The sequence below is a fragment of the Hemicordylus capensis genome, chromosome 4 (genome assembly GCF_027244095.1).
Source record: "Hemicordylus capensis ecotype Gifberg chromosome 4, rHemCap1.1.pri, whole genome shotgun sequence".
Classification (NCBI taxonomy): domain Eukaryota; kingdom Metazoa; phylum Chordata; class Lepidosauria; order Squamata; family Cordylidae; genus Hemicordylus; species Hemicordylus capensis.
The window spans coordinates 244,394,935-244,831,660 of NC_069660.1; the positions used below are offsets into that span (position 1 = coordinate 244,394,935).

Below are 436,726 nucleotides of genomic sequence, written 5' to 3' on the forward strand. Positions count from 1 at the left end.
TGAAATCTCCTTCATAGGAAATATGTTTCATATGCTAGCCTGGTTTCTTCTTCTTCTTCTTCTTCTTCTTCTTCTTCTTCTTCCAGAAACAACAGAAAGGATGAACATATCTAAGTTTGGCTTATATCATAGAATGTCATCCTTGATACTGAGCTAAGTGTCCTGAAAGAATGATACTTAACAACCAGTTACTAAGATGGAATACATGGAATACATATTTTAAATTTTTACTTTGTATCATTGCAGTTTTTGATGCTTTGAGTTGCTGTGATAGCATTAACCTGATACACTGGTTGTAAACTTAACAAAACTAATTAGAACTTTCGTCCTCCATGTTTCTGAATAGTCAGCATCTTACTATGCAATAAGCCTGCCCCTGCCGCCCTAGCCTTCTAGCACATAAGGGCACATAAGTAGCCTTTGAGTCCTGAATGGAGTTAGGGGTTAGACAGAGGCTTACAAAGTCCATTCCAACTCTAAATTCTATGCGGCTTTAAATATGTCCAGTTTCTTCCAGTTTCTGCAATTTAACGCTAATTTCATGTTCTTTATTATCTGTGTGACTCTTTGAATCTACTTTGAATTCAGAAATCTGCCTTATTTTTATTTTTGAGTTGTTGAGGAATGTGCCACGATACTCTTATTTCTCTTCTTATTTCTAGTATTTATAAGAATAATTCCAAGATTCACAATTGAGAAAACCAGAGTAGTTTAATGTATGGATTATTTATGAGTTTAAAAAAATCAGTGTATTTTTAGATATCCTCGGGTCAAAATAACAATTATTTTAGCCCAAAACAATATAAAATAGAAAGGATAAGGATTTTTTGCAGCCATAATCCTTGGTTTTTTTCTGTCTTCTGTGTGTGTTTGAATTCTTTGCAATGGGCAAAGAAGTTTTTTTGCTCTGTTACAAGCTACAGCTTGGCACTAAAGAGAAACTAGATAGTTCATCATGTGATTGCCAAAACAGACATTTGGTAGATATAATCCCCATGTCCTTCTGCTAGCACATTATAGTTTCAGATCTTAACTGAAAATATTTTGCCAGTGTATGCTTTAGGAAACTGAGATGCAACTGATAATTTCTAGAACCTATATCTAAAAGCGGGGGGAGCTCAAGAGGGGCACCTTAAGACCATGGACCACCAAAATATTCTATATGGTTGCAAGTCTCATGTGCAGTCACATTGAAGCAGCTCATCATCTGGATTCACATGCGTCCTCTCCCCCCACCTCTCCTGTTCAGGCATTATAGAAAGAGGGGATGCTGGACTCATGTACAGAATACCCAAGTACACACTCTGAATCTCTCCACCCTCATACTGACATGCTCAAAAGCCCTGCTTTGTCCACAGTTACAGCATTTGTCTGCAGATACAAATGTTGTACTCGTGGACAGATTATTTCTGTGACCGGAATGCCGGCATTCCACTGTAACCGTGGCAGCAGGGGCAGAGCTTCTGAACATGTTGCCGTGGGGGTGGAGCTTCAGAGTGTGCTCTCGGGGATGCTGTATGTGAGTACAGCATCGTCACTTTTTATGTCTGAAGAGAGCTTTTGTGCTGGTGCACGCCTAAAAATAATTTGTGGGGTTTGGTTAAAACAGGCAGCTCTAAGTGGTGAGATGATGCATACACAAAAGCCTCTTCCATGGGACAGTCTCCATGCAGTTGCTTCTTTGCATTAACTTGAGCCAGGAATTCTAAAGATTACATGCTATTTGGCAAATTGGCACTTCCTGTGCCTGTTTGGTCGTGACCAGTATGAAAACAGCCTGTTGTGAAAGAGTTCTCTCTCCCTGCCCCTCAAATAACTGATACTTTCTGGCACAACAACACAAACATTTCTTTGCTCTTTCATAATAGACTATGGTTAATATTCCAGTATTTTCTGAGTTTCTCTATTCATTCTAAAGTTACCATGAATTGACTTTTAAAAAACAAAACACACAAAAACCTACCATGGATGAATACAGCTGACCAGCTTACCATATGGAGAAAATTTACCAGTTGGTAAAGATCCCAGCCTTTACTACACATGGGAATGCAATTCAGAAAAAAAATTGCTCTGATTGCATTAATATTTATGATTAATTAATATACCTCTTTTTAATTAAAAGGCTCTCACAGTGGTTGATGCAGATGACCAGCTTATCACATGGCAGGGGTGTGGTAAGCTGGTCATCTATATTGGCTCAATAAGCCCGTTCAAACAATACTGGCCCAATACACATGAAGAGGGGCTGCCCAAGAGCAAGTTAAAGATACTTGTTTACGTATTTGTAGCACATGTTTAGGGGCAATTTAGATGAATGCCTCCCCCCAATGCACTCAAGATACAAGCCAGGAGGGTGCCAGGACCTTCATGAGGATGTTCTGATGGGGGTGCTCTCACTATAGCCCCTCTTTATTTATGTGTGCTGGGCTGGTATCATTTGAACCCACCTAATGTTCTATAACAATGTGAAAGTGTGGACACATTTACCTCAGAAGCTGGTTGTGTTCAAATGTTAATTTACTATAATCAAATCCTTCACTTCTCTTTCATTAAAACCAAGGGATGAGTTGGACCACAGATGGGTTAGATGAACAGAAATTATTAAATGAAATGCTATTCCCACAGGGCAGAGCTATAGATGAAAGCAAAAGAAGAAGAAAAGCAATAAAGACAGCAAAAAGAATGCCTTTCATGTACTCATGCGCATAAAGGCCAAACAACATTTTACAATGAGCACATGACTGGAGCTAGAAATGTTGTGGTAACATGGCCTAAGGGGGTGATGAATCACTGCAGAACAGCTAGTGCCTAATATGTTTAGAGTTATTTAATTGTACTACTTAGTGAGCAATGGGGTAGACTACTTCTGCATGCTGTTGCTTTTATCTCTACAACTAAATAAGCCAGAGAGTTTTTTTGTTTGTTTTTAAATGCAAGCCCTCCTTTGTCCATGTATGCAAGTTTAATCCGATATCAGTCTTTTCCTTAAACTCCTCCAAATGAAGCATTTGCTCTCCCCCCCACCCCCAAGCATTCTCTTTTTAGCCTTCCTAGTTGTGAGAATTATGTGGGAATAAAGAAAGCAAAAAAAAAAAAAAAGTCTCATGTCTACTCATACATGAAGGCCAAACCACATGTTATGTTGATCATGTGACCGGAGCCATGTTTGTTTTTAATCACTTAAATGGCAGGTGTGGTGGGGAGGGCTGATCAGGGACAGGAGACTATAGCATGGAAGGAACTGACTTTAACCGTTTCTCTCTCTCATGGGCCTGGTTCAGACTAGCTCCTCTGCCATCTCTAGCCACTTTTTGCCCCAGCAGGAGGGAAGCTCCTATTCACAAGCAGCCCAACTCTTGAAGTATTTTCATTGTAGCCCTCAGGACTGAGCAGAGTGCACTTTTCTCTGGAATAGAACCTCAACAAGTAAAAACATTGTGATGTGACTTCTTTAAATCACGAACCACTTTCTCAGAAAGGCAGGAATTATTTTTGGATAAACCTTTCTTTCTTCATATCCATTTCCCGCCTACACAAATTTGGCAATAACTGATTGCTCATGTTGCAGCTGGATGAAACATTCAATAAACTTTGAAATTAAAGTTTACGTTAAAAATAGGCTGTAGTCTTACATAAATGAACAGCCATGGCTTTCCAGTTTGTAGCTATGTATAGTGAAATGGACATGCATGCATTCTGCACACATGATAGTGTGTGTGCACACTGTGCATTTTTCCTATGTCACTTCCTCTAGATCAGGGTTACCAACCTGGGGTCTTCCAGACGTTGCTGAACTACAACTCCCATCATCCCCAGCCACAATAAATTGTGGCTGGGGGTGATGGGAAATGTAGTTCAGCAGGCTCTGGAGGACCTCAGGTTGGGAACTCCTGCCCAGAGAGCTAGTATATTTATCTGTGACCTGATTAAACAGTAATATATTAAAGATGACTTTTATTGTTAATTGGTTAGTTAGAGTTGCATGTAATAAACAAACATCCTACAGAAAAATATATATTTAGTTTAGATGATGCACACATGTATTGCAGTCGGCATAATCTCAGAAGAAGTATTCCCATTCACCATCTTAAAAGTATTCCCATTCCCATTCCCATGGGCATAATCTTAGAAGAGGTATTGCCCCTTCTTACTCAGGAAGGAATACCTCCTTTAAGATGGCATTTGCCATCCAAAATTTGTCTAAGCAACTTGCATTAAAACTAATCTAAAAATATGATCCCATATTAACTGAGGGTATCTTTTTAGTCCCTCTACAATTATTTTAATAACTTTGTCTAACCAGTTAGTAGGCCAAATGTTGCAGCATATTGCAGTATGTCCTGTGTTTAAAAAAATGTCACAGGCTGTTATTGGAAATTGTTTGTGATCTCACTAGATACAGGTGCCACAACTCCTCCAACTATTTTCATGCCATTTTGCAATCCTTAAAAATAATTGCTTTTTAACTATTTGAAAGCTGTATGTTCCCTTTCAGCAAGCTCTGGTGCAAGGAGCTCATCTGACCCATTCTTTTGAAGTGATGAACAGTAGCAAGTGTGCAGTGCCTCACTGAAGCTGCGAGCCTTGTCTAAGCTAGGGTGTAGTGTTTAAGAAAGTAGGATTTGAAGAACATTTCATTAATGCTTAATCAATTTCACGGTCATATCATGTCATGTCATGTCATTCATTCAATTTCTATACCACCCTTCCAAAAATGGCTCAGGGCGGTTTACACACAGATATAACAAATAAGATGGAACCCTGTCCCCGAAGAGCTCACAATCTAAAAAGAAACATAAGATAGACACCAGCAACAGACACTGGAGGTACTGTGCTGGGGGTGGATAGGGCCAGTTACTCTCCCCCTGCTAAATAAAGAGAATCACCACGTTAAAAGGTGCCTCTTTGCCAAGTTAGCAGGGGTAACCCCCTGCCGGCCCTGCCTTCCCTCTGGCGGTCCCCTACTGAAAAAGTGAACTTGACTAAGGATTCACAAAAAACTACTTTTTTTGTAGACAACGGGGCTATTCCACGATCAGGCAAAATTGGGCTAGGGGAGTTAACCCGCCTAAGTACCCCTCCCCTAAAACCGGTGCTCTGCAAACCCAGTTTTCAAGATTGTGAGTAGCTGTGGTGCAGCTCCACACCATGGCTACTCATGAGTAGACCCCCAGAGGGGAGGCGAAAAGCCACCTCCCAGCTCCAGGAGTCTCCCCAGTATGCCCTGCATGCTCACGCAGGGTATACTGGAGCTTCCGGGGGCCGCATGGCCCCCGCTCCCCCCGGCCCCCGCCGGCTCCATCACGGAGCCGGCAATTGTGTGGGCAGCCAATCCGGCCGCCCAGGGCTCCCGCTTGCTCGTGTGCAGGGAGAGTGGGCTTAGCTCGCTCTCCATGCTCTGCTGCACAAACCGAATCTCACTGATCGTGAGACCGGGCTCAACCTTTTCCTGCTGAACCATGTTTCTAATTAAATATCCGCTTCTGAAGCTAACAATGGCAATGTGTCTAACACAAATAGCAGTTTAAGGGCCAATGTTTGTCAGGACCACAACATGATTGGAAAGGCTTAAAAAAGTGGCCCCTCCTGATCAGTCTCAGTCCTGTCTGGGTCCGCCATTGTGGATGTTTACACAATATCATATCTAATTGGTCCCAAAGATATGGAGCTATGAAGTCAAGGCTGGGATATCATATGACTAAAATGTGGTTAGCACACACATCATGGACTGGTTATGTGAAAAGACCTTATGTGAGTAGAATTCCTTTGCTCTCCATAGATCAGACTGGTATAAACTCCCATCTTGATGGGGAAAGGAAACTGCTGCAGCTTACGTTCATTTACATTATTGAGTCTGGCTCCAGCTATGACTTTTAGATCAGGAATAGACTTGTGAGCCCACTTTCCCACCCTGGCCACACGAATCTTATGAGACCCATGTCTCCATCCAAATCCCATGCTTGTGAGGCTGGGGTGGTGGTAATATAAGGAATCCCTGGCCAATCAGTTATGACAGCCAGTTCTTCAAGGAAGACCTTCCTCATGCTGGCCCTGCCCTGCCTCCAGTGGTCCCCCAGGCTATGGGAATATTGCATTCTCACCAAACCCCTCTGTGGGGAGAGAAGCCAATGCTTGAGAATGAGCCCCTGGTGGCGCCAGTGGTAAATGAGCCAATGCTTGAGAATGAGCCCCTGGTGGCGCAGTGGTAAAACTGCCGCCCTGTAACCAGAAGGTTGCAAGTTCAATCCTGACCAGGGGCTCAAGGTTGACTCAGCCTTCCATCCTTCCGAGGTCGGTAAAATGAGTACCCAGAATGTTGGGGGCAATATGCTAAAATCATTGTAAACCGCTTAGAGAGCTCCGGCTATAGAGCGGTATATAAATGTAAGTGCTATTGCTATTGAGAAGTGCACGGGCAGGTGGGCAGGCGGCATGGGGAGAGAGAGGCCAGCACTTGAGGAGAGGGCAGGCTGTTGACCAGCAAATAGTGGCGATGATCAGCAATCGGCCCTCCAGCAACCCCCACTCTACAGGGGATGTTGTGTTTGCACGCCCTTGCAGGAAGAAAGGTCAGCACTGAAGAGAAACCCCCAACTGTAGGGAGAGAAACCAGTGCTGAATGTTGCATTCGCATATGGAAAATGCCAGCGCTCCTTTTCTTCTTTCTCTCCACCACCAAAAACCACAAATAGTCAAACCCCTTACCTAGCCTCATCCTCTATTTTTAAACTGTGGATATGCAGAACAACGAGTAATGGGACTGCGGATTAGGAGGTTCACCTGTACCAGAATTTTAGTACATCCCATTAGTTCAAATGCAGCTAGAGCTGATAGATGCTGACAAACAGTGATTGGTGCTGTCACTATTCACATGACTAGCTGAGTGGACATCATGACTGGAAGTCAGCATGGATTGAATGAAAAGATGTGATGCCACGTTCTGAAAAGATCATATGGACTAAATGCAATTTAGTCCACTTTGGAACATAATTTCAAAGTGCATTCATAGATTTCAGGGTCCCACTTTCAGGCAGACCTGTAACCCAGAGTAAAGGTAAAGTAAAGTGTAAAGTTCCATTGAGTCGATTTTGACTCCTGGCACCCACAGAACCCTGTGGGGTTTTTTGGTAGAATACAGGGTGGGGGTTACCATTGCCTCCTCCCACGGAGTATGAGATGATGCCTTTCAGTATTTTCCTATATCACTGCTGCCCGATACAGGTACATAGGAACATAGGAAACTGCCATATATTGAGTCAGACCATTGGTCTATCTAGCTCATTATTGTCTTCACAGACTGGCAGAGGCTTCTCCAAGGTTACAGGCAGGAATCTCTCTCAGCCCTATCTTGGAGAAACCAGGGAGGGAACTTGAAACCTTCTGTTCTTCCCAGAGCGGCTTCATCCCCCGAGGGGAAGATCTTGCAGTGCTCACACATCAAGTCTCCCATTCATATGCAACCAGGGCAGACTCTGCTTAGCTATGGGGAAAAGTCATGCTTGCTACCACAAGACCAGCTCTCATACCAGCAGGGATTCAAACCCACAATCTTCTGCTTCTTAGTCAAGTATTTCCCTGCTGCGCCACTTAAGGTGGCCGTAACCCAGAGTAAGCGACTTCAATTTTTTCTCTGCCCTCCCAATTTCTTTCAAACAAATACTTTTTAAATAACTGAATGTTGCTTGCACTTAGGACTGATGGGGGCCATATAAGCTGTCCCCCACTTTCCTTGTCCACCCCATAAACATTTAGGCTGGCTATGGATCTGCTTTCAGGCACACATCAGCTCAATTTTCAGCAAGATGCAGCATCACTGCACCTTAATATCTATACTATCATCTTTTATATCACTGCAAGTAGATATTGAGGCGAGTCTCAAGATCAGTGAGACTCGCTGTAAGGGGGTTTGTGGGGAGAGTGGGCTTAGCCCACCCTCCCCACAGATGATCACTACTGCAGCCCTGGGCGGCCATATTGGCCATCCACACAACTGCTGTCACAGAGCCAGCAGGGGCTGCGGAGATCCAGAGCCAGCAGGGCGCGAATGCTCAAGGCATGCTGGAGAGACCCCCGAACCCGGGAGTCTCCTCATGTATTGCCGTGGCAATACACGATCAGAAAAACGGGGTTAGTGGAGCGCTTGCTCCACTAACCCCATTTAAGGGGAGGGGTATTTCAGCAGGTTACCCGTTTTGGGGAAACCGGGCTCGTCTGCAAGCCTGGAGGTTCCCACAATTCTTGGAAAGCAGACTAAGCTCCCTTAGCCCGCTTTCCACTGATCATGAGAAAACCCTCAATAAAGCCTCTGTGTGTGTGTTGAAACTACTGAAACATTTTCAGGTACTGATTACACCAGAATCCCTTGCCTTGATTAAAACTGAGTAAGATATTCATAAATTATCTTAAGAAAACAAGCTTATGCTTCCCCTGGCTCCTGAATTGCTACAGATGTCTCCTGGTTACCCCGATACACTTAGCTCGGATCCTCTGTTTATGTGGCCTGCTTGTGTTTCACTGACTAAATGAACCTTTACACAACATTGCAAAATGCGGATGATTCCATTGAAGTAAGCTAATCAAAAATGGTCAAAGCTGTTGTGCAAGCAAAATAAATGCTTATCTTCTTTGAGGAGTCAAAGTTATGCAATCAGCCTAAAAAACAGTGAAACCCAATGAACTACAGCAATTCCTTAGTCAAGTTACTGAAAGCTGTTTGGGTTTGTTTGTGTAGTGATTGGAATGCAGTATTAACAAGGGCAAGACTACCTTATGCTAAAAAATGTGGTGGGGGCAGTTTCTCCTACATGGCAAAAAATAGGTTACTTAAAGAACTATGAAATCTGTTCATAATTTCACAATTTATTTGGCATAGCAAATTAGTACAGCAAAGAACGAAGACAGAAGGCACTTTAGAACATAATTCCTTCATGTGCCAAAATCTTCCATTTGTGTAATTATTGTGTAAACTACAACTTGCTAGTTAGCCAAGGACTATTTAACACAGATGTGTATTCTACAGCCAGTTACTGCCACATCTCCAAACTTCCTGCTATGGAGGAGTTTCCCAACAGTTTCTGACATACCTACACTCCCAGCCACTACTCATCTGGTTTTTGACCTGGGTATGGCATTTAGACAGTACACGCGACCATGGTCAATTATTTCCACTTAGAGATGGATAGGAGCAACTGAACCCCACTGACCCTGCTAGATGTTTTTGCAGCCTTTGATATTATTTACCATAACACATTAGTTGTAGAATTGTAGTACCTGGATGAAGTTCACAGGACCATTTTTGTTGGCTGCTTATTGTTGGCTGAAAGCTGTTAGATGGCAACTGCTCAGTTCTTAGGTGGACATAACAGCCCTGCTGGAACAGCCCCAAGGGCCATCTAGTCCAGTATCATGTTTCCCACACTGGCCCACCAGATGTCTCTGGGAAGCCCACAGGCAAGAGATGAAGGCATGCTTTCTCTCCCCTGCAACTAGTATATAGAGGCATCTTGCCTGTGAGGCTGGAGGTGGCCTATAGCCATCAGACTAGTAGCAATAGCAATAGCAATAGCACTTACATTTATATACCGCTCTATAGCTGGAAGCTCTCTAAGCGGTTTACAATGATTTAGCATATTGCCCCCAACATTTCTGGGTACTCATTTTACCGACCTCGGAAGGATGGAAGGCTGAGTCAACCTTGAGCCCCTTGGTCAGGATCGATCTTGCAACCTTCTGGTTACAGAGCAGCAGTTTTACCACTGCGCCACCAGGGGCTCTTAGTAGTCATTGATAAGAACATAGGGGACAAGCAGCTGCTGCTTATTCTTCGTGGCCTCTCCTGTGGTGCCTTGCAGGAAAACATGTTTCTGTCATACATCATTGGAAGATGTTGCCTTTGGTGCTATCCATATGCTGACAATTCTGAGCTACATCTCTCTGTTCCCTGACCCAGATTCTGCAGTGTTGGTCCTTATCCAGTATCTGGCCATGGTGAGAGATTGTATGCAAAAAAGGCAATTGAATCAATAATAGTCAGCAGACCACATGACCAGAGGGAAGATTAGATACTCTGATGGAGTTCACCTTCTTAACTCTCTGTACACAAGTTTGTAACCTTGGGATGCTTCTAGAACTAGAAGACCTTCCAGCAGTTCCACCCACTGAGAACTACTACAAATGTCTACTATGAATATTTATATACTGCTTGTCAACATACGTTCTCTGACAGCTTTTACACACATGGCTGTTAGTTTGAATCTCCTCCAGATTGGAGGGTGCCGGTCAACTTCAAACATCATTAATTTTTACTGAATAATTACCACATATGGTAAATTTGAATCACAGTAAATTTGAATCTGAGAAATAGCTTCTTCTCTTGAACTTGATGTTGTTTTTGACTTAATGATCTGATTATTGTGTATTCAAAATCTGTTGGGGGCAATAGTTAAAATGTCATGATTATATTCAGAATTTCTTTTTTTTAAAAAAAATACTAAAATATATATTTAACATTTCCCTAGCCTATTCTGGTGTTTAAAAAAGGCCCATTCAGCTAATTTAAGTGGCAGGATTGTTCATGTATTATTTGGTATCTGTAGGTAACCAGGAAGTACAATAGTCAGAATTTCTTCTAAAAAATACCAAAAAAATAAATAAATCACCAAGCATAGTAAAGCATAGTACATTCAGCTAATGTCAGTGGCAGGATTATGTATGCAAAAATTAGTATCTGTAGGTCATCAGGAAGTATGACTTTTATTTCACACAAATCAACCAACCAACCAGCCAATCAAACAACTAACAATTCTTCAAAATATATAATAGATATGTCCACTAAAGGCTGCCACACTTTCTGTTAGCTGAGATCTGGCAATTGTAATTCTTGCCATGATTACCTCAAGACTAGCTACTTCAATGTACTCTGAGTACATAAGGATAATCACCCCTGAAAAGCATGTTAGATGTCATTAGAGCATCAACAATAGTTAGCCTCTGACCAAAGAGTAGCAATGTATCTGTTCTTTTAATGCACCTCTTCCTCACTATTTTCTATTTGAGTTCTGCTGTTCATGGAGCCAGAGGTGCACCTAGGTAATTTTGGAGCCTGGTCCTAAAGGCCTTTGGAGGCCCTCCGCTGCAAGTTAAGATTCATATTTTAACATGTAAGTTCTTGAGGGCACAAACCACATCACTCAGGACAGACTAAAGAGGATTTGGGGGCGGGGGCCAGGCAGTGTGGAGGCCCTGGATTTTGGCCCCAAAGTCCAGGGGTAAGAGCACCTCTGCATGGATCAGGAAATTATAGCTCAGTTTTATTTTCCTTCAACAGGCATCTTGTATGTGTGTGCGCATGTGCATGCCCATTATATTCTGACATTCCCAGAATATAAAAAACAATGACTCACTGGCCAAGTTAGACTTACAAATCTCACTTGTGATGAGCTCCATGAGGCCTAAATGACATCAGCACATTATCAATTCAATCACTATAGTAGAAGTGAATAGGGGTGTACACAAGACCAGCTGGCCTGGTTCGGTTCGAGTCCTAACTGGACCTGAACTGGAGCAGGCCAGTTCGGTCCGGCACCCCTCAACCCACCCCCCATTCAGGGAGTTTGTGAATGATCTTTTAAAAATTATATATATATTTAGTACTTACCCCCTCCAGGGGGCTTCTCCAAGGCCACAGGGGCGGGGTCTGCAGAGGTCCCCCCGCCAGCTTCCAGTATGCTGCAAATCGCCCCATTCGCCATTGCCTTCTTGATGACCTAGCCACACAGAGGCCCATTGGGCATGTGTGGCAGCCTCCAAAATGGCCACCGTGATGGGGGTGAGGCCTGGAATGGGCTGAAGACCACCTGAATGGGGTTATTTGCAGCATAACGGAGGCCAGAGGGGGGAGGGGGGACCTCCATGGACTCCCCCCTGTGGCTTTGGAGAAGCCCCCCAGAGGGGGTAAATTCTATTTTTTAAAAAATCATCCATGAACCTCTTAAATGGCTGTGGGCGAGGTTCAGTCTGGTGCTGAACAGAACCAGGAGATGTTTGGTTTGAGACCAGCCCATCCAACCAAATTGAACCAAATTGAACCTGTTTGCACACCCCTAGAAGTAAAGAAAGAAACAGTGTGAGTAATTTACACTTCCCTCCCTGCATCTCATAAATGTTGGAGGTTTTCCAAAACACACATGCATCTTAGCATTCACAGGACAAATTCATCACAGTTCTTCGGTGATTAATGTGACACACCACAGTTCCTCCGAAGCCAACTTAAGGTTATTTTACCAGATATACATGGAAAACCAATTTGTGTGGCATAACCCTAAGACAAGCAGATGTACCCACATGCAGGTGGGTGATAAATGTGTGCCTTACATAGTGAGAAGGGAAACAGCTGTGGAAGAGCAGCAGACAAGGAAGCTATTCACACACGCAGGCAAAACCGGGCTAAGGGAGCCCAGCCCAGTTTTGCCTGTGCATGTGTACCACCCAGATCGGGCCTAATAGTACAGCACCTCAGCGGCAAATTCGCCTCCGTAGCCACCCTCTAAAATGGGGTTAGGAGAGCAAGCACTCTCCTAACCCCGTTTTTGTGATTGTCTGCCAGCCGTGACTGCTTGCAGCCAGGGTTGGAATACTGCGGGGCTTCTGGCCAACTTCAGGGAGGGGAGGGGGGATCCTTATAATCCACCATGCAATGCATTATGGAAGCTCCAGGGTGGGGGGCGATGCAGGGTGACACATCCCAGCACCCCGACTCTCCAAGCTACCAGCAGAAGCCGGTAATCATTTGGGTGGGCGATCTGCCATCTGTGAGGAGGTAAGCTTTTTAAGGCTTCCTCTAACTAACCCTCTTTCACTGCTCATGAGAAAGGACTCAAGATCTTGCTCAGCTGCTAACCTCATTGCCTTCTTGATTGCCCCATACCTCAGCCAACTGCTTCTGGGTTAAGAGCAGAATTAAGGTGAGTGAAGAAGTGAAAAGTGCTTCTATCTAGTCTGCTTCTAGCCTCTTTAAGGAGAAGGTTCCCAGAATAAGTTCAGCCGATTCCTTTTCTTCCTCATAGAAATTGTATTTTACATTAAATGTATTCTGTGGTAACTCTTGGTTTTCACTGTCATAACTCCCATTTGTGTCTCCCAGGGTTCCAAAGCAGACAGGAAGGCCCACTTTGGCATCTGGGAAATATGATGGTTTGGTGGTAAGTGGAAATAGGTTCCCAGCAACCCTACATAAAGCCCACCCCCCTCGCCCCCATACAAGGCTTGGGGAGGTTGGGCAACTGCCAGTGCATTATGGGATGGCTTGTCAGGATCACCTCAGTTTGGGGGGCCTATGAGCTACAAGATTAGCCCACTTTAAACAATCATGAGCCATTCCTTCCTGCCAGGATTAACCAGCAGTTGGGCTAAACAGTTCCTCCTTTCAGCAGCAGGGCTGTCAACAAGTTCTGCTTTGTCCCTGTACTTTTAACATCAAATTCCAAAACTCTTAATGCAATAAAGTTGTGGCCTATTTACATTCCATGTCTGTGTCTAGATTTTCCATTCTTCTCTATTGCTTTTCTGCCAGTTCCAAGCAGCAAGTCTCAACATGCATTTTTGGTTCCTTGCATTTTCACGTTACATCTTGCCATGATTCCGATTCCAGTGACAAAGCTACGGATCCACCAGTGAAGTGGATCTTTGTATTTGCATCCCCTCTCATTTCAATAGAGATGTAACAATGTTAGAGACAATGCTTCTCCTCTTCTGCTCCTCACTTATTTTAGCTTTGGGGAAAGTCTTGAACTTTACTCCCATTTTTAGTCCAACCCTATTGGTAATACCTGCATATGAGTAGTTCTCAAGACTCTACTCATAGGTTTACTGCTGAAGTCAAGGCCAGAGCATAATGTGACATTTAAATGGGCCCTGATGTTTAGGCAAAATTGGGTCTAAAATCTTTTGCATGTGTGCCTGAGCAAGAAACTGAGTGAAATAAATATGTGCTCCATTATAAGCAAGTTGATTTGATCCTTAAATATCTCTCTGATTTTAATTTGTTTGCTTCCAGTGATAATATTGAACAGCAAACTCTTCCCTTTCCATTTCTGTTAAAACTATTCAGCCCCATAGGTCAGGGTAATCTTCCCAGATTTATTTGCTGCCACCCTCTCCCAGTCTTTGCTTCTTCCCTTTCTCCAACCTTTGTTGGTGTGTCTTCTCCAACAAACCTGGTTCTAGGTTTTGGAGAGCTCTGGACAAGAGACCTGCAACTGGCCACCCTCTTCCACCTGGTGGGTCCTCATTTTTCCTCATACCTAGGTCTCAGGCTTCCTCTTCTTGACTCTCTGGTGACAGTGTCTCTCAATTCAGAACTGGACTGGAGACAGTACCACTGCTGCTCCCAACACCTAAAGTGTTGGCTGGGTGCAGCCAGCTGACGGTTGTGGAGAAAATTCTCCCTGTGCCAGGGAACTTTTTCGCTTCCACCACTCGGATTGATCTGAGATCAATATTTCTGTAGTAATGTAGTAGAATGTTTTCCTTTCAAACAACATGGAGGAGGAATTATCAACAGCTCTTGGTGAAATTAAAGAAAAAGATTATTATTTCTTTTATCACAGTACTTCAAGCTTGTTGGTTACACTTACAAGTGTTCTAATCCTGGTTACACAGACATTAGTAGAAATGGTTCTTTTCTATCTTCTCGTGGGAATGGTGTCTGGCTTGCTCTTAAATCCCCGCCCCACATTTGCCTCTGCTCATTCCTTCAGAGCTCTCCTTGACCAAAGATCCAATATGCTTTAGAGGGTGGTGCAGACCACCTGCCACTGTTTGCTACTTCTTCTCAGTACCAGAGAAGTCCCATCAGTTCAAGATATAAGGTCCAGAACCATGAATGAAACTGGGGGGCAGCCAGGGCATGTGCCTAGGTGCCACTGGGGGGTGTGTGCCAGTGCCATGCTGCCCCCACCCCCTCCCCAATTCGTGGTTTTTTAAAAATTTAAATTTGTACCTGTAGCCCCTTCGGGGGGCTTCCTAAGGGCTGCAGTGAGGGGGGGTCTACAAGGTTCCCCCTCCCCCTGCCAGCCTCTTAGATCACTGCTGCAGCCTGCTGCAGCCTAATTTTCAGGCCTGTTTAGGCCTACAAAGATCAGTGTGGTGGCCATTTTGGAGGTTGCCGCACATGCTCAAAAGGCCTCTGCGAGCCCTGGCAAGGCATAGGGCCTCGCAGGGACCATTTGAGAATGTGTGGTGGCCGTTTTTTTCTAAATTTAAAAAAAGGCTGCTGAAAACAAGAATGGCCACCACACATGCTCAAATGTCCTCTGCAAGACCCAAATCTAGATTTTTCCCTGATCTAGGGAGTCAGAAGAATGTAACATTGTTGGCAAGGGACCCGAGCATTTAAAAAACAGATATAAATGGCACAAAAGTAAGTGGACAAAACATCCCTTTAAAAGACAATGTTGGTTTAATACCTAATAAGCTGGAAAAACTGAAGGGGGGGGGGGAGAGGCAAGGAATGAAATAGAAATATTCACTCGCATGCTGCTTAATCCTCTATACAGAGCTCTACCTTTATCTGAATATTTGTCAAGAAATCTGATTATAAGGTTTGTGGGATTTCAGTCTTGGAAAGTGCCTGCCTTTAACTTGTGTGGTGCTTTAAAAAAACACAACACTGAATATCACACTGTTTTGCTGTTCTGTGGCTAGTTGCAACTTCCACCTTCTTCCTGATCAGGCTGCTGGATCCAAGTCTATTGTAAGCTGCTGGATAATTTCAGATTGTTTGGAGCCCCTAGGATTTCCCATTGCAGCCATCTCCCTTTAAGGCAAAAGCTTAAAAAAAGCAAAAGGGCAGGGGGGGAAAACCATCCCTGAATTTCTTGGAGGCAGCAGCCTGTAGTGAGGTGTGCTAAGGTGGCAGAGCATTTGCTAAAGAGAGCTTTCACTGCTTAGCTCTATGGAGGCATGCCCAGCACATGGATAGGATGTGCTGTGTTTCCTTGGGAAGGCGACTGGCACATATGTGCCACATGTGTGGTTGTATGTGTGTGTGTATGCATGTGTGTGTGTTGCTTACAACCTGTTTCTCCTGAAAGTGTCTGAACTTGTATTTTTGAGCTGATATTATGGTCAAGTTATCTGAAAGATGGGTGTCAGATGTTTGGACAGGGGCGCAATTTCAGTGCTTGCCCTAGGCGCTATTTTCCCTAGATATGCCTCTGTCCAGAACAAGCTTTCAACTCTGTATTCCCTTTCTCAACCTCTCTTCTCCTTCTCCAACCGCCAACTGGCCTCAAGGGTCCCTCTCCTCACTGTCATCTGCCGTCCCCCAGCATTCTAAGTGAGATTTCCCTTTTCCACCAGCAGGGGGTCTGTCCACTGCAGCTGCTGATCAAACACAGTTTACATTATAAAATAACTGCCAGACTTCTATACAATTAACTCACTTTGCCACTATTATACAAAAGCCATATAATCTATTACATAACCATCACAACGGTCCATTCACAAGGTCAGGAAGAGGTATCCTATGCAGACATCCTGGCTCACCACCTGAGAGCTCCCAGCTGACACAAAATTAGTGCCCAAGAAGCTATTTATGAAGAGTCGGATCAAGCTTTTTAAAATTAGTATTGTTTAGGAGGACAAAGCTTTATGATATTTTCTGCAACTGTGGAGTGTGAAGGAGCATCCTGTCCTGCTCTTCCCATTAAAGCATTTAAGGAAGGCAGATGCCCCAAAAAGGCCACTGAACAGCATAACCACATGGTGGAAGAAGACCTGAGAAAGATATACAATACAGGTGGTGATTGCTCACCAGCTCCAGGGAGACAAGAACCCTCAAGGGATGCAGAAGCTGAACACAGGAGACACTGAGGTTGTTCTCACAACCAGTCCTACCCAGGTAGGGCAGCACTAGGCCAGGTAGGGCTGGTTGTGAGAACTGCCAGGATCGGGACCGATCCCAGCACTCCTGGGTTTTGTACCCGGTCTAAAAGTGAGGTAGGAGGGCAGGCACGTGCCCTTCTACCCCACCACCTGGTTGTGTGGGTGCACAGGCTGCTGGCATCTCCATTCAGGCTGCTGGCAGTCATTACTATCATAGAGGCCATGAAAAAGAGTGACCTGGCCTCAGGAATTTCAACAATGCACTGTGCTGCTCACATGGTGCATTGTAGGATTCCTGGTGACCAGGCTTCGCTACCCCGGCTTCTGGAGTGCCACACCACTTGCCGCAGCATGGATCGTGTGGGTGTGCAAGCCGAGTGGCTTACCAGGAATGGGTAAGTGTGGGGTAAGGTAGATATGATCCGCCTCTCTTCTCACCCTCCCCAGCCCAATCCAAAGTGATTGTGTGAACAACCCTATTCTCTGTGAAAAGCAACAGGAACAACTGAACAAAAGAAGAGCTGTGAAGGAACATAGGGACAGAGGGAGCTGCCTTATACTGAGTCAGACCTTTGGTCTATCTAGCTCAGTATAGTCTTCACTGATTGTCAGTGGCTCTTCAGGGTTGCAGGCAGGATTTCCCAGTCCTACCTGGGGATACCAGAAAGTGAACCTGGGACCTTCTGCATGCAAGCATGCAGATGCTCTTCCATGAGCTATGGCCCTGTCCCCTAAGGAGAAAATCATACAGCTCTCACATGTGGTCTCTCATCCAAATGCAAACCAAGGGAGACCCAGTTTTGCAAAGGGGGAAATGGATGCTCACAACTACAAGACAGCTTTCCTCCCCAAGGAGCTACCAAAAGGAAAAAAGGGAGTCCATTGCTGTGAAATGGACTGAAGAACCAATAGATAGTGAGGCGAAGAGAACCAGCACTTACAGTAAAGTCAATAAAGGTGTTGTTGAAGTTATTGAAGTCTGCTATCTCCTCTGTTGTCTCATGCTACCAGCCATTTCTCTGAATCCCTTTGCTGTTGAATGGATCCTGTGGGTGGGCTGCCTAGGCTGCCTGCTATACTGAAAAGGGCTGCCATCTTCATGCCACAGCTTGCTCTCTGCTTTGCCTTAGGCAGGAAGCTCCTGTAGCCTTGAGGACACACATGGCCAATCGTGTACACAGGCTTAGCAAAGATGCCAGCACTTGGAAATCTACTGGCTGTAGGCCCTGGCACTAGCATTCCCAACAGTCCTGTATTATACGGGAAGTCCTGTAACTGAGCCAAAAATCTCTGTCCCAAACAGGATGCTTTTCCCCCCATGTTATTGGCAGAGCCTGGGGCTCTCCCTCATCCCTCCATGCATTTCCATTGAGCCCTTTGAAGCCTGGGTGAAGTCCAAATTATAATGTAAAGGAAACAACAAAGTTCACAAAAGAAGCCCCAGTTGCTCTGCAAACTTGCAGGAACAACTGACTGGTTTTATTTACATCTTGCAGGTTGCTAATTGTTTACTGATCAAATGTAAATAGACCTACAAACTCCTAACCGACCCACCACTTATGGCAGATAAAAAAGCCTTTCAGTGAGGCTTTCAGTGGAGAAGGTGCAGGGATGTAGTGTGTGTGGAAACCTGGGGGATTCTCTTAATTTTTCACCTGACATTTGCTCTATGTCTACGTGGGATGGCCTGTGTGAACAAGAAGCTTTGTGAAATCATGGGGCTTGTTTTCTTGTTGTTTCTACAAATTCATTGCTACTCAGGCTTCTAGGATGACCCCACCCACAGATGACCCTGCCCCCAAGACACCCCCCCACATTGTGTCCTGTATACAGGCAATGGTATGTTGGCAAACCTACCAGACACCTGCCTGGCGATGCCAGCTGCTGACAATGGGCCTGCTTCACCAACTGGCCACCTGCTTATGACATTTGAGTTTAGCTCCTCACTCATAAGCAATGCCAAGCTATACGTGGGCAGCATGCTTTCTTCAAAATGAATGTGAAGGGAGCCAGGCTGCTGGGGCTGGCTCACTTCCCTGAGGGAAGAGGGAGCCAAACTGGGTTTGGCTGTGGTGATCAGAGATTTTTTTCAAGCTGTCCAAGAGTCTCCCAGACCTTATGTTGGATTGTTCTTTTGCCCCTGCCTACAATAAGAATCATTAATGGAGTGGCGGCTGGTTGACAGGCTCTTCCCAAACAATAAGTGACTAATATCCCTTTTATTGAATCCACATATGCCAGGAATTTGTTTATTGAAAACTAGCCAAAGCAACATTCTTTTGTGGATGAAGAAACCCAAAGCCCCGATAGCTGCATTTATCAACGGCACAGGCTCTAATCACCACGCATGCACATCTGGTTTTTTCAAGCTCTTGTTTTTTCGTAAGAAAGTTATTGGCTGTCATAAACAAAAGATTTCTAACTACAGTTAGCTTGACAGCAAAATGAAAGGTTGCCTCAATATGCATTATCCATCACCACCTAAAGACATAGGTTTGGGGCAGTATATTTATTTATTTATTTAATTTATTGTTACATTTATATACCGCTTTTCATTAAAACTATCCCAAGGTGGTTTACAGCAAAATTTAAAAATGAGATTGTAAAAAAGACACTATTAAAATATTATGCTAAAAAATATAAGACAAATCTGATTACAAATTTAAAACAAAAGCATAAAAACAATACAGAGTACAAAGTGCAGCAGCAGAGACAATCAAATAAAAGCCTGGGTAAAAAGCCAAGATTTTACACTCTTTCTAAAAGCTGTGATGGAGACTGAGGAGCGAATAGCCACCGGGAGAGCATTCCAGAGTCTGGGGGCAGCAACAGAGAAGGCCCTGTCCTGCGTGCACGACAGCTGATCCTCCCTCATGGTCGGCACCCGGAGCAGAGCCCCCTCAGATGACCTCGTCAAGCAGGCAGCAAGCCTTGGGAGCAGGCAGTCCCTCAGGTATCCCAGGCCCAAACCGTTAAGGGCTTTAAAGGTCAAAACCAATAAATAAATATGTTAAATAAAAATAAAATAAAATACATTATCCCCCCCTTATTGTTACAAGGCTTATGAACTGAATTGCCAAAAGAAAGACCACTCTGTACTTAATAATGTGCTAAGAGCAAATGAAATTAACCCTCTAAGTTATGTAGCTGAGCAATGATTACGCCTTTGCCCTTTTCATGGGACTTGCATGGCCAAGTCCTCTTGCCAGAGCTACTGAGCCATATGCGAGCAGGATTCATTTACAAAAAAATAGTCTGGGCTGGAGAGAATATATCCAAATTCCATTCTTTCCTTCTGCCTTTTTCCTTTCTTTTTAATTAATATTTTTCAGACAGAATGAACAATTTTAACAGACAGACATTAAGACAAAGAAACAAATATTGGGGTGGGAATCATCTTTCAGTATAAGAAAACATTTCCCTCTCTCATCTATATCTATATCTCTATCTGTAAAGCTGCTTGGGCCTCACTCACTCACTGGCATGAAACTTCCAGATCTAAGATAGAAACATGCTGTTTTCACAGGTAGATTCCAGACCTCACCCAGAGTACAAAAAAAAAATTGAAAATCCCAGAAAAATTTCTTAATTTCCTGGAAAATGCAGAACAACTTTCCCATATGAAACATATGGGGAATACCTTCTGACAAACTTTGGCAGTTTTCTTGTGTACTTTTAGAGACAAAGTCTGGACTTACACAGAATTACTAAGAAACAAACAAGCTATGTTTTTTTCAGTTCTCTGCATTTCAATCTATCAGATTTCCATAAAAATTGTGCTTAAGAAATTTTTTAAAAAATGAAATATATTGCAACGTTATTACATCTGCAAAACAAAGCACATCAACTAGTAATGAGTGAAGAGAGAGTACATAGTCATTTTGTGGAACAGGAAGCATGCTTACATGATGTAAGCCCTTTTACTAGTATAGAATATAAATAATAATCATTGACCATATTAAGCTGTCTGTCTAAATACCGATCACATTCCTCAAAAGCCTCCCCCTTTAAATTAACATAAAACAAAACAAAACAAAAAGAATAACAAGCAAGCAAAAAAGACTCAAGTCACAGATTCAGGCCGCATTTGCACATAATGCAAAACCAAAAGTGGCAGAGGTTGAAATTTGTGAATGTCTGAATGTGTGCAACTGCGGTTTTGCAGCAAAAGCGACCTGTGGTTTCCATCACCAAACTCCAGTATGAATCTTTGGTTTGTAATGAGTTTTGTCGCCCCAATCTGAGGCTTTGCAGTGGCAGCATTATGTCTGAACATGGACGCTGCAATAACTGTGGTTTTGTGCAGTTGTTGGAACTGTAATCATAGAGAGAGTGGCCCAGACATTCCCCTCACTCCATGCTTGTGGTGCTTCTTGCTGGCTGCTTCTCCTAGTACTTGCCCACCCATCACTGAGCTAATAAAGCAGTTGCCTGGCAACAGGGATGCTGCCACATCCCATTCCAAGCTTCTAAATCTGTCAAATGGGAAAGTCACACAAGGGCATGCCCTCTTCTCACTCTGTCCCTTGTTCCCCCCTCCTGGCAGTCAGGAGAGAAAGGGGATGGGATGGCAAGATGGACACTATGTGCTTCTCTCTGAAAACAAAGCGATTAAGATGTATGTTCATAAACACTAGGCTTGTGCATTTCGATTCGGCAACAAAATGTTTTGTGTCTTAAAATGGCATTTTTTGACATTTTGTATACAAATCAAAATGAAAAAAATTAAAAACATTTTTTTAAAAATACAAATTGAAATGAGCCCGTTCCGGAGACAAAGCTTTGTTCTTCGGAGAAAATTTTTTGACCTTTGGTCTCCTGACTGCAGCAACAAGCAAGGCAGTGAGTGTCTGTCAAGAAGAGATTATCAGAAGATAAGATATGCAAAAAGTAGCCACAGCATCTCTGAAGAAGCTCATTTCCTTGGAATATGTTCTATTGTGATGCAATTATGTGCTAAGAAATTCTGATTAACTATTGCCAGTTCTAACAAACTGTTTCCACTCTGTCTGGGCTGATTTCTTGGGGGGGGGGAAGCGGAGTTTGTTTCAATTCATTAACAAGTTACTCGCTTGCTTCTGCTTTTCTGGCTGCCTCATTCGAGAGAGAGGGAAAGAACTAATTTTGCATTGCATGTCTAAACTCAAGTTTCCATGATGCCATGCCTGCCCAACATACTCAGGGAGACCCGAGTTCAAATCCTCATTCAGCCATGATACATGCTGGGTGACTCTGGGCCAGTCACTTCTCTCTCAGCCTAACCTACTTCACAGGGTTGTTGTGAGGAGAAACTTAAGTATGTAGTACTTAGTTAATAATGTAGTACTCTGGGCTCCTTGGAGGAAGAGCGGAATATAAATGTAAATAATAATAATAATGAGTAAGAAGAGAAAGAGTAGGAAGAGTAAGAAGAGAAAGAGTAGGAAGAGTAAGAAGAGAAAGAGTAGGAAGAGAAAGAAGAGAAAGAGTAGGAAGAGAAAGAAGAGAGAGAGTAGAAAGAGTAAGAAGAGAAAGAGTAAGAAGAGAAAAAGTAAGAAGAGAAAAAGTAAGAAGAGAAAGAAAAGTAAAAATTGGACTGCACCAGGCGATGATGAACTGCATGGCTTTTGGCTTAAACACCTAACAAGCCTTCATAAACAACTATCAAAACAGTTCAATCACATTTTGCAAGGAGGTGATATTGAACAATGACTAACAACTGGGAAAACTCATCTCATAATGAAAGACCCAGCAAAAGGTGCAGTTCCAAGTAATTATAGACCGATCACCTGCCTGCCAACCATGGTCAAATTATTAACTGGAATAATAGCAGATGAAGTGATGCAACACTTATTAACTAACGAACAGCTTCCAGTTGAACAGAAAAGAAATTGCCCGAACACCAGAGGCACAGAAGACCAGCTGCTGATTGACAAAATGATTTTAGAAAATTGCAAGAGAAGAAAAACAAATCGAAGTGTTGCATGGATTGACTACAAGAAAGCCTTCGACTCATTGCCTCACACATGGATACTAAAATGTTTAGAAACAACTGATGTCAGCAAAAACATTCAGATATTTGTTTTAAAAAAGCAATGAGCATGTGGAATACACAGTTAACAATAAATAGTGAGACACTTGGACAGGTTAGCATTAGAAGAGGCATTTCCCAAGGGGACTCACTATCCCCTCTGTTGTTTGTAATCGCCATGACTCCACTTTCACAAATACTAAACAAAACAGGCCTCGGATACCAAACATCCAAAACATCAAGTAAAATAAACCATCTGCTGTACATGGATCTGAAGTTGTATGGAAAGTTCCAGTCAGAAATCGAATCACTGCTAAACACTGTCCATATATTCAGTAGTGATATAAAAATGGAGTTTGGACTAGACAAGTGTGCTGCATTAATAATGAACAGAGGGAAAATAACAAAAACAGAAGGGATAGAACTGCCCAATGGAAGCAACATCAAGAACCTGGAAGATAACATTACAAATACTTGGGCATTCTCCAGGCTGATAACATTGCACACACTGAAGTTAAAAGAAAAATTGGAAGTGAATACACCAGGAGAGTTCGAAAAATCCTCAAGTCCAAACTCAATGGTGAGAACACCATACAAGCCATAAACACCTGGGCTATACCTATATCAGATACACTGCAGGGATAATAGACTGGACCCAGGCAGAGCTAGAGATGCTGGATTGTAAGACCAGGAATATCATGACCATCAATCATGCTCTCCACCCCCACAGTGATGTGGATAGGCTATACCTCCCTCACAGCTCAGGTGGAAGAAGAATGCTGCAAGTCCATCAAACAGTAGAGGAGGAGAAAAGAGGCCTTGAAGAATATATAAGGGACAGTGAAGAAGATGCACTTCTAATGGTCAATAACGAGAAACTATTCAACACCAATGAAACAAAGCAGGCCTACAAGAAAGAACAAGTCAAGAACCGAGCAGAAAAATGGAAAAATAAGCCACTGCATGGTCAATATTTGCACAATATAAGTGGAAAATCAGACATCACCAAGACCTGGCAATGGCTTACGAATGGCAACTTGAAGAAAGAAACAGAGGGTTTAATACTGGCTGCACAAGAACAGGCACTAAGAACAAATGCAATAAGAGCAAAAGTTGAAAAGTCAACAACAAACAGCAAGTGCCACCTTTGTAAAGAAGCAGATGAAACAGTGGACCACCTAATCAGCTGTTGTAAAATGATCGCATGGACTGACTACAAACAAAGGCATGACAAGGTAGCAGGGATGATACACTGGAACATCTGTAAAAAATACAAGCTACCTGTAGCCAAAAATTGGTGGGATCATAAAATTGAAAAAGTGGTAGAAAATGAAGATGCAAAAATATTATGGGACTTCCGACTACAAACAGACAAACATCTGCCACACAATACACCAGATATAACTGTAATCGAGAAGAAAGAAAAACAAGTTAAAATAATCAACATAGCAATACCAGGTGATAGCAGAATAGAATAAATAGAAATTTAAAAAAATCACAAAATAGAAAGATCTACAAATTGAAACTGAAAGGCTGTGGCAGAAGAAGACCAAAATAATCCCAGTGGTAATTGGCACCCTAGGTGCAATTCCAAAATACCTTGAAGAGCACCTCAACACCATAGGGGCCACAGAAATCACCATCAGCCAATTACAAAAAGCAACTTTACTGGGAACAGCCTATATTCTGCGATGATATCTATAATAATAATAACAGCAACAACATTGATAATAAAATTCAGCCATCCCAGGTCCTTGGGAAGGACTCGATGTCTGGATAAAACAAACCAGTCAATAACACCTGTCTGATTGTGCAAATTATTAATAATAAAATAAATTATTCAAATGACTGCCTGCCTGCCTAGGATAGTTTGTTGTCTTCTGCTGCATTTGTGTGAACTTGCTTTGGAACAGATTTTCATTGTACAGCTCTGCTATTGTTGTTGATTTGTTGAAAAAAATGTCTGTGGATAATAACTGCTTGCATGGAGGAGGGAGAGTAAGGCACACTTGGTGCTGCTGTTAGCCGTAGTTTGCTGCAGCAGTGGAGCGTGGGGTCTGGGGTTGCCGCAGTGGAGCGTGGGCTTCGGGGAGTGAGGGGCTGTTGAAGTTTGTGTGTCTTTGTGGCAATTTGGGGGCAGAAAGGAGGGCAGAACAGTGGGTTGGGCATTAGCACCCCAAAGGGTGCCTGCCCACCACCCATATTGCAAAGGAGTTAGCTAAAGGCCTGATTTTAAATTGATTTCTGAAGTTTATGCATCTTTAAAGTTTCATCCCATAGGGAACAATGGAGGTTTCAGCAGCCTCATAACTGCACTTGGGGTGGGGGGGGGGGTGCTGGGGTGGCCCAGAGTGAGTGGTGGTGTATTGTACAGAGGGTACCAACCACCCCCATGGGTTGCTAACCCATGGGGTACTGGGTTTTGTTGTTTCTGAGGTGTTCTGAGTGTAGTTTCTCTTGTAGCATATGAGATTTTCAATGACAAACCACGAATCCTCTCTCATATGCTACCAGAGACTCTACATACAGAACACCTCAGAAACAACCAAACCCTGAACTCCACAGGCTTGTGGGTATTGGGGTGGTTGGCACCCTATGTGCACTACACCACCACTCGCTCGGGTCCACCCCAGTGCCCCCCAGCTGGAGTTATGGGGCTACTGAAACCTCCATCATTCCCTATAGGGAAAAACCTTAAAGATGTGTGAACTTCAAAAAACCACCAAAAATCAGCTCTTTGCCCAATTCCTTTGAAAAAAATTGTGGTAGCTTCCTTGCCCCCACTGAGCACTACCACCCACCCTACTCTGCTCTGGGCCACCCCTTCCGCCCCCCCCCCCGGATGTGAAGTTATACTTTTGCTGAAACCTCCATTATTCTCTAAGGGGAAAATCTTAAACTTCAAAAAATCACCAAAAATCAGCCCTTTGCCCAATTCCTCTGAAGTTTGGCTGGTAGCTTCCATCCATTGGGAACTACCACCCCCACCCACTAGTTTTGCCCCAGGGCTATTTTTTAAAATACAAAACATTTTGGATTCGGATTTTGCAATTTCGAACAAAGAACAAAATTGGGGTGTTTCGGATTGGTTGATTTCAAACAAAGAACAAAATGGGGGTGTTTTGGATTCAGGCCAAAACAAAACAGAAAAACAAAACAAAACGTACAACCCTAATAAACACATGTAGTCATGGTGGCAACATAAACAGAGCAACTCCATTTGATCATTGGGACTGTAACACATGGCAGGACAGTGATACTTGGGGTCAGATTTAAAAGGCAGCCCCACTTGGGAATTTGTGAATGGCTAAGACCTATGTCTTGCACAATGATGTTGGGAAAGGAGGGGCCCATCCCCTTCCCCTTGGGTGAACATGTGCTATCCCTAAGCTTGCTCATGAGAAGGTCTGGGCAGCAGGATCAGCATTGCCTCCAGTGACAGGGGAGAACCCTCCTATGTGGTGGTGGTGATGATGATGATGATGATGATGATGGATGCTGTTCCCAGAGGACCACTGTCTCAAGACAGTGGAAGGCCATGGGGATACCCCTTCACAACTCATGAGAAGAACCATTTGTGGGGACAGGGGTGCTGGGCAATAACATCCCTTTTCCCACGGTTTGCTCTCTCATGAGAGTGTTTTGAATTAGAGTTTAGATATGACCCCAGTCCGAGTGTTTCCCCAGTCTGCTCACCTGGCTACACATGGATACCTGGATACATCATCTCCTTTGGTGCGTCAAAAGCTTCCCTGGACAGGAGGGGGTCACTATCTAAAAGATCTATCATTAGCCAGAGACAACAGGGCCCCACACAAGCAGGGAGTGTTATGGGCACCACAACATATCAGAACCAGAGGTACCAACTCAGAAGTATGTGAAATATAGGCCTGTGTCTGATTTCATTTTATATTAAGAAATGAAATAATACCTGAACTCGAGGTAAACTGGCATACTAGATCTCAAACTGCTCTGTGAAGCAGGAGACAATCCAGCATTGTATTGTAAAACGACTGCTCAAAGGAATACAAAAGCGAGGCCTGAATGCTGAATTCTATATCCAAATGCTAAAATGTAACTCATAATGTCTGTGGAGAGGCCAGAGGCTGCTCAATCCTGTTGCAAGAAATCCATGCTAATTCTTGCCAAAGATTAACTCAATCACTCTCTATAGAGATTCAACATAGGTAGATGCATACAGAGATCTGCCTGTAGACTTTAATTCTTACCTCACTGATGCTTCTGCCCTAGCCATGTTACTTTAAATATTCTCTTGTTATAATTACACACTAGACAGAGGTACACACGAAATAATGTAATTGCTGTCTCACACAAATAGAACTAATTCGCTCACTAACTCCTGACTTTTAACACCTTTTGGGGTCAAACTGGCAATTGGAGGAAGATGCAATTTGTTGCTCTGAGATGCAGATTTGCTTTGGGCAATGTTCCCCCCTTCCTTCCTAAGCGCACAGTTTACAGAAGATGAGATTGAGATCTCTCTGGACTGGCCAATATCCTGAATAATTAAAAGGACATTGTGCAGAAGGTAGCAGCAAGTTGTCACCTTTTTGAGGACCCAGGAAAAGATGAGATTTGAATAGACTCTATGAGAGAAAGAGATCAAAGAAAAATTACAGTTTAAAGAAGCAGGCTACTGGACAGAGAGTTTAGCAGTCTTGTGCCTACGGGCAATCTTTTGCCTAGAGCTGCTCAACAAGGATCCCAGAGTTTGCTGCTAAGCCGCGGGGCAAAGCAGGAACTCTGTCCATGGACAGGAGCTGTCTGTTACTTCTACTGCACAGTGAGAAGTCAAGACGTCCCCAGCCATGGTGCTCTGACTCTCAGCCGTGATCTGAGCAACTGCAACAACTCCTGTCTCCAGCCAGAGGCCACGCTCCTTCAGCTGAAAAGATCTCCGCTCTCAAGTCTCTGATCCTGGTAATATGCTGCTCCATTACAAGCCTTGGGGGGGGGGAATCCTTTCCCCTCCTTATCCTGCTCCCTTCCCCTCTCCCCCTACTAATTCCTGATCTCCCCCAAACCATGCCAGCCCTCAGCCTTCCTCCCCCCCCCTTTTTCCATCTGTATCTGAATTGTATTAGGCTCTAGGAAGATTTAATGCACACACATATGGTAGTTAGGAACACTGGTTGTGGCAAGGATGTTCTGTTTAAAATACTGTTAGTAATATTGATAGAGTATTCTGCTTTCTGCTAGATTATGTTGTTACTCTTTTATACTCAATAAAGCCCATTGAATCTTTGAGGATTGGTTTGATCTTCTTTCTTCCATGCGCCCAGATCCTACATGGTCACCATATAAAAGAACTTGGTCACTTGGTGACACTATGAGCCAGACCTAATTTTGTATACTAGCTAATGAGCATATTTAGTATATAAATCAGGCCTGGACGGTAACAGGAGCCCTTTTTTGATAGTTCAATTCATGAGCATGCAGTCCTATGGAAGACCAAAGGTTGGTGAGCCTAAGGATCGACCCAGTAGACTGGCCCTCTCATGAGAGTGCTAATCCCCTGACAGCAAGCTACCATGGGGGCAGGAGTGTGGTTTGGTCTTCATGGACTGCTTTGTCTGGGTGAGCCATAGCAACAGCATCCTTGGTCATAGCAGACTAGACCCCAGGATCCTTTGCCCTCCCTCACAGACATATCCCCTCTTAGGAAGTCATCATGTTCCGTTCCCTTTCCTGAGTAACAGAAAAATAGTGCCCCTCAGCAACACCCCCCATCAGAAATTGTACTTGTGTGAGACTGTTTTGTTGTGGGTCTCTTATGAGGCCATTGGTGCAATCACTGTCAGCTGAAGGGCTTGCATGGCATTTAAAGGGATTTAAATGTCCTTTCCCTGCCAAGGATAGGCAAACCATTCTGAAAGGCACAATCACATTTGGCATGCCCCCTTTAAGATTATGGCAATTAAAGTCACCCTGAAGATGTTCCGACACCTTGCAGACAATTTGGAAACCATCATTGGAGTTGTATGCATAGTAAAATATATTTTTTGTAGAAAAAGTGGTCAGAGTGAGCACTATGGAGCTTGCTGGGATACAGCCTTGGTAGATCAGGAAGAGGAAGGGGCTCCCTTGCTCTGAAAATGGAGGTTGCCAGGCTGTAGTTGGACGAATGCCTGCGAAGCAATTCACAATTAGAAAAATTAACTGGGAGTTTGGCAACCTCTAGTTACACATTATGTGCGAATGCGGCCATGCGCAAATGTGGCCACACTCTGACCACATTTTCTACAAAAATATGTTTTACTACGTATACAACTCCAATAATGGTTTCTAAATTGTCTGCAACTTGTCATGAGCTTCTCTATTAAAATAAGTGTTTTTTTCCACAAGCTTCCCAAAGCAATAAATCAGAAATCTACTGTTCTGCCCTCCCCCGCTTTTTCATTCTTCATATATTATTTTATTTGAAATGTATAAAAGGTTAATATTTAAATAACAAGTAGATAACATTTAGACATATTTATCTCTTTGTGGTTGTAATCCACAGACTGCTTAAAATCACAAGAGCCCTGCCGGATTAAATGGATCTACACTAGCCAACCAGAAGCCTTCAAGAAACCACAAGCAAGTCTGGAAGGCAATAATCCTATGTTATTCCCCAATTGGTATCCAGTGCCATATTGCCTCTAAACATAGGACTCCACCCAGAGGACACAGTGATCTATGTCCCAGAGGATATAGAAACTAGTAAAGTTAAAGGTAGTCTTGTGCCGTCGAGTCAGTGTTGACTCCTGGCAACCACAAAGCCATGTGGTTTTCTTTGGTAAAGTACAGGAGGGGTTTACCATTGCCATCTCCTGTGCAGTATGAGATGATGCCTTTCAGCATCTTCCTATATCGCTGCTGCCTGATATAGGTGTTTCCCATAGTCTGGGAAACATACCAGTGGGGATTCAAACCAGCAACCTCTTGCTCCCTAAGCAAGTAACTTCCCCACTCCACCATTAGGTGGCTTGTAGCTATTGATAAATCTGCCCTCATGATTTTGTCTAATCCCCTTTTAAAGCGATCTAATCTAGTCACTATTACCACATCTTGTGAATTAATTGTGTGCTGTGAAAAGAAGTACTCTCTTTTGTCTGTCCTCATCACTTCTGAAGCACTTCAACACATTTTAAAGGAACTTTCTGTTGTAGAGAGATTTTGATTTATAAGGAATCACACAAGAGGCTTAAGTTTAATTGCAGAAATACTGTAACATCTTAATTATGTATTATTTCTTAATACTAGCTAACAAGTTGTCACTTCTGTAAGAGGTAGAGAGCAAAAACAACTGAACTGACAAACCAGTCAACAGAACTGAAGCCTGACTCCACCCCAAGGACCCAACATAGACACATACAGAGGTAAGTATGCCTTAGGCAAGAAGAGAGACACTGAAGCATTCCTCACAGTCGTGTGAAGAGGCTACCCCCTTCTGCGGGGAGGAAGCCCGAAAGTGCTTACCTCCCCCTCAGATGATCGCAGCCAGGGCTCTGGGAGGGGAGAGTGGTGGCACAGAGTGGCGGCTCTCCTGCCGTCCGCCCGTGCCTCACTAGCCAGCTTTGGGGGTTGGGTGAAAGGAAGCACTGCTGTGCAACACCCCACCCCTGAGCCTCAGTAATGCACCGCATAAGTGTGTGGTGCCTTTCTGGGAGCCCCCGAGTTGGCTGGGCTGCAAGCAGCTGTGGCAGATGCACAATCTGATCGCCCAGTTTTGGGGCACACTTGGGCCCAAAACCCAGGTTAAGAGGTGAGCTCCATAAGCGGGCATGCCGCCGGGCTGTCACCACTGGGAGCCGCGTGAGTGCTGGTGATTCTCACAACCAGCAGGAACCGGACTGGGCCACCCCCCCACCCCCCGGTTCCTGCTGTTCCAACACTTCCTTCAAAACATTTTGGCTTAAGCAATGGTCATAAGAAATGGCCTTATTCTGTTAATGGCTTATCTAGCCTACTACTATCTATTCTGACTGGCAGCATTTTCCAAGGAATCTATATATATAATTCTCCTGGGTGAGCCCAGGAGAAATGCGTCCCGGCAGCCCAGCTGATTGGCTGGGCTGCAGGGGGCGCCTGATTGGCTGGCAGCACACCCAGGAGAATTCGCTTGCTGGGCGGCTGCGGAGGCAAGGCGGCGGGCCCAGGGCCGCCGCGGCGGAGCCCAGCGAGGCGGTGGGCCCAGCAAGGTGGCGGCGGCCCCGGCCGTGAGGCGGGGCGAGGCAGCGGGACCTGAGCGATGACGGCGGGCCAGGCCGTGGTGGCGGGGCCCAGCGAGCGGCGGGCCCAGCGAGGCGGGGCAAGGCGGCGGGGCCCAGCGAGGCGGCGGGGCCGGGCCCAGCCGCGGAGTGGAGGCGGCGGGACTGGCCGGGCTGGGCCCGGCCGCAGAGGCAAGGCAGCGGGCCTGATGGCGGCACTCTGGGGCCGGCCGCGGCATCGGCGGCGGCACTCTGGGGCCGGCCAGGCCCGCTGGCGGCGGCGGCCGCACTCTGCCCCGCCGGAGACGGGGGGCGGGAGGAGAGAGAGAGGTAGCCTGGCCTGGCTGGCCCGGCCGCGGAAGCGAGGCGGCGGGACTGGCCGGGCCCAGCCGCGGAGGCGAGGCGGCAGCGGCCGCACGGGTCAGCTAGTTAGATGATATATTTGCCAACCCTGTTTCTTGAGATCTTTTTAAATGGGCACATTTGGGGCTAAACCTGGAGCTTTTGCATGCAAAGTAGCAGGTGTTTTGCTACTGAGCTATGGCGTCTACCCAGTGTGAGGCTTGTTTCAGTGCCAGATTATAAAACAAAGAGGTCTTTCTAAGAGAGACAATGATCATGGTGGTGGTGTTTTGATCCTTATTGGTCAATGATTATTGAAATGTTGCAATGATCATTATCATTATGGTCTGATCATTGTTTCATGTGTGCAAATCCTAGTGCTTTTTGAAAAGGTTTTCTTCTGATGGTCTTCCTCGAGAAAATGAAGTTATATCAGTCCAGAAACTCCAATCAATTCTTTATGCATCTCACCATTTCTGGAATAATTGGATCACTGCTTAAAAGCCTCTAGTGTAGACAATGTTTTGACAAAAGGTGTTGGTTTTCAGTTCATCAGCAATATCTCATGCTTCCTGGAAGATGATGGAATTTTTTTTAGACAGTCAGCTCCTTTAGTTATTGTTTATCTTTCCAATTTGTTTGAACTTCCGTTTCACAAGAGCATTCGCTTGTCTGTTCTACCAAGATCCAATTTGTTTCAATAATTTTAGGCTGTAGGTCATGTTGTCTCTATGACAGAAAAAATAAGAAATTATAATTGAACATCCTTTGATTGTGACCAGCTTCTTCTGACCTACAAGAACATAAAAGAAATGTATAGTCTGAGTTTCACGGAATTTATATTTCAGAGAGACAGTCGAGTTCAAATAGCCCATGCTACAAAAAGTCCACTATCAAAGCAATAGCAATGCCCTTTTTCTTTTTTTAAACTGGAAAAGCTGATTATTGGAAGACTTTGCAAGAGCTCTGTATTTATGTCAGCAGTTTAGCACACCAAGGGAGAAAGATGAAAGTATAAGCAACAGCCCAAAAGCACACACACACACAAAATGTCAGAAAATACACACGGGAAGACGCCAGAAACAGTCTTTAACCAAGCGGAAAGTGAGAAAAGCAAAACCAGAATGTATAGATACTTTACACTTTCTCCAGTTTGTTTGCAGGCTTATTGACAGAGTAATTGCATAGACTCAACTGACACTGAGACTAGACATTACAGAGACATGGGGCTGTCACCAAAAACTGCACCTCTTTTCCTATCTCGAGTGTTGAAATGGGCTGAACTGATTCAGAACCAATTTGGCAGTTTGAGGGGGCATGCCCGTAAAGGGAAATCTGGTGAAGATTCTCCTTTATAAGTAAGGCGGGGAAACCCTGCCTACTTTTAAAAAAAATCCTAATGGGGCAGGTGAGAGGGCACCTGTAGTCTGAGGGTGTGGTGGTGGTGTGGCTCCTCCTCTCCATACTGGGACTGGCGCCCCAGTATGGCCCAGTTCCACCCTCTGTGCACATACGGAGGCTGGAACCGAGCCGTGTTGGAGCTCTGGGCCTGTTCCGGCAAGGAGGAGCCACGCCATTACCGCACCCTCAGTCTACAGGTGCCATCTCACCCGCCCCAAAGAACAGGTCCTATTCATTACATACATATACCAGCTTTACATTCATAACAAGTTTTTATTTCGTTTTATCTTGAGTTTACTTTTCCTCATAACGATATTGCCTACATTGTGACCCTCACTGCCTAAATGAACTCACAGGGCACTCTCTAGAAATCAGGTCTCTAAAATGTAGCTTGATTTTTCAAGGTTTCTAATTGTCTTTAAAGATAAAGGGCTTCAATTTATACTAGTCTCTCATGACCACTTTGGAAATACTGAGTAAGCTGCTTAAACTAAGCTAATCAGATGATCTCTTATGTGCAAGCCAAAGCAGAATGAGGTAGCAGAACTGTGTGTGTCTAAAAAGAGAGATGACTGAATTCAATCCTATAAGTATGCTAGGCCTTTTCCAAGAGGAAGAGAGGTGGAAAATGAGAAGGGTTCTTACACTGGAAGCACTGTGAAGTGCTAGAGAAATTACAGTAATCTCTGTACAGCAGAGCTAGCTCGATAAAAGAGAGTTCAAGCAAAACTGAATTCAGCATTTGTCTAGAAAGAAGATTTTCATCTAACAGATGAAAAGCTTCCCATTCTATGGATGAGGTCCATATGAATTCCTCTTTCAAGCTGTGATATGCCTGACTTAAGGATTCTGTGCTATAACAGGGAGGGGGAGAAAACAGGAAGGCAGGCAGACAGCTTGGAAGGAAGGAAGGAAGGGAAGGAAGTAAAAGATTTGCCTACTTGGAGCTTGAGTAGATGAAGCTAGAATAAAGCAATTCTTATACGAGCATGACTGGGCATTGTGGTTTACTAAGCTACTTGGACAGTCATTGCACAAAATAACTTGGTGATTTGGCCAAATATGGGACCCTAGTGGGCCACCATACATGGCTAGTGGGCTGTGCTGGCCATTTTGGATATAGGCCTACAGTAGTCAGCCCTCAAAGTTACAAAGAGATGCAGAGGTTCTCTTACCCCTGGACTTTGGGGCCAAAGTCCAGGGCCCCCACACACCGTACCCCCACCCCAATCCACATTAATTTGTCCTGGGTGGTGTGGTTGCCACTGACCCACACTGTGCCAGGCGGCCAAGTGTGATTATGACCTGTGCCAGGTGCTGTAGAGACAGAAGGCGGAGGGGGGGAAGAAATATGTGGGGTGGGAATATGTTAAGTTGCATGTTGAAATGTTTCTGCAATGCATATTTGCATAAATATACCTGTTTTATATTCTTACATTCTTGTGAGTTCAGCTGCTGTTTGTACCCTCAAGAATCCCAGTGTGAAAAATACTATGTGTGTCATGGTGTGTGTCTAGGGGATGATGCTTAACTCGTGTGGTGGTGGGCCTCCAGAGGCCTTTAGTTCCAGGCTTCAAAATTACCTAGGTACACCTCTAAAGAGACGTGTAGATTTTTCTTTTCCAGGGAAGAATGCAGTTGGCAGATTCAATATAACTAATAGAAAGCACTCTTGTCAGATCCTATTAAAGTCTCAAGCCCTTTTCACATTGCCTTTTATATAATTATTGTGTTTGCTTCAATACCATACCTGCCAACATGGCCTTACTTTCCCATTCAGTGAATGGGGAAATAGGGACAAATTGGCAGATATGCAATATTCAGTGAAGAAGGAACTGAAAATAAAAAAGGAACTATTTTGCAATATCTTTTGCACATTTCTTGGAAAGAGGAAATCTATAGGTTTCCTATAATAAACACTTATTTGCTGGCACTGCTGCTCTATCTGCTTTTAGTCAAACAAAACTTGAGACAGTTTAAATAAATACATAACCCTCTCTTCAGTAACTTTTGTAACTTGTGATCTGTGACTAATGTATTGTAAGAAAGTTCCCTGTGGTTTTTTTTAAAAATTGTTTTACATTTACAAGTTTAAAGTTAAGCACATTCTGTAGTAGTGTCTTATTTAAAACACACTTTGCAATCCAAGGAACATTATTTCCTGTTTATCATTCATAAGGTGGGTGGAGCGAAGCAGGAAATGAATCATGAAACAAACCGAGTGGAAAGACTAGCTTACATTAATTGAATTGAAGCCTTGCTTCATCAGAACAGTAAACATGCCTTAATTTGTCAAACTGGAATAAGAACAGTAGCCATCAACCACACTGTGATACCTGGCGGGGTGTGCGTGTGTGTGTGTGTGTGTGTGTGAGAGAGAGAGAGAGAGAGAGAGAGAGAGAGAGAGAGCAAACATCTTTTCAACTGAGTTTGCAGATGACCTTCCCTAAGATACAGAGAACAACTTCAAAATATTATTATTAAGCCATACACAGCTCACAATATTCCTGTATTTTCCTAAATTATTGACACAAACTGGTTGTGCTGTGATATATTCTGTGACTTTTGCCAACATGTCAGTCTAGTTTGGATAACTGATGTAGTCAAAAGCCAAATGGCCTCAAGTTTCCAACACACCCTGGAAGCTGTTTCAAGCTCAGATGTAAGCTAGAAAACTTAAAGCAGATACTACATGCTTCTATTCTATGTCTGCTCTGACACCTACTGGTATAATAGCCTGCTGCAGCCACTAGAAATACTAGTACTAGAAATAAGTACATGTAACCTATATGTTCTTGTGCCAGAAAGTAGAAAGATAAATAAAATAGAAAAATCTTTGATGTAGATTTGGAGTACTCTACTCCACATGGGAGGGAGTACTCAAAGAAAAGTGACACTGGATGACCACAGAAGATGGTGATGTCACTAGATTCATAGTCACTAAACTGCTAGCTGCTACAGACTCTCTTTGATACCCTGGATGCAATGGTACCTTGGATGCAAAAGCAACAATAGCCCTTGGGAAGACTCGAGATCCCACTGCAAGGCAGTGCATCCAAGTTATAACAACCAGTGGAGGAGGAAAAAAGGCTTCTGGGCAGTGTTCCCTGTAACAGGGATTCTCAGATGTTCTTGACTACAACCCCCATCATCCCCAGCTGCAGTGACCTTTGGTTGAGGGATTAAAGGAGTTGTAGTCAACAGTGTTGGGAATTCTCTCTGGTAAGAGATACCCTTCTATTACAGCAGAGTGCACAGAGGCAAACACAGCAGAGTCTGCCTAGGCATGCGTGTATGCTGAGAGTAAAAGAAACTTTGAGCCAGTTCATAGTTTCAAATCAATATAAGTAGTCTTTATTGGTGAACTCCATTCTAGATAGTAAAGTGGAGAGATAGGATCTCTAATCTAGCTAGCTAGCTGGATGCAGAGGGATGGTTTCTGCATCTTTGCACACATGGTGCAGGGAGAGAGGAGTGTGTGTGTGTGTTGCAAGGGAGAAGAAAGGGAAGAAGAAAGAGGAAGTAGCAAGGCAGGAAGGAAGGTAGTCCTTGAGAGTAGCAATCTACATATCAAAGGGATAGTGTCAGAGCAGTAGAGAGAAAGGATGACCAATGTCTTGACCCCTCTAGCCCTCTGACTCACTTATCTGTCCCCCTCTGTCATTGAGACATGAGACAGCGCAGAGTCCTTCACTTCCAACAAACAGCATATGAGAACCCCTGTTATAGGGAACACAGCTTCTGGGTCCCATGAGGCAGAACTGCTGCTTTTGAGGGGGTGCAAGCAGGGGTGCACCAAGGTAATTTTTGAGCCCAGGCCTGAAGTTTCGGAGGCTCCCCTCCCCGACTTGAGGGGTCATGGGCAAATTAAATCTTTTTTTCAAACTTTTTTTTCCAGTTGCCACCACGCAGCAGGAATGGTAGCAGAGATGGGGGCGGCTGGCAGGCACTGGAGGGGAGACCCAAGGCGGGGAAGTGGAGGCAGCAGCAAGAGCTCCTTCCCTGAGCCTGCCTGCCACCCAAGTGCCAGGTCAGGCTGTTTTCACCCCATTTGGGGGTTCTCTGTGCAAACGCTTGAAAAAATATTTAAATTGTGCAGTGGGGCAGCTGGTGTGGGGCTGCAGTGGGGCCCTGGGGAGACCCATCCCCAGAACATTTGGAGACCTCCCTGGAAACAGGAAGCCACAGACCAGATCCCCAAGATCCATGGCAAAGTGCGCTTCTGGGTACAGGGGGAAGCCACCTACCTTCATGGTCCCATTACTGTTTCTCCAGCCACTGAGACTGATAACTTAGGGTGGGGGTGGGGCTGACAAGCTGGCAGGGAGGGATTGGACAACTTCTCTGAGCCCTTCAGATTGGCTTGGAAAATGGTCTGAGTTCTGGGGGTTTTTTGGGGGGGTAGACATAATTTCCCCCCATGCTCATCCAAGGTGAGCTGCGAAGAGTTTGCCCATTTCTAAGTGACACCCTTCCTTCTGAGGAGAGGGTGCAGAAAGGCAACAGAAAAAGCAGCTAGCAATTTGAAACAGCCAGAGACAGACTGACAATCAGAGAAGGAGCTGAGCTTTTCTAGCTAGAATTAGCTGAAGCTCGAAGTGGAGTCTTGAGAGGACTGTGGAAGTTGCTATCTGGGAATTCAGTACGGGCTCTGCAGTCTGGTTATAGGAGTGCATTTGCCTTCACTGTGCATTGGCTGGTATCCTAATTATTGAAATGAGAACGCAGCCTCCTGGAGGTTGGAGCTGGAAGTTGCCCTGCTATAACGTGTATGGGGAAAGATTACTTTATCTGATCATCTCTGCCTCTGGAGTGCTCTGTGCCCTCCAAAAATAAATCCCTGAGGGTTTTGCAGCCCTCAGGGATATCTTTTCGGGAGGTACAGTGGCCTTCAGAGGGAAGAGGAGATTGAGCCCTCAGGGACATCTTTTTGGGAGGTACAGTGACCTTCAGAGGGAAGAGGAGATTAGCAAAAATCTCCCCTCTCCACTCAGGTAACGGTGGAGCATTACTCTGGATGTTAGCAGTGTTGCATCAGTGCAGTTCCAGTCTGCATATCAGCCATTATGTTAATCTTTGGGTGGATTCTTTTGTGCCTCTTGTGGTGTTCTTGTTCCATCCTATTATCCCTTCTCCCAGAGGCGTATCTAGGGAAAATAGCGCCTAGGGCAAGCCCAGAAATTGCGCCCCCTGTCCAAACATCCGACACCCATCTTTCAGATAACTTTACCATAATATCAGTTCAAAAATACAAGTCAAGCTCATTAATCTTTTAATATTTCAAAAACTATTTAGCAGCAGACGTAGCCAGACCAAAAAATTCTGGAAAACTACAAATTTCAGTATGCTGGGGCTCATGAAACACCCAAATACTATGTGGAGGTGTACTTGGAAAACTAAACAGAAGTGCCTGTCTAATTCTCTACTGTGCATTGTAGCATCACTATTACATACGTTTTAAAAATAAATGGAGAATTTGGCTTTTCCCAGATACTCTGAAAATAATTAAAGGATATGCAGAGTAAACTGTGTCACTGCTTGGAATATATTCTAGTATTTCAGAAAGACAATTAAAATGAGAGAAAGAGAGCAAGAAACTCCCAGTGGTCTTAATACTAAGGATTTCAAACTGATTCAAAGACAAACTCACCATTAATAGCCACATTATTAAGACATCACATTTAACTCACTTATCACAAGAAGCAAACTAAGAGCAAATGAATACAATCCTAGCTCATAAGCTTCAGCTCAGTATTCACAAGCCCTGATTCTCTGTACATAGTGCCAAACGGAATATGTGTATAGTAACTTATATTAAATTAAATTTTTTTTAAAAAAAAATTTTTACCTGTAGCCCCTTCAGGGGCCTTCCTAACGGCTGTGGGGGGGGCAGTCTGTAAAGGTTTCCCCTCCCCCCGCTGGCCTCTTAATTCACTGCCGCAGCCTGTCCCAGGCTGATTTTCAGGCCTGTTTGGGCCTGCAGAGATTGGTGTGGTGGCCATTTTGGAGGCTGCCATGCATGCTCAAATGGCCTCTGCGAGGCCTGGCAAGGCCTAGGGCCTTGCAGGGACCATTTGAGCATGTGCGGTGGTCATTTTTTAAAATATTTTTTTAAATGGCTGCCAAAAACAAAATGGCCACCACACATGCTCAAATGGCCTCTGCGAGGCCTGGCATGGCCTAGGGCCTCACAGAGGCCATTTGTGTATGCATGGTGGCCATGTTGTTTTCAGTGGCCATTTAAAAAAAATTCATTTTAAAAAATGGTGCCCCCCGTTCAAGTGGCACCCGGGGCACATGCCCTGCCTGCCACACCCTAGATACGCCCCATGCCTTCTCCAGTTGTCTTCCATGTTGTGGAACTGAACACTTTGAAATGTTTAAGAACAGCCATGGTTGCATCTCTTTAGCAAGCAGAAATGGCCATTCGCAATTCAGACAAAAAGCAAGTTCTCATTTGTGTGGGTTTCCCCCGCTAGATCATGCCTGGTTAATATATTGCTACTCTGTCTTTACAGTGGTGAGGGATAAGGAAAAATAGGATTGCTATGAAACAGTGCCCTTTGCTATTGTCCATTCACCACTGAGGATAGGCAGTGTCAACAGAAATAAGAAACATTTCATTTAGAAAGAGGTTTTCTTCAGTCGACAGCTGTGTTTGCCATGTGATTTATTAAACAAAGACTGTAGAGTGGTCTTATCGAATTGTGTCTATAAGAGCCCCCAGATGCAGAATCCTGGTACTGGGCTGCAGGGAGCTCTTCTGAATGTTGACAATAAAACTGTGGGACCTGAGCACCAAGCGGGTGATCTGAATGTACCCTAGGCTCTTCTGTACTGACTTGAGACCTGATCAACAAATCATTCAGAAAAGGGTAAAGGTGAACCCCCTTGGTCCGTAAATGTGCCACGAGTGCCACCATGATCTTGGTCAACACTCGTGGTGCAGTCAACAGACCGAAAGGGAGCACCTGATATTGGTAATAGACATTGCAGCAGGAAAAGCGAAGAAACTGACAGTCCTGGGGATGGATCAGCACATGAAGGTAAGCCTCCTTGAGGTCCACTGATGCCAGGAAATCCCCCTCTTGAAGAGCCATCAGAATAGACTGGAGGGTCTCCGCCTGGAACCCTTTTTTTCCTCAGGAACTTGTTCACAAATTTGAGGTCCAGTATGGCCCTCCATTCCCCATTCTTCTTGGGAACTAGAAAAAGGATTGAGTAAACCTACCCGCCCCCCATTGGAACCGGTTCAATGACGTGTATCTGCAGCAAGTGGTGAATGGCACCCAGCATCAGGGAGTTTTTAACCTTCCTTTGAAACCTTAGAGAAGGGAGAAATCAGTCTAGAGATTGGGAGGCAAGTTCCAAGGAGTATCCCTGGGAGATGGTCTGGAAGACCCAGGCATCCTTGCATGTCAACCTCCAAATGTGTGCAGATGCCTGCAACCTGCCCCCCACCTGTGCCAGGTCCGGAGACCGGACCTGAGGTGAATAATTGAGTAACGTTTCACTTGAAGCCGGGCTTGCTAGATTGACCGGCCTGCTGGGGCTTGTGAGAGACATTGTTCCAAAAGGAAAACCTTTGCTTTGACCATGCAAACCTGTTCTGTCTACCTTGGCAGGACTGAAAGTTTTGAAAATTTTGCTTAAACCCCCTGGAATGCGAAGGCATGGACTGAAAGGACTTGTGTTTTTCCTTCTGGCCAGCAGAGGGCAGAGCCTTCTTCTTATCCTTTGTCTCTATTAATATGGGCTCTAATGCCTCACCAAATAATTTTCCACCCTTAAAAGTTGAATTTGCTAGATTACTCCTAGACTTCTGATGGACCTTCCAGTTCTTTAACCACAACATCCTACAAATGGTAACGTCCGAGGCTAGAGACTTAGCAGACAGCTGGGTGGCGTCCAGGAAAGAATCAGTCATAAAGGCTACTGCCTTTCCCAATTTATTTAACCCCTGGCATAATTTTGGTAGCTCAGGTGGAACGAGTGGCAACAATTCCCTCACCCACAAAACAGACGCACTTGCAAAAATGGAATTGGTCATGGAGGCTCTCATTGACAGGGCCTTAGCCTCATGTGACCTGTGAAGGGCTATGTCACATTTCTTATCCTCTTGATTTCTGAGGGCCTCATCCCCATCCTTAGGTAGCACGGCCTCCGTTACCAAGGCGGTCACCTCTCCATCTATGGGTGGCACCTTTAACTTCTCCATCATTGGTATGGCTGAAGAATAACATTGCCTAACCGTAGGGGGAGGCCCCTGACTTTCTGTGGGCCTGTCCCACCTGAATAATGCTTGAAAACAACTTTGGACAGGGAACAGACATTTCTGGTGCCTGTATAGAGGGCAGGATGTCAGGATCCCCTTCAGGCTGCTCAGGTGCTGACTGAATAGTCCCCTCTAAGCACAGACTCTTGTGAGACTTATGGAGAAGCACAGGAAAATCAGCTAAACAGCCAAAAAAGATGGAGATTGTGAGGGGGCTGCCTCATCCCCTGACAGTTCCCCCTCTTCCTTGTCCGAATCTGGCTCAGCCAAAGAGTCAGAGTCAGGCACAGCCAGCACTGGAGTCACTAGGGGCAATGCTGAGGCTGGGGATCTGTGTGCAGAAAGGATGGGTGGTTCCCGGTATTCTCTGCCTGAAGAGGTACTAGGCCTGTGCGGGACCAGAGCCCTGCTGCCAACCTTGCACCTCCTATCCTCATGGGCAGTCCCTGTACCAGAAGCAGGCACTACAGGAGAAATGGTGGGAATTGGAGAAAAGGCGGGAACCTGAGGCCAGGGCAGCTTACCAAGCTCCTCTGCCATGATCCGGCAGAGCAATGTGACAAACCTTGGGCGTATAGCATCATCCCCTCATTTCACCCTCTAGTATGGCCACCTCTGATGGACGCAAGCACTTGGCAGCTGGACCTGCACCTGAACACGCCTGGCTGGCTGCTGAGTGCAGTTGCTTGCAAGCCCTGCCCCCCAGCTACGGCTGAGGCGCCCACTCCCTTGTCTGCCGGTAAGGCTTCCCGGCCTGGGGTCTTTCTTTTATGGCTTGCCTTCTTCTTTGCAGCTTTCTTATGACTTTGTGGACTTCACAGCTTTCTTTTTACAAATGACAGTGGCGGGAGAGGTTGCCGCCACCTATTCGGCCCGACAAACAGCCTGCAATGTTGACTCCTCCGAAAGAGAGGGAGAAGCCTCTCTTTCGCTGCACGGGGCACTAGCAGCCATGTTAGTGGAGCCGTGAAGCGCCGCAGCAGAGGTTGTCGGGCACTCAGTCATGCGGTCATCTCCCCAGTTCCCCCTCACTCACACTAGCCAACACAGGGAGAGGCGCAGGGGAAGGAGACAAGAAATCCCAGTCTCCTCACACTAACAAAGAATTTCATGGAGCAAGGCTATTTTGTGACCTGTAGGAGAGAGAAAGGGCCAAAAACTGAGGCTGAGGGGATTGCTCCTCCCTCCCGGCTATGATGAAAGCTCTGTGATTGGCCTTGTCTGGAGCAGGAGGTTGAGATAACCCATCCTATTGGTGGAGACAACCCTCGTCTGAGGGAGAAGAGAGGGTTTAATTGGGATAGGATCGGTGGGTTTGCACACTGAACTACATTTTAATTCTATCCAAAGTGATTGTGGGCTGTATAAACACTCAAGCATCCTCCACCACAGCACACACACACCTTTTCTCTCCACCCACCGTGACTCTCAGCAACTGTGTTGCTGAGTCTACATGTCTATATAGACATATAAACAATTTATATATATATATAAACTGTCTATATGCGAGTGTGCGTGTGCATATGAGAGTGTGTGTGTGTGCATATGCTCATGTGCATGTGCATATGTGCCTGTATAGGTGTGAGTGTGCGTGTGCATATGCAAGTGTGCATATGCAAGTGTGCATGTACATATGTGCCTGTATAGCAGTGAGTGTGCGTGTGCATATGCGAGTGTGCATGTGCATATGCGAGTGTGCGTGTGCATATGCGAGTGTGCGTGTGCATATGCATGTGAATATGTGTGTGTGCATATGTGCATGTGCATATGTGCCTGTATAGGTATGAGTGTGCATGTGCATATGTGACTATGCGTGTGCATATGCGAGTGTGCGTGTGTATATGCGAGTGTGCGTGTGCATATGCGCATATTCATGTGCATATGTGCCTGTATAGGTGTGAGTGTGCGTGTGCATATGCAAGTGTGCGTGTGCATATGGGAGTGTGCGTATGCATATGCATGTGAATATGGGTGTGTGCATATGCATATGCATGTGAATACGGGTGTGTGCATATGCGCATGTGCATATGTGCCTGTATAGGTGTGTGTATGAGTGTGCATATGCGAGTGCGCGTGTGCATATGCGAGTGCGTGTGTGCATATGCGAGTGCGTGTGTGCATATGCGAGTGTGCATGTGCATATGCGAGTGTGCGTGTGCATATGCATGAATATGGGTGTGGGCATATGCACATGTGCATGTGCATATGCATATGTGCCTGTATAGGTGTGAGTGCGCGTGTGCATATGCGAGTGCACGTGTGCATATTCGAATGCGGGTGTGCATATGCGAATGCGCGTGTGCATATGCGAATGCGCGTGTGCATATACATGTGAATATGGGTGTGTGCATATGCGCATGTGCATGTGCATATGTGCCTGTATAGGTGTGAGTGTGCGTGTGCATATGCGAGTGTGCGTATGCATATGCGAGTGTGCGTGTGCATATGCATGTGAATATGGGTGTGTGCATATGCGCATGTGCATGTGCATATGTGACTGTATAGGTGTGGGTGTGAGTGTGAGTGTGCGTGTGCATATGCGAGTTTGCGTGTGCATATGCGAGTTTGCATGTGCATGTGCATATGTGCCTGTATAGGTGTGAGTGTGCGTGTGCATATGAGAGTTTGCGTGTGCATATGCGAATGTTTATGTGCATATGTGCCTGTATAGGTGTGAGTGTGCGTGTGACTATGCGAGTGTGTGTGTGCATATGCATGTGAATATGTGTGTGGGCATATGCGCATGTGCATGTGCATATGTGCCTGTATAGGTGTGAGTGTGCGTGTTCATATGCAAGTGCGTGTGTGCATATGCGAGTGTGCGTGTGCATATACGAGTGTGCGTGTGCATATGCATGTGAATATGGGTGTGTGCATATGCGCATTTGCATGTGCATATGTGTCTGTATAGGTGTGAGTGTGCATGTGCATATACGAGTGTGCGTGTGCATATGTGAATGCTCGTGTGCATATGCGAGTGTGCGTGTGCATGTGCACATGCGCATATGCACACACCCATATTCACATGCATATGCACACGCACACTCATATATGCACACGTGCACTCGCATATGCACACAGGCACTTGCACCTGCTGTATGCAGACGATATGATCCTTTTATCCCAGACGCCCATAGGACTACGTCGAGCACTAGCACAATTATGTTTGTTTTGTAACGGAGAGATGATAGAGGTAAACCACCAAAAGACAAAAGTTCTGGTGTTTGCCAAATGGCCAAAGAGATATACTTGGCACATGAATGGGAATACAATTGAACAAGTTCAATCTTATAAATACTTAGGTGTTGTATTTCACTCATCTGGTTCCCGTATTGCGCATCAAAAACATAGTATTCAGAGTGCCCAATTATCAATTAATCTAATCAAATCATTTTATTTCTCATGGGGAGCTTTGTACATCCCTGTTGCAATAAAATTACTATTGGCCAAAGTGTATCCTCAGATAATGTATGGTGCACAATTGGGCCCATTTAGTAATTTTGCTCCGTTAGAAACACTTCAAACTAAGTTCATAAGAACTATATTACAGCTGCCATGCTGTGTCCCAAATACTGTTATTAGAAGGGAGGTGGGTCTGGTAAGATTTGAATCATGCTATTGGAAATCTATCATACTTTACTGGTTAAAATTGGTTTTCATGAAAGTTGGCTTAGTACATTTAATTTTGGAAGACTCCTTTAAATCCAAATGGAAATTGGCAATTACAGAAAAACTACTATCATACGGATTCTCTCATGATGATTTTATCAGATTAGGTTTCGATCAGGCCAGAAGAGAAATTGTGCAACGTATCCATGACGTGGAGTTGCAAATAGAACATGCAAAGTTACCGAGTAGCATTTACATAGGTAGTCAGTGTACCGAGCTCAAGTCTGCTACATATTTAAGTAGCATCTTAATTCTAAAATTTAGACGAGCTCTAACACTTGCCCGTGTAAATGCTCTCCCAACAGCTGTGCTCCATGGGAGATTCCAGGGTATACCATACGCATCAAGATTATGCCCTTGTGGATCTGGTAATGTTGAAACAACTGCTCATGTTTTACTGCATTGTGAATATTACAGAGACATAAGACGCCAACAAATTGCCCCACTTTTGATTAATTTTCCGGGTCGTGGAGAGGATTTTTATTTAAACTATTTGCTCACTAATCCTAATCCGGATATTATTCATATCGTGGCCAAATATTGTTATATAATATGCCAAATGCGTATAAATGTAGTCTGATTTTATATTATCATCTTATTATTATTATTATCATCATTATTTTAATATTGTTGTATTGCTGGTCTACGACCAAAATAAAGTTTTACTCTACTCTTACTCTACACTTGCATATGCACACGCACACTCGCACACTTGCATATGCGAGTGCTCATGTGCATATGTGAGTGCACACGCACATATGCAAGTGTGCATGTTCATCTGCATATGCGCGTGTGCATATGCACATGTGTGTCTGCATATTCAAGTGCACGTGTGTGTCTGCATATGCACATGTGCGTGTTCGGGAGCAAATGTGTCCATGTGCGCATGTGAATTATTGCATATCCACTTGTTAGTGTTCATATGCATTTGTTCTTGTGCTTCTGTGTGTGTATGTTTGCATATGCACATGCCCATGTGCATATTCATGTGTGTGCATGTATATTCGCATGTGCGCATGTTCATATGTGCGCATGTGTGCATGTGCATATGCGAGTGTGCTAATGCGTGTGCATATGTATGTAGATGCGCATCTGTGTGTGCATATGTACGTGTGCGTATGCGCATATGTGTATGCGTGTGCGCGTGTGCATATGCCCGTGCGCATGTGTATATTCGTGTATGCATCTATGCATGTGTATGTTCGCATGTGTATGTTCGCATGTGCACATATGCATATTCATGTGTGTGTGCGCGCATGGGCATGTGTGAGTGGATGAGTGCACGTGTGCATATGCATGTGTATATGTGTGCGTATGTGTGTGCATATGCTCTTGTGCATCTGCATATTAGCATGCGTGTGTGCTTCTGCATATGCACATGTGAGTGTACGTTGATGCATATGCTGGTGTGTGCGCATCCATATGCGCATATTCATTATTGCATATCCTTTTGTAAGTGTGCAAATGTGCATGTTCCTGTGTTTGTGCATTTGCGCATGTGCATATGTATGTATGAATATGTGCATGTGCTTGAGCACATGTATGTGTGTGTGTGCCCGTGTCTGCATATGCGTGTGTGTGCGCTTATGTATGAGTGTGTGTATTTGCACATGCGTGTGTGAGCATGTGCATAAGCATGTGTGTGTGATCACATAAGTACTTGTGGGTGTGCGTACATGAGCAAGAGCATGCGCATATGCACACAAATACACACATACGCACAGGCGCACATGCACATGCAGTTATGCACAGGCATATGCACACCCACACAGCCATATGCACACCCACATAGGCATATGCACACAAACATGCATATGCACACCCACACACGCATATGCAAAAGCGCACATGCGCATATGCACACATGGACATGCACACCGACAAAAGCATATGCAATAACGCACACACGCATATGCACATGTGCACACGTGCACATGCAAAAATGAACACACATATGCACACATGCACATGTGCATATATACATGCGCGCACGCTCACGCATATGCACACTTACACTCGCATATGCACACACACACTGGCATATGCACACGCACATGCACATACACACACACACATACGCCACCGCACATGCCGATATCAGTAATTGAGAGTGTGCTGACCTCTCAGCTCCAGGCAGGAAACTGATTATCTAGACCCATTTCAAAATAGTTTGCACATGCGCATGCACACACATATGCATGCATATGTACATGCACACACATACACTCACACGTGCATATGCACACACGTTCATAGGCACATGCATAAGCACACACGCATATTGACACGCACACGGGCATATGCACACACACAGGCGAATATGGACACATTTACACACAAACATGCACTGTCACGTGCATGCACACATATATACACTGGGCAACACATTTATACACATGCACTGTCACGGTCTGGCCAAATGCCAGGGAAGTTCACGGCTTGGCTGAACGCTGTCGAGTGAATGACGTACATTGTTTTTCAGCAAGGAGTAGACGGCTGGTGACAGGATTTATAGTGGAAGCCAACAGCTCCCAGCTGGCAATAATTCACGGCTTATCAGCCTTCAGCAAGAGGCGTTTGCTCCTTCTAATAGATTCTAATTGCGTCCTACGTCTTGTGAGCCTGCGCTGTTGTGGAGTCATTGGTGTTTCATTGCAAAGCTCATCTCCGGATTGGTCCCTCACGCTTTCTGCTGACTCAAGTTGCCGTGCCTGCTCTAAATCATCAGTTGGATCTACCACAGCCATTTCATGAACGCTGACAGCCATGCTCCGCCCCTCAGACCCTCCTGAATCGGCTGGAAAGCTGACAGCTTCCCCTTCTTCCTCGCTGTCAGAGATCGAGGGCGTGACATGCACAAGTGCACACGCACGCAAATGCACACATTTACACACATACGTGTATGTGCATGCACACATTTATACAGATGCATGCGCACCCACACATTTATATACGCGCACGCACATGCACACATTTACATACAAACACGCACATGCACAAATGTTCATATGCACATGCATATGCACACACGCATATTCACATGCACACGGGAATATGCACATGCGAATATGGACACATTTACACACAAACACGCACGTGCACACATTTATACACACATGCACACGTGCATGCACAAATATATACACCAGGGAACACATTTATACACAGCACAAGTGCACACGCACGCACATACACACATTTACACACACACGCACACATGCACGTGCACGCACACATGTACACAGATGCACGCACATGCACACATTCATACACAGGCGCACACGCACATGCACGCACACATTTGTACCCAAGCACAAACACACGCATATGCACACCTTTATACACATACACACACAAATGCACATGCAGGCACACATTCATACACATGCACAAATGCATGCGCATGCACACATTAATACACATGCGCATGGGCAAGGATGCCAGTCCAGAATGCACTCCTGGGCTGGGACCCAGCAAATCCCACTACACACACACCCCCGTCAGATTGTGCCCCCCTCAGGCGGCCTTTTCTGATGGGTCCTCATCTCTGTTCCACAAGGCTGTGTGTTTTCCCTGTCCCTGTCAGATTGCACCAACCGGGCAGTCTTTTCTGATGGGTTCACATTTCTGATGCACTAGGCTGTCAGTTTCCCCTGTCCCTGTCAGATTGCACCAACCAGGCGGACTTTTCTGATGGGTCCACATCTCTGATGCACTAGGCTGTCAGTTTTCCCTGTCCCTCTCCGATTGCACTACCTCCAACATATTTCGTGGACACAGGTTCAGATATTAGAGGTGCAGTTACCGGACAGTGCAAACTCATGATTAGCATTGAGGGGGTGCAGTGCCTTAAAAATAAGATTTGCAGGAATGGTATCAGTATCTCTAAACTTTCTATGTGCAGAATCATCCTGAGGGCTGAGCAGATTGAAGAAATGGTAAGGTGGCAAACCAGTTATTTGAGTCACAGTGTTCAGAAGGATGATCACAACTGCGGTCCCCTGCTTCTAAAGGTAAACTAAACATGGGAGGATAAATAGTATCCAGAGGACCCATCGTGAGTGTACAAGATGCTAACTTTTTCTATGTCTGAAATATTTGCTTAGTTTGCAGAATCTTCCCTGCAGAGTGAGGAAATATCATTTGTGCAAACCGGTGTGGACAGCATGGTGCAGTTCAGGAAGGAAATAGCAATGAAGTTACTTCAAGAATCAGGTAAAAAGCATTTTTGAAGGAACATGCTATGGTGAACATGCTACAAAGTGAACTACTGTTTGCAACCTTGGAAGTATATCTGAGTAAAATTGTTCACTGCTCACTGCTCCTGTTAACACAACTACTACTTCAACACTTCTCTTCAACCTGAGATCTGAAAGCAGACTGCACAGAAAAACAAATTATACATGAATAATAGAACCCACTGTTGCCAAAGGTCTCACAAGGACTTCGCAAAAGTTTTTCCACTGAGCCATTGCAAAAAAACCCAAACCCTCATACATATCCCAAGGAGGTTGCACACACTGGAGAAAGTACTGTGGTAGAGTTGGGACAGTAAGGTGGTAGTATGAGGATGAGGAGAACAGCTCCAACACCGGAGCTGTACGCTTGCCCCGTAGGCAGCAATCTTGACCAGGCAGGTGTGGGCAGTGTCACAACTATCCAAGCACAGGGCAGATCTATGTGCACTGGACCATGTCATTGTTGTTAATGGGAGCAATAATTGCACCAGAATTCCATAGACCATTTTTTCATGCAGATGATATGAGGAAATACTGCGTCATGTGTGGCCACAAAAGCAATGAGGATGGCTCAAAGAAGAGAAGCACCTTGGTAAGACCAATGAACAGCAGTGTTATCAGAGCTCCTGAATGTAAATGCTGGTTGGCAGGGGTTGTGTTATTGTCCTTGAAAACACAGGATACCAGCATTAGATATATTAACTGACTTTCCTCCCCAAGGCAATACAATTTTTGCTAGCATTTAATAAAGGTCACTAGTGAATATAGGAATGGGCAGCAATACATCACGGCCTCCAATCATGGCCTCCTATGGACTTTCTATTAAGTGCATAGAAAGAAGGACTTCATAATCCATTTTAAGACATTCAGGAGTGCAGGTCTGGCATGGTTTGGGACGATTATCTTGTGCAGACAATGTAGACTGTCCCACTATGAAAAATTCCTCTCCAAGCTTGTCACATCCGGATGTGAAGTCACATCTCGGATGTGACTTCATGAGTCACATCCGAGGACTGTATCCTGGAGGACTTATGCTTGCATGAGTGCAACAGATTAGAAGTGCTTGTAATCCTGTCCCCTCGCCTTCACACCTTCTTTGCTCCAAGCTCCAGCAATAACACACTCTACACAGAAAATATGAAACATTGAAGCATAGGTGCAGATAATACATATGCTATATCTTCTGTTTTGTAGCTGGAATGTCCATCGTGCAACCGCTACACACACAGTGGATGTGTGCCTGCAGGAGTGGCAGTCAATTTGAAAGATAAGAAGGCTGAGTGTGGAACATGCAGGTGACCCAGGTAATCTGCAAGCAGCTTCTGCACCGCTGATGCCTTGTTTCTGTGCTCTCCCTACTTAGTGCAATAGTAATGACAATCAAGAATAAAGAACTATGTGATTATTAAAAAACGTGTGTGTGCATGTAACAAATATCACTTGATTGCGTAGGCTGTATAACGGAAGAGTGGGACACAGGTGTAATTGTCCCTATGTATAAGAATGGTCAGCACTCCAATAAATCAGATTATCACCCAACAAGATTGTTGAGCATAATTAGCAAAGTGTATGCTAGGGCAGAGGAAGATAACATCCTTCGAGACTAACATGCCGGCCTTCGTGACTCAGCCTTCGCAGAACACAAAGGTAAGGAGTTCAAAATGATTAATTGGCTGTGGTAGTGAAATCAGACACCACTGTCAGGGAAAACTGCAAGGCCTTGTGCATCAGAGATGAGGACCCATCAGAAAAGGTCACCTGGGTGCCACAATCTGACAGAAATGGGGGGGCGGGTTGTGGGATTTGCTGGGTCCCAGCCCAGGAGTGCAATCTGGACTGGCATCTAGGACTGAAACTCAGGACCTGTGCGTGCAAACAGCAGTGACTCTGCTGCAACAGCACACAACAATAGCTCCTCACCTGCTCAGAAGGGGACATGACAAATGCAGTTAGCAAAGCTGCACAGGTGATTAGGCTTGTGCATGTTCCCTCAGCATGAAAGATTTTTTGCCCCTGTCCAGGTTAATAAACACCTGTACTGTAACCACACCTCTAATATCTGAACCTGTGTCCATGAAGTATGTTGGGGGTAGTGCAATCTGACAGGGACAGGGAAAAGTGACAGCTTTGTGCATCAGAAATGTGGACCCCATTAAAATGCCCACTGGGCATGCCCACTGGTGGCACAATCTGACAGGGACAGGGGTAGTGGGTCCAGCAGTGGAAGCATCGTCCCTGGAAACTGATTGGAGCCCGGTGGAGGACTGGAACTCAGGACAGCTTAATGCATCAGAGATGCGGACCCATCAGAAGAGCCCACCTGGTTGGTGCAATCTGACAGGGACAGGGAAAACTGACAGCCTTGTGCATCAGAGATGCAGACCCATCAGAAAAGCCTTCCCAGTTGGTGCCACCTGACAGGGACAGGGAAAACTGACAGCCTTGTGCATCAGAGATGCAGACCCATCAGAAAAGCCTTCCCAGTTGGTGCCACCTGACAGGGACAGGGAAAACTGACAGCCTAGTGCATCAGAAATGTGAACCCATCAGAAAAGCCTGCCCAGTTGGTGCAATTTGACAGGGAAAGGGAAAACCAACAGCCTAGTGTATCAGAGATGCAAACATGTCAGAAAAAACGGCCGGGTTGGTGCAATCTGAAAGGGACAGGGAAAACTGACAGCCTAGTGTATCAGAGATGTAGACCCATCAGAAAAGCCTGCCCGGTTGGGGCAATCTGACAGGGACAGGGAAAACTGACAGCCTTGTGCATCAGAGATCTGATCCCCTTTAAAAAGCGCGCCTGGGCGGTACTATCTGACAGGGACAGGGGTAGTGGGATCTGCTGGGTCCCAGCCCAGGAGTAGAAACATGGTCCCCGGAAACTGATTGGTGCCTAGTGGAGAACTGGAACTCAGGACAGCCCTGTGCATCTGAGATGAGGACCCCTTTTAAAAGCCCACCCAGGTGGTACAGGGAGAAGGATAGTGGTATCTACTGGGTCCCAGCCCAGGAGTGGAAGCATGGTCCCTGGAAACTGACTTGATCCCAGTGGAGGAATGGAACTCAGGACAGCCTACTGCATCAGAGATGCAGACGCATCAGAAGAGCCCGCCTGGTTGGTGCAATCTGACAGGGACAGGGAAAACTGACAGCCTAGTGCATCAGAGATGCAGACCCATCAGAAAAGCCTGCCTGCTTGAAATGTGTGGGGTAGGTGGAGGCACACATCTAATAGCTAAGCCTGTGTCCAAAAAATCTGTTGGGGGTAGTGCAATCTGTTGCAATCTGTGGTGTTGGTGGAATATGAGAGCATGCTGGATACTGACAGTCCTTCAGAAAAGAACAACCATCGGAGATGTAAAGGGACGAGAGGAGTGCAATCTGAGAGGGACAACGAAAACGGACAGCCTAGTGCATCAGAAATGTGAACCCATCAGAAAAGCCCACCTGGTTGGTGCAATCTGACAGGGACAGGGAAAACTGACAGCCTAGTGCATCAGTGATGCAGACCCATCAAAAAAGCCTGCCTGCTTGAAATGTGTGGGGTAGGTGGAGCCACACATCTAATAGCTAAGCCTGCGTCCAAAAAAATCTGTTGGGGGCAGAGCAATCTGTTGCAATCTGTGGGGTTTGTGGAACACAGACAGTCCTCCAGAAAATAGCACCCACTTGAGATGTAAAGGGACGGGGAGTGGGATACGCTGGTCTCAGCCTAGGAGTGGAAGCATGATCCCTGGAAACTGACTGGGACATTAGCAAAGCTGCACAATTGATTAACTTTGCCCATGTTCCTGAAGCACGAAACGTTCTCAGATAATGTCCAGATTACTATATGTTACCAGTGTTAATAACAAAACCTCCAATAGCTGAAAATGTGTCCAATAAGTTCTGCTTGGGACAAGTCTATTTACTAATGCTGATGTTAACTAATTGCAAGACTGTGGAGCACACAAGTCTCTTTTCTAGTTCTGAAGTTCTGAACAAGGGTAAGAGCTTCTGACAGGTTTCAGAGAGAATGAGCATTCTTGCCAGCACTCAAGATGTAAGCGTTTCTGTTAGTTTGACCTTCAGGGTAAGGGCACTGGCTTCAACTGGGAGACTGAGCATGCTCTCTTCTTGCCAGTTCTCCAGGAATTTCACAGAAATTCACATCTGTCCTTTGGATGCACTATTGGAGTAATTCTTTTTTAATGTTTCAGAATAATTTATTACAAAATTACACATACAACAACATCTGATGTTTTCTGCAGAACCTGGGTTTCCTTTCTTTGATATTTTAAGCAGGACTGAAAATCTGAGAGGGGTTTTGGGCAGAAAGTAAAATGGAGCTTCGTTTGGCCGTACTGAGCATGCTCGCATGCTTAAGAGCATGCGCAGATGCACCGGGCAGGGCTCATTGAGGGGCAGGGGGAAATACTGCTACACCGGCGGGAGGAGGGACAAAGGAGAGCTCAAGAGACCCACCCCATCCCCGCGACCCCGAGAGCTGGAGGGGAGACGCAGAGATCAGTCACATGCTCTAGTCCGCCTAAGCACTGCCCCACCCAACGAGAAAGTTCCGCCTCTTTCCCCACCCTCTCTCCTTCCCTTACTCAAGGTCTGGGTGAGACGCTTCAGGTGACGTCCAAATCCCTCTGCGAGAAAGAGAGAGGCGGTGCTCGAGCTCGTGTTGGCATCCTCCGAATGTTGTGAGGGATGGCGTCATCAGTTCGCGCCGCTGGTCGCTGGACGGGTCTATCAGGAGGGACCATGTCGCCGCCGCTCTTCAGCTTGCCTGAGGCACGGCTCCGTTTCACGGTGAGCGGGCAAGTGGGACAGAGTTATCCAGCGGCCGCTGCTGAATCTCGGCCTGGGCCCCTTTCTCTCCTCAGCTCGTGCTTCCCGAATAATGCCGCCTTTCATAGTTCGAAGGGCAGGCGAGCGCCGGGCGGGGGTAGAGAAACACGGCGGTGGGGAGTGTTTCTATTGCTCGGGGGCAGGGAACCTGTTGCTCAAGTGGCGGGGGCATTTGAGGTGGGCTGGTGATCAGACGCGCCTAGCTGTGGAGTGGAGCTTACCCGTTAGATGAGCCTTAGGATCGCTGTCTTTTCAACCATCGGAGAACATCCAGGAGTAGCAATAGGGGAATACCTTTCTTAGACCAACTATAAGAAGCGAGAAGCCAGTTCTAATGAATGAATTATGTATGAAAAATTTTAGCCGGGCACATTTCCCTATCTCTGGATAGCTGCTTGAAGGCCTTTAGCAAGGGAGAGGCCACCAGCCCTGATAACTGGTCTTATTGTCAAACTGATTTTACTATTAAGTTTCTCCTAACGTCATCATCATCACCATCATCATCATCATCATTATTATTATTATTATTATTATGAACATTTATATCCCGCTCTTCCTCCAAGGAGCCCAGAGCGGTGTACTACATACTTAAGTTTCTCTTTCACAACAACCCTGTGAAGTAGGTTAGGCTGAGAGAGAAGTGACTGGCCCAGAGTCACCCAGCTAGTCTCATGGCTGAATGGGGGTTTGAACTCGAGTCTCCCCGGTCCTAGTCCAGCACTCTAACCACTATACCACACTGGCTCCTAACATTCAACTGCAATCTGTCCTCCTGTGATTTGAGTCCTTTGTAGTCTTGTCTTCTGGAACAGCCGAGGAGTCTGCTCTATACGGAAAGTGCTGGGGAAGTCTACACTTCTCCAGCACTCCAGGCACACCTTTTAAGATGGCGCTGAGTCTTGACAGGGCTCTGTTTCTCTTAGTAGTTTTCTCTTTCTGGTAGTGGGGAAAGTGTAGTGCTCTCAGAGGTCAGGATAATGGGAAGTGGCTCTCGCACTGAAATCTAATTTTTCCCAGCTTGAAAAATAATTAAGATCAATGATACAGGCCTGCCCCCGGTCTCGGTTGGTTGGTTTGTTTTTTTTAAAGCCTCCCCTGACAGGTAAGTTATTTTCACTGTGTTGTGTTTAATTGTCTAGGGATAATTATATTTTTAATGTCTCTTCAGAGTTCTACTCGAGATGCTCTCAACAATAAAACCATCAAGCCTTTATTGAGTGCCTTCAGCCAAATACCTGGAAGGTAACACATTTCAGTTTGTGTATTGTGCATAATGTGTATTGATGTGAAAGGCTTTGGCAAAATAGGCCCTAAATCTTTTTTTCTATTCATAGTGAAAATGAAAAAAAGTTTACCCTGGATCAAGCTTTCAGAGTTGTCCTAGAAGAAGAAATTGTGAGTACTGCTAGTGGAAGATACTATATGCAGAATTAGTTATTAATTTCATTCTGAGCAAAAAATTGATATTACTGCTGATATACCAGGAAGTAGAAGTTAGTAAGTTCAGTCATCAGTACTCAGTTAAGTATTTCATTCATCAGTATTCATAAGTAAAGGGTGTCCTTCCCCTCCTCCCACTAAATCTATAACTTTTATTTTTACTATAAGTTTTAAATCTGCTCTAGCCTTATGCTAAATCATTGTACCAGGTTTATATTATGTTTCATAGCAATATGCTGGTGTTGTGTTTTTTATATTCCAAACAAAATATGGTGAAGCGGGTCTTAGGATTAGATTGCTGGTTATGAAATGGTGCAGTAAAACATAATAAATTGTGTGACTACAGTAGGAATGTGCAGGAATGGAACAGCGGTGCTTGTCAGCTTCTCTGGCTGACAGGGTGGTGTGGTTATGTGGGCCGTCATGGAGAGTGCCTGCACTTCTGAATTTGCAACTTCACTGGTATGTTTAATTATTAATTGAAAATACAGATTATGACTTTAATGTTTCTCAAGTCTAGTATTTCTATGAAAGTAATTTGCATTTTTACTGATCTACAACAGTCTAATCAAAATAGTTAAATGTTTCAGCTGTATACAGTAAATAATCTACCTTGTATTACACTTGTTTAGATAAACACATCTTCCTGTGAAAATGTCCTGGCTATTATTTCTCTTGCTATTAATGGAGTTACAGAAGGTAAGTGCAGGGCAGATTGTATTACTTTAAATATAGTTCATGTTACTCCTTTAATGTGTTAATCTCTGCTAACATATTTTGTAAATTTCCTAACTTGTGTCCATCAGGGTCCTACCCTGATGCCCCTCTCAATTCCAGGGAGGTGATTTGTTTTTATTGTTCTATGGCAGTTTAGTCTCCAGATTCTAGGAATTCATTCAGCTTTTACTTTCCCTTGCTGCCACCATATAAATTCTTGTTACCCTGCTCTCGGTACTCAGCACCTTTGGCTGCGTAGCCTCATGAGCACAGGATAGGCGTATATGTTCAGGATATAAAATGAAACAAAACTTCAGGTATAAAATGAAAAACAAGAATAAGTTTATTATTTACAGATTAGCAAAGCAGGGCACAAAGCAGCTGGATAAAAACTAACATATAGGGTGGTGAGATAACTGGGACAGAGGTAATTAAACTTGGGTTTGTAAACTTAGTGAATTCCTCTAGATCTTCTTGTCTGTTACTAGGAGCTGCCCAGAACACTCCTGGTTCTCCAGCCTTCACACATTCACCCTTCAAGTTCCACACAACCCCCCTGAACAATCTCCTGTTCAGAATACACACCCCAAACTCTCAACTCCCAGCTCAAAACACCTCCTACTCCCACGCAACTAAATCCAACTCCCTCTCTCCCCTCTCTGTCTCCACTGCCTTTCTTAAATCCCTCCCCCTCTGAACCTTCTGCGCCTGGTTACTAGGGTAACCCACACACACTCACGCACTCACTCACTAGCTCCTATAAACGTCTCATCAGTATCATACCTTATATACATACATACATATTTATATCAGCATCATAGTGATTAAGTGAATATATCTTAAATATATATTTTCTGCTTGTCTTACTGGGGGGAAAAAGGTTGTATGGTTTACATTATGTTAAAATATAAGACAAGCTTGGAATGTTTCCTAAGGTTTAACTGAAACTTTTACATAGTTAAGCTATTTTAGCTTCTAGATGTGGATGTTGATTTTTGTCTAGGGATTGTGTGAATCAATACTTGGATTTTTGTTTGCTTGCTTGTATTGTTACTAAAAACACTTTGCTGAAAAGAGAATATCCACACACCCCACTTGTGGAAAATAAATATTATCATAGTGTGTCACTATCCTAGGCCATTTTATAGGCTTACATCATTGTGCATTCCACATACAAAGCTTTCCTAGCACAATTGCTGGTCAGGTATCCTGTATTTACAATAGTCCCATGTGCTAGGGATGTGCATGAATCTGTTCAGAGGCCCTTTTATGGGCCTCTGAACAGGTTCGGACACCCCCTGCCTTCAAACGGGGCCTGCCTAGTTCCATGCACATCCTTACCATGTGCCTCCACTGCAAGTATGTTCTAATCTAATATGGGGTATAAGTCTGCACATTTACTGTATTTCCAGAAAAGGCAGTGACATCATAAAACTGTGTGTGCGCGCGCGTATGTGCGTACACGTGCACATTCTTTGTGACACAGACGTGATTTCAGGGTCCTACTGCGAAGGGGCGCCTTCATTGATTGTGGGGCAGCTAGTCTGGTGGTGGTGGGGAATGGAAGAAGTAACGATGGCAGATCAAAAGGCCGTTCCAGGGGAAGGGAAGTAAGAAATTTAACAGCTATCTTCCTCTCCGGCTGTTCTGCCAGCTCTTTGACCTCTGGGAGCATTGCCAACAATCCACATAGCTTCGCTTTGCTCCTTTGTAATGCTAGGTCGGTCCAGAATAAACCCATGAACTGGGTTCATCCAAGAACTCATCCATGACATGATTGTGGATGAAGGGGCCAACATGGTGTGCATTACGGAGACTTGGTTGGGGGAGGCTGGTGGGCCAGTCTGGTCCCAGCTTCTCCCTCCAGGGTATTCGGTAAATGAGCAGGTGAGGGGACATAGGCGGGGAGGTGGAATGGCTGTGGTCTATAACATGCCCCTCACCAAAGTCCCGGTTGGGATATCAGATCATATTGAATGTGTGTACTTAAATTTGGGGACCAGGGATAGATTGGGTCTTCTGTTGGTATACCGATCGCCCCACTGCCCAACAGAATCCCTTATTGAGGTCACGGACTTGGTTGTGGAACTTGCAGCGGAGTCTCCCAGACTTTTGGTGCTGGAGGACTTCAATGTTCACATTGGGACCAACTTGTCTGGGGCAGCTCAGGAGTTCATAGCAGCCATGACAACTATGGGCCTGTCCCAAGTGATCTCTGGACTGACGCATGTTGCAAGTCACACCCTTGATTTGGTCTTTTACTCTGATCAGGGTGGTGTTCCATGGGTGGGGACTCTTATGATTTCCTCATTGTCATGGACGGACCACCATCTGGTTAAGTTTAGGCTTACAACTGCTTCCCACCTCTGCAGGAGTGATGGACTATTAGAATGGTCCGCCCGAAAAAGTTATTGGATCCAATAGGATTCCAAAAAGCCTTGGAGGGATTTAGTGTTGGCTCTGCCGGTGATCCTGTTGATGCCCTGGTGGAGAACTGGAACAACAAGCTCACCAGGGCAGTAGACACGATTGCTCCTAAGCGTCCCCTCTGACCCGCTTTGAAATTGGCCCCTTGGTATACTGAAGATCTACGGGGGCAGAAGCGGCAAGGTAGGCAACTGGAGCGCAAGTGGAGAAAGACTCTACTCTAATCCAACAGATTGCAACATAGAGCACATTTAAAGATCTATGCTCAGGCAATATGTTCGGCAAAGAAGTGGTTCTTTTCTGCCCTAATTGCGTCTGCAAGCTCATGTCCAGCGGAGTTGTTCAGGGTTGTGAGGGGCCTAGTACGTGCCTCCACTTCCTTGAATCAGAATTTGGAGCCGTAAGTTACCCACTGTAATTTTTTTAAATGAGTTCTTTGCAGACAGAATATCTCTTATTTGGGCCGATGTAGATGGAGCCTCCACAATTATTGTGGTGTCTGAATTGGAGGTGTTCAGCAACTCCTCTTATATGGTTCATCTGGATCGGTTTCAGTTTGTGACTCCTGAGGATGTGGACAAAGTGCTTGGAGTGATGAGGCCTACCACTTGTTCTCTTGACCCTTGTCCAACATGGCCTGTTCTATCTAGCATAGAGGTTGTTGTAGGAGGCCTGGTAGAAATCATAAATGCTTCTCTGAGAGAGGCAGGATGCCTCCTTGTCTTAAGGAGGCAATTATTAGACGACTTCTAAAGAAGCCTGCATTAGATTCCCTTAGAGTTGAACAACTATAGGCCTGTCTCCAATCTCCCATGGCTGGGCAAGGTGACTGAGAGGGTGGTGACCTCTCGGTTCCGTATGGTCTTGGAGGAAACTGATTATCTAGAACCATTTCAAACTGACTTTTGGGCAGGCTGTGGGGAGAAAACTGCCTTGGTCAGCCTGATGGATGATCTCCAATTGGGAATTGACAGAGGAAGTGTGACTCTGTTGGTCCTTTTGGATCTCTCGGCGGCTTTTGATACTATCGACCATAGTATCCTTCTCGAATGTCTGAGAGAGTTGGGGGTGGGAGGCACTGTCTTACAGTGGTTCTGCTCCTACTTCTCGGACAGATTCCAGATGGTGTCGATTGGAGACTGTTTTTCTTCGAAATCTGAGCTTATGTGTGCCGTCCCTCAGGGCTCCATACTATCTCCAATGCTCTTTAACATCTACATGAAACCGCGGGGAAAGATCATCAGGGGATTTGTTGCGGAATGTTATCAGTATGCTGATGACACCCAGATCTACTTCACCATGTCGTCATCATCAGGAGATGGCATAACCTCCCTAAATCCCCTGCTAATTTGGCAAAGGGGTACCTTTTTAACGTGGTGATTCTCTTTATTTAGCAAGGGGAGAGTAACTGGCCCTATCCACCCCTAGCACAGTACCTCCAGTGACTGTTGCTGCTGTCTATCTTGTGTTTCTTTTTAGATTGTGAGCCCTTTGGGGACAGGGATCCATCTTAACTTACCTTATTATCTATTATTTCTCTGTGTAAACCGTCCGGAGCCATTTTTGGAAGGGATAGAAATTGAATGAATGCCTGAATGCCTGGAAGCAGTAATGGGCTGAATGAGGGAGAATAAACTGAGACCGAATCCAGATAAGACGCATGTAGTTATTGTGCAGGGTCAGAACTCTAGAGGCGATTTTAATCTGCCTGTTCTAGATGGGGTCACACTTCCCCAAAAGGAACAAGTATGCAGTCTAGAAGTGCTTCTGGATCCACACCTCTCCCTGGTATCCCAGGTTGAGGCGGTGGCCAGAAGGGCTTTCTATCAGCTTCAGCTGATATGCCAGCTGCGTTCGTTTCTTGAGATGAACGGCCTTAAAACAGTGGTACATATGCTGGTAACCTCCAGACTTGACTTCTGCAATGTGCTCTATGTGGGGCTGCCTTTGTATGTATTCCGGAAACTCCAGTTGGTACAGAATGCAGCAGCCAGGTTGGTCTCTGGGTCATCTCAGAGAGACCATGTTACTCCTTTGTTGATAGAACTACACTGGCTGCCAATAGGTTTCTGGGCAAAATACAAAGTGCTGGTTATAACCTATAAAGCCCTAAATGGCCTAGGCCCTGGGTATTTAAGAGAATGTGTTCTTCATTATGAGCTCCACTACCCATTGAGGTCATCTGGAGAGGTCCGTCTCTAGTTGCCGCCAGCTCAGCTGGTGGCCACACAGGGACGGGCCTTCTCGGTTGCTGCCCCGAGACCGTGGAATGCACTCCCTAATGAAATATGATCCTCCCCATCTCTGACAATTTTTAAAAAGCACTTGAAAACCCACCTCTTCACCCAAGTTTTTCAGCTTTTCAAATTTTTAAGTTTTAATTTGTTTTTGATATTTAGATTGCTTAAATTGTTTTAAGATTTTTGTGTATGTTTTATGTTATAGTTAACCAACCAGAGACGAAAGTTTGGGGCGATGTACACATTTGACAAATAAATAGGCCATTTTGAGTGTTTGGAGATCAAAACAAAACACGCTTTAAACAAAGGGCCTGTTTCAGGCTTGGAACAAAATACTCCCATTTCGATTCGAAATGTTTTGACATTTTGAGCACCATCTTGCAGGCCTGTTTTCCCCTTGCTGATTGGTTTTCCGGCACTGGCTTCAGATTGGCTTGCAAACTACTTACTTGATGTTATCATACAAATCAAGTATTGTCATGGGCAACAGTGCCTGCAGTGGTTGGGTGATGGGGGAGGGAGGGAGGAGGGAACTTCAAAATGTATTCAAAGGTACTGGGAGGCAGAGAGAGCCCTTATAGTGTGCTTCTTTTGAAGAGGATACATCAGATGAGGAGGAAGGAAGGTTTTATTTTGTGGTTCTTGGCACCAAGGATAATATGCTGTGCTATTGCTGCTATAACTATCTGGTTTTGCTGGATGTCAGATTGATAAAGGCAGAACTTGGGTGCCTGTCTTCCTTGAGTTGTGGTTTGTTTTGTTTGTGAGATACTGTTGTGGTGAGAGATAGACAGTGACAGCTGTATGTATGTGTAATATTTCTTGGTGATTGCTGTGATGAGCTCCATGTCTGAACTTGAGACTAACATGCTGGTTATAACTTATAAAGCCCTAAACGGTTTAGGCCCTAAGTATTTAAGAGAACATCATCTTCATTATGAGCCCCACTGCCCATTGAGGTCATCTGGAGAGGTCTGACTCCAGTTGCCACCAGCTGCCATTTAGCTGGACTTTAGGCTCACTTCTTCTAAGTGTAGCAGCCTGAATTGTAATGAACACTTGCTTCCCTTTCAATACCATATCTTTGGTGAGCTCATAGTGGCTGTATCGGTGGTAATTTTAGCATGTCAGGAAATGAACTGCTGTAGTGGTAGAATACTTAAAATGGGACCTCTCTTCATAACATATAGAATGATAGAATACTTAAAATGGGACCTCTTTTCATAACATTTCAAAAATCTAAATTAAGGTGCAGTCCTAGGCACATTGCCAGTAGTTGTCTGTCGACTTGGCACACCCAGTAGTTTCAACAGTGAGTTGTGGCTTACCTGCAGGCACACTGAAAAACTAAACTAGATTAAAAATAAAAAAATGCTGTTCCTACTAGATGAATGGAAATATAATTCCTTTTATTGTTAACCTCTTGAGATTATCTGTCTATCTAATATTGCCTCCAATATAAAACGTTTTCTGTCTTATGAAGGTATCTGTACTGCATCAACCCCTTTTGTACTCCTGGGAGATGTTTTGGATTGCCTTCCTTTGGATCAGTGTGACAGAATTTTCACCTTTGTGGAAAAAAATGTTACCACGTGGAAATCGGTAAGTATTATTGTTTCAAGTGTTTAGTATGGTGGGAGATTTTTGGATATATAAACTGCTTAGTGAAGAAGAATCAATGCCTTTAAAGAAAATTTATGTGCTGTTACAAAATCATTTAACTAGCAGAAATTGGGCTGTTCTGGTAGGCAACATGTGCCATTCTACCTTCATTGTGTTTGCGTCTGGTGTTCAACCTTTGAGGTGCAATGGCATTTCGGTGCTGGTGAGCAACAGCTTTGGGTTATAATACTGTATCTTTTAAAGTGCTCTCTGTTGATACTTGTCCTGTCGAGATAATGTGAGGGAAACGGAATCAAATGTCATTAGGATACTTTTAAAAAAAGTCTTCCTTGTGCTGACTTAGTAAAATGGGCTTTTCATTGGACCTCTGATTGATCTAGATGAAAACTCTGGACCAGTGATGCAAACAGGTCTACAAAATTAAGTTGCTAGCTTAATTTTTAAAAATTCTACCTTGCCCCACAATGCATGCTTTATGTTAGCCATTTCTGGGATGGCATGTAAGACAAACAAGAAAAGCTCCAACTCTTCCATATGATAAAAACTCCAGCCTAATCACCTGGGTGAGTGGCTTTTTACAAGCCTGCTCTGAATATAAAGTCTCAGTTAACAGATAACAATTCACTTCATCAATGCTCTGATTTATTCTGGTATTAGCATAACTAGCAGAATTCTGAATGTTAACTGGTTATTCTCTTGTGAACAATATTTTATTTTTCAGAATACATTTTACTCGGCAGGTAAAAATTATTTGCTGAGAATGTGCAATGGTGAGTAACCTTTTGTTTTTCAAAGAGATTACCCAGTTCCCAGTGCTGTTCAAAACTTGACTTCACTAAAATGATATTTAAACAAGTTATCGTAATTTGATATAAATAAAGGTTATTTCATTTGAGCCTTGTGTGCCAGAATCTGATTCTGACACACAAATGTATCCCCTCTTGCTGGGTGCAACACGGAAGCAAGTGTGGCTCGTTCCACACAGTTCTTACCTTTTCTGGCACAGAGGGAGAGTTTTTTACTGGGACAGGAGGCCACAAGGATGCTGAGAAGATGTAAAGGGGACATCTGGGACATGCAGTTCCTCCCAGCACTTTCCCCTTGAGGAAAGCGCTGGGAGAAACGACACTTCCCCGATGTCCCTGTGTGCTTTGGTGTCCCCATTTGTCTCTAGTTCTATTGGAAAGCTCCCCTGACATTGGAAATGACAAGTATTGTGCAGAGCTGGCCACATCAGGAGTGTCTGCTGATGCCTGCATAACACTGAGGGGTAGTACTTTTTTAAAAATCTTCTTTCCAGTAGGCTTATGAGATCACGCAGCATTCTGTGTCCGTGTCCCCTCCATTGACTTCAGTTCAGGCAGTTCCTGAACCAATATGAACCAAATCGGGTACAGTTGTAGGGACACCTCAATGGTGTAGTTTGTGATGATGTCATCCACCCTAATTCAAGATGGTGTGGCCTAACTTGTGAACTGCCTAACTGATTTGAACCAAATTTGCTACAGCTGTAGGGGCACATGGGGAAACTAAAATGCCATCGTTTGTGATGATGTCATCTACCCCTATCCAAGATGGCAGACACATAAATGTTTGAGGCACAAGTGGACTAACTTATGGACTGTCTAATCGATTTGGGCCAAATTAGGTACAGTTGTAGTGAGTGACACGCAGAGACACTTCAGTGGTGTAGTTTGTAATAATGCAGTCCACCCTGATCCCACACAGTGGAAGCGTGAACACTTGAGGTGCAAGAGATCTAACTTGGGGACCTTGGTTTGAACCAAACTTATTCCAGTTATAGAGATAGTGAAAGGAAAGTAGGCAGATTAGTTGTTTTGATTGGAATCAGATTCCAATGCACAGCCCTAGTAATATGTAGCACTTGTAGCTAGACATGAGTTACAGTTTGATTTGAACAGAAATCTTGTGTATTATGTGTCTCTGGAGGGAATATATTTATGAATTATGTTTGAAGTTCATAGCATAAGGATATTTACTCAGAAATAAGTCCCTATAAGTTTAGTGGGGCTTATTCTCTGAGTTTGTTTGCAGCGCTAAGGTCAAAAAGTTGAACAGCAGTATGGGATTTGAAGGAGAAGTCAGTGTGTGTGGTGATAGAAACCTCTTTAAAAAAATTGTTAATACAATCTGTTCACAAGAAACTTTTAATAATGCTGGAATATGAGGTAATGTTTCCCTTTTATATCTGTTATTTAGACCTTTTAAGAAGATTATCCAAATCACAAAATACAGTATTCTGTGGAAGAATTCAGCTATTCCTGGCTAGATTATTCCCCCTTTCAGAAAAGTCAGGTGAGATTTGTTACATAATGGCATAAACAATGGACAAATTGAAGTAGTCTATCAAATATATGTTAAACACAGTTCTATTCAAGCTTTATACAACTTCAATAACTATTCTGGATTTGTCACTTGCCCTATCCAAGCAGCTTTATGCAGATATTAGACCAGGCCTGCACAACATAAGGCCTGGCGTGTGGAACTGGCCCGCTGGGACTTTTTTGTTGACCCACAGGAAGTAAACTGTGTTCTCTCTAATTTATTTCATCTGTGTGCAGAATGAGTTTTGTTCTGGGCTTCAAGGCAGTGTGTGTACATGTGCATGCATTCAGAGTTGGACCATCAGAACCTGAGTGGGATCTAAAATTAACTGGGCGGACATCAAAAAAACTTGTGAGCATGCACACACCTTAGAGGGAACACTGGAAGCAAAGTCCTGCAGCAACAGCAGGAGCCATGAAGAGCTCTTGGCCTGTCCAATGACAAGTAGCAGCAGCTCAATGCACTTGTCCACTTAAGACCAGATGTTCCTCACCTACCTGGCTAGTCCTGCCCTTGGGCCAGAGCCTACTAACACCATCTCTCTTTTCTCCCACCTTTCCCTGACTCGAACCATCTGCCTCCTCACTTCCATTATTTTTAAAAATAATTAATTTTTAGTGTAAAAATGTGCCGGAAAATGACCTCCACCCCTGCATGCCAAAGTCATGGTTGGTGCCAGCCCACAAGGACACTTGAGTTGTGCACTTCCGTATTAGATTGTTTGCTGTCTCATTTCATTGTAATTAAACTTCAGCGTAATTTTTTTCTAAATTGTTGTCGGCAGGAGAGTGGGGAATTGGCCATATATTAGTTGCAAATGTTGTCTTATGTTATACATGAAGTATTTCTTCTGATAAGTCCTTTGCATCTTTTTTTCTCTCCTTATAGGACTAAACTTGCAAAGTCAATTTAATCTGGAAAATATCACTGTGTTTAATACCAATGAGCAAGAAAGCACTCTAGGACAAAAGGTTATCTCCCTTTTACTCTTAATGTGTTTCTCTGTATATGAAATGTGGACAAACCTAGATCAATTTCTAGGCTTCCAGGCCTGGTTTTGGCATGGAATCTGTCTTGATTTGACCAGATTGATGATTGTGTTGGGAGAAAGATGGGGGAGCACTAATTCTTCTGGACCTCTCAGTGGCCTTCAATACCATTGACCGTGATATCTGGAAAGGCTGTCTGGGTTGAGGACTGAGAACAGTATGTTTCAGTGGTTCCTGTCTTAACCGGAGAGCTCATTTCACAAATTGGCCATGGGGGCTTACTGTTCAGGCCCATGGTATTTATGCTGTGGTGTCCTTGTTCTTTAACATCTACATGAAACTGCTGAGTTGAAGTCCTTTGAGGATCTAGAGTGAGGTATCATCAGTATACTCTATTTCTTATCTGATTCAAGTGAGGTGATAGAAGTGCTAATTTGGTATCTGGACTCAGTAATGGATTGGAGGAGGGCTAACAAACTGATGATCAATCCTGGCAAGGTAGAGATACTGTTGATGGGCAGTTCATCTGCTCTAGTATTCAACCTATTCTTGATGGTGGTGTGCTCCCTCACTATAATGGATTGAGGTGCTCACAGATCCAGTGCTATCACTGGAAGACCACATGGTATCCATGGTACCCAGCAGCTTTCACCACTTGAGGCTGTGTACCAGCTGTGGCCTCTTGGTACAGCCTGGCTATGGTTATTCATGCTCTGGTAACTTCAGATCAGACCAGGCCTGCTCAGCTTAGGCCCCTCAGCTGTTTTTGGACTACAGCTCTCATAATCCCCAGCCACAGTGGCCAATAGCCAGGGATTATGAGACTTGTAGGCCAACATTTACAGGAGGGCTGAAGTTGAGCAGCCCTGGATTAGATTGTTGTAATGCAGTGTACCAGGGACTTACCTTCTGAATAACAGCCTGTTGTCTTGCAGCCATATAACTCAAAGCTAGACTGTTTAGAAACTGCAGTTAATTCAAAACACAACTGCTAGGCCATTAACTGAGACTAGCCATTGAGAACATACCTTGCAGTAATGAAATGGTTGCACTGACTCTGTTTCCAAGCACAGCTTGAAGAGCTGGTGCTTTTAAAAGTCCTATATCCCCTTTTAAAAGGACCTTGGTACCTGAAGGAGGGTCTGCTCCTGCATCAGCCTCAGGTCTTTCAAGGCTCTCCCACCCTATGAGGTGAGCGAAGTGTGGTGTCTTGGGAAAGGACCTCTTCAACTTTGATTTTGGAATGCTCCAGTGCCTGGTGAAGACCCTTTTTGTTTTCCCAGGTGTTTTAAACCACAGATGAGTTTAAGTGCTGGAATTCTTCCCTGCTGTGTTCTTAATCTGTTTTTGTTGTATTGAGATGTTGTTTTTATTATGTTAATTGTGTTGGCTTCCCTGGAAACATTTATATTAAAGTATAGGATACAAATTAATGAAATAGAAATTGGGACACAAAAGCACACTGTCTCTCCCATGTAATGAATAAAGATGGCTGTAACATTCCCAAAAGTAGGAAAGGGGGAAAGCTATAGCTCTTGAACCGCTCTCTAAATTAGGGCTGCTCAGCTTTGGCCCTCCTACAGATGTTGGCCTACAACTTCCATAATCCCTGGCTTTTGGCCACTGTGGCTGGGGATTATGGGAGCTGCCATCCAAAAACAGCTGGGGGAGCCTAAGTTGAGCAGGCCTGCAATGAAACGCGTTTCACCTGTTTCAGTGCTGTCTTTAATGTTTTTCTAAACAGTGGCTATAAAGAGAGGAAAGATGCAAGTTAGAGGAAATTGACAACTTTTACTTGAGCTCTTTGTTTGCTTCACTGATTATTAAAGTATTTGTTACAATTGGAATTTTAAGTAATGTTAAATATATGCAATCTGTATCTTCTAGTCCTGTCACTGAAACAGCTTTGGGTGTTTTGTTTTGACTTCAATCCAGGACTGCTCAACTTCGGCCCTCCTGCAGATGTTGGCCTACGACTCCCATAATCCTGCCTATTGACCATTGTGACTGGGGATTATGGGAGCTGTAGTCCAAAAACTGCTGGAGGGCCAAAGTTGAACAACCCTGGTGTAGGCAGTTTCAAGTTCACGCACACGCATGCACATATTTTTCACTTGATAAATTGATATACATGAAATCTAAATCCACTCCTTTTACTTCAGCATGTAGAGGAGAGAGAAGAAGGGATGGAAGTAGAAGAAGGTGAAATGGGAGATGACGAGGCTCCTACCAGCTGGTAAATTTAGACAAATTTAAGTCTTCAGTTTGTTCTAACCGAAGCACTTGGAGGGAATACCATAGGATATAACATAGCCTTGTTGTCCCTCATCCCACCAGTATCCCAGTCCAGCCTTCCTCTTGCTACATCTACTGGCAGAGTGAAATAGAAGAAGGCTAGATGGAAGGTGTACACAGTCCATTTCCCCCCCGTAATAGTTTGGCACTGTTCCTGCACGTGTGTATGTGCAATGAGGGGAGGTGGGGAAGCTAGAACTGTTGTGCCCTAGCTGTGTCTATGTAGACTGCATTGAGCCCTATAATTATTGAGAGCCAGTATTGTATAACATTCTATAGGCTTGAACAGCTGACCCTGAGAAACAGAGATGTACAAGAATTGATTCAGCGCAGCCCACTGAATCATTTCGGCAGGTCCTTACCTGCTCCTCTGCAGGTGGCACTGCTCTACTCAGAAGTCTGTGCATGCAGCTGCAGGGCTTCACTTAGCAGCCTGCATGCATGTGTGGTGGCCATGTGCATCCTGCTGTCATGTGCAGGCTGCTGGGTGAAGTCCTGCGGCTGTGTGTGGACTTCTGAGCTGAGTGGCACCCCTCCTGGGAAAATGGTAGGGCAGCAGAGGAGCAGGCAAGGACCTGCTTTACTCAGGCATAAAGGTACTGTTGCCCACCCTTCTAAAACATTTGTGCACATCCCTACTGAGGAAACCTGGCTTTAGTGCCGCTCCCACCTCCCCTGGCTGTGACCTTTTGGCAATCTCTCTGAGTCAGCCTCTAACTCACAATATTGTTGTGAGGATAAAAGGAGAGGGGAATAACCATGGATACTTCTGAGTCCCTGGGAAGAAAGGCAGGAATAATGTAGTAAAATTATAACAGGCTTTCCTGCTGTTCTTGCATTGCTTTTATATCTCCCTTTAATCACATCATAATTGGTCATCTAGAACTGGTTGTGGAAAACAATTTCACAACTTGGAAATAGTTGCTGCAGGGGTTAAAATCTTTCTACGAAAGCAAAAATAAATGCTAAGAATAGAAGCCTTTGGTTGTCCTGAAAGTTGAGAATCATGGACTTCTAAAAAGTGATAATTACAATATTTTCACTCTAATTACTGTGTTCAAAAGTTCATCTTTGTTTCACCTAACTGCCAGAAATATTTTAAACTATTGTTTTCTCAGTTCCATTCCAATAGATTACAATCTGTACAGAAAATTTTGGTCACTTCAAGACTACTTTAGGAATCCTGTGCAGTGTTATGAAAAGGTCTCATGGAAAACATTCCTTAAGGTAATGCCTTGGGTGTGCTGTGTCACTTCTTCTCCTCTCTCTTTTTATTTATATCTAGGGAGATCAGTATTCTGTACCATTCTAGAACAATGCAGGTCTTTTATATTGGTCTCTGTACTATATACTATATGATATCTCTGCTCTTGCTGGTGTTTTAGGACATCATGTTGTCTCTAAGTAAGAATAGGGCTTCTTCCTAAGACTCCTGATTGCAAGAAGCCTTGTAGGGATGAGGAGGCTTTAACATCTGCTTCCCAGAGACAGTGGCTGCCCAGTGGTGAGAGCCTGTGTGGTTGCTGTCTGCTGTTGTCAGCTTGCCAGCCTGTGTCCCCGCTAGTGTGTGGGGCTGTGGCTGCCCTGCGGGTGAGTCTGTACGGGATCGGGGTCAGAGGGGGTGAGTCAGCAGTTCCTGAGGGTCAGCTGCTCAGATTAGCCATCTTTCTGGGCTTATAAAAGGACTGCTGTACTGTGGTGGCAGGCCTGCCACTGGCAGGGCGACACCAAAGTGGGTCGCCCCTTTGAGGGAGCCACTTCAGGGGGCAACGAGGGCGAGGGCCTGGTGATATTTTTTGGCTTCCGTTGTTTTCGGACCCTGGGTGTTCCAGATGTGTCTTGGTTTATCTGTGGATGGGGAGACAGGTGGTGTGTCCACTGACTGTGAGGTGGCTATTCCGGTGGTGGTGGGGAACAGAGGAAGTAAAGTTGGCAGGTCAGCACGTCATTACAAGGCAAGGGAAGTCAGAAATCTATTCGCTGTTTCCCCTTCCAGCTGCCCTGCCAGATCTTTGACCTTGGGGAGCAGTGCCAACCTCCCACAGACTCTCACCTTGCTCCGCTGTAATGTCAGGTCTGTCCAGAATAAGTTGGAAACCATCCATGATCTGATTCTTGATGAAGGGGCAGACCTGGTACGTATTACAGAGACTTGGTTGGGGGAGGCTGGTGGCCCAGTCTGGTCCCAGATTCTCCCTCCAGGGTACTCTGTTGAGGAGCAGGGAGGTGGAGTGGCTGTGGTCTACAAGAATAACCTCTCCCTGACCAGCATCCCTGTGGAAGTCTGACCATATTGAATGTGTGTACCTAAGTTTGGGGACCAGGGATAGACTGGGACTTCTCTTGGTGTACCTATCGCCCTGCTGTCCGATGGAGTCCCTAACTGAGCTGACGGACTTGGTCTCGAGTTTGGCATTGGAGTCTCCCAGGCTTGTGGTGCTGGGTGACTTCAATGTCCACTTTAGGACCGATTTGTCTGGGGCAGCTCAGGAGTTTATAGTGGCCATGACAACTATGGGCTTATCCCAGGTGGTCTCGGGACCGACGCACATTGCAGGTCACAAGCTTGATCTGGTCTTTCACTCTGATCAGGGTGGTGTTCCATGGGTGGGGACTCCTGTGACTTCCTCATTGTCACAGACGGACCACCATCTGGTTAAGGTTGGACTCAGTCACATCCCACCTTTGTAGGGGCGAGGGGCCCATTAGAATGGTCTGCCCAAGAAGGTTATTGGATCCAATAGGGTTCCAAGAAGCCTTGGAGGGATTTAGTGTTGGCTCTACCAGTGATCCTGTTGATGCCCTGGTGGAGAACTGGAACAGCAAGCTCACCAGGGCAGTAGACATTATTGCACCTAAGTGTCCTCTCCTACCCGCTTCAAAATTGGCCCCTTGGTATATGGAAGAACTAAGGGGACTGAAGCGGCGAGGTAGATGACTGGAGTGCAAGTGGAGGAAGACTCAACTCGAATCTGACAGATTATAACATAGAGCACATTTGAAGATCTATGCTCTGGCAATACTGGAGGCAAAGAAGCAGTTCTTTTTGGCCCGTATTGCGTCCACAAGTTCACTTGCGGCAGAGTTGTCCAGGGTTGTGAAAGGGCTAGTGAGTGCCCTTCCTCCCTTGAATCAGAATTTGGAACCATCTATTTACCTGCTGTGACATGTTTAATGATTTTTGTGTGGATAAAATCTCTCGTATTCTGGCCAGTGTGGATTTAGACCCCACAATTACTGCAGTGTCTGAATTGGAGGTGTCCAGCGACTCCTCTTATGTGTTTAGGCTGGATCCGTTTCAGTTTGTGACTTGTGAGGATGTGGACAAGTTGCTTGGAGCGATGCAGCCTACCACCTGTTCTCTTGATCCTTGCCCGACATGGCTAATACTATCTGGCAGTGAGGTTGTTGTGGAAGGCCTGGTAGAGATCATAAATGCTTCTCTGAGGGAGGGCAGGATGCCAGCTTGCCTTAAGGAGGCAATTATTAGACCACTTCTGAAGATGCCTGCCCTGGATTCCTCAGAGTTGAGGAACTATAGGCCTGTCTCCAACTTTCCGTGGCTGGGCAAGGTAATTGAGAGGATGGTGGCCTCTCAACTCCAGGCAGTCTTGGATGAAACTGATTATCTAGACTCGTTTCAGATTGGCTTTCAGGAGGGCTATGGGGTGGAGACTGCCTTGGTTGGCCTGATGGATGATCTCCAATTGGGAATTGACAGAGGAAGTGTGACTCTGTTGGTTCTTTTGGACCTCTCAGCAGTTTTCGATACTATTGACCATAGTATCCTTCTGGAGCGTCTGAGGGGGTTGGGGGTGGGAGGCACTGCTTTGCAGTGGTTCCACTCTTACCTCACAGGCAGATTCCAGATGGTATCTCTCAGGGACTGCAGTTCTTCAAAAACTGAACTTCAGTATGGTGTCCCTCAGGGCTCTGTATTGTCTCCGATGTTGTTTAACATCTACATGAAACTGCTGGGAGAGATCATCAGGAGATTTGGTGCAGGGTATTATCAGTATGTTGATGACACCCAAATCTATTTCTCCATGTCAACATCATCGAGGGAAGGCGTAACCTCCCTCAATGCCTGCCAGGAGGCAGTGATGGGCTGGATGAGAGGTAACAAACTGAGACTGAATCCAGATAAGACAGAGGTACTTGTGTGGGGTCAGGACTCAGGAGATGATTTTGATCTGCCTGGTCTAGATGGAGTCACACTTCCCCAGAAGGAACAGGTACACAGTCTGGGGGTGCTTATGCACACAAACCTCTCCCTGGTGTCCCAGGTTGAGGCAGTGGCCAGAGGTGCCTCTTATCAGCTTCGGCTGATATGCCAGCTGCGTCCATTTCTTGAGATAAATGACCTCAGAACAGTAGTACATCTGCTGGTCACCTCCAGACTTGACTACTGCAAATGCGGCAGCCAGGTTGGTCTCTGGGTCATCTCGGAGAGATCATATCACTCATATCTTAAAAGATCTACACTGGCTGCCATTAAGTTTCCAGGCAAAGTACAAGGTTTTGGTTATAACCTTTAAAGCCCTAAACAGCTTGGGCCCTGGGTAGTTAAGAGAGCTTCTTCTTTGCTATGAAGCACACCGCCCATTGAGTTCATCTGGAGAGGTCCGTCTGCAGTTGCCACTGGCTCGTCTGGTGGCTACTCAGGAACGGACATTCTCTGTTGCTGCCCCAAGGCTTTGGAACACACTTCCTGCTGAAACAAGAGCCTCCCCATCTCTTAAAACTTTTAAAAGGGCAGTCAAGATGCATTTGTTCACCCAGGCTTACAATTGGATATTGTTTTAATTGTGTTTTAATAGTTTTAACTTTTAAAATTTTAATAGTTGAAATGTGTCAATCTTTTTATTGGTTGCTTTTATTGTTTTGTAAACTGCCCAGAGAACCTGTGTTTTGGGCGGTATAAAAACATGTTAAACAAATAAATAGTCTGTAATCCATTGCCATGATTTTAGATTCATTTAGGATGTTTGATCTAGGACTGGAGACCACTCGTGAAATTTTCTTATACTCAGATTGCAGAAGATATGCTGGCATCACATTTAATTTATTTATTTCTCATTCAAGTTACTGAAAAAGTCTGTACCTGCTTAGTTTCTGTGAGATTGCAGAATCCAGACTATTAATTAGGGATGGGCCCGGACCAGTCTGGAGGCCATTCTAAAGGCCTCCAGACTGGTCTGGACCTGGCTGGTTCGGTTCAGAGGGGGGTTCCTTTAAGGGCGGGGGAGGGTTTACTTACCCCTCCTGCCGCTTTCCCCCCTCCAGCGCGTGTATTCTATGTAGTAATTGGGGCGGCAGGATACCTCCCTGCTGCCCCTTGCGTGTGCGCGACGTGCGCGTGCGCAAAAGGCTCCGTGCAGCCTTTTGCACTCAAGTGGGAGAAGGGGCGGCAGGGAGGTATCCTGCCGCCCCAATTACTACATAGAATACACGCGCTGGAGGGGGGAAAGCAGCGGGAGGGGTAAGTAAACCCTCCCCCGCCCTTAAAGGAACCCCCCACACAGTGCTGGACCACAGCTCTGCGGTTCCGTGCACACCCCTACTATTAATGTAGACCCCAGCATTAATTTTTAGGAATGAGAAAGGTGTGTCTTCTGAAGATCAAAAGACACTTTAATTTAAAAGTGATGATTTTTCATAATTCACAACTGACAATTTAATCTGCAGTGATTCTTGCATGTATTATATATTTAATTTCATTTTCCTAGTAACTTCTTGGTGGTTTTGTAGGTAGAATCTGCTCTAGGGTGGCCCTTCTAGCCAAAAAAAGGAATCCAAAAGAGCAGTAGATGAGTAGCATTTGTATAGCCACAATTTAGCTTTAGATTTTTAAACAAATATTGTCTCTTTATACATTTTTAAAAGTACTCTGAAGAAGTATTGGCTGTCTTCAAGAGCTACAAGCTGGATGACACTCAGGCTTCAAGGAAGAAATTAGAGGAGCTGAAAACAGGAGGAGAACACGTTTATTTTGCTAAATTTCTCACAAGTGAGAAGGTATTGTTCCTTTAATATCTTCTAATATGAACAAGAACAGCATTTTATGGGGAAATGATCTTATTAGGCAATAATGCATTTGGGGGTAGGGGGAGAAGTTAGCCTGCTCCACAAACCGGTTTTGCCAGAGTCCTGCTTCTAAGTTGCCTTAGCTTCTTGGAAGTCAGTGGGACAGAACTACCTTAGCTTGCAGTATTTTAAATCAGCTGGTTTCTAAATATGAGGCTGAGTAGTGTATCTCTCTCCACTTACCCACTGATTTGGCGTTTCTGTGTTATAAAAGCAACTTGAATTGCAGAAGACTATATTCAGTGCTTGCTTGTGTGTTTGTGTTTGTTTTTTTATAGTTAATGGATTTACAGCTGAGTGACAGCAACTTCCGCCGCCATATCCTCTTGCAATATTTAATATTATTTCAGTATCTAAAGGGACAGGTGAAATTTAAAAGGTAAGGCTGGGAATTACTGCCTTAATTGCAGAGGTCAGTTTATTTTAGGGAATGTTTTTTCTTTCCTCATCCTTTTAGCAAAACTTATAGCTATAATCAAATTCATTGCAGTGCTTGCTTTGCTCATTTGGATTTGTTCCTGACTGCAATCCATTGAAATGTCCTCCTGTGTGACCTAATAAAAAGGAGGGTAGGTAATGCAGAAGCTTACTTAGTTAATTAATTAATTTAGTGCATTTATTTCCCATCCCATACAAAAAGTCCCTGGGTGGTTCACAATATAAAAGGGCAGTTCACAATACTGAATTCAAAAGATTTGGAGAACCTGTGATCATAGGACTGCTTGTAGTACCCTCTAAAGGGAAAATGGCATGCAAGAGCATTCCTCCTAAAGCATATGCAAGTTCCCTTCCTGCAAACAAAAATGGGATGCCTGTATACTTATGGGTGAATATTCAAGTCATATGGGAAACAAACGGGTAAACAAAAGAGCATAGTAAAGGGAAGCCAGTGCTGCAACATCTCAGCCTATTTGCTTGTGTTCCATGTCTTTATAAAGGTTTGGTAATCTCTTAACTACTTTTAGTCATGAACATATTCATTTGGAAACACAACTCACTGATTTCATTGGAACATATGTTCCAATAAGCATCTATTCTGAATTGTGGTATTGAGGATTTTCTGTTCAGTGTTTCTTCAGTAAACAACTTGTTATGTTCTAGAATATAGGCCTAGCACAACAGGATATTATTATAATAAAGGTTATATTATTGTATTAGGCTTTGTAAGAAGTAGTAATATCATTGGCCATCATCCCTAACCATGTGCGCACAGAAAAAAGTTTTGTGTGTGCCAAAGGGGAGAGCTAACTTGTGCCAATCCTCTGTCTCTCTGCAGCCATCTATGTCTCCCAAAAATGTGTCCTTGAGGGTTGTAGGACTCCTAGACATATTTTGAGGGGCAGCAAAGGGAAGGGGGGCTCCGTGAAAATCACCCCTCCCCATTGCATGTGTGAAACTTACTTCTGTGCATGTCATAAGTATGGATGTTTACCACTTATAATAAGTAATACTACTTTTAATAATATTCACTTCTCTAATATAACTGTTTTTCATGTGAATCAAACTATTCTTTGAAAAATAAACACTTCAAGTGCAATGGATTTATGTTGAGAGGAAACTGTTCCTCCTTTACTAAAATATTCTCAATCTTACTATTTTAAAAATTAGTTCTTTCTTCATGGTGCCAAAGCATGTGTGTTAAATCTCTCATGTTTAAAATTAAAGTTCTTGACTTTGGCTGAAGAATGCCTGCTATTTGCTGTCTTTCAGATAACTGCTCTATAGGCTCAAAAAGCATCAGTATTCAAATACTTAGTTAAATATCCTGTATCTTGGTGTCTTTGGCTTTTAACTGCTGGCTTGCTTTCCAGTTCAAACTACGTTCTGACCGATGAGCAGTCCCTGTGGATTGAAGATACTACCAAGTTAGTTTACGAGGTCAGTGTTATAGGCTGTAAACAGTAGGTAGCATCCAGAAGTCTTGCCCTAGCACAGCATGCTACGATTGTTAGGCAGCCTCTTGTGCAAGCCCATATACAGTAGTTCCTCATCAACCGTGGGTTTCCCAATTGCGGATTTGAGTATCCACAACTGGGAAATGGTAGCAGGTCTCTCTAACTGCAAACTGAGTATCCATGGTTTGGTGAAATTTTTTTGGAAATTTGGGGGGGGATGTCGGGGTGGTTTGGGTGGTCAGGGGGCAGTTTTTCTATTTTAAACCTTTTCCTGGTCTCTTTGCGACTACAATTCCCCTGTTTGTCATTGATTTCGATGGCACTCCAATCATAGATTCGCCAACTGTGAGGTTTTTCAGTAACGGAACCTTCGCAGTGGGTGAGGGATGACTGTATTGGCCAATAGGGAACTCCTTGCACAGTGTGTAGTTGGGTGCTTTCTGTTCCACTAGCGGTAGCGTAACTTTGCAGCCACAACTAATTCTCTCATGAGCACCACTGTGGATAAGAACAGTCCTGCTGGATCAGACTCATGACCCATTTAGTCCAGCATCCTGTTGCACATAGTGGTCCACCAGATGCCACTGGGAGCCTACAGGCAGGAGTTAAGGGCATTCCCTCTCTTTCCTGCTGTTACTGTCCTGCAGCTGGTACTCAGAGGCATCTGGCCTCTGAGGCTGGAGGTGGCCTATAGCCCTCCAACTAGAAGCTGTTGATAGACCTCTCCTGCAATGCTACTCAGTATGTATGTTAGAAAAATACCTTTTAGAATGGCAATTTTTAGTGCATTTCTTTTTTTACTATATTCTGCTTTTGTGACTCTGAGCTTTTTTTTTAAAGAATCAAGTTAAGCCACGTCACCTCAGTTTGTAAAAGAAATCTGAGATAATTAGGTGCCAGAAGATACATTAATTTATATTGATTAAATTAGAACCTTAGTTTTGCTTTATAATTCTTTCAAATGTTCTGCTGCAGTTGTTACCATCTAATTATGTGGCTTCTTCCAATAACAGCTTCTTTCAGAAAATCCCCCAGATGGAGAGAGATTCTCAAAAATGGTAGAGGTGAGTGACCTCTTTACAAATAGATTTGGACTTTAGATGGGTCTCATCAACTTTAAATGTGGTTAGCTTTCAAACAGAGCAGCTTCAGGCGTTATGAATGATGCCTCCTAATCCTTTTACAGGAACCTTTTCCCTGTAACTACTTCTGCATTCCTTTGACTGTTGTTTGCTATATCCACATAAAAATCCTGAATTATTGGTGGTAAAACTTGAGATTATATTTCTCCTCTGACTTTTCTCTTTAACCCGATAGATCATAGCATGTTGAATCAAATAAAATCTGCACACTAATGTTAAAAGCGATAGTAACTTGCCTTGACAAGTTCTTGCATTTTTGCTGCTATAGCACATACTAAACACAGAAGAAAACTGGAATTCATGGAAAAATGAAGGCTGCCCAAGTTTTGTGAAGGAAAGGTAATACATTTTATTACTTCTTAAAATAGCTGTCCTTTTGAATTACCCACTCTGTAAAATGTTTATGAACCAATTACATAAGTCATGTCTTCATTTCTGTATTTTAATATATTTCTAACAAATTTTGCGGAGGGGCACTTTTACCCAATCTGGTTTACATAAAATACATAAGAGATCCAAATATAAGAAAACATAACCCATAAGGTAACAAAAACAGCAGGATAACAATATAAAAACCCGGAGGTGTTCTGCTGTGACGCTTTTAATGGGTTCTTTGCGGACAAAATCTCCTGTACTCAGACCGACTTGGACTCCACTATTTCTACAGGGTCTATGAAGGAGGTGTCCAGTGATTCCTCTTGCAGTGTTAGGTTGGATCAGTTTCCATCTGTGACTCCTGAGGATGTGGACAAGCTGCTTGGGGTGGTGTGGTCTACCACTTGTTCTCTGGATCCTTGCCTGAGTTGGCTGCTTCTATCTAGCAGGGAGACTGTTGGAGGTGGCCTAGTTAACATTAAGAGTGTGCATGGTTCGGTCCGGAGGCCATTGACAAGGCCTCCGGACTGGTCCGGATACCCCGCGGTTTGGTTCGGAAGGGAGTTTCTCTTTAAGGGGGGGTGGTAGTACTTTAACACACACACACCCGCCGCTGCTCTTCCCCCTCCGATGCTGGTGGTTTCCAAAACGTTCTTGGGGCGGCAGAGTTTCTCCCTGCCCCCGTCGTTGTCCTTGCTAGCGTAAAAGTAGACAGAGCTGGTGGCGCGCATGTGCCCTTTGCGGCGCGCGCGCTTGTGAAGATGAAGATGTAAAAATATTATGGGACTTCCGACTACAGACAGACAAACATCTGCCACACAATACACCAGATATAACTGTAGTCGAGAAGAAAGAAAAAGAAGTTAAAATAGTCGACATAGCAATACCAGGAGATAGCAGAATAGAAGAAAAAGAAATAGAAAAAAATAACAAAATACAAAGATCTACAAATCAAAATTGAAAAGCTGTGGCAGAAGAAGACCAAAATAATCCCAGTGGTAATTGGCGCCCTGGGTGCAGTTCCAAAAGACCTTGAAGAGCACCTCAACACCATAGGGGCCACAGAAATCACCATCAGCCAATTACAAAAAGCAGCTTTACTGGGAACAGCCTATATTCTGCGACGATATCTATAACAGCAGCAACAACATTGACAATAAAATTCCGGCATCCCAGGTCCTTGGGAAGGACTCGATGTCTGGATAAAACAAAGCAGTCAATAACACCTGTCTGACTGTGTAAATAAGATAATAATAATAATAATTAATACAAAGTGCTGGTTATTACCTTTAAAGCTCTGAATGGCTTAGTTCCAGGTTACCTTAGAGAGCGCTGCCTTCTGCATGACATGTTAAGCTCATCTGAGGAGGTCCGTCTCCAGTTACCCCCGGAATGTCTGGTGGCGACTCAGAGGCGGGGTCTTCTCTGTAGCCATTCCTGCCTGTGGAATGCATTCCTGGCAGAAATCCATAATTTTGAATTCTTTATTGGCTTTCCAGAGAGCCCTCAAAGCCTATCTTTTTGACTTGGCCGTCCACGGTTTTTAAATTGTTATAAACAATTTTAATGTAGTTACCTGGTTTTTCAGGGTTTTAAACTGTTTTGATTGTTTGTTTTATGGTATGTTATATCTGTTTTAACTGTTAATTGATTTTAATGGTTTTGTTTTAATTGTAAACCACCCTGAGCTATTTTGGAAGGGCAGTATAAAAAATTTGAATGAATAAATAATAATAAATAAAATCAGAACTAAAAGACTAATTAAAAGCCATCTGAAAAAATGAGCTTTAAGGACCCGTTAAATCAGTTTTGTATTTACCTGCATGTCCTAACGACTGCAAAGAATTGTTACTGTTTAACTTTAATATCGTTTTTTCGCTGTAGACCAAGTGATTCCAAGCCAATAAGGCCTTTTGTGAGAAAAAGACCAGCTCCTGAAGACTTTCTGGGGAAAGGACCTAATAAAAAAATTCTAATGGGGAAGTACGGCAAGCCTCTTATTTTTTCTTCCTCTTTGCATTTTTCGTATTATATAAATAACTTAGTGATTTATTTTTTTTAATGAGACTGGAAGAATTTCATTAACTTGTGAATCCTAAATTTCTCTATATGCTTGTGCATAATTGTTCGCCTTGTGTGTTTTCTCTCCTTTTCCTACTTTGCTTCTAGACTTTGATTGCCTGTGTCTTGCTCCATCTATCTTCTATACATTTAATTCTCTAAAGCTGGGCTAATTAGCTAAAGCTGGGCTAATTAGCTGTGGCTAATCCCATGCGTGGCAGCTTTCATGAGAGTTCACGAGCAGCTGCTCAGATTGCGACAGGCACAGGCGGGAAAGAAGAAAATGGCGGCGGCAGCCGGGCCAGCGGCAAGAAAAGGCAGCAGTGGGCGGGCAAAAAAGAAAACAGCGACCAGCCAGGTGGCTGGCGGGGAAGTGGCTGGCCAGCAGGGAAGCGGCGGCAACAAATGAGAGGCCCGCCTGCCGGCCCAAAGGAAACATGGCCCGTACTAGGGCCGAATGTGAAGGGCAGGTGTGTGGCGGAGAGGGTGGCACAGCCTCCCTCTCTGGCCCACCTGCCAGCCCAAAGGAAGGCACTGGGGCCAAAATGTGAAGCCTGGAGAGGGTGGCTATGCTGCCCTCTCTGGCACCAAGTCGGCTCGCACTGGAGAATGGCCGAGCAGGTGGCGGAGAGGGTGGCACAGCCTCCCTCTCCAGGCCCGCCTGCCAGCCAAATGGAAGGCCAGCGAGCGGGGGTGGGGGCAGGTGGGGAGCATGAGAACTAGAGGTACAGATGCTCTGCGCCCGGTTCAGTTAGTTTCTCTTATTTCAGAAGCATCCAAGTGCAGCTCCGGGGGTGGGCAGGGCTTGCCCTCCTCCACCGCCTCCATTTCTGTTTCAGAAACCTAATATAGGTCACAGCTCACCCACCCATAAATGCACTTTCTGTGCCCCCCTCTCAATTTTTTTTCTTTCTGGTGCTGCCAATGGAAGCATCAAAATAGTATAGACTAGAAAGCTTCCTCCCTAGGAATTTAGAAAAGAGACTATAAATTCTGGAAGGTGCTATTTGCTTCCATGGACTTACAGCAGCTTCAGGGAGGACTTCTGGTGGGACATTTTGAAGGTAACGGGTTAAGCCAGGGCTTGACAAATCACAGGTGCCAGGGAGACATGGCACCTAGAAGTTTAACCATGGCTCCTGAGCTAGGATATTCAGGAAAAAGTAAAGTTGTGCTGTTGAGTTGGTGTCGACAATTGGCAACCACAGAGCCCTGTGGTTGTCTTTGGTAGACTCCTGGAGGGGTTTGCCATTGCCAACTCCCGCACAGTATGAGATGATGCTTTTCAGCATCTTCCTATGTTGTGCTGCGCAATATAGGCGTCTCCCGTAGTCTGGGAAACATACCAGTGGGGATTTGAACTGGCAACCTCTAGCTTGCTAGTCAAGTCATTTCCCGCTGCGACATTAGGTGGCCAGGATATTTAGAGGAAGAGTTATTTAATATATTGTTTATTTGTCCCAGGCATCCTGTTTCTGTTCTAAGTATGTTACTTGTAAAGGGAATAAGGAGAACCCCATTTTACCCTGCCCTACTCCACAGTAATTTCGTCTTGAGTCCAGTAATTTTTTTAAGTGTTCATTGTCTGGTTCCTAAAACTGTCAAGGCCTGGGCTAAACATCTCCTTACCTCTGCTCTGTGGTCCCAATACAGATTGGGACCCCCATGTACCTCCTGTTTTAAAAGAGAAAGTGACCGCAGACTAGGCAATTATGCATTTAACTGTTTCATCGCTATATTTCACTTCAAGTAGGTTGGACATATTTGCAGTTGTACTTCATACAAGTCACCTGTTTTATATTTCTCCTTACAGTGAAGAATTGACTCGGCTCTGGAATTTATGCCCTGATAACATGGAAGCTTGTAAGTCTGAGAGCCGGTAAGTAGCTGAAAAAAGACCGAGGGTGGGGAAAGAGTTCTTTCCTATAAGTTATCCAGTGATGTATACTAAAATCATGTTACAGCAGTCCTAATGATGTTAAATTCTGTATATTGTGGGTTACTTCTTACTAATGTTGATTTTTAACGTACTGTGTTTAGTGTCATTGACTCATGGTTGCATAATTTCTTCTTGGGGAAAGCTACACAGGACTCATGAGGAAGAATCTGAATGCATGCATTAATATAGGAGAATGCTGAAAGTAGATAGTCAGTTGATTTCCAGTAGTTATGCTTCAGAATTTATTGCATTCTTAACTATTTCACTGAGAACATCTAGGAATTGTGATAATTTTCATTGTTATGATGTTAATGGCAAATACTGATTTAATCCACTTACTATTAGAATATCAAATATGATGTACTTAATCTGAAAAAAATATGGTCTGTATTGTTACATGGCTTATTACAGTAAAGAAACTCTTTTCACTTATGATGTTGCTCAATCAAGGTGGAATTCTGCACTGTGTAAGTGAAGTGATTCTTCTGCTGGCTGACATGATATGCAGCCTACTGGTCATGATATGACATGATATGCAGCATACCATAATGGTCTGCCCTGGGGCTGATACAGATGTCAAAGCAAGACCTGATGCTGTCAAGAAGCAGTGTTTTCTGAAGTGATTTCTTCAGGTTTCCCCATTCACAACAATGGGCAAGCCTGTGGAAACACTGCTTCTCAACAGCATCGGGGCTTGTTCTGAAGTATGCAGCAGACCCAGGAGGCTGTGCATCATGTCAGCCACTGTTTGCAATCAAGATTATTTTTCTCTGTTTCATGGATGGCCACTCTAATAGCAAAGATTTGCGGTTATGATTTAGAAGTATCACAAGGAAGATGGAGGTACCAACTAGAAAGTTAAGCACTTAACCTCTTTGATTTTTAGGGAATATATGCCAACGTTGGAAGAGTTCTTTGAAGAAGCTATTGAACAGGCGGATCCTGAAAACATGGTTGAAAATGAATATAAGTATGTATATATTCTGCCCCTATATTTGTGTGTGTCCTGTGTCACTGATAATGGGGCACATCTACTCCAAACTAATAATTTGGCTAGCACAGTACCGTTAGGAAAATGTCTGCCTTTTTGTCCTAGGTGCCATATGGCTTACTAATCCTCAAAACAGTGGTACATATGTTGATAACCTCCAGACTTGACTTCTGCAATGCGCTCTATGTGGGGCTGCCTTTGTATGTAGTCCAGAAACTCCAGTTGGTACAGAATGCAGCAGCCCGGTTGGTCTCTGGGTCATCTCGGAGAGACCATGTTACTCCTTGTTTGATAGAACTACACTGGCTGCCAATAGGTTTCTGGGCAAAAGACAAAGTGCTGGTTATAACCTATAAAGCCCTAAACGGCTTAGGCCCTGGGTACTGAAGAGAATGTGTTCTTCATTATGAGCACCACCGCCCATTGAGGTCATTTGGAGAGGTCCGTCTCCAGTTGCCACCAGCTCGGCTGGCAGCCACATGTGGATGGGTCTTCTTGGTTGCTGCTCCGAGATTGTGGAATGCACTCCCTTCTGAAATACGACCCTCCCCATCTCTGACCATTTTTAAAAAGCACTTGAAACCCCATCTTTTCAGCCAAGCTTTTTCAGCTTTTTAAGTTTTTAAGTTTTAACCTGTTTTTAATGTTTAGATTGCCTTAATTGTGTTAAGATTTTTGTGTATGTTATAACTTGTTTTATGTTGTTGTTAACCACCCAGAGACAAAGATTTGGGGTGGTGTACAAATCTGACAAATAAATAAATAAATAATCCCGACTTTATAATTTTAGGGCTGTGAATAACTCTAATTATGGCTGGAGAGCATTAAGGCTGTTGGCACGCAGAAGTCCTCACTTCTTTCAGCCAACCAATCAGCAATTTAAGAGCTTACCGGAATACCTTGAAAACATGGTTATCAAATTGGCTAAAGAGCTACCTGTAAGTAGAACGATCTGATATTTTCTTTCTCAAAGTGTTTCTCTCTTACACTAAGAAGGCAGGGCGAAATTTAGAAATATACTCAAACATACTTAAAACATAGCTAGCTAAAGCTGAAATATCAGTTATTGATTTAGTCACTTAAAGCCCATCTATTGTACTGCTTCTGGGAAAAGCCTCTGCAAATTAGACTTGGCAAACCTCCAATATAGTGGGGAGTGTTCAAGATCTGGGATTGCAAATGCCTCTTGAGTATCTCTGCTGTTCTTATTTCAGGTATGTAGGAAGCCTTGAGAAACTAGCCATAATTCAGACAATTTCTGTTTGGTTTTGCCTCTGAGTGAACCCCATATATCTATTTCATGAAGTATAAAATTCATTAGCAGAGCTATAATCATGAGTTTCATATCAGCCGTGATTTCACTGGGTGACCTTAGGTAACAGTAGCTTGCCTAGCCTGTTGAGAACCACTGTCTGGGATGACAAAACAGAATACTCAGTGTTGTCCTGTCTTCCTCCAAGGGACAGCATATATGATTTACTTCATTTTATCCTCACAACAACCCTTTGAGGTAAGTTAGGCTGAGTGGCCCCAAATCACCCTGTGAGCCTTATGACCAAGTAGAGATTTGAACCCCGCATTTCTCTGCTGCTGGATGGGGACATCTCACATGAGTTATCCTTCCCACGTGCTCCAGGAGGCAGGACTATGTAAATTATACAATGCATTATAAGCCTGGGAAGGAGAAACCCCAGGCATTTCTTCTAGTACTGCATCCTGCTCCAGAGACTGCCTTTTCTCCCTTAGCCAGGCCTTCTGTTGCTATGTATTCCATCATTTCCTCCTTCCTTAACCCCCACTCCCATTTCCCCCCCATTTCTCCTCTTTCTTGTCTTCTGCCTCTATGGACCAAAGGCCACACAGGATAAGGAATGTCCTGCCTCCTAAGGGAAATAAGGCGTTACTCTTTCCCCCGGCAGGGAGACCTCACCCCCAAGCAGTAACAACCTGCTGCACACATGCACACCAACAGCTATCGGATCCTCAATGGTGCTTCCTGATAGAGGAGGAGGGCCTGATCCTCCAGAAGCAAAACTGGCCCCATCTGACACTGGGACTCGGCCTTGCCACAACCACCACCAAACACCAGTAACAGGCTATCCCAGACCGGACCACACCTCTTGGTTGCTCCCCCACCTGTGCCCAGTGGTCTGGACACTCTGCATGGCCTCGTCCCTCCATCCACACAGCGTCCAAATGGCTGAGTTGTGAAGCCTCGTCTCCTCTGGCAGAGCCTTCTGGCCCTGCAGTGCTTCCTTTGGAGTCTCCACGGGAGGTTTCCAGCCCCTATGTCTGACCCATCAGGAGAGGCCCTCTGGCAGGAGCACTCCTTTTTAGACGATTTCGGTCCCAAGCAGCATGGCCCAAATACAGCCGAAAAAGCCTGCGGGTGATTTGATGATGGTGTGGGAGTGCCCTCTCAGCTGATCCAGCCTGCCTCCCCTCAGCGAGAGTCAGAAGATGAGGTGTCGATAACACCTGGGAGGCCTAAAGCACCAGAATCTGTGAGACCTGGACCTTCCTGCCCATCCTCCTGGACCAACCTGCCCTGCCTGCTCCTGTACCTGCTCTCTCCTCAGAGTTGCCATCCTCTCATTGCATGGCAAGCCTGGTTTCAGGGGATGCTGGATCAGTTGCTTCATCATGAGTGCTTCAAAGCCTCCAAAAAGCAGGTCAAGGACTCCTATTCCTCTTCACTCAGCTCCCCTAAAAAGGCAAAGAAAAAATCTACATATAGAAAGTCCCACTGGACCAAAAAGACAAAGCGACTAAACAGATGTAGACCTAGACTTTAGAGAAGAAGCGGAATGTTCCAGTGACCAAAACTCAGTGCTTCTCCAGATCTTTCAGGCTTTTTCTACCAGGTGATTTTATGCATTTATTTCATAAAGCCATCCATACCCTGGGGCTCCAACAAACGACTTCACAAGAACAACTTCCACCATCTAAGGAAACCCTAGTCTTCCCAATGCCCAAACCGCAAGACCTACTCTTTACCTTTCCCAATTATTTTGCTGATGTGGTTAAACAGGAATGGAAAGCAGCAGCAGCAAATAGAAAACTGACTCCCCTAGTTAACAAGTTTTATGGTCTTACTCAGGAAGCTTCAGACATGTTTCAGGTTGCTCCCATTGACATGCTAGTGACAGCCCTTTTCTCTGGCACAATTCTCCCTCTGGATGGGGACAGCCCCCTCAGGGACCCCAATGAAAAAAGGATGGAGTCAGCTCTAAAGGGACAAGAGGCAGCTTCCTTAATCATACGTGCCTCTACATCTGCCTCCATCATAGCAAGGGCATCTCTACTTTGGATGGATGAGCTGCTCCAGTCTCCTCTATCAGACAAAAACCACCAAAAGCAGACACTCCTAAAAATTCAAAAGGCACAAGCTTTTATAGCTGATGCTACCTTGTATTTGATTCACTTCCCATTCCTCAGCCTCTGTGGTACTTGCGAGGTAAAACCTACGGCTTAAGCACTGGCAAATAGTCTCAGCTTCATGCACAAACCAGACAATGGTACCATATACTTCATCAAAGCTTTTTGGTGATGAAGCACTTAAGGATGTGTTCATCGAGATTAATGCCGAAGAGAGCTGGTCTTGTGGTAGCAAGCATGACTTGTCCCCTTTGCTAAGCAGGGTCTACCCTGGTTACATTTGGATGGGAGACTACATGTGAGCACAGCAAGATGTTCCCCTCAGGGGATGGAGCTGCCTCTGGGAAGAGCAGAAGGTTCCAAGTTCCCCCTCTGGCTTCTCCAAGATGGGGCTGGGAGAGACTTCTGCCTGCAACCTTGGAGAAGCCACTGCCAGTCTGTGTAGACAATACTGAGCTAAATGGACCAGTATTCTGTCTGGGCATAAGGCAGCTTCCTGTGTTCCTACAAAAGGAAGGCTCTACCTTTAGTCCCTTGCAAGGATGATAAAGAACCAACATGGCAACCCTTCCAGCCTTTTCGTCCCTTTTGGCCGCTTTCAAACTCAGAGATAGAGACCCTAGAATGCAACATTCCTTCTAGAATAGAATAGACCACCTACCCAACAACGCTGGGCCTTTGCTCCTCAATCCTTAGGCAGCTATCCTGACTCACTGCCTCCTGGCATGGATGGTCACCTTTCAGAATTCTTTCACATCTGGGAAGCCAGCATATCCAACCAGTGGGTACTCAACACCATCTTGCAAGGTTACAAAGTAGTATTAACTTCCCTCCTTATGGACTGCTTCCTACCAATCCCCCAATCACACTTGCCTGTCAAGCACATGTCCTCTCCAAGCAATTCACCATATGGAATCCATCAAAGCCATAGAACAAGTTCCACTCCTACAAAGAGGCAAGGACATTTACTCTATTTTGTTCACCATGCCCAAAAAGGATGGCTCTCTCAGAGCAGTCCTAGACCTAAAGTTCTTAAACAAGTTTGTCAAATGCAAAAAGTTCAGATTGGAGACTCTTCAATCCATTGCAGAATCTCTCCACCACTTTCCTCCAGTATCGACCTTCAGCTGTCCACTTTGCAGAATTCATTTTCTCAAATCACAGGTGATCCTAGTGGCGCCACATTGGCCTTGGCGCCCGTGATTCCCAGAAATATTACATCTAGCTTTCGCATGTCTCTGGTTCATTCCTGAATCTCCAGATCTTCACTACCAGGGACCCATACTCCATTACAACCCTGCCTGGTTCAAGCTTGCCGCATGGTGACTGAGCAGAACATCATGGTTCTGGACGTTATTCTTGCATCCAGAACAGAATCTATGAACTATATACGAGTCCACATGGTGGGTATTCCTATGCTGGTGCCAATGTCATAAGCTCTCCAGAGAAGATTGCAGACTCCCTTAGCTGCTGGGTTTCTTACAGAATGGACTCAATAAAGGCCTCAGGGCCAACATGCTCAAACGTCAAGCGGCCTCCCTCGCAAGCCTTCTCTTCACATCTTCGACACAAGGCCTACACTCACCTTAAACACTTCCTCAGCGGCACCATTCTCACTTCACCTCCGACAATGCATCAGTCTCCCTCCTGGGATTTACATAAAGTTCTACATGTCCTGCTTATGATGCCTTTCGAGCCCATCCATTCTATACCACTTTGCTTCCTTTTCTTTAAAGTGGCCTTCCTTGTGGCCATCACATTGTCTAGATCCTCCCCCCCCCACCCTTTTTGTCTTAACGAATGTTTTACTTTGTTTTTATTCTATTGTAAACCGCCCAGAGACGCAAGTTTTGGGCGGTATAAAAATGTTTTAATAAATAAAAATAATAAATAGATGTCTCCGAATTCTGCACCCTGTCAGGGAGGAGAGCTGGTCTTGTGGTAGCAAGCATCAATTGCTAAGCAGGGTCCACCCTGGTTGCATTTGAATGGGAGACTACATTTGAGCACTGTAAGAAATTCCTCTTAGGGGATGGGGCCACTTTGGGAAGAGCACCTGCATGCTTGCATGCAGAAGGTTCCAAGTTCCCTCCCTGGCATCTCCAAGATAGGGCTGAGAGACTCCTGCCTGCAACCTTTTAGAAGCTGCTGCCAGTCTGTGTACACAGTACTGAGCTAGATGGACCAGTGGTTTGATTCGGTATATGGCAGCTGCCTATGTTCCTATGCTGACCCCAGCTTTTGCATTTTTTCACCTGACTCCGTCCATCTGATACCTGATTCTTCATTTCTGGTTCCTTCAGTTTTCCACCTCTCTCAATACATAGTCCTTCCATCCTATTGTCTCAAGCTAGTACACCTTGGAGAAAGCATGGCATAAGCTCAACGTGCGAAGCTGCCTTAAAGTATCTGTCATGCACAACTTCCTTTCATTCCACCGATACCTTGTTTGCTACCTTTCTGCCAGTATCTATGGGTCAGAAGGTTTCCACCACGACTATCACCAGGTGGATTAAGGCCCGTATTGCACTAGTCTACGAGGTGCAGAACCTACAACCGCTGGGATTTAAAGTTGCCCTTTCCTAACTCTAACATCGCAGTGCATTCTATGAGATCTGTGGCCATGTCAGCCGTGTTCCCCACGAAAGCACTGCTTTCTGAAAACTGCCGATTGGCCACCTAGGCATCTCCGGCCACCTTCGCACGACACTACAAGCTTGGATTACACTTTTTTTCACAAGCAGCCTTTGGCAGGCGTGTCCAAGTTATTCCACATCAGTAGATGCTGACATTACCACCCAAGTCTCTTAGCTGTGGCATGCTCGTCCTCATTCAGCAGTGGAGAAAAGAGCATTGGTTACTCACTGTGAAGGCTACTTCTTGCTTCTTGATATGAGGACATCTCGACCCACCCGTTGGGGCATCTGCGTCTGCTGGTGTACTCCTTTCTCACTTTTTCTCTCTATACCTTGGATTTGGCTCTCCGAACTGGGTGGGGTTTCTCCTTCCTAGGCTTATAAATACAATTTACATAGTCCTTCCTCCTGGAGCATGTGGGGAAAGAGAACCCTTGTGAGATGTCCTCAAATCCAGCAGCAAGAAGCAGCCTTCATGGTGAGTAACCAATGCTCCTATCCCCAATCCAGATCCAAAACTCTCTACCCACTACCTCACTGACTTGTATAACTGTTTGTAAGGGTTGTTGAGAAAATCTGACATCCCATATTGTATATCCCACTCTTCCTTCAAGGAGCCCAGAGCTGTGTGTACATTTTACCCTCACAACACCCCTGTGAGGTAGGTTAGGCTGGGAGATATGTGACTGGCTCAGTTACCCAGTGAGTATCATGGCTGAATGGGGATTTGAACTCAGGTCTTCCCAGTCCTAGTCCAACACTCTAACCACTACACCACACTGGCTATAACTGCTAACTCATTTATATTTCTTGGTAGTTAGAAGCCTATGAACTTTCAGTTATTTAGTAAGTATTCTAGGTGGGAAGATCTTCAACACATTCCTCTCCCATGCCCTCTCTCTTCCTCCTCCACCCCTCTCCCTCACATTACTTGTCCTATCCCAAAGGCAGATTTGACAGGGTTGTGCATTAGAAATGTATTGTTTTGCCCTCCTTCCCAGCACTTTTTTTGCACAACAGATATACTGTGGAAGTGAATGCTGGGAACGAACTATTATACATGGCTTACATACTGTGTAATAGTATGTTGGCTTAGTAATATGTTTGCATAAGTTGCACAAACTGTGTGAAACAAGAGTAAGCCCATTGGAATTGGGCTTACTCTTGTGTAACACAATTTGCACAAACTCAACATTACTAGGCTGGTGTATTATTGTATATATAGTATGTCAGCCCCAGTATTTCCCTTTTGCCTATTACACTTGTGAATTACTATTTGCATCTCTTATGAAAAGAGATCTCAGCAGAAGAGACACTCAGTTTGGATTTCAGTCGCGTGTGTATGGTTTTTTCCTAGTTACTTGCAGCCCTCTGTTTTGTCTACGTAAGTTTTCCTTCCGCCATTATCTATCTTGATTGAGATCTTAAAGAGTCCAGGCTCATAGACTGAGCATTCTCTTGGTCTTTACTATGCGGGGGCGGAGGGGACCAGAATAATTTTGTCATAACATTGCAGCTTTGGATTACTTCTGTGAAGTTATTTGTATTGCTGTTTTGTCCCGTCCCTCCTGAAAAGAAAAAAAAGACTAAATATAGCTTTCACTTCAATGAGATTTTATAATAATTTTCTTTCACCCTAGGAGTTTTGTGGGAAAGCTAATTCACAGTTATCTGAGCCTCAAAAATGCAACAGGACAATAGCTTTAAAATAAATCTTAATTTCTTCCCATTCAGTACTTTGTTTTTGTGTAATGTTGTTTTTAGAATAGGCCTCTAATGTAAAGAGTGGTACAAGATTTTTAAAATTTCCAAATGTCTTTCTTAAACCCTTTCTTCTACCATGCGTGCTTCAGAGACCATAGCAAAGCAATTCTTTTTGAGCACAAATCCACCCAGTGATAATTCAGTTCTCTCATTATAGCCTCCTTCTGAAGAAATTAAAACAGGCGAGGATGAAGATGAGGAAGATAATGATGCTTTATTAAAGGAAAACAACGAAAGTAAGACTCTGTTCTTGGGCTTCTTCCCATTTCCCTCTTGACACATGTTGTTGTAAAAGGAGTATATGATCTTCCTAAACTCATCCTACTTACCGCTTCTAAGCTGCAATAGTAGCTGGTGCTCAAGCTTGTTATTGAGAATGAAGAACTGCACTGTTTGATTCCTTGAAACCAAACAGCAGTACAGACCTGTAAAATCCTGCTGTGCTGAAAATTACGTTCCTTTGACTTCACTGGAATCTGACCATCTTGATTGTATTTCATCCAGCATTACTGTTGGATAGTCTGTGCTTGATACAGCAGTAGACCTTGAAAGTGTTGTACCATGGAGTGTCTTCTCTCAGTGCCTCTCGCCATAGCTCCTTTTGGCAAACTGTGTTCTAAGGTAGCATGCACACACACACCACCTTATAGAGAGTTACATTTTGTAGCTGAGAACTTGTGGTGTGTGTTTCCACCTTAAGCAATCAGTATGATAATTTTAGTTCTTGTCTAAAGCAAATGTTTTCACAAGACCTTTCACCCTCCCAGGTCCATCTCCTTCTCAATTTGTTAATCAGTGTCTGCCATAAGCTTGATCTTTCCTTTCCATACCCTCAGTCTGCTTATCCTTACAGCTGAAATCCATGTGTATGATCCCTCTTGTTCCCCAAGTCCCATGTGATCTCTTCATATCCATTTTGCTCTGAATACTCATGTAATTGCAAGTAGTCCTATTATGTTCTTTCATGAATGTGCCCATTTATGTCCTCCACTCACATCCAAGATAGCATTGAAGAGTTATCCTGGTTTTAGAGTTATCTTCAACATCATTCTGTCTTATGCTATTTATCTGCTACACTTTCTCAGTTGGTGCTTTTTTGCTCGTCTTTTAATTGGCTTACTACTAGTGTTGCCAGCCACCTCTCTTGACCTGAAGTCGGCCTTTTCGTTTTTTCTCTTCTACATCTAAGCCAAACATCTTTAAACAATCAGAATAGCTATAGCTTGATTATATGTTGTGAATGTACTGTATCTTATGCCATGTGCTTCACCCTTTCCCCTAATGCCTTAAAGCTCTTTCTAAATGTATTCAAAATGAATAAGCATTAGAGAAAGTTTAGAAACATTGGCTGACATGCCAGCTATCAAAATGTTTGCACTTCAAGGGACTGTGAGGGCATGGTGGGAGCCCTTGTGCGATTCTTACTCTTCTCCTGTCCGTGAAGTGTTTCAGAATGTGCAGAGCCTGCCCAGAGCACAGGGAGCACTCCAAACTTGAAGGGCTCTAGTGCAACAGTTGTGCACGAGACGGCGGGGAGAGAAGGGAAGTTGTGAGAGAACTCTTCTCATGCCCCTGTAGTCCCTTGAAGTGCTCACATTTTGTTAGTTGGGTTGCAGTCACTGGATTTACTGTAAGCAGTTTACTTTCTAAGCTTTTGGGTACTAGTGGTCTATGGTGCAAATTGTCCTTGATCTTGCAAAGGAATGGACTTTAGCTGCCTCATTTGACTAAACATTGTCAGTATGCCATATGAAGTCCATGATTAACATGGGCATAAGAACATATATGAAATTGGCCCACAGCAGCTCTTTGCTTTATCTTTCTTAATTTTAGTATGTGCTGTCTTGTGAGTGGTCATATTAGTCTTTTATTTTTAGCTGGTTTGAGTGCTCCTGGCAACATTTATATGGGAATTCACTTAATTTTACACCCCACTGTTCACATTTGTAGTAAGGGCTCTATTACCTGTAAACTGTTTGCAACTGGGATTACAGATGTGCATGAATCAAATCAACTCTGATTTGTTCTGTGTCCGAATCTCCCAATTCAATTTGGATTGGATTTGATTCAGATCAATTTGGACAACTTATAAAGGCCCTAGGGGCACCAGGTTTGTGTGGTGGGTAGGTCCATATGGGTGCCACCTTCCACCCAAATTTCAAGGCTGTGGGGCACTTGGTTGAGTTTTAATGATTATTTTTAGTTTTTACTGATTTTGTATATTTCTGCCATAGGAAATAATGGGGATTCGAAGTTGCCCTATCCTAACCCTAACACTGTTCCCCAGATTTAATTTTTTTTTTTTTAAGCTAAGCTCTAGCCCTTGTAGAAGTGGAGTTATGGAGCAAAATGTGTGGTCACTATTTTTCAAGTGTTTGGATTCTTTGGTGTATAATTTTTCCTCATAATAAATCCCTATGAGGATTCATTGCAGACCTTCATTTCTTCTTTTCATTTTGACTGTCATCGGACAGTGCAGCTGTCAACTGCCATGTGCCAACTACACACATACCCCACCTGCAAGACAGTGGGGTACTCAGTTTAGTTTTTTAGGAATATTGAAGTGTTTAGATTCTTTGGTGTCTAATAACTTTTCCTCATAATGAATCCCTATGAGGATTCATTATACACCTTTATTTCTTCTGTTCATTTTGACTGTTATTGAACAGTGCCAACTGTCAGCTGCCATGTGTCAATCACACACACTCAGGTTTTTTGTTTTAAAGGAATTTTTGAAGTGTTTAGATTCTTTAGAGTCTTGATTACACACCTTTTTTTTTCATTTTGACCCACACTGCTTTGCGGGTGGGGGTGAGGAATTAGTGGCATCTCATGTGCCAACTACCCCTTAACCTGCAAGCCATTGGGTACTCTGTTTATATTTTAGGAATTTTTGAGGTGTTTAGACTCTTTGGTATGTAATGAATCCCCATAGGAAAGGTAATTGGGTACCAAAGAGTCTAAACACTTGAAAAAAATTCCTAGAACATAAACAGAGTAGTACCCCACTGCCTTACAGAAGAAGGGGTATAGTTGGCACTATCCAAAGACAGTCAAAATGAATAGAAGAAATAAAGGTGTGTAATGAATCTTCACTGGGATTCATTGAGGAAAAGTTTACACACCAAAGAATACAAACACTTGAAAAATAGTGATTGCACATTTTGCTCCATAACTCCACTTCTACAAGGAATAGAGCTTAGCTTAAAAAAAAAAAAATGAAAGGTGGGAATCTGAATCTTGAATCAATTTGAATCTGGCGCGATTTGTTTTGGACCCAGATCTAGCCAATGGACCACATTGGTGATTTGTTCTGTCTCCAAATCACCCGAATCAGCTAGATTTGGGTACAAATAGATTTGTATCTGAATAGATTCACACATCCCTAATTGGGATGTTACTAGCTTATCTGTGCAGTATACTATACAGCAGGGTAATGCTGTGTGAAAACTCAAGATATTGTTAGATAATAGAGTATGTTCTGTCTTAAGTTAAATCCATCATTTGGAATTTCATGTTTAGTCAAGTAGAAACCATAGTGATAGACAACTTATTGATGATCTTGCAATTTCCAGTAAGAATGCTGGTGGTATATTGGATTGGAATAAGTGATGTAGCTGTCGCAGCTAATACATCTTCCATCTATTCTGTGGAGTCCAAGATAAGAGTAATTTAGAATGTAATACTGAGAGCTGGGTAATGCCAACAAAAAATGGTTTTTAGAAACCACTTTTGTTACTAAATCATTCTAAGATGCTGTCCCCTAATACATTTTTGCTTTGTTTTTAGGTCCCGATGTTCAACGGGACAAACTTGTAACAGGAGAACAAATAGAGTCATTTGCTAACAAGCTTGGGGGATACTGGAAAGTTCTGGCTCCATACTTGGAAATGAAAGACTCTGATATAAAGCAAATTGAATCAGATAGTGAAGATGTGAAGATGAGAGCTAAGCAGTTGCTTGTTGCTTGGCAAGATCAAGAGGGGATTCATGCTACACTGGAAAATCTGATTACTGCATTGAACAAAGCTGGATTAAATGACCTCGCTGAAAGCTTAAATGACAGTGAAAACAATAGCTAAATTAAGAGTTTCATTTAAAACAAGTGATTATTGTTGCTAGGTAACAGAACAATATTTGATATGGCAGCTTATATTTGGTAAACAAAATGTCTGGAAGTTTCAGAAAGAAAAATTAGTACTGATCAAAAATGGCCTCTTAGTCTTTTTTTTTAAAACCTTTCTACAATTTGAGATTGTGTAGTATACAGACCTTTACTACATAATGTGAGATAGTAAGAGCTTGAAATTTTTGAAGAATTGAGCAACAAACAACTTTAATCCTTCTAAGTGTAGGTATGAATGTTGAAAAGTACCCCTTTCTTAAAAATGATGCTGGGTCAAGTAAGGAAGCTTGGTGATAGTGGTGGAGTAGAGATGTTATTGCTTCTGATAGTGACAGGAACTGAATCGGAAGCTCTATTGCAGAAGGCATACATATTGCCCTTCTGCCACACTTCTGACATGACAATACAAGGGAGTCCTTGTTCCTTTCCTTGCTTGCTGTGATAGACCTAGGACTCACTGTTCCTAACTTACTGCCAAGTCATAGGGAGTTAGTGTAGTTGGTACAAGCTGTGAGACAAAAGACCATTGGTCTTAAGGTGATTCCTTTTGATAAAGGGGGCATCTAATGGGCACATGATTAACAGACACTTCAGACTTCCAAATGGGGGAGCTGCTGTCTTTTGGAACTACAACTGAGGATATATCCAAACTGAACATCAAGATGTGAATGAATTGTATGGAAAAGCTCCTAAGGTGCTAGTTAAGCAGAAACAAGTAGAATCTGAAGCAAGAGCAACCCCATCTAGGCTGGATTGCACTATCCCTCTAGCTGAGCAGAAATAACTTTAATCGCAAATGTCAGCAGGGTTCTCAAAAATAGCTCATTCTTGCACTTTGCTGCAAAAGCATGCAACACTGGTGTAGAGAGACATGCTTGAGTTAAAATCTCATAGTGGAACATCTTTTCCAGGCATTCAAAATTCTACACAGCAAGATCCATATACTGATTGGGAAAGTAGAGAGAGCAGGCCTACATCTGTGTAAGTTTTACATACAGAGCTCAACACAGATGTGAGTAGTAGCCCTGATAGTTTCCCCACAATGAGTCTACATATAATCTGAACAGTTCCTGCAGCTCAATATTGTATACCTTTATCAGCCTTCTACTTTGGTTTTTAACCCAATTAATGGCTATCCGAAGAAGCTTTGACAATCTATCGCAGCACCCAGTTTTGAGACTATTTGTTAAACAATCCTTAATACAAAGTTGCAATTGTACTATCTTTGTTTTAATGAAATGGTCACATTTAGTGATGAGTAAGAGGTTCAGTGTCAAATTGTCAGTCTACATCTAGAGTAAGTGAAATGAATAGAAGCCAGCTCTTGGTTTAAAGATAAAACCTACTTGTTGAAGTAGTACATCTGAAGAGTATTTAGAGCATTTTTAGCCATGGGCATAGCTAGAACTGAACATGAGGCAGGGGGAAGAGAATAATAGCCCAAGGTCCATGAAGGTGTACCTCAGATATCAAAAAGGCAGCCTCTGCCTTGTATCACTCAGTGCTATGTGTAATTAAAATAATTAACGTAATCAAAATAAGCAGCTAAAGGAGCGCAATTGGCAACTCCCTTCCCACCCTTACACACAGAAGAAAGGAAGGGAGAAACTGGCCTGAAGTAGTCAGAGAAAGTGAAAGATGAGTGACAGCTGTCTGGATACATATGATCGACCTGAATTTTGATTGGTCCTGTCTTGGAGCATGCAGAGCTTGATAACCCGTCACGTGAGGATGCCCTCCCCATACCAAGGAAAAAAAGAATGGAGTTGGTTCATATGCCCTGAAGTCCTCCACACTGGAGCCCACTCTAAGAAACCATGATCTAATTAACTGAATAGCTCACTTTTTCTCAAAACAAAGAGGTTTAGAATTCTTTGCCCAACTCTGTTCTTTAGTTCCATGTCCAGCCTAGGCAACTGTTAAAGCCAAAGATGGCAATTGTTTTCACACTGGACAACATTCAAGACACATTCTTGGTGGCATGAATAGTTTTGCAAACTGCACACACTACAGCTTCTAATTACTCCACTCAGTTAATATTTTTGGAATTATGTTAACATAGCCAGAAAACTAGCTATCCAGCTATCATGGGTATACTATTAAAGCTCTACACAGAAGACAAAAGCCAACTATATTTATGTAAGAAGCACCATCATTACTTCACAATTTATTTAAAGTCATGAAACGCCAGCAACAGAACAGACTGAGTTGGCAGGTCAGGCTGGACAAATACGTGATTGTAGCCATATCCATTGGCCATGGGCAGCAGCAGCACTGAGTTACATGTTGATGCAACAATTGATTTTTCATCTTTCTGACAAAGTTCTCAGACACAAGAGAAAGGATGAGAAGCTACTGAACCAGTAGAAACCATGCAAGAGTTAACAACAAATGATGCATTAATAGGTGTGCAATAAATATCTTGTCAATGATGTTAGAGATAAGTCCAGGAGGCTCACTTAATTTCACCAATAGTTAGTTTTGTTTTAAAAGTCTTTTTGCAACACAGCAACTAAAAATTAATTCCAAATATGTCAACTTGCAACCACTGTTGAGTGGCAGCATAGTCTAATAGTGGCTTTAGTGCACAGATCAGTTTCAAACAGGTGTTTTGCTTCCTTGCTGCTCCAAAATGACAGATTGTATGAACCAGTTTTACAGCCTCTGCGAAGCTCTGGAATTAAGAAATTTATTTCACACCTAGGCAGAAATTGGTAGAAATGAAGTCTATTGTTCAGCTTCATCTTCCATTACTTCAATTCTGCGTGGCCCATAAAGTAGAACGTAAGCTATATGCCAATCTCCGCCCCCAGATAGCCTCAAAATATCTTCAGGTGTAACAATGCTGACTTTGTCATCATCGAATTTTATCCATTCGTCTGTGAAGAAAAATACAGTGGTAAGTTACAAGTATATATAACATGGACAGTATAGAGCTAATTCTTGGGTTTTCCCATCTACAAGCTGACCAGGACTAAGAGAGCTACCCCTCTTATGTTGTTTTACAGCATCTCAAAGTGCTTCAGTACCTTGTTTTCTTTTAACCCAAGATACGTAATGTCCAGACGAACTAGATCTCCCCTGATGTGTTAGCACGGCCTGCAGGTCATAATAACCACAGTTATTGGAGCCAATATCTGAAGGAGGGGGGAAAAAGACATACACACACTACAGTAAACATTTTGTAGAGTTCACCCATATATTTCTTTAACTACCACACTAAACTTTAGAATAAAAACTGACATATGAAACAAAGCCATTTAACATATGTTTTTAAAAAAACAGATTCAGATGGAGTCAAGGAGTACATTTTAGTCACGTGTCCAGTCCACACATTATATCTGCCCATGTCAGTATGGCCCCAGGGAAGGCCTGGGCAGCTGATGTAGACAAGAACGGGAGAGAAGAGAGAAAAGTAGCGGCACATAGTCTGAAGATAAGCAAAGTCTCTAGGGTGAAAGAAACACATGCCCATGCAGGTGACCAAGACATGCTAAGAGGTTACCATTGCTGCTTGCATTATTTTGCCTAGATCTGCCACCTGCAGCAGACTACACTGGGCTTTTTTTTTTTTAACAAGCAGAGCATGCTTAGGAAAATCATGCATAAATATTTACAATCATGTAAATGTTAAAGTGTTTGATGTTTGAGAAATTTTTGTCAAAGTAGATTTTCATCTTTGAAAATATTTAAAGTGAAGTACAGTCAAATCAAACTATGAACATGTATATGAAAAGTCACAATTTAAATGGAGCAGCAGAAATACAATATAAGGTCTGAAAATTAATGCTGACCTAAATAGTAGGGATGTATATAAAGTGGATTTTGCATTATGTTTTGAGCTCAAAAAGAAACACTAATGGCCGAAACATTCTGTCAAAGCAACCGGTCCGACCAGTTTAGACAGAACAAAACCAGAAACATTTCAATTGTTTCGGCCACAGGAAACAATGGGGAAACTCAAAACACCCTATTGTTCTCCACGGATAGCTCCTAGGGCCAAAGTGAGTTTGGTGGCAGGGCATGATAGGTACTATCTACCACCAAACCCGCAAAAGGAAATGGGCAAGCAGGCAATTTTTAACAGAGATTTTTAACTTCCCCCAAATTCCCATAGGATCCTATTTGGGTTTGGGGAAAGGTTTTTATAAAAATCATTTTTTTTCTTTTGTGGGTTGGATGGTAGATAGCACCCATCATGCCCTACCACCGAACTCACTTTGGTGGCCCTAGGAGTGAACTACGGGGAGCAATGGGTATTTCAAGTTCCCCCATTGTTCCCTATGGCCAAACAAGCTGCACTCCATAGTGCACTGCACACAGGTTTTGCATTGCAATTTGCAATGCATTTTGCAACCTGTCTTGAAAAACACAGTAGAAGGGAATCTGCCCCTCCCATCACAGAACACATCTCAAACTCTGTCCAAAAATGGCCCAAAACACAAAACCACTGGCCCAGAATCCACTGCCAGCCACAGTGCCTGTGCTGCAATAACATGATTGGCACAAGTTGCTCTCTCACACATAACTGATTCCTTATGTTACTTCCTAACATTGCAACAGCTACCACAGCAGCACCCTTACTTAGCAGCAAGCATAGCCATAAGGTCAACTAGAGCACCTTCAGCCACATTTTGAATGAGTAAAACACCTTGCAATGCAGATTGCAGAGCAGTGAGTGAAGCACAAATTAGTCTCAAGGCCAGACAATACAGCAATCACCAAGAAATCTCTCTCTCTCTCTCATACACACACTCACACCCTCTGCCACTGTCCAATTCTCACCACAACACTATCTCACAAACAAAACAAACAAGGAAGTCAGGCACCCAAGTTCTGCCTTTGTCAATCTGAAATCAAGCAAAACCAGATAGTTGTAGCAGCAATAGCACAGCATATTATACTTAGTGCTGAGAAAACCACAAAATCAAACCTTCCTTCCTCCTCTCCAGAAGTACCCTCTTCAAGAGAGGTAAAGTATAAAGGTGTTCTCTTTCTCTGCCCCCCAGTCCCTTTAAATACATTTTGAAATCTCCTCCCCCTCCTCCCAGCCAATGGGGTACAGTTGCCTATAGCAACACTTGATTTGTATGATAAGCCAACCAATTAGCAAGGAGATTGCAAGCCAAATGGAAGCCAGTGTCAGAAAATCAATCAGCAAAGGAAAAACAGTCCTCCAAAATGGTGCTTCTACTTGGAGTTTGCAACGGCCCTTTTCAAGTTGAAATGTTTCACTGTCCAAATGTTCTGCACATCCCTACTAAATTGAAAGGTTTTAACTGCCCACCCAATTTCACCTGTGTTCCATTTCTGTACCACAGATATCAGCTGCAATTAAGTGCCACCAAGATGTGCGATTTATTAGATACTTGTTTTCTATAGGATATGTTTCATAGATTATGTTTGAACTGTGTTCAAACATATCCTCAGATATTCAGTCACTAATGGAAATTCTAAAAATTCTAAAAGATCGTTATGAGCCAGGACAACGATCTTTTCAACCCTAGTTATTTCAGATAGTTTCTGAATATAACCTGAAGATAATTTTGGCAAGGTGAACATCAGAACAGTTTTAATGCAAATATTAAAGCATTTTTCAAGATCCACTTACCATCAAGAAAAGAAAATGACTCATATTTAACTTCCTTCTGTGCACCATCACCTTTACTAGACTGAAAAATGAAAGAAGTTTTAAAGTTAAACACTAACATTATGTGGCCACTAAACCACAGACTGTGTGCTAGGAAGTTATCAGTGAGTTGTCCCTATGGCAATGAAAAACCAGTTCTAACAAAACAAGCTATATGATAATGGATAGTAGTAAACTTGCTTGTGTAAAGCCAGATCTGCCCCAAACCACATATAAAGCAGAGGACTGGGAAGGCAGCTTAAATCTTAAGTGCAAAAGGTAGCATCAGGTTGCTTACCTGTAACTGATTATCTGGTAGTGATCCACTGACAGTGACAAAAGTGGTTTCTGTGCCTGCACAGATCAACTTTGGGATAGATTCTTTAGCTCCTCAATGTGCCCCTCCCCCACCGTGCACGTGTGCCCTGTGCCCATTACATCCGGCAGTTGGGTGCCATTTCCCCCCGTTTCTGTAGGATGACAGTGCCATGCTATTAGTCTTTTAATTAGCGCAAGTGTACATTCATCCTGTCTTTGAGACTACTTCCCATTGCTTGCTTCTTGAAGTGGGGACAGATGGGCAGATTTTGAGGGAGAAGCAAGCTACTGAAGCACCCGCTTAAGCACTGCCCATCCAAAAGACGCTGCCACAGCTGTTTGCGGTTCCAGTGCATAGCATTTCACAAATGTTTGATCCAAGGCCCAAGTAGTAGCCATGCAAATGTCTCTAAAGCTTATGCCCAAGAGATGGGCCGCTGAAGTAGCATATGCCCTTGTAGAATGGGCTCTGATAGATGGGCTATCAGAATGGGCTCTGATAGAAGCCTTGTGTGGTAGAAAATGTTTTGACTCACAGAACCTTTTCCATTTTTCCAAATAGGAAAAAACAGTCCACCCAGTTTCATTCAACTTTCTGCAACTTATAGGCCAGAAAGATGACCTCGACCAGCCAGTAGGCTAGGTGTTGCCGCAAGGGTGGCAAACCGTTATTCTTGCCTTTGTAACACACAAAAAGCCTTTTTAGTCTTCCTGAGTACAGCTGTCCGTTCCAAGTGGAACAGCAGGGCATGTCTGACATCCATACTATGCATCGCTCATTCCAGAGATGTCAGTTTCCTGAAGAAAGTTGGGAGAACATAATCTTGATTCATGTGATAATCAAGATATTTTGGGTTGAAATTTCGGGTCAAAACGCATAACTACCTTGTCCTGGTAAAATTCTGTGTATGGCTCATCAATATGTAGTGCATTGAGTTCACTGACCCATTTTGCTGTAGTTATTGCTGTGAGGAAAACTGTCTTTAGAATCACCAGTTTCAATGTAGCCATAGCCAAGGGTTCAAACAGCTTCTTAGTCAAGGTAGAAAGGACCAATGATAGGCTCCATTTATCAACTGGCCAGGTGAGAGAAGACCATTTCCCCATCCCAACCAGGATGATGTGATATTGCAGCCAGGTGTACCTTAATTCGTTAGTACTGCTTGTTTCAAGCTAGTCAGATAAAGGAGCGGCTCATAAATAGAAGCCTTGTACAGTCGAAAATGTTTTGACTCAAAGGCACAGAACCTTTTCTATTTTTCCGAATAGGAAAAAATAGTCCACTCAGTTTCATTCAAGCAGTCAGATTCATATGAATTAGATGCAAAAATATACCTGTACTATAAACCAATCTCTCAAAGATGATGACAGGGTTCTCAGGCTCTTTGAGCTTCCCTTCTAGTAGATCTTTTGTTGTTGTTCAGGAGGATTTTGTTTAGTAACCTATCTTCCAAGCCATGAAGTTTAGTGCGTTTAAATTTGAGTGGAAAAGTTTGCCCTGCTCTTGACTGAGCAGATCAGGCTGCACTGGCAGGCACCTGTCTTTTGTCCAGTCTGAGTAGCCGCGGAAACCAAGGTTGTCTTGGCCACCACGGCATTATCATAATGCCTTCTGTCCTTTCCTGTACTGCAGTTTGCCCATTTGCCACTTGCCACTACCCTGTTGAACATTGGGTAAGGTGGGAATAAGTAAAAAAAAAAACACCTTTCCATCAATTGGTATTGGAAAGCATCACCCTTGTTGTGTTTTCTCACACCTACTCTTGAGCAATAACTTGCACACTTGTTTTCCTGTGTCATGAACAGGTCGACTACTGGAGTGCCCCATATTGCAAATATTGTGTCGAGATAGTGGAAGTTCAGCTCCCACTTGTGCTGTTGTAGCGGGATCTGTGATCTGCTCAGCACATCCGCCAGAGTGGTGTTCTTGCACTTGATATGTATTGCCACCATGTGGATCAATACACCAGTTCCATATCTGGTGGCACAGGGAACGGGACACTGTCCCACCCTGTTTGTTTATGTAAGCCATCACAGTTGTATTGTCCAATTGAATTTGAATCACTTTCTCGATCAACTGGTTCTGGAACGACTTTAGCACCAGGCAAACTGCAAACAGTTCTAGGAGATTTATGTGATGCCTCTGTTGTACAGACCATAGAACTTGCACCTTGAGGCCTAACATGTGCACACCCCATCCCTTTAGGGTGGTATCTGTAGTGACCGTCAGAGTAAGTGTAGGCACCTTGAATGGCATATCACTTGCAAGAGACGCTCTCTTTACATCCACCAAATTAAGGATTGGAGCACCACTTCTGGGACACTGAGGCATATATTTTGGCTGGACAGACACCACAGTTGCAATTTCCACATCCACAGCTTGGCATACTGTACTGTTGAAGTGCACGAAGCCAGAAGGCCCAAGAATACTTGAATGGTCCTTGCCAATTGAAATGGTCTTGCTTGGAATGTGTGCACCAGCTGAACCAGGCGTTCATAACGTTCCTCTAGCAGGAACACCCTTTCATGGTCCATATCTAGCACAGCTCCTATGTATTGTAGCTGTCTCGCCAGAGTTAAATGTGATTTCTTCCAACTGATTCAGATGCCCAACTCCTCCAGAAGATCTGTCACATAGTTGATCTGAGAAAGTAACTGCTCTTTTGTTTTTGCTGTCATCAGCCAGTCCTAGTATGGAAAAAGGGTTGGGCCTTGTGTCCGAACATACACGACCACCACCACACACTTTGTAAACATTCTCGGTGCTGTATTTAGTCCCAAAGGTAGAAACTTGTACTGATAAATCTTTTGTCCCACTGTGAATCGGAGGAATTTCCTGTGAGTTTCATCTATGCCAGTGTGGAAATAAGCATCCCTTAGGTCCAACGTCGCAATCTACTTCTCTCCATGTAGGAGGGGAAGGATCACTTGCAATGTTATCATTTGGAATTATTTCACAACATACAGGCTGAGCCACCATAGGCCCATTATGGATCGGATCCCCCCATTCTGCTTAGGAATTTAAAATTAACAGGAATAAAATCTCCCATGTCTGTACACCCACTGCACTGGAGATATCATGCCCTTCTCCACGAATGTGACAGTTTCCTCCATCAGAGTTACTAGTCAGCCCACAAGGTCCCTGCGCAGGCGCAGAACCCACTGCTTATTATTACAAAAGATCACGATCCAGATCCTGGTGTTATAAAGCACCATACTTAAGCATGACTTGCCAGTCTGATGGTGTTCTTGGCTCTGGCCAGGGAGATGGTGTTCTTGGCTCTGACAGATGGAGGTATCAGTAGAGAGGGTGATATAACTGATTGTGCAGTTGGGCTGACACACCATTCAAAAGTATTGCTTAGTTGATTGCACAGCCTTATTACGTACAGCTTGATTGCCTTTATTCTTGGTGTTGTAAGGCTTCTAGTTGTAGCACTGGAAGGACCAGCAATAGTCGTCCTGGTCTGATTGATGATAGTTGCCTTGGCGGCGGTTATAAGGATGGAACTTGATATCCTATATAATAAAAGGCTAAGTGAGTGGCCGTGGCCTTAGAACGTTGGGGATCTGCGTCCCTGCCTCCCTGGGCTGTTCTGGGCCTGCGCGAAGCGCAGGCCCAGAAGAGCCCAAGGGACACAGGACCTCAGACACCAGTGTCCCACAGCCACGGGCGGCCATTAGCCGGTGTGTGGCGGCGGGGGAAAGTGGCCGAGGCGGCGGCAGAGCCGCCGCCTCAGCCATGAGCTGCGACACGGCGAGAGGAGGCCGAGGCAACCAGAAGCGGCCGCCCTGAAAAAGGCGAGGGCAATGGCGGCGGGGGAAGACCGAGACGGGGGACAGGGAAGCTGGGCGAGGTGGCGGCGAAGCCGCCAACGAGGCCCCCGCCCGCTCACAGCCGTCGCCGCCACCTGCTCACCCGCCCTCCCAGCTGCCCAAAATCACCTTCCCCGCTCCCCCCCAAAAAAGATTAAGGGCCAAAATGGCCCATGAGAAGGTCGCCGCCCCCGCCTATCGCCCTCCCAGCTGTTGAAGACCACCTTACCCGCTCCAGCCCGAGGGAAAAGAGAGGAGCTCACAAGCAGAGCTCCTCTCTGTGCTAAGTCACTGCTCAAACTGCCGCTATGGACGCAAAGGACGCCTATTGCGTCCATTGCGACAGTATAGGCAGCAGCTTAACACAGAGAATAGCTCTGTTTCCGAGTTCCTCTCTTCTCCTTCGGGCTGGAGTGGGTAAGGTGGGCTCCGGCAGCTGGGTGCGCGGGAGGGCGATAGGCGGGGGCGGCCACCTTCTCATGGGCCATTTTGGCCGTTATTCATCCACACACCCCCCAAAAAAAGTAAAAGCAAAATAAGGAAGAACAAAAACAGAGAACAACAACAAAACAAAAAACAAAAAGAGAGAGGGGACAAGGGGGGGGGGGAAGAGACAGAAAGAGAGAGAGAGAGACAGAAAAGACGGGATAGAAAGCTAGCGCCCGTTATCATAACGGGCTTAAAAATACTAGTTGGACTATAAATGAGTCGTAGAAGTGATAGTCTTTAGTTGTATATTTAGATTTTTTCCACTTTTCCATTGTGGAGTCCATTTCATCACAGAACAGAACTCTTCCATCAAAAGGAAAAGCCTCCACCATGTCTCTCATATCCTGTTGGAGGCTGGTGGGGCATAACCAAGCATATTGGCATAACGCAACTGCAGATGTGAGCATGCAAGATCCCGATTCTGCCAGGTGCCTGACATTATTCAGCTGTTGTCTTGTTGCTATAGTAGTTTTTGCAAACGTTTCCTCAAATTTCACTTGGAACTCTTCTGAAGACAAATTTGCATGTTCCTCAAATAGATTGTCTCACAAAATGAGTGTATATTTGGATAAACAGGCCATATAATTTGCAATTTTTATCGACAGATACGCCATAGCAGAAGTTCAGCACACACCTAAACATCCAATTTGCTTCCTCTTTATCGGCCGGTGTAGTGTGCCACCTGTTGCCCTTGGAAGAACCGCAGTCAATGATATTGTTCTGTATCAGCTAATTCAATAGATATTCATTATCCTCCTCCTGCACCCTGTAGAGTGTTTCCAATCTTTTTGAGATGGGAAAAAGTGCGATGTCACTAACACCTCCCATGCTGACTTCGTTATTACTGGAAGCATGGGAAGATATACAGGTTGAGTCATCAAGGTTTCCTTAAAAAAATAATTATAAACCGGGTCATCCAAATCCATCATTCTCTGTTTTGGATCGAGACCTAGTACCAAAGCCATCTCTGCCACTTTCTGGTGGTAGGACCGCATCTCCTCATTTGGAGATATGGAAGGAGTGGTAGGTACATTCTGGTCTGGGTCAGAATTCTTACCGGTAGATTTGGACTCCAAAGAGACGGAATTGTAGTCATCATCAGAGGAGACAGGCTCTTCAGATCTCACCTGCGTAGAGCCGATCACCTTAGTAGGAGTGTGTGCTGTAACAGAAGAACTCGCTTTCACCAGCTGGTGTTATCTGTCTAAGTTTGCCGAAGAGCCGGGCGAAGTCCCAGACTTTAAGGATTACATAGCCTTGTCTGAGGTAAGTGAAGAACCAGTCTGAGTCGTATACAGGCTAGTATCATCTGAGTAGCCATAGATTTTGGTTGAACTATTGTCTGAGAATACATAGAGTGAACAGTCCAAACTGGAGCAGGGGTAGCAGCTTGAGTTTGAGTAGCACAGGTAACAGCCTTAGTAGCAGCTGAATTAGTAACAGGTGGAAGTAGGCAAGCCCTGCACAGCTGCATCCTAATGCACAAATTGCAGAACCGCACATTGAGGAGTCACAACTTGCTGTGCATATCTAGTGCACAGCCATATCTTGTATGACAACTAGAGGTGGGGAGACTTGCATAGCCATTTGCACCAACTGTGGAGCCTCCACCCACATCACTTCCCATGCTTTAAACACCTTATAGTCCTCCAGGGGAACATGTGAAGGATCCGTGGATGCAACATCGCATCCACGCACCAGCTGTAGACCTTGAACGGTTGTTGTAAAACCTGGCAGTGTTGGTGAAAAAGGTGTTTTGGGGACTGGATGGGTAACATCCACGACATCATCATCCTCCACATCCAGCCCATGACTAAGAAAGTCTTTAAAAGTGCCTGCAGACGGAGTGCTGTCACCAGACTCCAATGGGGCAAAATATGCTGTGTCGACTTCAAGTCCAAAGATACCTCAGCATCGAAGCCAACAATGAACACCAACGAGATGTTGTCTACTGGATCGATGCTGAAGACCTCGCCTCCGACAGTGGGCATTGAGGCATTGACAGTGACTGGAGAATTGTTGCTGGAGATAAGGTTACGGCTCTATGTCAAAGCCCTGACGCAACTGGAGAATGACGTGGTGTTTGATTCAGAGAAAGAAAGACTTAGCTCGATCCTGACACGATGAGGGCGGAGAGTAGCACTGCAGCCCCATAGGGGATGGAGTTGTCTCACCTGACTTTGAGTGGGGACGGGACAACTCACAGATTTGTCCTTGTACTTCTTTGGAGGTGGAGCATCCGAACTATTCCCCTCTGCTCTGCACTTTCCCTTTTCTCAACGAGAAATTTTATGCCACAACATCGACTCTGGCTTCTTAAAAACCAAGTTAAACGCAGAAGTCGGCCGGCTCAGCACCAGGGATTTAGGCTGCATAATGAGAGCAGTCTCTAGCTTCAACTTCAGCACCATGCCGAGCATTGAGGGAGATCTGAGAGACAACTTCCTCGGGGATAGTGCCTCCTCCAGAAGTACTACTTTCAAGCAAGCTGCCCGATTTTTCAATGACTGCTTGGAAAACAAAGAGCAGACTGAACAGCTTGACGCTGAGTACCCTCTCCCAAACAAAACAGTTTGTGGCCATCCATAGAAGACGGAAGTTTGCCCCTACAGTCAGCACACTTTTTAATGGTGGTTTTCCCCCGGGGAGAGGTCCTGCTCATGAGAAAGCAGCTCAAGTATGCCAATTAGGTCTGTAAATAAAAAATATCCAATAAACTTTCCGTAGTCTGTAACGAAATAATCCACCAACGCAAACAAAACCAATCCAAAACACTAAAGAGAAGTCATGTAACAGTTCTGAGTCAAAGAGTCCATAAAATCAAACCAAATACTTTACAATTAGAGGAAGAGTAGTCAAAGTCCAGTCCAAGATCAATCCAGCAAATGAGGGAACATGTAAATAAGCAAAATACAAACTTTCTGAGGAGCCGAAGACATTGAAGTAGTGATTGCTTTGGCAGCCAGAAAGCAACTGAGCGAAATGGTGCCCAACTGCTGAATGTAACAGGCACGGAGTATTTGCACATGGCAGGGGCACATTGAGGAGCTAAATAATCTATCCCAAAGTTGGTCTGCACAGGCATAGAACCCACTTTTGTGGCTGTCACTGGATCACTATTCAGATCCCAACTTGCTTAAACCTGTCAGGGATAAAAAGTGCCTGGCAGGAGGGGCTACCGAGTAGCCAATAGGAAGGTCCAGCTCCCATAATCTGCATGTTCTTTTGCAGATTCAGCTCCTGGTCTCCATACATGATTTGGGTAGCTCCAAGCTTAAGCAAACAGGTCCTCCACTGTCATATGTAGTATGAGTCCAACAGTACAATTCTTTGCATGTTTACCTAGAAGCAAGTCTTGCTGAGTTCAATGGGGCTTGCAAAGTGACTGACATCCTAATGAAGCACCAGCTACAGGGACACAGCAGGACTGCTCCCACTTTTCCATCTGCCTGTTACAGGCACGTTATTCTGCAACCGAGTCAGCAGGCACTTCTGCAAGAGCCCTCTTCTGTGCTTCCAAGTCCTCTGACACAGTGGAAGCATGTCGTTGACCATGCTGCCAGTCAATACGTCAGTCACTGTCCATAGGACTGCAGCCTTAAGCCCAACTGTCAGAAAACTATGGTTTAACTTCAATTTCTTATTAGCTAACCCTGTTCATTATATTTAAAGAACATGGTAGTATGCTTTATGTGCAACTGGAATGCCAATGGAGATTCAAAAGTCTGTTTGAAAGCTGAGGTTTTCAAATTAAAATGTGTATACCTGGCCTTTAAGAACACTGATAAAACTGAGGGATATTCTGTCAAAAACATGCAGCTTCCAGACCTCTAAGATGCTCAAACAATACTCTAGGCCAAAAGCTCAGCATGTAATACTGAGGACATTAACTCAGGACATGATCCACTGATCCCCCATCAATTCTAAAGTGCTATATCACAAATTACTTTTGATTTAAAGAAGTCAGAAGTGTCGTGCTGATGGCATCCTGCAATCATCAACCAGCAGGATTGTCCTTCACCTCAGCTGAGTTATTCTTACTAGTGGGGAAGCACAGGAGAAGTGCCCATGTGCACAAATCCAAACACTATACAGCTCCAAGGAAAACAATTATTCAAACCTATAAAATATCAGTCTAAAAACTGTATTAATAAAAAACAATAGAGCCTAAAATGAAATATTGGATAATCATAGTAATCTTGCATAATACTGGTTCTGATTTAAGACAAGCATATAAAGAAAAATTTGATTAAGTCAAACTTAACAGGTTACCTACATTCTTTGGCTGTTGATTTAATTTTTTATCATCTAGGTCCTTGAATTTTGACCGATATGCAACCATCTTTTCTTGAAGTTCTGGTGTACATAATTCATAGACATCCAACATAAGAGGAAATTTAACATCCTAGAAGCAAATAGAAAAGCAGATGCTTATGATGCTTTACCTAAAGGTAAAACTCACTAACCATCCATTGATGGTTTACCACAACTGTTTTAAATGCTTGAACAATCTTTGACAGACTCAGGATTTAATTACAAAAAAATCCCATTAATACCATAGGAAAAGCTGGACAACCTTATCTGTCCAGAACACCTGTGAAACATTTTGTGATATTATGCCTTCTTTCTGTTGTACAGCATTGACTTAGCACTGCAGTGACTTCTTTTGACCACCAGAGGCGTGAGGAGTTACATTAATAGGTCTCTAAAGGCAGTTAGAATTATTCAGTTGTTGAAGGCTAGTGCTTGTTTGGGTATGCTGTTCAATGGCTCTTTCAGTATGTGCTGTTTTAGTTTCTTAATGAATCTTTGCTTCTTGAACTCAACCTACTGTCTCCAGATAATCTCTTGGGCTAAACTTCACCACTAGAGCATACTCTGCTGTGTGAAGATTTTTTTAAAAAATCTGTAGCTTCCTTCTGGTTTCTCCACCCCATGCCTAAAGCCTTTACCACACTACTACATTTTTAATACAGCAGAAGTTGGAAGGCTATTTTCAGTAGGCTCAGCCATAGAAAGCCTAAAAGTCTACTCGGTGGCAGCTGTTAAACTTAAATGTCAAGGGGCTGGTTCAGACAGAGCTGTGACACATGGTGGCAGCATGGTGTGATCTGAGACATTTGTGCATACAGAGAAGAATTTAAGAGCTAGTTGTGCAAAATGTAATGCTGGAATTTGTATTAATTCAGGTGCAACCAGCAATTTGACTGAAGAAAAAGAAAGGTTTACTAAGTTGGACACAAATTAGTAGCTTCCCATTTTTCTAGTGGAAGGGAAGTAGATGTTTGTTGAAGGAAGAGGTTCTGCAAGGCTACACTGCAAATGGCAAAAAGGAGACACAATGAAATCAACTACTGAAGATGCATTGTTTGTACCCACACTTGTCTATTAGAACATCCCTGCTGGATCAGGCCCCTATCTAGTCCAGCATCCTGTTTCACACAGTGGCCCACCAGATGCCACAGGGAAGCCCACAGGCAAGGACTGAGGGCATGCCCTCTTTTCTGCTGTTGCTCCCCTGCAACTGGTATTTAGAGGGATCTTGCCTCTGAGGCTGGAGGTGGCCTATAGCCCTCAGACTAGTAGCCACTGATAGACTTGTCCTCAATTTATTTAAGCCCTTCTTAAAGCCACCCAGGTTGGTGGCTGTCATCATATATTGTGGCAGAGAATTCCATAGGTTAATTATGCACTTTGTACTTCACCCTTACATAATGAAGTACTTCATTTTGTTGTTCCTAAATTTCTTGGCAATCGGTTTCATGAGACTATCCCTGGTTCTAGTGTTATGTGAGAGGGAGAAAAATCTCTCTCTCTCTCCACATTATGCATAATTTTAAACCTCTCATGTCACCCTCAGTCTTTTTTCTAAACTAAAAAGCCCCAGGTGTTGGAACCTTACCTCATAAGGAAGGTGTTCTAAGCCCCTGATCATCTTGGTTGCCCTCTTCTGCACCTTCTCCAGTTTTATAATGTCCCTTGAGGTATAATGGCTTGCAAAGACTTGGCTTTTTACCCAGGCTTTTACATAATCGTTTTTACTGCTGCTTCTGGGTGTTTTTATTTCTTGTATTGTTTTATGCCTGTTTTTATATGTTTTTATACTCTTGCATGTTGTTTTTATTGTGTTTTTATTGTATGTTTTTAACTTTTGTAAACCGCCTTGGGGCTATATTTTAACGAAAGGCGGTATAAAAATGCAAAAATAAATAAATAAATAAAATAAATAAACTGTACACAATACTCCAAATGTGGCCACACCATAAATTTGTATAAAGGGCATTATGATATTAGCAGTTTTATTTTCAATCCCCTCCCTAATGACTCCAAGCATGGAACTGGTTCCTGTAATTTCCTGGATCCTCCCTGCCTTTTCTAAAAAATCAGCATTATATTGGGATCCAGGGGGGATCTGGGAAATTACAGGACAGTTAGCTTAATGTCTGTGCCGGGCAAATTGATGGAAAGCATTCTCAAAGATACAACTGTTAAGCATATAAAAGAAGTGGCCCTGCTGAAGGAAAACCAGTCCAGTCTGATGTCAGTTAAATGTGCTACAGAGAGAAGTCATGAGGTGAAATTCAAAGGAAAACACTGTTTTAGCACAAATGAAGGTGAGCTACTTATGAAAGGGACTTTGCAAGAGAGTGGCCTATTTGAAGCGGATTGTATAAATGAACAGACCAAAACTGCAAAGCAGTGTTGATATTTAAAATGTTTGAATTTATGGCATAGAAGAATGGGATGCAAAAATCCCAAAGCAATAGTTCAACTGGAGAAGAAGAATCTAGCCAGAGGCCAAAACATAAGTAACTGTAATGTAGAGTCAAAGTGTACATGTTGTATAAGGGTGAAAGGAACTAAACCCACCTTTCCTCAATGCAGAGAGAAAGAGACACCGAAACCTCTTGAGCCGATACAGTTAGAGTCTGAATTGTTTAGTTGTTGAAGGCTAGTGCTGTTTGGGTATGTTGTTCAATGGCTCTCTCAGTATGTGATATTTTAGTTTCTTAATAAATCCTTGTGTTTTTTTAACTCAACCTACCATTTTCAGATAGAAGGCTAAACTTCTTAACCACCAGAGCATACTCTGCTGTGTCAGGATTTTCTCCTAACACCCCCTCAACACATTCTAAGTGCTTGGTTCAATACACTTCTACTAGAGGAATCCTGCACCCAATCAGGCAGACTGCACAGTCTGCTTCCACTCTGAAGGCTGATGACCATTTTTAACACATTGTGTGTGTGTGTGTCACAGGAGTTAGAAAAAATGCTGAGAACACATGCCAAGTTCAAGAGCTGTCAAGGAAAGATACCTACCTTAAGAACTTTGGCATTCACAGATTCCTTCTCTTTGTAAAAGAAACGAACCATCTGAATAGTCAGGTAGGCAGGCAAGCGACTTATCTTGGACTAAAACAAAAAAAGCATTCCCTGAAATCACTAAAACATAAGCATTCACTTATTAAGGAGATAAAGTTATTCACATCTGCTAGCTGGTTTCTATGCACAGCTGCTGTTCTTTGGACCTTCGATGTGTCAGGCTGTAAACTTCTTTAGAATGAGTCTATGTAGTCACGAGCCACCACATCCCTCTTGTGCACAAAGATTGGCTAAGCAAAACATGGGAGCTGTTTATAATGTCAAACTTACATTTCAAGTTACAGAAAGGTTTAAATCAGAGATGCTATAATCTTTATTTACCCTTTTTTAAAATCTCCAGATGAGCAAGAACTGAAACTACTACCACCACCACCACCACCACCACTTCTATACCGCTTTTCGACAGAAGTTCCCAAAGCCGTTTACATAGAGAAATAAAAATAAATAAATAAAGATGGATCCCTGTCTCTAAAGAGCTCACAATCTAAAAAGAAACATAAAGATAGACACCAGCAACAGCCACTGGAGGAATGCTGTGTTGGGGTTGGATAGGGCCAGTTGCTCTCCCCTTGCTCAATAAAGAAAACACCACATTTAAAAGGTGCCTCTTTGCACAGTTAGCAAGGGAACAATTACTATATCTAATAGCTATGACACATATATTGTATACATTACAGCTGATGTACAAACAAACCTAATTATAGCTTTATGTTAAACTTTGTTCCACTCTTTCTTTATGGAAATTCTGATTAAATAATGTTTATCAAACACAGCAAGCCACATAATACAACACAATGCTAATATTGTTTTCATTTCATGGGGTAGTATACAGACCTTTGGCACAAAGGATCATTAGCATAAGCTCCTAATGCTGTGGAAGTGAAGTTGCGCTCCCAGAAGGGCTTTCTGTATGAGCAGAACTCTCTTCCTGTTCATGGGAAGAGTTTCAGCTGATGGCATACCACTGTGTCAAACACCTGGATGCCACCCATGGAATGCACTCTCTGCTTGTGGAATTCTACACCTCTAAATTTCAACAAAAGAGAGTTTTTTTGATGTGGTCTTATTGATTTATAAAAGTGTTACTCAAAGGCTACTCACAGATTTTAGATAAAGGGCATTTCTTTGCAACGTTGGAGAGAGCTTGGTAATTTCTTCTTGAAGACGCTGAAAGAGAAACAAAATGCTGCACTATATGCAAGATCACTGCCATATCATTGCTGTGGTTTATGTATTTATTCATTATCCTGGTTTAGTAGCAGTTTCTGTCACATAACTTGCAGCATAAACCAGTGGGTCTTAAAAAAGGGTCCTTGGTACATTCTCAGGTCTCCATCAAAACTGTAATCTTAAACTACAATTTTAAAAGAGGAATATGCAGAAGAGCTGGAAGTTTCTTTGAAATTTCCACCACCCACTGAAGAGGCAGTCCATTTCTCAGATGGAAAGCAGGCTCTCTCCATTTAAGATGTAATGGCACAGAATTCTCAATTATCCATAGTATTCTATACTACACAGCTCTATATTACTTGTTACTATTGTGCTGTAAAAAATACAAATCAGCAAGCTAATTATGCACAATCCAGAACTGTATCTTGAACATTGAAACAACTCTTTACTGGCAAAATTAAACCTTGCTTTATCACAATTCGATTTAAAAAATTGAACATGTTTACTGAAGCTGCTAACCTAACTCTCCCAGTCTTCTTTACAGTCCTCAAAATCACTGCAGCTTCTCTCTCACCGTTACTGTCACTTCATGCTTCTCTCTCTCTCTACACACACACACAAACACACACACAATGTAAAATGTATGTTCAGATTGAGACAATGGAATGGAAGTTGGTGCACGTCCAAGACACAGTTCTGAGAACCACCTGCATAGCTGTTTTCAAGATGGCCAGGAGTTAAGTGAGACCTCTCAAACACTGCTTTATAAGTAAAGAAGTAAATGCTACTAAGTCACAACAGTTGCTCACCAGTTTAAGACCTGTGAAAAGATATTTAACTTCTTGGTTGATAAAGCAACTAAGCTGGAGTTGATTCTCTCTTCCTTTTGTTACATCCTCCTCTTCTGTTTCTGTGCATTTCATGCTTAACACAATATTAAGGAAAGAAAAAAAGTGCCAGGAGTTGAGCCACTGCTCTATTTAAAAGCACAGTTGAGCTTAATGAAATATTAAAACAAAGGCAAGTCAATACTACTCTTCCTTTCAAACATTTAAATAGCTGTGAAACAACGATCTTTATATCACACAAGAGAGTTCTTCCTGGTCGCTGCATTTGCACCTATGCGTTCTGCACCTGCGCAGCAACTCGTTCAAAAACTTCTAGACTTCTGCCTCAGAGCATTTTGGCAGGGTCCCCACACCCCAATGACTATATGTATATACCACAGGATACCTCTGCTCATTGTTGACATGGGCTTCTGTTTTTACCAACATGGCTTTACTAGAAGAAGGAAGCTGCATTTTCTTCCAATTCAACAACAGTTGTTAGATTACATTCTCAGTAAGAGCCCTTGTTTTTACAGTGCTCATTGTACAATTTCCTAAACTTATATTTTCATTCCCCTTTTAGGGATATGCACGGAACCGGTTCCGTGCACTCCCAGGAGGGTGGGTTTACTTAAAGGGACAGGAAGGGTGCCTCTTACCTGTCCATCCCTGCCCTGCCGCTTTCCCCTCACCAGCACTCTCCCAAAAAGCATGGGTGCAGGGCTGCAGTGTGCCCTGTTCAGCACTGCCATGCAAATCGCACGTTGGCCATTTGCGTGGCGACGCTGAATGTGGTTGCAAGGAGGAACACTGCAGCCCAGTGCCCATGCTTTTTGGGGGAGCACTAGCGGGAGAATATCAGCGGGGCAGGGATGGGCAGGTAGGAGGCACCCTCCCTGTCCCTTAAAGTAAACCCCCCAAACCGGCTCAAACACTGGCATTTCAAACTGGTTCAGCACTCAAGAAATGAAGCGCCAAACTAGTTCCGTGCACATTCCTATTCTCTTTGTCCGCTCGCTGTTTACTTCTATAAGCAACCTCTTATTATACCTGGTTAATTTTTAATGACAAATTCTATTTGTGAAAGTAGAATTTACAAATCCCAACCCTATTTATGATCACATTATCACTATCACCATCCCTTACTTCTTGCCAGAAAGTGCTTAGGATACGTAGTTTCAAACTCAATATTAAAAAACTGGTCAATTAAGCTCTTCTTTTTAGGTGCTGCTGCTGCTGCTCCTGAAGCTCCAGAGTCAGTCTGTAAAAATAAGTTAAGCAAAATTTTATTATGCATTTCTGCAAGCCACAGAAATTCAGAATTGCCAACACTTACCTCAACAATAGCAAAAGTACTTTTGTCTGACCTTTGATATCATTGTGTTAAAAGCTTTGTCAGTTGACCAAATGTTTTACTAGTGAACTAGTCTGAATAAAAATTGGCAAGCCAAGGCTTTCCCCCATGTGAAATGGCAAGTACACTCCAAGACACTCTTGGAGAAAAGTGATTATCTAGAATCTAGCTCCATTTCAGTCAGGCTTCAGGCCTGGCTTTGGAACAGAAACTGCTTTGGTCACCCCTGTGGGATGACCTGTAGGGGCGGGGGGGGGGGGGAGGGGAGAGTGCAGCCCCGGTCAATACCATTGACCATGGTATCTTTTTTGATAAAGCAGCCGAGTTGGGTGTGGGAGGCACTGCGTAGAGGTGGTTCTGCTCCTACCTCAATGCCCATTTCCCAAAGATGGAGCTGGAGGGTTACTGCTCAACCCCTTGGTAGTTATGCTTTTGGGTTCTGCAGGGTTCCATTATTTCCCCTATGCTGTTTAACATCACATGAAACCACTGGGAAAGATCATCCAGAGATTTGGGCTGAGGTGTCATCAGTATGCAGGTAACACTCAGTTGTATCTTTTTCATCAATCGCAGTTGAAGTGGTGACTGTCCTGAATCAGAGCCCGGATGCACTAATGGACTGGATGAGGATGAACAAGTTGAGACTCAATCCAGACAAGGCAGAAGTACTGTTGGTCGGTGGTTCCTCTACCCAGGTGAATTACGTTCAGCCTGTTCTAGATGGGGTTGCACTCCCCCTGAAAGGCCAGGCTTGCAATCTAGGAATGTACATTGATCCACAACTGTAGCTAGAGGCTCAAGTGGCCTCTGTGGTTTGGAGTGCCTTTTATCAGGCTGATATGACAACTGTGACCATACCTGGATAGCTTGGCCACAGTTACTCATGCTCTGGTAACCTCTTGCTTAGATAACAACAATGCATTGTATGTGGGGCTGCCTTTGAAAACAGTCCGGAAACTGCAGCTGGTACAAAATAGGGCTACAGGATTAACAACTGGAACTGGATGTTCTGAGCATATTACGCCAGTGCTTCATCAGCTGCACTGGCTGCCAGTCCATTCCCAGCCCCAATACAAAGTGTTGGTTTTAACCTTTAAAGCCCTAAATAGCCTGGGACCAGGTTACCTGAGAGTGTGCCTTGCCCCATATGTCCCAACTCGGACTTTAAGATCTTCTTCAGAGGCCCTGCTCCGAGTGACCCTGCCAAACAAGGTGAAGTGGGTGGCTACCAGGGAAAGGGCCTTTTCGGTGGTTGCATGGAACACCCTTACCAGTGAGGTTTGCCTGGCTTCATCAGTTTGTGATTTTAGATGCCAGGTAGACCTTTTTGTTCACCTAGGCTTTTTAAATTTTGATTTTTAAAACTGACTTTAAATTAAGGTTAATGACATCAATCTGTGTTCTGGCACTCATCAAGGTTGCCCCATTATCAGCCCTGCTGTTCCTAATAGGAATAGAACCACTTGCCAAAGCAATAAGGCAAGATAAAGAAATAAAAGGTATTAAAGTGCAAGGGCAAGAGTTTAAAGTCTCTGTTTGCAGATGATATTATGTTACCTCTTACAAATACTGAGGTTACCTTACCAAAAGTACTAAAACACACAAAATTGGGGGGAAAGATTATTTTCATTATCTCTCTATCTCTCTCTCTCTCACACACACACACACACGCACACACGCATGGGGCTAAGGATGTACATGGCAAGCCCCGCCCACACAGTGCTTTACCAATAGGAGGTAGAAGAGCAGAAGCACCGTGGTGATTGGGCAGTGGAGGTTCCATATGCAGATAGAGAAGAGATAGGGAGCAGGCAAGTGGCGGGGAGGGGGTGAGCGAGTGGGCAGGCAGCAAGTGAAAAGTGGTGAGGTGGCAGCTGACACAGCAATAAAGCAGGGACTGTGATGACGGAGCAAGGAGAGCAACAAAGTCCTAGCGCACAGATGCTCTGTGCGTGTTCAGCTACTTGTTGTTATTATTATGAATTACCAAGTACATGGGAGGAAGCACACAAGCAAGGCCACACCTCTGGTTCTAGACAAGAGGCTCTAGATAGGACTGTGTGGGCATCCACAATGGCACCCCACAGCTTGGGAGCCACTACTTGTCAGTTCCTAGCACAGGCAATTAGTCCAATCTTTGTAAGCAAATGAGTTATGGTGCATGCTGAGAGCTCCCCCATTCACTGCAACGGGCAACTCCACTGAGCAGAGCTGCTCCGAACACCGCAGAAGTGAGGGTGCTTGTTCCCACTGGGAATGTCCCAAGCACACTGCCTCAAGAAGATGAGCAATCTATCATTGGATCAACTTTTATTTCTGCAAGTATATCCAAATACTCAAGTTTCACATCCCTGTAGTAGCTATCTGCATGCCCCAATATATATTTTACAATTTTAAGTGACAGGGATGTGAACCAATTTATCATATCTTGAAAGAATCTACCTGGCAGCACTCTAGAGATGAAACTCTACAGGGCATATTTAGGCTATTGAGAAAATAAGGTAATGCACACGCTCCTTCAAGAATGCCCAACAGCCTGCAGATAACGGACACATACCTTTTTCTTTGATCAGTAGTTGCTATTAATTGGGGGGAGGTGTCAAAAACCTGGCTGAGCACACAGAATTTAGAAATAGTGTCATCTGGTCATATGGCTAAGAGGACTTACTTCCATAAGTGTGTCACCCTCTATCCCTTCTAGCTTCTGCTGTAGTACTCTCATCATCTGTACCCAGCATTCATTGGCATCCTGTAAAGGAAGAAGACAAAAAACTAAATGTTTGATTCACTAACAAAAATACTGCAAATATATGCATTAGGATGGGGGGTTCTCAAACTGTGGGCCTAAAACAGTTCAAAGAGGGGACAGGACTCAGGAGGGAGCTGTTGGCGGCAGTGTCCTAATTGGATGTCTCTAAGGTGTGGGAACAGTCAAGGGTGATGGCTGGTAAATCGGCAAAGAGCTCATCTGATTTTCTGTTCATGCACACAACTTTGGTGACATTTGCCAAAGGCATGCACAGCAGTCTTGCTTCTTTGGCCAATAGGCCAAAAGAGATTTCCCTCTTGGGGAAATTTTCAATTTTGGGGGGAATCTTGGGAAATCTCTTCCAGCCTGTAAACCAGGGGTGGAGAACCTTGGCCCTCCAGCTGTTTTTGAACTACAACTCCCACCATCCCCAGCCACAATAATTGTGGCTGGGGATGATGGGAGTTGTAGTTCAAAAACAGCTGGAGAGCCAAGCTTCCCCACCCCTGCTGTAAGCCAAGGAAGTGCCACTGCTGTGCCTGGCCTCGGCAACTGTTTCCAAAGTTATGTGCATGAACAGTATAAAACTGTTTCAGGAAAACAGTGACTACTCTTCTTTTTTTTAAACTCTCCTCAAACCTGCTACAATGCCCTTCATATCTAATCCTCTGAAATATGTTGCAAAAACTGCCAGTGGAAAGATTAATTATTAAATTGGCAGTTTCAAATATAAAGCCCAGGTTTGAAAATCCAATCAGGAACGAGCAAACTCATTTTTCTCATTGAAAAGATGAATTATCTTCTACCTACTCTTAATGAAATCAGTAGCTTTAATCAGGGCGGGGGGTAGAATGTCACCTAACTTTATATGTTATTTTAAGGGTCACAGTGTCAAAAAGTTTGAGAACTCCTGTATGACAAGTTAGCTACAAGCATTTTGAATTGAACCTAAACTAGTAATCTTATTTCAAGCCCATTTTCCTTCATTGAGTTGAACCAGAAGTATGGATGAGGAATCATACAAGAACAGCTACAATTTAATTTTGCATTACACAAACATGCTGCATGTAATCTTGCATCGAATTATTGCCTCATATGTAAGACACTGAAAAAAAATATTTTTGTCAGGAACTTATTACCTGAAAAATAAAAGTAAAGAGAAGCATTTACCTGTTGAAGATACTGGCCTTGATCCCCTTTCTCCGCAAACTGGGGAAAGGCCATATGTAAAAACTGGAGGAGAATGATGGGAGGGATACTAGAGGAAGTTTTATCCATGGAATCAAACAAATCTCTAAGAGCTTAAAAATAAAAAAGAATTAAAAAAATGAAACACACTGATAAGTATATTCCCTAAAAATCCATCCCTTTTAAATGTATGCCATAATAAACTAACTGCAGATTTTTGAAATTTTATATATGGAGGGCCAGTTCGGAGGACACTTTGCCTGGCCCACCACATGAGAGAAGGACATGCTCATGCCGTGAATGTGTATGCCCTTCCCCCCCCTCCCAGGGTGCAGGGATGTATCTAACGGTTTGTTCAAACAGTTCATCCAAACCACCATTCTACATGTGCTAGGAATACTAGTTTAAACTAGTATTGTAACGTGTAGAGCAGCTGTTTTGATGAACATGCCCCCACCCCATGGTTAGGGACAGGCCCTCCAGTACACTGGGCCAGGCAGGTGAAGAACGACTCCGACAGCCAATCTATCCGCAAAAGAGGTTTAACCCAGAGCTACAAGTGAAATCATTACATACAGAAATTTAGTATGTGGTGACACTGCCTGGGTTCAAGAACACAGTAGCTACTGAGCATTTTTATCAGAAGCTATTCAGAAAATGGTTCTGGCTCATCCTTACACTTTTTAAAACATGACCATAACTTCTCACTTTAGAAACATAGGCAGCTGCCATATAGCAAGTCAGACCATCGGTCCAGCTTGCTCAGCATTGTCTACACAGACTGTCAGTGGCTACTTCAAAGTTGCAGGCAGGAATCTCTCTCAGCCCTATCTTGTAGATGCCAGGGAGGCAACTTGGAACTTTCTGCTTTTCCCAGAATGGCCCCATCCCCTAAGGGGAATATCTTACAGTGCTCCCAGACATTCAAATGCAAACAGGGCGGACCTTGCTTAGCAAAGGGAATAATGCATGCTTACTACCACAAGACTAGCTCTCCTCTTGAAAGCATTGTATACATTCATCATTTCCCTTGAGAGCTGACAAATATCGACTATTGATAAAAACAACACACAATGAGACTATTCTCACGATGGGGGAAAACCAGGCAAAGGAAGCCCAGCCATCGTGAGAACCAGCGGACAAACCCAGTGGTTCTCTGGTGGCTAGCCCACCAAAGTAGCCCACTCCTTAGCCCAGGTTAGCGGAGCAAGTGCTCCGCTAACCCGGATTTCCTGATCATGTACCGCCATAGCACAGCTCCGTGCCATGGCGACACATGAGTAGACCCCCTGACCGGGCTAAGATGCCCCGCGCACTTGCAGAGGGCATCCTGGAACTTCTGGGGGCTGCGCGGCCCCCAATCCCCACAGCCCCCACCGGCTCTGTGATGGAGCCAGTAGTTGTTATGGGTGGCCAATCCGGCCACCCAGGGCTGTCTTCTGATCATCTGCGGAGAGAGTGGGCTAAGCCCGCTCTCCCCACAGACCCGGAAGAAGCTCTTCTCACCAATCATGAGAAGAGCTTCAATATGTTCTAAAGATGCACTAGCGGCTGACATGCACAAGAAAACATGTCGTGCAATCTCCTAGTCATGCAAGCCATCTAAAACTGGAACCACAAAACTCAAATCACTGCAACTTCTCTTCTGCGAGAAGCATCATTGTGTTCTATAAAATTTATTCAGTGTAAGGCTTCAAATGCTTTACAAATGAAGCATGGTATATAAAGACATATATATAAGAAGCAATATGCCTGAAATATTGATCAGGTGATAGACATGATTCATATACAGCTCAGGATGTTTTCTAGAGCCAGGAATCACCACTCATCTGACACTTCTGTGTTACCCAATATTCAGGCTTTGTGAGCGAATTCTGCAGTATGTCTCAAAGAAAATAGATTAGTAAGAGAAATGTGTATATTTACACATCCTAAACCAGTGCCACCTTCAGCACAAGAAGCTTCTGTGCATGCAACTGTTTCTCCATTCATTTAAAATTAAGGTTGTAGCTGTTCACAGGAATGAATGGGGAAGTTCTATGCATGTTGGACTTCACCTGAACACAGAGCGTGACTTGGTACTGTTGATTAGTATCTGCTACACAGCATGTTTTTGTTCATCTTAGAGTTAATCTTAGACTTCAGAAAAGGGATTAACATAATGCAAGTGAATCAAATACACTGCAGGAGATCCTGTCAAGCACCAAAAACCAAGAAGAAAGTGTATTGTGTATCCAAAGAGTTGAATAAAGTGGTAACTTGAACATTAATTACCAGGCTCCATAATTCAGAAAGGGGAGGGGCACAGTTACTGAGCAGCCAATGAACATGCCACCCCTCAAAACAACCATACCCCAAACTGGGCTTTTTCTTCTTTATTTTGTTCTTTTTAAAAAATTAAATAAGAGTGGCAGAAATCATACCGTCCTGGCCCAGCATCTTAGAGGGGCAATAAAATGGAGTAAAAAAAGGAAAACAGAGTAGGCAAGCAGTACTCTTCTTCCAGAGTGCACTGTCTAGACTACAGTATTGTTGGGCTTCTTCACATTTGAAAAGGGCAACAGCACAGTGCTGCAGCAATGGACCACATTGTTATAATTAAGTATACTTTGAAAGGTACAGAAAGATGCACCTTTCAGCATGCAGCAGTTTAGGGTTTAAAAGGGCACTAGATGGTAATATCTCAAGTAGTGCTGGAAAGCTAGAAATGCAAGTACTACAAAGAAAAAACATTAGTGTCTTGTGAACAGAGTACCGGATGCTGTGTTACCAAGTCACAAAAAATGGCAGAAGCCTCTGTACTGCTGTTCAAATACAAACCTGCAGTAATATACTGAGCAGAGGCCATTTCCCCTGAAGCTCTTAAGGCACCAGCATACCTAAACAATGTTTAAAACATGACATTTAGTCTGGAACGACAATAAATGGAACACTACACACAAAAATCACACTAAGGTGGCTTTATCAGGAATGTGCAGCTTCCATGCATTTGGGACACAACTATTCAATGAAAAGTTTGAAATCTTGAGAACCTTAGAATTATTTCTGGATAGGAACTATCATGACAGAATGGATTGCCACACAGAGCCCCTAAGATAACACGTGTATATATGGCATGCCTCTCAGTGGAGATGGACACAATAAGAAGTCCATGCATCTTCAGGTCTACTTCTCTCGTTAGGTATCTTCTTCCCTGAAGAGTTCTAACCCCAATGAGACTAGAAGAGGGTTAAGCTTGTACGCACACTCTCCCATCTCTTTCACTGCGTGCAAAGCGAACATCTGAACTTGGGAGATCCTGCATTTATTTAAATACAGGATCTGCCAAACTCTGCAAGAGAAAGTCAGTTCTCACTCTTTCAGTGTAATGGAGATCCTGCATTCAAATAAATGTACAATCTTCTCAATTAAGCCTATCATTTCTATACACAGAAATGGAAATGGGGATGGAGTACATGAGCCCAAATTATGCTCCCAATCTCACAAAGCCCATGGAAAAGCCCTTCATGCCTCTACTGACTACTTTCCACCACTCTACGCCACTAACTCTTCCACCTCTGCCAGCCAAAATTTTACCAAAAAATCCAAATTATGCAGAACTCTAAATCATGCTAGCAGTTGTGTAAATTTAGTTTGTTTAATAATATGAGTAGTTCTGATTCTTGGGTGCAAAGTACATATAGTCATCATGGCACACCCAGCAGCTTCCATCAACTACTCAGGAGGATTTTCAAAGTATACTCAAAAGAAAGGTACTATTAAAAGCTAAGAACTTTACGGAAAATGAGTCCACAGAAGGATCCTTAGCAAAACACTTCAGGCATTTTGAATACTTTAAAGTGTTAGGATTCTATAAATCTCCTCTTTATATACAAATGGATTACACAAGGCATTCATTAGAGACCTACGTCTGAAAGGTGCTAGCAAGACTAACCTTTGCCTATTCTGCTTCTTGATGAATTCACAAAGAGCAGGAGCAAAGTAGCAGTAAAGAACATACAGAAGTAACATTAAGCATGAACATGCTATTTTTAAAAGGCATGGCAAAATCATTTTTGCACCATCCACTAATATCAAAGCATTCACACCACAATCTCATTCACAGTCCAAGTCATAGTATATTAGAATTTGGGAATATGAGAAATATACTTAAACACTAATATACAAGGTATCATACTGAGTGCAATGCATTCTGAAAAACTGGTCTAGAATCAGAATATAAAAGGTTATTGAATAAACTCTACAGAACACAAAAATGCAGAATTCCAAAATACGTATGCAAGTTCCTTTGCATAAGAGGAAAAAATCACACTCTGGATCTGAATTATCAGATTCCTACTAATAAAATATATCTAATGACATACTTGAGTTCTTATGAATAGGGTTAAAATTCCTATATTTATTTGTTTATCAATCGATTGACCACCTGACATCCAAAGCTCTAGGTGGTCTTTATTAATAATCAGGAACAAAGGTATAAACTGTTACTTGCACTTTTCCTCCCAAATGTACTAGCCACAAAATCTACTGTTGTTATTTTGAGCACAATGTTGACTAAAAAAGCAAACAATATTTCATTTTAATTATACTTATGAAGCCTACCTCTTAAGGGCTTCTTTCAGTTCTGGCACAGAGCGAATACACTGAACTGTAGCATTCATGTAACAGGTATTCCCTAGATTTGTTAAACCACATGGTAATTCCATCTGCCAAAAAAGTGTAAATGTATTTGACATTTTCAGAAAAAGTTGTGTGAAGTATTTTGAGCAACACCCTCTCTTAACATAGCACTATAGTTTGATAAATTCCTACACCAAGCAAGAGTTGGCCTACAAGCCATCCAAGGTCCCTTCCAATTCTATGATTAATACTTAGAAAAATGGGCTGTAAACACTGGAAATATGTTTCTTTTTACAGAATACCAGCATTTAACATTTATTTTACTTTTAAAAACAAAGAGCACATCATTAAATATGATCAGAAGATACAGATTTTTTTCAAATGGAAAGAGGACTGTTCTCTGAAGTCACTCATTTAAAAGATCTTTCAATATATCAATAAAATACAACTCATACTAAGGCTGAAAAAGAAAGCCATATTACTGCAGATACAAAAGTGGATGACTCCTTATACAAATGGAAATTCAAAATAGTAACAAGCAAATTTTTACAGTTGTTGTGTTATTTACTTATTGGGAGTGGTTTTTAAGACCTGTGTGTATTTGTCAAAAAGAGGGTAACTTTTGCACCATTCAAGGCACTGATAAGCATCCAAAGAGTAGACTTGAGCCTACTCAAGGCCACCAGGACCGGTTCGGCTTTCGAAGAGGGCGGGGGAGAGTGCACTTACGTCTCTCGCCGCATTTCCCCCGCCGCCACTCCGTTGGATCAAAGCCCCTCAGGGGGCAGCGTACCTCCCTGCCGTCCCATTGCCCTCATTGGCCGGAAGTACTGGGAGCGCGGGCGTCTATACCATGCACAAGCTCATCTACCGTGCACATGCATGCCTGATACTTCCGGCCAATGAGGGCAACAGGACGGCACGCTGCCGCCTCAAGGGGCTTTGATACAAGGGAGTGTCAGTGGGGGGAATATGGCGGATGGGGTAAGTGCACTCTCCCCTGCCTTTAAGGGAACACCCCCGCCGCCTCCGGAACGGTTCCAGGCACATCCCTACCAAAGAGCTATTCAGCTCACAAAAGGGCCTGCATTAACCTAGCATACATTTTTCTCCCCTTTGAAAAGCTAACTGCTACCCATACCATTTCACAAACGGCTTTAAAATTTGCCTCAGCTTCAGAAGTTTGTATGAGGAAATAATGTGGAGCTGATAGTTCTTCAGATTCTATTTACTGTTTGAAAAACCAAGTACGTAAAACATAGCATTTTATTCTTAAGATTGTGGTGATGCAAGGCACTACATTCAAATTTTTGGAAAGTGTTAAAAAGCAGCTTACAGCTGAGGCTAACTGTTCTTCGGTCATATCTTCCACAAAGACGGGTCGGGCTACTGGTTCTTCAGGCAATGCATCAGCAGAACCCATCATTAATAAAGTCATCCCCTGCTCAAAAAAGGTTAGACAGTTTAAAAAGGTGGGGGGAGGGACAGAAGTAGAGTAGATTTCAAATAATAATCTGGAAAGACAATTTCAAATATAACAAAATAACCACAGCACAGAACACAATGGCCTAACAACCTTGATAATTTCTAGTTACTTAAGCATATTATGGAATCTCTTCTGTTACTATGGAAAACATTCAGAGTATGATAAATGCTTACCACACTAATTTAACTGAAAGTTTTCCAGTAGTACTTTGTTTACTCAAAATCAGAAAGAAGTCACCACAGTAACTAGATAATGGCATCAACAATTAAACTTAACTTCTCATTGCTACTTTTATGTTGACTTCAGAAAGTTATAAAGCAGTCCTATTCATGTACCATGAGAGAACAGTAACAATACTATTGGCATAAAAAACAAACTTCTGACCAATGTAACAATCCAAACATTGTCATTCATCAATACGTACATTTTTTATTTTGATATTGCCCCAGTCATCATCCTATTTGAACAAAAGAAAATAAATGTGACTGTTTTGTAATACATGAAGACAGTTCAGCAGATCAAATTACTACTAATCCACAGAAAGACACTTAAATCCTACTTATTCCAAAATCCAGGCATAAATAATATGATTTCGGTTGTACTAATAAGAAGGTTCAGACAAGAGCAACAAAAACAGCTAGGGGTCTGGAAAATCAAGCCCTATGAGGAAAGGCTGAAGGAACTAGATATGTTGAATGGAGAAATGAGAAGACATGATAATACTCCAAAGAGCAGTAAAATCTATACTATTGCAATGGCCATACCACAGAAGAGGGCAAAGACTTGTTCTCTGCTGTTCCGGAGAGAGGAACCAGATCTAATGGGCCTAAGTTACAGGGGTAAAGGTTTTGGCTGAACAATATAAGAAACTCTTTATAAGAGCAGTTCAGCAATGCAATCAGTTACCTGGAGGAGCCCATTTTCTTTGCTGGAGATCTTGAAGCAGAGGCTGGACAGCTATCTCTAGGGGGTGCTCTACATCTGGATTTCCTGCATCAGGCAGGTGTTTGGACTAGATGCTACAAAGACCCTCTCCAATTCTTTGCTTAGCCATTAAAGATCAAAATATGTGTAGCCAATTTTAAAAAATGCACTGCTATGACACAGCAGATCCCTGGCTGCTTTACATTTTCTCTTCATAAGCAAAATTTCTTCACTTTAGCTTAGAAGGAAGTCTGCACCAACTGCTACTACTTAGTGGTGGAAAAATTACAAAAAATGCTGACAAATGAGATATGCATGTTTGTGCTGCTTTCTCCTTAGTTATGTTGAGTTTTCCTGCAGCAGCTCCCAACTATCAAAAACTATTTCTTTGATGTTGGTTTTCTACCTATATGTAATGAGCCACACTAGTATGTTCTAGGGATGCGCACTCTGCCCTTAAAGAGTCAACCCCCATGGCCTTCAAACTTTGAACTGGTCCTGTATTTGAACCTGTTTGGAGGCCTTTAAAAGGGCCGCCGAACAGGTTCATGCACATCCCTAGTATGTTCACAACTGTTCAGAACTGTACCAATGCCTTAACATGAAACATACAATAGCAATAAGATTATTATTGTACGCTACCTTTAAAGTTCCACCTTTCACCATCACTTTCTGTCTGTCTGGCTGAACTCCAGTCAAAGCAAAAAGTTGAGCTTTGAATACCATTGGAGGTTCATCTGTATTCAGTTCAACGCCATCAAATTTTTCTTTGCCCCATTTTACATTAACTAGGGAGAGGGGGGAAAGGATCATTCTTATACAATTATTTTAACAGATAACCAGTTTTAATTCACTCTAACATACGCAAGTCTAGGATTCCAAAATGTATAAAGATTTCAAACACAATGCCATATTTAGCCATTATCAGCTGGTATTTTATGCAAGTACCAATAATGCTGAAAACCCATTAATTACTGTGTTAACATCCATCTTATTTACTTATTTCTCTATGTAAACCACTTTGGAAATTTTTGTTGAAAAGCAGTATATAAATATTTTTTGTTGTGTTCAATTTTTAGAAAATCCCCTCAGCGCAAGATCTATGTTGATCTTAGTCACAACTAATTTTTCTCATTGAGTTCAATGTGCCTAGTCGTGACTAATCTTATTTCGATATAACCCAAAGATTGGGTGAACCTTTCTATTAACTAAGCATTTTAGGCTGTGAGGAACTATGGGACAGCGGACCATTTTCTTTTTTCCATTTATCTGCTATGTAAACCACTTTTTGTTGAAAAGATATATATACATATTATAAATAAGTAAGTACACTTAAAGTATGGATGTTCGGTATTGCATTTTAGAATAAACCTGACAAAAATTCAGCTAAACAATACAAGGTAAAAGCTGTTGTAAACTAGGTCAATAATATTATAAACTTCTGAGCTTTAGAAAAACAAGGCTTGAATTCTGCCACAAGTGTCATTGATGTCTAGCAATGATCAAATATGCATTTCCCCCCTAAATAATTCCAAAGTTATCAATGCAGATGATGCAACATCACAATTCAAACAACTACATACCACACCCTGCAACAGCAAATATAGGATCCATTTATTACATCATATCCACAGGTATTAAATAGGCTTTGAATTTCAAGAGATCCAGGTAGAAACCACCAAGTCATTTTAAGCTAGTATTGCTAGCTCCATGACTGCTTTATGTAAAGGGGAGGAACTGAATCTAGATGTTTGGAGAGTGCTTATGTAGTATACTTCCCCTATTAGTAAAGTTGATAGCTAGTAGGCAAAACTGGCACAGGAAGAGGGCAAGTCCTCTATCTATGAGAGCTGGGGGCGGGGGGTGTTGAGGTTGGAGGAAGAAGATAGAGGGTCACTTGCCAAGTCCAAGACTATCCTAAACATCTTGAGTGCTGCCCCTGCCCACAAGATGAGCCCTTGCAGGCAAGTGCAATACTCAAGCTATTCAGGATAATCTTGGATTTAGTAGTGAACCTTCTGCCTCCCTCCAAACCAAAACCTCTCACGGGCAGAGGACTTACCTTCCTCCAGTGTCAATTTTTCACACCCAGTGCATACTCACGCTAGCTATCAACTTTACTAATAGGGAAAATGTGCTACATATGCATTCAAAAACTCTCCCCAAATAGCTAGATTCATTGCCCACTGTATACAGCAGTCACGGAGCTTACAATACTAGCCCAGAAGCTGCACAGTATAACACAAGCGGTGCCAATCTGCCTGCACTGCTGCAGACTCCTAACAAAGTGCCAGCATTCTTGTGCTTTTGTGCAAGAGTGCAAATACTCAAAGCAGCACATCTGCACTACAGAAGTGCAACTTAGATCAGAAATACATTGCTGACAATCACAAAAGTGCACTACTGCTGGCACTTTGTTAAGAGCCTGCAGCACATACAGATTGGTACCACCTGCACTGAGATGCACAACATGTGGGCCACTCTTTCCTAAATCACTAGATAGTGGAGTCTACTTTTGAGATACGAAATACACGCAGATGCTAGATAACACCCCCCAATCCGGCTTTGCCTTTTTTCTCTTCTCCCCGATCTCTGTCTTGGAAGGAATGGTGCTGGAGACCCAGATTGTATGTGTGTTTATATTTTTTGCTTCCTTTATTCAAGCAGTCCTTTGTGTGTATGTATTGAAACCACCTCACACCTTTCAGAGATTGATCCAAGTCTGCAAAAAAGACCACCCTAAACCCCATCTTTAGATTTACAAACTGGAAACTACTGAGGCTCCATCCTTTTGCTTACCATCTAGCCTGGGCTTCATGTTTGATACCTAGTTTCATTTTGGTGAATTGTCCTAATTTGGACTGCAAGTTACTACAATCTCTCTTGCTCCTCAGTTATCACTACATACTGTCATACCCCTCCTATTATTGTCAAGCCTTGATCCTCTTCCTCTCATCATAAACTGATTTTCCTATTGCTGACTGCAAGTCCTACATAGCTAACATTTCACCTTCCCTTTCATACAGTGTTTAGTATACGACTGGCACAAGCCTGTAGAACAAAATTTATTATTTACATTTTTATACCACCATTCATCCTAAAAGCCCAGGGCAATATAAGAATATTTTAGGCAAATATCACTAAAGTGTAACATAGTGTTGTAAATGATACACTATAATACAATAACATGGTGTAAATAATACAACAGCAGCCATAAAAAAAACAGAGTAGAAGACAGCAACACACACTCTGCTGGTCAAAAGCCTGAATATAAAGGGCAATCTTCAGACGTACATAAAAGACTGGGAGAGGGAGGGCAGTGCAGATCTCAACCAAAAGCAGGTTCTGCAGCCTATGGACAATCATTGAGAAAACCCTGCCCCACATGCACAACAAACTAGCTTCAGCAGACATTGACATGAGGATCAGAACGTTTTCAGCAGATCTCTTCAGGTAGATAGATTCAAATGGGAATAGGAGGTTTTTCAGCTACCTGGGGCCAAAACCATTAGGTCTTTAAAAGGTAATAATCATTACCTTGAGTTATACCTGAAAACAATAAGCAGTCAATGCAATTCCTCTCCGATTGGTGTAATATGTGCATTGTGAGCAGTGCCCAATAATAATCTGACCAACACATTCTACATCTTCTTTCCCCAATACTTTTTATGGGCAGTCTCATGAAGAATGCATTTCGGTAACCCAACCTCAACATGACCAGGGCATAGGTGACAGCAGCCTGACCTTCTGTCTCAAGGGTTGCAACTAGCACACTAGCTAAAGCAGTGGAAAGGCACTCCAGGTCATCATAGCTGCCAATCGAGGAACAGCAACAGATCCGGGAGAACCTCCAAGTTGCATATCACTTCTCAGAGGAAGCGGAACCCCATACAGAACTGGCTGAATTCCCCCCACTCCCTAGCAATTCTCCTTACTACTAGCACTCTAACTTGTCTGGATTAAGTCTCAGCTAAAAAATAGGATCCCATTACTCTCTCCATGCATCATTCAGAACCCCCAATATATTCTCATGTAGAAAGGTGAAGGTGTTCACTCAAATACAAACAGTGTGTTTAGTCTCTAAAACACTGGTCTTCAGATGGTGGTTTGCAATTCACAAGCAAATAAACACTATTTCAGTTTTCTTTTTGTTGCTGTTCAGCTTTAAAAGATTAAACAGAAAGACAGAAAGTGAATTACCAGCACACAAACAAACAAGGGTTCCTGTATCTTTAAAGAGCTGTATGTACCAGAGGTGTTTTCAGGAGATCCAACATTTTTCCCTAGTGCATGACAAACAGCACACATCAAAATTCTCATTATTACCAGCTATTAAAGATGTAGGAGCCCGGTCATCCTCCATTGTACCTGGCTACCATAAGAAAAGGAAAAAGATAGCCACTTGCAGGAAATAATTCAAACTGGGTCCTGTTGCAGGTTGGGGTTCAAGCTGGGTCCTAGGTCTAATAAAGCCAAAGACTAAGCTTAGGATCATTATCGATCGGTCAAGCCTCTGCAGTGCTGGGGAGCAACTGGGCAGCAACATCTTCAGCATAGTGAAAATGGGTATTTGGGGGTGGGTGGAGGGAGAAGATTACTGCCTACGAAGAATGAACCACAACTATTTTCTCTTTCTAGATGTGTATGGGGCTTGGGGCGGGGGAGAGATTACTCCCTTTTAAGAATAAGCAAGCACTCTTTGCTTTCTCTCCCCGCCTCCCCACGTCCACCCTCTCTCCATTCTAGCTTTCATCCCTAGACAAGAACCACCACCCGCCCGCGCTCCTCTCTCTCATCAGCACCAAAGTCCGCAATGCTTTTGAGTCTCCAGCCCAGACAGGCTTAGGGCTAGCAGTTGGATCAAGGGAGAAGCGAGAAGCCTGAGCCCGTCCTTCGGGGCTCGGGGAGGGAACTGCAACGGCCCACAGTTCCACCAACCAGGCCTAGCAGAGAGAAGCCAGACTAGGCCCGTATATGGCGGCAGAGACAGAAGACGGGCCGGGCTCACCTGTGTAAAGCGGCATGGCGGCCAAGGAGGTGAGCGAGCAGGAGAGGCGGACAAGGAGGAGAAAGGGCAGGCAGGAAGGAAAGGGGCAACGTCAGCAGCGGCGTTTCACGACAAGGAAGCGAGAACGAACTCCAGCAGCGCGGCGCTTTCCTCCCTCAGGGTCTCATTCAAACCGGCCCCTCAGGATGACGCTGCAAGCGCGGCTGCATGCGCACGCAGCTCCGGAAGACGCGGTCGCGGTGCTGCTGTGTCGAAGGAAGGAAGCCAGGCTCAGGCCTGGCCCTGGCCTCACTGTGGCAGTTGGCAAAACGCGCGGGGGGAGGCGGCGGAGGGTACACTACAGGTAGAGAGGATGCGCGTTAAAAACTCGCTCCAGACAGAAAAACAGATGGGCTTGTACCTGCTTCCCCGATATGCTAGTTCTCGCTTTACACTGATTTATTTTTTTAAAAAAATAAGGGAACAATATAGTACTGTTCAAAAGTGCTTCCCCCCACTGGTAGTAGCGTGAACTGGTATGGTCCATTCTGCCCCCTCATTCTACTGCGTCGGTAGACAACCATATCCCCGCCTTCCCCTCTCCTGTTTGTTTTCTTCCCCGTGGCTGGGTGTCTGTCGCAGAACCTCGCAATCTGTTCTTGCAAGAACACAGCGATGAACAGGATAAAACACCTATTGTGCATGTTAACGCAGAAGCAATAAACCCCACTGAATTCAGGACGACTTGCTGAATTGGGGCGAGGATTGCAGGCAGCTAATGAAGGGGAAAGAAGAATTCTTTCTTTAACACTCGTAAAATAGCAACTAGTATGTAATCAATGAGCCCCTTAGGGCAGGAGTGCCAGCATTTTCAGATTTTCAATCCCTGTACCAGTGTCAAAACTCAAAACAAAAGCCTGTTTTTATGTAGAAGTCTTGCACATGGTGTATTTTTCTGAAAACAAGCTGAAAGTTACTATTCCTCCTTAGATTCTCCTTAAGAATATAAAAAGAGCTTGACTGTCAGGCCAAAGATGTATTAGTCCTGCTTTCCGATTCTTACAACCAGATGCTTCTAGGACACTCACAAGCAGGGCACAAAGACTATAACTACTGTTGCTGCCCCCACCCCAGTAGCAAGTATTCAAACCTATTGATTGACTGATTAAGTGCCGTCAAGTCGGTGTCGAGTCTTCGCAACCACATAGATAGATTCTCTCCAGGATGATCTGTCTTCAGCTTGGCCTTTAAGGTCTCCCAGTGGTGCATTCATTGCTGTAATCGAGTCCATCCACCTTGCTGCTGTTCGTCGTCCTCTTTCCTTCAACTTTTCCCAGCATTATGGACTTCTCAAGTGAGCTGGGTCTTCACATAATGTGTCCAAAGTTTGATAGTTTGAGCCTGGTCATTTGTGCCTCAAGCAATTCTGGTTTGATTTGTTCTATGATCCATTTGTTTGTTTTTCTGGCTGTCCATGGTATCATCAAAAGTCTTCTCCAACACCAAAGTTGAAAAGCGTCAATGCTTTTTCTATCTTGCTTCTTCAGAGTCCAGCTTTTGCATCCACAGAGTGTCACGGGAATAGCCATTGTCCAAGCGATTCTATGTAGGTATAGACACGTCACGGCATCTAAATTGCAATTTAGGGTGCAATTAGAATGCAAGATGGTTGAGCTCATTGGATCTTCAGGAAGATGGCGACACGTGTCTATCCTCCTTTTATCGTACTCTTTGAACGGTCTGTAATGTTTTGTCTGTAGGAGTTAGTTTATCATTGGATCTTCAGTAGTATCAGTGGGAGCAAGGGTATTGGTGGAAACAGGTAGACCCTGAGTCTGGTCCAAGAAAGGGTGAATGCATTGCCAAGAGAGTGTTGGCTGTCACCTGATCGGGAGCAATACCTGGCGCAGTGGCCATTTTCCTGAGAGACTAAAAGGTATATTTCTGGAAGAAACCATCATTGGAAGAGGGAGCGCACCAGTCTGTTGTCCAGTTGCCATTCGTGAGAGTCCATCCTGGCCTGGCTGAGGGCATCCGTGTGGATGGTTGCAGCTACCCTGATGTGAATGGCTATAGGGGTGATCTTGTATCGGATACACCAATGCCAGATTTCCATTGCCAGGTGTAAAAGTGCTGTGGAGAAAGTTTCTCCCTGGCGGTTGATGTAGACTTTGGCTGTGGTGTTGTCGGTCTGGATGGTCACCACAAAGTCTATTATACAAGGCAGGAATCCTCTGAGTGCCTTGAAGATAGCCAACAACTTTAGGAAATTTATGTGGTACATCTGCTCTGCTGTGGAACAAGTGCCCTGTAGATGAAGGCCATCTAGATGTGCTCCACACCCAGCCTCTGAGGCATCTGTGGTGAGAGTATGGTGTGGTGTTGGTAGGTGGAAGGGTGCCGCAATGGTCAGGTTGGGGAGACAAGCCCTCCAGAGGATGAAACGCCTTGCAGAGTCCAGAAGGGCAAGCCAACAGGCCTGTGAGTCCAGATGCGGGTGGAAGTTGCATCGGAACCAGTTTTGAAGGACTCGGGAGTGTAGATGGGTGTGTGGTAGGACGTGAGTTGTAGATGCCACGTAACCCAACAGTTGTTGAACACTTCTGGCGCGGTGGCAGGAGGCGGAAGTGACTCTGTGGACGAGATGATGGATAGCCTGGATTCTGCGGTCTAGAAGGAACACTTGGGCCCGGACGGAATGAAACAAGAGACCCAGGAAAACTATGCAGCAAGTTGATTGAAGTTTGGGTTTTTTGTAATTTATTTGGAGACCCAAAGTATTGAGGAGCTAGATGGTTGTGTCCAGTTGTTCCAAGGCCTCTTTTGGTGTCCACGCAACCAGCAGCCAGTCGTCGAGGAATGGGAGTTGAATCCCCTATTGTTGAAGGGACACCACGACCGAGGCCATACATTTTGTGAAGACCCTCGGGGTGGAGGCAAGCCCGAAGGGTAGAGCCTTGAATTGGTATGTGTTGTCTCCTATGGAGAAGCAGAGAAATTGGCGATGTTGAGGCCAGATAGTGACATGGTAATAGGCATCTCTGAGATCTAGAGACACAAACCCCACCACCACAGTCTCGGAGCTCGCCCCCTCCCCTCGTGTGAAAGAGACAAAACCATGTCAGGGAACTGCCGATATGTTTCTGGGGAAAATACAAAGTGCTGGTTATTACCTTTAAAGCCCTGAACGGCTTGGGTCCAAGATATCTTAGAGAGCGCCTTCTTTTACATGAACCCCACCACACGTTAAGGTCATCTGAGGAGGTCCATCTCCAGTTACCACCGGTTCATTTGGTGGCGACTCAGAGACGGGCCTTCTCTGTAGCGGCTCCCGGGCTGTGGAATGCACTCCTAGCAGAAATTCGCAATCTTAATTCCTTACTGACATTCAAGAGAGCCCTTAAAACCCATCTGTTTGGCCTGGCCTTTCAGGGTTTTTAATTAGTTTTAATTGTTCTGATAGTTTGTTTAAGATGTTTTTAAATTGGTGTTCATATTTATATTTCTGTTTTAATTGTTATTGGTTTTAATGGTTTCTGTTTTTAATTGTAAACCGCCCCGAGCCATTTCGGAAGGGCGGAATAAAAATCGAATAAATAAAAATAAAATAAATAAATAAATAAATAAAATAAAACCACGTGTTTCTCTGCAGGAGGGATTAAATGGTGGGAATGGTGACCATACGGAACCGTCTGTAGGTGATAGAGTGGTTGTGGTTGTGAAGATCCAGGATAGGACGGAGTCTTCCATTTGGTTTGGGAACTGTGAAATACTGGGAGTAGAACCCTGTGAGGTGGGATTGAGGACTAGTTCTATGACCTGTTTGTTGAGTAGTGAGGCTACCTCTGTTACAAGAGAGGGGGTAGCCCTGGTAGTGACAGGAAGGTTGTAAGGGGGAATAGTAGAACATTCCAGTTCCTATAATTAGAAAATTCCAATTCTTATAATTGTGAGGACCCACCAATCTGACGAAATGCCTTCCCAGGCCTGGAGAAAGGGTGACAATCGTGTTTCCCACCTGTGATGGAGATGAGAGTCATTGCTCCTTGGAGAAGGAGGCAGAAGGTTTTGGTCTGATGGGTTGAGAATGTTGAGGAAACTGAGTGTGTTTGTTGTAGGATGGGTAATGATTGGAGGAAAATGTTTGGTTACTTTGAGAAGGTTGCGTTGTGGTATGTGTGGGTTGATTACGGTTCCACCTGACTGGCCTATATTGTCTTGGCGTAGAGGCCTGATAGCTCATGGTGTGGGCCGTACTGTGCAGCTTTTGGACGTTTTGTAGAGTTTCACCAGTCTTTTCTCTTAAAGGTGCTGTGCCATCGAATGGTAGGTCTTCTATACCAGGGTTTCTCAATGTGTGGGTCCCCAGATGTTATTGGACTTCAACTCCCATAATCCCCAGCCTCAGTGGCCTTTGGTTGGGAATTATGGGAGTTGAATTCCAATTACATCTCCACACGTTGAGAATCCCTGTTCTATACAGACATGAGCATCATGGGCCAGGCCTGAAGAACGCATGTTGCCATGACTTAAGAATCACACTCAGCAGAATTCCTAACAGAATATAACTCCTGTTTGACTAACTGTGCAGCTTCCCGAACGAAGACTTTAGCAGGGTTTTTTTAAATCCTATGGGAGATGATCGAAAAAGGGGGCAACGTGTTCCCAGAGGAAATGGTTGTATTTGGCATTATAAGCCTGATAGTTGGCCACCTTAAGGTGGAGTGCTGACATGGAGTAGCGGTGTCTGCCAAAGTTGTCCAATTTCTTCCCTTCTCTGTCAGGAGGGATAGAGGATGAACTGAGTCTGGATTTAAAGAGTGAGGACGACTACCACTGAGTTCGGGGTAGGGTGATGATGTAGGAATTTTCCTTGTTCCAGATCTTCAGTGTGAATGCTATAAAAGGTTTCCACATGCTTAGTAGGTTGGGGGAGATATGTAGGTTTCTTCCAGTTTGACTTGACAATTTCTAAAAGGGCAGCAATTCATGGGCAAAGAGCCCTGGTATCTGGCTCAATAAGGCCAAAAAATGGATCTGGGTCTGACTTGTTTTGTTGAGTTAGGGCGATGCCCAGGGATGAGACCATTTGAGAAAGGTAATCTGCATATTGCCTGTAGTCCTCAGAAGGTGATCCAGGCTTAGGGTCTGTGAAGGTATCTATTGGTGAAGAGCCAGGAGAAGCCGGTTCAGAATCTATTGAGTGATCCTCCCTGTGTGGGTTGTTCATTTCCATCTCAAGGGGGAATTTCCACTGGCTGAGTCTCCAAAGGTTGTTCAGTGATATCTTGTTCCCAAGGTATAGGTTTTGAAGGGGGAGGTTTGGAACGAACCCGAGGCAGTTCTGTGGGCTGGCGAGGTGGAAGGGTAGGCCTGGAAGGAGGAGGTCTGGTGGGACGAGTCAGTGGTCTGGTAGGCTCTTTTATAGGAGAGTGGTCTCTATAGGATCTTGTAGGGTCCCACTGATCCAGCTGGGGGTGGAAGCAATGCCTAAGATATTTATCTGCATAGAGTGAAGTGTAATGCCCAAGATGCTGTTGTTGTCTATAGGATGGGTGGTTTCCCCATTCCTCATAGTATGGCTGTATGTATTTAGGTTGTTGAGTAAAAGACTAGGTAGAGAAAAGTCTAGGGCAGCCCGCAGCTGCATTATATAAAGGGCGTAGTTCTTCCAGTTCAGATGGAACTCCTTGAATTCAGCAGGTGTAACCCCCTCATAAGGTTGATCAAATTTGGATTCCTCAAGGTTGAGGCTATCTTCTGGATCATAAGGAATTTCTTCCTCCTCAGCTTCTAAGGGGTAATATTGACCTTCGGATTCATAGCCTGCTTCATCCTCGAATTCGAGGGGGGCATCTTCCTCCAGTTCAACAGGGTGCTCGGATTCAAGCTCAGGCTGTTCTCCTGTTGGATTCGAGAGAAGAAGCGCAAAGGTATCGGATTCAAGGCACTTGGATTCAAGGGGAGGATCTGAGCGTTCTGTCCTTTGCTTTTTCTTTGGAACAGAAACAGAAGTAGCCACAGCTGTGGCAAGCCTACGTTTTTGTGGTTGTGCAGTAGCCTTAGACAGTTGAGAATTGCCTGTAGGGCGTGACTTTTTCTTCTTCTTTTTTTAGGGTAAGAAGAATGCCCGTGAAACTCAAGGGCTGCAAACTGGTGGTTACAGTAGGTACTGAGCCATTCAATCCCAGAGGCGGGATATTTTGAGCCACAGGCTCTGTAGGCAAAACTACCATGGGCTGTGAGCCCGAAGTAATATCTGTCTCCTCAGAGGCAGATTGCATTGTTGCGGGCACGGATGCAGATTAGGATGATTTGAGGGCTTGATCACACAGCCAAGCTCTAAGGCACAAAGCTCTGTTCTTGTGGGTGTGTTTCGAAAAAGCTGGACAAAAGGAGCAAGCCTGAATGTTGTGTGCCTTGCCTAGGCAGTAAAGGACACAAAGTTTAAAAGAAACCTTGCTGGCCATAAGCAGAAAAGGAATTTCAAACAAACAGTTCCTTGCCTGAAGGGAAGGAGGGAGTGGGGGAGAAGGGAGTGTAAAAGAAAAGCAAAACACTAATGTAAAGAAAGAAGGAACAAAAATAAACAAGATTAGAAAGAACAAAAGCAAGGAGAGAGATTAACAGTACTTTCAGTTTTGCAGGAGCTTGGAGCACTGAGAGAAATTACTCTGTAGATGGACTAAGAAAGACTGAACAGGGGATCAAAGGGACATGCACATATCACAGAGGGGGAAGAGCTGCCGCCTGGAGAGTTTTTGAGCTTGGAGAAACTCTGAAGAGGTCTCTGCGCAGGCGCAAAGCCCATTCGTGTAAAGCACAGAGACCACGTCGAAGAACTGGTAAGAGCTGTAGAAGGGTTGGTGCACAAGTTGAGTCTTATTCCTTCTTAGAGGTCCATAGCACATCGTTTTTAATCTCTTGTCTCCAAAGCACTTGGGACCAGAGAATGTCCAATTCCACTGCCCGATTTCATAGTCAGATATTGCATCTACTCACACATTGGACACTATAGCTCTGGTAAGCAAGCAGAAAGGCAAGCGAGAAAGAAAGGCAAGCCACTTTTTCTTCTCTCAACCCAGTTTTTATGGCTCCCACCACACAAAGTTACTCACCCTTTGGTGAGATGAGAAAGATAGAAAGAGGACTGGATGGATCTCTGCTACATCCTCCACTTCTTCCAGAGCTCCCAGAAACTGATGGGGGGAGGTACAAAGCTGGTTGTGGCCAACAGTGTCCCCTGCCTTCCTCTTGAATGATCAGAGATAAGGAAAACCAAGATGTGGCGCTGTGATCAGTAGGTTCCGTGAGCTTTGCAGCTCTAGTGACTGCTTGGCAAGCTACTGTGTAAGTCAGAACTGAGCCTGCACCTATCATCTCAGCCCTTTGGGAAAAGGCCCACTAGTAGACTCCCTCCCCTACTCTGTATCAAAAACAAAAACAAAAAAACCCCAACCCACCCAACACCACCACCCTGGCCCTATCTAGGATCAAGGGCAGCATAGAAGGTGGGTGCTAGATGTGGTGGGGATCATCATTATTGCTTTCCAGGCCGAGTTGGTTTGGAGAACTGTGGGTCTTTTTACAGATCCTCTATAATAAAGTGGTAAGGTGTGCACCTGTGTCCTTTGGCGGCCCGTGTCTTTCATGGCCGTTCTGGGCATGCGCAAAGCGCATGCCCAGAACGTGCATGAAAGATACGGCCGCCCAGACATGGGCGGCCATGTTAGACGAAAACAGCGGGACCGGGAGGACAGAGACATCTGTGGGGGAACCAGAGGGCTGAGGCGGCAGCGGGGGAACCAGGAGGGCTGTGGCAGCAGCGCGGGAACCGAGAGAGCAGCGGGGAACCAACAAAAAAGACCAGGGGAAAAAAATTTAAAAGACGGGCTCGCGGGAGTGAGAAACCAAAAGCGGCAAGGAGATAAGAGCGGGGAGAAGAGACCACCATGACGAACATGATGAACAAAAAGAAAGGCGGGAGCCGAGAAGGGCAGAAGCAACAGAAGTGGAACTAGCCTGAAGCTGCGGAATCCAGAGGAAGGCAGAGACAGCAAAAAGCAAACAAACAAAATCAAAAAACCGGCGAAGGCAGAGGCGGAAGCGGCGGGACCAGCCGTAGACCGGGGAAAGGTGGGGATTACACACATACACACACACACACAGAGTTAACATTAAGCACTACACCACCACCCGCCCCCCCCCACAAAGTTAACATTAAGCACTACACACAAACCCCCAGCTGCCCGAAAGCCAACAAAGCCAAAACAAAAACAAAAACAAAAAACCCCCCCACACACATTCAAACGGGAGAGGGGGCGAGTCCAGCCCAGGCGCAACTAGCCCAGAAACAGCAAAAGCGGCGGGAGAAAATACACCGCGGAATTCACAATTCCCCCCCCCCACAGGCCCAATTATAAGCCCCCACCCCCCTCCAGGAGAAAAATCCCGCTGCGAAAAACCAAGAATCCACTCAAAAAAGAAAAACCCCTTCTTCTGTTATTGAACAAAAGGGAGTGGGGGAGGGGCAAGAGGGAGTGGGGCAACAGGGAGTGGGTCAGGGGAGGGGCAAGAGGGAGTGGGCGAGGGGAGGAGCAAGAGGGAGTGGGCGAGGGGGAAGGGCAAGAGGGAGTGGGGCAGGGGAAAGGGGCAAGAGGGACTGGGACAGGAGGGTGAGAGGAAGGGGAGGGAGGGCAAGAGATTGGGGTGGGAGGGAGGAGAAGAGAGGAAAGAGTGTGGGGCCAGAGGAGGCGGTGGCCCCAGCTGGGTGGAGGAAAGGGGAAAAACGTAACCCAACTAGCGCCCGTTATTTTAACGGGCTTGAAAATACTAGTATTTCATAATGCCGCACGGGACCAGGACAACACAGGGCATCTTTGCCAGGCAATCCCAACCTCCCCATCTTGATTTGGGCCTCAAAGACCAAGGAAAGGTGTGGATGAATGGAGAGCACAAGCGAGCACAATTTGTGACATTGCACATCATTACTGATCATGTGGCATATCTATTAAGGCATCCAATTTAGGTTTCAATTTCCTGGCTTTGTGGAGCTTGAACCCCAAGTAAAAACTTTCAATTTAAATACATAAATAGCTTTGATCATAAGATATCATCTCAGTTTAATCAAATATGTTAAAAATATCACTTCATTGATATCAAAATACTGATCCCAGCTACTAAAAATTCTATTAAATGTTCACACATTAAAAACATACATAAAAACCATATATAAATACATAACGTCTCTTAAGGCCAAGGATTATATTTTTGGGTGTGCCCCAATCTATGCAATTTTTTAAACATTTATATTCTGCTCTTCCTCCAAGGAGCCCAGAGCAGTGTACATAATTAAGTTTCTCCTCACAACAACCTTGTGAAGTAGGTTAGGCTGAGAGAGAAGTGACTGTCCCAGAGTCATGCAACAAGTATCATGGCTGAATGGGGATTTGAACTCAGGTCTCCCCAGTCCAAGTTCAGCACTCTAACCTCTACACCATGCTGGCTTGTGTAAAGCTTCCATTAAAAAATACCAATGAATGCTGGGAGGTATTTCCAATGACGTTTTATAATGGGACAAAATCCATATGCAAACAATAGCTGCTCTGAAGACATGTATGTATCCAATAGTTCTTATAACGACGCCAGATGCATTTCAGCTGTTCAGTCTTCCTCAGTGGCATTATTTAGAAAGTTCATCAATGCAGTTTTGTATATGCCATATATTGTTCTTGTATCTCAAAGTGGAGACAACCACTTGAGATCCCCCTTGTTCAGGAGGCCCAAGTATATGCTGCTCCTTAGGCTCTGCCTTTCTCACTGGCAATTCTGTGTCCACTGCCATCTTGTGCAGTACACACCACATGGTAGGGATCAACTCATCTGAAAGGGAGGCTTCTTCTTTCCTCCTGCCTTTTCCCGCTTACTCTCATAGGTGCAGCTGCCCCACACATAGCTTTAAAAATACCAAACTGCTTGAGAAGCTATTGGCACTGTGTCACCCTTCTCACTACAAAATGTAAGAGTGTGGGGGTGGGGAAGGGGAGACTCTTCAGTGCACTGCTCAAGGATACAAGCAGAGCACTATGGCCACCCTACCCATAGGAGTGAGATAGGGCCTGAACTAGGGGAAAGGGGGAGCTCCTCCCCCATATATGGATGCTAAAGATTAATTCTGATTGGTCCTATTTCAGGAACAAGTGGGAGGGGAAACCTGTATCTTGCTCCTCTCCTCCACTGTAAGAGAACTGCAAACATCTTAACTTCAATGTTAAAGCAAAAGGTTTTTTTAAAAAAAATATATATAATACTAAATATAATACAAGTGCAAATGTAATGCATCATTATTGTACACAAACACTAAATTAAAGGGGAGGGGGAATTCCCAGCCTTTTCAGGGTCAGTATTCAAACTGCTGTATCTCAATTATTTCTCAATGGATTTGCATCACAGTTGAAGTGTTGGAGTTAATGGTCAAACTAGTTGCTCAGTACCACTTTTCAGGCAGACTGGATATATGGTTTTGATTTTTTTGGCCAATATAATGTTCAGCTCAGACTGCCTTCACTTCATTTGGTTTTGTGGGCAAACAGTCTTCCATACATTTGTCAAAACACACTTCTACCATGTGTTTTGTTGTATGCCCTTAGTGGATTAGCCTTTTATAGCAGGCACTTCAAAGGCTAATAAATCTAGAAATACTGACTAGATTCTTTTCAAAATCAGCAAAGAGCACATTCCACCATTGACCAGAATTTCTGAACACATTTAAAGGGATGGAAGTGGAGGAGTAAATCAAAGGTATGCTACAAAAATGTGCAATTCTTCAGACACAATTTTCAAACTGCTGCATTTGGATTCCTGCTCATTGAATTATTACATTTTGGTGAGATGGTGGTACCGGTTACCAAGATGCTTTGTCAACTTGCAGGTGAATTGGACTGATAGTATGGATTTCATGAATAGAATGTTCAGAACTTCATATGGTAGAATAGTTTTACTTCTCTCCTGAACCATCTAGGTACTCCTGCACATACAATCTGGTTGCAGTGTTTACCATCATGAATTGGTGATGGTAAACACTATGTTGTGTTTCTATTCCACACATATTCACACCAACAGAAGATGAAGCACTCCCTACACAATGTAATGCCTTACTGTGCACTTAAATATCTCCTTCTAGGAATGAGCAAGAGCAGACCAGGAGGATATTCCAATGTCAGATGTTCTAAACACTACCCAAGCAAATCCTTTGAGAGATGTATTGCTTTACTGAGGAAAGTAGTTTGCAAGTGGGGCGGGGGGGGGGAGTGTGTGTGAGAGTGTGTGTGTGTGTGTTCAAGTCCATACTGGTTCTAATAGCGAAACATGGAGTGTTGCAAAGATTTATTCTACTGGCTGCTGAAAACACACTTCAGAAGAACAGCCATGGCACTCTAAAGCAGCAAGAAAAACTTCTGTGGCACTTTAAGACTCATTGGTTTATTGCAGCACAATGTTTTACAGGCAACAGCTTCTCCAAATGATGAATGACGTAAACTGATAAGATAAGGTATATACATACATGGGTTGAGGAACACCAGAGAACAAACCAACAAGGTGAAAACTAACAATACTGGAAATACAGAGCAGATCCTAAAACAATGCATAACTTAAACTGGAGCATTCAATGCACAACATATTTATATTGCATGGAGGAAAGGCCTGACACCAAATTCAGAACTAGGCAGGAATCAGATTTCTACAGGTGAACAAACCCACCAGAGGAATGTGTTCCTGAACATCTCAGGATAGGCCCTGGAGATGAAATGAATTGGGCATCCTAAATTTAGGGGTTAGGCATAATTCTCCAGAATTTAGCAGTTAAAAGCTTATGATGTAGTAAGCCATATGGCTTTCAGTAAGGGCCAGTATTGTTCTGCATCCATACCCCTCACCCCATCCCACCAAATTCTATACCATTTCTGATGCTACTGGGGCTTGCATGTGGTTATGAGTTTGTTTCTAACATCCCTCTCCTCTCACATCATCAAATGTTTGCATCTTGGGCAAGAATGTTGTAGTTAATGCTTACACCCATTTGCAAACAAACATTTACTTTCTGTTGATCTTCACGAAAGCAGTGTACAATGGCACAACTTAAATGAAGAAAATACAATTAACCCCCCTCCCAAATCTTTTGAATAAGGGCGGGGACCACCAAAAACATTACCCTTCCACTTTTTGGCCACCTCTGTTTTCCTGTCCTTAAAGTTATTTCTCTTTCCACTATAACTTTATCAGCCTCCCTCAATCCCTGTACTGACTCCCTGTAACACTCTAAAAATACTCCAGATGTGCCCTCCCTATCCTTGTTTGTTGTCCCTTTTACCACTTCTCACTCCCTGGCTGTCGCAAGCTCATCTGCTTTCCCTCTTTGTCAATGCCTTCCATTTTCTGCTCTTTCCCCCCCCCCCTTTGCCATGCTTTTCACCATTCCTACAATAGTCTTTTCCTCTCTGTGTCACACCGTTTCCCCCTTTTTCAAATCTACCCTGAAGGCCCACTGTAACAAAACAATCCTGAAAAATTCCAGCCTTCCTTATGGGCTCTTCTGCTTTAATTTAACTGCTCCTAACTTATTATTCACTATTCACTATTCACTATCGACCCTCTCTGTCCCTCCCTGTCTAACCCTCTGGTTAGAGTCAATGTTGCTTCTATATAGAATAAAGCAGTATCACTGACTTGCATATGAGTGCAGCATAAACGTGGCATATTTTTTAATATTAATCATCCTTTAATTATAAATTAAGAAAAACATGTAAAGATTCTCTTTTAAGAGCTGTGTACCGGGCATGATTTTCTTTCAGTGAAAATCACGTATTTAGTAAAATGGGACTGAACAATTCACATATTAATAAATTCTTCAAAATCCTATGAGAATTGTATTACACTTTACCCTGTTCTGAAATGTAGCATGACAGTATAAAAACAATTAAAAATATGATCAAGTTTGTATCAGATTTATATATGTTGACAGTTTATCTGTTTTTAAAGCATTATTTCAAAACTTTCTAGGAAGTCTACTTTATTCTGGAGAAAAATACCACAGTCATTTTCAAAATAGTTCTTCCATAAATTAGTTTTATTTCGTATTAAACGAGCATGAGTCATAGTATTAATAACAGATATGTTTTGTTACATATCTATTAGTGTGGCTTTCAACACCACTTGAAACATGCAAATCGTCCTGAAGACGAATCAGTTTTCCAGTGCTTCTTATTAATACACATCTGCAAAGCCATCATAAATTATTGAAGAGGTATTTGGTTAAAAAATAAAATAAACCATACTATTCATGCCACAACAATATACCTGCTACAAAGCAAGCAATTATGGTAGAATGTATGCACACTTCAATTCCTGTACTATCCAGAATTTTAAAGTGTCATAGGTGTTTTGTTTTCATGGTAGAAGCATTTACTACCTTTTGTATTCAAATTAAAAATCTCTCTTGGTAACAGGTGGTTTAATTCAAAATTTTGCTCTGGGAACTAGTTTCTATAATGTTTTGATCAATAAAACCACTGACACACTTAAGTATTTCAGATTTCTATAGTTATTGACATGGCAGTAAAACAATTTTCAGATTAAGGCACTAAAAGGGCAACACCCATTAAAAGTGTTCTAACAATAATTTGTATTTCAAACAGTGCATACAGTGTGTGTGTGTGTGTGTGTGTGTGTGTGTGTGTGTGTTACGCACACACGTACTGTAATTTGCACTTCAAACTGTTAATGCAATAAGTTATACAAATTATAGAAAAATGATGTACCAAAATAGGCTTCAAAACTTTTAACTGTTAGTTTCTAATGCCTCTAAGAAGTAACATTCTGTATGGCTTGGCAACAATGCATAGATGATATGTAATTACTCTCATTTCTCCCCCTTTACAAATATGCAGAATCAGTATTTTGTAAAGCAAAATGCAAAATATTTAACACATTTGGACTGTCTTTTGATGAATTATTAGCATTAACAACAATGCAGAAAAGGCACTGAACTTCAAGTGATGATATACAGCTTTGTTTTCAAGCAAATTTTGCTCTTTTCTTCTGCACAACTTTGAGTCTTCAAAGAAAATTCAGTCCTTCTCAGTTTGAGATACCTTCTTTCTCTACTCAAGTCTGTGTGTTCATTCTGATATAAATACCCATCCCACAGGGTAAACAGTCCATTTGTTCTCATTGATATGAGAAAAGCTCACTGCATTCCATTATGATTGACAAGCATTTTTTTTAAAATCCCAAAAGGCAGCATTTTAACCTTATATCTAGCTAAGCTTTATTTGTTTTTACTTGCATTACATAGTAATAATTAATCTAATCTACCTTAAGGCAAACCCACAATAAGACACCCTCAGCGTGCTTTTTGTGCCAAAGCAAGGAGGCGAGAGTAATAGCAGTCTTAAGCCCTGAAGCCTATGATAGTTGTATTGGAAGAAACAACCAGTCTCACTGCGCTGTAAGGTGAAGCCTAGCTTTCTCAGGTGGCACTCTTCTAGATTCCCTGGAGCACTGCATACACTGTTAACTGGAACAAATGAGAGAGAAAAGAAAACCCCATTAGAACTGCCCAGCATTCAGTCACAAAACCTAACAGGTCAACAGTAGTTTTAAAAGTTTTTCTTCAGTTTATAACATTTCATGACATCACAGAATCACTTCACTTGATATTTTACATACATGGAAGCGGAAACCAACATACGTAAAGATCACTCATATTTTACTGTGTACATTCACTTTTGGAAGCTAGTTGTCAATGGGTTTGCTTAGAACAAAATGTCAGCATTGACATAATGACTGCAAACTGTTTGTGTGTGTGTACACACACACATATACATACACACATATGAATGATACAGTAGTTTAATAGATTGTTACTTTAATAGCAACTGGAATACAAGAGTATAGCAGTTCTGGTTACTTAAGGCAGGATGCATTTATTTAGGTTGCTTTATGATAACATCATGTGTGTAAAGTTTATCAACTAGAAAATACATAATCCTGTGAATCCTCATTAGTGCTTTACTTTAAGCATATAAATAACAATTGATTTCATCACTGGCCCATGCATAATCAAGCATGCCAGCTTGGTGTAGTGGTTAGAGTGCTGGACTAGGACCGGGGAGACTCGAGTTCAAATCCCCATTCAGCCATGAAACTAGCTGGGTGACTCTGGGCCAGTCACTTCTCTCTCAGCCTGACCTACTTCACAGGGTTGTTGTGAAAGAGAAACTCAAGTATGTACTACACCGCTTTGGGCTCCTTGGAGGAAGAGCGGGATATAAATGTAAAAATAATAAATAATAATAAATCAAAGCTTCAAAAAATAATGATCTTGCTTACCTGTTTGATGTCAAAATGTTTACAATATTAATTTTGAAATATTTTAGGGGTTTTCCCACTTTTTGTTTTTAACTTTGAAGGTGTGTCAGACTTGTGTGTTCAATAATGTGTTTTTATTGATGTTTTAATGTTGCTTACAAGTTGCTTACCTGTAAAAGGTAATCTGGAAGTGATCAGTTGCCTTCATAAGCATGGGTTCTGTGCCTGTGCAGGACCATTCAGGTAGAATTAGTTAGCTCCTCTATGCACCCAGCTCCACCCCTTGCACATGGTGTGCAAGGGGTGGTTTTGGTGGTTAGGCGCTTCTCTCCTTAGTTCCTGGAAGACCATCTATTTCCATCATTTATCACTTCACAAGGTAAGTCTTTGGGTCCCCCCACCTTTTAAAAACATAATACTGTACATTTGCATACTGCAGCGGGGCTGGCAGGAGGGTCTTATGAATGCAACAGATCACTTCCAGATCACCTGCTACAGGTAAGCAACCTGTTTATCTGGATCGTTATCCGTTGCACTCATAAGAGTGGGTGACTAATGAGCTGTCAGTCTGGCAGTGGGCATAGTTTGCTAAGGTAAGCCCCTCTTCAGCACACTCCTCCCAAAGCTGGCCTGCACTGCAGAGTGAAGATCTAAAGCACAGTGCTTTACAAAGGTATGTTCTGATGACCATGTAGCCGGCATGCAAATGTCCTTCAGATTAATGCCATCCAGGTGCGCAGCTGATGCTGCATATGCTTTGGTTGAATGAGCCCTGATGGGCTTAGGAGGATCCACCTTCTGGTACTTGTACGCAAGGCAGATTAACTCCACTATCCAGTGTGATAGTCTCTGCCTTGAGTTGGAAGCCTTTCTTTTCGCCTTTGTACTCCACAAACAAACATTTCATTTTTCTGTAGGGCTTCGTCATCTGTAGAGAATATAGTATCATCCTGTGAACATCCTAAGAAGGTAGAGACCCATCCAAGGCCATTTCTGGGTTTCTAAACAAGATTACACCTTGTCCTGGTGTAATTTTGTGTACGGCATATCAATACGCAAAGCACTGAGTTCACTCACCCTACGTGCTGTAATGATTACCAAGAGAAAGGCCGTCTTCAAGGTGACCTGCTTTGATTGTGCCTTCGACATTGGTTCATCAATGCTGCCAACACCAGAGACAAGCTCCACTGCTCGAATGGTTTGCACACAGGGATAGAAGTTATTTATCCCCTTTGTAAAGCGCTTTGCCTCTAGGTGGGAGAAAACTGTCTTCCCATCCCATCCAGCGTGCCAAGCCGATATCGCAGCAAGATATGCTTTGATAAAGACATTTGCCAAGCCCTGTTTTTTCAGATCTGTGAGATACAATAATACTTGTCTGATAGTAGCTGCTTCCGGTTTAAAGTCATGTTTCCAAACATAAACACTAAATCTTCTCCACTTGCACTCATAATTCCTTCTAGTTGACTTCTTTCTGTTATTCAAAAGTGTCTCATTCAGAAACTAATCTTCCAGGCTGTGAGATTCAGTGTCTTCAAATCCAAGTGTGTAGTACCTTTCCCCTGTCTTGTACCAGCAGATCTGTGCTGAGGAAGCCATCTATGGTAGCCTCTGGACAGTCTGAGTGCCTATGGAAACCATGGTTGCTTTGGCCACCATGAAGCAATCAAGATACATCTTACAGATTCCTGCAGCAGTTTCGCCACAACTCTGTTCAGCACTGGGTAAGGCAGAAATATTTAAAGAAACCCCCAACTCCAGTTGAATTGGAAAACATCTCCCCTCAAGTTGTGACCAATGCCCACGCTTGAGCAATACCTTCTGCATGTTTTGTTATTTGATGTCACAAAGAGATCCAAATCCGGAATTCCCCACATTCTGAACAAGTGTTTTGAGGTATGTCTGATTAAGCTCCCACTCATGGTGCTTCTGGTGGAACTGAGTTCTGCTCAGGAGATCTGCAAGCGTGTTGTCTGCACATGTATTGCCAGCAAGGGTATCTGTTGAGCTATGCTCCAGTTCCATATCTGCAGGCTCAGCTGGTACAGCAAATGAGACACCGTTCCACCCTGGCGATGTATGTATGTTATAGCGGTAGTATTGTCCAGTTGTATTTGGTCCACCTTGCCCATCAAAGACAGCTGAAACGACTTCAAGCCATGGAAATAACTTATGTGTAGTTGATGCTATTGTGGAGACCACAGCCCTTGTGCCTGTAGTTCTCCACAATGTGGCCCCCAGCCTCACAGAGACACATCTGCCGTGACCCACGCTGATGCCTGTGGCACCTGGAAAGCTATTCCTGATAACAGATTGCCCACCACTGCGAGAGATCAGAACTGGATAAGGCATTGTCAACTGCATATGGGCATTGTCCACATTTGGCCAAAATGTTAACAGAGACCAGAGCTGCAGCCTTCTGAATCTCTGTTTCGCACATTGTACTGGCGGTGTATGATGTCATGAGTCCAAGTAGCATATGGACTTCCTTTACACTTTGTACAGGATGGTTTGTGAAAATCTCTATCATCTCTCTGGGCAGGAATGCCTTCTGCACTTCCACATCGACACTGCTCCTATGTAATTTATCTGCTTGGCAGGCTCCAGATGTGACTTGCCCCAGTTGACATGGATGCCCAGATCTTCGAGAAGGTAGAGTACCATTGAGATATGCAAGGCTAACTGGTGTTTTTTTCTTCCCACCAGAAGCCAGTCATGTAAGTATGGGAATAACATCACTCCTTGTGAACACAGATAAGCCACTATCACCACCACACACTTGGTAAATACTCGCGGTGCTGTTGTTAGTTGCTAGTCCAAACAGGAGCACATTGCATTGGTACACCTTGCACCCTTGTGTGAATTTGAGGTACTTCCTGTAACTGCCCTGGATCCCGATATGCAAATACTGTACACATCTTTCAGATCCAACGTTGCAAGCCATTCCTCCCCATCAAGGAGAGGAAGGATACCTTGCAACGTTATAATGCGAAGTTTGCACACATCTATGTGAAGATTTAACTACTGCAAATCCATTATCGGCCGTATTCCTCTGTCCCACGTGGGTATCTGGAAATAGCAGGAGTAGAAGCTTTTCCATTGATCCATCCACCAAACTGGTGAAACTGCCTCCTTGTCCAAGAGTGCCTTGACCTCTTCCTCCAACTCTGGAGTCACTGGTGTATACTTTACGCAGTTGAATGGTGGCAGAGTCTTGAACTCAATCACATATCCCATTTGAACTATGTGAAGTAGCCAGTAATCCAATTTTATGTAGCACAATGTGAGGGCATGACTTGCCAGCTTGATGGTTGAAGCGGCTAAGATCGAATGATCTTGTGGTCTGGATGGAATCACTGCAGAGACAAGGTTTGTTGGTGGACTGACATTGCAATCAAAGGTGCTGCTTGTTTGTTTCCATAGCCTTTGTGCATATGGTCTTGGCTTTCTGGTTGTATGGTCTCCTATTGAAGTGCTGGTATGGCTTCCGATATTCCTTCCTCTAACTTTGTCTGGAAGTTCCCTGGCTCCTGTTGTATGGGTTGTCTTTGGATGTTGAATATGACTGTGATAGCACTGTGAATGTCTTTGCCATATATTTTGATATATTTTTTTAAATGTCTCCATTGTTGAATCAGTGGTCTCACAAAACAAACCCTTACCATCAAATGGCGGGTTTTCAATCCTTTTCTTCATATTGCTGCAACGTTGCTGAGCAAAACCAAGCATGTATCCGCAAAATTATAGCAATAGCAAGTGATCACGATTTGATCTCCGCCAAATGCTTAGCATTACTCAATTGCTGTCTAGTCAACAAGGTAACCTTTGCATGGATGTCATTGAATTTTTCCAAAAACTATTCTGATGAAAGATCTATCTGTTCCTTAAAAAGGGCGTCCCAAAGAGAGTGCAAGTACTTGGCAAAGCATGTTGTGTAGTTAGCTATCTTTAGAGAAAGGCATGTAGTGGAATACATCTTTCATCCCATAACATCCAGTTTGTGTCCTTCCTTATCACCTGGTATTATCTGTCTTCTATCTGTCTTTGACGAAGAAGCACAGTCGATTACTAGCGAGTTGGGTGTTGGATGCTTCATGAGATAGCCTTTGTCCTCTTCTTGGATCCTGTACAGGTTTTCCAGCCACTTTGAGGTTAGAAGTTTGAAGTACTTCCCATGCTGACTTTGCCACCTTGGAAATCACTAGGACCATAGGCAAGAAAACTGGCTGAGTTGTTGATGCAGTATTTTAAAAGTTATATACAGGATCATCCAGGTCCTAAGTCAGTTTCTTCAGCTCTAAACCTAGAACTGTTTCCATTTCATGAGTCTGTGTATGAATGCATCTCCTCATTAGGTGATATATTTGTTACTGGAATAATCTTAACTAGCTGATCCGGCGCAAAGTATCTGCGCCCCTAGTTCTCGCTGTCTCTCCTCACCATCTTTATTCTCCCCCTTCAGCCCCAGTCCGTTCTCTCCCCCCACCTTCAGCTCCAGTCTGTTCTCCCCTTCCTAGTCTGCTTTCCCTTGCTGACTGGTGCTTTCCTTCCCCGCCTGCCAGTGGTTTCCCTCACCGGCTGGTGGTTTCCCTCCCTGCCAGCTGGCTGCCGCCACCATTTTCTCCCCCATCCCTGTCACTATCCAGGCAGCTGCTCACAAACTCTCACGAAAGCTGTCACACATGGGATTAGCAACAGGTACGCCTTGGAGAAATATATATAAAGACTGGCAGATCAGTAGGATCTTCCAAAGAATCTGAGCTGGCTGTGGAGGAATCTGAATCATAGTCATCCATAAGTTCCACCATTCTTGGTTGTGAGGCGGTGTACACTTTCCCTTTCCGTGTAGTTTGTGTTTGTGTAGTCGTAGTGGTGGTATTCTGGACAACTGCTTGTGCAGTTTGAGTTTGCGCTGATGTAGTGGTCATACACTTTGCAGCTAGCTTTGCAGCTAGCGTTTCCATAGTTGTAGTTCTTGTATTTCATAGAGTCGTCTGCATCAATTGACTGTGTACCAGAGTTGTTTTCACAACACTACTATCTGCATGGCTGTAAAAGTACACATTGAAGCATGCAGTACTGTCCCCTGTGGGCACATATCAGCCTCAATTCTAGGAGGTGTAACTTGTGTTGCCATTGGCACCATCATAGTAGATGTCCGGCAACCAGCCTTCCATAATTTATATTCATAGTAATCATACAGAAGTCCCGGGGACTGTTGGTGTGCTTGTGGAGCATCACCCCATCCACCGTCTGTATCAGGCTTTGAGTCATAGAGAAATCCCTCAGAGACTTCAAGGGTACAATATACACTGACTTGTGTAGCTGGTACCAGTATAGTTGGCATATGTACTGGAGGTTGGAATGCAGATGTTGAAGCGATAGTTGAAAACTGTGCCCTGGGTGGAGAAGTCTCCGGTGTCTTGAGAATCATCAGTCCATCGATATCATCATCATCCTGCCCCTGGCTAATGAAGCCATGGAATGTGGATGCTGAAGGAGTTCTTTCAACACAATCAAGTAAATGCATTAGCTCAGTGGTTCCCAAGCTGGGAGCCTCCAGATGTTGCTGAACTACAACTCTCATCAGCCCCAGCTACAATTTATTGTGGCTGGAGATGATGGGAGCTGTAGTTCAGCAACATCTGGAGGCACCCAGTTTGGGAACCACTGCATTAGCCTCTGGGTATTGCTTGATCCCAGGCCAGTCTCGATGTCATCTTCATTGTCCTCAGGGTTGGATGTGACCAGGGACTGTGGCAGTCGCAACCACTGCTGTGTCCTCAATATTGCTGGACAGGGAGGTTGCTGGTGTTCAAGCTGGAGACAATGAATGGTCTCGACATTGAGGCATCAGAATCGAAACCAAGGTCGGCTTCAGATGTCGTAGCGTCGAGGCGAATTCTCCGACTCCAACTGGAGCCCCCATCAGAGATGGTGTCACTCGGGACCCCACCTCTGGCCAATCCCACTGTGTTTCTGCCCTCGAGGCCATCCCCTCCGATGTTAAAGATTTAGACTGCAGTCCTCGATACCTTCGACGCCATGCTCGATGTTGAAGGCATGGGCGGCTCCGCAGGAGATCTAGGCATCAGTGTACCGGGTTGCAGCACATCTTCGTACAACGCTGCCCGAAAGCGTAGTGCTCTATTTTTTCTTGCTTGTTGAGAAAATGTTAGGCAAATTTTACATGTCGAGGTATTATGTTCCTTGCCTAAACATAACAAACACAAATCATGGTCGTCTGCTGAAGGACGTTTTGCCTTGCAGCGCAGACACTGTTTAAATGACTTTTTCTTCTCCATCAAATATATTAAGAGGGATACTTAAGTATAGAAATAAATGAGCTGTAGCTAACACCACTATGGGGGTCGCAGCCAAGTTATCCATCCAGTGAAACACGTCCGAGTTTCAAATTATCCATCTTTAAAAAAAAAAATCCATTAAACGTTAATTGCAGTCAAGTCCAGTCTGAATCAGAAAAGATTGTAACAGCAATTTTTCCCCTTTTCCGTCAGGAAAAATTCCCTAACCAAGGAGCCTACTGGACTCATCCAAGTCACCTCAACCCCACCTGTTTACCGGCTGTTGCTTCCAGCACTGGTAGCAGTGGGAGGTCTCTTCCATCTTCACCATTGCTGCAACCACTGGAAACAACAGCCACCTAATTGAATGGGGTTGAGGGAACTTGGATGAGTCCAGTAGGAGCTTAATTCTCCACTTGGATAAAACAGAGCAGAAGAACAATGGAGTCATTGCTGGACTCATATTTGAGACTAGTATGAGCCACAAGGGGAATAAGCAAACATCATTAATTTACTGATGCTGTAAATGTGTTATGAAAGAAAAATACCTTTTCAGATTTGTCTGAGAATAAATGTTGTAAATTAAAAGGTAAATGATTTTATGTCAATGGGCAATTAATTTATGTCAATGAAATAAGAGCTGCAGTCAAAGTTATGTTTTATGAAATCAGCTAAAAAGGAAGTAATTGAAATCTGCTTATATATTTAATAGAAACGGACTGGTTTTAGTAGTCCTAGCTGACAAGAATACTTCCTTTTTTCAGCATGTTAAAATATGTTTATTTTTTGAACTCCCCCTCCCCCCATCGACTATTGTCTTAGGCAGTGTTCCCTCTAATTCTTTTCATCTGTGTGCAGAATGAGTATTGTTCTGGGCGGTAATCAAGGCAGCATAAAATTAACTGAGTGGACATCAAAAAACTTGTGAATATGTGCAAGCCTTAGGAAAGACTGCTCTTGGGGTGCTTCTAAGAGAATGAAGATAACTCATCCTACTGTTTCTGAAAGAGTAACAAAATTAAATCATCATAGATCAGCTTAATAAGGTGTAGTAATTTTTACAAGAACTGACTATTCAGTTTTCTTGTTCAAGAGATAAAACCTTATTCACTATTGATCAACGGTTCAAATCATGATGGGAAACTGCCAGAATTAATCTATCAGTTTGCAACTTAACTTTGGCATTATTTATTTTTGCATTAATTTTTTACCCCATCCAATTCTGATTTTGCCCATGTCCATGGACTATGTCAACCAGAGTTTATCAGACATATATACAACAACAACAATGTTTATATACCACTTTTCAACAAAAGTTTCCAAAGCAGTTTACAGAGCGGAATATTAAAAAAAAGTTAACTCCCGGTCCCAAAGGGCTCACAATTTAAAAGAAACATAAGATAGAGACCAGTAACTGTCACTCAGGGGCGTAACAAGGCTGGAGTGGCCCAGAGACAAAATTTTAAAATGGGCCCCTCACTGATACACACACTTCACAATATATAGTCATGTGACTTGCCTCTGGGGGCCCCTTGAGGCGTGGGGGCCACCAGGCAGCCGCTTCCCCTTGCCTAATGGTAGTTACGCCCCTGCTGTCACTGGATGTACTGTGCTGGGGGTGGATAGGGCCAGTTACTCTCCCCACGCTCAATAAAGAGAATCACCACGTTAAAAAGGTGCCTCTTTGCCCAGTTAGCAGAGTTTTAAATATGGGAGAGTGCAGACTCAGAAGGTATTTCCTGTGGCAGAATAAAATGTAACTTCAACCCCAGAAGTCAAAAAGTAATTGTCTCACAAATACTCTACATTAAAAGGAGGATGGATCAACTTTCAAATACTAATTGTAATGAAGGGGGTATTTGCATCAGTGAGGATTGATATCCCTTCCAATTTCCAATATTACAAATACTAGACACTTGGATCAGAAAGTGCAAATCTGCTCTGGTGAATTGTTGTGCTTATTCCCAAGTCTGCTCTTGTGTATTTCTGGACTTCTCTCCTGAGCAGCAAAACAGCTGCATAACTCCTCCTCCAAGGAGATTGTTTTTGGGTAGCACCAGAACAGGAGTTTATTTTCTGTTTCCTTCATATCAGTTATCTAAAGAATAGGGACTTCATAATACGTATTTCTCTAATTAATTATTAGGCAATGTAGACAGTTGGTGACATCAAATACGTATTTTTGAAAAGTTAGTTTTATCCCCATCAGGCAAACTGGGGGAGACAGAAGCTTAGAGAGAGAGTAGGTTGCTCAAGGCTACATAGTCAATTAATGGCAGAAGTGAAATCTGAACTGGTGATATCCTGCTCTGTAGTTTAATCACTATGCTGTAAACTTACTAAATTTACAGGATCAGGAGGATGGGACACAATTGCATCAAAATGATTAAGTGTTGAATCCAACAAGTAGCTTGAGTGTATACAATGATGCTGTCAATTGTTAACACTAAGTTAGCCAAGTGCCTGGACAGGAGAAAGCTTCATGTAAGTGCTCTGACCTTTCTGTTCAAGATATGTCAACCAACAAATCAGTCCAACAACAGAGTATAACCTGTCTTGCAATATAGTCCCATTTATTTGTTCTCTCACTAGGTAATATTAACACAACTCAATTAAAGTCAATAAAATATTATGAAACGCCATCGAAGCAGAATAGTTCCATCAATCACATCTTCTACCATCCTACACATACCCAAGAAATGCACTGAATATTCAGCACTGTCCTTTGCATTTAATGTTGGTGAAAGTAAAAAAACACCCCTTTTCCAGATTAGACTAGACTATGTTGTGGATTAAAAGCACACCTTCACCATAAGATTAAAGAAGGGTTAGAAAGTACATTAAGGAAATATACTTTCCCCAAGAATGGACTCCATCACCATGGCATATTTTACTTAGTAGGATTAAGATGTTGTGTGGATTTGCATACTGTTTTCTTACAAACAGTATCAAGAGATGAAAGTACAGAGCTGAGAAAGGTTCTAAGCAAATGATATGCAATGGATGAAAGAAAGAAAAAGCAACAGGCCTCTTCAAAATTATAATTCAAGAAATGACACTTGTTTTCTTATTCCAAGCATCTTCATTTCCAGCAGAAAGCAACGCTGCTTTCTTATTGTTGTCACATGACACAAGTGCCAGTGTGTTTAAAATCAAAAACTACTCACCAGTAACTGGAATTTTCTGAATGAGCAATGTCCCTCAAAGATCCATGGTCCTTTGACCTATTGAAATTTAGAAATTAACATTTCACGACAACCTTCTTGTGTGCTGAGTGCTGATTGTACCTTCTGTATGAAAAAATGGTGGTCCAGGAGATATCTGAATACTAGTACTAAAAGGCAAGACCTAATTCAAAACTGCAACCAATGGAGAGTAATCAACAGAAGCAATGAGCTGTCTTGGAAAGGGGGGGGGGATCCCCTTAAATGGAAATGTTACACCTTAACATATTAAAAGATATAATTTTCAAATGTTCAAGATCCGAGCAATGAGATTTGCAGGCGCGGGATGAATATAACTTAATGTCTTTCTAATAACAGAAAATCTTACAGGAATGGGCAGGTACTGTCGATAATTATGATAGAAAAGTTTTATTTTTGTAGAATCTTAGGAATATAGTATTTTTGTGTAAGCCAACTTGTATACTGCATAGTGTCTACTAATCTGTCAAGTTCTTATACAAGATAATGTATCTATAAACTATATCAAAAACAAAATTGACATTTCTAGGACTAATTAAATCAAGCTGACAAATATTTGAAATAAAACTAGTTTGTTTTTTAAATAGCTATCTACTTAAATACCAGACACTAAAAAGAAGAATCCTCAAGGGCCAAACAAACATTAGAATACCTTCAGAAAGGATAGCCTCAAATCTAATGCAATGTATTAAATAGGCTTTAAAAATGTATTTATTCTTTTCTACCCTATGATTCTAAACACAAAAGGTAGGCTACAGCTTCAAAATGCCATACTATAGCTCTAAAAACACACTGGGTAGACCAATGCTACCCATATATATTAAGAAAGTTTTACTTGCACAATGGAAGAGGGGCAACTTTTACCCATCTGCCCTTCCCTGTTTCCCCCTGAAAACATCCCTAAGGGCTGGGGGACCCTCAAGTACATATTTTTAGAAGGCATTAGGGCAGCAGAAGTGAAAGATCAGCAAAAATTGCTCCCGCCACCACACTGTGTGAGCAAAACATTCTAAATATAAAGGCAGCATTAGCTAGATGCTACCCAATGCTAATAACAACTATATTCAGCCTAATAAATTTTGGGAACTTCAGATGCATCAGTAAGATCACCCCAGCAGTCTTATTTTTAAAAAAATAAAATTTAATGTGCAAATATTTGGCCTGGTATGCCCAATATCTTTGAAACTAAAGCCCCAATTCCAAATACTGTACAGCTACATGTAAGTCTATCTGACTGGCTTCAGCAATATTTAAATACAAGTAAAAGCACAGAGGGAAATGACTTGACTAGCAAGCCAAAGGTTGCCATTTCAAATCCCCGCTGGTACCTGGCATCACCTCATACTGCGTGGGAGATGGCAACGGTAAATCCCTCCTGTATTCTACCAAAGACAACCACAGGGCTCTGTGGTCATCAGGAGTTGACACCAACTCGACAGCACACTTTACCTTTAAAAGCATTTAACTAGCAAAATCAATAGAGAAAAAGTTAATACAATATTTCAATTTTGTTAAATCAAGAAAGATTCAAACTTTAAACATATTTCCATTTCTTGATTAAAACTCCCCTATTTTAAAAGACTGAATTCACAGAAAAATCAGACCTGAGCTAAAAGAAGGCCAAGTCAAGCCTAATTTGTATACCACACTTTTGTCTCAACAAGATATTTACAACCAAATAAAAAAGCAAATTAACACAATAGATCAATGTACTCAAATCACTACACTACTGCAAGTATCGGTACCAGATGACCTTGTATCTGAAATATAGACCCTGACTGTGGTTAGTAGGAGCAACAATCCCAGACAGCAGACTGCTTTAAAGCCATTTCAAGAGAAATGTCAAGTAAAGACTCCTGAAGATTTTGCAAAATTATCTGGATAAAATTACTCTGCAGTTTGAAATTCCTCCAAGGAATTAAATGCTAAAGGATAAGCCAAATGAGAAAAGCATAAATTGACAAATGTGTAGCTTCTTATCTGGGCAGATAATATAGATTCATGCATATGTGCACATATATGTGTATAAATCAGAAATGCAGGCTACATAAACTCCAACAGAGTGAAGCAAAAATTGATGTGTAAAATCAAAATCCACAAAGTAATTCAGACACAACTTAAACAGCCTCAATATTATTTATTCCAATAGTTGACCCAGTAGTATATTTAATTACCTATATTTTTGCTTCTGAATTACATTCTCATTCACATCTTTATTGTCTATCCTATCTGGCAATAAGCTTCTATCAAATCTTTTATACTTAAAGAGGACAACTGCTTTTTTCAGCATCTAAGTAACCTCTGGATCATCCTTGCATTCAGATCATAGTAAAAGAGTAAGCTTGGTCGAAGAACTGCAAACCCTCAAGTACAATTTAGGAAAATATGTCAAGTCTTCAGTTTAAGAATGCACGACATATGCCCGAACTGAGCAATACAGCTGAGTGAAGCAAATGCCTTTGTTCCTGCAGGAAAAGGATTTCAAGCTTAACAGAAAGATGAAACTCAAAACTAAGCAAAACAAAGATTACATTATATCTGTGAGTTAGGTAGTAGAATGAATGAGGAATGACATCAAGATTTAACAAGGCCTTCATAAAGGTGCATGCCAAGCAAAACTAGTGAAACAGAACGACTGGAATGGAAAGGAAGAATGGAATAAGATGGAAAGGAAGAATTAATAAGGAGTCACACAACAGGAGGAATATCCTGAATAAGATAAAAGCCTTGTACTTTAAAATAAACTGTGATGTCCATATTCTGTGATGACATTATTAAGTATTTAGCTGAGATTATGCTCTTAGGAACATTATAACATTTCTATAGGAACAGTCTGTATTAATTTACCTCAAACAATAAAAACAATCCATGGGGAAGTCATTTAGGGAGATAAATATATATTTAATATGTATTTGGCATATATCTTTATTTCATATATTTATAATAGTTATAGACTGCTTTTAAAATCAAGTATAACCCACATAAGATGTCCTCATCTAGCAGCAAAGAAAAAGATACAAAACACTAACACAAAACAAAGCAGCAGTATAAATTTATTAGAACCAGTACAATCAACTAAGTTCTTTACCCCAGTAAGGCCTATTACTGGAATATCTAAGAAAGATCTGAAGGTTAACACAAACATGTGGGGTGGGTAACCGTTTCAAAGGGAAAGCTAATTTTTCTGCGATTATTTTCCTGTGTCTTTTTCTCATTTGTCAATAAAAGCATCAACAAGACCACACACCCTGTTTTCTGCCCCTGGGAATAGCTGAGTCTGGCTCCCAAGAGAAGTGGGGACGCAGGGCTGGAGTATGAAATTTGAAGTTTCCACCTTGCCCATGCATGAGACTGCATACCCATTGAAAGGAGACTCTTCTAGCAACTGCATTATAGGGAACAGTAGTCCCTCTAATTTTGTTCATTTCTGTGCGCAATGAGTTTTGTTCTGGGCGGTAGTATCAAGGCAGTGTGTGCACATACCTGTATTATAATTATTATTACATTTTATATCCCGCTCTTCCTCCAAGGAGCCCAGAGCGGTGTACTACATACTTAAGTTTCTCCTCACAACAACCCTGTGAAGTAGGTAAGGCTGAGAGAAAAGTGACTGGCCCAGAGTCATCCAGCTAGTATCATAGCTGAAAGGGGATTTGAACTCGAGTCTTCCCGGTCCCAGTCCAGCACTCTAACCACAACACCACGCTGGCTCTCATTCAGAATGGGGCCTTCCTGATTCAACCTGAGCAGGATCTAAAATGAACTGAGTGAACATCCAAAAACTTGTGAGCGCACGCATGTGCACATGCCTTAGAGGGAACAGTGATAGGGAAAGACAAAATACTATCTGAATATTGTGTTTTTGCTGATATTAAGTGGACCTAGGTATGGTCAGTCCTTAACTAAACAAAAATGACCTTGTTGAAGTTAAGCAGGTCTAGATCCTAGTCAGTTCTTGGGACAGGTGTTTATGCATATCGCAATATGACCTAAGGCAGACAAGCTGGGCAGGCTGGTGCCTTCATTGTTCTTTTAAAATGTTGCAGGTGCACTTGCTTCCTTCTTGATTGTTTAAACAGTAATAGCCAGTAACATGTAGTTAAGGGATGCACAACTTCAGCTCTCCTGCTACTGTTGAGCTACAACTCCCATCTTCCCTGACGATTGGCCACTGTGACTGATGATGGGAGGCACAGTCAAATGGCTGGAGGGTCAAAGTTGTACAGCCCTGGTGTATTGGTTAGAATGTTTGGCCATGGGGACAGGAAAAGAGTGCATACTTTGCAGGCCAGGTACAAATTATCTGTCAGGACAGCCATGCTGCCTTGGTCATATTACTAACCTGTCTTTACCTGCTGCCCTGTTCACATTATTAACTACTGATTTTTCAGTCTTGCCCTGTAATAGCACAAAGGGAGTAACTAGGAAAAAGATATAATCACTTAATGTTATTTGTATGAGCTATCTAGCATACATCTAGTCAACAGAGTCTGGTTTAGATATGCCAATTATATTACACACACTTGACTTTTTTCTTTTAAAAAAAGATCAAGATTTAGTCCATTAATGTCTCACCTAGCTTTCCCAGAAGCATTCTTAACTTTTCTGAAAGACTGATTTGCTGAGGACCTCGTAGAAAGTGTTCTGGGGGAAGCACGAACAAAACTGGTTGGTGGTGTCTTGGGGATCTTCTTTACTAAATGAGAAACCCATTTCTTCTGGTCTTCTTGACAGGGTGCCAACAACAACATATCTCTTGCCGAAGTTACATCATAACTCACTATTAATGAGAGGATATTGAATATTACAATATAATCAATTAACCAACTAAAATGCATAGATCAACAAGGATTTCTTTATTCAGTTTGCCCTATTAAAAATACATACGTACGTCAACTATATTATAGTAATACTATTGAGGCTGCCAGGATAATATTTTTTTCAAGTAAGTAGGCAGCTTCAAAAAAAGGCACATTGTATAACATTGTCTACTGCAGAGGTAGGCAATCTTGGTTCTCCAGCTGTTGTTGAACTACAGCTCCAATCATCCCCAGCCACAATAAACTGTCACTAGGGATGAGGGAAGTTGTAGTTCAACAACAGCTGGGGAACCAAGATTGACTACCCTTGGTCAAATGAATGTTGAAGGTAGAAGACATCTAAGCATGCACACAGATCTTCTCTTCTACTTAATTGCAAACAGCTGAGTTTTTAATGCATATGTCAGGCTTCCCCATAAATAATTTGATTCTGTCAACAGTCCAGTTATTTCACTTCAGGAAAGTGCAGCAGTGACCTCCACCCCAAGCATGGCGCCCTGTGTAACTGTGAAACTTATGGAGTTCCACAGTTGCTAGCTAAAAGAAGAAGAAGAAGAAGAAGAAGAAGAAGAAGAAGATTTCAAACCCAAAACTTCTGAGGATCCAAAACTTCAACATCTCAGTTCTCAGCATTTCAACTAAAAGAACACACTGTGACTGATCTAAAGGCAATCACCACAGGTCAGGTAGTTGGTCAAGTGCATTCTATAAACTAGTCTTCCACAATTGTCCAAATTTTATTTTATTTTTGTTTCCTGTCAGTTGTCCTTGGGCACACACAATACCAATATCTTCTGGCCTTCAAAGCCACACACAGATGACAGTGGTTTCCTTTTAAGGTGGTTGCATCCCTAGGGGCATGTATGGTTTGTTGTGTTTCATAGTGCTTATACAGTTCCACTCCTTACTCAGGAGAGCCTCTGCCAGCTCTATGTTGGGAAGAGAGTTATCCCCCACCACAATCTGCCAAGTCTTTGCAGATAACCTCCCCACTCACTCACCCCGCCACTCCCTGTCATTGCTGCTCAAGTTTTCCCCTTCTCTTAATGTTTGTAAGAAGGACCTGAAAACACCGGTTTAGTCAGGCTTTTGGTTTATAGTCTTTGGGTCTTAGTGTTTTTTTATCTGTATTTTAAAATTGTATTAATTGTGTCAATGTTTTAATAGTTTTTTAGATTGTGCACCACCCAGGGACTTTTGTGTATGGGGCACTATAGAAATGTAAGCAATTAAACAAACAAACAAACATGCAGACCTATTTGTCTTTGCTGTGGTCCTCCAGCTTGCTTCCTAAGGTAAACATCTGTCAGCAGCTAGGATGTTTCTGTATCACAGCACCACCATATTTTCAAACTGTACTTTTTTGGTTTGTTTGACATGTGTTGCCAAAAGGGACAGCACCTTCAGAAAACTAAAAACTGATCATCAATGTTTAGGACAGACATGGGAATGTAGCACTGCTGCAATCACTGCACAGACAAAGATACCCTAATGCAGGGCTGCAGAACTTTGGCCCTCCTAGATGTTGGACTAAAACTCCCATCATCCCCGACTATTGGCCACTATGGCTGGAGATGATGGGAGTTGTGGTCCAACAATAGCTGCAGGGCCTAAGTTGTGCAGCCTTGCTCTAATGTCAATCACTCCTTTCCTGTTGTGTATTTTTGTCATCAAGGTTTAAATAACCTGGATAAATCAGTCCAAAATACATATACTTTGTAGACAAATTGCTTCAGACTGTACTTCTTACAAACTGTTCTCTTGGCCCTTGCCCAACTTGGCTTATTTCATCTGGTAACCATATTCTGATAAATATAATTGCTTCTCTGACAGAAGGCAGAGAAAAAAACCTGCACTGGATCCCTCAGAGTTAGCTAATTACAGACCTGTTTCCAATCTTCCATGGTTGGGCAAGGCGACTGAGTGGGTAGTGGCCTCTCAGCTCCAGGCAGTTTTGGATGATACAGATTATTTAGACCCTTTTCAAACCGGCTTTCGAATGGTCTATGGAGTTGAGACTGCCTTGGTTGGCCTGATGGATGATCTCCAATTAGCTACTGACAGAGGAAGTGCAACTCTGCTGACTCTTTTGGATCTCTCGGTGGCTTGGTATCGACCATGGTATCTTTTTGGGTTGCCTGAGGGAAGTGGCATTGGGTGGCACTGTTTTACAGCGGTTCCGTTCCTACCTCTCAGGTAGATTCCAGATGGAGTAGCAGTCGCTTAGAGACTGCTGCTCTGCAAAGCGAGAGTTACTGTATGGAGTTCCAAAGGCTCCATACTGTCTCCAATGCTCTTTAACATCTGAATGAAACTGCTGGGAGAGATCATCAGGAGATTTGGTGCAGGTTGTTATCAATATGTGATGACACCCAAATCTATTTCTCCATATCAACTTCAACAGGTAATGGCATAACTTGCCTAAATGCCTGCCTGGACATGGTAAAGGGCTGGATGAGGGAGGTTGGGACCTGAGAGATGGTTTATATTTGCCTATTCTGGATGGGGTTATACCCCCCATGAAAGATCAGGTACATAGCTTTGGAGTGCTCCTGGATCCAAAACTCTCTCTAGTTTCTTGGGTTGAGGCAGTGGTCAGGAGCACTTTTAATCAGCTTCGGCTGATAATTCAGCCACGTCCATTTCTGGAGGTAAATGACCTTAAAAGAGTGATAAATATTAGGGAAGTGAAAAATGTTTGGAGCTCAAAAAGAGGAATGTTGAGTTCAAAACAAAATGTCCTTCAAATAAAGGGCTTGTCTTGAGCACGAAACAAAATAAGCCAACTTCGACTTGAAATGTTTCGAGTGCCTTTTTGGAGGGCTGTTTTTCTGGGAAGCATTCGTCTACTGATTGGGGTCAGCAGGTAGACCACGCCTCTGCCCCAGACTTAGTGTGTTGGCCCACCTCGGAGGACTAGTCTACAAGTGGTTTTGGAATATGATCCCTGTCAAAATAAGAGCATCTCAATCTCCGATTGCTTTTAGGAAGATCCTCAAGACACATCTGTTTTCTTTGGCTTCTAACTGAAATTAATTTTAAACTGTGTGTTTCTATCCCCTGAAATTGTTTTAACTTTATTATGTGAAATTGTTTTAATAGTTTTTTCTGTGTTTTATATTTGTTCTGTTTTAAATTTTGTACACTGCCTAGAGATACACATACCAGTAAGTATATGAATATATGAGAGAGAGAGAGAGAGAGAGAGAGAGACTCTGTACTTTACCTTTACATGGCACAATTAAATCTTCCTTTTTATCCAGGTGATCTTTATGGCACTTAACATGGCATCGTCGACATTCTACTGCAGGGGGTGGCTTAAACACATGCCAGAGGGGCTTGGCACAGGCCTCACAGTTGGCTGGAAAGTGGTACAATGTGGGGATAAATTCATGACCTTTATGATTCAGAAAATTTGTTTTCTCTGCCGGCTGCACTGGTTCAACTTCGAGTTCTTTTCTGGACTCACCCTCATTGGCATATAAAATCTAAGCAAGACAAAACACACAGCAGCATTTTTACACTCTTTTAAACCAAAAATCAGCCAATTTCTTTAATAAAACATTTAAAAATAGATATATGAAAGCAGTTGTTACCTGGAATATTTTGGGAATTTCCTCAGTTTCTGCTCTATATACATCTCCTTGTGTTACTGGTCGAACATGAAACAATTTCCTGAAATTAAATAAAGGTTGCAGTCTTAATAATGTTTATTACATTTAAGCAGATATGGTATAGTTCTAAATTCATTTGCATAATATTTCATCAACATATTTCTTAATGATTAGAGCAGTTTGCACACAATGAAGCATTTGTGTTTGCTATAAAAATAGTAATGTTGCACTAGCAATGTTACACTGATGATTCCTGCAGCAATCAAAGAGTATAATGACAAATGTATGTACTTAAAAACACAGGGTATTTTGTTTTTCTTAGACATTTTACATTCAACAGAAAACAAGATGGGAGATATTAAAATAAACAAATCTTTCTTCCACCAAGACCTCTTCATTACGCAAAGATAAAATACCATCCACTAGATGTTATAGGTTAAAAACAATACCAGTTTCAGTGTCAATACATCGTCCTCAGTTGCTTACACAAACAAAATGTCTCAGCAGTTCTTAAATTCCTTTCTCACGAGGTAAGTAGTAAGTGGGGAAGAGAAAAGGGGGAGGACAACATAACAGCTGCAACAAGGAACAATTAACTTCTATCATTCAGAGACTAATGGGTTTCATAGCTGAAACCATCTTCTCCTTAACATTAATATCTGGTTTTAATTTCTCTATATACATTGCCTCCTTTATTTTATGCTTCTGCAAATTTCTTTCCATTGCCAACACAGGATGCCACAGGGCAGGATGCCATCGTGCTTCAAGGAGGCGGTGGTAAGACCACTATTAAAAAAGCCCTCGCTTGATCCCTCCAACCTGGACAACTATAGACCTGTATCTAGCCTTCCCTTTTGGGGCAAGGTGATAGAGCGTGTGGTGGTCTCCCAGCTGCAGAGGGTCTTGGATGATACGGATTATCTGGACTCTTTTCAATCTGGCTTCTGCCCCAGATATGGGACTGAAACTGCCTTGGTCGCTCTAGTGCAGGCCTGCACAACATAAGGCCCGGGGGCCGGATTCGGCCCCCAGGGACTGTTTGACTGGCCCTCAGGTATTCTGCAGCAACACAGGAGCTGGGAACTGCTTTACAGCACCATTCTATGCATGTTTTCTCAGAAATATGCTCCATGGTGTGCTCAGTGAGGCCTGCTCCTATATAAGCATGCCTAGGATTGCAGCCTGAAAACAATGGCAATTTAGGGAGAGGAGAAGATTTCGCATTTGTTTGGGGCTGGCATGCATTCCAGGGGCCCCATGGATGAGCAGGGACAGGACCCATTTTCTGGCCACTCTCCTTGTTTAAAACTATGGGTCAACTGACAGGGGGAATAGATCCACAAGTAACTAATAATATTTTTAATTTGAATGTAATATGCTAAAAATTGACCTCGGCCCCTGCACACCAAATTGTTGATGGTTCCGGCCCACTAGGGCATTTGAGTTGTTCAGCCCTGCTCTAGTAGATGACCTTTGCCGGGAGCTAAACGGGGGAGTGCATCCCTGTTGGTTCTGCTGGACCTCTCAGCTGCATTCGATACCACCGACCATGGTATCCTTCTAGACCGCCTCTTGAGTATGGGAATTGGAGATACTGTGTTGGAGTGGCTCCGTTCCTCTCTTGGGGGGGGGGGGTCCAGAAGGTGGTGCTGGTGGACTACTGCTCGGCCCCGTGACCATTGGCCTGTGGGGTCCCGCAGGATTTTGTCCCCAATGCTGTTTAACATCTACATGAAACCGCTCCGGAGACTTGGACTGAGTTGTCAGCAATATGCAGATGACACTCAGCTCTATCTCTCCTTGTCACTGGATCCTAGGGAGGCGGTGGATGTCCTGAATAGGGGATTGGAGGCCGTGATCAGCTGGATGTGGGCTAATAAACTGAGATTGAATCCAGACAAGATGGAGGTAATGTTGGTCAGTAGAAGAGCCAATCGGGATGAGGAGATTTTACCAGTTCTGGATGGGGCTGCACTCCCCTTGAAGGAGCAAGTACACAGCTTGGGGGTACTACTGGACTCGGCTGTGCTTTTGGAAGCTCAGGTGGAGGCAGTGGCCAGGGGTGCCTTTGAACTGCTTCGGCTAGTGCCCCAGCTGCGTCCCTTTCTCGAGAAGGCAGATCTGGCCACAGTTACCCATGCCTTAGTCACATCACGGCTGGATTACTGCAATGCGCTCTACGTGGGGCTACCCTTGAAGAATATTCGGAAACTGCAGCTTGTACAAAATACGGCAGCTAAGGTTCTATCTGGAGCTGCCCAGTGTGATCACATCACACCTATTTTGAAAGAGCTTCACTGGTTACCAGTGTGTTTCCGGGTCCAATTCAAGGTGCTGGTTTTGACTTTTAAAGCCCTTAACATTTTGGGCCTGGGATATCTGAGGGACCGCCTGCTCCCAAGGGTTTCTCTGCCCGCTTGATGAGATCATCTGAGGGGGCTCTGCTCCGGGTGCCGACAATGAGGGAGGCTAGGTTGTCGTGCACTCGGGACAGAGCCTTCTCTGTTGCTGCCCCCAGGCTTTGGAATGCTCTCCCAGTGGCCATTCGCTCCTCAGACTCCATCACATTTTTAGGAAGCTGGTTAAATCTTGGCTTTTTATCCAGGCCTTTACATGATTGTTTTATTGCTGCTTCTGTGTGTTTTTATCCATGTACAGTGGTCCCTCTACTTACGAAATTAATCCGTTCCGAATGCACATTTGTAAGTCGAAAAATTCGTAAGTCGAAAAGCGGTTTCCCATAGGAATGCATTGGGAACGGATTAATGCATTCCGGAGCCTAGAAAAAAGACCCAGACCCCCAGTAAGGCTTGCAAACTGCACAGGAACATTTCTTTTCAAGAATAAACAGGCAGTAAACAGGCAGGCAAGTCAAGGAAACCGCATGTAAAATTTGTAAGTCGAGGAAACCCCATCTAAAAATTTGTAAGTCGAGGAAACCCCATCTAAAAATTTGTAAGTCGAAAAAACCGCATCTAAAACCGGATCTAAAACTGCCGTTTGTAACTCGAAAAATACTTAAGTCGAGTAGTTTGTAAGTCGAGGGACCACTGTATAGTTTTTTGTATTTGTATATTGTATATTTTAATATCAGATTGTTTTCATATTTTTAACTAAATACTTTTAATTCATTTTTGTTATGTGTTTTAACTTTTATAAACCGCCTTGTGATTCTTTTTAATGAAAGGCGGTATATAAATCTAACAATAAATAAATAAATATTAGTTTCCACCACTCATCCAGCATACCCCTCCTTCATAAGTATAGACCACGGCTTAGTATGGCTCCCATTATATCACATATCCAACAAATGCTCACTATTTCTATCACTTAACTGTCTCCCCATTTCACCTATGTAGAAAGAGGAGCATTCTAGACACTCTCCCTTACAAAATACCCCCTTTATACTACACCAACCTTCTCTCCTTTTAAAGATAGCACAATCTTTAAACAAACACCTCATCATATAATTGAGAGTTAACCATTTGTTTTTTGGCGCAGTGTGGAATTGACTTGCCTAGTGAGCAAAAGGTTGCTGGTTCGAATCCCTACTGGTATGTTTCCCAGAATATGGAAAACACCGATATCGGGCAGCAGCGATTTGGGAAGGAGCTGAAAGGCATCATCTCATACTGCACGGGAGGAGGCAATGGTAAACCCCTCCTGTATTCTACCAAAGAAAACCACATGGCTCTGTGGTCACTAGGAGCCGACACTGACTTGAGGGCAACACACTACATTAGCTTTAACTCCATGTGCTCCAGAAGCTTCTGAGTCTGCCAGATAAATTTGTTAGTAATAAATGGAATTTTCAACACTGGCAATCCTTTTGTGAATTTTACACTCCTGCTCTTCAATATATCCATTAGCCCTAATCAATCCTCCAGTTTTTTCTTTTGATTCCTCTCTGTATCTTACTGAAGAAACCTCCACTGCCTTCTATATCATATTCCTCAATGTCTGTTCCTTAATTATTGCTGGATGAGCCAAATAACAATTTAATAAAATATTCTTTTTGGTTGGTTTTCTATTCCATCTAGTTTCTAATTGATGCCCCCTTCACCCTTATTTCTTTGTCTTAAGGAGACAATCATTAGACTGCTTCTGAAGAAGCCGGCCTTGGATCCCTCAGAATTAAGGAACTACAAGCCTGTTTCCAATCTTCCATGGCTGGGCAAGGTGATTGAGAAGATGGTGGCCTTCCAGCTCAAGGCAGTCTTTTTGGAAACTGATTATCTAAACACATTTCAAACTGGCTTTCGGGCGGGCGGTGGCATTGAGACTGCCTTGGTCAGCCTGATGAATGCTCTCCAATTGGGAATTGAAAGAGGGAGCATGACTCTGTTGGTCCTTTTGGATCTCTCAGCAGCTTTCGATACTATTGCCCATAGTAACCTTCTGGAATGTCTGAGGGGATTGGGGATGGGAGGCACTGCTTTGCTGTAGTTCTGCTCCTACTTCACGGGCAGATTCCAGATGGTGTATCTTGTTCTTCAAAATGTGAACTTTCCTATGGTACCCCCCAGGGCTCCATATTGTCTCCGATGTTGTTTAACATCTACATGAAACCGCTGGGAGAGATCATCAGGAAATTTGGTGCAGGGTGCTATCAATATGGTGATGACACCCAAATATATTTCTCCATGTCAACATCATCAGGAGAAGGCATAACCTCCCTAAATGTCTGCCTGGAGACAGTGATGGGCTGGATGAGGGATAATAAACTGAAGCTGAATTCCAGGTAAGACAGAAGTACTTATTGTGTGGGTCAGAACTCGGGAGACTATTTGATCTGCCAGTTCTGGATGGGGTCACGCTTACAGCTGGCTGCTGATTTTTATGGCTTTTGTCCAGGTAGAGTGGATTGGCCCCAACCCTTTCTTGGAGAAGGCTTTGTTTCTTTAAAAAGAGCCTTGCCCAATTTCCCAAGTGCTAGCTCTGGAGGTGTTAGGGGCTGGAAGGTCCTCTATGGATACATCTGAGTCAGAGAATGAAGGCATACCCTGTCCTTGGGTTGCGGTGGGCCCTGTTTCCCTGGTTCTCCTGGTGTCGTGTCACCTGGAATCTGACCTATAGGATCTCCCCACCTGTCTCAGCCATCTTGCCCCCACTTCTGTCAATCTGTTACCCACATGGGAGGGGGCTGGATCAGGGGCGCACTTAGCTGATTTGGGCACCCAGACCGCCTAGCTGCGAGGCTCCCCAAAAACCTACTTTTGAGGGGGGAGCTTTGCTGAACCTCCATTTTCTTTTATGACAGCTGCCACGCGGCTGAAGGTGGCTGCCGGGGGTGAATGGAACAGCCCTTCTCTGCTCTCCCTCCTCCAGAGGCGGCAGCTGTAGCGATGCTGGGCCTGTTCACTCAGGTCAGCATCTTCTACCAACTGCGAGGCACGCCTGCGCAGTTGAGAGATCATCGCAAGCCCATGGTGTCATGGGCCTGCGATGATATCTGAACTGCATGGGTGCACCTTGCAGTTGGTAGAAGACGCTGGCCCAAGTGGACGGGCCCAGCATCACTCTGGCTGCTGCTGCCAGGGCAGGGGGAATAGGAATAGAGGAGAGTGGAGAAGGACAGCTCTTCTCACCTGCCAGCAGCCGCACGGTAGCAATAATTTTTTTTAAAAATAAAAATATATGGAGGTATGACAGGGCAGGTGTGGAGTGGCTGCCAGAGCCTCCCCCTGGTCCTTGGGGGCCCCAGAATGGGGCTCCAAGGTCCGGGGGCTAGAGTGCCTCTGGGATGGATCCCGAGCCATGACAGGAAATGCTGGCAGCTGTGGAATGGATGACTGCAGCGGGAAGGGGGAGAGAGTCCAGAAAGCAGAAGAGCTCTTCAAGTCGAATGTGTCCTCTGCCTGGTTTCTCAGCTCTTCCCCTTCCACTACAGCATACAAATGATGCAGACCATATCAGTGCCAAGGGTCCCTTTTGACTGCACCTTTTCAGCAGGCTCAGGGCTTTGCAGTGGCACCTAGACTTGCTTGCACTAACTCTTTTATGCTGGTATCACTGTAAATGTGAGGCACTATTTACAAAATAAAGAAAACATAGTTCAGGTGAGTTAGTGACGTACACTCAGCTCTGGATCCAACCTTCTATTTTATTTAGAGGATTTGTTAACTCAGACTTACTCTATATCTAATACCATGGATGGATTAGATTGTTCTTTGTCCTGTTCGTCATTATAGAACAAGATCTTTCTACTGCTCACGACAACGTACTGAAAAAAGGAAAAGGAAATAATTGTTAATACATAGATTTGCAAGGCACTTGATGAAAATCAATCCTCCCTGCACACACAGACCTTTTAATTTAGCCATCTGAAAATAGGTTTTGAGACATCAAAACCCAAAAGGCAAACATCAGTATATGCACTGCTTTCTACTCAGTTCAACTTGTAAAAAGGTCTAATTATATTTCCTTCTCATCTATTTTATAGTAATGTGGAATTATTTTGAAATCTGTCTCCAAAGACTTATATTTTTCAAGCTTTGAATCACAAACTTATAAACACACACTATTATTGGTGAATTTAAAACACACACACAAAATTAGTACTACAAAGTAACTTTTGAATCCTGAGCTTGTGTTTATGAAGTCTCCACAGTTGGTGCCAGATATTCTTCACCTCTGCTTTAAGTGGAAGCTACATGGTGCTTTGGTTATGCTTCAAGGGAGAATAAAACTCTTAAATACCTGCTTCTTCCACCCATGACGTTTTATGTTTCCTTTGTTTGGTACTGAAAGCCAGCCCTCCATTCTTGACTCTGTTTTAAAAACCAACATTGTAATAACAGAAAAATACAGTAAAATGCATTTTACTTTCATGCAGCTAGCATCAATTACCATACAGAATGGGAAAACAGGAATAAAAAGGCACAGCTAAACAAGAACAAGACTGAAGCATTTATTCATGCTTAATCACAAATTTGTTTACAATAGCGATGCAACTATTGCAGAATTAATACAAAAATATAGATATATAACTTTTACACTACTTCAGGAGGAAATTTTTGAATAGCCAGGCAAGACTTTGGTCTGTAAACTGTGCTGAGGCAATAAATTGTACTTCCAATCGAATTAATATATATCTAATTTAACACTGAGGGAGGGGATAAATGAAATAATCATACTATATAAAATATAGAAACTGAAAGCCAAAGTTTACAAGAAAGAAAGCAGGAGAGCAAGCAAAAAGTACCCACATGTCCCATTACTCACAGAAGATAAGAATAGAAGATAAATAAATAAGGAATGCAGGAAGAATCAGCTAGATATGAAGAATAAGAGAAAAGCAGTTTATTCAGTTTTCAAAAGACAAAATGTGTTGAGTTTGTGATGAGGCACCTACATAATCACTAAAGGCAAACATTATCTACACACTGATTTAAAAAAACTGTTTACAACATGAAACGTTTTATTACTGCCAACTGGTCAAATTGTTAAATCTGAACTAAGAGGAAAGTCTGCCATACACATCTTGAATTCAAAATACTGCTTCAGAAGAAATGGTTGACTGAAGGTTTTTTGGGGGTGTTTTTTTTTTTTTTTAAAGAGTGCTATGATCACAATCAGAATGAATAAATGAGTATACAAAACCAGTATCTAGGTATATATTGGCTTTATCCAGGCTTCTGTACTATGCCCTCCTTAAAAGATATAAGATTGAGAGCTGCTGTTTTACGTCTGTAATCCATGGTAGAGCAAACTGTGAAATTAAACAACTTGGTGAAGGAATGAGAAAGACCAAGAGGTTCCTCACTTCTTTTGGTGGCCGGGTATCATTCACAACTCTGGGCTCTGCACCTGTGCAGTAGCTACCTCGGAAGGATTTGTCAGATCCTTAAAGCACTCTGTAGCTGTACACTCAGTATCTTTGGTGCCAGGACACTGTTTCCCTCAGTTCCTTGATGGACGTTCACTTGAAGCTTCATCAGAACCAACAAGTAAGGAAAGAAGATGAGAGCATCCAATGAGCAGAGAGTTTGGGTGGGTGTTGTGAATGATACCAGGCCACCAAAAGATCAAAAGTTAAAGGTGAACAACCTTTTGATCTTTGTGGTGGCCCAGTATCATTGCCAATATCGGGCAACTAGTCGGGATTTAAAGGACAAAACGCCCCAAATCAGCTGCAGAGCGGATGTCAAGGGCATAGTGTTTAATAAAAGATTGTTCAAAAGACCAGGAAGCAGCCTTTCCAATTTCAGTGAAGCTAACTCCAGAGAGGGGAGCACTCAAAGCGGCCATCACCCTAGTGAAATGAGCCTTGATAGCAGAAGGCAGAGGGCGACCTTGTTTCTCATAGCAGGATAGGATAGCTTGAGCCAACCATTTGGACAACTTTTGCCTGGAGATAGGTTGGCCTCTAGTGGGACACACAAAAGTCACAAAAAGTCTGTTAGACTGCCTAGTCTTTAGTGTAGGCCGTGTAAAGCAAAATAGCTCTTTGAATGTCTGAAGAATACAATGAATGTTCAAGGGGTTACACTGGGTTAGAGAAAAAGATGGGCAAGACAATGTCTTGATTAATATGAAAATCTGACATATCTTAGGTAAGAAGGCAGTGTTAGTACATAGCACCACCTTATTTGTATAGAAAGTAGTATAGGAGGTGTCAATCCTTAAGGCAGAGATCTCTCTAACTCTTCTCGCTGTTGTGATGGCAAAGCGGAACACCGTCTTGAAGGTAAACAATTTGAAGGAAGCCAAAAATAAAGGTACAAAGGGGTCTTCCATGAGTGAAGAGAGAACCAAAGAGGGGCTCAAGGGTTCAACAGGTTGCCTAACTGGTTTATTCAGGCCCTTTAAGAAACGCTTGAAGTGAGTGTAGGAAAAAAGAGTCGTGGAACCCCAGCCAGGGTGCATGGCAGAAAGGGCGGACATATGTAATTTTATGGATGAATTAGACAGCCCATAGTATCTGACAGAGAAGAGGTAGAGCAGTACTTGGCAGACAGAGGCTGAAGAGAAGTCAAAACCCTTGGACCAAGCATAGATTAAAAATATCTTCCATTACAGCTGTAATTACACCTGGAGGTGGTCTTCCTTTTGTGAAGCAGGATACGATCTAAAAGTTCAGCCTCCACACTGTCATGTTCAGGTTCCTGAGGATCTGGTGAAGAACCCAATTGTTATTCTGATGGAGGAGGTCTGGACAGTGCCGAAGACAATGGTGGGAGCCCAGAGACAGATCGAAAAGGAGAGGAAACCAGAGCTGCCACAGCCACCACAGGGTGAGCAGAATGCATTTCATCTCCTGGAGCAGAAAGAGATAGAAACACTTGCCTGCATAAGCAATCTGGAAAGCATCTTCCAGAGACCTACCCCAACTGCAGCTCTAAAACAGTGAAGTGGACATTTTTTGTTTTCCTGGGTGGCAAACTTGGGGAGTACCAAGTGGGACTCCCACAGTGCCAGTCCCCCACTGACAGAAGAGAAAAATGAGAGCATCATTGTGAAGTTCCCACTCGTGCTAACAAGCAGTGCTGTTTTCCCTACTGAGGCTGTCTACTAAAATGTTGTCGGGCATGCTTTATATGCAGAATTAGGGGATAGATTTGGTGGCAAATGCACCAATCCCAAATCTGAATGGCAAAATTGCACGGGGGACTTGGAGACTGTGCTATGGCAATGTTATTGTCCATCATCATCTGGACTGTTTTGCAAGACAAGAGATGAAAAAAGGGACTTTAGGGCCAAGAAAACCACCATAAGCTTGAGTAAGTTGATGTGTAGTGATGCCTGTTGATGGTTCCAAAGGCCCTGAGCGTGAAGGCCTGCACAGTGGGTGCCCCAACCTGTCAAAGAGGCGCCTAGTGACAGAAATTGAGGGTGTAAGTGGTTGAAAGGGTAGACCTGCATTGAAATTCTCCAGGAGAATCCAACACTGAAGAGAGTCCAAGGCAGGCCTGGGAATCAGCAGTTGGAGATCCTGGTTGTCTACATTTGGTTTGAATGTGGATAGCAGTCATAGTGCTTAGGCCGTCTTGCATAGGCCACCATTGACATGCAAGAAGCCGTGAGGCTCAAGAGATGCTGAACAGATTGTGAAGTCTGGGTTGGACTGGACTGGAAGGAGTAAAAAGTGTTCCAAATTGTCAGTTGACTGTCTGGAGGATCCAACACAAGTTTGAAACTCACATCCAGTATGGCTCCTATGTAAGGAAGGGAGCATTGAGGGGACAGGTTGGACTTCTTCCAGTTGAGGAAGGAGCCCCTGGTGGCGCAGTGGTAAAACTGGCGCCCTGTAACCAGAAGGTTACAAGTTCGATCCTGACCAGGGGCTCAAGGTTGACTCAGCCTTCCATCCTTCCGAGGTCAGTAAAATGAGTACCCAGAATGTTGGGGGCAATATGCTAAATCATTGTAAACCGCTTAGAGAACTCCGGCTATAGAGCGGTATATAAATGTAGGTGCTATTGCTATTGCTATTGATCTGGATGCCCAGGGAGAGAGAGAGAAACTCGGCAATATGGACCAAAAGGAGATGCATGTTGTGCGGGCTGAGGAGCCAATAATCTAAATAAGAGAAGATGGATATCCCTTGAGTTCGTAGGTAGGCAATGATCGTGCTCACACATTTTGTGAACATGCGAGGAGCCATGGACAAGCCGAAAGGAAGTACGGTTTATTGAAAAATCTGGTCCCCCATGGTGAACCATGGGTATTTCCAGTGATGTGTGTGGATGGTGATGTGAAAATAGGTAGCCATCAGGTCTAGAGTGGCGAACCACTCTTCTCCTGACAGCAGAGAAAGGAGTTGCTGCAATAGTCAACATTTGAAACTTCCTGGTGTGTATAAATTCATTAAGGGAGCAGAGGTCCAGAATAGGATGTAGGCTGTCATCTCTCTTCAGAACTTGAAAGTATCAGGAGTAATACCCTGACCACTGAGTCTCTGGTGAGGCTAGTTCTTTTGCTCCTTTGAATAAGAGTTCTTGTACCTCTGCTTGAAGCATAGGAGTTGCGGGTGTATATTTTATTCCCAGGGAAAAGTGAGAAACTCTGGTGTAGCCGGTGGAGATGATACTTAGCATCCAGGCATCGATGTAATAAAACGCCAGGGTGTTAAGTAGGGGGCAAGCCAGATAGAGGAAGGAGCGAGAGCAATGGGCAAGGTTACAGAGAAGTCAAAGGTTCTGTTTAGAGGCGTCTGGGCCGCTGGGTTTTGGATTTTGTTAACTACATGGAGAGAATGGTCACTTTGGGTTCTGAGGAAAAGTTCGGTGATAGTCCCTTTGTTCGGACCGATTGTAAGGAACTCTAGGCCTGTCAGTCCTATGGAAGCATTGTGAGTAGGAGCGAGATGTAGTAGTAGAAATGAAAGTCCAGGCAGTGAACCTGGACTTCATGTACTCCATGACAATGTCTGTTTGGGTGCTCAAATGACCCTTACCATCAAAGGGAAAAATCTTCAATTTTGTCCCACATATCCTGCTGGAGTGAGGACAAATGGAGCCAGACATCTATTTTCAATGAAACAGCACTAGCTAGCGTGTGGGGCTCAGTCTCAGTGAGATTTTTAGCCATGCTGAGTTACTGGCAGGTTATAGCTGAAGACTTGGAGAGGAGCTCCTTGAACTGAGCTTGTAGGGGTGCAGGAGCAGTCTGCATGTCAGTTTTAAAGCAGTTTGCCTAGAGAGCAAGAGGCTGTTAATTCAACTCCCCGCCAGTATGCTTCCCAGACTGTGCCTAGTAAATACATTTACAGTCACCTATATTGGCCAGCAGTGATATAGGGAGGTGCTGAAAGGCATCATCTCATACTGCGTGAGAAAAGGCACTGTTAAGCCACTCCTGTATTCTACCAAGAAAATCACATGGAATGTGATCGCTAGGAGTCAGCACCAACTTGACGGCACAATCTTTCCTTTCCAAATTGAATAATGGAATTTGGCCATACAGTCCATGTAGTTGGAGATCTTCATGCAGAGACAAAGAAGAGGATTAGATCTTACGTCCCATAGAATCCAACTTCCTACCTTCCTTATCGACAGAACCTGGATGCTTTTTTCATGATTTGGAGAAGAGTACACAATCCACCACTAAAGAGTTTGAAGGAGGATGTTAGAATAAAAATTTACAATCCTCCTCTTGCACACTATAGAAATTATCTAATCTACAAGAAGATGAAGAAGTCTCCCAAGCAGACTTAGCCAAATTGACCAGGACTGGTAATATAGGCAAGGCAGCAGGAGTGGACATAGTGGTAGAAGACATAAAGCCAGAGACCAGATCACTGACAGGCAACTTCAGGTCTATTCTAAGAACTTTAGCCATCAGAGACCTGGATTCTGTAGGACTTGGACTCTTCAGCAGGAGAGTCTGAAGGGTTTTTCGGAATGTTATAATTGGGTGAAGTTCCTGAGGGAATCTCTGTGAGACAATCATCATCAGATTAAGAGGACAAGACATAATTCTCATCTGAGACTAGTCTGTCAGTGACAGTAGGAGCATCTTGAGGCAATGATGGTACAGCAGGGTTCACAGGCAGTAAAGGAGTAGGGGATGGATGAAGTGGAACAGCAGGTTGGAATGGCGGAAGTTAAGAACATAAGAACAGCCCTGCTGGATCAGGCTCAAGGCCCATCTCATCCAGCATCATGTCTCTCACAGTGGCCCCACCAGATGCCTCTGGGAAGCACACAAGAGGTGATGGCATGCCATTTCTCCTTCTGCTGTTTAGGAACAGGAGAGGGATCCATGGGCCATTTGAACAGAGAGAATCCAGAGGCTTGTCCCTGGAATGCAGAATGAAGACTTTAATTTCCATAGCTGAAACTCCTCACAATCAAAAGCAGGAAAGGGTGAATGACCATATAAATTTCCCCAGCCTGCAGATATAGCCTCGGTCCAATAATCTAATTTCCTTCAATAAGGAGAAAGAGCTGATAATGAGAAACTGAGTGGTTCCTTCCATTGAGGTGGAAGACAAGGAGAGGCAACAGGCATCATTTTAGCAGGCAAGGCAGACTGTGCCTATGGCACTCGTGGAATCCTAGACTTGCCTTTGATATCGATCCCATGCAATGAAAATCCCTTGAAGGTCAATCCCAATGCAGTCAAAGGAGAATCCCAATGGAATCAGTCTGGCATTGGAGGAAAGTCCTTTGATGCCAATGTTGACAGAAAACCAGTACCGAAGGCCCATGAAGCCACAGAGGAAGAAGGACGAAAGGCTTGGTCAACAGTGGTGACGGCAGAACTGGACATGGAGAAGGATGGGCCGCAGAGATTAATGCTGAAGTCAGAGCAGCAAAGGACATCAATGCTGATGCTGGAGTCTGCAGGAAGCTCAATGTCGATATGGAAGAAGATCTCTCAATGACCTCCAGAGAAGACTATGATGAACTGGAATGAATGACTTGGATGGCAGAAAGTGTCGGCGTTAACAGTACTGACAAAGGTAAATGAAGCAGCTACGCAGAATATCTCATAGACGTGGAGCGATGCTCGACAGTTGTCGATGCTGATAAAAGTGATGTTGAGGCCAGAAACGAAAGCAGAACAGCCGTTGGAAGAGCCAGTTTGGCTGAAGTTGATGCAACCAAAGGTGGTGTCAACATCAATGCCAAAGATGCCGACAATGTTTTTGGATGTTTTGGCATCGTCAAAACTTTGGTCTCTTTGTGCTTTTGCTCATGGTGCTTATGGCGGGACTCTTTAGGTAGATCCCATGGCTTCTTAAAAGCACCGGAGGAAGACTCGAATGGAGCCTTAGGAGTTGAACTCAGCTTCAAAAGTGCCGCCGTTGATGAGGTCAACTGCATCAGGGTAAGACAGTCTCATACAGGGCGGCCCTTAAACGCAACTCCCATCTTCTCCAGGTCTGTTTTGAAAACGAAAGGCAAATTTTGCAAAAGTGAACAATATACAAATATGACTATATACGAATATGACAAATATTTATATAGTACTTTTCAACAAAAAGTCCCAAAGCGGTTTACAAGCAAGCAAGCAAGCAGGCTCCTTGTCCCCAAAGGGCTCACAATCTAAAAAAGAAATATAAGACGGACACCAGCAACAGTTACTAGAGGGGTGCTGGGGATGGAGAGGGCCAGTTGCCCTCCCCCTGCTAAATAAAGAGAACGGAGCATTGGTTACTCACCGTGAAGGCTTCTTCTGGTTGCTGCTGTCAAGGCATCTCATGATGGGTTATCCTCGTCACGTGCTCCTGGGCAGGACTATGCAAATTAGTTGAAAAAAGAGTCCTATATAGCCCCGACGGGGATAACCCCGCCCCAGTTCTTCTAGGCCAAGTAACTAAAAGAAAAGGTTAGGTGGAGAAAACAGCATAGAAGGGACATAGGAAGATAACATGCAGCGTAAGGCATAATAACAGACAAGGAACTATCCCTTTTGCCAGTCAAAGAGTTCCTTCCCCACAGAGGAGAGCAGCGAGCCACGAGGGCGGGCTGAGATGCCTTGACAGCAGCAACCAGAAGAAGCCTTCACGGTGAGTAACCAATGCTCCGTTCTAGGTTGCTGCTATCAAGGCATCTCATGATGGGACATACCCAAGCAGTACTTCTTCTGTCCCAGGGAGGGAAATATTCCAGCTGCTCTACTCCTGGGGAAGAACCCTCTGAAGAGCTCGCCTCCCAAATACCGCCTGTGCGGCTGCATAGACGTCTAGCCTATAGTGTTTTATGAAGGTAGATGGGCTCTTCCAGACTGCCGCCTTGCAAATTTCCTGAACTGAAGCATTAGTAGCAAAGGCGGCCGAGGCAGCCGCGGATCTGGTGGAGTGTGCCCAGATATTAGATGGTGGAGGGATCTTTTGGGACTCGTATGATAGAACGATACATGCCATAATCCACCTGGCAATAGTTCTAGAGGACACGTCCTCGCCCATAGAGGTAGATAAGTAAGAGATGAACATAGTGTCTGTTCTGCGGAAACTAGCCGTTCTCTTGATGTATTGTTTCAAGCAACGTCGTACATCTAGTTTACGCCAGCGCTTTTCCCGCGGGTGCTCAGGATGCAGGCAAAATGAAGGTAAGAAGACGTCTTGAGACACGTGGAAATGGGAGATGACCTTGGGCAGAATGAATGGATCCGGAATCAACCGGACTGAGTCCTCAGAAAACACACAGTAGGCCTTGTGTACTGACAGTGCCCTGAGTTCAGATACTCTTCTGGCCGAGGTGAGCGCCACCAGGAAGGCCAATTTTAAAGAAAGTAGTCTTAACGGAATTGACCGGTTAGGTTCGAAAGGAGGTTCTTGTAGTGCTCTGAGTACCAGATTTAAGTTCCAGGATGGAAAACGATGCACGACCGGCTGTGACAGTAGGGTGGCTCCCCACAGAAATCTTTTAAGCAGAGAATGGTCCTTTAAACTAGGTGAAGAGGCCTTTGTCAACATAGGCAACAAGGATGCCGCTTGCCATCTTAGGGTGTTGGGCTTCAACCACTTGTCCAGGCCGTCTTGAAGAAAACGCAGGAGGTGATTAAGTGATGTGTTAGTGTTGGGGATTTTATTTTTTCGAAGCCAACGAAGGAACATCCTCCATGTGGATTGATAGATGCGGTTCGTAGACTCTTTTCTGGAGGCCAGAATAGTCTCAGTTACCTTCTCCGAGATGCCCTGTGTGAGCAGACGGCTCCGCTCAGTCTCCAGGTGGCTAGTTGAAACCAGCCTGGGTTGGGATGTTGAACCGGTCCCTGAAGTAGAAGGTCTGGCCTTGTGGGAAGATGCCATGGTTGGTCCACCGCCATGGATATTAGATCTGTGAACCATGGCCGTCTGGGCCAGAAGGGGGCCACCAGGACAACCTCTGCCTCTAGGGTTCTTATTCTTCGAAGCACTCTGGTGAGAAGCGGAATTGGAGGGAAGGTGTAAACTAGCCCTTGGGGCCACTTGCATGACAAAGCATCTGTCCCCCACGCTGTCCGACAGGGGAACCTGGTGATGAAGGTCTCCAGTTTCGCGTTGAGGGGAGTAGCGAATAAGTCCGCTTGCGGTCGACCCCACTTGGATGCCAATTGATCGAAGACTAGAGTGTTCAGCGACCACTCCCCTGGGAGCAGATCCTCCCTGCTCAACCAGTCGGCGATGGAGTTCAGATCCCCTTTGACGTGGTGTGCCGACAGGGATCTGAGATGGTTCTCCGCCCAGGATAGGAGCATCATTGACTCCAGAAATAGGGAGCGAGAGCGCGTTCCCCCCTGCCTGTTCACATGTGCCTTGGCAGTAGTGTTGTCTGTTTTGATGAGAACGTCTTTCCCTTGGACTAGCGGGTGCAGACGGAGGAGAGCGAGCCAAATGGCCCTCAATTTGAACCAGTTTATAGAATGGGATCGTTCGTGTTGGTCCCATATTCCTTGGACTGAGTGTCGGAGACAGTGGGCTCCCCAGCCCCTCTTGCTGGCATCTGTCGTGACTATCAGCTTCGGAAATTCCAAGAAGAGCTTCCCCACCGACAGGTTCTGAGTGCGAATCCACCACTGCAGGGACATCCTGGTTTACGGGGAAAGGATGACGGAGATGTTGCGCTTCCTGGAGATGTAAGGCTGGAATCAGAGGAGAAACCACTGCAGGTCTCTCAGGTGTAGCCTCGCCCACGGGACCGCTTCCAGAGTCGAGACCATGAGGCCCAGGAGGCGGGCCAATGACAGGACTGGTGCTTTCTGTGCAGATAGAGCCCTTCTTGTTTCTGAGGTGATGGAATGGATCCTGTTTTCTGGGAGAAAGACCCTGTCCTTTAACGTATCGATGATGAAGCCCAGGTGGCGGATCCTCTGGGTCAGTGTTAGATGGCTCTTGGCTGAGTTGATCAGGAAGCCATGTAATTCTAGGGTTGCCAGAGTTTTTCCGAGGTCTCTTTTCGCTGCGTCTGGAGAATCTGATTTTAGGAGAAGATCGTCTAAGTACCAAAAAATGTGTACCCCTTGGAGGCGGAGGAGTGCCAGGACGGGGGTGAGTACCTTGGTGAAGGTCCTGGGCGCTGAAGAGAGGCCGAATAGGAGGGCCTTGTATTGATAGTCCGTCCCGGAGTACTTGAACCGGAGGAGGGGCCTGCTGTCCCGATGGACAGGGACATGGAGGTAAGCCTCCTTTAAGTCTATTGACGCGAGGAGGTCCCCGTGTTGCAGAGCTTCTAGAATGGAGCGAAGTGACTCCATGCGGAATTTTTGAGGTTTTACATACGCATTGAGGTGTTTTAGGTTGAGAACAGCTCTGCGGGAGCCGTCTTTTTTGGGTACCGTGAATAGAATAGAGTAAACTCCTCTCCCCTCCTGGCCTTTTGGGACGAGTTCTATCGCTCCGATGTCCAGAAGGTGCTGAATGGCGAGGGACATTTCTGTATGTTTGGTAGAACAGTTGGAGCATGGAGTAGGTAGAAACCTTGGGCGGGGAGAGGAGCTCAGTTCTATTCTGTATCCTGATGTTATTAGGTCTAGAACCCAAGCATCTGCGATGTTCTGGCGCCATGAGGGGAGGAAAGTGGATAGACGACGTCCTAGGCAGGGGGAATCTGAGTCAGAATTGAGACTTCCCCTGTTGTTTTCCTTGCGTGTTGGAGGAACGGAAGCTGGTGTTTCTGCCTGTGAAGAGCTGGCAGGGCCAGGAAGATCTCGAGCCTCGAAAGTCGCGGTCCCTGCCCCGAAGGAGGGACGGAAAGAACGAAAGGGCTGGTAATTCCTTCTGAAGGGAATCTTGTCGGGCTTCCGTGGCGCCGAAGACATGGCTTTCTTTTTGTCTTTGGATTCAACTAGGATGTTCTCCAGTGCTGTATCTCCGAACAATTTTTCACCTTTGTATGGTATGGCGGAGAGGTTATTCTTTGAGGCAGAGTCCGCCTGCCAAGCTTTTAGCCATAGGTGCCGTCTGCCAACTACAGACGCTGCTGATGCCCTGGAAGAGTAGCGGATGTCCAGGGACATGTCGGCTATGAGGGCTTGAGAGCGTTGAAGCTTTAATAGTTGTTGTCTGAGGCGGACTGACTCGGGCGGACTGTCATCGATGAGGTCGTTGATCCATAGGAGGCTGGCTCTGGCCGCCATGGACGCCACTTGGAGGAACGGGTAGCCAAGGAGGAGTTGTCATGGACGCGCCGAAAAGCCAGCTCCGCCTTTTTGTCAGAAGCATCTTTTAGGAAACCTTCGCAATCTCTCGGGACTAGGGAGCCGCTGCTCAATTGGGAAATAGGAGCGTCGGTGGTTGGAGTCTTCAGTAACAAGGAGGGTTCTTGTTGGAAGGTGTAGAACCTAGCTGCTGACGATGCTGCCTTCTTAGGAACACTTGGCGTGGACCACTCTGCCTTGATGACATCTGTAAAATAAGCTGGCATGGGAAGAAGTAATTCACGGGGTTGTGGTTTTGGAAAAACCAGGTCGCCCTTATTGCTTTGGTTGGAATCCGAAGGGGATTTAGATGACAGACCAATGGCTTTTAGGACCTTGGTCATGAGAGGGTTAAAGTCTTCCGGGGTGAATAAGCGCTGAGAAACCTGTGACAGCTCAAGGTCCTCTTCACCTGACCAATCCCCCTCCTCTCGGTCCTGCTCCTGATCCCGCTCAGGGTCCCGTCCTCCCCCTTCGTGACCACCTGGGTTTTCATCTGCGTCTTCCTCCAAGGGAGGAGATGGTGCAGGAAGCCCCCTATCCCTCACACGGCGGATGACTGAGGCAGAAGGGTCACCGGAATCCTCCCCAGATATTTCAGAGGAGTGAACAGAAATGGTCTTGGAGGATTTATTAGATTTTTTAGACTTTTTGGAATGTTTTTTCTTGGATTTGGCTTTTCTAGGGGGAGGGGGAGGGGAGGTAGAGGTGGAAGATTGCTCAGAGGAGGAGGTGGAAACATGTCTGCGCTTCTTGGAATGTTTGCACTTCCTAGGAGTTTTAAGGTGGCCAATAGATTCATTAATAGCATTTTTAAACCATATCTGCCGTTCCGGGGGAACCTGAGTAGGAATGGCAACATTCTCCGGGAGTGGAGGTCCCTCCCCCCTTTCCAATTGCGTGGCTCTCACCAGACTCGATGCAGTGGTGGTAGAGGCGGTGTTGCTCACGTTTCCCGCCCTTTCTTGATCGGCGCCATCTTGGGAATCGAGTGGGTCCGCTGCGGAGGCCGCCATTCTGTGTTGAGCCGCTAGGGCGCGAATCTCCGCTTGTGAGGGGGGTGGGTTCGGGAGCGGCCGAACCGTCCCCGCTCTGAGGTGCTCGTTTAACTCTTGAAACAGAGATGTTGCTAGAGCGGTGCGGCGTTCCGAAGCCGAGCTGCGCGTTAAGCGTCTCGGTCTGTCTTCGCACTCTGCGCCTTCCGTGCTGCCTGAGGACTCGCCTCCCGAGGGGCCGATCGACCGCAGGACCTCTCCGGCTGCCTGCTCGGACAGAACCAAGTTCGCCGAGACCGGGGCAGGGAGGATAAGGGCGCTGGGTTCTTTTAGAGGCGGTAGTGCGATTGGAGGCGGGTCGCCCGGTCTCCTGGAGTGCCTTGGAAAACGCTCGGACGGGCGTCCAGCAGGCACAAGCACGTTCAAAATCCTTCCCTGAAACCTAGAGCCCCTAGCGCTGTGCTCCATGCAAGACTAGCCGGGGAGGGAAGGAGGGGGGGTGAGGAGAGGAACGTGGAGGGGAGAGGGGGAGGATAGAAACTACACAGGAATGCAGCGACAAACAATAACTCTTAAAACAAAACAAAACACAGAAACACTAGGGAGAGGCAACAAACAGCACAAGAATTGGAAAAGGAGAAGAAAAGAATACAAGCCTGGGAAGAAAAGCGACGAGAGGAGCAGCCTGCCAGGAGCGAACGCAGGACTAGAAGAACTGGGGCGGGGTTATCCCCGTCGGGGCTATATAGGACTCTTTTTTCAACTAATTTGCATAGTCCTGCCCAGGAGCACGTGACGAGGATAACCCATCATGCGATGCCTTGATAGCAGCAACCTAGAACCACCACTTTTAAAGAGATACCTCTGCTCAGTTAACAGGGCACATATGGTCCTCTCCTAGGCAAAGAAGGCACAAATCATGTCGGCCAGATGAGGGCAAAGTGCTGCAGCACAAGGAACACCTCTTAAAAGGTATTTCTCGAGTCCATCAGACTGGAGACAAACAAATCCAAACATAGGGCAAAACTGAAGTCAGAAATAGTCTGAAAGTCCAAAAAGCCAAATAAAGAAGTATACAACCGTTTGTGTTTTCAAGGAACCGAGGATGAAAGAGCGAATCCCCGAGGAAGTGTACACTATGGAGAACAGAAAGGAACTGAGGGAAACTGTGCTCTGGCACCAAAGATACCGAGCGCACTACATGCGTAGCTACAGTGCACTTCAAGGAGCTGACAAATACTTCCACAGTGGCTACTCCACAGGCACAGGGCCTACTGTTGGGAATTGTACCTAGCCACCACAATATCAGCTCTTGTGCACACATCCCCCAAGATGCAGTGCTCAGTTATTAAGAGCAGGTCCTGGTGTGATACCCTGGCTTGTTCACAAAATGATTAGAATGAAGTAGGATTTGCCAGGCTCAGATGCAACATTCTAAACCATAATTTTCTCCTCATGCATGCAAAAGGGAGAGGGGGAATCATATGAGTCTGAGGCTCATGCCAGTAATGCTAACTCAAAGTTTAATCATGGTTTACTGTTACATCGGAATGTCCCTCAAATTGTTGTCAAAACCTATTCTAACTTTTGATCTTATCTAAGGTCTAGTATCTATACAGTGGTTTATTATTGTGGGTTCTCTTATGAATAGACATATGTCATCTATGAGGTTTCAAACTGCCAGATTCCAAGCAGGGGAACATATAACAACCATCCAATATTATGGCTCTGAAGTTACATAGTTCCAAGAAAAGAGAAAGAAATATACAGTCTGACAAGTGGTGGTTGGTGATGTATAGGTGAACAAGAGAAAGGCTGCATTTTTTAAGTGAAAAACTGTGTACGTTTTCCCATCACGTATGTTTTAATATGAAGTTATAATTAACAGTTTTTACCATCTACTCTGGCCTCCATGGTCTAATTTCTTGTACAAGCAGGCTTTTTTTTTTGTCTCGTGCACTAACTATGGCTTGCAATCATTATTATTAATCCTTTTGTAATCATTCCCATTGTTCAAATAAAATTCGTATATGTACTTAAAATATTTATACCCCGATTTCTGAAACAGTTCCAGAGGGGGTTAATCAGGTGTGGTTTATATCCATATGCAGGGTATATACACAAAAAATACAGTAATTAAAACCACTGGCTGTCCTTTAGGGCATGTGGCAAACCTTGGAGGAAGCCCATGCTACAACATCAATATCTTATCTAAGGTCTTTCTAAGATATTGAGGGACATGTAAAGTAGCTTTAATCTGTTAGATTGTAATTTGCCACTCACTGTTTTAAGGAAAGGCTTTAATATATACATTTCTATTCCCTATTATATGGACACACCAAAACCAGCCTCAAAAAACCCATCATGCTTGTTTAAACTTAAACAACTTTATTTAATAAATCAATCAGTTAAAAGGCACATCCCACTAAAAGGAATCCTGTTTTGTAAATGTAACACAATATGAATTGAAAGCCATCAAGGATTAGAGAATGAGTTTGACTAATCAATTGTTTTACAGTAGCTGTAAACAGGAAGATAGAGACAAAATATAATTTTACCACTGTACTTGCACAAGGGGAATGATCTTTCCCTCCCCAATTCATCTGTCTTTCCCCTGTGTCTACCTAAGGGTCAAGGTACCCTCTAGAACAGGACAACATGTGGCACAGGGGCTGCAGCAGATAGGGGAGTCAGGAAAAGGGGGAAATTGCCACTCTTTCTTGTGCAAGTGAACACTACTTTTGCTTATTCTATAAGCAATTAGAATACAGCCCATAATAACTTAAAAGGCCTGCAGTGAAAATCGCACAACAAACTGTATCCGGAAGTCAGTGAGGTTCCCAGGACAAAAAAACCCTCTGATCTACAGTAGAACTACAATAATAAAACAGCAATGAACAGTTCAGAGGTTGGACTTTTCCATTCTTTCTAGAAAAAGGCAATAAACAAGCTGTATACTAAAAGGAAATATTGAAATGATGAACTCAAGCTATTTTCTGTACAAAGAAATATGCAGCAATTCTACATCCCACATTATGTGCTATCCATTCAATAACTTAAAAGAAATATAAAAGACAAAGAATAAAGAAAAACAGTTTCTTTTTAAAAGTGTCATCCCATCTAACACTAAAGTAAAGCCTAATAATCAAGACAGAGAGACAGTGTTCCAAACAGGTATGCTTCTTACCCATAATATTTCCATCAGTTTCATCTGCCTGAAGGCTGGCAACACTAGTAGATTCCATGCCTTGCTGTAGGTCTGAAATTTTGCCACGCAGTTGTTCTATATCACTGTCCTTACTATCCAACTGCATCTGAAGTTCATTCCTATATGTAGACTCTTCCACAAGTTGCTGATAGTAGAAAAAACATAAAAAGAGCAAGGCAACTTCTTAATATCTCAAGTAAAGTAAAGTGTGCCATCGAGTCGGTGTCAGCTCCTGGCGATCACAGAGCCCTGTAGTTGTCTTTGGTAGAATATAGGAGGGGTTTACTATTGCCATCTCCCACGCAGTATGAGATGATACCTTTCAGCATCTTCCTATATCACTGCTGCCTGATATAGGTGTTTCCCATAGTCGGGGAAACATACCAGCAGGGTTCGAACTGGCAACCTCTGACTTGCTAGTCAAGTCATTTCCTCTGCGCCATTAGGTGGCTAATATCTCAGGTACTCTCAAGTACTAAAATTAAAATTAGAACTGTGTGAAACAAAATAACTACTTGCAAACTCTTTATGAAAAATGTGAAGGAAAGTAGATATCATCATTAAACTGAAAATCATTTAAATGCCAATTCCTTTTCATCACCCAAAGAAAGAAAAGGAGATTTTTGTCTGAGCCACAAATTGCAGCACGCAACCAAAAACTGAAAGCAGAGACTCTTGTGAAGAAATAACAGGCATCTAGAATAGAATCTTGCACAAATGCTTAAACTGACAATTTTTTAAAACCACCTAGAAGAAACTTAGTGATGCTGAGGCTAGAAAGCTAATTTACCCAAAGTAATTCTTCCCTGGCAAATACAGAAGTTGCTGTGAGAACTGGTAGCTGCAATTTAGCTTTCACTGTTCTAAGAGCAGCCTCGTCCATTATATTATTGAACTTACTGGGTTAAGTACAAGAATGCTTTTTCACCAGAGCTGGCCTGTCAAGTAAACCAAGCTCCTGCTTAAGGGGCAAAACAGGCAGAAGCAGCGACAGCCTGGGTCATGTGGGAGCCAGGGTCAGCAACCCTCTGCCCCATCCCCGTGGCCCCACCCCCACTTTTGCTTACTGGCAGTGAGGAGGGCGGGCAGGTGCTGGAGAACAACCACCGACTTGCAAGCAACAAGTGGAGGTGGTGCGGAGAGCAACAGCAGCAAAGGTGGCTGAGTGTTCCCCATTAGGGATGTGCAAACTGGTTCGACTTCGAACCAGTTCGATTAAAAGGTTCAAACTCAAAGCAAACCGGGCATTACATTGGCAATGCTGGTCAGAGTTCGAACCAATCGAGCTTGGTTCAGTTCGAAGCTCGATTTTAGGTGCTATTCTCCATTTTGTGTCACTCGTGTTGCTTCATTTCATTTGCCGAGTTCATGCTTCCTTGATTAGTCAGATGAGTCTGGCTCTCTGGTAGGCTGTGCAGTAGGGATGTGCATGGAACCGGTTTGGAGACCCTTTATAGGCCTCCGAACTGGTTCAACCGATGGTTGAAGGGTGGGGGGGTGCACTTACCCCTCCCGCCGCATTCCCCCACCAGCACTCTGTTTTGTTAAAGCCCCTCAGGGCAGTAACGTACCTCCCTGTCGCCCTGTCACAGCATCTCCTGGAAATAACAGACGCGCTCATCGCACACCCGCAATGCGTGTGAGCTTGTGCCCGGTGCATGCAGGTGTGTCTGTTAGTTCTGGGCAACGGGGCAGTGTTTTTTAAGAGAACGTCTTCCTCGTTATGAACCCCACTGCCAATTGAGATCATCAGGAGAGGTCCGTCTTCATTTGCCACCAGCTCCTCTGGTGGCTAATCAGGGATGGGCCTTCTCCGTTGCTGCCCCGAGGCTTTGGAATACGCTCCCTAGTGAAATAAGAGTCTCCCTATCTCTGACATCTTTTTAAAAGTCTCTAGAGATGCATTTCTTCACCCAGACTTTTAACTAATATTGTTTTGATTGTTTTAATGTTTTTAGAATATTGTTTTAAAATTTTAAATTGTCTTGTAAATTTCTTGCTTTTAAATTTTTTGTTTTTGTTTTTAATTAATGTTTTACTTTTAATCTTGTTGTAAACCGCCCAGAGACGTAAGTTTTGGGTGGTGTAAAAATATGATAAATAAATAAAATAATAAATAAATAAAACGGAGCGCCAGCAGAGGTAAGTGCACCCCACCCGCCACCGTCAAATCCCCTCCGCCTGGTTCTGTTCACATTCCTAGTCTGTACTGTAGTATTGCCATTCCTTGAGAACTGTCACTCTATTGGCCAGGGGGGAGGGCAAAGGTGGGGGCTTCAAAAGGAGAAAGTTTCAAGTTCTATTTAAAGGCAAGGCAAGCCTCTGGCCTTGCAAAACCACTCCTGCTGCAGTCCTTGGCTTGCTGAATGCTGGCTGCTGCTTCTGCTAATGAGAGTCTGCCTACAGACTTGTGCTGTGTTCCCTCCAATCCCCTTCTGCCTGTTTTCTGCTCCCGCCCCACACTCTCTCTTCTTTAAACCATTTCCTCCCTGGTGTGACTGTGTGAGTGGTGTGTGTGTGTGTGCGCGCTTCCGCTGCTGGGTTTCTCCCCCAGCGTGAGCAAGTGACTGTCTCTCTCTCCCCTCTCCAGGCCCTTTGGCCTGAGAGGCCTCTTTGGCCCATTTCCCTAACCCCAACTCTCCTCCACCTTTTTTGCTTCTGCACTGACTGAATGCTGCTTTTAATTCTAGGCTGTGTTGAAGAGTCCTCAGCTCAGCAGCCACCAGTTGCTTTATTTTATTTTGGCTTGGGGGTGGGGCTCGTTTGCTCTGGAGCAGGTGTTTCTCTTTTTAAACCATTTCCTTGCTGTGCTTAGCATACCGCCTTCTCCAGACTAGAATACTCCAGCAGCACCTCCCCTCTCTCCTCGTTTCCTCCTTTCCCCCCGCCACCTATACCCCACAGCTCATTTTTCCCACCAGCTTTTTATTTTAGTTTATTCAATGGTTATTTTAATTTGTTTGGGTGGGTAGCTGGAAGGCTGCCCATCTGCTCCCCACCCCCACCCCAACTGTGCTAGCCCGCTTCTGGACTACCACTGGTCAGGAAAGCTTTTTTCCCCTTGACCAGTGTGTGGGGCAGATCTTTTGGATGATTGGGGGCGGGGTAAGTGGTTTCTTTTTGGTGTCCTCTTTGTCCCCTTTAGTTTTCCTCAAATAGGGCTTCCTTTCTTGGTTGGGTTTGGGGAGGTATATTTTCTGGGGGTTTTTTCCTTTACAGGTTGTGTCTCATTTTCACAGCCCCCCCTCACTTAGTTGCCCCCCATTATATTGTTATTGTATTGCATTTTATTATACTGTTGTGGATGGGTAGGATTTTTTTAACTAGGTATTTTGGGATAGGGTTTTTTTTAGATCCCCTCATTTTAAAAAGTTTTTTCCTAATTTTTTAAAAGCCCCTGGGGTTTGGGAATGTCTGAGCACTGTGTGGCGAGCAGAGATCGCAGCAGGGTGGAAGGCAGAGGCAGGAGAGATCTCCACACTGGAGCATGTCAGGGAGGCCAGGGTTGGGGGCCGAGAAGCCCACTATAGCCAAACTCTTTGCCCCAGGCGAGGTGGCGGCACAAAGGCTCTCCTACCCAGAGGAACCTGCTAGCACTGAGCCAGCGGGTCCATCAGATGCACCACCAGTGCTGCTAGCGTGCTGGCGTACAGAGCCTGGTGGTGGTGGGGGCCCTCTTGCAAGGGAAGCTGCTTGCGTGGCAGAGGTGGAGGGCAAGGGCTTGACAGCTGACAGTGCAGCAGATTTTCCTTCACTCTTGCAGCCCCTCCAACACTTCTCTTGCCACTCTGTGAGGGGTCCCTGATGATGTCCAGTTCATGCTGGGGTATAGTTATGGGTCCTTCCAGTTTGGCTCCAAGGAGGAAGGGACTGCTACAATGTGTAAATAATGCAGCTGTATAGATGGATTTGTATATATACTTGTATATATATATGTATTTGTGAAATGTGTTTATTTGGGGCCTAGTTTCTTTTCCCTCTCCAGTTTAGTTCTGGCATGCATGCATCAAAAATGCATGCACTGGCAATGATGAGTAAGCGGTCTGCTGCCACACCACGTCATGTGTCATTGAGAGAACTTATACAGCAACCAGGAATCCAAATACAAATTGGATTCTTGGTTCCTGTAGAAGTTCTCTCAATGAATATCTATGAAAAAATTGCTTTACTTACATATAAATGGAAGAATCCACTCTGGTATACTGTTAAAGACACCAAAAACTAAAAAAATTCCTGGGATGGGGGGGAGCAAAAAACCCCACCGGCTCAGGACTTGTGGGGGCACTTGTGGTACAACCTGCCGTGCCCCCAAACCCACTTTGGGGTGCCCAGGCAACCTCCAAGGGTGGGGAATAGGGCTGCCTCAAATCCCCAGTATTTCCTATGGGAGAAATGAAAAAAATGGGGAAATTTTTTAGAATTCATTAAAAATTGCAGAAATGTCCTATTGCTTTGGGGCTTTGGTGGTAGTTGGCACCAGTATTCTCTCTAAGGTATGCACATGCTCACAAGTTTTTTGATATCCGCTCAGTAAATTTTAGATCTCACTCAGGTTGAATCAGGAAGGCCCCACTATGAATGCATGCGTGTGCAGCACACTACCTTGATACTACTGCCCAGAACAAAACTCATTCCACACAGATGAAAAAATTAGAGAGAACACTGGTTGGCACCCATGGGTGCCTACCACCCACCCTGGTTTTGTGCCCCTAGATGCTCTGCATAGGGAATAATGGGTCAGTCTGAGTGCCCATTATACCTATGCAGAATCTTTCAAAACTGGTTCGATTTTGAACCAAACCAGGGGTGTTCAAACGAAACCAGAACCAAACAGGCCAAGCCGGTTTTGTGCACAACCCTATTCCCCATCACATGCCCCGCTCCTCGCTTCTGCCGCCAAGCAGGGCACGCCACCCTCCTGCCCATCACCTCTGCAGTGTTCAACCAAAGCGGAGGCTGTGGCCAGGAGGGCAACAGGATGGTGAGGGTTGCCAGTGTAGGCTTCACTTGGGACATTCCTGAGCCTTAGGCTGGCCCTGTTTATCACAGTCTGAATTAATAACCACTGTCTGCTTGAACTTGTGTCACTAGAGTCTGGACTGCTGCAAAAAGGACAGTTCAACCACTGTCAGGAATCATTTAAAAATGCAAAATATCCTTAGAGTGAATATAGTCTATTCATGAGCTTCATTTAGGTTTTCAGCTTTTTAGGTGACTTCCCTCTTAGATTTCACAACCTTTCAAAAGGGCTACGAAAGACATACAGGGAAGAGCTAGGGAAAGCTGCAGCTACACCCACCAGAAGGGAAGCAGAAAGAGCTGTTCACCGTGGGGAATCAACAGCTACTGGTTTTGTTGAGAAAACAGTCAGTCTGTTGGAACTTCAAATACTTGGGGATATTATAGCCACTGAGAACTCCTTTTTTCAGCTTTTTCATTGATCACAGATTCAGTCTCAAAAACATCAAATCGGGAGCTTTGTTTCTGATGAGAGCAGATCCTGCAAACGTTCTGTCCCTTGTGGGGGCGGGGGTGATGGAGATAGTGGTAGAAATATTAGGATTAACTCCAGTCACATTCCCATAGAAAGGGGGGAAGACAGAAAGAAACTGCCCAAACTTTGCTTCTCTACCTTGTTTGCTGGTATTAGTCTGTCTGCAAATACTTTCAATATTAGCAAAAGGGGAGTGAAAAGGAGAATGTTTCCCATGTCTTCTCTTTTTATGCTTATAGTGGGGACAAGGGACACCCGAGGAGGATTCGGAGCTGGATGAACTGTATTTACTCCCTTCTTATCCACTAGCAATGAGAAGCATATCCTACATCCACAAAAGCTTAAGTAGCACCCAGGTTGAGTCAGATGCCAGCACCCAGCAAGACAGACGTCACCATGGGGTTTTTCACACAGGGCTTTAAAGCCCTTTAGTTCACATTTCTTCCGGAATGGAGGGCGTGCATTCACATATCAGGCAAATTTACCCCAAAGTCCCTGCAAACTATCAGGGAGCACTTAAAACATACACAGGAATGGGGGTAGGGCATTCTGGAGGCCTCTGAAAGGACTCCCTATTTGATCCATATCAAGACTACAGAGTGAAGAGCCTTGCTAGTAGAGACATTCTGAACTTGTCCACCAACCACTTGTCGGTTGGACTACAGCAATGCACTCTACCTAGGGTTGTCTTTGAAGATGACCCGGATGCTTCAGATGGCCCAAAATGCTGCAACCCGGCTACTGGGCAGCAGAAAATATGATCATGTTTCACCTTTCGCTTCATTGGCTGCCAGTTCGCTTCTAGGTCCAATCTAAAGTGCTGGTTATCACCTATAAAACCCTTCAGGGTTTGGCACTTGTGGACCTTCAGGACCGCCTCTCTAGTCCAACTTTGACCTGCCCTCTGAAGTCATCTCAGGTTGGCCTTCCAAGAGTTCAGGGCTCAGGGGAAGTATGTGGGGCCCAGGCTCATGGGAGGGCCTTCTCTGTTGCAGCCCCCTCCTTATGAAACACACTGCCTCCTGAGATTCATAACGCCCCCTCCTTTCTGTCCTTTAAGAAGCTCCTGAAAACCTATTTTGCCAAGCGTTTAGTTTTTAACGTGTCGGGGGGGGGGGGGCCTCTTTTTCTTTTTTTCTTTCCTTTTTTCTTCTCCCCCCTTCTTCTCATCTTCATTGTTGTTGTTTTAATGTATGTAAACTGCCTTGAGTCTAAGGAAGTCAGGCGGTCAATAAAGATACACTCCCAAGAATTACCTAAATATCCTGCTGCAACCAAAGAAAACATAAATGGTGACATGTCAATGGGAGAGAACACTGCCACACACTTTCTCACTTGTCCCATCCACTAGTGTATAAAGGATCATCAGTCAGAGTAGAGTATGATGCCACCATAGTGCAGAAGGGTGAAGTCCACAAAGTATTTCTTTCCTGAAGAAGATAAGTCAATGTCCTGAATAGGTGTTTGAGACAATGAATAGTTGCTTGTGGGCTACTCAACTAAAATTAAATCCAGGCAAGAAAGAAGCTGTCCTGATGAGAATTGTGGACTTGGCAATGGTGCATCAACCTGCACTCTTCCTGAAGGATCAGGTTCGCAACATAGGAGTACTCTTTAAAAACAGGTTGTTAACAGGTGATCTTTTGGTGCTCCCTGCTTCTTCACAATATTGGGTGATTAGCAAGCTCATTGTGAAGGTGGGGGGTGGGATGGGTGCGAGGATATTACTCGAGCACATTTTTAAAACCCATCCAACCAAAGTTGGCTTCTCTCGTTGAGTGGATATCTACAGTATAATGTTTCGTGAAAAGCAAGTTTGATGCTCATATTTCAGCCATGCAAACGTCCATCATTTTTATAAAGGACATATGTGCCGCTGATGCTGAAATTGCTCTGGTAGGATGGGCCTTAACTGTAGATGGAGGCTTAACCTTTTGTAGTCTAACACACATGAAAATGAGCTCTACTAGTCAGCGTCTTCGTCCTTTATAGCAGTGTTTCTCAAACTTTTTGGAGTCAAGGACCGCTAAATTCTTCGTGCAGAGTTTCAAGGACCGCTACATTCTTCATGCGCAGTTTCCCGGACCAGCAGTTAGTAAAGGGGTTTCAAGTCTGTCTGTCTATCTATCTATCAGACTTCTATACTGCCCAAAACTTGCATCTCTGGGCAGTTTAGAATGAAAATAATATAAGCATTGAAATAATTAAATTTGGAATCTTTTGCAAACATGGAATATTAGGGGTTCTTAACCTTGGGTCCCTCAGTTAAACTCCCATAACCCCCAACAACAATGGCATTTGGCCATTATGGCTGGGGATTATGGGAGTAGAAGTCCACCAACGTCTGGGTACCCAAGGTTGAGAACCCCTGAATTTAAAAGCCTGGGTGAACAAATTTGTCTCCAGTATGTCTGGAGTGGAGGTGCTTGTGATTACTCAATGGAGAGGGGATGTTGGGCCATTAGAAAAATTCAAAAGCTACATGGGGCCAATGAAAACAACATACAAGCAAGCCCCACTTATGCAAGAGGGAAACAGCGTTCCCTCTCAAGACGCCTCAACCACAACAGGCAGCTGGGTTTCAATCAACCAACCTTTGGCTGCAAACAATGAGCATGCAAGAACCAGTAGCCCTTGTAGTGGCACCCACTGCCATACTTTTTCCTCCATGCCCCCGCACCGCATACAGTTTGAAGCTGTAAAGATAGGGAATAAGATAGCTGTAGGAAGATCTCAGCAGCACGTGGAGGCAAGGCACAAGAAGGGTCCCATGCCTCCGTGATACTCTTCCTCTTCCATGCCATGTGCAAAATTGAGGAAGTGAGTGCCTTGATTTCAGTTGTGGGGGGGGGGTTGACTCCCAGTCAGGGACCGGCACTCAACCCTTCGGGGACCGGCAGCGGTCCAGGGACCGGTGGTTGAGAAACACTGCTTTATAGGGCACAAAGATGAGTCTTCCTGAAGTACTTGATTCTGTCCAAGTAATACAGGAGTGACCTCCTGACATTATTAAAGTGAAGCAACTTCTCTAAAGGTGAAGGATTCATGAAAAGGATTCATGACAATATCCTGGTTGATGTGAAATTCAGAAACCACTTTTGGTCTAAAAGCTGGATCTGTCCTCATCACTACCTTATCTAGGAAGAATATGGTATACCAAGAGTTAACCTTAAGAGTGGTAAGCTCACCAACTGTCTTTGCTGATGTTATAGCCGCTAAGAAAGCTGCTTTCAACGAGAATAACGTAAGGATTGTAAATGCTAATGGTTCAAAAGGAGCCTCGGTTAATATAGACTAGACAGAGACTCCGTGGTCAATCGGCTCTATAACCAGAAGGAATAGGTTGATAAGGCCCTTAAAAAAAATCTCTTGGAGTCTGGGTGGGAGGAACAAGAACTTGCATCCCATCCTAGGGGAGTAATGGAGAGTGCTGTCATATGAACCTTTATAGGAGCTATTTGAGAGTCTTGATTTCTTTAGAGATAAAGTAGAACTTGTCTTATAGAAGCCTCCCCCACCTTCCGCCCCTAGTGTCAAAACCTTTTCCCCTGGTGTACAACACAAATCTTTTCCATTTACAGCTATAGTTATGCCTTGTCATTTCCCCCCCTTTCATTCAACAGAAACCTGTTTAGAAGATAAGTCTCCTCACAGTCAGGTCCAATACCTGAAGGTTGTGGTGGCAGATGTGTCCCCTTCCTTGAGTCAGATTCTGATACTGAGAAAGACAACAGTGATTTCCCTGAGATACTCAGAGTAGGATCAGGAACCAGGATTGCCTGGGCCACCACAGAGTGAGTAGTATGCACACTATTTCCTCTTGAAGAATTTTCCCCAGCACTATGGGTAGTAGAAAAAAAACCTAAGAGAGGCTGTTTTTCCAGGGCATCTGGACAGCATGGATCCATTTCCTAGACCTGCCCTGGAGCACTCGAGTTTGCACTTTCTGTTCTCCTTTGTTCTGAAAAGGTCTATCCATAGTGTTTCCCACTGCTTGAAGAGGTTCAGGAAGATTCCTTGATTCATCTCCCATTCGTGCTGCTGAGATATACTTGTCTCTCTGCTTGAGGGTGTCTGCAATGACATTGCCCCTCCCTTTATGTGAAGAGGCAATGGGAGTATTTTGTGTTGAATGCTCCAGTTTCATTGTGTTGAATGCTCCAGTTTCATAGCTGGATGGCATAAGGATCTGGAAATCATTCCACTTTGTCTATTGAAATATGCAGTTACTGTTGTGTTGTTCAATACGGTCTGCACCACATGATTCCTTATCAGTGGGAGGAAAGATTTCAGGGCATGAAACACTGCTAGAAGTTCCAGAAGTGTAGAGTGTTCAAATGGGCATCCCACAGACATAGTAATATGAACAATGAGCTCCCCAACCTCTTAGGGAGATATCTGTCATCACAGTTATTTAGGGATGTGCAAATTGATTCAGGTACAAATCGATTTGTACCCGAATCTAGCTGATTCGGGTGATTTGGAGACAAAACAAATCACCCCTGTGGTCCATTGGCTAGATTCGGGTACGAATCGAATCACGCGTGATTCAATTTGAATTGATTCAAGATTCGGATCCCTCCTATTAATTCCCCCAGATGCCTAGCTTCCATTTTTTTTAAAAAGGTTAAGCTCTAACCCTTATATAAGTGGCGTTAAGGAGCAAAATGTGTGGTCACTATTTTTCAAGTGTTTGGATTCTTTGGTATATAATAACTTACTCTCAATGAATCTCTATGAGGATTCATTACACACCTTCATTTCTCCTCATTTTGACTGTCTTTTTGACAGTGCCAACTACACCCCACTCCCACCCGCAAGGCAGTGAGGTACTACTCAGCTTATGTTCTAGGGTTTTTTTTCAAGTGTTTAGGGTCTTTGGTGTCTAATAACCCTTCCTCATAATGATTCGTTACACACCAAAGAGTCTAAACACCTCAAAAATTCCTAAAATATAAACTGAGTACCCAGTGGCCTGTGGGTTACAGGGTAGTGGGAACATGGGATGCCACTAATTCCCCACACCCACCTGCAAAGCAGTGGGGTCAAAATGAACCGAAGAAATTAAGGTGTGTAATGAAGATACCAAAGAATCTAAACCCTTCAAAAATACCTTAAAAAATAAACTGAGCACCTCAGTGTGTGTGTGGGGGGGGGGATGTAGAGCCAAAGCCAGTGTGGTGTAGTGGTTAGAGTGCTGGACTAGGACTGGGGAGACCTGAGTTCAAATCCCCATTCAGCCATGATACTAGCTGGGTGACTCTGGGCCAGTAACTTCTCTCTCAGCCTAACCTACTTCATAGGATTGTTGTGAGGAGAAACCTAAGTATGTAGTACACTGCTCTGGGCTCGGAGGAAGAGAAGGATATAAAATGTAAAATAAAATAAGAAATAAAATAGTTGACACATGGCAGTTGATAGTCAAAATGAACAGAAGAAACAAAGGAAGGAAACGTTATTAGACACCAAGGAATCTAAACATTTCAATATTCGTAAAAATTAAAATGAGTACCTAGCTGCCTTGCATGTGGTGGTGATGGTGTAGTTGGCACATGGCAGTTGACAGTTGGCACTGTCCAGTGACAGTCGAAATGAACAGAAGAAATGAAGGTGTGCAATGAATCCTCATAGGGATTCATTATGATGAAAAGTTATTATACACCAAAAAAATCCAAACACTTGAAAAATAATGACTGCACATTTTGCTCCATAACTCCACTTCTACAAGGGCTAGAGATTATTATTTATTTACACAGTCAGACAGGTGTTATTGACTGGTTTGTTTTATCCAGACATCGAGTCCTTCCCAAGGACCTAGGATGGCTGAATTTTATTGTCAATGTTGTTGCTGCAGTTATAGATATCGTCGCAGAATATAGGCTGTTCCCAGTAAAGCTGCTTTTTGTAACTGGCTGATGGTGATTTCTGTGGCCCCTATGGTGTTGAGGTGCTCTTCAAGGTCTTTTGGAACTGCACCCAGGGCGCCAATTACCACTGGGATTATTTTGGTCTTTTTCTGCCACAGCTTTTCAATTTCAATTTGTAGATCTTTGTATTTGGTGATTTTTTCTATTTCTTTTCTTCTATTCTGCTATCCCCTGGTATTGCTATGTTGATTATTTTGACTTGTTTTTCTTTCTTCTCGACTACAGTTATATCTGGTGTATGGTGTGGCAGATGTTTGTCTGTTTGTAGTCGCAAGTCCCATAATATTTTTACATCTTCATTTTCTACCACTTTTTCAATGTTATGGTCCCACCAATGTTTGGCTACAGCTAGCTTGTATTTTTTGCAGATGTTCCAGTGCATCATCCCTGCTACCTTGTCATGCCTTTGTTTGTAGTCAGTCTGTGCGATCTTTTTACAACAGCTGATTAGGTGGTCCACGGTTTCATCTGCTTCTTTACAAAGGCGGCACTTGCTGTTTGTTTGGATTTTTCGACTTTGGCTCTTATTGCATTTGTTCTTAGTGCCTGTTCTTGTGCAGCCAGTATTAAACCCTCTGTTTCTTTCTTCAAGTAACCATTCTCAAGCCATTGCCAGGTCTTGGTGATGTCTGATTTTCCACTTATATTGTGCAAATATTGACCATGCAGGGGCTTATTTCTCCATTTTTCTGCTCGGTTCTTGACTTGTTCTTTCTTGTAGGCCTGCTTTGTTTCATTGGTGTTGAATAGTTTTGCGTTATTGACCATTTGAAGTGCATCTTCTTCACTGTCCTTGATATATTCTGCAAGGCCTCTTTTCTCCTCCTCTACTGTTTGATGGACTTGCGGCATTCCTCTTCCACCTGAGCTGCGAGGGAGGTATAACCTATCTACATCACTGCGGGGTGCAGAGCATGATTGATGGTCATGATTTTCCTGGTCTTACGATCCAGCGTCTCTAGCTCTGCCTGGGTCCAGTCTATTATTCCTGCAGTGTATCTGATAACAGGTATAGCCCAGGTGATTATGGCTTGTATGGTGTTCCCGCCATTGAGTTTGGACTTGAGGATTTTTCTAACTCTCCTGATGTATTCACTTCCAATTTTTCTTTTAACTTCAGCATGTGCAAGGTTATCAGCCTGGAGAATGCCCAAGTATTTGTAATGTTCTTTCTCTTCCAGGGTCTTGATCTTGCTTCCATTGGGCAGTTCTATTCCTTCTGTTTTTCTTATTTTTCCTCTGTTCATTATTAATGCAGCACACTTGTCTAGTCCAAACTCCATTGCTATATCGCTAATGAATATACAGACAGTGTTCAGCAGTGATTCGATTTCTGACTGGGACTTTCCATACAACTTCAGATCGTCCATGTACAGCAGATGGTTGATTTTACTTGATGTTTTAGATGATTGGTATCCGAGGCCTGTTTTGTTTAGTATTTGTGAAAGTGGGGTCATGGCGATTACAAACAACAGAGGGGATAGTTAGTCCCCTTGGGAAATACCTCTTCTAATGCTAACCTGTCCAAGTGTCTTGCTTGGATATATAGAGACACTATAGAGACATAGTTAATTGTTAACTGTGTACTCAACATGCTCATTGCTTTTTTTATAAATATCTGAATGTTTTTGCTGACACCAGTTGTTTCTAAACACTTTAGTATCCATGTGTGAGGCAATGAATCGAAGGCTTTCTTGTAGTCAATCCATGCAACACTTAGATTTGTTTTTCTTCTCTTGCAGTTTTCTAAAATTATTTTGTCAATCAGCAGCTGGTCTTTTGTGCCTCTGGTGTTTGGGCAATTTCCTTTCTGTTCAACTGGAAGCTGTTTGTTAGTTAATAAGTGTTGCATCACTTCATCTGCTATTATTCCAGTTAATAATTTGAACATGGTTGGCAGGCAGGTGATCGGTCTATAATTACTTGGAACTGCACCTTTTGCTGGGTCTTTCATGATGAGATGAGTTTTCCCAGTTAGCCATTGTTCAATATCACCGCCTTGCAAAATGTGATTGAACTGTTTTGATCGTTGTTTATGAAGGCTTGTTAGGTGTTTAAACCAAAAGCCATACAGTTCATCGTCGCCTGGAGCAGTCCAATTTTTAATTTTCTTTGCTCTTTCACTTATTAATTCTGGTGGTGTTATTATTAGATCTTGCATTTGTTGGTTACATTTTTTTACCTCTTTCATCCAGCCTGCTTTTTTATTATAATCTATTGGATTGTCCCATAATTTCCCCCAGAATTGCACTGTTTCTTCTTTATTGGGTGTTTCTATGTTTCTTGCAGTTTCTCCTTCTATGCTTTGGTAGAAACGTCTCTGATTCGACTGGAATTGGAGATTCTGCCTGTGTTTTGTAATTCTGGCTTCATATCTGCTAATCTTCTTTGACACTGCTGTTATTTGCTGCTTTATTATTTCCAGGACTTCTCTAATTTTCCTTGAATCTAGGTGGTATTTTTGGATCAGATACTGTTTGGTGTTTTCATTCTTCAACTTCTTGCCTTTCATATCTTTCAATTTACTAGCATCTGATCTAAGCCTGGCGATTTTATTTTCTAATCGAATCTTCCATTTAGATGATGTACTGCTTTCTTTTTTTATAGGTCCACTGATCTTGTATCCGAGCTCTTGTGTTGTTATTGTTGCTGCACTGTACTTTAGTTGGTTTGTTTCTTGCAAATTATTGGTTGTTATTTCTGCAAGTGCAGTATTGACATCTTTTAATGCCTGAGCAAGTTGTTTTTTGGCAACTGTTTTTAGAGCTGGAAGTCGAACCCTGGTGGTTGTTTTGTTCATGTGCTCAGTTATTTTTTGCTTTAGTTCTTGTTGCTTTTCTGTTAAACAGCATTTGGGTTTTTGAGGTGAAGGCAAAGGGGCGGTTGCCTGGTTTTGATTTTGAAAGAGTTCAGTAACAGTGGCATCCTCGATTTCCAACACCTCCTCCACCTGCGCCTGAGCAACTTCTTCAATTGGTGGGAATTCTTCTTCCATATCTTGAGCCTGTGTTGCTCTTTGCAGTTCTTCCAGCTCAACTCCTGTGAATACTTTATTTCTTATTATGTATCTTCTCTGGTCTGCTAGCCTTTGTTCTGTTATTTCTGTATCTGGATGCTTCTCTTTCCTCAGAGTCTTATGCCTCAGAGTCTTCTTCTTCTTCGTCGTCTTCTTCTTTCTTGTTTACACAGTCAGACAGGTGTTATTGACTGTTATTTGTTTTATCCAGACATCGAGTCCTTCCCAAGGACCTGGGATGGCAGAATTTTATTGTTATAGATATTGTTGCAGAATATAGGCTGTTTCCAGTAAAGCTGCTTTTTGTAATTGGCTGATGGTGATTTCTGTGGCACCTATGGTGTTGAGGTGCTCTTCAAGGTCTTTTGAAACTGCACCCAGGGCGCCAATTACCATTATTATCATCATTATTATTGTTATAAAGCTGGGGGTCCGTTTTAGGGTTAGGATGTGGCAACTTAGAATCCCCATTGTCTCCTATGGTGGAAATGTTCAAAATCAGTAAAAACTTTAAAAAAAAATCATTAAAAATCAACCAAGTGTCCCACTGCCTTGAAATTTGGGTGGTAGGTGGCACCCATGGTGACCTACCCACTAACCACATTTGGTGCCCCTAGGACCTTGTTAAGTGGTCTGAATCTGTCCGAATCCAAATCAAAGCAAATACAAATTGAATCTGGGGTGATTTGGAGGGGGTAGATTTGGATACAAAACAAATCAGGGGTGATTTGTTTTGGGCAAAATCAAATCAAAAAAATCTATTTGTGCACGTCCTTACAGTTATTGATGTCATTGGAATCTGGAAAGGTATGCCCCCTGAACAGATGCTCTTACTGAAACCACCAGCAGAGGGATTGTAACACTGACTGCAGAATCTCCAACCACATATGATAGCTGCCCAGATACAACAACATCAATGTTGTTCTATGCTTCAACTCAGAGTGCGCTGAAGAGCTTTCCTCTTGACAGTTCATCATCTTATGTTTTTTTATACTGACCATCTTTATTGACATCCTCTAGTTTTTAAAAAACCAGCTCCGAATGCTTACTTCAAAAATGAAGGGTTCAAGATCATCCCTCTGAGGAATGATCCAAAGTGGATCCTGTGCACAAGTTGGTTGACATGGAAGAGGTCACCATAGTGCTCCTCCTCGGCTTTGGTGTTAAGGGTCTTAAGACTTGTTTGTACAAAGCCGCTCAAAGATGTAATTTCTCTGCTCTTTGTTTCGAAAAGGACAAACAAGTTTTACAGACTCTAACATTGTGGTCCTCTCTCAAACAAGTTAGGCAGTGTTCATGTCTGAATATATCTCAGCAGCACGAAGTGTCCCCCCACTGGAGGAGCACTTGAGAGTCTTTTTAATGTCCATCTGAACAAAATATCCAAATTCAACTAATCCAAACCATATCCAAAAGAGAAAATCATTAACAGACTGAGTCAAACTGAAAAATACAATTTTCTCTCTCTTTCAGGAACCAAGCTCAATCAAAGAGTGAATCCCTCACAAGGCAGCTGCAACAGCGATCGTGAAGGAACTGAGCAACAGGTTCCTCTATCCACCAATGGCAGCACTTCTCACACATGATGACTGGAGCTAAAGAGCACCTTGAGTAGCTAAAGAATTCTCCAATGAGGGCTACTGTGCAGGCGCAGAACCCAATATTGCAAACCTTTGGCTGTGCTAGATGAAAGATATAGGAAAATACCTTTCCCAGAACTCTTGTGCCCCTGTGATGCTGGGCAAGTTGAAAGCACCGAGCACTCCCTCCTTCACTGACTATTTTATAGACACATCCACAATACTCTCATCCTCCCACTACTTACAAGGTTGCCAAGCCACACAGGCCAGTTCTGTGTATCATTACTACTCTGACTGCAACTCCCTCATAACACATAATGTTGCCACATGCAAAATTCACTGGGACCTGACCGCTGACAAGAGTTAATCAGGCCTGACACAGCTCATGGCTGTACTAATGCCTCTAACCCCCTGCTCCCCAGGCCTACAGTTCTTATCACAATTTTAACTTAAAATTTAATCCTAATCTTAACTAATTTTATAGATTTCTACAGATCTTAACCTGCAGCATACTATGACTTTTATTTTACACTTATAGGCGGTTTTTAGCGATATAACTGTTAATCTTTTAGCTTCTATGTTTCTATATTATTTTTATTTATATATTTAAAATATGTATATACCACCCAAAACTTGCGTTTCTGGGCGGTTTAAAATTAAAATCATTTAAAACATTAAAAATATTTAAGACACAGTAGTAAAAACTTTAACATTATAAATCTAGTTAAAGTCCTGGGTGAATAAATGTGTCTTCAGTGCCTTTTTAAAAATTGCCAGAAATTCTACCTTATCACATTTCAAATTTTTAAATTTTAATCAATTACATAGCTTTTTATAGTTCTTCGTTTGATAGCAATATGATTTCAGTATTATCTTCTGATTCTATAGTCACTGTCTTCACAGTCCTCATAGGCATTGACTGTTTTTAAATTATAATTTTATAGTTTTAATCTTCCGCTTTTGAAGACAGTTTTTATACTTGCCTTTCGCTGGGAAAAGACCAGAATAAAGATATTGATTGACTACTGAGAAGGAACCTGGATCACTGCAAAGATCTTGGCATTATACCTGGATGTTGAAGTGCTTCTTCTGGCCTGAGGTAGATGGGAGGCTTTTGCACAGTTTTGATTGTTGCACCAGCTGTGCCCATTCTTGTCTCAGCCAGATCTTGAATGAATTACACACTCTATGTAGTGCTACCCTAGAAGATGCTCTAGAAATGGTCTTCTAATGGTCCAGAATGGAATTGCACAGCTCCTGATTGGTACAGAGCTTTAGGTATGTATTAAATCAGGTCTTCCTGCTATGTTGGTTCTCAGTTTGTTTCTGAGATCAATTTGAGGTGCTACTGATTACATTTAAAAATCCAGAATTGTTTGGGGGCAAGATACCTGAAGGACCACCTCTTCTCCAACATTGGTAAAACTGCTGCCCTGTAACCAGAAGGTTACAAGTTCGATCCTAACCAGGGGCTCAAGGTTGACTCAGCCTTCCATCCTTCCGAGGTCGGTAAAATGAGTACCCAGAATGTTGGGGGCAATATGCTAAATCATTGTAAACCGCTTAGAGAGCTTCGGCTATAGAGCGGTATATAAATGTAAGTGCTATTGCTATTGCTATGAATCGGCTGCCTCATTAGAACATTTAGAAAAGGTTCTCCTGCTTGCGCTGCCCCAGTCAGAAATTAATTTGGAGGCTACAGTGGAGGCTACTCTTCAAGAATTTTGGTGGTTGACTCCCTCCATCCCAGCAATTGGTGACAACCTGGCTTTTCTGCAAAGACTTTTTGGATTTTTATCATCCAACCTTGATGTATTTTTAAATTATTGTTAGCTGTCTTACTCTGGCTCTGGTGTGTTATTACTGTATTTTACTCTTTTTATATTGTGAATTATTTTAATTTTTACTAAAAACTCACTTTGCAACTATGAGAAAGGGGAGATATACTTTTTTCAATCAATCAATCAATCCATGCAGTGCTTTATCCATGCATAAACACTCCTGTCTCTCAGGGTGAAAACAGTCCTTCTAAAAGTTGGTGGGATTAGTTTGAGTGCACATTCACTTTCAGGACCAGCATATATATTCAAGTCACTTGCACCACATATCTTTCCTCTCGGCTCCGCCTGTTTCCAGTCCCAGACAAAACAGACTAGAAGGGTGCAATTCCTCCCTTCAGGAAAGTCCATGTTTAATTTTCCATGTTCCAGAATGTCCTCCTCATATCTTCAGAGCAAGTATATATAATTATTATGGTTTATTTTTAAGAACTGTGCTACATGGCTCAGCCTACACTAGCCTCAGCTGTAACAGACTTGCATTAGCTACAGTGTAAATTCAACCATAATATTTAAGTCATACTACTACTACTACTACTAATAATAATAATAATAATTCAATTTCTATACCGCCCTACCAAAAATGGCTCAGGGCGGTTTACACAGAGAAATAAAAAACAAATAAGATGGATCCCTGTCCCCAAAGGGCTCACATTCTAAATAGAAACATAAGAAAGACACCAGCAGCAGTCACTGGAAGTACTGTGATGGAGGTGGATAGGGCCAGTTACTCTCCCCCTGCTAAATAAAGAGAATCACCACAGTAAAAGGTGCCTCTTTGCCCATATCTTTAATACGTTATGTCTGAAGTGTTAAGTTATGTTAAGGAAAACACTACCAAGTGAATTTATGGATCACCTAGAACCATAATAAAAGGAAAAAGTCTTACCGCTTGCATATCATTAACTTCTTTCTGGTATTTTATTACCATTTGATTAAATTTTTCTTTTTCTTGGTTAAGATCCAGTTGTAACTTTCGGTTTTCTTTCTCTTTTTTCTTGAAATCTTGCATGTTTACTTTCTTTCGATCTAGTTTGAAATCTTTTCGATTCATAATCTCAGCCAGTTTGTTGACAGCCTGTAATGTATTAAACAGAAACAAGCAAATTGGAATGCACATTAAAGCTCCTTATATGTTTAAGATGAAATAGTAGAAAAGCACAGAAGAGTTATTTTTAACAATTATGGTAAAAGTAAAAGCAATATCTTGTTAAGGACACCATATACATGCTGCCATTTTGTTTCACTGATAGCAGAGATCACAACGAATAACTATTATATATACCATTTCCTCCTTCAATTTTAACTATTAATATGCGATACTTTTTGAAAAATAAAAAATTTCACAAAACACCACATATTGGAGAATAAATCTATGGCTCCCAACAATTGGGATCCATAGACTGAAGGACCCAAGCTTTTAAAGTGCTATGTTCTGTGCTGCTGTTCTCTGTGTTATGTTTTTAACTTTAAAAGACTATTTTTAATATTGAAATTTAATATTTGGATTGTTTTAAAAATTCTGTAAATTGGCTTGGGATTATTGTAATGAAAGGCGGTACACAATCTGACAATAAAAGAAATAAATTGTTGCTCTTGCACCATCAACACACCATTCTATAGGCCTAAACAATATCATAGAGATAAATTATCTTGAGCAATGCAAGGAATACGACTACATGTATGTCAGTGTAAAACTTATTAACAAAGGAAGTTGCTTTATTACTGAAGCAGACCTTTGAGATTTGGCTTATTTTAAGCCAAATTTTGGGTTACGGCCCATTTGACCCACGAGTATACCCCTTAGGTTCTGGCAACAATTTCCCAGCCCTGCTATTTGATCCTTTATCTAGAGATGCCAACTGCAAATCACTGTCTTAGTCCTGCAAGATTTTGAGCACAAAAAGCAAGCAACTATATATTTATTATGACATTTTAAAGGAATCTGTGGTCCAGGGAGATGTGTCTAAATTTCATTATACAAGTTTTTTTAAGAAGCAAAGAAGGGGCTCACGATCAACTGAGGTAATCACTTTCTGGTTGTTGTTTGTGATAATGGACTGAAAAGTTGACAAATTTTATTTTTGTTATTTTGTTAAAACAGATAGCATATACTTAAAATTTATTTCTATTTTACAAACGGCTTTGAGCTTCTTTAAATGAAAAAATACACATATGTTAAATCAAAATTTTAAACAGAGTACGTAATAATACATGTTAAAGGAACACAACAAAGGGCAGCATATCCTTGTAGCTTTTTCTTCCACTGCAACAGTCCTAGTATCTAGTATCTATCTATACATATATATTTCCCTTAGGCATACCCGTTGCTAATCCCATGCGTGGCAGCTCTCATGAGAGTTCACGAGCGAGCTTCTGGGTGAGGGAAAGGAAAGTGGCAGTAGAGAAGATAAGGAGCAGACCAATGGGCAGGCTGAGGAAAGCAGCGGCCAGGGCGGGGAAAAGGAAAGTGGAGGCCAATGGGTAGGGAGAGGAGAGCGGTGGCCGGGGCATGGAAAAGGAAAGCAGCAGCTGGGAGAGGGAAAAGGGAAGCAGAGGCCAATGGGTGGGGAGAGAAAAGCGGAAGTCAGGGGTGGGGGAAAGGAAAGCGTTGGCCAGGGTGGGGAAAAGGAAAGTGGCAGCCAGGGGGCGAGAGAAAACTGGAGATGGGGGTGGGGGAAAGAAAGTGGAGAAGAGAACTAGAGGCACAGGTGCTCTGAGCCCGGTCCAGCTAGTAAAGAGTATTTCAACAGAAAACACATATAGAGAAGGAATGATGCACGACATGGACTGAAAAATTCTACCTAAATGTAGCAACAAAAGAATGAATATTACCTGTGTTTTAAGGGTCCTTTCGTTGCTTAGGTTCTTTTCATATTGTGTTTTAATGTTGTTAATTTCCTCTTCTTTCTTTAATTTATATTCTTTGAAAGAGAGAATTAATGGCATGGGCGACATTTTATGTATCAAAAGTAACTATACATTGTGAGACCTCTCCCTCCCACAAAATCTTCATCATATAACAAAAATAAATTAACTACACATCTCTGTCACTGCATCTTCAACCAGGGCACAACACAACTGAGGAATGGAACTTAATTCTCTGACTCCTTTAATTTTCATATGCCAACAATGTCTCAATTTAGACACTATGCCAAACATGGTTATGAAAGTTCAACTGACAAACAATGGTTTGTAATCATTTGGAAAACTGGGACAGAAAAGAACACTGGTACTTGAATGTTGGTGGTGGAGGAATCCAGAGTGGTTAATAAGATAGCAGTCTGAAAAAATCAAGGAAAATTAGTTACTCCTCCTATAGGCAAGAGAAACCTTTGCAGTATCCTCCTACTGAAATAAGCCTCTGCCAACATGAACAGCTTCTAATGTTTTATGAAAGTGAGTACTGAAGAGTAGAGCCAGTGTGGTGTAGTGATTAGAGTGTTGGACTAGGACTGGGGAGACCGGAGTTCAAATCCACATTCAGCCAAGAAACTCCTTGGAGGAAGAGCAGAATATACATGCATAAAATAAGTAAGTAAGTTGCCATTCTACATATTTCTCTGAGAGGGACATTGGTGCAGGATGGGCAGAAGCAGCAGTCACTCTGGTGGAGCATGCTATAATATTGCTATGGTATTGGGAAGCACTGGGCTTTGTAGGACAGTACAATGCAGGCTTTGATTCATCTAGCTAGCAAGGATTTGGAGGTTTTCTCTCTCTGTGTGTAAGAGAGAGAGACAACACATATTTTATCTATCTATATTTGTATACCATCCCAAACTTCCGTCTCTGGGCGGTGTACAACACAAGACAAATTTAAACAGAAATAAAAACCTTAACACAAACTTAAAATCGCAGTCTAGTTCAGAAGCTTGAATGAAAAATGTTTCTTTAAAGGCTTTTTAAAAGTTGCCAGAAATGGGGAAGCTCTTGTTTCAGCAGGAAGCACATTCCAGTGTCTCGAGGCAGCAACAGAGACAAGCTGGTGGCAACTGCAGACAAGCTTTTCCAGATGATCTCAATGGGCAATGGGGCTCATAGTAAAAAATACTTTCTCTTAAAAATCCAGGTCCTAAGCTGACTTTATAGGTTATAACCAGCATCTTGTAAATTGCTCAGGAACTTATTGGTAGCGGTAGTCCCACATAGAGCACATTGCAGTAGTCAAGTCTGGAGGTTTCCAGTATATGTACTATTATTCTGAGTGTCATGTCCCCTAGCTCTGACAGCGAGGAAGAAAGGGAAGCTGTCGGCATTCCAGCCGAGTCTGGAATGTCTGAAGGGCAGAGCCCGACTGCAGTGGAATTAGCTGATGGTTCAGAACAGACTCAACAGCCTGAACCAGCAGAAAATGTCAGCGACCAATCGGGGGATGATTTAGGCATTGGAGCTCCACCAACGCCACGGCAACGCAGGTGTTTCAAACGCAGGTCACAATTGGAGGCAGTGCGGAGGAGCAAGCGCCTGTTATCGAAGGCTGACAAGCCGTAAATCCTGACACCTGGGAGCTTTCGACTGGCTCCATAAATTGGAGCCTCTGACTCCCACTCATTGCTGAGTTTCAACAATTGTCATTCACCCACAGCAAGCAGCCGAGCCGTGTACTTCGCTGGCCTTGGGCCAGACCTTGACACTGAGGTCGTTTATCTCAAGAAACGGACACAGCTGGCATATCAGCCAAAGCTGATAAAAAGCATCTCTGGACACTGCTTCAGCCTAAGACATCAGTTAGAGGCTTGAATCCAGAAGCACTCCCAGACTGCGTAACAATTCCTTCTGGGCAAGTGTGACCCCTTCCACAACTGACAGATCAAAATGGTTTCCTGGGTTCCAACCCCACACAATAAGTACCTCTGTCTTATCTGGATCCAGTCTCAGTTTGTTATCCCTCATCCAGCCCACCACTGCCTCCAGCCAGGCATTTAGGGAGATTATGCCTTCTCCTCATGATGCTGTCACGGAGAAATAGATTTGGATGTCATCAGTATACTGAACCCCCCTGCACCAAATCTCCTGATGATCTCTCCCAATGGTTTCATGTAGATGTTAAAAAGCACCGGAAATAGTATGGAGCCCTGTGGGGCACCATATAAAAGTTCACAGTTGAAGAGCAACAGTCTCCAAGCGACACCATCTGGAATCTGCCCAAGAGGTAGGAGCAGAGTCACTACAAAGCAGTGCCTCCCACCCCCAGCCCCTTCAGATGCTCCAGAAGGATTCTATGGTCAATAGTAAAAGTTGCTGAGAGAGCCAAAAGGAACAATAGAGTCACGCTTCCTCTTTCAATTCCTAATTGGAGATCATTCATCAGACTGACCAATGCAGTCTCAACCCTAACCAGTTTGAAATGGGTCTAGATAAATCAATTTCCTCAATCAATTTCCTGGAGCTGGGAGGCCACCACCCACTCAATTACCTTGCCCAAACATGGAAGGCTGGAAACAGACCTATAGTTGCTTAACTCTACATAAGAACATGCCATTGCTGGATCAAGCCTAAGGCCTATATAGTCCAACAACCTGTTCCACACAGTGGCCCACCAGATGCCTCTAGAAGCTCACAAGCAAGAGGTGAGGACATGCCCCCTCTCTTGTTGCTCCCCTGCAACTAGTATTTAGAGGCATCTTGCCTCTGAAGTTGGAGCTAGCCTATAGCCACCAACTAGTAACCATTAACTCAGAGATCCAATGCAAGCTTCTTCAGAAGAGGTCTAATGATTGCCTCCTTAAGTGAGGAAGGCATCCTGCCCTCCCTCAGAGAAGCATTTATAATATATACCAGGCCTTCTACAACAACCCCACTGCCAGATAGTATAAGCCATGTCGGACAAGGGACAAGAGAGCAGGTGGTAGGCCGCAAGTTCCAAGCAGCTGTACCACATAATCAGAAATCACAAACAAACTGACAGCATAACCACATAAGAGGAGGTGCTAGACACCCCCCACATTAGACTCTGCAATAATGATTGTTTATAATATAATAATTAACTATCAGTAGGACCTTGCATACAAAGAGAGATGTACAAAATATTTCAACTCAAAACGGACTCTGTTGGGCCTTTTGGATTTCTTGGCGGCTATCAATACTATCTACCATAGTATCCTTCTGAAACGTCTGAGAGTGTTGGTGGTAGGAGGCACTGTCTTAGTGGTTCTGCTCCTACCTCTTGAACAGATTCCAGATGGTGTGGATTGGAGACTGTTGCTCTTTGAAATCTGAGCTTACGTGCGGCATCCCGCAGGACTCCATACTGTCTCCAATGCTCTTTAGCATCTACATGAACCCGCTGGGAGAGATCATCAGGGGATTTGCTGCAGGGTACTATCAGTATGGTGATACAGCCCACACCAAATCCCCTGATGATCTACTTCTCCAAATCAACATCATCAGGAGATGGCACAACCTCCTTAAATGCCTGCCTGGAAGCAGTAATGGGCTGGATGAGGGAAAATAAACTCAGACTGAATCCAGATAAGACGCATGTAGTTATTGTGCGGGGTCAGAACTCCAGAGATGATCTTGATCTCCCTGTTCTAGATCAAGTCACACTTCCCAAAAGGAACAAGTATGCAGTCTAGGAGTGCTTCTGGATCCACACCTCTCCCTGGTTTCTCAGATTGAGGCGGTGGCCAGAGGGGCTTTCTATCAGTATCGGCTGACACACCAGCAGTGCCCGTTTCTTGAGATGAACGGCCTTAAAACAGTAGTACATATGCTGGTAACCTCCAGACTTGACTTCTGCAATGCGCTCTATGTGGGGCTGCCTTTGTATATAGTCCAAAACTCGAGTTGGTACAGAATGCAGCAGCCAGGTTGGTCTCTGGGTCATCTCGGAGAGACCACATCACTCCTTTGTTGATAGAATTACACTGACTGCCAGTAGGTTTCTGGGCAAAATACAAAGTGCTGGTTATAACCTATAAAGCCCTAAATGGCTTAGGCCCTGGGTATTTAAGAGAATGTGTTCTTCATTATGACCTCCACTACCCACTGAGGTCATCTGGAGAGGTCCGTCTCTAGTTGCTGCCAGCTCGGCTGGTGGCCACACGGGGACGTGCCTTCTCGGTTGCTGCCCCGAGAACGTGGAATGCACTTCCTAATGAAATATCATCCTCCCCATCTCTGACAATTTTTAAAAAGCACTTGAAAACCCACCTCTTCACCCAAGTTTTTCAGCTTTTCAAATTTTTAAGTTTTAATTTGTTTTTGATATTTAGATTGCTTAAATTGTTTTAAGATTTTTGTGTATGTTTTATGTTATAGTTAACCGACCAGAGACGAAAGTTTGGGGCGATGTACACATTTGACAAATAAATAAATAGGTGTTTGGAGATCAAAACAAAACATGCTTTAAACAAAGGGCCTGTTTCAGGCTCAGAACAAAATACTCCCATTTCGATTCGAAATGTTTTGACATTTTGAGCACCATCTTGCAGGCCTGTTTTCCCTTGCTGATTGGTTTACCGGCACTGGCTTCAGATTAGTTTGCAATCTACTTACTTGATGTTATCATACAAATCAAGTATTGTCATGGGCAACAGTGCCTGCAATGGTTGGGTGATGGGGGAGGGAGGAGGGAACTTCAAAATGTATTCAAAGGTACTGGGAGGCAGAGAGAGCCCTTATAGTGTGCTTTTTTTGAAGAGGATACATCAGATGAGGAAGAAGGAAGGTCTGATTTTGTAGTTCTCGGCACCAAGGATAATATGCTGTGCTATTGCTGCTATAACTATCTGGTTTTGCTGGATGTCAGATTGATAAAGGCAGAACTTGGGTGCCTGCCTTCCTTGAGTTGTGGTTTGTTTTGTTTGTGAGATACTGTTGTGGTGAGAAATAGACAGTGACAGCTTTATGTATGTGTAATATTTCTTGGTGATTGTTGTGATGAGCTCCATGTCTGAACTTGAGACTAACATGCTTTACTCACTGCTCTGCAATCCACATTGCAAGATGTACTCAGTCAAAATGTGGCTGAAGTTTCTCTAGTTGAGCTTATGACTATGCTTGCTAAGGGTGCTGCTGTGGCAGCTCTTGCAATGCTAGAAAGTAAGGAGTCATAACTGTATGTGTGAGAGAAAACTGTGCCAATGATGTTTTGAACTGCACAGAATTTTGATGTTTCTGCCACACAGAATTTAGCAACGTTCTGTGTTATAGAGGGATTACAGTCAGAGTAATAGGAAGACATAGGATTGGCCTGAGCATCCTGTTGACCTGTCAAGTAGTTTGAGAATAAGGGCATTCTATATGTCTCTATAGAATAGGCAGTGAAGGAGGACATACTCAATTCTTTCAACTTGCCCTGAGTCATAGGGGCACAGACGTTCCGGGAAAGGGATCTTCCTGTATCTTCTTTATACAATAGTCGACGGAAGGGCATCACAGTGAGCTGGGGGGAGGCCCTTCTGTGGTTAGATACTTCTAGCTGTGTAAGGTGTCCAGCAGGTGGTGTTATATACCTTAGACTTTCAGAGAGAAGCAAGTTCAGGGACCTATCTAAGTGGTTCTGTGTCAATTATGCACTGTTTGCTAAGTGTTCTGACCCGCTCGTAACCCAAGGAAAGTAGGTGAGAAGGAGAGAATCCAAGTAAGGATAGTTTTGCTGATAAGGATCACTTCCATGTGAGATGGATGTCATTCACCAATGCTGAGGGGGCTAGGCCCGTTGGTAGGAGGAACAGTCTCAGCCAATAGTTGAGTATGGACAGCCAGACTCTGGCCTCTACTTTCACCAGGCTTGCCTTCAAATCGTAGACCAGCATTAGAGACACAACAGGGGACCTGAAGTACTGCTCTTAGGAATTTGGATTAGATGAGCTTTAGAGGAGCAAAGTTGGGAAAAGGGCCTAGCTGGGCACCGTATATAAGTTGTGCCATCAACATAGCTTCAAATAGCTTGAGGGCTGAGGGTATATATTGGCTCCCTTTTGATGGGAAGAAAGTTAGGATGGCAGTGGTGCTTCTCTGGGCATTTTGGGCAACGCCATGGTGCCATGGGCCTTCCAGAAGACTACCCCCAGGTATCTGAAGCATGAAAAATGATGGATGACATTCCCTTTTATATACCAGGAGAGTGTCATTGGTATCTCGAAGAAAATAATTTTGGTCTTGTGGTAACTGATTTCCAATAGGTCTTGCAGGCAAGGGCCTTCAATGCTCTTTTAAGTCCTATGCAAATAAATGTGAATCATCTCCAAATGGTTTCAGACAGGCTGGCCAAACTATGTCCAAATTATAGTATGTCTCACTATAAAGAGAAAAGAGCTTAGCCCAGGGGTTCTCAGACTTTTTGATACTGTGGCTCTTGTAATGGAACCAACAACGTTTTAAATCCTATACATACTTATACAGGATTTAGAGCTATTGCAGTGTGACTTTCTGAGTACACATGCATAGGATTGCACTGATTTTTTTTAAAGGCTCCCTAAGATCAATGCTTTCTTCCTCATCCATTGGGCAATAAAGGCAAGGTTAACAAAACTTATCCTTAAAGTTCCCAGAGAGATGGACAATGTTTTACTATAAAATATTCCTGACTGCAGTGAAAAGAAAGTGGTTCTTAAATGTATAAAAGGAAAATGTGTTTAAAGGCTTCAGTACAGTGCCTGACATGATGTACAGCTTTATGCAGGTTTAACACTATGCTGCACAGTTGCAGCAGACTTAAAAGGCAGCATCAAGGCTGCTCACAATGTGCAGTTGCACTAGCAGCACCTCTGCCCGAAGCTGGTCTGCGCAGGTGCAGAACTCACTACTTATGAATGTTGGAACCACTTTCCAGATGTGTTGCTTACCCAACCACCCATTCTGAGAAGCCCCAATACTGCCATTCAGGTTCGCAACAGCTTCGCAGTGTTATGCCTTCATAACGCTGCACATCATATGAGCCAATGTCTATATTCATCTTTGATAAAACCATTAAAATTGAAAATGTGACATACCTTCTTCCACTTTCTTCATCTTTTCATTTAGTTCGGTATTTTCTTTTGTAAGAAACGCAACATCTTTGGTTAACGTATTATTTGTTTCTTCAAGCTAAGCAAAAAAAATGTAGAACAAAAGCTCTCTTAAACCATCAATGAACAATTTTAAAATACATTTGAGTGAACGATATGTTTACAATACCTTATGAAATTTTATTTGGAAGCTATCTGTTCTTGACAGCTTTTGTATAATATAGGTGCCCTCCATTGCAGGTGGGCAAAATGTAATTTGCAATAGATCAATGAGAGTTTCTGAATCCCAAATGTTTAACAGCAGCAGTAACTAAAAGGCTACAAATCCTACGCACTCTTACTTGACTGGTCCCATGAAAATGTTAGGTATTTCTGAGCCTCAGTTTTGCCTAGTTGTAAAAATGAACGTTAGTACTTACCATGAAGGTTTCTTCTTGCTGGTGTAATGGAAGTCACCCATCGTGGGTTATCCAACGTGCTCCAGAAGGCAGGACTCTGCAAATGAAGAAATCTCTAATAGGCCCTTTGTGGGCGGTTCCTTCCAGTGTCATAGAAAAGCTCGAGCCCAGAACAAAACAGCCACCAAAAAATTAGAATAGAACTTAAATATACACAGAAGAAAAAATACACTGACCATAGTGGCAGCAGAAATAACAGATATAGAGGAATGCAGGACCACAAGGAAGAAAGCAGATGAGGGAATGCCCTCGGCATTAAATCCAGGCAGAAAAAGCCCTGGGAGGGCATGGGTGACCTCCATTCAACCAGCAAGAAGAAACCTTCATGGTGAATACCAACATTCCTTTCTCTGCTGGTGTGGGAGGTCACCCATCAGGGAGAAATACCACAGCACACAACCAGGGTTGGGAACAAGCCCTTCACTGAATCTACTAACTCAGGAGAACCTTTTGCAGAACCCTCCTTCCAAATGCCACCCCGGCAGAGGCGTGGACATCCAATTTATAATGTCGAGAACGTGGAGGGCAACTTTCATGTAGCAGCTCTACAAATCTCTTCCAGAGATGCACTGGTGGAGAAGGCTGCCAAAGCAGCCACTGACCTCATGGATTGAGCTGTGATCAACTTTGGTGGAGGTAAATGTTGCATCTCTTATGTCAATGCAATACATGCCATAACCCAATGACCAATGATGCCCCCTGAGACCTTCTGCACCATGGTGGTTGGTTGAAAAAATACAGAAGAGAGTCAGACCTGTGAAATGACTCTGTCCAGGAAATATAGATGCACAAAGCCCTCCACACATTGAGTTTGTGCCACTGCCTTTCCTTGGCATGACTGGGATTTAGACAGAATGATGGGAAGTATGTGTCCTCTGACCTGTAGAAAATGGAGTTGACTTCGGGCACAAATGATGAGTCAGGAACAGTGTTCCCTCTAACCGAGATTCTCAGATGTTGTTGCCTACAACTCCCAGCATCTCCAGCTGCAATAACTTTGCTTGGGGATTAAGGGAGTTGCAGTCAACAACATCTGGGAATCCTTGTTAGAGGAAACACTGGTCAGGAATGAGTCTGACAGCGTCCTTTGAGAACATACAGCAGTTATATTTAACCAAAAGGGCCTGTAGTTCAGATATACACCGAGTGGATGTGATTCCAACCAAAAAGACCACCTTGAGAAATAGAATCCTGAGTGGGGCATTACATAATGGTTCAAATGGCAGCTGGTGAAGTACACAAAGAACCATGTGCAGGTCCCACGTTGGGAAAGTGATGACACACTGTAAGGGATGGTTGCATAGCTCCCCTAAATAATTTTTGTAGTAGCAGGTGTCTGATTGTTGTGCTCTGACCATGCTGAAATAACATCTGGATAAAACAAGATGCTTGTCTTCTTGAAGTGTTGGCTTTCAACCCCATGGAGAGGCCCTCCTGAAGAAAGGAGAGTAACAACTTGCAGCTGTTGATCTGTAACAAATGTCTGGAAGCTCACTTAAGGAAATTTCTCCATGTTGCTTGATAAATATGGGTGGTTGAGTGTTTACAGGAGACTAAGGTTAGTGTTGATGACATCCTGGGACAGTTCTTGTGCACTAAGGAAGTCCCTTGCAGCCTCCATGGGATCAACTTTAGCCATATTGGGTCTGGTTGGAATATCAGGCCTTGGGACAGAAGGTCTTGTGTGGATTGTTAACTGGTTGAAGAACAGGAAACAGAAGGGAGGTATAAATGGAGAGTTTTCACAATGGAGGAAGTAAGAAGTGGTGTCCCCCAGGGATCTGTACTGGGACCAGTGCTTTTTAATTTATTCATAAATGATCTAGAAGTAGGGATAAGCAGCAAGGTGGCCAAATTTGCAGATGACACCAAACTCTTTCGGGTAGTGAAATCCAAAACAGATTGTGAGGAGCTCCAAAAGGATCTCTCCAAACTAGGGGAGTGGGGAAACAAAATGGCAAATGCACTTAAATGTTGGCAAGTGTAAAGTGATGCACATTGGGACGAAAAACCCCAACTTCAAGTATACGTTGATGGGATCTGAGCAGTCGGTGACTGACCAGGTGAGGGATCTTGGAGTCATGGTGGACAGTGTCGACTCAATGTGCAGCAGCTGTGAAAAAGCTGCCAATTCCACCCTAGGGATCGTTAGGAAGGGGGTTGAAAATAAAACTGCTAATATTCTAATTCCCTTTTACAAAACTATGGTGCGGCCACACTTCGAGCACTGCGTACAATTCTAGTCACCACATCTAAAAAAGGACATTGTAGAATTGGAAAAGGTGCAGAAGAGGGCAACCAAGATGATCAGGGGCCTAGAGCACCTTCTTTATGAGGCAAGGATACAACACCTGGAGCTATTTAGTTTAGAAAAAAGATGACTGCGGGGAGACATGATAGAGGTCTATAAAATCATGCATGGTGTGGAAAAAGTGGATAGAGAGAAATTCTTCTCCTTCTCACATAACACCAGAACCAGGGGTCATTCCATGAAATTGATTGCCAGGAAATTTAGGACCAGCAAACGGAGTTACTTTTTCACACAACGCATAATCAACTTGTTGAATTCTCTGCCACAAGATGTGGTGAAAGCCAACAACCTGGATGCCTTTAAGAGGTGTTTGGATAACTTGACGGAGAAGAGGTCTATCAATGGCTACTAGTCGGAGGGCTATAGGCCACCTCCAGCCTCAAAGGCAGGATGCCTCTGAGTTCCAGTTGCAGGGGAGTAACAGCAGGAGAGAGGGCATGCCCTCAACTCCTGTCTGTAGGCTTCCAGTGGCATCTGGTGGGCCACTGTGTGAAACAGGATGCTGTACTAGATGGGTAATGGGCCTGATCCAGCAGGGTTGTTCTTATGTCTTCACGGAGTGGTAGAAAGCGGGCCTTCTTCGGTCAGATTTATGATGTCTGAGAACCAGGGCCTCTGGGCCAGTACAGTGTGATCAATATCAGTGTTGCAGGAGTCACCTGGAGCTTCCTTGGGCATCTGCTCAACACTTATAGTAGTAAAGGTGGCCATGGTGTTGATAGAGCCGCCGCTCCTTTCGCTGGGAAAACTTGAGATAAATCTGCATAGTTTTGCGTTGACTGGAGAAGTAAACTGGTCAACCTGAGGTGACCTCAACCCCTGAGCTATCCAGCTGAATACTTGAGGATGCAGGCTCCATTCTGCAGGATGGATGTCCTGACTCAGCCTACCTCCCTGTATGTTGGTCGCCCCACTGATGTGATGCACAACTAAGGAATCCAAGTGGAACTCCGCCCACAGGAGAATTTCTGTAACTTGCAGATGTAAAGATCTGAATTTTGTCCCCACCCCCTCCTTTGGCCGATATGAGCCTTGGAGGAGTACATATGTGCAAGAGCATTGGTACCAGCAATGACTTCCTGAAATGCCAGGTAAACTGCCCTGAGTTCTAACCAGTTTATGCTGTTCAACTACTGACCACCTGCCCTGTGTGTGGGAAGACAAGAAGAGGCCCCGCCAGCCGGTCAAACCCATATCCATGGTCACTAGGACCCAGCTGGGCTCCAGCAACGGTTTTCCCTTTGACAGATTTGCAGGAATTGTTCACCAAATGTTTTAGATGTTCCAAAATTTGAATGTTCAACCTGTGCTTGCATGCTATGCATAACTGGTATGGAAGAAATGTCCACTGGAGTGGTCTTAGATGCAATCTAGATACTGAGTCCATTGCTGCCACCATCAGACCCAGTAGACTGGTCAGCTCTAGGATGTCTGCACAGATGCTTTTTACTATACCGCATGATCGAACCATGATGACCTGCATCCTTGGTGTGGGGGGTAGGAAGAAGCAGTCCAATGCTGCCCTCAAAGACTCATCCTTCTTGGTAACAAATAATAGGATGGAGTACAGTACCCTTTGTGCATTTGGCACCACCCCTATGGCCTCTATTTGGAGAAGGTGGAATATGGCCGGAAGTAGGCCAAGGTGTTTCTTTAGGTTTTTGGACCTTGGAGTTGGTAGAAACCTGTCCCTCAGAGAGTGCAGGATTTCCACTTTGTATCCTCAGGAGACTATTGACAGGACCCATTGATCTAAAGTAGATTCTTTCCAGGCATGCCAAGTCTGTAATGCGTCTGCCACTTTCACTGTTAAGATCGTCAGGACTGCTCCCTGGGGACGTTGGCCCTGAGGAGAGCAACTGGATCTGGCCTGTAACTGAAAAAGACTGTCTGCCCTGGCATATCCTTGGTATATTTGTCCTTGGTATATCCCTAGATCTGAACTAAGGACAGAACACCCTGTATGCCGCGTTAAATTTTTGAGGGGCCCCTTTTTTCTCTATTTTAAAGGAAGAAGGGAATGCCTTCAATTTTTCCCTTGTTTAAACAGGTTGCTTACCTGTAACAGGTGATCTGGTAGTGGTTCCATACATTCATAAGGACTGGGTTCTGCGGCTATGCAGACCATACTTCGGATAGAATTCTCTAGCTCCTCGCAATGCCCAGCCGCCAGCAGCGCGTGGCTGCAGTACTCTTAAACGGCGGTTAAGCATCCCCTTTCCTCAGTTTCTTGGTGATAAGCCATTCAGTGTAACTGAGGACGACTGGCATTAAGAGTAGAGTAGAGGTAGACATAATGAGTAGAGGTAGGCACAATGATCTAGAGTTGAGGTAAGCATAACGATGTTTCAAAGGCAAGTACCATAGTTTATCTTCTCTCTTCACCCATACATGCAGCGGGGATGGATGGGTGGGTCTTATGAATGTATGGAACCACTACCAGATCACCTGTTACAGGTAAGCAATCTGTTTATCTGGATAGTGGTTCCAACATCCATAAGGACTGGGTGAATCACAAGCTGCAGAGTATGGTGGTGGGTGCATGAAGCTATGGTAGGATCCTCTTCAAAACCGCCCGCCCAAGTCAGCTGCAGCCACCAATCTAATGTCCAAGGCGTAATGCTTGATAAATGTCTGATGTGATGCCCACGTGGCTGCCAAACAGATGTCCTGAAACCTGATGCCCAACAGGTGTGCTGCGGAGGCTGCATATGATCTGGTGGAGTGTGCCCGAATCCTAGAGGGCGGAGTAACCTTCTGTAAATCATAAGCCATCCTTATCAGCTCTACTAGCCAAAACGCCAACTCCTGGGGTGACGGAGGCTGGCCCCTATGCCGGCCCTTCTCACAGACAAAAAGGAGTTTCGTCTGACGGATTCGTCGTGTGACTTTTAGATAGTAAAGCAGAGCCCTTCTGACATCTAGAGAATTCATTGCCTTGTCAAGTTGTGTTTCAGGATCCTTAAAGAAGGTTGGTAATTCGTATTGAAGTGGAAATCGGTGATGACCTTTGGTCTGAAGTCCGGATCTAAACACATTACCACACGATCTGGGTGAATCACAGTATATGGTTCATCTACCCGGAGGGCCCTGAGCTCACTCACCCTCCTTGCCGTGGTTATTGCCACTAAGAACAAAGTCTTTAGGGTGGTTAATTTTAACGTTGAGAAGGCCATGGGTTCAAAAGGGGCCTCCGTAAGTGCCCCTAGGACCAGAGAAAGGCTCCATTTCTCAGCAGGTTGTCGAATAGGCGGGTACAAATTATTTATTCCCCTGAGGAAGTCTTTACATTTTGGGTGTGTGAAAACAGTCTTGCCATCCCAGCCTGTGTGCTGCGAAGACAAAGCAGCCAAGTGGACCTTTATCGAAACATTAGCCAATCCAGTTCTCTTCAATGAGGTAAGGTAAAGGAGTATTTCTTTAAGTTCAGCCTATCTAGGTTGAAAACGATGCTCCCGAGCATAGGAGCAAAACCTACACCATTTAGCATCGTAGTTCTTTCTCATAGATACCCTACGAGTATTCAAAAGAATCTTCTTCAGAAGCCTACCCTCCAAGCTGTCAGATTGAGTACAGATAGATTGGGGTGGTGGATCTGGCCTAGATTTTGTGTTAGTTGATCCTTCCACTTGGGGAGGTGTATGTATGTTCCGCTCGAAAGTTTGAGTAGCTGCATGAACCAGGCCTGGTGAGGCCACCAGGGAGCAATTACGATTGCCCACGTACGCTCCTGGAGGAGTTTGGCCACAATCCTGGGTAGGAGTGGAGTTGGTGGATATATGTAGAAGCAGCTCTTTACCCATAGATATTGAAAGGCATCGCCCTTGGACTGTCTGCCTAGGCCCATCCTGGAACAGTAAACAGTGCACTTCTTGTTGTGTTCTGTCGCAAACAGATCCACCTCTGGGCACCCCCAGATCACAAATAGGTCCTGAAGGATCTCCGTGTGCAGCTCCCATTCGTGTTGCTGCAACACAATTTCCCTGCTCAACGAATCCGCCAAGCAGTTTAGGCTGCCCTTGATATGTATCGCTTGCAAGTGTAGACCTCTCGGAATACACCAATTCCATATCTGCAAGCTGAGGTTGCACAGTGCACGCAACACGGTACCCCCTTGCTTGTTTACATAGGCTATTGTTGTGGTGTTGTCCATCTGTAGCTGGAGTACTGTGTTTTGGAGACTGTTTTGAAAAGTGTGCAAAGCCCTGTATGCAGCTAGCAGTTCGACGAAGTTGATATGCATGCACGACTCCCTTTGATTCCAGAGGCCTTGAGCCCTTCTCTGAGGAGCAAAAGTTTCCCGAAGATGTGATTGCTTAGGCGGTCAACAAGAAACTGAGGAAAGGGGACGCCGGCCTAGCCGCCATTTAAGAGTACTGTAGCCACGCACTGCCGGTGGCTGGGCATCGCGAGGAGCTAGAGAATTCTATCCGAAGTATGGTCTGCGCAGGCCCCAGTCCTTATGGATGTTGGAACCACTATCCAGATCTATCAGTATGTCTTTTAGGGCCTTGTCCTTAAATAGCTTTGACTCCATATAAGGAACTGATGGAGATTAGCCTTTGACATGTTTCCTCACGCCAATACCATGCTATAACATTGGAACTCACAGCTCTGGCTGAGAACTTAACACTGTCCAATGTTACATCCTCAGTAAATGTGGCAGCCCTTTGTAACCTCAATAGTTCACGACAGCTTAGGCTGTTAAGATCTGAGGGAGGCTCATTTAAAAGCTCATCAATCAGGAGGAGGGATACTCTGGATACCAGTGAGGCTACAGTGCCTGCCCTAATTGCCTTCTTGTCTGTGGGTTCCTTTAGAATGGAATCCCCTTACTTAGGGACCATGGCTCCACTGAGTAGGGCCACAACTGGGGCAACAGTGAGAGGCATTTTGAGCAGCTCTAATGTGTTATCCTCAAAATTGTACAGTTTGTTGGCTATGGTATTGGTACATTTTGAGGTAGAGGGCTTGCTCCATTCCTCTTTTATTGTGGAAAGGAAGCCCTCAGGCATTGATGCCCTAGTCTGTGGTGTCACACGCTTGTGTAAAACCAGTGACCCCTTGGACTGTTTTTCCCATGGGTCAGGTTGCACCTCCATGAGCCATAAGGTAGAAATGGCTTGCATAATAAGAGATTTAAAGTCCTCCTGTAAAAACAGGTGTTGGTTGGATGTGGGAATTGAAGCTTCAAATATTTCCCCCTTCTCAGATAATGAAAGGTCTGTTACAGAATCTGATGGGGTTGTCCAATCTTGAGGACGAACTAGAGTAAACAAGTCAGGGGATCCACCCACTCCAATGCCTCAGATGAGTGGTGGAAGGGTGGTGACCTATGTGTCTTGCTCTTTTTTCTAATTGACTTCTTGTGTTTTTTCTCAGGTTCAGAGGTAAAGGAGCAGGAAAAAGAACTGCTCCTATGTCTCTTGCAATTGTTAAAAGCCTTAAGGGACTTGTGATGCTCTCTAATGGATTGTTGAATATCTTGTTTAACCCACTCCTGCCAATCTAATGGGTGAGTGGGTCCCGTGGGCATGCCCAGCTCTATTCGCCCCACTGGAAGTTGGGGGGCAGAGGGGGGAAAGAGTGGCGGTTCAGGAGTATGTCCCAACCCCCCAGGGTAGAGGAGAGATCTCACCGGTAATTCTGGTGGTGTACCTTCCTGATTGGATTCCTCCCCGCTTGCAGGGTATTCCTTATCTCCCTCGCTGCCTATTGGTGCTACCTGGAGAGCGCCACCAGGATAGGCCGACTGCAGGCACGTAGGCAGCGTGTGCTCTGCTTGCTCTCTATGCGGAGTCTACTGCTGTTGCTGCGTCAAAACGTGCGAGCACAGGGAAGAGCGCTGCCTGACCAGGGATAGGATTGGAGGAGGTGGGGAGCACTTCTCCAAATAAGATGGGTATTTGCTGGCGCTCATTAACTCACTCCCCTCCAGAAACAAAGCACACTGCCTGTACTTGGAAGGGGCATGTCTCTTCTTCTTGTGGCAGTTGGGTGAGCTCCAGAGGCGGAAGTCACGCCTTAAGTCATTACTACTACTCTCAACTGACATTAGGCCGAAGGCCAGAACAAGAGAAATGGAGAGTGGAAAGGCTTGAGGAATTTATTTATTTATTTATTTTGTGGTGGTGGTGGTGGTGGTGGGCGGGGAGATATAAAGAAAGGTTTAAGAAAAACGAGCCAAGCAGAGGTAGAGAAGGAGAAACAGAAAATATGGTAAGAGATTAAAAGTGGCCAGCAAATGGCAGGCCTAAGGAGGAGCTGTAGATGAGTTGTGGCCATCTGGAGCGAAGGCTGGACAATGAACTGGAAGGAACTGCCCATGAGGGGCCTATTAGAAGTATCTTCATTTGCACAGTCCTGCTTTCTGGAGCACGTGGGTGGGGATAACCCATGATGGGTGACCTCCTACACCAGCAGAGAATGCGAGGTTATGCTTAAGAGCACCAACATAACTTGCTGTTTCTTAGAACTGCAAGTTTTTTAAAAATCTGCACCATGGATGACCTTGTGTTAATTACTTCTCTCTGAGTCTCAATGTTCCTACCCTGTAAATTAGGAGTATTAGTTGGCTGTCTTTGACCAGATCTTCTGGCCTCTTTTGTGTTTGAAACCTTGGTCTGTGCTAACCCTCAGGTGGAGAGTTGTACTTCCCTATACAGGTTAATTCAGTATATGCCTTGTGGAGTGCAGCAGCTGATTGGCTCTACCTCCTGCACCACAATTTTGCATCATCCTTCATCCCAAAGCAACTTATTTTGTGTAACTGAGCAAAGAGGCTCCTTTTTAACATGGTGATTCTCTTTATTTAGCAGGGGAAGAATAACAGGCCCTATCCAACCCCAGCACAGTACCTCTCATGACTGTTGCTGGTGTCTCTCTTACGTTTATTTTTAGAGTGTAAGCCCTTTGGGGACAGGGATTCACCTTTATTATTTCTCTACGAAAACCGTTTTGGAAACTTTTGTTGAAGAGCAGTATATGTATAAATGTTTGTGGTTGTATCTAGTTCTAGTAAAAACTAAATTAGATCCCACAAGCCTGAATCTATTCAACCTCTGCTCTACTATATCTTTTAAATACAGAGTGGGCAAAGGGCTCTGATGTGTGTGGCATTCCCCTACCTGGTAGGGATGTGCATGGAACCAGCAGGGGACAGTTCGATGGCAGGGCAGATGCCTTTAAGGGCGGAGAAGGATCCACTTACACACACACCCTGCTGCGTTTCCACCACCGGCGCACGATTTCCAAAAAGCCCGTTGGGGCAGCAGCGTATCTCCCTGCCAGATATACCCGGAAGTACTAAACACACCTGAGCGCGTTCCACTTGTACTGATCTCAGCATAAATGTCATACAACATATAATTATAATATACAATTATGTATTACAATACAAGGTCTGTAGATGTTGCTTTCTCTACAAGATATGATGAGTTAAGTTTATCATGAAGTAACTTACCCGGCTAATAATATTGTCCTTATCAGCAATCTCCTGCCTGTTTCGTGATGCTGCTTTCTTGCTCTCCTGAGTCAGTTCAAAATACTGTTCTTCAAGAAGAGCTCGAGCCAACTGCTCAGATTCTGCTTTTGTTTCAGCCAAATCCAACTGTGCAGCAAGAGTTTCTCTACAAGACAATGTTAATACACCCACTATATCTTTTTAATAAATCCATTTAAAAATATATATATATCTTATACACTTGCAAGGAAATAGAGCCCAAGCTTTTGAATGGGCATAAGGCAGCAGTTCTGCATGTTAACTTCCTTAATGGATGTAAGAATGTTAATCTTTTGCATACTGATATTTCCAATTTGCTTTTATAATATAAAAATATCCACACATCCAAAAAATATCTACACATGGACAGTATTCAGAGTATAGGACAACCCTGTTATTCATGGGGGTTCCATTCTGCAGGGGGAGGGCATAGCAAATCTGCAGATAACAGGGCATATGGGCTATGGAAAGGGGGGGGGGCGTTCCCAGTCTACGAAAAATAACCAAAAATCACCCCTCCAAACCAGTAAATGGGCCAAATTAAGTGCCCTACCATGCTTCACTGCCCTTTAGGAGTCCAAGGATGTCTCTCAAGAGTCATAAATTCACCGAAAATAACCTCTGAGGTCATTTCCAGCCACCCCTGACCTGCAGATGTGCGGGTTTAACCCTTTTAACCAGGATTTCTCCCCGTATATACTGAGGTTGGGGGTCCTTTACCCAACAACAGCTATGCAAAGCCATGGATGGTGGGTCTATGATTAATGAGGTTCTCCTGTATGCTACTCTATCATACTTTGGAGTGAAAAAGAACCAAGATTTGTAAATTTTTACTGAAGTAGAACTTGGTATACCTATACCATATGTAATGTTCTATTGGAACATTACGTCTACCATACGTTTTGGTAGAAACCCAAACGTTTTGGTAGAAACATCGTAGTGGGTACGTTTTAAAAAGTTTTTTTTGCTGCCTGCGGTGTTTACATTTATGCGGAGTTTATGTGAGAATTTGAGTGCAAGCCGGAAAAGTCTCCTGCCGATGCGGCATTTATGTGAGTTTTCCAGGTGGGACTTCTAGCAGTGTTTTTAGGGGGGGAAATGGCACCCAAATGGCATAAGAGCTACACTGCTAGTTTCAAGCTCACAGTTTTGCTACAAACAGAACAGATGAGAAATAGAGCTGCAGCCTATGAATTTGAAGTGGATGAATGCTGCATTAGTAGATGGGAATCAGAAAAAGGCAACCTGGCAAGTATGCTGAAATCAAAAGGTGCAAGGAGAAGTGGTGTTGCTGCCTGGCCTGATTTGGAGAATAAGCAAAAGGAGTGGTTTAAAGAGCAGAAAGAAAAAGGACTGCCAGTCTCTAATGTGAAAATCCACCTACAAGCAAAGTTAATGGCACAACAAATGGGAATAACTGACTTTTTAAAGGGGAGGAGCAAGATGGTGACCAGCTTACATCCTAGCTCCTGCTAGCACGGACTTCCCCTTCCCCAGGCATGACAACCAAGGGGCTGACCCCCACCCCAGGGGGAGAAAAAGACAGAGGAAGAGTCCCAACAGCAGGAGCCACTCTGAAGAAGGAGGAGGAAGAACAAGAAGAAACAGCTGAAGATCGAAAACTTCATCCCCCCACTGAGGCAGTGACAGGTGATTTGTTTACTGAGTACCAAGAACAGATTCACAACACTGGCCATGGAGGTGCCCACTCCCCCACAGCCAAGTTGGCACCACAGGAAACAGATACCAAACAATCCACCTTAAAACTGTCTCATCCTGGACCTTGAGGATTGTCTTGCATGTCCACAATCTTTGGTTGGGCATCACTGGACAAGGGCATGTCAGTTCCCAGCTCTTGCAATTTAAGTGATGCACCCCTTTAATTAGCAGAGGGGTAACGTGATGGTTCTGTGTGTAGGGGTGATGCTGGGGGGCTGTCCTTCACTCTCATTGGCTGCCAAGATGTTTGTGTGGGTCAGATCTTCCATCACAGAGGCCAATACCTCAGATTTGAGAGGGCATTGTGGGAAGGGCCTGTGGAGTCTGCAGCACAGGCTGCCTGTCAGGGGTGAGGAAGGCAGTGACACTATCAAAGAATCTTATCTGGGGGAGGACCTGATTCCACCTGAGACCATAAAAAACAATATGGAATGGTGGGCCCCCGTTTTGGCCTCACTGTTTACCTACATTGATACACATGGCCATATTCCCAAGAACTGGGGGACAGCAATCATTGTCCCAATTTTTAAAAAGAGCAGCAAAAACTACCCAGCCAACTATAGGCCTATCAGCCTACTCAACACAATCAGCAAACTATATGCACGACATCTATACTGGAAATTATGGGACTGGCTGGAGCAAGAAAATCTGCTTGCGGAGGAAGAGGTCAGCTTCAGAGAGGGCTGATCTACAATCGACCAGCGCCTAGTACTCTTATCTTATTGAAAAGTACTCTTCCGGTAACTCAACCTCCCTGTATGTACCTTTCATTGATTTTAAAACAGCTTTTGACTGTATTTCGAGAGTCAAATTATGGGAGAAGCTAGAGGCTGCTTCAGTTAACCAGCGACTACAATTATTAATACGTATACTACACACCAATACATCGCTCAAGGTAACGTGCAACCCTCAAGGACATCTCACTAGTGCCATTGATACATGAAAGGGTGTAAAACAAGGCTGCAAACTGGCCCCACTATTATTCAACTTCTACATCAATACAATGGTGGGGCAACTTAACAACATAGACTTCCAACCCCCTAAACTCGCAGGAGCCCACATCTCCACCCTATTCTATGTGGATGCTGCTGCAATACTCTCAAGGACCCCAGTTGGCCTTAAACGTGCACTGAAGGCATTAGCCCAGTATTGTAAGGAAAATCTGATTGAGCTCAAGTATCACAAAACTAAAATCATGGCCTTTGCCAAAAGGCCCCAAACCCACTCCTGGTTAATAAATGGGCACAAGATTGAACAAGTATCTTGTTTTAAATATCTGGGGATAGTCCTACACTCCAATGGTTCTAGGAAGTCACAGGGAGAATATGCAGCATTAAATGCACAGAACACCACCTCCGCTATCTTCAAACAAGAGGTGGCCACTATATACCCGCAGTGCTGACATTGTATGAAGCTAAGCGGCTACTACGGAGCTACATTATGGCGCAGCGAGGAAATGACTTGATTAGCAAGCCAGAGGCCACTGGTTCAAAGCCCCACTGGTATTTTTCCCAGATTATGGGAAACACCTATATCAGGCAGCAGTGATATAGGAAGATGCTGAAAGGCATCATCTCATACTGCACTGGAGATGGCAATGACAAACCCCTCCTCTATTCTAAGACAACCACAGAGCTCTGTGCTCGCCAGGAGTCAACACAGACTCAACGGCACACACTTTAAGCTGCTAGCACAGTTAATTTACAGTGCCCAGCTTGGCCCCTTCCCAACTTTCCCACTCTGGAATGTGTGCAATCAAAGTTCCTAAGAGCAGTCCCTCAAGTAACAGGTTTTGTCTCTAATGCCACACTGTGACTGGAGACTACCCTGATGAAAGTGGAGGAAAGGGTCTGGATGACCATACTTAACTATTGGCTAAAGCTCTCCCTCTGCCCCTCAGATCTTACTCCCCTAACACTATGTGATGACTTGAAACAGTCAAATATGAATAAAATAATGTCCCTGGGCCTACCCTCGGCACTCATCAAACAACATCTCATGGATATAGAGCGACAAGCTGACATAGGCAAGACCCTGAACTTCCTTGTCGGTGAAGGACTCAGGTATGACAGCTCTCCTATACCATATCTAATACAACTGGAAAACCCAAAGCACAGAATGGCCATCATGCTGCCATGTTCTCCCTCAGCAGTGCTTGAAAGACACTCTAGGAAGATCCCAATTTCAGAACATAAATGCCCAAGTGGCTCTGGGCAGGTAGAAACAACAGGTCACGTCCCCCTGCAGTCCCTGTGCTACAGGGACCTCCATACCTTTCTCATCTTACCACTATTACATGAATATCCTGAGCAAACGGACCAGTTTTACACCTCTCTGCTGCTCTCCGATAGCAACCCTGCCACCACCTACAGTGTCTCCAGGTTCTATGTAGCACCAATTAAAATTCGGCGGACAATGACCTTCCACTCGTGTCCAACACCCAACTCTATGAACTAGTACGCAGTCCTGTCTGCTGCCTTAATGTGGTAGTCCAAAAACCTATAGACCCGCAACTTCTTGGCTTTTACCTTACCAGCTTATAGTTGTTCCTGGAAGAGTATTTCTGAGTATTTACCTGTATTTGGATTTTAATCTTTTTTGTGTGTGTACTCTTATGTCTTTATTTTATTGCATATCAGTTCCTACTACTTTTAATGATGTCTTTTATGATTTTATATGTTTCCTCTTAGACAGTAATAGATATATTTCAAATCCTTTATTATGTTATATGCATTTAGTGCATTTTTATGCCTTTTTTAAAAACACATCTCTTCTCGCAGCCATAGCTATATTCTAAATCATTTTATGTTAGTAGTATGTTTTAGAGTGTAATATTTATTGCTACTTTGGTTTTGTAATAATCACCGCTTTTATTTTATGCTGGTCTGTGACCATAATAAAGATTGACTGACTTTAAAGGTAGTCTTGGAGCTATGGAAAGAATGCATCTGTGTGCACTAAAACAACAATGAGACAGCAGCTGCCCAAGGACTGGTGGGAGAGAAATCAGCGTTTTAAGTTTGTTGCAAATACTATTGTGCAGGAAAAATTTGTGCAATCACAAATAATAAATATGGATGAAGTTCCAGTGATGTTTTTATGTCCCCTGAATAGGACTGTGAATGAAAAAGGAGAAAAAACAGTTTCCATATTGACAACTGGAAATGAGAAGACATCTTTCACGTGCATATTAGCCTCTGCCGCAAATGGCGAGAAACTAAAACCAATGCTAATTTTTAAACGGAAATCTATCTCAAAAGGCAATTTTCCTTCGGAAGTTGTTATTTGTGCTAATGAGAAAGGGTGGATGTGCGAAGACGTAATGTTAGAACAGCTTAATGAAAATTGGTGAGAAAGAAAAGGACCTTTTTCCCCCAACCACGTGGCATTTTAATAATGGACTTAATGTGTGCACACTTACTGGATTCAGTTAAAAATGAATGCAAAAAGGTATTAGCTATACTAGCTGTGATTCCTGGTGGTTTGACCAAAATCTTGCAGCCCTTAGATTTATCCATGAACAAGGCATTTAAATGTGAAATGAGGAAGTGTTGGGGAAACTGGATGATACATTCACAAAGGGTGAGAAAATGCGTAAAGCAACCTATGGTGAGATTGCAAAATGGGTTTCAGAAGCATGGAAAGCTGTTGAAACGTCTTCAGTGATTTCTGGTTTCACAGAAGCTGGAATTATACAATCTGAAAATGCTGAAAGTGATGCAACTGACTTTTCACAAGAGGATGAAAATGATGAGGATGCAGACTATCCTGAAAAATTAGATGAGACCTTTTTATTATGGAGAGTGAAAATTTGGACTTTGAAGGTTTCCCTTGAAGTGCAATTTGAAATTTATAATTTTTGGAATGTGATATGGCGGGTGGAGGACACCAATGTTTCCTCTGAAGTGCAATTTGAAATTTATAATGTGATGTGCTTGAAGTAAATAAAAGAAGGTTTCTTATGAAGTGTAATGGGAAATTACTTCTGCAATGTGATGTGCAAAAAAAAAATGTTCAGCATTTGTGTCTTAATTCATTTTATTGTATTCATTTCTGTTCATTAAGACTGATGAGGATATGAGTTACAAAACTTAACTGTAGTAAAATTTTAAGCATTCAACACAACCCCGCAAAATGCATAATGTCCCCCGCTAACTGCAGTGTTTATGCTGATGTAGCGTTTCTGGTGGCTTTCTGCAATTTTTCAGCCTTTTTTCCTTACTGCAGCGTTTACACCAATGTGGTGTTCCTACCAAAAATTATGGTACTAATTTTTATGTAGATAAAAATTATTTACACAAACAAATACACAGATCTGGTTCAGACATTGTATTTCTGGGTCAACAAGCCTTGGTTTGTTGGACTGAAAACAACAGAGAAGTTTAAACTCTCCCTCCTCCCCTCACACACTTGTCTTCATAGACGATTTCCTGTTCAAACCACAGTTTGCCATGATGTCCAAATCAGGAAATTGTGGTTTGAATGCTTCCTACAAAGCAGCACAGCAAAGAAGAGCCAGCGAGGTATAGTGGTTAGAGTGCTGGACTAGGACCAGGGAGACCTGAGTTCAAATCCCCATTCAGCCATGATACTAGCTGGGTGACTCTGGGCCAGTCACTTCTCTCTCAACCTAACCTACTTCACAGGGTTGTTGTGAGGAGAAACCTAAGTACAGTGAGGGAAATAAGTATTTGATCCCCTGCTGATTTTGTCCGTTTCCCCCTGACACAGAAATGACCAGGCTATAATTGGAATGGTTGGTTTATTGTAGCTGTGAGAGACAGAATAACAACAAACAAACCCTCAAAAGCCCAGTGCCCAAAAGTCAGCGATGGATTTGCATTGTAGTGAGGGAAATAAGTATTCAATCCCCTATCAACCAGCAAGATTTCAGGCTCCCAGGTGTCTTTTCACTATATGCAGGTAACGAGCTGAGATGAGGAACACCCTCTGTAAGGGAGTGCTCCTAATCCCAGCTTGTTACAGTACCTGTATAAAAGACACCTGTCCATAGAAGCAAGCAATCACTCAGCTTCCAAACTCACCACCAGTTGGCACGATAACTCGCAAATGGAAGAAACACAAAACAACTGTCAATCTCCCTCGGTCTGGGGCTCCATGCAAGATCTCACCTCGTGGAGTTGCAATGATCATGAGAACGGTGACAAAGCAGCCCAGAACTACACGGGGGGAACTTGTCAATGATCTCAGGGCAGCTGGAACCATAGTCACCAAGAAAACAGTTGGCAACACACAACGCCGTGAAGGACTGAAATCTAGCAGTGCCCGCAAGGTCCCCCTGCTCAAGGCAGCACATGTACAGGCCCGTCTGCAGTTTGCCAATGCACATCTGAATGATCCAGAGGAGAACTGGGCGAAAGTGTTGTGGTCAGATGAGACCAAAATCGAGCTCTTTGGCATCAACTCAACTCGCCGTGTGTGGAGGAGGAGGAATGCTGCCTATGAGCCCAAGAACACCATCCCCACCGTCAAACATGGAGGTGGACACATTATGCTTTGGGGGTGTTTTTCTGCTAAGGGGACAGGACACCTTCACCGCATCGAAGGGACGATGGACGGGACCATGTACCATCAGATCTTGGGTGAGCACCTCCTTCCCTCAGCCAGGGCATTGAGAATGGGTCGTGGATGGGTATTCCAGCATGACAATGACCCAAAACACACAGCCAAGGCAACAAAGGAATGGCTCAAGAAGAAGCACATGAAGGTCCTGGAGTGGCCCAGCCAGTCTCCAGACCTTAATCCCATAGAAAATCTGTGGAGGGAGCTGAAGGTTCGGGTTGCCAAACATCAGCCTCGAAACCTTGCTGACTTGGAGAGGATCTGCAAAGAGGAGTGGGACAACATCCCTCCTGGGTTGTGTGCAAACCTGGTGGCCAACTACAAGAAACGTCTGACCTCTGTGATTGCCAACAAGGGTTTTGCCACCAAGTACTAAGACATCTTTTGTGAAGGGATCGAATAATTATTTCCCTCACTACAATGCAAATCCATCGCTGACTTTTGGGCACTGGGCTTTTGAGGGTTTGTTTGTTGTTATTCCGTCTCTCACAAGCTACAATAAACCTACCATTCCAATTATAGCCTGTTCATTTCTGTGTCAGGGGGAAACGGACAAAATCAGCAGGGGATCGAATACTTATTTCCCTCACTGTATGTAGTATACCGCTCTGGGCTCCTTGGAGAAAGAACGGGATATAAAATGTAATAGTAATAGTAATAATATAAGCACATGCTAAACTCTCTCACTGAAATCAATGTAACTTAAAAGAGTTTTACTAGTGGGAGTGTGGCCCTAAAACATACATACTTTTCATTTTGTAATTCCTGTATTTTTTTCTGAGTTTCTTTATTCCTTTCCTCAATTTCTTCTTTAAGTTCTTTAACCTGAGTTTTGTAAAGTGTCTGCAAATGAAACATGGAGGAAAAAGCCATTAAACTGTTCCCAAAAATAGTATTTGGTCACGTACATATTCTTTTTAGAGCATATGTTACAAATACAATTAAAATAATGGCATGGTACACTCAATTACGTTACATACTTTTTACTGCAAGTCAAGTTCCTCATACTCAAGGAGATACATTTACTTATTGTGCTTAGGATAGGAGGGTTGGGGAGGAAGGGGCTGGATTGCAGAGAATAGCAGTGGTACTCTGTGTTGGCTCAGTGCTGGGCCTAGCCTGTGAGCAATGTGACTTGCTTGGGGTTCTGTGTGCTCCCCACCACTAGCCAGTTGCTGGTTAGCTGGGAGAGTAGATGAACAGTTGTGGACTGCAGTGGAGTGGGAATTGCACTGCTTTGATCTATATCTGGGGGGTATAAAGTACCCCATCCAGAAAGACCAGTAAGAGCTTTGACTTCTCCTGAATTTGAAATCCAATTAGGGCAACTGAAGGAGCAGCAACAAGCAACAAGGAAAAAACAATAAGGAAAGCAGGCACTCTCCTTCAGAACACTGTGGGTCACTGCCATACTCACTTTGATTGGACACTAGGGGTCTCCCAATGCAGCTGGAATCTTCAGCCACACCTGGAAAGCTTGCACAGTGTGGAGGTTTATAAGGATGACGGTGTGTTGCCCTCAGCAAAGAGCAGTGACATTTGGTTGGTAACATGTAAGTTAGGTATAGGGAGGTAGCTGCGGTTTTCACTGGTTTGATGGTGGAGTCCTGCAAGCTGCCTTCCAGAAGCATTTTGGCATCAGGCAGAGATGACAGGATAGAAGTCAGTGGGGTTGGGCTTTCTCATAAACCCCCTATGACTGTGGGCAGAGAGGCCAATTTGCCATGGGACTGGCTACTAGTCAGATCCCCTAGTCGGTGGCTATGGGCAGTATAAAAGTGGTTATCTATATATTTATTTCTCCCAGGCATACCCGTTGCTAATCCCATGCATGGCAACTCTCACAAGAGTTCACGAGCAGCTGCCGATTAGTGATGGGGATGGGCGAGAAAATAGGGATGTCGGCCGCCAGCGGGAGCAGGCGGTGGCGGGCTGGCCTGGCCGCGGGGAACAGGTGGCGGCAGCAGGCTGGCGCAGCCACCAGGAATTGGTGGGCAGGCAGAGGTGGTGGGCCGGTTTTCTGTCTGGCCTGCCAGCCAGAAACTGTGGGCGGGCAGAAGAAGCAGGCAGGTAGGAACGGGGGTGGGGGGTGTAGAAGAAGCGGGCTGGCTGGGCTGGCAGAGGCGCAGATGCCCTGCACCTGGCTCAGATAGTTTTGATTTATTTCCCTAGATTACCCTGAAGATTTGTTGGGTTGCATTCCAGCAGATGGACTGACAACAACATTACAATGTCTTTGCACAGTATAAAGACACTGTACAGTATACATTGCACTTTACATTGCACAGTGTAAAGACACTGTAACAGACAATGTAGCCAATGAAGTTGTGTGACTATTTATACCATCTTCATGTTCTTGCAACACCTCCCCAAACAACCCCTGTACTTCTATGAAACTAACAAAAATAGAAAATGTTTCTGCAAGGCTTGTTTGATAATACGTCACTGAAAAACACATGTATTTCCTTGCGTCATATTTTAAAAAGTGACTTACAGAAAAATACTGCTCAGCTTCTAGTTGATCCTGTAGTTCACGCATCTGACCTTCATTCCCTCTATATTGCCTTTGAGAGAAGAAAATTAAGTAGTCAATAATACTTTACATACAACTAAAGGCCAGCCAATATACTGGTTGATAAACTAACACGGAAAACCTTTAGCCACCCACATTAGCTACCCAATCAGCAGTCTCACCACAGTTTTCTTTCCTCCTCCCTACCACTCAGCCATCTAAAGACTGTATTCAAATTCCCCTTACATTAACTCAAACAAAATACTCCTCAGTTCCCTCCACTGGATCACTGGATGTTGGGTAATCAAGCAATTGAACTTCTAGTTGTGTCAAGATTCAAAACAAGTCCTTAGACAACTTAAACTTGATAAAGTATCTTGTCTCACCCTAAGGCTCTGATTTAATATACTATTTACCCATGAATAAAGACCAGTGGAACTTTCAAAATGTAAACAGTGTTTTGTTCTCATTACTTCATTGTAAGACATCTGTAGAGAAAGTCAGGTTGCTAACCTGTCACTGTAATTCTTGTAATGGCCCATTGTCCTTCGCACTAAGGATGTCTGTGCCTGCGCAGACAAATCCTGGGGAACTTCTAGAGCTATTAGAGTCTTTTGGAAGTAGCCCCACCCTCTATAGTGACATATCCTTCCCCTGACACATACTTCCCTCAGTCCCTGATCAACATAAACAGTGGCCGCTACTGTGGGGAGGAGGGAGGGTAGTGTAAAGGACAATGGACCACTACAAGAACTACTTACATGTAAGTAACCTGACTTTCTTGATAGTGGTCCTATTATCCTGCACACTAAGGAGATTAGCAAGCTACTCACCAGGATGGTGGGAGAAGCAGGCATCTATGGAAGAATGGACTCTAGGATCGCTGTCCCAAATGGCGAATGCACACTTGACCTGGTATCCAAAGCGCAGTGGTGGACGAAGGACAATGAACCCTTCAAGGTAGCAGCTCTGCAAATGGCATCTAAGCGAGTCCCATGAAGGTATGCTGTAGAGGTAGCCATAGCCCTTATAATGTGCGCTCTAATGGAGGGTGGTAGCAATTTCTTCACCAAGATATACGCTTCCTAAATTGCAGCATACATGTAGATAGACATTGCGAATAAACTTGTTTCCCTTTGTTAGGCCCAGCATAGTAGACAAATAGAAAATGTGACTGCTGGAATGTATTTGTGTGATGCAGGTAGAAGGAAAGAGCACATTTCACATCTAGTGTGTGCCAAGAGTGCTCTTCGTCTGAGGAGGGTGAAGGGAAGAATACTGAGGACAGATGTCCTGGGAGACATGGTATTGTGACACGACCTTGGGTAAGTACTGAGTGTCAAGCCTCAGCAGTACTTTGTCCTGTTGGAAGGAGAGGAATGGTGGATCAGACTGCAGAGCTCTGAGTTCCAAAACATGTCTGGCAGATGTTATTGGCAAAAGGAAGGCTGTCTTGATAGTCAAGAGCTTGAGGGAGCAGTTAGCTTAAGATTCGAAGGGATTGCATATAAGCACGACAGAACCAACTTCAGGTCCACAGGGGTAGCTAGCCTAGGAGCTGGCAGATAAAAGCAAAGTAAAGCTTTAAAAGCAGGGGTCCATTGAAAAAAATGTGGACTCGTGATGAGTTAGCTGCAATAGCTGTAAGGTGAATTTTTAATGAGGGAACAGAAAGGTTTTAACTCTTTAAATGTAAACAGAAAAACGATTAAATCCAAGGGAGCTTCCTTGGGGTCAACAAGGTTGGTGGTTGCAAAAACAGTGAAACATTTCCATTTTGCAGCTTAAGAATGTAGTGCTGAAGACTTCCTGGCAGCTGCGACCTCCAACACTGCTGGGTCTTGAATTACTGGTGAAGAAGAATCCTGACGATTGAGTAGAGTCATGTACTGACTGTTGGAGAGGTTCAGCAATATGGTGAACCAAGCTTGATGGGGACACCAGGGAATGATTAGGATGCAGTTGGCCAACTCTTCCCTGATCTTCCACAACACTGCTAGTATGTACGGAAGTGGAGATAGAGTAGACCTTTGTTCCATGGTAGTAGAAAAGCATCTCCTAGAGTGTTGCAGTATTGATTCGCTCTGCTCCTGACCTGTTTGCATTGCCTGTTCTCTGTCGTGGCAAACATGTCTATACTGGATTGGCCCCTACACGAGAACAGGGACCATTTGTGAGACTGCACATTTTGGGCATGACTCAGAGAGCCTGCTAAAACATTTTCCTTTCCAGCAATGTACATGGTGGAGGACCAAATGTGATACTTGAGGCACCAATGCCAAACATCCATAGCTAGGTGGCACAACGCAGGTGAGTGTATCCCGCCTTTGACAGTTCAGGTACAACATGGCTGTGGTATTGTCTGTCATAATTAGTACTGAGGTGCTGCTTAACAATGGAATGCCCTCATTGCCTTCCAGATGTCCAGCAATTCTAGGCAATTGATATGTAGGCTGCCCTCGTATATTTGACCCAAAGACCTGATACGCTGAGATCAGCACAGTGGGCACCCCATCCCAAATTGGAGGCATCCATCATCACTGTTATCGTAGTAGGCGGGTATACAGAGGACCTGCCCTCTGGACCACCATTGTAGAGCTTTCCATATGGCATCAGCTGTATGGAGTCTGGGCAGTCCTACTGGGTGCTGAAGACTGACAGGAACCACTGTTGCAGGAGGAGCATACGGAGCCAAACCAGACACAAGATGCCAGTAGTAGGAGGCCATGAAACCCAGCATTTTCTGTATAAATTTCACTGGGTAGCATTTGGGAAGCTAAGATCTTGTGTGCCATGGCTCTGATGTCTGCCACTCTCCAAAAGGACAGAGAGGCAAGCATATCCTGGGAATCAAAGATAGTTCCAAGCAACTCTATTGATCTTGTCTCTCTGCACCTCAGCGCTTAAAAGAGCACTCCTTTTCACCCTGCAGCTGCCAATCATGGTACCGAGAAGAGCAGTCAGACTCTGTACTGGAACTTTTGGGATCACAATCCCAGTTGGGGTTCTCTCCATCATAGGGATTGTGCTGCTCCTCCTAGTCTTCACCTTCTTGTAACATCTGGGAGATCACCACAAAGATGGTGACTGGCCAGGGAGGTTCCAAGTGTTTCTTCTTGTGGCGCTTCTTGGTGCCTTCCTCCACTGGTCTTGGACATTTTAAGGCTTTCGAGCCCGAAGTAGATGGCTTTGGGTTCGGGAGCATCTTCTCTACTGATTCTGGTTTCAACAGACCTTCCTTAGGGACCAGCAGGGATTCTGGAGCCTCTTAGGAGGAGTGGGGAGTTCCCCAGACGAGGACATCCTGCAGCTTGTACGGCACTGACAGGATGACTCAGAAGTAGGACGAGATTACTGGGCCGTAGCAGCCAACAGGGACTTCCCCCACAGAAGCACTCTCAAGCGCAAAGCTCTGATCCTTCTTGCCTGCCTTGTAAATAAGGCACAGTTCCGTGCAGTGGCCCTCTCCCAGACAGGCAAGGCAGCAGTTGTGGCATTGTGGAGCAGGATGAGCAAAGCTTAAACCGAGGCCTGGCAGCCATAAACTGCCTGAGGCTCCTAAGGAAAACAAGCGGGAGGCCAGATGAAGGGGGAGGGTGAACGGAACTAAAAGAACACGCAGGAAGGCAGGATACAACAAGATGACAAAAAGTAAGAAATAAACTTAAAATAAGGTATGATAAGAACTAAAGACTTTTTAAAAAAAAAATAGCTCTGGCCTCCAAAGGGAAAATGAGGTAGAAATTCCTCTGATGTCACTGTCACAGCAGTCAGAAGTCTGAGGGAGGTATGTGTGAGGGGAAGGATATATCACTATAGGAGCTGGAGCTACTGCCAAAAGGCTCTAATAGCTCCCCAGGGTCTTGTCTACGCAAGCACGGTCATCCTTAGTGTGCAGGACAATAGGACCACTATCAAGAAAGGAGTGGCTATTCCCTGCAAGGCTGGCAATCAATAATAAACACTTGCATGGGTATTGTTTTTCCAATAAATAATGAATTCCCACAACATACAAGGCTCCTAATTACCACCAAACCAGGTACCCACCTACCATCAAAACAGAGCTATCTCTGGGAAGCTCTGTGTGGCAGGAGCAGCCAGAGTTGCCGAGATTGATAAGGGAAGGAGGACTATTCCATCCTGAGAAGCTTGATTATCTAGAACAGGGATTCTCAAAGTTGGGTCTCCAGATGTTACTGGACTTCAACTCCCATAATCTTCAACCAAAGGCCTCTAGGACTAGGAATTATAGGAGTTGAGGTCCAATAACATCTGGGACCCAACGTTGAAAATCCCTGATCTAGAGAACTATCTCTGAAGAGTAACTTCACATCATACTGTAACTAAGCTTATGGTACATGAACATGAAACAACCACTTCCTCTCCTCCAGTTTATATTTGTTTTCACTTCTCTCCCGCTTCCTCTTTTTTCTTTGAGCAGGCTCCAGACTAGTTAGTCAAGACTAAGCACCACTGAAATCAAGTGAGACAAGTTAATTACGGCCAACTTAAGTCCCATTAATTTCAGCGAGATTTAGTCATAAATAACTTGGATGGTGCCCTTTATGTCGATTTTTAGATTTTAGCCCACTAGGAAGAGACATATTTTCTTATTACCTGTAAAGTACCATGTGTAAGAAAGACATTATATAAAGTATATGCTATCATTTTTATCAAAATTGCATATTAATGCAGCTTTGTTTCTTTCCCTTTCTACCAGCTCTGGCATCACATTTGTTCTCCAATAATTGGCATATAATATAAAATTCTTGTTAAACCAATAATAACATTAATGTTACTATGTTACTTTGTACACATTAATAGAAAATTTCTGCACTCAATGCAACATAATAATCTGCATTGCTATATAACACCTGTCAAACATTACTGGGCAAGCTGAAGTTCATCACAAATGGCAAGACGTTTCTATTTGCATATTATATTCGCAGCATAATTCTACAGGTTATAGATCCTACAGGTTACTCACCTGTAGCGTTGGTTCTTCTAGTGGTCATCTGTACTTCTACACAAATGGGTTATGCGCCTGTGTATAGACCACGTCGGAATATAACAAGCTCGATTTCTCCTGCTTTGGGCAGGAAACCTGCCCCCAGCCGCTATATGCGGCTGCACCACTCCTCATCCCCTCAGTCACAGAGTCAAGCTTCAGCAACCCTTGTGGGGAGGACAGGAGAGAATGTAGAAGTACAGATGACCACTAGAAGAACCAATGTTGCAGGTGAGTAACCTGTAGTTCTTCGATGTGGTCTCTGTCTTCTACACATATGGGCACATAACAAGCAAGGACACAAGGAGGAGGGGGGAAACAGAGGCAACAGGTAAACCACCAGGAAGAATTTATTTCAGGACAATCAGCTCAACTGAAAATCGATTGCAGGACACTCCTGCCAAATACAGCATCATTACGAGCAATAACATTGATAGCATAATGCTGAATAAACGAATGGGGTGAAGCCCAAGTAGCTGCCTGACAGATAGCGTCCAACAAGACTGCCTGATCAAAGGCCCCAGAGACCGCCACAGATCTAACAGAGTGAGCCTTCACAGGGGCAGGCAACTGCTTACGGGCCAGTTGATAACACAGTTCAATAGTGGAGACTATCCACCGGGACGTGGATTGGGCCGAGACCTGAAACCCTTTCCGTGCCCATCATACAAAATAAACAAAGAGGGGGACTTCTTCCACACTGCAGATCTCTGCAAGTAAAAGAACAGAGTACATCCAAATGGTGCAACCACCTCTCAGCATCCGATGAAGGATTTGGAAAGAACACAGGCAAATTGAGTGGGGACAAGCGGTGAAACATGGACACCACCTTAGGCAGGAACCTGACATCCATCCAGAATACTACCTTGTCCTTATGGAACTGCAAGTATGGTTGGTTAGCCCATAGGGCCTGCAACTCACTAACCCTCCAGGCGGAGGTAATGGCCACCAAAAAAGCGACTTTCCAAGTCAGGAGACGTGGGTCAATAGAAGCCAAAGGCTCAAAGGGCGGCCTCAGAAGACCAGCCAAAACCACGGACATATCCCAGGCCGGTGACATGCCTGGATCATCTGGAAACAAGTGTTGCAAACCTTTCAGGAAATTTAACCACCGGATCTCTGAACCACAAAATCCAGTCAGAGAGAGAACGAGCCACAATGGCAGACAAATATACCTTAAGGGAGGCAAGTTTCAACCCAGATTGCTTAAGGGACAACAGATAATTAACAGATAATTACAGATCAGGCCTTGGTTGGCCTGATGGATAATCTCCAATTAGGAATTGACAGAAGAAGTGTGACTCTGTTGGTTCTTTTGGACCTCTCGGTGGCTTTCAATACTATTGACCATAGTATCCTTCTGGAGCATCTGAGGGTGTTGGGAGTGAGAGGCAAAGCTCTGCCGTGCTTCCGCTCCTACCTCTCAGGCAGGTTCCAGGTGGTTCCCTTGGAGACTGTTCTTCAAAAACTGAATTTTTGTATAGTGTCTCTCAGGGCTCCGTATTGTCTCCGATGTTGTTTAACATCTACATGAAACTGCTGGGAGAGATCATCAGGAGATTTGGTGCAGGGTGTTATCAGTATGCTGATGACACCCAAATCTATTTCTCTATGTCAGCATCATCAGGAGAAGGCATAACCTCCCTAATTGCCTGCCTGGAGTTGGTAATGGGCTGGATGAGGGATGACAAACTAAGACTGAATCCAGATAAGACGGAGGTACTCATTGTGCGGGGTTGAAACTCAGGAGACGATTTTGAGCTGCCTGTTCTGGATGGGGTCACACTTCCTCAGAAGGAACAGGTATGCAGTCTGGGGGTGCTTCTGGATCCAAGTCTCTCCCTGGTGTCCCAGGTTGAGGCAGTGGCAGAGGTGCCTTCTATCAGCTTCGGCTGATACGCCAGCTGTGTCCGTTTCTTGAGACAGATGACCTCAAAACAGTGGTACATCTGCTAGTAACCTTCAGACTGGATTACTGTAATGCGCTCTATGTGGGGCTGCCCTTGTATGTAGTCCAGAAACTACTGTTGGTTCAGAATGCGGCAGCCAGGCTGGTCTCTGGGACATCTAGGAGAGACCATATTACTCCTGTATTGAAGGAGTTACACTGGCTGCCGATATGTTTTCGGGCAAAATACAAGGTGTTAGTTATAACCTATAAAGCCCTAAACAGCTTGGGCCCTGGATATTTAAGAGAACGTCTTCTTCGTTATGAACCCCACCGCCCATTGAGATCATCAGGAGAGGTTCATCTTCATTTGCCACTGGCTCGTCTGGTGGCTACTCAGGGACAGGCCTTCTCCGTTGCTGATCCGAGGCTTTGGAATGTGCTCCCTAGCGAAATAAGAGCCTCCCCATCTCTGACAATTTTTAAAAAGTCTTTAAAGATGCACCTGTTCACCCAGGCTTTTAACTGACACTGTTTTGATTGTTTTTAATGTTGTTTTAGAATATTGTTTTAAAATTTTTAAATTGTGTTTTAAATTTCTTGGTTTTGTTTTTAACTAATGTTTTAATGTTGTTTTTATCTTGTTGTAAACCGCCCAGAGACTTAAGTTTTGGGTGGTATAAAAATCTGTTAAATAAATAAATGCAAATGTAAACGTAAATGTCTTTTACAGACAGATTACAAGCATCAAACCCATGCAGGGTGGCAAAGGACACAAAGCGAATCCACTTGTGATTATAAGACTTCCACGTAGACGGCTTCCTAGCAGCCACTGACACCTTTTGCAGTCTCAAGGGGAAGTCAGGAAGACCTGCCATGCAGTCAAGTGGAGGGACCGAACATCTGGGTGTATAGCACCACCCCTGTTCCTGAGACAACAGGTCCGGCAGGATAGGTAGACGCCTTGAGTCCATCACTAGGTTCATCAGGGCCGGAAACCAAGGCCTCCTGGGCCACCACAGGGCAATCAGGATAGCCTTGGCTCGATCCACCCACAGCTTGCACAGGACTCTGGGAAGAAGCGGGAACAGAGGAAACACATACAGGAGAGGTCCTGCCCAGGACCGGACAAAGGCATCTCCCACATAGCCCTCGCCCGCTCCCACTCTGGAACAGTAGAGGAGACATTGTGGTTTCCTGGGAAGCAAACAGGTCCAGACTTGGAACTCCCCAATCCACAAAGACATCCCTCAAAACACCCTGATGCAGCATCCCTCGAGGGAGACCACGGTTGACCTGCTCAGGGCATCTGCCTGAACATTTATGGCACCCTGGATATGCACCGCCTGGGGTGACACCATGTTGTCCAGGCACCAATGCCACAGATCCATGGCCAGAGACAGAAGGCTCCTCGAGGAATTGCCGCCTTGGCGATTGAGGTAGGCCTTTGCTGTTGTATTGTCGGTCTGAATTAGTTCCGACCGGCCCCCCAACAGGGGCAGAAAACCTTTGAGCACGTTGAAAATCACCATCAGCTCCAGATAGTGTGTTGAGTCCATTCCTCTGGAGACCAGTGGCCACTCAGACGAAGGTCGTCCAGGTGAGCTCCCCAACTGAGCTCTGAGGCGTCCGTCGTGACCACTCAGGAGGGAGGAGGCACCTGGAAAGGGGCACCAACGGTCAGGTGCTAGACCTCCGTCCACCAGTGGACCACTGCTCTGTCCCCCCAAGGGGGCAAACGCTGAAGATTACCTGGATCCCGATGACGATCAAAGACATCCAAAAGCCACCTCTGAAGGAGACGCATGAAGCAGAACATAAGTGCTGGATGCCATGTGGCCCAACAGGCTTTGTACAGAGCGCAAGGTTTGTGGGCTTCCGGCTCCAGGAGGAAGAGCTATTCCAAGGTTGTGTCGAATATCAGTCCAATGAACTGAATCTGCCGAGTAGGTTCCATATGAGACTTTTTGAAGTTTATCTGGAACCCCAACTCCTGGAGAGTATCGATCATGATCTCGAGAGCCTCCAAGGCCGCCTTATTCTGTACCTGCCACAACCAGCCAATCGTTGAGGTACCGCAGTACTTGAAGCCTGTGTTCCTGTAGGAACGCCACCAACAGGGCCAGGCACTTCATGAAAACGTGAGGAGCGGTCGTGAGGCCAAATGGCAATGCCTTGAATTGATAGGAAATCCCTCCTATCTGGAACTGCAGGAAGCAATGATGTTGAGGCCTTATGGACACATGATAGTATGCATCTTTTAAGTCCAGTGAGACTATCCCACATGTCCCTGTCCAAGACAGTCATGATGCTAGGCACCAACAGCATCCGGAAGCTTTTGTAGACCAGATGCCTGTTTAGAGCCCTGAGGTCTAAGATAGGGCACTGACCGATGTCTGACTTTGGCACCAGGAAATACCTGGAGTAGAACCAGGATTGTCTGGATTTGATATGACCTTGATTGTGTCCTCCTCTAGGAGAGAGATGACCTCCTGGTCCAACTCTGGGGTACTAGGGGTCACCACCATTCCGGACACAGGTCGCAGAACTCCAGGGCGTAACCCAAACGCACCACTGTAAGGACCCACTGGTCTGTAGTCACGTTGTCCCAACTTGCCGCAAACGGATGCAGGTGGGTGACATGGTGACCCAAGTCATTGTTTCTTTGGCGGGACACTAGGGTGAGGTTTCTGGAAGGCCAGCTTATTGTGTTGTCCCCCTGATCTGTGTCTGAGGGGGAACTTGTTGCTCCGAAACGACCATTCGGAAGGCGACTGGTGGGGAGCCGGCGCTCTCTGCGTCTGATGAGGTGACCATTTGGAAGTTCTCTGTAGCTTCGGCGATGGAGAGCTATAGGACATGGATCATGCGGTGTTTCACAACTTTTGCACTTTCTGGAGGGTGTCATCGGTTTGTTCCGAGAACAGGCTAGAGCCCTCAGAGGGCAAGTCCTCCACCTGGCGTGAGTAATGAAGGCCAAGCGTGGCGTTGAAGTGCCACAGACGTGGCCATCACTTTAGCAGCATAATCCACAGAGTAACGGGCAGAATACAGTTCCTGCTTGGAGACTTGCATGGCCTCCTTCAGAAAGGACTGCAGGATCCCGCTTATCCTGAGGAAGAAGATCCAGGAAAGGACCCACTTTCTCCCACAAGAAGTGGTTATATCTAGCATTATATGCCTGATAGTTTGCCACACGTGAGTGCAAGGCTGCAGCAGAATAAAGTCTTCTCCCCAAAGACTCTGCCGATACGCCGAGGATCGCTCTTCTTGGTATCGATGTGTGGGCGACCTAAGTCTAGGAATCCACGAAGTGTTAGGATTGAACTCAGGTGAAGCATAGGCTTCTTCCTAAGCCGAAGCGCAGCCGAGTTCTCCCGTCGCAACCGAGTCCAACACCACCACCACGGCACAGGCAAAGCAGGACACGTCGATACTGAGGGTTTTTGCACTGAGCAGAGCAACGCCGTCTTGGCCTTCTTAGAGGTCAGGCCTGACGATCCCTTGGCGTATATCGATCCCTTCCGCTTAGGGGCCTGGGTTCGATCTTGATCCGTTGGGGAGTGCTTCTAAGTCTTAGCCTTCTTCTTCGTCTTTACCCCCAAAGAATTCAGGGGAAGTGCAGAAGCCACCTGAAGCTGGTAAGAGGAGAGCTCCTCCCACCGCGCCCTATTGCCTGACGCTGCTGAAGGCGACGATACCGATACCTGGTCCTCCATGGTATCGACAGTCCATTGGTCCGCCGACATCGAAGCAGCCATTTTCAGAGACTGTTTAACTTTTAAGGCTTCTGAAGAACGGAGAACCAGATCCCACAGGGCAGCGCACAAGCGAGAAACCCTATTTCTTTGAGCCTACTTAGTAAACTTCTGGCAATGCGAGCAGGTCTCGACAATGTGGGACCCCGTGTGCGTATTGGGGGAGGAAAGCTTCGACCCACAGCAATCCACTTTTTAAAGTTCTTTGTACCTGGCATGCAGGCCACCACACTCTGTCCAAGCCGGGACCAGAGCTTGAAGGGAAGACTGTTAAAAGAAAAACGGAAAGGCGAAAAAACACAACTGTGCGAAGAGAAAAACAAAGGAAAACTAAAGAAAGCAGAAGAAGACAGGAGAAAAACAACCAGACTACCAATAGCGAACGAGTTGCTGAGCTGAAAGACACCACGATATTCGCTGAAGTGTGGAAGAAGAAAGGTTGAGGGGATGAGAAGTGGCACAGCCGGATATAGCAGCTGGGGGCGGGGTTCCTGCCCAAAGCAGGAATAATCGAGCTTGTTAGATAACAATGTGGTCTATGCATAGGAGCATAGCCCATATGTGTAGAAGACAGAGGCCACGTCAAAGAACCTGTGATTTTAAACGATTTGAGGCATTATACGATGGAGAGCTATAGGACATGGATCATGCGGTGTTTCACAACTTTTGCACTTTCTGGAGGGTGTCATCGGTTTGTTCCGAGAACAGGCTAGAGCCCTCAGAGGGCAAGTCATTTATTAACTTAACACACTTCTCTTATCTCATGGAACATAGTGAAAATGTGTTATCCCCTTTACAGACATATTTCTACTTCTTAAAATCAGTATTATGCCCTGTGATGAAATGAGTTAGAAGGTACATTGAATAGAATTTTCTGGTCATGGAAGGGCAAAGCTCTTTTTAAGGGCAGCCTGCAGAGAACAATCCTGCAGCTGGGACTGGGAGACCCCTGCTGGCAGGAATGGCAGTAAAATCCTTTGGGTGACAGTTGGCAGGAGTGTGTGCTGTGAAGACACAGAGAGCGTGTCTGAGAAGCCTGGAAGAGGATTGATTTAAGGAGAACTGTCTTAATAAAGGTCTTCAAGTTTGGTAATGCAGTGATAGGGTACAGACAGAGAAACTCCTTTATTTCACAAAACAAATAAAGATTTATTAATTTACAGTTTCTGAGGTTTGCTTGTTTTTCTCAATAAGTAGTACAGTTCTCTTCCTTGGTTACAGAACAGTTTCTTTGATAGTACTGTTTACTTTCAGTTACTTCTAGTATAAATCTTCTATGAGTCTGGTTTTATACCAACTGTCTTTCCAGATCTCATATATTAGAATTACAACTCTATTTATTTAACAGAACCTTTCTTGGTTCCTGGTTATCTAGAGGCATATGGTGGCAGCAAAACAAGATGTTGAGAAAAATTAGGAAGTAAAAACTCAAGAAACATTAGTAAATACAGTACACACAAAATCTCCCCCTCTCATCACATGCCCTATATCTAATTTCCAAAAAACCATATAATCTTTTCACCTACTCCATTTCACAATAAAATTCCAATAGAATCTTGTATCTTTGACATTAACTGTCTCATTTCTTAGGAAAATAAGGTTTTAGAAATTTAGTCTCTAATTCTATTAAGTAAAAAGCTCTTTCTAATTTTATTATATAGCTATATATCTGAAAATATTGAAACCAACATGGGTTATTTGTATCTGTTATACCATATTAACCTGAATAAGAGACTACTCTGAATTTAAGACAACCCCTTTAAAAATACAAGTTAAATACAGGTTGTACCTCTATTTACCTGAAAGGAACAGGACTTTGAATATAAAATGACCCCAGATTTCTAACACCAAAGAACTTGGGAAAAACCTAGACTTGTATCCAGGTACATATGGCAACTAATATTTTTATATGTTAATAAACTATTTTGCTTAAAAGAAAATCCACATACCAATCAAAGGAAGTAGATATTACTAGATAGATATTACTAACAAATATACAGTACTATTGAAATATATGCATATTTACATACAAAAAAATACCCACTAATATTTTTAGACCATGTGTTAATGTAATTGATTTTAAATTCAGTTTACTTACTTAGCCAGTTGAGCCAACTCAAATTCTGCTAGTCTCTTTGCTTCCAACAGTGTGTTTATCTCCTGCTTTAGCTGCTTCTCAGTACCCTTTAAGTTATCTGCCTCTATAGCGTGCATCTTCAGTTCATTCTGTGTAATTACTCTCTTGTTTGTTTCATGTTCCAGCTGAAGTGTCAGATTCTTAACCTAACCACAAAGTAAATCATTTTAGACAAGGAACAGGTTTTCAGATTTCTTTCTTTTTAAAAAAACACAGTATTAATTTGTATCGTCTAAGTGCACATACTCCCATCCCACTGCTTCTATGTTAAAATGTTCAAGTTGTTTCCGACAAAATTAAGACTGTGAGCCAAAGAATTACTTATGCCTGCTGACCTTTTTTTCCTTCAAAACAACAGACCTCTCTGCAATTCTGCAAGTTCCTTTCAAAAGAAATCTACCAAGAAGCAAGGTGGGAGCGCTCTTGCTTGAAAATCTCTCACTCCCTCTCCAAATCTTCTACAGCATGCAAATCTTTTGCAGCAAAGCTTTCTACTTCATACATGGTACACTGAATTCAAGTTCCACCAGGGACAGTGCTACAAAAGGGTGGACCAGTGGCAGCCGTGGTCAGCATGTTGTTGTGGCCATGCAAATGACTTCTATGAATTCTCAGAAGCCAGGTGAGTGCTGGAGCTGCAGTGGACGCCATGCGGAATGCCAGGTGAGGCACCACTGAGGGTGCCAGCGGTACCACTGGTAATTTTTTAAAGGTACCTTTCACTGCCACACCAGCACTGCCCTCATTGGCTGCCACTGGGGTGGACAGGTCCGAAGAACCCATGCCACTCAGAGCCACCTCATTCACCTCTCCCTGACTCCCCTACCAGCCAGCCGCCGGTGGTGCATGGCAATGCTGCCTATCTCCAGCACAGCGGGAGAGATTATTCAGCTATTAGGAATATGAAGGAAGAGAATTTCTCAAGTACATTTATTTTATATTCACTCTGGCACAGAAAGTTACACAACACATTTATTACCGCATCCTCTAGCCGCTCTTTCTGCTCATTAAGGTGCTCCAGCTGCTGCTGAGATTGCTTCAGATCAAAGTCAAGCATGGAGCATTGTTTTTCGATTTGAACTACTCGATTTTCTGCTTTCTCTCTTGCTGCTCGCTCTTCTTTCACTTTTTTTTCCATTTCTAAATAAGAATGAAAGACAGCATACCTAAATAAAACTTGAATTTATTTCTTTTATTTGTTCCAATTTGGCCCACTGCTTTCAAGTTTTCAGTGAAAATTGAGCAGATATCCTACACTGTTCACATTTGGCCAACTTGCTAAAACCACCAAGTGAGAATGGAGACTAGATGGTGTAAGCAACCACAGCATGCACCAAGCATTGCTTAGAATTCACACATACTATGTTTTTATGTAGTACAGGTAATTCTAAAATAGGATTCAGACAAATAGCAGTAAGACTTTGGCTCAACTTTCTCTGCCTTGGTTTATTAGTGTCTCCCTTCACTGCTATGGGTTATTTACGCTTGGCACCCAAAATTCCTTGCAAAGCAATGAAGAAAACCAGCCAATTTCCACTACAAGACTCAACAGAGACAATGGAAATTATGTTGGGAATGGCTCAATACTTGGATAAGGGATCACACTGATAAAATAGATTAATACTCTACATAAATTTACAACACGTTGCAATAGATTAATCAGATACCCCATTGATAGTACTGATAGAATTGTTTATCCATTTATAAAGATCTTGCACTGATAAAAACAATGATAATTGTGAGATTTAAAAAACACAGTAAATGGATCATAATACTGCTGGGTAGTATTTTTACATTTCCAAACTGGAAATATAATGAACATTAGACTATTGCTTCTTCCATAAGTATTAATTTATTTTTGCTTCAGACATTGCCTGTGAACATTGGAAGATGAATCCTATTTGAAGGAACATACTTGATGGTAGGTTGTCACTACCTACCGACTTATTAAATACATTTTGAGGATACTTTTCTATTTTAAAAAGGTACAAAAGCAGCATACAATAAAATAATAATATAATGAAAAACTGGACCAAAAAGTAAGCGCACATTAACAGTACTAAAAACAACTGTTCTAAAAAGCCTGGGAGAATAAAAGGGTCTTCATCTGGTGCCTGAAGGACAACAACATCGGTACCAGAAATGTCTTCCTGGGGAGATAATTCTACAAGCAGGGCACCACAACCAGAGTGGTCCTCTCCCTTGATAATTAAACTGATATTCCTTCCTCATGTAAGCACACAACCCATTATTATAAGCAAAAAGCCCCCCTCGCCCCCCTCTGTCAACCATGTGCTTCATTCAAAGGTATGAAAACTTACCACACATTGCAACAGACTTGGCCTCTTCTATTGATTGATGCTTATCAGTTAACCGTGCTTTATCTATGTTATGCTCATTTATTTCTTGCTCTAAATGCTGTTGTAACATTTTGAGTTTGTAGTTTAGATCTATTTCTAAGTTATTCTTTTCCTGCAAGATATTTTTATACATCAACGTCATATTAAGAACACTACATGTTAAATCTGACAAGCTTTCAGATTTCATGACACTTGAGGGCTTTGCCCTCACCCCATGCCCAACCAAATTTTTCTTAACTGCCATGATGCATGGTAGATCACAAAAATCAACTATGGCATTTACTGCATTATTTCAGTAATGTTAAATACACACATAAATAATCCTATCCAGTACATGTAATCTGTAAGTATTTATGACTAAAAACAACATTGCACACAAAAGATGACAATGTTTTTCATAGCCTTATTCCATTTTCCATATATATTTGCCTGGAATGTTCATTCCCAATTCTAACAATCTTAGCAATCCAACGTCACCACCACTCATTATACCCTGGTTGCCCTTTATGCCTAGGATGACATCCCAGAACACATATTTGCCACCACTCTCTCCATAATACTTATCTATTTACATTTCTGTACTGCTTTTTTGTCCCAGGGCAGTGAACAAAAAATTAAAATCAGCAAATGAAACAATAATTAAAGATTTATTTAAAATACTCTAATAAACAGCTATAATAATAAAAAGCTACAACCAAGGGAAACAGGTGAGCAACTCCTTAACGAAAAGCATGAGTAAAAAAGACAGTCTTCAGGCTCTTCTGAAAGACTGGGAGTGATGGAGCCATGCAGATCTCATCCAAGAGCAAGTCCCACAGCCTTGGGACAATCACTGAGAAGGTCCTATCCTGCATACTCAAACGAGCTTCAGCAGGCGTCAGCACACAGCACAGTGCCCTCTGGGTGATTTAGTACGACTGGTAGAATCAGCTGAGATCTGACAGTTCTTAGGATACCTGGGGCTGAAGTTTTCATAACATCCAAAGTTTCCTTGAGGCTATCCTCTCCCATTGTTCCTCTTCACCACCACACCATCAACCTTTCTCTCTCTATTGCCTTCAAGCATTTAACTGTCCATTGACCCATCCTTCCTCTCCAACTAGTGCTCAGTGTCCTTTCTACCTTTAGCCTCCAAACTCCCGGAATGTGTTTACTCCCACTGCCTTGATTTTCTCTCCTCCAACCCACTCTCTACCCTCTCCAATCTAATTTCCGGCCTCCGTACAAAACCTTGTAGCGCACATAGAAGGGCAATTCCAACAAACACCTCATACACAATTACGTGCCAAGAATGCGTCCTTTAGTGACATTAGGGCAGGAACGTTCACAGTGCTGCCCCAATGTTACTGCATGCAATGAGCTGTGTTCATCTTAACTGGCCCAGTATGATTCACAGCCCCTGTGAAATGGAAATATTCAATTTGTGCTCATACATGCCCACTAAAAGTACTACATCAATGAACTCAAATATACTGGATCCAAGCATTTCAGATATTATGTATCAGATAACGAATAACAGGCCCTTGTTATTCATGGGGGTTCCATTCTCACCTATAGGTGCAAATACAGAGACCATGAATAACAAAACCTTATCCCATGCAAATCCAGGGGTTAGGTTCCTACATACAGAAGTGCGCTAAAAAAGCAGGGAGGAAACAGAAATAAGAGAAATAAAGTACTGTACCTTGCTCTCCAGGTCTCTAGCAATGCCCCCACCCCCAGCTCCTCTGATTTTTTGCATAAAATCAAAGGGATTTTTTAAAGAGCCACCAAATGGCTCTACACTGTAAAATGGCAGCCAGAAGTGACATTTGAAATCATTTCTGACAATTCAAAACCATGAATATGTGAAAGACATTTTGGCTTTCATCTTCATCTGTATGTGTGTGTAGCCCTCGTTAATGAGGTGGCCCTTGTTACCCACGGTTTCAACCACCACAGTTTTGCATATCCACAGATGAGTCTTAAAGACCCGGTTTCTTCATCTGCGGTGTAAAAATAGGCTAAAATTCAAGTATTCATGGTTTTGAATGGTCAGAAATGATTTCGAATGTCACTTCTGGCTGCCGTTTTACTCAGACTACTCCAACCAAAAAATATAAACCTAGAGTAATCATTTATGTCTCATTACTTTAGTTACCTTACCTTTTCTGAATGATTAAGCATGTCTTGAGCCTGTTTTCTCTCTTCTTCCACTTTTTCAAGATTGTTTTTTACACTTTTGATTTCTTCTTGTAAAGATGTTATCCGAGCTAAATTTAAAAATTAAAATAGCTCTATTTGCCACTGTATTTACACATAAAGCTACAAATATGGCTCTCCTCCTACATAAAAACCTCAACATACATCACAGCTAATTCCTTAATGAAAAAGATAGTGGAAATGTGTGAAATATTTCTGTGAGTCCATTTGTGCAATAAATTCAGAAAGTAGCATCCAAGCAAGACATATGCAAATGGAATGCTTCCACTTATACACAGGGTGTGTGATTTCTGCAAATCCCTCCTCCCCTCTGCAGCCCTATTGCCACTGAAAATATGTCCTTGAGGTTTGCAGCAATGAAGAAGCACAAAAAATAGATACAACAAAATTCAATATGAGTTCCAAGATCACACAAATTCTGCTAGGTTAAAATCAAAGATTAAACAAAGGTATTCAATTAAAAACAAGCTAACTTGATCCCAAATCCCAATGTATTCCTAGCTGGAACTGCAAATGCAAGTTCTAGGGGGGAAATGCTAGGGGAAAAATGCAAATGCAAATAGGTACTGTAAACACAGTTCCTCTCCGTTCCAGAATTAGAGCTCTATATGCAAATACGTCAATTAAAAATGATAATTGTTCATACCAGTTGTTTGGGAGAGAAGGCAGCTGAGCTTGATTTAGTGCCCTTCCCACCATGCTACCACCTCCTCACTGAACAGCTGACTGACATAATTGCTGCTTTTTGAGTGGGATCTCTGCATTTAACCTTGTCTGCTGCACATACACATAGCAGAGTGGATCTTTAATTCACCACACAAGTAATCTATGTCCTTATTTCTACTAGATTAATAAAAGCAATAAGCAACAAAGAAGAGTTCCACTCTCCATATGATAGCTGCTCTTGACCACAGTGTGTGGAAATCATATTAGAGAAAACAGTTTGGTTCAATCAAGACCACTGCATAACAACTGACAACTTTTCTTTGGATCTAGGAAGCAAAACTTTAGGAGCCAGACAATCAAAATTACTGAACTTAGTGATAGACATTGTGAGCAGGAGAAGAGGGTAAAAAGGCTTCTCTCTGTCTGCTTTACACATAAGATACTTGAAAGAGAGATACAGCTGCCTAGAAGAAATAAAGATTAAATAACTATCTCTGCATACAAGTGGTCCTCGTTATCCACGGGGATTCTATTCTCAGATACAACCGCATATAAAAAAAACCACAGATGAGACTTTGGAGTGAATGGGAACGGGGTGGGGGGTGGGGTTTAGGTTCCTGGAGGAGAACTGGTATTGTGGTAGCAAGCATGAGTAGTCCCATTTGCTAAGCAAGGTCCACCACCATTTGCATTTTTATGGGACACATGTGTGAGCACTGTAAAATATTCCCTTCAGGGCATGGGACCATTCTGAGAAAAACACCTGCTTGCTTGCATGCAGAAGGTTCCAAGTTCCCTCCCTGGCATCTCCAAGATAGGGCTGAGAAAGACTCCTGCCTGCAACCTTGAATAAGCCACTGCCAGTCTGTGTAGACAATACTAAGCTAGATAAATCAAATGGTCTGACTCGTTATAAGACAGCTTCCTATGTGGTTTTTAAAAAGGCCAAAAAAGGCAGAAATAAGAGCAATAATGTACCATGCCATGCTCTCCAGCAATGTCCCCCAAGCCACCAATTATGCTGATTTCCCACAAGTTGTCACAGGGTATGTTAAAAAAATTAAACAAAAGAGCTACAAAATGGCTCCGGTTCAGCAAAATGGTGGCCAGAAATGACCTTGGGGGTCATTTCTGGCCACCTAGGAACCAAATATATGTGAAATTTTATCATTTTTCAACCACTTATAACAAGATCGTGTCTCCATTGCCTGACTGCGGGTAACAAGGGCCACCTGTATCCTAGTCTAGGTACCATGGCTCCCTGGCATCTTTGATTTGTCAAACCCTGATATATTGCACTATATAACTCAGAAAACTGCAGATTACCGAGTATTTAAAACGATAAGGAAAGTTTACTAAAAAAAGAATCATCCAAAACAATTTCCCCCTAAGATGGGGATTCTCAAACTGTATCACAGTGACCTTTTCTAAAACAATGATAAAATGCCCAAATCTTCCTTGGAATAAGCCCTTTTATCACCTCTATCACCTTTTCTCCTTGAGGAGCAAGAGAATATATTGACCTGGTCAAACATTGTTTTGAACTTGGAATGAATCTTGGGCTTGCTCATGCAATTACTATACTTGACTCCCCCATGGCAGAGTATAAAAACTAATCTGTACAATTATCAGTTTGCACAATTATCAGTACAAGGGAGATCTTTGCCCTGCAGCACTACTACAAGTAGACTTCTTCATCCACATGGGTTCCGTTCCTGCAGATTACTGTGGGTAACAAAACCACGGATAATGAGGCATTGATTCTATGGGAACACTGGGGTTAGGCTCCTAGTCTAAAAAATAACCCCTAAAATTGCCCCCTCCCCCCAAATTGAGAAAATAGGCCAAATAAAGTGCCCTACCATGCTACATGGGTCTCCTAGCATCCAGCAATGCCCCACCAAAGCCCCCAAAAGTCACAGATTTCCCCCCATTTTTAAATTTACAAAATGAGTCACGAAATGGCTCCTGCAGACAAAATGACAGGGAGAACCGTGGATATGTGAATAAACAGGTTGCTCATCTGTAACATGATCTGGTAGTGATCCATTGTCTTCATAATGAATGGGCTCTGAGCCCACGCAGGAACCTCAAGGATAGATTGACTAGTTCCTCACGATGCCCCCCTCTGCCCAGCACGAGCTCCCATTATTTTAGGCTGTTGAGGCATCCTTCACTCAGTTTTTTGCAGACCTCAATCTGTTGACGATCTTTAAGTTTCCTTGTAAAGTAAGTTTGTTTGCTCTATGATACTGTGGCGGGGTTGTTAGGGTGGGTCTTATGAATACAACGGATCACTACTAGATCATCAATTACAGGTGAGCAACCTGTTTATCTGGATCATGATCCATTGCATTCATAATGAATGGGTGTTAGGCAGCTTCCCCATCGGTGGTGGGCAAAGTAGCCCTTAAAGCTAATGGCAACACCCGCTTTAGCACACTCCTCCCGAAACCTGCTTCTTTTGCCAAACACAGGTCAATGGTGTAATGCTTTATGAATGGCTGTTGAGATGACCATGTAGCAGCCTTGCAAATATCAGCCATGCAAATTCCTGATAGCTGGGCTGCTGAAGATACATGTTGTGGAATGAGCTTGTACGGTATGTGGGGGATTAACCCCCTGTTGCTTGTAAGCCATCACAATTAGCTGCACTAGCCAATGAGCAAGCCTTTGTCTCGATACTGGCTGACCCTTGGCTTTCCCTTTGTATGCTACAAAGAGTTTGTTTGTTTTTCTCATGTCCTTTGTGTTTTCTAGATAGTACAGCAGAACATGTCACACATCCAAGGAATGTAGAGCCCTTTTTAGCAGTGTTTATGGGTTTTGAAAGAAGGTAGTTAGTTTTATATCTTCATTCAAATGGAATTCCGTTGGCACTTTAGGCCAGAATTGTGAATCCACGCACTACTTTATGCAGATAAAACTGAATGTATGGTTTATCTGTCCTTAAAGCAGTCAGTTCACTTACACGCTTTGTGGTAGTGATCGCAATCAGAAAAACTGTTTTCAAAATTATCATTTTTAAAGATGTATTTTTTAGGAGCTCAAAAGGCTGCTCAGTCAGTCAATGATGACAATACCAGGGACAGTCTCCATTGTTCCATTGGCTTTTTAATTGTTGCTCCCTCCTATCCCTTGTGTTCTGATGAAATCGCTGCCAAATGCACTTTGAGAGACACATTTGCTAACCCTTTAATGTTTAACAAGGTCATATAAAGCAAGACTTGTCTCAACGTAGCTTTCCTAGAAAGGAATCCATGTTGCCTTGCATATACTCTGAATCCTTTTCTTTTATTGTAGTAATTATTTCTCATTGATGGCCTTCTGTTATTAAGTAATATCTCATCTAGAAGCTGACCCTCCATGCAGTTATTTCAAGTGTCTTTACTTCTGGGTGTTGCACCACCCTGCCATCCCAGAGCAGAAGGTCTGGGCAGAGTGGGAACCCGTGGAAGATGCCCCTCAAGAGTTTGAGAAGTGGCACAAACCATGGCTGCCTGGCCACCACGGTGTCAATACAATTCCTATTGTCTCATATCATTTGCACCAGTTCCTGGTTTATCAGCGACTGAGGTGGGAACAGATAAAGAAGCTCTTTGTTCCATATGTTTTGGAACAAGTCTTTCAAAAATTCCTTGCCAAGTCCTGCATGAGAGCAGTATCTCTGACACTTTCTGTTGGCAGCAGTCACAAATAAGTCTCATCGATGGATGACCTCTCCGGTCAAAGACCCATTCTAGGTATGTGCTGTTCAATTCTCATTCGTGGTGTTGATACAGGTGAATCGCAAGAGTGAGGCCATCCACAAGCACATTGTCTACATACCCCTTATGTGGATGGCTAAAGGGTGAATTTCTCAGTCTATGCACCATTCCCATATCTGAAGACTCAGCAGACAGAGGGAGTGGAACACTCTTCCACCCTGTCTGTTTAAATACACTATTGCCGTTGTATTGTCCAGATGAAATTGCACCACTTTTCTCTGAATCAGCGGTTTGAATGCTCTCAAAGCCATAAACAATGCTAGTAGCTCCAAATACTTTATATGCATAAGGCTCTGGTGCTGCGTTCACTAACCCTGTAGTACACCTGATGCTCGGCACAATGCGCCCCCCCCCACTCAAGGAGGCATCAGTTGTCACCCATCACGTGGGGATCAAGGGTTCGTATGGTACTCCCGTCTGCAGATTTGACTGCACTGTTCACCACTGCAGAGAGTTAATACATTTTGAGGGAGTGCAAGTATTTTTTGCTGACTGCCCACATTGGGGCAAAAATTTGTGATACCACATCTGCAGTGTTCACATCCGCAGAGGATATAAACACACTGTCGCACTGCATGACACCATCAAACCCATTAACCATTCAACAGCTTCCGCCAGTTGCAGCAAAATAAAAGTAAACTGATGAACAAGGTTTCTGATTTTCTGATATCTGTCCATTGGTAAGAACGCGCTTTTTAAATACACATTCAGTACCACACCAATGTAACATATGCATTTTTGTGGTTCCAGATTAGACTTCTTTCAGCTGACACTGATGCCTAGGTCCTGTAGAAGCCGCAGCACAAACTGGATCTGCAAATGTAACTTTTCTTTGTCATCACAGACCAATAGCCAATCATCTAAAAATAGGAAGATCACAATGCCCTCCGTTTGTAAGTATGCCACAACCTCCATCACCTTCATGAACACACGTAGTGCACTTGACAATCCAAATGGAATAACAGTATATTGGTACACTACATCACCCACTGTAAATCTTAGATACTTGCAATGGTTCTCCCGTATTCCCACATGGAAGTACGTGTCCTTCAAGTTTAACGTTGCCACCCACTCCTCGTTGCACAGGAGATATAGTATTCTTTGCAATGTTGTCATTCTGAACTTGCGTCTGAACTTGATGGAACTGTTGGCAAACCACAAAGCTGGTGGTGTGAGCCTTGGGCGATGTTACTGGTGCTTTTAGCTTTAATTGCGGTAGATGGATCTGCAAATCAAGGAATCTGCTTATTCTGATCTCTGTTAGGCTTAGTAGCCTGTCCCTTATTCTTTTGTCCAAATCCCTTGCTCCTTTCATATGGGCGGTATTGCCTTCTGAAATTCATTCACTACTGATGTTTATGGTTGAACGCTGCTGTTGACAGCTGTATGGCCGATAACAGGCCAACAAAGAAGTAGAGACTGTAGATTCCATGAATGTCTTTGCCGTATATTTTGGTTTTCTCATAGGCCTGTGCAAATTTATCCTGAAAATCCTCTTGTGACATTGAGGCAGAATCTTGAAAAAGTATGTCCCATAAATAGTGACCATATCTACCAAGACAAGTGGCATAATTAGCAATCTTAATGGACAGGCTTGAGGTGGAACACATTTCCTTCCTAAAACATCAATCTTTCTCCCTTCTTTTTTCAGCCGGAGTTGAATGATGCTGACCTCCCTTGGCTGTTTCAATTCTAAGCCAAGTACCTCAGCCATCACTCTAAATCTGGGCATGATAGGCTATAAGTTCCTCTGTAGGCAAAAGCAAAGTCGGGAAGCACTTCTGTAGATGGGTCAGAAGGAAAATCACCTCCATCTAAATCTGTTTCTGTGGATTACATAGCATATCCATCTCCATCATCCACTGGAGGTGCTAGAGGTGGTGTCTTCTTTTTACCCTTTTCCTGGTTGAGAAGGCACTTGTGAATTTTTAGGTTCTCTTGGAGGATTACATGGCTCCTGTGGATGAGGGGCAGAAGGTTGACAAGCTAGTATGCACTGTTGATGGTACGCAGACTGGCACAGATGCAGTACATACCCGTGGTGGTGTTTCATGCTGTACTGTACGTTGCTGAATTCCCTATTGGGTTTTCCACAATTGGCAATCGGCATAATCTGTTGGATAAAACACTATAGGGCTGTGTCGAAAACCAACAGAGTGAGTTATCTGTCTCCATTCTGTGACTTCAGATGGATTTGATGGTGTCAAAACCCGAGTGGCTACATATTGTAGTGGGGACTTCCAAGACAATGGAACGTAACTAGCTGCAGGAGCTGTTATCACTGGTCTTGAGAATATTGAAATAGGTCTCAACATCCTAGAATGATCCTCAGAATGTCTTAACAGAGACATTAGCCTTATTGGTTTTGATGTAGTATTAGGTATCCTTATCAGAGACACTGATGGCATTTTCAGTACCGAGAGGGGCCTCCCTTGGTATCCTGATCGACATTGAGACCGCCACTCAGAAACCTTTGAATGTGGATCCTGATGGTGTGCTATTAGAAGAATCCAACATTGCCAACCAAGTTGTAGCCATTTTGGGGTCTAAGGGGATGTCATTGTCCTGTTCTCCAGTCTCCACACCAAAGCCAACATAATCTCCCGTCATAGCTTCACTGTGGCATAGCCAAGGACAGGGATCGCAACGGGGTTTGAGCCGAAGATAGTTGTACAATTCTCCTTCTTTCTGCTTCTGTGATGCACGTTCCATGTATGGTTTCCGGTGTCGACCTCGGCGGTGTCTTTGGTACTGAACTCCCCTTGTCCGATGTCATAGCCGGTGCTGAAAACACTTGTCCTAACTCCGATGTTGACTGTGGCGGTGATGGCAAGTTGCTTAACATCAAAGACAGGGATTCCAACTGTAAAGCAGTAGGAGATGGCATACTACTTTTGGAATTTGTCTTGCTACAGTGTTTTCTTAGGCAGATAAGTTTCTGTTCCCTCATTAGAGTGCCTCCGTTTCTTATGCCTGTGGTGCTTCTTCGACACCGTTTCTGGCCGTTTGAATTCTGGCTCCTTGATGGCTTTAGACTGCACATAAACAGAATCCACCAGTTGCGTTATCATAGAATACAACGCCGAACTCAATATCAACCCTGATCTTGAAGCGTTACTTGGCCTCAGTGTCCGAGGTCAAAGTACCTCATCGTACAATGCAGCTCAGAATTGAAGCACTCAATTTTTTAGCGTTTCCTTGGAGAACGAGCTACAAATTTTACATGCCACCAGGTTATGTTGTTATCCCAAACATAGTAAGCATGCATCGTGATAGTCTGTCGATGGCAACTTAGCTCAACATTCAATACAGTGCTTAAAAAGTTATCTTATTTGATGTTTTCGACGCCACATTGGGATAGTGGTGCGCCTTTAAAATTTCCTTTTGCCAAGTTTAAGTCTAAACAGCAAAGAATAGTCTTGTAGCAGTCCAAAGTCCAAGCAAAAATCAATAGTAAATCTTACTGTTCTTAAATAATCTATTTATACTGAGGAGCTAGAAAACAAAGTGTGGACGCTTTGGTGGTCAAATAGAAACTAAGTGAAGGACACCCCAACTGCCGAAAATAACAGAAGCATGGAACACATGCCGGGCAGAGGGGTCGTCACGAGAAGCTAGTCAATCTATCTGCGAGGTTCCTGCGCAGGCATAGAACCCATTCATTATGAATGTAACGGATCACAATCCAGATTTTAATCTTTTCATATCCATGGATAAGGAGATCCGTGTCTATTTGACAACCACAGATACGCAAAACCATGAATAGTGGTTCTGCGTATAACAAGATTTGCCTGTATAATAAACACAACAAATAGTTACTTCAAGTGCTTAACTTACATGCAGTATCCAGTATTTATATCTATGTAACATATTTAAATCTACTATATCCAAGAGATACATGGAAGCTGTAAGATATGCACTTGTACTTTTAACATTATTTGTTAAAATAATAACATAATTTAATAACATAACAACCTTATTTAATTTGAAATATTATTCAGAGAAAAGAAAGATTTTAAGGGATCCTTTATCAGCAGAGTATACTTCGAATATTTATGGGGGTGGGAGTGGGGGCTGGAATTAGAACTAGTACTCGTAAGTTCGGGTATAAGGCTCGAACAAATATCTGGAATACCTTTGCCATATAAATTATCTTGTGAAAAAGTTAACTGTTACTTTTTGTATGAAAGCATTTTGAAGGTTTTTGTAATCACCTTAAGGCTATTTTTGCCAAAATAATTTTAGAACATAAATTTAAAGTTAACACTAATAGAGAAGGATTACCTTGTAGCTCTCCAATAATTTCTGATCCATGACTCCTATCCCTTCGTTCAACTTCCAGTGCAGCTTGCAGTTGGTAATAATCCTTTTCGACTTGCAACTTTGTGCTCTCCAGAACCCTGCATCTTTCTTGCAGTTCCCTGTTTAGTGATTCAAAGTGACTTACAGACTTGCTAATTTCTGTGTGACTCTTTCTCAGTCTTGCTGCTGTATCTGACTCTGTCCTCAGTAAATCATTAGCCTCTTCAAGCTGTTTGGGGGTGGGAACAGAAGAAAAAAGTGGTTAGTATACAATTAACATGTCCTGCTCTGCTATATTTGGATTTATCCTAAACTGACAAATAGGGTATGGGACAGATGAACAGATAGATAGAAAATTACTTACTTGCTTTTGCAACTGTGTTATTTTCTCATTTGTAATATGTGAATGCTGACTAATTTTTTTTAAGTCTTCCAGCTGATCTTTTAATGTTGATACTAGATGCAAAGAAAAACATTAAATATACATGTCTTTTGAGGAGATAATTTATACACATCTAGAAAAAAGCAAGCATTTTGAAATATATGTACAGTCCAAAATATTGCTAAAATTTTCACACTTTTCTAAATTAACTCTACACATGGCCCATACAGGGATATAGCTTACCTTCATTTTCCACATTCCGGCGTTTTTCATTCTCCTGCTCAGCTTTTCTTTGATATTCATTTATTCTATGTTGCAACAGCATTTTTTCCTTCTCAATCTGAGTAACTGTTGATTCCAAGTTTTTTCTTTGACTCCCCTATAAGTTGCAAACATTACCATTTATGTTTCTATACATAAAAACTAGCTAACGTTTGGTTGGTTAGGACTACTAATATGAAAATAAAGATCTACAGGGACTAATCATTCACAAAATGCATGTTTGATTCAATCTCTCAGTTTATTACAAGTTATTTTACTTTATTTAATGCACAATCAACTCATCAGTTAAAAGATTCTCATCGTACAGAACAATATAGTGAGCAATAACAAGCATATATGAGATATTGTGGTAAACTGACATGATTGATCTGAAAAAAGACTTTTATGCAATCATTAATCAAGCATCTGTCAAGCTGAGAGGCTTGGGGAAGCTACAACCAGGGTGGTGGTGGAGGGGCCATGATGACTTTATTGCAACTGACAGAAAGCCCACATCCACACATTACTGGCACTCTCTAACATCCACCTGGCCGCAGTTGTGACAGTAGCTCTTAGGGAGAGATCACTAGCTGCCAAGAGAAGATGACCAAAGCCTCTCTACATCCCATAAGCCCCTCTACATTCTCTTGCTGACAAGCCTAGGCACCATGGTATAAGCCTCTCCATGCTTCACTTTCCAAGCAACAGAAGCAGCCCTCGGGCAAAAAACTGTAGGGGGTGGGGAAGAGAGTTGATTTCCAAGACCTGGCACAGAAGTTCTGGAAAATCAAACAGGAGCATTCTTCCTTTTCTTCCCAGTCACTTTCACTGAAGAAATGTCAAGGAGAAAAAGGGATCCATCCAATAAGATAGATCTTATAAAAAGCTTAGAGAAGCCACAAAATCTGTGCTATTTCTGCTACTTAGCTCAAAGCCCTTGGGAACAAGCAAGCTTTCTAAGCAAAGAAATCATATGCAAGAAAATATCAGTAATAAAAGCCCACAAACTTTGATAAGACACTTTGAATCCACCAACAGAGAGACTCATCAAAAGCTGTAGGTCATGGTAACAATGTTCAAATCTCAACTTGTAGATATCTCAATACCTGCTACTAGGGGCAAATTAGGAAAGGGTTGTTGCATCATGCTGACAATCCATTCCACTTTATCACACAATTCTCTTTAACAGAGAAAAATTATACATTCAACAGTTTGGTCGAACTGATCCTAGACTGTTTCATATCACACTGCTTTTAGGGAATCAACTTTATGAATGTCCCCACACATAAAAGCCTACCTGTATGTAGCACACTAACACATCTGCATATTGCAAACTTCTCTCTGAGGATAAGGAAGTTTGCATACCTGCTTTTTTCAGAAACCCTCCCCCTTGACAAGCATAGGTCGCTTTCTGACTTTTATTTTATTTTATTTTTTTATTTTTTTAAAGCAAGGTGACAAAGCATGTAGTGGCATCTGAGTCTTGAATGATATTGATTATCTTGAGCAACTTCAATCTGGTTCCATCTGGGGTTTGGGACCGAAACTGCCTTAGTTGCCCCGATAGATGACCTACACTGGGAACTGGACAAAAAGGAGTGCACCCTTGTTGTTTCTTTCTGGGTATCTCAGCAGCATTCAGTACCATCAACAATGGTACCCTCATGGACCACCCCGAGAGATTTGGGCTGGGAGGTCTAGTATTGAACTACTTCTGATACTACCTTAAGGCGAAGGTCCAGAAAGTGGTCTGGGGAACTTCTGATTGACCTCTTTGTTTCTGGGATCCCTCAGGCTTAAATTTTGTCCCCCATTTTAATACCTTCATGAAAAAAATTGAGTCCTTCTGGAGATATAGGCTGCAACATCATCAATATGTGGATGGCAGCACCCATCTATCCCACTTTCATATCTGATCCCAGGGAGGCAGTGGACATCCTGAATCGTGACTGGAGACAGTGATGGGCTGGATGTGGGCTAATAAGCTGAAGCTAAATATAGACAACACGGAAATACTGAGGAGAGTTCATCGGAGAGTGCTAGATGGTATAGCTGTTCTTCTGAAAGAGCAGGTGTACAACCTAGGGCTGCTTCCAGATACCCTGATGGCCTTCATGGTCAGGAATGCCTTTCCACAGCTGGGGTGGTGCACCAGTATGCCCCTTCTTTGAGAAGACAGATATGGCCACCATTACCCATGCCTTGATTACTATAATGTACTTTACAATGCACTGCAATGCACTTTACATGAGCTTGACCTTCAAGGCTATTGGGAAACTGCAGCTAGTGCAAAATGTGGCATCCAATTTGCTATCAGCAATCACCTAGACTGATAATATATCTACTAGACTGAAAGAGCTGCACTGGCTGCCAATTTGTTTCTAGATCCAATACAAAGTGCTAGCTGTTACTTTTAAAATCCTTAATGGTCTGGGCCCCAGATATGTGCACTATCTGGTCCCAAGTGAATCTATCTACCTGACAATGTCACCTGGGGTGGGCGGAAACCTGCTCAGCATGTAAACCCTGGGCGGAGCCAGTTGCTGTGCAGCTGGACAGGACTTCAGTTATTGTCCTCTGATTCTGGAACACCCTCTCTGAGTAGGCCCACACCATTTTTTTCATTCAGACCTTCTGCAAGTGCCTGAAGGTATTATTCTTCGATCAGGTCTTTGAATAGGAGGGTGGTTTGGGTTTTGCAGTTATGTTCTGTTGTGATGTTTTGTCATGTTTTAATAGCTGATTGATTTTAAAATGTCTTTTATTGCATTTTTATGTTTTTACATTGAAGACCACCTTGAAGCCATTTGGCAAAAGGTGATTTTAGAAATAAAACTGTAATTATTAGAAAAGTTCTAGTCAAGCCTCAAGTGTTTTCTATTCATGTGGATTTGTTTACATGACACAACATTTACAAATTTTATTCCTCTTTACCACGTACACTGTAAGGAGGCACAATCCTAGCAGAGTACATGATTTTACTGAACATGTAGGTCAGTCCTCTCCTTACACTTAAGATACCTTTTAAAGTATATCTCAAGAAACAAGCAACATGTCGGCACATCTACTTCCACTAACTCCTACTCAGTTCCATATTAAAATGTTATATGCAAATAGATTACTAAATGAGATAAACACTTACCTCTTCATCCAATTCTTTCATTATCTTGTCTAGTTTAATATTTGAAGTTCTATTTAAAACAAGAACATGTTATGAATGAATTTTATTTTCAGTTTTCGGGTTTTTTTCATTTGTTCACAAACACAGTCAAAGCCTTAAGTATCCAGTCAACATAATGAGCTCTAGTGGCTGATGGAGAAATGGGGGGGGGGGAGGGGGAGAGGCTGGCAAAGTTGCTTAGGAATTTTAAATCCTATGACTACTGGTGGCTCTCCAAGTTCTATCATTTCCCAGAGCAGCCAGAAAGACAGAGCCTCCCCTTTTATTCCACGTCTTGTTGTTGTTGTTGTTGCAATAACAACATTAACCAACATTAACACAAAAAGGCAGTCTTGGAAGAAGCAGATTATCTGCACTCATTTCAAACTGGCTTTTGAGCAGGCTACAGGGTTGAGATGGCCTTGGTCACTTGTTGGATGATCTTAATTTAGGAATCGACAGAGGGAGTAAGACACTGTTGATCCTTTTGGATCTCTTGGCGGCTTTCAATACCATTGACCATTGTATCCTTCTGGGTCGCCCAAGGGGGTTGTGAGTGGAAGGCACTGATTTGAACTTGTTCCACCCCTATCCCTCGGGTAGGTTCTAGATAGTGTCGCTTGGAAATTGTTGCTCTTCAAAACAAGAGGTATTGTATGGGGTCCCGCAGAACTCCATTCTATCTCCAATGCTTTTTAACATCTACATGAAACCGCTGGGAAAGATAATCAGGGAATTTGGTGCAGGGTATTATCAATATGCTGATGATACTCAAATCTATTTCTTCATGTTGGCTTCATCAAGAAATGGCCTAACTTCCCTAAATGCCTGCCTGGAGGCAGCAATGGGCTAAATGAGGGAGACCCAACTGAGGCTGAATTCAAGGAAGACAGAGGTACTCATTGTAGGATGTCAGAACTTAGTAAGTAGCTTAGAGCTGCCTGTTCTGGATGGGGTTACACTCCCCCAGAAAGAGAAGGTATGGAGTCAGAGTATTTCTGGACCCAAACCTCTCCCTGGTTTTCTCGAGGCAGTGGCCAGGAGGACTTTCTATCAGCTTCAGCTTATACACCAGCTACATCCATTTCCGGAGATAAACAACCTTAATAGTGGTGCATATGCCGGTAACATCCAGATTTGGCTTCTGCAATGCACTCTACATTGGGCTGCCTTTGTACATAGTCAGGAAACTTCAACTGGTACAGAATGCAGCAGCAGACTGGTTTCCAGGGTTACCCACAGATATATTACACTCATTTAAAAAGAACTACACTGGCTGCCAATAAGTTTCCAGGTGAAAAACAGAGTTTACCTATAAAGCCCTGAATGGCTTGGGTCCAAAATATTTAAGAGAATGCCTTCTTCTTCATGAATTCCACTGCCTATTGAGATCATCTGGGAAGGTCCAGTTGAGGTTGCCAACAGCTAGACTGGTGGTGACTCGAAACTGGGCCTTTAGAATGTGCTTCCTAACCAAATTAGGGCCTCCCTTCTCTGGATGTTTTTAAGAAAGACCTGAAAACATACCTTTTTAGCCAGGCTTTTAATTTATAGTTTTAAAGTTTTAGAATTTTTATCTGTATTTTAAACTGTTTTAAATTGTGTTAATGATTTAATTGTTGTGTTTTTAAATTGTGAACTGCCCAGGGATTTGCATACCAGCTAGTATAAAAATGTGTTAAATATTAAAAATGTGTTAAATATTTCAACCATGAAACTCACTGGGTGACTCTGGACCACTCATGTATCTCTCAGCCTAACCTACCTCACAAGGCTGTTGTGAGGATAAATATAACCATGTATACCACTCTGAGCTCCTCGGAGGAAAAAGCGGGATATAAAATTAAAAAAATTAATAAAATAAAATAAAAAATAAAATAAAATATTTTGTATTATTTTGGAAGTTTCTTTAACAGCTTAATTAGTTGAAAAACAACTAATACATTAGTGATCATAACCATGAATGGATAGCAGTGTAGTATTAGGCAAGCTTGGCAATTTCAAAGTTGCAATTAAATTTTTTCAGGTGATTATTCCTAGGAAACATGTGAGAGTACATATGTGTTTATTGATTTATTCAGTATTCCATTAAAAACATTTTTTCAATATAAAGATTTATATTTTTTTCTTCTGTATCTCTAAGTCACATTAAATGTCTTTACTGATTCTCTCCTATCCAAATATTTCAGTTCAACTATCTGGCTACTTTAAAAAAAACCTCTTGAGATACAGCATGGGAAATTAATGTGGTGCTGAGTTTGTGTCTGATTTACTAAGTATATAGGTGAAACAATAAGCCAAATTAGTTCACACTTTATTAAGGGCAACAGAAAAAGTGTGCATAGTAAAGATTTCAGAGGAGAAAAATACATGGAAATTTATGCAAATAAGAAAAAATGCATAACAAGCCCTGCTAAGTGAGCAAAGAGGCCTCTTTCATAGTGGTGATCCTCATATTTCAGACAAAGCAACTGGCCCTATCCAATCCAGCCCAGCATTCCTCCAATGGTTGCTGCTGGTGTCTGTCTTGTATTTCATTTTAAATTGTGAGTTCTCTGGGGACAGGGAGCTATTTACTTTTCCATGTAAAGCACTTTGGGAACTTTTATTGGAAAGCGGTATAGTATATAAATATACATTGTGGTAGTATTAATAGTAATGGTGTTACCTTCACAAATGTTGCCCTTCAGTGCACTCAGCATTTGCCCTCTAAGACCCCAATGCAATGTACAAGTACTAGCTAGAAAAGATTCCTTGTGGACTCTTGATTCCAGTGGATGGAGCATGAGATAATCAAGTGTGCCAAAACTCCTAACACACTGAGTCTTTTGGAGCACATGTAATGCACTCTTAATGCCTAATAACACAATCCTAATCCCTCATTATATATTTATAAAACTGGTGTTTTAGAATTTCTGAAAATAGATGTCTTACCTGAATTTTTGTTCCATTTCATCTTTCAGTTGCATTTCATTATGTAGCTGTTCTTCAAGCTGATAAACTGTTTTTTGCAAAGATTCCAGCTTTGCATTTAAAGGAAAGCATGAAATAGGAAAGAAATGTTTACTGGAATTTCTAAGACTGCCTAAATAAGATATAAAACAGGTTGCTTACCTGTAACAGGTGATCCATATTCACTTACAACTGCGTTTTCTGCACCTGCACAGCAGTCCCACAAAGAAATATCAAGTTCCATGAGGCTCTCTCCAGCATTCTGAGGCTCACAAGAAGCGTCCATTAAAATATACAAGAGAGCACCTTCTCGCTCAGCTCCTGAAGTGGCTGCTTCAATATGTGAAGAAAGGAAGACTGACAAAGTCAAAGTAAGAAAAGCTGAGAAGATAACACACTAATATTGTGGCAACACACTGGGGGGTGGGGGGAGGTGGTATGAGTGAACATTGATCACCAGAGAGACCACCTGTTACTGGTAAGCAACCTGTTTATCTTCGAGGTGATCCATGTTCCCTCACAACTGTCCAAAAACAGAGGTGGGTGCCAGTGTGGTTAGAGCACTCTTTTAAAAACTGTCTTATCTAAGTCGGCTTCAGCAACAGAGTGGAGGTCCACAGCACAGTGACTCACAAAAGTTAAGCCTGAAGACCAGGTAGCAGCCTTGTAGACCAGGTAGCAGCTTTGCAGATATCAGCCATGCTAATGCCAGACATATGGGCAGCAGAGTTGGCCATGGCTCTAGTAAAATGAGCCTCTTCCTTATTTGGCAGCTGGATTCCTTGTTGGCTGTAACAGGAGAAGATGATGTCAACTAGCCAGTTTAAAAGTCTTTGACATGAGACATGGCACTCCTTGTTGCCCCCCGAATAGGTGATAAGCAATTTGTTGGACTGGCAGAAAGATTTAGTATGGTTCAAATAGCAGAGTAGACATCTACGGACACTGAGTGCACAGAATTATCTAAGGATTAACAAAAAAAATAGGTAACATAATATCCTGATTAAGGTGAAAATCAGGGATGACGTTGGGGCAAAACAAGGAATCGGAACGAAGGACTACCTTCTCAGGGTAAAACTTGGTAAACGTGAATCAGCTCTTAAAGTAGAAAATTCATTCACCCACCTGGCCGATGCGATAGCTATTAGAAAGGCGGTCTTTTAGGAGAGGTCCCTCAGATTGAAAAGATAAAGGGTTCAAAGGGCAGCTCAGTCAAGGAAGACAGAACTAGACACATTCTCCAGGGCTGAGTGGAGTTAACAACTTGTATAAGAGGATACAAGTTGTTAACTCTCCTAAGGAATCCCAGAGTCCAGGTGTGTGAAGACTGAATGACCATCCCCATCCTGGATGATGCATGGAGATAGCAGCCAGGTGAATCTTGAGTGAGGTGTTGGAAAGACCCAATGATTTTATATACGTCTGGTATAAGAGAATTTGCCCGATGGAGGAAGAAAAATTGAAGCATTCTGAAGTTGAACAACAAGTAAAGCATTTCCGCTTGCACAGCTAGTTTCTTCTGGTGGATTCCTTCCTTTCATTAAAAAGGATCTCATCTTCTCATTTAGTAATTAATCTTCCAAGATGTAAGGTTCAGGGTCCTGAGACTGTGATGGAGAATGCATCCCGACTCCTGGGAGAGTAGGTCTTGTTGATGGAGGAGATGACGATGCTGTCTCTTGGACAACTGCAGCGAGTCCCCTCCTGAAGGATTTTGCTTGCGAACTTTGAGAGCAGTGGAAAAAGGGAAAATAGATAGTAGAAATGGTCTTTCAAAGGTACCTGAAAATCATCCCCCATGAATGTCTTCCCTGCCCCTGTCCTCAAGCAGAAAAGCTCACATTTCTTTTGGGACTGGGTCCCATACAAGTCTACAAGGAGATGTTCCAGAGGCAAAACGTGTCCGGGAGAACATTAATGTTCAACTCCGACTGATGTTGGGTGATAAGAACCAGATCCTTGCTCAGTGAGTGACATGATTGCTCAGACATCACTCCCACAGCTGCATTGCCAGGTTGTTGGGAGACCAGGAGATGGTGCCTCCAAGCATGAAGATTTATATATGATTTATACATGCCATGGTGGTAGTATTGTCCAAGTGGATCTGTACCGTATGTTCCTTCAAGACAGGCAAGAACATCTTCAGCACTAGAAAAACTGCTAGAAGCTTGAGAAAGTTGATGTAAAAAGCCTGTTGTTGAGTGTTCCAACAGCCCTGTGTGTGTAGATCACAGCAGTGGGCTCCCCACCCCCATAGAGAGGTGTCTGTGCTGAGGGTGAACGGCACCCTGAGAGACTGAGTGAGCACAGGACATTGGTTGGCAGGGTCAGCCACTTGCTCTGCTTGTCCAGGTTCAGCCTGAAGACAGGCAGGAACCAAGTCTGTAGTTGACACGTTTTCAGACGGGCATGGGAGACAGTTGTCGTGCAAGAGGCCATCAATTTGAGGAGGCGCTGTACAGAGTGAGCTCTTTGTTTGGGATTGCTCTGAAAGATAAAAATCAGGATGATAATTGAGGCTTTCCTGTCATTTGAAAGAAGCATGCTTTGAATCTGTATCTACGACAGTGCCTATAAATGAGATGCATCTCTGTGGGGTTTTTTTTTTTTTACTTCTTGAAGTTGATAGTCAAGCCCAGATCTGTTAGGAGAGACAGAGTATATTGGACATGAGAATAGAGACCTCCCTGAAAAGAAAACTTGCACCAATCACCATTAAAAGGTAGGTTCTTTCTCTTATCCTTCATATTTGTTTCCAAAGGGGTGGAACATAACCAGGCATGCCTGCGGAGGGAGACTGAGCCTGCACACACCTGGGACTCAGTCTCTGCAATTTTTAAGGAAAGGCATAAAGCACAGTAAATCTTCTGTCCGTCTTTATCAACAGGCACTGAATGCTTCCTTCCCAACTGGTTGGTAAATACACAATCTACAACAAAAGAGTTGGGAGGAAGATGCTTAAAAAGGAAAGGGCAGGATTTTTCTTGCACCCTATAAAGACTATAAAAGACTTTCCAGGCACTTAGAGATGGTAGTAGAGGCAACTGAAACATCCTAGGAGTCCTTAGAAGCACTGACCAGCACAGGAAGTGAAGCCAGCTGACTGGAGGGGCTGAGGACATGAAATCGTAAATTGGGTCCTTAATCTCCTGAACAGGTGTTTCAAGTTCAAGACCCAGAGCCTTTGCCATTTCAGTGGCTTGCACTCTATTAGATCTAGTTTATAATATCTGACTGAAGGCGATGCAGCCACATAATCATCTGGTGATGGGTCAGACACACTTTCTGTTTGAACAGAATCTTCATCAGAGGAAGAGGAAGAATTATACTCCCCATGAGACAACTAGTAGTGTGAAAGTCAGAGGAGGATTGAGAAGTTGTCTTGCATCCTGGGTAGGTGTTGGAGGAGGAGGAGGACTGGAGGAGGAGGAGCTGCAGGGGCAGCAGGTTGTTTGAAGGGAGATCTAGGCAGAGCCTCTTTGGCAACAGGCATATGTGGTTTGGAAAGAAGGCCTCTTCATTTCATTTTCTTCCACCACTTGTAGTCTTCGAAATTATAAGGAAGACCAGCGGAGGTAAAACGAAGAGGATCCCTGTAGCATTCAGGACCATGGCTATGACCGGGGTCAACCACACCCGGTGAACTCAAGTAATTTTGTGATTGGGGTGGAAGCTGTGGAGCAGGGTAATGGAATATCTCCTTCCAACAGTAAGAAATGGCACACCTGGGAGTATGATGAGCCAGAGATGCTCAAGGGGTCTTTGGCACAAGTGCAATTGAAGCAGCAGAGGAATCAAGGCCATGCAAGGGAAATCCCATCAAGATAGAGGCTGAAGGGGTCATGTTGGTAGAACCCATCAGGGATTCCAGATGCCTCACAGAAGCTATGGAAGAAGCCAGGGAAGGCTCTACAGGAGAGCGCTGGCAGTCCAAATCCAAGCCATTCCCTATGAGAAGAATGGCCTGGAGAGTAAGCAGGTGAGTAGTCAATCACAATCAGTGATAGAGGCTACTGACTGGCACCAGTACTGGAGACAGATGAGTCATCAACATCGTTGGAATCTGAGGAAGAGTTGAAGGTCTAGAGATAGTAGAAGTCAGTGGTGTCCTTTGGATGGGCGTCAACCTTGATTTTGAAGGTGCTGTTGTTGACTGTCGATGTCAAAGCCTATGCACAGTCTGAAGCCACAAATAGACAGCAGTCTTCTGTATCGACGATGTGCAGCGAGTATCACAGACAGCATAACCAGTCGATGCAGGACCCATGATGTTGAACGATTGAAGGCAATCAGCGAGATGGGAGTCCCTGACGTTGATGTCAGTGTTGGAACTCAAGATGGCACATGACGGTGCTTGGATTCTGGTTGTCCAGCAGCGAAGGAATGATTGAGCTTTCACTTCTTGTGTCAACCAGTCTTGTTGATAGATGCCTGCTTTTAAAAGGTAGAGTCACCATGGTGCTTCATGAGGGTCAAGGGTTGAGTGCCCAATATCGATGGTTGACAACCTTGGCACTGGGGTTGGGGACGGGAGCAGAGTTTCATATAAGGCGGTTTGTAGGGAAGTTCCCTGCTCTTTCAGGTTTGTTTAGAGAATGAAAGACAGATTTTGTAGGAATTGATATTGTGGTTTCCCCCCCCAATAAATTAAGCACTCATCCTGCCTGTCAGACGATGGGAAGGTACCCTTGCAGGTTTTACAGCACTTAAGCATCTTTTTTGAATCCATAGGGCAAGAAAGTAGTCGAAGATGGGCTGAGGTAAAAAAACTGACCAGAAACAGAGGGAAATCCAAAGAATAATCATAGAAACATTCCAAAGTCGAGCTTAGTAATCAGTAAATGTTTTCCACAGGAATCAAGAAAGGAAAGAGGAGCAGAACCTTCATGATGCGACAAACACAGCAGAGGAGAAGGAACTGAAGAAGAAGGTGCTCTCTGGCCTAATTTAATGGATGCGTCTCGTGTGCCTCAGAATGCCAGAGCATACCTCATGGAGCTTGATATTTCTCTATGGGAATACTGTGCTGGTGCAGAAGACCAGTTGTGTGGAACATGGATCACTTCAGAGATCCTATTTTATAACAGCTTCATAGAAATTAAATTTGAGTACTTTTAAGTATCTTTGAAACCTTTCTTACATTAAAAACAGCCTACAATCTTCAACTGGTAGATTAACCAAATAAAACCAATTTTAAATAGTAATGTTGCAAGTTAAGGGCACACAATTTACACCAGTTTGGATTGATTCTAGCATTTTGCTACAATAGGGAATGACAAAGCAACATTTTAAATGCCATGTTCTTCTTAAAAGGAGTGGTAGCTTAGGTTTATTAATTTGTAAATTCTTTTACATCACCTTCCAAATATCTTGAAATAGTTCCTATATAGATGTTTTAGCAATATGCAAATCAAAATTTGATTAATTAGGAGGCAAGGGATTAATAAAAAAGCTTTAAGATTTCAATTTAACCATTAATAAAGGACAAACATTAAAAATACATGAAACATACCAAACTTTTATCTGCATTGGTGCTTGCTCTGTTGTCATTAGAGTTTGCTGTACAGCTGGATAAATACCTGAAACCAATGTTTAACAGTTTGTTAAAAAGGAAGAGAACCATAAACACACACAAAAATCTACAGATTCTGTACAAAAATTCTATTGTATTTTAAAATCATAATTTATATACTGTAAAGCTCATTGGGTTCAGTATATGTACAAGAAATATATGTACTAAACAATGCAAAGTATGTACCTCTCAGGTACTTCAGGAGAAAAAAATTGCTCTGTTTTGCAATATTCTTAGAACAGCTTACAACTTAATGTAATGCATTATTGTTCAACTATCAGTAATGTACAGTATCTTCCAGAATGCTTAGATTTTTGCTCTACTTGCAACTGTGATTTATAGAGAATATTTTACAACAAAAATCATCATCAATTGAGATTAGGAGATTAAAAAACTGATGTAAAGACAAAAGTACAAAACCCTTTGAAATATGGGAATTTGGTATTTGCTGGCAATCTGTTTCTCAGTTTTAATGTCTGATCCAATTGTGCTTTTCTTTATTTGAATACTGCACAAGAAGAATAAAGTGGTCATGTACCGTAAGTCTATTTACATAAAACTAGCAGTGAAGAGGGTAGTTATTTCCACATTTCATGAACTTTTAAGTTTGCGATATTAAATGTGATAAAAATAAGATGATGATGGTGATGATGATGATAAATAAGACAGACAGACACTTAGGAGCTAGACCGTCTATTGTTCCTATTGTATTTGTTTGTGCTACATATTTACTGAAGTATCATTATGACATGATTTCATACACTATTATTGCAGTAAGTGTATACTATGCTAAATGGGGGAGGATCTATTCCCAACACTGCTGAATAGGAAAATAAAGTATCAGAATATGCTATTATGTCAAAGATAACAAGTGATACAATATTGGAAAAAAGAATATTATCACAATATATTTACTCAAATTGGGGCATTTATTGATATTGGGTTATGGTATTGGGTACTGGGCACACTCTTCAGCATATGTAACTCTTAATATGATGTTTTTAAAAAGAGGCAATTGTCTAGATAATTAGATTATTGATCCTTTTAAAAAAATCAATAAAATTTAAATTGAAAAATTTATGCACCATATTAGATAGAACAAAGCTCCAGGACATGCTGCATGTATTTTCAAAAGTCACTCATACTCTATTTTTGGAGACATTCCTATTAAAATGTCTAATTGCATGAAACTGTGTTCCCTAAAATAACATGAACCTCCCAATAATCCCTGTTCAGAATGCTTTCCTTCATATCTTGCATGTAGTTTTGCTTTGGCAGCATATATTTTTGAAAGTGAAAAGCTTCACAGCTGCTCAGAAAATCCAGGTTCATTAGAAGGTTTGACAAGTTGTCTCTTTATCAGCTGAGCTTTCCATCAAAAAGAGGGTGGCCAAGGGAAAGTCTTCACAATTTGCTATGCTCAACACTATGCTTGGACACATCCTTAAATTAATACAATTGGCTATATTATGGAGAAGTGTTTTTATTTGATCCTGAAAATCTGAAGTTTCATCAGAAATGAAACTTATGGACACTATTAATATAAATTAAACTTGATAATAATTTAGTGAGTTGCCCATTTTGCTTGAACTCTCAGCCACCAGGCAATGTTGCCATGGATATTCAACAGGTAAGATAGTGGTCAATTTAAAAACAGGTTGCTCACTTGTAACTGATGATCTGGTAGAGATCCGTCGACATCCATAAGAAGTAGGTTCTGCACCTGTGCAGAGACCATGCAGTAGCTATGCCAAAGCTTGCTGAGGTGTCCTGACTCCGCCCATGCTCTGAGCGTACTATTAAAAGGCGAGCAGGAAACATGTTCCTCAGTTCTTGGATGACCGCCATAGAGGACGACCATCTAAGTGAGTTTTCTGTGAGCAACGATGAGCAATCCATGGCAATGCAAACAAGGACTAAGGGCTGCACACCCAAATACACACATAGAAAAGACACAACACTACTGCAGAGGGGAAGGTAGGGAGGGTCTTATGTATGTCGATGGATCTCTACCAGATCATTGTTTATCTGGATCGAGATCCATAAGAAGTGGGTGTTTAGCAAGCTCCAAATGGAGGAGGGTGCAGTAGTAGTTAGGGTAACACCCTCTTCAAAACACTCCTCTGAAAAATAGCCTCTGCAGCAGAACGCACGTCTATGGCATAATGTTTCAGGAAAGGAGTCTCGGAGGACCAGGTTGCTGCTTTGCAGATGTCCATAAAGGTCACTCCGGAAAGATGTGTAGCAAAGGAAGCATGTGCCTTTGTTGAATGGGCCTTGATGGCTTCTGGTGGAGTCTTGTTCTGAAGTTTATATGTGAGCAAAATGAGCTCCACTAACCATCTGGACAAATGTTGACGTGAGATGCACATGCCCTTGGCAGAGCCTTCATAGGCCACGAAAAGACGCATTGAGGTACGGAAGTCCCTTGTGCGTGCCAGGTAAAACAGGAGTGCTCTGCGCACGTCAAGTGAGTGTATGGATCTTTCTAGAGCAGAAGAAGGGTTCCTAAAATAAGTTGGGAGGACAATGTCCTGGTTCAGATGAAAACTGGACACCACCTTAGGCCGAAAGGCAGGGACCAAGCACATCAGGACTTTATCTTAGTAGAATCTAGTGTATGGAGAGTCGACTCTAAGATCTAGGAGCTCACTTACATGTCAAGCTGTGGTGATGGCGACTAGGAAAGCAGTCTTCAAAAGTGACTAGTCGCAAAGATGCTGTCGCCATGGGTTCGGACGGAGCCTCAGTGAGCGTTGAGAGAACTAGTGAAAGACTCCACGGCTCCACAGGGGACTTAACTGGAGAATAGATATTTGATAGGCCTTTCAAAAAATGCCTTACTCTTTGGGTGAGAAAACAGAGTCACACCATCCAAGCCCAGATGCCGAGATGAAAGAGCAGCCAGGTGGACTTTCTTGCATTTTTATTTTATTTTATTTATTTATTTGCATTTTACCAGCCAGGTGGACTTAAAAAAATATTAGCCAGTCCTTGAGCCTTTAAGGAGGAGAGGTACAGCAATATCTGTTCGACGGACACTGTCGGGGCAAAAAACCCCTGATCCTGGCATAGTTCTTGAAGCGAAGCCATTTGCCAGCATAGTTGCACCTTGTAGATGCCTTCCTTTGATTAAACAGGACTTATTTCAGAATCCTATGCGCCATATGGTCAGCTGGAGAGTGTGGGCATCCGGGTGGAGGACGTGACCATCGTCTTGGGATAGAAGGTCCAGTACTCGTGGAAGACATCGGTACTGGTTCTGAGACAGTCTGTGTACCTGTGGAAATGAAGGCTGCCTTGGCCACCATGGTGTCACCAAGATACAAGGTACTGGAGTTCAGAGAAAGCGAGCCACCACTCTGGTGATTATTGGTTGAGAGAGAAACATGTACAGTGTCTCTTGTGTCCAATCCAATTGGTCTGAAAAGACCAGAGCTGTCAAAAGCTAAGTCTTCTACCTTGTCGAGCATATCAGGCTGTAAAGTGGTAGAGTGCAACTAAGACTACCTACGGAGAGTGATTGCTGCTGTCATCGCACGAGACTCACTCTCAGCTAAGTGCTTGGCGATGCTAAGTAGTTGTCTGGTCAGGTCTCCCAACCTTTCCAGAGTATGGCAGAATTTCTTCCTAAACTCACCTGGGGGAAAAGTGTCCAGGTCTGTAAGTAAGCCTTCCCAGTTGCTGTGACCATATTTAGTCATACACGCGGAGTACTTGGCCACCTTGATGGAGAGGCATGAGGTCGAATATACCTTTCTCCCCAGGAGGTCCAGTTTCCAACCCTCTTTGTCAGGTGGCACCGTGTAGCATTTCCCAGCTTTAGAAGTGGAGGTGCAGTCTATCACTAAACTATTAGGTGCAGGATGTTTGAGAAGATAGCATTATCCTTGTCCTGGATATGATACAAGCTCTCAAGGTGCTTAGTTGTTGGGGCGGAAGTATGGAGAACCTCCCAGGCGCACTTGGCAGCTTGCGTTATGACAGGAAGCATTGGCAAAGACACTGGTGCAGTAGATTGGGTCTTAAGCATGAAATTATAGACAGAAATTATAGACAGAAATTATCTATAGTGGCCAACTCAGAGCGAAGATCCAGACCCAGCACTGCAGCCATGGCCTGGACATGCTTGTGGTACGCCTTGAGCTCTTCGTTAGATGAGATATAAGTCATAGGAGCCACATCCATTGATGGCTCTACGATGATTTCTTCCTCTTCTGGATCCGACTCTAAATCAGACGAACCACAATGGTCTGAGTGTGAGGCAGACGGTGAAGAGGGAACTAAAGTTTGAGTCTCCGCTGCAGTGTGCAGTGCATCCTGTGGTGTTTGTGTAGACACCAAACATGTCGTAGAGATCTTAGTATGGGATGCATGGTGTGCCAGAGTTGTAGAAGACATCTGGGTGGAGATGTGTGATGGTACTCAACGTTGCAGGCGGAGGAAGTTGAGAAACAGGCTTCCATGGCCTGGTCGATTCACGAACATAGGATGCCGCAGGCAAAGAACCCATAGGCTGGGCTGATGCAGGGTGGGTGAAGCCACACGTGTGCCAAGAGAGAGGGCTCTGTAGGTGGGCAGCTGACCATGCAGGAGACGGATGAGTGAACAAGGTTGGAGGAGCTTGGGGCTCTGCTTCTGATGGGAGAAAGCCCAAGAACATCGACGGGGTGCTCAATGTAGAGTCCAGCAATGTGAGCAGTGTGTTGGTTTCCACTGGAACGAGACTCACAGCAGCATCTGCAGTGTTGCCATTGTCGATGTCGAAGGTAGGAGGTGGCAGTCGGCATCGAGGAGAGACTTGTCTGGATACTGAGACCACCGGGGTATGCAGCGTAGAAAGAGAGTGGCTTGCAACTGCTGGCATTGAAGGAGAAGATGATGAAATCAGCGTCTGAGCTGGCAAGAGAGAGCAGGCTCTTGGTACCGTGGATGTCAACGCCCAAGGCGGGTGTGTAGACATTTGTGTTGAAATCAAAGGCTCGGCGTCAATCGATGTAGGGGCATAGCATCATCAGCCCCCGGAGTAGCATCCCCAGTTAGCACTCGGAGTAGCGCCCCCAGGTAGTGTCGTCAGCCCCTGGATCGGGGGAGGAAGCTGCACTGCCAAGAGAGATGGAGTGTGCTCCACCGTCAGATCGATGAGCTTCTGGCATTTCCCATTCAGTGTCGAGACGGAACCCGAGCTGTGGCATTTAGGAGGTGTTGACATTGAGGACCATTCCAAGGATCCCGACTGCGACACAAGCCTCGACACAGAGCTCGATGTCAAAGTCAAAGAGCGCTTCCCCCTCCTGACACGTTGAAGAGGACCTTGCCATCGATGTTGAGCTCTGTTTGGCGGGAGTTTTCGAGCCACTCTCGGAAGAATGACCAGGATTCGTTGTCGAGGCTGGTCTCGGTAGCGATTTGGACTTACGGGAAGTCAGCGTCTATGGAGGTGCTGAGAAGAATTTCGGAGGAGTTTTCACCCTCAAAGCTGATGAGCAGGGCATCCCTGGTGTTGTGAGGCTTGGCATGTCATCACAGATTGCCACGCAGAGGCGGCGTGCCCAGTTTTTCTTGTGTTTGATGGGAGAGGATAGGCAGATCTTACACAAGGTGACATTATAATGCTCTCCCAAGCAAATAAGGCACAGGTTGTGCAAGTCCTAAGAGGGGAGTTTGGTTTTACAGTGCTCACATCTCTTAAAGGATTTCTTCTCCCCAACCATCACGTAGTCAAATCCAAATGAGTCAGAGAAAGCTGAAGGGTCGTTAGCTGATTCCGAGGTCAGGAAAGCGAAAGAGTCTCGTCAGCCAGTCCGGGTCAATAATTTAATCAGAGTCCGTCAGCCGTTCCAAGTTCAAAAACCGAGGGAGATATGTCAGCGGTTCTGGGTCAGAAGGAAAGTGTATCTTGTCAGCCAGTAGGCGTCAAAAAGCCATATCACACACACACAATGACACGTATTCGCAATCCAAAGGAATAGCCAAAGGTCGTAACATAGAATCAATCCGATAAAGCACTAAAAATACTCACAAAAAATCTCAGAGAAATACGAGGAACTTCCCGACTAGCGGTAGACCAAAGTCTAAACGCAATGGTAGTTGGAAAAGAACTGAGGAACGTGCATCCAGACCACCTTTAAACAGCATGCTCAGAGCGTGGGGGCGGGGTCAGGACACCTCGACAAGCTTTGGTATAGCTACCGAATGGTCTCTGCGCAGGCGCAGAACTCATTTCTTATGGTATTGATGGATCTCGATCCAGATCAGCTTGTTGCTACATCATATTTTAAAAAACAAAAACAAAATCACAAATATGAAATAAAAACCTGAGATTTATAAATCCCACAGAACAGATTTACAATATTATAAATATAATACTATAACATTATTATATAGATACTTCAAGTCAGTTTATTGAAACATCCAAACTGCATCCAGGACATTCCTATAAGAAATATACATACCTTCAGTTAAAATTCTAAAAAGCCACTACCTTTATTATTTTCTCTATACTTACTGATGGCTGCTGTAGTAAGTAAATCCTACAAAAGGTAGCTGGTTGCCAACAAATGCTTTTGGAATAGGGAATGTTTCTTCTTCTCCTTTATCTTCCTCCAAATCATCAAAGTTACTAGTGTCAATGTCACTACTTAAATCAGGTACAACAGGTGCTACAGCTACCAAAATAAAAAAGGATTACTAAAATGTGCATTAAAGCACATAACAACATAACTGTGATGAAATACAGTTGTGAAATAATACATACAGCACAAGGAATCCACATTGTACAAAAAGAAGTTGTACAGATTTATAAAAGACCTCTTTCAGGAATTTTGAACAGTGATAACATTAAGCTCCACAACTTTCGCCTTACTTCCCAGAGAGAAGTGACTAATTTTTTTAAGATTAGGGGTCATACCTGATTTTAGACAATGGCTGGGATCCAAAGAATCTATATATTTAATTCTCCTAGACGTGCCTCAGCCTTTGTGGGGATGCGTCCCGCCAACCCAGCTGATTGGCTGGGCAGCGGAGCGGAGGGACGCACCTGATTGGCTGAGGCGCGTCTCAGTGGTGGAGGACAGAGGCGGCGGCGAGCCGGGCCCGGCCGCGGAGGACAGAGGCGGTGGCGGGCCCGGCCCGGCCACGGAGGCTGGCGGCGGCGGTAGTAGTGGGCCAGGCAACGGGTCCGGCCCGGCCACTGAGGCGAGGAGGCGGTGGTGGCGGGCCCGGATGCCAGGCAGCGGCGGGCCTGGCCGCGGCACTCAGCCGGGCCAGAGACTGGGGCAGGGGAAGAGAGGCGGCGGATCTGGCCCAGCGCGGAGGCCAGGCGAGAAGGCGGCGGCAGCCCGGCCGGAGACTGGGGCGGGGGGGGAAGAGGTTGCCGGCCCCCCAAAAAGCACAGATGCTCTGTGCGGGGGTCGGCTTGTTGTTTAACTAATTCTGTATGCACAAGGGGGCTTGAATTTCTCCAGCAGCAGTCCTTCATACCAAATGGAAACAGCTTTTGAAACTGAAGGGGTATTCAAAAGCAGTTTGTGTTATGGCATGGATGTCTGTTATTCAGGGAGGGGAGGAGTAAGCAATCCCAATGCATTTGCACAAACTGTTGGGAGCAGTCAAACAAAGTAACTCTTCTAGTTAATATGGATAAGAAAGGCAACACTTTTCAGAAAAAAATGGATTTTTAGCTGTCTGGGAAACCACTTCCTTCATATATATAGTTTGAAATATGCATCAAATGCCTCTTTCCCTGTAAAGGATTTGTTGTTAATAATACTTAATTATTTGACAAGGCAGTCTAATAGAAACTGAGAGAGACATGCCCCAACTGCCAAAGATAACGGAAGCACGGACCTCGTGCAGGGCAGTTGGAAGCGGCACGAGGACCTAGTCAATCTGTCCGCGAGGTCCCTGCAAAGGCACAGAACCCATTCTTTATGAATGCAACAGATCACGATCCAGATGACTTAATTATTTGTCATTAACAATACTTACGCTAAATAAATAAATAAATGTAGAAGCAGTTTCTATAGAGTGTGATACTTACTGTCTCTAAGAGTTTCCCAAGCCCACTGGTCATTTTTGAAGAATGGGTGTCGCTTGATTTCTTCCACGCCATTTCGACCTAATCTAACTTCCCTGTAAACGTGAATTATTCTTATAAATATTTATATTATTTCTTTTACCAAGGATGGTTATCACAGGAGAGAATTAAATTTATAGTTGAGGACAATATAAAACCTCTCATTTTCCGAGTACTTACACAGGACCCTGAAACAGATGTCTGTTCATGAAACATGTACTTTGACCACTTGCACCAGAGCTTGGAGAACATTTACTTTCCAAAGCTAACAGAAGCATTATACACATTTGCAGCCTTCAGGTTTTCCTCAAATATATGTTTCTGGGACACTACTGACTACACTGATTACATCATCAGTTACATAAAAAGGACATCCAGGTACTTTTGTAACTGAAATACATCTCAAGTCCATTTATGGTATTCATGGGATTGATCTAGAATTATTATTAAATTATTTTTATATCCATTTTCAACAACAAAAAAGTTATCCAAGTATTTTCCCCCTAATATTACTTACCAAGGCTAACTTAAATTCTACCTCTGCATTTTGCATTCGGCTGGCTAAAGAATTTGCAAGTTCATTGGGTGGCTGGGATGAGTGCAAGGCTCTACCTGAACAGGTAGCCATGTACTCTTCCAACCAATGAGAGGAGGAATTGGAAGATTTAAATCCCCTCCCACAGCATTTTGTGGTGCTATCCCAGTCTCCCATACAGCAGTGCAAGTTGTGACCAGTCTTTGTTGAGGAGCCAAGTAGGAATATTTTTCCTTTTAGCCCAAATTGACTTGCAGAGCAGTTTGCCTACATCACAAAGTGTATTTCACTTAGGGCACACAGGTTTGCAAGTATAGTCACAATTGGGAGGGTCGGTGGGGATAGAGGTTTTGACAGGAGTACGGGCAGGAATCTTGAGGCATCTTTGGGTGATGTCTAATCCTAGCCCTGGGTCATAAGGCTTAGGGGAGAGGGAAACAGAGGCCCTTTAAGAAGAGCCAATTCTTAAACTCAGGGCTTAGGACTCAGGTGATGAAGAGGGTTGGAATCCCTTGAGACTAGTGTTCTCTCTAAGGCATACACACATGCATGCACTCACAAGTTTTTTAATGCCCGCTCAGTTAATTTTAGATCCCAGCAGATTGAATCAGGACGGCCCCATCCTGAATGCATGTGTGCACACACTGCCTAGATTCTGTTGCTCAAAACAAAACTCAATGCGCATACAGATAAAAACATTGAAGAGAACACTGCTTGAGACACCTATATGGGTGTGTCAAGAAAGTGCCCAAGTCAAGGGATTCTCTGATTGGAGGCATGAAGCCAGGGTGGGCTTGCCCTACAAAGATGGGCTGCAGTGGTGGGGCAGACCTTCATCCTGAAGAACAGTGACCTACACCAACATGAAATGGTGTACTGATTTAGTTCATTGTTAAACATCTTTCCATTTGATTAATAAAACCTTTATTTACCAAAAATTAATGGCCTTTATTTATTTACTAAAAATTGTTTTCTTGCCTCTTTATCAACATAGCTAGAAACAAACAAGTTTGAAGCTACCTTAACTGTGATCCCTTCAGTTATATCTACCTTTTAATTATACTGCTTTAAAAGGCTTGTTTAATTATCTCACAAGCATTTAAAAAGATTATTCTGGGCTTTCATGTAAACAAGCATACAATTATTATTCAAACAAGTTTACTAGAACCCCAAGTTTAAACCTCCATATGGTCTGAGCTACCTACTTAAATTTTCTGTTATATAGAGAAACACCACTAGATTTTATTCAAAGGCAAGAGATAAATTAATAGGATTCAGCAGATTATAAAAACACTTATCAAATGAGCATCACTCATCCGCATCAGAGTCTGGTGGTGACCAGGTGATGTATTGTATCACACACACAAAATCCTTAACACATTTTAATTCAGAATATACACAGTATTTTTACCTGTCAGTTAAGAAGCCACAAATAAGATTTTTTGCATCTTTAGAAATATCATTATCATCAGGGAAGCTAAGAGAATTCTTATGGTTCATAATTTTACTATATGTTCCAACCAAAGAATCTGCATAAAAAGGTGTATCCCCTAAAAACAAGAGGAGAAATGGAAAAACAAGAAGTCACACAGCTGTTAGCTAAAATGAGCATGATGCCAGCAAGAATGAGAGGGAAGAAAGAGCTGCAGCAAACTGAACTCTGCTAAAGACCAGGGGAAGTGTGATGCTTAATGCACTTGCTATCATTCATATATCAAAACCATAAAGGAGAAATGTATATCCCAGATATGCAACCACACCAGCTCATTATAAAAATGAAAACATATTGGTTCTCAACGAAGTAGAGCCGTTGGTTGCAAACCAACATGCTTTAGATTGTTACAGCAACCAGTTAGTGTACATGCCTGCTAAGGAATACATTGGTTGATAGCCAGACTTTTTCAGTGAAAACAACATTTCACATGTGCAATGGGGAAGGGGTGATTTTCTCCAATCTCTTTACTCTGCAGCCCACTTAGCCTCCTGAATATATGTCCCTGAAGGTTGCAGGACCCTAAAAGAAATATTACACACGGAACACAGTTGTCCGAATGTCAGCTATTAATTTTAGATTGGAGAACATAATTTAAAATCAATCCACCCTCCTTAATTCCAATTTCTATAGAAAAGCAGTACTAAAAGCAAACTGACCCTGATTTGGTCCAGTGAATATACTTTTAAAATTAAAAGTGTATGAAAACTAGGAATGAATCAATGTAACTACGTAGATTATAGTCAGCCTATTTCTCCATATAGCAGCATCAGATGCTATAATCCCATGTCCACTCATTCTCTCCGGCTGCATTTAACTAATTTTGCTATGCTGAAATAATCCAATCATGCACAAAACAAGAATTCGTAACTAAAAATTTAAATTAACCAATAAATAAAGCAACTGATATTTAGCAATATTATTTAACTCCATAAGAAACACAGTTAATGTCACTTGTAAAACAATGATAATTCAGATACTCACCCACAAGCATTTCATATAAAAAGACGCCAACTGACCACCAGTCACATTCTCGTCCGTAGTAGCCATCACCACCTTGAGATTTTAAGACTTCTGGAGATATGTAGTCGGGGGTTCCAACAGCGGTATCACATCGTACCATACCTTCCTATAAAGAAAAATGATATAACTGAGCCGCTCAGTGAGACTCACCTATTACTTCAAGAAGTATCTTGAAGCAAAATACTTTTACCGATCTGCCTGGAAATAGGCATTAAGATGCAAGCTCACTATTACCAACTGACATTCTCATTAATTTAAACAAACACCAGCATCCAAAGAACTGCTTCCACAAAAACATAATTTTCAAACACACTCAAATTAATCCAGAATATAAAAACATACCAACCTTATTCATCTTCATACAGGTACCAAAATCTGCTAGTTTTAAATGACCAGATTTATCTAGCAGCATATTATCAGGCTTTACATCTCTGAAAAAAACAAAAGCAATTTTTTTTCAGACTAGATTTATTTACAAAAAAGCAAGATAAGATTATTAGATGTTATGTTGCAAGAGACGTAGGGCTGTTAAGTCGCAGTCAGCAAATAGGGAACCAACTACTGACTCGTTATTTATGGGCGTTCCGTTCTTGCCTATAGTTGGGAAACCACGAATAAAGGAGCCTTACCCCTATGGGAATAAACAGGTTGCTCACCTGGAACTTTTGATGGTCTGGTATCATTCACAACATTGGGGTCTCCGCCTGTACAGTAGCCACCACAGAAGGATTCATCAGCTCCTCAAAGCACTCTGAAGCCCCACCCTTTGCGCGTAGAGCACACTCTGTCTGTTGTGGTGCCAGAGTGCTTTTCTCCTCAGTTCCTGGACAGATGACATTGGATCAAAACTTCTTCAAAGAAGGCAAGTGAGGAAAGGAAGCAAGTGCATCCGATAATCGGGGTGGGTGTTATGAATGATACCAAGTCACCAAATGATCAGAAGCTACAGGTGAGCAATCTGTTTCTCCTTGTGGTGGCCTGGTATCATTCCCAACATTGGGCAAAAGCAGCTAGCTCCCAAATAGAAGAAGCCAGGTTCTAAATAATCTTTTAAAGAATGGACCGCACCAAACCAGCCTCAGCCACAGAGTGGATATCAAGGGCATAGAGTTGAATAAAAGGTTGATCAGACAACCATGTGGCAGCCTTGTGGATTTCAGTGAAGCTTACTCTTGACAGGTGAGCAGCCACAGTCGCCATTGCCTTTGTGGAATGAGCCCGAATCGTCAAAGATAGAGTTAGTCCTTGCTTCTCGTAACAGAACAACATAACCTGAACCAGCCTCTCAGACAGCCTTTGTCTGGAGACAGGACTGCCCCTATTGGGGCCTGCAAAAGTACTGAAGATCCTGCGAGTATGCCAGAAGTCCTTAGTACATACCAGGTAGTACAGAAGGGCCCTACAGATGTCCAAAGAGTGCAATAAGAGTTCAAGGGGAATCACAGGACCAGGAAAAAGGTAAGCAAGACCATGTCTTGGTTAATATGAAAGTCTGGCACTATTGGGGGGGGGCAGGGAGGCTGGGTCAGTAGTGCGTTCAGAGCAGGTAGATCCACCATGGACTCGATAATTGTCCTTCAACATCTGGCTGAAAAATACTCAGGGAAATCCCCAGGGGCACATTTATTGACTTCAAACAAGCTTTCGTTCAGATTTCTAGGAGCAAATTATGGGAGAGGCTCGCCCAAAGAAATATCGACAGGAGACTTCTCCTGTTGATGGTTAAACTACATGAGAACACCACCCTCAAAGTCAGGCTAAACAGGAAAGGTCAGGTGACTAATTCAATTTCAACCAGGACTGGTGTCAGGCAAGGGTGTATTTTGGCCCTGGCATTATTTAATTTTTATATTAACCCCCTTGTGGAACGCATGAGGAAATTGGACTTTCACCCACCTAAATTAGCTCAAAAACATATTAATGTGCTACTGTACGCGGATGATGGTGCATTGATTTCTAGGACGAGGGTTGGCCTTAAGCTAATTTTGAGAGAGCTGGCCAACTTTTGCAATGACCACGAACTGTCTTTGAATTATGACAAAACCAAAATCATGGTCTTTGCGGCTAGACCTAGGATGCTTACATGGAAACTTAATGGGCATACTTTAGAGCAGAACAGACAATTTAAATATCTTGGAGTTGTGTTACAGGCCAACAGAAGCACTACAGCATATAGGGATTATGTTATTGCCAACGCCCAGAAAGCCGCCTCAGCAATTTGCTCCTTGCACATAAATAAACTAGCTCATTCGCTGTAAGTAGCTTTAGAACTTTTTAAGGCCAAGGCTCTTGCCTTGCTTCTGGTGGGAGGCGCGCTAGGGAATAAAACGAATTATCCGAAGTTGGAGACGGTCCAATCTAAGTTTATTAAGTCTCTTCTTAGATTACCGTGTTCAGTTTCAAATGCTGCCATTAGGCTGGAGATTGGATGGCCATCTGTAGAAGCGAGATTGTGGGAAATGGTTTTCTCCTATTGGCTTAATCTGATTTTTCACCCCACGGGCATTGCTCCCTTGATATTGGAGAATGGCTTTATGACCCGTTGGAAAAATGATATCAATGCAATGTTAGCATTCTTGGGTTTTTCCCTGCCCCTGATTAGAACTCTGGGCCACAGCAAGGCCAAAATTGCCATAACTCAACGCATCTGGGATATGACGAAGCAGGGGGATGTTGCCCAAACAGGCCCTGGCCTATTCTTAGGAGATCAAATCAACAGTCATTCCCCCGCTGAATATTTACTTAGGATCTCTAACGGGGATCATCGTAGGGCTCTTTCAGCAGCTAGACTTAACGCCCTTCATATGGCGGTACTGGAAGGACGTTTTGGGAAGGTGCCCTACGACCAAAGATTATGCCCCTGCCAGAACGGTGAAGTGGAGACTACAGAACATCTGATGCTGAAGTGCAGATTTTATACTGAATTAAGGGGAAAGCTTCTCTCTCCACTACTAACTCATTACAATTCTAATTGCCCTTCTGATGGGGACAAGGCCCTTTTCCTGCTTACTGCTAGGTCAGAGTATGCTTACAGGAGGGTAGCAAAATTTCTCTTCATAGCAAGCAAGATTCGGTTTAGTGTGATTGAGGCACAAGATGCTGGGTTGTGCACTTCAGATTAACTGGTTTTATTTGAACGAATTTAGCCATGTGTATGATATTTGAAGGTATTAATGTTTTGTGTATTTTATGTATTTACTGCTGCTGCTGTTTCTTTTTCTTTTTGTATTTATGCTGGCTTTGGGCCGAAATAAACAAATACACATACAGTAAGCATCACCACCTTGCTAGGGTAAAACACTGTGTAGGAAACGTCCATCCTCAGAGCGGAAAGCTCACTAATCCTCTGGGCTGTCATAATCATGATGAAGGCAACTTTAAATGAAAGTAATTTGAGGAATGTTCAAGACAGGGGTTCAAAGCAATTTTACATGAGTATAAAAAGGACCAAAGAAAGACTCCAGAATTTCACTGGTTCTTTGACTGGAGGAGATAAATTATTCAAGCCTTTAAAAAAAAATGCTTTCAGTCCAGATGGGGGGAAAGGGATGTGGATCCCCAACCTGGGTGCACTTCAGATAGTGAAGACATATATACCTTGTTAGAAGAGTTAGACAATCCTGTCTGATTGATAGAAATAAGGTAGAGTAAGACTTTCCAGACCGAAGCCATAGAGAAATTGAAGCCTTCCACTTGCAGGAGTAATTGTGCCTCGTAGAAGCCTTCCATTCATGAACAATAATATTCTTCAGATAGAAGACTTCATGCTTGAACATTCAGGGTCCTGAAGCTGTGGTGAAGGACCTGACCGTCATTTTGGTGAAGGAGATCTGGGCAGTATTGAAGATGGCAGTGGGAACCCTGAGGCAGGTGGAAGAGAAGAGGGGATGAGGGCTGCCTCGGCCACCACAGGGTGAACAGAATGCAGTTTCTTCTCTGTACGGAGATCTTGCTCACAACCCTGGATAGGAGCTGGAAATGAGGGGGAATGAAGAAGAACTTGCCCATCCAAAGGACCTGGATGGCCTTTCCTACAGACACCACGCCCACCGCAGCTCTTGAACAGCAAAGTGGGGATTTCTTGTTTTCCCAGGTGGTGAAGAGAAAAGCTAGGGCATCACTGTAAGTTCTCACTCATGTTGGCAAACAGTGCTGGTTTGTATGCCAAAACATCAATGTCCACTATATGTAGAGCCAAGAGATATCCTGTGCCCTCAAATGGGTGATAACCACGCTGACCCACTTAATGATCATGTGTGGTGCTGTGGACAACCCAAAAGGAAGAGTAGTGCACTGGAAGATCTGGTATCCCACCGTGAAACATAAGTAATTCTGATGATGTGGGTGAATGGAGACGTGGAAATAAGTGTCTTTAAGGTTAAGAGGCAAACTACTCCTCTCCAGACAGGAGGGAAAGAAGTTGCTACTACTTCAGCATCCGGAATTTCCTTGTATGTATAAAGCGATTCAGGGTCCAGGATGGGATGAAGACCTCCATCCATCTTTAGAACTTGAAAATATTGGGAGTAAAACCCTGCCCTTTGGGTCTCCAGAGAGACTGGTTGTATCGCTCCTTGGGATAAGAGTTCTTGTACCTCCACTAGAAGCACAGAGTTGTGGGGGTATATTTTATTCCCATGAAGAGAGATGAAAACAAGAACTCTGTGGTGTAGCTAGTGAAGATTATGCTTAGAACCCAGGTGTCGGATGTGATAAGACACCATAGTGCTAAGTAAGGGACGAGCTGGATGAATAAAGGAGTGGGAGCAATGGGCAAGAGTACAGACGAGTCAAAGACTTTGCTTGGAGGCATCTTGGTCTCTAGCCTTCTGATGTTGATTTCCTCTTTGAAAGAACAGTCATCTTGAGCGAAGGAATGATGGATCTCTGTCATGTGAGCGCAAGGATAGGAAGCGCTGGGTCTTTCAGGAACCTTTGGGAATAGGAGCTTGAAGCAGTTGCTGCTGAAGTGAAAGTATATGCAGTTAACTTTGACTTCTTCATGCACTCCATCACATCATCTGCCTCTATTGAAAAGCCCTTCCCTGTCAAAGGGCAAATCTTCAATCTTGTCCCACATATCCTGCTGGAAATAGGAAGACTGAAGCCAGGCATGCCTGCACAGTGACACAGCACTGGCCATGGTACAGGATTCTGTCTCTGTTAGATGTTTTGCAGAACTCAGACTGGCAGGTAACATCAGCGGATTATGCGAGAAGCTCCTTAAAGCGTGCTTGGAAAGGTGCAGGGGCATTCTGCATGTCGGTCTTGAAACCTTCCCAGATAGAATAACGAAATTTTGCCATACAGGCCATGTAGTTTGAAACTTTCATGCAGAGGAAGGAAGGGGAGTAAATCATATGCCCCATAGAGTCAATCTTCCTGCCCTCTTTATCCATGGGAGCAGAATGCAGCTTTCCAGATTTTGAAGAAGTTCTCCAATCTAGGGAAAGTTGAGGCCGTAGACAAGGAGGCATCCCAAGCTGATCTGGCTGAGTTAAGAAGAACAGGTAGCATGGGCAAAGCCGCAGGAGTAGAGGTGGTGGTTAAAGACAAAGTCACATGTTACTGACATTTGGGCAGAAGATTTCCGCTCCAGGCCAAACACCTTCTCCATCCCAGAGACTTGGATTCTATAAGACTTGGTCTCTTCTGTGGTGGGGGAGTCAGGTGGATTATTAGGAACATCATCATCTGGCAAGGAGCCAGAAGGAGTCTTTGTAATGGTAGGCTCATCAGATTCTGACGTGGAAACGTACTCATCTGGCATACATCTATCCAGCACAACAGAAGCATCTGCTGGTGACAATGGCTCAAAAGGGTCGTCTGGAACTTGAGGAGGAGCAGGCAGAAGAGTTTTTGTGGCAGGTTGGGAGGGTGGAGGCTGGAAAGGAAGAGGATTAACGGCACCCTTGAAAGGAGTGGGACCTGAAGATTGACCAAAGAATGAAAGATGATTTTAGCTTGTTTAATTTCTATAAGCAAAAGTCCTCATAATCATAAAGAAATAAAGGCAATTGTCCAGAAACTGCGTTCCTAAATTGACCCATTCTGCAGATGTAGCTCAGGTCGAGGGCACCAGGAGCTCAAGTAATCCAGCCTTCGTTGATATAGGGAAGAAGCAGGCAGAGAAAAGTTGCTCCTTCCAAGCTGATGGGAGACAGGAAGGAAAGGCAACTGGAGTCACTCTGGCAGGCAAGGCAGATGAAATCTATGGAACACGTGGAATCCCGACATTGGGTTCATCTCCAATGTCGAGTCAGTGTAATGAGAACCCCTTGAATGATGATCCCGACACAGTCAAGGGGGAGTAGAATATAGTGTCAAAATCCGGTATCTGGATAGCCTTGATGTCGAGGGGCACTATGGATACAATCCATAGTTGTTGACGAAGATAGCCGTGGGGATGGACAGACTGTGGAGACCAGCGACAACGTTAGAGTAACAAAGGTTGTCAACAATAGAGTCTGTAGAGCACTTGACGTAGATGGCGGTGGAAATGAAGATTTTTCAACATGCTATGGTGAGGATAATGATGAGTGGGAGTGGATAACCTGAACTGCACAAGGCATCCGAGTCAAAGGCAGTGGAGAAGCAAGCATGCGGAGTGGCACTGGAGGCGGCAATGATGAGGAGCGGTACTCAACAATCATCGAAGTTGACCGAAAAGAAATTGAAGTTGTAGGCCACTTGGACAATTGAAGAAACCGATTTGGACAAAAGCCAACAACATAGAAGGTGGTGTTGACACAGATGCTGAAAGTGCTGATGTCTCAAGGCACTTCGGGGCAGTAGAGGTCTTGGAGTCTTATGCTTCTTCTTTTTATGATATTTGTGGTGGAACTCCTTAGAGACCTCCCTCAGCCTCTTAAAGGCTTCTGAGGGGGAATCCAACAGATGCTTAGATGTCTGAGCTGACTCTGAGACAGACAATGCTGTTGATGTAGACAGCATCGGTGGGTGCAAGGTGATCTCATAAAGCGCAGCCCGCAGCCAAAATTCCCAACTCTCCAGGTCCGCTTCGAAAAGGAGAGGCAGATTTTACAAGAGTGGACAATACGCTCCTCTCCTAGGCATGGTAGATACAAATCATGCCGTTCTGAAGATGGTAAGGTGCCGTGACACAAGGAGCAACAATTAAAGATTTTCCTCGGGTCCGTGAGATAGAAGACAAACAAGCCCAAACAGAAGACAAAATCAAGGTCGAGACAGTCCAGGCTCTAAGCTGAGAAAATAAGCCACCAAACAACTAAATCCAAAATACTAGGCAGGAAGAGGAGTCAAAACAGTCCGAAAGTTTGAAGAAAACAGTAGCTGATTCAGAATAAATGCTGTTTGTTTTTTCTAGGAACTGAGACGAAGAAGCAAATCCCTAAAGAAGCATACCCTATGGTGTTTAGAAGAGTTAGACAGTTTAAAGGGAAAATTTGGTCCAGGAATGGAAAGAGTTATAGGGCAAAAACATGTTTTCTCAAGGAAGAACCACTATTTGCTAAATATGGTTAATACCAAACCTGAAGCAAGGAAGGTGCCTCTACATCTCTTAACTGTGGGCACACAACAGGCAAGCTGCAGAATTACCCTTTTCATTTTGCCATATAATCTGATTCAGCAATTGTGAATGTGTGGTTCTTAATTTTACGCTACTTAAACAGGCGAAAAAGTAATGTCATGTAAACATGGTACAGAAAGCTGCATGATCTAGAGCCTGATTTTAGTAGAGATATTGTTTCAAAACTACAAATAATGCAGTTGCTGTATTTACAAGAGAATTGTATTATGACAAAATAATATTAAATCAATTGTATTAGCTGCTTACCACTGTGTATATAAACCATTTTCATGCCTGCTTGAAATACTAATCCACCTAGAGATGGACATTATCCAAGTGTAATCAACAATTACTTATGACAAGTTGGACCTGCAGCAAAATACTGCATGTATTCCCAGCCTCTAACATAACAGGAATGCTCTTGTTCAGGGCTCTAGATAATCTGAAACAGGAGCCTTGTAGTACTTTTCTGGACTCGAAGGGCTGGGGGATAGGGCTATAGGATACCACTACCCCACCCTTTAGATTTTCCTCTGTTGCACTCTACAGCATTAACCAGTTAGGTCTGGCTACTAGCCCTGAACCTGTGAATTTTATTTGCTATATTGTGGGGATCAGTATCTAAAGACTGGGAAAGGAAAAAGGTATCCTTTCTCCTTTCCTTTCTTTCAGAACATCCCTGTAGAGTACAGAGATTTTATTTTATTTTATTTTAAAAATCTAAATTCATGGAACACATCCCTCCCCCACAGTCTTAATCCACACCCCTCTAGGCTACTTACTACTACTACAAATATTTATATACAGCTATAAACTGTTAGGGGCTTAAGCAGACAAATCCCTTCTCTTCCCTTGCCTCAATTTCCATTTTCCCCATTTCAACAGATACCTTACCATTCATTGTGTGTCGGAAACAGGATGCTGGACGAGATAGCTCTGCTGGATTAGGCCAAGGCTGCCCTTATATTTTTAACTGCCCTCAAAACAATAGACCTAATTTGCAAGACTCACACACCTGCCCAATTTAGCATTCCTTTAGCTTGTCCACTCCCTTGTTTTCTATCCACGAGGCAGAAATGAGAGCTGCCCATGCATAACAGTGTAGAAATCCAGCATTTTAATATAGCTGAGACTAGGTCACAGCAGCATATTCTCTCCTTACCATCAAAAAGTAGAAGCAAATAAAGGAATTCTCTATAGACATTACAGTATTTTCTCTCTATGCTCTCAATATTCTGTAAGGTCCATGAAGCATAGTTTTGGTGTGGGTTTTGTTTGTTTGTTTTTTTTTTAAATCCCTTTAATTTACAATTTATATAACTGTGTACCTAGGGAGCCTCCTGAATAGTCTGATAATACTACCTTATTTTCAGGTGGTCTCAATTAGCTTTCAGACAGGCCTTCAACCGCTTGATTTTACTCTACAGTTCATATCCTACATTTTACTGTGATCAGAACACAGTTCTGTCTGCATTAGGAGGAGATAATTTTCATCAATCCCTCTTCCCTCAGCTCCCTGGATTCTGAAAAATGTGTTCCCGAGGGCTAGGCAAAAACCCTCCAGAACAGAGTGACATGCAACACCAAGGAGATGGGGAAAAATAAACCCCTATGTGCTGAGTGGTGTGCCTTTCACTTGCAAAAGATATAATGACAATATAACCTTTAGAGTGAGAGTGTGTAAGATAGTGATACTTTCTCTAGTCCAGAGAGTCATTTTACATGACTGTTGTATTCATGTAAAAAACTTGGACACGATGCTTGATTATTATTTTTTAAAAGTCATGATAAAGTGGTAATCTAGACATAAATATCAACAGATGCCTACAGGCAACACCTGGTCCTGAATAAATTACTTAGCCAACTATTTCAGCATAAACTATAGTTTCTTACATGCCAAAATGGTCATGCAGGTCAACTGGAAGGTCTCAACAGGTCTCAAATAAAGTTCCAATGTGTATTTCAGCTGGGGGGGCGGGGCAGAATTAGGAAGGAACCAATCACAGTTCTCAAGAAGACTGTTTTAATAACTCCAGGGATGATCAAGAAAATATTTTATGATATTTTAATGTAATCTGGTTCAAATAACATGAACCTCCAACACTGAGAAAGAGGACATACATACCTGTGAATAAAGCCCATCGAGTGAATTGCATCTAATGCAAGAACAACTTCTGCAGTATAAAATCTTGCCCATTTTTCAGGAACATCATAGTTGCTCATTAAATTCACCAGGTCCCCACCAGGCATGTATTCCATCACCATATAAAGGTAACGATCATCTTGGAATGCATAAAATAACTATAAAAGAAACAAAATCAAATAACTGAATGTTCCATTCACCATCTTATTAATGCTTTATTTAAAGAAAAAGAAACATTGGACTTACCAAGAAAGGCTCTTTTTCACAATTGAGGAGATCTTTGTTCCATTTATGGGTTGTGCACTGCACATGCTCCAAAGACAGGACCTATTTATTTATTTAACATATTTCTATGCCACCCAACACTTGCATCTGGGCATAGCTAGCTTCCTGTCTGGAAGGAAGCAGATCCCCAGGTCCAGGACTGTTGTGCAGAAGAAAAAGGACAAGAATCACACATATCCTACATAACACAGAGTAGAGAAGGAGGTATAGGTATACCGGTATAAGCGAAAGGGGGCGGAAACAATCATCCTCAGGTGGGTTGGATGACCTCCTCGACTGTGAAAAAGAACCTTTCACAATAAGTCCAACATTTCTTTTTCCACAGTTAGAGGAGATCATCCTTCCATTTATAGGATGTGCCCAAGCTGACAATGTTAAGGAGGGAGAGGATGCGAGTTAGACCATCTGCTATAGGACAGTACACCCATGGGCAGCCTGAAGGAGGAAATTTTGTAGTGTTTGAAGACAGAAGTTATGGACAACCAGGTAGCTGCCTTGTAGATTTTGAGGAGAGGAGTATTGGCCAAAAAGCCCACTGAGATCACCAGGCTGTGGGTAGATTGAGCAGAAATGCCTCGAAGAACAGGCAGGTTGAGAGCTTTATATACCAAAGATATGTAGGATTTGATCCATCTGGATAAGTGGACTTTAGAGACCTTCGTGCCCAAAAGAGGCCTGGTGAAAGGAGATGATGAGAGAGTCAGAACAGCGAATAGCTTTGGTCCTTCATATGTAGATGTGGACAACCCGCCAAATGTCCAAGGTATGCCACGCCCATTCTTTTGGGTGAATAGAAGAGGGGCAAAAGGAGGGAAGGACCATGTCTTGGGAACAATGGAACACCGCATTAACCTTGGACAGGAAAGTCAGGTCCAGCTTCAACACCACAGTGTTCGGATAGTAGAGGCAAAGTTCTCTGCAGATAGATAGGACCCCAAGCTCTGAGACCCTGTGAGCCAAAGTGATCGATGTAAGGAACAGTACCTTTAAGATAGGAACTTCAGTGCCAGTGGTCCAAAAGGCTCCTTGTTGAGTGCATTGAAGACCTTGTTGACATTCCAAGATGGATATCTGTATGTAGTAGGGGAAGCTAGGTTAGTAGCTCCTCTGAGGAACCAACGGAGATGAGGATGTAAGAAAAAGGAGTTGGCAGTGGCAAGGTGAAGCATTAACAGGGCAGATGTTTGAAGCTTTTGAGTGCTTGGGCTTGGGCCAAGATCCAATATGGACTGGAGAAAGGCGAGAACCTCCGGAATGCTTGCAAAGAAAGGATTGATCCTCTTCCTGAGGGACCATTGAGAGAAAGCCGCCCAAGAAGTCTGGTATATGAGGTTAGTGGAAGGGTGTCTAGAAGCCAGGATGGTATTTTGGAGCACCTTGGAGTAGCCCATACAAGCTAGGAGAAAGTGCACAACTTCCAGGAGCAAAGTTGGAGACACTGGGGCTCTGGATGAAGGAGCGAGCCCTATGCCAAAAGGTCTGTTCGTGAAGGAAGATGCCAAGGGGATCTGACTGATAGATTCTGTAGATCAGAGAACCAGGGTCTCAAAGGCAAGTTTGGTGCTATGACTTCCGCTCTTTCGAGATGCAGCTTTTGAAGTCTTCCTATCACTCCCATTGCGGGGGGGGGGAGATAGGGGAGGCCTACAGGCAAGGCCGCTGTCAGAGCATCAGTCAATTCTACCAGGTGAGAGAAGAAGTGGGAGAACCTGGGGAAAAGGTGATTGTGCAGGAGGCGAAGAGGTCCATGTCTAGGCTCCCAAACCGGTGGGTGATCTGGCAAAACACTGAGATATGAAGGTACCACTCTGTCAGGTCAATTGTTTGGTGGCTGAGCCAGTCAGCCTGGAAGTTGGTTATGCCCAGAAGATGGTCCGCTGAGAGATGTTAGATGAATCTCTGCCCAGAGAAACAGTTGATAAGACTCCGCCATGAGAGAGCAGGACTTGGTGCCGCTCTGGTAATTGATGTGAGATTTCATGGTAACATTGTCCATGCGGACAAGTATGTGAGTGTCTTGAATAATTGGCAGGAACTACAGCATGGCCAGGTGGACTGCACACAGCTCTGACCAATTTATGTTGTGCTACTTCTCCTGGGACTTCCATGTGTTTTGTGCATATTGGCTGTTGCAATGAGCTCCCCATCCGAGGAGGCTCACATCGGTTGTGATCAGTGTTCCCTCTAACAGGGATTCCCAGATGTTGTTCACTACAACTCCCATAACCCCCAAGCAAAAGTCATTGCAGCTGGGGATTCTTGGGGTTGTCATCAACAACATCTGGGAATCCCTGTTAGAGGGAAAACTGGTTGCGACTATTACCTGATCTGGTGCTGTCAGGGGAAGCCCCTGGAGAATGGCTGATGACAGCACCAACGTAAAGATAGATGAACCATGGGAGGGAAGTGAATCTCCTTGTGTACACAAACCATAATGTCCTCTTGGAATGGAAGTAGTCGCCACTGGAGAAGATGCGAGTGCCAGCAGATACACAGGGTGCACACTAGGCAAGCAATCATGGAACCCAGGAGTTGTGCAAACAGCATCAGGTCTGAAGTCTTTGTTAGGAGGGGCTGAATGAGGAGGAACAATTTCTCATGGTCTGTGTCTAAGACTGCCCCCAAATGTTGAAGGAATCGAAATGGAGAGAAATGGCTTTTTTGGTGATTTACCAGAAAGCCATGGTTCCTGAGAACAAGGAGGGTGCTGTTGAGCCTGGGGAAGAGAAGGGGCCACCCATCCTCAAGTGTGTGATGACAGCCACGATCACCTTTGTAAAAACTATCAGAGTTAAGGATAGGCTAAAAGGGAGAGCCCTGTATTAGTAATGCCTGTCACTGTAGAAAACCCTGAGGTATCTGCAGTGTTCTGGGAGGTTCAGGATGTGTAGGTAGGCCTCCGCCAGCTCGACAGATGCCAGGAAGTCTCAAGGAAATATCACCTCCTTGATCGTGTGCAAAGAACTTCATACAAAACTTCCGTTTCTGGATGAGGGCTGAAGCCTTCCGTTTCAAGTTGAGGGCTGCCCTCCAGGATCCATCCTTCTTTGGGACTAGGAACAAAATGGCAAGCAGGGGGAGCAGGAGGAAAGGGCTTGACTTTTGTCGGTCCCTCTGCCTTTCATGGACTGTGACATCTGGCTCCCTCTGTTCGTAGAAGCTCCCCTCCATCTCCCAGCCCGGATGAAGAGCTCCCTGTCAGCCTGCCAGTTTGTTCCAGCAGGCTGCCTTCCAGGATTACCTGACTTGGACCACCTGTTGCTGGCTCAGCAGTGTCTCATGAGATGAGGGACTTCTGGGCTTCTGAAGGCATATATATTTCTGAAAGGCAAACCTGAGGCATAGCCGACGGTGTCGCCAGCAGTTCGTCTGCAGGCAGCTGCGGAGAGTATAATGCCCGGGGGGGGAGCGCAGCTAGAGATTGTTGGTTTTTTTTTTATTGTACTGTGTTGTGCCAGGCCTTTTTGCAGATATGTGTTTGGGCTCTCTTGAGTGGGATGGTGCAGGGGGTGCGTATAGCAGTTCTGGGGTGGATATTGCTGTGGTGGGGGGGGGGATTTAAGAATCAGCGCAGGCAGAGCAGCTGGCCATTACAGGGGGAGGGAAATCAATAATTTAGTAACTGTTTCCACTTCCAACTGCCTTATCAACTCTCAGGCTTTGGAGAGCAGATCCAACTACGCACAGAGCCTAACCTTGCTCCTCTGCAATGCCAGGTCAGTTAAGAATAAGACTGAAATTGTCCATGATTTGATCATGGATGAGGGAGCTGACCTGGCATGTATAACTGAGACCTAGTTGGCGGAGGCAAGTGGTCCAGTGTGGGTGCAGCTTCTCCTTCCAGGTTACTCTGTTGTGGAACAGGCTAGGGGAAGTGAGCGGGGGGGGGGCTAGAGTGGCAGGGGTCCATAAGAATACCATTTCCCTTACAAGGGCCCCTGGGAGACAGTTGACTTATATTTATCAAATTTATTTACTTATCTATCTATCAGATTTGTACACCACTCCAAACTTTCATGTCTAGGCGGTTAACAATAGCATCAAGCAAGTTAAAACATATACAAAAACTTAAAACAATTTAACCATTTAAAAAACAAACAGATTAAAACCTAAAAATTTAGAAAGCTGAAAAAGCTTGAGTGAAGAGGTGGGTTTTCAAATGCTTTTTAAAATTCTCAGATATGGGAAGGATCTGTTTCAGTAGGGAGAGCATTCCACAATCCTGAGGCCACAATCGAGAAGGCCAGACCCCGTATGGCCACCAGCCAAGCTGGCAACAACTGAAGACGGACCTCTCCAGATGACCTCAATGGGCAGTGGGGCTCATAATGAAGAAGACGTTCTCTTAAATACCCAGGGCCTAAGCCATTTAGGGCTTTATAAGTTATAACCAGCACTTTGTATTTTGCTTGGAAACCTATTGGCAACCAGTGTAGCTCTATCAGCAAAGGAGTAATGTGGTCTCTCCAAGATGACCCAGAGACCAACCTGGCCAACGCATTCTGTACCAACTGGAGTTTCTGGACTACGTACAAAGGCAATCCCACATAGAACACACTGCAGAAGTCAAGTCTGGAAGTTACCAACATATGTACCACTGTTTTGAGGTCGTTCACCCCAAGAAATGGATGCAGCTGGCGTATCAGCCGAAGCTGATAGAAAGTCCCTCTGGCCGCCGCCTCAACCTGAGATACCAGAGAGAGGTGCTCCCAGACTGCGAACCTGTTCCTTTTGGGGAAGTGTGACCCCATCTAGAACAGGCAGATCAAAATCATCTCTGGCATTCTGATCCCGCACCATAAGTACCTCCGTCTTATCTGGATGCAGTCTCAATTTATTCTCTCTCATCCAGCCCATTAGTGCTTCCAGGCAGGCATTTAGGGAAGTTATGCCATCTCCTGATGATGACGACGACATGGAGAAGTAGATCTGGGTGTCATCAGCATGCTGATAACACCCTGCTCAAAATCCCCTGATGATCTCTCCCAGCGGTTTCATGTAGATGTTAAATAGCATTGGTGTATGGAGCCCTAAGGGACGCCATACTTAAACTCAGATTTTGAAGAGCAACAATCTGCAATCGACACAATCTGGAATCTGTCCGAGAGGTAAGCGCAGAACCACTGTAAGACAGTGCCTCCCACTCCCTACACTCTCAGATGTTCCAGAAGGATATTATGGTCAATAGTATTGACAGCAGATGAGAGATCCAAAAGGACCAACAGAGTCACACTTCCTCTGCCAATTCCCAATTGGAGATCGTCCATCAGGCCAACCAAGGCAGTCTCCACCCCATAACCTGCCAGAAAGCCAGTTTGAAATGGGTCTAGATAATCAGTTTACTCCAAGAACACCTGGAGCTGAAAAGCCACTACCCTCTCAATTATCCTGCCAAACCATGGGAGATAGGAGATAGGTCCTATAATTGCTCCACTCTGAGGGATGTAATGCAGGCTTCTTTAGAAAAGGTCTAATAATTGCCTCCTTAAGAAAAGGAAGCACCCTGCCTTCCCTCAGATAAGCATTTATCATTTCTACCAGGCCTCCTACAACGGCCTCCCTGCTAGACAGAACAAGCCATATTGGACAAGGGTCAGTAGAACAAGTGGTAGGCCACACTGTTCCATGCAGCTTGTCCACATGCTTAGGAGTCACAAACTGAAACTGATCCAGATGAACCATATAAGAGGAGTTGCTAGACACCTCCAATTCAGACATCAAATTAATTGTGGAGTCTCCATCTAAGTCAGCCTGAATTTCATCTGCAAAAAATTCTTTAAACACATCACAGCGGGTAACGGATGGCTCCAAATTCTGATTCAAGGAAGGGGGGGTGCAAACTAGCCCCCTCACAACCCTAAACAACTTCGCTGCACGTAAACTCGCAGATGCAATATGGGCAGAAAAGAACTGCTTCTTTGCCACATATATTGCCTGAGTATAGATCTTTAAATGTGCTCAATGTCATAATCTGTCAGATTTGAGTCGAGTCTTTCTCCACATGCACTCCAGTTGCTTACCTTGCTGCTTCTGCCCCCGTAGATCTTCCATATACCAAGGAGCCAGTTTCAAAGTGGGTCAGAGGGGCAATTGTGTCTACTGAACTGGTGAGCATGATGTTCAAGTTCTCCACCAGGGCATCAACAGGATCACTGGCAGAGTCAACAGTAAATCCCTCCAAGGCTTTTTGGAATCCTATTGGGTCCAATAACCTCTTCGGGCAGACCATTCTAATAGGCCCCTCACCCCTGCGAAGGTGGGAAGTGGTCGTAAGCATAACCTTAATCAGATGATGGTCCGTCCATAATGGGGAAATGAAGACCAAATCAAGTGTGTGACCTGCAGTGTGCGTCCACTTGGGATAGGCCCATTGTTGTCATGGCCACTATGAACTCCTGAGCTACCCCCCAAGACAAATTGGTCCCAAAATAAACATTGAAGTCCCCCAGCACCAAAAGTCTGGGAGACTCCAATGCGAGTTCTGCGACCAAGTCCGTGAGCTCAGTAAGGGCTTCTGTTGGGCAGTGGGGCAATTGGCACACTAACAGCAGTCCCAATCTATCCCTGGTCCCCAAACCTAAGTATATACATTCAATATGGTCCAATACCCTAACAGAGACCCTGGTAAAGGAGATGTTATCCTTATAGACCACAGCAACTCCACCCCCCGCCCCCTCACCTGCTCCTCTACAGAATACCCTGGAGAAAGAAGCTAGGACCAGACTGTACCACTAGCCTCGCGCAACCAAGTCTTGGTGATGCACACCAGGTTGGCCTCTTTATCCACAGTCAAATCATGGATGAGTTCAGGTTTATTTTGGACCGACCTGGCATTGCAAAGGAGCAAGATAAGGCTATGTGGGTTGCTGGCAGTGCTCCCAAAGGTCACAAAGCTGGCAGGACAGCTGGAGTGAGAGACAGCTATTAATTTTCTGACTGCCCTTCCCCTGGAACAGCCTGCTGACCTAACAATATTACTTCTTCTATTCCTCACCACCACCAGAATAGCTGCCCCACAATTAACGAAGGCGCCCCTACACGTTACAACTATTTCAACTCAATCTCAGTAACAAAGCTGGCAAACCTACTGCTGCAACTCCTCAAACAGCCAAACTGAATATAGTGTACCCCAACCCTCAGTTCTACACCGAAGATCGGCACCAAAGGCTGGCCCCCCATTGCTGGCTGCCTGCCGCAGCCCCCTTCCTTAAAAAGCCAGAGTATTTCCTCTCACAAAGGACTCTGGGCAGGGCTGGTGTAATCAGTCAGTGCCTACAGGTGGTTAAGGTCAGGCACTTGGAGGAAGGGAGGTTCCCAGTCAGGCAGCAATGCTGTGGTGGTCTGAGTTGTTCTGGCCAGCAAACCAAGGGTAGGGAGAAGGCAGCTATAAGTCTCCCAGCCAACCACCAAAGGAGGCTTGATAGTAAAGAGTCAAAGCTCACCTCCTCCGATCTTCTTCAGATTACAACTGATCATATATTGAGTGTGTATTTCTGAGGATGGGTACTAGAGACAGATTGGGGATTCTGTTGGTGTACTGTTCACCCTGCTGCCCAACTGACTCTCTAACTGAGCTGACAGAAGTGGAGTTGGTGTTGGAGTCTCCCAACCTTTTGGTACTGGGGGACTTCAATATCCACTTTGGGGCTGGCTTGACTGGTGTGGCTCAAGAGTTCATAGTGGCCATGACAACTATGGGCCTATCCCAATTAGTTTCTGAACTAACTCATGTTGCCAGCCACACATTCCATTTGGTCTTCTGTTCAGATCGGGGGGGGGGGTTCCCATGGATGGGGGATCCGGTGGTTTCCCCATTGTCATGGACGGACCACTACCTGTTTAAAGGTTGGTTTCACAGCCACAATCTGCCCCTGCAAGGGTGATGGACCTATTAGAATGGTCTGCCCAAAAAGGCTATAGGACCCAGCTGGTTCCCAAAAAGACTAAGAGGGTTTTGAAGTTGGTGCAGCCAATGATTCTGTCGATGCCCTGGTGGGAACCTGGAATAAGGAACTCACAAGGGCAGTAGACAAATGCTTCTAAGCGTCCCTTCCAACCTGCTTCAAATATGGCCTCTTGGTATACTGAGGAACTACAAGGCCTGAAGCGGCTGGGTAGACAACTGGTATGCAAGTGGAGGAGAACTCAGCTCAAATGTGACAGGATGCAGCATAGGACCCATTTGAAGGCTTATGCAGCGGTGCATGCAGCAAAAAAGGGATTTTGATCGGCGTGCGTTGTGTCTACGGGTTTGCATTCAGCAGAGCTATCCCGGAATGTGAGGAGTTTAATTTCTGCTCCAAATCAGTCCCCGGAAACATTCTGCTGTGACACTTTTAATGGGTTCCTTGCAGACAAAATCTCCTGTATTTGGGCCGACTTGGACTCCACTATTTCTGCACTGTCTATGAAGGTGTCCAGCAATCCCTCTTGCAATATTAGGTTGGGTCAGTTGCAATCTGTGATTCCTGAGAATGTGGACAAGCTGCTTGGGGCGGTGCGGCCTACCACTTGTTCTCTGGATCCTTGCTCAACTTGGCTGCTTCTATCTAGCAGGGAGATTGTTGGAAGTGGCCTAATTAACATCATAAATGCATCACTGAGGGAGGATAGAGTGCCTCCATGTTTGAAGAAGACAATGGTTAGACCGCTTCCTAAACCTTCCCTGGACCCCTTAGCAAGGATAATTATAGGCCACTCTCCAATATCCCTTGGTTGGGCAAGGTAATTGAGAGGATGGTGGCTGACCAGCTCCAGGCGGTTTTAGAGGGAACTGATTATCTAGACCCATTTCAAACTTGCTTTACAGCTGGCTATGGGATTGAAGTGTGACTCTGCTGGCTCTTTTTGATCTCTCGGCAGCGTTCGATACCATCAACCATGGTATCCTTCTGGATCGCCTGCGGGAGTTAGGGATTAGGGGCACTGCTTTGTAGTGGTTCCGCTCCTATCTCTGGGGTAGATTCCAGATGGTGGAGCTTGGTGACAGTTACTCTCAAAACAGAAGCTGTTATATGGAGTATCTCAGGGCTGCATTCTGACACCAATGCTTTTTAATATCTACATGAAACTGCTGGGTGAAGTCATCAGGAGGTTTGGTGCTGGGTGTTATCAGTATGCTGATGACACCCAAATCTACTTCTCTCTTTCATCTGCATCAGGAGATGGCTTTCATTCCCTAAATGCCTGCCTACAGGCAGTAATGGGCTGGATGAGGGATAACAGATTGAAGTTAAATCCAAGCAAGACAGAGGTGCTCATTGTAGGGGCTCAGAATCTGAGGGATGAGTTAGATCTCCCTGTGCTGGATGGGGTTACACTCCCCCGGAAAGAGCAGGTACGGAGCTTGGGAGTACTTTTGGACCCAGGCCTCACCCTGGTATCTCAGTGGAGGCTATGGCCAGGAGTGCTTTCTATCAGCTTCGGCTGATTTGACTGCTGCGTCCATCCCTTGAACAGGATGATCTCAAAACAGTGGTGCACCAAATGGTAATCTCCAGGCTTGATTACTGTAATGCGCTCTACGTGGGGCTGCAGTTTGGAAACTTCACTTAGTTCAAATGCGGCAGCCAGATTGGTCTCTGAGGCAACCTGGAGAGACCATATTATGCCTGTTTTGAAACAGCTACACGGCTGCCAATATGTTTCCAGGCAAAATACAAAGTGCTAGTTATTACCTTTAAAGCCCTGAATGGCTTAGGTCCAGGTTACCTTAGAGAGGGCCTTCTTCGGCATGATCCCCACTGCACATTAAGGTCATCTAAAGCGGTCCGTTTCCAGTTACCACTGGTACATCTGGTGGCGACTCAGAGGCGGCCTTTCTCTGTAGCCACTCCTGGGCTGTGGAATGCACTCCCTGCAGAAATCCATAATCTGAATTCATTACTGGCCTTCAGGAGAGCCCTCAAAATCTATCTGTTTGGCCAGGCCTTCCAGGGCTTTTAAATTGTTGTAGATGTTTTTAATCTGTTGTAACCTGGTTCCCCGGGGTTTTTATACTGTGTTAAATGTTTTAACTGTTAATTGTTTTAAATTGTTTTGTTTTAATGTAAACCACCCTGAGCCATTTTTGGAATGGTGGTATAGAAATCGAATAATTTTTTTTTAAAAAAAAACCACACCATATTTCTGTCAATGGCATGGGTTCGACAGCATTGATCTGTATCAGGTGAAGAATGGCCTGTTTCATCTGAAGTCGTTTGTCCGGATCCTTGGAGATACGAAAATGTGGTCAGAGGAGAGAGATAGGAAGTTTAAGGTGTATCCGATGGCAATGGTAGTGAGTACCCAGAGATCTTGATTGGTAGCTTCCCATGTGGGTAAAAGTGGTCATCCTTTCTGACCAGAGAGCTAACATGAGTGTCAATAATACTCTCTCTGATGAAGGAGAAGTCTCATATGAGGATACTGCCACTCCTATTCCTACCTCTACTCATCTTCTGACTTTGAGATTCTCCTGTCTAAGGCAAAACATGCCATCAATGCCATTGCCCTTATAGACACCCCCCAAGCTGTGTCTCGTCTTCATCAAAATGAGTTTCCATCTTCTACAGTACAAAATGCTATGGTTCCTTCCCCCCCCCCTCTATTTTGCAATGTCATGATGGCTGAGTAAGGCGCTCCCATCTCCACCAAGCCTGTGGGGATCACCTCCAAGAAACATAACACCTTGCTTCAAGATGTGTCCAATCTCATGGCTGTTCCCTCGGTGGATTAACCACTAGCGAAACTGGTTTCTGACTTGGTTGTATTTAAAGAGGGGAACAAACAACTTAAGACTCCGAAACAGGGCCATTTGTAGTTGGAATCTGACTCCTTCCTTCAAGATCTGCCCTGAGCCTCAGAATTGGGACCTTCTGAGAGGGAGCCCTCCTGCAGGGCTCCAGCAAGGGAATGCTGCATATTGTTGGTTATATGTGCAGAACACAGTAGCCCAAACAGCCGAAAACAAAGAAGGAAAACAAAAGCAGAATGAAGCTATTGATCAAATTACTAAATAAGAAATTAGCTTGGAGTTTTTGGAAAATAAACTAGCTGATCTGGCACAGAGCATCTGTGCTCCTAGTTCGCCACCACCCTCCACCCACCCACCCGCAGCAGCCGCCTTCTTCTTGTTCCCTGACCGCTGCCCACCTCCATCCCCTTCTTTTGCGCCGCCCACCCTGCAAAGCCAACTGCCAGTTACAGTTGCTTGGCCACTCTGCACACTGGTCGTGGCCACTCAGTCACCCAGCCAACCACCACCACCATTTTCTTCGACCATCCAGCCACCACTGCTACCATATTCCTTCTCTGGCCCCGTGGCTATCTGGCAGTTCTCCAAACCCTCACCACACATGAGGTCAGCCACAGGTACATCTTAGATAGATAAATATAAAGAAGAAGATAGGTGGGAGGGAACTAGCCACAATGCTGCAGAGGGAATCGGGAGCTCCTTCGCAAACCTGTTTACTGGAGCAAGACAAGACTGGAACTGGGGATTTGCCGCCTTTCAGGCAGGAAGCTGGCCACGCCGACAGTTCAAAAAAGATCCTGGTTTTTGAGCATGCTCAGTGCACAACCCACAAATGGAAGGATGACCTCCTCAAACTGTGGGGGGGAAATAAAGTGTAATTCACAGAATTAGGAAGATTCTTTGTTAAAAGTTAAAGAATATTGCAAGAATACTTTCAGCAGCACTACACATTTTACAAGTTCATTACTCTTAAAAACCAGTAGGTACAGACTTGTTAATTTTTAGTGTTTACCTACTACTTTTTACTGTATGATCACAGGCTGTAATATAAAAGGAAAGATTGTGCTGTCAAGTCGATGTCGACTCCTGGCGACCACAGAGCCATGCTGTTTTACATGGCAGAATACAGAAGTGGTTTACCATTGCCTTCCTCCCACGCAGTATGAGAGGATGCCTTTGCCATCCACCTCCAGCACCTTCCTATATCGCCACTGCCCAATATAGGTGACTACAAATGTATATTTACTAGGAACAATTTTGGAAGCACACCAGCAGGGATTCAAACTAACAGCCTCTTGCTGTTAGGCAAGCTGCTTCCCCAATGCGCCACCGCAGCTGCATGTAAAATTGTTAAAATGAGCTATGAAAGACAAACATTTAAAACATTCAATAGATAATTCTGCAAGGTTTTTGTTCACTCATATTTATACAAAAAGGTGTTTAAAGTTGATAATCTGTTAAGAATATTTACACACCACTTTTCAATAAGAAGTTCAATTAATTAAACAAACTACTTATAGATAAGTTAATATATAAGATAATAATAATACAGACTTATTGTGACTTGTAACTTCTGCAGGTTTGTGGGGACCAAGTAGGATGGTTTACACCCATCTGGACCAATGAGATCTCTGGGTGCCTTCATACACACCACTCCAAATGCAAAACCTCCAGTTCCTGGAGATCAGCAGCAAGACAAGAGTTTTTTGGCGATGGGGACCAATATGACATCATTAGTCATGTTGTCCAAACCCACCAGTGCTCCTCTCCCCTCTTGCACGTGTTTATAGACATTTAGTCCTGGCAAGGAGGATCTGGAGCAGCAAATATTCCAAGGCTTTCTGTGGTGGGAACCATGCAGGTCTTTGCCCCTTGGGAGCTGCCTCTGTGAGGGCCCCCAGTTCTTGTCCCTCCACTTAGCAACTTTCAGAACAGGGAGGTGAATGGAGCACTCTTCCTTAAGGACTGCTTGTGGGAATTGTTTTTTGCCTCTGAAGGAATACAGAAAGAGGGCTATGATTTGCCTCAGTGAAAGCAGGAGAGGGAGAAGTCAGAGCTTTCTTCAAACAAATTAAAAATGGGACTTGAAACACTTTACAAGCAATTTACTGCATGGTTCTACAAAGTTTCCCTCTGAATCCCCCCTTCCTCCCCTTCCACTGAATTAACTCACAACCCTCCTTCCCGCCTCATTTTCATTCAGAAGAAAAAAAAATTGTTCAACAGCAGTCCATTCACTTCCCTGTCCTGTAATCTGCTAGGTGGAGGGATGAGAACTCAACAGCAAGTCCCAATTCTGGGAGAGGAACTGGGAGCACAGTACAGCTCCCCAAGGGCTATTTGGGGAGCAAGGCTTTGGAGAGGACCCAGGCCAGGAACCCAATTTGGCTTTTCTACCTTTCTAAGCTGGCTTTTCTGTCTTTGCTTTCTTCTCTTCCCTATCCTCATATCAAGTTTCCTGTGATTGTTCTTCCCTAGGGCACTAAGAAGAGAAGCAAACTGGGCTGTTGTGTTGCTGCAGCATGTTTTTGTTTTGGGTTCCCCTTCATTTGTTCTGGCTTCCCTTTGCATGTTCTCTGTCTCTCCTCTTCCTCAGTATTTGGAAGAGCAAGGATGGCAGAGGCTTTTGTTTTAGAAACATCAAAGGTATTTGGGAATGGGGGGGCAGAAGAAAGGGCACAATTTTTAGGCAGACAGATGCCTGTCAGCATTTCATTGTAGTGGCTTTTGTTGAAGGAGGAAAAGTACCAAACATTCTCTCTCCCTCTCCTGGCTGCTGTGCACGTGAATCACCTAATCAACTGCATTTTATGCATAGGTTGATCTACTGCTTAGCATTCTTACTCAGATGTCTGGCTTAAGTAGCCTCTTGAGAGCTTGCAGAGAAATTAAAATTCCAGGGCGAGGGATAAGCCTTGTTGCTTACTACTGAGTTCTACTTGCAAACTAGTGATACATTCATACACTAATTCAAAATCTATGGTTATTACCCAAACATTCAAGAAGGCAAGGGAATGTGCATGCATAATGTCATCATTTCAAAGCATAATATGTGTCTATCATTTTAAAGAATATTTTATTTAAATATCCTTGATAAGGGCATGTATCTGTTTTGTGGCATGCATATGGGATTCTGGTATCCAGTAGTTATAACTAAATATGAGTGGGAGAAATGTCCCTCAGCCTCTGAGAGAGGGGGGCGACACTGGCTGGGCAACAGCTTGCTCTTCGGTCTCCCCTTCCCCACCTCTCTGAAGAAGAAAGTGGAGGTGTAGGGGCCCATCATTACCTGTTGTCCCCGGGTGCTATCAAAAATTGCTACACCCCTGTCATCTATCGTTTATCTCTGTGGATTCCTCTACCCTTTTGCTTCTCCTTTCTCTTATGTTCTATCTTTCTCTCTTCGGAACTGGCTGGGTGGGGTGGGGTGTGGGAGTAAAAGTTGTTTGCATATATTTTTCAGATGTATACTGTACATGACTACATGGAAAAGCTTCAATTAAAAAAACTGTTAAATAAGTTGAAATTGTTCTTAATGCTTCAGTCTGCACCAACTTTAAACCAGTATACAGGTGGCCCTCATAAGAACATAAGAACAGCCCTGCTGGATCAGGCCCAAGGCCCATCTAGTCCAGCATCCTGTTTCACACAGTGGCCCACCAGATGCCACTGTAAGCCTGCAGCAGGAGTTGAGGACATGCGTTCTCTCCTGCTGTTACTCCCCTGCAACTGGTATTCAGAGGCATCCTGCCTTTGAGGCTGGAGGTGGCCCTCCGACTTGTAGCTGCTGATAGACCTCTCCCCCATCAAGTTATCCAAACCCCTCTTAAAGCCATCCAGGTTGTTGGCTGTCACTACATCTTGTGGCAGAGAATTCCACAAGTTGATTATGCGTTGTGTGAAAAAATACTTCCATTTGCTGGTCCTAAATTTCCTGGCAATCAATTTCATGGAATGACCCCTGGTTCTAGTGTTAAGTGTGAGAGAGAAGAATTTCTCTCTATCCAATTTATCCACTCCATGCATGATTTTCTAGACCTCTATCATGGTGTGGCCGAACCATAGTATAAGGGCATGATAATATTAGCCGTTTGATTTTCAATCCCCTTCCTAATAATCCATAAGCATGGAATTGGCCTTTTTTCACAGCTGGTTGAGTCAACACGCTGTCCACCATGACCTCAAGATCCCTCTCCTGGTCAGTCAACAACAGCTCAGATCCCATCAGCGTATACTTGAAGTTGGGGTTTTTCATCCCAATGTCCACCACTTTACACTTGCCAACACTGAACCGCATTTGCCATTTTGTTGCCCACTCACCCAGTTTGGAGAGATCCTTTTGGAGCTCCTCACAATCCATTTTGGATTTCACTATCTGAAAGTTTGGTATCATCTGCAAATCTGGCCACCTCGCTGCTTACCCCTACTTCTAGATCATTTGTGAATAAATTAAAAAGCACTGGTCCCAGTACAGATCCTTGGGGGACCCCACTTCTTACTTCCCTCCATTGTGAAAACTCTCCATTTATATCTACCCTCTGTTTCCTGCCTTTCAACCAGTTAGCAATCCACATATGTACTTGTCCCCTTATCCCATAATTGCTAAGTTTTCTCAGGAGTCTTTAATGAGGAACTCTGTCGAAAGCTTTTTGGAAGTCCAGGTATACTATGTCAACTGGATCACCTTGATCCACACACATGCTGACACTCTCAAAGAACTCCAAAAGATTCTTGAGGCAAGATTTACCTTTGCAGAAGCCATGCTGGTTCTCTCCCAGCAGGGCCTGTTCTTCTACGTGCTTTACAATTTCATCCTTGAGGATGCTTTCCATCAATTTGCCTGGAATTGACGTTAAGCTAACTGGCCTGTAATTTCCCAGATCGCCTCTGGATCTCTTTTTGAAAATCGGTGTTACACTGGCTACTTTCCAGTTCTCTGGTACATAGTATATATAATAAGTTATATATTTTAGCAAGGAGGTCAGCAATTTCACATTGGGGTTCTCTTGAAGACTCTTGGGTTCTTTGAGGACTCTTGGGTTCTTGGTTCTTTGAGGACTCTTGCCATCCGGCCCAGGCAATTTGCTAGTTTTCTGTTTTTCCAGTTTAGAGCATCATCTCTTGTCACTGCTATCTGACTCAGTTCTTTAGCCTCTATCCCTAAAAAGTCTGGTTCAGGAACAGGTATATGCTCAGTATCCTCTGCCGTGAAGACAGACACAAAGAACTCATTTAGCTTCTCTGCAACCTCCATATCCTCCTTAATTATCCCTTTCACTCCCTCATTAGCCAATGGTCTGACCGCCTCCCTGGCAGATTTCCTGCATCTGATGTATTTAAAGAAGATTTTGTTATTCCCCTTGATGCTTCTGGCTAAATGTTCCTCAAACTCTCTTTTTGCCTCCCTTATTGTCACCATGCATTTCTTTTGCCAGAGTTTGTGTTCTTTTCTGTTCTCCTCATTTGGGCAGGCCTTCCAATTTCAGAAGGAAGTCTTCTTCCCTTTTATGGCTTCCTTGACTTTACCTGTTATCCATGCTGGCATCCTCCTGGACTTAGTAGTACCTTTCCTCCTTTTGGGTATACAATCTAACTGGGCTCCTAGTATTGTGGTTTTGAGTAAATTCCATGCATTCTGGAGCGAAGTGACTTTCCTGATTTTCCCTTTCAGCTTTCTTAATAATAATTCACAATTCATGGGGGTTTCCTTCAGGCCTACAACCGTGGATTACAAAGCCATGGATAATAAAACCTTAAATCAATGGGAATTGGTGCGTTAGGTTCTGGAGCCCAGGAAAAGGCCCCCAAAAATTACTGACAGGACAGGATAAACACAGAAATAAGGATGGAGCATAGCACTGTACATTGGCCACCTCAGTGCTCTCACTTTCCAGCTCCTCCAGTAATGCATAATCATGAAATTTCCTCACCTTGCAGTTGAAATCCAGCACTTAGGAGTACAAGCCCCTGGCCTGCTTGGTTGGCCAAAAAGGCAGCACAGAATTAATCAATTTCAAGTAAACACACAGAGAGGTTTGTGAGAATCAAGGAGTGAGTGGAGAATAAACTTGCAACAAATAATTAAAGTCAATGTTTAATGTTTAATTTAAAATGAATTTTTCATTACAATTTAAATTTAAATTATAATTAAATTAATTTTAATTAATTAAATTAAAATTTTAATTGCAAATTAAATATAGTACTGTAATCAAAAATTTGAATTTGAATTTTTTAATTAAAAGGTAAAGTTTCAAAATAAAAATTAAATTTATATAAGTGATAATTAGCATCTTCTGAGGGCAGCACAATGCTGCAAGAGGCTCCAGAAAATGGCTCCAAAAAGCCTCCAAAAGCTCCAGTGGCTGCTGAAGGCTCCATAAGGATACCAAATGCTGCCACATGTTACCAAAGCAGCTTTTAGAAGCACAAAAACCTCTAAACATTGAGACCAAAGAAACTCTACTGTCGTCCTACTCACAACTCCTCTCACAACCCATAAGGACATGCTGAAAGAGCACAACCATATAAAGGCAGAACTGTGCCGCCGAAAACTGCAGATATGCAAAGATGCAGACCACAGATTATGAGGTCAGATATATATTGCCCAGCCACAGATAAATGAAACCGGAAGTGCCAAAACCACGGATAACAAGGGCCACCTGTACATACATGCTTTATTTATGGTCTTTGACCAAAAGAAAAAAAATCTTTACATAATTTAAAAATAAAAATAAAATTACACATAAGAGATTAACGACTTTGGTATAACTACACATAAAAGAATAATGGCTTTGGAAAGGCATAAATATGTATACATAGTTTAAAGTTGACAGTAAAAAACCCAAAACTGTATGAATTCTATTCTTTTGGAGCCCCTAATCTGGTTTAGCTACTACATGTGAAATAGTTGCATCTTTATCTGCTAATAAATATGCTACAAGATCCTCAGCTTGTTCTGTCATATCTTTTATCAGTGGACTAATTAGTTGAGACCTCAGATTTTGATATATTGAACACTTTAAAAGTATGTGGGCCATGGTTTCAATCACCTTTCCACAGGGGCATTTCTGTTCTTCGTATAATAGTTTCAAATATTTCCCATAAAACATTGCACATGGGAAAGCGTTAAACCTGGCCCTGGAGAAGGCCCATCTGGATTTACTCAAAGTGATCGTAAATAAATATGTTGCCGGGGCAAGACCGTCTTAGCATATACTTGTTTGTAAAAAGGTGGTAAACAAGCCTTCTCTTCCTGAATATCTATATCAACCAATCTCTGTCATACTAAACTCCGGGCTATATTCTCACCACTCTCTAGTAATAGAGCGGGTGATAGGCCGCATTGGCAAAGTTTTTCTATTGTTTTGCGAGACCAAGATGCCTGTGACTCAGCCGCAAGAAGCTTTGGATTAGCCCTAAAGTATGCAGATGAAGTTTAATCCAATAAAATATCCTTAGGAGCCAAGCCCTGGTTTCCAATTTAAGTATGCCCACCTCCATGCAGATCACCGAATTGGAAACACAGTTAGGTACACCAAATACAGTTCTTTAAAAAACGGTTTGAATTTTTTTCCAAATCTTTAAAGTTTTTAAAGTTTTTTAGAATGTGAGCCCTTTGGGGACAGGGAGTCATCTTATTTGTTATTTCTCTTTGTAAACCGCCCTGAGCCATTTTTGGAAGGGCGGTATAGAAATCGAATTATTATTTATTAAAGTTGGCATATGGTCCCAAGTGTGTCCCGTAAAGGAGTTGGGGAATCACTTTAGCCTTATGAAGTTTAATGGCTACAGGAATGTAATTCCTTCCCTGGGACCAAAAGAATTTCAAGACGGCTATAATACTACATTTAGCCATATCTACTATCGATCTAATTTGGGCCGTTTTGTGGCCATTAAATTGAAACACTATCCCAAGATATTTAATTTGTTTTACTTGGTCTACTTTATGACCTTCAACTAACCAGCTGAAAGGCCAATGTTTAGCACTGAAACGGAGAGTTTTTGTCTTAGAGTAATTTATTACTAATTGTTCCTTCTTGCAGTAGCTTGCCAGAACACCCAAAGCTCTTTTTAAACCTAGTTTATGATAGGATTACAGCGTCGTCAGCATACATGAGTATAGGCAGACGTTTGGCAATTTAGGTGCAAGTATGTCTGAATCTTGTAACCGCTGGATTAGCCCGTTCACATAAAAATTGAATAGGAAAGGGGCTAAGATGCAGCCCTGTCTAACTCCCTTATTTGTGGGAATCTCTTTGAAAGCTGACCTGCAGAGTTGAGACGTATACAAAGGATTGAGTTTTAATATAATTTATAAATTAATAATAATCTTTTGTCAGTTGAGGTTTTAGATAGCTTGGCCCAGAGAGTTCCTCTAGATCAGGGATTCTCAAAGTTGGGTCCCCAGATGTTATTGGACTTCAACTCCCATAATCCCCAACCAAAGGCCCTTGGGGCTGGGGATTATGTGAGTTGAGGCCCAATAACATCTGGGGACCCAACTTTGAGAATCCCTGCTCTAGATATAGAATCAAAAGCCATTTGCACGTCATTGAAGGCTGCATAGAGGGGTGTTTTCCTCTCATACACATATCTTTCTATTAAGTACTAGTGTTTTCAAGCTTGTTAAAATAACGGGTGCTAGTAGGGTAGAGTTCCTCCCCCATGCCCCACTTCCTCTTGCCCTTCCCCCGCCCCATGACCCACTCCCTCTTGCCCTTGCCCCTTCCCCCTGCCCCACTCCCTCTTGCCCTTGCCCCTCCCCACTCCCTCCTGCCCTTGCCCCTCCCCCCTGCCCCACTCCCTCTTGCCCTTGCCCCTCCCCCTGCCCCAATCCCTTTTGCCCCTCCCCTTCCCCTGCATTTTTTTCCTTACCGGCCCTCCGCTCCTCCTCCCAGGCGGCAAACAGTTAACAGTGATCAGTCTTGGAAGTGGCGGCGAAGCAGCAGCAGGAGGCGGCGACTGGGTCCGATGTTGGCCACGGCGGGCCCGCCACACCACGCGGCCTACTGTGGCCGCTGCCGCCGCTTGTCCGTTGGCTGCCGGTCAGCCACCGCTCCCCCCATTTTCACCTTCTGCCCCTGGTATCGGGGCCCACTGCGTTCCCGGCAGGGGAGTTGTGCGCTCTGGGCCCCGCGCCGCCATTCCCCCTCCCGCCGCCGTCAGCCTCCATGCTGCGGCCGGTCTCCCCGGCCAGGCAAGGCCCCCCCGCCACCGTCGGCCTCCCCTTTTCTGTTTCCCCCGCCGCCTCCTCACCACTCCGTCGGCTTTTTAGCAGCTGGGCTGGTTCCGCCGCTGCCGCCTATGCCCTCCCCCGGTCTCCACTTCTCCTTTATTGTTTTAGTGGCAGGGCTGGTCCCTGCCGCCCCGCCACGGCCGGCATCGGCTCCAGTCACCGCCGCCTCCTGCTGCTGCTGCTTCCCCTCGCCGCTTACCAGGACCCAACGTGGCCGCCCGTGTCCCTGCGGCCGTATCTTTCTCGGACGTTCTGGGCATGCGCTCTACGCATGCCCAGAACAGCCGAGGAAGACACGGGATTACAACCAAGGGTTTTATTATAGAGGATTGCAGTACAATACAGTAATCCATGACCGACCTACCTGCAGTAAAACCTGCCTGTTCCAGTTCTATAATACCTTCTTGGTCCATCCAGTCACACAGCTTAATACGTAAGTGCTTTGCGTATAGTTTACTTATTACGCTGAGCAAGCTTATTGGTCTGTAATTGTCCGGGTCGTCCCGTGTTCCTTTTTAATGTACTGGGACGACAATGGCAAGACCCCAATTATCAGGGAGGGCCACCTGTATTTCTCAAGTCTCAAATTTTAATAGCCATAAACTGAGGAAATACTTTGGCCTCTGATAATCTCTACACAGGGAAATCTGATGGCCTCCATGTCCTCAAAAATTTCAATATACCATGTGATGTTTTATCTACGGTCAGCGTTACTGAGGAAATATGGTTTTTCCACTACATTTGAATGGAAAAAACAAGTCCCAAGTACAAGAATGATTTAATGAACTTGAGCTCTCGCCAGTCAATGTGTCAATTTGAGAATTTAAAGCTGTGACTTAAGTTCATTAACTTCATTTTAGACTAGTTAATTTGGAAATCATTATTTTTACAACAAACTTTTAGTGCCTGAAAACTATGCTTAAGGCCTGTTTCTGAGACATTAAAACTATATCATCCACAAAAATATGAACATTTGTTTTGACTCCATTGTTGGGGGATTAAGTCCTATTCTTTCACATAAGCATATCATCCAAAGTTGGACCTTTTTACTATCCATATACAATGCAGGCTGCAGCCTTATTTATCTGAATATGTACAATATCTGTAAGTTGAAATAAAACCATCACCAAACACTGAGCTCGTTATAGAGCTTATTGCAGAATAGCAGAGCCAGAAATGGCTCACACAGTATGTTCACCTGCTTTTTTTTTTAAAGTCATCATGTGATGACCATACTGGTATGAACTTCTTTAAACTTTTAATTTAAAAAAATTAAACACACACATCTTTCCAAATTTAAACAAGCAGACAAGACTTTACCATAATTTCTTTCATTGAATCTGCCAAATTGCAAAAACAGCATATGGTTTTGACTGTGCTCTCTTCTCCTGACCAGCTCTCCTCTCTCCTGTACCATTGCAATACATCTCCCACTCTAACCCAATGATCCTTTACCCTATTATAAAAGTAAAAGGTAAAGTGTGCGATCAAGTCGATTTTGACTCCTGGCACCCACAGAGCCCTGTGGTTGTCTTTGGTAAAATACAGGAGGAGTTTACCATTGCCTCCCCCCACGCAGTATGAGATGATGCCTTTCAGCATCTTCCTATGTTGCTGTTGCCCAATATAGTACCAGCGCGGATTCAAACCAGCAACTTTCTGCTTGTTAGTCAAGCATTTCCCCATTGCACCACTTAAGGTGACCTATTATACCCTCCGAATATTCCCACACAGAAAGGATGATCTACAACTAATATGAGTGGTGAAGGGGGATAGGCAAGATTACAATCCTTTCCAAATCTCCATACGTGACTGTAAAAATGGAATGGAAGCAGAGTTAATGATATTTTTAGTAAGATCAGCACAAAATTGTAATCTTTTAACCCTTTTTTTTACATTCACCAAGGAATTCCAAGGAGAACCATGACTTGGGTTCTATGTTAACTACCATCCCCACAATATTTCTCAGATGTGAAGTTTCATAATACATCTTAAGTTTGGGAATACCCAATCCATTAACCTGTCCATGTCTAACAATGTTTTTTTACAATCTGTTGAAACACAAATATCAGTACAGGAGGAGTGACCAACATTTCAGCACAATTTGTAAACTCTGCAATCTCTTTCATAAAGAATACACTAATTAAGGAAAAACTGGCACATGGAACACAGAGATAACTGAAAATCACATTAATCGTAAAAGTGCAAAGCTCAAATTATTTTTTGATTAAAGGTTTTTTCCTCTCAAGTCAGTGTAATTTATGTACACAACTGATTAACCTTAACCAAGAATCCAAAGCAGCAAATGTGGTTAGAGATTATGGGAGCTTTAATTCAACAACATTTGGAGAGCCAACATTGCCCACCCGTTTTATATACAACAGAGAATGTGTGTTAGGAAGCTGGTTGTAGGAATTACCCTTACTAGATTAGGGCAATCAGCTTCCAACAGTATACAAGACACTTAATGCAATATGAACAAACAAAAAGCAATTAATCCAAAAGACATTTTTCAAGTTCTTCAGAGTGCATTTTCTGCTCTGTAGACAAAGAAAGCCAAAGAAAATTTTCCTGTTAATAATCTGATGTGGATTTACTGGTCTTCTCTACTCTAATGTTGAATCCAAGCCCCAAGTCTTCGGGGAGTGGGGGAGATCAGAAAAAAGTTATTACTGAGCAATTAAACAATTGATACATAATTCTATTAAATTGTTAGATATTTTTAGGAAACCATTTCATTTTTAGGGGCAGTTTTTCATTTTTAGTAAGCTATAAAATTTATTAACACGGTAACACCTGTAAGAGAAAATGCTCTTTACATTTAAAGTTGCTTAAAACTTTAAGCCAGCATTCAAACATTTTTACACTTATAAATGCATTACTACTTACTAGAACTATTGCACAGCAGAAAAATATTCAAGAGGAATTATAACCAACACTGCTACCTATAAATCCAAATAAGTCAGTCAATATACCTGCACAACCCAAGGGCTATTTGCAAACGCCATGATATCCCTTTCTTCCCAAAAGAATGCAGAATCCGATCTTTTTATCATCTCAAACTTGCTCAGAAGTTTCATGGCATAGACTTTTCGTGATGACTTGTGCCTTACCTTTAAAAGCAAAATTTAAAATGAAAAAGCCCTAGCACAATAAGAATTACAGTCACATTTTATTACCCATTATGTATGTAGAGATACTAGACATCAATATAATCAAAACACAAAACACGGTGTATCCGTGATACAAAAGATAGGGGCAGGGTGATAATATAATTCTAGGCTACTAAAAACTGAATATAGATAAAATGGGTATTTTAATAATAAGAATTATTAAGTAAGTTTGCTCTGCTAACTGGGCAAAAAGGCACCTTTTAACATTGTGATTCTCTTTATTTAGCAGGGGGAGAGTAACTGGCCCTATTCACTCCCAGCACAGTACCTCCAGTGACTGTTGCTGGTGTCTATCTTATGTTTCTTTTTAGATTGTGAGCCCTTTGGGGACAGGGTTCCATCTTATTTGTTTGTTATTTCTCCGTGTAAACAGCCCTGAGCCATTTTTGGAAGGGCGGTATAGAAATCAAATCCAATCAATCAATCAATCAATCAAGTTCTACATAGAACAACCTTTCTAAAATAATTATAGCGTAGAGAAGTGTACTGGATACACGAACTCCAAACAGTCATTCCCCATGGTCTAAATCAGGCCTACTCAACTTAGGCCCCCCAGCTGTTTTTGGACTACAATTCCCATAATCCCTAACCACAGTGGCCAATAGCCAAGGATTATGGGAGTTGTAGGCCAACATCTGCAGGAGGGCCAAAAGTTGAGCAACCCTGGCTAAATGAAGAGATAGAAACATTGGTCTTACCAATGTAAAGGGTTATTTTTCAGTGTCTGAGGTCATCCTTCACAAACAGGTTGTGCACCAATCATGTCTCAGGAAAGAGAGGAAGTACAAATTTAAACTAATTGGTAATATCCAGTAGTTTGGGTGGAGGTGCCAAAACCCCCAGTTACCCTACTAAAAAGGTAAAAAGGGTAAAAGGTAAAAAGATTTAGTTTGTTAAGTACAGAGAGCTCTTATGAAAGGAAACAACACAGGGGATCAACTGATAGAGCATGAGCAGGTACAGTATCAGAAAAGGAAGGTGTACTAATACCCTAGGAGTTGGCCACCACCCACAACTGGCCCTTTCCCTGGGATAAGAAAAATGTACATCCGCGGGTATGTTGGATGACCTCAGACACTGCAGGGAAAAATGCTCCACAGGTAAGACCAATGTTTCTTTCTCAGCAGTTGTCTGAAGTAATCCTTCACAAACGGGACATACCCAAGGAGATGAAGAGTAGGGAGGGTAGAATGGATATGACAGACTACTTGTAAGACCATGCAGCCGAGAGCAGCCTGGGCCGAGTGAAAGGAGGCAATTTTGTAATGCTTATTGAAAGGCAACGTTGAGGACCATGTGGCAACTTAGCAAATAACTGGTAAAGGAGCATTAGCTAAAAATGTGGTTGATGTGCTGGTGCTATGAGTGGAGTGAGCTGTGATACCACTCGGGATGGGTAAATGGACAGACTCATATGTTAAGGAAATAATGGCTCGGATCCACTTAGAAAGAGTAATTTGGGATATTTTTGTTGCCTAAGAAGGTAGGATGGAACAAGACGAAGAGAGAATCTGACTGACCGAGGTGTGGGTACAGGTGACGTAAATCCGAAAGGCCCTCCAGACATTTAATGTATGCCATCTTTTCTCCTTTGGGGAGCCGGAGGGCAGCAGAAAGAAGGGAGAACTACCTCCTGAGATCTGTGGAAGGTAGAGTTGATCTTTGGTAGAGAAGTAGGGTCTGGTTAAGGTTGGACTCACAGTTGCATCCCACCTCTGCAGAGGTGAGGGACCTATTAGAATGGCCCATCCAAAAAGGCTATTGTATCCAATAGGATTCCAAGAAGCCTTGGAAGGATTTAATGTTGGCCCTGCTGCCGATCTGGCTGATGCCCTGGTGGAGAATTTGAATAGTCAACTAATCAGGGCAGTAGACATGATCGCTCCTAAGCGTCCTCTCCGACCCGCTTCAAAAATGGCTCCTTGGTATACGGAAGATCTGCAGGAGCTGAAGCAGTAAGGACTGGACTGGTGCACAAGTGGAGGAATACTCGACTCGAATTCGACAGATTATGAAATAGAACACATTTAAAGATCTATGCTCGGGCAGTTTCTTTTCTGCCCATATTGCTTCCGCAAACTCTCATCAAGCGGAGCTATTCAGGGTTGTGAGGGGACTAGTAGGGCCCCCTACTCCCTTGAATCAGAATTTGGAACCATCAGTTGCCCACTGTGACGTTTTTAATGAGTTTTTTGTGGACAAGATCTCTTGTATTCGGGTCGATCTAGATTTAGACTCCACAGTTATCGCAGTGTCAGATGCAGAGGTATCCAGCAGCTCCTCTTGTGTGGTAAGACTGGATGAATTTCGACTCCTGAGGATGTGGACAAGCTGCTTGGAACAGTGCATCCTACCACCTGTCTGCTTGATCCTTGCCCAACAAAGCTTATATTATCTGGCAAGGGGGTTGTTGTGGAGAGCCTGGTGACAATTATAAATACCTCTCTGAGGGAGCACAGGATGCCTCCTTGTATAAAGAAGGCAATTATTAGACCTATTCTTAAGAAGCCTGCCTTGGACCCCGCAGAGTTTAAAAGCTACAAGCCTGTCTCCAACCTCCCATGGTTGGGTAAGGTGATTGAGAGGGTGGTGGCCTACCAGCTCCAGGTGGTCTTGGAGGAAATAGATTATCTAGACCCATTTCAAACTGGTTTTCAGATGGGCTATTGGGTGGAGACTGCCTTGGTCAGCCTGATGGATTATTTCCAGTTAGGACTTGACAGAGGAAATGTGATTCTGTTGGTCCTTTTATATCTCTCGGCGGCTTTCGATACTATTGACCATATTACCCTTCTGGAACGTCTGAGGGAGTTGTGGGTGGGAGGCACTGCTTTGCAGTGGCAGGTTTACAATTAAAATAATTTAACACATTAAATCAATTAACTATTAAAATAATGTAAAAGTTTAAAAACATCTAAAACCCAGTATTAAAATTATTTAGAACTATAAATCTAATTAAAAGCCTCTGTGAAAAATTTGTCTCCATTGCCTTTTTAGAAGTTGCCAGAGATGGGGAGCCTCTTATTTCAAAGGGGAGCGCAATCCAAAGTCCAGGGGCAGGCACAAAGAAGGCCCGTTCCTGAATAGCCACCAAACGGGTTGGCGGCAACTGCAGACAAATCTCTCCAGATTATCTTAATGGGTGGTGGGGCTTATGGTGAAGATGTTCTCTTAAATACCCAGGGCCTGAGCTGTTTAGGGTTTTATAGGTAATAACCAGCACCTTGTATACTGCCTGGAAACATATCGGCAGCAAGTATAGTTCTTTCAACACAGGAATGAAACGGTGAAATGAAATGAAATTGATGATGTGGAGAGATTCCAACCTGAAGGGTCTTTTGCGAATGAAGTGGTTGAGGTTCTTTAAGTCTAGTACTGCTCTCCACAAGCCATTCTTTTTAGGTACCAAAACCAAAATGGAATAGAAGCCCAGCCATTTCTCTGTTGGAGGGACAGGTTCAAATGCTTGCATCTGGACCAGATGTTGAATAGCCAGAGACATCTGCTGCATTTTCATCGGTTTCTTGGACATTGGGGTAGGTATGAACGAGTCCGGGGGTGATGTGGTGAATTCTAGGAGGAAGCCTTGAGACACGGTCTCTCAGACCCAAGCACTGGATGTCGAAAGGCTCCAAAAAGGATCTGCAAAAAGTCAGAGCCAGCCTCCTACCAGCAAGAAATCATTGATTATGTCTTTGTTGGAAGCCGGGAGAATTGAACTGAATGGAGGACTGTGTTTTGTTATTTCTGCAGAATCTTTGCTGCCACTGGGGACGCCAGGAAGCTCTAGATTTGATGTTGAATGGCCTGCTGTCTCTGTAGAAGTTAGACAATGTTCTAGGGAAGGAGCTGTACGAACAAAAATTATTAGATTAAAACCTATTAGCTTGGCGAAAATCTTTCCTGGCCATGGGCATGGCCTTTTTGTCCCGTTTCTACAATGGGTTCCAGAGCATCATCGAAAAGTCTTGCCCCTAAAAAAGCAGAAGCGAGGTTGAGCTTGGATTTGGGGTCTACCCACCAGGTTTTTTTTTAACCTAAGACATCTCCTTATTGCTACCCCTACTAGCATGGACTGGGAAGCATGTTAGAGGCAATCTAAGCTGGAATAAGTCATAAAGGCTGTCGCTTTTTCTAATTTATTATTCCCATGCCTCAACTGCTTATTTTCAGGGGGAATGAATTAGGTTAATTCTTTTGCCCATAACACAGAGGCTAGAGCAAAGATAGGGTTGGCAGCTGCTGCCTTGGTTACTGAGGCTGAAGCATTATGCACCTTATGGAGAAGAAAGTCACATTTTTTATCCTTAAAGGAATCTTGATTTGTTCATCTCTCTCTTTATTCATGAGAGTTCCTGAGACCGATTGTGCCACCAAGGCATCTACAGTGGGAGAAGCAAGAAGTTTCATAACATCATCAGGAAGGGTATAAAGCCTTTTAGGGTATGGAGTCGAAGGCTTAGCTGAAAAAGGCATCTTCCATTCTGACAACATAGTGTTCTTGAACAAAGAAGGAAAAGGCACTGAAAGGGTAGGAGAAGAAGAGGGGAAGTCAGTTTGTTCAATCTAGTTTGAGTCTGTGATACTGCGAGGTTCTGTGATACTGCTTCTACATCTTTAATGGCTCTCCTGGCTTTGGTTAACAGAACTTCAAAATTGGAAGCAGAAAAAGGTTGAACAGAGTTAAGGGATTATGAGGTTGACTGCTCTTCAAGAAAGCTCTCCTTTCTTCGTCTCAGAAGAGGAGGAGGAGGAGTGTGGGGTATAAGGGGTCCTAGAGGGGGGAGGACCAGTGGGAGGCCTCTGAGGGACAATGGGAAGAGGAAGAGAAGGCAGGGTGGGATTAAGTGGGGGAGGAGTAGAGTTGGAAATGGGTATAACAGGGGCAGGAGTGGGAGGAAGGCGGGTTGGTTTTTTTGGCGGGCGGAGGTTCCTCCTGTGAAGAGGATGAGTAGGGCACGTGTCTTCTCTTTCTTTTGTGATTCAGAGGTCTAGGAAGAAAATGCCCCCTTTTGTTTAGAGATATAACACCCCTAGTGGAGCTGAAGCCTGAAGATGAAGAAAGAAAATCTGGCTTGGAAGGACTTTGCGGGGGTGGGGTGGGGGAGGGGCAGCAGGCATGCGAGGAGATAGTAGATGAGGCGGACAAGGAAGGGGAAGTAATGGATTTTAGTTCTCTTTGAATGAAATCCTTAAGCCAAAGTTCCATATGAGGGGTAACTGGCTTGTGAGGCATAGAGGTTCCCGAGGGAACAATACGTCAACCTTTGGTACAAGTTCTGAAGCAGGATTCATAGCCCCCACGGGAGGATCATGAGGAGTTGTATCCGATGGCACTGCTGGCTGGGAATGACTGGCGAACTGGGTTCCCCCTCCAGTCGACTGCCAGTGAGCTTTGGCACAGGCATACACAGATTGCCCATTGGAACAGAAGATAAACGGTGGTGGTTTGATCTCTTAAAATAGTGGGCGGGGAGCGCCGAGGAAGGCACTGCTAGTATACCGCCTGTAGGAGCAAGCATTCGCGACTGGCGGCTTGGATTTTCTCTTGTGCTTCTTAGCACAATCTCGGGGATGTTTCTGTACCTTCGGGAGTGTCGAGCCCTCCTCTAAGTGTTTGGATTTTTGGGGAGCCTTCTTCAGCAATACCGCGAGCTCCAGAGAAACAGGAAGGCTAAGAGAAATAGGAGCCACTTGCACCGAAAGGACACTCTTTGCCATGTCCGGAGGAGGAGAGCGGAAGCGTTTCATGCCGCAGGAAGGAGGAACGGCAACAGCCTCCTTCCTCTGGAGGGTAGATCCCCAGCATTGGATATAAGGAGCAACGAAGACAAGGAGGATGGAGGGAACAAACAGAAACGCAAAGTTAAGGAAAACATAAAAGTGTAGCAAATTGATCGAATTAGGAAAGCTTTAAAAATGTTTGGAGTTTAGTTTAATTAATCAATAATGATTAATTGTTTTAAACTGTTTTAAACTATTGCCCTGATTTTCAGGGCTTTTAGCTGTTTTATTGGTTTTATTGTGTTTTAATAGTTTGATTTTAATTGTTAATTTGTTTTAATTGTTTTTATCATGTTGTGAACCACCCTGAGCCATTTTGGAAGGGCGGTATATAAATCTAATAGATAGATAGATAGATAGATAGATAAAAACCAAAAAACTCCCTTCCCAACCTGGCACAAAAACAGGGGACAGAGGAGGAAGGAGAAGAATGGCCAAAGAAGAAGAAAAAACAACCCTGTGAGATGACTGATCAGAGCTCTCTGAAATCGCTGTTGCCTGAGGCGAGGAACAGAACTAGGAACATAACGGAACTGAGGGTTTTGGCGCCTCCAGCCAAGCTACTGGATATTACCAATTAGTTTAAATTTGTACTTCCTGTCTTTCCTGAGGCACAATTGGCGAACAACCCATTTGTGAAGGATGACCTCAGACAACTGAGGAAAAGGATTGGATGGCAGCAATGTAGTATGTTTTAAATGAACCAATCATATCCATTTTGGGTTTCCTTGCCATTGTAATTGTAGATAATTAGTCCGCTTATAGTACATATGATTGTTAATTTTTATTAATATGAATTGTACATTTGGTGATAGTTATTTTACTTACACTGTATGATCCTTTTTAATTCTATTTTTGCTATGTGTAGTATTTACCAATCATATATATATTGGTCTTTTATACTACAGCTCACATTACTAGCCTTTTATAGGAACTTCCCCTTTTAGATAGTATTAGAACATGGTTCCTTTAAGAAACTGACCTTGGAGTGATTGATACCATTTAATATACAAGGAACAGCTGAAAGCCTCCTTGAGCATATATTGTTTGTTTGTTTGTTTATATTTAATACATTTCTATACTGCCCAAAACGCATGTTCTCTGGGCAGTTTACAAAACAATAAAAACAGCCAATAAAAGCTTAAAACATTTCAATGATTAAAATTAAAAAGCCAAAACTATTAAAACACAATTAAAACAATTAAAACAGTATCTCATTAAAAGCCTGGGTGAACAGATATTTATTTATTTATTATGTATATTTAAGTCGATAAATATGGCTCACTTCATGGGCCTGGTAACTCTGCAGGAGGTGGTTACATTTTAAGCTAATGCAGTTAAATAACAAGGGCCCCACATATAAGAATAATAATGTGCTATTGAATGAGTAAAAGAACTCGGTAAGCTAGTTTCCTATTTTTAGCCAGTAGGCTTATGAGATCACCCGTCTGTGTGTGTGTGTCCCCTCTATCAACTTCGCAACGCCTAGACCAATATGAACCAAATTGGGTTCAGTTGTAGGGGCACCTCAACACAATAGTTTGTGATGATGTCATCCACCCTGATCCAAGATGATGGATGCATAAACTTTTGAGGTATAAGTGGGCTAACTTGTGAACTGCCTAACCGATTTGAAACAAATTTGCTACAGCTGTACAGACACACTGGGAGGCCCTAATAATGTGGTGTGTGATGTCATCCACTCCAATTCAAATGGCAGCAGCACGAACATCTGAGATGCAAGCAGACTAATTTATGGATTGCCTAACCCATTTAAACCAAATTTGGTACAGCTGCAGGAAGTGACACATAGGGACACCTCAATGGCGTAGTTTGTGATGTCATCCACCCTGATCCAACATGGTGGATGTATAAATTTTTGAGGCGCAAGTGGTCTAACTTGTAAATCGCTTAACTGTTTTTAACCAAATTTGCTACTGCTGTAGGGACACATAGGGATGTCCTAATGGAGTGGTGTGTGATCTTGTCATCCACCCCAATCCAAGATGGTGATCACATGAATGTCTGAGGCTCAAGCAGGCTAAACCAAATTGGGTACAGTTGCAGGGTGACACACACACAGGGACACCTCAGTGGTGTAGTCTGTGATGATGTCATCCACCCTGATTCAAGATGGTGGACACGTAAACTTGTGAGGTGCAAGTGGGCTAACTTGTGAACCATTTAACATATTTGAACCGAATTTGCTACAGCACATGGAGAAACCTCAATGCCGTAGTTTGTGATGTCAACCACCCCAATCCAAGATGGCAGATGTGTGCATTTTTGACACTAACCTGAGGACTGTCTAACTGATTTGGACCAAATTTGGTACAGCTGTAGCGAGTAATACACAGGGACACCTCAATGGGGTCATGTGTAATGATGTCATCCACCCCGATCCCAGATGGCGAATGCGTGAACTTTTGAGGTGCAAGAGATCTAGCTTGTGGACTTCCATTTGAACCAAATTCAGTCCAGTTATAGAGACAAAGTAGGCTGATTAGTTCTTACTAGAACAACTTGTTGTTTTTTATATGGTGATGAGGATAGGGATACAATAAAGGGATGGTAGTAATTTTCATATTTGTTTTGGGGCAATATGCTAAATCATTGTAAACCGCTTAGAGAGCTTCCAGCTATAGAGCGGTATATAAATGTAAGTGCTATTGCTATTGCTATTACAGAAGTCTGGAGGAGTGATGCCCCCATGACAGCATTTGACAAGGTCACTGAGGAAGACTTTAACTTCGAAACAGGTTTGACCTACTGAACAAGATACAATACTTTGAGAAGACTTCTGTTTGGTGATACAGTATGGAATCAATAAGCTTTTAAGAGGATTTTTGATTTTTTGTGTGCATACTTTCACTACACATACTTTGGAGGATTTTTATATTTTATACTATTTTATTGATATATGTATGAGAATGTTTTATATTTTATTTTTTTAAAAATAATAATCTTAATTGTGTTTTAAGTTGTTCTATGTAGAACTTTAAATTCTTATTAAAATACCCATTTGTATCTATATTCACAGTTTTAAATAGCCTAATATATATTAGCTCCCCCCCCCCCAAAGATCGTTTGTGGTGTTCAGAGATGCCAGACATGTCTTGTGCCAACCACACTGCAATGCACACAGCAATTACTTTGAATCGGAGGCTCTTCTGCACCTCTTATTCTCAGAGATATGCAGCAGCTCTGCTCTTCTCCAGCAATTTGTGCCCTGGGTTAGTAAAACCAGCAACCAGGACCAACTGAAAGGAGCAAGATCACTGTAGGAGTGTGCATGGTTTGGTCCGGGGGGCACTGAAAAAGCCTCCGAACAGGTCCGGAATTCTGGCAGTCTGGTGGTTCGGAGGAGTGGGGAAGTGTCACTTTAAGGGGGGGGTAGTACTTCCCCCCCCCGCCGCTCTTCCCCCTCCGGCACTGGTACTTTTAAAAATGTTCTTGGGGCGGCAGAGTTCCTCCCTGCCGCCCCTGCCCCCGTCATTGTCCTCGTAAGCCTTAAACAAGGAAGAGCTGTCGGCGCGCATGCGTCCTTCGCGGTGCGCGCGCTTGTCTCCGCCGCGGGCGCATGCGCGCCACATACATCACATGGCGCGCACGTGCCAGTGGCAGAGACGAGCGCGTGTGCCACGAAGGGCGCATGCACACCGACAGCTCTTCCTTGTTTAAGGCTTACGAGGACAACAACAGGGGCAGGGGCAGCAGGGAGGAACTCTGCCACCCCAAGAACATTTTAAACAGTACCAGCGCCAGAGGGGGAAGAGCGGTGCGGGGGGGGAAGTACTACAACCACCACCCCTTAAAGTGGCACTCCCCCAGTGCCGGACCACGCTTCTGTGGTTCCGTGCACATCACTAGATCACTGCATACTTGCACAGGACGTTCTGATGGGTTTTCTGGCTGGAGCTACTGTAGTGTCCTTGGCACAAGGGGTACCTTGCCAAGAAGTGGAAGTGGAGACTGTACGGCCTACATGTGCAGGTCATAGATTCTTCATAAAAGTTTCAATAACCTTTATATTCATGACTTTAAATTAAGAAGGAGGAGAGCTGATCTTGCAATAGCAAGCATGAGTTTTCCCCTGTGCTAAGCAGGGTCTGCCCTGTTTTGCATTTGGATTGATTACTACATGTGAGCACTATTAAGATATTCCCCTCAGGGTACGGGACTATAACTCAGTGGAAGAATATCTGCTTTGCATGCAGAATGTTCCAAGTTCAGTCCATGGCATCTCCAAGTAAAGCGGGTTAAGTCTCCTGCCTGAAACCTTGGAGAGAGCCAGTCAGTGTAGACAATACGAAGCTAGGTGAACCAATCAACTCAATATAAGACAGCTTCCTGTTTTCATTTAAAAAAACTGAAAACTTCAAATAGGAACAGTTATTTTACAGGCCTATTTTCCACAGTATGTCTATTTCTCGTCAGCTGGAATCTTTCAGGATATGGAACCATGGAGCTTAGGAAAAACAAAAGAAGTCAAAACAAATGTGAGCAGTGATGCTTCCTGCCTTTAAAAAGAGAGCAACAAGAAGCAACACTTTGGGGTTTGCATAACCTGAAAGACTGCAAATAACTGTTAGAATTTAATCTGTTTTCTACCTTACAGAATATTCATCTTCACTCTCCCATGTTATTAGCATAGTTTTTAATCTTAATATCGCAAAGTAAAAAGATTTATACCTGACTTGCTACAATGTGATCAAGGCGGTTCACAAAAAAATAGTTTGTATCTAATATTTTAACAAAGAATGGAATAATCAAAATGTAGCATGGATACAAATATACTGATAAATATAAAACAGAGGTGTTCAACTACATATCTTTTTAAACAGACAATTCTTGCTCACTAGGTAATGAGAAATGTTACATTATACAGGCTCACATAAACAGTGACACCAGCAGAAGAAGAGTTAGCACAAGCAACTCTTGGCACTGCTGCAGCTCCCTCAGTCTGCTCAAAAGGTATTGCAGAGGGTTAAAAGGCTCTTGGAAACAACATGGCTATGTAGCAGGTGGTTGCTGGTGGGGGCGAAGAGTCCAGAAGACAGTTGAGGATCCACTAGCAGAAGCTAGGGGGCTGCAGCAATGCCGAGATTTGCTTGAACCATACAGTTTAAGGGATCATGAAATAGGTTTACCAACTGTACTGTAATGAACCAAAGTTCAAGACTAACAATTCACACAGTTATAAAAAAAGGTCTCACAACATTCACAGATTTTTTAACCAAAATCTTATTTATTGGGAATCTAGATATCAGACTTGAAGTCACAAACTCCATAAGAATTCTCAGCTTTGAATCTTTTATTTTTTATCATCCATTTAGTGGGCTGGTTCCAATGATACATTGCTCAAAACCAGGCTCCACACATCATCTCAGGAGCACGCACTTCCCCCTCCTAACTCTGCATGTGTGCTCACATCTGTTCTAGGTTGTAGTAAACTGTGATCAGTAGCGATGTCCAAACCACCGATCTTGGTTTATTCTAATCTACTTACCTCAAATAAGCAGAGAGCTGTACCTCACTTCAAATCTTTGGTGCAGATCAACATTTCTGAGGTAAGTTGACCAGAATAAACAGATCAGTGGATGTGAATGTCACAACTGATCTAGATTTACTATAATGTAGAGTGGAAGCCCACATCACATAGGGATGGGAGGGAGGAGCACATGGTCCCAAGACTCACACACTCTGTACAGAGCCCAGCTTCAACTGAGATTCTGCACAACACCTAAGCCAGTCCTCTGTCCCAACAAAACAGGATTTTTAATTGTAGTTAAAACAGCACCAGCAAGATATTATATATAATTGTAGTTAAAACAGCAGCAGCAAGATTATATATCTTGCTGCTGCTGTTGTAAACTACAATTTTTAAAAAATAGCAAGACCACACCATGCTGTGAAATATGCCTCTAGTTCCATTTGGGAGGAGGGGAAATCACAAAAAGGGTTTGGTGCTCATTGGAACTGTCCTTTTCTATGTCAAAATTTACAATAGCTTCCTCTTAACATTTGCAGATTAAAATAAATTCTAGCCTTATGTGAACATTACTACACTTACCAACTGAACTTCCCCAAATGCACCTCTGCCAATCACTTTCACCACTTCGTAATCTTCTGCTTTCATACGGAGATCTCTGATTTTGTTAATTGTGTCTTTATCTGTGGAAATTATATGTAAGAAAAGAAAACTGTAGCACTAGTCATAATATGTATACATGCAAAGCCTTAGAAATAAAAATTTTCATATAAGACATATTAAACAAACAAGTTATTCTATTTATATTTCATTTGTTGGTAACTTCTTCTAACATCTGTTACCTGTTAAATACACAAATTGTATAAGACAAGAGCTTGCTCTTTTCCCAGCTCTTTTTCTCTCAAGACAGCTAACTCCTTCGAATCTGTAACCTTACTTTCATAACCATGGCAACACAGAAATGTGAATCACGCAACACAATAACTTCACTGCAGAAAGTATTTGGGAGAGAAGTTCAACTTTACTGTCATTGATAATCAAATATTTGAAACAGCCATTAGAGAAAGCAATTTGCATTCATCACAATATATTCAGATACAACATTACTCCTATTTCATATACAAGGCTCACTAGTTTAAGCAGCTATAGAATATTAAAGGTTAAAAAATAACTTCATTAAAATGAAAGAGATTCAAATATTTAACTGTTTTGTTATTTTTCATTCACACACAGCTAGCAGTTCACAATTTTTAAATAAAAACTATAATCCAATAAACTACAATAATTTGTCAAATTCCCAGTGGCACGATACTTTAATTCCAAATTTGGTAACATGCTATTTTAATCCACATAGGTCACCATCACCAAGGGATTATGCAAAAAAGTTTTAACTTTTCAGCTCTGTACTTGTAGAATACAACTACTGAAACAGACTTTTCCAAAGAAAAGTTCAAAGGAACAATATTTACATTCTAGAGTTTTAAAACTAAATATGTTTAGAAAGAAATGCAGATAGAATACAGTAGAGCCCTCTCCAATTATCTTGTCATGCAGGCAAAAACATTTGAGAGCAGGCAGTCCTTCAGGAATCTAGGGTCCAAACCATTAACGGCTTTAAAGGTCAAAACCAACATCTTTAACTGGACCCATAAAGGAACTGGCAGCCAGTTCAGCTCTTTCAAAATGTGTGTAATATGATCCATACAGGCAGCTCCAGACAATCCCCTAGCTGCTGCATTTTGCACCAGCTGCAGTTTCCAAATGTTCTTCAAGGGCAGTCCCACATTTTATTATTATTATTTTTTTAACATTTATATCCCACTCTTCCTCCAAGGAGCCCAGAGTGGTGTACTACATACTTAAGTTTCTCCTCACAACAACCCTGTGAAGTAGGTTACACTGAGAGAGAAGAGACTGGCCCAGAGTCACCCAGCAAGTATCATGGCTGAATGGGGATTTGAACTTGGGTCTCCCCGGTCCTAGTCCAGCACTCTAACCACTACACCAAGCTGGCACTCTAGTAATCCAGCCATGACATAAGCAAGGAATGGGTAATTGTGGCAGATCTGCCTTGAGAAAGGGATGCAGCTGGCTCAGTGCACTAGCCAAAGTAATACAAAGACACCCCTGGTCACCACCACCTAGTTATCTAAAAGCAGTGTCAAGTCCATCAGTACCCCCAATCTGTGCACCTGTTCTTTCAAGGGGAATGCTACCACATCCAGAGCTGGTCAAATCCATATCAGTTTACTAGCTTATATCAAGTACATCACTCCCTTCAGTCTCTGGTTCAGGGCATCCACCACTTCCCTGGGATAAAATCATAGAGATATAGAGCTGAATGTCATCCACATATTGATGACACTTCAACCCAAATCTCCAGACATTATCTCCCAGCAGTTTTAAGTAGATGTTGAACAGCATAGGGGACAAATCAAACCCCTACAGGACTAGTTGATGCCAGTGTTCCTTGCAACAGGGATGCCCAGATGTTGTTGACTACAACTCTCATAATTCTCAGCTGCAATGGCCTTTAGATAGGAATTATGGAAGTAGTAGTTAGCATCTGGAATCCCTCTTACAGGCAACACTGGACAATGCCCAAGGGCAAATCTCTTGCAACTGCCACAAGCCTGGCATTTAAGTCAGCACAGATATGAGCACCTTTATCTGCAAATCAGCATGCAAATTAGTCACAACATACTGTTGATGTGTGAAGCAAAGAATTTACCACCTGAAACAGCTCCACTGACCTGCATTGAGCAGATGCAATGGAAGTGGAGAAAAAAATATTTATTCGCTGCTGCTGTCACCACCTCCTACCAGCAAGTACTCCCTAAAATGAGCTCTAGCCCATATTGGGTTGGATTTGTTAAGCCTTCCTCCACCATCCCTCTAGTTGTTACCTGAACATTTTCATGGCTATGAGAAAACACAAGGAACTGAACAAACTGTTCAAAAGAAACCATGTCAAAAGCCCAAGTTCACTCCACAATCTAGAGGGCCTCAACAGAGTCAACGGTTCTGAACATTGGAAATGTCCCCAGGGTTGTCTGGAACCAGAACGGATCCACGAGCCTCTGGGGTGGACCATTCTAATTGGTCCAGCAGCTAGGCAGAGGCTAGTCAGCCCAGTCAAACCAAACCCCAACAGATGGTTTCTGGAACAAATTACTGCAATATTAAGAGAAAAATGCTAGAACCATAGAGAGACGCTTAGTTCACAGTATACCAAAGAAACAAACAAATCTTAAGCTAGTTTAATCATATAAACCAAATTATTTAACAACTATTATAAAGTGTTTGCTGAAATTCTGGCAAATTTGATTACAATAATTCTTGGGACTACAGAAGAATTTGGGGAAATATCTGGATATAAAGTAGTAGATATAAAGTAGGGGTCAGCTGCCCCCTGAAGGGGGTTATTTTGCTTAAAACCACAGGAGAAGCCAAAATGGCAACCAGCTAGCAGCTCAGCTCATGAGCTCCTGCTCCAATTCTGACTTTCTCCCCCCTAGGCACTATCCTTCCAAAGAAATTATTTTCATTTATTTAAAATATTGCTATACTGCCCAAAACCTTCGTCTTGGGTGGTTTACAATTAAAATCACATAACACATTAAACCAACTAAAACCCAATATTAAAAATATGAAAAATATATATCTAATTAAAAGCCTGGGTGAATAAATGTCTTCAGTGCCTTTTTAAAAGCCAGAGATAGGGAGGCTCTTATTTCAACAGGGAACACATTCCAAAGTCCAGGGGCAGGCACAAAGTAGCCTGAGTTGGCGGCAACGAGTTGGCGGCAACTGCAGATGAACCTCTCGAGATTATCTTAACAGGTGGTGGAGCTCATGGTGAAGAAGAGGTTCTCTTAAATACACAGGGTCTAAGCAGTTTAGGGTTTTATAGGTAATAACCAGCACCTTGTATATGCATCTTGCCCCTGCTAACTGGGCAAAGAGGCACCTTTTACTGTGGTGATTCTCTTTATTTAGCGGGGGGGAGTAACTGGCCCTATCCACCCCCAGCACAGTACCTCCAGTGACTGTTGCTTGTGTCTATCTTGTTTTTTGTTTTTAGAATGTGAGCCCTTTGGGGACAGGGAGCCATCTTATTTATTTAGTATTTCTCTGTGTAAACCGTCCTGAGCCATTTTTGGAAGGGCGGTATAGAAATCAAATTAATGATGATGATGATGATGCCCGGAAACGTATCGGCAGCCAGCATAGTTCTTTCAACACAGGAATGAAATGGTGTCTCCTGGGTGAACCACAGACCAACCTGGCTGCTGCATTCTGGACCAACTGTAGTTTCAGGACTACGAACAAAGGCAGCCCCCCACAGAGCCAATTTCAGTAATCCAGCCTAGATGTTACCAGCATATGTACCACCATTGTGAGATCATTCATCTCAAGAAACTGACGCAGATGGCGTAGCAGCCGAAGATGATAAAAAGCACCTCTGGCCACCACCTCAACCTGGGACACGAGAGAAAGGTTCAGATAGAGAAGCACCCCCAGACTGCATACCTGTTCTTTCTAGAACAGTGTGGCCCCATCCAGAACCAGCAGATCAAAATCATCCCCCGGGTTTCGACCCAGCACAATAAGTACCTTGGTCTTATCTGGATTCAGTCTCACTTTCATCCAGCCCATACCTCTCATCCAGCCCATCACTCTCTCCAGGCAGGCATTTAGGGAGGTTATGCCTTCTCCTGATGATGTTGACATGGAGAAATAGATTCGGGTGTCAACAGCATACTGATAACACCCTGCACCAAATCTCCTGATGATCTCTCCCAGCAGTTTCATGTAGATGCTAAACAACATCAGAGACAATATAGAGCCCTGAGGGACACCATAGGAAATTTCAGATTCTGAAGAACAACAATCTCCAAGAGACACCATCTAGAATCTGCCTGTGAGGTAAGAGTGGAACCACTGCAAAGCAGTGCCTCCCACCCACAATCCCCTCAGACATTCCAGAAGGATACTATTGTCAATAGTATCAAAAGCTCCCCCCCCCCTCAAAAAACACACTGCCAAAAGAGATCCAAAAGAACAAACCGAGTCAAGTTCCCTCTGTCAATTCTCAATTTCAGATCATCCATCAGGCTGACCAAGGCAGTCTCCACCCCATAGCTCACCCAAAAGACAGTTTGAAATGATAGATAATCAGTTTCTTCCAAGACAACCTGGAGCTGGGAGGCCACCATCTTCTCAATCACCTTGCCCAGCCATGGAAGGTTGGCAACAGGCCTGTAATTGCTTAACTCTGAGATAACCAAGGCAGGCTTCTTCGGAAGTGGTCTGATAATTGCATCCTTAAGACAAGGAGGCATCCTGCCCTCCCTCTCAGAAGCATTTATAACCTCTACCAGACCCTCTATAAGAGCCTCCCTGCCAGATAGTATAAGCCATGTTGGGCAGGGATAATGAGGACAGGTGGTAGGCCTCACCATTCCAAGCAACTTGCCCACATCCTCAGGAGTCACGATCTGGAATTGATCCAGAGTAATCACATAAGAGGAGCTGCTGGACACCTCAGTATCAGACTCTGTAATGATTGTGGAGTTTGAATCTAAGTCAATCCGAATAAGAGAGATTTTGTCCACAAAAAATTCATTAAAAACCTCACAGCAGGTAATTGTTGGTTCCAAATACTGATTCAGCGAGGAAGATGCGCACATTAGCCACTTCACAATCCTGAACTCTGCCGGGAGTGAACTTGCAGATAAGATATGGTAGGAAAAGAATCATTTCTTTGCCACACATATTGCCTGAGCATAGATCTTCAAATGCACTCAATGTAATAATCAGTCAGATTCGAGTTGAGTCTTTCTCCACTTTTCTCCATAGAGCTCTAGTCTCCCTCGCTGCTTCAGCCCACATAGTTCTTCCATATACCAAGGGGCCAATTTCGAAGGGGGCCAGAGAAGATGCTTAGGAGCGATCGTGTCCACCGCCCTGGTGAGCTGATCATTACAATTCTCCACCAGAGTGTTGACTGGGTCAGCAGCAGCGCCAACACTAAATCCCTCCAAGGCTTCGTGGAACCCTATTTAATCCAAATAACCTTTTCTTTTGGACCATCCTAATGGCCCAACCCCCACCCCTTTGGAGGTGGGACATGTGGTCGTGAGTCCTACCTTAACCAGATGGTGGTCCGTCCATGGCAAAGGGGAAATCAAATGAGTCCCCACCCTGTTCAGAGTGAAAGACCAGATCAAGCATGTGACCAGCAATATGCGTCAGTCCCGAGACCACCTGGGATAGGCCCACAGTCGTCATGGTTGCTATGAACTCCTAAGCCGCCCCAGACAAATTGGTCCCAAAGTGGACATTGAAGTCCCCCAGCACCCCAAGCCTGGGAGACTCCAATGCCAAGCCCAAGCCGATCAGCTCAGTTAGGGACTCTGTCCGGCAGCAGGGTGATCAGTACATCAACAGAAGTCCCAGTCTATCCCTGGTCCCCAAACTTAGGTACACACATTCAATATGGTCAGACACTTCCACAGGGATCCTGGCAGGGGTGATACAGTTCTTGTAGACCACAGCCACTCCACCTCCTCACCAGAGTACCCTGGAAGGAGAAGCTGGGACCAGACCTGGCCACCAGCCCCCCACAACAAAGTTTCCATAATACATACCAGATCAGCCCCTTCATCCAGAATCAGATCATGGATGATTTCATGTTTATTCTGTACTTACCTGGCATTACAAAGGAGCAAGACGAGGCTCTGTGGGTGGTTAGCATTGCTTTCCAAGGCCAAAGAGCTGGCAGGACAGCAAGAAGGGGAGACAGCAATTAAGTTTCTATTTCCCTTCCCCTGAAACGGCCTGCTGACCTGTCAATGTTACTTCTTCTGTTCCCTAGCACCACAGGAATAGCTGCCCCATAATCAGTGGATACACCCCATCTCCCCTGCTCCTGACAGACCCAGACACATTAAAACTCAACTCACCTAAGATTTCAAAAAGAAGCCCAATTATAATACCCACCCTCCTTTACACATCCATGAAGGATCTTAAGTCAAACAGCTTGGCCCTCACACTCGTTATCCCCCAAAGGGGCAACCCACTTTGGTGTTGCTCCTTCGGTAGCCATAGGCAACATTCCTATAAAGTTCAAAGCGGGACAGAGGACCCAAGGGACTGCTGAGTCACCCTGGAGCTGGTCCCAATCCTGCACACACTCCTCAAAGATGTTACACAGAGGTAGCAGGCAGGTAACAGCAGAAGGAGCCCACAGCACCCACCTGGTTTCTCACACCAGGCAGGACTGGATGGGAAGCGGATGGACTCTACCTCTCCTCTGCTGGGCTTCTAGCAACCTGAAGGCACAGGCAGTGTTGCTATAAAGCCCAAAGCTGGGCAGATGACCCGAGAAACTGCTGAGTCACCCAGGAGCTGGTCCCAATCCTGCACACAATCCTGTGATTTAACAGCTCACAGCCCTTCTACAGCACCGCATGAACTTTCTGAATATTCAATCCTCCGTTTGTTTTTGCTTTTTAAGCTTTTATAATTTATGCAATAGTATAGTAAAAAAAACTTTTAAGCTTGTGCTTGTTAACATAGTAGTCTGTAATCAGCTTTTACTATAATTTCTCATAGTGCCACTTTATAGCACATATACACACATACACACACACACACACACACACACACACAGAGACTCGTTTGTATAATTTTAATATAGTATCAATTAATAATATAGTATCATTTTATAATATATCATTTATAATATATCAGAGCTTTTATAGCTTTATAAAGTTCTATCTTAATTTTTTTATTTGGAACACTGTTCCCCCCCTGATTCGTTCAGCCCCCTTCCTGGCTGATTTTATTATTATTTTATTTTATTTTATTTAACTTTTATACCACCCAAACTTTCATCTCTGGGCGGTTTCGTCTCTGGGCGGTTTTAAGGCCCTTCTTAAGACCCACCTGTTTCACCAGATGTTTGCCCCTTAATTATTATTATTTAAATTGTTATTGGCATTGTTGTTCACTGCCTCCTTTGGAGGAGGTGGTATATAAGAAAATATTAAATAAGTAGTATTAAATAAGTAGTATTTTAATATAATATTTTAATACACTCTGTTATCAATTTTAATATAGTTCTGTACCTGGTTAGATTTTAACAATGCCTCAGGCTTACACCGTCATTATTTAGGTCATACCCTGCAGCAGTAGATTTTATAACTCATCGCTTCAGTTTTATAGATTGCTATTGCTTTTATATTACTATGCCTTATATCCTTTTGTATTGTTTTATGCTGGTCTAGGACCATAATAAAGATGATTGATTGAAAACCACTTTTTTCACCACAAAAGTGGCTTGAAACAGTGTCTAGAAACTTTTTCACCACAAAAGTGGCTTGAAACAGTGTCTAGAAACACTGAAAAATAGATCACAGCAGCCAGCACCTGCTTCCCCAGACCCAACTTTTATTTTTTTAATAAGAATTTTTGTTAAGAAATAGACCAAGGAGGACAAAGACAAATTACCATAAGAACAATTTAAAACCAATCATTTTTCATGATGAAAAACCATTTTTCTAATTAATTACATCAGTAAAGAAAGATAAAGCAAAAGAAATTCAGTCTCTTAGAATTGTAAAATCTAATCAGATCAGCTTCTTGTAAGTTACATAACAAAAACACTATAAGTCAAATCCAGAAAATGAGAACAAAGTTTGACCATAACGGATATTGTATTTTATAAAAGGTTCCCAAACAGACATGAATGATTCAGTAGACATGCCATGTACATAAGCCGAAACTTTCGAAATTGAAGCATAATCCCACACTTTCAAAAACCAATCGTTTAAGGAAGGGATTTCCAAAATACGCCAATTAGATGCATATATATTCCTGGCCGCTGTAATCATATATAAACACAATTCGTTTGATTTAGCAGGAATATAAGGTTTTATCATACTTAAAAGAAAAATTTCTGGAAGGAAGGGAATCTTGACTTCTAAGATTTGTTCAATTTTCATATGAATTTGTTTCCAAAACTATTGCAACTCCAGCACATGGTAGAATGAACCTAAATGTGAATTACATTTCCAATATTTCTTGAAGAATCATCTATTTTGTTAATAGTCAAAGGAGTTATATACCATCTGAAGAACATCTTATACCAATTTCCCCTTAGATTGGTACACAAAGTAAATTTCACATTCTTTTTCCATTGGTATTCCCAATCAGAGAGATCAATTGATCGAAGTTCTGCATCCATTTTATCATACATTCTTTTATCTGCTCAGTCTCAGTTTCATACTTCAGTAACAGCTTATAAATTCTGCCTAATAAATGATCAGTGTTTCGAGTGATTAATTCTTCAAATTCAGTCAAATCTCTAAGTTTCCCACCCTAGTAACTGTAACTCTTTCCAGCCTATTGAGCTGATCTGAGCTTGTTGAAGCCAGGATGCTTGTTGAGTTGTTTGCCTGGAAGAAACTGATTTGTCCAGAGCTACATATTGGGCCAAACTTTATAAGGAGTATAGACTGCCTCGCCAAAAGTTATACTTAGAAGAAAATTCTTCTTCATGGAAATAAATATTCAGTATTGAGGCCAAAGGTGATAATCTAGGACTTATTCTTTTCTGGTATTTATCCCAGACATAAGAAAGACTATGTCGAATAGTATGCTGTTGTATCACCAGATCTTTCCTCGAACCAGAAATCCATAAGTAATTATGCAAACCTCTAGTAAGACCAAGTTTCTCCATTCGGGTAAAACTTCCGTAAGGGGATAAAATCCAGTTCGAAATACAAGTCAAGCTACTAGCATAATAGTAAAGTTTCAAGTTAGGAACTCCAAGACCACCTCTTTCATGGAATCTTGCGTCACCTTAAATCGAATCCTGGGTTTTTAAAATTCCAAATGAATGAGTTGAGCTGACTCTGCCATTTATTCAATATCTTGTCTATATTTATAGGGATCATTTGAAAAAGAAAGTTCATCTTAGGTAATACATTCATTTTTACTGCAGAGATTCTCCCAAGCCAAGATAAGGCCAGCTTCTTCCATCTATCTAGATCAGCCATAATTGATTTCCAAATTGGAACATAGTTATTCTTAAACAGATCTTTATTGCTCCTCGTAAGATTAATCCCCAAATATTTTATTGGCTTCTTCATTACTTGTAATCTTAAAACTTTAGAAAAGTATTCTCTCTCTTCTTCTGAAAGATTCCATGTCATGATCTGAGTTTTATCTCTGTTAATCTTATAGCCAGAAACTGCCATACTTATGTATCTGTGTCATTAATGTATCCAAAGAGTCTTTGACTTGTGTGACAGAAAGCAATATGTCATCAGCATATAGTTTTATTTTATGACCACAGTCCCCTATTTTGATACCTTGAATCCACTGTTCATGTCTAATTTTCACTGCCAGAGGTTCAAGAGCAAGTGTAAACAGCAATGGAGAAAGCGGACAACCTTGTCTAGTACCTTTATTGATGATGCATTTTGAAGACAAGGATCCATTAACAATAATTTTTGCTGATTGCTGTTGATATACAGGTGAAACTCGGAAAATTAGAATATCGTGCAAAAGTCCATTAATTTCAGTAATGCAAATTAAAAGGTGAAACTGATATATGAGACAGACGCATTACATGCAAAGCGAGATAAGTCAAGCCTTAATTTGTTATAATTGTGATGATCATGGCGTACAGCTCATGAAAACCCCAAATCCACAATCTCAGAAAATTAGAATATTACATGGAACCAAGAAGACAAGGATTGAAGAATAGAATAATATCGGACCTCTGAAAAGTATAAGCATGCATATGTATTCAGTACTTGGTTTGGGCCCCTTTTGCAGCAATTACTGCCTCAATGCGGCGTGGCATGGATGCTATCAGCCTGTGGCACTAATGAGGTATTATGGAAGACCAGGATGCTTCATTAGCGGCCTTCAGCAATTCTGCATTGTTTGGTCTCATGTCTCTCATCCTTCTCTTGGCAATGCCCCATAGATTCTCTATGGGGTCAGGTCAGGCGAGTTTGCTGGCCAATCAAGCACAGTACACTGTATACTTTTCAGAGGTCCGATATTGTTCTGTTCTTCAATGCTACGAATCCAGGATAAAAAATGAGGGCCACAATTCATTTTCTCCAACACTGAGAACAGGAAAGACCATTCCAGATTGTAAAAGGCTTTTTCGGCATCTAGGAAAATCATAGCTGCTTTTGTACTAGTCATGGTTACTTTATCAATTGCATTCAAAACATATTGTATATTATCTTTCATAAGTCTTTTCGGGATAAAACCGAATTGATCAGTATGGACTATTTCAGACAGGAAATTTCTTAATCTCACTGCCAAGATTCAAGTAAAAATTTTGTAATCCACATTTTAAAAGGATATAGGTCTGTATGATTCTGGTCGTGTTGGGTCTTTCCCTTCTTTATGAAATAGTGAAATGAATGCTTCTTGCCAAGAAACCAGTAAAGTGTAATGAGATAATATCACATTCATTACTTCTGTTAAAGGTCCAACTAATTTGTCCTGAAACATTTTGTAGTATAATGAAAATAATCCATCAGAACCCAGCGAGTTATTTTTAAGATTTTTTATTGCCGCCCTGGTTTCATCCCTAGAAATAGGTTTATTTAAGGAGCTCCTCTGTTCTTCTGAGAATGACTTCAATTGTATTTCCTCTAAAAATTGTTTAATTTTCTCAGGAACGTTCTTGTCTTCTTTATATAGTTTGGAATAATACTGTACAAATTGTTCAGGCATTTCTTGATTTGACATAAATTCCTTGCCATTCCAGACCAATGTTATAATTCTCTTTTCCTGTTATTTTCTTAACTGATATGCTAACAATTTATCTGGCTGATTACCTTTCTCAAAATATCTCTGTTTCACATAAGTCATGTTCCTAAATATTTCTCTGGGTTCTTTAAGATCCATTTGCTTACGAAGTTCTCCAATATTTTGCCAAATATCTTGGGAATGATTAATCTTGTGAAGAGCTTCTAAATGGGATAATTCATTAACTATCCGATCTTTTTGTATTTGTAATTCTTTCTTCCTTTTGGAAGATTCAGAAATAAAGATTCCTCTCATAAAAGCCTTGCTGGAGTCCCAAACGGGAAAAATAGAAACATAAGGTGTCTTATTTCTTTGGAAGAAATGTAACAGTTCTTCATTGCATTTCAAAAGAATTTTCTGTTGTTGTAAAAGAAAATTATTCAATCTCCATCTCTTCTGTCTAGTGTCCAAGTATTGGAATTTTACTATCAATGGGTTATAGTCAGCATATGTTGAAGGCGCGATTTCAACGTCATATATTCTAGATAGCAATGACTTTGAGACCATACACATGTCAATTCTAGAGTGTGTTTGATGAGGGTTAGGGGGGGGAAGTAAAATCTCTCTCCAATGGATGTTTATTTCTCCATGCATCTTCAATCGGTAAAATTCTCATATAGTCCAATACATTCTTAGGCAACTTTCCAGAATTCTTCTTATGTTGACCCGATTTGTCCATTAATGGGGAAAGAACAGCATGCCAATCACCTGAGATTAACAGTTCACCTTCCGCAATGTCCAACAAAAGCTGATTTTTATTTATTTATTTATTTATTTATAAAATTGGGCTTTATTATCATTTGGAGCATAAATAGAAGCAATGGTAATTTTGTTTTGCTTGGTACTTCGAAATTTTAATATAATGAACCGACCACAATCATCTTGTATTTGTTTCTCTAAAGACCAGTTCAAATTTTTGATGTAAACTGCCACGCCATTTTCTTCTTAGAATCAGAGGCAACATAACACTGACCCAATGCTTTGCAAGTCAATAAATTGGCATTGCTTGTCTTAATATGTGTCTCCTGAAGACAAATTATGTCCGCTCTTTCTTTCTTCAATTTTAAGAAAATCTTCTTTTGTTTAGATGGAATATTTAAGCCATTGATGTTTATGGAAATCAGTTTCCTAGGAAAATCTGCCATGTCCAAGAGCTACTGTTAAACAATGTGCTAATTTGCAGAGGCCTGATCGCTTTTCTGTTCTTCCGGAAGGCTGTCAACTGGTGGCTCTGAGGTAGTTTCTGAAACATGTAAGGGCTCTAAAAAATGAGTAGCATCTGCTGGATTAAAAAATTGTGCTTTTCCTGGATCCAAGAAAACCTCAAGACAGAAGGGAATCCGCCATCTGAAAGTTATTTTCTTTTCTTGAAGCACAGTCAGAAATTTTAATTCTCGTCGTTTACGTAGAATATCAATGGGAACATCTGGAAGGATTTGTAAGGGAATAGTTATACTCAAGAGGAGCTCTTATTTGTCCTTGAAGGATTGCCTCCGTGGTATGTTTACTAAAAATTTAACTAGAATGTCTCTAGGTAATTTCCTCTTCCTGGAGTATTGGAGTTCAACCTGTACGTCTCCAAAATATCTAAAGAATCTCCAGAACCCAAATATTCCAAAAGCAAAGTTTCAAGGAAGGAATGAAGGTCTTCTTTTCCAAATTGCTCAGGCAATCTTTGGATCTTTAAATTGGATGTGCGTTGTTTAGATTCCAAATTTCAATTCGATTCTCTAATTGCTTAAAATCTGCTTCTCAGGATGTTTTCTTGTCTGTTAGTTCCTGTTGGACTTGATTAACTTGAGAGGTAAGTTGATCATATTGTGAAAGTTTTTGAGTAACATCAAAAGGTTTTGCTGTGACCTCCATCTGGAAGTTGTCAAATTTAGAGTCCAGGCCCTGAATTCGTGAAGAAACACTATGGAGTTCCTTAAGAAGTGTCTCTTGAAATTTAGCAAAAGGGGCTGAGCCAGAAAGAGGCTCAGGCTCAGTATCTGATTCTTCGTCTGAACCTTTTTTGGACTTTAGTGCTTTTGCTCTTTTATGTATGCTTCTAATGGATTTTGCAGATAGATATCTGTACATAAATCTATATAGACAGGCCAATAACTGTTTTGGCTGTAATCTATAAATTCTATCCTTTCCAAACCAACTCAGCCAAGTCAGCTCAACAGCCCTCATATACTTATATCCATATAGATTTCCCTCTTCACACAATATTTAATAATTGCTACTTAATCACTGGGATTAAAAGTTTCTATTAGTATTTAACCTAATGTCAAAGGCAATGGCTAAGTGTATACACTTTTATCTTAGCAATACAAAAGACACCACCTATTATTTCTTTTAAAAAACCAACAAAAATTCCCTTTCACGCTATGTTTAGTAATAGTAGTTTAAAAACAGGGATTAAGTCAGAATAATTACACTTATTATATAGGCTTATAGAATGAAGCAATTTCCCTCTTCACGATAATCAATCCTACCAGCAGTTATAACAACTGGGAATGAACATGCTAAGCTATTTTATTAACCTTAATAATTATAAACTAAATGTATACACTTTTAACCTGATTGCTCAAAAGGTCAAATAAACTGATAAGACATATAGATATAAGAGTATTATTGTAAACCAATTATAATTTTAAAATAGACTGGTTAACTTGGTAAGGAAAAATCAATAGGAGCACAATATCTGGAGACCAATGAGTTCTTTTAAGAGTTCACTGCATCTGTAATGGGGATGAAAGCAAACCTTAGTCTGTTAGGTTTTAGTTTTCTCCAGTCATCAGCTCCATCAAGTGGACTAGTAACAACGCCTTGTTACAATTCTTCTTATGTCACAGGACTTCCTCAAAGTGTCCCCCCCCACCAAGTCGTGGGAGAATGGAACCCTCCGCTCTTATACAATCCAGAGGAAAGGAAGGTGGGGTGGTGGTGAAAGTAATACAGATTTCTTCTACCAAGTAATCTCCAGGTAATCTCCAATAATTATAATCCAAACAATAATATTGTTCCAATTAGTTCTTCAAATGATTTTCCGAATAGATAGTTAATGAGGAGCTGTTAAATGAACAACAAATCCAAAGCAACTCAAAACCTAAGAAGAGAATTACTACACAAAGAAAAATAGTCCAGGAGGTAAAGCCAGTGTACCCAAAAAAGCTGTATATTATATTTGCGGGGGGGGGGGGGGGAGAATATTTATAATCCAACTGCCCTGAAAGGAAGGAAGGAAGGAAGGAAGGGAGGGAGGGAAACCATAAAACAGTGAAATTCAGAGAAGAAAAACTTATGCTGAAGATAACCTTTATCCACATAGTAATATATCTTAGGGAGTCTTCTTGAAGGCGAAAATAAAAAGAGGAAACAAAAATAACTTTAGTCTAATTAATGCTGAGCAACTCATAAATCAGGATAACAAATAAATGAAAGTTTAACAGTTCTTAAAAATTAATCTGTCCCAACTCCAAAAATGCTATAATGGATAGAGAGAGAAAAAGAAGAAAAAGCTTTTTCCTTAAGTGAGTCTTAGAAAGTAAAGTCAGCTGAGTCTGAATAGTCTGCGGTAGTAGAAATATAGGAAATAAAAATAGCACAGGGGGGTAGGGGGAATAGTAACCGTAGTTTCGCTTCTTCCAGCGTCATCTTCTCAGACGCGGGCAGCAGCAGATGGTATGCCAAGAAAGGATTCCAGAGCAAAGGCTTCCTAACACCCTAACTTCTTCAAAAAGAAGTTAGACGGATACAGAAGATCTTCACTATTGTGGAAAACCAGCTTCTTGCCTCCGTTTCAACTTCTTCGAGTTGATTATTTATAAATAACCTGAGAGACGCGGAGCTAAAGAAATGGGCTCCCTTTTGGCACTTAGGCCCCGCCCCCTTTCTGAGACCCAAATTTTAAAGTCTACAATGAGGCAAGAAGAGACTCTGGTTATTTCCTGCCTCATAGACTTTAAAAAATGGTGACTAGCAGGAGCTGACTATTGAAATGATTTCCAGTGCTTCAAGTCACAGCAAAAAAAAAAAAAAAAGATGCTGCCAAATTTATATACACACCATCAAGCAGGTAAGAACTTCTTAATTTATTTGTAAACCGCCCCAAACTTCCATCTCTGGCCGGTTTATAGCAACATAAAACAAATTAAAACCTTAAAACAATTTAAAACCGAAAGCCTAGTTTAAAAGCCTGGGTGAATAAATATGTCCTTTAAAAAGTTGTCCGAGATGGGGAGGCTCTTATTTCAGCAAGACGCGCATTCCAGAGTCTCGGGGCAGCACCACAGGGGCAGCAATAGAAAAGGGATGGAAAGTACCCTTCTCTGTAACTAGGCTTTTTCTTAACAGAAATGGCCGGGGAAGGGATACACAAATGGTAATATTTTAATATTAAGAAAACGTGCATTATTTAAATAGTTACTTTTCAGAAGATAATGAAATCTTTATAAGAATTATAGAGAATGGATGAAAAAGTTAATGTTTACATGAGATAAATGGTTACAGCTTTAGCTTTCTTTATACAAAAGATCAGGGCAGTTAAAATTAGGTTGCCAAATGCAAAATATTCCGATTTTGGCAGAAAAAATATCAAAAGCTTGACAAACAATGTTCCATATTGAGGGGCGGGGGGAATAGATTGCAATACTGTAGGAGCAAACAAGAAGAAGGTATAAATATATATATTTATAATACATGTAAATTCTCTGAACTGGGTGCTGTTCCCATAATTGAGAGACAGTATTAGCAACTAAAGCAATTAACTGTACCAAATAACTTTTTTATTTTAGATTTAATCTATACATATTAAATGTATGGGACATGTATATAAGCTTCCAATGGAAACTAAGCACCTCCTTTTAGAAAGTTTTTAGTATGTTAACTGTTGCTTACCTCTGCACACTTTCTCAAATTGCATGCATAACAAAACTGATCTACCTTCTATGCAATTTTAGCTACCAGAAGCCAGTATGTTTATTCTTAAGATCTGTGAGTCACACATCACACAGCTTGTCATTTAGATCTACTACTGGTCTTTCAGACCTTTGCTTTCTGAAGAAGTTTAATTGAAGGTTATGATTTCATGGAAGGACTACAAAAACAGCTTCATGGGGAAAATGTGAACAGTGGGGGGAAGAGTCAGCATTTGGGGTATAGCAAAGGCTCAAAAAAGAGAAGGGAAAGGTTTATCTGAGGTTCACAATATTAAGAATCAAACTTCTGCTATTGTTAAGCTATAGGGACCTCACAGTTCATCCCTAAATGATCAGTCCTTAGTAAACCGTTACTCCTATTAACCTGATTAATATAATATATAGTTGAGTCTAAAAAAACAGTGTAATGTTTAGTGAAGTAGAGCAGAAGCATTTGGATATTTCAAGTAAAGTAGTGCAATTATTTCCTATCACATTGAAACAAGTGGATAGAAGTTTGTTTTCCCTATCTCACAATACTAGAACCACAAGTCATCCCATGAAACTGATTGCAAGGACATTTAGGATAGACAAAAGTAATTTTTCACACAAAGCATAATTAATCTATGGAATTCTCTACCATAGGATGTGATGATGGCCACAAGCTTGGATAGCAGCCCTGTTCCTGTTTCAATGTCTGACGTAAAGAGGATAAAGAGAAGCATATTTAAGCTTCCTGCCCCTGTCCATCACTGACTGATAATTTTGTAAAGTGTCCATTGTCTAGCTCCCAAATTTTTGTGCCAGCTCCTAGATTCAAAAATATTTTGACCAAGCTTGCATGAGATCCATTTCAAACTGGCTTTAGAGAATGCTATGGTGGAGACAGCCTTGGTTGGCCTGATGATCTCTACCAAGGAATGGAAAGAGGGAGTGTGACTCTGTTGGTTCTTTTGCACCTTTCTGCAGCTTTTGATACTATCGACCATGGTATCCTTCTGGATCGTTTGAGGGATTTGGGAATAGATAGTATGTCAATGCAGTGGTTCCATTCCTATTTCTCAGGTAGATTCCAGATAGTGTCACTAGGAGATAGTTGTTCACTGAAACAAGAGCTATTGTATGGTGTCCCTCAGGGCTTCATCCTATCTCCGATGCGGTTTCATGTTTCTACATGAAACAGCTGGGTGAGATCATAAGGAGATTTGGAGCATTGGTGATGCCATCATTAATATGTTGATGACACCCAAATCTATTTATCCATGTCATTATAATCGGACAATGGCATAACCCCCTAAATGCCTGCCTACAGGCAGTAATGGACTGGATGAGGGATAATAAATTGAAACTGAAGCCAAACAAGACAGAGGTACTCATGGTAGAGGGTCATACTTTGAGGGACATGATAGATCTTCCTGTTCTGGGAAGATCTAGAGTCCCCTGTTCTGGGAAGAGGGTTGAACCCACCCCCCACCCCCGAAGGAGCAGGTATGTAGCTTGGGAGTACTTCTGGACCTAGGCCTCACTCTGGTATCCCAGGTTGAGGCTATGGCCAGGAGCACTTTCTATCAACTTTGGCTGATTCAACAGCTGCGCCCATTCCTTAAAGATAATTATCTCAGAACTGTGGTGCACTCTCTGGTAACCTCTAGGTTTGTCTACTGCAATGCACTCTACATGGGGCTGCCTTTGTATATGATTTAGAAACTTCCAAACCACACAGTCCAAAATGCAGCAGCTAGATTGGTCTCCAGGGTTTCTTGGAAAGACCACATTATGCCTTTTTTAAAACAATTGAATTGACTGCCAATAGGTTTCCAGGCAAAATACAAAGTGCTGGTAATTACCATTAAAGCCCTAAATGGCTTGGGACCGGGCTACCTGGGAGAGCACCTCCTTCAGCATGATCCTCACTGCACATTAATGTAATTGAAAGAGATCCGTCTCCAGACGTCACCAGTTTGTCTGGCAGCGATTCAAGAGCGGACCTTCTCTGTAGTCACTCCTGGGCTGTGGAATGTACTCTATATAGATATCCATGGCTTAATATCTTTGTCAGCCTTTAAAAGAGCCCTTAAGACACATTTTTTTTAGCCTGGCTTTTAGCAAACTTGGAATGTTTTTAATTGTTTTAACTCAATATTGCTTTAATAGTTTTATTGTGTTTTAATTGTATTTATGGTTTTGAACCGCCTAGATCCTTCGGAGTCAAGTGGTAAATAAATAAATTTTAAAAAATGAGTCATGATGGCTATGTGCTATCTCCAGGTTCAAGTGCATTATTTCTCTATATATCAGTTACAAGGGAACAACAGTGGGAAAGGAGTTTGCTTTCATCTTTGCTTGTGGACTTCCCAGAAGCATCTGTTTGACCACTATGGGAAAGAGGATGCTGGACTAGACAGGCCTCTGTTCTGCGCTTAGCAGGGTTCTTTTGCTCCTGTTGGAGATGGGCTGTCAGAAGGGAATATTAGAGATAGTGACCAATTTAGAAGATCATGAGAACATGAGATTTCTAAATGGGATATGTAAGAATGTCATCATTCTGGCTTTCAGGATCACATATGTTGTCCCGAACATCCTCTGCTAACAATCCGGCAACTTACCCATAAGTCCACTATGTTCTATTATATTATCATTATAAATTACAGCCAAATTCCACTGTTATTAAAGGGTCCTTAAAATTTTCTTATCCATTAGAAACTATAAATATATACACTTTTTAAAAAGAAACATTGGTAGACTTACCGTGAAGGGTTCTTTTTCTGGGTATGGGGAGGGCATCCTAACGTGACGGGTTATCAAGCTCTGCATGCTCCGAGACAGGACCAATCAAAATTCAGGTCGATCCTATGTATCCAGACAGCTGTCACTCATCCCCAGTTCCAGGACTGTTGAGCACAGAAAATACAGAGAGCAAGGAGAGAAAAAATAGTCCACAAGGGATGAAGTTGTACAGTAAACAGTGACAGCAAAGAACTAAGCAACCCTGGGAGTCACCCCAACTCCCTGCATATCCATCGTAAACATTCGCGGGTGGGCCGGATGCCCTCCCCATACCCAGAAAAAGAACCCTTCACGGTAAGTCTACCAATGTTTCTTTTTCCTTGGTATGGGGAGGGCATCCTAACGTGTCGGGACGTACCAAAGCAATCCCAAGGGCGGGAGCGAATGATTAGACCTGTTGCAATACCGTCCTTCCTATTGCTGCTTGAGCAGCGTGAAAAGACGGAATCTTGTAATGCCTAATGAAGGGAGACACTGATGCCCAAGTTGCCGCCTTGCAAATTTCTTCCAAGGGGGCATGAGCTGAAAAGGCCGCAGAAGTGCTGGCTCTGCAAGTGGAATGGGCAGAAATGTCACGAGGAACAGGTAGGTGAAGAGACTCATAAGCCAACAATATGGCAGCTCTGATCCATCGACCCATGGAAACCTTGTACGCCTTGGTCCCTAGGGAAGATGGCTGAAAGGAAACAAAAAGGGAATCCGTCTTTCTAAAGATTTTGGATCTTTTAATATACAATCTAAGTGCCCTACGCACATACAGAGTATGCCAAGCACGCTCCTTAGGGTGAGCAGGACTAAGACAGAAGGAGGGCAATACTAAAACTTGGCTCCTATGAAAGATGGAATTAACCTTGGGTAAGAAGATGGGATCCAACTTCAAAAACAACACACTCCTTTTGAAAAATGCATAGCTCATCGCGCACAGAGAGGGCAGCTAGTTCAGAAACCCTTCGTGCCGAGGTGATAGCCACAAGGAACAATACTTTAAAGGATAAAATTCTCAAGGGAGCTGAACGAAGAGGCTCGAATGGAGCCTTAGTAAGAGCATTTAAAACTAAATTCAAATCCCAGGAGGGAAACCTATGTACGGGAGGCAGAGCCAAGTTGCTCGCTCCCCTTAGAAAACGTCTAATATGAGGGTGCAAGGAAGGTGAACCAGGCACCGCTAAATCCAGGACTGAGGACAAGGCTGAAGTTTGCCTCCTCAATGTGCTGGGACGCAGATCTTTCTCAAGACCTTCTTGAAGGAACCCCAGCACCTCTGCAACCCCCGCCAAGGATGGAACAAAGTCCTGCTTCCGCCCCCAGGAACAAAAGGCTGATCAGGTAACCTGATAAATGCGCAAAGTGGATGGCCTTCTTGACGCTATGATAGTGTCTTGCACCTGGCGGGAATATCCCTTGGAATCTAGGGTAATGCGCTCAACCTTCATGCGTGAAGGCGTAGCCAGACCAGATCCGGATGACATAGAGGTCCTTGTGATAGCAGATCTCTCCTTAGGGGAAGAGGCCACAGCGGTTGGACTGAGAGACTCAGGAGGTCAGAAAACTAGGGTCTTCGCAGCCAATAAGGAGCTATCAAAACGACTTCTGCTTCTTCGAATAGGAACTTTCTTAGGAAGGAACTTAGGATTGGAGTCAGGGGAAAGGCATAAAGTAATCCCCGCGGCCAGGGAGACGTGAGAGCATCCACTTCTTCTGCGTGAGAAGTTAGATATCTTGCGAAAAACCTTGGTAGTTTGGCGTTTTCCTGTGACGCGAAGAGGTCCAGCTGTGGACGACCCCACCTGTGGACAATTTCCTTGAAGACTTCCAGATGCAGGGCCCACTCTGCTGGATCCACCGTTTGGCGGCTCAACCAATCGCTTGTAGATTCTCCGTGCCGCTCAGATGTTCCGCTGTCACAGAGTGTAGGTGAATTTCCACCCATGCGGATAGTAAGTCGGATTCCTGCATGAGGGGCCTTGATCTTGTGCCACCCTGGTGATTTACGTGAGCTTTTGCGGTCACGTTGTCTGTCCTTATCAGAACATGTCTCCCTATCAACAGATCACGGAACTGCAGAAAAGCTAATCGAATTGCCTTCTACTCTAGCCAGTTGATATTGTTCTCCAAATCCTTCTGAACCCACAACCCCTGCGCATGATGTGCCAGACAGTGGGCCCCCCAACCAGAGAGGCTGGCGTCCGTCGTCACCACGATCCTCTGGGGAGTTTCCAGAAGTATTTATTTTCCTATCGCCGGCAACAGCCACCAAAGGAGAGAATTCCTGACCTTCCATGGTAAGCGAAGTTTTATCTGCTTCTTTGCCATAATGGCTTCCTGATAAGGAAGCAAGAACCACTGAAGTGGTCTCGAATGCCACCTGGCCCAGGGCGTGCATTCTAGCCAGACGATCATTGAGCCCATGAGTTGAGCCAGAGACACGAGGGAACCCCATTTCCTGGACAGCCATGGCCTGATGTGTGAGGCAATCTTCTGTTGTCAGTCCACTGGGAGAGAAACTGTGCCCGATCTCGTGTCGAAAACAACTCCCAGATGCTGGAGTACACAAGATGGGTTTAGGTGGCTCTTGGTACGGTTGATGACAAACCCATTATCCTCTAGTATCTGGACGTCCTGAGCTATGTCCTTGGAGGCTTGATGGTAGGACAGAGATCTCACGAGCAAGCCGTTCAGATACGGGTAAACATGGATCCCCCGCAAGCGCATGTAAGCTATCACTGCCACCATGAGTTTGGTGAATACGCGAGGAGCTGAGGACAACCCGAAGGGTAGAGCCCTGTACTGGAATTGTCTCTGATTGTAAACAAACCTCAGGTATTGGCGAGAGGCAGGATGAATCGGTACATGTAAGTACGCCTCTGAAAGGTCTATCGAGGACAAGTAATTGCCTGGGTGTACTGCTGCCTTTATTGTCCTTAAAGACTCCATTCGAAATGTGCGTTTTTGCACAAACTGATTCAATCTTTTCAAATCCAGAATCGCGCGCCAGGAGTCGTCTTTTTTTTTTGCACCAAAAAGAGAAGAGAAAAGACACCTACACATAATTCCGTCAACGGAACCAGTTCTATCGCATGGATGTCTAATAAGTGTTGGATGCTTTGGTCCATCAGCAGTCTCCTGGACCTCACCTTGGGGACAGGTGTTAAGAAAAGAAAATCGGGAGGAGTTGCCACAAGGTCTATAACACAGCCATGCTTTACTGTTCTCAACACCCATTGATCCGTGGTGCTGTGCACCCAGGCTTCTGCGAATTCCAGAAGCCTGCCCCCCACCGATATCGCGTCATTGCTTACGGTTTTGTGTGTTGACATAACCTCCAGCACATGCTCTTCCCGATCCTCTACCTGTTATTCCAGGGGTGACACCAGTTAGCCCTGAAGGAAGATCCACGATCATCTCTTCCTCGGTAGCTGTCTCTAAACCCTGTATTGGCAGGTCTATTGAAAGTTCTGAAGCAACGAAAGGAATTCTGGAAGGTGTTATTTCCCCTGAAATTCCTCCTTGAATTACCACGCCCAACCGGCACGGTTTTCTTTTTGTCCTTTGTGTCCACTAAAATGGGATCCAAGGATTCACCAAATAACTTCCCCCCCAGAAAGGGAGTAGACGCCAAGGTGACCTTGGACTTGGCATCTGCCCTCCAATTTTTCAACCACAAATCTCTGTGGATTGCCACACCTGCTGCCATGGCATGAGATGCGTGCTGTATGCAGTCCAAACCAGAGTCCGCCATAAGGGCAGACGATCTGGCTAACTTATTCAAACCCTGGCGGAGTTTTAAATTATTTTGTGGTACCAGCTTAACAAGCTCCTTAGTCCACAAAATGGAGGCTCTAGCGAAAATAGAATTAGTGGCAGCTGCCCTTATGACAGTTGCAGATGCCTCATGAGCCTTACGTAGCAGATGATCCGCTTTCTTTTCCTCTGGTGTCTTAAGAAGGTCATCTCCCTCCTTGTTCACCAGAGCCCCAGTGACCAGCTGGGCCACAGGTCCATCCACCACAGGAACTGTCAAAAGAGCCATTATATCAGGACGTAAGGCATACAATTTTTTTATTTTTTTTATTTGGGGGGGGAGGATATGGCAGGTTTAGTGGCCCCCGGCACACCCCACTCTGCAAACATAACATCTTTTAAAAATGGTGGAAAAGGTACAGTGGCTGCTGAAACAGAGGTTGATGAAAAACCTTCCTGATCCAAGCCAGCGGCTGAAGGTGTGCCAGTCTCCTGAGACACATCCTTGATGGCCCTTTTGACTTGAAAGGGGGTAGCAGCCAAGGTGACCTTGGACTTGGCATCTACCCGTCAATTTTTATTATTTATTTATTTATTTATTTATTTTAACCATAACCCTCTGCGCAGTGCCACCCCAGCTGCCATGGCACGAGAGGCGTGCTGTATGCAGTCCAGACCTGATTCTGCCATAAGGGCAGAAGCTCTGGCCAATTTATTTAAACCCTGGCGGAGTTTAAGATTTTCTGGAGGTATCAGCTTAATAAGCTCTTTAGTCCACAGAATGGAGGCTCTATTGTAGCTGCTTTTTTGGGCGGCGGGGCGGGCAAAACAGGAGCCTCCTGGCTCACAGTTGCTCCTTCTTCAATAACATTAGCCGAAAGGCTCAAGCTCGCTGTCCCTCCAACTGAGGGAACAATCGCGGCTTCTGTGAAGGGGCCCTCCAAAAGGGAACCCTTTAACATATCCCCCATATGAGCAGGCTCCATAGTCAGAATAATACAGCCTTAATCAGAGGAAATAATCAAAATAAGCAGCTAAATGAGCGCAATTGGCGACTCCCTTCCCACCCTTGCACACAGAATAAAGGAAGGGAGAAACTGGCCTGAAGTAGTCAGAGAGAGTGAAAGACGATGATAAAGGCTGTGAAGATTTTCCTCACAGCGCTAATCAAGCTCTGTCTGCGGACTGGCTTAGCAGAGAAGATACCCATGCCAGACAATGCCTCTTAACGAACTTCCCCAACCAAATTAACTCACCCGGGGACGGCTGTTTGCCGCCAGGGAGTGGAGGCATATTAGACAAACTGACACCTGCAGCGGTAGACGCAGAAGCAGCAGCAGCAGAAGACAGATCCTGAGGAGGGTCGAGGACCGTGAGTGGCGTCGGCGCGCTAAACAGAACCTGAGGAGGGTCGAGGGCGGTACATGAAGTTGTCGCACTAATAGGACCCTGAGGAGGGCTGAGCATGGAGACCACCGCTGGCGCGCTAATCGGACCCCATGGGGGTTCATTAATAGACACAGACCCTGGAAGGGTTCAGAGATGGGCATCATACGCCCAGGTTCCCCATTGCTCTTAAAAAGAATGGCAGGGCTAGACTTGGAGAGGAGAGCTAAAATGGCCACCGCGCCTTCAGCAGTTAAATCGGGCGGGAAAGCGGAAGGTTGCTGCGCCCGAACTGCCTTCAACTGCAGTCTTATCGCTCAGTGGCGTGCTGCCAGAGGATCGTATATGCTTTTTTTTTGACAATGCCCTTTTCCTTTAGGTGTTTAGTTTTGTTTTTCAATTTCTTGGGCGGTGGGGCGGGCAGATTAGAAGCCTCCTGGCTCACAGTAATCTCCTCTCCTTTATCAATGGCCATTAGGCCCAAGCTCACTGTCCCTGCCACCAAGGGAACAATCGCGGCCTCTGTGAAGGGGCCCTCCGGAAGGGAACCCTTCAACATATCCCCCATATAATCAGGCTCCATATTGCAAATAAGAGAGACCTCAACAGAGGAAATCCCAAAGTAAAAACTATTAAAATAAAAAAGGAGAAAAGCTGTGAAATTTTTCCTCACAGCAATACTCAAGCTCTGTCTGCAGAGTGAGACAGGACTGGAACTGGGGATGAGTGACAGCTGTCTGGATACATAGGATCGACCTGAATTTTGATTGGTCCTGTCTCGGAGCATGCAGAGCTTGATAACCCGTCATGTTAGGATGCCCTCCCCATACCAAGGAAAAAGGCTGGATTAATGAGGCTACATTTGTATTGTTGCAACACTGAAAAGGAGAAAGTTCCAGATTTTGTGAAAGAGGAGTTTGCTCATTACTATTTGATCTACAATGTTCTGAAATAAAGTACAACACAGTTCACATATCTCTTCCCCAAGACCCTGCCCTCTTCAGGGGAGTGGGTGAAAACAGGATCTAGAGAGGGGCCAAATATCCATCCTGTTGGTTTTTCCTGAAAGAAAAGACATTGTACAGTCTTTTATGATGTGCTGTTTTTCATTATACGCATGACATGAACTGCATGACAACCCTTCCTATTAAACCTCTGTTCACTCTAAATGCAAACCCTTCAAAAGGCCAGGTTTTACTACACTATTTCCTATGAACAACTTAGCATTGGCATTGAGGAAGTACTATACAGCACACTGGAACATTATCAACACCAGAATCCCCAAAACAAGACACAGGCAGACATATAAATACTTACATTTATTTAAAAAGTTGTCTATGTTTTTGTTTTTCCTTAAGGCAGGAAAATCCAAATCATACACCAAGGCATCTAGTCCATCCTGGAACAAACAAAAGACAGATTATTTAGAATACAATTCATACATATGTATGTATAACTTCTCTTATTCAACTATGTTTAAAGAATGCATTAAATTTGAACAATTATTTACACTAAAGTCAACAGGTTTACATATACTGAAAAACAATGTTAATACGTAATAGTCATTTAACTTCTTTAGTGCATTGTGGGTCTACTCACTCTCCTAAAAAGTAACAATACATCCAGTGTGGTGGTTGTTATACCAGTTTGAACACGTGTAACTTGACAAAACTGTAATAATACAAAGTGCAACTATCTGCACCTACATTCATGGTTTAACAAACTAATCATGATTTGTCCTTGTATCCAAATCCAGCGAGTCCTGGTGTTTTTTAACTATACTTTGTGAGGTTATATCAAACCAGTTTGCTATCCTTTCAAGACTTGTTCTAGTAATGCTAAAACATTGCTGCTTAGTCATGATTTATTAGCAGTGTATCTGAAATCAGACAGCATGTGACTTCACAATCTATAAGTTTATAAATATTCTCTGCCTATTCAAGTGAACAAAAATTCTTGCATATGCTACCAAGGATCAGCATCTTCACATAGGCCCAGTTTTGACAAGAACACAGTTTCCTACTATGTGAACAAGTCTCTGCAAGTCATTGGTTCATGTGCTCCCCATACTCAACGCACAAGAGAATGAGCGAACAGAGTTTTTATCTTTCCTTTGAAGAAAAATGACAGCTTCATGTTATGTCTGAACTTGGGAGCTGTGGCTTCTTTCAAACTATGGTTGGAGAACAAATCAGCATCTGAAAGCACTTTCATCCCAGTTTTTCCTTTTGTGTAATAAAGCAATTAGCTGATTCCCAGATACAATGCAGAATAGTAGTGTTCTTTCAAAATGAAAAATCTCCTCCTCATGCATACAAAAAAGAATTTTAAAAGAGGGGAATTATGCCAGCCCATGGTTTCCAGAAGCCACCTAATGGTACAGCGGGAAATGACTTGCCTAGCAAGCATGAGGTTGCCGGTTCAAATACCCACTGGTATAACATCTATATTGGACAGCAGTGATATCGGAAGATGCAGAAAGGCATCATCTCATACTGTGCAGGAGATGTCAATGGTAAACCCCTCCTGTATTCTACCAAAGAAAAACCACAGGGCTCTGTGGCCGCCAGGAGTCGACACCGACTCGATGGCACACTTTACCTTTATTATTATTATTATTATTATCATTATCATTATCATTATCATTATCATTATTATTATTAATTCGATTTCTATACCGCCCTTCCAAAAATGGCTCAGGGCGGTTTACAAAGAGAAATAAAACAAATAAGATGGCTTTATGGTTCCCAGAGGTGCATTCACAGGAAATCATAGTTTCACATTATGTCTGGGGCAGGTCATAGTCACAAAATACTGTTCTGGACACGTGAAATCCCAGTACCGGGCCACAGTTTGGGAAACAATCTTGACAATGCCTTCTGCCATGATCAGAAAAGTGCTAAAGAACAATGAATAGCCTTTTAGGAAGACTGCCTAGTTTCTTTCCCATCGCAAATTAATAAAACATTTATACCCTTCACTAAAAGCGTATTCTGGACAGCTTACAGAAAGAAAGTTGTTGCTCTCTCTCTCTCCTGCTGGAGGGAAAGACCCCAGGCTCAAATGTGCAGCAACTAGATACCAGAGAGCAGCTTCTGCAGTGTGGACACACACAACCTATTCCCTTGCTACTCCAATATCCTGATTAATATTACATTTATGGAATTCACAAAAGTCTCAGATTAAGAAAGTGTAATTGTTAGAATGTAGACTTAGAATAGCTAAGTCTTTTGACTTAGAGCAAAACCTATACAGAGATAATTTCCTACTATTAACCACAATTATGTAGTATATACAAACACTGAGTTCAATTTAACACAAGCATTGAGATGCGAAACATTTTTTTCCTACACCATTGAATTTAAATGCATGCAAGTCTTAATATGACAGCCAAACTTGTTAGTAAGCCCCACCAAAGTATCTACTTGATTCATGGTGACCCTGAGGGTCACACAACTTGTATATTTTGGTGATGCACAGTGGGTTTCAGAGAAAAAAGGGGAGATTGGCAAAAAGCACCCCTTCACTCGCTCAAGCAACAGCACAACAGTTTGGAACTTGCACTGATGCACATGCAGTGCTAGTCTAGATGCTGGCCAATGTATTTTTAGGAGTGGGAAGTTTTCAATTGGAAAATAAAATATGGGAACATTTTTTGCAGAAAGTTTTGCAACCCATATCTACTGCAGACCTTGACCAAATTTTCGTTTAATCTAGGTACCAGCCCACAAATTTAAGAGCCAGCCTCATTTTTCAGCCAAATATAGTTCCCCTCTCTCCTCCAACTCTGCTATGAAAGGGACATCCAAGAACCCCAATCCCAAATTAAGTATCTCTGCTTCCTTTCTCACTCTAGCCACCACCATAGAGATGAGCACAAATCATGATTCTATCACTGATTCACAGCACAGCCTGGGCACCTTTAAAAGGAAGGAGAGTAGGTCCATACCTCAGTGGTAGGGGTGTGCAAACAGGTTCCATGTTTAATCGATTCAGTTTGATAGTTCAGGGTCAAACCGAACTATCCTACGTTCGGTCCGACCCCAAACCAAACACCCCAAATGTTCAGAGGGTTCGCAGTCTATTTTTGGTTTCTTTTGTTTTGGTTTTATTTTAATTACCCTTACTTCCCTCCGGGGAGTTGCTGGAGGCGGCGGGGGGTGGGGTGGGGTGTCCGTGGAGGTTCCCCATCCCCCTGCCAGCCTTCAAAATGCTCCCTCCAGCTGGCAATTCTCCCATTTGGGTGCCCTTCGGCCGGTGTTCAGTCTTCACCCAGGGGCCATTTTGGAGGTCGTGCGCCTGCGCACTTGGCCTCTGCATGGCCCAGTGCAGTGCACAGGCACGCAGCCTCCAAAATGGCCACCGGGTAAAGACTGAAAACCAAGCAAAGGACACCCGAAAGGGTGAAGAGCCAGCTGAACTGGCCAGAGGGGGGCATTTCAAAGGCCGGCGGGTGGTAAACCTCCATGGACCCCCCCATACTGCCTCCAGGGAGTAAAGGTCTACAAACCCCCCTGGACCAAACCAAACTGGGTGCGTTCGAGGGGCTGCCAGACCGAACTGGCCCGGTTGGGTTTGAGTCCAGTCTTGAACTGAACTGGGCCAGCCAGTTCCATGCACACACCTCAGCTGCCCTTGCATGCCAGCTACACACACATAGCCTCTACAAATGCACGGTGGACATTTGCGTGGTCATGCACAAAGGCCATATGCATGCCACCACCATGCATGGGCAGCTGGGGGGTGCGTCAAAGGAAGCTGCAATGAATGGTGGAGGAGCAGGACCTGCTCTCCTTCCTTTATAGGTGTGCAGGCTGTACGGAAAATCAGTGACTGGATCATGATTCAGGCACAACCCTATACCACCACTCCATCTTTGGTTGTAAAAGACAAAAATATGTAGGGTTGTTTCTAATGCACCAGATGAAGTGGATTTTGAAGGATTTCACTGAGAATCCTTGGCAATGGAGGGGCTAAGAAGTGGGGACAAGAATTTTGTGACAAAAGTTTGATTTATGGAAATTATTATTTCTTTTATTTCTTTATTCATTCATTCAGTTTATATACTGCCCTTCCAAAAAATGGTTCCGGGCAGTTAACATTATAGTAAAAACAATTAAAATCAATTAACGATTAAAATCAAAACTATAAAGGCAACATAAAACTAATTAAAAGTTAAAACATTTAAACAGTTTAAAACCCTGGAGAACCAGGCCGAACATTTACAATAGTTTTTAGATTGTGAGCCCTTGGGGACAGGGATCCATCTTATTTATTTATTATTTCTCTGTGTAAACTGCCCTGAGCCACTTTTGGAAGGGCGGTACAGAAATTGAACAAACAAACAAACAGTTAAAACAAAACAATTAAAAAACCCTGGAAGGCCAGGCCAAACAGTTTCAAGGGTTCTCCTGAAGGCCAGTAATAAACTCAGATTACAGATTTCTACCAGGAGTGCACTCCATTGCCCCAGGGCAGCTACGGACAAGGCCCGCCTCTGAGTCACCACCAGAGGCACTGGTGGTAACTGGAGATGAACCTCCTCAGATGACCTTAATGTGCAGTGGGGATCATACAGAAGAAAGAGTTCTCCAAGGTAACTCTGACCTAAGCCGTTCAGGTCTTTAAAGGTAATAACCAGCACTTTGTATTTTGCCCGGAAACTTATCAGCAGCCAGTGCAACTGTTATCAAACAGTCATAATATGGTCTATCTGAGTTCCCCACAGAGCAATTTGGCTGCCACATTTTGAACCAACTGATGTTTCTGAACTACATACAGAGGCAGCCCCATGTAGAGTACATTGCAATAGTCAAGCCTGGAGGTTACCAGCTGCTGCACCACTGTTTTGAGGTCATCATCTTCAAGGAATGAACGCAGCTGTCAAATCAGCCAAAGCTGACAGAGAGCACTCCTGGCCATGGCCTCCACCTGAGAAACCAGGGTGAGGCCCGGGTCCAGGAGGACTCCCAAGCTGTGCATCTGCTCCTTCTGGGGGAGTGTGACCCCATCCAGCACAGGAGGATCTAACTTATCCCTCTAATTCTGAGCTCATACAATGAGCACCTCCATCTTGCTTGGATTCAGTTTCAATTTGTGATCCCTTATCCAGCCCATTACTGTAGGCATTTCCTGATGATAAAGATGAAATGGAGAAGTAGATTTGGGTGTTGTCAGCATACTGATAACACCCTGCACCAAATCTCCTGATGACTTCACCCAGAGGTTTCATGTAGATATTAAAAAGCATTGGTGACAGAATGGAGCCCTGAGGGACTCCATACAACAGCTCCCGTTTTGAAGAGCAACTATCACCAAGCTCCACCATCTGGAATCTACCTGAGAGATAGGAGCTGAGCCACTGCAAAGCAGTGCTTCCTATCCCCAACTTCCCCAGGTGATCCAGAAGGATACCATCTGTCAATTCCCCAGTAAAGGTCATCTATCATGACAACCAAAGCTGTGTCAATCCCATATCCACCTTTAGAGCCAGTTTGAAATGATAATCAGATAATCTAGGTAATCAGTTTCCTCCAGAACTGCCTGGAGCTGGTTGGCCACAACCCTCTCAATCACCTTGCCCACCCAAGGGATACTGGAGATTGGCCTGTAACTATCCATCGCTAAGGGGTCCATGGGACACTTCTTAAGAAGCAGTCTAACCATTGCCTCCTTCAGACAAGGAGGCACCTTACTCTCCCTAAGTGATGCATTTATGATGTTAAGTAGGCCACCTCCCAACAATCTCCCTGCTAGATAGAACCAGCCAAGTTGGGTAAGGGTCCAGAGTACAAGTAGTAGGCCACACCCAAGCAGCTTGTCCACATCCTCAGGAGTCACAGATTGAAACTGATCAAACCTAAAAATGCAAGAGGGATCACTGCACACCTTCTTCATAGACTGTGCGGAAATAGTGGAGTCCAAGTCAGCCCGAAAACAGGAGATTTTGTCCACATAAAAACCATTAAAATCATCACAGCAAAGTGACCCTGGGGACTGATTTAAAACAGCAGAAATTAAACTCCTCAGAACCCAGGATAGCTCCACTGAACACGGACCTGCAGACACAACGCGCACAGACCAAAATCGTTTTCACTGCATGCACCAAAATGTGCTTTTGCGCAATGAAAGCCTCTGTTTTAGAGTTAGACAGAACTGTTGACAAAAGCATTTTAAAAATACATTTTACAATACTGGCTTTGCTCCTAACTTAAGAAGTGCAGAGAAAAAGAAAAAACCAACACAGTTCTATGCTCCTCATTATTAGACTCATTTTTCAAATTTGTATACTACCCCAAACATCCATCTCTGGGCAGTTTACAACAACATAAACCAGATGAAAAATGTAATAAAAACTTCCTCCTCCAACTCCATCACCCTCAATCATCTGAAGTCTCCTGCTCGTTCTGCCCTTTCCCTCTACTGTCCCTTATGCCTAGAACTCCCTCCCATATCACCTGTGTAATGTCTCCTCTCTTATTCCTTCAAATCTCTCCTTAAAACCCACCTTTTCTATGAAATCTTTAGCATAAACCCATTCCCTGTATCTTACTGCAACAAGTTTACGTACATGTTCATGAAATATCTGCATATTATTGTATGTGTGGCCTGCCTCCACACATCCATTCCTTCCTCTGTTACCTCCTTTATGAGTATTTGTAGAATGAGCCCCTCATTCCTAGCCCCTCAGCTAGGAAGCTGCCCTATTCGAGATAAAAATCAGTCTTAATACAGCACTAAGCACATGAATAGCTATTATAATGATGCATTCTAAGTCATTATTTATTTAAGAGAAAATAAAAATAAAGGCATTAGCAGTCTTATTCAACAAGATGATTTAAAAAGCAGCGAACTGTCTATAGTATTTGTGATACTATATTTAAATATAATCTAACAAATGTCTGCAATATTACAATATAACTGAATATACTATTTCTGATTTAGACCTTTGATGTTTCATGTTGATATTTTAGATTTTTTTTAAAGGAGAAAAGTTAACAGTAGTAGCGTATAAAAACAAAAAGTTGCATTCCTCTGGAAGACTGGCTGTATCCCAAGCCAAAAAAAAATGTCCTTGTATCTTTTCCTTTTTTGGGCAGAGGGCACAGTAGGCTTTATAATGTACAGTGATAACTTTCTGATCTATTATTTCAGTTAAATCTAACTAGGACCAATTAGGAACTGAGAAGGCAGTGGAGTAATGTTTTATTTTTTCCCTTGAAGTAGAGTATGAAATTCTCAATTTAGAATGTGTGCTAATAGCCAATTCCCTGTCTAATGAAACATTCTTTGCTTAACCCACCATTAGATCTTCATTACTGTACAAGAACAACTTCTGGTAAGAACTCATCTGCCTATTTTCTTTTCACTATCCCTACTAATGGACTAAATTTGGTCCAAATTGGTTACACTGTTCACAACTTAGCTCACTTGCACCTCAAACGTTCATGCATCTGCAATCCCGAAATGGGATGATGACATCACAAACTATGTCTTTGAGGTGTCCCAAGATGTCCTTACAACTGTACCAAATTTGGTCCAAATCAGTTCCCACTTGCGCCTCATGTTCACATGTCTGCCATCTTGAATCACAGTGGATATCATCATCATAAACTACGCCCTTGAGCTGTCCCTACAGCTGTAGTAAATTTGGTTTAAATCAGTTAGGTGGTTCATAAGTCAGCCCAGTTACACCTCAAACCATGCTGTGGAAGTGTTCCTATGTGTCCCTACAACTGTTCCAAATTTGGTTCAAATTGGTTAGGCGGTCCACATGTTAGTCCTTGAGCCTCAAACTTTTACACATCTTTGAATCGCCATCATCACAAATGACACCAGTGAGGCATCCCTACAACTGTTCAGGAAGTGTAAAATTGATAGGGGGACACACAAAGGTACACTGACACAGATTGCAGGGTGATCTCACAAACTTACTTGAGGAATCCGTGCCAGATTCAGAAGTGGCTGAATAACCTGAAACCAAACTGAGGCGCTCCCAGAAGGCCAACAGGGGGTGTTCCACCTAAACTCTCACTAATGACTAAAGCAGGGGAGATGCAAGACCCCACTACATGTCAAGACATAGGACACCCACTGAAGAAATTCTTGCACCAGCTGTAAACCACACTTCTGGCAGAACATTATTTAGTGAGGCAAAACTGCAAAGAGCATCCAGGTCTAGAATAAGCAGCCAGCAAGGAGGGAGAATGTGAATCAACTGCAATTTAAGGAGTTCACACAAGCAGAGACTGCCTGAATACTAGATACAGAGACAATAGATGGGCTTGCCTTTTGACTCCTGTTGGAAATTTGAGTCATGCCATGAGAAAGAGCAAGACAGTCTAGAGACCATACAGTCCCTGGACAAGGAAAATAGAGGCGAAGGAACCCAGAAGTCTCTCCTAAAACATTGGCATCCCAATAGAAGAGGAGAAAGTGAGACATTCCTTGAAATAAGGCAGAAGATAAAGGACCTGCTAGGATGCCTGGGACTGATGGAAGCCAATAAGTCAGTGAACCCATGGATGCTAATACCTGGAAGCAGGCTGGAGACAGCAAGTCTTAACCAACCAGCAAGCAATACAGGGAGACAATGGAGCTTCCAAACATAGTCACAGTGACAAGGGCAGATATTGCCTCAGAAGCAGAAAACCTGAGCAGAAAGAAGTGCGCCAACCAAGAATGATTGGATAGCGGTCAAAGCCTGGGAAAGATACCTGAAAGGTACTGCGCACCAAGTCTGGAGATTCCAGCAAGCCGCGACCGACTTAATGGAGTACCTGGATGCAGACTGGGTCAAAGACAAGACAGACCTCAAGTCCAGAAGTCGACACCTGTCCTTGGTGGAGGGCAAGCCATAACCAGGAGTAGCCGCAATCAGACACTGCTGCACAATCATCTGCAGAGGCAGAGCATGGTTTAGCAAGAGAAGAGTGCAAGAAAGCAGTAAGAATACACCAACTACAAAGAGAGTTTGGAATCGAGGAACCAAGCCCACAGGAGTTTGAAGGTAACTCAAGTCATCTCCAGATCTCCCAATGGAGAAGATGAAATCAGGAGGTAAACATATTCCCAAAGTACCACTATGCTCGAGACATGCAAGAGAAAGTGGTGGTCCAGTTGAATTACCGCCCTACAATAGAGCTGCTGACAGATGAGGCAACAAAGCCATTATCCAGAGACGGATGCCAGATACTTGGTAAGGAAATGTGAGTCATTATCCAGTACAACCGGCAATGAGACGGGGGTCGGAGATGGACTTCCAGTGCACTGCCTTTGCACCAATTATCCTAATGCCCACTTAGAGGCAAAGAGAGTAGAGATGGAGAATAATAGTCTCCCTGACTATACTACCTGTCTCTACACCATGATCCCTGGTCTGACTGTTCCGCATTTTCTGTGCTAAGTCACAATCTTACCTTTCTCCTAGAAGCAGCTGGAAACATCCCTCTCTCTCCTTACCCATCAATAACATAGAACTGCAGAAAGGTATTTTTCATTGTATTAACCAACAAATATTAGTATTTAGTTCTACCAGGATCACCGTGTGCTTTCTCTAAGTAACTGCGACAAGTAAACCGTTCTCAGTTGCCCACTCTGCAACTGGAGTGTGCTTATTCCATACTGGCGGGGGGGGGGGACCCGTGAGCATCCAGACCATGGCGGGTCCCCCCTTGGCATGGCCAACAAGGCCGTGACTGCAGGAGAGAGAGAGTAACATAACCTACCTCACAGGGTTGTTGTGAGGAGAAACATAACCATGTGCCCCGCTCTGGGATCCTTAGAGGAAGAGCAGAAAATAAAAATAAAAATAAATAAATAAGCCTGGGTTAGCAGCCCAGAGGTCTGGGAGAAGCAGCGATCTGCCGTCCTGCTGGCAGAACTTGCTTAAAGAGAGCAGGAAGGGCACAGCAGAGAACTTGAGGGCCTGCAGAGGTGGGGGTGGGGGAGGGGGATCTCTCGGTCCAGCTCAGAAGGCGGTGCACATCCACAGGAGCTCCTGGAAAAAGAAACATCAAAAACCACAGAACTAAACAACGGTGCTGGGAATAGTTGCAGGAGAAAGGGGTATCTTTGCCCTCTCCCATACAGAGAGAAAAAATGCCTTTCAGCATCCATGCACATCGCTGCTGTCCGGCATCAGTGTTTTCTCCTAGTCTGGGGGACATACCAGCAGGGGCTTGAAAGACTACCGCCAGCTTGTTAGACAAAACTCCTTGTTTGTTTGTTTGTGTTCCTTGCGTGCATGCACACACCACCATAAGGGCAAAAACCACAAGTTGATTCTGTTTTAGAAAGCATGCCCCCTCCTAATCCGAGTCCCTGTGCAGAGACATCAGAGAATGCCGATCAGCCTATTTTCCAGAAGGAGGTTGAATGGAAAGGATCAGGTGGGGGAAGGGGGAACTTAGACCGGTTGGAGCCAGAAAAGAGGGTCCTCGCGACCACAAGGGCCTTAGCAGCCTAGGACCCAATCGGAACTGAGGAAGGCTGTTCGGGAAGGTGCCTTTTGCGCCTAAGCCAGGGAGGCTGGAGAAAACAACCACGCTCTATGAGCTTCATGACTTCCCTCCCAGGACGGCAGCTGGGGAGAAAGAGGGGGAGGAGGTTCCTTCCTTCCTACTGTGCGTAGATAGGGCCCATTAGTGCAAGGGAGTGGGTTATCTGAGGGTCTCCTAGCCCCAGACGGCAGGTCGCTGCAACCGGATGGCATCTCTCTGATACTCCACACACCGGCTGCTCAGGCAAGGGGGGGCGCGGGACAGGTGGCTGACCCTCTACCGCAACCACCAGAGAAGACAAATGGACACTAGATCATTCTTCCCCCATTTTCCCGCGCCTTCTCGTGGCTATTAGTATGCCTGCCACTGTTTGAATAAGCAGGCGTTCACTGCGGCAAATGGAGTCAGAGACACGCTTGGTTCTTAAACTTGTCGGATTTCTCTCTGTAGCTGACTCTTCGCTTAGCGCCTTGTTTGCTGTGCTGAGTCTTATGCCGTTCTCCCTGAAGCCCGCTAGCTGCGCCGCAGCAACTTACGCCATTTCCCTTTAGTCGCTTGCTGTGCATAGCATTTTACGTGGGGGGGGAGGGGAGGCATGGGGACTGAAGCCGCCGCTGGAGCAGGGTTGACTGTTGCAGAGGCTTTTTCTTTGCTGAAGTGCCAGCTACAGCTGGATGCGCCTCCTCAGAATATTGGGGCCTCTAGACCCTAAGGATAGAGAACCCCAATGCAGCCCTTCAGCCAGGTATATTCATAACAAGAGCCTGCTCAACAAAGGACATGGTCGAGAAAAAACAATAAGAGCCAAAGAGAAACCAAGAGCTAATCAGCCAAAGAGAAGGAAAAAACAAATTAGAAATTTTTGGGGCGAGAAAATAACAAAGGCTAAACCAATTAGACCAAAATCAGCAGAGTCAAACCTAAGCGTGCAAGCTTGAGCATACAGGACCAGAACTGGGGTTGGCGCCCTCCAGCAGGAGGAAGTACAGTTAATTGATTTCCGGCCTGTCTTGAGCATGCACAGTTGATCATACCCAGATTGATGAGCTCCAGCCAGGAGGAAGAGAGTAAGGACTGCAGATCTCAAACGTTCAGTCTTTTTTGGAATGTCAACAAAACTATATTACTTGGACTTCAAAGATTTACAGAAAAGTAGTTTAGGAATGCTTTACTGACATATTGAGAATTTTCATTATAGTTATTTGTCTTCCAAAATAATTTCCTTGTCTATGGATGAGTTCCATGACCACTGATAAAAGGGCTGCATTTCTTATGTCACTAAAAGGAAATTAGTCTGAATTTGGAGAAAATGTCTTAATGAGTCTGGCACTATTTTTCCAATTGGAAGATGAAATAATAGCTACTAGCTGAACCCGCACAGAGCATCTGTGCAGTAGTTCACTTCCTTTTTGGGGTTAGTTGGGAGAATTTGTTTGGCTGGTCCTCCCACAGCTCTCTCACTCGCTCTCCCCCCCCGCCGCACGCCTCCCCCACCCGCTCTGTCTCCCCCCCCGCCGCGCGCCTCCCCCGCCCGCTCTGTCTCCCCTCCGCCGCGCGCCTCCCCCGCCCGCTCTGTCTCCCCCCCGCCCGCTCTGTCTCCCCCGCCGCCGCGCGCCTCCCTCACTCGCGCTGTCTCCCCCCCGCCGCGCGCCTCCCTCGCTCGCGCTGTCTTCCCCCCCGCCGCGCGCCTCCCTCGCTCGCGCTGTCTTCCCCCCCGCCGCGCGCCTCCCTCGCTCGCGCTGTCTTCCCCCCCGCCGCGCGCCTCCCTCGCTCGCGCTGTCTCCCCCTCCACCTGCCTCTCTCGCTCGATAGAGTCTGAAAGGCATTGCCTGATAAAATCAGGCAATCACAAGCCAGAAGGTACCTGAAAAAATATCAAAAGCCAGAAGGAAACTGCACAGGATTCTGGTGTTCAAGGACTAAAGCTTCTGTCAAGACAGAGCCAGAGTGCAGATACTTTTGGGGAACAGCCACCACGGTCGCCAGGCCAGGCCCGCCAGCGTGGGCCATCCAATTCTCCTTCTCCTGGGTGTGCCAGCCAATCAGGGGCCTCCGCAGCCCAGCCAATCAGCTGGGCTGCTGGGACGCATTTTCCCCAGGCACACCTAGGAGAAATATATATAGATGACTTTGATAAAATGTGGTCTTGTTTTTGTTGTAACTGCTGTGTACAAATTCTTACGAGTTCATTTTGCTGTGGTTAACAAATGACAAAACAGGAAAGATTCCAAGGCAAGCATGAAACATCAAAAATTGTAGGTAATTAGAAGCAGAAGCCAATAGTATTTTAAGAGCCAGAGCAAATCTTTTTAAATTTAAGAACTGAGGACTGTCGCTCTGAAAAGCATATGTAATTCTTCTACATTTTAACTTCAATGGTAGAAAAAGCCTCATTTCTCAAAAGGTAGATAGCAAAATACTCAGAGAATGTGATACTATTTCCTTTGACAAGGTTTATTGCAATGAATCCTGTATTTTTATTATTAACTTCTATCTCATTTTTCCTACAGCAAACAATACTCAAATATGCAAACAATATTCAAATAGAAGAGCTGGTCTTGTGGTAGCAAGCATGACTTGTCCCCATAGCTAAGCAGGGTCTGCCCTGGTTGCATATGAATTGGAGACTTGATGTGTGAGCACTGCAAGATATTCCCCTCAGGGGATGAAGCCGCTCTGGGAAGAGCAGAAGGTTTCAAGTTCCCTCTCTGGCTTCTCCAAGATAGGGCTGAGAGAGATTCCTGCCTGCAACCTTGGAGAAGCCGCTGCCAGTCTGTGTAGACAATACTGAGCTAGATGGACCTATAGTCTGACTGAGTATATCGCAGCTTCCTATGTTCCTATGTTAACTGAACTAAAACATAACACGTCAAGATCACAATTAAGAACATTAGGATATAAATTATATAACTTCCAAGCAGCATAAAGTAGGCCAATCAATAGCTATATTTTAAGGGCTTATCTAAGCATAGAAAGAGAGAGTCTGATTTCCTCAAGAATGTAATACAATAAATTATGCTGCCATTAAAAAAAGCCCACCCTATTTCTTGTTCCCACACACCCTACATCCAATGACAGCAGGGCCTTTAAAACACGAAAACTTTAAGGCACAAGTTGGTTCATAAAGTATCCAGGTCCTAGGCCATTAAGGATTTTAAAGGTCAACACCAGCACTTAGGAACACAGGAAGTTACCATATACTAAGTCAGACCATTGGTCTATCTTCACAGACTGGCAGCAGCTTCTCCAAGGCTGCAGGCAGGAATCTCTCGCAGCCTTATCTTGGAGAAGCCAGGGAGGGAACTTGGAACCTTCTGCTCTTCCCAGAGCGGCTTCATCCCCTGAGGGGAATATCTTGCAGTGCTCATACTTCTAGTCTTCCATTCATATGCAACCAGGGTGGACCCTGCTGATAAGTCATGCTTGCTACCACAAAACCAGCTCTCCTCACTTGAATCAAGCCCCCAAACGAATAGGTAAATAATAAAGTTAGGGTAAGATTAGGGTAATATGATCCATCCTCAGGTTGCAATCAAAACCCTGGCAGGTGCATTTTTGATCAACTGAAGTTTCCAGACAATCTTCAAAGATAGCCCAACACACAGAGGACTACTGTGTAATCTAACCTGATTGTAAGAAAGGTATGAATGTCAGTGAGGAGCCACCTGCTTTTCTTAGGAAAGGCTGTAACTGTCAAAGTAGTTAAAGATTGCCATCACTTCCACCCTAAAGGAACACGCGAACCTGCCTTATCTAAGAGTCAGACTACTGGTCTTTCCAAGTTAATGTTGTCTACATTATCCAGCAGTGCTGTAGCAATCGGCCCTTCCTTACCCTAAAGAGTTAACCAGAAGTGAACCCTGTCCTGTCTGTCAGGCAGTGACCTCTAGGGATCAGCCACTCTGCACACAGTGACCAGGACCTAGAGGGGCCTTGAGGGAGGAAGTGAAGAGGGTCTTTGTCCTCAGATGGAACCAGGCAGGCGATGGGAGAGGATGGGCGGAAGGCTTAGTGGAGACAGCAACGGAGCTTTGGCTGCCTCATGGTCACAAAAACTAGCCTAAAGAACACTGTTCCCTCTAAGGCATACACACATGCACGCACTCACAAGTTTTTGGATGTCCGCTCAGTTCATTTTAGATCCTGTTCAGGTTGAATCAAGAAGACCCCATTCTGAATGCAGGTGAGCGCACACTGCCTTGATACTGCCAACGAGGGGGAAAAACTCATTCTGCACATAGATGAAAAAAATTAGAGGGACCACTACTGAAGAATTTTCTCATGGAAGGCTATCTGTAGATCCTTGTGTGACAGAACTGCAGGAAGCTTGAATTCTCTCCTGGTTTGGGGGGTGAGTTTCAAGGAGGAAGGAAGCCAGGGCTTCTGGAAGGTTTACCCAGGAAACTGTGTGTTAGGTAGCTGGTAGATTTCTTTATTTTAGTGCTTTGCAAGTCCTTACAACTGGTTTATTGTGTTTTTTATCTGTACTGTATCAAGCTAAAAACAATGCTAGCCTGAACCCTTTCTTTCCAACATGGGGGCTTTTGTGTTTTCTTGCTTTTATGTTCTATGCAACTGAGTAACCACGATTTTTAAAAAGTGTGCCACTCCAAACAAACCAGCTGGATTGCTTTTAGGAAGTAATCTAGTAAAGCACTGAGTGTTTCTTTTTCCTGTAACAGAAGCTGCTAGAGCCTCAGACTGAAGCAGTCTGTAGTCTTTTGAGTAAAGTTTTCTCTTTTTATGCTTTGTAATTTCACCTGCCTCTGAGTGGATTTTTAAATCAGGAAAAAGAGGTTTTACTCTGGTGCAGACTCGCCTTTTTGTATTTTTCCATTTGGTAAAGAGGACGAGGGTCTCCCTGGGCACTCGCCCAAATCCAAGGAGGAGGGAAACCCTGTAAATTAGGGTGTGGTGGCAGTGTATTTTCTACCAGGTTAAGTTTAAAGTAACAGCCTTTGTTGAGCAAACATGGCAAGAATAAATCAGCATTTTTCTTTCTCCCATGTGGACTTGCTCTGAGACAAAGGCTAGGCTTAAATTCACCATTCACTAGTCGCTATTCGTTACAAGTGCATTTACAGGTTTTCAGACAGAGTACTTTCCCAGACCAAACTGAAGATGCTGGGAATTGAACCTGGGCCAAGTTCTATTCTGTCTCTACATTACAGTTTGTCTCAGGGACAATCTACAAGTTGCATACCAGGTCATTCAGGTGGAGTGCTACTCCATACAAAACAGATTGTACTCCTTTCAGATTATTACAAAACACCTTCATATAGTGTTGTAACAATATGTTACTTCTGCAAAGAATCGTCTTCATTCCTGAATGCTAACACGTGCTCAAATGTCAATTCACCAACGTACAGGTATCACAAACACTCTAATTTTTAACAAACTTTTTTTAATGTAAAAACTCTGATATAATGTCTTAATTCTCTACTCCCTACCCTCCCAAATTAGGCACATTTTCCTAATTCAGAGAAGAAAATGGGGAGTAAAGGAACTGCTTTTCATAGTGGCTTTCACAAGAATTCTGCTTCACAAAGTTACAGTCACTTATACAGGTGGGGTAATGAGGAAGTTGCTAATTGCAATAGGTCAATGGTGCTTGTAACTCTATGCAATAGAAAAATAATTAATTATAGTATTTAGAATATTTATGCTACTTTTCAACAAAAAATCCTCAAAGTGGTTTACACAGCAAAAGGAATGAAAAAATGGTTCTCTGTCCCAAATGGACTCACAACCAGGGACAGCTGCCACCCCTCTACTAAATATAAGCAAGCCACCACTTTTAAAAGGTGCCTCTTTGCCCATTTTTGTGTTCAGCTCTGCACTGAATCATGCAATATATACTGCAAACTGCAAAAGCAATTAGAAGAGACCAGGCAAACCGAGCAACAACTGCTATTTTGATTCTCCAGCATGTACTTTGATGGAACACTACACTTTGGATTACATTTTCTTCTCCCCCAATAAGGACTGCAACACTGATCGAGCAATCAAACCAATTAACTGATTAAAGTTCTGTTCCTCGGTTTTACAAAATACCCCAAACTAACTAGGGACTGTCATCTGCCCCCACTCCAGGTACCAGCAGTCTCTTCCATGGCATCTCCAACCCACCCTCAACTCTAGCATGGCAAGCTGCGCAGCTGAATCCAAGTCTGGCAGGTGGTACCTGCATTTCCATCTCCAGGACAAATGAGTTGTATTATTCTGTTATAGCTGTGCTGGATGTCTACTTGCTGCTTCTACTTATTGCACTGCAACAGGTGCCTGCACCCCCTGCTTTTTTGCCACTCCGCTGATATGGAAGCTGCATCTAGGGACATGTGATCTGGGTCCAGATCAGTATTCCCTTTAAGGTTGCACATACTCACAACGTTTTTTTATGTTCGCTCAGTTAATTTTAGATCCTGCTCAGGTTGAATCAGGAAGGCCCCATCTGAATGCATGTGTACACAGACTGTCATGATACTGCTGCCCAGAACAAAACTCATTCCTCACACCATTGGGGGAAAGAATTAGAGAGAACACTGGTCCAGATGGACGGGGGGAGAGAGAGAGAGAGAGGTGGACTCTTTGCATGTAATGCTGATATGAGATTGTAGTTCTCCATAGAAGAGCAAATGCAGGAAGAACAAGATTACTTCAGATTTGTGTTTGTTTTTCAATAGGTAGGAAATGAAGGCATATGAAACTTGGTTCTAGCCATGCTTATTCAAGCAAATCACACAACATTTAATAGTACTCCATTCCCAAGTAATAAACCCATTGAGTTCATTGAGACTTACTCCTAAGCAACTGTGTACGTCAGTATCATTAATAGGTGCTCACCCAAGAGAGAAAAGCATCTCTTAACAAAGTCAAAGGACATCTTTGGAACAGCACACGGATGCAAGTGATAATTATACACAGCTAGAATTGCACGGCAAGGATTTGATGAAAAGTTCTATCTCGGTTTTTTATGGGAGTGTGTGTGGAGGAGATATTCCCCTTAGGTGATGGAGCTGCTCTGGGAAGAGCAGAAGGTTTCACGTTCCCTCCCTGGCATCTCCAAGATAGGGCTGAGAGAGATTCCTGCCTGCAACCTTGGAAAAGCCACTGCCAGTCTGTGTAAACAATACTGAGCTAGATGGACCTCTGGTCTGACTCAGTATATGGCAGCTTCCTATGTTCCTATGTATCTGGCTATCCCACTTCACACTGACACACACAAAGTTTACTGATAGAAGCAGCTGTGAATGCAATGTAATTTTAAGTCACCACCAATTACTTTTTTTTACGAAACTGGCCAAACAAGTTTAACATATAGAAAGAAAAATATATTAATAGCTATTATTTGAACAAAAATTCATTTTTAGGCTTCCTCTGACTGTCTAGATGGAATTTAAAATCCTTTCAAAAGATGAACAACCAAGATTCTCCCTAGATATCTTGGACCATGCAGGATTTTTACTCATTAGCAAACCAATGCTGCTGTCCAAGGAGGAAGGGTATACTGAAGCAAGGCCTCTGCTTGCATCAAGATTAGGCATCTAGTACTCAATACCATGCTCAGCTGCTACTGGGCTAAGCTCTAAATCACATTTACAAGTCATTCAAAATTTAAAGTTGCTGCTGCAATATATTATTTCCTGTTATATCTCTAGCAACATCGTCCTGAGTGTAATCATCCTGAGAGAACCTCCGTCTTGCTTGGATTCAGCTTCAGTCTGTTATCCCTCATCCAGCCCATTACTGCCTGTAAGCAGGCATTTAGGAAATCAACACCATTTCCTGATGATGCAGATGAAAAGGAGAAGTAGATCTGGGTGTCATCAGCATACTGATAAAACCCAGCACCAAATCTCCTGATGACCTCACCCAGCAGTTTCATGTAGATATTAAAAAGCATTGGTGACAGAATGGAGCCCTGGGAGACTCCATATAACAGCTCCTGTTTTGAGGAGCAACTGTCACCAAACTCCATCATCTGGAATCTACCCAAGAGACAGGAGCAGAACCATTGAAAAGCAGTGCCTCCTATCCCCAGTTCCCGCAGGCAACCCAGAAGGATACCATAGTTGATGGTATCAAACACCAGCAAGAGATCCAAGATAACCTACAGAGTCACACTCCCTCTGTCAGTTCCCCAGTAAAGGTCATCCATCAGGCCGACCAAGGCTGTCTCAACCCCATAGCCCATTATAAAGCCAGTTTGAAATGGGTCTAGATAATCCATTTCCTCCAAGACCACCTGGAGCTGGTCAGCCACCACCTTCTTGATCAACTTGCCCAACCAAGGGAGATTGGATATTGGCCTATAACTATCCATCAATGAGGGATCCAGGGAAGGCTTCTTAAGAAGAGGTCTAACTATTGCCTCCTTCAAACATGGGAGCACCCTACCCTCCCTCAGCGATGCATTTATGATATTAACTAGGCCACCTCCAACAATTTCCCTGCTAGATAGAAGCAGCCAAGTCGGGCAAGGGTCCAGAGAACAAGTGGTAGGCCGCACCACCCCAAGCAGTTTGTCCACATTCTCAGGAGTCACAGATTGAAACTGATCCAACCTAACATTGCAAGAGGGATTGCTGGACACCTCCTTCATAGACCCTGCAGAAATAGTGGAGTCCATGTCGGCCCGAATACAGGAGATTTTGTCCACAAAGAACCCACTAAAAGTGTCACAGCAGAGCACCTCCAGGAACTGATTTGATGCAGAAGGAGCAGAAATTATACTCCTCACAACCTGGGATAGCGCTTCCGAATGTGAACCCATGGACGCAATGCGCGCCAACCAAAATCTTTTTTTGCTGCACACACCGCTACCACATAAGTCTTCAAATGGGTTCTGTGCTACATCCTGTCAAATTCAAGCCAAGTTCTCCTCCACTTGAGTTCCAGTTACCTACCCAGCCACTTCAGCCCTCGCAGCTATTCCAGTTGCCTACCCAGCCCTTCAGTCCTTGCATTCAGAATGAGGCCTTCCCCATTCCACCTGAGCATGATCTAAATTGAACTGAGCGGACATCCAAAAACTTGTGAATACTCGCATGTGCGCAAGCCTTAGAGGGAACAGTGAATGGGAGACTAGAAGTGTGAGCACTGTAAGATATTCCCCTCAGGGAATGGAGCTGCTCTGGGGAGAGCAGAAGGTTTCAAGTTCCCTTCCTGGTTTCTCCAAGATAGGGCTGCAAGAGATTCCTGTCTGCAACCTTGGAGAAGCCACTGCCAGTCTGTGATGACAATACTGAGCAAGATAGACCAATGGTCTGACTCAGTATATGGCAGCTTCCTAAGTTCCTAAGAGCAATAAATAAATTTTATAAATATGGGCTAATCAGGAATTAAACATTTAGAATTCGAATCAAGACATTCATTAAACAGTTCTATTGGGGGTGGGGGAATCTGTGTGCCAAAGTATCCACTCTGAATACATTTTCATTAAAGGAATGAATTGTTAAAACACACAAAAATAAGGCAAGAATGATTACAGTTCTTTCAATTATTTTCCTGCAGACCCCGTGATGGTTCACAACCACTAGGATTTACTTTCCTCCATTATCTACACTGCTATCCAAATAAAGTAGCTAATTACTTGATGGACCTACTGCCACACTCACAAAACCATTTTCATTCAATGTTATTGCTAGTAACCAAGAAACACTACCATATATTTCTGGGACAGATGTTTAAAGATAGAATGAAAACAGAACAGCTAAATATAGTTGCGTATGATAAAAATCACAAAATGAATTCCAGTCATATCCAATTCAGCTATCAATCAGTCTTTCAACCACAAGGAACAATATTATATAATGTACACATTTTTGAACAACATTCCAAGATTAAGGCAGAAATAACTTGTTTCCACAGTAACTCAAACAATTTTAACACAAAGAAATTTTAGAAGTTACTCTGCTCTAAGTTCACCAGTTTATTTTGTGCCCAGCACAACACATCATGAAGGGAGAAGCTACTCAGTTATTCTGAATTCCTATAACCAACAATCCAATGCCCTAAGTCAATGGCAGTCATCACTCTGCAGAAATACACTTACCAGTATATGCCTAATCACTTACCAATGAAAAGTTACATGATCAAAGAGAAATCATTCACAAAGGAAAATTCACAAGCTATCTAACAGTCTTCAAAAATACATGCCTCTCTACCACCTGCCAGTTGGCACAAGTCCCTTGATAGAGAAAGGGGGGGTTGGGGGGAGAGGCAGAGTGAGAAAAGCCCTGGAGAGCACATCCTTGGGTGTGGTGTGACATATCACCCAGGGCCAATTTGGTGGACTTCCTTCCTCAGAAGAGCCTTCAAAAATTTGAAGCGGAGAAAGGAGGCAGTCCTGGGGCAAAAGAAAATGGGGTGAGGCAGAGGCAGTAGCACCACCACCAGAGGCTCTGGCAGGTCAGGGAAATAAGTCTGCGTGCTCACACTCTCTTCCCTCCCTTGCAAGAACCGAAAGAGGAGGACACTGCAGCAATGGGTATTCCCTCCCTGCTCCTTCCCTTCCACTCCCCTCTCCAGCCTTGCCTGGTGCTGCTGAGGAGGCCCTATTTCTCCTCCTCCTCCACCACATCCTCATTGGTGCTGAGCAATCATCCCTTTCTCCGCATAGTTGTGATGGGAGATAAGACTGGATTGTTCTTTGAGGAGCAAAGACAGGTGGCTGAGGGCTTTTGCAGGGGGCTTGTATTTATGTCTTTGCTTTGCTCAGGCCTCTTTGGGCCTTGGCTCTGCTCTTCTTCCATCCTCCGCCACCGGGGAGAGGAAACGGGGAAGGCTTAACCAGACACAACACTTAAGAGACAGGAGCAGCTAGATGGCCCCTTAATTCGATTACATGAGGGCAACCTTTAATTTGGAGCATCAGAATAGAGAACTCCTAATTTCCAGTCTCTGGCAACTCCACATAGCAAAAGCCCTAGCTACTCTATGTAAACCACTTTGGAAACATTTGTTGAAAAGCAGTATATAAATGTAGTTGCAGTCGTAGCTTGTTATTTGGGGAGCCTTCCCAATTCTAGACATTTTGTAATCTTAGCTGCATTTGGGGTGACTTGGAGGGTTAGGCTGTTTCCACAAGGGAGCAAAATATTCTTCAAGGCTTATAATGTTGTGAACTTGAATGTTTTAAGAAATGTAATTATGTTGTTGCACAATCATGTTTTGATGGTGAAAGAGAAGCAAGCCTCAGGTTTATTCCCCTACTTAGTATATTAAGGAAGATCTTAAAAACCCAAAATGATGTTTTAGCTTGTCAGGACTGTACTTTATGTAGCACTGAACGAGCATGTTTTCAGCCTGATCACTAGTCTTTTTATTTACAAGTCTCACTGACTTTAGTAGGACTCTCTTCCAAGTAGGCATGCTTGACTGATTGATTGATTAAGTGCCATCAAGTCATAGTTGACTCTTAGCGATCACATAGATAGATTCTTTCCAGTATGATCTGTCTTCAGCTTGGCCTTTAAGGTCTCTCAGTCGTGCATTCATTGCGGTTGTAATAGAGTCCATTCACCTTGCTGCTGGTCATCGTCTTCTCTTTCCTTCAATTTTCCCCAACATTATAGACTTCTCAAGGGAACTGGGTCTTCGCATAATGTGGCCAATATATAATAGTTTTGAGTATGGTCATTTGTGCCTCTAATGAAAATTCTGGATTGATTTGTTCTATGATCCATTGGTTTGTCTTCCTGGCTGTCCATGGTATCCTCAAAAGTCTTCTCCAGCACCAAAGTTCAAAAGTGTCAATACTTTTTTTATCTTGCTTTTTCAAGGTTCAGCTTTCACATCCATAGAGTGTCACGGGGAAAACCATTGCATAGGCATGCTCAGGACTACAGTATTTTGTGTGTATGTCAAATAAATGCAAAATGAGTAAATTGGTACTTTATTGGATGTTATGTTTTGGTGTGATGTCTTTTGCAAAAAAAGTTAATAGTAGGCTTAATTGTTGATGCTACAAAATAATCTCAACTCAGCCTGTTTGTTTACATTTTCATTTTGCAGGGTTTGAGTCGTGTTGCTCTTATTGCTTGCAGCAACTTCATAACTCTATAGAAGCCATCAGAATTTACGTATGTAAGTAGTGCAATGGCCTAGAACATGTGGAATCAGGAAGGCCCCACTCTGAATTCATGTCCGTGAACACTGCCTTGATATAGCAGATATCGATTGCTTATTGCCTAGCATAGACCACTGCAATCCCAGATCATAATATATAAAGCCACGTACCATAATAGTTAATCGAGCACAAACAATAGAATAGAATTGTCCGTCTTCAGGTGCCACCAGTTCATCTGGTGTCAACCTGGGATTGAGCTCTCTCAGTTGTCGCCCCTAAGTTGTGGAACACACTCCTTGTAGCTATAAGAGGCTTATTGTCTTTGGAGGTCTTCAAGAGAGTCCTAAAGACCTATCTTTTCAGTCTAGCTTTTCATAAAATCTTCTTTATATTTAAAAGCCTTAGGACGTATGTAACAAATCCCGTGGTATGTCTCATAAGAGTTCTGACAACAGAGATAGAGAGAGAGAGAGAGAGAGAGAGAGAGAGAGAGAGCACGCAGGCATGGAGGAGGCGGCTGAAGATGGATGGAGGGGCAGCTGCTACCAAGGAGGAGCAGGGGCTGTGGCGAGACTTTAAGGAGAGCAATGAAGTCCTAGCATGCAAATGTTCTGTGCAGAGCCAGCTAGTTTAATTGGTTTTTAAAAGGTTTTTAAAATGAGTTTTGTGTTAATCTTAACTGTTTGATTTTATGTTAAAAAAAATTAATGTTCTTTTAAGTTTGTTGTATGTTAACTGCCCTGAGTCATTCTGGGATGAAATAAATAAATTTTAAGGGAAGAAAGTACAATGCATACAACATTATTTAAAATTCAGCTTTCTGGCTCTCACCTTTCTTGCTGCTAGATCAAAAATGGTCCCTGACCCTTTTGACTACAGACTCGAAAAAATATACTCAATAAGAAAAAATAAGATATCAAGAAATTTTGTATAGATGGACAAAGCTAATCTAAGAACCCATACTTTGTTAGCTTCAGCTTCTTTCTGGGCCATAACAAACAAGTCAGGGATGCAGCATAAATTTTCCTGAGAGTTTAGCTACTCCTATCACCTTGTATTATGCAAAAAATACAATTCCTGGGTTCCCTCCTTTTTGCTATGCTCTTGCATCACCGTTATGAAGCAAGTTTACAAGAAGATTACTTTTTACTTTGAAGAAAGAATTGTTTTATAGAAAGCAACAGGTGTCAGTCAGGAAGATGGGGAAGGATGAGGAGAGAAGAAACCTGCCACTTACACTATGGTCACTACTAGTCCTGAGACAGGAACACTTTTTGTTCCTCCTCAACTTTGACCTCCACTGAAAACAAAACAAGCTACAGGTAGTCCTCAGACTTAAGACACAACTTGTTCCTGAAAACTTCAGTCAAAACTTCTTAACTCAGAACCTATTTTCCCCAGAGGAAAAACAGGTTGCTAACCTGTAACTGATGGTCCTTGAGTGATACTCATGTATTCACACTTATACACTGGGTTTGGTTCCTGAACCAAGGATAGCCAGCCTATTTTTTTCTGCTGCTGTCAAAGCTGGTACACAAAAATGTAGCAGAGAAGTTGATGGTAGAAAATCAGAAATTGTTTACTCTTGTCACCCGCTCCATTCTCAATCCCTTCCTGGCTCTCTTTCACTTTACCATGGAAAGAAGCGAGGCCATCTACTTCCACTCCTGAAAAACAATTAGGCAAGAGTGGATGGATGGAGGGCAGAAAGCAGCATGTGAACTGGGAATGGGCTGTGCTGTCTCCCTGTCACAGCACAACAGCTGAGCGTGGAGGAGGAGAGGGGAAAGCGGAGCGGCAGGGGGATCTTGGATAGGCAAGTCAGTCAATCCCTCTGCAGTCTCAAATGCAACAGCAGCTGCCAGCAGAACTGCCAGTCTCGATGACAATATGATCCTGAGCAACCACTGTCACTTCCTCTAGCCCATGCATCAGCAGCTGCCCAGATCATCCCCTCCCACAGTGAGCACTGTAAAGTAAAACACAGATGTAAAGTTGAAGCAAAGTGGCAATTTACAAGTGTCTTGTGCCATTCATCTTAACTCCAAATGTCTTAAGTCAAGGACTTCCTGCACTTCTTTTATAGAACTGGGTGCAGAACCTCAGAAATACAGCCAATGCATACCAAGAGATACACCTTTCTGAACTGCTGCTCCCTCCACAGGCAATGGTTCCTCCTTTCTTCCTCCATCTCCTGAGTCTGCCAATTCTGCCTGCCTCCCTCGCTCGCTGCCACTCCCTTCCCAAGGCAATGGCTTCGGGCATCTGCACAGCTCCGGACGCCTCTGCACGTAGTCCTCAACACGGTCATCCATAAGTGAATTTTATATATACATAGATAATAGACTCATTTTAGTAGTTCACTGAGTTGCTGGCTCTTCGCTCTCACTGGCTGCTGCTGCCCAGTGCCCAGCCACTGCTACTGTGGTCTGAATAGAGTGTACTGGTGCTGCCTGACTGAGCCCCTTCTTGCTTACACACTGCATGAATTACAAGGGGGCTTTACTAATGTTTTTAGGTGGCTAGGGTGAATAAAACTGAGGGGCAAAGTCTGGAGGTGGGCAGTGTTCCCTCTAAGGCAAGCGCATGTGTGCGCACTGACACGTTTTTTGGTATCTGCTCAGTCATTTAGATCCCCGCTCAGGTTGAATCAGGAAGGTCCCACTCTGAATGCATGGGTGCATGCACCAGCTTGATACTGCCACCCAGAACAAAACTCATTCCATACACAGATGGGGGAAAATCAGAACACACAAACTGCTTCCCTCTGTCCCCCACCCCACCACCATATCTGAAAGGTGGGAAGGTCCCACTCTGAATGCACGTGAACACACACTGCCATGATACTGCCACCCACTGAACAAAAGCAAAACTCATTCTACACACAGATGGGAGAAATATTAGAACACACACACTGATCTCCTCTTTCCCCTGCTGGCTTCTGCTTACTGAAAAGGACTGGGGCACAGGGCAGGCTGCTGTGCTGAGTTTTGTACCTTTAATTAAAAGGCAGAAGAGAACAATGAGGCTGGCTAGCTCCCTCTGTGTTTCTCCTCTGTCCCTCGTCATATCACACAGTCTCCATTCCTGCTGCTTCTTCCCTCCTCGTGTGCTGCTGGCTGCTAACAGCAGGCACTGAGACTGCTCTCACATCACATGACTTAAGTAGAGCCGTGCGTGCCATAGGCAGAGGAGGGGGTGGCTGATTGCCCCAGTCTGAAGAGGGGGCTTGGGGTGTGCTGCAAGTACAGCTGCCGTTCTATTTAGACCTCACCCCGCCTCCTCCAAACACAGAGTTAAACACACACACAGAGGGACTGGGAAACAGTTTGCAGACAGGAAGTATGCTGCTGAGTTGGGTTGCTCACACTGCCGCCGAGGCCCATGCACATGGCTGGCAGGTGGCGCACTGGGAGGCTCCCCACCCGAGGACAGGAGAAGCACATGGTGCCAGCAACCACAGCTGCTGGTGGTGAGGCCAACCCAAGCACTGTGCCGTGAGCAGCGCTACTTTTTCTTTTTCTGTTGAGCATGGCGCTGCAAAAAGCATGATGGTGGCACGGCCACCACTAGAGGCTCCCTGACCTCCCCACTGGAGGCCCCTGCAGGTGGGCAGCCCCCACAGACGACACCAGCACTTAGAGAGGTGGTGGCGCATACACTTTTTGAGCCCCGTCCCAGCCAGGCAAGGGCAAATGGTGCCCGGCCCACCACGCCACCATTTCAGGTGCACAACAAGGGTGGGCAGGAGAGCAGCGGTGGAGGCCCTGAGGGGGACGTTTTGGAGGGGGCCCCCAGTGGAAGACTGGACCTGGGCCTCAAGGTCCGGGCCTAAATTCACCCCTGACTGGAAGGTATGTTTAACTACAACTCCGCTTTCTTACACATAAGGGAATGTTTTTACTCCTATGGGAAAAATAAATTACTATCAGAATGAATAAAATGAGATGGTTTTTTAAAAATGTAAATGAAATTTAGTAGTTGGGTGTGTGTGTTTTATTTCCACTGTAATAAGTATTACACAAGTTGAGGACAGATCATCCTGGAGAGAATCTATCTATGTGGTCGCTAAGAGTCGACACCAAGTGACAGCACTTAAAATCAATTTTTAAAAATCTAGTTTAAAATGAAATCTGAATAGCTGATACCTTAAAACTGGATGTATGTCCCTCTAATAAACTTATGAAAGGCTGCTTTTCTTTGGAAAGAACTGTGAAGAAAACATTTGTGTGAGTTATCAAACACAATAGTTCATGTACTTGTATTCTGATTTGATAACTGAGGGGATATTGAGGGGCTAGGGACAGACAAGTCATCACCTACCTCATCTGCTAATACAGGGCTCAACAAATCCCAGCTGCTATTTTGCCATGGCAGCCTGGGAATTTAAGTGTGCCACCTGAGCCAGGTGATCGACAAGTGCCACCTGGAGATTAGAAGTGAGCAAGCTAGGCAGGAGAGGGTTGCTCCCTCCTCCTCCTGACTGTGTCAGTCCATCACCTGCGTGAGACAGATGGAAGCAACCTGAAGGAGTCCACTCCCCAGGAGAGTGGAGAGCATTGTTGGGAGCAAACAGTGAGTTTGTACCCCCACAGAGCAGAGGAAAGCTGGTTTTGTGGCAGCAAGCATGAATTGTCCCCCTTTGCTAAGCAAGGTTCACCTTGGTTTGCATTTGGATGGAAACCAATTTTTGTGTTTAAAATTGGTCTTTGTTCTTCTCGGCAAATAAAACCAATTCACTGTCAAATGTTATATTTGAAAACATGGTTTAAGTGAAGCGAAACATGGCCCATACTTACAGTGAGTATCCCAAACTTAACCAACATAACATTTGCTTAAGCACAATCTCTTTGCATAGAGACATACCAACTGTCTTCCGAGGCAACAGAGTATCATTATCCCTGTCATGTCAAATTAAAAATGAACTCAAGGAATCTGGGGAGATACTTACCTAGAAAGATTTTGCTGCTCAAAGTAGCAAGCACTAGGCTGTATGGATCAATGGCTTGACTTCAGAGGAGGCAGCTTGCATAAATACGACTGTCCTGCTTACATTACAGAAGAATACTTGCTTTTGCACTTCACAGTAATTTCAAGCGATACATCATACAAGCAGTAGTGAGTGTGCAAGAATACTGGTAGGAACTGTTGATATCAATAAACTTTAAGTCCAAACACAGCATATAGTAGTTTTTTCTTACTCAGCAGGGTAGATGGTACACCAAAAGAATCTCAAAAGGACAAGATGGAACAAGGCCCTGAGCCTTTTGGAAGGGCGGTATAAAATTTTAAATAAATAAATAAATAAAATAAGTTGACTTCTCTCACCTCATCCAACCATGTTTCTGTGATGCGTGCTACCCCAGCATACATGCTAATTCAGAATTATCCTGGGTGGCATTACTCTTACCTTTAACTGACCTGACGTGCAGCATTACATTTAGACAAAAGGAATTGCTGCCAGGACAGTTAGGGTGCCCATGGAAGGAAGAGAATGTCTACCAACCCTCCCCACAGTACAACCCATCTAGTCCCATATCCTGCTCTACACTTACCCACCATTCTGAATTGACTCTCCATGCTTCTCAGCCCCTTCCAAACACATCTTCCTTCCTCAGGCAGCCAATATCAGACACAGCAATAAACACAAAAAGAGAGCAGCAGGTATTGAAAAGCTTAAACCGGAAGCTCTCATCAGCAAGTCTCACCAAACCTGATAATCAGGGCTCCAACCCCCAGCCAGAGAAGCAAACCTGCCCTTTCCCAGCAGCCTTCTACCAATACTTTCTTCAAAAAGCAATCTCTCTCAATCATTATATCAAACATCACTCACCCGACAAAGTTTCGTTTTCTCAAAATGTTTATCCCTAGACCAAGTCCACAAAACTGAGGTCAAGGATAGTAGCCACTTTCACTGTCACCCAAAGAAGCAACCTACTCTGAAAATCAGTTCCTGAGAAGACCCTCCTATCTCAGAAAAGGATGCAAAGCAAATAAATGCTTTCTGACTGCAGCAACTGGGGAGAGCAACCTTTCTCAGGCTGATGAGCTCGGGGCTACTGCTCCCATGATGTCAGCAAAGAATGGGTATACTTAGATAGACATACCATATAATTTGCAATTTTTAGTGAGAGGCAAGCTGTGGCATATGTCTTTCAGCCCAGTACATCTAATTTGCATCCTCCTTTGTCAGCTGGTGTTGTATGTCTTCAGCCAGTCTTGGAGGTGGACATGCAATCAATAACCAGTGCGTTAGGAATGGGATGTTATAGGAGATACTGGTTGTCTTCCTCCTGTATCTTATATAGGGTCTCCAATCACTTTGAAGGAGGTGTGGATGCCTAGAGGATCTCCCAGATGGACTTTGCCACTTTAGTAATCACTGGCATCATTGGCAAATAAACTGGCTGTAATGTTGATCAAGTTTGCATGAAATTATAGACTGGATCATCTAAATCACTTATTTTCTTTTTTAATTCTAGAACCAAAAAAGTAGCCATTTCCACTATCGGTTGGTGATAAGAGTGCATCTCTTGTGGGAGAAATCGATGAAGCAGTTGACACATCCGTATTTGGATCAGAATGGTGACCATCAGAATCTGAAGCACTTCCAGATGAATCTGCATCAGAATCAGAATCATCATCTGATGAAACAGGTGCCTCGGTTCAAGTATCTGAATGAGATGAAGTTGTTGCCTGGGGCTGTGGAGAATGTTGCAGAGCCACAGGGCTGCTCAACTTCAGCCCTCTTGCAGATGTTGGCCTACAACTCCCATAATCCCTGGCTATTGGCCACTGTGCCTGGGGATTATGGGACAACTGTACCCATCTGGGCCTGTACTGCCATATCTTGGTCCAGCAACCTTGGTGGAGTCACCTGAGTGGCTGTTTGCACCAGATGGGATGAAGCTCTTTGGCACACTCTCCATATTCTGTGTTCATGGTAATCTGCTGGCAAACCAGGAGATGTAGCAGTAGAAGCATCCCCCCATACTCCTTTTGGATTAAGTCCTAGAGCAGTAGGTGTATATAACAGAGGGCATGCAGGTGACATTGATGTTGGTTTAGGCACACTAAATGGGGCTTCAATCAGATTAGCATAGGCCTCATCATCATCTAGACCTTGGCTGATGAATCCCTTAAATGTAACAGCAGATGGGGTGCTCTTGTTTGACTCCAGCAAATGTTGTGCAGTATCTGGATCCAATGCCACCGCCATTCGCTCAGCATCGACATCTGTGTCAAAGACTACTGGAGAGTGTCTCAGCGTTGATCACTGATGTGATGTTGGGCATCTAGGCATCGAAGGAGACTGTTGCAGCATTGGTATCAGAGATAAGGAAACCACGTGACGCTAACATGAGGATGCCAATGCCTCTGAAGGCGAAACCCCAATCAAACTTGATGGTGTTGGTGTAGAGAGCAGTACCGAAACCGTAGGATGTGTTCTAGGCTTTGAAGGCTGTGGTGTCACAGTTGGTGAGTCTCTTGCCTGCTGGAGCCCCGATGGGGACAGAGTAGACTCGCTTGACCCCGAAGGATAAGGTTTTCGCAGATTGTCACTCTTATCCTTGTGTTTTTAGGTGGCGGCACAGCCTATTTCTCATCAGAGGTTTTACTTTTTCTCGGTGACAATGAGAGTCTGCATCCTTCATTGGGGCATGCGGTTTCTTAAATGACGCGGCAGCCCTGGATGCCAAAGTCTCCAATGCAGAGAATTTAGACTGCATTATGGTAGCAGTCCTCTGCATCAACCACAGGAGTGAACTCAATGTAGAAGGGGATCGAGGCATAGGTTACTCTGGGCTAAGCGCTTCTTCCAAAAGTGCCACTCGCAACTGCACTGCCCGCTTCTTCAACATTTAGCAGGAAAAAGAGCCACAAACCTTACACAAAGAGGAGTTATGTTTTTCTCCTAAGCAAAGGAGACAAAGCTCATGGTCACATGTGGACAGCAACTTCCCCCTACACCATTTGCACCTTTTGAAGGTAGTTTTTCCTGTGGCAGTTTTGAGTTCATGGGGAAGAAACACTAAAGAGAATATCCTTATCCAGTCCAAGTCAATACACAATAATATAACTAAGATTTATTGGGGGGGGGGACTGTCATATGATAGGCAAGAGATAGTCTGTGTTCTGTCCGAGTCAAACACAACAAAATGAATAAATTTACATTACGTTTTTTGATAATCAGGAACAGTCCAGGGTCAAACTAAGAGAGTAACATTATCTTTGTTTTGCAGAACAAACATGGAAGAAAACTTTGAGGAGCCATAGCAATCAAAGGTGTGAGCGCTTTAGCGGTCAGAAAGGAACTGAAGGGCAAGGGTGCCAAAATATGGGCGTGGAGCACGCGCAGGCAGCGGTTATCAGCACCAAAAGGAGCTAACAAATTCTGCCCGAATGGTCTGCACAGACGCAGAACCCCATACTTGCGTGTCAACGGATCACGATCCAGATCAGTACACAACACTTCCTAAGACTGATCCCCAAAAAAGATGATGTGAAGCAATTCTCTTGGCTGCTCTTGAAACATCCTGCTGCCACTGGCCTTGGCATTGTGTTCCTGCTGAAGAATTTGATACTTCTGTTTTTATAGAGGGAACACACATATATGTTTTAACCAGTGTTCCTTCTAAGGCGTGCGTGTGTGCACTCACACATTTTTCGCTCAGTTAATTTTAGATCCTGCTCAGGTGGAATCAGGAAGGCCTCACTCTGAATGCATGTGTGCACACACTGCCTTTATGCTACTCCCCAGAACAACACTCATTCCACACACAGATGAAAAAATTAGAACACACACTGGTTTTAACTTTTTCTATTGTCATTTATTGTATTGTAAACTACCCAGAGACATAAATTTTGGGCAGTATTAAATAAAATAAATAAATAAATATACAGAGTTCTGAAGTATTAGGCCACAAGGTCAAAAGGTGTTTTTGTTAAATAACCTCTTCTGACTGCTAGAGTGGTTCTCAACCTTCTGGATTTGCATCCATAGTCAAAAACATCCTGTTTAGGTCTGTCATTGGTGTTCCCCTTCTGAATACACATTTATCTGCCATTGGGACAAGGAGGTAACAAGACAACAGGGTACTGTGGCTAACACAAGCACCAATTTTCCTGCATGTGTGAAAGGATATAAATATAATTATACTCATGGTAGGATCCTGATAGATGAAAACATGAAACCATGAACGTTAGAAACTCTAGTTTTGTTAATAATTAAATAAAACTGTTGTATTAATACCAACTTTTATTCTGTAGTTATAGAAGGAAAAACCTCATGCATAACTGTGTAAACTTTCATTTACATAGGAAAAAGAAGATGGTTCCCTGTTCCCAAAGGGCTCACACTAAAAAAAAAAAACACCACACAAGAGAAACCTCAGAAACAGCCACTGGAGAACACTGTGCTGGGGATGAATACAAACAGTTTTTCTCCCCTGCTAAATATAAGAGAACCACCACATGGAAGGTGCCTCTTTGCCCAGTTAGTAAGGGTCTATGAAGAGCTTGTTCAGTGCTTCAAAAACAGGCCTAACATATGAACCAAAGTCTGAGCCAGAAATAACCCCAAGCTGTGATCTTTCTGGCCATAGTTTGAGCAGTAAGTTTACCAGAACTTATATTGGCATCTGCAAGATATGCTACTGCTAGTGACACATTACTTAAGAGTTAGTGGCAGTTCTCCATCCCTCTGAGGTTGAACCTAAACTCAGGTGGAGACTCAAGATAAAGCTCCAGCCAAGTAAAGGGTTGCTACTGAAGTCTTTAGGATAAAAGCTAGAGCCTCAAATTTTCTCATATGAATATGCCCCCTTTGCAATCTGAGTAATCCTGAGTAATCCAGCTGGACCTCCTCTTGCCAGGAGTGGGGGGTGGTACACCACAGTGTCCCACAATAAAGCTGTACCTTCAGCATATATGTTGGGCATAGGAAATATGTCTTGTTTATTCCAAGATAAAAGGGCAGAGCCTATGACTTGTCTTATTAGCTCTCAACACCTAAATTCCATGAAAACAGGGACAGAGGTGAAAAATTAAAAATGGTGTAAACTGACTGAATTTGGTGTGATTTTTTAGTGAAATGTCTGAAGATCAATCATTCATGCATTTTTAACACATGCCTTGGCCACTTTATCAGCAAAGAAGTCTAAAACGTCTAACAAAAATGTAGCATTCGTTAACAAAAATGTTTTAATAAACTTAAAACACGTATTAACTTGGCTTATTTCAGCTGGCAGTTACATTATTAGAGATGGTCTGGTAAATATCATAAATGCTTCTCTGAGGGAGGGCAGGATGCCTCCTTGTCTTAAGGAGACTATTATTAGCCCTTATCTGAAGAAACCTGCATTGTAACCCTCAGAGTTGGCTAATTACTGACCTGTTTCTAATCTTCCTTGGTTGGGCAAAGTGACTGAGCAAGTGGTCTCTTCTCCGCTCCAGGCAGTTTTGGATGACACAGGTTATCTAGACTCATTCCAAACTGGCTTTCGGGTGGGCTATGGGGTTGAGACTGCCTTGGTTTGCCTGATGGATGATCTCCAATTGGCTATTGACAGAGGGAGTGTGACAGAATGCAGCAGTCAGATGGATCTCTGGGTTTACCCGAGGGGACCATATAACACCAGTTTTGAAAGAACTGCACTGGCTGCCGATATGTTTCCAAAAGGAATACAAAGTGCTGGTTATTACCTATAAAGACCTCAATGGCTTGGGTCCAAGGTACTTGAGAGCACCTTCTTTGTCACAAACCCTGTTGCCTATTAACATCATTGGTAGAGGTCCGGTTACCGTTGCCGCTTACTCATTTGATGGCAACTCAGGACCAGGCCTTCTCTGTGGCTGCACCGGAGCTTTGTACTGCACTCCCTGCTGAAATAAGAGCATCTCCTCTGTTTGCTTTTAAGTGGACCCTGAAAACATACTTGTTTTCCCAGGCTTTTAATTGAAATTTCAATGTGTTTTTATTCACTGAGATTTTTATCTGTGTTATGAATTTTAACTGTTTTGTATTATGTTTATATTGTGTTTTAACTTGTACACCGCCTGGAGATTTTTATATCAGGTGATATTAAATATGGATAGTAAGAGAGATGTGGGGTGGAAAGTTCTCCCAAATTTAGTGTTCCGATGGAAAAATTCTCATTTCTAAAGTTTAATTGGCCAACATCCAGAATAGCACTGCACAGTCAGGAACATATTTTGGTGATGCACAGTGGGCTAGAGAGGGACAGGGAAGAAAGGACTGCAGAAAGTAGCCCCTTCCCTCACTCAAGCAACAGTGCAGTAGTAGTCTAGAACTCACACTGCTTGCACATACGCAATGCTATTCTGGATGTCTAGCACTGTTTCATAAAATTCATTAACAAGTGAATTTTGGCCCGTTGAATAACGGGCGCTAGTAATGGCGCTCCTGGCCCCCCGCCGCCATTCCCCCTCCCTCCGCCGTACGCCCCCCTCCTACCTTTAAGGGCCAAATCGGCCCAGGCACTTGCCCCCGCCAGGCCGGGGAGACCGAGGCCGGGACCGGGGGCGGAGCGGAGGCCATGTACCTTTAAAAAAAAATTGCTCCCGCGGCCGCCGCCGCCGACCGCCCACCCTCCCTCCCAGCTGCCGAGTCCCCCTTACCCTGGCCGACTGCTGTCGGCCGAAGGTTGCCCTCAATTTAAGAGGCAGAGAGGAGCTCGCAAGCAGAGCTCCTCTCTGTGCAAAGCCTCTTGCCGAACTGCCGCTTTGGGCGCTTGCGTCCCTTGCGCCCAAAGCGGCAGTTCGGCAAGAGGCTTTGCACAGAGAGGAGCTCTGCTTGCGAGCTCCTCTCTGCCTCTTAAATTGAGGGCAGTCTTCGGCCGACAGCAGTCGGCCAGGGTAAGGGGGACTCGGCAGCTGGGAGGGAGGGTGGGCGGTCGGCGGCGTCGGCCGCGGGAGCAATTTGTTTTTTTAAGTTACATGGCCTCCGCTCCGCCCCCGGCCTCCATCTATTTTGGCCGAGGTGGCGGCTCCGCCGCCGCCTCGGTCACTTTCCCCCGCCGCCGCCTCTCCGGCTTCTTCGGGGCAGCCGCTTCTGGCCGCCCAAGATGGCTGCCGGTGCCGGCGAGCGTGTCTCCCTTGCCCTGTTCTGGGCCTGCACTTCGCGCAGGCGCAGAACAAGGCAGGGAGGCACGGACACATGCTTGGTGTCCGTCCACGGACGGACACCAAGCGTTTTATTAGAGAGGATGAATTGATGCCGACGCAATATTAAGAAAGTTCAGCAATTTCAAAGTTGTAATCAATATTTTTTCAGGTAATTATACCTAGGAAGTATGTGAGTTTTACTGATTTGAGTATTCAATTTAAAAAAACAACAACAACAACACTAGTTATTTCCACATAAAGCTTAAAAGCACATGAATTATCTTTATTGATTCCCCCCATCAAATATTTCAGTTCAGCTTCTTTGCTACTTGAAAAACCTTTGAGATACAGAGTGGGAAATTAATATGGTGGAGGTGTGGTTTGGTTTTTTACTATATCATTAGGTCAGACAACATGCCAAATCAGTTCACAGCCTAATTAGGGCATCAGAGCAATTTGTATAGTATTTAAGGGAATAATTAATGCAATTTTATGCAAATAGAGGGTGAATTTGCATAGGAAAGCTTTCTAATTTAAACAATTTCCCAGAAAACCCACTCTTCCTTGAATTGTAAATAGAATAAGTAAATTATACTAAATGTGTATAATGGGTCCTAAAGAGGGCACTTAAGCCTTTGTCCAATCAGCAGGTTTTTAATAGTTGAACCAGGAGGAGTAAGCACTATGTAAACCACATATAATTCACCTTGATTCTGCTACCATAAAAATGCATAAAGAGTAACCACTGCAAAGCATCAGGTCTGTGGAGGGAGTCCAACAGTGTGGTTGGATGAGAGTGGCCAGCTTGGCTTCCTTTCCGGTGGCAGGGAGACCAGTGCTGGAACTGTGTCGAAAACTGCTCCTAGATGTAGCAGAAACTGTGTTGGGCGAAGATGGCTCTTTTCGGCATTGACAATGAAGCCGTGGTTGCTCTGGCACCGGAGGGGCTGAAGGATGTGAGTGGGCAAGATGGAAAAATGGGGCCTGGACCAGAAGGTTGTCCAGAAACAGGTATATGCACACACCCTGTAGGCGGAGATGCGCCATGACGGTCACCATTACCTTTGTGAACACTCTTGGCGCCGGGGAGATCCCAAAGGGGAGAGCCCTGTACTGAAAATGTTGATTGCTGTAAGTGAAGCGGAGAAAACACCTGTGATCTGGAAGGATGGGAATATGGAGGTATACCTCCGAGAGATCTATAGATGCCAGGAAGTTGTTTGGGAGAACCGCTTCCTTGATGGAACAAAGGGACTCCATATTGAACATTTTCTTCCTGAAGAACCTGTCCAGCCGCTTGAGGTCTAACACTACTCTCCAACAGCCGTCCTTTCTGGGGACCAGAAACAAGAGCAAATAAACGCCTGAGCGTATTTGTGTCGAGGGTACAGGTTCGATGGCATGGATCTCCAGAAGATGACAAATTGCCTGGTTCATTTGCTCATGCTTGTCCGCCCTCTTGGAGCACGGGGTAAACATGTAACTGTCGGGGGGGACCATAAAATCTATGGAATAATAGTAGGAAGCAGTGTCCAACACCCACTGGTCCTGTGTGGAGGACATCCAGGTCAGGGCAAAGTGTGCGAGCCTGCCCCCTATAGGATAGGAGTCATTGTCTCTTGTGTGGGGAAGGACCTCCTAGACTCCCTTCGTGTATATGGCATTGCTTTTTTCTTGTCTCAATTAGGACAGAGTCCAAGGCCGGGCCAAAGAGATTAGATCCTGCATGGGGAGAGGCTGTGGGTGTGACCTTCGATTTGGGGTCCATCTGCCAACTCCTCAGCCAGAGGAATCTGTGCACTGCCACACCCAAGGCCAGAGCCCTAGATGCAATCCAGGCTGGAATCTGCCATAAAGGCAGTCGCCTTGGCCAGGCCATCTTATTAATGCCCTGCCTCAGTTTGGTGTTCTCAGGGGGAAACAATGCTGCCAACTTTTTAGCCCAAAGAATAGAGGCCCTAGCAAAAATAGAATTAGCAGAAGCCACCCTTACCACAGTGGTCAAGGCCTCATGCACCTTCTTCAATAGTAGATCTGCCTTCCTATCCTCTAGAGTCTTTAATTGCTCTTGCCCTTCAGTATTAATAGGAGTTCCCAAGACCATCTGTATGATAGGCGAGTCAATATGGAAGATGGCTAGAAGAGAGGCAGCCTCCTGAGAGAAGGCATAATGCTTCCTAGGGTAACTACCAATGAGCCTCCATGAGGCTGGCTGCTGCCATTCCGCCAACATGACCTACTTAAATAAATCAGGGAAAGGATCAGATGATTGGGGAGTGGATGAAAGGGGAAAACATCCTGATCCAAGTCTGAAGCCTGAATGGCAGCAGAAGGAGCCACATCCTATATTGTCCTCTTAGCCTTAGAAAGTAATACCTCAAAATCATTAGAGGAGAAAGTGCTCCTTTCAGCATTAAAGTGCTGAAATAGGAGCTACAAGAGCAGAGTCCTCCTCAGAGAGCTCTCCCTCTTCCCTCTCAGGATCATCAGGAATAAACGGGTTAGGAGAAATTGGAGACTCCTAGTTAGCTTGGCTGGAATCAGAATCTGGTCTGAGAGGGACCATGGTAGGAAGAGGTAGCACCGGTAAGGCAGGCTGCATAGGAAAAGGGGGGGCAGGCTGTGCAGGGATGGGAGGGAGGGGATAAGAGGGCAAGGAGGGAAGGAAGGAAGGGCAGGAGTCCTTGGGTGCGGACACTTGGGAGACACAGCAACAGGCTGAGACGGCGAAGAGGAAGAGTGTCATTTGTGCCCAGATTGCTGGCTCCTTGGGATGAATCTGCCCCGCTCGTGCAAGGGAATGGCCTCCCGTCTGGTGCCGGAATCGGGTGAGGAGGAAGACAGCTGCCTGTGGGGACGCAGGGGTGCAACAGGAGGAGCAGCTGGCATTGTATTCAGCAAACGGGGCTGTGCTAAAAGCACGAGACATTCTCTTGCAAAAAAACCAAAAACAAAACCCTCCTTCAGCCACCCAGTAAGATCAGGGGGGAAAGGGGTGCCGGCCACATGGGAGAGGGAAAGGCATTACCTGCTGGTGAGCAGTCTGGAGGCTCGTGTGCATCCACCGGGAGCAGTGGGCAGGCGACATCCCTCGGAGGCAGCAAAGAATGGTGAGCCTTGGTGTGGGGCGGCGGGGCTGTGCGGGCCCGCTGGTTCCCCTGCTGTGCTATCAATTGAGGGTGACAATTGGACCAGTGCCTTTGGCTGCCCCATGGGAAGCACATTGCTTTTATCTCCCCTTTTTGCTTTCATGGCAGTAGTTTCTCGCTGCTGCTTGGTCTTCTTGCAGACTGCCTGAATCAGGAGGCGTTCACTCAGCCTATGCGAGGCTGAGGCTTTTTTACACCATTTTGGTTTTAGCTTGCCACTCTCTTTGAGGTGCTTGGTTTTCTTTGGGGCTTTGTGTGGCAAATGCCTAGCCTCCAGCAAAGTAGCCACCGCTGGAGCAGGGAAGGCTGCAGTTTGCAAATCCAAAATTGCCGCTTGGGACACCCGTGGCACATTGGCGCCTTGCTCTGAAGGCTGCAGAGGTTGTGAGCCAGCCAAAAGCTGCTCTGCGTGGGCGCACTCCATTGGGGAGCAAGTGATCGCATCCCATATCTCCTTTTTGTCCAAAAAAATAAGCACAAACCAACTAAAAATGAAAGCAAAAGCCTATTGGTCTGATCAGAAAGAAAACAGGTTTTGGATTAAATTTAGTAGAAAAAAGAAACAGAAATCTAAGTCAGCTCCTTTCCCACCCTTGAACAATCTAAGAGGGGGAAAGAGAGACAAAAGAAGAAAAGAGATTCAATGAAAAAAGCTAGCAATAGCAAGGCCTATAGAGAGAGCAAACTTTCAGTGCTGCATGCCTCAAGCAGACAGGACCGGAGCTGGAGATTGGCACCCTCTGACAGGACCTAGCAAGTTTAATTTCTGGCCTGTCTCGAGAATGAGCAGTACCTGATCCCATCAGTGATGAGCTCCAGCTCAGGGGGAAGACACAGCTATGATCTGACAAGTATCACGATGGCCCAAGTCACCCAAAATAAGCATGTATCTAGTACTAATCCAGCTACCATTTTTTGACACCTACCACGAATGCAGTGTGAATTAATATATGTGTTAATTTATTAAATACTGAATTAATGTTATAAAGAATAAAATCTCACTGAATCCAAATCTTGTTTGTGCTAAGAAGATAATGCCATTGTTACTGTGGTTCATATATACAAAATATTGAATTTGCCTAAATGTGTAGTTTTTTGGTATTGTACATTCTGGATTCTTGGCTCTCAGCCCAAGAAAGACTGGGCTGTTCTAAATATTTGAAAAACTTATTGCTGGTTTTCACAGAGGGCAACAGTCTGTACGAAATAAAAATGTATACTGATAAATAACTCTAATGGAAGCTTTCAGGCTAGAGGTACATCTCCAAATATCATTTTAGAAGACAAGCTATATGTGCTCATGAATAAGCATAGGAGTTTCTTTTAAAATCGTAGTTTGATGAGTTATAATTTAAATAGAATATCATTTCAGGAAAAGCAGAACAGCTCACTTGTAATCAAGTGCAAAGAGAGGTTAGCTTACAATGTACTATTCATATTATGCTGAACTATATTAAAACTTCTAAGACAATCTCTACTCAAATCAAAAGACAGTCACAAGAATGGCAGGTTTGATGTTTTAAAATTAAGCTTCAGGAATTTTCTGAATAATTTAAATGGTGCAAGAAACATTTTCAGTTCAAACACCAAGTGACTTTTTTATTTTATTTTTTATTTAAAACATTTCTATACCGTACAAAACTTGCATCTTTGGGCAGGTTACAATTAAGATCATTTAAAACACTGAAAATATTTAAAATCCAATATAAAAATATTAAAACTATAAATCACATTAAAAGCCTGGGTGAACTAAATGTGACTTCAGTGCTAAATGTGTCTTCAAAATTAAACCTTCAAAACTAAAGCAATTAAACAATTAAATGATTTTAATGTTGAAATCATTTAAAACCAATATTAAAAATTTAAAACCATAAATCTAACTAAAAGCCTGGGTGAAAAAATATGTCTACAATGCCTTTTTAAAAGTTGCCAGAGATGGGGAGGCTCTTTTTTCAACAGGGAGCACATTCCAAACTCCAGGGGCAGCCACAGAGAAGGCCTGTTCCCGAGTGGCTGCCAAACGAGTTGGCAGCAACTGCAGACAAAACTCTCCAGATTATCTTAATGGGCGGTCAGGCTCATGGTGAAGAAGATGTTCTCTTAAATATCCAAGGCCTAACCTGTTTAGTGTTTTACGGGTAATAACCAGCACCTTGTATTTTGCCCGGAAACTATTGGCAGCCAATGTAGTTCCTTCAACACAAGAGTAATATGGTCTCTCCTAGATGACCTGGGAACCAACTGTAGTTTCCAGACTACGTACAAAGGCAGCCCCACATAGAACACATTGCAGTAATCCAGCCTAGAGGTACAAGCATATGTACCACCATCCATCTCGAGAAATGGACAAGCTGGCATATCAGCTGAAGCTGACAAAAAGCACTTCTGGCCAGTGCCTCAACCTGGGTCACCAGGGAGAGGTTCGGATCCAGGAGTACCCCTCAGATTGTGTGCCTGTTCCTTCTGGGGGAGCGTGATCCCATCCAGAACCAGCAGATCAAAAGCATCCCCTGGGTTTCAACCCAGCACAATAAGTACCTCTATCTTATCTGGATTCAGCCTGTTTGTTATCCCTCAACCAGCCCATTACAACCTCAAGGCAGGCATTTAGGGAGGTTATTACTTCTCTCAATGAGGCAGACATGGAGAAATAGATGTGGATGTCATCAGCATATTGATGATACCTTGCCAAAAATCTCCTGATGATCTCTCCCAGCAGTTTCTTGTAGATATGAAACAACATCGGACACAATATGGAGTCCTGAGGGGTACCATTGGAAAGTTCAGGTTCTGAAGAATAGTCTCCAAGGGACACCATCTGGAATCTGCCCGTGAGTAGGAGCGGAACCACAGCAAAGCATTGCTTCCCACCCCCATTCCCCTCAGACGTTCCAGAAGGATACTACGGTCAACAGTATCGAGAGCTGCCAAGAGATCCAAAAGGACCAACAGAGTCATGCTCCCTCTGTCAATTCCCAATTGGAGATCATCCATCAGGTCAACGAAGGCAGTCTCCACCTCATCGCCTGCCTGAAAGCCAGTTTGAAATGGGTCTAGATAATCAGTTTCTTCCAAGCACACCTGGAACTGGGAGGCCACTATTTCTCAATAGTGGTGTGCATGGAAACACAGCATTCCGGTTCACAGCCGGGCTGTGGGGCTCTTTAAGGGCGGGGGGAGAGTGCACTTCCCCTCCCGCCACTTTTCCCCCACCGGTGCTCCATTTTTGAAAAGCATTTGGGGCAGCAGCGTACCTCCCTGCCGCCCTTTCCCCCATTTCTCAGCAAAAGGCTTTAGAATGTACTACTGAGCGTGTGCACATGGCGTGCATCACGCACACATCTGACGTACTCACACACGTGACACACTTACTTATGGCCGTATCTATCCATTGTTTGGATCAGGCGCCATGCTCAAATTTCCAGGCACCATGGTGAGCTGACACCTGGAAGTTGTCAAGTCCTGGAATAAGGCCTAGTAATCAAACAGCAAATGAACTGGTAAATCTGTTTGCGGACTGTACAAGAGCAGATCACAGCTTACTGTACATGACTGAATGCTCCTTCCTCTGCAAAGTGTCATTCTAGACTAGCCTTCTCTCCATGGTTGTTTTCTATGTGTAGTTGTACAGCCCAGATACAGATTTGCCACCATATCTGCTATTTTTGAGAGCTAGGCCTTAGGCAACACCTGTACTAGTAGTAAAAGATGTGTGCAGATATGCACATGACAGTCACACATTAATGGATTTGCTGCAGCTAATACCATCCACAACAATGAATATGAGACCTGCCCTATGGCTGTAATACTCTCTGTACCAAGAAGGTGGCATTCCAGACATCATGGCATCTAGGCAATAATTATGTGGTTTAAATGTAGCCAGAAGTTGTTTTAAGCCAAATCTGTTAAGGCTTCCAAAGCTTCCCCAACCTTCTTGATTTTACTCTTCATGCACGAACTCTTTCTGACACAACTACTTAAAAAGACATCCTTGACTCCACATCAAACCTGAGACCCGGCATATTCAGGAAGCCATAGCCACTTTAACTGAAACAACTTTTAAATGACTAAGACAACATAGGATAGTTGTTTTTTAATCCACCTCAATTTCGTGAAATCTATTATAACACTAGTCTTATTATAAGACTAGCAGACAGTTGAGATGTCATTCCTTGAACTTTGCCCTATTCTGTCTTGTTCTACCTGAACTGACCACTACAACTGCCCTCCTCCTATCATAATCACCATTAGGAGACCTGGACAAGTAGGTGCCAAGGTCCCTCTTGTTGCTGCTACTGCATTAACTTCTCTGATGGTAACAGAAGACTAGGCATTCAAGGCCCAGGCAATGGAATGCAGCAAGTACCGTAGGTGTGAGGAGATTGGAAAGCTTAGAACTGAAATTCCAAAATCACTACAAATACTAATGTTTGAAACTGAAGTACTGCCTAGATATTTATTTTTATTATTATTTTTATTATTATTATTACACTTTTATACCGCCCCACACTCGTGTCTCTGGGTGGTTCTAGCTAAAACAGCTAAAAACACATATAAAAACACATTAAAACAATTAAAAACTAACAATTGAAAAAACCAATCACAGAATTAAAAACCTATACATTATTAAAAAGCTGGAGAAGCCTCATTAAAAAGAGGGGTTTTAAAATATTTTTTAAAAATTGTCAGAGATGGGGAGGATCGTATCTCAATAGGGAGCGCATTCCATAGTCCCAGGGCAGCAACCGAGAAGGCCCGTCTCTATGTGGCCACCAGACGAACTGGCAGCAACTTGAGACGGACCTCCAGATACAACCTTAATGGACGGTGGGGCTCATAATGAAGACGACGTTCTCTCAAATAACCAGGGCCTAAGCCATTTAGGGATTTCTAAGTTATAACTAGCACTTTGTATTTTGCCCGGAAACCTATAGGCAGCCAGTGTAACTCCATCAGCAGAGGTGTAATGTGGTCTCTCCGAGATGACCCAGAGACCAATCTGGCTGCCGCATTCTGAACCAACTGAAGTTTCCGGACTACGTACAAAGGCAGCTCCACATAGAGCACATTGCAGAAGTCAAGTCTGGAGGTTACCAACAGATGTACCACAGTTTTGAGGTAACTGATCTCGAGAAACGGGCGCATCTGGTGTATCAGCCGGAAAGCACCCCTGGCCACTGCATCAACCTGAGAAACCAGGGAGAGGTGTGAATCCAGAAGTACTCCCAGACTGTGAACCTGTTCCTTTTAGGGAAGTGTGACCCCATCTAGAACAGGTAGATCAAAATCGTCTCTAGAGTTCTGGCCCCGCACAATAAGTACCTCCGTCTTATCTGGATTCAGCTTCAGTTTATTCTCCCTCATCCAGCCCATTACTGCTTCCAGGCAGGCATTTAGGGAGGATATGCCAGATCCTGAAGAAGTTGACTGGTAACATCCAGTTCCAAATCCCATGATGATCTCTCCCAGTGGTTTCATGTAGATATTAAAAAGCATTGGAGAAAGTACGGAGCCTTGAGGGACACCATACTTAAGCTCAGATTTTGAAGAGCAACAATCGCCAATCGACACCATCTGGAAGCTGTCTGAGAGGTAGGAGCGGAATCACAGTAAAACAATGCCTCCCACCTCCAACATCCTCAGACGTTCCAGAAGGATACTATGGTCGATAGTATCAAAAGCCACCGAGAGATCCAAAAGGACCAACAGAGTCAAACTTCTTCTGTCAATTCCCAATTGGAGATCATCCATCAGGCCAACCAAGGCAGTCTCTACCCCATCGCCTGCCCGAAAGCCAGTTTGAAATGGGTCTAGACATTCAGTTTCCTCCAAGACCAACTGGAGCTGAGAAACCACCACCCTCTCAATTACCTTGCCCAGCCATGGGTGGTTGGAAACAGGCCTATAATTGCTCAACTCTGAGGGATCTAATGCAGGTTTCTTTAGAAGAGGTCTAATAATTGCCTCCTTGAGACAAGGAGGCATCCTGCCCTCCCTCAGAGAGGCATTTATGATTTCCACCAGGCCACCTACAACAGCCTCCCTGCTAGATAGAACAAGCCATGTTGGGCAAGGGTCAAGAAAACAAGTGGTGGGCCTCACCGCTCCAAGAAGCTTTTCCACATCCTCAGGAGTCACAAACAAACCGATCCAGTCGAGTTGCATAAGAGAAGTTGTTGGACACCTCCAGTTCAGACATCAAATTAATTGTGGAGTCTCCATCTAAGTCGGCCCGAATCAGAGATTTTATCTGCGAAAAATTCTTTAAACACAACACAGCGGGTAATTGATTACACCAAATTCTGGTTCAGGGGAGTGGGGGCAGATACTAGTCCCCTCACAACCCTGAACAACTCCGCGGGACGTGAACTCGCAGAGGCAATACGAGTTGAAAAGAACCGCTTCTTTGCCACACGTATCGCCTGAGCATAGATCTTTAAATGTGCTCTATGTCGTAATTCAAGTCAAATCTTTCTCCACTTGTGCTCCAGTCGCCTACCTCGCTGCTTCAGCCCCCATAGATCTTCCGTATACCAAGGAGCCAATTCTGAAGCAGATTGGAGGAGATGCTTCGGAGCAATCGTGTTGACTGCCCTGATGAGCAAATTGTTCCAATTCTCAACCAGGGCATCAATAGGATCACTGGCAAAGCCAACATTAAATCCCTCCAAGGCTTCTTGGAATCCTACTGGGTCCAATAACCTCATTGGGCGGACCATTCGAATAGGCCCCTCGCCCCTGCAGAGGTGGGAAGTGGTCGTAAGTCCAACCTTAACCAGATGGTGGTCAATCCATGACAAAGGGGAAATCACCGGAGTCCCCATCCACAGAAAACCACCCTGATCAGAGTAAAATACCAAATCCAGCATGTGACCTGCAATGTGTGTCGATCCAGAGACCACTTGGTGTAAGCCCATAGTTGTCATGGCCACTATGAATTCCTGAGCTGCCCCAGACAAATTGGTCTCGAAATGAACACTGAAGTCCCCCAGCACCAAAAGTCTGGGAGACTCCAATGCGAGTTCTGTGACCAAGTCCATGAGCTCAGTAAGGGATTATGTTGGGCAGCGGGGCGATCGGTACACTAACAGAAGTCCAAATCTATCCCTGGTCCCCAAACTCAAGTACACACATTCAATATGGTCCAATACCCTAACAGGGACCCTGGTAAGGGAGATGTTATCCTTATAAACCACAGGCACTCCACCTCCATGCCCACGTATGCTCACCTGCTCCTCTACAGAATATCCTGGAGGGAACAGCTGGACCAAAACTGGGCCATTGGCCTCCCCCAACCAAGTCTCAGTAATACACACCAGGTTGGCCCCTTCATTTATGTATTTTCTTTTATTATTTAAAGTATAAGTTGCATATATATAACAATTCATTTCTTCTCTTCCATCTAACTTTCCTCTCCACCCCAGCCTTCACTCCCTTGAATCTGATTGACGACATCATCACAAACTACACCATTCAGGCATCCCTATTGCTGTAGCATATTTGGTTCAAATAGGTTAGGCGATTCACAAGTTAGCCCACTTGTGCCTCAGATGTTTATGCATACGCCATCTTGAATTGAGTTCGCCATCACGAACTACGCTGTTGAGGTGTCCCTATGTGTGCCAATTTGGTTCATATTGGTCCAGGCACTGCAAAGTTGATGGGGCAGGGAGGATGACACAAACAGACACACAAACAGAATGCTGGGTGACCTCATAAACCTACTGGAAAATAGGCTTATCTGGACTACTATACAAAACAGTGCTCTTAGTATGATGCCAAAAAGTACTTTTAAAACTGCGGAATACAGAATGTCTTCAGTGAACTCCTGACTAGTAGTGTGCAGTTGCACCAGTGCTTCTTCATGCTACTGCTGGAACCTGAGGGATGTATTTTTGTGATCCACAGACTGCTTCAGAGGTAAGGGAAGATAAGTGAAAATTGCCCTTTCTGCTCATGCAACAGCACAATGATAGTCTAGAACTCAACACTGCCTCATGTATGTAGTGCTATTATAGATGTTGGCCAACATGTCTAAATGCAGCTACTGTTTCCAAGTCTGAACACTAGAATTTTTATTTACCTCACTATTGATGGGTTTCTTTTTGTTTTCCCTGCTCCTAAATAGCAAAAAATAAGTTATATTTAGGTACATTCAAGTACAATAGATTAGACATACTTTTAAATATATACATGGGGTGTGGGTGAGAAACAGACACACGTCACAATTGGAACAACTAAGTTATACATAACATTTCATGTTCTTAAAGCAATAACACAAGGTTAGGCTTGACAACAAAATAAATATTGCATAAGTTTCCATTTTTCAAAGAATGTCAGTTCTGTTCCATGTATGCATGTGTTTTTTAAAAGAAAAACACAGTTTCTCCATGGCTTTTGAGTTTCTGAACATTTCACATCACTAAGCATTAGTCTCTCACTGTTTCCAATACAGTTTCCATGTCCCTAATCCACAGTATAAAATGAAGAAAATCCCTGCCTGCACACCAAACACCGGAAAGGTCACTGCACACCCAGGTGCCAAAAAAGGCAGGGCATGCGTAATTTGGAGTAAACTAGGGCCACTTTATTGATTTAAATACAAATAACCTGCAATGAGGCACAAACTAAACAGAGTGCAGGTACCACCCATGTGGGTCAACCTCATAAGGATGACTGCCCACAGCAGGGTGAAAGACTGGGTGTTGATTCAGCCAGTCACCAAGTCTCGTCATCACACAATGAGGTTTTATCCCCGCTGAGGGGAGGCCAGCCTGACTTAACCCAACCCAGGCTGCAAAACTCTGAGTGGTGAGCCAAGCCACCCTCTGAGTAGGGGCAGATCCCAGCCCAAGAGCCGCAAAACCCAAAAGGGCTGTTCCTCGGCCCCCTCTCGCCTTAACTGGTCCTCCAGCCCAACATCATTACCAAAAAACAGCTTACCCCAACCCACACTCACCTGCAAAGTGAACAAAGAATTCTGAGCAGTGGAACCTTATTAGGAAAATCAGTGAGAAGTAGGTCACACTTAGAGCCAATCAGGTGTAACCCCAAAAAATCCTACTTGGCCCCAGAAGGTGACTGGATAACCTTCACCAATGACAGGATGAGTGGGTGGGTGCCTTGCCCCAGAGCAACTAGGCAAAATAGAAGAAAGCCTACCACTTAGGCAGGCACTCCCAAGCTCCCATTGGCCAGTCACTGTCATGTGCCAGAGGAGACAAGATGGCTCCCCCGGTGCCTGCCCGTGGAGCCGGGCACACAACTCCTCCCCTTGCCTTACCGTGAAATATGGCAGTGGGGAGTGGCTGAAACAGCAAGCTCACATCACTTATAATTTTCTCCAAAGACTGCTAGTAAGGCACGTGAAGATATCTTCCTGTTCCCACATGTTATCTACACTACAGAAGACATGAATTAGGTTAGGATACAAAAGAGGTCAACAACCTATGGCAAGTGAGCCAAAAGCGGCACACAAAATGATTTTAAGTGGCACTCACACTGCAAGGAAGACTGCCCATTATGATGGCCGCTCCCTGCCTCTGCGTGTCACCGTTTGCTGTAGCAGGCAGTGGACATCCAGGATCAACAGCAGAGGTCACTTAGGCTGTGCCAGCTGGCTGGTTCTCTCTTGAACATAAACACTCTGAAAAAATGTGTCCGTGTAAGTGAACCAGTCAGCTGGCACAGTTAGAGTCACCATGGCTGTCACCGGCCTGCTATAGCAAGCAGTGACATGGCCAGCCAGAAGCAGCAGCTGGCATCACCTGCTGGCATCACCTGCTGGCCTTCCTCACATACACACTGCCTCCCCTCCAACAACTAATCTGTGCTTTGTCTGCTCCTGAAATCAAGGAGAGAAAGCCAAAACATTTACTGAAGGATAGAGACAGACCAGCTGGCAATGCTTAATGCTGGCTCAAGAACAGCACTGAACACCATCGGGAAGAAGAGAGGCAGCAATCAGCAAGAGGGTTTCAGCCTGGTGGCAAGTCCAGCAGCTGGGGGCAGGACCAGTGACGTAGGGATGGGGCAGCATTGCAGCCTGGCTGAAACAGGGAACAGGGCTAGTAGGCAGGGATGCCAACTTCGCTGTGAGCAGCAGCTCTCCTAAAGCCACCCCTGAAAACTTGGAAACTGCAACCAAGAATCTCTAGTTAGCAGTTTATGTCCATATGTCTCCTCCATCTCTACACACAGTGAGATCAGGACCAGTCCTTGAGCTTATGCATTTCTTCAACATCCTTTACATCATGCACAAAGAGCAATGCACAGATCAGAAACCATGCATGCTCAATCCACTGTGCATCACCAAAATTTGTCCAAGGATTGAGACACCCTTAGGGACATATTTTGGTGATGCACAGTGAGGTTCAGAGGAAAAGGGAGATTGGTGAAAGTCACCCCTTCCCCATGCAACCAACAGTGCAGCAGTAGTGTGGAATGTACCTGCTGCACATGCACAATGCTAGTCTGCATGTCTGGCATTTTTTCATAAAATGAATAGTAACAATGCAATATTAGTAAAGCTCAGTAGTGTCAAAGTTCTAATTAATGTTTTTCAGGTGATTATCCCTAGGAGGTGTATGAGATTTTTGTATTTACAGGTGATACTCGGAAAATTAGAATATCGTGCAAAAGTCCATTAATTTCAGTAATGCAAATTAAAAGGTGAAACTGATATATGAGACAGACGCATTACATGCAAAGCGAGATAAGTCAAGCCTTAATTTGTTATAATTGTGATGATCATGGCGTACAGCTCATGAAAACCCCAAATCCACAATCCCAGAAAATTAGAATATTACATGGAACCAAGAAGACAAGGATTGTAGAATAGAACAATATCGGACCTCTGAAAAGTATACAGTGTACTGTGCTTGATTGGCCAGCAAACTCGCCTGACCTGACCCCACAGAGAATCTATGGGGCACTGCCAAGAGAAGGATGAGAGACATGAGACCAAACAATGCAGAAGAGCTGAAGGCCGCTAATGAAGCATCCTGGTCTTCCATAACACCTCATCAGTGCCACAGGCTGATAGCATCCATGCCACGCCGCATTGAGGCAGTAATTGCTGCAAAAGGGGCCCAGACCAAGTACTGAATACATATGCATGCTTATACTTTTCAGAGGTCCGATATTGTTCTATTCTTCAATCCTTGTCTTCTTGGTTCCATGTAATATTCTATCTTGCTTTGCATGTAATGCGTCTGTCTCATATATCAGTTTCACCTTTTAATTTGCATTACTGAAATTAATGGACTTTTGCACAATATTCTAATTTTTTGAGTTTCACCTGTATGTATTAAGTATTTCAATGAAAATATTTATTTCCACATAAAGCTTTGAATTTCAGTAAAAACATTTTAACCACATTAACACACACACACACACACACACACACACACACACACACACACACCAAATATTTCAGTTCAACTACTTGGCTACTTGAAAAACTTTTGCGTTACAGCATGAGAAATGAATATAGTGGTGGTGGGAATATGAAATTCATCGAGTAAGAGCAGGGAGCAAGCAAGCCAGCCAATCCACTCAAGACCTGCTCCCAATCTCACCATGTATAGGGATAGAAGTCAGTCAAATCAATTGGAGAGCAATGAACTTAGGCTTCTCCTTACTTTCTTTCTGCTTCCCTACTTTTTTTTAAACTTAGGAATTATTTTACCATTATATTTTCAAACCTCTCACTACAACCACAGTACCAAGACAAACACAAATGTTAGAAATTCTTTTTGAAGACAAACAAGGAATGTAGAATTTCAGTGATACACCAATAACCTCACAAAGGGCAACCAGGGGACTTTTAAACAGCATAAGGGAATCAGTCAACTCCAAAAGCAGAGAGTTTAAACTCTTCGCTTTTGGAGCTGACTCAGAGTGGCACTCCAGTCAGAGTGCAGAGTTACACCAGTTAGGAAACAGCACAAATATATGCATATTTATTCAGAAGCAAGTTCCACTGAGCTCAACAGGATGTACTACCAAATGTACATAGGACTATACTCAAGTAGCCTTAAGATCTCAGACCTGTAGTACTATATAAATTCCTGGAGAGACAAAAATGAACAACCAGTCGTTAGTATGGTATTTACTTGGTGAGGGCTCTTAGATCTGATCTTAAAGGGAAGATGACAAGGAGTCTATACAATCTCAGTGTTGGTACTAATAATTTCCTACTTGGATCCATGCCTATTCAGAGCCTAGCCAAATATGTAGTGACATCAAATGCTGAGGAATAAAAATGACTGCTTTTCTAGCCATACTTAAATACAGAATTGGATGAGACTACTTCCCTGGCCAGGCTAAAATTAAGCATTGATCTAAGCAGGAAATCAACATCATAACTCCAGTTTGTATTTGCATATAACACTGGATCCAAGGAAGCATCTTGAAGATGAAGTCCTACAAAAATTACTTTCAGTTGTTAAGGACTGCTTACATAGGCAATGAAGAATGAACTATTTTACCAATACACATTCCTAAACAAAATGGAAAGGTGAGACACAGAAAGAGTCAGAGGGCTAAGTAGAAAGAGATACCCAATGAAAGGAAGATGGAACAAAATCAGGAAAACATAGAAGAGAAGATGAGGGCTGGCACTTCACCCATGCACCATTAGAAGAAAGCATAGTTTACACATTACCTCTTGTGATTACTGCTATACAATGCTGTCTCATAAACATGATCTGTGTGGTAATATATAAATGCCTCTACCACATCATCAGTCTAAAAGAGCAAAGCTTTTGACATTGCTAACACCAGCATGGTGTAGTGGTTAGAGTTCTGGAATAGGTCCAGGGAGACCCAAGTTCAAATCCCCATTCAGCCATGATACTTGTTGCATGACTCTGGGTCAGTCACTTCTCTCATCCTAACCTACTTCACAGGGTTGTTGTGAAGAGAAACTACAAGTGTTGTTGCTTTAATTGCCCTGGGGCAGCCAATATTGTCATAAGAACACTCCTTGTATTTATCCAGATCTGTGTAGTATAAGTATTTGTTACACCCCACCACATGGATTGCCCACTCAGCAACCTCATATTGCAAGAACATGCAAGACGTGCCCTGCCTTAGCACATGAAGACATGGGACTGTTATATAGTTGAGAGGTGTTACTAAGTAACTGTCAAGGCCGTGATTCTGTCGTTGGCCAAAGGCCACTATTACGCAATATCCATCAAAATCTCCCTTTCCCTTCCCACCCATTTCCAAGAAGAGACCACCTCACTGGTGGTTATTAGCTTTCAAGAATCTACCATAATCCTTATTAAGAGGAAAAAAGGGAGTAGGCAGCATAGAGGACGAGAATCAAAATATTTGTCCCACCCCTCACCAAGCTTCCTTAATAAATGCTTTTCCAAAGATTAAGGATCCTGTTACCAGCACTGATGTCTAATGTCATAAGTACATAGACCACAAATATAGTTGTCCATCACTATGCAAATTTTATCAATAGACTACAAAATATGGATCAACCGGCCCTATAATGTGTGTCCTAAGACAGCCTTCAGTTATAACTTTAAGGCTTTCTCCAAATACATAAATGTAATAATGAAGTCCAGCAGAGGAGAGGAAGAGCCCATCTGCTTCCCCTTTAGTGCTGCTCAAGGTGGAAGACCATGTATGCTGTCAGCTCTCCTTCTGCTACTACCTGCCTGCTTCTGCTTCCCCTCTGAGACGGCAGCCTCCTGCCTCTGGTTACCATCTGTGGGAAATGTGTGCAGGACTGGGGACAGGGGTGGGTGACTCAGCAGTTCCTGGGGTGATCTGCCCAGCTCTAGGTCTTTATAGGAATGCTGTGTGTCGCCCCTTTAGGGGAGCCAATCTGGGCGATAACAAGGGTGAGGGCCAGGCTGTTTGGCTCAGGATCCCTTGTGGTGTGTGAAGGAGGGTGTCTATTTTAATTCAGCTTCTGTTTCCAATTCTGGGTGAGTTGAGATTTAATGTGTCTGGGTCTGTCTTGAGATGGGGAGAGGGGATGTAACCAATGATTATGGGGCAGCTATACCAACTAATGGCACAGCAGGGAAATGACTTGATTAGCAAGCCAGAGGTTGCCTTTCCAACCCCGCTGGTATGTTTGCCAGACTATGGGAAACACCTATATCGGTCAGCAGCGATACAGGAAGATGCTGCAATGCATCATCTCATACTGCACGGGAGATGGCAACGGTAAACCCCGCCTGTATTCTACCTAAGACAACCACAGGGCTCTGTGGTCACTAGGAGTCGACACTGACTTGACAGCACAATTTACCTTTATTCCAGTGGTGGTGGGAAATAGAATAAGTAACGCTGACAGGTCAGCAGGCCATTTCAGAGGAAGGGAAATCAGAAACATAATTGCTGTCTCCCCTTCTGGCTGTCCTGCCAGCTCTTTGGCCTTGGAAAGCAATGCCAAACACCCACAGAGCGTCAACATGCTCCTTTGTAATGACAGGTCAGTCCAGAATAAACCTGAAATCATCCATGATCTGATTCTGGATGAAGGGATCAATCTGTTATTATTACAGAGACTTAGTTGGAGGAGGCTGGTGGCCAGGTCTGGTCCCAGCTTCTCCCTCCAGGGTAATCAGTTGAGGAGCAGGAGAGGGGATGTGGGTGGGGAGGTGGAGTGGCTGTGGTCTATAAGAACAATATCACCCTTGCCAAGATCCCTGTGGAAGTGTCTGTCCATACTGAATGTGTGTACCTAAGTTTGGGGACCAGGGACAGACTGAGACTTCTGTTGGTGTACTGATCGCCCTGCTGCCTAAAGGAGTCCCTAACTGAACTGATGGACTTGGTCTCAGGCTTGGCGTTGGAGACTCCCAGGCTTGGGGTGCTGGGGGACTTCAATGTTCACTTTGGGACCAATTTGTCCAGGGCAGCTCAGGAGTTCATAGCGGTCATGACAACTATGGACCTATCCCAAGTGGTCTCGGAACACAGACATATTGCTGGTCACACGCTTGATCTGGTCTTTCACTCTGAACAGGGTGGTGTTCCATGGGTAGGGACTCCTTTGATTTCCCTATTGTCATGGAGGGAACACTATCTAGTTAAGTTACGACTCACGACCATGTCCCACCTCTGCAGGGGCGGGTGGCCTATTAGGATGGTCCACCTGAGGAGGTTATTGGATCCAATAGGATTCCAAGAAGCCTGGGAGGGATTTAGTGCTGACTCTGCTGGTGATCCTGTCAACACTCTGGTGGAGAATTGGAATGTTCAACTCACCAGGGCTGTGGACACGATCGCTCCTAAGCGTCCTCTCTGACCCCCTTCGAAATTGGCCCCTTGGTATATGGAAGAACTACAGGGGCTGAAGCAGCGAGGTAGGCTACTAGAGCACAAGTGGAGAAAGACTCTACTCTAATCTGACAGATTATTACACAGAGCGCATTTGAAGATCTATGCTCAGGCGATACATGCAGCAAAGCAGCAATTCTTTTCTTCCCATATCGTGTCTGCAAGTTCACATCCGGTGGAGTTGTTCAGGGTTGTGAAGGAGCTAATCTGCAATCCTCCCCCTTGAATGGTACTTGGAACCAACCATTACTCACTGTGACCTTTTTAATGAGTTTTTTGTGGACAAAATCTCTCATATCCCTGCCGACTTAGATTCAAACTCCACAATTGTTACAGAGTTTGATGCCGAGGTGTCCAGCAGCTCCTCTTATGTGTTGGTCCTGAATCAGTTTCAGTTCATGACTCCTGAGGATGTGAACTTGCTTGGAATGGTGCAGCCTTTATCCTTGCCCAATGTGGCTTATACTATCTGGCAGGGAGGCTGTTGTAGAGGGCCTGGTAGAGATTATAAATGCTTCTCTGAAGGACAGCAGGATGTCTCCTTGTCTTAAGGAGACACTCATTAGACCACTTCCGAAGAAGCCTTCCTTGGTTCCCTCAGAACTAAGAAATTACAGGCCTGTCGCCAACTTTCCATGGCTGGGCAAGGTGACTGAGAAGGTGGTGGCCTCCTAAGCTCCTGGTTGTCTTGGAAGAAACTGATTATCTAAACCCATTTCAAACTGGCTTTCGGGCAGGCGATGGGGTGGAGACTGCCTTGGTCGGCCTGATGCCTGATCTCCAATTGGAAACTGACAGAGGGAACGTGACTCTGTTGGTCCTTTTGGATCTCTTGGCAGCTTTTGATACTACTAACCATAGTATCCTTCTGGAACGTCTGAGGGGAATGGGGGTGGGAGGCACTGTTTTGCAGTGGTTCCGCTCCTGCCACACGGGCAGATTCCAGATGGTGTCTCTTAGAGCCTATTCTTCAAAATCTGAACTTTCCTATGATGCCCCTCAGGGCTCCATATTGTCTCCAATGTTGTTTAATATCTACAAGAAACTGCTGGGAGAGATAATCAGATTTTTGGCAGGGTGTGATCTGCTGGTTCTGGATGGGATCAAGCTCCCCCAGGAAGAACAGGTACACAGTTTGGGGGGGGGGGTGCTTCTGAATCTGAACCTCTCCCTGGTGACCAGGGTTGAGGCGGTGGCCAGAAGTGCTTTTATCGGCTTCAGCTGATATGCCAGCTGCGTTCATTTCTTGAGATGAATGGTGGTACATATGCTGGTACCTCTAGGCTGGATTACTGCAATGTGTTCTATGTGGGGCTGCCTTTGTACGCAGTCCGGAAACTGCAGTTGGTTCAGAATGTGGCAGCCAGGTTGGTTTCCGGGTCATCTAGGAGAGACCATATTACTCTTGTGTTGAAGGACTGGCTGCAGATACATTTCCAGGCAAAATACAAGGTGCTGGTTATTACCTGTAAAACCCTAAACAGCTTAGGCCCTGGGTGTTTAAGACAATGTCCTTCACCATGAGCCCCACCACCCATTAAGATAATCTGGAGAGGTTCGTCTGCAGTTGCGGCCAACTCGTTTGGCGGCCACTTGGGAACGGGCCTTCTCTGTGGCTGCCCCTGGAGTTTGGAATGCATTCCCTGTTGAAAAAAGAGCCTCCCCATCTCTGGCAACTTTTAAAAAGGCATTGTAGACACATTTATTCATCTAGGCTTTTAGTTAGATTTATGGATTTTAAATTTTTAATGTTGGTTTTAAATGATTTTTAATGTTAATGATTTTAGTGTTTATATGATTTTAGTTGTTTAATTTATTTGATTTTGATTTTTGTTGTTAATTGATTTCAATTGTTTTTATTTTGATATAAACAGCCCTGAGCCATTTTTGGAAGGGCAGTATATGAATCAAATAAATAAATTATGTACCTTGATATTATACATTTTGCCACGTTTGTCCTAAAATCCCAATACTTACATACTCTGCAACTCTAACTTCTTTTATTAACATAAGAAAAGTCTTGCTGAATCAGACCAAAGGCCCATCTAGTCCAGCATTTTGTTACCTGAGTGAGTATGTCCCCATATGTCCCTACCCGAACCCTAAAATCTTCTTCGGAGATCCTCCTCCTGGTTCCCCTGCCAAACGAGGTGAGGCAGGTTGCTACCAGGGAGAGGGCCTTTTTTGTGGTTGACCACATTTATGGAATAGCCTCCCCAGTGAGGTTCACCCAGTTTCATCACTTTGTTCTTTTAGACACCAGGTAACACCCTTTTTGTTCACCCAGGCCTTTTAAATTATGATTTTCAGATTTTATTGTAACTAATTTTAAAGTAAGTTTTCAAGCTGCTTTGCATTGTTATTTTATATTTTCTTTTTACCTTTTCTGTCTGTAATGATTTAATATGTTCTGTGTTTTAATTCTCTGTTGTGAGCCACCCAGAGAACAATTTGTTATGGGGTGGCTAATAAAGATTACTACTATTATTCTGTTTCCCACAGTGGTCCACTACAAGCCTCTGGGAAACCCACAGGCAAGAGGGATAAGCATGACCTCTCTCCTGCTGCTGCCTTGCAACTGGTATTTAGAGGCATACTGCCTATGAGCCTAGAGGTAGCCTATAGTCATCCGGACTAGTAGCCTAGCCACCGATAGACCTATCTTCCATGAATTTGTACAAGTTCCTTTTAAAGCCATCCAAGCTGGTGGTCATAATATCCTGTGGCAGGAAATTTACTTCCTTTTGTCAGTCCTAAATTCCCTGGCAATCAGTTTCATAGGATGACCCCTGGTTCTGGTACTGCAAGAAAGGAAGAAAGATTTCTCTCTACTCCATGCATAGTTTTATAAACCTCTATCATGTCTCCCCTCAGTCACCTTTTTCTCTCAACTAAAAAGCCTCAGATGTTGTAATCTTGCCTCATAAGGAAAATGCTCTAGCCCCCTGAACATCTTGGTTGCCCTCTTCTGTATCTTTTCCCGTTTTATAAAGTCCTTTTTGAGATACGGTGATCAAAACTGTACACGGTGCTCCAAATGTGGCTGCACCATAGATTTGTATAGGGCATTAAGGGTCTACTCACATGACCTAATTTGAAAAACTGCAGTTGAATAACCAACTACTTAAATTGGAACGATCCTGAGTTCAACACATCACATTGGCATTTGCACTATTGGAATCATGGCTGCACAGTTAAATGTCAGCCTAGACAATCACAGAAGTACTGCTGTCGTGGGCTGAAAGGATCATGTGTTTGGCTCATCTAGGAAACTTAACTGGTTGAATCCAAAATCTATACAATTTTGTAATACAGAGAAATGTATTAAGCCAGCATATGTTTAGTGCATAAAGGACCACTTCTATTCATTGTACAATGTTTCTATGCCAGATATGCTTACAGCCATATAGTTGTTTAGCCATAGTTGTTTCCATGTATATTATGCATAATGAATCCACCAACAGTCTTTGATCCACCAACTTAAAATCCAAACCCCTAAGCTTTATAACAAGGATAGGTTGCCAAACATTTCACTCAAAACTCACCAGTAGAATCTTATCTTTATTCCGCAAGTAACCCAGCCATACCAGTAAAACCCCTATATACAGCTGTCCTCTATACTGCTGTAACTTAAACATCCACCACTGGCATCCCAGCAACCCACACATCGATGCGTTTACTAGCGGACTCCAACCAATCACTGGGAAGCCTATGATGTATTTTAGATAACTAGGTGAACAATTTCTTACAAACTACAGAATGTAACAGTACTGCAGTAAGTTCTGGACAAAGTTCTGCTTAATGACTTGTGGAGAACTAGAACTGTGGCTAAAGTACCAACATAACAAGGTTTTGCCAGAACGCCTTAGTCTCCCATTGAGGAATTTTATAAGGAACTTCTAACTTTTTTATCTGCTTCAATTCTTAATTTAAAAATCATTACATGTTCTCTAAAGAAACCAACTGAAGGTTGTATAAGTGCCTATAATTCTGGCACCAGCCTTCCCACCACTCTTTCATCATGGTTAGAGTCAAGATATTAACTTACTGTAAGTACAGTTTTAACACAACAGAAAAAAAAATTTCAGCACTGCAAGTCTGCTTAATTCTCCTTGCAAGGCACATATATATCTTAGATAAGAAGAAAATTTTACACCTGTTTTTCAAAATTTCAAGGGGAAACCCCACAACACACACACTCTTTTAAAAATACAATTCTTTGCACTCAAAAGAAAAGGATTTCCTGATTGACAGTTGCAGCATATGCCTTGAATGCAACAGTAACTTACCAAATAATGATTTTTAAAATTTTTCATTACCAATCCAAGACAACTCACAGAAAACCAAAATCTATCTATATAATATGCTAAGGTTGTTAAGGATGTGCCCAAAACATTTCGGAGACCATTATAGAAGATTCCAAAACATTTCGGCCACCAAGGCCATTCCGGATTTCAGAGACAACAGGGGTGCTCCCATAAGGGTGGGGGAGGGTGCACTTATCCCTCCCATAGCATTTCCCCTGCTGGTGCACCGTTGTATCAAAGCCCCTCAGGGCAGCAGCATACCCCATTGCCGCCCCATTGCCGTCCTGGGCTGGAAGTGGCTGGAAGTACCAGGCACACATCCACCCATCGTGTGCGCACACGGCAGACGGGCGCTCACGCGCTCGGTACATACAGCCACTTCCGGCCCAGAATGGCAATGGGGCAGCAGGGAGGTACGCTGCTGCCCCGAGGGGCTTTGATACAACGGAGCGCCAGGGGGGGAAATACAGTGGGAGGGATAACTGCACCCTACTCTGCCCTTAAGGGAGCACCGCCTCCGAAACACGGAAGAGTGCTTCCAGGCACATCCCTAACGGTTGTACGTGGCAAGCCCCACCCACACAGTGCTTTAACAATCAGTGGTAACAGAAGAGAAACACCATGGTGATTGGGCAGTGGGGCTTCCATATGCAGATAGGGCGAAGGAGCCTGTGGCACTGTGGTGATTGGGCAGTGGGGATTCCATATGCAGATAGGGAAAAGGAGCCTGTGATGGTTAAGATCAGTTTGAATGCAACTGTTACTGGTCGGAAGATGTTCTTGATCATAGAGGAGAGGGGGAGATAAATAAATAAATAAAAAATAATAAATAAATAAATAAATATTATATATATATATAGCGGGAAGGGGTCTATAAAGAGAGGGGTCATGAAGGAGGAAAGAGACCCTTCAGGAGAAGGAGGCTGCCGTTGTGTGAATTAGATGAGGAAACAAGATGAACAAGATCTGTTAACTCAGGAAGGAAGGAAGGGGAAGAGTGAGTGGAGGAGAGAGAACGAAGGGAGAGAGAAAGGAGAAAGGGCGAGGGATGAACCGAAGCCTGTCAGTGGCCTGAGGGAAACGAGCGGCCATGGTGGCGCCTATTGGCAGCAAGGAAGGGCCCAGTCAACCACTAGGTTGGAGGCTACTGAGGCCATTGGCGGAGGGAGGGAGGCAGGCAGGCAAGCGACAGGCCTGGGCCTGTCAGCGGCCCAAGGGGAACAAGTAGCCATGGTGACAGCAGGGAAGGGCCCAGTCAACTGCTGCCACTGCTCAGAGCTACAAAGGCCATTGGTGGAGGGAGGCAGGCAGGCGAGAGAGATGGGCTCGAACCTGTCAGAGTCCTGAGGGTTAGGGTTAGCAGCCATGGTGGCAGTGGCAGTGAGGAAGGGCACGGTCAAATGCAGCTGCTACTCCTGCAGGGAAGAGCAGGAGCAGGGTGAGGGTGGGGAGGTCCCTGGAGTTAGGGGGCTGTGGCTTGGCCAATTGGCACCAGCAATGCCGCAACCAAGAGGGGTGAGGGGATGAGGTCTGGAATAGGAGGAGAAGGAGCACAGCTCAGGTGAGGGTGGAGAGAACTCTGAGGTGAGGGGAGCAATCAAGTACTAGCGCACAGATGCTCTGTTTGGGTTAAGCTAGTACACTGTAAAACCATAGCATAATGAAAGCAAAGAATGTAGGCAAAGAACTCTCCTACTCAAAACATATGAAGGGGTAAGTGGCTAGCCTCTGGGGGGGGGGGAATCTCACACACCATCCAGGTTATGCACTACCCACCACTCACACACCATCAAGCAAGCAAACTACTAGGAGAGGAGTACTGGTCTTGTGGTAGCAAGCATGACTTGTCCTCTCAGCTAAGCAGGGTCTACCCTGGTTGCATATGAATAGGAGACTAGAAGTGTCAGCACTGTAAAATAATCCCCTTAGGGATGAAGCCCTCTGGGAAGAACAGAAGGTTCCAAGTTCCCTCCCTGGCATCTCCAAGACAGGGCTGAGAGAGACTCCTGCCTGCTACCTTGGAAAACTGCTGCCAGTCTGTGCAGTACTGAGCTAGATGGAGCTATGGTCTGACTCAGTATATGGCAGCTTCCTATGTTCCTTCTATATGCGAACAAACAAGCATCAGCACACTTTTTAAGAAAAAAAAAGACTTAAGGAAGAAAGTTTCTAGAAAGAGCCTGTGTTACTGTTTATCTTATCATATGCAAACTCAAATAACTCACCAATAAGCAGTCAGAGTTCACTTCGGATTTGGGGTCCGTTAACATCATTCCGATTTTTTCAAATCGAGAATCAAAGCTTTCTCCCGTCGACATGGTGCTGAAGAGGAGATCGTCTTAATCCACAGAAAAACAAGTACGAGAACAGGAGTGGTCCTTGGACTGGCTCTCCTCGCTCGTCTTCTCAGAGTAGGCTGGAGGATGCGCTGGGATTGTCCCTCATCCTCTCTACCATACACATCCTCGCGTAAAAGAAAACGAACACCGAAAATGTGGGAAAGAAGCGCTACTCCCTCCCGGGAGAGTAGCCTTTCCTCGCTGCCCCTTCACTTTAGTCTCTAGGCTGCAGTCACTGCCCTGCCAGTCTTCTCCAGCCTGGGCCCCAGTGTCTCTGCAGCCACATTTTCCCAGCCAGGCAGCCGTCCTGGCAGCCAGAGTACCGGTTCCTCCTCCTCGGTGCCAGCTCCCCAGTAGCAACTTTTTTTGAAACAAGGGGAGGAAATAAGAGCGAGCGAGAGAGGCCTACCATGAAAACAGGAAACTTTCTCCGCAGAGCGTCACCGGGCTGCTCCTGCCATGGAGACCCAAGCCTGGGAGAGGGCACGGCTTCGCTCCCTGCCCAAACGGCAGCGAGGGGAAACGGGAGAGTGCCAGCTACAGTATAGGCCGCCCTGGCTCCGCTTCTTCAGGGGGAGGGCGGGAGAAAAGCCTCCGCCTTGCCCTCCGGACACGCGCGGCTTCACCAACGGCCGAGTAACGGCTGAGGAATCTTCCTGCCTGCCTCCTCAACGTTCGTTCGCTCGTTCCTTCCCTCCTTGCCCCTGCCCGGCTCCCGCGGCCACTCGCCCCTGGGCTGCTCTCCTCCGTCCGTCCGTCCGTCCGTCCTCCCCCCAGCCTTTCTCTCCCAACGAGAACCGCGGTTCGCTCACTTCGCCGGGCAGGCTCCAAGTCTCCGGGCAGTCAGTGCAGCTGGGCTGGGCTCCACTCAGCGACCCTGCCCTGTTCCGGAGCGGGGTGGGGGTGAAAGATTGAAAGAAAAGCTGCTCCTCCCTACTGTGAGGAAACCTGAACGGGGGAAGAGAATGAGGCCTGAGGGCGGCCACCGCTGCCTCAACAGCTAATCAAGGAGGGCGCAGAGCCACGCAAATATGTCCGCCTTCCTGTTCAAACAGACACAGGCAAGCGGAGCGAAGGGCGCATGCGCCTGGGAAGAGGAGGCGGAGAAGTGAACAAGCAAGCACCGGCTATTCCGGCTGCCACAAGCGCGCGCCGAACTGTGGGCAGCACTCGCGCGCCTGCTAGCCTTTCTGCGCTCTGTCTAGACTCTTTTCCCCACCTTTGTGCCGCCTCCCATTAGCGCTAGAGTGAGCGCGAGCGTGACGGCTGGGCTGCGCACGTGGAGTGTTGAGGTCATGCGAGAAGCTGCCAGTAAGCAGCAGCGAGGAGGAGGCACGGGCGGAGGCTTGCAAGGCAAGAAGCCGCAAAGCTGCGGAAGCCGGAGCGCCGTGTGCTTGAGGCTGCAGGAAACGTGTAAACATCTCGGAGATTGTACAGTATGCCACTTCATGGTTGTACAGCACAACGGTGGTCTCTGTGTGAATTGACTGAGCATTGCTTATGTGGGATGTTTTCTTCTTTGTGGAATGTGTGGAGTACATCTTACCCGTGCCATCTTTTCTGTGCAACTTCTAGTAAACAAGAACCGTTGTTGAAGTTGCAGATCGTTTCTATTCCATGCTGCTTTCAGGGCCTGTGATGAAATGCGGAAGCTCTTTTACACTTTCATAGGGGCAGTACATGTTGATAAACCTCATTGCAGGAAAACTGCACAATGTCGTCTCCCTTCATCAGTCTACTCGATGAACATTGTTTCCAAAAAAAAGTTGCTACTGGGGAGCTGGCACCGAGGAGGAGGAACCGCTACCCTGGCTACCAGGACGGCTGCTTGACTGGGCAACAGCATGAGAACGAACCCAGCATGAGAACGAACCCAGACCCAAGGACTAGTATTAGGAACACAGAGAAAAGGCGGCAGTCCTAGCGTAATTATTTTCCTGCGAGCTACCTGGTCGATTGACTGTATTTTACAAAAAAAAAAAAAAAACATGATGGCTTGAGCTCTTCTCCTGTTTTTAACATTTTATAGCGCTATTGACCATTTAGATTCAACTAGACTTATACACCACTGAACTTGGCTTTTTAGAAAAAGAAATCCACAAAACGCTGTCCTCAAACTACTGCAGCCTCACCCCACCAAAAAGACCCCAAACAAATCCCAAAGCCATTTAAATAAGCTGGACCACTCCAAAATCATTTGTTGTATATGCAAAGGAATATCACCTGTTTGTGCTACTTAGTCTGCAGAAAAGGCACTTTCTCAATCCCTCCCACTCTTAATACACTTATGAAATTAAACAAACAGCTATAAAAAAAAGTAATTGAGAACATATTCCCTGCCTTTGTCAACATCCTGTTAGTTTCTTCTTCACTGAAATTGCTGCTATCACAAGGAAAGTTATGTTGCTGTTTTGTAAGAGTACTTTCATGTGTGCTTACTATCTCTGTAACTCAGGTTCTGTATTGTGGAAATAAGACTGCTTTGTTTCCTAATAAATCAACAGTCAATATGTCAACAGGTTCAAGACTAACCCATAGTTTCACTTGTATCAATATAATCTTACTTAGGTCAATGGGCAATTAAACACGCATGCATCTTTTATATTAGAATGGACCCAGACAGCTTGACTAGGCCTGGACTGGACTAAAGCCTTAGAGAAACTGGTCTATCTATCCAGTCTCCAATTTGGTCCCCAAGGCAGCTCCCAATAATTTTAAGCAATATTATTTTATTGCTGTAATAAAAAGCCACTTCAGTTCAGAGCACAGCAGGTCAGGGGCATAACTACCATTAGGCAAGGGGAGGCGGCTGCCTGGGGGCCCCCACGCCTCGAGGGGCCCCCCAGAGGCAAGTCACATGTGAAGTGAGTGTGTGTGTATCAGCGAGGGGCCCATTTTAAAATTTTGTTTCTGGGCCCACTCCAGCCTCGTTACGCCCCTGCAGCAGGTTATAAAAATATAAAAATCACAACATTCGGTCAACAGATGTCACTAAAAATGAACAACCCTCTTGATGTTTAAAAGACAGTAAAACAGGCACTTGACAAATCTACCTGGGAAGTTTCCACAAATGGGGTGCCACCGCTACAGAAAAGCTCTGACTCTAGTAGCATAATGTCATGTCACAGGATTGCGACGATCTCTCTCAACTGCACAGGCACACCTCACAGTTAGAAAGAGATGCTGGGCCAAAAGGAAGGGTCCAGCATTGCTCTGGCTGCTGCTGCCACCGTCGGGGTGGGGGGGAGAAGGACTGCTGGGCTCACCCCTCAGCAGCCACTCCTTGGTGGCACAATGGCTGAAATTAAAAAAAACCCCACACACATCAGAGGTTTGGTGTGGAAGGAGGCCCCCCAAAAGTAGGTTTCGGGGAGCCTTATGCCGGGGGCGGCCTCGCGCTGGGGGCGGTCAGGGTGGTAAAATTGCCTAGGTGCACCCCTGGATGCCTCTGGAGAGCCCACAGGCAAGGGCTGAGGGCATGCCCTCTCTCCTGCTGTTGCTTGGGGATGTGCACGGAGCTGCGGTCCAGCGCTGGTGTGCTGGACCACTCTTTAAGGGCGCTGGTGTGCTGGACCACTCTTTAAGGGCGTGGGAGGGTGTATTTACCCCCCTGCCATGTTTCCCCCACCGGCGCGTTCATTTTGTAAAGCTTTTTGGGGCGGCAGGATACCTCCCTGCCGCCCCTTTTTGAAGCCTTTTGCCGACGACTGGGGGAAGGGGCGGCAGGGAGGTATCCTGCCACCCCAAAAGCTTTACAAAATGAACGTACCAGTGGGAAAAAAGCAGCGGGGGGGATAAGTACACACTCCCCCACCCTTAAAGAGCCACACACACCAGTGCCGGACCGCCGGACCGCCCTCATGTCTGGACCGGTTCGGAGGACTTCAGAATGGCCTTCTGTTGCTCCTTCTGTTGCTCCCCTTCTGTTGCTCCCCTGCAACTGGTTTTGAGAGGCATCGTGCCTCTGAGGCTGGCGGTGGCCCACAGCCACCAGACTAGTAGCCATTGATAGACCTGTCCTCCATGAATTTGTATAAGCCCCTTTTAAAGCCAACCAAGTTGGTGTCCATCACCACATCCTATGGCAAGGAAATCCATAGATTAATTAGGCACTGTATGGAAAAGCACTTCCTTTTGTCCATCCTAAATTTCCCGAACTTCAGCTTCATGGGATGACCCCTGGTCCTGGTGTTGTGAGAGAGGGTGCTTCTGTTCTGCAGTGTTGTTTTTCCAGTAAGGGCTGCAGATTGTGTGCACTCTGCTTCTGCTTGTTTCGCCCATACGGTACAATGGGGAATTTGAATCACCCCATTCCATGCAGACACACACACACAGAGAGCCAGCGCCACCATGACCAATGATGAGATATGGACTGGTACCCCTGAGGCTGCTAGTTGCGGCCCAGCACCAGTTTGAGGTCATGGTGTTACCCAGACACAGGCAGGCAGCAGCACTGCCTTCCTTGAGTTGTGGTTTGGTCTGCTTGAGATCATGTTGTTGTGGCGAGAAATGGACAGTGGCATTTATAACATTTAAATACCTGGGTTTTTTCCCTCTCTGGCCCTATTAGCATGTAAGAGGAAACTGGAGTTAAAGGAGCCTGAGGTTGACTTTCCTGTACACCCAAATTAGTGAAACTCCTGTCCCATCAGAAAAGCAACCCAAGGTTTCCCTTCCCAAACTCCAATTTGAAACCTTGTGCTGTAGTGAGTTTTGCTGCTTCTACCTGAGGTTTGCAGCCGCCAGTATTACATGTGAATGCTGAACTGCAGGCTGTGTTTGCTGTAACCAGAATTGAGGGAGGAAGCTCCTCCCTCTCTCTGGCTATGATTGGCTGTCGGGGCTGTCCTTCATGCCAGAAGGAAGCCCGCACAGCCAGTTCCGCTCCTCTCTGCTGTTTCCATGACTGCAGTTCAGTTCCTGTCCATCTCCAAACGTGAACAGGTAAGGTTGGGGAGGGTGGTACAGCAGTTCCTCATTGTGTGTGAATGGGACATCTCTCTCTCTCTCTCGGTAATTTTTTCTTGGTGATTGCTGTGAGATGAGCTCCATGTCTGGCTTTTAGAGTAACTCGTGCTTCATTCACTGCTCTGGTCTGCTCTGTGATCTGCATTCTGCCAAACACATTTTAATTTGGAGAGTCAAAATATGGCTAAAGAAACATTGCTGTATTTGAGCTTATGGCTATGCTTGTCGGCTGCTAAGGCTGCTACTCTGTTGTGGCAGTTGTTGCAAGTGAGAAAGGAGTCATAATTGTGCATGAGAGAGCAACTTGTGCCAATGATGCTACTGCAGCATGGGCACTGTGGCTGGCAGTGGGTTTTGGGTCGGTGATTCTTTTTTAGCCATCTTTGAACGGTGTGTTTTTAGCAAAATGTGGTGTTTCTGTTCTGTGTTGGGGGAGGGACTGTGTGTGCTTCTTTTCTGCAGTGTTGTTGTTGGTGTTGTTTGGAAGTCAGGCAGAGCTGCAAAATGTGTGCTTAGCCCATAGGGAACAATGGGGAACTTGAACAATGGGGAACTGCTGGCTGGTTTGATGAATCGATTCATTTTTTTGCTAGTGAATTAAACTGCCAAAAAAGAATAAATTCATGCACACCCCTACTGACAATGAGGGAGGCTCAGCTGTTGTGCATCCAGGACAGGGCCTTCTTGGTCATTGCCCCCAGGCTTTGGAATGCTCTTCTGGCAGGCATCAACTCCTTGGCTTCCATAACAGCTTTTGGAAGTCAAGAAAATAATGTTTTTTTACCCATGCTTTTAGATTAATGTTATGTTCCATGTTGCTGCTGCTCTGGATATTATTATGCTTTATTGTGTATATGTTTGTTAACTTTAATAGATTTGTACTATTTTTAATTTAATATTTGTATTGTTTTAAATATTTAATATATTTGTTTTGTTTTAAACCACCTTGGGATTGTTTAATGAAAGACAGTATACAAATCTGCCAATAAATAAATAGCTACAAAGGCTCCTGAAATTAATAAGGAAACAAGGCAGAGAGTATGGAATGGTAACTTGGTTAGCTTGGCCCTATGGTTATTCAGATCCATTTATTTTAATTGTATTTCTCTATCAATCTCAAGTATCAAGTACCTGAGAACTTAGATATTATTTCTCTGATCCTCAGATTACTCCATAAGACATTCAGCATAAGTGCTGTGTCTAATCCTAAACACTAAAAATTAGAAAATCATTATGGTATTTATATTTGTCATTTGCTGATTCTGGCTTTTTTTTTTTTTTAAGACATCATATAAGTCAATATGTCGGCAATACAATGCACATGTATGTTTACCAGCTTTTAGTTTTTCTTCTTGTGTGCAATAAAAGGTCTTTTTGTTGATAATTTTAAAAGATATTCGTATTATAGTTGCAGGCTTTTTCTGCAATCATGGATGATGAGATTTTTCACACATACACTTGAATATGCAAGCTTTGAACCAAAACAGCAAGTATCAGTCCTAGAGTTAATTCATCTAAGTATATGAGTTGGAGCTTCTAAATCCTAAATAATTCCTCCAGTAAGGCTTATAGAATACAACTTAGCATAATTGTTTATATAATGTGCTCCCCGCCCCCTGCCTTTTATATCCTGTTCCTGTCTTTGTTGCTTCAACTTGAAGGTTAGAGGAATTATGTGGTTTGAAAATAGTTATTCGACACCTATACAAAGTTCAATGCAATGTTACTGAAGCAAACTATATTAAGTAATGAAACTTTTCTAGCTGAAAGTACATGGAATCTGATCCAAAAAATATGCACCATGCCACACAAATATTTATTTAGAGTGCAATCTAATGCTTCAGCTACACCAATCTGTTACATAGGATTTGCTGAAAGTCCCCTTTTGCAGCGGTAACTTGAGATATATCGGCAAAACTGCACAAATATGTCAGTGAAGCATTCATCTGGTGTAACTGAACGGCTGGTGTTACTCTGGGGGCATAAGGCCAAAAACAGGGTGGAGTGTAATAGCACCATTGAATTAACTGGTTAGAGTAAACTATTCAAAATAAGTGTCAAGCTCTTCAAAATTATTCTGTGATCATACTGTATATCCTTATGGCTGCACACATACTTGGGAATAGCTCCACTGACCTCAGTGGAATTGACTTCCAAAACAAAGATGCACACAATTGGGTGGAACATGTCCAAATATCTAGGTCTTGGAGACAAAGACTTTCTAACCTATTTGGGGGGTGGAGTGATTAAAATACTCTGGATTTTACACTAATAGTTTTGCCTTTTTAAAAAATAATCGCACATTTTCACAAAGCTGCTTGCTGTTTTGATTTGACAGTAAGATAAGGGTTTACTGTTGCTTCATTAACATTTAAGAGTATAATATTTTGATTTTGTTACCTGTCTAGGGCAGTCTGTTCATTAGACAGGTAGGGAAACTGTCCATGGTGCCAGACACCAGAATCTGTCTGTGGTGCCAGGTACCATGTTTACAAATCTACTCCACAAAGTAAAAAGAAGGGTTTGTTTTTATGCCTGTTTTTTAATTATTATGTATTGTTTTAATATTGTGTTTTTCTTCTTCACCACCCTGAACATCAGTTTGTGGTGGAAGGACAGAATCAAAATATTTTAAATACGTACGTACATGTTATTTTTGCAAAGAGGACTGGAAATAAAAATATGTCTCTTCTGATTCATGAAAGTGGTATCTCAAAATGTTCACACATGTCATTTTTTAAATTAACATATTTTGTACTGGCACTTGTAAAAGCAGAGTGTGTAGCTGCAGAAAACTGCTGTAGAGAGCTCAAACTGCTGTAAAGAGATGGAGAGAGGTTTTGTACGTGTGCAAAATGGTTGACTCATACATACATGGCTCATAGCCATAAAAATGCTTGCAAAATTGTTTCCTGGCTCTGCCCATCAAGTGACCACAGAGAAGTCAAAGGACAGCAGAAACCAGTGGTGAAGGAAGTTCTTACTAAATAACTAGCTGCATTCTTTTGACAATAATGACAGCAACACGGAACACAATGTCTGAAATAGCCAAACTTACAAAGTAACAATATCCAAGTATAGGTTTTGTTCATAAATATTTAATTTTCATTAGTTTTTTTTAATACACCCCCTTGATCCTTTGAATTGGCAATATGAAAATCTTAGAATTAAAGCTCTTAAATAAAAGTCAGATCCTTTTGTGGTGAGGGTAACCTTCTCTTTGGGAGGGCAGGGAGAAGTCTATGTGCAGTATAGTAGCCAAGAGACTGAGCTACAATTCAGGAAGCCTTTGGTTCAAATCCTACCTCTGCCATGAACTCACTAGGTGACCTTAGGCCGTTCTCAGCTACAATAATAATACTTTTTACAGGGGTTTTGCATGTTTGGCTGCTTGCTGTTATATCAATATAATGCATGTGAGGCACTTTGCATACTCAAATATATGATACAAATGCTAAGTATTATTATTTCTCTGAAAATACAGAAAAATTCACCACAGGGTTGAATCTGAAACATTTTTGACAATTCTGAGATTTTATCAAAACTGGAAACTTAAATTGTACAGCATGGTTTCGTTCAAAGATCCCTGGTATATATTTTACTTGGGTGGTGTCAGTGCCTGAAGGTTTATAGCCTGATCTAATGCATGTTTACTCAGAACAGAATCGTGAGGCACGCTTGCCATAAAATGTACATCAGATTATATCCCTAAACTCTTTTTCCCATCTCTCTCTCTTTTTATTTTTATATATTCAAAATTCAAAAAGACTACATTTCAATAATTTTCAATACAAAACACATTTTCTAAACAATCATTACTGTAAATGTTCACAGAGAGATAAAAGGATAAGACAGTATCACCACATTCATAATACTGTACCAATTTACTATAATCATTAAAATCCATATCAAATTTTGTCTTCCAAAAGTCCAAAATCAAAAACCACTGAGTACCTAAAATTGATCTTATTTGCCTCCCCTTTTATACATTCTGTTAATTTCGTCATTTGGACTACCTCTCAAACCTTTTCCCAGCATACAATGACAGAGAAAGAATCAGAATCTTTCCAGTGTCTTACAATTATCATTTTAGCCACAGTCAATAGACCCAATATAAGAGTTCATGATCTAAAAGGATATTTATGAAACATTCCAACAGAACTACTTTAGGTAATTTTTCAATTGTGATTTTTGTTATTATTTCTACATTATCTAGCCTCTCTTTCCAAAATGTCTGAACCACAGAACAACTCCATAACATATAGAGAATGTCTGCATTTAAACCCCCATACTTCCACACCTCACAGAACTCCTGTTATATATCTTATTTTGGGGGTGTCATATAGCAATGATATAAAACTTTCTGGAAAAAATATTTAATATTAATACAAATAGTATTCATTGCTTGGCCACTGAAAATGGTATTCCACTCTTGTTCTGTTATCTCTATTAGGTCCACCCATCTAGTTTTAAAGGACTGACTATGTTGTATTTCACGATCTACTAGCATATGATAAATCTTAGTCAATATTTCTTTACTCAATATAGAGATTGTTTTAAAAAACTTTCAAAAACTGTGTATTCGACACTCAGTTGTCTCTTACTGATTTTATTTTTTATTTTATCACCTATATAACTTCTTAATCTGGTATACTGGAGGCTAGAGCCAGGTCACTGTCTCCCCATTCATTTTTTGAGACAGTTGGTTAAAACGTAGGCATTTTTTTGTTCTGAAAGATATTTTCAAATCTAGTTAGATCATTACAGACCCAGATTGATTCTCTACCTGCAATATTAAAGGATTGGTGGAAAATAAAGGAACTAAAGGAGAGATATTTGGACTTTTAAAGCTTTTACATTTCCCCCAATTCTGCATTAACTCATCTATATATTTAATTCTCTTGGGACCATGTGTGCCCAGGATTTGGCGGCGGAACTCTCTTGACATGTTGTGAGAGTTCGGGACTGAGGGAAATGTCGTTTTGGGGTTGGAGGAGCCCGGAGGCGAAGGCCTAGTGGGTGCCGTTCTGGCGGCTGGGGGTGGCTAGTGAGGGGCAGCGAAAGGATAAGAGGTGGCAGGCGTCTGAGCTGCGCCACCGAGAGGAGCCTGGCTGGGTGGACGGTGGTGGTGGCGGGCTCCCAAAAATGGTCAGGCGGAGGCTGGCGCAGCCACTGGAGCTGTTGTGGTGGGCATGGGGGCTGGGAGGGGGGAGAGTGGTGGAGGAGGCGGCAGGCCCTGGCAAAGGAGGCGGCCAGTGGGCAAAAATGACTGGGAATAGATTGGGGTGGAAGAGGGAGCGAAAGCAGTAAGGAGAGACTAGCGGTGCAGATGCTGTGCACCAGTTCAGCTAGTTTAATATATAGTTGTCATAATTCATCATACCTGACCTCTTGCAAAGGTGTTCACTTGCCCACAGTAAGTAATTTAGTGGTACTTTGCATGCATATTGTTCAAGAATTTAATCATTTAAGACCAAATTTCAGTCTCATTGCTTTACGTATAATAAAGTATTAAGTTTGGTATTGCAATCCCTCCTTTATTCTGGTTGCCTCTGCAAAATAGCTAGTAATACCCATGGCTTCCTCTTTTTCCCTCCTTATTGTGGGATGGAGCATAACTTTGCCATTTGTTTGATGAAACCAGCCAAGTGCCAGACAGGCCAAAGTTATACCCCATCATTTGTATTACAAAATCAGCCTTGTGCAGAAGGGCATAAAGTTTACTCTTGAGTAAACTAAGTCCCACTCATGACTAAGACCCATTCATTTCAGTTAAAGAGTTTAGTGTGTGCTGAAATCTCTTCATTTAAATGTATATTTTACATACTTAACTTTGGCTGGATTGGTCCTACAGTCAGCAAGTTCAGATTCTGAATGATAAAACCTGTAAAGTAGAGTCAGAATTCCTGCCCCATATATCACACATGAGCATAAATAAATAAATAAATAAATAAATAAATAATCATCACCATCAAAAAATATAGGAAGTAGCTTATCACCTAATTAGTTCATAGTAGAGACATGATTTGAACTGATGTCGTGAATTGCAGCTCCGACTCTTCACTAGTTCTTGTGAGAGAAAGTTTGTAAAAAGGAACGTGTCATACTTTACTACGAACCAGAGCATTACTAGCAACAATGTCCTGATGAGAGCCACATTTCAATAAAATAAATCCCACTCTCATTATGCATTGCTGGGAATTACTGTTCTGGCACCAAATTTTGTTTAAAAACTATCACACAGCTAAATTTATTCCCACCTTCGTTTCAACTTGAAGAAATTAATTGTTTTTCTTTTTTTCTTTTTGGATAATATTCATCATGACTGGGAATACATCTTGTAACTATTATATAATGGGAACTTATTTTATGTTATTTGGTTCAGCATGTCCTTTTACAGGATGACATGAAACGTTCTCTATAACAAGATATACAAAAAATGAGATTTGGACACTGCATCTCACATATCAGCTTTTTGAGCCTACTAAGTCCATAGGATTTACTAAAATCTCGCACATAGAACAGAACTTGCCAGAGTGGACCATTATATTCAGAGACACAAAAGGCCATTAGAATTAATGACAGTGCATAAACACAAAAATACACAAAACCCTGGTGTGGATTTGCAGATATTTGTACTTCTTTAAGAAAGACCACCTCACAGTGTGAGAACTGTGATTTGATCATATAATCTCAGGGTGTATTTGGTGGTGATAACCCAGTGATGAATTGCACTTATCCTTTGAATATCACATCAGAACCTTTATCCATAGCTCCATTCTCAGAGAGATCACTTTTAGCATTCCAGGCTTGTAAGCAGTTTCTAAGCAGCTGTCATTTGTGTGTTGTTGGGTTTGTTTGTTTTTTAAAAAGTCTAAAAATATGCTTCCTTGTTTCCTAGAAATGAGGATTCCCCCGCCCTCAAGAATTAACCAGGGAATCAAGCTGAAATTGAGCCCCCAAAACCAGTTCCAATACGTTTTTTCAGTGAACCAGAACTTAACTCAAACCTAAAATCTCTTGGTTATCTTGAGCATGAACCAAAACCAAACAACAATGCACACAAAACGTGGTAACAAATTCAAAAACAGTTCAATAAATTAAATTAAATTAAATTAAAATAATTGGGCAGTCAGGAGACTATTCAGAAAGGTACTGAAATCTTTCCTGCCTTGTTCTGTCCCTCAGATAAGCACCTCTGAGATCTGGAATGAGGAAAGGCAGCTCATATGTGCCAAAGGACAAATGGACTGGCAGAGGTCCTAATTGGACTGCTACCCACTCCTCTCCCTTATCATCCCCAACCCCATCTAAAACCCAGTCCGGTTTTCAGTGATTGTCGCAACCGCTGGGGTCACAGGTGAGCCTGATGGTTCCACGGCGGCTAGCCCACCTGACAAACCCTCCTTTTAAACTAGGTTAACTGAGCGAGCGCTCCATTAACCTTGTTTTTCTGCTTGTGTGTGCACATGAGGTGTGGGGGAGAGGGTACCCCAGGAAAGCACTCTTGTATGGTGCCTTCCTGGAGTTTGGGGGGCCAGGGCACTGCACAGTGGTGCTCCCCTTCCCCCGATCCCCAGCGCTCCCGACTGAGCCATGGCTGGGCAAAGGAGTGCCCAACCGGAGCAGCTGCTCATATGGGCAGCCGATCTGGCCACCCTGCAACAAGCAACTGCTCATGTGCAGGGAGAGCAGGCTAAGCTCGCTCTACCTACATGAAGCCTCCTGGCGCTTCACACTAATAGTGTGAAGTGCCTCAGTATGTAGCAATGTGGTGGCAAAAGGAAAAAAAATTGAGGGAGGGCACAGAAGGGCAAAGTGCATTTATTGGTGGGTGAGCTGTGTCCCACATATCAGATTCTGGAATAGAAATGAGAGGGTAGGGGCTGAGAAAGCTACCTGTCTGTGGTGCTTGCCCACCCATGCCCCCCTTCCAGAGCTACCCTTGATTTTACAATGCATGTATACTCTGTGTACTGTGTACATATGTACAGCTATTCACATTATGTTCAACACACATACAGTAGTACAATTCCTGTCACCTGCATTTGAGGGGGCTGGTATTCAGTGGTGCACCTAGGTGATTTTGGCGCCTGGACCGCCACCACCACAATGCCCACCCTGCCGCGAGGCCCCGCTGTGCCAAACAGTGGCTTTTCTGTAATTTTAACCACCATGTACACAGCCGGGGTGTGTGTGTGTGTGAGCTAAGCAGGCCTCCCCCTGTGGCAGCGGTGGGTGGAGCAGCCACTGGGCCTGTCCATCCAACCCAGTGGCCCTTGAAAACTGCAAGGCATGCCCGCTCAATTCAAATAGATAGTCGCAAGCCACAACCATCTATTCAAACTGCACAGGTGTGCCTTGCAGTTTTCAAGGGCCGCTGGGCCAGACAGACAGGCCTAGCAACCGCTCCGCCTGCCCACACCACCCCAGGGTGTGTGAGGCCTGCTTGGCTCACCCCTAACCCCCTGGCCACGCACATGGCAGCTAAAATTACAGAAAAGCTGCAGTTCAGCATGGCGGGGCAGTGGTGGAGTGGAGCATGGGGTGGCAGCAGGGCCCCCCTCAATAATTTGGAGGCCCCCCCAGACCTTGGAGGCCAGCTCATTTGGAGGCCCCAAGGTCCGGGGGGTAAGAGCACCTCTGCTGGTTCATTCCAGGTTCATTTTTAAAATAAAATATATGTATAGTCGTTCAAACAAAAACACACATATACAGACACTTGTATGCACATAAAACAATGTCTGAATAGAGCTACCGGCTCTTTGCATCAATTATGCATCTAGAAAATATGACTGAAAATGCTCTGTTAGATTGTAAGGAATGAGTCATTGTGGATTGTATGGTTCTGGTTTTACTTATGGTCACTAGAACGGAGATTTGACTAAAACACAGAGCCTATGCATACAACATAAGCTACCTAGGTTATGTAGCCTGGTGTTCCCAGAGCCCTCTGGTCCTGGCTGCTCCAGGCTGCTCCAGACCTACAGAGTCCAACTTTTCTACCTGGCTATTTACCGAGGTCAAATGAACTGATGGTTTGTTCTATCTCGGCAGGTAATCATGTGTGTAATCGCTCTGAGTAACTGAGCTTCCCACCAGCCCGCCGCCATTTTGGGCAGTGAGCTGGGTGAGAGGAGTGGATGTGCAGATCAGAGCAGTTGCTCTATTGAGAGCAGCTACTCCGCTGCTTGTGCAGTGCTCTGTGGGATGCAGGAGGACTTCCTCCTCCCGATCCCGCCTTGGGATTTCGCCATGACGCTGATCATGTGGGTGTGTAATACAGCAGAGTCCAAAGGAGCTGCTGCTAAGATGGGGGGACACAGTTAAGCTCCTGCCTTCTCCCGAGCCCTGCAGCTAAGGTTGTGTGAATGATCTTATAAAGACCACAGCTCAGTGGTAGAGCACATACATAGTATGCATAAGGTCACAGGTTCCGTCTCTTGCATCTCTAGGCTAACGTACATGCATTCTTGTGTTTGGTCCTAAAGTAAAGGTAAACCTGTGCCGTCGAGTCAGTGTCAACTCCTGGTGACCACAGAGCCCTGTGGTTGTCTTTGGTACAATATAGGAGGGGTTTACCATTGCTATCTCCTGTGCAGTATGAGATGATGCCTTTCAGCATCTCCCTGTATCACTCGTGCCCGATATAGGTGTTTCCCATATTCTGGGAAACATACTAGCAGGGAGTCGAACCAGCAACCTCTTGCTCCCTAGGCAAGTTACTTCCTCTGTCCTACTGCCCTTTATTTTCATTGTCTAAATAGAAGACTCAAACAGGTTTGATCCAGCTCGGGCCTACAGTGTCAGGGAAATGAGACTTTGCCCCTGCTATGGGCCCAGGATGGATCAGGCCACCTGCAGCTACTATTTAGAGAATAAAAAAACAAGTGTGCAGTGCAAAGCATGTGCTTAACATAATATGCAGTTTTGGCCCTCAATTAAGAGATCTCAGGCAGCAGGGCTGGCAAAAGCTGTGCCAGTCAGCGAAGACAATACTGGCCAATGGTCTTCTGATCTTGTTCAGTATAAGCTAGCTTCATATTAGTCAAAGCATAGTTAACTATAGTTCTGAATAATGGAACAAGCCTTCTTATAAATAAGAAAGCAAACAGAAATCTAATTTTAGAACCTAGAACATTAAGAGTATTTTTTGGTTTTGGAACATTAAGCGTATTGTTTTGGTTTTGTTTTTTACCACTGACCCTGAGTTTGGCTGACCTGACTGAAATGTGACCTAAGGCATTTCTTATTGCTTTGGAAACTGCATCAACATATTTGAATTGATGTCACACAGAGAAACTGTGCTTCTATTTTTAAAATCAGAATGTTAGCTTTTTAAATAATATAACCTTGAAGCGCAATTTTTCTATGGTTGGATTTCTCCTGCCCCAAGCTGAACAGAGCACAGCAGTATAAAAAGGAGCAAAAACAACAAGAGATCAAAATTAACTGCATGGGCTTTTCTTGATTAAAAAATATTATTAAACATGATTTGTAATTTATTTTTTGAAATAAATATTCATTTTATTGGCTAACATTCTTCACAAGCCAATGAGGGTGGAGCAAGAGTTCTGCTCTCACAAGGAGCTAGTAGACTAGCTGCACTCAAGGCTTTCATTTTAGCACAGCTTGCAGAGAGGGGGATGGAATATTAACTCCCTCCCACTGCAAAAGCCCTCTTCACTGCCAGCAATCTGTCCATGAGGGCTGCGTGACCTGGCAACCACAAGGGCTTTTGCATGGAGAGGAATGAAGTGAAAACTGAGTCCTCATCCTCCTGCCCCATGCTGCACTGCGAGGCAAGCTTTGACTGCAGCTAGTCTACTGTTTCCTTGTGAGGACCCACTCTTGCTCTTGTAGGGCTGTGTCTTGTGAGGACACAGCCCTACAAGAAAGCACCCTTGTAGGGCAGTGGAGAATCTCTCTCTCTCTCTCTCTAGTTGTTTTTTGAATATTGTTTTAAATTTTTAAATTGTTTTTTAAAAATTTCTTGCTTTTAATTTTTTTTGGTTATGTTTTTAATTAATGTTTTACTTTTTAAACTTGTTGTAAACCGCCCAAAGACGTAAGTTTTGGGCGGTATAAAAATATGTTAAATAAATAAATAAATAATCTCTCTCTCTCTCTCTCTCTCTCTCTCTCTCTTTCTCTTAGGTGTACCCATCGCTATTCCCATACATAACAGCTCTTGCAAGAGTTCGCAAGCAAGCTGCTGGCAGGGAAAGAGGAAAGCAGCAGCACCAGGGGGAAGGTGGGAAACAAAACAGTGTGTGGGGGGGAGACAAAATGGTGGTGGGGCAGGGGGCGAAAGCGGAGGTGGGGGGGAGAAAACGGCAGCAGATGGGGCAAGAAAATGGCAGTGGAGGGCGGTCTGGAGATGGAAGAAAGTGGTGGCAGATGTGCTGGGAAAGAAGTCGCTGGCAGCCGGGCAGGTGGGAGAAAATAGAGGCACAGATGCTCTGCGCCTGGCCCAGCTAATATTATTTATTTTGTGCACATATTTTTCAAAAGAAAGAGCTCCCTCTCTTTAAGAAATATAAAATTAATTAATGATTATGGTGGTGTGAAAATAATTAAAGCTCGATCCCATCAATGTTTGGTACCCACTGAATAAGCAAAAGAGATTATTTAACCACTGGAGTCAAACTGGAATCAAACACACATTATAAGTCACTGGAATCAAACACACATAAATCAAAATACATTTACTTCCTGTTTATATTGCTGCTAAGGAATATGATTATTGGTTAATTAAGCTACTTTGCAAAACCTGAGCAGTTAGGTCAAATAAAGGGACCAGTATTCTGCAATAGCACACAAATGGAAGTGTTCTTCTCTTCCATTACAGCCTTGGTGCATGTGCTTCTATACAACACAAATACTAGACAGCCAAGAGAAGAGGAAAAGCTTGATGCTACATCATGCAGATGGTGGGACGTTAAGTCCAGGCAAAGGTTCCCTCAAAATCTGGAGTCTGAGGGTCAAACTCGGCAGCACCCAGGAGAACCTAAACATGGATCTCCTGGTTTTTGTTTCACTTGTTAGAAGCCTCACCAGGCATTTTGAAGGAAAAGCTTAACCTTGCCTTCCATAGCTTTTCTTTTAAATATATCCCATCTGAAGCAGTTATTGTCTCTTTTCCCCCCTTGCGGAGCCAAGTTAGATGCCTTCCAATTCTCCTTCAGTCTGCCCCCATGGAACTAATAACTTTGGGTGGTAAGAATGGGGCTGATCTGGCTTGGCACCATGGCATGTAGGGAGTAGGGTTAACATCTCCCTCCCCTGTGCCATTTTACAATCAAAAATTGTCCCCAGTTCAGCATGGTGCAGCTGAACTCTGAAAAATCTGATTGTATGAAATGCAGATAGTGAACTCAACAAAGCCAGTTAGAGTGGTTAAGAAGAGACCTTGGAACTATTCCTCAGTAGTCTAGAGGGGACATATGTACTAACATGTTTTGAGTAGCCTTGCTTAGAGAGTTAAATATATAACATATTTTAAGGTTATACAAGTAGCAACTTTGAGGAACGTAAGATCATGAAAAACAACAAAGCTCTTCACACAATCCATATGAAGAGCTTCAGGCGGGTCTGCGGGGAGAGCGAGTTTTCCCGACCCTCCATGCAGATGATCCTTTACTTTTCCCTGGGCAGGCAGATCGCCCACCCAGATGAGCAGTGGCTCTCTTTTGCGGCTCACCCAGTAGCTCTGGGGGTCAGGCACAGGGAAGCGCTGCCGTGTGTTGCCCCCCACTCCAGTGTCCCCCTCCCCCCGAGTGTGCCCACCATGGCTGCAAGCGGCCTCAGCAGACACACAATCACTTTACCCAGTTTTTGGTCATACTTGTGCCCAATACCCGGGTTGGCAGGCTACTTAGGAGGGCTCACCGCTGCAACACTACCAAGAGCTGTGTAGCTCCCGGTGGTTCTCACGAGCAGTGAAAATTGCACTGTGCTTCCCTAGCCCGGTTTTCACTGCTCATGAGAATAGCTTCAAGGAGTCTCATTTTTTCTCTCCACAAACTGTCAGTCACAGGGGCGTAGCTTCCATTGGATAAGGGGGGGCGATTGCACCTGGGCCCACAGGGTCTGAGAGGCCCCCAAGGCTCCTCTCCCGATGGAGGAAGGATAAAGCTTTGCTCGTTCACCACCTCACTCCAGCATCCAAGCCACCCCAGTGCCAACCAGCCCAAAGAAACTTCCTCTCCTCTGCCTCACCACAGCCCAGCCCAGCCGCAGGAGAGGCATACTCAGCGGCAGCAATGGCTTCTCTCCTCCAATGCTGCAATGCAAAACAGCCAACTGCCAAGCTTCTCTCGCGTTTGTCAGAAATCCACTGGCAAAAGTGGGGAGAAAAGGCAAAAGAGGGAGGATAAATCTGCAAAGCTGCCTCTCCCCACCCACCCCCCACCAAAGAAAAACAACAACAGTCATCTGCTGGCTTGTGTTTTGTAAATCTGGCTTTTCTTTTGATCAAGCGAGGAACAACTTTTCGCTGGCTTGGCTATGAGGAGAGATAGTGGGTGACTGGATTGCAGTTGGGCTGTCACAGGGAGGAAGTAAGTAAGTGCGGAATAGTACAGGTGAATGGCTGTACTCGCCTCCCGTCCGCAGCCTCCAGCCCTGTGATTCGCCAAGCCGCCCTCTTGGCTATTTATATTGCTCACTTTGATGACACTCCATAGAAAGATGGGGCCGTCGGAGTGGGCTGACCAACTGCGACTTGGGGTGGAGTTCCTAGGGTAGCCGGGGGCGGAGCCATGCTTGAAAGAGGGTGATTGTTCCCAGCCAGTCAGCTGACTAGCAGCTGGAGAACAAGCTCTTGCAGAACCTCATGAGCCTTGTTGGTCTTTCGTGTTTTAATCTTCCCAGTCTCTTTCCATGCCTGTCTATGGCTTTGCCGTTTGCACTGCATTGTCCCAGCCCCCTCCGTTTAGGGTGGTTTGTTAGTTCTCTTTTCTTCTTCTCTTCCCCCTCACCTCCGTCCAAATATATTAAAGGAAACAAAGGAATCACTACAAAAAGACTACAAAAAGAAAGGGACCATTAAGGGGATCAGATGCAACTTGGTCTTGCATTGGTTCTGCTGTAAAGTTCTTCATTGATACTGTTGTATTATTTGGTTCTGCTCTTATTTACACCTTGGAACTGTAGACTCCTGTCCTCTGTTAATCTGCTACACTATATTACACGAGTCCTTAATGTTCTTCTGCAGCAAAGACATGGGGCCAGGGAAAGGAAAGGAAGGCAGCAAAGGGTTCATTTTAAAATCTTGTTCCTGGCCCACACCAACCTTGCTATGCTCCTGGGTCAATCAGCTCAGGTTACAGGATATGTAGTCTACAGACCTAACCATACCATACTCAAAGCATATATTTAAAAAGGCAGGGATCAAATAATCTGAGTATCTCCTAGAAACGTCCTTGCTTTCTTTATATCATGAGAAGCTTAGATGACATATAAACATTATAATATCTTGAGCCATTCTGTGGAATATAATTATTTGCAATATTGAATTACTGAAACAATTTATTGTAAATGCTGGACAGCTCTGTTTCTAATGCTGTCTTCACTCCCCCCCCCTTCATATAAATTGATTTTGGCTAAATAACACTAAGTAAACAACAGCCTTATTCAAGTATTTATATTGAAGTAGGTCCTGTTAGCCGAAGACATAGGTTCCTGACGTTCAGTGTCATGCAACCATAGAAATAATATTTCCTTCACCTTGTTATTCTCCAGAGTAAGTAGTTCAGAAGGAGAGAGTCCCAATTGCATTATTTTGTTGTTTACATAAGATAGCCAGGGGTTTGGATAAGAGTCCAACCATAAGTAACAGAAAAAAGAAAATTCCCGAAATCCATCTAGCAAAAGTAGATTCCCAAGCTTTACAAACTATAGAAAAAGACCCAGATTCCAGGCAAAGAATAGAATATGGCACACACCTAGGCACTGCAAAGATTGCTCTTAGGAATATAGACTGTACTCTCTGCAATTCAATTGTTACCCCCTGTATCCATAATGAGGCTCCAAAAAGTAACTGAGTCACAATCTTAGCCCGAAATACCTGGAGTGCCATAGGTATATACTGGCCTCCTTTAGAATGAAGAAGCGCAAAAAGGCACTAAGAGTTTTACGGGCTATATGGATGGAGGACAGCCTATGGATATTCCAGTTAAGATTATATTGGAAAAATATGCCTAAATATTTATATTTGTAAATCTGCTCAATACGGTTCTGGTTTACTACTCATTTGTATACTTTCCTGATTTAGAAAAAACTAGGACCTTTGATTTTTTTATAATTGATAACTAACTTGTTATTGTTGCAGTAGCAGGCAAAAGCATACAGCAATCTTTGCAAACCCAGTCTAGTCTGAGATAATACAGTCACGTCATCTGCGTATAACAACACCGGCACTCGTTTATCAGACAGCTTCGGTGCATGTGAATCCACCTTTTCCAGACATTGGGTCAAATCATTAATAAACAGATAAAACAATGTGGGGACCAAAACACAACCCTGTCTGACCCCACAAGTAGAAGGAATTAAATCAGTTAGAGCCCCATTAGTGGCATACCTAACCCGTAATGAAGATGTGGAATAGAGCTGCATCATCAGGAATAAAAGTCTTTTGTCTATTGTAGTTTTTTAAAGTTTGTAGTTTTTCAAGTTTCAATAATAAGTGTCTGGAAATGGAATCAAATGCAGATTTTAAATCTATAAAAGCAACAAAAAGTTTGCTTTTAGGGCCACTAGAATATTTCTTCACTAGATGATACAAGATCATACAATGATCTAGAGTGGAGTGGCCTGCTCTAAAACCTGCTTGCTCAATCCCAAGAATCTGGTTCGCTGAGATCCATGCCTCAAGCTTATCCAATAGATAAAGAGCATATAACTTACCAATGACAGACAGCAAGCTTATGGGCCTATAATTCAATGGATCCAAATGAGAACCATTTTAAAATATGGGAACAACTATTGTTGTTTTCCATTGCTCTGGTATAATTCCTGTGCTGTTAATAGATGTAAATAAATTGACTAAAACTAAGGCCCACCATTCTATATTAGCTTTTAATAGTTTGGGAAGAATAAGTTCTGGACCAGGGGCTTTTCCAATTTTTAAACGTCCTACTAAATTCGTTATTTCTGCAGGAGTAACGGGGGGCCAACGGGGTTAAAAAAGCTCGCAGCTTCCAGGAAATCTAACTAAAAGGGGAGAAATAAGTTCTTCTCTAACACCTTGATACAAAGAGCAATATAACAAAACATGGGTAACAGTTTCCAGGAGGCCAGAGCCACAAGGGCAAAAAACCGTAGCTGAAGAATCTTTAGCAAACCTCCTTTCCAAAAGAGAGGAAGGCAGCACATTTAAGCGAGCCTGGGCAAACGCAACCCGAAACTTGGAGAAGTGAAGCGTTGTTAGATAATTTGCACCTCTATCTCCCATGGGGGGAGCAATCCCAAAATGTAGGGGAGAGCAGGGTGTTGAAGTACTAGTTCCTTGTCTCCTTATAATGTTATTGTCTTTGAGCGCTCTCCTAACCTCGTTTTTCCGATTGTGTGTCGGCTGTGCCTGCTTGCAGCCGCGGCTGACAGACTGCAGAGAGCTCGGGGAGGGGAGGGGGGATCCCCATGATGCACCACACACTCATATGTTGTGTTATGGGCATTCTGGGGCAGAGTTAGAGATGCTAGATCGTAAGACCGAGAAAATAATGACCATCAATCATGCTCTGCACCACTGCAGTGATGTAGACAGGCTATACCTCCTTCGCAACTCAGGTAGAACGCTGCAAGTCCATCAAACGGTAGAGGAGGAGAAAAGAGGCCTTGAAGAATATATAAAGAACAGTGAAGAAGATGCACTTAAAATGGTAAATAATGAGAAAGTATTAAATAACAATAAAACAAAACAGGCCTACAAGAAAGAACAAGTCTAGAACCGAGCAGAAAAATGGAAAAATAAGCCACTGCATGGAAAATATTTGCACACTGTAACTGGAAAATCAAACAGAGGGTTTAATACTGGCTGCACAATAACAGGCACTAAAAACAAATGCAATAAGAGCAAAAGTAGAAAAATCAACAACTAACAGCAAGTGCCGCCTTTGTAAAGAAGCAGATGAAACAGTGGACCACCTAATCAGCTGTTGTAAAAAGATCACACAGACTGACTACAAACAAAGGCTTGACAACGTAGCAGGGATGATACACTGGAACATCTGCAAAAAATACAAGCTACCTGTAGCCAAAAATTGGTGGAACCATAAAATTGAAAGAGTTGTAGAAAATGAAGATGCAAAAATATTATGGGACTTCCGACTACAAACAGACAAACATCTGCCATACAATACACCAGATATAACTGTAGTCGAGAAGAAAGAAAAACAAGTTAAAATAATCGACATAGCAATACCAGGTGATAGCAGAATAGAAGAAAAAGAAATAGAAAAAATCACCAAATACAAAGATCTACAAATCGAAATTGAAAGGCTGTGGCAGAAGAAGACCAAAATAATCCCAGTAGTAATTGGCGCCCTAGGTGCAATCCCAAAACACCTTGAAGAGCACCTC

The 436,726-nt window shown here is 43.6% G+C and overlaps 3 protein-coding genes across 6 annotated transcripts; 1 reads left to right on the top strand and 2 right to left on the bottom strand.

Moving 5' to 3' along the window:
- The first annotated feature begins 53,492 nt into the window (after positions 1 to 53,492).
- THOC1 (THO complex subunit 1) lies at positions 53,493 to 95,597 on the top strand. 2 transcript variants are annotated; one of them, XM_053243845.1, is made up of 21 exons: positions 53,504 to 53,829; positions 55,037 to 55,110; positions 55,203 to 55,263; positions 55,941 to 56,007; positions 62,176 to 62,294; positions 63,037 to 63,085; positions 64,536 to 64,631; positions 65,550 to 65,632; positions 67,813 to 67,886; positions 69,064 to 69,172; positions 73,832 to 73,963; positions 74,311 to 74,411; positions 75,844 to 75,910; positions 76,941 to 76,991; positions 77,338 to 77,408; positions 79,329 to 79,427; positions 81,319 to 81,384; positions 82,331 to 82,414; positions 83,226 to 83,373; positions 90,371 to 90,449; positions 94,003 to 95,597. In XM_053243845.1, exons 1-21 carry the CDS (start codon positions 53,728 to 53,730, stop codon positions 94,293 to 94,295), a joined length of 2,025 nt encoding a protein of 674 aa, XP_053099820.1. In that variant the 5' UTR covers positions 53,504 to 53,727; the 3' UTR covers positions 94,296 to 95,597. The 2 variants fall into 2 exon arrangements, with proteins under 2 accessions (XP_053099821.1, XP_053099820.1); XM_053243846.1 differs by lacking the exon at positions 90,371 to 90,449 and having other exon boundaries at positions 53,493 to 53,829; positions 94,003 to 94,167.
- Positions 95,598 to 96,473: 876 nt separating this feature from the next.
- Positions 96,474 to 131,536, bottom strand: USP14 (ubiquitin specific peptidase 14). Of its 2 annotated transcripts, none has more exons than XM_053243847.1 (16): positions 131,301 to 131,532; positions 126,935 to 127,080; positions 125,793 to 125,825; positions 125,219 to 125,323; positions 123,865 to 123,968; positions 122,083 to 122,141; positions 119,245 to 119,375; positions 117,994 to 118,074; positions 115,144 to 115,232; positions 113,954 to 114,068; positions 113,076 to 113,141; positions 111,912 to 112,004; positions 108,868 to 108,996; positions 99,951 to 100,011; positions 97,369 to 97,476; positions 96,474 to 97,218 (listed from the first exon to the last, which is right to left on the bottom strand). In XM_053243847.1, the coding sequence occupies exons 1-16, from the start codon at positions 131,314 to 131,316 to the stop codon at positions 97,067 to 97,069; spliced, it is 1,488 nt and encodes a 495-aa protein (XP_053099822.1). In that variant the 5' UTR covers positions 131,317 to 131,532; the 3' UTR covers positions 96,474 to 97,066. The 2 variants fall into 2 exon arrangements, with proteins under 2 accessions (XP_053099822.1, XP_053099823.1); XM_053243848.1 differs by having other exon boundaries at positions 97,083 to 97,218; positions 97,369 to 97,438; positions 131,301 to 131,536.
- An 11,205-nt stretch (positions 131,537 to 142,741) lies between these two features.
- ROCK1 (Rho associated coiled-coil containing protein kinase 1) lies at positions 142,742 to 415,275 on the bottom strand. Of its 2 annotated transcripts, XM_053242579.1 has the most exons (33): positions 414,062 to 415,273; positions 354,686 to 354,767; positions 329,283 to 329,383; positions 317,228 to 317,365; positions 293,980 to 294,155; positions 284,649 to 284,733; positions 284,264 to 284,408; positions 283,199 to 283,337; positions 281,217 to 281,308; positions 279,684 to 279,843; positions 273,116 to 273,182; positions 267,586 to 267,674; positions 264,634 to 264,682; positions 261,474 to 261,609; positions 261,213 to 261,304; positions 260,831 to 261,077; positions 252,057 to 252,163; positions 249,873 to 250,023; positions 248,531 to 248,691; positions 247,513 to 247,697; positions 234,743 to 234,812; positions 232,997 to 233,091; positions 224,908 to 225,073; positions 214,662 to 214,755; positions 207,553 to 207,641; positions 205,607 to 205,795; positions 186,842 to 187,007; positions 171,290 to 171,360; positions 170,725 to 170,813; positions 164,573 to 164,651; positions 164,203 to 164,464; positions 160,732 to 160,936; positions 142,742 to 145,854 (listed from the first exon to the last, which is right to left on the bottom strand). In XM_053242579.1, exons 1-33 carry the CDS (start codon positions 414,152 to 414,154, stop codon positions 145,851 to 145,853), a joined length of 4,074 nt encoding a protein of 1,357 aa, XP_053098554.1. In that variant the 5' UTR covers positions 414,155 to 415,273; the 3' UTR covers positions 142,742 to 145,850. The 2 variants fall into 2 exon arrangements, 1 of the variants encoding a protein (XP_053098554.1); XR_008305444.1 differs by lacking the exons at positions 142,742 to 145,854; positions 160,732 to 160,936; positions 164,203 to 164,464 and adding an exon at positions 171,815 to 171,863 and having other exon boundaries at positions 414,062 to 415,275.
- Between the last annotated feature and the right edge of the window lie 21,451 nt (positions 415,276 to 436,726).

What these genes read in the sequence shown, in the direction of transcription:
- USP14 (XM_053243847.1), bottom strand. An exon ending in AAGAACAGTTAGCCTCAGCT is followed by an intron (nt 123,969 to 125,218) that starts GTAAGCTGCTTT and finishes CTTTTTTGGCAG; the next exon opens with ATGGAATTACCATGTGGTTT. An exon ending in ATGCCCTTTATCTAAAATCT is followed by an intron (nt 112,005 to 113,075) that starts GTGAGTAGCCTT and finishes TTTTTGTTTTAG; the next exon opens with TCCAAGATAAGTCGCTTGCC.
- THOC1 (XM_053243845.1), top strand. Translation starts at nt 53,728, where the DNA reads ATGGCGTCATCAGTTCGCGCCGCTGGTCGCTGGACGGGTCTATCAGGA. An exon ending in CCCCCTTTCAGAAAAGTCAG is followed by an intron (nt 64,632 to 65,549) that starts GTGAGATTTGTT and finishes CTCTCCTTATAG; the next exon opens with GACTAAACTTGCAAAGTCAA. An exon ending in AATTTCTCACAAGTGAGAAG is followed by an intron (nt 73,964 to 74,310) that starts GTATTGTTCCTT and finishes GTTTTTTTATAG; the next exon opens with TTAATGGATTTACAGCTGAG.
- ROCK1 (XM_053242579.1), bottom strand. Translation starts at nt 414,154, where the DNA reads ATGTCGACGGGAGAAAGCTTTGATTCTCGATTTGAAAAAATCGGAATG. An exon ending in ACTTACTACAGCAGCCATCA is followed by an intron (nt 273,183 to 279,683) that starts GTAAGTATAGAG and finishes CATTGGTTTCAG; the next exon opens with GTATTTATCCAGCTGTACAG. An exon ending in TAACACAGTTGCAAAAGCAA is followed by an intron (nt 261,078 to 261,212) that starts GTAAGTAATTTT and finishes ACCCCCAAACAG; the next exon opens with CTTGAAGAGGCTAATGATTT.